The sequence below is a fragment of the Lissotriton helveticus genome, chromosome 8 (genome assembly GCF_964261635.1).
Source record: "Lissotriton helveticus chromosome 8, aLisHel1.1, whole genome shotgun sequence".
In the NCBI taxonomy this organism is placed as follows: Eukaryota; Metazoa; Chordata; class Amphibia; order Caudata; family Salamandridae; genus Lissotriton; species Lissotriton helveticus.
The window spans coordinates 1328760878-1329290516 of NC_136069.1; the positions used below are offsets into that span (position 1 = coordinate 1328760878).

At 44.2% G+C, this 529639-nt stretch overlaps 1 protein-coding gene across 1 annotated transcript; it reads right to left on the reverse strand.

Moving 5' to 3' along the window:
• Positions 1 to 39033: 39033 nt before the first annotated feature.
• EFHC2 (EF-hand domain containing 2) lies at positions 39034 to 420661 on the reverse strand. Its single transcript, XM_078656188.1, has 15 exons — positions 420562 to 420661; positions 392704 to 392892; positions 319027 to 319177; positions 305933 to 306156; positions 295059 to 295310; positions 254187 to 254294; positions 244595 to 244733; positions 201333 to 201498; positions 184482 to 184624; positions 139866 to 140062; positions 137942 to 138075; positions 105978 to 106175; positions 69315 to 69407; positions 48579 to 48684; positions 39034 to 39510 (listed from the first exon to the last, which is right to left on the reverse strand). The coding sequence occupies exons 1-15, from the start codon at positions 420601 to 420603 to the stop codon at positions 39415 to 39417; spliced, it is 2238 nt and encodes a 745-aa protein (XP_078512314.1). The 5' UTR covers positions 420604 to 420661; the 3' UTR covers positions 39034 to 39414.
• Positions 420662 to 529639: the final 108978 nt, after the last annotated feature.

Below are 529639 nucleotides of genomic sequence, written 5' to 3' on the forward strand. Positions count from 1 at the left end.
AAATAATGTATATGTACTAGTTATATATTTTTAACATCAATTTGTCTTTATTTATATTTTTAACTATTTTAAATAATTGTATTTAATTTAGCCTTATTTACTATGTTGGTTTTTTTTTAAGTCCCTAGCTCCATTTCTATGGGGAAAGTGTTGCAGTTCCAGTGGTTGGCCATGTGTAGTGCTGGACTTACTGTTTTTTTCTCCATTTTTAGTCGTAACTTATAATGAGAGGTTGTGAATACTGAAAAGTAGTGCATTTACTCAAAAGTGTAAACCTTTGTGAATCAGACTTTTAATTCACACATGAAGGGGTAGATTTCTCAAGACAGTGCAATGTCATGCAAAGGGACTTAAACCAGCAAACGTCTTGATAACGTTTTGACTTTCCAAATCATACGCTATCATCCCATATACATTTTTAATTGAAACTGGTTTATCATCTTTTTAGATGCTTTTAAAGCTTTTGACAAGTGAGCTAGGATATTCTTTGGGTTGAACCCGATAAAATAAGAATACTGTTCCAGTTCTCAAGTCGGTCTCTCAGCAATACAGGGCTGCAGGCTTGATTCCTTATGAATGGGAAGGGAATTGAAGCAATTAATGTTCAACGTGGCAGAGGGAACTGAAGTCCCCTTTTACCTAGTATTTGTCTTTTACACTTGCAGTTAAAATACTTGAGGATAATTTGTTGCACAGTTACCTGCCTGACAGTAGAAAGAGTAAACCGTATTCTGATGGAGTAGCCCGGCAACTAAATATTGACAAGAATTATATCAATAAAGTGTTTAATAACATTGGTGGTTTCTTCGCTACATCAGGTTATAAGATTAATCAATACAAAGCAGAATTACTTAACTTCAGAATCTTTTTTGAAGAAACACTTGAATAACCGCTTCAATGTTGCCAGTCATTGTATGGTACCTGGGTGGGCATAAACATTCAGATTTTTCAGAATGTTATGAGTTAATTACATACTACTGCAGGGACACATTAAGCATCAATAAAAGGACTTGAACACATGCTGTTCACATTAATTGGGAGGATATTTTTGATTAAATGATGATCTCACCTGAAGGTCTGTTCCTAATTCAAGCTATTCCTTCCCACTTTTAAAGAATTGAATGAAGACATACTTAGGTTTGTATGAGCGGGCAAAGAGAGTCATTGAGCCCATAAGAAATTGGTTGATACATTGTTAAGAGGTGGCTAATCTGAAAGCTCTGTAAATTCTGCTGAGCAGCAACCATGTTCAATAGGGCCACTCATCATGGATTTTTATTTTTCAAAATCAGACTTCCAAAGTGGGAATTTGTTTTTGAAAAAGAGAAAACGACACTGACAGTTTTCCCCCAGCATGTGAGGGTCATTTTTATTTTTCTGCGTTTGAGTCACCAGCATTTCTGTTTTTTTTCTGTTTGATACCACCAGGCCCTAAGTTTGACATCCTAAGTTCCTTTCAAAAGACCTAGGCACAAGAGAATATCAAAATATATCACGTCCAGAGAATAGACCTTCAAATTCCAAAGTACCATGGGCTGCCCTAACCTGGGATAATCCATAAATCCCTGAAGAGAGCTGCAAAGGTGGCTAAATCCAGTAAGCAAAGGATATTTCAACAATCTGGGATTAAATCGGTCCCACATCAGTGAAGAGACTTGCTTAGATACAGGCTCAGTTCAATTTACAATCTAGTAGTATATCTTTTTTTAAATATTTCCATTTTAGAAATTGGCTAGTCCCCAGTTTTGATTTATATAGGGCCTTTTCTGCCTGAAAGGGGTCAAATTGATCGATGCAAAAATCAGTATTAGCAGTATAAGTAATTCTTTTAAATTAGCTACCCATTCAAAAACATCCAACAGTAATGGAAGAGAGCTGGATTACATTTCATGAAATCACCTCAGAGTAGTGAGGTTATACATAAATTGTTACAAGTTGCAAACATGCAATACACAATCTATTACACCTTTTTTGATTGTATTACACCCCATTCAAATTCTTTATTGGTAAACCAATGCAAATCCATGTTGTGCAAGGAGACAAAGTAACATAGGGTTAGGCATAGCTTAATTTGAATTGGTGGTTTCCTATGCTCGGCACTGGCAGGTGATTGTCAGCACCTGCACTTTTGACAGTTTGCCACATTGTAGCGCTGTTTTTTTAAATGTTGATACGAGCACAACAACAGTTGTTGATTTGTTTGATATATGCACCCTTTACCTGCCGCCACTCGTGCAGCAGAACCCGGGTACGAATGCACACCAATACGGAAAGTCAACAAGTGACCAAAACAAGTTTGGGCTTGAATGCCCCAATTAAGAACGAGGGGGCATAGCCGCAGTCTTGGCCAAAAGTCAACTGTCGACCAGGGCAAGCGTGTGAAGCAACTTTGTTGGTGTGGCTCGTTTTTTTTTCTTAACTTGAATGAGAGGTTAAGAGTGGAGGTAATGATACGGCAGTGATGCATGCTGCATGAGTCCCGGTCCAGATGCTTGGCATTTCCAGTATCTATGTGTGGTCTGGATGGTTGTACAAGACGCCCGCTGGCCACCATTGAACTGATCGTAGTGTATAACTAAACACAAGTTAAACTCAAGACGGAGGGCTCGCATCACACCAGAGTAGCAATGGATTGACATACCAGCTTGGCAGACCAGGACCCATGGCGGAATATCCCTAACCGCGCAATGATGTTATTCTGAATAATAATGGCAGAAAATCTGATCAGGGGACTGGAAGCTTCAGCAGCAACTATTTTTCGACCAAGAGGGGAATGGAAGGGGGCAGGACATCTATAGGGCAAAGTACAGCTCTTGACATCAAATGAAAAATTGACTTACTTGAAAAGCTGTTCAACAAAGAAATCAGTCAGTAGTAGAAAGCCACTTCGCTACAGAAATACTTGGAGGTTGACAGCATTCCACGCGGCCTCTGTATTTTCGTTATTCCCACCATCTCACACCCCAACCAACAGATGCTCGATGAGTGGGCAGAAAACTCCAAAACATACTCACGAGGTAAGTTGAAAATACTAATCAAGTATGCCTGGTAAGAGCACAAGGCACATTAGCCAACTATTACTGGAAATCCAAGCCAGTCCGGACCAGGAATTGATTACAAATACCCTGAAAGTAGTCGGTGAATGGGTCGTAATATATGAAAAGGATATTATCCAGCGTAAACAATGTAAATTTGAAAGAGATGAGGAATATTACAAAACGGGACGAGTTTTGATATTCTCATGAAAGTTTGGTGTGGCTAGAAATCAACCGATGAAGGATACAGTCCAACAATACATGGTTAAAAGGAAGGGAGATTCCTCCATTAGTTTGAGTTCAGATGTAGACAGTAACAAGGATTTTACTGGTTCTACTGGCAACAAGATGTCTTTTTCTGAGGAATAGCACCTCCTAGAACAGACTCACGTACAATCTTTCTGCAATCCACAGTGAGGCAGAAGAAAAAGATACAAACCAAAAAGCAATGTCAAAGTCAGAAAGAACAATGAAAATTGCCATTGAAACATGGGGGCGAGGCCAGAAGAAACCATAATGACAGGAGACAACGCGGAACAATAACTAACGGTAATGAATTTATATGACAGAGAACTTACACCTGTTGAAATCAATAGACTTAGATTGGGGTCGTCTTTCTGTCCAAGTACACATGATAACTATGCCCAGTTATGGGTTGATTTGATTAAATTTGTGCTCAAGTTAAAGTTGTATAAATATCATGCACTGAAAGAGGATTCTAGAAAAAATAGTGGAACCATTATATCTGCCCCTAAATCTAATTTATGACAGTGAGACCATGCATTCATTGTATGATCTGAATACAACCCTGGATATTGACAGCATCAATGTGGGTTCCCTTACTGACCCCTTTGATCCTTGAATGGTAGGGAATCTCCAGGAAGAATTTGGGATCATTCCTGACATGCCTGCAGAGACTCATTTTAAGCCATCATCCAAGTTTATTCCTCAGACCAACAAAGATAACATTGATATTTTATGCAAATTAGTGGCAAAAGATCTCTTTAAAGTTGTGTAAGACTAAACCTAAGTCACACAACCTGAGTCAAGAACAGTGAGAGGCCATTAAGAGTTAGCAATGTGATGACAATACTGTTATTAAACCCTCTGTTAAAGGGGGTAACGCAGTACTGATGTCCAGGGTCGATTATGTAAATGAAGCCTTACGACAATTGAGTAATACAGAATGTCACATTTATATTGATAAAATGTACTATTTGGATGTTCAAAACAGGTTCTCTGAACAGTTAAATGAATGGTACAATGGGCAGTTGTTAACATGAGAGGTGATGCAATTTCTGAAGAATGACTTTCGAGTGCTTCTGACACTGTATTTACTTCCCAAAATTCATAGAGGCAGGACAAATCCTCCAGGTTGTCCTATCATTTCCGCAAAAAACAGCTTATTTGAAAACACTTCCATATGTGGACCATTTTCTTTTTCTCTTTGTGTAAAGTTTGACATCGTACATAAGGGACACCAAAGGTTTTCTGACTAAGATTGAAAATCTGAGTTGGAAAGATTCTTACATTCTTACATGTTTCGATGTCAGAAGCTTCTATACTATGACGACCTTGCAGCATGCAGATACTTTTTAAGAGCTAGGGGATCAATCTGCTGGCCCATATTCATGCTCTTGGACATGGTCAATATTTGCCTCGCTGACATAATTTTTCTGTTTAACAAGGTACAATGGAAGCAGACACAAGGACCAGCAATGGGCACCTGCTTCACCCTCAGCTATGTCAATCTCTTTGTTGGCTGGTGGGAAGAGCAGTTGCTCTGGTAAACAGGGATGTATTGATGGGCCAGCTAGCTAGTCATCTGTCTCCGGTGCATCATTGATGTCTTCTGCGTTTGGAATGGCCAGTGGGACATCATATGTGATTTTGCAAAGGCTCTCAATTCCAAAAATAGGAATTTACGTTTCACCATGACCCATAGTAGAAGTACTGTCGAGTTTTTAGATCTTAAACTGACAGTAGCTATAAACTTACTACAATCCAAGTTATTTAGAAACACCACCACAGGCAACTCAATCCTGCATGCTCGCAGTAGCCATGCACCTAATTTTAGAAGGAGTGTCTCGTATGGAGCATTCCTGCGGGCAAAGCGCAACTGTAGCTCAGAGTAATATTATCTGGAAATACAAGAACAGATCAAAAGCAGGCTTAAATCTAGAGGATACTCTAGCAAACACCTTAGTATTGCCGGCAAGAGAGCAAATCAGATCAGTAGGCAAAAAGTTCTGTTTATCCACCAAAGCAAGCATATGACCATCAGTATACTATATGGTTCATTGTTAATATTCTCAAGGTTCACATGACCTATGTAATATTTTGAATAATAGGTGGGATAGCCTGAAAGAAGATTCAGTCCTGAGTAACAGTATTGGCACTAGTTCCATGGTCACCTCACACAAAGATATGCTGGGGCATAGTTTTCTACAACCCAAAAAGGGCATGCGGCTGTAGTGACAGAAAGGTTTTAAGACCCGCAGGTGCTGTAAAGCTTGCAAACATAATAATAATGTGGAACAAGTGACACTAACTAGAACTCACAAAGTATGGAGGGTCACCAAGTTGATAATGTGTAGCACTGACTATGTTGTGTATGCTATTCTTTGTCCGTGCAGAAAGTGGTATGTTGTATCTACCATTTTTCCAGTAAAGAAAAGTATCCTTGAACACTGGCGAGAAACAACCAATACCAACACAACATACAGTACAGCCAAACATTTCAATGAATACCATGCATGTGATTTCAGGCTGGGGAAATTCTGTGGCCGGGACTCTGTACTGAAGCACCCAAGGGGTGGAAATATGTTGGCCACCCTGAGAAGGTTAGAAGAATCTCTCATGGTTTTAGAAGCAGGCAGTATGACTCTCATTGTCATGAATATGGATGAGGAGTTGACCGTACATTGTAGAGCATGGTTTGATGATTGATTTCTTTCAATTGAAGTTTCCTTTCCTGATGATCTGCACAGGGTTTTTTAGTAACTATAGTTGGTTTTAAATGAGATCAGGTTTGGTGAATTATGGAGTCGTTCTTCTTTTGCTTATCATTTAATATTCCTCTTTTTTCAGGGTTGTATATTCAATTTCACCCAGCCAGAGGGTCGGAAACCCTGAGTGAAAATTGGATTATGGACAAGCAGTTGACAATGGGGATTGGTGAATCTATGATGAATTAGACTTCTTTATGATATGAATTGTAAATAGGCTACTAAAGCCTAAATTTTCTGTCTCAATTATGAATATTTTTTTCTGTAACCGGTATATTGAATTAGTAGTACCCCCGTTGCTACAGCACCAAAAAGATAATGCCATATATTGTGAATTATCACTGACAAACAAGAGGCTGGGCTTTAGGGTTATGAATTCGGCTACTGCAGCCTATTTTGGGGGTTTTGTTTCCTCGCACTGGTCGGGGAGATATATATGTCGATATCCCACTGTGGTTGTTTAACATATTGTACTTTTATTACATCATTGTGCCCATCTCCAATCAACACAAATGTATTTATGAGACTGGCAGGGTGTTTTTTCATTCACAAATTGCATTATAATTTGTTTCATAATCATGTCAATAGTGTCTGGCAATAAGGAGGCGTTTGTTTTTTCTAATACTTCTTACATTGTATTGATGAACGTTTCACGCTGTGTGTAAACAAAAGTCTTTCCTCTATGTTTATAATGCTTGTAGTCCCTTTAAAACTATATGTTACGTGATCAAAACCGAGTGCGGTTGAAACGTATTGTGTTTTGCTGCTTCACACATCACAGCTCCCACCTCAGACTCCGAACTCATGACAGGCGCTATTTCCAGGGGGTGAGGGTGGGTCCTTACTTTTGCTACACAGCAACTTAAACAGTTGGAGCACTCGTGGGATCGTTGAAAGCTTCATTATTAACAGCAGACGCGTTTCGGCGTTCATTGCCTTTTCAATGCTGTAAGGCTCAATTAAGGTACCCAGTGTTGGATTGGACAGATATACTAGGTCGATTTCTGCCTTTGGTTGATTCCTGGCCAATGGGATGGCTGCAAACAGTAAAGCTGCTTCGCGTTTCTTAGCAGCTCTTGTGCCATTCCCATACCTCATTACCCATATGATTGTGATGAATTCTAATGTCAGACAACAATGTTCCAATTGCCAATTTCATCCTCAATGGACACACAATGGAAATGCAATACTTCACGGCCACTGCTTGCAAAATGTCTGATAATTTTTTTCCCCACCTTTGAGGCCCTGCATGGGCTGCCATTCCATTTACAACACTGTGTCACCAACATGTCCCTCGCCGCAGCCGCCGGTTAACACATGACATTCTTTCCGCAGGCGTCAGATAAATAACTGAACGTCCCCAAGCTTGAATAACTTGCAACACTTCGGTCGGCAGGAAAAACTCATCAGCGGCGGTTCTGGAGTTTGACTTTAACTCCCACCTCGGACTCCGAACTCAGGACGGGTGCTATATCTATGGGGTGAGTGTGGGACCGCACTTTTGCTACACAGCAACTCAAAACTGTTGGAGCACTCGCGGGATCGTTGAAAGCTTCTTTTCCTGTTAGGGCCCACTTTGATGCCTCTCCACCACCCTTTTCATGTCGGGCTCACCGCCATGGAAAGGGCAGTGGACAGGCAACTCCTAATATGATTGCCGGTGCTGTAGCGACACTCCTAGCATATTAGTACTCCTGACTGCTGCACAACTGCCGCAGGATCCTTGACCCTGCAGCGCTCCTCGGAATATTGGCGCCCCTGGCCTGGGTCCAGCGCACCCATTCTCAAGGCGGGGCTAATCCCAGGGCCCAGAAAGACCACAAAAGTTGATGAAAAGGCAACATAGAACCATATGCTAAAGGTAACGTGTCTGTTGGTGGTGTTGTTACCACATGATATTACTTCATAATCTGTTATTCATATAAATCCAACTCAAATACAGGCAATGAAAGCAGGATGTAAGACAGGATAGATCTTTTTTAGAATACCAATAAGTCTGCATAGGACAAATACATCTGTCTTTGTGCTCACCGAATGGCAGTGTTGTGCCCAGGAACATAACCAGAGAGATCAAAAGATGGAATTTAAGATCACAGAATTTGCAGAGGATCAAAATAATCCAGCATCCAGAATGTTATGCAGACTGAAATGAATAACCCAGCACAGGAAATTAGCATTGCAGTACAAATATCAAACTTGAATTTTAAAATAAAGAAAAACAGATATTTCCAAGTTACAGTGTCGGTCAGAAAGATGATTATGGGGTTGAAGTAATGAAATCATTTGAAATTAATCAATTAAAGTGGGAAGTTGTAGCTGTCCTACCAAGAGGAAACAGGTTTCAGGGGCTTCAAAAAGTCACTTAAAGTTCAGGTTATAAGAAAAACTAATGATACATGGCCGAGGTTTGCTAGGTAATCACATGTATCCCTATAGAAAGTGTGAGAAAAGAAGGGAAGGGCAGGGAAGGGAAGGGGATTGGAGGGGCGGGGAGGGGCAAGGGGATGGGAGGGGAAGGGGAAGGGGAAGGGGAAGGGGAAAGGGAAGGGACACATTAGAAAAAAGAAAAGAAAAAAGGTGGAAAAGAGGAGGTAATTTGATTTAAAAAGTGAGCAGTAGTAACACTTGTAATTTGATTTTTGAAAGGATTTTCAGATGCACACTAAAAGATCATTGGCCCAACAAAACTGGGAGTAGAGGCACACAGTTAGATGCAACAATTTCCTTTTTTTAGAATGGCTCAGTGTGCATTCTTAAAAGGGTGAGCTGAAGGGGGATTAGGATGGTGGCAAAGAGACTGGTAATAATTCATCATCAGGAAGGTGTTGAGGGTGGTAGAGTGGGCTAGAAGTGAAGGAGAAATCTAACAGGAGATGCGGGGCTCAAGAAAGAAAAGAAAAAGAGTAATGAATCATCTGCAATGGCCATTTCCAAGATTTTGGGAATGATTCACAAATGTAACTTACACTCTTGCGTAAATTAACACTTCTGAGTACGTTGTTAATTTTTAATATTCACAAACTCTGAGCGTAAGTTACTGTAAAAAAAAAACATTAGTAGGCCAGCATTACACATGTCCAATCATTGGCACTGCTACACCCTCCCATAGAAAATCTAATTGCTGCATGGTTAAGTATAGGGAATAAAAATGTTTATTTAATTCAAAAATAAATATTGAAAATAGTTTTATGTTAAATACTAATGAAAATAAATTTTATATATGTACTTTAAATGTAGAACAAAATAAAAAATGCTACAGCACTATTAAATTAATTTTGAATTGAAATGTCAAAGTCAGAAGGAACAATGAAAATTGCCCTTGAAACATGGGGGCGAGGCCAGAAGAAACCATAATGACAGGAGACAACGCGCAACAATAACTAACGGTAATGAATTTATATGACAGAGAACTTACACCTGTTGAAATCAATAGACTTAGATTGGGGTCGTCTTTCTGTCCAAGTACACATGATAACTATGCCCAGTTATGGGTTGATTTGATTAAATTTGTGCTCAAGTTAAAGTTGTATAAATATCATGCACTGAAAGAGGATTCTAGAAAAAATAGTGGAACCATTATATCTGCCCCTAAATCTAATTTATGACAGTGAGACCCTGCATTCATTGTATGATCTGAATACAACCCTGGATATTGACAGCATCAATGTGGGTTCCCTTATTGACCCCTTTGATCCTTGAATGGTAGGGAATCTCCAGGAAGAATTTGGGATCATTCCTGACATGCCTGCAGAGACTCATTTTAAGCCATCATCCAAGTTTATTCCTCAGACCAACAAAGATAACATTGATATTTTATGCAAATTAGTGGCAAAAGATCTCTTTAAAGTTGTGTGAGACTAAACCTAAGTCACACAACCTGAGTCAAGAACAGTGAGAGGCCATTAAGAGTTAGCAATGTGATGACAATACTGTTATTAAACCCTGTGTTAAAGGGGGTAACGCAGTACTGATGTCCAGGGTCGATTATGTGAATGAAGCCTTACGACAATTGAGTAATACAGAATGTCACATTTATATTGATAAAATGTACTATTTGGATGTTCAAAACAGGTTCTCTGAACAGTTAAATGAATGGTACAATGGGCAGTTGTTAACATGAGAGGTGATGCAATTTCTGAAGAATGACTTTCGAGTGCTTCTGACACTGTATTTACCTCCCAAAATTCATAGAGGCAGGACAAATCCTCCAGGTTGTCCTATCATTTCCTCAAAAAACAGCTTATTTGAAAACACTTCCATATGTGGACCATTTTCTTTTTCTCTTTGTGTAAAGTTTGACATCGTACATAAGGGACACCAAAGGTTTTCTGACTAAGATTGAAAATCTGAGTTGGAAAGATTCTTACATTCTTACATATTTCGATGTCAGAAGCTTCTATACTATGACGATCTTGCAGCATGCAGATACTTTTTAAGAGCTAGGGGATCAATCTGCTGGCCCATATTCATGCCCCTGGACATGGTCAATATTTGCCTCGCTGACATAATTTTTCTGTTTAACAAGGTACAATGGAAGCAGACACAAGGAACAGCAATGGGCACCTGCTTCGCCCTCAGCTATGTCAATCTCTTTGTTGGCTGGTGGGAAGAGCAGTTGCTCTGGCAAACAGGGATGTATTGATGGGCCAGCTAGCTAGTCATCTGGCCCCGGTGCATCATTGATGTCTTCTGCGTTTGGAATGGCCAGTGGGACATCATGTGTGATTTTGCCAAGGCTCTCAATTCCAAAAATAGGAATTTACGTTTCACCATGACCCATAGTAGAAGTACTGTCGAGTTTTTAGATCTTAAACTGACAGTAGCTATAAACTTACTACAATCCAAGTTATTTAGAAACACCACCACAGGCAACTCAATCCTGCATGCTCGCAGTAGCCATGCACCTAATTTTAGAAGGAGTGTCTCGTATGGAGCATTTCTGCGGGCAAAGCGCAACTGTAGCTCAGAGTAATATTATCTGGAAATACAAGAACAGATCAAAAGCAGGCTTAAATCTAGAGGATACTCTAGCAAACACCTTAGTATTGCCGGCAAGAGAGCAAATCAGATCAGTAGGCAAAAAGTTCTGTTTAACCACCAAAGCAAGCATATGACCATCAGTATACTATATGGTTCATTGCTAAATATTCTCAAGGTTCACATGACCTATGTAAGATTTTGAACAATAGGTGGGATAGCCTGAAAGAAGATTCAGTCCTGAGTAACAGTATTGGCACTAGTTCCATGGTCACCTCACACAAAGATATGCTGGGGCATAGTTTTCTACAACCCAAAAAAGGCATGCGACTGTAGTGACAGAAAGGTTTTAAGACCCGCAGGCGCTGTAAAGCTTGCAAACATAATAATAATGTGGAACAAGTGACACTAACTAGAACTCACAAAGTATGGAGGGTCACCAAGTTGATAATGTGTAGCACTGACTATGTTGTGTATGCTATTGTTTGTCCGTGCGGAAAGTGGTATGTTGTATCTACCATTTTTCCAGTAAAGAAAAGTATCCTTGAACACTGGCGAGAAACAACCAATAACAACACAACATACAGTACAGCCAAACATTTCAATGAATACCATGCATGTGATTTCAGGCTGGGGAAATTCTGTGGCCGGGACTCTGTACTGAAGCACCCAAGGGGTGGAAATATGTTGGCCACCCTGAGAAGGTTAGAAGAATCTCTCATGGTTTTAGAAGCAGGCAGTATGACTCTCATTTTCATGAATATGGATGAGGAGTTGACCGTACATGTGTAGAGCATGGTTTGATGATTGACTCCTTTCAATTGAAGTTTCCTTTCCTGATGATCTGCACAGGGTTTTTTAGTAAATATAGTTGGTTTTAAATGAGATCAGGTTTGGTGAATTATGGAGTCGTTCTTCTTTTGCTTATTATTTAATATTCCTCTTTTTTCAGGGTTGTATATTCAATTTCACCCAGCCAGAGGTTCGGGAACCCTGAGTGAAAATTGGATTATGGACAAGCAGTTGACAATGGGGATTGGTGAATCTATGATGAATTAGACTTCTTTATGATATGAATTGCAAATAGGCTACTAAAGCCTAAATTTTCTGTCTCAATTATGAATATTTTTTTTCTGTAACCGGTATATTGAATTAGTAGTACCCCCATTGCTACAGCACCAAAAAGATAATGCCATATATTGTGAATTATCACTGACAAACAAGAGGCTGGGCTTTAGGGTTATGAATTCGGCTACTGCAGCCTATTTTGGGGGTTCTGTTTCCTCGCATTGGTCGGGGAGATATATATGTCGATATCCCACTGTGGTTGTTTAACATATTGTACTTTTATTACATCATTGTGCCCATCTCCAATCAACACAAATGTATTTATGAGACTGGCAGGGTGTTTTTTTCATTCACAAATTGCATTATAATTTGTTTCATAATCATGTCAATAGTGTCTGGCAATAAGGAGGCGTTTGTTTTTTCTAATACTTCTTACATTGTATTGATGAACGTTTCACGCTGTGTGTAAACAAAAGTCTTTCCTCTATGTTTATAATGCTTGTAGTCCCTTTAAAACTATATGTTACGTGATCAAAACAGAGTGCGGTTGAAACGTATTGTGTTTTGCTGCTTCACACATCACAGTTCCCACCTCAGACTCCGAACTCATGACAGGCGCTATATCCAGGGGGTGAGGGTGGGACCTTACTTTTGCTACACAGCAACTTAAACAGTTGGAGCACTCGTGGGATCGTTGAAAGCTTCATTATTAACAGCAGACGCGTTTCGGCGTTCATTGCCTTTTCAATGCTGTAAGGCTCAATTAAGGTACCCAGTGTTGGATTGGACAGATATACTAGGCCGATTTCTGCCTTTGGTTGATTCCTGGCCAATGGGATGGCTGCAAACAGTAAAGCTGCTTCGCGTTTCTTAGCAGCTGTTGTGCCATTCCCATACCTCATTACCCATATGATTGTGATGAATTCTAATGTCAGACAACAATGTTCCAATTGCCAATTTCATCCTCAATGGACACACAATGGAAATGCAATACTTCACGGCCACTGCTTGCAAAATGTCTGATAATTTTTTTCCCGCCTTTGAGGCCCTGCATGGGCTGCCATTCCATTTACAACACTGTGTCACCAACATGTTCCTCGCCGCAGCCGCCGGTTAACACATGACATTCTTTCCGCAGGCGTCAGATAAATAACTGAACGTCCCCAAGCTTGAATAACTTGCAACACTTCGGTCGGCAGGAAAAACTCATCAGCGGCGGTTCTGGAGTTCGACTTTAACTCCCACCTCGGACTCCGAACTCAGGACGGGTGCTATATCTATGGGGTGAGGGTGGGACCGCACTTTTGCTACACAGCAACTCAAAACTGTTGGAGCACTCGCGGGATCGTTGAAAGCTTCTTTATTAAAAGCGGACGCGTTTCGGCATTTATATAACTTGTTATTTATTTTCTCTCTGTTTGTGTTTTCTTTAACGTGTTGTATGAGTTGTTGCTTTTATATTTTATATTAAGCCAGACAACTCAATAAAAGTCAAACAAAAGAAAGAAAAGTAAAACATAAACATGAAAAAAGTGAGGTAAGAGCGGTTTGGTTATTAAATAAACTCATTTTATTATGAGACACATCGGCATACACACCCCTAGTGTTTATTAGGTTACTGGCTGTGATTGTACATGGAAATAGAAGGTGGAGATTTGATTAAAGTTTGGAGTTTTGGAGGTTGAAAAGTGCCAGAAACTGGTCATAATACAAGTCTACCCACACAATGCAAAATCGTCTTTGGAAACCTCTATAAATGTATTTAAAAATCCTGAGAAATCTCAGGTGAGAGCCTGTTGCAACGTACAGCACAAACGTGAGCTGTTTTCTGAGGAAATGGTATCAGAAATGAATAGAATAAAAATACCTGGTGACATAGGCAATACTTAAGGCCTGCTTTAGATTTTGGTGAACTGGATATTCTGTCACAAATATCTGGTCCGCTGTATTATAAGTGCATTATAGCCAATGGCACTTGTAAAACCGAGGATGGGATATCTGTTCCGCTTGTGATGGAGTATCCTCTCTTCCGAAATCTAAATCAGGCCCTAAGATGGGATGAATGTATTCATGAATTTTGGATCTTTATTCTTGCCAAAAAGGATCCCATGTCCGTTATATCTCAAAAGAATGGATTTGGTACATTTTATATGAGCTACTCAAGGACTTAAAAACTGAATGGAACTTGGAAGAACTAAATTGAACTGTTGATGTGCATGCTTGACTTAGGAGCCGCTGTCACTTTTTGGCGGTCTGACCGCCCACATACCTGGAGATCCAACCGCCTGATTACAATGCGGGCGAGGTAACCTCCTCCGGACTGCCTCCTCGCAGTAGTGACAGTGGGTACAACAGCGGTTAATGTTAGTGGTGCCGGCACAGGTATCGCCGAGGAAATTATGACCTGCCTTTCCTCTGATCTTTTAATGGTAGAGACAGACAGGTAAAGTGCCACAAAAAGGACCCCAGGGCGAACAAGCCCATGTGGACTGTGCCCGGAGCCCATATTGAGCCCTCCAATGCATGCAATCTCGGTATGCATACTGTTTGCCACGCACGACATGGTGCATTGAAGCAGTGTGCTCGACTTGCAGGAGGTGCAGAAGTGAGGCCAGAATTGGCTTCAGGCTCTCTCCTAGAGCCAAAGCATGCTGCCACTGTGGCTGCGCCGCTATCACACCACCAGCCCTGTTGTGATGTAGTAATGCAGCAGTAAGGATGCTAAGCAGCATGTCCCTGACCTCCACCAAGGTAGGCTGGTGGTCCTCCCACTAAACTTGTAATCAGGCCCCTGGTGTTGAGAAAGACATTTAGAATTTGCAGCTACAGAACTAACTTAATTTTAAAACCAGATATTTGTAGTAAATGCTTTCGATACAGAAATGCAATTTTAGTCTCATGGAACCGAGGACCTCATTATGGGGATTTGGTGTAGGGCAGCGCAGCAAGACAGCTTGCTGTGCTGCCCCACGCAAAAGTGAAAAGGCAGGAATGTACCATATTTATGCAATACAGTGCATTCCTGTCCTTTCGCCCTGCACTGGCGCCGTTTTGGCAGCCTAGCGCCAAAGCAGCTACCCTTGCACCATGGTGCAAAGGTGCCTGTGATGTTGGCAGGATTGTTTTCACGTTCCTGCACAGAAACAATCGTAATAGGTGTTTTCCTCTTTCTATGAGTGCTGCAAAATGCAGCACACATAGGAAGAGGAAAAACAAGGAGAAATAAGGTTATTTATCCTCGGTACACCTCACCTCGGGAAGTGTAAGATTTTGGCATTCTGGGGAAGTGTCAAAATCCAGGGGTGTTGCATGGGAAAACCCACTGCAACGCCCATGGAACACCTCCCGACAGCATAGTAAGTCAACACAGCGATTTGTGATGCCTTTCTTTACTCCTTATCTATGAGGTCAAAGCAACGCATAATGGCTTTGTGTGGCCTCATAGATATGATTTTGTGATTTGCGCCGCTGGATCATCACAGTCAAAAGTGATGCTTCATCAGCACAAGGGTCTTGTAAATATGCCCCCTAGTGTTCAGCAATAAAACCAAAATTGATTTTAGTTGTTATGTTTCATGTACCACCAGAGGTGAAGGACAACATTTTTTAGATCCACAATTTGTACAGGATTTTGCAAAGTGTTTGTGGCAATAATTATATTTAAGTGAAGTACAAGCAAATACATATGAGCATTTTCAGTGAGTTCAATCACTGATGTTGCAGTGGCCTGCATGCTTGTTGAATAGTTTAGAAAGTCTTACATGTAAAGTTCCTGAAAGGCAACAGAGCCTGTGCATTCACATGAAAAAGCTACTTATTAATATAATATTTTGATTAACGTGTATTATGTTAGCCAGACAACTCTCTGTTTTGCAAAATGTTCCATATTGCACACTTGGATCCTTTCTACATTGAAACAAATGTGTTGTATCACCTTATACTCTGAGGGGTTAGATTGACTAATATCATTTCAATCTAATGCACAGTACATATCGTATTGGACTCTGGAAGGGTTAGATTTACTATTCTCGCTCCAGTCTCAGCAACAGTCGGGATAGGGTTGGCCTGCGGAGGGGTTAGATTTACTATTCACACTCCAGCCTATGCAACAGGGGGGAAAGTGTTGGATTCCAGATGGGTTACATGTACTGTTCCCACTCCAATGTACACAATGGTAGGGAAAGTGTTGGACTCCAGAGGACTTACATTTACTTATCACATACCAGTCTAAACCATAGTACAGAAGATGTAGGACTTTGGAGAAACTACTGATAACATTCCAACTCCTAATTATTTTGTACAAAACGTGTGAATACCTAAAATAAAAAAAACTGTCAATCATATTGCAAATAAAAAATACATATTTGATACTGGTAAAAATGTAGGAAAAATACATAATACATTTTAAAACAAATTGTAATCAAATATACTTTCAATTTACAAAAGAACAGGAAACACCAAAAAATATTAATTACATAAATAATATAGCAAAATTTATTTTTAAATATTACTTTAACAAAAACAGGAAATGTGAATAAAAAATACATTTTACAAACATTTATTAAAAATACTTAACACTAAGGGGCCTATTAGGATGACGGGCGGACTTTTGTCTGCCCGCCACCCTATAAAGTCCGCCCGCCACCCTAGCGGTGTTGGGACCGGCCGCCAGTGGTGGGGCAGTCCCGCACCGGCAATCAGGTTGCTACGGTGGCATCCCCAATCCACAACATTGTGGCGGGCGGTGCACACAGCACCGCCCACCACAATGCTGTGGCTGCACTGTGTGCATTTGCATGCACAACGTGGCAGGCACCGCGCGGTGCCTGCCACCTTGTGCATGCAAATGCTGGGGGGCTACCATAGGTACCCCCATATGCATTCCCCACCCCCCTAATACCATGGGGGCCTGCAACAGGCCCCCAACTGAGCTATCCGCATGCATTTCCGTGGCAGCAACGCCGCCACGGGAAAGGCTGCTTCCCGCTCCCATTGTAATATTATGGATGGCGGTGTCTAGCAGACCTCTGTTCTGACGAACATTATAATCATTGTTTTTTATGTTTTTATAATTGTCATTTGAATGTATTCATAATCAACACTGATTTTTGCCAGCTAATTAAAAATACGATTTTTTAAATCAAAGCATATATTGATACTACTCAACTATCTTTTCTTTCCTCTTATTATCTTGATTATGCTTGTTTATGTATAGTGCACACACTGTTAGTCGTTTACTTAGGCCTTTATGACATGTGACTATGTTTTTTATCAACTTGATAATGTAGTGGTTTTGTGAAACAAAGTAGGTAACAAAAATTGTGAGATTGGTATTATCTAGAAAAACAGGGGTTTATAGGTTTACCAGAGATCACTCTGTGACTCTCTTAGGGACATTGTCATATTTTTCCTATTACTCCCCCTGCTCATTTTTATGGTGTCTAGCAGACACCACCAGCATATCAGGCTTTCTGTCCGCCTGGGTCCCCCGCCATACTAATATGGCGTGGGAATTGCCATGTGGGCGGAGGAGAATGTAGGGTGGATCGCCACTGCCATGCGGGCGGTGGCAATCTGCCCGACATTTTAATAGACCCCAAACGATTAAATAATGTATAAAAGATTTCTATAATATTAAAACGATGCATACATGATTATCAGTTAATCAATTGAATATTACTAACAATTGATTAAAAAAAGGCTATAATTTCAATACCTTACCAGCATGTTCCCCTACAATATGAACAACCCACTACTAAATTATACTTTACTAACAAAATGTAACTATTTAAATATACTGTAAGAACATTTAAAAGTAAATTTCTCAAAAAATTACAAAAACAATATACCTATTAATCATACATTACAGAATTAATTAACAATTAGAAATTACTTAGCATTAAACAAAAATTATTTGTATTTTAATTATCATCCCACCTACTTCTCCTACAAAACTAATAGAAACATTTAAATATACTGTGATTATTTTAAACAAGAAAATGATCCAACAAAAAAATAAACAATTTACATAATTAATTAATTGATAAAAATATAAAAAAATTAGTCATTTAAAAAATGCCCCACCATATTCGACAACAAAATCAACAACCTACTACTGCAATAAAAATAATTAACATTTAGAAATGTAACTATACATAGAAAAGAACAAATGTAACTTAAATACATAAAATAATGATAAAACCATTTAATTAATTACTAATCAATTAAATATTTAATTTACAATTTAAATTTAATTAACAGTAAAATTCAATTCATTATAATTTGAATTACTTCCCACCATATTCCGTTAAAACCCCACCAACCTGCTACTACATTATAAAGTACTAACCTAATTACAAACCATACTACAGACATTATTAGTAACCATCATACCAACAATACTCAAATCTAAAACTAATTTTGTAACTCATGTATATTAAAGTAAATAAAAATTAGATGTGTTATACTATCTTTATGTAACTGATATTTTGTGAAATAATATTCTTAAAAAATAATATTTAAAAAAAACAATATTCTTGACGACGATATCCTGTGACTCAATATTTTTATACTGATTATATTTTTGACACCATAAATATACATAACACTATTAAAAATTCTATATTTTGTCCAAACAGCCTTTCCTACCTATCCGTATCATTAATCTGATATATCTGCAGTCCCATTGCTTGTTGCATATAATGTATCTGCAAACGGGTGTAGATAATTGGCTACATACTTATTGACTTTGGTACTGTACTAAAATGTGTGCATCTTTGCTTTTTTGTGCACTTGTTCAATATTACTTGAATTTGGTTACTTATATCTCACTGACAAGCCCTAGATGGTATATAGTGTTTGTAAATGTGCGGAGTGCAATGTGCTATTTATTGATATAGTTGTGGGAATGGCCAGGAGTAACAGGAGGCAATTCAGGTGTTTCACCTTAACCAGAACAAAAAGTATTACAATTGTACAGTAAAGAAGATATGCTCACAAAGTAGCTGCACCTTGTGATTATGACATCAATTGTATTCCATTGAAAAAGGATTTTAGATGTTGGCATTAGGCTCTTAAATTAAACATATTGTTTATGATGAAATGTCATATGAATGCAAACTTTAACCTACACTGTAAAATATGTGAATCTGTGCTTATTGATACTTGTTCTAAATAACATGTTGGTCACTTTTATTTTCACCGCAATGTCAAAGACGGTGCACAGATACAATATTGAGTTTTTAATATCGACATACACAAATATCGAGTTGGAAATATTGTGATACAGAAATATCGACAGCAAGAATATCGTGGTCAAGAATTTCGACTTTAAGGTAAGAAATATTGTTTTTGAAAATATCGAAGTTAGTAATGCCGTTTGCAAAAATATAGTTGTTTAAAATATCGACTTTTACGTTAGTGTTATGTATTTTAGTATGTATTTTAAAAGTATGTGATCTAATTTTTTGTATAAGTATTGCTTTTGTTTTTTAATATATGTGTTACATGTTTAGTAGTGATTAATTGTATGTTAATTAAATTTTGCTTTTAGTTCTGTCGCGGGCTGTGGGTTTATAGGGGAATAGGGTGGGAAGTAATTTAATTATAGTAAATTAATTAATATGTTTTATTTATTAGTATTTATTTAAGATTTTATGGTGTGAATTGTGGGAATGAATTTATTATTAATTAATTATTAACTTATTAATTTTTATTAATTAATTGGTAATTATGTTAATTGTGTTAATTTTTTCAGGAGAGGGTTGTGGGTTTATAGGGAAATAGGGTGGGAAGTCATTTAATTATAATAAATTAATTTATATTTTGTACTTATTAGTACTTATTTAATTTAGAGTTTATAGTGTTAATTGTGGAAGTTCATTTAATATTAATTAATTATTAATTGGTTGATAATTATTATTAATTAATTGTTAATTATGTTAAATGTGTCATTTTTGTAGGAGCAGGTTGTGGGTTTATAGGGGAATAGGGTGGGAAGTAATTTAATTATAATACATTTATTAATATTTTTTATTTATTAGTATTTATTTAATTAAGATTTTATGATGGAGTTGTGAAGATTCGTGAGGCCTCATCCTTATGCTGCCAAAGAAGGGGACAAGTAAGACGCCCAGCAAACTGTCAGACCTTTTTGCGTCTACAGACAAGCGCCAAACTTTGCGAGGTGATACGGAAGGGGCAACCATGGTTATCACGAAGGCTGATCTACTGTCCATGTTTAAGGACTTGAAATCTGAACTGCGTACAGAACTGTGAACAGGGTCCAAGGATGCCTGACCCCATCATGGCCTTTAAAGATGACTTCGTGCTCCCACCGCTGAACTTTGACATATTCTACCCGTCTAGGACTGTGCCTACCCTTTTGAGAACATCTGTAATTCTTTCTTTCCTCCCCGCTCCACTCCTCTCCCCTTGCCTGTTACTGACCTCTGCCCTCACCTGGTCCTGGAATTAGTCCCCACCCTGTTTACCTGTTAATTTTCCCTTGTCATCTTGTCATTTGAGATCTAGCTATTTTGTCTGATACCCGATGGAGCTACCTGATTTAGCTATAGGGGAGAAAGGTCAGGGATTCCCTCCTTGGACGTCACCTACCCAGTCGGTCTTTAGCCAGACTTCCTTTCATCTCTCCTGTCATCTCTTCACGTATCCTCCTTCTAGTTATGTCTCTCCTTCTCTCCTCTCTCAATGTTTTGAGACTGAACTATTTTGACTGATGCCCGATGGAGCTACCTAGTTTAGCTATAGGGGAGATGGGCCATGGACTCCCTCCTTGGTCGTCACCTACCCAGTCAGCCTTTAGACAGACTTCTTTTCGTCTCTCCTTGTTGTCTCTTCCCCTTTCCTCCTGTTCTCACCCTCCCCTCTACGCTCCATTATTCTGCCCTCCATGTTCTTTAAATTTTTCCCATCCAGACCTAGCTTTTTGGCAAAACCCCAGGGGAGCTACCGGAAAGCTATAGAGGAGTCCCTCTATTTATATCTCTACTTCTCTCCTCTCTCAATGTATTGAGACTGAACTATTCTGTCTGATGCCCGATGGAGCTACCTGGTTTAGCTATAGAGGAGATGAGCCGTGGATTCCCTCCTTGGTCGTCACCTACCCAGTCGGACTTTAGACAGATTTCATTTTGTCTCTCCTTGTTGTCTCTTCCCCTATCCTCCCTTTCTTACCTTCCCTGTTCCCTCCCCTCTACGCTCCATTTATTTTGCCCGCCATGTTATTCAAATGTTTCCCATTGAGATCTAGCTATTTGGCCATAGCCCGGTGGAGCTACCTGATAGCTACAGAGGAGATGGGTTTTTGGGACTTCCCCCTCGACCGTCACCTACCAAGCCGGTCTTTGGGCAGACTTTCCTTCGTCTTTCTGCAGTTTCTCCCTCCCATCCTGTTTTTCTGCGAACCTCTTCCCTCGACACCTGAGACTGAACTTTTTTTGTCTGATACCCGATGGAGCTACCTGGTTTAGCTATAGGTGAGATGGGCCGTGGATTCCTCCTTGGTCTTCACCTACCCAGTCGGTCTTAAGACAGACTTCTTTTTGTCTCTCCTTATTGTCTCTTCCCTTATCCTCCCTCTCTCATCTCCCCTGCCCCCTCCACTACTTTTCTCTCTCCTTTCTCTCCTCTCCTAATTGTATTGCCTATTTTTGGGGATTTATTGTGTAATTGTTGAACTTTTTCTGTTACATTGTTGATTCTCATGTAAAGCGCTCTGATACCTCCGGGTCTAGTCAGCGCTATATAAAACTCTATTAAACAAAAAAAAAATGTAGTGTTAATTTGTGGGAATGAATTTATTAATTAATTTTTAATTGGTTGTTAATTATTATTAATTTATGGCAATTATGTTATGTGTGTTATTTTTGTAGAAGCTGGTTGTGGGTTTATAGGGTCATAGGGTGGGAAGCAATTTAATTAATGTAATAATAATTTGTATATATTCGTATTTATTTACCTTTCAATTTATAGTGTTAATAGTGGGAATTATTTATTAATCATTATTTATCAATTGTTTGTTAATTAATATTAATTATTAATTAATTAATTGGTAGTTAATTGTGTAATTTTTTTAATGGGTGTTGAGGTCTAAAGCGGAATAGAATGGGAAGGAATTTACGTAAAGTTAATTAATAATTAATTGTTAATTAATGGTAACTAATTAATAAAAAATTAAATATGGCAATTGTGTAATTAATTTGAGATGTGAGTTGTGGGGTTTATAGTGGTAAAGGTTGGGTAGTAAATTATTTTCTTTTAATTAATAAGTTGATAATTTAATAATGTAAAATAAGTTATGGAAATTGTGTAATGATTTCATTTTTAGGCATGTGTTGTGGTGTTTATTGGGGTAGAGGGTGGAAAGTATTTTAGGTTTTTTAATTAATAATTAGTTGCTTATTATTCATTCATTAATTAATAAATATTTATGGTAATTGTTTACTTTTCTTTTGTGTGTGTATTTTGGTTTTATAGGGGTAATGTTTGGTGAACAAATGAACAAGTTACTTACCTTCGGTAATGCTTTTTCTGGTAGATACAGTATCTGCCTGTGGATTCCTCACCTTGTGAATATCCCCCTTGCGTCAGCAACCTTCGGAAAATTCTTTGTAGCACGCCGGCGTGGACAACGTCATAGGAGCACGGCATCGCGCGCGAATCCGTCTGACATCACCGACTCCTTATTAGACCCACGTCGGCGTGATGATGTCAGTTCCGCCCTTTTTTCCGTGCCTTCGAGGCACCCGGACGGACCAACAACAGTAAATATACATATATCCATTGAACATAGTACATATAAATCAAAACTGCACACATAGAGCGTAGCAAAGGTATCAAAAACCAAAAATAAACAAATATAAATACATAAACTCAGGTATAGCAGAGCGGACAATGGGGAGGCGGGTGGGTCAGTGAGGAATCCACAGGCAGATACTGTATCTACCAGAAAAAGCGTTACCGAAGGTAAGTAACTTGTTCTTCTGATAGATACATCTGCCTTGTGGATTCCTCACCTTGTGAATAGAGTCCCACAGCAGTCCCCACTCCCGGAGGAGGGTGTCCACTCTGCTATACCAGGAAATCTTGGAGGACAGAGCGCGCAAAGTGGCCGTCCCTCCTCACCTCGGCATCCAAGCAGTAGTGTGGAGGGAGGCCCAAGTTGCGGCTCTGCAAATGTCCTCAACAGGAACACCTCTAGACAAAGCGGATGTTGCAGACTTTGCTCTAGTTGAATGCGCTCTGATACCCTCAGGAGGGTCCTTACCCGCCAGAGAGTAGCAAATCTTGATGCACAGGATTATCCATCTGGAAAGTGTAAGCTTGTGCACCGCTCTGCCCTTTTTGCAGCCAGCAAAACCCACAAAGAGCTGATCATCAACACGAAAGTCTTTAGTCCTATCAAGATAGAAACTGACTGCTCTCTTAGGGTCCAAGTGATGAAGCCTCTCCTCCTCCTTGGAAGGGTGAGGGGGAGGATAAAAGGTAGGAAGGGTAGGAAGGGTAATGGATTGTCCTAAATGGAAGGGAGTTACCACCTTAGGAAGAAAAGCAGCCCTGGTCCTGAGAACCATTCTTTCAGCATGAATGGTCAAGAATGGGGGCTTGGAACTAAGAGCCTGTAGCTCACTTACCCTCATTGCCAAGATAATTGCAACCAAGAAGACCGTTTTAAAAGAAAGAAGCCTCAAGGGACACTTGTGCAAGGGTTCAAAGGGAGAACCCATCAAAGAGGTTTCACAAGATTCAAATCCCAATGAGGAACAACAAAAGGAGAAGGAGGGAACTTATTAGTGAGACCCTTCAAGAATCTTAAAACCACAGGAGACTTAAAAAGAGAAGGCTGATCCGGCAAACAGAGAAATGCCGACAAGGCCGAAAGATAACCCTTGACTGTGGCAACAGCAAATCCTTGCTGCGCCAGAGAAAGAGAAAGAGCAAACTGTAAAATGTCAGACAAATGAGCCTTCAAAGGGTCAACAGCCCTCTCCCCACACCAAGAGACAAATTTAGACCACCTATAAGAATAGATGGACTTAGTGGAGTCACGCCTGGCAGAAAGAATGACATCCACCACATCGTGAGGGAGAGAAAAGGAATTCAAGTTGCCCCGTTCAAACTCCAGGCATGAAGGTGTAATGACTGGAGGTGGGGGTGTAGAACCTGCCCCTCCATCTGAGAGAGGAGGTCTGCCCTGAGAGGGAGACGGAGCGGCGGGTGAGAGGAGAGGTGGAGAAGGTCCGTGTACCACACCCTTCTTGGCCAATCCGGGGCGACCAATATGACTTGGGCCCGGTCCTGGCGAATCTTCCTCAGAACCCGAGGAATCAAGGGTATGGGAGGAAACGCGTAAAGGAGTTGATTTCCCCAACTCAACTGAAACTCGTCCCCCAAAGCTCCTTGCATCGGATACTGGAGACTGCAGAATGACAGGCAGTGAGCATTCTCGGGAGTGGCGAACAGGTCCACCCGAGGAGTCCCCCACATCTGAAAGATGTCGTGAACAACCTCCGGATGGAGCCTCCACTCGTGGTCGGCAGAGAACTGCCGACTGAGAACGTCCGCACGTACGTTCAGAACTCCGGCCAGATGATTTGCCATCAGACAAATCTGATGGTCCTGAACCCAGGACCAGAGATGCAGAGCCTCTCTGCAGAGACACTGCGACCCTACTCCTCCCTGCTTGTTGATATACCACATCGCAGTCGTGTTGTCCGTCAGGACTTGAACCGACTGACCGCGAAGGGAAGGGAGGAAGGCCTTGAGCGCCAGACGTATCGCCCGCAAGTCTAGAAGGGTGATGTGAAGCAACCTTTCCTCTGGAGACCAAAGACCTTTGACCTCCAGATCCCCCAGATGAGCACCCCACCCGAGAGTGGATGCATCTGTTATCACTGTGGCAACCGATGGAGGCAGTTGGAAAGGCTTTCCTTGAGACAGATTGCCTTCCACGCTCCACCAAAACAGATTCGCTGCAGTTTCTCTGGAGATCCTCACTGACTCCCTGAGATCTCCGTTGTGCTGATACCACTGCCTGCGGAGGCACCACTGGAGTGCCCTCATGTGCCAGCGTGCATGGTTGACCAACAGAATGCAAGAAGCCATCAGACCGAGCAGACGAAGGACCTTCAGGACTGGAACAACCTCTACATTGTAGAATAAAGGAATCATTTCCTGTATGTCGCGAATCCTTTGAGGAGGAGGGAATGCACAACATACAGAAGTGTCCAGTACCGCACCTATGAACAGGTTGCGCTGGGAGGGCACCAGGTGAGACTTGGGTACATTTATCGAAAACCCCAACCTGTGCAACAACTGAGTTGTCTCCTGCAGATGATGGAGCACCTTCTCCGGCGACTCTGCTTTGATCAGCCAGTCGTCCAGATGGGGGAACACAGGAACACCCGACCTTCTGAGATGCGCAGCCACCACTGCCATCACCGTCCTGACTTCTCAGAAGGCGATCGCTCCTCACGCTGCTCCCTGCCCTGGTATCATAGCGCTTATTGCCAGACTGTACCTTACATTTGAGTCCAAGTGCGATCTGCTTGCTGAAATTAATTTAATTGTGCCTGATTGTAACGTAGCGCTTAACTGCTGGACTGCTGCCTGATTGTAACGTAGCGCTTAACTGCTGGACTGCTGCTCATTTATCAATCATCTGTGCGCTGCTCGATTTGCTTATTATAATTTTGTATGCCAGATTGTACCGGTGCGACTGCCCAGTTAATTCGCGATTTCCAGGCTGTGCCCCAATCTCGTCTAGTTTCACTTGTGGCTTGCTGCCATTTTGTTGTTTGTTTGTGGTGCCTCCCAGCCCGGCTCTCCACCCCGCTCCCGCCTCCCAGCTGCTCCTCCCTCCCACTGTATCGTAAGGCTGTACCCGATCCCCGTAGCGCTGTAACCGTCCTGACTTCTTAGAAGGCGGTCGCTCCTCACGCTGCTCCCTGCCCTGGTATCGTAGCGCTTATTGCCAGACTGTACCTTACATTTGAGTCCAAGTGCGATCTGCTTGCTGAAATTAATTTAATTGTGCCTGATTGTAACGTAGCGCTTAACTGCTGGACTGCTGCCTGATTGTAACGTAGCGCTTAACTGCTGGACTGCTGCTCATTTATCAATCATCTGTGCGCTGCTCGATTTGCTTATTATAATTTTGTATGCCAGATTGTGCCGGTGCGACTGCCCAGTTAATTCGCGATTTCCAGGCTGTGCCCCAATCTCGTCCAGTTTCACTTGTGGCTTGCTGCCATTTTGTTGTTTGTTTGTGGTGCCTCCCAGCCCGGCTCTCCACCCCGCTACCGCCTCCCAGCTGCTCCTCCCTCCCACTGTATCGTAAGGCTGTATGCCGATCACCGTAGCACTGTGACCGTCCTGACTTCTCAGAAGGCGGTCGCTCCTCACGCTGCTCCCTGCCCTGGTATCGTAGTGCTTATTGCCAGACTGTACCTTACATTTGAGTCCAAGTGCGATCTGCTTGCTGAAATTAATTTAATTGTGCCTGATTGTAACGTAGCGCTTAACTGCTGGACTGCTGCCTGATTGTAACGTAGCGCTTAACTGCTGGACTGCTGCTCATTTATCAATCATCTGTGCGCTGCTCGATTTGCTTATTATAATTTTGTATGCCAGATTGTGCCGGTGCGACTGCCCAGTTAATTCGCGATTTCCAGGCTGTGCCCCAATCTCGACCAGTTTCACTTGTGGCTTGCTGCCATTTTGTTGTTTGTTTGTGGTGCCTCCCAGCCCGGCTCTCCACCCCGCTCCCGCCTCCCAGCTGCTCCTCCCTCGCCCCCGCCCCCTCCACTATCCACATATGACAGATGCTTTTGCGCTCAGCGTTCACGCGCAGCGGTCGCACCCTATGCGCGCCGAAGGTGCGCCAAAGGTAAGCCCGTCTACGCCCGTCCGCGCCTGGACCGCGCCCAGCGCTAGACCACCTGGCCCCCGCAAACTCCTCTCCACCCGCATTACGTACGACTCCGCTACCCTCTCAGCACTCAACTCCGGCCGTCTCCCAAACTGCTACCAAGCCGCCCCAAGATACACCCATGGACCCTTCACCTGCCACTCCTGCAAGTTCGACAGCATCAGGACCCACACCAAATCCACAAACTCCAAACAGAGCTCCGATATTAACCACCTGAAGTGCATCCTGCTTAACACCCGTTTGGTCCACAGACACGCCATTGACCTATGGAACCTACTCGACACTACATCGCCGGACGTCGCCTTCCTCACAGAAACCTGGATGAACGCCTCATCAGCTCCCGACATCGCCATAGCCATCCTGGACGGCTACAAGATCATCCGTAAGGACCGCACCAACCAAATAGGAGGGGGCATCGCCATCGTCCATAAGAATTCCATCCGCATCACGACCAGTTCAGACGATAACCTCGCTACCGCCGAACACCTTCACTTCCAGATCCACACCGACCCCAAGACCACACTCAGAGGAACACTCATCTACAGGCCACCAGGACCCCGCACACATTTCAGTGAAGATATCACTGACTTCATCAGCCCACACGCCCTCCCCTCCGAGGACTACATCCTACTGGGAGACCTCAACTTCAACCTGGAAAAGACAAACGACAGCAACACCACCACCCTTCTGGACAACCTGGCCAACCTTGGACTCAAACAACTCGTTGACACCCCCACCCACTATGCCGGACACACGCTCGACCCAATCTTCACCTCCAGCAAGCACATCTCCTTCAACCACACCACAGCTCTCCATTGGACGGACCACAGCTGCGTTAACTTCAACTATAAAAAGACCTCGACCCACATCCTCCCTCAACCAATTCCCCGCAGAAACTGGAACAAAATTACCACTGACCAGCTCCTCACATCGCTTCACCAAAACCCTCCTGCCAAATCATTGGACCCAAACCAAGCAGCCACCAACCTCACACAATGGATCACCCGCAGCGCCAATGAACTAGCACCCTTGAAAAACCATCTAATCAAGCAAGGCAGCAAAAAGCCCCCTGGTTCAACGATGACCTTAAGAAATCCAAGAAGCTCTGTCGCACCCTCGAGAAAGCCTGGAGAAAAAACCCAACCACTGTCAACCTGGCCACCTTCAAGAACGCCACCCGCAAACACAACCAACTGATCCGATCCACCAAGAAATCAGCATTCAAGGACCGTCTTGACAACAGCGCACACAACAGCAAGGAACTTTTCAACATCGTCAAAGAATTTACCAACCCCACTGCCGGCACCAACGACATCACTCCTTCCCAAGACCTCTGCGACTCCCTCGCCTCATTCTTCCACAACAAAATCGCAGACATACATAACAGCTTTGAAAACCATTCCGGAGACCAGTCCACTCCACCCACCTCCGAACCTAAACCCCCCTCCAACAACCTTTGCGCCTGGAACCCAATCACCACCGAAGACACCATCTGCCTAATGAACTCCATCCACTCAGGATCGCCAACCGACCCATGTCCCCATCACATCTTCAACAAAGCAAACTCCATTATCGCACCCCATCTCCGAGACGTCATCAACTGCTCCTTCAACTCCGCTACCTTCCCGGAAAGCTGGAAACATGCCGAACTCAGCGCCCTTCTGAAGAAGCCCACAGCAGACCCCACTGAACTTAAGAACTACCGTCCCATCTCGCTCCTCCCTTTCCCTGCCAAAGTCATTGAGAAAGCCGTCAACAGTCAGATCGCCGCCTTCCTCGAATTCAACAAATCCCTCGACCCCTCACAGTCCGGCTTCCGAGCCAAACACAGCACTGAAACCGCCCTCATCGCAGCAACTGACGACATTCGAACACTACTGGACAACGGAGAAACAGTCGCCCTCATCCTACTTGACCTCTCCGCAGCCTTCGACACAGTCTGTCATAACACCCTCATACAAAGCCTCAGCAACGTCGGAATACAAGGAAAAGCATTGGATTGGATCATCTCGTTCCTTGCCGGAAGAACCCAGAGAGTCCGCCTCCCCCCTTTTAGATCAGAGGCCACCGAAGTCATCTGCGGCATACCACAAGGATCATCACTCAGTCCCACCCTCTTCAACGTATACATGAGTCCCCTCGCATCCATCGCGCGCCAACACAACCTCAACATCATTTCCTACGCAGACGACACCCAGCTGATCATCTCCCTCGCCAAAGACCCAAACGCCGCCAAGACCAACTTACACGAAGGAATGAAAGAAGTAGCAGAGTGGATGAAAAACAGCCGTTTAAAACTGAACTCAGACAAAACTGAAGTCCTCATCTTAGGGTCATCCCCCTATGCTTGGGACGATTCATGGTGGCCACCGGCACTAGGAACCGCACCCATACCTACGGACCACGCACGTAACCTGGGCTTCATCCTAGACTCCTCCCTCTCGATGGCCAGACAAGTCAACGCCGTCTCATCATCATGCTTCAACATCCTACGCATGCTCAGAAAAATCTTCCGTTGGATCCCCACCGAAACAAGAAAAACAGTCACCCACGCACTGGTCACTAGCCGACTGGCTTACGGAAACACCCTTTACGCCGGAACCACTGCCAAACTACAGAAAAAACTCCAACGCATCCAAAACGCCTCGGCCAGCCTCGTTCTGGACATCCCCCGCCAAGCTCACATTTCCGGTCACCTGAAGGACCTCCACTGGCTCCCCGTCAACAAGAGAATAACATTCCGTCTCCTCACCCACGCACACAAAGCCCTCTACGACCTAGGACCCGAATGCCTTAACTCGTGCCTGTCCTTTTACACCCCCACCCACCAACTACGATCGTCGAATCAAGCCCTCGCCGTAATTCCACGCATCCATAGATCCACCATGGGGGGAAGATCCTTCTCCTACCTAGCGGCCAAGACCTGGAACTCTCTCCCCACCCACCTCCGCCTTACTCAGAACCACCTCTGCTTCAGAAAGCAACTAAAAACTTGGATATTCGATAAGTAAAATACCCCCCCTCCCTCAAGCGCCTTGAGACCCTCTGGGTGAGTAGTGCGCTATACAAATTTTGAACTTGAACTTGGTGAAAACTCGAGGCGCAGTAGTAAGCCCAAACGGAAGGACCGCAAACTGGTAGTGTTGCGATCCCACCGTAAAACGGAGATACTTTCTGTGCGACTTCAGAATGGGGATGTGAAAATACGCATCCTGCAAGTCGATCGACACCATCCAGTCTTCTTCCATCAGCGCTTGAAGAACCTGTGCAAGTGTGAGCATTTTGAACTTCTCCTGTTTGAGATAGAGGTTCAAAATCCTGAGGTCCAGGATTGGCCGAAGCCTGTCATCCTTCTTGGGGATCAGGAAATACCGGGAGTAGCACCCCTGACCCCTTTCCTGCTCTGGAACCACCTCTATCGCACCTTTTCTGAACAGTGCCAGGACTTTTTCCTGCAGGAGAAGCAGGTGGTCCTCCGAACAATAACCTTGGCAAGGAGGGTAATTGGGAGGGAACTCCTGAAAAGAAAGTACATACCCATTTTCTACGAGATTGAGAACCCAAAGATCTGATGTAACCGATTCCCAATCCCGTAGAAAATGAGTAAGCCGACCCCCAACCGGAACCGCATGATCCGGAATGGCGGATCTAGGGCTGCTTTGCTGCTGCGGGTGGGGGTTGATTGTTAGAGGAGGAAGTAGAGGAGGAGGAGGCTTGGCGTCCACGAGCACGACCCCTTTGTTTACCTCTGTATGATCTATACAAAGGGTTTTGCTGCTGCTGCTGGCCTTGTTTATAGGGACAAAAAGTAGATCTACCAAATCCCCTAAACTTCCTAGTGGCAGAGCCTCTAGCCTGCAGGCCCAAAGACCTTGCCGTTTCCCGGCTATCTTTGAACCTCTCCAAAGCTACATCCGCTTTTTTCCCAAAGAGGCCTGTTCCGTCAAATGGTAAGTCCATTAGAGTAGATTGTACATCTGCTGAAAATTCAGAAGACTTGAGCCATGCGGCCCTCCTCGTGGCAACAGCAGAGCCCATTATCCTGGCCACAGAGTCCGCCGTGTCCATGCCACTCTGAATTACTAGGCGGGCTGCAGCCTGAGTATCAGAGACCACCTCATTGAAGTTCTTTCTATCTTCCTCCGGAAGCTTAGTTGACAATTGTTTCACAGAGTCCATCAATGCATGAACATATCTCCCCAGCAGGCAAGTAGCATTGATAGATTTAAGAGCCATGCTACCCGAGGAGAAAATCTTTTTCGCAGACTGGTCCAATTTTTTAGAGTCTTTATCTGCTGGCACCTGTGGAAAAGAACCTGCAGACCTGTTGGAACAAGCGGCCTGCACAACCAGACTTTCCGGTGAAGGATGTGAAGAAAGAAACTCAGGGTCACCAGGTGCTACCCTATAACGTCTCGCCACCGACCTGGACACCGCAGGAGCAGTCAATGGTCTCTTCCAGACCTCCATTATTGGCTCGGTCAAAGCCTCAGTGAATGGGAGTGTAGGCTCTATAATAGATGAAGGCGAATGCAAAACCTCCGTGAGGATGTTAGGATTGAACTCAACGGTAGGTAAAGTCAGATTGAGCAGATCCGCAGCATTCCTAATGACAACATGGTAGGGTGCCACATCCCTAGATGGTGCATCAGAAACTGATGGCAAACCCCACTCAGGAGAGAGTTCCAGGCCACTAGCACTATGCAGGTCCTCAAAACAGTCCCCTTGATCCAGAAGTTCTCCTTCCTCTACTTCAGGATCTTCATACTCCTTTTCCTCCAAGAGGCGCTGAGCTCTGCTCCTTGACCACTCCAAACGAATCGAAGTCGTCGGATCCGGTAACGACTCTGACGGAGCCGGAACCGGCGTCGAACGAGGAACTGGGACAGCTGGAGGATGAGAATCTCGAACCGGCGTCGTACCTCGATCCAGTTCTCGAGGTCGCTCCGGAGCCGGCGAAGCCGTGCGCGGAGTCGATGACCTCGGCGGCGTCGCACCGAGCCAAGGTGTATAAGGCGTCGGCATAAACGGCATAAAAGGTGCCGGAGCGTAAGCTTGAGGAACACCCAGGTTAAAAGACAATGGACCCATGGGACCAGCCGGTACACCAGTGGGGTACATTGCCCTCGCATAAACGCCAAACATAGCATTAAGGAAATGCGAGGGGTCCTGTCCAGGACCAGGAAAGGGAGGGTACGAACCCATCGGCTGCTCCAAAGGAGGCTGCTCCGGCATCGGTTCATCTTGGCCCTCTTGATTTCCAGGGTTTTCCACCGGAGTCGGTGACCGTGAAATCTCCCGATCTCCTTCATGCTCCGAAGAATGGCGCGACTCCGGATCCGGTTCTTGCTCCGGAACCGGGAGACCCTCACGAGATCGCATAGGTGAAGGTGACACGAAGTCCTTGTGATGTTTTTGAGACGAAGACTTCCTCTTCGAATCCGAAGACTCTTTACCAGAGTGATGTCTTGAGCTATGCTTCCTCCTCTTGTGCTTCTTCTTCGAGGAGCCCGAAGCATGACCCGAAGCCGACTTCGATCCGGACCTCGACCTCACTCTGGACCTCGACCTCACTCTGGACCTCGATCTCGAAGCCGATCTCGACCTCGACTTCGATCGTGACTTCTGCCTTGACCTCGAACGTCTAGATGTTGACCTCGAAGACCTTCCAGCCTCTTTTCCTTTCACCTTGGCCAGCAGAAGTAAGTTTTACTTCACGTTCTCGTAAAGCCTTTGGGTTCATCTTGAAGCAGGATCGACAGTTCTTGACATCATGGTCCGAACCAAGACACCACAAACAATCGTCATGCGGATTGGTAATAGACATCATTCGGGCACACGATCCGCACTGCTTGAACCCTGTCTTCCTCTACGACATCCTCGACGAAGAACAGACACTCGACAGAGAAACAGTAACACACAATAGCAACAAGTTACTATCTGAATCACAGAAGATCCCAGAAACCGTTAGCGTCGACGACGCGGAATAAAGGGAACTGACGTCATCACGCCGACGTGGGTCTAATAAGGAGTCGGTGACGTCGGACGGAGTCGCGCGCGATGCCGTGCTCCTATGGTGTCGTCCACGCTGGCGTGCTACAAGGAATTTTCTGAACGTTGCTGACGCAAGGGGGATATTCAGAAGGTGAGGAATCCACAAGGCAGATGTATCTATCAGAATCATTTTTTATGTTTTAATTTGTTTTTAATTAATAATATGTGTTTATTTGATTTATTTACGTTACTTATGCAGGTATACTTTTTTAGACATTTAAATATGTGTTGTGAATTGTGTGGCGTTATAGGGTAGGAAATAAAAAAATATTAATTTCATGTAACAATTAATGTTATTGTTTGTAATTATTTTCTAATATATATATAGTTATTTGTTGGTAAATTCTTTTTTACATTTTTATAAAATAATGTTTGTAGGTAATCTTTAGATTTTTTAACATTATAATATGTTTCTATCTTTTGTAATTTTTATTATGTTTATATGTTTTATTTTTTTGTTTTTAGCATTTGTAGGATTGTAGTTGATATTTTGTTTGTTTTTAATTTTGAATTGACTTCAGGGGGAATATTAATTTTAACCCTCTGATATCCAATACTTTCCCTACTGTTGACCTCACTGGAGTGGGAATAGTAATGTTTACCCCTCTGCTATCCAACACTTTCCCTACTGTTGCACTCAGTGGAGTGGGAATAGTAATTTTTTTCCCTCCTCTATCCAACACTTTCCCTACTGTTGCACTCAGTGGAGTGGGAATAGTAATTTTTACCCCTTCGCTATCCAACACTTTCCCTACTGTTGCACTCACTGGAGTGGGAATAGTACATTTTCCCCTCCGCTATCCAACACTTTCCCTACTGTTACACTCACTGGAGTGGGAATAGTAATTTTTACCCCTTTGCTATCCAACACTCTCCCTACTGTTGCAGTAATTGGTTTGGGAATAGTAATTTTAACCTCTACGCTATCCAACACTTTCCCTACTGTTGCACTCACTGGAGTGGGAATAGTAATTTTTTACCCCTTCGCTATCCAACACTTTCTCTACTGTTGCACTCACTGGAGTGTGAATAGTAATTTTTACCCCTCTGCTATTCAACACTTTCCCTACTGTTGCACTCACTGAAGTGGGAATAGTAATTTTTTCTCCACTATCCAACACTTTTCCTACTGTTGCACTCACTGGAGTGGGAATTGTATATTTTACCCCGACGCTATCCAACATTTTTCCTACTGTTGCACTCACTGGAGTTGGAATAGTAATTTTTACCCATACGCTATCCAACACTTTCTCTACTTTTGCACTCAATGGAGTGCAAAATGTAAGTTTAAAAATTATTAAATATTGAAATGTTTTAATTTATAATATAATGGTTTTTAATGAGATTTTATGTTATAGGTGTATGTATATTTATATATATTTGTAAATGTTTATATATTTAAAACATTTTTAAATTATTTAAAATTATTTGTTTATCAATTGTTTAAAAGTAAACATACATGTATATATTTCATTTTATATATGCATGTTTATATTTGTTAGAATCATTTATTTAAAGTTCATTTTATAATTTAATTTATTTAACATTATTTTTTACTTATAAAAAATATTTTGTACATCGACATTTTTTACATCTATATTATGTTTTAGATATTTTTGTACTTTACATTACAAAGACAGGATGTTGATATTTTGGACATCAATATTTATGTGTCGATATTTGTGTATGGGGATATTATGGTAATCGATATTATGTCAGTGATCCGTCAAAAACAGTATGGGGGTCATTAGGACGGCGGGCGGACTTTGCCCGCCCGTCATCCTTGTGGTAATAGGGACTGGCCGCCGTAAGGGCGAGGGTCCCATCACCAGCATTAGGATGCGCCCGCCACAGTGGCGGGCGCATCCCGCATTCCTATCATTGTATGGCAGGAAAGCATGCTGTGCACTTCCATGCACAGCTGGGGGGTACCATAAGTACCCCCCATGTGCACCCCCCCCCCCCGGAGTCCCTGGGGGCCCGCAACGGGCCCCCGCAGGGATTCTCCGCATGCCTTTCAAAGGCATTGAAAAATGCCCATCATAATATGGTTGGCGGTGTCTGATAGACACCGCCACCATATTATTCCTTTTCTGCCCCGGCCGCAAGGCGACCGGGGCGGAAAAGCGGTGGACGGTCTTTCCGTCTGCTGAGGTCCCCCGCCATACTAATATGGCGGGGGGGGGGGAACTAGTGTGGATGTCGGGCGGATTGCCTCCGCCAGGCCGGCGGTGGCTACCGCCAGCCTGGGGGAAGCAATCCGCCTGACATTGTAATGGGCCCCTATGTCTGCATTGTTTGCATTTAACATAATCACATTGTGGTATGATATGTAATTTATTCTCAGTGATCTGCGTGCGTATTTGCCTATAATGTTATGTCTTGTCTTTTCAAATACAGTAGTTATGAACAGGCATTTTAACCGAAATCAGGTGAAAAAGGGGTTTTATCAATAAATCCATTCACACAAATCATAATAACTAAACCTTGTGCTGTGTTAGTAGATTTTAGTTGTAAACCCAATTAAATAAATAAACCTGTGAGGTACTAAGGAGTGTTTTCTCGTGGTTTCAGAGTGAAGCAGTGACACCCTTTTCTTTTTCCATGTCTTATTGATGTCATAACTAGACCTTAGGAAGAAAGTTAGAGACAGTTTCTTACAGAGAGAATGAAGGCTCCCACCATCTACTATATATGTACTTGCATAGTTAAGTACTACATAAATGTTTTCACTTAGGATCAGAACATAATTTGCTCAATATTGCAATCCGTTGATGTCTAACACTTAAATTACGTTTTAATTTTCCAATGACCACACGTTATGATATATTCAATATGGTAGGAAGACCTATCAGTTTCACCAACCAGATGCAGTACAGAGACAGTTGTGTGTTCAAGTAAAACGATTAAAAACCTGACTTGGGAGACTGTACAATTTGCAAACTACAGTAACTGTTGAACACATTTAATGCAGTAAGATATGCAGCAGCCTTCAATGTTTTCAATTTTTTCAAAATTAATACGTTCATAATTGTTTTATAAGCTTTCTTACAAAATTATTTCTTAAACTTTGCTTAAAATGTGCACTTTGCCCCTCTTTTTTCACAATTTTCTCAGGGGGCGAAATAAACCCTGCTATGTTAGTTGGGCTCGCTGACTTTGCTCGCTCACTACACAAAACTCATACCCAACTTTTACAACCCACCACTTTGAAACGTCAGCAGCCAGCACTGATAGTGAGACCCCTCACAGGGTACTTCTGTTAAAATCTGTATAGTCTGCCATAACAGCTTCTCCTCAATACCCAACTGAATGTAAGAAATGTATGTGAAATAGTGTTTGAGCTCTTTAAGGGGTGAGGTATTCATTTTTTGGCGTCCATCTGTGTATGTGTAGCCAAAAAGTTGTAAGCTGGTTCATAGACTTAGTGGCAGTCAGAAGTTGCTTTCCCCACCCCCACACACACTTTTCAAGGGAATCACCAGGCAACCACAGACATTACCTTGCACTTTTGCATCCAACCAAGGACCTTGCAGAGAAACACTGGTCGCACATTAGAGTGTCTCCCCAAAGCAAAATTAGAGTAGACAGCTGAATTTGTGATAACTGAAATAGCCTTCCACTTTATGGCTGTAACCACAATTTCTGTGAGCACAAAAGAGATTTCACAAACCAACAACGAATCTGGTAAATAAGTGTCAAAATAAATAGTACATGAAACTTTAAGAGCAGGCTGCGGCTGTAATGCAGTCTGCCCAAAGGACTCGTTCCTCTTAAGAGACAGGCCCTGTCCACCTTCTGTATGACCTAGGTCTAGCAGTCCAAGTACTTTCACTAAGGGGCATATTACCAAGGGCAAGTATCGCCGCTTTTTTGGCGAATTGTGCCGAGAAAGCAGCGATACTGCTAGAGCCCTATTAACAAGGGCATTTTAAAGCCTGGCGCAAGCCCACTTTGCATGTCGGTGATAAACATCGTTAATGACATGCAAAGTGGGCGTTCCCACGTCCAACCACATGTAAAATGTGGTTGGAGATGGGAACACCCTATTACCTAGGCAGGCGTTGGGAGAGGGAGACCTCCCAACGCCTGCTCTGACCAGGTGTTAGGGCATTGATAACATGGGGGAGTGGATCATAACGCTGAATCCACCCCTCCATATTATCAAGGCACACATTAGCGCATGAAAACAACGTTTGTTTTCATGTGCTAATGTGCCATATTGCCGACTATCGCAGGATTTCAATTCGCCTACGTGATGCACATTGATAATTGGACGCTAAAACGGCGATGAAATCCAGCGATAGCCGGCGATATGGGGATGTGCGTTGTGCGTTTACTAACGCACTTCTTAGTAATATGCGCCTAACTTCCTATGTGGTGCTAAGAACGCTACCCCTGATCACTTTAACGCTATCTCCTTCCCATGTGTGGTTCCATATGTTACTTCAATCACACTACACGCGGTCAACCTCCATACCAGCATACCATCTTGTGCAACGCAGACTGCCTATGTGCCTGGACATGCCAATTGCAACTACTGGCTCTGATCACTGGAATACTTTGCTGCAGTTGCAGCTATTTCCTTCAGCACATTGCAGTATGGTCCACAACTGTAGCCTCTCCACAAGGCCACATCTGCGAGTGTGGTGAACTGTGTAGACTGTGCTGATACTGCACTAAGCATTCTGCCTTGCTCATAAAGACCATACCCTGCATTTAAGCCACTTCCACAAGCTAACATACCCACTGCAGATTCTCTTTCTTACTTGAGTGGCTCATTTATTGTGTTTTATCTTGGGATTGCTTTTATCATATGTTCTATCTCCCCCCCTTACTCTCCGAGAGTATGAATGAATGACTTAATTTAATGTCTGCAGCACACACATATCCACATTTGTCTTGGCGCTAAGAATCGAAGAACACACTGAGACGTTAAGTAAGTTTCACTATTCAACCTCACTACCCCTGAAAGTCAATGCCTGAAAAGGAGGTACTTGGAAAAGCAGTAGATTTGCAGTAGTACCTGACTCCTGTGGTTCTAGCAACAACACAAACACTTCTACAAGGGATGCCTAATTGGCCTTGAGTCCCATAGTGCCCCGAAAACTGACCTGACAGTGCTGAACCAGACATCAGTTGTTAAAATCAGAAAACAGACAACGAAATGGGGATGAGGGGCATGCTCTCACTTCTAGTGCCAACAGAGACCTCTTTCAAACAATAGTTGATAATTTGGCAAACTATGATAAAGAGATTACATTAGAGGTGCAATTACCCAAACAGATATAGAGATAACAAATCTGGGTTATGCGCAGTCAAGACTGTGAGCAATTCCTACTGACTAGCCATGGCTCATTGAGGGTGGGACCTCAAATTCTAAGGTTGGTCCAAACCTTAAGAGGAATATAGTTTTACTCTGTCTATAAGGGACTTTACAGATTGCAATCATTTCGAACATAATCATAATTGTGAACAATATCGTAAGAACAGCTACAATGTAAGATAACACATTCCCTTTTGGGCCTCTTGACGTGTGACTTTCACCAGGCTAGGGACTGCAAGACTTAGCTTGAAGGGGGCGGATATTAAATTCTGGAAAGCTTATGGAGACCTTTATCGCCAAGATTGGAAAACACAACACATTCCTATGATTTATAATATGTCTATATTATAGCTCACAACTCAAGCTCTCATTGCCGTTTTCATTTGGTGATGGTAGAAGACCAAATTGTCCTGTGGCTCTTCTTTGTGGCAAGGTAACAGGTGGTGGAGTGGATTTCCTTCACTTGAATTTAATGTTCATCTTTTTGTCTTTGCCTACATGAGAGCCTTTTCCTCAGTCAAATCACTACATTTTCCACCCAATTTGGCAGGTGTTAAAAAGCTTTTTAATATACAACCTGCTAGCAGAAACACTGTTTGGGAATGCATTTTCTCATTGTGGTCTCCAAACAACATTTATTTTGCAGGAGTGTTGCAACCTAATACAATAAAATTTTAAAAAAAGTAGTCTGCAAGGAAAATGCATCTAAGAATAAGAGTACAATTATCTGGAACACATAGGCTGCCTTTAATCCCTCGTGCTCCTCTGCTCCAGTGGTCGCTGGACTAATGGACCGGAAGAAATTCATAGTTCTGTGTTCCAAGGTGTTAGAAACACTTAGCTTTGAATGCCTATTATTTTGTATTCAATTTAATGAACACAATATAAATGTGTTTGTGCTGTTTTATTTCCCAATATAGGCCTGCGTTTAATTTACAATAGCTTTATTTCTGAGCATTTCGAATACAAAAGTGCAGTCATCGTTCATCAAGACTTTCACTCTTGGAGGCCGAAAAGATCTTCCAATAGGGGTATGTAGCAGATGCATTTCACAGCATGGGATGTTGGCTGGCCGCAGTACTCCGCTTCAGGCTGAAAACGAAAAATAAGAGAAACTTAAAACCACATTATGGACAGAAAATTAAGTTGAATTTTTCAGAAGTGTTGGACCTATTTGACTATTTCATTTCCCAGCATGGCTATGCATAGCAATTGATAATTATTCAATTATTCTGATCAAATTGGTTTGTGATATGCTGAGGTACACATTTTATTGAAAATGTATCTGTATTTATCTTACTGTCACTAAGGCTACTTTCCTTCCTAATAATTCCGTCCTTGCCCTGCGGAGTGTCTATTGCCTTAATATCCAAAGCTTTTTCTGTGAGGGGCAGAGTTTCACTCCTGAAGTACGTGTGACTCACACCTGAATTTCTAGGACTGATTCACAAAGCACTTTCTGTGAGTAAATCTATGGTGCCCCAGGCTCCAGTGAGACTTCCTCCTGACCTTCCAGAAGTAAGACATTCTTGCTCACCCACATGATTCACAAAGTTTTTTCTGACGGGTGAGTATGTCTTACATTTGTAAATTTACCAGTAAGTCCCACCTAGGTTTGAAAGGCAGACACCAGGTGCCTTATAACAGATGTTGCCCCTGGACACTTTGGTATTATAGAAGGGAATGCAGACGCTTGTGTGTCCCATTCTATAATGCCAATAGCGCTGGCACACTTAAAGCGCCAGCGCTATCAACAGAAGGCGTTCCCTCATTTGCATAGGGGCGTGTCCTATGCAAATGGCGGAATTCCTTTGACTTTGCGCCCACGCCATATTACAGACATGGGCGCCGAGTCAAAGAATATGGCAGGAGGCGCATTGACAGTACGCCATTTAAAAGGTGGCGCACTGTCAGTGCACCTAATGACAGCAGCCCTCTGAAGGGGGTAAAGGGGGACCCCTGGACCCCACAGACATCCCCTTGCAGGTAGGTGCAGTCACTGACTGCACTCGCCTGCAAGGGGATCTCTAAACCCCTTTCAAAGTGCAGGCAGGTGCAGCATGCACTGTGAAAACACAGGGTGTGTGCTCCGTGTTTTCACATGAATGTGCTGCCCCCAAGCCAGCGCGAGTTTGCAGCTGCCCCGGGGGCAGCGCGTACATCATATGGGGCGCAAACAGTGATAATGTGTAATACAGCCCCAGAAAAAGGCACATGCTTGGTGTGACGCTGAATGATCAGCTTTACATGCTGGGTAGTAGAGGTTCCCTCCAACTATTAAATGTAGATAGGCACAATGTAGAGTCTTGTCGGACTATTGCTTGCCATGCTAAAGAAGAACTATTTTTTGCCATGTTGGATTAAGGGCATGATAACAGAACTACAGTGCATGCAATGACAGAGGTTCGTATTGTAAGATATGTGGAAGGTTTAGTAGAACGAGGAAGGGTAGTTTTAAGATAGCCATAGCTATCATGTAGGAGGTTGCATGAAATTGGGAAACTTTGGTGGTCATTGAAATGTATACCAATCTGACAGCACTCATATTTAAGAGTGGTTCTGGATGGAATTTAGTGATATTAATTTTACCCACGTATGCTCCTGCTTTCACTCTGAGCACTGACATCTCAAAGCATGTGTTTACCAATTACTTTTACCTAATAAAGAACTATGCATCACAAATATTAAGATTTTCGGAAGATAAAACCTGGAAGCGGTAACCCAGTGTGAGGCATGGAAGCCAGTGGCTGTTTCACAATGCTTCTTTGCTTATGCAGCTGAGGACTAAGGAGTCTGTGTTTGCTCAACTGGTATTTAAACATTATGATGGAATAGGTATTATTTAGTTATGTAAATATACCTATTCCTTCGTCTGTCGACTTCCCCCCCTGCCCACGCCCCGCCTCACTGTATTTACCTGTGCCGACCACCACTGTTAAAAGCCAGTTTCATTATACCTAGTTGTGCGTGATTTATTACGTTTGCACAAAAAAAGAAGCACAGAACTCTGGGTAGTTCTCAAGTTTAGGTGAAAAGCAGCTCCTGTTAGAGCACTCTCAACACTAGCGACACTCTAGATGTGCTCTCCTCAAATGTCTGCTTTTACAGCTTTGAATTGGTAAAATACCAACCAAGCCAACCTGAAATGAGTAAAAGCAACCCATGACACAGTGTTTCGCTCTAATTAGAGCTCTTCAGTGAGTTAAAGCTTTGTCCAGACACAAGGGAGCACCTAGTATAAGTCAAAACAATATCCTGTCAGGCATAGAGGGACACATAAATTATGCAAAAAATGAAGCCGAGAACTCTGGGTAGTTCTCAAGTTTAGGTGGAAAGCAGCTCCTGTTAGAGCACTCTCAACACCAGCGACACTCTAGATCTGCTCACCTCAAATGTCAGATTTTCTATCAAAGTCTTTAAGCATAGGATTATTACAGTGCCATCCACGCCGAGATAGAAAGAGGCAAAGTCTTTTGCCATTTCCACAGCAAAGTCCTTAAGCATAGGACTAGCACAGTGCTATCCATGCCGAGCTGTAAAATTACAAAAGCCATTTATCACTCAAGACACATAATTTATGCGTTGCTCTATGCCTCAAAGGGTATTGTTTTGAGATATATATATATACACACACACATATATATATATTACCTACTGGCGGTAGTTATAGTTAGGACCTATTATGCATATGCAACATTCTATTTGGAATAACTTTGGCGCCGATTGACGAATCTGCGTAAAATTTTCCAAACTTTTGGCCAGCTCCGGTCCGCTCCTAACCTGTTAGTTTCACGATGATTCATCAAGCGGGGGCCGAAAAAAAAGGGGGGTCCGAAAATGCGTTTTCCCCATGAAATTTCCCATAGGACCTTTAGCCGCAGCTACAGCCCGAACTGCTGAACGGAATTACACCAAATTTGGCAAAGAGGTAGTTCTTGGTTCAGACTCATGCCTTTTGCTTATATGGTGTAAATCCGTTCAGTAGTTCCTGAGAAAATGACACTTAAAGTCATTTATATATCTATGGGCACGGTGGATTCGCGTTTCTATCCGCATACCCTAAGCGCAGCCTACACGCACCCTGCCGTGCACGAGCTGCATTTTAATTGGCTGTCAACACTCCAAATCAGGAAGTGTCGGTATCCATCTTGTGCCCCGGTAGAACCGAGGCACAAGAAACCCCCCAAAGAATGCCGCAAAACGTGAAAAGGGGGCAGGGTAGACACACCCTGACCCCCTAGGCCTGCTCAGGGGGTGCCACAAGGACGCCCAAGGCCCAAAAAAATGTTTTAATTTTTTTAAGAATCGCGGGATGCGCGTAGGATCCGCGCATTCCACTGCTGAAAAAAAAAGAAGCGTGGGCCCTCCAGCGCTTTAAAGGTTATTAGCCCCCGGGGGGGCCAAATCCCTGGGGCATTTTCAAATAATAGTGTGGGGGGTCCCAATCCCCCCACACTGCCCCGGGGACCGCCACCCCCCGGGGCTCTAAGTTAATATAAGTGGGGGGCTCACGGGCCTCCCCCGCAGCCCCGGGAGCCTCCACCCCCGGGGCTTGTTTAAAATGGGTGGGGGCTCTCAGGCCCCCCCAGCCCCGGGGACTGCCACTCCCCGGGGCTTAAAAACATTTGCTAACTAAACAATTGTTGTACCTCGCACTCAGTTATTTAGCAAAGAAGCAAGTGCTTCTATGGAAAAGAATTCTCAGTCCTGACCTTCTTACAGAATCACGACTTATCGACGATCAGAAGAGAACATATCCAATATTTGATTATTGTATAGAGAACATCCAAAACATTAGTTATTTTGTCTATTTTAATGTCGTATTTTACACAATTGTCATTGATGTAATGTCATGTTGTTAATACATATTCTGAAGCACGTTGTTAGAAGTTCTTCCGTGCATGGATCCCAAAAAGAACACAAAAGGCAGCCGACACGTGTTTCGTTACTACAGAGTAACTTCCTCAAGGCTTGGATGAGGGTTGAGTTGCCTCTCAATCCTATAAGTCAGCTTGATACTTTGTAGAAGTGTAATCCTTTTAAAAAAATATTCAAACTGCTGTGTATTTGCGTGATTTGTCCACAGCCAATTAATGTATGGCCCAAAACAAGATAAGATGGACCTGTATAGAGATACTGAGAATGCGGCAGCATAGATAAGTTAATCCTCAGTGTCAAGGCGATATTACAGCTATGTGCATATCCAGATGCACATTGTTAATGATGACATCTTGTCGAGTTGTATCGATTTCCTGTCCCCTTAAAGCATTCACAGAAAAGTAGCCCACTATGCCGAGTATCCTGGAAAGCTGAGAACCTTGATAAGTTCCTAAATAAAATCAACGAGAAGTCTTTAATCGTTAAGAAAAGAGCTTGGTATGCTCTTTAAAAGCTGCTGCACGTCTCAGAAATCCCTGCCGTCTAAAGGAAGTATCGTTGGAGCTTAAAAACATTTGGTGAGGGGGGCTCTCAGGCCCCCCCAGCCCCGAGGACCGCCCCCCACCCCTCCCGGGCTTCTGAAAAATGTGGGAGGGGGCCGCGCGGCCCCCCTCCTGAAGCCTTGTCTATATGAGGAGGACATAGTCCTGATCACCCAAACGCAAGTAGGCTTACAACACTTTTCAAATGCTACACAGGACTTTTCTAAAGCAAATGGTTTAATGATAAATCTGGACAAAACAAGAACCATGACGGTCAGCAAAAAAAGGAAAAAATCAGCAGTTTGGTTCTGTGGAGGGACCTGAATTGAGGACGCGTTAGAAAACAAATATCTTGGTGTGAAGCTAGACAAAGCTGGCCGATTTTTGACACAGAAGCACAGCATCAGGCATGAAGGTCTTGCCCTGGCAACTTCTCTAAAAACATTAAACACCAAATTAAACGTGCCATCAATTCTGCCCTTGGTACAGGTGGTTTGTGCTAAGCTACTGCCAACAATTACCTAGGGCAGTGAGGCACAGAAACGAAGAGATGCTAAAAATACTTGACACTACAATAACAACTTCATATAGGGTCATTTTTGGGCTGCCCAAATATACCTAGCCTGGGCAAATCAGGCTTGAGTTTGGTATACAGGAACAATCTCTTGCAAGACAGAGGGCATACATCAACACCTGGGACAAAGTGTGAAAATCCCCTCAGGGTCCTTTAAATGACCAGCTATGGAAGGAGCTACAACAACATACCGCTTTACCTGCTGCGAATTATCGTAAAAGCAGCTTACATAATATGGAGCTGAATCAGCTTTGGGAAACACCTACAACCACCACCACGTTAAAAAAAACTGATTTGGAAGACAGTCAAACATCTCTCATGGGTGGAGGACAAGGCATCTCTCTCGTGAAGGGCTCACTGATGGATGACACTGAATACCAATACGGAGCCCGATGCTCAAAATTACTTTAACCTGGGCTATGCTAAAACCATAAAAATCAGTTTCTTGAAGTATAGACTTGGTCTGATACCCCCAATACAGCATCCTCCACCCTGGCAAAAGGAGAAAGAGGGTTCCACGTCCTGCTTATGTGGCTCAGTGCCAGAAGATCTGCTGCATGGGAAACGGCCTTTACAACGAAGCCGTTTCCCCGAAATCTTTAACCACGCATGCAGTACAACGCATGCGTGGTTACCACTAATGCCTTTACCACGCATACCTTTACTACGATGTTTGTAGTAAAGGTATATGTGGTAAAGGTAAAAAGAAAAAAGGGGGGCTTGGGGGGGTCTCCCCCCCAAATAAAACAACTCACCATATGTCACGTCGGCGTCAGCGTCGTTTAAGAGAAATCGGAAAAAAATGCCGTTTTCTCTTAACGACGTATGACGTCACCACGCAATTATTAGAGGAAAAATGTATCCGTGGTAAACGAATTCCGTTGTAACGCATGCGTGGTAAAGGCATGCGTTGCAACGGAATTCGTTGTATCATCATATATTCCTGCTGCATCTACTATGCTCTTGTAAAGAACTTTTACAAGAACAGAAACAACTGTTGAAACATCAATTTAATCAGCGAGGGGTATGCACCAGGAGACTAGCAGTGCTGGCATGTTTTGCATCTAACGACCCACAATTTAACTGCTGCTTAGTAAAGTTCCTGAGGCTATGCGAAAAGAAAATGCCAGCAACGTAGTTATTAAACAACGTAGTCATATGGAACACATGCAAGATTACAAGGAGGCTTGAAGAGGTCCTTTTCATATACCTTCTTTTCCTGGCACTACAGCACTTTTTTGAAGTTTAAAGTACTTCTAACTGAACATGGGCATAACTAGGGAAGGGAAGTAAGGACTAGAATTAAGTATTGTTTGCTCCTAATGAACTACAACCGAGCTGTTGGCTAGTAAAGTTCCTGAGGTTATGCCAAAAGGAACTGCCAGTACAATAGCTGACAATGATTTCAGTTGGTTATAAACCGTTGCAACCCTAAACATGAAGTCTTGAAGAGGATGCTCCCTGTTTGGCACTAATGCACTTTACTCAAGCCTAAAGCATTTCTTTGCACTTTCTAGAACTTTGGTACAGTCAGTGAAGAAAAGTATGGACTGGAATTAAGTACCTTAACCTATAAAAGATATGCCCAAAGTCAAAAATAATGTGGCTAGGAAACGTGTCTCCTCATGTGTTTGATTACAGAACAGATTTTGGAAAGAATTATAAACACAAGATATATGAGGTATGGAGTTTTTTACGTATATTTGATTTTAAATTAAGTTATTTTTGTATTGCAACGGTTTTAATTAGCTATGCAAATAAATAAACGATATCCCAATAGATTCCTTTTCTAAACAGAATTTCATGCGAATGTCAGCCTTGGCTGTCAAGCTTGGTAGCTAGCATAGGGGTCTAAACAGGTTCAATTGAGCAACTTCCAACCACGTTGACGACCTTCACAATAATACCAAAAAAACAGGAGTAGCCATGAATTTTACTTTAAGTCCCAAAAAAAGTTCCTCACAGGGCCCAAAGAGATCTTTTGCTAGAGACAGAATCTTAAAAGTAAGGCTACTGGGATTACATTTCAACTGCCAGATGGACTAAATGATTACCCTATTATTGAACCATATCCCTAGGTACTTCTACGTTTGTGCCCTCGCAATTTTCTGTCTATTCATGGACAATTTCCTTTCTTGAATATCTTTCTGCCAGACTCAATCACATTTGATTTAATAGTATTTACTGCCAGGGAATTTTCCCCACAAAAGCGCATATTAAGGAATTTGGGGCCTAAGGCCATCCAGGAATTAATGGCACTGTGCTACTGGACTGCCCACCAACCATTTTTCTTTCAACGAACGTCTTATATTGCATTTTCATGGAAGTATAGGAGAAAGGAATTTAAAAGCACGAGGCTGGCAGCCCAAGGACCGTCAGACTTGCCCTATTATGACCAGGGAGGTTGGGCCACCCTGGGACCACCCCAACTGCCAGGGATCTGCTCCTTAGCTGTGGCCCAGTGCAGAGGCATCAGGGGGACCTGTAGGGCCCCTTTTGTTTCCTCATGCCACACTTTTCATGGTGTTTGCTCTGCCATGAAAAGTATGGTGGTGAGGCGGGAATCCGCAAATTCTGGACCGTGATATTCACTGAAAAGAGCTCGATTCTAGAAATAGAGCTGACAGCCGACCCCGCCCTAGCACTCCTGGGCCACTCCAGGGGCCTACCTGTCGCGGTAAGACGACTAACTGATATGGGCATGCTGATGGCCAGACGAGTTGTTGCAATGTGCTGGATGAGAGGCCCACTGCCAACCACGAAGAGGTGGCAGCATGACATGTGGTATTGCTGTACACAGACAGAATGCTACAGCGAGCTACTTCCGCCCACGAGTCGCCCAAAGAATTCCTGGAGCCTATATCGAGACCATCTCAGAGTAAAGGACGCTGAGACGGCGTCGCATGTTGAAGAATCTGAGGGACAGGAGCGTTTCGACGAAACACATCTGGAAGGCAGGACGTAATAGACGCAGCCCTGACGCATAGAGAAAGAACAGAGGGGGGAGCGGACGAGAGCGGCGCAGTGGACCCGGTTTGCTGGTGAAGCACCCAGTTGTGGCACAGGAGGAGGAACTCGAGACCTCATATGGGTGGTGACCCAGCCGAATGGTAGTCCAGCTACATGTCCACGGGGTTGGACCCCACTGTACTAAGTTTCTCCTCATGTGGACAGGGGCGGATGGCGGAGCATAGATTAGAGCATTAGTTAAGGTGGGGCAGGGGGAGGGGGTGGCACTGGGATGGAGGAGGGGGGTTGTTTGGGGTTTGTTTTGGTAAGGAACTTCTTAGGGAACATAGGACTGTACACAGCGGCCGAGTGGCCCTAACGACCTGAGCGGTGAGGAGCAGATATCCATCCTACTTCTGGAGGTAAGCGCACTGTGCGCTATAGGGATCCTACATATTTCTGATTGTGCATTCATGGTCTCTATTAAAGGTGCCGCCGGACCCCCGGGTTGTCGGCTACTTGGCTGTGTATAATAGAGTGCAAGAGCAATCCTACTCCTGATTACGCTGCTGGCGTCCGGGTTGTGGCTGCAAGCTGTGTATGACATCACAACATAATATGGTGGTGAGGAAACTTGTAATACGCTTGGTGGGGACACAGCAGCCCTGCCAAGCAATTGTAACCATACATGGCCCCCTGGTGCCTCTGCGCCATGGGGTTCATACAGGGGCACACATGGTGTGTCATCCTGCCTGCATGCAACCCCATGTTCCTGCACTGAACGAAATGAACAACATTGTGCATTTCGGTCTGTGCAGAAACATGCTTTGATGTTCCCATTGCGGTGCCTCATTTAAAGGCACTGCTCTGGAAATGCCAAAGAACTGCCCACTCATGACTTAAAAAGTTGTAATCTGGCGGGCGGTCTGTTTTTTACTTTGGCGGTATGGGAGTGGCCGGTAGCATGGCGGCCCGCTCCACACCACCAAAGTCTTAATAAGGCCCTTAGACAAAACGACCTTCTGTGGAACACCACCCTTTGAAGTTTTTTTAAAAAAAAAAATTGCTTGGTGTTGGAGCACTTAACTCAACAAAGAAACGTTCATGCATCTGCATATAGGTCCAATATAATGTATTCAAATAATCGCACTCTACGTTAAATTAGCAGTACAATATTTTGCTGACCATCAACTGCTGCTTTGAATAAGATAACATACCTGTGGCGGAGGCTCCCGAATCTGACAGACATCAGCTGGCTTCTCTCTCCAGTTCAGGCCTGTGGTCAGTTTTTGGTAACATATTTTTCCGTGCTCATCTTCAAATCTGCAAAACAGAAGTCGAGGAATTGGCATGTCGTTTTTAGCCCCACTTGCTGAGATAACTCACAAATTATGCATTGCTTCCGACGGTGTTTATTTTCAGAGTATGTACTCTAAAGCTGTCAGTAGTGTTGCAGATACAAAGAGACACGGGTTTTCCCGCTGTTTTAAGTGATAATAAAGGATTCAAACATAGAGCCAGCCACCAAGTCAAACAACTGCAGCGCTTTTCCCACCCTAAATACACTTCTCAATTTACACCTTAAAAAGTATGTGAAAGTGGCGTAGATGCCTTTTGGAGATTGTCCCAACCTCATCCATATTTCACGAGCTTACAAAGGAAGTGATAGTGCGACAGTAAAAAAAGCTAAATAAATGAAAGGCCCGAATGCTCTTTTCTCCAAACCCGATGAGATGTTTTTTGGCAACCATAGTTCTTAAAGCTGTAAGGAAAATAACTAAAGTTGCAGATTTCAATGAAAAACGACTGAGGGTTTTCTGGACGCCAAAACAATCATAAATGTCACTTCTGGTATTTCTAGTCTTTTTGAGAACCAGTGCCTCTTGGGCCTTATTTGAACTGACGCTGTCTACTCGCTCAGATTGCCAAGTCAGCAGGGCTAAAAGACAAGCCCCGCAGCACGCAGCCCTCCAACCAATATGCAATCCAGAAAGGCTTGTTTTATTCAAAAGCAACTAGCCAATGTCCCAGATTAATATACGAGAAAGCAATCAGCTGCATATGTATATATATATATATGCATAAATGGTTCCCATTTTTAAAATCTCGGATTGATGTCTCGAAAAATGGCAACAAAGTGTCCTGGCAGGAGAGATTCTCAGGTAAAAGAAAAAAAAAGTGCTGGTTTGCACAATTTTTCTTAGGGCCCTTCACCAGTGGTGAGGAATGGCAAAGTCGACAAATCCCATGGCAGCCTGCCTACAAGGCCAAGACTGGTCATTCTGTCTCTTTGGCATTCTCACACTGGGCTAGATGCTAGGGGCTGCTTTTAAGAGTGGGATGGGCTGCCATGAACTAACAATTCCCCCATGGCTCCATTCTAGTCACAGCCTTGTTCATTGTGGGGCTGGTTTCAACGTTGTCACTGGAGCTGATTATAGCTTTCAGTCCGGCCCTGCTACCAAGCCTAGTTTTGGTTCTATCTCATGTCTCTTTCTTCCACCACCATACTCATCCTACTTCTTTATCTCGCTCCTTCAGATTCTATTTCATTCTTCCTTTCTACTTCTCTTCCTGTTTTTCTTTCTCATATCTTCTCCCTCTTCTGCCTTTATCTCGATTGTTGTCAAAGTCTGACAAGTCTCCGTTCCCAAAAGAGTGCTGGGGTCCACCACCTGCAAGAACTGGCCCAAACTAAGCACTGGTGTTGCTTTTTAATTAAAATTACCTGAACAAACAGTGCAAAATTTGCAGAAGCAAACTCATTGAGATGACTATTTTTGCAGGGATTGACTATTGAAGATGGTGCTCTTCTTGATAGACACAAAGGTGGGAGGTAATTTTCAACGTATAGGATTGTGGTGATCTCTCAGGCAAAGAGGCCAATTAGGCATGCGTTGCCTGTTGGATTGCTTCTTGCAATTTGCTAAGCTTTTTTGACAAGGATAATCCCTCCTCCAATAGGAATCCGTGCTCGCACAGTCAGATCAAAGCCACTGAATTAAGGCAGGAACAAACGCTCTCAATGCATTGGCTTCTGTGAGGCTGATTTGGGTGCAATAGGGATTCCAAAAGGTGAGGAAATCCTACAGAAATTATGTTTTCCCCTATACAAAATTCCGCAGCTATAATCTGTAGTCATTTGTGCAGGGGAAAAGCACAGGGTTCTGAGATTTGAAGCTTCAAACAGGAGAAAATGTATATCATTAGAACATTATCCCCCATTCTGACCTGCAGAACTGTGAAGGTACATCTGCACCAGGTAAAAGCCAACCCTATGCATTGGTTTCTCCCAGAAGATATTACCTCTCTGGATTATTGCAGCCATTACATTGCTGGCCATTATATTCCAAACATCTTGCTTCCAGCTCCTAATTACAATTATTCCTTGGCAGTCTCCCAGTGCCCGAGCTGAAGATACGATTAAGTATAATTCTCCAGTTTCTCACAATAGCTACTCCTGTATTCTTAGATCGTGAGCCCTCTCAGTCATGCAAATCACCTACTAACACGTAACCTCAGTCATGATCATAATATAATGCCTCGACTAACCAGGCACACTAAAGAGGACTAAGGTAAAGGAGGTGATGTGGGAGCTTGGGAGTCACTTGCAAGCTTCTTGATCATTATGATTCTGAGTGCCTTCTCTGGTGCTGTCCATTATAGGACGTTCTACCGGTATGACTTTAAATGTAAGTGCTTTTACAATACTTCCAAATCAAAAAACAAATAACTTCAGCTGAACAAATTTGGGCTAAAGGATTGAGCACTCGCAAAGATCTGAAGCGCACAAGATCGGCAGCTTTGAGAGAGCAAAACCAAGAGTCGTAATATAATAAAGGTACATGGAAAATCCCATGTGGACTTACAACTCGCTTGTCAATAGTGAGACTCCTCGTGAATTGTAAGAAAATAGTAGTGTGAAAGGGGAGAGCACACTTCCTTGAGACTTTAAAGGATATGTATTAATGGTTGTGACAGCAGCTGCAGTCGCAAACTATTGATGGGATATGGCATCTCAACAGGGGTGGCACAGATTCTCAAAGTGAAAGCTGTCCTTGGGCGACAGCTTCCAGTTTGACAATGTGGGCCGTACTCATGGGGGAAGCAGACAGCGGTCCATTTGCACCATGCCACTGTTTCATTTTGATTACAGCCCTGTTCCTTTAATGGGTTCCTCTTAGGCGTCCATTACTGCATTTACAGCCAGTGAGTTAGATTTGCAACTGGAAGACTGTCCCATTGATATGCCTGAGGTAAGATAGCAGCATATCCTACTGAATAGGCATTTTGCATTGCAGCGGATTAGTACAACCATCACAATGCAAAAATATATTTGGGTTGCATCACATACAGTGTGCAAAAATAGGATCTGAGGTGGACTCAAAAACAGATTGTCAAGGTTGGAGGGGTCCCTGTCTGCCCTCCACTGTACCCACCACCCGTTGCAGTTATTTTCAGGACCGCTCCTTCAGAGCATACCTGGAGTCGGGCACTGTGTTTATCGAGGATTTGATTGGAGGATAGTAAAGATTGGAGAAATGGAAAGGAGAGAGGAAAGGGATATAAGAAAAGGAAAGAGTGAAAGAAAGTGTAAGGAAAAGAGGAATAAATGACAAAATCGTTGAAGGAGATATGGATAAAAGAGAAAGGAGGTAAAAACAAGTAAAACGGGTAAGGGGAAAAGGAAGAGATGGGCTGAAATAAGAATGTCAGGAAGGGGAATGCGGAAAATGATACGGACAGGTGAAAGACAAAAGGGGTAAGAGTGAAAGTGAGATAGGGTGTAGAGAGGCAAGAGTATGTGGCAAGTAGAGAAAGGGGTGAATGGAAAACGAGGATAGAGATTAGGAAGCTAGAGGAAAAGGCAGGTAGAATGTGGGTGCAGCTCTTTGTGTAACAGTTGCAATGACCCAGGGCTCCAGATATGCAAGGGACCACGTGCACCTTAGATTTGACTTTACTGACCCAATGGAAAGGGCACGTTTCCTTGCGTGCATTATTAACACTGGCTCTAATTCCAAGAACATGATGTTGTGGAGAGGAAAGATGTCCAGCAAGAGGATTACAAGAAATGGTTTTCAATTCTGCATCTCTACTAATATGGAAATATATTCAAGAGGGGGTGTTGTTTATACAACACACCTTCCAGTAATTTCTGTACCGATCTCTGTTGCTTTGATAGTTTTACGGAAATAGTGTAAGAAATAAAGTTTCTGCTGCTTACATCCCCAAAACCTTTGCAAAAAGTTGAAAACACTCCAGAAAATGGCTGCGGGTAATATTTATTCCGAATCGACCTTCACTAGCTTATGTTTTTGGCATGATTAATACTACTTTTTAAGGATGTTCTGAGGGGTTTGATGGAGGGACCACCCCCTACAAAGGTAACGGGGAATGGGACATAAGCACTCTGCATTGTTGGGGGGCATGAAGTTTTAAGACCATCGTGCAGGGAGGCATGGTGGGGGGCGGTATTGAATACAGGGTTTGTTAAAAGTTTATTTAATAGTTTCTCATTGTATAAGTTGATCATCACTGTTAGACTTGGTATCTTTTGCCGAGCGACCCCTGAGTTTTTGCTTTCTGCCCTCCCGGTTTTCACTCTGTTTTTGCTGGTGTAGTGTTTCTGCACACTTTTCGCACTTCTGATCAGTGGTAAAGTGCAAGTGCTCTTGTGGTAAAGTATGTTATGAATTGGTGTTTCCATGATTGCCTGTTTGATTTTCTTGTCAGCCCCTAGTAAAGTACACTGAGTGTGCCAGGGCCTGGGAACCAAATGCTACGCGTGGGCCTGCAGCACAGATTGTGCCACCCACCTGAGTAGCCCGGAAAAGGTACCTCAGACCTGCCATTGCAGAGTCTGCGTGCAGTTTGTAGCTGTCATGTCGACTTGGCACGTGCACACACTGTCCAGTCCCTAACCTTCCCTTTTCTTACATGTCAGGCGCCCCTAAGGTAGGCCCAAAGTACCCTTGTGGGCAGGGTGCAGTGTATGTGAAAGGTAGTGTGTGAAAGGTAGTGTGTGGCATGACCTGATAGTGAATTACAGCCCATTTAGTTTTTCACTATTGCAAGGCTACCTGTTCCCCATAGGACATAATGGAAAGTTTGTTTATAACATCTTATAAACATAACTGGCCCAGGGAACTAGGTGGGAAAATACAATTTAGTATGCCTGAACTGAGAATCTAACAGTACATCTTTTAGTAAAGGTGATTTTACATTCTGTGTTTGAAAATACTACTTTTAGGACGTGGGAATTTTTTTTGCGCAGTCATCCTGTGTTGCCTCTGCTGGAATGTGGATTGCCTGTCTGGGTTTTGGACGACAGATGACTGGGAAGCAAGGGTGGCTCCCGATAGTCTAGGTAGGTCAGAAAAGGGCTGAATAGACCTGGGCTGTGATGGGGGAAGAGGGAGGAGATTTCATTGCACCTCAAAGGGCCTGGTCTGCCTCTGACAATGCCGTCTCCATCCCCTACCGGAAAATCACACCAGAGAAGGCAGAACTGGTTCTGGCTGGGCACAAACACCCTCTGCCTAGAGGTCAGTGTCGGGTAGAGGATCACACCTTCCACTGACCCATCACTTTCCTTGGCTTACAGGAGGTCGGGGAGAGGTTCACTCTCCTCTTCCGCCCCGTCATCTGTCACCAAGAGCATGCTCACTTTGGACCTCTCGAAGTGGGGTTTGAGGCGGTTCACGTGGGGGACCCACAAAGGGTTTCTGGGAGCCTGCAAATCCACCAAGTTGGTGACCTCACTTTTTGCGCTCCACCACCTCAAATGGCCCAATCCACTTATCCTGTAAGGCACAAGGTTCCACTGGGGCCATGACCCACACTTGTTGTCCAGGTTGAAACTCGACCAGAGTGGCATTCTGGTCATACCACTTTTTCATTTCTTCCTAGCTGGCCTCGAAGTTCGCCTGAGCGAGTTTCCTGAAGCGGGCAGTTTGGTTCCGGAAGGCCAGCATGTAACTAAACACATCCTGGGGAGTTTTCATGGGAGCTGCCTCCCAGCCTTCCTTCACCAAACTCAGTGGTCCTCTCACAGGGTGACCATACAGAAGCTCAAAGGGACTAAACCAGAGAGACTTCTGGGGTACCTCCCTGTAGGCAAATAGAAGGCACGGCAAGAGGACGTCCCACTTATGCCTCATGGGTTCTGTTAGACCCTTAATCATGCCCTTCAAGGTCTGGTTGAACCATTCTACCAGACCGTTACCTTGTGGGTGGTAAGGGGTGGTGAACTTGTAAGTGACACCTCACTCCTTCCACATGGATGTCATATAATTCTATATGAAATTGGTCCCCAAGTCAAAATCCACCTCTCGGGGGAACCCCACGCGGGAAAAGATCCCCATTAATGCTCGGCCCACCACTGGTGCCGTCGTTGTTCTGAGAGGGATTGCCTTGGGTACCGGGTGGCATGATCCACCAAGAACAGGATGTACCTGTTTCCCATGGCTGTCTTGGGGTCCAGTGGCCCCACAATGTCCTTCCCTACACTTTCAAAGGGTGTTCCAACAACGGGGAACGGTTGGAGAGGAGATTTGACCTTGCAAGTTTGACAAGACCGGCAATGTACATCTGACTGCCTTCGCATTTGGGGTCAGAAGGAGTGGGTGACAAGCCGGTCAAAGGTCTTGTCCTGCCCCAAATGTCCTGCCAAAGGCACAATGGGAGCCAGACCCAGTAGGAAGGTCAAGAAGCGCTGGAGGTTCCACTAGCCCACGGGCTGTGTGACCTTAGGCTCGCTATACAGGAGATCATTCTCCCAGTAGATGCAATGTGATCCGGACTGATCCAGTCGCCTGGGATGTGGCTTGCTACCACAGACCCTCCAGAGAAGGGCACTCTTTCTGCTCCCAGCAGAACTCCTCCCTGGTGGGACCCCCTTCTTGCTGCCAATGGGTCAGCTGAGATGTGTCCCCCAGTTCGGCTATCTGTTCCCCTGTGGGCACTGGGGTTTCCCACTTAAGGTTCGCCTCCTCCCGGGCTGTGGGAACTTCAGGGGCTGGTTTCCCGCGCCCCTTGCCCTTTCTCTTGGAAGGGACCTAGGCCACTGTTTCAGGCTCCGGGTCCCTCTGATCACCCTCTCTGGCCATCATGGACACGCATGCCCACTCTGGCAACCCAAGAATCTCCAAGTGGGACCTGAGCTCAACATCCTTCCACAAGGACTGCTCCAGGTCATTACAGAGCAGACAATTTACATGCATGGAAGGGCTCTCAAGCACCCTCAAGGGACCTGCGACCTCCCCCCCCACTCAAAGGGAGCCTGCGCCACCAAACACTGCAGCTCAGAATTATCGACTGCAATTACTTGGTGGAATGCCCCGGGGACTACCTGCTCCTCAGAGACCAGGTGACATCGTACACACTGGCTCCAGTATCCCTGAGAGCCTCTACCCTTCTCCCATTGATGGTCACCTAGGTGCTGTATTTCTTTGTGTTAGGGGGCACCTGGGTGCCTGGGACCATCTCATTGTCCCCTATTAAGACAAGGGTCATTTCTGTAGGGTCCCCACCCTCCTGTGGGTACTCCTCCTCCTCCCCAAGTGCTACACTAGCCAACACCTTGGACTGCCCACCAGTGGGTGGCCGTGCCCCCTTGGAGCACCTGTGGTCCCCCTTCATGTGCCACCTGGTCACATGCAAAACATTTGCGGGCATGAGACTTTTATGTGAGGTTTCCACGGATTTCTTTCAGGGCGATAACTCAAATTCCTGGCTCAAAGGGCACCAACGTCTACACCCACAGCACTTGATGTTGCTCTGGCACACCCCACACATGCACCGTCATTATCACTCATCTCCTGGAATGTAAACAGCTTAAGAGACAAGCTAAAGAGAGGACTGATGCTGCAATATCTCAAACATAGGGCACCAGCAGTAGCAATGCTCCAAGAAACACATCTGGTAGGATCAACCTGTAAGGCCCTAGACCGCAGGGGTTTTAAATTAGCGATCCACTCCAAATTGCCTTCGGGTTCTCGAGGGGTGGGAATCTTGATTAAAAAAGAGTTCCCACTGATTGTCTACCACACCTTCACCGACGATCAGAGCTGATTTGCAGCGCTCTCCTGTCAGTGGGAAGGACGCACAATTAACTTAGTGACGGTCTATATCCCCTTGCACTACACTCACTGGCCTTTCCAGGACTTGGTAAATTTCTGCGTACACTGCCAGAAGGATAACTGATTATTGGTGGAGATCTTAATGCAACACTGGATGACTCTCTAGACCATGTGCCCCCTAGACCACAGCATCGCACGCGTTCTAGCTTCACAGATTTCCTCATCGCATTTGGTCTGATAGACACTTGGCGCTTTAAATTCCCACAGGCACGCCAGCTTACCTATCCCTCTGGGGATCATAATAGTCTCTCACGCATTGATTTCATACTCACAGTCACAGATAGTGTGGGCAGGTACAGGGAAATATCGCATTTACCCAGAGGTATCTCGGATCACTCTCTCCGGTCTGGGCTGAATACACACTACAGATACAGACACGGTGTCGCATGCACCCAATATATCCAGGCTATCTGCAAAACCCTAAGATCCACAAAGGCTTACTCACCACTACAAACTACTATTTTGCAGAAAACGAATCATCGGTGTCTTCACCGCTTACACTTTGGGAAGCATACAAACCGGTTTTATGAGGACAAGCCATATCCCTGATCAGTGGTCACAAGAAAGACCGAAAGAAAGTAGTAGAGACCCTAGAACATGAAGTGCACCACTTAGAGTCACAGCATGCTCAGGACCCATCAGATGATAACACACATAGGCTTTGCACCAAACAGCAGGAATACAAGGAATATTAATGGGAGGACGCCAAAATCCGACTCACAGCAGTTCGACACAGGGTCTACGAAACCGGGGAAAAGGCGGGCAAGCTTCTCACCTGGCTAGACAAATAAGAACAGGCGGACAGATGGGTGACAGAGCTCCGACGCGATGACGGCCACACCACGTCAGACCCACAAGAAATAGTGGAGGTATTAGCGACACACTTCGAACACGTCTATACACATATGACTACAATAGGACAGCAAGACGCATTAGCTTTCTTGAAAGACATGCACTTAACTACGCTTACGAAGGAAGAGGCCCAGTTACTGGACGCAGACTTGACAGCGGATGAATTAAGGCTAGCTATGAACAAGATACAGTCAGGGAAAGCTCTAGGTCTCAACGGCATCCCAACAGAACTTTATAAGCGTTCGGCTTCTCAGCTGGCCCCCCCATCTACTAAAAATGTATGAGGCGAGTCTAGATCAAGAGGAGCTCCCCATAGACCAATGTACAGCCACCATACTAGCCAACCATAAACCAGGAAAACTCCCCTTTGAAAGCACCTCCTACCGCCCCATCTCTTTGCTCAACGCTGAAGCCAAGATACTGGCCAAAACGTTGGTTCTCCGGTTAACTCCTCACCTTTCAAAACTAGTACACCCGGATCAATCAGGGTTTATGCTGGGAAGAAATACAGCCCTAAATCTCAGACACCTACGCAACGTCTTGAGCCGCAAACATACCGTACAGGAGGATACCACCATCTTGTCCCTAGATGCAAGGATGGCCTTCGACTCGGTCAAATGGCCGTTCCTCTTTGCAGTCTCCACCATTTGGGGTTCGGGCCCAAATTCAGCTCAGGGGTCTGATTACAAACACTAACCCAATGGCGCATGTTGTGGCTTATGTCATGGGAATTCTCTCTGAGATGCGGAATGAGGCAGTGTTGTCCTCTATCGCCACTCCTTTGCGCCTTGGTCCTTGAACCATTAGCTGCCTTGGTCCTTGAACCATTAGCTGCCTGGATAAGAAGAGAGCCAATTATCTGCGGCCTCCGCAGGGTGGAGGGGTGGGAGGACCGCATCTCACTCTACGCAGACGACATCTTGGTATACATAGCGTCCTCTAAATGCTCCGTCCAGAGACTCCTAAACATATGCGAAGTGTACGGGAGAGTTTCCAGGTACACCATTAACTGGGGAAGTCTGTGCTATATATCCTGCATGGGATTCCCCCCTAATTTCCGAAGGGGTGCACAGTGAAAGTGGTCATGGACAGCCTCAAGTACTTAGGGATTCATGTTACGCCCGACCCCGACAAATTTATGGGGATGAACCTCCAGAGGCCATTGAAGAGACTGAGACGTGATGCCAAACACTGGAAATCGCTGCTGCTTACCCTCCTGGGTAGGGCTGCAGTTTTTAAGGATGGTGCTCCCTAGATTTCTATACGCCCTACAGAACACTCCCTCTAAGGTTCCTGCATCCTACTTTAAAGCAATAGAGTCAGAGGTCAGCACGCTCTAATGGGAGGGGAAGTTTGCTAGGATCGCAGCGTCAAAACTGGTCAGAAGTTGGTATGACGGCGGTATTGCACTCCCACATGTACAGACATACTATTGGGCCGCTCATTTAGCAGTGGTCAATTGGTGAGTCCATTTACCCCATGCTGACCCTGCGTACCAGATAGACAGACATGCACTGGGTACGGGGGAGTTCAATCAGCTGCTTTACAACAAAAAGCATAAATTAGACCTACTAGGGCCAACTGCGCACACTGTCCACGTATGGCATACAGAAACACGATCCCTGGGCTGGGCAAACAGATTGACGCAACTAACGCCACTATGGAGCACAGGATAACTAGGCACTCTGGGCAAGAGTAAGGGATTCCAGAACTGGGATGCAATAGGGATTTCCCGACTAGGCAACCTATGGAAAGGGGGAAAAAACGTCACCTTTGACTACTTACAAGCGCAATACGAAATGGCTCCCACTGAGTTCTTGCGCTACCTACAGATCAAACACGCATTGGAGGCAGCCATCCCACTAGATACGACCCAGCCCAAGCCTGGGCAACCCTTGGTATGATGATAGCAAAGTGAAATGTGACCAAACATTGGGGGACGGCGGTTGCCCCACGCCTTGAAGACTGGTGCAAAGATATGGATTTGGCCATGGCGGCCGAAAAAGCTACGTCCATTCATAGAGGATGCCCCAAAAAATGGGAAAGAATATAGGGTGCGTGGAATAGCTTTAGGGGAATTATATGCACACCTCCGACAATAAGTTCGGTATCAGACGAGGAGGAGTGATGGAGAAGTGGGTTAATCAGTATGAACTGTATAATGTACGCCAGATTAATAATTAATGCACTTACGCTACTGCGAGAAAATGATGGAAATTGTATCAGCATATACGTGTTAACTATCAAATGTCAATATTGCACGTCTATACTCAATAAAAATGTTTAAAAAGAAATAAATCTAAATGTTTTGGATTTTCACATGCGCTCCCCAGACTGTTGTATATGTTATGTTATGTACTATCTCTTCTATAGCGCACGGCTACCCCAAAGGGTGTCCCGGCGCTTTGGCAAAGAGACCTGAAACCGAAAAACACAACACGGCATCTCACAGCAGTCCAAAGAATCATACAGAAAAAAGCCAAGTCTTCAGCTCCCTTCTAAAAGAAAGGAGACTGTTGGCTTTGCGAAGGGTAACAGGGAGCTCATTCCAGCGGCATGCCGCCAAGTACCGGAAGGAACGCCCTCCCATCCGGGCATGTCTAATAGGCGGCACATCGGCTTTAGCCAAGCCAGCCGACCACAGCATCCTCCGCGGCGCATAGAAGGCCATGCGCTTCCTGATATAGTTCGGGCCAACTGAATGAAGGGCCTTAAACGCCAAAGTAAGAATCTTAAATACGATTCTTTTGGAAATGGGCAGCCAATGCAACCTATTGAGCAGATCCGAAGCCCTTGCTCTCCGTGGAAGGCCAAAAATGGCTCTTGCCGCTGAATTCTGCACTATTTGCAGTCTGGCCAACAAATATTTAGGCGACCCTGAATATAGGGCATTGGCGTAGTCGAGTCGGGATCCAATTAACGCCTGAACAATAATTTTTTTGTACTGCAAAGAAAGGAGCGGAAGAAATTTTCTAAGCATCTTTAAAATGCCAAAGCATTTCCCGGACAACCCAATGATTTGGGGTCTGAAAGAAAGGCCGTCGTCGCACAACACACCAAGGTTCTTAGCTTGTGTCGAGGCCTTCTCAGGGGGAAACATGTCCTGAGGCCCCCCTACTGTTCGCGTAAATCAGCCTTTCTTAAACTAATGGCATTATTGCTTATCCTTACTGTTATAGAATGGATCAACTTCACTGAAGCATGTTTTGTTATAACTCAGTATCCTTAACCTATTCGGTGATCAGGACGGCCCCCGGCATCACGGTGGGTGTGTGCTAAGGCCGTACGGTGGCCATCCGAATCCCGGCCACTCGTTAATTCTGCCGCACAGCGGGAGAATTAACACACCGCGCAAGGGGTTAAATAAGTCATTTAGCCAATCCAATTCAATTGGTAAAATAAAAATATAAAAATACTTAATCCATATTTCCACTAAGTTAATGTTCCCTACATATAACGGGAGTCTGCAATCCTTTTATAAAATTCTCTCTCTACTCTTGTTATTACAGGTGGCTTATGAAGTCTCTGGTCACCTGTAATGAAAAAAAGGTGTACAAGTTACTTACCTTCGGTAGTGCATTATCTGGTAGAGACAATATCTAACTGGAGATTCCTTACCTTAGAATTTCCCAGGTGTGAGGCTGGATCTGGAAACATTTTCACGAGCAGTACCCCTTTTGGACGCTGTTGGGTGGCTCCATTCTGCTCCAAGTGACATTGTCAGTGTTGGTTTTGACGTTGCGGTAACCTATGTAGGCACAACAACAACAATGCTCTTTTTGGGTCAAGACGATGGAGATGCTCCTCTTATTTAGAGGGATACGGAGGAGAGAAAAGGTAGAGAGCGTGATAGATTGACTCAGATGAAATGGGATCACCACCTTTGGAAGAAATGAAGCGCCGGTGCAAAGCACCACTTTATCTGCAAAAGTCATGTAGTGGGGCTTACATAATAGCACCTGCAATTCACTCACCCTCCAGGCAGATGTTATTGCCACCAGTAAGGCTGTCTTGATGGTAAGCACCCGGAGGTGACAGTTGTGCAAAGGCTCGAAGGGAGCACACATAAGAAAAGTGACCACCAAATTAAGGTCCCACTGTGGCATGACAAATAGCGTGGGTGGGAACAAGTGACCCAACCCTTTCAAGAACCTATTTAAAACTGGAGACTGAAAGAGAGAAAGGCGGATAGAGCAGAAAGAGTACCCAAAGCAGAGCCATGCTGGGCAAGGGTAAGAATGAAAAGAACAGTAGAAAGAGAAAGCAGAAAGAGGTCAATACAGCTTTCTGCACAATATGATACAAACTTTTGCCAACAGCAGGAATATACTGTCTTAGTGGAGGGCAGCCTGGCCACCAAAATAACATTGCATTCTTCGGGAGTAAGGTCTAAAGCCAACGACTGCAACAGCTCAATCTCAACACATGGAGGTGGAGTGTTGACAGATCCGGGTGGACGGCCCTCCCCTGCTACAGTCTACCGCCTGCGACAGAAAATCCACCCGAATGGGCAGCCTAATCGGAGGATCGATGCTCATTTTCAGAAGCTGTGGAAACTAGACTTTCCTTGCCCAGTACGGAGCCACAGGAATCACTTGGGCCCGGTCACTCCAGATCTTCTACAGAACCTTGGGCAGAAGTGGTATGGGTGGAAAGGCGTACAACAGGCCTGATCTCCATTTGTGACAAAAAGCATTGCCAAGCAATAGCCTCCTTGGACACTCCAGTGCGCAATACTGCTGACATTGAGCATATCTCTTAGGAGCTGAACAGCTCTAACCAAGGTCCTCTCCACTGCTGAAAGAGACTTTGCACCACCTCTGACTGCAGATGCCATTCGTGATCCGGTAGGGAATCGATGGCTGAGTTCGTACACCCTGGTGTTCAGAGAACCTGCCATGTGTTGAAGAATCAGGGTTATGCCCTGCTGTTCCAGCCATGTCCAGAGAAGCAGTGCGTCTTGACGAAGGGTCCACGACCCCACCCCACCTGTTTGTTGCAGTACCACATGAAAGCAGTGTTGTTCGTGAACAACTGCACTAACTTCCCCTTGACAGAGGGAAGAAATGCTTTCAATGCAAACCGAATCGCGCGAAGCTCCAACAAATTGATGTGGATAACCAACTCCGCCAGAGACCAGTGTCCCCTGCTCCCCACCTCTCACAGAAGTCAGTCCCATCCCAGAAGAGATGCATCTGTCATTACTGTGTGATCTGGTTGCGGATGGGAGCGGGGTCTGCCTTTGACCCAATTGCAGTTCGTCAATCACCACTGCAGATCTCTCGCAGTTCCCTCCGAGATCTGGATCATGTCGGTGAGATTTCCCTGATGCTGTGCCCACTTGAACTTCAGGTCCCAATGTGGAGCTGGGGCCGGCAGCGTGAGGGGGAGGATAATCGCTGATCCAGTGGACGTCAGCATGACACTACACCTCTGGTGTCAGCACCAGCCGGTACACGTTGCTGCGATTACTAGACCCAAATAGGGCTATGTCATAAATCTACAGGTACCACTTTCCAGGGTGCTGTATGGGTGGTCACGACTTCTCTACACATATTTGGGACCACTACCAGAAAGTATAGGTAGATTCCACATTGGTCCTGAGGAATTGCCATCAAATGTATTACAAAGGCAAGAAACATGTTGACAAGCATACAATCCCGCAACCTTAGAGCGGGCGTACGCGCTTCTATATATTTTTAATCAGGATAGTGGCCACACCTCATTAAATTGTCTTGAGTGGACCACCAATCCCCGTTTTAATTTCACATCCCTTCACATTACTACACCTACACTAACGAAGGGCCCTCACTTGCACTACACCCAACAGCAATAAGGAATAAAGATCTCCGCCAAGAAGGCCCCATCACGGGTGCAGATCGGGTATTGCAGCGCCGACCTGATAAGGAGCAGACCCGATGATGAAGCAATACATCTAGCTGGCTGGGTGTGTGAGGGTCTTTTTCCGACAGGAGGAAATCTTACTCCTGCACTTTGAGTGTACTCCTACATATGTGCATTCAAAACATATATGACTACCTGCAACTCACAGTAGGAACTGCATACCTTCTTGGTGTATACCCACTGTGGAGCCACCTTATATCTCACCTGGCATGCATTACCAACAGGATGCAGGAGGCCATAAGGTCCAACAGCCTCAGAGTCAGTCTTAATGAAATCCAAGATAGAGGCTGAAACATCATAATCTTAACCTTAATATCCTGGACTCACTGCTCGGGAGAATAGGCCCGAAACTGCACTGTGTCCAGAACAGCTCAGATGAAAGGGAGCATCTGAGAAGGAGTCAGGTTTGATTTCAGCACATTTATAGAGAAGCCCAGCAAATGCAGGAGCATCACCGTAGTCTGAAGGTGGAAGATGACAGCTTGAGGTGAGGGCGCCTTCAACAGCCAGTCGTCGAGGTAGGGGAAGACTGAAACCCCTAACCTGCGCAGATGATCTGCAACCACTGACATCACTTTGGTGAACACACAAGGGGAACTGGTAAGGCTGAATGGGAGCATGGTAAATTGAGAGTGCGCGTGGCCTACCTTAAACCGCAGGTAACGCCTGTGGCCCAGCAGGATGGGGATGTGAAAATACGCATCCTGCAGGTCCAATGCTACCATCCAGCATTCTTGGTCTAGGGCAGACAAGACTTGAGCTAAGGTAAGCATCTTGAACTTCTCCTTCTTGAGGAAGTCCAAAGATCTAATGGGCCGTAAACCTTTGTTCTTCTTCAGAATTCGAAAGTAGCAGGACTAACAGCCACTGTCTACTTTTGAAACTGGGGCCCTCTCTATAGCCCCTTGCCAGGAAAGCTGTAACTTCCTCTAGGAGCAAATTTAAATGATCATCTGCCAGACGTTCTTGAATTGGCGGAAAAGGAGAAGGAAAATAAAGGAAAGGCAGAGAATAGCCCTCCTTGATGAACTGCAAGACCCACTTGTCCAATGTTATCGACTTCCAGTGGGGGAGATGATGACGGATACTCGCTCCCTCTGGAGTGGTGTGGTCTTGCATAGTGCTTGGCGGTTGCGGCTGCCGAAGGGAGGGTGGCCCACAACTTCTGGCTTCCATTCCTAGGAAAAGAATGAGCAGTGTCCACGTCCCTGCACAACTTGGGAAGTCTGCTCAGGACGGTGGCTGGAATAGGGCTGGCGAAAGGGGCGTAAGCTAGACTGGCCACGAGGTGTTGAAGAAAGCCCCAAGGATCTGGCCATAGCACGAAAATCCTGAACCGTTCCAGGGCTGAGTCTGCCTTCTCACCAAAAAACAAGAACCATCATAGGGCATGTCCATCAAATTAGCCTGGGCATTGCCTGAGAAGTCAGACGTTCTAAGCCAGGCAAGGCGAAGTAAGGCCACTGGCAATGAAATTGCTCTACTCAGCGAATCAGTCATGTCAAGTCCACACCTGATGGTGATTGTTGCTGCATCTCTCCCATCCCTATGGGACTTGTGATTTTTTCTGCTTCACTCCCATCCCTATGGGACTTGTGGCAGCACTTGTGCAACCATCTCCCAGAGGGAATGGAAGAAATGGCCCAATAAGCATGCAGTATTCACCGACCGCAATGGCAGGCTGGAGGTAGAAAACATCTTCTTCCCATGTGATTCCAGGCTCTTGGTTTCCCTGTCCGGAGGGGCGAAAGGGGACCGCGCCCTGGGAAGTAGAAAGCCTCCACTATCAAGCTTTCAGGGGTGGGGTGTTGGCTGAGGAACTTTGGGTCCCCCAGAGCCAGACGATGGCAGCGTGCAATTGTCCTATTCACAGGAGCCCCTGTCCTAGGCTTGGACCACGTGCCTAATAGGACATCAGTAAGTGCCACGTTGAAGGGCAACAAGGGTTCAAAGGAGAAAGCCCCAGGCTGAAACACTTCGGTCAAAGATTAGTCCTGACCTGCACAGTCCAAGGACCTCAGATGCCCTCCTTACCACCATGGCATAAGAAGCCCCCTCCTCCATAGCCACAGTTGGTGAAGAGAGCATGCCAGCATCTGGAGATGTGTCCAGTCCACTGGCTTCCCCAAGATCCTTATACCAGTTAATCTGCTCTGCAGACATATATTGGTGTTCTAAAGGGTTCCTAGACCCCTCCCAGTACTCTCACATGCCTGAAACATCATGAAAATGCTCAGGTGACAACATAGAACTCCTGAGTTCTACTGGTGCCAGAATTGTCATCAAGAAACACCGATCAAACTCAGTGTCGTCAGCGATAAGGATGGGGTTGGAGCCGCCGGTGGGTGTTGGTGGCCCGAAGGTCCGGGATCTCCGCTAACTCTCACAGGACTTTGAGTCATGGTTGCACTTCAGACAACAAAGGCAGAAGAGGCAGGTAGGGATCAGTAACCGACATGGCACGGTGACAGGCGCCCCATGGTTTAAAACCTATCTTCCTCAAAGACAGCCATCATGAAAAAATCATAAAGTCACCAAAAAGTTTAAAAAACTGTCAAAAAGCGACAGAGGGGTAGCTCTTCCCGGATCGGTGCTTAACTGTCACCCATATAGGTGACCATAATAACTGATGGCAACGCCACCACCAATGTCACATGGAGCAGAATGGCGCCACCTGACTGTTCACGCAAGGGGTATTGCTCACGTAATAGTTTCTGGATCCAGCCTGATGCCTGGGAAATTCTAATGTAAGGAATCTATGGTAAGGAATCTGCAGCTAGAAGTCTCTATCAGATAAGGCTACTCAACTGGAATAAGTTCTGAGATCACAATGCCTGTTGCCAGCAGTCACAGTAAAAGGCAGGACATGGGGCATAACTACAGCTGCAGTTTAAATATGGAAAAATTGAACTGTGTTTTCGTTCTATCTTTTTCTAAAAACAAAAACTGATCAGCAGAAAGGAGATATTCATCTCAACATGTTTATTTATGCAGGATATAGGTAATTATAGGAAAGATAGAATCTAATAGATGCAGATTCTACTTTTAATCTTCACATCTGCAAACATCTCAACTCTTTCATATGAAAGAGAAGTACACCAAGGATGTAAGCGGTTGGTAGGAAGGATGATGGCATCCCACTGGATTAAAAGGAACAAAGTTCCCCCATGCTGTTCATTATATATTTCAAGACACTTCGGAGTTCCATGAACTTAGAAGGGAACTTGGCCTTTGGCCTTTCGTTCTTCTATAAGGCCACATAACTTCTCAGTGACTTGCAATATCGTTATAATGGATAGCAGGATGTTCTTTATTTCATATATAATGCAATTTTCTATTTCTTCCCAAAATGCATTGTCATATATGGAGATAAAGGAAATACAAGATGCTGGACGGAGCACTGAAACTTTTCAGACACTCACCCCCAGTCACAGATCTGGGTTGAATCCATCAACGTTCTTTAGGTCACTTCACCACCCCAGTTCAGACCCAACTATATGCAAATCAGTCTTGACCCTGTGCCTCATGGGAACAGTCCAGCCCGAACTGCCAAGCCAGGTCTTCCCTGAACCGGAAACCAGCAACCTGGGACCTGTTTCGGGGTAACACCCCTCATCAGCCAGGCTAGCTTGAATTCAGTGGCAAAGTGAGCAAGGGACCATCATCTGGGCATACCCTGCCAACTTATATTCATATATCAAGATAAACATAATAAGCACTATTACAACATATACATGCCTAAAAAGTTCCACAAATAGTTCACACATATGAGCTCTATGAACAATGGAAAATGCTGGTATAAAAGGGGTGGTGGTAGTGCATCAGAGCAGTACAAAGCAAAACGACTGAGTTGGAAGTAATAATAAACTTAAATATCGACCTCTAAACAGCACTCTTGGTGGGCAGCTACACAGACTGCTGTTGTTAAGACTTGATCATCTGAAACGTAATTCATCTGCAAACAGCAGCCCATGAGCCCTGCTGTGGGTGGCTCTGCTAGGGCCATGGCGCCCCCACTCAACGCTCTAGCCATTCATTACCACAGACACGTAGCCAGTTTGCAGTTTGTGAGGCCTTTCTCTAGTTAGGGGGCATTCAGAGGTTACCAGCAATATACATCCATGGCACTGAACCTTTACCACTATGAGAAAGAACATTTCTAGGGTGAGCTGAGCCAAAGACTGGTTTGGCGTCAAGAGCCAATGTATGAGCCAAGCCACTGAAAGACTAAAAAATGCAAATCACACAACAGATGATACATAAAAATATGATAACACAGTGTTATGTACAAAAGGTCTTTTTTTAACATCTGCGTCTGTTTAATACATTTTATTAGATCATTGAATTGAGTCACATTTTCTGAACATATGGAGTATCAAAACATACATTTAGAAATGCATTTCTCAAAGAGAGATAAGTCTACATTGATTTACATATAGTTCCTTCCACAATATGCATTACGAACATTTGTATGGACAGTTTCACACAAATTGGCCTAGTGTGGAAGCTGGAATTTCAGTCCACCCACAGGACTTACCCCCTCTGGTGTCTAGATTAATAGGAAAGGTCATTACTTTCATTCTGTTTAATACTCTTAACAAGCATGCCTTGTGAAGTATATGAACTACATTCTAAATCTACTAATGTGACTGAAGAGGCACTCCACTACAGTTGTTGCCGGTTTTTGCAGCCTGCTCCAGTGAATGCTCTATTAGGAGAAGTACCTTTAACGCCAGTCATGTCACAAAGTCAATTTTCTATTTAAAATGAGTCCACCTCTTGACCTGAATGAGCATTGCATGAAGTATGCAGCTTAATTTGCAATATCCAAATGGGAAAATAGAGCTGCTACACTAGCGGACACTTCAAGAGCTCTGGCAGCCTGTATCCTGCTGTCACAACATTAGAGTATGTCAGGTCCTAGACCCTAATGGCTTGTGTCTTGAACCCTGCTTTCCCTATCCTCCCAGAAGCCCGGACTTTTCGGTGAAATGTACAGCTCGCACTCTAGTAGTTTTCCCTCCTATCAGCTCTCTATGCAATGCTGAGTCCTACAAATACATGTATCGATTTTCAAGAAGGTGCAGGAAGGACTTTAGTTTAAGGTAAATGAGATGCATTTAAAAAAAAAAAGATTTCTTTTTTTAAACGCTGACCCCAGGAGGACCCCATCCTTATGATGGCAGCGAATTGTAGTGGATCGCAATTCATGTAGTAGGTCGAATTGTGACTCAATATGATTCATTATTTTGGAAACTGACTTATTTGTACATAGATCGGTTCACAAATACCACTCTGGTCACAAAAATACAGGTCGCAAATTTCAACCTGTATTTTGGGAAAAGTACATGTGGCCCAAAACCCAATCGTTTTCAGAATTAGTGTTTTATTTTTAGAAAGCACAGCTCTGAAAACAGAAAGAGGCAGCCCTTGCTCCCTGCTTGTAAACTGTACTGTAAACTGTACTGTCTGAATATTAATACACCAACCCAATGAAATATCGAGTTAAATGAATTCAGGTTAAGCACTACAGGTGCATAAAATAGGCACTGGGCTCTGTGCTAAACTAACAAGACTCCAAGCAGGCAGATTAAAACAGCAGACTTGGATTAGGACCGCCAATGCAATATACTTTGTAGAGGCAACCCTACATTCGCCTCACACAAGTTTGGCTGGCAGTTTGCAAGCAATGGCCCCTTTTTGGAGTGCAAAAGTAAGGAAAACCCAACATCCAAATGTACAGCAATACTATAATGGGCATGGTCTGTGCAACCAAAGTTCCTTGAATGACCCTCCTGCAGTCACATACTGCAAGTAAAAGTGACAAGGGGGCAAGCCATTGACAGATGTGTGCTGTATAAAACCATGTATCACAACAGAGTGAAGATTATCAGAAAATAATAAGAACAATATTATAATAAGCATGTGTATAATACTGCTATAATAAGTAGGCAGCTGAAATGAGCATATCTGGATTCCCTTAAACTGCCAACATCAGACAAACTCTGAATCATGTGAGTTAAGGTAATTTTACTGCACATCACAGTGACTTACCTGGAGAGTATTGTACGCATTAGATCATCTGCCAAAGGTACCCTGAAGGCTTTTAAAATGGTCTTGACTTCCTGAGAGGATACTAGACCAGTCCTGCACACACCACCCAAAAGAAGACAGAATTAAATTAATTAGGAATACAATCTACAGGTAGGCAAGCACTAGATCATGACGTATTCTTTTCATACGACGTTGTTGTCACAATTATCTGAAATAAGCAAACATTCACGTTTTATTGTGCAAACAAGCAAACCCACATGAACTACTAATGCTTTGACAATAGTCTCCTAATAATTAAAGATTACACCTGGCAACGTTTATCAGGAAATGTTTCAAAAGGGGTGTGGTTTCGGTGCCAACCAAGATGGCAGCACCTCACTGAAGCTCCAGAAGACGCGGGAAGCTTCTCACCTACTGAAACTGCTCCATGGCTTGTCCGATGGAGAAGAAAATGCTGAGTCTCCTCCGGAATGCCTGGAGAGTCGTGAGAGCTCTTTCATGTTCCACTACCTCTCGTCTTTACCTGCAGCTGGCTCTGGGGAGTTTGACTCACAAAGCAAGGTCACACCCGCCATTCTGAGGGGCAGTAAGCACATTCCTCACTAAATGCTGAAGTTTGGAGATGATGCGCTTCTTAATGTAATGTGCTGCTGAGCTTTAATAAAAGTAATGTGCTTTTCTTCTATGCACCCATATTTTCCTAACAGATCATTTCCTAATAATTGGAAATAACTGGTGAGCATTTTGCAATCTTCCCTATACTCTCCAAAATGGTATTTGTCCTCAGACTTTCGCTTTTTTCTACTCAACTGGCCTATGGAACCTGTTCATGGCCAGCAATCCTCAGTGTGTGGCAATATAAAATGCTCCTCTGCTTTCATCATGTTTTTCTGAGTCTTTCCTCATGTTTCTCAGCCTTCTGGACCAGTTACCCCCTTTAAATGGAAGGCTACCTTGTTACACAGGGAGATGGTTAACGTTTTTTTCTAATTTTTGCTGTTCATAAGTTATCTCGTTTGTACATGCCTTTTGTGCCTCCAGTGTACTAAACTTAATTTCCTGCCTCACGTATTTGCGGGAACTCAATAATTGGCTGGATCTTCCGCCCTTTTCAGCCTTTCTCTTATAGGGGGAAAACAGGGAAACTTCAACCTTCTGGTGCACCCAATATCCCTATATTCTCTGATTCAACTTTTAACAATATGGATGACGCAACTTCACAGAAACCTAAATCTCATTCAGGTACGATCCTGGTAACTTCTTTGCTAGGTAAAATAAAAAAACAAAAAAAGAACACCCACTTATCCAGTAAAATCCTCACTAGATTCTATGGATGTGTTCCTTTAGGGATGTTGCGCACTGACACACTTTATGGAAGAGACTACCAAGATGTTGCAATATTTTGTCACAAGATTTACTAGTAGAGCAAAAAAGAGATAGCCTTCAACTTACAGCTGCATTTATTTCACATCTGAAGTAGGAGATCTCTCTACTTAAAAAGCACACTGAGCATCTTGAAAACCTAACTCTCAGGAATAACTTCTACATATACGGACTCCATGAAAACACAGAGGGCTCTGTTCCAACCATCTATTTTCAATCTTTTCTCCCAAAACCTCTGGATACGTCTATGACCACTCCCCTCAACATAGACAGGGTTCATAGGATTGGTCGCAGAATTTCTGCTAAGCCACAAAGAGGTATTTTGTTCTTCTTGAAATATACAGACCGTTTACAGGTAATGTCCACTGTCAAAGCTAAAATGCAAATTATCTGGGCGACCACAAACAATTTTTCTCTCATGATGTAATTAATTGCAGCAGATCGCCGGAAACAATTCCTAGATATGCATCCTCAGATGGGAGCCATAAATGCTAGATTTGGCTTAATTCATCCTTGCTTGTTTAATCAGATATACAAGGAAAAGACAACCACTTATGAGGAGCCTGCCACACTTAAGACATTTCTTTAGCAGCATGGAGGTGAAACTCTGGACATTTCAAGAATTACCTGAATATTAATTATTTCTCTTGCCTGTTTTCTTTTTACAATTAACTAAGTTATTAGTGTTGCTTATGTTTTATGCTAAGATGCTTTTTTTCTTATTAGAACACAGCTGAATTTCTCAATGTATCTTTTATTATGATACAGGTATCTGTCTTCATGTCTCGCTCCCTTAAGGTCTCACTGTTATGTGATGTTTTTGCCCAAGTCAATGCTGCCCTGCCATCCTATGGAGTTTGGATGTTGTGGATGTCGTCTTCCGGTGCTGCCACCCTCCCGCTTGTTCTGTGTTTTTGTAGGCATGTTTTTCAGTCGTCGTTTGTATGACTTGTACTGTCATTATGTTTTCTGTTTCGCTAATTTCTTACTAAAGTTTCTTTTTATGGTCCAACTCTGTCCTTTCTTTTTCCCTGTTTCCCATTCTACTACCTTCCCTCCTTTTCTTTTTTCATTAAGCACAACTCTTATTCTCCCCAATATTTGTTTAATTTCTCTATTTATCTTGCTACTGTAGACATATTAATTGTACATGCAATTGTTCTAGTAATGCCTTCTGGGTTACTTTGTGGAATATTAATGGGTTAGGTAACCCTATTAAGAGGCAGAGGGTGTTATCTCACCTAGCCAGACTAAAAACGGATGATGCATTGCTTCAAGAATCACAGTTTCTGAATTAGTGGTTGACAAACTAAAAAAAATGCTGAGTGGATAATGTGTTTGCTTCCCCTTGCCCTGGGGAAGAAAAATGGAGTAATAATTCCTTCTCACAAAAAATCGCATGTGTACGGTCCGGTTTCTGTTGATAATGCATTCTGGACCACATTTCCAATAATTTACTCCAATATAATGATGATCACATTATATTTGGTGGTAACTGCAATCAAATTCATGTTCCTTTACTGGATAGGAATGCAACAGTTAAGTTTGTACACACTAAGATGTACTCCCAATTCAAATTCAAATTCTAATCCACCATCCAACGCAAATCATTATTTGACATATGAAGATTACGCCACCTGGGCATCCGGGGATATACTATCTCCTCAGCCCCTCACCATTCGCAATCCCAAATAGACTATCTTTTTCTTAGTAAATCCTTAGCCCAACATGTCCTTCATTCTGATATAGGATCAAATTTGATATCAGATCATGCACCAGTATACACAAATCTTGATTTTATACCCTTCTTACCGCATGAAGGTAGATGGCACTTTAATAATCCTTTACGTTTAGATACTAAATTTCAATCTCAATTTGAAGTCTTTGCTTCTGAATATTTTGCTTTTAACACTACACTCGATTCCTCTTTTGAAGTGATTTGGGATTCTTTGAAATCGGTGGCAAGAGGCTTCATAATAAATTAAGTCTGGCAAAAGAAAAAGTCTATGAAAGCCCAATCAATTCAGCTACTTGACAAGATTAAAACAACTGAAATATACCAATCACCACTCTAAAAATGAGATTTCATTGCAACATCTGATAGATGCCAAAATTACCTTTAACAAATTAACTATGAATGCTGCTTCCTGGTACCTATTTAAGAGTAGTGCCTGATACTTTAAGGGGTCAAAATAAAATGGAAAAATCACTTGCAAACTATTTAAGAATCAGAATATATAGCACTGGAAGAGAGAATCCTTGTGAAACAATACAAAGACTACCCTCTTTAAGGATAAAGGTAACTTAAACAAATTTGTTTATACCAACTTATATTCACCAGAAACACAACCACTACCGTTTGGCTAAATACGTTGAATCCATTGCTTTCCCTCCATAGCAGTATATTGATTTTGATCCACAAGGGGCAGATATTTCACTTTCAGAAATCACTCATGCTGTGCAGGGGTAAAAGCTCAAGCGCCTGATGGTTTTACTATTTTAATTTTATATCCACTTCACAAGCTTCTCTTTCCCAACCTTTTACTTTTGATTAACTCATTCATCACTAACAGCTACATCCACGATGCCATGATTTGCTTAATTCCAAAAGATGATATAGATCTCTTACAGTGTAAGAACTATCATCCTATTTCTTTAGTTAATTCTGATTACAAAATGTTTGCAAAAATGTTGGCATTATGCATTGACCCTATTTTGGCTGATCTTATAGGCCCTGAGCAATCTGGTTTGGTTAAGTTACAATTGGCATCTGACAATGCTCATGTCTTTTTCAAAATCCTAAGCAAGGCCTCTATACTAGACCATCCTACTGCTGCTAGTGCATAGAACACAGAAAAAGTTCTCAATAGGATTGGTTGGAATTTTATGTTTCAGGCACAAAAGTTTATTGGTTTACCACCCAAATTGATTGCTTTAATTTCCTTGTTGCACACAGGCCCTAAAACGTCAATTCTTGTTAATGTTATGCTTTCAGATTACTTCCCCATGTTTAGAAGGATGTTCCACGGTTGCCCACTATCACCTCTTTTGTTTACTATCGCACTGAAACCCTTTTAAACCAAAAGCAGGCAAGATGCACTCATATCTGGATTTCAAATTGGGTCAAAACAAATTAAAATGTCAATCTATGTTGATGACATCTTCCTTTATTGTTCTGATCCTACAGTTTCCCTTCCTCCTTTTCTTCAGCAAGTTACCTCTTTTTTTCACTTGTCACAATATCGCCTTAATCCTGGCAAATGTGAGGTATTATCTTAAAATGTCTTAGGTAAGTAACTTTTTGCACACACGGGAGATTCACTTGGCAACCCTACAAAATAAAATATCTGGGAATGTGGTTCTTGCAGACTAATAAGGAGACTTTAAAATGAAACTTTAATCATATTACTAAGACACTAAATGATAATGTTACCCATTGACATCAACTGTTTCTCTCTTGTTGGGGCAGGATCGGCTCGATTAAAATGATGCTCACCCCTGTGATATAATTTGTTATGCCATGATCCAGTTCATATTCCTGATCATTAATATAAGAAAATAGACTCCCTTCTTTCAAAATTTATTTCGAAAGCCAAATATCATGCAGCTTTGTCCTCTTTAAAAAGGAATAGATCTAGTGGGGGATTTTAAAAAGTCACATTACGCTTTTTCATTGAAACAAGCTACCCGATGGCTCTCTGCAGCCTGCCCATTACACTCTCCTTTGTGTCTGCATTTAGAGAAATCTCTAATTTCCCCTTTTAATTTTAAAGACATTTTTGCCTTCACAACACATATCTCTCAATCACGCACTCCAGTTATTTATCATTCGTGCAAAATTCTGACAGCTCTTCTATCTTCAACATACCCTTCAGTTACTCCTTTCCAACAACAACATATTTGGCATAACAGATTACTACGAATTAGGAATCGTTCTACATACTGAAAAAACTTGCGAGCCAAAGTATTGAATTATTGCAATTCTTCACTGATGATCAACTTCTATCCTTTTCTGACCTTCATAACTAAATTCTCCCTCCTGTCTACATCCATACTCCAATATGAACTTTTGCGTACATCTTTCAATCAGTACATTTCCGCATTACGTCCTACATTACTACACCTGCCTGTCGCTCCATTGCCATTACAATTTTTCCATTATTAAGCAATATCCTTTCTGCTTCTACTATTTATAAGTCAATGCATGTTACATTTGTTATATACCCCATGACTATAAAATCTTTTTCTCCAACTACAAACTCATCCTGCTGGTCCTGTTCATGCTCAACTGCTGATTTGAAACATATGTCATTCGACTGTCCTTCTATTCTCCAGTTTTGGAAACTGGTTTGGCACCAAATAAACAAGATATTTAACATTGTTATCCCTTTCTCCTTAACTGTTTTTCAGAGTAATATGGTTCCTCAATGGCTTTACCTAACCCCTAGTTATGAGCTGATAGATTTATTGTTGGCTGTTGCTTTTCACTTAATAACATTCATTTGGAAGCAGGCGCATGACGTTACTTTTAGGTCCTGTTGGAATACCATTTGCTTTCATCATAGGCTAGACACCAAGTATGTCTCTCCTATTTCCTTAGCCATAAAGAGAGATTTGTATGTCTTACACTAACTACATACTTATCCTCCTCATCTGTTAATAAAATTATTACCATGTCTGATGAAGTGAGGAAACCACCTTGAATTTACCCAACAGCACTTTTATATTTATATTAATAGATGATTTATACAATGTCATCAATATGTATATATACTGTTTTACTTTTTGCTCCTCTTCACAATGTCTACAGTTTCATTAGCATAATGTGTTCTAATTAGTACAGTATAACTATGTATTTCTTCCTACCCCTTCCTTCCTCCATACTCCGTATACATTTCCATAGTTTCATACATCGTAGAATGCATATTTACTTATATTGATGTTTATTTTTAACAATTTTACTTCCATGTATTGTATTTTATGCGTATACTTTTGTTCTATTTCTTGCTCTCATAACTTATTCTAATTATTGAATTGCTGTTTTTTGGTGTTCTCAATAAACTCAAACTTAAAAAAGAAGGTTTTTCAACAGTGCTTTGGAGTCAAACTATCTAGACTTGAGAAGCTAAATAACAATTATCTAGTTCAAAGTCCAATGATTGTTTTAACCAATTAGCCATGTACCAAACACGTTCATCCTATGTGTTTCCTAAGGAATAGCATAAATCCTTTGTGAAACATACAGGATATTTAGATGCTAATTGGCTAAATAACACAGGACGAGGAGGCAAATTGCTGGCATTTCAGCATCAGTTCTTGCAACTGCATTCTAGTAGTTGCTATTCATGGTAGGTTCAAGTACTCATAAGTAGAAAGTGTTGCGTTATGGCTATTACAGTACATAATAGTTTCATGTACCCTCTAGGGAGGTTTTGATTTCCTTCACAGCGAAAATCCATTCTACACTTTTGTTTAGTGCTGCACTATGTTTTGACAAGTTAAACATTCTGACACATTATCTTCATAACTGATAGGAGCACTACTGTCATTAAAGTAGTCATTGCCTCAAACCCACCTTCCTTTAGAACTGAGTTTTATTGCACCACCTGTTCTTACAGGTCAGATGTTGTGACTCTACCTTTTAAATGTTGTAAGGGTGACAGTGATTCCTTAACAATGTCTTGGGGAATTTTTTATACTAAGTTTAAAAAGAAAAAAATTGCCTTCCATTTTAACATGCTCTAGAAAATTTGATTTAGGTATGTGGCAAGATCAATTACTCTTATCTGTGATACAATTTAAGCTCATCTGAAAGCACATGAGGAAAAGGTTTGTTTGCCAAGGATATTCAAAACTGCTACATTATACAAAATAGTGAGTACACTTGAGAGACTTAAATTTTCAGGTAGACAAAACTACATTGCATCAATCTAACATCAAATGTGAAGCAAGGGTTCCTAAGGATATGGTTATTTTATATATCAGTTCTACGTTTTGATCAAGTGTGACAGCATGCAAATACAAGACAAATTATGTAGAGTCTTGGGTATTGTCTTTGAAACAACTGAGCATATAGTATATTATGGCTCTGTATATTCAGAAATAAGAAATTTACCTATAATAATAATAATAATAATCCACATTTGTAAAGCGCACAATCACCCGTAAGGGTCTCTAGGCGCTGGGGGCCGTCGGGAAGATTAAGCGAGCTATTGCCCAGAGTCACATGGTGCTGGGCTAACCTGCCGCCTATAACAACAGTTCTCCAGCTTTTATATCTTTCATAGATTCACATGCTTGAATCAATTTCCCTGTCATTAAGCTGGGAGCCCACTATAACTTTCAATAGCAGTATTAAAGATTTGCATTGAGAAACAACATAAATAACGTCTCTTCAGTAGCACAATCACATTAATAAAGACACAAATCCAGTTAATGAGGTGAGAGTACACTGAACTCCACTCCACTCCCCCTGAGGCTTCCATACTTCAGATTCCTATAGCACTAGTGGAAGGAATGTTCATTAGTAGGCCCTATGATCAGGGACCATGGAGGGTTGTAAACTAATCTATGAAAGATACAGGTAAGCAACATATTACCTCTCCAGTATTGGATAAATCGTGTTTGAATCAGCACACCAAGCAGTAGCCAGCAAATAATCAATGTACATAAGATATATAATGTACCATGACTAGATGACATGACATCATAAATGAACAAGCAAATAGACCTTAATAAAAGAGATGCCTAGCTGACAGCTGAGTCTCTCAGAATTAGTATCCACGCAGTAATGTCTTGTAACATGGTCACAGCTCTTCCATGTTCCTGTTCTGCAGATATCCAACAGAGGTACTCATTCATAAAGTGCCACTGTAACTACAATGCTTCTCGTGGAATGGGCTGTCACCCTAGATCACAAGTGGCAGTCTGCTTTTAAGTGACAGAAAACAATGGCTGTAGCAATCCATTGTGCTATTACCTTGTTTTCAGAGTGGATACCCTCTCTGTAGATGGCTGAAGGCCATTGAAAGTGCATATGATATATAGGATGGCCAATGTACACTTTTATACAACTATACATCCAAGGAGTGCAGTGCTCTTACTAAGCTCATAGTGGTATTTTGAAAGAACAATTTGGGCCCAATTCACAGAACTAACTTAAGACAAAATCCTAAACTTACTATCATTTTGGTATTCACAGAAGGCACTTACTCATTTTGGTATTCACAGAAGGCACTTACTCATTTCGGTATTCACAGAAGTTAGGAGTCCTAACTTTAGGATTCCTAAATGCCTTCTGTGAATACCGAAAGTCTTAAAATTAGGATTTTTCTCAATGTAGTAGTAGTAAAGTTGGACTCCTAACTTTAGGACTCCTAATTGCCTTCTGTGAATACCGAAAGTCTTAAAATTAGGATTTTTTTCAATTTAGTAGTAGTAAAGTTAGGACTCCTAACTTTAGGACTCATAAATGCCTTCTGTGAATACCGAAAGTCTTAAAATTAGGATTTTTCTCAACTTTACTACTACTAAACTGAGAACAATCCTAATTTTAAGACTTTCGGTATTCACAGAAGGCATTTAGGAGTCCTAAAGTTAGGAGTCCTAACTTTACTGCTAATAAATTGAGAAATATTCCTAATTTTAAGTCTTTCGGTATTTACAGAAGGCATTTAGGAGTCCTAAAGTTAGGAGTTCTAACTTTACTACTACTAAACTGAGAAAAATCCTAACTTTAAGACTTTCGGTATTCACAGAAGGCATTTAGGAGTCCTAAAGTTAGGACTCCTATCTTCTGTGAATACCAAAATGAGTAAGTGTCTTCTGTGAATACCAAAATGAGTAAATGTCTTCTGTGAATACGAAAATGGTAGTAAGTTTAGGATTTTGTTTTAAGTTAGTTCTGTGAATCGGGCCCTTCGAGTATAACTGATTCGTTGAGGTGAACTTTGTTTTGATGCACAATTCACACTATTTTGCAGAAGCCCATGAAATGTGGTTTGATGGTGAATGCTTGAATTTCACTCACTCAATTAGCAAGCATAAGCGATATTAACTGGGCGTTCTTCCTTAATACAAATTTGATGCCTACTTTATGTAGAATTTTGAAACGATCTTTCGTCAGTTGGCCAAGGATGGCATTTAGTTTCCATGGAAAAGCTGGTGCCCTTACAAGTGAAAAAGCCTTGCACAGACCTCTGAAGAACTTTTTTTATTTTGTTTTAAATAAGAGATGAGATTTGAGAGGATCACCTGAAAACTGATGTAGCCATCAGGTAGACTTTAATAGAGGCGTTTTTTGAGACCTGACCATGCCAATTGCAATAGGTAAGACTAAACGTGCATTGTATACCACCCAAGAGAAGAATAACATTGAAAATGAAACATATGTAATCCAGCAAGGACTTGAAGATGTACTAACCAACACATGATGTACTCAAAAGTAAATGAAAAACAAGGTGAAACAGAAGAAAAAAGGTGGCAGGGATGGTGGGAGAAGGATAGTGGATTGTGGTGTTGTGGCAAAGTTCACTATATCTGTGTATCCTAAGGAGACCTAGTAGGCCGTTACATCCCATCTGGGGGTTTTCAAGTAATATTTCTCAAATACTCACCCTAAAGGGGCCCATATAGTTGTTACTGTTATACTAGTGGGAAGAGTACTGTGTGTAGCCCATGTGTGGTAGGTACTACCAATGATCATAGAGGCTTAGATATCTGTAGGTACTTGTCAAACCTGTCTAACAGTTGTCTCGAGCTGTGAAAGGAATGGAATTTAAAACACAGTATATTGTCCACACTTCTAGTAGAGCAGAGCAGTGACCACCATTTTTAAATGGTACCATGGAAGTTGGTTTCAATTCCATCAGTATTACCTTGGCCCCAAGTACCAGTAACAGGTCGAGAAGTATCAGGTTAGGAGTAGATGGAGTAGATGAGGCTGGGTGAGCAAAAACACCCTGAGAAGTTTCCAGGAAGTTAATTGAGAGTGTAACTTGAGGTCATCTCGAACTATGTTTTGTATTTTAGCCCAACGGGGTTTAACATATTTATTGATGTGGTCTGGGGAACCAAAGTATTCAACACATTTCCAGCAAACACCGGAATCTTTTTCCATGTTGTGTGTGTTGGACCCAGGGTCTCCGGTCCACCTAGGGTAGCTTGGCACAAGGGGTAAAGGCTTAACTCCAGGGCAACTTGTCGTACTTGCGTCACACTCAGCACAGAACCCCAGTGCACCTCCACCAAAAATGACACCACACCTTATTAGAAAAATAGAAACGTTTATCTCTTGTGTTTGATAGGATTGAATTTGTCAATACATTTCATCAATTGAGACTTTAGCAATGTAAAAATTCCAGCATACACTTTCAGTGAGAGAAAGAAGGTTCATTACATTTGATTCAGAGCATCATCAGCAGATTTCAGTAACATTGCCAATATGCCGTTGGTAATACACTATAACCAGGCAAGGGGTTAACAGCATTGGCTAGGAATTAGTCTGGTATTTGCATCATCAATTTCATAAATGAATAAACACATCAATAGTCCCAATGAGGTATAATAAATACCATTACCATCAAGTCTTCTAGACATCTATTTACTTGACCCCCATGGAAGTTTAAGAAAACGGCACAATAGATATTACCCTTCTTTTCAAACTGAAATCTCATAGTAACAGGCTTTTGCATTATTTCAGTAAAGCATTTCCTTGTACCATCCTGGGAAAGCAGTTCAGGAAAATTCAGTTGGAGAGAGAACCAGCAGAATTTGCAGTTCCTGACAAGGCTGGAGAGCACAGACTTTATGGGCCAATGCTAGCACTCCAACCAGGCAGAAAGATGAATGGTCGACAAGGAAAATGATCCAGGTAACTGAAGTAATGGGACAGGTTTAACCAAAGGATCGGGCCCGTACAGAGTCACCACTGAGATGGAATTAACTTAACTTTGAATATCCCCCTCTAGTTGGCAGGTTTTCTCATTCCGTTTCCTCTTAGAGTAGGCAATAGTTTTCTAAGCTTCAGATCGTCAGGACTAGTTCACCTCTTAAGGCCTCCCAACCGTGTGGGGAAAAGCACCCTCGTTAGCCTGTTAATTGAGGCCGTTTTCTAAATCTCCTCACCTCAGTCCCAGCGTGTGCGATTCCCTCAGCTCCTCACCTGAGGATCGTCGTCGATGGGAGGAGGCCGTTGCCCGCACTATGGGAAAAGGGGGGCTCACTGCCACAATCCCGCCTCACTCAGTATCCCAGCTAGGCTCTCAGCGCCGGGAACGATCAGCCAGCGTTGCTCTGCGGAAGCCGGAGGCGGAGCACTGACGCGGGAGAGTGACGCGCTGGGCCGGGGCCTCGGTCGCTAGGCGACTTCGCCCAGCGTCTCTCACGATCCTCCCACAGCTTCCCCCCTACGCGTCCCGGCTTCCCCTCAGCCGGGCCGCCGCGCTGAACAGGTCACACTAGCTGCAATTGCTTCAGGAGCGGAGGCTGGCAACTGGCTCTTACGGTCCCACGCGCAAGAGAAACCCTCGGCTGCAGCGGTGAGTTAATACGAGACTGGCAACACAAAAGGGGGGAAATCCCAGCTGGCTGCGGTATTGGGCAATGCGTTCCTTCAGCTGGGAGGGCCCTGTGCTCACGGAGGAAAGGCGAGGGGCAGTCCTGTCAGACTAATGCTCCAGGCAGCAGCAGGGGATATCAGGGGGAGATACTTCACACAGGCTTCACCTTCCGCTGGAGGCGGCAGCACTCACCACCTTTTAAGGATATGCTGTCTTCCTCAGTACACGACCTGGAAGATCCCCTGGGTCAATCTGGAAGTCCCACTCCTGTGGAGGCAGGGGGGGAAAGCGGGTCCAGGAGTTGGTTACTGGTGGGGTCAGATCAGCAGGTGGGGCAACGTCAACTGTGAAGGGCAGCAGCCCCAAAAGGCAGTCAATCCCTGCAGTGCGCCAACCTCCACACTCAGCAGCCTGTACTCCAGCCAGCCCCTCAGTGACCACTCTCTTCACAAAATGGCCGTCCCGCACTCCCTCTATATATAGCCTGGGCCCAAGTGACTAGAGTGGACCAGAAGGTTCCAGAACCTCTCATGTCACCCAATGGCCCAAAGCTCTGAGGCAAATTCTGACAGGCCACCATTTTGTGTTATAGCACCTACCCTCCATTTTAGCAGGAGCTCCTGCACCTCACCATTAATTAGTAATGATGGTGTGCCCAGAGTTTTAAAGCCAACACAATCAAAAATGTAGTGGACAAAAATTCAGAAGGCCAAAAAGAAAAAATATATAATGAGGGGCCACCCAAAGGGCTGACAGGTCTAACAGTGTGCATAAAAGAGTGCGCCCTGTGTAGAGATGATATGTGTTTTCCATCAGTTTTTTTAAATATTTCACTAGATACTTATTTGAGGGTTCAGAAAATTCTTATATGTGTGAGGCAGAGTGGCCAATCTTTCAAAATTTGCTAAATAAATCAGTGAAGTCTGGGGATTGTGGATGGGCTAGCCTCCTACAGGCACTTTTAGGAAGTTGTAGAATTCCATGTCACCAAGAGAAAATCATGTGTGCAGAGAGAAGGATAAGGGATTATACTGTGAACCCAAATCGCCCACATAGTTGATGCTAATTACTGCCCAGTGTTCTCAGTAGACTGAATTTTGTAGAAGTTTAATTTGTTTATTGTTCCAAAGAGAAGCTTGTGAGGAGATACACACATGATTGTCTAGTTTTTATCCAGCTGCTTTAGGGCATGTACAGTATCAAGAATTATAGAATGTTAGCGCTCCCATTCTAGGTGTGTGACATGAGCGTTGGTTAGGGCAGCACTAAGGGAGGGGCTGAAGTAGCTGGGATTTTATCTGTAGACACATCAGAGCTTGTCAACCTTGTTGTGGGAACCACCAGGCACCTTGAGCAGTCAAAAAGGTAGCCAGTTATTTCTGGAAGACAGGGAGGTTGAGGTCCCTTTGAATTCTGTTCAATTTGAGTGTGTGCAAGGATATTCAAGACCTTCTGCCCTTCCAAAAAAATGGAGGTGAGCTTGTCTAGAATGCTGAAGAAGGAGGACAAGAGCGAAATAGGTAACATACTTCATAAAAAGTTAACAAGAGGTGCCACCTTGATTGTGTTCCGTCCTTCCCAACCAAGTGATGTATTTGCGAGTCAACGTGGCTAGTAAGTCTTTACTCTTGAACAACATTTTATTTCCATGAAAGTCCACCGAGGCTGTAAGGTCATAACTGAACTAAATGCCGAAGTACTGAAGGGAGGAGGCTTGCAGTTTCAGGTCTGGGTCTCGATTAGGCATGGTGAATAGTGTACATTGAAAGAAAAAACTTACGTTTTCTTTCTGTTAAGAGAGTAGCCCGAGAGTGTCTCTCTGTCTACTTGAATGCTTTGGATAAGTGTCCATTAAGCCTTACTTTCATCTCAGGATTTGAGTATGGGGCCAAAAGCATACATATTAAATTCCTCACCTATTCTGTACTAAAGTAGAAGCGTCTGCAGGAAAGTCTGTGATACTTTATCAAAGGCTTTCTGTGTATTAAGGGCAGAGTGGCTGTTGGAGAATTAAGGGATTTGGCTTTTTCAATCACATGGCAAAACATTTTAATGTCATCTGCACCCCCCATCCTAATGTTACCATAGCTAGGGGGCGTTGGGTGGTAATGCTGTCAGCATTGGTGACTGGGTAAGTTTTCCCAATCAGGTATTGCTCTGGGGAAACCAGCGTTTCCCTTACCATAGTGATGCTGGCACCTGTATCCCTCAGGGCTTCTACTCTGGTTCCATTGATGGAGGGGTATTGCATATATTTGTTACAGTTGGATTGCCACCCAGCCACACTGGCAACCCCCATATTCCCCAAGCAGACTAGACTAGCTTGAGTGTATTCCCAGATTTGCTCTGGGCACTCCTCTGATCCCATCTATAGATGTACTGTCCCTGGAGTAGCTGGAATGGGTGCCTTAGGGGCTTTGTTGTAGGGGCAGTTCTTGTCTACAGTTAAATGTCCCAATTTCTTACAGTTGTTACAATAGGCCTTGTAAGGATCAAAGTTTCTTCCACTATAGGGCTGAGGCACATAGGGAGTAGATTGGGACCCACCCACCTGAACAGGATTTTGGGGCCCTTTGGAAGACTCAGACTTTGTATCTGGGGGATTCTCACCACCTTTCCCTGGTGGGGGGGGTTGTGACCACCTACTTTTGGTCACCCCCAGTGGCTGTCCTTGTCACCCTAGTCTTGACCCAGTGGTCTGCCTTCTTTTCCAATTCTTAGGGAGAAATTAGACCTAGGTCTGCCAAATGCTGATGTAACATTTTATTTGTGCAATTACTCAAAATGTGTTCCTTCATAAACAAATTATACAATCCAGTAAAGTCATGCACATTGTGTCCAGTTAGCCAACCATCCAGTGTCTTTACTGAGTAGTCTACAAAATCTATCCAGGATTGGGTCTGGGTTTTGTGAGCCCCCCTGAACCTAATTCTGTACTTCTCAGTAGTGAGTCCAAACCCCTCAATCAGAGTCTTCTTCATGAGGTCATAGGACCCTGCATCTGGCCCAGAGAGGGTCAGGAGTCTGGCTCTGCAGTTACCAGAGAACAGTTCCCACAGGAGTGCCCCCCAGAGAGGTTTCTTTAGCTGTCTGATATCACAAGCCCTCTCAAAGTCTGTGAACCATTTGGCGATGTCATCACCTTCCTCAAATTTAGGGACAATCCCTTTGGGGACTTTAGGATCATAAGATTGCTCTCTATCCTTGTTATTGGTATTGCTGCCACCAGAGATGGGGGCTAGGCCCATCTCTTTTCTTTCTTTTTCTAGAACCAGGAGCCTGGTCTCTAGGTCTAATCTCTTGGACAACTTTGATAGAAAGTTGTCCTCTGCACTGGGGTTTCCCCCGATGGGCTCTCTGAACCACCTGTGTGGCTCCTAGGCTCCCAAAGGTTGACTATTGGGAGTAAGGGTTCAGAGACCCCTTCTTCCCTAAGGATGGGGGGACCATTATCCTCCCCCTCTCCTTCCTCTGAGTGGGTGTCACCCTGCTCAGAGGGGTGGTTTTTTGCATACTCAGTCAGGTGCTCCTGGAGCCCTTGTTTGGTTGGATCCACATCCACCTGAACCTCTTCCTCTTCTCGGGCCGAGGACGGCGCCGGAGATGGATTTGAAACCGGAGTCGGCGACTGCACCCGCGACTCCGAAGGTGAGGCCTCACCTTCAGGTTCTGAGACATCCAGCGTAACCACCTTAGAACGTACCTTCTTCGGTGATCTCAACCTCGAGCCCGACTCCTTACCGGAACGACGGCGGGACTCATGTCTCCTCTTCTTATGCTTCCTCTTCGACTTCGAAGCATGGTCTGAAGCGAACCTCGAAGACGATTCCTCTCGAGATCCAGATCTTGACTTCGACCTCGACCTCGCCCTTCGAGAACGAGACCTCGACGATTTTTCTTTTCCAGCCTTCAGCTTCGCTACCAGGAGTTTGGTCTCTCTTTCCCTTAGGGCCTTCGGGTTCATCTTTCGACAAGAGGAACATCCATCCACATCGTGGTTAGAGCTCAAACACCAGATGCAGTCCTCGTGCGGGTCAGTAATAGACATCATTTTCCCGCACTCCCTGCAGGGCTTGAAGCCGGTCTTCTTTGTCGACATCGTCGAAAAGACAAGAAACAAAGAAGCAAAAAGTGGTAACAAAAAGGCAACAAAGTACCAGTTGTCTACTGAGATTCCCGAAACCGTTAGCGTCCACGACACGGAAAAAGGGTAAGTGATGTCATCACGCCGGCGTGGGACTATTATAGGCATCGGTGACGTCAGCGGAGTCGCGCGCGATGCCGTGTCTCTATGACGTCCAAGTCCACGTCGGCGCGAGGCTACGAAAGGAATTTCCGAATGTTGCTGACGCAAGGGGATATTCACAAGGTGAGGAATCCACACGGCAGATGTATCTATCAGAAAGCTGGGTTCCTTTGAGTCATTATAACCTGATAGTTCCAACCCTCTACCCTAGCTTGTAGTGACTTCGATTTTTCTAAAATTCCAATGGGGCTTAAGCAGGGCCCTACAAGACTTTTAGTATTTTGGAAAAACCAATTTCAGAACTCTTAAAGGCAATTTATGAGTTCTGTTGTGTGGTCAGATGGTAACCAAGTAGTCCAACAAATGCAAGTTTGTATCCCACCGCTGATCCACCAATGTGAGAAAGTGGCTCTATATATACTGGACAATAAGGTAGTACAGTGTGTATAGAGTCCACAAACCCCAAAGGTATAACGGAGGTTAAAGTCAGAACTGACCTTACTCTCCAAAGTGGTAGCTTGGTCGAGCAGTAAGGCAGTACCAGAGGACAGTGTAAAGCATTTGTTGTACACACTCAGTCAGCAAAGGGTTTCACACACTCAAGGACTGACTCCAGGCCAATTGTTTTTATATCCACAGATATAGGTGTTTTATTTTTAGAACCAACAGTTATAAAAATATCGTTTCTCGTTACGAGTACTCTCATGTAATTACTTTGCAAAGGAGCAATAAAGGTTGTGCACACAATAATCACAGGTTAGCTAATAGCAATGCAGTTCTGAAACACACTCTAGCATTGAGCTCAATGGGTTTTCATAGGAAAGTACAGTTGATTACTTTATGGATTACTTTGGTAGTTCCAGGACTAGGTCTTGGATTCAGTCCTGGGGTCTAAGCTGAAACCAGATTAGCAAAAACGTTTTAGTTACAGTGATGATTTTTCCTGAATATAAAGCTGTTTTAAAAGTGCACACTTAGAAACTGTTCGAGGTGATTCTCACAACGTTATTCAACGGGAGGAAATTCAGGTTACAGGTACAGTACGATCGCGTTACTTTTGTAACCCAGCACTAGTCTCCTAGGGCCAGCACTGGGGGCTTAACTCAAAACAGGTAGGTAATTGCGTTTCAGTATGTTGTACGATTTTTAACGAATATTTGCAGTTTTCAAAAGTAGACAGAAGAAATTTCATAGAAAATCAGACAATGGGTTCCTATGGAGAAAATACAGGTTACTAGTAAACCCGCTAGGGATTACTTTTGTTGTTCAGTACTGGGCTAATAGGTACAGTACTGGCTTCTCTCCTGATCACAGGTGAGTATTTTCTAATTCGGACTTTGGCTGATTATATAGGAATATTTTCAGTTTTCAAAACTTAGAAACTTTTCGAGTCGAAAATGGGTCAATGTTATCCAATGGCAGGTAAGTGAATTACCGGTTTCCAGGTGAGTACTTGGTTGGTGAAGTTAGGGTTCTGGGCGTAGACTCAGGGGTCCCCCAGGGTCAGGTGAGTACAGTTAGTTCAGTCCCAGCGGCGCAGGGGCGGCCTGGTGCAGAGGTAGGTAGGCCCAATGTTATCCAATGAGGGAAAGGGGGCCTTCGGTTGGTGGCTGCTGGCTAACAGGCCACGCGGCTCTGGGAGCTGGGCTCCTGGTCACTTGCTCTGGGCAAGGGGTGAAGTAGGATAGGGCAAAGAGGTCACAGCCAGCGGCACTCGGGAGGCTCGGTGCAGGGTGCTTTTGAGCCGTCGGGCGCTCAATGTTATCCAATGAGGATTTTGCAAAAGGAACAAAGGCTGCAGACTCGGGCCGGTGACTCTTCAGGGGCGACAAGCACTTCGAGAGGTAAGTTGGGATGTTGGAGCACAGGTAGGTACCCCAAAGGGAGGTACAAGGGGCTGTAGGGCGCCGGGTGCAGGGGTGTCTTTGGGTGTTGGAAAAGCTTACCCTCGGCTGGTCGCGGTTGGGGGGGGGGGGCCTGATTCTGAGTCTGCAGGCGTCGGCTGGTTCGTCGAGGAGGGTCTTTGGGCACTGGACTTCGGGTCCCAGTCTCCAGGGGGACGCCCTCGTGGTCTTGGTTCGGGTTGGCCCGGCCCGGGCTCGGCTGGTGCAGAGTGGGCTGGTCCGGAGCTTCCTAGGGGGCACCAGGTGGGTTGTTGCAACAGAGCCTCTGCTGGTAGGAGTCCCAATCGTCCAGAGGGTCAAGGCAGGCAGGTCCTCTGGGTGTCCCAAGATGGCTGCCCGCGATGGTCGCCGGATTTAGGCAGGAGCAGGATCAACAGGCCGGTAGGGCTGGGGCCAAGTCAGTTGTCGTCGTCCTGTTATTAGCAGCTGCACGGCGGGTCTTCTTCTTCTTGATCTTGTTTCTTCTTTTTTCGTATCGGGATCTAAGGAAGGAAGGGTCCGGGAGCCCCTAAATACTAAGTTTAGGGGCGTTACAGGTAGGGCAAGGACATGGGCCAATGGGTCCCTTTCCTGGGGTGAGTACACCCCCTAGCTTGCTCCTCTTCTGTGGGAGGGGGGCAGGAGCCTAGCTGGGATTGGGCAGGGCTCCCCATCTACAAGATGGTCGGAGCCCGGGGTCGTGCTTCACCTCTCCTCCTCCACCTGAGGGGTGGAGTTGGCACAGGCTGGCACACCCCCCTTCCTGACGTAGTTTTTCCTGCCAGTCTTCCCACCAGATGGGGGGTAGGACTGGTGTGGGGCTGGTTGTTGGGTACAGCAAATGGTCTGGAGAAGCTCTCAGAGGCGGTATGCCTTTGAAGCTTCCCCCTGTCCTTCCTGGGGGAGGAGACATAGCACCTCGCCCAGGATGTGCTTTGTTGCAGACCCAGTTGAGAGGGGGGCTCTCCTACCCAGGGGTCCAGCAACATGTCTGCTGTGTGGAGCCTCTGCAGCCACTCAGCCCAGACGGGGATTGTAGGTTAGGTTTTCAGGGGGCATCTCTAAGATGCCCTCTGGGGAATGTTACATTAAATCCCATACTGGCATCAGTGCGGGTTTAATGTGCTGAGAAGTTTGATACCAAACTTGTCAGTCTTCAGTATAGCCATTATGGTGCTGTGGAGTTCGTAATGACAACCTCCCAGCACCATATACTCTTAAATGGCATCACTGCACTTACAGTGCCCAGGAATGGCCCTGGGTACTGTAGGGGCACAGGGCTCATGCACCTGTGCCCTCACCTCTGGCATAGGGCACCCAGCTAGAGGAGTGGCTGAGGTATGCCAGGGCAGTGGGTTCTGTGGGCATGGCACACAGGGATGTGTGCCATGTCGACTCTCGTTTTAGTTCTGTACCTAGGCACTCAGCCTGCAAAGGCAGTGTGTGGGTACCAGGGTACATGGCCCCTGAGGGTAGCACAATTAGTGCTGCAGCCCTCAGGGGTCTTCTCTGGTCCCCATGCCGTGGGTACCTAGGGTACCATTTACTAGGGGCTGACAGGGGGCCAGAGTTGCCAATTGGGTATTTTTGTTTCAGCATAGTTTTTAGGGAAGGCCCTGGGTACATGATTGGCAGGGACCCAGGGCACACTCATTCAAAGCATATCAGCAGTTCAGAAAAAAGTGGGGGCATACCAAGGCAAGAAAGATGGCACTTTCTCACAGTCACCAATGTAAATATGTGCAAAATACCATGAACTTGAAGGATATCCCATTCAAGAAAAGGCAAAATAGTAAAAGTACAGGAAAGACAATGGCGAATGGGGGCTGCTCCAAAGTCTACTATCTCTCTCTCGCTTCATTATTATTATTTTATTAACTGATGACATGAGCTCTCACAGCACACTACTAAAGCTGTTTGTAGTGATAGCAAATTGCCTTGGCATTTCAAAAATAGTTGCAGAAACCAGTTGAATTTCTCGAATTCTTGTAATAGCGCTACGGGGCCTTGCTTGGAGCTTCACATTTTAAAGAAGACAACGAGTTCGGAAACTGAGAAACATTTAATGATTTCAAACATTTTAATTAACACAATTGCAAGGCTACATATGAATTTGGTTTGATTTATGTCTTCAGTCGAAATTATTCAATTATTTTAGTTATGTGCGCCAGGAGCTACTTTGCCTCGGAAGGACCATGGCATCAACAAACAAAAGGGAATGAGGGATGGTGTCTATTGATCATATTTGCATTGTTATATCAAGTACTCATTTCCATAAGCAAAAAAGGCTACTTCAGATCAAACGTAAATTTCATGACTTTAAGAAGGGGCTTATCCTTTGGTTTCTTTTCTCTCCATGGTCATGAAACTTCTCAGTAACTTGCAGAATTATTAGCAGACTAACCACTTATTGCACAAGCTTTGATCCACAACTGATTTCTTCCACGAGATAGACCCGACACACCAAACAATATTGAATTTCATAATGCGGGGAACCGATTTCTGTGATGTTTTCCAGACTAAACATTATTTCTTGACTTATACCTTTTTAATTTAAGTGCTCATTTTGGTTTAAATGTTAACTTCCTACAATTTCGACAAAATATGATAATGAGGAAGATAAACGTACTTTGTAACATACTTCTGAATTCTGGGGGTGGGGAACTGGGCAAGAGTTAGGAAAGGAACACAATGTCAAAAGTTAACAAAGCCAGTCAAACATAATAATTATATGATTATTTTAACAGAAGTCCCGTCGGAGGTTTCACAATTCTGCAGAAGATGGTAATGTTATGGCAGAAATCAATGCAATTCAGTATCCCTAGCCGACAAGATTATTCGGCCAGCTAAATGTCTGCTGCTGGCACATGCTGTGACTTGCAAGTCAAAAGTTAGAATCTTGGCAAGAGCACTATGTGCCTCATTTATGGGGAACTGGCGCTGGGCAGCACCGCAAGTCTTCTTGCAGCGCAGCCCTATGCCAATGTGAAAGGGCAGAAATGCACCGTATTTATTTATTAAATACGGTGCATTCCTGTCTTTTACCCCTGCGCTAGCGCACAATTTGCTGCCTAGCGCCAATGCAGGCATCCATGCACCATGGTGCTAGGGTGCCTCCATTGCAGGCAGGATTTATGTGCAGGAAGGGGTGCCTTCCTGCACAAAAACAATTCAGAGAGGCATTTTCCTCTTTCTACGTGTGCTGCGGAATGCAACACACGTTGAAAGAGGAAAAAACGAGGAGTGGTAGAAATATTTCTCCTCATTACGTCTGCTCTGGGTAGGACTAAGGATTTGGCGCTGCCTCAGGTTTATGTAATTACTTAAATCTGAGGATGCATCAAAATCCATGGGTGTTGCATGGGGAAACCCTCTGCAATGCCCATGAAATGCCTCTGTGGTGCAGAGTAAGGCAGCGCAGTGACTTGCGCTGCTTTGTCTTACTCCATCTCTATGATTTCATTTTGTAAAATGCGTCGTTTGCCCTAAGGCGTCTTGGTGCTGCCTATAGTATGAAGGGAGAAGCCAACAAATAAGAAGTCTACAGAGTGAGAGTGGACAGCCACGTTTTTGGTGACTTTGTAAAAGTCAGGGAGCTAGAATTATTCCTTAGATGATCTGGCATTGATTCCAGAGGTGAATGGTGGCATAGATAAGCTTCTGGCCCCACAGAGGCTTTGTGAATGAAAGGGACAATGGATTGTACCACAAACTTTTATTTCTGAGGAAATCAGGCCATGATGGTAAAGTGATTTATGCACTATACAGAGTGCTTTAAAGGCAACTCTCTTTTTAATGGGTAGCCAATGGAGTTCTCACCTAGCTTTGGAGAAAGGTTCAATCTTGTTGATCTATTACAGAACTCGAACTGCTGCATATTGCAGTCTCTTGAGTCTTCCCAAAACACACTGCTGGGCTCCAACATAATGGGCATTGCAGTAGTGTAACTTTGATAGTGCCAGAGAGGTAGCCACTGTCTTCTGCAGATCAAAAAGTAAAAAAGGGAGAATTTTCCTAAAAGCTTTTAAAGTGTGGAAACACGAGGATGTAAGATGATTAGTTTGAACACTTAGGGCCAGATGTAGCAGCCCTAATACCGGTCGGAAACGGCCGATTTCGGACGTTTCCGACCGGTATTGGGGTTTTCAGATGTAGGGGGCAAAAAATTACAGAATTGGTATATTTACCGATTCGGTAAAATTACCGATTCGGTAAATTACCGAATCGGTAAATATACCGATTCTGTAATTCCAAATGTAGGTGGCACAGTTTACAGTGCCACAGGCCCTTAAGAGTCGGTATTTTACTACACAATCCTATTGTGTGGTAAAATACCGAATTCAGGTGTGCATGCACATCTGTGCATGCACACCTGTGCAATGTGACACACAGACATGCCCGTAGGGCATGTATGTGTGCCACATGTCACACAAGCCTGTAATTGGGGTGCTAGAGGGTGTCAAAGTGACACCCCCTGCACCCTTGCAGGATTCGGTATTTACCGATTCTGTAAATACAGAATCGGCATTTCCCATTGATTCCTATGGCCTTCAAAGCCCATAGGAATCAATGGGAAATACCGATTCTGTATTTACAGAATCGGTAAATACCGAATGTTACAGATTCGGTAATTCTGAATTTAAAATTACCTACATCTGCCTCCTTCCTATTAACCTACTCTCAAATACCGAATCGGTAAAATTCGGTATTTAAGAGTAGGTAAATCGGAATTACCTACATCTAGCCCTAAAAGAGAAATTGATGTAGAAAATTATTCCAAGGTTTATCGTTTTGACCACTGGGATTCAGGGGCGGCTGATGACATTTAAATGAGGTGAGGCGGTAAAGTTGGGGATGTGTATTATTGCACGAGGACCAAAGTGTGATTCGGATGGGTTTCATGGACCTTCATGTCATATTGATGATCTCATACCAAGCGTGGTCATTGCAAAATTAAAATGTAAATGTGAATTAGTTTCGATCAATAGTGGTAACGCTAGGAACAGTAGGAAGTATTTGTATCCTATTCAAGCAGAACCTCAGCCAGGTAGAGGATCTGCCATACGCTGTACAAAAAGATTAATAATATTTAAACAGCAAAGTCATACATTTTTTTCTTCCTTATTAATGACTCCAGCTGCAATCTTCTTCCTAAAAGCTATTTTTGTATAACCACAGGAATGTTCAAATAACGTTGATGAGATGAAAATAATATTCCAGCTCATAAACAGCAGTGTCGACCTACAAGGATTAACATCCCAAACTCTTCTTCAGAGACCGAAACGTGCCATCCATAGTAAAGGCCTGGAGTTTAGCGTCTGAAATCCCTATCTTGCAAACTTGGCAGCGCTGCATATGAACACTAGATTATTTAGGTGCCTAAGGTTATCTATATACCAACAAAAACACGTATGCAGCGTATACATCATTGTAAAACATTAATAAATTAGACAAATCATGATAAAGCAAATACTTTTGAAATCCTTTGCCCTTATTGCGCAAATTCAACATGCTCCTTCACTATGTTCTAGATCAGCAAATGCCAGTAAAATACAAATCGCAATTCCTTAGCGAGACATGCTTTTGCTACATGAACTATGCAACTTCACGCAGTCACTGGCCTGCTCACTTTCGATTTGTCTTTTTGCAGTCTGCACTGATTTACGGATGGTCCTTTGTTGACTTATAATGCAAATTATAAACGTGCCCGAAAGTGCACTTTAAGTGATTTAATGCAAAGTATAAACGTGCCCGAAAGTGCACGTTGTCCTGCAATCAGCGCAAATAGCCCATTCGGAGTAAGTCAACAAAGGACCATCCGTAAATCAGTGCAGACTGCAAAAAGACAAATCGACAGTGAGCAGGCCAGTGACTGCGTGAAATGTCGGCAGGGCCGGACTGGCTACCGGGCAGTTGTGTGTGCTGCCGAGCAGGGGGATCATTTCGTTGATGGGGACCTGTGTGTGCAAAACGAAATTCGTTTTTTGCTTTTTTTATTTCAAAGCACACGCAGGTCCCCATCAACGAAATGAGCTCACACCACGGAGAAATCCTCCCCCTGCATGGCAGCACACACAACTGCCCGGTAGCCAATCCGGCCCTGAATGTCGGCAATGAGAACCGAGCAGCCCGGCCTAATTACCGGTCTGCAAAGTCAGCAGAGAGCCAGCATTAACTATAAAACCCACTGCAATCTACCTCTATTCCACCTTCCGCTGTCTGTGGAAATTGCCAAGTAATGATTGCGAGGCAAGTAGGTACAATTCTGCAGAGTTCAGCAGTCGCGGCCACCAGGAGTTGCTCCACAAGGAGGTATCTCCACCAAAGAGGAGAACCTATGTCTTTTTTGGAATTTAATTTAAGACAGTGGGAAACCATCAATTAAAAATTGCACTCATGCATTTGCTGAATCGAGACGCCATCTCTTCAATATCATTATTTATAGGAACAATGATTTGGGTGTCATCTGTGTAAGACACTTGGAAAAACCAAACAACGTTATCAGTCTCATAAGGTGAGCCACAAATATATTAAATAATGTGGGGCTTAATGAGGAGCCTTGTGGAGCTTAGAACTAAAATCTCCCAAGTTGACTGTTGTCTCCCTTTCGTCCAGGAAGGAGCAGAGTGGCTGGAAAGCAGAGCTTTGGACAACAATCTCCATCAATCACTGTTTCAAAATCTTATGCCTTACCATGTTACTAAGCCTGACAACTGCCGGCTTCGTGATCCAGCTCCCGCCACACAGAGCCTGACTGACGATGGCTTACCGATTCAATTGGCACCACAAGCTGTCCACCAAGCTTTCTGAACTACAGCCTTGGACTCCCACAACACACGTCGCTGCGCGTGGTTTGGTCCCCTACTTAGACCTCCCTCCTACCTTGACACACTGTGATATAAATCAGTGTAACCTGGTCCTGATGATGGCCTAACATCCCTAAAGGCCGAAACACCGTCGACTTCACAGCGAAACTCTGGGCGCTCCCCTCAAGGATACCATACTTAATTACTTGTGTATCACATTACCATTTATTGTTTGGTTATCCTGACTTTGTACAATTTTAAAGCTCACTTGTTCGCCGTCGTGCCCTTCACCGTCGCTGTATATGTTACCTCACCTGTCACTTGCACTGTCACAATCCTTCACGAGCACTTGTGCACAGTATCCAACAGGTTACATGGCATTTAATGTAACGCAGCACAACTCTTTAATTCTTTAATTGTTTGATCATATGGAATTGAATATGTCAAATATGTGAATTTACCAATACAATTTGTTTTTGCAGAGTATCTGATCTCTCTGGCTTTTTCCCCCTTCTTGATTTATTCTTCTGTAATTAATTGTACTGTTTCTAATTGTCCTTTTACTGACACCCCTTTGAGACATTGTTGTACCTTACAGATGTTTGCCCAAGTCTCATTATGGACTACCTCCTGTAGTCTGGTATTATTTACCATGTCAAAGACAGCGGATAGGTCCAAAAGGACCACTGCAGCCTTATCTCCGTGATCAAGGGTTGCCCTGACCTCACCTCCTCTGATAGTGTGACCAACGCAGATTTTTGTACTGTGGGCTCCTAAAGCCAAAATGGGAGTTATCCAAAATGCCAATCTAGTCCAAAAATGCAGAGAGGGAGATGTTAACATGTCCTTCTAGTACTTTTGCTAGAAATGGAAGTCTTGATATAGGGCGGTAATTATTTTTTTCTGTTGGGTCAAGTGTTGCCTTTTTTAAAGTGGCAGAATGGAAGTCTTTTTCCAATCAATAGGAAAACAGCCAGTTTTTAAAATGTTAAGCTATGTTGAGGCGATACAAAGCCACGCAAAGTGGCTTTGCATGTCCTCACAGATATGATGGAGATGTTTGCACCGCCAGAGTGTCAGAAAAGCAGGGCCGGACTGGCTACCGGGCATTTGTGTGTGCTGCCGAGCAGGGGGAGGATTTCTCCGTGGTGTGAGCTCATTTCGTTGATGGGGACCTGCGTGCGCTTTGAAATAAAAAAAGCAAAACGAATTTCGTTTTGCACACACAGGTCCCCATCAACGAAATGATCCCCCTGCTTGGCAGCACACACAACTGCCCGGTAGCCAGTCCGGCCCTGCAGAAAAGTAACACTCCAGCGGCGCAAGACTCTCATATATAAGCCCATCAGTCTTTTATCTTCGTAGGGTCGATAAACTGAGTACCGTCAGAATGGGCAACAATAACACCTTTTATTGGCAGCTCTTGGGAATGTCAAAACTGTGACATCAAGTGCTTGGTATAAAATATGTAATATGTATTTGCTGTATAAGTTCTAACCAAAAGTCAGAAGGACCATATGTGATTTTTTCCCAAAACCCAGATGTTTTCAACTAGAAGGGCTGGGCCCTCCTAAAATCATAAACGGGAAACATTTCTTTACCGCTAGATAAGATTACTAAGGCTGTTTGAAAATCATTGGAGCTGGCCTAAAATGGACCCCTCACTATATTTAGGAATACAATTTAAATGAAATTACTGCAAAGGGAAAACTTTGGTGAAATGTATGCAAGAAAAAAATGCAATCTGCCAAGTTTTGCAACTCGGACCAGGGAAAACACATGGGGCAGATTTACCAATGTGTCACCTAACGCAGCAGTCAAAAATGCTGTGATGTGTTGAGTGAAAGGGTGGGAACAGGAGAGCACCATATATACAGAGATGTGGCTCTCTCCTCCCCTTTCCCTGTTACTGTGCGGCACACAGACACATTTGTGCCATAGTGTGTGCATGAGTCTAGCATAGGTTTTGTACTGGAAGGGTTCCCTTCCAGTATAAAATACTATGCCTAGAAAACTTTTCCTACTTTGTATATGTGCTGTACATTGTAGAACACATGAAAAGTCGGAAAAGAAAGGAGAAATTACAACATTTCTCCCTTTGACATCTGGTTTGAAAAGGCGTTATTTTTTAAAGCAAAACCCTGTCTCAAATTTTTGGTAGATAGGGTTTTGCATCAAAAAGTGTTGGTTGTTGCATGGAAGTGCCCCCTTAACGCTAAGTGATGCAAAGCAACGCGAATCGCTACTTTGAGTTACTTTTAGTTTAATTTGCAGCGCAAAACTTAGGTAAATAATTAAAAAAAACATTTATGTGCTGGTTTGCATCACTTTTATGAAGCAAAGCTAGTGCAAAATGTTAGTAAATCGCCCCCACAGTTTTATCACATTATCCCCCATTCTGACCCACAGAACTCATAAAGATGCGGTAACCCTGCTTCCTGGAAACACTGAAGGTCACACTATGAGTCATTTTTCATGATGCATTACTGCATGTTCTTACCCAGAACACGCAATGTATGCCCCTAAATCTGGGAGATTTTACTAAATCCTCAGAATAAAACACTGAGCCTCTTAGCCAAGAGTAAGTCATAACGTATACCAATTTGAACAAAGGTACAGCCTACAATTAAATATTTCTCAACAAAATCTGCTTTAAACCCTCTTGTTCCTCCTGAGTGCCACAGTACACACACTGAAGCAGATAGCTGCAAATGATGGCAAAAGGTAGCCATTGCTGCTCCTACGTTTGACTTTCTCATCCTGAAGCTGCCAACTGAGAGGAGTACTAGGCCTGAGAAATGTCATACTTAACCTCAGCTTTCCTTTTGGTTGTCTCAAGGTAAGCAAGCTTCTCACAAAGTTGTGTCATCAAAGAGGATTGCTCCTCTCTACAAGATGATCCCCCCAAAAGATGAAAGGCACAATAGTATGATGACAGAGACTCCACACAAGGACAAGCAAGAGACCGCCATACAAAGAGTTATCGAAAGGGAAGCTGGTCATGACATCTACAGCAACAAAGACTGCACCACCCAAGACAGGGCCCCTCTCAATGAGAAAGTCACATCTGCAAATAATCTAAAAGAATGAGAGTCACCCCTACCTGACAAAAGGGACAGTGTAGTTAAGAACCAGACAAAAGGTAATTTCCCTTTTGTGTATCTTAAATCAATAAAAATGGGCACTTTGTTTGAGAACCAAATGGACAGATACCAGCAGAGAAAAATACAACTCACAAACATATATATCTTTGTTAAGTCCTTAGAAAACACAATATGATGCACAAAAAATCCTAAATTCTCTTTTATTTACGTAAAAACCTTTGCCGTTAAATCTCATACATTTAAAATCACAAGTCAAAAAAAGGAAGGGAACTGATAATCGTCCCTCCCTCTTCTAATACATTGTCAATTCCCAAAAATGATCATTGCATAATATACAAAATGAAAACATAAAAAATCTGTTCTATTTTTAAGAAAAATATAAAAATAGATTTTGAATCTATGATTGTTTTGGGGAAAAGAGTAGTCTGGGAAAAGTTCTAAAGCTGTCTCAATGGCCAGACCTAAAAAATAGAGCAGGTCAAGGACTACACAATAAACCCATATTTATGTTCAATAACTTACCGGTATGCTCTACTTAAAGAAGTTTCTCTTAGCCTTATGAAAGAACAGTAAAACTGTTATGTTCTTTTTCAGTTTTTTTCTTTTTCAGTATTGTTAAGTCCTTAGAAAACACAATATGATGCACAAAAAATCCTAAATTCTCTTTTATTTACGTAAAAACCTTTGGCGTTAAATCTCATACATTTAAAATCACAAGTCAAAAAAAGGAAGGGAACTGATAATCGTCCCTCCCTCTTCTAATACATTGTCAATTCCCAAAAATGATCATTGCATAATATACAAAATGAAAACATAAAAAATCTGTTCTATTTTTAAAAAAAATATAAAAATAGATTTTGAATCCATGATTGTTTTGGGGAAAAGAGTAGTCTGGGAAAAGTTCTAAAGCTGTCTCAATGGCCAGACCTAAAAAATAGAGCAGGTCAAGGACTACACAATAAACCCATATTTATGTTCAATAACTTACCGGTATGCTCTACTTAAAGAAGTTTCTCTTAGCCTTATGAAAGAACAGTAAAACTGTTTTGTTCTTTTTCAGTTTTGTTTTTTTCAGTATCTAATAGAGTTTTATATAGTGCTGGCTAGACCCGAAGGTATCAGAGCAGGGGCGGGTGGTGAGATTTGAAAGTGGTGGGGCGCAAAGTGATTTGCATACAGCACCACAGCGAGCGAGCGAAGCGAGTGAGCGCGAACCCCTTAAGAGGGGTTTGGGGGGATAATCCCCCCCAAGAAAATTTTGAAAAAAGAGAAGAAAAATTGTGCATTTTCCAAGCAAATTTGAGAAAGCAGGAAGGTTAATAAAGCAATTGTGAAAGTGCAGTTATTACATTAATAGATGGCATAACATAGGTAGCTGCTTATACAGTATAACCACAGAGCTTCATACATTCCGTCCTATTACGCTGCTGAATTCAGACTATAATACTTGCATGAAAATCTCAGCTCTAAGAGTAGAAGAAGTTGCACAGCAGTTGGGAGACAGCCTTTACAAAGCCCTCTGTCCCACTTGTTTTTTGTACCTTTCTGCCCCCCGTTCCACTCGTTTTTGTGCCCTTCTGCCTGCCTGTCCCACTCGTTTTTTGTGCCTTTCTGCCCATAAGGGGGGTTCGGAAAATTTTGAAAAAAGAGAAGAAAAATCGTGCATTTTCAAGAAAATTTGAGAAAGCAGGAAGGTTAATAAAGCAATTGTGAAAGTGCAGTTATTACATTACAAACACACGCCCACACACAGAGACACGCTTTCACATACAGACTCACACCCACACCCACACATCAATCCACACACACACTCACACAGACACCCCCCCCACACACACATGCTCACACACATATCTAGATAGATTCCACTCTCCACAATCACTACATGCGGTGCAAGCTCGCTACCACACATGCCTATTCTTTCGAAAAGGCAAATTAAGGATCTAGCATACACACACAGACACACACACTCACACACACACACACACACAAACTCATGCAGATTGTGTTCCTGTAGGGAGCTTGCTGTCAGGCTGTTTGAGGCCGAAGTACTTGCAGCCAGTTTTTACAGTCCGTCTTTGTTTACATCTTAGATGTACCCCAAAAGTGAGCACATCCCACCAGCAAAACCGCAAAACCATAAATATTGTAGCAAGGCCAACTCTGAAGCAGTGTAGTCTTACAGGCTAAGGGAAAGATGGAAGCAGCGGGGCCCACAAAAATATGGTGTCACTGTGGCAGCCATTGTGTGCTCTTTAGTCACATTAAAGTGCTGTAACATTAACATAATAGTGTTTAAGTGTATTTAGGTTCCGACAGGACAGGATGTGAGGCTGATGCCAGGCTTCCAGGAACAGGGTGCGTGTAACACAGTAAGCCAGAAGACTGCAAGGCGTAGAAAATTGCTGACATGAAAATTAAAATTAAGCTACTGCTTCTCCCTAGCCCACGCCATCTCAACCCCTTCATGGAATTCACACTGACTTCACCTCTGTACTGTATAACAGGAAACAGCCCACAAACTTTCCATTTGAATCCCTGTGGTAGCCGTAGTGATTTCTTCATGTTAGCTACTCAAACGCCATTGCCTAAAACTAAATCAGTAACCCCGAATGTCCAGACGGCCTGTTCCTGGCTCATTCATACCAGTTGTGATATACCCCCAAAATTCCTGTATGTGATCGTTGAACGGGACACTTGATTTACACAACACGACAGTCTGTGACATTATGTGTCTGCCAAGTCACACACCCACATCTCCTCTGCCTTATATTGGATACCTATTGGTTACAAGCTGCATGTATATGGATCGCTCTGTCTCTGCAACAGCTTCAGAGCTTCTCTGTGAAATATGGCAGACGTGGAGAAAACTACCAGGACTGTTGTACATGCTGCTAAAAGTCCCAATGAATTTTGCCTTAACTATTACATTCTAATCAGCAATGGTAAAGACAGCAGGGAATTGTTATAAATGAAGCTGGTCTTTATTTATTGTTTCTGTATGGAGTCTTGGATGCCTGTTTTGTGATTACCAAACCGCTGTAGCACAAATAAAGAAATACAACACAGAAAAAAAAACGATGCTCGAAGATAGCCTCAAATTCCTCCTTCATAAACTTTACGAGCTGGATTTCATAACTCACATTATTCCGTTTCTTCGGGGCCCATTTTCATGCAGGGTTCTTAACTATTAATTTCTGGATTCCCACAGCACCAACACCTTTGCCAGCTCGTTATGCTATAGCCTCAATTGAACCTGACCTGATTTTACTGCTTTGGCATCGGTTCTGTTTTTCTAACAACTTTCCACCTATGAACTTTTAATAAGCAGTCTCTTTCACTCAGACCCAAAGCACTGCCTATTCATAGCACATTCACTGCAGAGTGTGTACAGGTGACGTTTATCAATAATCTAAGCAGCCCAATAAAACAGGAGGAGCGTGAGCATTGCTCTCACTTACAAGCTGAGTATAGCATCCTCTGGCCCAACACAGTTGAAAGCTATAAAGAACGCTTGTGTTTGGAAGAAATGTGCTGCCCCCTTGCACCCCAGATGAGTCCTGATCCAGCTAAACTTGGCATATAAATGTCCCAAGAGAAGCACACTTCCTGTTGGAAGAGAGCATGAACCCACTCATCCAAAATGATGGGGGCTCCCTGCAGTGTGTCATGAGGGGCCTCGAGTCTCCCAAATCTGGCTTTCGGCCAGGGCTGGAGTGTACGAGTGCAGTTGTGTACCTACAGTGGGTTCAGGGGCCTGCTCTACCCCCTGCACTCCTGCACTCTTTCTGGAAGTCTGCACAAGTTTATCCGACACAGTAACCAGAGTACAAAACTGTGAAAGCAGCGACAAGCCCCCTAGCAATGAGCAAATAAGGCAAACCACGCCCCAATTTGCATGACCTAAATATTTTCTACATATATTGCTTCGAATGAGGCACACATAACAGAAACCAAAACTCTCATTAGCAGTTGCACAGCCTTCTCCTGAAAGGAAAAACAAAAAATAACTTTGAAAAAGATACAACGAATATAAAGTCTCAGATGCTGACCTAATCATTTGTGAAACCTCACTCAGAGAGGCCAAACATGAGAAGGAGGCTGTAAACATCAGAAACCAGAAAGCTGAGCAGGCGTGTGTACAACATGGACACAATACAAGACAAGATGACAACTAATGATGAGGCATCATGGTGTCGGCTATTGCGGTGGTTTTAAAGTAAAGATACATTTGTTATGCTTTTTCATATTAAGAAGAAACGGAATGTCAGGAAGGTGTACTCGTCAGTCAAGGAGCCATAAGTCCATATCTTAATTTCAATAAGCTTCCTTAAATGTTCAGTTCAGAGTGCGCCAACTGTACATAACAAAATCCAGGATGCCTAAACATCCTACAAGAATAAAGCCCGTTTTAGTTTATGCTATGAATCAGGGTGGACGGGCCCATGCATCTGGGTGTGCCGTGTTCATCACTGTGCACTGCCCTTGAACCCGATGGTGCAGTGCCTTTGATCTACTGTGACCCTGGAATTGAAGTACACGAGTGTGACTGTGCAGTGCCGCTGAAGCTGAGCGCGCAGTGCTAGTATGAAGTGCTCCAGGACATGAACAGTCTGTGCCACTGAGTGTGCAGCGTTCTCCAGTATACAGTATCCCTCGGGTGCAGTGTCCCATTAACTGAGTGGCGTGCCCCTACATGTACTGCTAGCTCCGTACAGTGCTCCCCAGTACTCGCTGGATAACTCCCGCACGGCTACCAGTACAAGATCGTCATACTACATTGCTGGCTGCTTCTCAAACTGCCTTTGGGTGTACATAAAACCAACCCTGTAGGCTGATAGGGGGAACTCAAACCATATTCATTTTTTGGCCTCTCTACTGAGTGGTGATTGTGATCTTCATTGGCTTCATGGTATTACTGTTCTGTCTACTGCTCTTCCTCTATCCTATTACATTATGCGTTTCCCTCCATCGCTCCTGTTTGCCCTTGCTGTCATCGCCCACTCTATAGCATTATCCTCGCTTCCATCTCCTGCACACTCGTTTACAGTCATTCCGTTTCACTCTCTTTCGCACTTTCCTCTCACTTTCATTCTGTTTCCCACTCCTGAGTTTCTCCCCTTTCTTTGCTTCTTTTTATCTGACTTCCTCTGTGTCCTCCTCCTTCAGCCATCTGTTCCTCTCGCAGTAGTGGCTCCTCTTCCAGATACTTCTCGTGCCTGGCTCCTGCACTCACTCGGATCGCAGAGCAGCCTGTGTCTCCGATTAACAGCCAGGCAGCGGCTTGCTTTTTAGGCAATAGGACGTGGCATCCTATGACTTGTAGTATTGCGGTTCAAGTTGTAAGTGTGGGCTGTAAACCAGAGCATGCACAGCCTTGTTGAATAACATGCCAGTCCGAAGGGCTCATGGTGATATGGGGGTACTTCATAACTGGGCAGATCTGATGTGAGTGAGCAACACGGGCCATGGGACAGACACATGTGCCTCTATGTCACCTACCCAGTGCAGAAGGAGCTCTAGAACCGAGAAGGGAAGTGTGCATTGATTACTGAGCTTCAATCACAGCTCTCGAAGGACCCTTGTTGAGGTGCAGCTTCACATAAAAAGGAACACTTCTCAACTTCACGTTCTTCCAATGTAGATTAACACAAACTTTGAGTTTGACCTGTGTGTCACTATCAAGAGACTGGCACACTGAAGCCAGCCTAATGCTGTTTCCAACGACCCTGGTGGTGAGTTGCTTAGGGGCCCAAATGAAGGCAGATACTTAGCATTAAACGAAAGCCAAAACTATTATAATTGTAAATGTATGCTTTTGAAATACCAGTGTATGAGGTTTATTTATCCTTTTTCATTCATATCTAAACATTTGGTCCACAATTCTTCTCTATTTTGCTCTTTCTCATTTTCTTGTTACATTAGGTGGTTTTCACATAGAGCCCATGTGCAAGTTACTTAGCGCCCTGGTGCTTTTCCTTGAAGACATACGTGTCCTTGCTCACAGAGAGTCGTCAGACCATGCGCAATATATGATGAGAGGGGCTGTGAAGGATGATGAGTTTCATCTGCGGTTTACATGGCATTGGCCCTTTCCCTCACTCTCTCCTGCTCTCATCTCTCCTACCACCTCTCACCCACCTTTCCATGACATTATGTTGTTCACTCTGCCTCTCCTGCCTCTTGTCCACTCCTCTCTTTCTATACCATGACCCCTTCCCCCAGCTCACTTCCTGCTCATCACTTTACTCGTGCATTCCATTTGCTCTTTCCCTTTTTTCCACAGTTTTTCTACTTCTCACAACCTTTTCGCTTGTACTCTTTTTCCCTCTCTTGAATTGTCATCTCAGTCTCTTGTCTCTCGTCTGTCCACCTTCTCTTCATCTTCCTCTCCTTCTTCTGATACTTCCTCTGCCAGGCCCCTGCCTCTCATCACTCCTACTGGCACGTGTCTCCATTTACCAGTCAGTGCAGAGGCCAGAATAGCTTACACGTGGCCCCAAATCATTTATGACAACTTCAGCAGTCCCTTGCTTTTCAGTCAACATCACAGTGCATCCTGGGATGTGTAGTTTCGCTTTCAAATTGAAGAATTCTATGAGTTTTGAGCACCTGCTTACAAAATGGGCGCATTAACATGCCAGTGTTGCCTGAAGGTGCCACTGGTGACATGAGGCCACTTGTTGGCTGTTGTCCTGAGCTAAGGTGAATGCCAACACATGACACTGGCACAGCCCCCTGCACATCTGCTTTCTGCATCCGTACAGGAGGCGCACTTCAGGAGGGAACAAAGTAATGTTGACACACTTTTATTCACAGCGCTCAAGTAACACTAATTTGGAATTTTCACACGAACTCTCATAACTTTGGTCTATTTTATGTTTTTTATTCCTCTGAAATAAAAAGAACATAAACAGATTTGATTTGAAGGTGACAACAATTAAATAATGGGACATTCGCAAAGAAGTAACTTTGAAGTATATGCCCAAATCTAGTGGAATACATTGAAATAACTTTACCTCTCCAACGCATGCCCTGGCTCAGACAAAAAGTTTATCATGCTGATGAAGTCGGACATCTGGTCTGTTGCTTGCTGCTGCCTGCGCGCATGTTGCACGTTGAGCCCCGGGCCTACACTAGTAGAAAGAAACTACTACTGAAAAGAAACGTCACGGGGCACGCACTTCCCTAATGGCCAATCACTGCATGACTTCACATGCTGAAGTCACAGTGATTGGTCATATGCACTGCGGCTGAGGCACTGTGCCACCACCCCGAGCGGCATCCAATAATGGATTGCCTGCCCTTCTGCGTGGTGGGACCAGCCAATCCTGGCGCTGCATGCAGCGCCTGGATTGGCTAGGGGGGCACAGTGACTACTCGCCCTGGCGCTGCTTTGAAACCCCGGGGGCTGCTGCGGCCCGGCTAAGCAGCACCCCCTTCGGTCCCTCTACAGTCAGGTTACCAGCGCGCATGCTCAGGCTAGGAGCAAGCCTGCCATCCTCATGCGCAGTACTGCTGCTGGCCTGCTGCAGACCAGCCAGCCCCACCTCCTGCGCACTCTCCGGATTCAATCGGGTGTATCCCGGATTGAAGCGCTGTGGCTCGTATTATATTATATTGTGCTTCTGCAGGCAAAATTCACAAAAATGATTTAGCGGTGCGTCCAGGCTTAGTGGGGCTACGCCCCTATGCCCTAATGGACGCACCGCTGCTGTATCAGAGCACTTTACATGAGAATCAACAATGTAACAGAAAAAGATCAACAATTACACAATACATCAAAAAAATATACAATACATTAGGAGAGGAGAGAAATGAGAGAGAAAAGTAGTGGAGGGGACAGGGGAGGTGAGAGAGGGAGGATAAGGGAAGAGACAACAAGGAGAGACGAAAGGAAGGCCGTCTAAAGATCGACTGGGTAGGTGACGACCAAGGAGGGAATCCACGGCCCATCTCCCCTATAGCTAAACCAGGTAGCTCCATCGGGCATCAGACAAAATAGTTCAGTCTCAATACATTGAGAGGAGAGAAGGAGAGACATAAATAGAGGGAGGATGTGGGAAGAGACGAAAGGAGAGACGAAAGGAAGTCTGTCTGAAGACCGACTGGGTAGGTGACGTCCAAAGAGGGAATCCCAGGCCTGTCTCCCCAATAGCTAAACCAGGTAGCTCCAACGGGCATCAGACAAAATAGCTAGATCTCAATTGAGGAGGGAAAATTCACAGATAAACAGGGTGGGGACTAAAGGCCAGGACAGGTGAGGGCAAAGGTCAGTAGCAGGAAAGTGGAGAAGAGTAGAGCGGAGAGGGGTGGGGGGTAGGGGGAAGAGGGAGATAAGGTCAGGAGAAACGCAGGAGGGTTTGTTGCGGCCATCATTTTAGGCAGGTACAGGCAGTAGTATTTCAGGAGAGATCACGGTGTGGGGTGAATACATCGCAGCTGGGGAGACTGAGAAATTCTTTCGATCACCTGTTGTTTTTTTATTAACATTTAATGCGTTTCAATATCGTTTATAAAATATATTTGGCTTCCTACACTTTGTTTCATTTTGTCATGTTTTGTAAATATGATTTTTTTCTGCCGCTTATGGCATGTTTCGCACTCTCGTTCTTTTAATACGTACATCATACCCTTTAATATCTGTGGCAAGCCAGCTGGCTGCAAAAACAGAATTCCTACCTTTCTCTGTCGTTGTACGCGAAGACGTCAGATAACTTGCCGAACTGTTCAAATGCTTTCCTCTTGAGTTGTTCCTGTGCCACGGCGAGCAGCACACTCAAGTCCACCTCCCCTGGGTCGGGCACGCTGTAGTGACGTCCAACGGTCATGATCTCGTGCTCAGAGAGGGCGCCGTCTGATATCCGCGCGAGCAGGTTCCTGCGGAGGACAGGAAACAGGAAGAAAGTGAGAAGAAAAGGATAGTTCTACTTTGCATACTTTATGTTTAGTCAAAAACGCTGTTTCTGTAAGAAGTTACTGTTACCGATATATTCTTTGTATTTCTTTTTCAACCGTGTTTCTCTATTGAACCACCTCCTTGAAAGCTTTTATCACAGGTAGCCTGGTGTGCATATTATTTTACGGTTGCTTGTGATTTTATTTTTGCATCACTTCTGTGTCAGACAATTGCAAGGAAGGAGAAAGATGGTGGCTGTCAGCCGGGGGTTAACTTTTAGCTGTTGCACTGCAGTAGTGGAAAAAGTGACAGATTTTACACTGGAAAAAATAAGGAGAGGATGTTTTTGGGATTTGTAATAGGGGCTGTTCAATGCTCAAAAAACGTTTGGAGGGGAACTTCCCTTTAATGATTCATGATTTAACAGTGTTTGTGTTTCAAACTTTTCCCTGGAAAATTAGGGTGCATTTTCACCTATTCCTGAATTAAAATGTTTAGAAAACAGGAAGAACTCAAAGAAACACCACATATGAGTTAGTTCAGTCTGTTCCTGAACAGGCCTGAAGCTCCACGGTCAGGGAGGGGACATGAACTAGGGACTAAACCCATTACACTGCTTTACAGCAACATGAATTACTAGGAATTTACAGCAACAAGAATTATTAGGAAATAGTGCTGCCTAAAGTGAACCTACAGTATATGAGAATTTTAGGTTAGTGGTCTCATTCAATTTCACCTCAGCTGAAGGTATCATCATAAATGTATTGAAGGGTATGCAAACAACTAGGAGGTTTTTAAGAGTGTTCCAGAATTACAAGGCGCACAGCCAGAGTATCCGTAAAGTTTAAAGGTTGAAATGAAGGTTATTCAATGGTTAGTACAGGCAATAGGGCGAACGGTAGAACCTCACAACCGCTCAAAGATGGACCAAGCTTGGTACATACAAGAACAAAAGAAAACCACAATGCCCCTGCACTTGTACAGAATATTATTGAGGTGTCTGGATACTACAATGTCACTTTTGCTCAGTTTGAAGAACAGATAGAACAACATCCAATTCATACAAAACGCTCAATAGTGGGTGACCATCGTGAGACAAAATAGAGAAAGAGGTTTAGAATGTAGTCCGTTGCTGGTGTGAAAAAAGTTCGGTTTATTGTTCCTTTAGGTAGGCCAACACGTGTTTCATCGCAGGGAAACAGACTGCGAATCTTCAGGGCTGGATTAAAACATAGAGAGTACATTTGCGATCATATTTACATTGCAATTGTACAAAGAGCTGACTGGGTAGTGTCACCATTAGTGAAAAAGAAGACATGCCAACATGTGACTGTAGGTGACTCAGTGTTAGAGTGTATGGAGACATTTTTTTGTGGGGTGACGAAGTGCCAATCTGTGATTTCTGCTCTTATTATTCATAGTGGTGCGTTGTAGACAGTTGACAAAAAGTGGCCGTGGAAAAATATATGGTGCTATACGTGAAAAGGTTGTGTGCAATAGTGAGGTGTCTGGCAAGATAGTACGAAATCCCGCGTGACTGTAATAGTGAGTATACGTACATATCTGAGAACTCCTAAGATATTTATTTCCTGACAGAAGTAATTGGTATATATTTCTCATCCTCTAATCAGGGTTTATTTCGTTTGTATTGTAAATCACAACTATTCAATACTGCATAGCTGAATATTTCTTGATTTTTATGTTTATGCGTTCTGGAGATCCAGCTGTATATTTGATGCTTAGCTTATACTTTTGCGAAAAGGTTGTGCGATGATTGTACAAACTGTCTACCATACAGACATTCACTCGTCTGAATCTGAATAAGTCAAAGATTGAAAAAACGACAGATCGTAAAATACTTAGTTCAAGAAAGTCTGTATAAGAGATCATTAGTTCCAGTATTCGTCTGGAATTAAGTGCAAAAACGGACCGTGCAGCGCATGCTCAGTGGATATATTCATGAACTAAATAGGGGACAAGGAAACACTCACCCTATTTATTGAGGTGTGGAGGCCACCTCGGCTAGATTAGTTCAAAGGGATCTTGTAAGGCGGAGTTTCACTGTGTGTGTGAACACACTCCGTAAGACCTGATGAGTCTGTAGATGATGAGATCGGGAGTTTTATTTTACAAACACGTGACCCGGTGGATTATTTAGTAACATGGACCATTAAAGCATTGAAAAACCAGGTGGGTTGAAAAACCGCGTGAGATACTGAAAAAGAACGAAAGACCTACCTCATTAGTATAGCACCCAAATTTAAACCGGGAGGAGAGGATTAACAGGTGACTCCCATCGTGTGACGATGTCCATAAACAAAGAAAAGGCGGGTACACCTATATTTGTCCGTCACGAAAAATAAATAAAGCAAAAGCGGTTTGTTTAGCCTTTCAGCTCCTGTCTGTTAAGTGGACAAGGCAATTACGATTCTAAAGGAGGAAGGGAGCGCCAAGCACCGGTCGCTTACCTTTTCCCAGTAGTTCTCCCTCTTGAGTTTCCCGGCGCCGTTTTCCGAGGACGGTCACGTGACAGGAAACCCGGCCTGAAGATATACCGGCTGGAGGTTTCCTGTCCTGACAACAACTAGACCGTCTAACCTAAGTAGTTCCAATATGCATGGGGGGCTATGGAGAAGAAATACTACGAGTCCACATAAGTTGCAGTGGGCCTAAGTGGACTTGTCTAAGGTCTTTCTTTTAATCTAGGAGCAATTTTATTTGAATATTCATAAGTCTTGTGCAGTTAAATCTTTGTTGAACAAGATTTGCGAGTTTTTTAAATTTTTTGGCGGTTCTATGGTACTAGTTTTACGTGGATAATTAGTTATGTAGCGAGCATGCGTGCAATGACGCTCATAGATAGTGAAACGATTATATATACAACAAATTCTTTCGTTGTTTGTTAATGTTTTGTTGTATATGTGAGGCTTATAGATTACTATTTAAAGGAAGGAGGAATCTTTTTGTGAATGTTCCTCACATACAGTATAGTATTGTAATTGCTCAGGAGGTGTACTGATTACGTTACGAACACACATGCAAGGTTTAATTTGTGTATGTCCAACCTAGTTAGATTATCTAATCCGCAAAATAAATATGTTATATAAGAATATGTAGAAAAATCCTATACTGCGATTATATAAAGTACTTGTTATTGCTATTATTTGCTTATTTGACATACATAGTTCTAGTTATCCAAGAAGTGCAAGAGAAACAAAAAAATGTATATATATAACTTTCCAAACATAACGTCCCCACAGAAAATTATACAAAGCATTTTTTTGGGGGGGGGTCGTTATGCCATCACATTCTTAGCAGTACGTCATTATCTACAAGTTCAAAATTAGAAAAAGACGAAATTGTGTCTCTTTGATGAGTACTTTGAAATGATTCGCTTAATGAAAACAAGTTAAGGACCGATGTGCAACATGTTTCAAAAAAATAATACAATAAAGTAAAAAACACACAAAATATATTGCTACTATTTCTTTCTTTCATTTTTAGTTGTATGAATTTTCGGAATACAAAAAACTGGGTTTTGGATCCATTGGGTTTGCTAGTTTCCTAGGAAAAATTGCATCTCTGGGTCATAGTTCAAACCGTGTTCGATACTTTGCAGACGCATTATCCATGTGGCTTCTTTGCGTCTGAGTGTCAGTTCTCTGTTACCACCTCTTATGTGTACAGGTACGGTTTCGATTCCATAGAAAGAAACCGAAAAATCTTCTGTGTTGGCCTGACACGTAGCCACATGAAGAGCCACCGGATATATGGGAACCTGTTTTTGGATGGCTCTCATGTGTTCAGCTATTCTCTCTTTTAGTGCTCTGATGGTGCTTCCTACGTAGAGTTTGCCACATCGGCATTCAATGATATATACAACATATTTAGTGACACAATTGATATTGACTCTTATGTCATAAGTCTCTTTGTCTGGTCCATAAAAGTGTTTAGTTTTGTGTTTGGCCCATTTGCACATGGTGCAAAAGCCGCATTTGAAGAACCCATTGCTACGTTGGGTTAACCAGGTTGCTGTCATGTCACTTCGTGGGACGGTTGGACTCAGTCTGTTTCTCAATGTTCTCCCTTTTCGAAAGGTAATCTGAGGGGTTGTAGGTATTACAGCTTTCAAGGTTGAATCATTTTTAAGCAGACCCCAATGTTTCGTCATGCTATGTCTGAGTGAGTGATGCATTGCGTTGAATTCAGTAATCAATCTCACTGTAGACTCTTTCGCAACTGGTTGAGTTTTGGGTATCAGTGTATCCGGTCTTTTGATTTTTTGGAGTTTCCTCTTGGCCTGAGTCAGGACGCCTTTAGGGTATCCTCTTTTCTCAAATCTGGTTTCCATATCTTGTATGGTAGTTTCAAGATTCTTGTTATCACTGCAGTTCCTCTTGGCGCGGAGGAATTCTCCAAAGGGAATTGATTTGATTTGGTGATAAGGATGAAAACTGTCGGCTCTTAGGATAGCATTGCAAGAGGTCGGTTTTCTATATAGTTTACTTTGGAGTTTGTTTTTCTCTACGTAGAACTCCAGGTCTAGGAACTCTATGTTAGTTCTGCTTGATTTCATAGTAAACTTGATTTCCCAATCGTTGTGATTGAGATGTGTGAAAAAGTCATTCAGAAGTTCCTCTGTTCCTGTCCATAGTAGAATACAGTCGTCTATGTAGCGACCCCAAAACAAGATTGAATCAGTGTATATAGTGCCTTTCGGGCCCCAAATGTGGTCATCTTCGAAGGCACCCATAAATAAATTAGCGAAAGATGGGGAAAATTTCGAGCCCATAGCCACTCCGCGTTTTTGTTGGTACCATTTTTTGTGAAAAATGAAAAAATTATTGTTCAGGATAAGATTCATCATGGAAATCAGCATTTGTGTGTGTGCCCAAAGAGACGCCGGTCGTTTGGACAAAGTTTGGGTGATTGCTTTCATACCTAAAGTTGGATTAATGCTGGTATAAAGTGCGATGACGTCCATGGTGACTAGAATGCTGTTGGGTTGCCATTCAAGGTCTCCCAAAACACTTAGTATGTGCTTAGAATCTTGTATAAAAGAGGGCAAGTTCCTCACCAGTGGGTTTAGAAACATGTCCACATACTCAGCAATTCTCTCGGTAGGACCTCCAATACCCGAGACGATCGGCCTTCCCGGGGGAAAGGGTAGATCTTTATGGATTTTGGGTAGAGTGTACAGCCACGGGTATGTGGGTTTGAGTACCTTGAGATATAAGTATTCGTCGTCATTCAAGAGACCCTTCTCTTTCCATGTTCGTAGGTGGTCATTAATGGTGATTGTCAGAGTGCCCATGGGGTTGTTGGCGATGGGTTCGTAGCAGGACTGGTCTGCTAGCTGATTTAGTATTTCATTGTTATAGTCGTCTGTGTTCATAACTACAATATTGCCTCCCTTGTCTGCTTCACGAATGACGATGGTGGGAGTTTTTGTAAGTGTGGTAAGTGCAAGACGCTCCCCTTTGGTCAGATTGTCTTTATAAATGAAAGTATCATTGTGTTTTTTTGTATTAATTTTGTTCAGATCTTCTAGAACATGTCTATGAAAGGTGTCGATGCTATTGCCACCCGGTAAGGTAGGTGTCCAGGTGGATTTGTTTTTCAAGCCGCTAACCATACCCAGGTTAGTCTCTATGTTCATTTCCTCAAGAAGTTGTCCCATTTCCATAGGACTATCTTCCCGTTCGGTAATTGATAACAGTAGATGAATTGCTTGAACATCTTTTATTGAAAGCTCATCATTTGCCACAATATTTGAGATATTTTGTACATTTTTGTCGCTAGTTGTTTTACCTAAAAAATGTTTTTTAAGTTTCAGGCCGCGAATAAATTTAAAAAGGTCTATTTTGATTTGACAGATATCGCCTGTCGAGTATGGGTTAAAGTTAAGGCCTTTAGAGAGAAGATTGGTCATGTCAGTGGTTAGGGGAAAAGAGGAAAGGTTAATTACTTGTACCTCCTTATCTTCATTTCCTACTTCCTTGTCGTTCCTGATCTTAGTTTTTTTCGGTAGTCTTCGTTGACCACCCCTGCTGCCTCTGTGGGTCTTGGATTTTGTGGTCTCCTTTGAGGCAGAGCCCTGTACACTTTTCGGATCCGCTCCATTTCCACTAAAAAAGGAGTGCTGTTTGTGTCTGTGATGTCACCTGTCTCTGTTCCAGGTTCGCTTGTACCTGCGCTGTTCAGGGACGTGTTGCTGGACGAGACTGAGCTTGGGGCAGATATGTTATCGCTAGGTCTAGTAGGATTGGTTGATCGAATCATCGCATCGTATTTGCGATCATAAGTGAAAATTCTACCATTACGGTAATCCCCATCATCTCTCTTTATTTGTCTGGCTTTCCTTTCTTTAATTTCATCTTGATGTTTGGCTAAGAATTCGTCTAGGATGGTATAGTTTTTCACGGTAGGTTCTGGTAGATTCAGGTCTTTTATCTCTTTTTCCAGGATCGCTATCTCTTCTAGTAGTTTAACTGATTTGCGATCTGCGCTCTCTATTAAGATGTCCATGAGAACAAAAGAATTATTGGTAACAGAATCCTCCCATTTCTTTAGAAGATCAGCATCTAAAATATCGTAGGTTGGAAAGATTTGGGAGCGTAAGCCTCTAGGTATCTGTTTGAGTCGCATATATTGTTTAAGCGTGGTGGCATCCCACCACCGTGAGCTTTCTTGCTTCTTCAATCTTTCTAATTTTTTTAATTTATCTTTTAGACCCTCTATACGAGGGGGACCGGCATTGGCCGTGGCGGTGTAAGTAGGCATGCCTTTTGCTAGATTTTCGAATAAATCTGCCGCTATTTTGTCTCTGTTCATGGTGAGATAGATCTGGTCAGGAGGATGTGTTCAAGGTTAAGATGTAGTGTTAGTTATTGTAGTGATATACGGGGGGGCAGCCCTCTCTGGAAATCATGAAGTATGCAAACAACTAGGAGGTTTTTAAGAGTGTTCCAGAATTACAAGGCGCACAGCCAGAGTATCCGTAAAGTTTAAAGGTTGAAATGAAGGTTATTCAATGGTTAGTACAGGCAATAGGGCGAACGGTAGAACCTCACAACCGCTCAAAGATGGACCAAGCTTGGTACATACAAGAACAAAAGAAAACCACAATGCCCCTGCACTTGTACAGAATATTATTGAGGTGTCTGGATACTACAATGTCACTTTTGCTCAGTTTGAAGAACAGATAGAACAACATCCAATTCATACAAAACGCTCAATAGTGGGTGACCATCGTGAGACAAAATAGAGAAAGAGGTTTAGAATGTAGTCCGTTGCTGGTGTGAAAAAAGTTCGGTTTATTGTTCCTTTAGGTATGCCAACACGTGTTTCATCGCAGGGAAACAGACTGCGAATCTTCAGGGCTGGATTAAAACATAGAGAGTACATTTGCGATCATATTTACATTGCAATTGTACAAAGAGGTGACTGGGTAGTGTCACCATTAGTGAAAAAGAAGACATGCCAACATGTGACTGTAGGTGACTCAGTGTTAGAGTGTATGGAGACATTTTTTTGTGGGGTGACAAAGTGCCAATCTGTGATTTCTGCTCTTATTATTCATAGTGGTGCGTTGTAGACAGTTGACAAAAAGTGGCCGTGGAAAAATATATGGTGCTATACGTGAAAAGGTTGTGTGCAATAGTGAGGTGTCTGGCAAGATAGTACGAAATCCCGCGTGACTGTAATAGTGAGTATACGTACATATCTGAGAACTCCTAAGATATTTATTTCCTGACAGAAGTAATTGGTATATATTTCTCATCCTCTAATCAGGGTTTATTTCGTTTGTATTGTAAATCACAACTATTCAATACTGCATAGCTGAATATTTCTTGATTTTTATGTTTATGCGTTCTGGAGATCCAGCTGTATATTTGATGCTTAGCTTATACTTTTGCGAAAAGGTTGTGCGATGATTGTACAAACTGTCTACCATACAGACATTCACTCGTCTGAATCTGAATAAGTCAAAGATTGAAAAAGCGACAGATCGTAAAATACTTAGTTCAAGAAAGTCTGTATAAGAGATCATTAGTTCCAGTATTCGTCTGGAATTAAGTGCAAAAACGGACCGTGCAGCGCATGCTCAGTGGATATATTCATGAACTAAATAGGGGACAAGGAAACACTCACCCTATTTATTGAGGTGTGGAGGCCACCTCGGCTAGATTAGTTCAAAGGGATCTTGTAAGGCGGAGTTTCACTGTGTGTGTGAACACACTCCGTAAGACCTGATGAGTCTGTAGATGATGAGATCGGGAGTTTTATTTTACAAACACGTGACCCGGTGGATTATTTAGTAACATGGACCATTAAAGCATTGAAAAACCAGGTGGGTTGAAAAACCGCGTGAGATACTGAAAAAGAACGAAAGACCTACCTCATTAGTATAGCACCCAAATTTAAACCGGGAGGAGAGGATTAACAGGTGACTCCCATCGTGTGACGATGTCCATAAACAAAGAAAAGGCGGGTACACCTATATTTGTCCGTCACGAAAAATAAATAAAGCAAAAGCGGTTTGTTTAGCCTTTCAGCTCCTGTCTGTTAAGTGGACAAGGCAATTACGATTCTAAAGGAGGAAGGGAGCGCCAAGCACCGGTCGCTTACCTTTTCCCAGTAGTTCTCCCTCGTGAGTTTTCCGAGGACGGTCACGTGACAGGAAACCCGGCCTGAAGATATACCGGCTGGAGGTTTCCTGTCCTGACAACAACTAGACCGTCTAACCTAAGTAGTTCCAATATGCATGGGGGGCTATGGAGAAGAAATACTACGAGTCCACATAAGTTGCAGTGGGCCTAAGTGGACTTGTCTAAGGTCTTTCTTTTAATCTAGGAGCAATTTTATTTTATTGTATTGAAGGGTATGTCAACATTGTGCCACGTTAATCAGTGGTGTAACAAGGGGGGTGGGGAGGTAGCAAGAGTTTTGGGGCAGTTAATTATGCTGATGGACATTTCGCCACCTGCATTGCAGTGCCTAATCAAACAGCACTGCAGTTGTAGAGGGCATAATGCATGTGGGCAGGGTGGTAAGGTATGCAGGGGCACCACCCTTAAAAATAAAACAGCAATCACCACAGGCCAATCAGTGGCATCCAGAGTTGTGTCGGTGTTTGCTCCATTGTGAAATGTCAGCGAATCATATTAAAGCTGTGATCGCAGGGGCGGCTCCTCCATGTGGGCGGAGGAGAGTCACACCACTGCTTTCTTGCAGTTCGAGAAGTAGAAACATAAAATGGTATTATTAATACCATTTTATGTTTCTGCTTCTTGCACTGCGAGAAAGCAGGACGGTTTGGTTGGGGGTGTATACTTGAGGGCAGGGGAGGAGTGGCTAGCCCAATGCTGTGGGCCCTGACTGTTTGGTCGGCCCTCTGGGGGCGACCAAACCAGTCATGCACATTCTCCCTTTTCTCCATGCAGGCTTCATGCAGCCTCCATGGAGAAAATGGCCTCCCCATAGACGCCTGTGCGGTCGGCGTACCAATCATTCACAGCGCTGCCATTGCAGTGTTGTGATTGGCTATGGGGAGGGGAGGGAGGCTGCCTATTTCCTGTTCCTGCGGAGGCAGGAAAGCAGGAGCCGGAGCTGGAGCTTGGAAAACACGGGTCCTGGGAAAGGTACGTTTTATTGGATTTTTAAAAATTATTTAAACCCCCCTCCCCACACGACCCCCCTTCCCTCGTGACCACTCACCCATCCCCCCCATCCCACGACCTCTGAGTCATGCCGACCGACTGTAAAGTAGGGCCGAACTGCAAACCAAAATCAGACCTGGCAAACATCTTCAAACTAGCCCACAGTTCATGTGGCAAGCCAATACTGGGCCTTCGAGGACAAGACCGTGTCATGTTAGCCCCTGCTGCTCTGAAAGCAGCCCATTAGCCTGTAGCCTCCCAGGGAAATGCCAAAGTGGGTAGAATGGCCAGTTCGGCCCTCCTCTAAGCTCAGCAAGTAAATTGGCGAGTGGTGTTCAGGACTGACCACAGGACTGCAGAGTGCATTGCATGTATGCTAGTGACACTTGAAAGTAAAGAAGTGAATGTGGTGTGTGGGGTGCACATTGAAAGCCATCCCTGTGTAAATGGGGTTCCATTGACTTTGTGGGACAACACAACTATAAAGGTACCATTTTTGGGCAGATTTCATGCTTCCCACATTGTGGGCGTGTGACTGTGATGGCCATCCAGAAATGCATTAGTGCAGAGTGAATAGGGTGTCATTTGAAGACCTGTTTAGTATAAATTTGTGTGTGTGCATTTCACAAAAAAACACAGGTTTCCTTTGTGAATTTGCACCACGGCATGGAAAGGCAATGCTTGGTTTGCTCTTTCTGGTTCTTTCGAGAAGGATTGACAACATCCCAAAGTAAACTCAATAAGGCAACTTTATTTAAGGCACAGCTCTTTATTAGCAGTAGGAAACAATGAGGACAAGGCTGTGATGTTTCATCTATGTACAAGATAAAAACAATTATTTAACTTCTGTGGATATTCTGCACCCCTGAAGCCATCACTAATTTTACAAGGGAATTACATGTATATATGTCTGTGTTGAGGTTTCTAACTGCCTGATTTGATGGCTCTTTAAATGTTGATATTGCCGAATGAATACTCGTAACAAGATGAGGCGGGTAGGTAGCATGTGACTCTATGAACGAAGCAAATGCCAGAAAACCGGAGTTACAGGCAAGTCATTTCTTTCCTTCTCCAGCAGTGGATCTTTCATAGACTCACATGCTTGAATAAAAATGATCCTAGCAGTATCATATATAGCAGTTGACAATAAAGTAAACAGATCTGAGCACAACTTGTCCTAGTGCTTTCCCTCTGTTGGTTTGAACATCAGTGTAGTAATGCCTAGCAAAAGCATGCATTCCCACCAAGCCGACACTATGAATGTCTCTTAGCAGAATCGCTGCAAACAGTACAATTGTCTTCACCATAGTCTTTGTTGAATGTGGTCTGACTGTCCTTGTCATTGTACTGTTCATTGAATTGTTGTGATGCAAACAGTAATCAATCTGGCTAATGTTTGTTTTGTAACTGCTTTGCGCTTATTTACTAGATCAAAAGGCACAAAAAGCTGATATGTCTTACGGAATACTTTAGTTTTATATAAATAAAATCTAAAATATTCTTGTATATCCAACAAATGTAGCAACCTTTCAGCTGCTGTGCTGGGGTTTCCACAAAACGTTGGTAAATGCAAGTTTTTGGTTCATGCGAAAAGACGAAGGAACTTGAAAAATTAATTTTAGGTTGGTTACCAGAGTTACCTTATTCTTTGGAAAATACAAAAATGGCTTTTTACATGAGAGCACTTGCATCTTGCTTACCCTTCTTGTCAATGTAATGGCTATAAGGAAGGCCGCCTTCTAGGGCAAATGCTGCATCAATGCCTTGTGAATGGGTTTAATCAGTGGTTGCATTAAAGCTGCGAATAGAGTATTCAGCTCCGAATCCGGAGTCAACCTTGACAGTACAATGTCGCTTTTTTGGAGTCCTTAAAAATCTAGATACCACTGCTAGGTGAACTTTGATTGGCATGAACTACAATCAAGATTTAGCCATATGTAAGAGTTAGGGTAAAAAGTGATGTGGTGGCGTTTCTACTCAATTAACTTTTACTTTCTTTGTCTATTCCACAAAATGTTTCCATTTCAAATGATAATCTTTTAAAATAGTGGGTGCTGTCCTGTCACCGCCTTGAAAATTTGCTTGCACTCTTAGAGGACTGATTCCCTCTTTGGTGCTGGCTCTGCCTGTTAGACTGGCTGCATTGTTGTCTCTGTTGCCTTGATTGCTACCCATAAGATCCATATTGTTTGCATGGAGGGGAAAAGGATTCCTGTTGATTTGACCTCTGATACTGATGCTTGTACACTCTAAATGGTTGTCTGGTTTGTAGTACCAATTAGGATCTTGAGGTTTCCATACAAGCCTCGATCATTTGTAGAGCATCCTCCACCTATTCCCATTAAAGGGCATGTCCATAACCCACAAATGAACGTTGTACCTGAAAGAGGTACTCTTTAACTGGCCACACCCTCTCATGACTGTAGTATTTCTGATCTATCTAAAAGGACAAGACGTGGCACTTATTGCAGCATCGATCAGTGTAGATGATACATGAACTCCTACTTTTAAATCAGCTTTACCTTTATCTTCATCAGGCAAATACTCCAAGAAAGGTGCAATGTTGCTCTACTGCTGTCTGTAAAATCTACCAATTATAGCGGATGTGTTAGCTATTTTAGTCTCATTTACTAGAAGAAAGTTTACTCTCTTGCCCATTACGACCCACTTTCTACCTTCCTTATAAGTGGAAGCTGTGCATGGTTTCGATGGGCTCCATGACCTGGGCTGCACCTGAAACCACTTGAATCTGTCTTAACCTGTTAAATATACATGGATGCCTGCATCTGTAGCCTTATATTACTTCTTAATTCTTGAGAGTTTTACAGGAGCTGTGCTAGTGTTTTGCATCAGAAGAAGGCCCTCTTCCCAGAAATGGTCTAAGATGAAAATTGATCTTGCTCTTCTGTGCAATTTCTCTTTAAAGTCAAACAGAAAACAAAACTTCTCAACAAAAAAAGTAGGGACACTGAATTGCTTAGGGGTCTTCTCTATTAATGAATGGAACCTTCCTATATCATTTGGACGACAAACTCTTGGTGCTAGCTGTGGACTGGCATCATCAAGAAATATGAATTGACTCCATGTCAGTCTTTACTCAGTGATTCAGGTTGATCCAATAGCGGATATGTCCATGTCAGCGTAATCAGTAAAAGATGGTAATCTTCCTCCACTCATATTATCGTGGTTATCATTGAATCATCTGTCATCCCCATAACCATAATCATTAGCATCAGAATTGAAGCCAGCATCTCCTGCATTGCTCTCACGTTCTTCTGAGAATGTTGAGTTTGCGCGGTGGTCCTGGTTCAGGAGGTAAATTGTTGCATGCTTGTTCGGGCTGTGGTTTCTGTAGTATTGGAAGTAAGACTGGTCTGGCGGTGTGGCCACTGCTTCAGGCTGAGACTGGCGGTATGAGAAGTGGCAGCCTTTGATAAATATCTTTAATCATGTCCTGCATCAGCTTCAATATCTGCATCGCTACCATGCTCTTTAAAGGTGACACCAAGCACTTTTGCCTGAACTTGTGTTGCACCAATCTAGGTGACTGTATCTTGTGCCCCCTGTTTAGCGAGAAAATCACTCCCTTCATACTCTTCCTCAGAATCGACTTATTGGATATTTAATTATTTTGGATGAATTGCTCTTCTTTCTGGAATTCCGGGTTGATCCAGGTTCTGTAGGTAAATCGTTGCAAGCCTGTTCGGGCTGTTGTTCCTATGGTATTTGAAGCAAGAGTGACTTCAGAGGAGCCACTGCTTTAGGCTGAGACTGTGGCTCTATTTTTGAAGTAAGAAAATGGCTTTATTATAGTCTTCCGCCTGAAATGACCTCTGCCTCAATAGAAATTAATGCGGAAAATAAAATCCTCTGATTCTTTTCCAAAATCTCCCACTTTCCTGTTTTAAAATGTTGGCGTGTATGATAAATGTATGTGCATTATAGTTGTTGGCACCACAACAGAGGGGTTGGGTTACTTGCATCATAATTGAGATATATGTAAATGGCATAAAAGCTGTCTACATGCTAACACAATTACATAAGCCGAAGCCAAAGTGGACATATGCAAATGGGTCTTGTGTTATATTTAAGATTGATGCACGGCTGATTCTGTGTTTTGGTCCTGATTATGGTGAGCTCAATTTTTGCTGGATATACCCTAATGGACTCTGAGTGAGCCATCTTTCTTAATCCTGCTTGGCAAACATTATTTGTGATTGGTTTGCTTGTGGAGCAGCGGACCACGGGGAGGTGTTCCCCCCTGGAGGGGTTGGTGGACTGGTGCAGCCCGGGCTACAATTGGGCTATTTTTGTGCTATGCCCCCTATGAAGATAACCCAAACTATAAATACGGCCGTTTATGTATACCAGCACCATTTTAGAAGGTGACACTGTAGCCGGTAGGGTTAGTGTGAGGGAAGAACTTCGCCTGCAGTGGGAAATAGGGAGAGCGGATTTCTTGGCCCCGGGGGTGAGGGGAAAGACCTGTCCGGCTCGCCAGGCATCGGCTGGGGTTGCTGCTACAGTCCTGGCATGCTTGCCATTATGTGTCCTGATCCGTTCTTGGGGCTGCTTCTGAGGCAGGAGAGCAGCCCCCATCCAGGCGTGTGGTTGCGGTGCGTGCAGTGCTGCTAGGTGGCCCGAGCTTCAATTTGTTGAAGGCTGGGGAAGGACAGGGCTATCACGTGCCAGGCCGCAGGCAATGGAGTCTGCCACAGTGCTTGAAGTGGCAGCTCCAATCAGTATTGTATATGGGGTGATACGAAAAGGTGGGCCCACCTGCCTGGTGATGGGTGAGGCCGGGCCCGCAGCACAAGAAATGGCGCTGACTCGCTCTTCAGTCAGGCGCCACCACAGTTCTTTACAGAATTTGTGTCAGGAGTGCGAGGGAGCAGGAGGATGAACAGGACTCATTGGGAAAAAAAGACTTGTTGACAAAGGGTGGGAGGGCTGGAGGAAGGGGTTAGGTGGGATCCTGGGCTTCCTGTGGGGCAAATGGAAATCAACGGAGGGGGAACCTGGTGCTCCAGCAATGCCTGCAGCGCATAAGAGGTCTTCTGGGGATAGGAGGCTTAAGAGGAATGCCCAGGACATGCGGGAGGTGAGGGGACCAAAGAAGAAGCTGTGATTGAGTGGAGATGTCCTGCTGTATCACAAGACCAGGAGGGCTGGCTGGACAACAACTTCCATATGGTCAGTGGAGAGTGGGTGGGAAGGCGCACGAGGGCAGCTAGGGCAATTTGGGGAGTTAGGGATAGCCCAGAGCAGCGCATGGGGGGACAAGGCGGGGGTCACAGGTGACCCGGCGTCATCTCTTCTGGCAGCAGGTCAGGAGTGGAGTGCAGGGGAAGAAGACCCCCGTAATGAAGATTTCTCAGGGACAGAGGATACTGGCCCGGGCACCGAGTCTGGGAGGATGCCCCTCCCCTGAGAGTTGACTCTAGGAAAAGTAGTGGTTGGCACTGCACCATCTGGGTAGGTCGGTCATTTTTCAGCTGGAGCAGGAGACAGAGAGGGAACCCCCCTCACGCAATGGGCCCAGTAAGGCCTTGAGCAGAGAGACGTTATTGAGGCGCCCATGGTAAAGGCACAGAATAGGCATGGTAGATGATGCTGGTTGCCTGGGAAGAAGGAAGGACTTGAGGATTGGGCACAGGACACCAGCTCGCCGGACTTTTCATTTTTCTTGCAGGTCCCACAATTCAACTTCGAGCAGACCCAGGAGAGCTTGGTGTGGATCAATGGCCCCAAAGTGAAGAGAAGGCAGGGCACAGTACGGCCAGACAGCGGTGTGGGATGTTTACTACACTGCCAAACAAAGGTCTAGGTTGACATTGGCAGTGCTTCAACCCAGGAGATATGGTACAGCCTCTGGGACAGACACTCAAGGAGCAAATGAACAGGACATTGTAACGCTGGGGAGAGGGTGTAGCACGGCCCCTTGGCAACCACCAACTAACAAAAGTGTACCACAGCGTGAGGTAGCTCGACATGCGTATGGGCACCCAGGCGACCAAACCAGTCATGCACATTCTCCCTTTTCTCCATGCAGGCTTCATGCAGCCTCCATGGAGAAAATGGCCTCCCCATAGACGCCTGTGCGGTCGGCGTACCAATCATTCACAGCGCTGCCATTGCAGTGTTGTGATTGGCTATGGGGAGGGGAGGGAGGCTGCCTATTTCCTGTTCCTGCGGAGTCAGGAAAGCAGGAGCCGGAGCTGGAGCTTGGAAAACACGGGTCCTGGGAAAGGTACGTTTTATTGGATTTTTAAAAATTATTTAAACCCCCCTCCCCACACGGCCCCCCTTCCCTCGTGACCACTCACCCATCCCCCCCATCCCACGACCTCTGAGTCATGCCGACCGACTGTAAAGTAGGGCCGAACTGCAAACCAAAATCAGACCTGGCAAACATCTTCAAACTAGCCCACAGTTCATGTGGCAAGCCAATACTGGGCCTTCGAGGACAAGACCGTGTCATGTTAGCCCCTGCTGCTCTGAAAGCAGCCCATTAGCCTGTAGCCTCCCAGGGAAATGCCAAAGTGGGTAGAATGGCCAGTTCGGCCCTCCTCTAAGCTCAGCAAGTAAATTGGCGAGTGGTGTTCAGGACTGACCACAGGACTGCAGAGTGCATTGCATGTATGCTAGTGACACTTGAAAGTAAAGAAGTGAATGTGGTGTGTGGGGTGCACATTGAAAGCCATCCCTGTGTAAATGGGGTTCCATTAACTTTGTGGGACAACACAACTATAAAGGTACCATTTTTGGGCAGATTTCATGCTTCCCACATTGTGGGCGTGTGACTGTGATGGCCATCCAGAAATGCATTAGTGCCGAGTGAATAGGGTGTCATTTTGAAGACCTGTTTGGTATAAATTTGTGTGTGTGCATTTCACAAAAAACACAGGATTCCTTTGTGAATTTGCACCACGGCATGGAAAGGCAATGCTTGGTTTGCTCTTTCTGGATCTTTCGAGAAGGATTGATAACATCCCAAAGTAAACTCAATAAGGCAACTTTATTTAAGGCACAGCTCTTTATTAGCAGTAGGAAACAATGAGGACAAGGCTGTGATGTTTCATCTATGTACAAGATAAAAACAATTATTTAACTTCTGTGGATATTCTGCACCCCTGAAGCCATCACTAATTTTACAAGAGAATTACATGTATATATGTCTGTGTTGAGGTTTCTAACTGCCTGATTTGATGGCTCTTTAAATGTTGATATTGCCGAATGAATACTCGTAACAAGATGAGGCGGGTAGGTAGCATGTGACTCTATGAACGAAGCAAATGCCAGAAAACCGGAGTTACAGGCAAGTCATTTCTTTCCTTCTCCAGCAGTGGATCTTTCTTAGACTCACATGCTTGAATAAAAATGATCCTAGCAGTATCATATATAACAGTTGACAATAAAGTAAACACATCTGAGCACAACTTGTCCTAGTGCTTTCCCTCTGTTGGTTTGAACATCAGTGTAGTAATGCCTAGCAAAAGCATGCATTCCCACCAAGCCGACACTATGAATGTCTCTTAGCAGAATCGCTGCAAACAGTACAATTGTCTTCACCATAGTCTTTGTTGAATGTGGTCTGACTGTCCTTGTCATTGTACTGTTCATTGAATTGTTGTGATGCAAACAGTAATCAATCTGGCTAATGTTTGTTTTGTAACTGCTTTGCGCTTATTTACTAGATCAAAAGGCACAAAAAGCTGATATGTCTTACGGAATACTTTAGTTTTATATAAATAAAATCTAAAATATTCTTGTATATCCAACAAATGTAGCAACCTTTCAGCTGCTGTGCTGGGGTTTCCACAAAACGTTGGTAAATGCAAGTTTTTGGTTCATGCGAAAAGACGAAGGAACTTGAAAAATTAATTTTAGGTTGGTTACCAGAGTTACCTTATTCTTTGGAAAATACAAAAATGGCTTTTTACATGAGAGCACTTGCATCTTGCTTACCCTTCTTGTCAATGTAATGGCTATAAGGAAGGCCGTCTTCTAGGGCAAATGCTGCATCAATGCCTTGTGAATGGGTTTAATCAGTGGTTGCATTAAAGCTGCGAATAGAGTATTCAGCTCCGAATCCGGAGTCAACCTTGACAGTACAATGTCGCTTTTTTGGAGTCCTTAAAAATCTAGATACCACTGCTAGGTGAACTTTGATTGGCATGAACTACAATCAAGATTTAGCCATATGTAAGAGTTAGGGTAAAAAGTGATGTGGTGGCGTTTCTACTCAATTAACTTTTACTTTCTTTGTCTATTCCACAAAATGTTTCCATTTCAAATGATAATCTTTTAAAATAGTGGGTGATGTCCTGTCACCGCCTTGAAAATTTGCTTGCACTCTTCAGATATTAACAAATGGTCAAACTCTAACCCCTGATGAGCCTGGCTGTTAAACAAAGGGACTGAGGGATGCTGTGAAACATTTGTGCTCTGCTTTTTGAAAGAGCCCTGAATCTGGCTTGAATTGTATTGACCTTTCCACCCATATTGTCAATAGCTCCATAGACCAGTGTTGATCTGCCCATGCCAGAGCTATTGCGATCACTTTGAAGTGACCCATTCTTATTTTGCATTGCACTCTGGAAATTTGAGGTATTGGTGGTAATGTATATATACATTTTTCCATGTACAATTAATCAAGAAGGGGCCTCCTTTTGATCCCGAAAAATCTGATTTTATTTCAAATGGAAGCGACATGAACAGATAATAACAACCAGCAATCATGAATCAAAGGAACCTTCTGTGTTTCACATGAATTGGAGTGTTGAAATAGAAGTTCCCTAGATCCATAGATGGTAAGAATTCACAATTCTTGAGGGATGGCAGCATTTCCTGTAACATGATCAGTGAAAACTTTGTTTTTTCAGGTATTTGTTCAGATTCCTTAAATTCAACACTGGTTGCCACTCTCTTGATTTCAGTAATATATTAAATGATCTGCAGCAGAAGAAGCCTATGTTCCTCTCTTTCAATAGCACCTCCTCCAATGCTTCCTTTTTTAACAATTTTAGCACATCCTGTTGCAACTCCTTTAAATGTTAGTGCATTTTCCTTTTTGGTGGAAGAGAAAGAGGTTTCTCCAGAAACTGTAGAGTATAACCGCGCTCAACAATATCTAACTCATCTGTCTGCTGTTGTCTTCTGCCAATTCTATTGAAAATATAGCATCTTGTCTCCCACTGGCAGCTGAACTAGGGAACAGGTTCTCCTGGGAATGTATGACTGTACCTCCCTCTGACCCAAATTTAGAGGACTGATTCCCTCTTTGGTGCTGGCTCTGCCTGTTAGACTGGCTGCATTGTTGTCTCTGTTGCCTTGATTGCTACCCATAAGATCCATATTGTTTGCATGGAGGGGAAAAGGATTCCTGTTGATTTGACCTCTGATACTGATGCTTGTACACTCTAAATGGTTGTCTGGTTTGTAGTACCAATTAGGATCTTGAGGTTTCCATACAAGCCTCGATCATTTGTAGAGCATCCTCCACCTATTCCCATTAAAGGGCATGTCCATAACCCACAAATGAACGTTGTACCTGAAAGAGGTACTCTTTAACTGGCCACACCCTCTCCTGACTGTAGTATTTCTGATCTATCTAAAAGGACAAGACGTGGCACTTATTGCAGCATCGATCAGTGTAGATGATACATGAACTCCTACTTTTAAATCAGCTTTACCTTTATCTTCATCAGGCAAATACTCCAAGAAAGGTGCAATGTTGCTCTACTGCTGTCTGTAAAATCTACCAATTATAGCGGATGTGTTAGCTATTTTAGTCTCATTTACTAGAAGAAAGTTTACTCTCTTGCCCATTACGACCCACTTTCTACCTTCCTTATAAGTGGAAGCTGTGCATGGTTTCGATGGGCTCCATGACCTGGGCTGCACCTGAAACCACTTGAATCTGTCTTAACCTGTTAAATATACATGGGTGCCTGCATCTGTAGCCTTATATTACTTCTTAATTCTTGAGAGTTTTACAGGAGCTGTGCTAGTGTTTTGCATCAGAAGAAGGCCCTCTTCCCAGAAATGGTCTAAGATGAAAATTGATCTTGCTCTTCTGTGCAATTTCTCTTTAAAGTCAAACAGAAAACAAAACTTCTCAACAAAAAAAGTAGGGACACTGAATTGCTTAGGGGTCTTCTCTATTAATGAATGGAATCTTCCTATATCATTTGGACGACAAACTCTTGGTGCTAGCTGTGGACTGGCATCATCAAGAAATATGAATTGACTCCATGTCAGTCTTTACTCAGTGATTCAGGTTGATCCAATAGCGGATATGTCCATGTCAGCGTAATCAGTAAAAGATGGTAATCTTCCTCCACTCATATTATCGTGGTTATCATTGAATCATCTGTCATCCCCATAACCATAATCATTAGCATCAGAATTGAAGCCAGCATCTCCTGCATTGCTCTCACGTTCTTCTGAGAATGTTGAGTTTGCGCGGTGGTCCTGGTTCAGGAGGTAAATTGTTGCATGCTTGTTCGGGCTGTGGTTTCTGTAGTATTGGAAGTAAGACTGGTCTGGCGGTGTGGCCACTGCTTCAGGCTGAGACTGGCGGTATGAGAAGTGGCAGCCTTTGATAAATATCTTTAATCATGTCCTGCATCAGCTTCAATATCTGCATCGCTACCATGCTCTTTAAAGGTGACACCAAGCACTTTTGCCTGAACTTGTGTTGCACCAATCTAGGTGACTGTATCTTGTGCCCCCTGTTTAGCGAGAAAATCACTCCCTTCATACTCTTCCTCAGAATCGACTTATTGGATATTTAATTATTTTGGATGAATTGCTCTTCTTTCTGGAATTCCGGGTTGATCCAGGTTCTGTAGGTAAATCGTTGCAAGCCTGTTCGGGCTGTTGTTCCTATGGTATTTGAAGCAAGAGTGACTTCAGAGGAGCCACTGCTTTAGGCTGAGACTGTGGCTCTATTTTTGAAGTAAGAAAATGGCTTTATTATAGTCTTCCGCCTGAAATGACCTCTGCCTCAATAGAAATTAATGCGGAAAATAAAATCCTCTGATTCTTTTCCAAAATCTCCCACTTTCCTGTTTTAAAATGTTGGCGTGTATGATAAATGTATGTGCATTATAGTTGTTGGCACCACAACAGAGGGGTTGGGTTACTTGCATCATAATTGAGATATATGTAAATGGCATAAAAGCTGTCTACATGCTAACACAATTACATAAGCCGAAGCCAAAGTGGACATATGCGAATGGGTCTTGTGTTATATTTAAGATTGATGCACGGCTGATTCTGTGTTTTGGTCCTGATTATGGTGAGCTCAATTTTTGCTGGATATACCCTAATGGACTCTGAGTGAGCCATCTTTCTTAATCCTGCTTGGCAAACATTATTTGTGATTGGTTTGCTTGTGGAGCAGCGGACCACGGGGAGGTGTTCCCCCCTGGAGGGGTTGGTGGACTGGTGCAGCCCGGGCTACAATTGGGCTATTTTTGTGCTATGCCCCCTATGAAGATAACCCAAACTATAAATACGGCCGTTTATGTATACCAGCACCATTTTAGAAGGTGACACTGTAGCCGGTAGGGTTAGTGTGAGGGAAGAACTTCGCCTGCAGTGGGAAATAGGGAGAGCGGATTTCTTGGCCCCGGGGGTGAGGGGAAAGACCTGTCCGGCTCGCCAGGCATCGGCTGGGGTTGCTGCTACAGTCCTGGCATGCTTGCCATTATGTGTCCTGATCCGTTCTTGGGGCTGCTTCTGAGGCAGGAGAGCAGCCCCCATCCAGGCGTGTGGTTGCGGATCGTGCAGTGCTGCTAGGTGGCCCGAGCTTCAATTTGTTGAAGGCTGGGGAAGGACAGGGCTATCACGTGCCAGGCCGCAGGCAATGGAGTCTGCCACAGTGCTTGAAGTGGCAGCTCCAATCAGTATTGTATATGGGGTGATACGAAAAGGTGGGCCCACCTGCCTGGTGATGGGTGAGGCCGGGCCCGCAGCACAAGAAATGGCGCTGACTCGCTCTTCAGTCAGGTGCCACCACAGTTCTTTACAGAATTTGTGTCAGGAGTGCGAGGGAGCAGGAGGATGAACAGGACTCATTTGGAAAAAAAGACTTGTTGACAAAGGGTGGGAGGGCTGGAGGAAGGGGTTAGGTGGGATCCTGGGCTTCCTGTGGGGCAAATGGAAATCAACGGAGGGGGAACCTGGTGCTCCAGCAATGCCTGCAGCGCATAAGAGGTCTTCTGGGGATAGGGGGCTTAAGAGGAATGCCCAGGACATGCGGGAGGTGAGGGGACCAAAGAAGAAGCTGTGATTGAGTGGAGATGTCCTGCTGTATCACAAGACCAGGAGGGCTGGCTGGACAACAACTTCCATATGGTCAGTGGAGAGTGGGTGGGAAGGCGCACGAGGGCAGCTAGGGCAATTTGGGGAGTTAGGGATAGCCCAGAGCAGCGCATGGGGGGACAAGGCGGGGGTCACAGGTGACCCGGCGTCATCTCTTCTGGCAGCAGGTCAGGAGTGGAGTGCAGGGGAAGAAGACCCCCGTAATGAAGATTTCTCAGGGACAGAGGATACTGGCCCGGGCACCGAGTCTGGGAGGATGCCCCTCCCCTGAGAGTTGACTCTAGGAAAAGTAGTGGTTGGCACTGCACCATCTGGGTAGGTCGGTCATTTTTCAGCTGGAGCAGGAGACAGAGAGGGAACCCCCCTCACGCAATGGGCCCAGTAAGGCCTTGAGCAGAGAGACGTTATTGAGGCGCCCATGGTAAAGGCACAGAATAGGCATGGTAGATGATGCTGGTTGCCTGGGAAGAAGGAAGGACTTGAGGATTGGGCACAGGACACCAGCTCGCCGGACTTTTCATTTTTCTTGCAGGTCCCACAATTCAACTTCGAGCAGACCCGGGAGAGCTTGGTGTGGATCAATGGCCCCAAAGTGAAGAGAAGGCAGGGCACAGTACGGCCAGACAGCGGTGTGGGATGTTTACTACACTGCCAAACAAAGGTCTAGGTTGACATTGGCAGTGCTTCAACCCAGGAGATATGGTACAGCCTCTGGGACAGACACTCAAGGAGCAAATGAACAGGACATTGTAACGCTGGGGAGAGGGTGTAGCACGGCCCCTTGGCAACCACCAACTAACAAAAGTGTACCACAGCGTGAGGTAGCTCGACATGCGTATGGGCACCCATGCACATCACATGGCTGGTCCGAGCAGGGGGCCTATAACACACAACTAGACTATGATGAGGAGAGCTTGGAAGAAGGTGAAGTGGGGGATGATGGAGCTGCAGTGAAGGAGGAGCACAGGTAGTTGCATGTTGACACCGATGGAATGGGAGTGGAATGTACAAATATATTCCTATGTGGCTGGGTGAGAGGACTTTGGTTTGTATTGGCAAGGGAAGTGGTGCAAATAAGAGTGGCCTGAATGTTGGAATCAAGGTACATTGCTTTTTGGGACGTTTTTTCCCCTGGTGGTGGCAGTGACGCTCTGGGGTTAGGAATTGGCTCACAAAAAGTGCTTTTCAGAGTCGACAACATGGCAGGTGGCTGACATCGTTAACAAGCAGCCAGCACAGGTGCTTAAGCTGTTACAGGTTTTCGTGATGGTTTGTTTGAGATAGGATATCTTGTTCAAAGCACAACATGAACCTGGGGTGGGCAATAACATTGGGTACGCTTTGGGGGAAGCCCCGGTGGAGTATGGCACTCGCTCATTTCGTATTAGGGTGGCCACAGAGGTAGCAAGACAAGGTTTTAACAGCAGTTTGTTCGAGGTTACAGGGCGTGATAAATGGGGCATGCATTAGGGGGAGTTGTTGCATTGTTTGAACACTTTCTTAAGGAGAAAGAGATGCCCTGAGGTGCTGGTTTTCAATTTAAGCCAAAACGACATGGTTGTTTGAAGGTGAACAGTGAGATGTCTCTTTCCTGCAGAGTGGAAGGCTTGGCAGGGTTGGGCACCTGGAGATGAATTATGATGCCGTGGAGTTTTTTTTTTCGGGGGATGAGGTATTCCTGACTCGCTTCGGGAGGGAGTTGTACTTGTTACAGATGAGAGAAGTCCTGGCGAGAACATAAAACGTGGGTGGGAGAGGAAAGTGGCCCTAGGGGGGGGGCAGGTACATTTTGTGAGTGGTGGTTGGCCTATGAATTGGCATGGTTTAACCTATTAAAGTTGGTTGTTCTTGCCATAGGCCAATCAGAGAAAATGGGAAAGTGTCAACAAAGGACACATGAGGAGGCAGGATATTAAAGAACGCTGTAGTAAGTTTAGATAGTTAGATGTAGATAAAGGATTAGGGGAAGTTTACAAAGGTCAATAGTTCAATAATGCAATAGGTAGGAGTTAGACAGCAGGATAAATATGTTGAATGCGGGCTTTTTTAGGGGTGGGGGAGTAGAGAATATAGATGACAAGCTGTATAGTGAGGTTTAGTTTTGTAAGGCAAAAAGGCCAAGGGATTTGATGTGATGGACACCTGTTTTAACCGCATGCGCGCTAGCGGTTTTCCCGCTGCGCGCTGCGATTTAAAAAAAAACGCAATACATGACGAGCTCAGCTCGTCATCAGCGTAGCGCAGGTTACGCTCATGACGAGCTGAGCTCGTCATGAGCGCCGAAGGGGTTTAAAGCAGCCTTCTTCACACACAAACATGCCTATGTGGTCTTTGCTGCTGCCCTCTCGCCCAATGTTCTTTGCCAGTGGACTGCTGTTGAGACGCTCAGCAAGCACACTTGTTTGTGGCCGTGAAAATTAAGTTAGCCACATTAAAAAGCAAGCAATGCTTTAATTTCTTGGGAACGTTACATTGCTTTGTGATTCCCGCCGCTTGTTGTACACAGACCGCTATTTTAGGAGACGGGAAAAATCTGAAATACATAAGCAAATCTGCAGTTCTTTTATTTTTCTATAATCCTCGTGGTGGTAATGGGAGCGGCGACAGCCCAATAAACCTGCCAGTGGTGGTCCGCAGAAAGGGAAGAAAGCTTTAGGTCGGTACACACTTGTGATGGAAAGCGTGTTGCATAACCAGGAAATAGCCTCTGAAACCGAGCCAACGTCAAAGTAGAATGAATTTCAACTGAAGTGTTGAGTCAAAAACAGCAGAGTTATTCCAAGACCCCCGAAGGGCCCTCACTGCAGGTCTCAAGAGGAAAACGGATTGCGGGTTAATTACTGGAACACAGAGATGTTTTTTTTCTCCCTTACTCCTTGCTTCACGTGAACATGCATCATTAGCAACAGATTATGTAAAATGAAACTCCACTATGAAGGAAGGTTTCCATTAAGTTAATCATAGCTAAGTTAAAAAATATATATAATTCTGCCTAAGGTTTTCCAGGTGGCAGTTTAGAACTGCACATGGCAACAGAATTTGCCACTGATTTAGATTTGTTTTATGATTATGTCACAACATTTCTTGAGTGTTGTATATGTGTTTTGTGTATACCGCTCAATCACTGCTCCCACCACAGATGCAAAGGTGCCCTCATGACAAAATACTGTCATTGTACGGGTCGGGTCCTCGCCCCCCATGCAGCTAGAATCACCACGCTGACACAGTGGTATACTATCTGGAACTGGCCCAGGTCAGTGCGCCGGCCCCTTTTTATTGGCAGGGTCACATGACCTGTGATGGATGGGTGTCGGGTGAGTGTTGAAGCCAGCCCTCAAGGAGTGGCTGGTGGAAACACATATTTAACAAAGACTAGAAAGTGACCAGCCGGTCACTACAGTCATAACTTGGATTTTGTGTCTTTTTCTGGAGTTGCACTCTGCCCTTCTTCAGGCCTGGCCTCGGATACTTGATTATTTTTAAAGTGTAGCCAAGTCAGAACAATCACTGTGTTCAGTCTTGCCCCAGATCATCTTCTTAAGAGAAGAACCTGTCAAGCAGAAAGAAGCAGGGGCAAAGTGAAAACGACTATAGGGCCCTCGCCTTTGATTGCAGACCCAGGCAGCACTGATTGGCTCTCGCTCCACGCCATTTCGACAAGTAACGCTGATGGAGACAGCTATCAGGTGTGTGACTAAGGCAGGAAGGAGAATTAAGGAATGCAGCACTTCTTTGCTTCCTGTAAATTGAGAAATCGGCTTCCAAAAATGCCTCCGTTCGAAAGCCTCATTGCTGCTACTGAGTCCTTACTGAATGTCCATTGAGGAAGTTCATGAGGCTAAGAGGCTGAAACAGCACATATTTTTTGCTGGTTGAGGGGAACTGCCAGCTTAGCTTGTGAAGAAGGCAACATTTGGACAAGCTTGCCACGACGTCTTGTCGGGTACAACTCATTTTCCACCCAAGGATGCTGCAGGGCGTAGAGTGATGCTGCGCTGATGTAGCAATTCAGCACAGAGAAGGCAGCATACATGACACAGGTGAAGAATGCCAATGGCATCACCATTGCGCATTAAGACAATGGGCAATAGGCATATGCAAGGATAGGTCAATGTAACCGTTCTCTCACTGGCAGAACAGACCTCATTCAAAATGTATGCAAAGCTGCAAATTCTGTTTCTGAGAAGACACAAATCAAATGGCTGTGAGTGATATGAGCAAAATATTGAATAGTGAAAGGATGAATGGCCTTGATTGGCTATGCAGCTGCCACTTTGCCATTGTCCTTTGACATTCCTCAGCATTTGACCTTGGTAGATGAGATTGAGAAACCCTCCTAGCAGTGGTGCTGGAACAATTTTCAGAGTGGGGTGGCCATCAACGTCATTGAAGTCCTAGGATTGTCAAAATCCAATTAACACACAAAGAACAAGTGCAGCAAATGAGCCTCACCATTCAGCAGGAGTGGGTTAAGGGTGTGCTGTGTAGCTCATGTTGCTCTCTGGAGCATACTATCCCAAATATTAAAAAAAGCAAGATATTGTATCACATTGTCATTTACAGACAACACATATTATATTGAAATGGCCACTAAATTTGCAGAGGCATGCATTCTTACTGACAACACTATATAGAGAACACAAAATAATGTGTGAAAATTGGGTAGCAGCGAAATGTATAATTTACACATCACAAAGCTGTCTTGTTTTATTTTGATCCTATACGAATTTTTGTTTCCGGCATACTTCAGAATTACAAAATATGTGTTCATTGTGCTTTCCTAAATGCTGATATATTTCGAAATAGTTGTACAGTTCGTTTACAGGCATTGGAATGTTGTGTGTGAGATAAAAAAATCCATTCTACACCCTTTTCTTTCACACTCCTGATACATCTGCCAGGTTGTAGCATAGCTTACTTCACATAATTCTCTCACGTTGCAGTCAGAGAAAGAGAAAGAACACCAATCGCAGTGTTAAAAGAATATGCAGCACTTTGTAAGCAGACATAGCCCCTATCTTTGAATGCTCAGCAAACGCGACAAGATAAAAACATTTTTTTCTTTATTGTTTCTTAATTTTTTGTTCGCTCACCTTCTGAACTCCAGCATGGCTATATCGGGAGCACTGCAGCACCTACTACACCCCTAATGCTAGCACCCATGCCTCCTAACCATAAGAGACTTTGCAAACTGTAAATCTAGTGCTCTTTATTAGCACCCAAGGAGTGCCCATGGTGTGTCCAAGAGGAGTTGTCATCTGGTCTCCCCACCCTGTAATCTTTAGAGGGTATACTTTAGTCCTTTCCTTTTACCTATATCTTGGTGACAGTAATTACTTTGTTTTTGGGTTGCATTATCAGAACCCAGGAGTGATGCCTACCAGCTTCATATGGAAGCTAGCAATGAGCAATAAATAAACTGCTTTGTATGATGAGGATGAGACACTTTAGAAAATGAGGGATTTTCCAGGGGTGGTGTTGACAAGTACCTCCACTAATGGTCTGACGTGCTGGTTTTCACTTTACAATGTTCTGCACCCCAAAACACATATCCTGCTACTCCTTAAAGTCATTGATATAAGTCTATTGGAGCAAACCTACATTGGGCTCCAGACAGACATAATGTTTGAAATATGTATTGAATAGTTTGACAAAATTCAAGCTAATATCATGTGGGGGTCCGACAACAAATTATGTGTGGTTTCTAGAAAACAGCAGGACGAAATCTGTGGATGAGCATTATTATCTTGGGGTCACAATCAATTGATTTAAAAGCTCACTCAATCACTGCTCCTATTATGGAAGGTCTAAGAGATCCCATAGGAAGCGTTGAGCTGGCCAGTTGCGCTCCTGGAGCTATAGTGCGAAGGTTTTGGAAACTCTCATTTATGGAGCACCATTTTGGTCTCCTTAAGCAAAGTGGACCCCGAATATGGTGATGACAATCATTTGTCGACCAGCATTTGGTCTAAGTAGAGTAACGCACCTGGAGGCAATCTGTATTAACTTGACTGTCCAAAGTCTAGCAGTGTGGTAATGAGAAGTAATCTATACACTCAAGGATCAGTTTTGACCTTGTGTAATAAAACTTGATCAGTAATGAATTTCTAGCTTTTTTGGGTTATGAGAACGTTTCTGTTCACTAGTCCATTGAAATGTGCTGGCAGATATTGACAGTATCCAAAATCTGGCGACGGCTCAGTTCAAAATAAAAATAAAAACAGAACAATCAGAGAAAGTCACTTACAAACTAGGGGCTGGATTTAAAGTTTGGCAGATGGAATACTCCATCACAAACATGACATGCACGTGTAATACACAGGACGAGATATCCGTTACATTTGTAATGGAGTACCCCATCCACCTAACTCTAAATCAGGCCATAAGAGATCAAATCAACCTAATTAATAGTTGTAAAAACGTGTTTGACTTTAATCTCCCCATATAAGATAAATTATTGTTTTATATTTCTTTACTGGGATTTTAAAAGTACAGTAACAGGTCGCATTTAAGGCATAAAGAGTTTCAACATTATGGTCCACATTTAAAACATTTATGCAGTCATATTCTACCATCATTGCAGGCAACAATGGAATAAATACAATATATGACGACGTGGTGCATCAATAAACCAACACATTGATACAAATCAGGCCATCGCGACACACACAGTGGAAGAATAGACAATGATATATAAGAACTGAAACAATAACAAATAATGTCAAACATCTGACTGGCGCCACAAAGGCGGCGGTTGAGGCATGGGCAAATCATTGCAATGTAGATAATGGATATGACAGAAACATCAGGTGATTCCATAAGCGTGTGTATGTATCCCTGTGCGACCGCGACCAGGACCTTTAACAGTCGTACCCAGCGTGGCCTAGCTGACTAGGTGGCTGGTGGGTTAAGTTTGTCGAACAGTTTGAGTACATATGTATCCCAGAGTGTGGCAGCCCCTTCACCTCGTCTAGGCTGTTGGTCATGCGTCATAGCATCCGCCTCGGCTAGTGTGCATTGATGAGCTACCTGGAGTCAGCAAATACCTGTGAGTGACTGTGCAGCTTTCCAAGTCATTGCAATCACGTGCTTAAATAGAGTCAATAAAGCCCGTTCTGCATTGTGTTTAGTGTGTATTGTTAGCTTTGTTTACCCAAACAGGCACAGAAGGGGATCAGGGGATGGTTGTATATCAGTCACTGTAGACATGTGTTCCATCACCTGGACCCATACTTGCGCCAATGGCGGGCATTGCCACACCATATGTATAAAGGTGGCATCTGGGTGACCGCACCTTCGACAAGCCGTGGGCACTCCTAGGGACATCTGGTGCAGTCGGAGCAGTGTGAGATAGGTTTGATGCAGGTAATTGAATTGCGTAAATCTCAGACGGGCATTGAGTGATACTCGCTTTACCTGCTCTGATGCCATCCCCTACTGCTTGCACCCAGACTCTTCTCCCATCGGGGCTTATTGCAAAGTGCACAGTCTGCAACCCCAGCCTGTAACACAGTGTAGAGCACCAAGACCATCCTACTGCCCAACCAATGCGTGAGGAAGGACTGTAGTCCAAGATGGAGACCCGGTTTGTCCTGTCCTGCCGCCCATGTGTTGCTGATTGCTAATACTAGTACGTTGTTGGCCAGGAAGAGGCCGGCTCCTAGTCCATAGGTGCCTTGCCGATACTGGAAGGAGCATAGAATGCCCTTGTTATAAAGATCACCCCATTGGGATACCTCTGCCTCCTGCCATGGGACTGGATCTTGTGCCACCAGCAGGGCTCTTGCTGTGGGTACTCTCCACTGCGGGGCGTAGGGAACCTGGCCTTGCCTAGGTTAGATATATCTATTCCAGCAGAGTTTGGCTACTCGCGCTTATCTGCCCAATGCTCTAGCTGGTCCCCCAGGTGAGAGCAGCCAATCCAATACATCAATATTCTGTCTGAATTTACCTACTTTCTCCCATCATGTCTCCAGCCAGCCACCGCATGGGCGACTGCAGCTGCGCCGCTGCAAAGTACAGTTAGAGGTCTCATGCACCGATGCCACCCTACATTAATGAACGCTGAAGCTTGTAGATCGAAACCCGTTTCTAGGCGCCGTCCCATATGAAATCGGATTCCAACCCTTGCAGGTCTTTAAATAGGATCTATTCAGCATTACCAGTGTCGCCGCAAAAAACTATAAGAGCCGTGGGAGAACAATCATCTTGGCAATAGACACACAGCCCATGGATGACAAGGGCAGGAACGTCCACATGTTCAAAGACTGTTGCATCGATGTCAGGGCCCTAACATGGTTGCCATCCAGGAGATCCCTATCCTTGTGATATATATTCACCCCCAGGTATCTGAAAGTTTCAAAACGCCAAAGAAGTCGACTAGAGCTTCCCGGCCTTCGTGCTCTAACTGACGCAGGGCGAAGATACAGGACTTTCCCCAGTTAACGCTATGGCCCATTATGCAGCTGAAGAGGTCTAGTAAGTCATTGAAGGCTAACAGTGTATGCACCTGATGAGATAATAATATTCTGTATTTTCCACTGAATTGTATTTAAATAACAATTATAAAGGTAGGTAGGTTCCATTCGCATCTTATCATCAGTAAACCTTTTCTGTCAGAGTTAAACAAAGTTATTTTTAATTGATTCGATTGTGTTAATATTTATTTCTCTATTATCATTTCAGATATGTAAATACTATTAAATTCTAGAGATATTTGGCATGGATCATTTATGTACCTCAAATGAATTTTTACCTGACTTGTAAAATAATTTCATAAGTCACGGTCTGAAGTAGAAAAATTACAGTTACCTACTAAGTGGAAGTGGGCATGCTAGGTAGTAGCATATGACTTTGACCAACAAATAGAAGGACACTATGTGTCCCAGGCTTTGTATGGGAGGCTGATGGTTTTGAATTGGAATCCGGCTTGCATGCAGCCAGGCAGTGCAGTTTTTTTTAGATGTATTGACACCAGTTAGTGATTTTTGAATCCAAATAAAGTTTACTGACAAGTTGCCTTGGCTTTTTGGTAGCCAATGAATTTAGTATGAAGGTATACCATAGGTGCCATAGTTTGGCCTACTGCCATGGGGTATTATTGATTATTTGGGATAAGTGGGTTTCTTTGAAGAGTTTTCATTAGTTCAAGGTTGATTTGACTATTACTTGAGAGACGAGGTTCAGGTTAGCATCCCAGATTATTTGGGGAAAACAAGTAACTCTAGGGTTACCTCTTTCCAGTAATGAGTCAAACAATCTGCTTGTTTACATAGACACATAATTGAGGTGGTAACAAGACTATTGTGGTTCACCGTATCGAAGGCAGCAAGAGGATGAGGGGATCAGGAAACAGAGCAGAATTTCGATTAAGTGGCTGGCTAGATTGGTTATTATCTAGAAAATTGATGATTATGAGTTAATGAACAATGGAATTTAAAGTCACCGACAGAGATTGGTGTTTCAGAAGGATTAAAGAATTAAGGTCCATCCATTTGTACAGACTTCTTTAATTAATGGTAGACTGTAATATTTATTAATCATTGCACTTTTCAAACCGAGACACAATGTAATGGATTTCTTTCGTATCCATTATTTTGATGGATTAGGTAGCAAAGATCATTTGAAATATCTAGGCCCCACAATTGCACCACCTCACTTAGTACAGCAGCTTCATACATTCGCTAGTCAAGTGCTTCTGCAGTAACCACACTGCCTAAAGAAGCCTGGCTTTCCTGTGTGAGCGCTCCTACCTGAATTGGTCGTATCCAATCATATTTTTGTTTCCGGAGTCGCAGGCTGCAAATAGCTGTTTAATCTCCCTGGACTTTGGTTCTCCTGCTTGTCTGAGTTTAATAAGGACTTTTGAAATATCAGCCACTGGGAACTGAATGAAAAAAAGAACCAAAATATCATTTTTCCCAAGCACACTGTTATAAGACCTGTGATTGAAACAATGTCTTGTTTTGTACCGCAAGCGTAATTTCCATCACTGACACAATGAGATTTTGAGTTTACAGTACTGTAAAACACTTAGCTTCATCACTTATATGAAAATACATTTACTGATTTCACAAAAAAGGCAACTTACAAATGTTAAATGCAACAAATCTTTACAACTGCTTCTGGGTTGGGGTCTATAAGCTTTTTCGAATGTTAGACTGAGGAATGAGGTTGGGTGTTAACCACTCCAGGTAAGTACCATTACCCCAGTGTGAGATATTTGCCGGTTATGGTAAATAGCTTCCATTCTGACGTTTCAAACTGGAAATGAGGCATAACATGCGTAATCAATATTTAACACAACGACTTCCACACGTTCTTCTTTTTCTCACAGCTTTTTTCCCTTAATACATTTTTAAATCTATCACATCAAAACTTCAAGAATGTGATCATTATAATACAAGTAATTCCGATCAAGAAATTCCAATATGTATATTGAAATTAATAAGCGAAAGAGCAACTGATTAAAGGAGGAGGGGAAAAGAGAAGAGGGGAAAAAATGATCACAAATAATATAAAGCTGTTGGTTTGGCAGACTTTTTTAATACGACCCATTGTCTACTGATGTCCTACAACTGTTATGTGGTTAAGAGGACAGTCATAAGTACTGAGTTCTACTGTTTCTTGTGTTTGTTCAAGGAGGCTCTTATATACTTTGCTTGTATTAGAAGAAACAGCGGTTCTACCCGATTTTCCATCTGAGAGCTTTATCCTTTTAAACAATCTAGGGCATCCAACCAACAGACCAGAAATTTAATGTCAGAAAAGCTCTTTGTTCAGAAGTGACAGATAGGTAAAAGTGAAAACATGTGCGGCCTTCTTTTGAATCAACATTAAATAACATTTGATAGACCGATTTAATAAGGTTGCTTCTCGGCCAGGACAGTGAAGGTTTGTATTTTTCTGTGGAATGTATGAATACAAAAACTGAGACCAAGAAATAAGAAAGGGTGAAAGGGAGAGGAGGAATGGAGAAGAAGGAAAGAAGAGAAACGCATGCAGGTAGCAAGGAAGGCAGGAATAAAGGAGGAAAGGAATAGAGTGAGGTTAGAAAGGAGGCAGTGTGCGAGGAGTGAAGTTGGGTAAGAAGGGAAAGATTAGGAAATTAGGGGAGAAGAACGGCAGGAAGGAAGAAAGAATGTGTTAGGGCAGAGAGGGAGGACTGGAAACTAGAGATGCATTCTAAAGGAAGAGAAAGAGGTAGTATGGGAAAGGGAAGTAAGTGGAGCGGGAATCATGGAATAATGGAAAGGAGAAGTGAGGAATAAACTGGGAAGGACAGAGACAGATGAGACAGTTAAGGAAGAAAGTAAGTAAAGAAGGAAATAATGAGGACAAAAAAAAAGCCAAAGAAGAAAAGAAGCAAGAGAGGGATGAGGGAAGGAAGGGAAGGAGGCAAGATAAAAGTAAAGGAGGAGGGAAGCGTATAAGGAAGAATAAAAAAAGAAAATAGGAAGGAGTGAAAATGGATGGTAAAGAGGAAGTGGGAAAGGGAGATGGAAGGAAGAAGGGAAGTGGAAGGAAGGGTAAAATGGCTGATGAAAGGGAAAAGTGACAAGGAAGAGAAGAGAAAGGAGAGGAGGTAAACGGAATGCATCAGTGGTAAAAAGAAACGGCAGTAGTTAAAAAGAGAAGCCACAATTCGGGGTGAGATACAAAGAAAAAATCATTTACCTCATCAGAGTGGTTCTCCATGTAATTGAATGCATATTCATCGGCATCCACCAACACAAAGTTATGACAATTAAAGATAACCTTGGCTCCAACAAACAGATCCTCAGGCTTGAAGTACTCGGACATCTCACTCTTGTAGATTTCTTGCCCAGGTTTCTTAATGCGAGCTCTTTCCATAAACTTCCCTCCAACTATCCCTGGAAAAGTATAAACAAGCACTGTGGTTAAAATATGTTTGAGATACTTGTACACTGTGCATGCTTGTTTTAACTTTACTATGCATGCTACATTCAAGTAAATAATGGTCCCTCACACCAGACTGCTACATTCCGGTAATGTGCTTATGTAGAGCTACACAGATATTGACTGTAATTAAAATATGTGATTTTACACAACTTTTATATTAGCTTACACATGAATCAATGCCCCCTGTTACTTCTCACTTATTGGAGGGGTCCACAAATGGGGCTAATGTAAGGTGAACAGCTGATCGCGCCATTGCTAAAGGAAAAAGCCCTAGAAGACTGAGCTACCTCTTTGCCAATGCTTGTTGCCAGTCGTATGTATGTGCATCCTTTGAGACACCACATGTTCATGCATGGTGGGCAATCTAGCATTCCAAGAAGGCCACTGATGCTCATCGTACCAAATGTACACATTTGCATCATGATGTGTGCATTATGGCACTTGTACAGGTATACCTCATAATGTGTGCATAGTGACCATGTGCACAGATGTTGTGAAGCAGTCTTACATGTGTGTTGTGACACACGCAAGCAATTTTTAAATGTATTGTTCGAACTTGGCAGGCGATCATGTTAGAACAGTAAAGTAACATTTTTTGAGAAAGGCAAAAATAAGTGTATCTGAGGCACGAACAGGGAGATAAGCAGCCCAGTAGTTTGCCGCTGTTGGGCCCTTGTTAAATAAAATGAAAATGATCATGGGGAGTAAGGTGTTGTGTAGTTCCTACCAATCTATATAGGATCTGTGCGTTTAGACAACATCAACTAAGGGATTGGTGCCCAGACTGATTCCAGCCACCCCCAAAGGATATGTTAATCTGTAGACCAGCTAGCTCACAGTGCCACTATGAGCCTCTCTTATCAAGGAGCGCATAGTTTCTGGCACCTATCGAACATGACAACTCTGACTCCTCAGGGATCGTAGAAACAGTACAGTACTTTTCGCTCAGTCACTCATGCTCACTTTGTCTCAGAGAGATACACAAAGAGTAAACGGTGGGCGCGTTTTCAATAAGTATTTATTGAACTAGCGTCATTCTAGTATAAAATACATGTGCTGAAACAACGATTAGTCATAAACAGATGTATGCGGTTATGAGCACCAGTAGGGTAAAGAAAAGGTAGAATTCTACCACAGTGCTAAAACAATGAATATATGCAGGCATATAGATACATAACAATGAAATGCGTACTCCTACAGTGCAAACCCTAACTAGATTTACCTAAATGTACCAAGCATGTAGTAGGTGTGCAGCATGCAAGGAATGGCAGACCACTGCGTGCTGGAGTGTCTACATGCTGGGACCTCAGTGTCTCGCGTCATGTGTCAGCATGGAAGTCTTTCTCCTCTGACTGGCTCAGTGAAGATGTGGTGTTTATTTACCCAAAAGGTACCCTCAGGGGTTCTACCTTGCTGTGTCATGTTGGCCGAGTATGACGATAGTGATGAACCTTATACACAGTTATTATGCAGAAGATGGTAATCCTGCTGTGATTCTGAGAATCCTCATGCATAACAAATGAGGTTTGTTTAAACCACACAAAATGTATGAAGCACCTAACTAGGTAAAAGGTCAGCACTAAAAACCATTATGTGGTACAATGGCAGGGTAAATGTGGGTGAAAGGTTAGGAGACTACCCAGGCCTATATTGGGGTACAGTGGGGTTCATAACTGGGGCAGAGATCGTCATGGAGGAGGATAAAAAAAAGGGAGTGTTGGAGGAGGGGAGGAAAACCAAGTGAGCAGCCCGGCAGCACAGTGCAACTGGCAAGCCATGGTGCAAATAACACAGGGAGCAAGATGTGGAGTGGGGCAGGAAGTAGGGTGGGGAAGATTGGAGAGGGCAGCAAAAAGAGAGCACTTGGGAAGAGGATGAATAGGAAAAAGGGGGAGCATGCAAGGAAACATAGACACTCCCATATAGTGCTCAACGGAAAAATGAAAAATAATCCCCTTAGGTACGCAGTGGAAGAACACATCTCACCCAGTGAGTGCACTGTGAAATCAAAACGCTCCTGGGTGGGGCAGGGACAAGAATAGGGAGGAAAGTCACTGAATAAAGAACAGACTACTGACATAAAGAGCAAAGCCATCCAACTATGAGCAAGGGGCTGAAGCAAAGGACCTTCTAAGTATATGTTATGTATGTAGGTAACAATAGGCCTGCTTACAGACAGCGGATGCCCGCTCTAGCCTAGACCTCAAAAACATTACTCAGTGTGAAGTATGCCTTTATCAGCATTGTAGCACACTGATATGCTGTTTCTGCCTGCTGCTTTCTTTGTACCAGCGCAGAAACACCAACACTGCCAGCTGGGAACTGGTGTTACTCTAGGTACTGATGTCACTCTAGTGATGCCCTTCCCGGGATTTCCTTGGGACCAATCACTCAAAATATCTTTGTGCACAGCCAATGGGGTCCTCGCTGGGGAAGAGGGACACTTAACACAGGAGTTACTTGCATGGCATTTTAGGGATGTTTAGGGTTTAAGAGTGGGTAGAGGGTATAGGGGACATACAGATATTTTTAGGGTTTAGGGGTGGGTAAGGGTACAGGGTGGTAAGGGTATTTTTAGGGTTTAGCAGTGGTTAGGTATAAAGGGTAGTAAGGGTATTTTAGGGTTTATGGGTGGGTAAGACTACAGGGTGGCAAACATATTTTTTTTAAAAGGTGTTGGGAATTCCCCCCACTAAAGAACTACAGTAAATATATAATTATGTTAAAGAAAAGGTGGAGGGTTTTGAGGGTCAACCCCCCAAAAAATTAAAATTACAAACATATATATATATTGAATTTCAGCAGTTATAGTTAGCTGAGCTAACTATAACTTATGCCCCCACAATGCACTGCTTGTTACCTCACAAATTACATCAATCCTGACATGGTCAGTGACACCACCGCTTACATCACTGATGACATCATCCAGTGAGTATGAGTGTTAAACATATATACCAAGGTACTACAAAAGTTGAAATAGCATACTTTGTGTACTACTAATGAGTGATACTATTTTTAACATATATTATGTGAATGGTTGTGTGACTGTGTGTATCCATGTGTGAGTAGGTGTCTGGGTGCCTGTATGGGTGTGTGAGTGAGTGGCTGTATGGTATGTAAGCAGGATTGTGAGGGCTGTGTGGGTGTGTGAGTTGCTATGTGAGTGCCTGTATTGGTAAATGAGTGGGTGTATCAGTGGATCTATGGGTGAGTGGCTATATGGGTGGGTGTGTAAATGCTTTATTTTTATTTATTTATTTCTAAAGTTTTATATAGCGCGAACATGATCCCGAAGGATATCAGAGCGTTTCACAATTAAGGATGGTTGGGCAGACATCAAATACAAAACAAAGGAAACAGGTACAGAGGTTACAAGAAAGCAGTACAATAGTTAAAGAAACAAAAACAATATATATATATATATATATATATATTCAACCAACAGTCGTTCTCCTTTCTCCCCCACAGAACGATATCCAGGCCACCAATTCGATTCAAAAAGTGTATTTATTCACACACGCACTTGACACGTTTCGGGAAACAAGTTCCCTTGTTCACGAGTGTTGGTGCACAGTGAAAAAACTGTTTAAATGCAGATCATGTGACTTGTGAGTTTCATAGATATTGAAAACAGACTACCGTATCTCGTAATATCTGGAGCTGTGAGAACCACAGTACATTGCAGCAGGCAAGTCCAAGCATTAATTTAACATAAATTATATTCATCAAACTTTTCAACACAATATCAGAATTCTCAAAACACGATAAAAATGAATAATTTTGTGACCGACCAGAAGGCAAGATTCAAACCCCCGATCTCAGGACAGTCAGAGTCAAGTGGGCACTTGGGCTTGATAACCAATATACTTTGGGTGAGTGCACAGCATATACGTTTTGCTTAACAGCCCACTGAGGCTAGTTTTCGAATGAGATGACAGTGGCACAGCATGTTAGTTCACTCTAATTCTGACTGTCCTGAGATCGGGGGTTTGAATCTTGCCTTCTGGTCAGACACAACATTATTCATTTTTATCGTGTTTTGAGAATTCTGATATTGTGTTGAAAAGTTTGATGAATATAATTTATGTTAAATGAATGCTTGGACTTGCCTGCTGCAATGCAGTGTGTGTCTGAAAAACGGACCACTTTTGTAGAATGATATATATATATATATATAGCGGAAACTGGGAGGGGAAGAAAAAATTAGGTAAGGGGATATAAAACATCAGTACAAGAGATGAGGGTATAACTCCTGTATCTTCAAGCACATGAAGAGAGCCAAATTAGGGTAAGAACTTGCACATAAGGAATCATGTATGGGTGAGTGAGTGGGTGCTATTTGAGGGAGTGACTGGCTGAGTGAGTGGCTGTATGGGCAAATGAGTGGTTGTTTGAGTGGGTGTTTGGTTAAGTGAGTTGGTGTGTGAGTGGCTATATTGTACTGTGTTTATGTGAATGGATGTATGGATGAGTGAGCGGATATGTGAGTGTTTGTATGGAAGTGTAAATGGGTATTTGAGTGGGCGTGTGAGTGAGTGCTTTGAATTGGTGAGTGAGTGGCTGTGTTGAGAGGCTCTATGAGTGAGTGGCTGTATAGGTGAATAAGTGGGAGTGGGAGTAGCCGTAAGGGAAAGGTTGTATGAGTAGCAGTATGGGTGGATGAATGGTTGCATGAGTGGCTCAATGGATGAGTGAGTAGTTTGTGAGTGCTTGCATGGGTCTGAGTGTTTGTGTGGGTGTATGAGAGGTTGTAAAAGTGTGTGAGTTTGTGTCTGAGTGCTTCTGTGGATGATGTCATCAGTGATGTCATTTGAGATGTCATCAGTGATGTTACTGACCATGTCATGAAGGATCTAATATGTGAGGTCAGATGCTGTGCATTGCAAGGGCGTAAGTTATTAATTAGTTCAACTAACTATAACTACTGAATTTCACTGGTTTTGTAGAAGTGAAATGTGAGTCTAACTATAACGTTCCTGTAACCTTTGGTGTTTACAGAGAATTTCTAAGTTTTTTTTAATTCTTCTTCCTATATATAATGTCCCTTTAACCTTTGTTTTTAAGTGGATTTCTAAGGTTTAAAAAAATCCTACCTGTAACCTTTGAGAGTGAGTGTGTGAGAGAGTGCATGATTGTCTCAGTGGGTGTGTGAGGCAGTGTTTAAGTGTCTCAATGGGTGTGTGAGTGGGTGTATGAGTGTCTGTATGGGTCTGGGAGTGACTGCATAAGTGTCTCACTGGGTGTGTGAGTGGATGCATGAGTGTCTGAGTGGGTCTGTGTGTGGGTGTGTGAGTGTTTGAGTGGGTCTGTGAATAGGTGTGAGAGTGACAAAGTAGGTTAGCGAGTACCTCCATGAGTGTGTGAGTCAGTCTGTGAGTAAGTGCATGAATGTCTGAGTTGAGCTGTGAGTGGGCGAATTAGTCTCTGGGTGGGTCTGTGAGTAGGTAGGTGAGTCTCTGAGTAGGTCTGTGAATGGCTGTGTGAGTGGCTGTATGGGTCTGTGAGTGGGTGTGTGAGTCTCTGAGTTGGCATGTTAATGGCTGTGTGAGTGTATGAGTGGGTCTATGAATTGGTGTATGTGTCTGAGTGTGCCTGAATGGGTGCATGAGTGTATGAATGAGTCTATGTGTGGCTGTGTGAGTGGCTGTAATAGTCTGTAAGTCTGTCAGTGGGTGCATGAGTGTCTGGATGAGTGTCCGAGTGGGTATATGAGTGTCTGTGTGGGTATGTCAGTTGCTGTGTGAGTGACTAGGCCACAAAGGAACCACACCTGCTCTTTTATTCAACAAGAGTCCAGAGTTTTGCACAAAATATCTACACAAGTTGAGTTCTTTCTACTGGTTAATTAATAGGTTCTACCTCCTTGGGTAAAAATCCAGTACGTAATCCACACTACAGCTGCGTAATGGAGCACAAGGAAATGTCACCAGTGACCTTATGTGCGTTTTGGCAATGTGACTGTTCCTGGTGCGTCTTTATCCAGAAATATGTGATAACATGAATCCTATAGAGAAGAAAACAAGACTACAAAGATGTAAAATTCCCCCAAAAAAGGGTCCTTCCTCTTAACTTTATGAAGTAAATGCTTTTTTGTTTGGTGAAGATGTCCTCATATTCCTCAGCATCGAGCACTCCTCAACAAAATTGGTGGGTAACGCGCTGGGGGCCACTTGTTAAGCAGCCCATCATCCTGGCAAAAGGGAGGTAGACCTTTAGAAACTACTGCATTGGGCGGGGCCACAAAGGAACTGCACCTGCTCTTTTAGTCGAAAAGAGTCCAGAGTTTTGCACAAAATATCTACCCAAGTTGAGTTCTTTCTACTGGTTAATTATTAAGTGCTACACACTTGGGTAAAACTCCCGTACGTAATCCACACTACAGCTGCGTAATGGAGCACAAGGAAATGTCACCAGTGACCTTATGTGCGTTTTGGCAATGTGATTGTTCCTGGTGCGTCTTTATCCAGAAATATGTGATAACATGAATCCTCCTACAGAGAAGAAAACAAGGCTACAAAGATGTAAAATTCCACTAAAAAAGGGTCCTTCCTCTTAACTTTATGAAGTAAATGTTTCTTTGTTTGGTGGAGATGCTATCATATTCCTTAGCATCAACAATTCTTCAACAAAATCGGCGGGTGATGCACTGGGGGGCTGCTTGTTAAGCAGCCGATCGTCCTGGCAAAAGGGAGGAAGACCTTTGCAAACTACTACGTTGGGCGGGGCCACAAATGAACTGCACCTACTCTTTTATTCAACAAGAGTCCAGAGTTTTGCACCAAATATCTACCCAAGTTGAGTTCTTTCTACTGGTTAATTAAAAAGGGCTACCTCCTTGGGTAAAAAGCCAGTACGTAATCCACACTACAGCTGCGTAATGGAGCACAAGGAAATTTCACCAGTGACCTTATGTATGTTTTGGCAATGTGATTGTCCCTGGTACGTCTTTATCCAGAAATATGTGATAATATGAATCCTCCTATAGAGAAGAAAACGAGATTACAAAGATGTAAAATTTCACCAATAAAGGGTCCTTCCTCTTAACTTTATGAAGTAAATGCTTCTTTGTTTGGTGGAGATATCCTCATATTCCTCAGCATCAAGAACTTCTCAACAAAATCGGTGGGTAAAACACTGGGGGGCCGCTTGTTAAGCAGCCCATCATCCTGGCAAAAGGGAGGTAGACCTTTGGAAACTACTACATTGGGCGAGGCCAATTAGGGAAGCATCCAATGACTTCCACATTTGCATACTCCTAGCAATTCAAAGGGAGAACCATGGACTCTCCCCAGGACAGGACAAGAAAGAACCCACTCATAACGTCACATACAGATTGCGCTCCAATAGATCAATGATGTCGTCACATCCACAGAGGATTTCAGATCGTTTTTCAATATGGAATTGCCAAGAAAACACACTTACTTTGCCTTCGCCAAGCTCAGAAGTTAGGATCATATTTCCTTCACAGAAATAGAGCTTCAACAGGGGCACCTGCTATGTTTATATGTGAAAGTGCTTACTGTTCAGGTTAAGCTTCGTGAAACTAGCACCAGGACCAGAACAACCCCGGGGACCCCATTCCCTAGGGCTGGCATGACTTAATGGGTGAGGGAGATATGCAGCCTCCCTCCACGGGCCAAATTCGGCCCTGGGGACCCCATCTCTGGGGCCCAGCCACAAATCGATTGAGAATGCACTTACTGGATGATGTCATTAGTGATGTCTTTTGAGATGTCATCAGTGATGTCACAGACGATGTCATGAGTGATGAAATATGTGAGGTCATAAGCAGTTAATTGCAGGGGCATACGTTATAGTTCGCTCAGGTAACCATAACTGCTGAATTTCAATGGTTTTGTACGAGTGAAATCTAAGCTGACCTATAAAGTCCCTATAACCTTTGCTTTTTTCAGTGACTCAGTCCATTTCCTAACTATAATGTCCCTGAGCCTTTGATTTTTTCAATGAATTCTCAAGGTTTTTTAATTTCTATTTCCTAAATATAACCTCACTGTAATCTTTGTTTTTTTAGTAAATTTCAAAGGTTTTTAAAAATGGTTATTTCCTAACTGTAACCTGTAACCTTTCAGAATGGGTATTTGAGTGGCTGTATGGGTCTGTGACAGGGTGTTTGAGTGGTTATGTGGGTGTGTGAGTAGCTGTGGGGTGTGTGGGTAGATTTGTGAGTGGCTGTATGGGTTTGTGAGTGGGCGTGTGAGTGACTGTATGGGTCTTGTGAGTGGGTATGTGAGTAGCTGTGTGGGTATGTGAGTGGGTTTGTGAGTGGCTGTATGGGCCTGTGAGTGGGTGTGTGAGTGGCCGTATGGGTCTGTACAGAGAGTGGAGAAAGGGGCGGGCCTTTGACAAGCCCTTAGCAATACTGCTGTGTGGTACTTACTGGTGGAAATAGGAGGGGTTCTTGTCCTCCAACAACTCTCACCATCCAAGGGATCGTCATCCCCCAGCCAGGACTGTGCCAGGAGGCATGTTTGCAGAGTGGTAGAGAAAGGGGGCAGGGCCTCTGGCAAGCTCTCAGCAATACCATTGTGTGGGCCTTACAAGTGGTAACAGGAGGGATTCTTGGCCCCCAACTACCCTCAGCAGCCAAGGGGACTTCATTCCTCACCCAGTCAAACTTTGCTGTAGAAATGGCAAAATACTTTCTCCCTTTCTATCTCGGGGTGGATGGCACTGTGCTAATCCTATGCTTAAAGATTTTGATAGAAAAGCAGATATTTGAGGTTAGCAGGTCTAGAGTGCCGCTAGTGTTGAGAGTGCTCTATACAGGAGCTGCTTTCCACCTAAACTTGAGAACTGCCCAGAGTGCTCTTCCTCTTTTTTGCATATATATATATATATATATATATATGGAGGGAAAGAATTGCGAGACAACAGCAAACTACATGACCCATCATGCACAAAGAAAGCCTAAAATGCGGCGCCCACTAGGTGGCACACAACGGAGGGTTTAAAAACATTTGGCTGTGTGGGTGAGCTGTTTGTTACCTCGAGCTGCTGATTCTCATCTCATCTCTGACGAAGGTCACAGTGGTGACCGAAATGCATTTGAAAAGGAAAAGAACGAGCTGTTTTGCAAAATAAATAATTTAAAAACCGGATGGAATGGCGACTCATTCCTCTCTCTTGTAGAGAGGGTTGTTGTGATTTATATGTGGCCAGGTCCGGCCCAAGAGACACGCACCGCCCATCAAGAGCACCTAACCACACCCGAAAGCGGACCAAATGGTTGAAGTGGAGACACGGAGGGTGTGAGGTGCCGCCACGGACTGGACGGTGGTTGGGTCCCTGTGATGTTTTAAAAGGACATCACAAAGGGTTTCCGGGAGGGCACTGGAGGCGAGACCATCAGACATGCAGCACCCACTGGAGGGAAAGAATTGCGAGGCAACAGCAAACTACATGACCCATCATGCACAAAGAAAGCCTAAAGTGCTGCGCCCACTAGGGGGCACACAACGGAGGGTTTAAAAACATTTGGCCGTGTGGGTGAGCTGTTTGTTACCTCGAGCTGCTGATTCTCATCTCATCTCTGACGAAGGTCACAGTGGTGACCGAAATGCATTAGAAAAGGAAAAGAACGTGCCGATTTGCAAAATAAATAATTTAAAAACCGGATGGAGTGGCGACTCATTCCTCTCTCTTGTAGAGAGGGTTGTTGTGATTTATATGTGGCCAGGTCCGGCCCAAGAGACACGCACCGCCCATCAAGAGCGCCTAACCACACCCGAAAGCAGACCAAATGGTTGAAGTGGAGACACGGAGGGTGTGAGGTGCCGCCACGGACTAGACTGTGGTTGGGTCCCTGTGATGTTTTAAAAGGACATCACGAAGGGTTTCCGGGAGGGCACTGGAGGCGAGACCATCAGAAATGCAGCACCCACTGGAGGGAAAGAATTGCGAGGCAACAGAAAACTACATGACACATCATGCACAAAGAAAGCCTAAAATGCGGCGCCCACTAAGGGGCACACAACGGAGGGTTTAAAAACATTTGGCCGTGTGGGTGAGCTGTTTGTTACCTCGAGCTGCTGATTCTCATCTCATCTCTGACGAAGGTCACAGTGGTGACCAAAATGCATTAGAAAAGGAAAAGAACGTGCCGATTTGCAAAATAAATAATTTAAAAACTGGATGGAGTGGCGACTCATTCCTCTCTCTTGTAGAGAGGGTTGTTGTGATATATATATATATATATATATATATATATATATATATATAAAGATTTCAATTCCCGCAACTTCCAGCCTCCAGGCGGCAAAGAAGGAGACGCAGACCCCGCAGTTTCTCAGGCAAGTTGTTTTATTTCATTAAAATCTCCAACCCACGCACGACGCTTTTCGGGCTTCAAGAGCCCTTGTTCACATGCGGATTTACAGATCGCATTACATTTTTTAAGTGTTTGCTTGGTATCCACCCTCCTTCACCACTCCGTGTCATATGATTAATACCATAGAAGAAAGACTCACATTATGAACTGCTTCTCTAAAGTGTGTATGTATATATATATATATATATATATATATATATATATATATATATATATATATATTCACTGAAAAAACCATAGGTTTCACACCAGTTATAGTTAGGTGGAAATTTTACTCGCATAAAACCATTGAAATTCCCACGTTATAGTTAGTTGGACTCACTATAACTTGCGCGTGCAATGCACTGCTGATGACGTCACATATTACATCACTCATGACATGGTCAGTGACATCACTCATGACATCACTGATGACATCTCAAATGACATCACTGATGACAACATCCTTGTGACAAAGTGGCAGACCTCCTATCAGCATAAAATCTCCTTTGACACACACATTCAAAAATAGAAACTAAAATTTTCTTAAAAAAGGAGAAACCAATACCAATTACAACAACTTATTAGGTAATTCCAACATCTACATACACATCCACTCATTCACCAACAGTTCTATATAGTCACTCATGCATGTACTTACTCATCATATGTACTCATACACCTATACATCCTGTTACACACTAATACTCATCCATATAGTTACTCACACACAAATTCACACATGCAAATAAACTATCAAAAAAGCATTTACTTGATTATACTGCTATATACACACCACTACACATACTTCTACAGAAACGGAAACATATTTACTCTCTTAAACAATCAATTATAAAAACACATACTCACTAACCCACCCATACACACAATCATCCACCCATACAGTCTTGCACACATGCTGTCTTCAAAATACATACAAATAGTGAGTCACTCATTCATGCATCTGTGCTCTAAGTAATATCCCCCACCGAACCATACAGACACTGATACTGATACTCAAAAAAACAACTAATAACCCATATACACACTCATGTAGCTACTCATCAACCCATGCAGCCACTTATACACAAAGTGAGTCACAGATACAGATATTTAAATATTTAAACATTACTCGCTAATATATGTATTCACTAAGATACATTTAATAAGTCAGTTAACCAATCAATTTTACACAAAAAAACATCCATTTAGACATTTATTTACCCATTTATTCTTCCATCAACCTTTAGATATACATATATAAAAAATATTTATTTTTCAGAAAGATACACATTCACTGGATGATGTCATCAGTGATGTCTTTTGAGATGTCATCAGTGATGTCATGAGTGATGTCACTGACCATGTCATGAGTGATGTAATATGTGACCTCATCAGCAGTGCATTGCACGCGCAAGTTATAGTGAGTCCAACTAACTATAACGTGGGAATTTCAATGGTTTTATGTGAGTAAAATTTCCACCTAACTATAACTGGTGTGAAACCTATGGTTTTTTCAGTGAATTTAATAGGTTTTTTAAATGCTAATTCCTAACTATAACTGGTGTGAAACCTATGGTTTTTTCAGTGAATATATATATATAAAATTTCTATGGCAAAATGAAACCCCTCATTTTGTTCCTTTTCAAATTAAATGTATTAAGTGTTACCACTTTATTCCAATCAAGATGACTTCAGGTGTGCCATACTTTTGTCATAAGTAAGACTGTTAGCGTTCTAGTTGTTCTTTAGAACACTCTGGGACATTCTGTCATTGGGCTATAGTTGGGCTACATCTGGCTGATATTGGTAGAGTCTGAATGCCTTGTGTTGTGGGGGGGGGGGTGTGGGGGGAGAGTCCAGCAAGTGTGGTAGGGAAGGGTAGGGAAGGGGGGGGGGGTGGAGAGGGGGCGTGTATCAAAAATAAAAAATAAACCAGACCAGATAAAAAGATACACAGCTTGTATGGATTACTATAAAATAAATTTAAAGCAAAAGGAGACCTCATTGTACATTGTTTATATGCAAACATGCTCAAGAGTTATATATTGGCAAACATATAGCTTTGATAATGGGTAAGCTAACGATTCAAACAATGAACGTAGGGGGGTTATTGACTACTAATAAACGACAACTCCTGGCCGAATTAGTCCGTTTAAATCCTGTTGATATTTTATGTCTCCAGGAAACACATATACCCTGGGAGAAAAGATCTTTGCTTAAATTAAGGGGCTATAATTTACTAACTAGCTCAACACAAACCTCAAATATAAGGGGTGTAGCGATTTTGGCAAAAACACATCTCGGGACAGCAGTTCGGCAATTGTCAGACCCGCACGGCAGATGGGCGGTGGTTAAACTGGCCCTGGGAATTATAATCTGTACCATTTACGGTTCTAACCAAGATGAACCAGCTATTTTAGAATTTTTAGAAACAGAGCTCCCGACTTGGCAGGGCCCACTTATTATTTGTGGCGACTTTAACATCTCTCTTAAAGTCCAATCTATTGTAATCCCTCTTCAACAGAAATATGTAGGTCGTAAACCCAAGGTTTTCAAAGCACTTCTCAGATTGTCCAATAGTTTAGGATTAGCTGATTTTTGGAATTATTCAAATAAAGATGACCCTGGATATACCTATTTTTCGAACCCTCATCAGAAACATGTTAGGATTGATTATTTTTTTGTATCACACGAATTCCTAGCACATTCTTCTATTAGTAAACAGCCAAAGATTATCTCGGACCATAACCCTCTTATCTTTTTAACAAAAATACCTGACCTTAACAGTCAATCTAGGTCCTGGACATTTGATCGTAAATTGCTGATGAATACCCAATACATCTCTCATATAAAACACTGGACAACACAATTCTTTGAGGCCAATCGCTTCAGTGCTTCACGGAATACAGTTTGGGACTGCTTCAAAGCTTCTCTTAGAGGCGAAACTATTAGTTTTCAAAATAATGCTAGGAAACAGCAATTTAACGACTTTAATTTAAAGATGCAAGCTCTAGTGGCAGCAGATCAAAAACATATCTTACAAATATCTAGAGGTTGTGATGCAAATCACAAGATGCATCAGGTCATAGCTCTAAAAACAGATCTCAATTATAATCTTAGTCAGAATGCGGCCCAAACTTACAGAGTACATAGGAAGGAAGTTTATGAGAGTGGGGAAAAAGTTGGCAGACAATTAGCATTACGCACACGTCAGAAGACCTCCAATAACAATATCACCGCTATTCATGATAGTGGTCAGGTCTATACCCAAACTGAAGATATTGCTAAGCAATTTCAACAATACTACCAGAAATTATATTCTGAGGACACTGTGTATACCGAAAAGGACTCTGCTACTTTCCTACATAACTTACTTAATTTTCCAGAAAATGAAACACGTCTTGACGACGCTTCCTGAAGAGATATAGAAAAAGAAATTACGATAGAAGAAGTGCTTACCGCTTTATCAAGCATGTCCCCCGGAAAGGCTGCAGGCCCTGATAAAATTCCAATTGACTTATATAAAATATTGATCCACCATCTAGGGCCGCTTCTCCGCGATTTATTCTTAGGTATTCAATACAACGGGATACCTCCTGAATCCTGGAATGAAGCATATATCGTTGTCTTCCCAAAGAAAGGTAAACCCCCGGAACTGGTTACCTCCTATCGTCCAATATCATTAATCAATTCGGACTCTAAATTATACGCCAAGGTATTGGCTGTTAGGTTGAGTAGGGTCGTTGAACATTTGGTCTCCCCGTGGCAGCATGGTTTTTATCCCAGGGAAAGGGACTTCCAACCATATTAATTGAGTTATCACTTTGTTTGACTCCATGTCTGCTACGGGTGGCTGGATGTCGATGATCCTGCTCGACGCAGAAAAAGCCTTTGACCGTGTCTCCTGGTCTTTTTTATGGGTGGCTATGTCGCGCCTCAATTTCGGCCCCAAATTTATAAAATCTATTAAGACTATGTATCATTCACCCAAAGCTAAGATTCAGGTACCAGGGTCCGTCTCTGGCTATATCAGTATATCCAGGGGCACTAGACAGGGGTGTCCTTGTTCCCCCCTATTATTCGCACTATACATAAACCCTTTAATTTTAAAACTCCTAGAGACTCATTTAATTAAGCCTGTGGTCTGCGGTCAATACCAAACAAAAGTGTTAGCCTACGCAGACGACATAGCCGTTGTTACTCCTGATCCTTCAGAGGCTATTATTACTATTGAAAATTTGACTACTGAATATGGTAAATTCTCAGGGTATTCTCTTAATAAGGGGAAAACTTTAATTGTGTGTACCAACAACATAGTCTGTTTGGACCCTAGGGTCGTGAATAAAGCTATATATTTGGGAATTGTGATCAGTCCAGATATTAAAAACATCATTAATTTAAACTTTGACCCTCTCCTAGATAGAATTAAAAATGACCTTGATCGAGTGAATTGCCTATATCTTACAATTATAGGCAGAGCCAATTTTAAAAAAATGAACGTCCTACCTAGGTTTCTTTATTTGTTCCGTGCCATTCCATTAGCCATTGATGATAAGATCTTAAAACTGTTAAACTCACTTATGTCTAAATTCATTTGGCAAAACGGTAAAATTAGGAGGTCATACAAACTGCTGTCTTTACCTTTAGATAGAGGAGGTCTAGCTATACCCAACACTACTCTTTATCATTGGGCTGCTTTCATACAGATCTTTGCTCCCCTGATCAATCCTAAATGTTTAATTGATAACAATGTTATTACTTCAATTCCATCTATTTATGAGCTCATTATGGGGAGTAATGCTGAAGGGTTGTTCCTGCGATATACTGACTCCGCTTACTACAGAAATTATCGCTGCTATACAACTATAACCGATGCTTTTAAAGTCTGGAAAAAGATTCACAAACATATGCATATTAGTAATATCACCAGATATACACCTTTGTGGCATTCGTCTCTCACTTCCAATATCGGATTCGATTCCACAGCTAGAAAATGGAAACTCCTGGGTATTTTAACAGTTCATGATTTTCTGTTTAAAGGATTTGAAACTACCTTTCTGGACCTAAAATTAAAATATAATCTGCTTAATGGAGATTTCCTTAAGTACGCTCAACTGTTCGCTAAGCTTAAAGCTAATATTTCAACTGTGGACCTGTCAAATAATGAACTATTGGACCTAGTGAGTAGACTCAATATAAGAATTGGCACCCTGTATGATACCTTTATGTTTAAAATCCCGGACGATCTTGAGAAAATTGAAGCTAATTGGGCAACGAAGTTTGAGAATCCCGATGTCGATCTGTATAAATGTATTGAATTATCTAATTCCCTTCTTATGTCTAGTAACCTTAAAGCCCAGTCATATAAAACCTTGTTTAGTTTGTATAACACCCCGGCTAAACTGTACACTTGGGGGAAAAGAGAAAATGACCTCTGTCCTAGATGTGCAGGTGGATCCGCAGATAGTATCCATATGTTTAGTAGCTGCTGTAAGCTCGATTTAGTAAAAAGTATGATTTCAGATTATTGGTTGATAATATTTGGCCACAGACTGCCTGAATCTGATTGTCTATATTTAATGGGCTTTGATGGGTCCCTTAATTTCTCTAGGTGTGAAAAAAGACTTGTCTTTATTGGTACGGCTATACTAAGAATAATTATTTCCGCCTGCTGGAAAGATACTGTTCCTCCTAGTTTTCAAATGTGGCTAGCTCGCCTCCTAGCGGTATGTAATTACGAGACATCGATCTATGCTACCAGGGGATTGAAAGCTAGGAAATTGGGCGAGGCTATTTGGAGCCCTGTATTACGTTGGAGGGATGGTATCAATTCAACTTTAAGTGGTAGCCAGTAATGTTTCTTTTCTTTTTGGACTTTTTATTTTTTTATGTCATGTCATACCATTATTGGTTTGCCTCTGTCTATTTCTATTTTTTTGTTGTCCGTCGGCTGAATATATATTTACTGTTCTTTATTGTATATTTCATGAAACGCCGTGTATCCAATGTCTTGTTCTGGTTTAAATTTAAAAAAATAAATAAAAAAAAAGGGTATTTTCGCGACTTGGGTAAGCGGCACCCACGGGAACAGCTCCGGGCTGGAACCTCAGAGCGGAAAAGCCGACAAATGTCGCCTAGACTCCGACCAGGAGTGCTGCATTGTCAGCACTTCATCCACCTTTCCCGCAAAGCCTTAGGCTTCAGCCACTTACAGGCATCACACTCCACGGAGTCCTGGTGCTCTCCCAGGCACCACATAGGGATGGAATGGGAATCTGTAGCCAACATATGTCGAGTACATGTCTCACATGACTTAAAACCCAAAGGCATAGGCACACTCTTCCCTGACGCAAAAAGGCGTTGAAGTAGGCCAAAAACCCAAAAGGCCTGAGAAAATGCTTCTCCAGATCAGGGTTACAGCAAAGAAAAGAAGAAACTGATGTCTATGTGCCGGAGGGGACTCATATGGCTCCACTGATGTCATGACCAGAGTCGACATCATCACGGAGCTGTATGACGCCGTACCCCGGTGCGAAGAGGTACTGCCGAAAAATGTCCGGATTCAGACTGGCGCCTGGGGATAATTCAAAAGTTAAGGAATCTGCGACTAGATGTCTCTATCAGATAGTACTGACCAATTGCCAAGCCTTTTAGCAGAGAGGCTAGGTCTTGAAGAGAGCACAGAAGTAATGTATTTTTGACCCCATCCACAAATGGCATAGCCCACCCAACTACACCCCTCCATAACTCTTCCAAGGAAGCTGTTGTAGATCTAAGTCTGCAAAGTATGCAATGCAGGGATCAGACCTGGGACCTCCTGTCCCCACTAATGCAGGCCCTAAACATCACCTCTTTCCATGACTGTTGCTCTCCTTCCCGAATGGCATTTACTTTTTCCAGGCAACAACTGGTCTGATTTGATTTTGATATGACCAAGATTTATAGAGCACAACAAATGCTCGAAGGAGTCAAGGCGCTGTAGTCATGAAGGTCAGATTCAGCCCAGAAGCGGCTTAGACACAATACAAGAATGCTGAAGGGGTTCCCTATAAAACTAAACAGCCAGGTCTTCAGGGTCTTTCTAAAGGGAAAATGCACTTTGATCGAAGTTAAAGAATGGGTAAGCAACTTTCACAGCCGCAACTGGGAAAGCTCTACCACCCCAAATCTTCTTCAAGACTCTGGGCAGAGTGACCAAATTGGGATGGGCTGAGCAGAGATTCCTGTCTGGAATGTACCTATGGAACATCTCCCTGATCCAACTGGGCTAGCTTGATAAAGAGCATCTGGGGATGTTAATGTAAATAATCTAGGGCTACTTCAAAAATGAATTGTCTAAACCATAGTAAAATAAACAATAGTGACACTAATGATTAGAAAAATACAAAAATAATTTATTAAACTCCAAAGTCATTTTGATAAGTATAGAACACACATATAGAAAAGGGTCCTACAGAGACTGACAATTAAACAACATCCTAACCGCATTCATACATTACACAAGCATACTACATTCAAATGGTCATATTGATGTATACGATCTTCTTAATAAGAACAAATTAATTCACAATTGATGTAGAAAAGCAAATTGATGAACACATTATTTTTGGGGTGGTTTCCAGAGTAACTCTACGCGTGTTTCGACAGTCTGCTGCCTTCATCGGAGTTCCACCACAGAATGTTGTGCTCAGATGATTTAAGCAAGGTCCATAGAGCGAGATAAAGATAAAAAAGCTTTCCAAGGTTGCAATCTGCTGAAAGATCATATGCCTATCTGTATGTAGTAAAGGTACAGAGTACCAGACTATAAGACGTGGGGTATGGTGAAATCGAATCTTGACTCCTCATGTGTATGCAAACACAGATGGCTTCAGGGGACCTTTTTATATCAGCTTGAGTAGGAGTGAAGAATACCTCTCTTGTCTATTTCTTTTCGATAAAAATTATGCTGAGCCCTGCTACAAAGGTCATTCTTGCCACATGGATGAGCTGCTAGTCCTATACGGCATACTGATAGATATGTATGTTATTTCAGGATGTAACAGACAGCTCTATCCTCAATCCAGGTTACGAACATCCGGCACAACCGGGCTCGGGAAGACGATGTAATGATCGAAGAGAGCATCAGGGGATGTCAAGGATAGCCCTATCTAATGCATTTTGCGCAACCTGCAATTTTGCCTGGGTGATGTTATTAATGTCTAGATAAAGCATGTTACAATAATCAATTCTGGACGAAACTAGCCTTATGGTGACCTGTTTTCCTGCCGAGAAGGGGATACAAGGGAAGATTTTCTTCTTCAGCCATCTTATAAGCCAGAAACAAGTTGCAACTGTATGCTTGGCCTGTTCGTTCAGAGAGAGACAGCTGTCCAAGATCAACCTGAGATTTTTGGTCTTCTGGAATGGGAAAAGTACCCAGTGTGTCCACACACCAGTTGTTGTTCCAAATGGCAACTTGCGTACCAAACGAATAAGTTACTTACCTTCGGTAACGCTTTTTCTGGTAGATACAATATCTGCCTGTGGATTCCTCACCTTGTGAATATCCCCTTGTGCCAGCAACATTAGGCCCACGCCGGCGTGATGACATCAGTTCCGCCCTTTTTTCCGTGCCTTCGAGCCACACAGACGGACTGATGACAGCAGAAATATACACAGTATACACAGTACACAAATGTCAAGATAACACACGCAGTGTGAAACCAATGCAGGAAATTATAACGTAATAAACATTTCCTTTGACAATAAAAATATATACAATACATCAACTCAAGTATAGAAGAGTGGACAATGGCGAGGCGGGTGGGTCAGTGAGGAATCCACAGACAGATATTGTATCTACCAGAAAAAGCGTTACCGAAGGTAAGTAACTTGTTTTTCTGATAGATACATCTGCCAGTGGATTCCTCACCTTGTGAATAGAGTCCCACAGCAGTCCGCACTCCCGGAGGAGGGTGTCCACTCTCCTATACCAGAAAATCCTGGAGGACAGCGCGCGCAAAGTGGCCCTCCCTCCTCACTTCGGTATCCAAGCAGTAATGCTTCGCGAAAGTGTGGAGGGAGTCCCAAGTCACCGCTCTACAAATGTCCTCAACAGGTACACCCCAAGACAAAGCAGATGTTGAAGACTTTGCTCTAGTAGAGTAAGCCCTTATACCCTCTGGAGGTTCTTACCCGCCAGGGCGTAGCAGATCTTAATGCAGAGGATAATCCATCTCGAGAGCGTGCGCTTTTGCACCGCCTTCCCCTTCTTGCAGCCAGAAAAACCAACAAACAGCTGGTCATCCAACCTGAACTCTCGTGTCCTGTCCAGGTAAAAGCTCACCGCCCTCTTCGGGTCCAAGTGGTGTAGTCTCTCCTCCTCCTTGGAAGGGTGAGGGGGAGGATAAAAGGTAGGGAGGGTAACGGACTGCCCCAGATGGAAAGGAGTTACCACTTTAGGCAGAAAAGCAGCCCTGGTCCTGAGAACCATTCTTTCAGCATGAATGGATAAAAATGGGGGCTTCGAACTAAGAGCTTGAAGCTCACTTACCCTCCTTGCCGAGGTAATTGCCACCAGAAAAATAGTCTTAAAAGACAAAAGTCTTATGGGACTTGTGTGTAAAGGTTCAAAAGAACGTAAGAACAAGGTTCAAGTCCCATTGAGGTACAATAAAAGGTGTAGGAGGAAATTTATTGGTAAGGCCCTTAATGAATCGTAATACAATAGGAGATTTAAACAAAGAGGGCTGGGCTGGCAAACAAAGGAAAGCCGATAAGGCCGACAAATAACCTTTGATAGTCACCACCGCAAAACCCTGCTGGGCCAAGGAAAGTGCAAATTGAAGTATATTGGACAAACGAGCCCCTAAAGGGTCAACTGACTTCTCCCCGCACCAAGCAACAAATTTCAACCATCTATAAGAATAAATGGACATGGTGGGGTCACGCCTGGCCGATAAGATGACATCCACCACATCATGCGGGAGAGAAAAGGAAATCAGGTTGCCCCGCTCAATCTCCAGGCATGAAGGTGTAAGGTCTGGAGGTGGGGGTGTAGAACCTGCCCCTCCAACTGGGAGAGGAGATCTGCCCTGTGAGGGAGACGGAGCGGAGGGCATGAGGAGAGGTGGAGAAGATCTGTATACCACACCCTTCTTGGCCAATCCGGGGCGATCAATATGACTTGGGCCCGGTCTTGGCGAATCTTCCTCAGAACCCGAGGAATCAAAGGTATGGGAAGAAGCGCGTAAAGGAGTTGCGAGTCCCAACTCAACTGAAACGCGTCCCCCAAGTTTCCCTGCATCGGAAACTGGAGGCTGCAGAATGACGGGCAGTGAGCATTCTCGCAAGTGGCGAACAGGTCCACCTGAGGAGTCCCCCACTTCTGAAAGACGTGACGAACTACCTCTGGATGAAGCCTCCACTCGTGGTCAGCGGAGAACTGCCGACTGAGACTGTCTGCACGAACGTTCAGAACTCCGGCCAGATGATTTGCCATCAGACAAATCTGATGGTCCAGAACCCTGAAACCAGGACCAGAGGCGCAGAGCCTCTCTGCAGAGACACTGCGACCCCACTCCTCCCTGCTTGTTGACATACCACATCGCGGTCGTGTTGTCCGTCAGGACCTGAACTGACTGACCGCGAAGGGAAGGGAGGAAGGCCTTGAGTGCCAGATGTACCGCCCGCAATTCCAGAAGGTTGATGTGAAGCAACCTTTCCTCTGGAGACCAAAGACCCTTGATCTCCAGATCCCCCAGATGAGCACCCCACCCTAGAGTGGATGCATCCGTTATCACTGTGGCCACCGATGGAGGAAGTTGAAAAGGCTTTCCTTGTGACAGATTGCCTTCCACGCTCCACCAAGACAGATCCGCTGCAGTTTCTCTCGAGATCCTCACTGACTCCCTGAGATCTCCACCGTGCTGATACCACTGCCTGCAGAGGCACCACTGGAGTGCCCTCATGTGCCAGCGTGCATGGTTGACCAACAGAATGCAAGAAGCCATCAGACCGAGCAGGCGAAAGACCTTCAGAGATGTGCAGCCACCACAGCCATCACCTTGGTGAAGACTCGAGGTGCAGTAGTAAGACTAAATGGAAGGACCGCAAACTGGTAATGTTGCGATCCAACCGTGAAACGGAGATACTTTCTGTGCGACTTCAGGATTGGGATATGAAACTACGCATCCTGCAAGTCGATCGACACCATCCAGTCTTCTTCCAGCAGCACTTGAAGAACCTGCGCAAGGGGGAGCCTCTTGAACTTCTCCTGCTTCAGGCAAAGGTTCAAGATCCAGAGATCCAGGATCGGGCGGAGCCTGCCATCCTTCTTGGGGATCAGAAAATACCGGGAGTAGCATCCCTGATCCCTCTCCTGCTCTGGAACCACCTCTATCGCACCCTTTCTGAACAGAGCCAGGACTTCCTCCTGCAGGAGCAGCAGATGTTCCTCCGAACAATAACCCTGGCAAAGAGGGTAATTTGGGGGAAATTCCCGAAAGGGAAGCGCATACCCATTCTCCACGAGATTGAGAACCCAAAGATCTGATGTAATCAATTCCCAATCCCGCAGGAAATGGGTAAGCCGGCCCTCCACGGGGCCCACGTGATCCGGAATGGCGGATCTAGGGCTGCTTTGCTGCGGTGGTAGGGGGCTGGGAAGGGGAAGAGGAGGAGGAGGAGGCTTGACGACCTCTAGAACGAGCTCGCTGTCTGCCTCTGTACGACTTGTACAGCGTATTTTGCTGTTGTTGTGGCTGCTGCTGAGATGTTTTGTAGGAATGAAAGGAAGACCTGCCAAATCCTCTGAAACTTCTACCAGGAGTACCCCTGGTCTGAAGACCTAAAGGTTTTGCTGTGGCCCTGCTGTCTTTGAAACGTTCTAAAGCAGCGTCAGCCTTCTTGCCAAACAATCCTGAAGTCCATCAAAGCAGACTGAACATCTGCAGAGAATTCCGATGACTTTAACCATGCAGCTCTCCGAGTGGCCACCGAAGAGCCCATGACTCTCGCCACCGAATCAGCCGTGTCCAGCCCACTCTGAATTACTTGTCTCGCAGCAGCCTGAGTGTCCGAAATTACTTCCTGAAAGTCCTTTCTATCCCCCTCAGGAACTTTTGGCACTAACTGCTTCACGGAATCCATCAAGGCATGGATGTATCGTCCCATCAGGCAAGTTGCATTAGTAGATTTTAATGCCATACTAGCTGAGGAGAAGACCTTCTTTGCCGCCTGATCTTGCTTCCTCGACTCTTTTTCCCCAGGAACCTTGTGGAAAAGCACCCGCAGACTTCTTTGAGCAGGCAGCCTGCACAACCAAACTCTCAGGCAGGGGGTGTGTAGACAAAAAGTCCGGGTCATTAGGTGCCACCCTATACCTCCTCGCCACAGCCCTTGAAACAGCAGGCGCTGTCAGAGGTTTATTCCATACTTCATAAATGGGTTCAGCCAAAGCATCATTAAATGGAAGCATTGGTTCAATAACGGAGGAAGCCGAGTGAAGGACCTCAGTAAGAATATTTGACTTGTACTTAGCGGTGGGCAGAGTAATATTCAACAAGCCCTCAGCCTTCTTAATTACAATGTGATAAGGCGTCACATCCTTGGAAGGCACGTCTGACACAGAGGCCAAATCCCACTCTGGAGACAGATCAAGTCCACTGGCCTCTCTCAGGTCATCAAAAGGATCATCAGAATCCTGTAACTCTCCTTCCTCCACGTCAGCATACCGATACCTTTCTTCCTCCAGAAGTCTCTGGGCTTCACGCCTAGCCCTCTCCTTCATGAACGAAGTCGACGGATCCAGAACCGACTCCGTCGGGGTCGGAGCCGGCGTCGAACCCGAAGTCGGGCGAGGCAGTTTTACCCGAGGTCGAACGGGATCCTGCATCGGAGTTGTGGGCACCGGCGTCGATGGAATCGGCGTCGATGGATTCGGCGTCGAAGGCTTCGGCGTCGAAGGCCTCGGCGGCGCCGGAAAATGCCACTGCGGTGCTAGAGCCGGCATGAAATGTATAAAGGGCGCAGGAGCATAAGCCTGGGGAACACCCAAGTTATACACCAAAGGACCCGTGGGACCAACAGGTGCACCAGAGGGGTACATTGCCCTGGAGTAAACCCCAAACATAGCATTCAGGAACTGGGATGGACCCTGACCTGGAGCCGGAAAGGCTGGATAAGGGCCCCCAGGCTGCTCTCGAGGGAGCGGAGTCGTCTCGACGTCGATCTCCTCCTCAGGCTGGGGCACCGGAGTCGACAAACCCGCAAGCACCGGAACCTCGCCTTCACCAACCTCCTCCACCTCACCTTCATCCTCCTGGCCAGAAGGATTGGAGGGATCCGGAGAAGGGTTCGCTAGCTGCTTTGGTGACTCAGGCGAATTTGCATGCGAAGCCTCACCCTCGGAGTCCTGAGCTTCTGATGCCGAAGCCTCCGCTTCTTTACGAAGTAGCTTCACTTGCGACTTCGGCCTCGAACTCGAGTCCTTCCCTGAGTGATGACGTGACTCATGGCTCCTCTTCTTGTGCTTCTTCCGCGAGGACTTCGAAGCATGAGCAGAAGACGACTCCGAGCGTGACCTCGAACGAGACCTCGACCTCGAACACCGAGATCGTGACTTCGAAGTCTTCTTATCTTTCTTACTTTTTAGTTTTGCAACGAGGAGTTTCGTCTCCCTCTCTCGAAGGGCCTTCCGAGTCATCTTCTTGCAAAATGGGCAATCCTCGACGTCATGGTCGGAGCTCAGACACCAGACGCAGCACTCATGCGGGTCAGTGATGGACATCGTCTTGCCACATTCCCCGCAAGCTTTAAATCCCGTCTTCTTTGGAGACATCTCGACAGAAGACAATGAAACAGAGAAAATAACTACAAAGTAACAAAGTTACTACAAAGCTACTGTTGATCCCTAGAAAACCGTTAGCGTCTACGACGCGGAAAAAAGGGAACTGATGTCATCACGCTGGCGTGGGCCTATTATGGTGTCAGTGACGTCAGCAGAGTCGCGCGCGATGCCGGGCCTCTGTGACGTCGTCCATGTCGGCGCGAAGCTACAAAAACAATTTCCGAATGTTGCTGACGCAAGGGGATATTCACAAGGTGAGGAATCCACTGGCAGATGTATCTATCAGAAACCAACACTTCTGTTTTCTCCCCATTGAGCTTCAGTAAGTTCCAATCCATCCATCCTGCTACAGCTGACATAAAATAGGAGAAATTAGATGCTGTAGCTGCAGTGTTCTTAGGAATCTGGATGTCATCAGCATATGACACCACTTGTAGCCCATAGCAGCGGATTATGCTGGCGAGTGGAGAAACATAAAGATTAAAAAACATTGGGCTCAAGGATGAGCACTGTGGTACTCCACATGGCAAAGAAAACAAACCTGACTGATATTGGTTCAGCATCACCTTATGGGATCTATCCTTGAAGTAGGGGAACAGTAATGTCAAGCCCTGTCTGTATTGGGCATTTCCCTACACGTTTAATCAGCAGAGAGTGGGATATGATATTAAAGGCCGCAGGCAGATCCAACTGGATCAAATTCGTGCCTTGTCCATCGTCCACTAGCCACCTAATACAGTCCGTGGCTGACACAAGTGCAGTTTCAGTTCCATCGTCGTTTTGGAAACCGAACCGTGATATGTACAGTGATTCCTACTCTTCCACAAACTCCATCAAATCTTAGCAGGTAATGGAAGTAACGAGATCAGACAATAGTATTTAAGGTCCTTAATATTGATAGAGCAAGATTTCGCATCGCGACTTGCTCGATTCATGAACCTCGAAACCGTTGTAACCTCGTAACGAATTGTACGTTTTACTAATATCTTTTATTTCCGATATATATGTATGATAGAGAAGCTTGCTTATGTGTTTTATTAATACGAATAACTTTTGTAATTCTAAAATGGCCGCTGCTTGACTTTCCTCTTCTGCGCATGCGTCAGTCACACTCACGTGACTTCGTGTAGAGATAGTTTTGGAGGGAAAGGGTGCGCATGCGTAATATGATAACGTGGTGAAGCCTTGTGCTGCTGCTCTTGTGACATTGTTCGTTGCACTTACCATTAATGCATAGTATATTTTTATAATGATGAAACCTGAAATGTGAAATCATGACATGTAATACATTCATTTATTTTTATGTACTAATTTGTTTTCGCTTACTTTTCATGTATCACGGGAAATGGGGGTCCAAATGGGTCATGAGCCATTTTGAAGGTCCTTTCTGCGCATGCTCCAGATGCAAGGCCAGAGACAAACTTGGACCGTGGAACTCAGCCAGCTGGCAGCCACAGTCGAGATGCTCCTGAGAGAATTACCTCTGACCCAGGAGGATGGAGCCAATGTCCCTATGTTGTTACAAATGTATAAGTTTTCATTGTATTCCGTGCGACTTCTCGTGGGAACCCAAAATCTTGCTAGGCGGCACCTTAACATGCAAAATAGGCCTTAGAATAGTCTGTTCTGATTGGTGTGTTAACCAAATCCTACCTTAGGACCAATCGAAATTTGGGGATTCTGACACTTTGCAACATTGGGGGGTGGTACCCTGGCCCAAAACAGTATATCTAGCCTAGGTTTAGCTAGAGAAGTTGTCCGACTTGTCTGAATAGCTGACCTGTCACTGACCCAACGCACTCAATAGGTGACTTGATACAGAGGTGCTGCGGAGCTCTCTGTCCGAAATTTGACCATAGACTCTGAAGGTTTTACTGAACCTTAAGTGCTGGCGGAGCACTTTGCTGGGGAATTCGCTGACCCAATCGGGGTCCTGACTGATAGCTGCAGAGAGGGTGGAGCGCAGGCGTTGCTTCCGAACTGCGGGTGCTGGTCGTATCCTGGTGGTCCTGTCCTGATCCGAATCTGGGTTTCCTGTCCTGCCCGGGGGTGTCCATTCTGCACCTGCTGTCCCACTGAGGGTTATCCTTCCTTGAGGGTTTTCCTGTCCTTAAACTGACCCGTGGCCAGGGTTGGTTTTCACACCAGTCTAGGTAAATATCGCTCTGAGTTCTTAAACTGCACCTTTCTATTTTTCTGTCTTTGCTTTAATAAAGACATACCTTTGCAAGTGAATAATTTTCCATGCTTTCTCCTGCAACCATTGCATTTCATAAAATCGTTTGCATTTTTATTTCATAGCGTGTTCCTATGTTACCCTACCTTTTATATTTGTATTGCAGTTTGCAACTTCCTGTTATGATCTTGGGTTTTTCTCTCGTAAACCTGACTAAAGTAACTCAGATTTATAGCGTGTTCACTTTGCCCTTATCTTAGTTTTCCCTCTCACTTAGCGGGTTCCCTGTCGCACTAGCATTCTTTTGATAAAGCTGTATGACTACCCTTTATTTGAATTTAAGATAAAACTTTCAAAACTTCCAGTTGTCCGTGGTCATTTCATGAAAAGTAAAGTCATATGTTGGATAGTATATTTTGCTGCCTTTCCTTTTACAGCTAGCTCCCTGACCCATCGTGGTCATAGGTACCCATAACGGTGGATGGTAAGTTGGGTACACTGGAAATAAATCGAAAGGGAACTCACAATTATTGGTAGTAGATTGCGTGGTCATCTGATCAATGTATATGATAAAGTAAAGTATATGGGCCCGAAGCCAGAAGTGGCGAAATTGTTGGTCGGGTGACCCGCGATCTCTAGCAGTAATTTTCTGGTAGCAGAGGATGGTTAGGGAATAGTTAAAGGTTAGGTAGGACTAGTTAGTCTAGCTAAGTCGGATGCTGCTATAAGAGTAGGCGCTTCAAGAGAAATTGATCAATCGCTTGAAAATTGTTTACTTTGAAAAATTATGAAATGTTTTAAAATTATTGTTCTAGTTATATACTGTTATATGTATTAATCCATTCGTACGTGAAACGTTTTTTATGTTGTTAGGAATCCCCGGGGAATTGAATAGCGAGTGGTGAATAGAATCCACTTGCTTTGAGGTCACTGGCCCAAGGAAAGTTGGTGCAGGTTAGGCAGAACTGGAAGCACTGACTAGGGTTTTTCTGAATGCATGATTGAATAAATGTTAGTAACGAGGTTCATTGGCAAAATTCCTACTGTGGCATAACCTAGTGAGGGTCGCACCGGAAGAGTAGCAGGTTCATCGGAGCTCGAGTGAAAGCAAAGGGGTTCGCTAGGGAAACTTTAGGCTCGGATATATCCCGGAAAAGTGGAAGAGTCTAGGGGAGTAACAGGTTCTCCAATGCTAGTGTGAAGGGTAGGCAGAAGAGATCTACTCGTAGTGAGTGAAAAGTAAATGGAAGTAGTTTACTTGCAGTGAAACAAATCTTTCCTGTCTAGACACTTGAGCACAGTGGCGAATGTGTATTCGTTGTTAAATAACCAAGCACTGAACACTTTAGAAGGAAAGTAAGTTTCCGTTACCTTGTGAAGGAGGGAGTCAGTCGCGAAGCTGCTCTGACGTCACTCCCTGCCGCGCTGGGATTGGTAGACACAGCGGGCTGGTAGTGGAGCTGAAATTGTAAAGGAGGGGCGAGCGCCAGAGCGTAGGAACTGTCTCACGAAAAGGCAGCGCACCCATTGGTCGAGATTTTCTGAACTCGTGCAGTTTATTGGTTGCACGAAAATAAAAGACGCACTCGGATTGGAAGTGATATTGTAAACAAATCACTCGTAAAATTCGTATGTGGCATTCGTATAGACCGCATACCAGACCTGATCCACGTTATATGGGAATAGAGAACGATCAGTGGAAAGGTGTTAAAAACGACATTATGGGGCTCATTAGGATGGCGGACGGACTTGCGTCCGTCCGCCACCCTAGAGTAGGAGGGACCGTCCGCATGGGCTGCGGCGGTCCCTCCGTGCAAATTAGGATGTGACCGCCACCCTGGCGGTCACATCCTGGATATTTAACATTGCGGCGGGTGCAGCTTCAAGCTGCACCCGCCGCAATGTTAAAAAAGCATACATTGCATATGTATGCAGCAAGCAGCAGGCACCACGCGGTGCCTGCCGCTTGCTGTATACATATGCAGGGGGGTACCATAGGTACCCCCCATGTGCACCCCCCTTCCCCCCTTCACCCAGGGGGCCCGCAACGGGCCCCCGCAGTGAAGCACCGTATGCTTTTACACGGCGGAATATCCGCCGTGTAAAAGCATTTCTTTCTGTGCATCCTAATATGGTGGACGGTGTCTGAGAGACACCGTCACCATATTACAGCTTTTCCGCCGCGGTTGTAAGCCAACCACGGCAGAAAAGCTGCGGACGGAAACCAGGACCCACCAGCCATCCTAATGTGGCGGTGGGTCTTTGGTGGGTCCGCTGTGGTTTTTCCGCATCCTCCGGGCCGGCGGTGGATTCCGCCGGCCCAGAGGATGCGGAAAAACCGCAATCCTAATGAGCCCCTATGTACGGAACTAAGAGAAAAGTGTCTCTTGTAAACAAAGTGAAGAATTATTTCAAAAAGGACAAGCCGATTAAAACTAGAGAAGGTGTTGTCATACCGCAACCCAACACTCCCGCATCTTTTATGATGTTCGATAAAGGGTATAACACATGTGTATGGCTGGAGAATTGGGTGAAATACACGAAAGATGACGGAGTATTGGCTTTTCACTTAGAGGGTACATTTAACAGCAGAATTCTATTCAATCTGAGAACCCGCATGAATGACTTACATCCCAGACCTAGGTTAACGCAGTATGAAGCACTAGAAGAATGGGAAATTGAGGCTTTTGAAAGGGATAAGCCCCGAATGGATAAAGGGTTAACTAAATTTTATCCAAAATTGAAGCAGGAAGCCCGAGCCAAAAAGATGAAACAGTGGAGGCAGAATATGATAGTGGAGGGATTGTTTCCCATGATGCCAGCAGATGATCCTTCTGGGGGGAAGAAACGGTTGGAAAAATCTAAACATTGGGTACCCATTGGAGAGTCGTATGATGAATTATTAGATGACCTATGTACGAGAAGTCCGCCTCCTTATAATGAAGGACATCGACCTTCCAGTGCAGGAGATATTTCCCGAAGACTTCCTCCTCAGGAAGAAGTTAGGTCCGCAAGTGTAGGAGGGGGTTACCACATACCTCCCTATACCGAGAGTCTAGGACCAGTGGATACCAGAAACATATACCCCAGAATGTCAGCTAGTGGGGAGATAGGATATTCCTGTGAAGGAGATTTTTGTTCTCGACCTCCCTACGGAGGCGAGATGAGACCCTCAAGTTCAGGAATGCCGTTATTACAGCCTCAGTATGAGGAAGAACGAAGATCCCTAGGTACAGGAAGTTTATTCCCAAGACCAAATTATGGTGAAGGACCTAGTGAGACTCATCCCACTGCCCCGAGTTATGCTCCCACGCTGACCCCGCAGGTGTTGCATGACAAATCCTTAGAGAGATTACTGGAAGAGAAGGAGCGGGAGGTTCTAGCAAAACAGAGAGCTGAGATCATTCAGAAAATGACCCAGTTAAACACCAGTCCTGAAGCATTGACAATCCCAGTAACAATCGGACCCGTGGTTTCATTGTACGGGGATCGGCATGAAAGTCCAAAACCTCCAGTCATTACTCCCGTCATAGCCCAGCCCAGACCAGAACCCTTAATTGTAGATGAACAGACGAGTGAGTGTGAATCTGAGGTCTCACTGATGGATCTGCCGATTAGAAATACAGGGAAAAGGATGCAGAAAAGACATAATCCTTTCAATGCGAGGGAGATTCAGATGGAATCGACTTCGGGTACTAGAAGTGTCACTTTGGTCACACCTGAGGAAATCGAAAGATGGAGTCAAGAATTAGAGAAACAAACTTCGCAAACGAAACCTTTAGACCTCTACAAACTGAGAGTAGAAATCGAAGAATTAATGGCAGGAAATGTTGGATTAGACAGATTAAATACCTACTCTGAAGAAGAGCTGTTGTTTATGTGCAAAAGTCTTACCCGCAATGTACGAGTACTTCATGAAAAATTGACAGATACTGCTGCTAGTATGGGAATAGACATTTCAAAATCGAAACCCTTGCAGAAGCCATACCGAGCAGAATTTTCAGACAAAGATTTGGAAAACCTGAATATATCGGGAAAAAAGGCACAGGTCAAAGAACTATTGACAGTGTTGCAGAAATGGGGAGACGTAGAAAAATGGAAAGCCAGATGGGCTAGGAAAAAAGATGAGGCCAGGTCTAGGCAGGTAACTCCTGAATTTGTCCTAAAGGAGGTAGATAAACCAGAACAGTTATGCCCTATGCGCGAAGTGCCAGGAGGAAAATATGTACATGTTCCATGGTCCCGACAGGATATTGTGTCCTTTACCAATGACTTCCCGAAATTGCGAGAAAAGCCAGTCGATTGGTACCGGCAGGTAGAAAGATTTGTAAAAGTGCAGAAATGCTTGTGGAAGGACCTGGATGGGTTCTTCGACATAGTGGTCCCTGTAGATCTGTGGACTGATTGTAAGATAGCCATAGCCTGGCCTAGTGAGGAATACCCGAGAGACGACAAAACAGGGGAACCATCGAAGGAAGTGATGAGGAAGTATGAACAAGTAATTCAACACTTGAAAATAAAAGTGCCTGCAAAGGAAACTGATTGGACCAAGATAGATAGAACTACACAGGAAAGGGACGAGACAGTGCATTCTTTTTATGAAAGGCTGTTGCAGGTATTTAAAACATACAGTGGTATAGATAACATCGAGATGAAGGACATGACCCATTTCATTTACAGGTTTGTAAACGGTTTAAGACCCGAAATTTGTCAGTGGATAAAGGATAATAAAATCTGTTGGCATACCAAAAAGATAGATGAGGTCCTACGGTACGCAAAGTACTGTGAGGACGAAATGGCAGAAAAGAGAAAGGCCCTGAAGGAGAAGGTGATGTGGGCTCAAGTAAAGCTCGCAGAACAGCAGGAAAAGCAATTGAGTAAGTTAAACAAAACTACTCAGAACCAAGGCCCTGGGGCTGGGGGAGGAGGAAAACCTAGGCCTAAAATGAGTAGAGAAGAAGCGAAAAAAAAAAATTCCCTGCCACCAGTGCGGAGAAATTGGACATTGGCGAGACGAGTGTCCGTATTTACAAGGTGATAATGCCCAAACACCTGATTTAATTCCACAGACGCAGAATGAAAAGCAAAGAAAGACCCAGCAGCAGGTAAAAACGATTCAAGTGCCTCGAGCGCCAAAGCCTATTTTTAAAGGGAAGTCACCACAGGGTGATGATGTAGAAATCTGGGGAGGCAATGAAGATAGAAATACAGCAACTTCGCAGTATTTGTTGAATGACACTTTTTTCTGTGATGACCAGTACTGACGGGGCCTGAGAGGGGAAGACGAGGAGTGCGTACTTGGCGCCTCTTTGCCGGTAGACCAGTCAGGGCCATACATTGAAGGAAAGGTTGATGGAAATGATGTCACCTTTCTATTGGACACTGGTGCTACCCGTTCTACTGTGAGAACAGTGGACGTTCCAAACCTACCCCTCTCGGGAGAAGCAATCCAAGTAGTAGGAGTATCTAATCAATTGATTAGTACACCTGTTACCGAACCCATGGAGATCTCAATTGGAAACTTTAAACAAATGCACAGATTTGTTGTCTGTGATACCAGTCCGGTAAATTTACTGGGACGTGATTTGCTGTGCAAAATGAATTGTACCATCTTTTGCACACCAAAGGGCGTCGAAATTCAGACCCCAGATGAAGACGGTATCTACAAGCTAATGTTAATTAGACCTGACTCAGAAATAAAACGACTGACTATACAGGACTTACCTGAAGAACTCCAGCAAACAGTGAAGCCCAAAGTATGGGACTTTACAGGAAAGGATGTAGGATTAATGAAAAACATAGACCCCATACAAATAGCCATGAAGGAAAATGCAGTATACCCCAATACCAAGCCTTACCGAATGAGTGCAGAAGTAAGAGCAGGTGTTGCCATTGAAATACAGAAATTGTTAGAAGCAAACATCATACAGGAAGTAATGAGCAGCCCGTGCAACTCACCCATTATGGGCATCAAAAAGCCTAATGGCAAGTATCGAGTAGTGCAGGACCTGAGAAAGGTAAACAAGATAGTGGTTCCTTGCTGCCCTATTGTCCCGAACCCAGCAGTGATTCTGTATCAGATCCCCTGGGATGCTGAATGGTTCACTGTGATAGACCTATGTCATGCTTTCTTTTCGATCCCATTGCATCCAGATAGCAAATTTCTTTTCTCATTTGCTTTCAACAGTAATGTGTATGTCTGGAACAGGGTCCCCCAGGGGTACACAGAAAGCCCCTCTATCTTTAATCAGATCTTGAAAAAATGCCTTGAAACCTTAGTCTTACCTGGAAAATCTGTTTTGGTACAGTACATTGACGACCTATTGGTGGCGTCTAAAAGCCATAGGGATTGCGTGGTTGACACCATTGCCCTACTGAATCACCTGAGTGAAAAGGGACATAAAGTGGCCCCTGAAAAATTACAGATCTGTTCGAAATCAGTGAAATATCTGGGACACCAGATAGAAAAAGGTATCAGAAAAGTCACCTCAGAGAGAGTCAGAATAATTCAAAATATGCAGTTACCCCGTACTCAGAAAGAAATCAGAATGTTCCTCGGAGTTGTAGGTTACTGCAGGCAATGGATTGTGGGATTCGCAGTCCTTGCAAAGCCTTTGATACAAATGACAAAGAAAGGAGCAAAGGACCCAGTTGAATGGAATGACGAGAGCTTAACAGCTTTCACACAGTTGCGAAATTGCCTGTGTACAGCCCCTGCTCTGGGAATGCCTGACTACTCTAAGGAGTTTGGCCTTTTCTGTGACACTCGTGACAATTGTGCATTGTCGGTCCTGACTCAGGAGCATGGTTCAATCAGAAGGCCTGTGGCATATTTTTCTGCCACTTTGGATCCAGTGGCTGCTGGACTACCTGGATGTCTAAAAGCAGTAGCTGCAACTTGCACCAGTTTTGAACAAAGTGAGTCAATTATTATGGGACATCCTGTAACTGTGTATGTTCCACATGCAGTTGTGATCCTATTGACTCGTACGAAAACTCAGTATCTCACCCCTAGTCGGCTGACTAAATATGAGAGGATTCTCATGGGTGCTGCAAATATAGTCATTACCTGATGTAACATTTTAAACCCTGCCACTCTACTCCCTGACTCAATGGTAATGGAAGATAAGGGAGATCATGAGCATGACTGTATTGACCTGACAGAGTTTAGTACAAAACCTCGCCCAGACATAAAAGAAACTCCTTTGCCTGTACATGATGAGGAATGGTTCGTGGATGGTTCATGCCTGAGGCACAAACTAGGAGGCCTAAGTGCTGCTTATGCTGTAGTCACGTTAAACAAAATTGAAGAAGCATCCTATTTATTTGGAGTAAAGTCTGCACAAGTAGCCGAATTGATCGCCCTGATAAGAGCTTGCAAATTGGGAAAAGACAAAAAGGTAACAGTGTATACTGATAGTCAGTACTGTTACGGGGTTGTGCATGACTTTGGCCAATTATGGCTACAAAGAGAATTCCTGACTTCCTCAGGTACCCCCATTCGGAATGGAAAAGTTGTCCAAGACCTTTTAGAGGCAATCCAATTACCAAAAGAATTGGCAGTGGTCAAATGTGTTGCTCATAAGAAGGGCCTTGACCCTGTATCTTTGGGCAATGATTTTGCTGATCGGGTGGCAAAACAATGTGCTATGGAACAAATGAGAATAAATCCCAATCGGGGTGGGGTTGGAAACAGCTGCCAACTTAGAATGTTTGAAGAAGTGCCTACTTGGGATGAAGTGAGAGAATGGCAGCATGTGACGCCCTGGGAAGAGAAAGAGAAATGGAAAGAACAAGGTTGTAAACCGAGACGTAAGGATGGTGTCATTGTGGGCCCAAATGGTATGCCTGTGTTACCCAGACACCTGCTTGCCCCCATGGCTCGATTGATACATGAAGGATCACACATTGGGAGGGACGCCATGGTTCTGGTATTTCAACAGACTTGGTACAACAAGAAATTCAGGAAAGTAGCAGAATCTCTCTGCCAGAGGTGCTTGACCTGTGAGCAGTTCAACGCTGGCAAAAGAACAGTAGTTGAACTGATGAAAATTGGGAGATCAGGGGGTCCCTTTGTGAGAATACAAATTGATTTCATTACCATGCCTCGTTGTGAGGGGAAAAGGTATGTCCTTGTCATTGTCTGCCTATTTTCAAAATGGGTGGAAGCTTACCCTGCCGCACAGAATGACGCCATAACAGTAGCTAAGCTCCTACTAAAAGAGTTGATACCTAGGTTCGGGGTTCCAGTCTTTATTGACTCAGATAGAGGCACACATTTTCAGAATGAAATTTTGGCCCAGCTTTGCAAAGCATTCAGGATCACCCAAAAGCTGCACTGTGCATATCACCCAGAGGCTTCTGGAGTGGTAGAACACATAAATGGCACTATAAAAAATAGATTGGCAAAAATGTGTGACTCTACTGGCTTGAATTGGATAAATGCCTTGCCTCTTGTTCTGATGGGACTCAGAAGCATTCCAGATCGAAGAACAGGCCTAAGTCCACATGAGATATTGATGGGAAGAGTAATGAGACAAGCTTGGGTACCAGGATACAAACTGTTAAACATTTCTGATGATTTGGTACTTGAATACTGCAAGCAACTGGGTGACCAAGTGCGTTCTATCTCTCGCCAGATTGGGGCAGACGCCGTCGCCAACCCGACAACACCAGTGCACAAATTGGTTCCTGGTGACTGGGTTAAGATAAAGAAGCATACTCGTTCGAGTTGCCTTGAACCAAGGTGGGGACAAAAGCGCCAAGTAAAGCTGAAGACCTGGCTGTTCGAGCAGTAGCGGCACCCCCCCCCCCCCCCCCCCAAGCGCCTTGAGACCCTACGGGTATGTAGCGCGCTTTACAAGTGTCACTGATTGATTGATTGATTGATTGATTGGTCACCACGACAGCGGTGAAGTGTGCAGGAGTTCCCAAGTGGATCCATGCCAGCCATACCCAGAAGGTGATACCTGACGAGGAACCTGGAGCAGAAGGTTGTCCAGCTGAGGGGTCTACAGCTGTTGGTCCTGAAGTAGCTGATATCAGACGGCCGAGCACCAGTCCCATTGAGGGTCCTGTAGGCGTTGGTCCAGAGATAATTGACGACGTATGGCCAAGCACTAGTACTGCTGAGGATCCCACCGCTGTTGGTCCAAAAGTAGCTGATGACGAGCTGCAGAGGATTTGGCCAGAAGATTGGATACCCATAATCGACCTTCCTGGAGACCCACTCAGAACAAGAGAGCGAATAAGAGAAGACAGAGAGTGGAATAGAGAGGTCGAGCAAGGCACAGGCGAAGACCCTCAGATCATTGAGATTCGCATCAAATCTGAGGACGAAGAAGAAGGTCAGACAGGGACAGAACAAGTGATCGATACTCCTCCGCTGACTCCTGATGTCGAAAAGGGACAGACTAGACATAGTGTAATAGTTCGAGCAGAAGAAAATCAAGGGATCGAAGTGCTCGAGCAGGATCAGGCAGAACTAGAAGAACGTGTTCAGGACACAGAAACAGAGACATTCGAAAGCCAAAATCAAAACTCACCTGAACAAGGCCAGCTTAGTAACTGGGCAGAAGAAATAGATACAAGACCTGGGACTAGTCAGACAGAAAGGGAGAAGACAGAAATTGAAGTGCCACAAACAAGTGAAAATAAAAGGACATTAGAAGAAAGCCAAATAACAGTGCCAGCTAAAAGACTCAAGAAAAAGAAGCATATTGAGCCAAGGTATATTAAGAGACTAAGATTAAGAATAAAAACAGTCCAAGAGAAACTTGCAGACATAAGAAAAAGTCCCCGAATTGCAGAAATACCTGAAGATAACTCCAAGAGAAGGAGTGAAAGAATAAAAAGACAAAACGAAAAATACAAGAATCCAGAGTGGACCTACTTAATCTTGGAAAACTTTGAGGATCTTGATATTACTGACGAAAGCGACGGAGAACGGATTACTGATTACTCTGCAGAGGAAGAGGAAGAACCTCCGTGAAATTGGACAGCAATAAAAATACCTGGGAAAAGCCACAAAGAGGGGTTAAAATTTCCTTCTGAGCCAAAATGTCTGATACAAACGTGAGTGGTAGACCTAGCCGCAGTTGTTGCAAAACATGCTGCAAAGTGTGTATATGTAGTATAGTTATAGTAATATTAATTTGGATAGGATTAACAGTTTTCATTCCCTTTATGGTTAGCAAAAATACTGATATTGACCCTACTCAGATTACCGACACTGAAGAACTAACAACACGAAGTGTAGAAAAACGTGAGAAAGCACTCAGACAGACAAAACGAGACTTAGAAGCATCAGATGAGGAAGGACTACATTACCACGGAGTTAGAAACAAGACACATTTAAATGTTTTCGCAAACTTGTTAGTGCATTACGTAGAAACTATGGAAATAGAAGATTGTTATGTCTGCATGAAGCTACCTACTTCTGTGGCTGAAGGTGTGACATATCATCATCTACCTCTGACCTATGGAATCTCCTGTAGTATTTTAGCAAGCTTATTTTACAAAAGAGGACCGTTGCAGTACTATTATTCTAATAATGACGTGATCTTTTCTGAACTTCCCATTCGTGGAAACTTGAATCCTGTACATATCAAAAGTGACGTAATACGATATATGGGAGACTATTTTCTGACTATAGGAAATATAGACATAGCTGAAGCACACAGAGATAACTTGACCTGTACATTACATGAACAAGAAAAGATATTTTTGAACATGGCAGAGAAAAGAAGGGAGAGTTTTCAAAGAAAGGCAAATGACAAAAGGCAGAGAACACCTAAATGGGCTGAAACATGGAAAGCACCTCAAATGGCGGGGCAGGGCCTGCTTTGTTGCTGGATTTCGAGAAGAAAGGGAAACTCTGTCTTCATCGCGAGAAGACTAGTTATTATAATAACATTTTCATTGGTTCCAGTCAATGTGAGCACAATTACAAGGTAATTGGAGGTTGGGGATTCAAAAATGGGTCAGAGCCTGTGTTTCCTGGAATTTATTATATATGCGGAGACAAGGCTTATTTCAAATTGCCGGATCACTGGTATGGAAGCTGCTATTTTGGCATTGTTTTCCCGAGAATATACCATGTGAATGAAATTGCTGGAAGCAGTGAAAATACTAATGGCTTAGTGCGTAGCAAAAGAGAAAGCGTAGGTGAAATAATGGGTAGTATTTTTAGTGCACTGATACCTGGAGTGGGAGTGGTTCTGAACACTCACAGAATTTGCAAATTGTCCACAATAGTGGATGTGTTGTCTACTGACACAGCTCATGGATTTCTGCTGGTCAATATGTTATGTTATGTTATGTTATAATTGTTTTATATAGCGCACGGCTACTCCAAAGAGTGTCCCGGCGCTTTTCACTACATAGCAGAAACACAACACAGCTAAAAGACAAGGCAGAAACGGAAAGACAGGGGCTACAGACTCGCCTAGGAAACCAAAGCTAGGCAGCAAAAAGCCAGGTTTTGAGGCCCTTCCTGAACATCAGTAGGTTGGAGGTGCTGCGCAGAGTCAATGGTAAAGTGTTCCAAAGCTGGGGCGCCAACAATCTAAAAGAGCGGCCTCCTATGCGAGCCCTCTTAATCCGAGGAACCGCCGCAAGAAACAAGGATCCAGACCTCAGAGATCTTGTAGGGTGATAGAAAGCTACCCTTTTACGGAGGTATTTGGCTCCTGACGCATAAAGAGCTTTATGAGCCAAGGTCAGGGCCTTAAAAGTTATTCGCTTCCGGATAGGGAGCCAGTGAAGAGCCTGCAGGAGACCAGAAGTTCGAGCCCGGCCTGATAGACCGAAAATGGCCCGAGCTGCCGAATTCTGGACCACCTGCAGTCGTTGTAGCAGATACTCCGGTAGGCCAAGATACAGAATGTTGGAGTAATGTAGTCTAGAACCGATTATCGCCTGTACCGTAACCTTCCTGTGGTCTTCCGATAGGATGGGAAGAAACTTGCGGAGCATCCGGAGCAAACCGAAACAGGTGCCAGTGAGACCGATTACCTGAGAACGCAAAGACAAGTCCTTGTCGATCTTAATACCCAGGTTCTTGGCCACCTGGGATGAACCTGAAGGTGGAAACATGTTCTCCGGCCACCATTCCTGCCACTCTGGATCCGAAATGGTTGCGATCAGATCAATGGTTTTGCAAAACAGACTTGCTCTTGACACCTTATTAGCAAAAGAGGGCGGAGTCTGCCGGATGTTGAAGGCGCAACATTGTTGCACTTACATTCCGGACAAAAGCGTACAGCTCAAAAGATATGTGAAAAACATTACTAATTTGGAAAAGGAACTCAAACCACTCGAGGTTGATAGTGCCTGGAAGAGACTGGTTGATGGTCTCTCCAATGTAGGTCATTGGTTTGCTAGTTTAGGTAAAAGCTTATTACTTAAGGTACTGATGCCAATTGGAGTGATAGGTCTTATCCTATTTCTCATATTCGTCTGTTGCAAATGTCGAAAGCATACTAAGAAATACCAAGTGAATGCAAGGGGAGTGAAACGGAGTGCGGATGAGCTTGAATTGGAAGAAATGAATAATCAGATTTATAAAAAGGTGAAAAATTCTCACCCTACCAAAACTGAGAAAGAGAAGCTGAATCGCTTGTTGGAAGAGATAGAAATGTACAAGGTGTGAAAGAAAGTTGGCATCTGGTTCCATTTTTTGTGATGATAGTAAATATCATCAAAGAGGGGATTGATAGAGCAAGATTTCGCATCGCGACTTGCTCGATTCATGAACCTCGAAACCGTTGTAACCTCGTAACGAATTGTACGTTTTACTAATATCTTTTATTTCCGATATATATGTATGATAGAGAAGCTTGCTTATGTGTTTTATTAATACGAATAACTTTTGTAATTCTAAAATGGCCGCTGCTTGACTTTCCTCTTCTGCGCATGCGTCAGTCACACTCACGTGACTTCGTGTAGAGATAGTTTTGGAGGGAAAGGGTGCGCATGCGTAATATGATAACGTGGTGAAGCCTTGTGCTGCTGCTCTTGTGACATTGTTTGTTGCACTTACCATTAATGCATAGTATATTTTTATAATGATGAAACCTGAAATGTGAAATCATGACATGTAATACATTCATTTATTTTTATGTACTAATTTGTTTTCGCTTACTTTTCATGTATCACGGGAAATGGGGGTCCAAATGGGTCATGAGCCATTTTGAAGGTCCTTTCTGCGCATGCTCCAGATGCAAGGCCAGAGACAAACTTGGACCGTGGAACTCAGCCAGCTGGCAGCCACAGTCGAGATGCTCCTGAGAGAATTACCTCTGACCCAGGAGGATGGAGCCAATGTCCCTATGTTGTTACAAATGTATACGTTTTCATTGTATTCCGTGCGACTTCTCGTGGGAACCCAAAATCTTGCTAGGCGGCACCTTAACATGCAAAATAGGCCTTAGAATAGTCTGTTCTGATTGGTGTGTTAACCAAATCCTACCTTAGGACCAATCGAAATTTGGGGATTCTGACACTTTGCAACATTGGGGGGTGGTACCCTGGCCCAAAACAGTATATCTAGCCTAGGTTTAGCTAGAGAAGTTGTCCGACTTGTCTGAATAGCTGACCTGTCACTGACCCAACGCACTCAATAGGTGACTTGATACAGAGGTGCTGCGGAGCTCTCTGTCCGAAATTTGACCATAGACTCTGAAGGTTTTACTGAACCTTAAGTGCTGGCGGAGCACTTTGCTGGGGAATTCGCTGACCCAATCGGGGTCCTGACTGATAGCTGCAGAGAGGGTGGAGCGCAGGCGTTGCTTCCGAACTGCGGGTGCTGGTCGTATCCTGGTGGTCCTGTCCTGATCCGAATCTGGGTTTCCTGTCCTGTCCGGGGGTGTCCATTCTGCACCTGCTGTCCCACTGAGGGTTATCCTTCCTTGAGGGTTTTCCTGTCCTTAAACTGACCCGTGGCCAGGGTTGGTTTTCACACCAGTCTAGGTAAATATCGCTCTGAGTTCTTAAACTGCACCTTTCTATTTTTCTGTCTTTGCTTTAATAAAGACATACCTTTGCAAGTGAATAATTTTCCATGCTTTCTCCTGCAACCATTGCATTTCATAAAATCGTTTGCATTTTTATTTCATAGCGTGTTCCTATGTTACCCTACCTTTTAGAAATCATATTTGTATTGCAGTTTGCAACTTCCTGTTATGATCTTGGGTTTTTCTCTCGTAAACCTGACTAAAGTAACTCAGATTTATAGCGTGTTCACTTTGCCCTTATCTTAGTTTTCCCTCTCACTTAGCGGGTTCCCTGTCGCACTAGCATTCTTTTGATAAAGCTGTATGACTACCCTTTATTTGAATTTAAGATAAAACTTTCAAAACTTCCAGTTGTCCGTGGTCATTTCATGAAAAGTAAAGTCATATGTTGGATAGTATATTTTGCTGCTTTTCCTTTTACAGCTAGCTCCCTGACCCATCGTGGTCATAGGTACCCATAACGGTGGATGGTAAGTTGGGTACACTGGAAATAAATCGAAAGGGAACTCACAATTATTGGTAGTAGATTGCGTGGTCATCTGATCAATGTATATTATAAAGTAAAGTATATGGGCCCGAAGCCAGAAGTGGCGAAATTGTTGGTCGGGTGACCCGCGATCTCTAGCAATATCAAGGTAGGGCTTTCTAAGAAGTGGCTTCACCACCGCCTCCTTCCATTGCCGCGGATAACAGCCAGAAGAAATAGCCTTATTCATCAAGGATTAAAGAGGGTGTGCAACAGCACCAGCCACCATGTGCAGAAAAGCAGGTCCACGTGGTTCAAGGGGAGAACCCAACTTGGTATTGAAGAGGTACTGTTGCACAGTTTCAGGGGTAAGAGAATGAAAGACCGTGAGCAAGTTAACCTCTTTATCTTTAGATTCTAGAATGTGAGGAGGCTCTAACTGAAGCTCATTATTTAGATATTGCAGCTTATTTTTTGTCAATGTAGATACTTCAAACTCATTATAGATGTTATTGAATTTAAGTTGAAAAAAATCAGCCAACTCATTGCATAATTCTTGCGAGCCTTCAAGTTCTACAGGGGGCTGAAGAGTTGAAAGCTGCTGCACTACCTTAGAGAGCTCTTTAGAAGATTGGACTGATTCCATTTTTTGGGTACAGTATAAGGGTTTTTCTTCTTTAAGGGCTAGTTTATATTCCTTAATCCTGAGCTTGTGAGCACCTTTTTCTTGCTTCTCGTACTTTGTTCTCCAAGCTCGCTCTTGTCAGTGACAAGCCTGCCTGAGAACCCTCAGCCTGAGATCAGAAGGAGTGTTTTGGGTTTACCGTGGCCATTTGAGACTCAGCACTGCTATGTGTCTCAAAGTGCGCACTTGCACCAGACTAGGTAGGCTCAGGAAAAGTAAATGGCTATCTAATAAGGGAGAGGAGCTTCAAATTAACAAAAGAAACACTGGGCTGGATTGGGTGCTGGTCCCAGGTCTTGGACTTCATCAACATGATTTTCTGAATTACTTTACTCGCTGGTCAGTTTCCTGATAGAGTGATTGCCAGTTTCTGTGTAAGCTCAACTAAACTGCAAACAAACCAGTGAGTTGCCAAGGCCACCAAAGTTAGTCTTCCTTCAGGCAACTGTGGAGGGGAGAGAAAATAGGAAATGCCAGTCATAAAGGCAAGCGGATAACCTGCTACCCAGGACCAGTTTTTAAAGTAATAAGTAAAGGGACTAATTAGCATGCTCATTGTTCAATTACATCACATAAGGAAGCGTAACAACCATTTGCTTTGAATTAGGGTGGATCTATTTTCTCATATATGATCATCTAATTTCTAGATCGATAATGTTATACAACTCATTTAGTGGTGGTACTTAAGCCCCCATTTATTAGCTCTATTTAGCACTGAAACATGCATGCATGTTTGTAAGCTCAGTGAATTAACCTCCCACTGCTAATATATGTGCATGGTCTTGTTACAGGCAGGCTCAGATCCTTGCATAGTCAACTCAGCCTGTCTTCCTTCTATTGTCAATTATCTGAGTACTAAAGGAGATTTTAACCTAATTGCATTTAAAACTGTTATTTGTACATCACTGGGATGTAAGCACTATACAAAGAACAAATTATTATAAAATGCTGAGGTATTTTTTTCATTGTGAAATATAATGCTTCTGTTCCTGCATGTGTTTTTAGTTTATTTGAAGCACAAAGGTGCATCTCTCATCCCATTAGAATGTCAGACCTCTTCGGGATCGAAGGAGTCTCCACAGAAGGGTAAAAGGTAAGCAGTTCTCACCTCATAGATTTATGAGGTCCAAGTGTGCTCCCCACCTTTCTCCTTCTCACTGTTAAAGAGGATGCTGCAAGGTATACATGATCACACATTGATAACACCAGTGAGCAGTCAGGATGATGGACACAAGGCGACAACACAGCTTCACTCAGTTATGAAAATAACATCCCTTCCTTCTACTGTCTGGGCCAATCTGGACAACATCCTCACTTTAAAAATAGTAGAGGAATGCTGTTTACTTGCGTCCTTCATCCATGTATGGCAAGAAAGGGAGCTGCTAGGAGAACATGATGCCACATGAGTTGATCCAGTCAAGGCTGCGCATGATAACACCGATACAGTAAACATATAGAGTGGAAATATGGCCCCACATATGCGAAGATTGGGGTTTCAACAGGAACCGGGGCCTTTAATGGAACAGGCACTGAGTGCAAAGACATCTTGTATGAAGAAACTATGTGGTGTGTAAATTCTCTAAAAGCCCGAAGATTTTAGCCCATGAGTTTGCAAAGCTGTGGAAACAGATGACACTCAGAACTGTTGTTTATTGTTCTTGGCAAATAATAGAAATTATGTCCTGGTTGGGTTGAGCGTCAAGTAGGTGCTGGACACCTTGGTGTAGCTGATGTGTAAGCAGTGTCTCAGGCACTGTATGTCTGAAGCAAAGGAGACATTCATGTAGAGTTGCATATCATTGGCAAATTTGTGAAGCTTGATGCTGCTATATGTGGAAAGTGCACCAAATGACTCCATGTAAAGGTTGAAGTTGACAGGCAACTGTATGGATCCCTTCTTGACTCCACGGGCAATAGGGATCTTTTGTGAGTGGATGTGCCCAGTTGAATAAACTTGTGCTGGTTGAAAAGGTAGGAGGAGACCCGGTAAAGGACATTGCCAGTGAATCCCATACTTAACTCTAGGGTGCGAATAAGGGTGGTATGGCCATCTGTGTCTTGCTTTGAGTAGACGCAGAATATAGTCTTAGTTGGAGGCTGGATACTTAAAGATACACAAAGCATAACTGCAACATTTATTACAAAATGAGCTGTATTACGCAATTGCTATTAGGTTACCATGTTTTTATATTGTTACATTATAAGAATTCCTTCTGTATGTATGTGGTATTCATGTGAAGCAAACCTAGCCACAACGCAGCGGAGCACAGTATAATGTCATAGGCAAAGAAAGAGTCTACATGTGATAGGAGGGATAGATGTTTGTGGTCTGAAAAACTGCTTATGGCGTAGTGTTCTCTAAAGAAGTGAGACTCAGATCTTTTCTGAATAAACTGGAGCCAGTTTAGCTCAGTCATGATGGATATGGGGATATCATTCCATATCTTTGGCTTACAAAAGGCGCTCTGTTGCCTTGATTTATTTTTAACTGTGTCTCAGTTTGATTGTGTCCTGGTTGCAGTCACCGAAGATGGAGAGCTTGCCAGCCAGGTAGAATGGTGCTCTGGTTATGATGTCTTTGTAGATGATGCAGCTGGTTTGGGGATGGTGCAGGCCGCGAAGGGGAGCCAGTTGAGTTCCATCTGGTTGTACAAGGTTTGCAGTGCAGAGAGATGAATATTCTATTGGCATTAATTATGGCAGCATTATGTTGCCTTGTTCCAATTAAGCCTAGTAAAACAAGTAATAGCATGCTCTTTTTGTTCACGTCCAGTCAGATCAATCACAAACATAAAGACATTAAACTGAGAGGCCCCCAGTCGAATTCATAACATGAAAAGCATCAGTGTTAATTTAGAGTGATTTACCTGAATTTCTCTGGGGGGGCTCAAACACTAAAATTGTGTCATCTGACAAGAAGAAGGAGATTATGAACATCCGGTCCTTGTCAATGGGGATGTCAGTAATAATTTTTGCTGCAAATCTCAGCACATTACTATCCAGGCCGCACCTACACAAAAGAAGCAAATAAGCATTAAGCATTCAATTATCACAATGCGCAACAAGCAGGTTTCTCTTTCGTGTCAAAGAGGGACCAATCACAAACTTTTTCCCAGGCTAAATAGTGGCTTACAAGTGGAAAAAGATGTAAGATACTCATGGTGTGGTTAGTAGAGAAAGACAGAAACATCCAAGCTAAGTATGTATAAACATCTGTAAAGTATGAGGATTTCACAGGTTTAAGTGGCTGCTATATATGCAGAGGATGAAATGTTCAAAGAATGTCTAAGTGGAGATGTAATTCTATGCAACTGAGGGTAAGCCTTGCTTCATTTGAGCCGGTGGTTTCAGGTGCCCGGCACCAACACTTTATTCTCAACGTCAGGTCTTGGTGCTGTTTATCAAATTTTGAGACGAGCAGTCAGTCAATGTTTGATAATTCAATATACATAAAAAATTAATAATATTTGACAATAATGAAATTCTTTTAGGTTTGGGTGGCCTGGAGGAGTCAAAATGTTCATAATTGTAGAAGTGAGACGATTATTAGAAATAAAATAAAAAAATATACGCCGATTGATATTGGGGATGGAGTTGTCAGGCGAGTGTCCTAGCGGACCTCTCACCTTCTCCATACAGTCGAGCTATAGCATATTTACCGAGATACTTGACTTCACTGGCCGCTGCATCAGTGAATTCCACCATTAATGCTGAGCCAGTACGGAAAGACTCCGGTGAGGGATCAGTGAGTTCAGTAGCATGAGCATCCTTTAGTTTCTGTTCTACTTTACCTTACTCACCCTGAATGGAGCTGAGTACACCAGCGTGTTTGGAGATGCTGACCTCGCGAACAACCGCCTTGAAGGCATCCCAAAGTGTCAGATATGAATCCACCGTGCCCTTGTTTAATTGGAAATATTCTGTAAAGGCATCACCAACTTCATTGAGAAATATCGGATCTAAGTGGGCAGATGAGGGAAACCTCCATAATGGTCGCTGTTTGGGGAGCAAGGAGAAGACTAATACAAGGAGGACCGGCGAGTGATCAGATAGCGTGCGGGGTAAATATTCAATGATGCGTACATCCAGCAGTAATTGTGGCATGAGGTACCAGTGGTCTATACGGAAATAAGAACTGTGCAGGGTAAAATAAAAAGAGTAAGTACGGATCCCTGGATGGTGTATGCATCAGAGGCCGTCTAACAGTGTAGCCTGTAAAAGATTTAAAAGTCCCTGAGTGGCGTGAGGCTTTGTGGTGTGCCCCGGGCCGGCAGTATCAGTTGCAGGATCAAACGTGAGGTTAAAGTCGCAGCCCATCAATATAATATCCAAACCCATTCGATTTCGATCGATACCCACAGCTATTGTGGGGAAAAAGTCAGTGGAGTCAATGTTCGGGGCATATATATATTAATGAGCAGTATAGATTTGCCCCCCAGCAATCCCTTCACCATGACATACCTTCCCTCCGGATTAATCAATCAATCAATCAATCAGGAGTTTGTTAAAGCGCGACTACTCACCCGTAAGGGTCTCAAGGCGCTAGGGGTGAGGGGGGTTGGGGGGGTGCAGGTTCCATTCCATCAAGGAGGGGGTCTGTCGAAGAGCCAGGTTTTGAGGTTTCTTGCAAAGACGGGGAGCGATGTTGTCTGTCTGAGGTGGAGCGGAAGGGCGTTCCATGCTTTGGCCGCGAGGAAGGAGAAGGAGCGGCCTCCCGATCTGGTCTTTCTGGTGCGGGGGACCACAGCGTAGGAAAGCTGGGCTGATCGTAGGGTCCTTTGGGGTGCGTGGAATTTGAGTCGGCTGTTCAGGTATGCTGGTCCGGTGCCGTGGAGGGCCTTGTGTGCGTGGGTGAGCATCTTAAAGGTGATTCTCGCCTCGACGGGGAGCCAGTGGAGTGTGCGCAGGTGCTGGGAGATGTGGCAGTGTTTTGGCAGGTTGAGGACCAGTCTTGCGGCGGCGTTCTGGATGTTCTGTAGCTTGCGGATGAGGTTTTTGTTTATTCCGGCGTAGAGTGCGTTGCCGTAGTCGAGTCTGCTGGTGACCAGGGCGTGAGTGACTGTCTTTCGGTGTTCGAGGGGGATCCATTTGAAGGTCTTACGAAGGAGGCGGAGGGTGTGGAAGCAGGAAGATGAGACAGAGTTGATCTGGCGGTCCATTTTGAGCTCGGAGTCCAGGATGATTCCCAGGTTGCGTGCGTGGTCTGTGGGGGTTGGCGGGTTTCCGAGGGCGGTGGGCCACCAGGTGTCACTCCAGGCGCCGGGGTTTGGGCCCATGATGAGTACTTCTGTTTTGTTGGTGTTTAGTTGTAGGCAGCTGTTTTTCATCCATTTGGCGACGGCTTCCATGCCTTCTCGAAAGTTGCGTCTGGCGGTGTTGGGCTCATTGGATAGGGAGAGGATGAGCTGGGTGTCGTCTGCATATGACACGATGTTGAGTCCGTAGGTTCTGACGATGGGGGCAAGTGGAGCCATGTAGACGTTGAAGAGCGTCGGGCTAAGGGAGGAGCCCTGGGGGACTCCGCAGGTGATAGGTGTGGGGTCCGAGAGGAAAGGGGGGAGTCTGACCCGCTGCGTCCTGCTGGAGAGGAAGGAGCAGATCCAGTCGAGGGCCTTGTCCTGGATTCCTGCATCGTAGAGTCTGCGTATTAGGGTGCTGTGGGAGACTGTGTCGAACGCCGCTGATAGGTCGAGAAGGATGAGGGCTACTGTTTCTCCTTTGTCCAGTAAGGTGCGGATGTCGTCTGTTGCGGCGAGGAGGGCGGTTTCCGTACTGTGGTTTTTTCTGGAGCCGGATTGGGAGGAGTCGAGGATGTTGTGTTCTTCAATGAATGTGGCGAGTTGGCTGTTGATGGCTTTCTCGATGACTTTCGCTGGGAACGGGAGCAGGGAGATGGGTCTGTAGTTTTTGAGGTCGGTGGGGTCCGCTGAGGGTTTCTTTAGGAGGGGGTTGACCTCGGCGTGTTTCCAGTCGTCGGGGAATGAGGCGGTCGCCAGGGAGCGGTTGATGGTTTGGCGGAGCATGGGTGCGATGGTGTTGGCGGCTCTGTTGAAGATGTGGTGGGGGCAGGGGTCCGTGGGGGCCCCTGAGTGGATTGACTTCATTGTCTTCAGTGTGTCTTCGGTGGTGAGGGCTGTCCAGTCATCAATCGCTGGTTTCCGGGTGTCGGGGGTGGTTGGTGAGGGTTCAGTGTGTTGGTTGTCTTCGTCGAAGTTGTCGTAGATGCTCTTGATTTTGTGGTGGAAAAAGATGCTGAGTTTGTCGCAGAGGTCTTGTGAGGGAGGGATGTCGGTAGACTCGCTGGTGGGTTGGGCGAACTCCTTGATGATGCTGAAGAGTTCCTTGCTGTTGTGTGCGTGGGTGGAGATTCTGTCTTCAATCGCTTTTTTCCTCGTTTCTCTGATGAGTTGATGGTGGGCGTTGGTGGCGGCTCTGAAGTTGTTGTGGGCTTCTGTGGATTTGGTGTTTCTCCAGGCCTTTTCGAGGCGGCGGCATGTGCGCCTGGACTCTCGAAGTTCGGTGGTAAACCATCTGGCTTTCTTGGCACGGGTATTGTTGTTTTTCTTGAGGGGGACTATGGTGTTGGTGCTGTCCGAGATCCATCTATGCAGGGTTCAGGCTGCGGTGTTGGGGTCGTCGTTTTCCGCGATGGTTGGGGTGGAGTTGTTGAGTGAGGAGGTGAGCTGGTCATCGGTGATTTTGGTCCAGTTTCTTTGTGGAAGCAGGTGCTGGTGTCTGTGGATGGTGGGTGTTCTGAAGGTGAAGTGGACGCAACGATGGTCGGTCCATGGGAGTTCGGTGGTGTGGCTGAAGGTGATGGAGTTTCCTGTAGTGAAGAGGGGGTCGAGGGTGTGTCCTGCTGAGTGCGTGGGCTCGGTCACGATCTGGCGGAGTCCAATGTTGTGGAGGTTGTCCAGGAGGGATGTGGTGTTGGGGTCCAGTTGATTGTCGAGGTGGAAGTTGAGGTCTCCCAGCAGGGTGTAGTTGGTGGATGCGATGGCCTGCGGGGAGATAATGTCCGTGATGGAGTTGGCGAAGGGTCCGCGGGGTCCAGGGGGTCGGTAGATGAGGGTTCCTCGAAGGGCGGCGGTGGGGCTGGCCAGTATCTTGAAGTGAAGGTGTTCCATCAGTTCTGTGACTCGTCAGGGAGTGTGCTCAGGCGGAGGCTGGATTTGTGGACGATGGCGATTCCTCCTCCTGGGTGGATGGGGCGGTCCTTCCTGGAGATCTTGTATCCTTGGGGGATGGCGATGGCGATGTCCGGTCCCGAGGTGGTGTTGGTCCAGGTTTCGGTGAAGAATGCTACGTCTGGGGTTGTGCTGTCGAGGAGGTCCCAGATTTCTGTGGCGTGTTTGTGGAGGGATCGGACGTTGAGGAGGATGCATTGCAGGGTCTTCAGTTCGGTTGTGTTCCTGTGGGCGGGTTGTGCTGGATCCGTGTTCTTGGCGGTGCTGCAGGTGTGCCGGCAGCGGTGACAGCTGAAGGGTCCATGGGTGTCGGCTGGTGATGCTAGCTTGCAGTTGTTGTTGCAGCCTGGGTTGAGTGCGTGGAGTGCTGCTGGGTCGTAGCGTTGGCGGGGCGGAGGTCCAGGGTTCCTGGTGCTGGTCGCGGACGGGTCACAGACGGGCGCAGACGTGCTTGCCTTTGATGCGCCTTCGGTGCACCAGCGGCGCGCCCGCAGCCCGCGGCCGCGCAGCGGCCGCATAGTGGGCGCCATTAAGTAGGGGTCGGGGAGGGCTGGACAGCTGGGAGGCGGGAGCGGGGAGGGGAGCTGGATTGGGCCGGTCGTGCTGGGGGGGGAGGGGCCGCGGGGGCAGCAGCGGCAGGGAAAGGTAAAGGGAGGAAAGAAGGGATAAAGAAACCCCCCCCCCCTCTACAGACTGGAAGGGGATGGATCGGTGCACCAAGATGCACACTCCCCTTGAGTATCAGCTGTAGCAGGAGAAAAAGCGGTTCTCGCCCCAAGTGGATGCCAATCTATGCGCAGGGAGGGGTGTTTAGTGAGTTTCCTGCAGAAAGGCCATTTGTGTAGAGTGTCTAGCTAAATATGCCTACAACTGTATGCTTTTTTTTGGGATTGGCCAGCCCCCTAACGTTCCAAGAGAGACGCCTCAGGTGGAGCCCGGAACTACTATTACCGTCAACTGTCATCTAGCCATCTGTAGTTTCAAATTATTAACCAGAGGTCTGCGATATAAGCAATTTCCACTGCAAATAGAAAGGGCGCTCCAATCCAACAAAGAACATAACTTATACAGTCATAGGAAGAATCCCCCCAACCCCACACCACTCCCACCCCCGTTGGATACACAAAAACAAGGCACCCGGTGAATCCCGACAAAAGAGCAAAAATCTAGGGCAAGGAGGGGGGAAGTGGAATAGGGAAAAATAGGGAATCATCCTGTGGGGCATGGCAACTCTCCAATGGAGCCCTCGCAATGTAGGATTGTTGATACTGGGGATTGCCACCAGACCAGTGCCAGTCTCACTATTATCAATCAACCCTGCTGGCATAGACATTATAGAGAACTCCCAACATCTAGTCATATATATGATATCTAGTGATTTTCACAATCAGTGAGTATCTAGGTTCTAAGCAGTTAGCAGCGCTCAAGAACCGGTTCAGGCACAGAGCACCAGATGGCGTAGCAACAGGCAGTCAGGGACCAGGGCCAATGCCGTCATCTTGGAGCTTCAGTGCCGCAACAGGCTTGTGCTTCTTCCAAAATTTCTCAGCTTCTTCAGGAGAGTCAAAAATTTGGGCTTTGCTACCAAGTTGGATACGGGGTCTGGCTAGGTAAAGCATGGCGTACTTGACATTGGACTTTTGGAGGGCTCGCTTCACATTTGTGTGCTTATGGCTTGCTACTTGTACTAATGGTGTGAAGTCCGGGAAGAGGGCGATGTTAGAGCCCTGATAATTAGGCGTGCCACGCTCTCTGAATATCCGTAGGGCCACATCACGGTCACTGTAGTTGAGGATTCTGGCAATGATTATCCTCAAAGAGGCTCCCGGCACCGGGGGAGCAGAGTCTGATGGGCCCGTTCAACAGCAAATGAGGTAGAGAAGACTTCTCTCCCGAATAAGTCTACGAGGGCAGATACTACTCATTTAGCCATTGGAACAGGATTCGTGTATTCTACAATTCCAGTGACGGTTTTGGTAGCTAGCTGTTTAAGTAGGTTCTCCGTTCTTTCCAGACGCTTTTGGAGTAAGGGCTACACATCCTCCAAATCGGAAATGAGTTGTTCCACGCCGCTGATCAATGTGTCCTGAGCTTCCAGGCGGCCATGGATGTCATCCAATCGGCTAGTTAACGTGTCCAAGCGAGTGTCAATGGATTAAAAGCCTATGCGGAGTTTGGTCATGATGGCAGCGGTGCCCTCTAGTTGGCTCGATTCCTCTCCAGTGGCATTCTCAGCCTCTTCTCTCTTAAGGGTCTTCCCCCCTCGAAGATGAGTTGGCGCTGCTTTGGGTCACTACGACACATTATCAGCTCCCAAAGCAAGGAGGGGACCTCCAGTGAAGCGTGCTGGTGTAAAGATGAGCTGCTCTCACAACCAAGGCAGCCAAGTAACAATAGGTGTGAGCACCAAGGCCTCCACAGGGTATGGGCACCACCAGGGCAAGAGTGTGAGATCAGGGATTGCCAGCTTCCGCGCCGTCCAGGGAATGCAGGATCTCACAGCAATGCGGCGCAACCTGCCCAGAGTGGTAGCCCACAGTATTGGAATGAATTGGGGTTCAGCAAGGGACTGGGCAGCTGAAAAGCAATGCTATCCTTCAGAGCACATGGGCACTGTGTTCATAGTGCAGCCGGTGGCACAGTGTGCTAGCAGGAGGCAGCCATGCACACTAAAGTGCGGCCCATGCGGCGCCGTGTAGACAACGCTGGATGGTGAGCCACCTTCCTCAGTCACGGCAGGCAGGAGAACTCAGCGCACCTCACCCAGTATATTAGCACAGTACGAGCATTTAGCTTGATAGAGCAAGATTTCGCATATTTCGCGACTTGCTTGAGTCATGAACCTCGAATCTGTTATAACCCGGTAATCCAATTTGTTTGTTGTACTAATTTTCCTTTATTTTTGAATGCGCGTGTATCTTAGTGATGCTTGCCTATGTGTTTTACTAATACGATTAATCTGTGTCCTTAAAATGGCCGCCGGTTGGAATGCGTTAGTCGCACTCACGTGACGTGACGTAGTTGTAATTCTGGAGGGAAAGGGTGCGCATGCGTAATAGCCACAAGATGGCTGCTTATGTATTAATATGGTGAAGCTCGTGCAGATGTTCTCGTGTTATTGTGTATTGCACTAATATATAACTGCATAGTATATTTTTTTATAGTGGTAAACCATAAGTACAAGATCATGATATGTAGTACATACATTCATTTCTATGTTTTAATTTGTTTTCGCTTACTTTTCATGTACCGTGATAATTTGGGGGGTCTGACCAAACCGAGAACCATCTTGAAGGTCCCTTCTGCGCATGTCGCGCAGCCAGAGAGAAATGTCCTTGAACAGTGGAACTCAGCCAGCTGGCAGCCACAGTCAAGATGCTCCTGCGAAAGCCACCTCTGACCTAGGAGGATGGAGCAGAATTTGTTCTTCATTTGTAACAATTGTAATTCTTCATTGTATTCTGTGAAACTTTTCGTGGGAACCCCAATCTTGCTAGGCGGATCCCTAGAATGTAAATTTAGGCTTACAGTAGTCTGTTCTGATTGGTGTGTTAACCTAGCCTACTTTGGGACCAATCGAAATTGTGGATTCTGACACTTTGCAACATTTGGGGGTGGTACACTGACCCAAAACAGTATATCTAGCCTAGGTTCAGCTAGGGAAATGGTCCGACTTGTCTGAATAGCTGACCTGTCACTGACCCAACGCACTCAATAGGTGACTGAATTTACACAGCGCTGTGGAGCACTCTGTCTGAAATTGACCATAGACTTTTAAAGGTTTTACTAAACCTTAAGTGCTGGCGGAGCACTTTGCTGGGGAGTTCGCTAACCCAATCGGGGTTCTGACTGATAGCTGCAGAGAGGGTGGAGCGCAGGCGTTGCTTCCGAACTGCGGGTGCTGGTCGTGCCTTGGTTGTCCTGTCCTGATCCTAATCTGGGTTTCCTGTCCTGTCCTGGGGTGTCCATTTTGCACCTGCTGTCCCATTGATGACTGCTATTCCTTGGGGTATTTCCTGTCCTTGACTGATCCGTGGCCAGGGTTGGTTTTCACACCATTCTAGGTAAATATATAGATAGGGCTGAGAACTCTATACTGCACCTTTCTATTTTCTGTCTTTGCTTCAATAAAGACATACCTTTGCACATGTTATAATTTCCATGTTTTTCGCAATCTACTATGTGAATGACCATTGCATTTTTCATAGCATGTTCCTATGTTACCCTACCTGTTAGAGCACAATTCTCTCCATACTGTCTATGAATTTAGATGTGGTTCATAGTTTCTCCTGAATTCTATTCTTGAAGTAATAATATTAGAATTATAGCGTGTTCCACTTCTCACCTTTCTGATAGATGTATAGGATTCCTAATTTTCCACTCATTTTCATGAAATATGTCCCAATAGTATAATTCTAGTACATGCAATAAGTTTGCTCATTGATGTCTATTCTTGAGTTTCAGTTTTAAGTCTGTCGCACTATTTACAAGAATTTAAATGATTGCCCTTACACTTTTCTTGTATGGTTATGTTCTTTTTGTTATCTTGATTATCAATTGCCTTTTAACTGTAAGCCTAATGCTCTCAGAAACTGATTTCTAGATAAAACCTTTAAAACTTCTCAGTTGTCCGTGGTCATTTTATGAATATCAAAGGTATTTTAAAGTTGGGTTTTGTATTTTGTCTACTTTTTTCACAGCTAGCTCCCTGATCCATTGTGGTCATAGGTACCCGTAACGGTGGATTGGTAAGTCGGGTACACTAGAAATAAAAAAAGAAGGAATCAGGGTTGCTGATGGTAGGTTTGTGAGGTCACCTGATTAATGTATATGGGGAATTGAAATTTATGGGCCCGAAAACTATATGGTGAAATTATTGGTCAGGTGACCCCCGATCTCTATCAGTCTCATGGGCATTTGGCATCACTTTGCGTTTCGGACCCCGCCCTCAGGCTCACCCAAGTCCCGGGGCCTCTGAGGGCCGCGTCAGGCCCAGGCACGTCACGCCTCAGACCTCAGCATTCTCTGCAGCTCAGGGCATTATCTGCAACCCAGCCAGCTCACCGGCATAGCGGGACTCCACTGCAGCAGGGCTGAATTTATGGTGGTGGTGCGAGGTTAGGCGGACATCGTTTCCCGGGGGCTACGGAGCTCCTGAGTCAGGCCACCATCTTGATCCCCGGCTCTGCCACACCCACCCGGGTTGTTTAGATTTAATTACAATGATGACTGCCCTTATAATTCTTTATGCTGTTTCCATGGTCCCTGTTCATATTCCTAAAACATTTTTTCTGAAGAATTGATTCAATCCTTTTAAAGGTCTCATTGAATAAAAAGAAGTTCAATATACGTTTATTCACACTTAAAAGAATTAAAAGCAAAGGTGGTGTCAATTTTCCTGACTTTAAAGAAAATCACAAGGCCTTCTATCTTCAATAACCATCTTTTTGAATAATTAAGGGTTCATCTCCCCTTTCACTATTTTTATTAGATATATAAAGATCTTTCATTCATCCCTTTAGTTTTCAGGAATTTATTTCTCTTTCCTCACACCCACTTAACTTAACATAACCAGTTTTCAGAAGTTGCTAAAATACTAGCACCACATTCTTCTCAGAATCACCTACACCATAGTACTTTCCTCCAGAAGCCCATTTGGTATAATATGGAGAGAAAGTTATATCTTGGATTAGTGGTTTATTTGATGACCTTTCTCCTTTACTCAATTAAAAAAACAAAATTCACTGTAATATATCCTTTCACAATGTATTTCTTTATCTACTATCTTCTTTCGGGTCTTCAAGAGCAAAAACCTAATTTGAGTCCTTTTGAAAGAATGAGTTAGGTCACACATGGTTATTTTTTCTCTATATTAGAACATTGGAATGTTGAGCAGTCCATCTAAGACAACAGAGTGCTCTGGCATTCTACTGGCTGGGAGAAGCCTGGAGAGCAGCATTCCAATGTTTTTTTTTCATTTCACAGCTGTTGCTGTGAACAAAGGCCTCTCGGAGCCCGAGGGGATTTAAATCACCTCGGGTTCTGAGAGGTATTTGTTTTTACAAATTAAAACATTCTGCCCTCCAGGGGTGGAATGATCCAATAGCCTTAATGCCCTCCGTGGCAGCTTCTACTGGCCATTAAAGGCCTGCTCCCTTGTTAAAGACCGTTGCCTTAGGTTTGGGCCTTTAACGCTGGAGCGGGCCTTTAATGGCCAGCAGATCTGCTATGTCAGGCTCTAAGGCGCTAATGAATGATGTCTCAAACTTCATAAAACCTCAAGGGTGGCCAATCAGACTCAAGTATTTTGTTTCCATATAACAAGCTACATTTTACTTCCCTTTCATTGTCAAAGATTTCCCATGCTGCTGAAGCTATCTGCTGGTCTTGAGATTGCAAATAAAGTGATTTGATGCATATGTTATTTTTATGCCCAAATGCTTTACTTTTTTGGTATACAGTCTGGAATCAAATGAAAATATATTTTTTCAATTTTCCATTCCCTTTAGCATAACCTCTAAAGTTTAGCTAGTTGGCAGACAATTATACTCAACTTTACTAATAATAAATTGGTAGACCTTTTGTTAACCATTGCCTTTCAGCAGATTTCTATCAATTGGAAATGTGCCTCAACATTTCCTTTAAGGCTTGGTGGTATGCAGTGTGCTACAACCACAATTTCGCTAGAGCACTTGACAGCTCTCCACTTATTTCCATCCATAGAGATTTAGTATGACAACCTATCACGCTAATTCTTAATAAAAGCCAGTCAACATTCTAATAATAGGAAGCTATTGAAATCTAAAAATGTTAAACCTCCTTAAATGCTTGAATTTTCTGTCATGATTATATAATTACCTATTATATTAGTTACTGTTATATTAAATCTTCCTATAATAACTTAGTTTCTTGATCTTCATTGGTAATAATTATATAATTATCATTATTCTTTTTACTATTTTTATTTATTGTTCGGAAAAACAACAGAATAGTCAGCAGGTATATCTCACATATCATCCATGTAGTACAATAAGTAACAATCATAATTGGTATGGATACAAAGTTCGCGCCATTCAATTTCCCTTCATGGCATCCTTATCTTTTCCCCCCAAACTAAATGTGACTTAGGCCTCTCAAGTGTTCATGGGTTCTGGAGTACTAAACCCGCCACCGCCGTGTTGCCGTATAGTAGATTGTATAGTGTCTATTTCCTCTTCCTCCATCTCTAAATTATAGTAGCTCTGCCACAGCTGCCAGACTTTCCGGAACTTTCTAGGGCAGCCCCTTGCTTTGTGTACTGTTTTTTATGCCTCCATGTAGATGTCCCTACTGGCCCGCCACTCTTTCCTGGTGAGGAGTTCCACTCTTCCTCAATATCCGGCTATGTCTCGCTTTGCCACTACGAGTCCTAAATTACTTAGCGAGAGCTTATATCTGGGAATGTCTACGTCCCTGTGGATGACTAGAAGAACATACTTAGGGTCTAACAGAATTTGCATTTCAAGTATATTGTTCAGTTCCTGTAGAATTAGTTGGCAATTCCATAGTGTATGTATATAGGAGCCATGCTCTGTTTTACAATGCAGGTAATCTGGCGTCCCTGCTCTGTCCACTGCGTGTTTGTGCGACACAACTCCTTCACGCCTCTCCCTCCGCCGTGGCTCGACCAAGTATGCCTCGCTGGCTTGGAGTCCCAGAGTCCTCCCCACTGCTCCATCGGCTCCTCAGTGTCTCTCAGCCACGGGTCTCCGCTGGGTTCCGACCGCTGTCAGCCCCCTCTCTGCGGCACATCCGCAGCCCCCCAGAGAGCTCCAGGCGGCCATCTCAAACTAAAGCTGCGTCACCACCGTACCCGGTCAGCTATCTTGGTGGCAGTGGCCCATCCCTGTTTCAGCCTTGCTTTCCCACCTCTCGGCGCCGCATCCGCTACTGGGACGGCCTCTGCTGTGGGGCTGAGGTGTCAGGAGCACTTGGCACACACGCTGGTTCGTTGATGGTGGCTAAAAGAGCAGGATTACCATCAGGATTCGTTTCGGGCAATCAGAGCTCCCGCAGATGCGGCTAGTCATCCATGCTGCTGGCCACGCCCCCATCGGTTAATAATTATTAAATTACACTTACAATGATAGTGGGCCCGATTCACAGAGTATACTTAGACCTGAAGTCCAAGTTTAGATCTGAAGTCTAACCTTAGGCTTGAAGCCTAAGTTTAGACCTGGAATCAAATCTTAGACTTCAGGTCTTTAGCTGGACTTCAGGTCTAGAGTTAAACTTAAGGTCTACAACTTAGACTTCAGGTCTAAACTTAGACTTCTGGTCTAAACTTAAACTTCAGGTCTAAACTTAAACTTCAGGTCTAAACTTAAAATTCAGATCTAAGTTTAGCTTTGTGTATTGGGCCTAGTTTCTTTATCTCACATATTCCTTCCCTCCTTTCCCCATTCACAAAATTGTTTTAGAAAGCTGGTTCTGTATACATCTGATTATTACAAAGATAATAGTTCTGGTTTTTGTGTGATTACCATAGATTTGCTATTTATTATTATTTATTTCTCATAATTCATTATTATATTTATTGTACTGATTATAAATTGTCTTCAAATATTGAGGGTATGGTTTTCACTGATGTGTCGTAATATAATGTTTAACTTCAAAAATAAAGTTTTATAGGTATCGTAAGGACGTGAGAATGTTCTAGCACAGGGGCCACTGTATATTAAGCTATCCTGAAGTTCAGGTGAATATGTGCTTCAATTGGACCTTGTTGACAATAAGTCTCAGATTAAGTTTGCGGCAGAACCATCAATTTGCAGAACTTCCCCACAACCTCTAAACCCTGAGGGGGATATGTACAAGGAAGTGGAGGAGAGAGGCGTTAGCCTTCCTGTTTTAACGCCTCACTGCTCCACTTCTGAAATGAAAGACTGCACCATATTTACAAGAATGTGGTGCAGCTTTGCGTTTCCTCCTGCGATGGTGCTAAGTTTAGCAACTTAGCACCAACGCAGGCACCCTGGGACAAGTGGACCTTTCGGCGTGACGAGACCACAGGAATCGGAGAAGGAGAGGCTCTTGACTTCTCTATTATTATCTTGCCTCATTTCACGCTGGGTGGCACTGTGGTATATAGGCCCCCAGGCCCCACAGGAGCTTTCTTGAAGGCCCTTGATGAAGTTATTGTCCCTCGGGTGCTACAATTTTCTAATTTTATACTTCTTGGGGATTTTAATATCCATATGGATTGTGCAGAGGCGAGTGACACTAGGGAGATATGTGATTCACTGACCCTTGCCCAACTCAGTCAATGGATTAATTCCACCACGCATCGGGGAGGGCATACTTTAGATCTGGTTTGTTGCAATTTTCCTCTATGCATTAAAGAGCCCCTTCAAGTAACTTGGTCAGACCATTTTCTGATCGAATTCTCATGGACCATTCAGATAGATGCCCTATGTACCAAGTAGGCACGTTCAAGGGAGACCTTCACATAAAATTGACCCTTTGGCCCTAAGCTTAGCTCTGTTAGACTCTCGCCCTCCTTCTTTCACGAATCTGGGTGGATCAGTGTAGAACTTCAAGAGTTGGATCTCGCAGGTGGTGGAACACCTAGCCCAGCCAGCTCCTCTAAGCGGGTTAGAATCACCCCCTCCAAGCCTTGGTTTTCAGGTAAAAAAGATATTGTAAAAAATTTGAATGAAGCTGGAGATTGGCCTACTGCCCCTTGCCAAAATAGCACTTAGGAAGGCCCAGAAAGCATACTACGCCTCCATACGTTGGGCTAAAAGCCGGCATTATGCAGAAAGCATAGCCCAGTCCAGAAATAATGCCAAGGAGATTTTCTCAATCATTCAAAGTTTTGTGAACCCTTGCGCAGAGGATATTTCCCTACCCTCTTCGGCTATATGCTGTGAGAAACTCTCTAGTTTCTTTATCGACAAAATCCAGGTGATACAAGCTAGTTTTGGGCCACCTAATTCTGACCAGGAATGGCTACTCCCACTGAACATCTCTGGTTTTAGCCTGGTTGCCCACAGCTCGTCTCTCTCCCTGATGGAATTCTCTGCTGTCGCTCTTTAATACCCACTGATTATCCTGAAATCACTGAAATCAGGCTCCCCAGCTGATCCCTGTCTAGCTCGGCTGTTGCCCGCTGTTGCAGAAGCCTAAAAAACCTTCGCTAGACTCCGCTAACTCTGCCAACTTTCGCCCTATTTCCCTTCTCCCGGCCGTGGCTAAGGTTTGTGAGAAAGCGGTTTTTAAGCAGCTAGCTAATTTTGTAGAAACTTCTGGATCGCTCCATCCTGCTCAATCTGGGTTCAGAACTACATATAGTACAGAAAATGAGCTTGTGGAAATAACTGAAGCTATCAGAGAGTGTTTGGATAGGGCGGGAGAGTGGCTCTGATTTTATTAGACCTCTCTGATGCCTGCGATATACGGTGCCTCACTCCCTGCTGCTACTAGCCCGCCTCGCAAATCGTGGAGTTGCGGGCCTAGCATGGAATAATTGGATCAAGTCATTTTTGGAGGATAGATCACAGCAAGTGTGACTTCCCCTTTTTTCATCTGCCCCTCAAATGGTGACTACTGGAATGTTGCAGGGTTCCACTCTGAGCCCCCTACTTTTGAACTTTTATGTCACCCCCTTGATTTATCTTGCTGAGGAGCTGGGAGCTAAGATCATCGCTGACGCGAATGATACCCAGCTCCTCTTCCCCAACTCAAGCTAAAGACTGTCTTACAACAGTATTTAAAAGGCTTGCATCAGCTCAGCTAAAGTGTAATGAGGATAAGTCAGAGGTTCTCTTATATGGATCCTTTCCTCAGCATTTTAGGGAAGCTCTTTGGCCACCAGATTACCCTCTACCCAGTTTTACGGGACAGGCAGTTAAGAACTTGGGAGTCTGGTTTGAGGAGAATCTTTGGTTCTCTACGCAAAGAAAGAAACTGGCAGGTCGGTGTTTTTGCACACTGAAATCCCTTAGGAAGTTCCTGCCATTACTACCCAGGTCAGCTAAGGAGATGGTCACTCGTGCTCTGATTCTCAGCCACCTTGACTATGCCAACACACTTTATATAGGCCTACCAGGATACCAGCTCAAAAAACTCCAAATAGTACAAAATGCAGCAGCCAGAGCTTTGATGGGCATCCCGAGCAGGTCTAGCGTAAAATAACATTTGCATGATCTGCACTGGCTTCCAGTGGCTCAAAGAGTCAAATTTAAGGCTCTCACATTGGCCCATTCAGCCCTTCATGGATCTGGTCCACTGTACCCGAGGAAACGGTTTACTTTCTATTCCCCCTGAAGACACCTCCGCTCGGCCTCACATTGCCTGGTATTGATCCCTCACTTTCGGCTCATTAGAGTTGGAGGGAGCTCTCTATCTTTTAAGGCAGCCAAAGCTTGGAAATCCCTTTCATTTGAGTTACGGAATACTCATGACCCCCGTTTGTTTAGGAAGAGATTAAAAACTCTACTGTTTATTTAATCGGCAGTGACGCATAGTTCCCCACAGTTTTTTATTTGGCTCCCTCGCCGGGACACTCATGAGTAGCCGTGCACGATACAAATGCCTGTAACATAACATAACATAACATAATAGATTGCAAGTGTATCTGTGTGCAGGGGAGGATTGTTTATGTGTAGGAAGGTGTACCTTCTTGAACATAAACAATCCTAGAAATGCCATTCTGTCACTTTTAATGCATGCTGCTTCATGCAGCACACATTAAAGTGACAAAATTGAAATTGAAAAGTTTGTTTATGTACAGGAAGGGACCCCGTCGTGTACATAAACAAACAATGGCATTTTGCTTTTTCCATGTGTGCTGCACAAATAATGCCTTTCTCCTCGTTTCACCACCTTAAAACCAGTTTTTACCTGGTCTTAATTTTGGCGCTGCCTCCTATGAACGCCACTCTTATACATAGGGGGCAGTGTCAAAATGAATGCTCACCGTAACACCCACTGCCCACCCCTTTTACGCTGTCCGTAACATGAAAGGGGGCCTTATGTACAAGGAAGCATTAAGCCACGTTAAGTGGCTTAACGCTGCCTTGTACATAAGGCGCAGCCCCTATTGCCACCACAATGTCACTGTGGTGGCGATAGGGGCTTGTACGTATGCCCCCTAAGTCTCTTGTGATTAGGGAACATGCTCCACCACCCCAACAATTAGCTGAGCCACCCCCAAAGTAGCCCAGCATGCTCTCAATTGCATATTTAGCTGTCCACCACTGTAGCTGAGAAAAAACTGTGTACAGTCAAGTGGTGGGCCCTCTGAGTGCTGGCTCATCTGTCTCCAATGAAGGGGCATTCCATGCACTATTCATTTGGCAAAGTCACCCACTTCAAAAGCAATATGTCTGTCATTTGTCCAAATTGATCATAAGAGGAAAATATGAGATGAACCAAGCAATCAGCACCCATGTTGACTCTAGAAATATTTCCTTAGGTTCCCATTCCTGGTGACCAGCAGGCCTGTTCTGGGTTTAGTGTGGTACTTGAAACTGCTCCTGCTGAACATACCTGTCTTTCTCCATGAACTTTCTGAAGTCTTTCTGGGGTGGTTTGGGGACCACACTCAAGCACGAGCAGAGGGAATCCTCTTCAGAGCCAAAGCCGTGGTAGGGTGGAAACTTCCTTACTATTGTTGGTGGTGGGGGAGGTCTGCGCTGAATTGGTGTGAAATCCTCTGTAACAGTAAAAAGAAACAATGCCAAGAGAGGAATATTTTACTTAATAGTAGCATTTTGGAGGCACAAGAGCAGCTGTTACAGGAGTATAGTAAACGTACATTATCCAAACCTTCTAACTACTGGTGATGTGGGGAGAGACAGCAATCACACATTCGGGGGCATATTACCAAGGGGGGCGATAGGCAATTATAGCCGATTTAGCGGCCGTTTTCGGCCGCTAAGCGGCGATAATTCTATCACCCTATTAGCAAGCTGTCGCTAACTGATGTTAGCGACAGCTCTTAGGCGATAGCGAGCGGTTTGGGGCCCGCTTTGCATGTCAGCGATGTGTATCGCTAATGACATGCAAAGTGGGTGTACCCAACCAGTTAGCCACTGAAAGCAGTCGCTAACGTCGCTATCGCCTATTAGCAAGGCAGGCGTAGCGTTGGAAATATTCGCGCTAAGCGCGAATATCTCCAAATACTAACACCTGCCCAGACCAGTTCTTAGCCATGTTATCCAATGGGAGGTGGATAACATGGCTAAGAGCATTTCGTCACTAATGCATGAATGTCGCTGTATTCTCAGCGATATTCACGCATTTCGCCGCTATCGCTGGATATTTTAGCACAATGGAGAAAAACGTTGCTAATAGCATGTTTTCTCCGCTAACATATCCAGCGATAGGCAGCGATAAACAAAATCGTCGCTAAGCTTATTTAGCGATAAATATCGCTACTTGTTGGTAATTTGCCCCTCGGTTCTAAGGTTAAGATGGTAGGGGCCTTCCGTCAGGGGTAAAAGCACCTTCTCAGAATCAAAAGCCTCACGTATATTTTATCTCCAGCTGATCCACTGTATGCAATTGTTCTTGGTAAGTAGGCACTGTACTCAAGAACCCAGTGACGCTGGAAGCAGAGGTGCAGCTGGGACTCCAGCACCCCCAGAGATCCTAGAGAGAGCTCGGCCAGGCAATGAATGTTAGTGATGTCCACTGAAGCGCATTCCTTTTGTTTTTTTCGCAGCCATTGGTGTGTGTTTCAAGACAAACGTCAGAAGGTCACTGCTCCTTTATTTGTCAAGTAGTTTACATTTGTTTGGCAAAACAGCAAGGAGGGCATTTTTAGGTCTGGTGTTAGCCAGCACCTTTTTGATTTTTCTAAACTTACGCATACTTTTAACATAATTAGTTATGAGTGGCTTTCAGCCAGCCTCTTCATCCTTTGGTCTGTTATTGCGCCATTGACATGCATCTTCCACCCACTACAACCTGCATCATGGGGCAGTGGGTCAGCCCACTTCGGCCACTGGCTAACTTCACTGTTAGCGACAGAATTCTGCTCATATACAAGGAACGCATGCACACACAAAGTAGTTCCCTTCAATGCCAATGTGTGCTTTTTGAGATCCAAAAACTTTTTTTGCTTTAGGTAACTGTTGTAAATTGTATTGTCAGCATCCAGGCAGCTCCTTCAACAATAACATTTTACAAAAACCATAACAAAACAAACAAGCATTGGCAACGCACAAAAATGCCCACCAACACCAGAGCTATTGGATTTGCCAATACCTGTTTAACTTACTGGGTCTAGGGCAAGCCAAAGCGTGATGTGATGTTAAATGTCTAAAAGACTCAAAATGTAAAATACTTTTTGGTAGCTGCCTTCCTAAAGCATAGACATATTTCAAAATATTTGCATAACTTTGGAATAAGAAATTATATCCATTGCCTAATAACAGTAAATGGTAACATGCCCCAAAGAATTCTAGTAGGATCAAAACAAACACATACAAAAATAAATGATTTTCCTTTGTGGGCTGGGCACAATGCTAAGCGAAATCTGAATTGTAATGGACAGTGAAGTTTTATTGGGAGACCAGTATGGAATCTTCAAAGCAAGCAGTGTACATTTTCCTATTATACTTTTCCAGGCCAAGCAGGTGGGTATGTCGCAATCACATGTAGCTTTCAATTGTCCAAGATATAGGAGATACTGAAGTTCACGTTCATTTCACATTTTAGGTGGAATTGAATAATTAGCAAGAAAAGATGCAAATTGCTGCACATTGTAAGCACCAAATTCTATCATTTGCTTCAAATAGCACTTAGGTCTCTTATTATTCTTGCATATTTCATCAACAGCTAACACCTACATGATTCTGCAGACAATTCAAGGAGCACTACAGCAGCCCCGATCCCTCCACTTCATACCCCTCCCCCAATAAGGAAACTCCCAGCTCTGTTTGCTTCTGCAGCCAAGCCAGGGAAGCACTCCCCCCACTCTCCTCCACTAACCACCATTCCATTGGCCTTTTCTGGACCCAGCTCTATGTTGTCCCCTAGCTACATCAATTTTTTTATATGTTCCAGTATCTGCAATGGATAAATGCAGGCTTATGGCTTGTTAAAGAGGCATATACATTTGCGCTTCGAAGCGAATCCAACACTCTATGTGCAATGTAAAGAAACAGACGGACAGATGGATGGCCAACAGGTATTCGCTTAAACATTCTTGCATGCTCACTGGTCTTCAACATCCACCTCCATCACCAATCACAAGAGAAGGCATCTCCACAGGAAGCTTGGTGGCGCTTTGTAAGTACTTCTGCAAGAACTGGGTAGGCCATCCAGTTGGATCAACTCTGCAGCTGAGGAGGTTGTGGGTAGACTGTTCCTGCTTGTTAGATTTGGGGGTCTCTAGTTGGCACAGGGAGGTACTTGTGACAAATAGGGACCCTTGCCTCTAGTCAGGATAAGGGATTACACTTCTAAAATAACCCTGTTCACCCCCTTGGTAGCTTGGCACGAACAGACAGGCTTATCTCAGAGGCAGTGTGTAAAGCATTTGTGACCACATACAGTAACCCAGTGACAACACTACAAATGGACACCACACAAAGTTTTTATATAAAAAATAAGTATACTTTATATAGAGTTAACACAAGACCATAAACGACAAAAATACACAATACTGTTACTTTAAGATGGTAGATTTAGCTTAGTTAAGTTCAGTTCTTAAGATGCGACACTTTGCGTCAATGTACCTTAGGTTGCGTTGCGCTTCCACGACAAGCAATTTCGCAGCGAGGGAAATACGGCAAAGTTCAAGTACAAAGAAATAAAGATGTGAAGATCTTCCAGATGCTGCACGCTTCTCCGGGGATGCGAGAAGTTCTCGGTACAATGCGTGGACTGCAGCAGCGACACCCTTATTCAGCGATGCGACGGCAAAAGCTCCAACTGCGACACTCTTCACCCACGATGCATGAAGCTTCCGCGCAATGCTACAACTACAGCGACGACATACACGATGCGACGGCAGGAGCTCTCGACGGCGGCGTGCTTCTCGGGGATGCGAGGAGCTTTTCTTCGATGCGGTGCAGTGCGACAGTTCCAGCGGTGACACCCTCCTTCGGAGTTGCGACGGCAGGCACAGCGACGGCGACACGCTCCGACCTCATTGCGAGACACTTCTCTCGATGCGGTGCAATGCGACAGTTACAGAAGCGACACCCTCCTTAGGAGTTGCGACGGTAGCGGCAGCGACGGCGACACGCTTCCTCTTCGTTGCGGGACACTTCTCTCGATGCGGTGCAATGCGACAGTTCCAGCGGCGACACCCTCCTTCGGAGTTGCGACGGCAGGCACAGCGACGGCGCCACGCTTCTTCCTCGGTGAGTCGCGCTTCCAGCTCCTTGCGACATGCAGTTCCTCAGAAGGCCCAAAACAGCAGCAGGCACTTCCAAAGAACTCTGGGGAGCTGGGGGGTGAAGTCTGTTGTCCCTGAGACTTCAGCAAGAGGCAAGCTCTTTTCCAAGCCCTTGGAGATCCATCACAAGTTGAAAGTAAAGTACACAAAGTTCCTTTCTCCTTCCTTTGGCAGTAAGGCAACCACTGCAGGCCAATGCCCCAAGCAGAACTTCAGCTTGGGAATAGTCTCTCCTCAGTTTCCTCCGGTTCTTCTCCTCAGTAAAGGTTTCTTCTTGTAGTCCAAAGTGATCTAATTTCATGGGATCAGGGTCCCAATATTTATACCCCAAAATCCTTTGTTCTCTGAGGGGAGAGGGGCCTTTGCCCAGTCCAAACCAGTTCTGAAACACTCTGTTTACCAGACTTCTCCTTTCCTTTCACAGAGCAGGGCAGGCACATCAGACACCCCACAGGAGGTGGAGCCAGCATTGTGGAAGGCAAGTACAGTCCTGTAGCACTTTGTTTACAGGACTCCTTCTCTTCTTTCAGTGTGCAGGGCAGAAACGTCAGACGCTTCCCAGGAGGTGGAGCCAGCATTGTGGAAGGCAGGCACTGCCCTATTCAAGGTTCACGAGCAACTCCTCCCTCCCATCTAGATGCAGATCTCTCTATTCACCACTGGGCTGACTCATCCTGTATCTTGAGATCCCCCAGCCCTGTCACTCACAAAACCAGACAAAGGAATACACAACCTAGCAGAGGCAGGCTTGAAAGGTTAGACAAGCAAATACCTACTTTCTAAAGGTGGTTTTTGCAAACACAGAATGTTAAAACCAACTTCACTAAAATATGTATTTTATCATTTTGAGCTCAGGCATACTAAACTCGAATATCTACCATGTTCTCTGAGTCAGTTAGGATTATAAAATGTAATAATTCTAACAGCCCATTCTGGCCTATGGAGAACAGGTAGCCTTGCAATAGTGAAAAACAATAATGACTGTAATTTACTATTAGGACATGCCACATACATCAGGGCTTGTCCTACCTTATACTTACAATGCGCCCTGCCCTTGGGCCTACCATAGGGGTGACTGATATGAAGAAAAGGGAAGGTTTAGGGACGGGCAAGTGGGTGCACTTGCCCAGTCAGCATGACAGTACCAGAATGCATGCAGGCTCTGCAATGGCAGACCTTAGACACATTTTACAAGGCTGCTTCTGTGGGTGGCACAACCAGTGCTGCAGGCCCACCAGCAGCATTTGGATTTGCACGCCCTGGGCACACTCAGTGCACTGCACTAGGGTCTGACAAGTAAACCAAATAGCCAAACATGGAAACACTGATTAATACATGAATTTACAATAGGGAGCACTTGCACTGTGGCACTGGAAAGCAGTGGCACAGTGCCCAAAGCATCTAATAATAATAATAATCCACATTTGTAAAGCACGAACACTCACCTATAAGGGTCTCTAGGCGCTGGGGGCCGTCAGGAAGATTAAGCAAGCTATTGCCCAGAGTCACATGGTGCTGGGCTAAACTGCCGCCAGAGCCAGGGATTGAACTGTGATCCCCAGATTCCAGCGTCAGTCAACCTGGCCGTGGCGCCAAACCTCTCCCGCAATACCAGCAAAAATACATGAGGCAACAGCAAAAATGGAAGGGAGACCCACGCCAATGGTGCCCCGTCTAACACGTGTCCCCTCCAGCTGAAATGTGGGGAGAACTACCCTAACTCCTGGGAGTTTTCATCGCTATGGCGGAAAAATCTGGACATACCATAAGCGTTGGCATGTTCTAAACCAGGCCGGTTTTCCACGGTAAAGTCCATACCCTGTAGGGAAATAGACCACCTCAACAGCTTTGGATTCTCACCCCTCATTTGCATCAAACATCTGAGGGGCCTGTGGTCTGTCTTAACCCCGAAGTGAGTCCCAAACAGGTCTGGTCTCAGCTTCTTCAGTGCCCAGACCACAGCAAATGCCTCACGAACAATATCACTCCATCTCTGTTCCCGTGGAAGTAACCGCCTACTAATGAAGGCTACAGGTTGATCTAGGCCCTCCTCATTCATCTGTGACAGAACAGCCCCCACACCATGCTCTGAAGCGTCTGTTTGAACGATAAACTCTCTTGAGACGTTGGGTGCCAGGAGTCATTGGCAGCTTTCAGGGCCTCAAAAGCTTTCTAACAGGTGTCAGTCCAAATCACTTTCTTGGGCTGCTTCCTGGAAGTCAGCTATGTCAAGAGTGCACCAATGTTGCCATACCCCTTGACAAACCTCCTGTAAAACCCTGTGAGTCCTAAAAAGGCCCTCACCTCTGTCTGGGGTTTTGGTGGCTCCCAAGCCAGGATGGTTTCAATCTTGGGTTGTAGGGGCGCCACCTAGCCGCTCCCAACTTGGTGTCCCAAGTACCCCACGGAACCCTGCCCAATCTGACACTTACTCGCCTTGATCGTGAGGCTTGCCTTCCGCAGCGCCATCAACACTTTCCAGAGGTGGAGCAGATGCTCCTCCTAACTGGCACTGAAAACTGCAATGTCATCCAGGTAGGCGGCAATGAACTCATCCAGTCCAACCAACACCTGGTTGACCAACCTCTGAAAGGTGGCAGGGGCATTCTTCATCCCAAAGGGCATAACACGGAACTAGAAATGCCCTTCTGGTGTGGAGAATGCTGACCTCTCCTTTGCCCCATCAGTCAAGGCGATCTGCCAGTACCCAGACGTTAAGTCAAACGTGCTGAGGTACCGTGCAGCCCCTAGCCGATCTATGAGCTCATCAGCTTTTGGGATGGGGTGCACGTCAGCCTTCGTGACTGAATTGAGCCCTTTGTAGTCCACACAGAACCGGAGTTCGGGTGTGGCACCCGGAGCTTCAGCCTTTGGGACCAAGACCAGAGGGCTGACCCAAGGACTGCTAGATGACTCAATCACCCCTAGTGCAAGCATCTTTGGGACTTCAACTTTGATGCAAGCCCTCACCCTGTCAGTTACCCTCTAAGTTTTATGCTTCACAGGTAAGCTGTCTCTTGTGTCCACATCATGGACGCACCAATCTGTGACACCAGGAACCAGGGAGAACAGATCAGAAAACTGTCCCAGCAACTGGCGGCAGTCATTCTGTTGCTCATGGGTCAGGGTGGAAGAGAGGTTAACACCATCCACTGACCCATCTTGCTCTGAGGCTGACAAGAGGTCAGGAATAGGCTCAGTCTCCTCCTCCATCCCAGCATCTGTTGCCAAGAGCATGCCCACTTCAGACCTTTCTAAGTGGGGCTTAAGGCGGTTGACATGTAGGACCATCAAGGGGTTCCTAGGAGACTGCAAGTCCACCAAGTAGGTAAATGGACTCTTGCGCTCCACAACCTCAAAAGGTCCAGTCCACTTATCTTGGAGCGCACAGGGTTCCACTGGGGCCATGACCCACACTTTCTGTCCAGGTTGAAGCTCTACCAGAGTAGCATTCTGGTTATACCATCGCTTCATCTCCTCCTGGCTGGCTTCCAGATTCACCTCAGCGAGTTGCCTGAAACGCCTAGTCTGGTTCCTGAAGGCCAGCATGTAGCCATATACATCCTGGGGAGGTTTCCTGGGAGATTGCTCCCAGCCTTCTTTGACCAGACTCAGAGGTCCTCTGACTGGGTGTCCATAGAGAAGCTCAAAGGGACTGAAACCTAGAGATGTCTGTGGCACCTCCCGCTATGCAAAGAGTAGGCACGGTAATAGGACGACCCACTTACGTCTAATAAGTTCCTCAAGACCCATTATCATTCCCTTTAGGGTTCGGTTAAACCTTTCAACCAACCCATTGTCTTGGGGGTGGTAAGGAGTGGTGAACTTGTAAGTTACACCGCACTCCTGCCACAGGGACTTCATATACTTGGAAATGAAGTTGGTGCCCCTGTCAGACACTACCTCGCGAGGAAACCCACTCGGGAGAAAATTCACATCAGTGTTCGTTCCACCACGGGGGCCGTCACTGTCCTCAGAGGTATGGCTTCCGGGTACCGGGTGGCATGGTCCACCAAGACCAGGATGAACCTGTTGCCCATGGCTGTCTTGGGGTCCAGTCGCCCCACAATGTCAATCCCCACCCGCTCAAAGGGGGTACTGACCACAGGGAATGGCTGGAGAGGAGCCTCGTGCTTCCTTCCACTCTTTCCACTCACTCACCTGGCAAGTCTGACAAGTCCTGCAATGAGTGTTTGAACTCTTGCGCATTTGGGGCCAATGAAAGTGGGTGACAAGCCTTTCAAAGGTCTTGTTCTGCCCCAAATGTCCTGCTAATGCTACATCATGAGCCAGCCCCAGTAGGAAGGCTCTGAAATTCTGGGGTACCACCAGCACACGGGCTGACCCAGGCTCAGCAACCTTAGACTCACAATACAGGGACCATTCTCCAAGTAAATCAAGTGTGATCCTGATTGATCACCTGTCGCCTGGCTTGCAGCCTGTTGCTGCAAGCCCTCACGAGAAGGGCATTCTCTCTGCTCCCTGTAGAATTCTTCCCTGGAGGGGCCTCCTTCTTGCTGCCAATGGGTCAGCTCAGGCAGGTCCCCCAGTTCAGCAACTTGTTCCCCGGTAGCCTCCAGGGCATTCCCCTCAGGGTCTACCTCCTCCTGGGCCGTGGGAACTTCGGGGGCCGGTTTCCCACGCCCTTGCCACTTCTCTCTAAGGCAGGTTCCTGGGCTTCCCTCTTAGGCTCCAGGTCCTCTTGAGAACCCCTACTGGCTGACATTGACCGGGTGATCACGCACACCCAGTCAGGCAGCCCAACCATCTTCAAATGAGTAGTCTTCTCCACCTTTTCCCAAGGGGAGCTCTCCAAATCGTTCCCCAACAAACAGACAACAGGCATGGCGGGCCTCACAGCTACCTGAAGAGTACCAGAGAGCCCCTCCCACTCAAAGGGAAACTAAGCCATCGGACATAGGCTCTCTGTGTTGTCGGCGGCAACAACTTGGCACAATGCATGAGGGACAATCTGCTCTTGAGACACCAGGTGACATCTGACAGCTGTCACACTGGCTCCTGTATCTCTAAGAGCCTCCGCCCTTTGGCCATTGATGGTCACCCACTGCCCATATTTCTTAGTGTTCTTGGGCAGCTGAGCTTCTGAGACCATCTCACAGTCTCCTAAAGAGACAAGGGTCATCTGTGCAGGACCCCACCCACCTTGGACATCAATCTCCTCCCCCAAGGCTACATTAGCCATCTGCCGGGGCGGAGCACCAGTGGGTGCAGGTTTACCAAACAGGAGGCACCTGGTATCATTCGCCTTATGACCCAGGTCACCACACTTGTAACATTTCAGGGGCCCCTGAGGAACAGGAGCACCTGTCGGGCCCCTTGCTTTCTCTCAGGGGGAGGTTGGGAACCTTTCCTTTGGTTCCCTTGGGGACTACTTTGGGGCCCTTTGCGGAACTCCTTTTGTTTACCCTTGTCCCCCCACTCTTCTGCTGGGGACCCTGCCCACCTTTGGCTGAGCCTCCCATGTGACCCTTGTGGACCCGGGTGCTCACCCAGCGGTCCGCCTCCTCAGCAAGCTCCCTATAGAGTTTAGGGGTCAAACCATATCTAGACATCAATGCATCTTTCATGTGGGTGTATGAATTGTGGACTTCAGAAGGCAAGTCTAACAGTGTGTCCCGCCCCTCACTAAGGAACCTTCCCCACAACCCTGCTCCCCAATCTCTCTCAGGGACCCGGTGTGAAGACATGGCTACCTCATAGGCTCTGAACCACTGGCCAATATCATCATTTTTGTAAAACTCGTTCACCACATCTTTGGGAATATACACTCTACTCTCCACAGACACTGACGGTACGCTGCCAACAGAGGGAGTAACCTCCAAACTTTTGGTTTTAAACTCCAACTCCTCAAAACTTTTTCATGCTCAAACTGTATTTTCTTTTCCTCTATATCCAACCTCCTATTTTCTATTTCCAGTTGCCTATTCACCTTGAACTTGGTCATCTCCATTTCATACCTTCTTGATCTCTCTCTGTTCTCCAGCTCTTCTGGAGACAGACTTTCGCCAGAAGAGACGCTACCTGCAGGGAAAGGTATTTTCCTTCCTCTTGAGCCCAATGGCTCGTACTGTTGCACAACTGCCAGGTCATCCTTCTCAATCTCAGGGGTTTTCCTTGCTTCTACCCAGCGCCTTGTAGAACTCTTCCTTCTTTTTTTAATCCAGCAGTGGAAACATTGAACTTTTTGCAGAAGTACTTAAGGTGTGCGACTTTGTAGATTTCCAATTTCTCTTCTTCCCATTCAAGATCAACAGAGGCTATGGATTCTGCTCTCTCTACAACTGAATCAGGCATCTTTCAAAAATAGGAAATCCAAAAAGTAATCTACCAAAAAAGTATGTGATCGCGTTCTGGTCTGCACTCACTAAGTAGTGTTCACCAATCACTGTACATGAGTCACAAATGCAAGTCCAGAATCCTCACCGCTGACCACCAATGTTAGATTCGGGGACCCTTGCCTCTAGTCAAGATAAGGGGATTACACTCCTAAAATAACCCCTGCACACCCCCTTGGTAGCTTGGCACAAGCAGATAGGCTTATCTCAGAGGCAATGTATAAAACATTTGTGACCACATACAGTAACCAAGTGATAACACTACAAATGGACACCACACAAGGTTTTTATATCAAAAATAAGTATACTTTATATAGAGTTGCCACAAGACCATAAACGACAAAAATACACAATACTGTTACTTTAAGATGGTAGATTTAGCTTAGTTAAGTTCAGTTCTTAAGATGCGACACTTTGCATCAATGTACTTTAGGTTGTGTTGCGCTTCCACAGCAAGCACTGTCGCAGCGAGGGAAATGCGGCAACGTTTAAGTACAAAGAAATAAAGACGTGAAGATCTTCCAGATGCGGCGCGCTTCTTTGGGGATGAGAGAAGTTCTCGGTTCGATGCATGGACTGCAGCGGCGACACCCTTATTCAGCGATGCGACGCAACAGCTCCAACTTCGACACTCTTCTCCCACGATGAGCTTCTGCGCTATGCGACAACTACAGCGGTGACATCCACGATGCGACGGCAGCAGCTCCGATGGTGGAGCGCTTCTCAGGGATGCGAGGCGCTTTTCTTCTATTCGGTGCAGTGCAACAGTTCCAGCAACGACACCCTCCTTCAGAGTTGCGACGACAGGCACAGCGACGGCGACACGCTCCGACCTCGTTGCGAGACTCTTCTCTCGATGCGGTGCAATGCGACAGCTACAGCGGCGACACCCTTCTTCGGAGCTGCGACGGCAGCAGCAGCGACGGTGACACGCTTCCTCTTCGTTGCGGGACGCTTCTCTCGATGCGGTGCTATGCGACAGTTCCAGTGGCGGCACCCTCCTTCGGAGTTGCGACGGCAGGCACAGCGACGGCAACACGCTTCTTCCTCGATGAGTCGCGCTTCCAGCTCCTTGCGACATGCAGTTCCTCAGAAGGCCCAAAACAGCTGCAGGCCCTTCCAACGAACTTTGGGGAGCTGGGGGGTGAAGTCTGTTGACCCTGAGACTTCAGCAGGAGGCAAGCTCTTTTCCAAGCCCTTGGAGATCCTTCACAAGTCGAAAGTAAAGTACACAAAGTTCCTTTCTCCTTCCTTTGACAGTAAGGCAACCACTGCAGGCCAATCCCCCAAGCAGCACTTCAGCATGGGAATAGTCTGTTCTCAGTTTCTTCAGGTTCCTCTCCTCAGTAAAGGTTTCTTCTTGTAGTGCAAAGTGATCTAATTTCATGGGATCAGGGTCCCAATATTTATACCCCAAAATCCTTTGTTCTCTGAGGGGAGAGGGGCCTTTGCCCAGTCCAAACCAGTTCTGAAGCACTCTGTTTACCAGACTTTCCCTTTCCTTTCACAGTGCAGGGCAGGCACATCAGACGCCCCACAGGAGGTGGAGGCAGCATTGTGGAAGGCAAGTACAGTCCTGGAGCACGTTGTTTACAGGACTCCTTCTTTTCTTTCAGTGTGCAGGGCTGAAACATCAGACGCTCCCCAGGAGGTGGAGCCAGCAATGTGGAAGGCAGGCACAGCCCTATTCCAGGTTCAGGTGCAACTCCTCCCTCCCATCTAGATGCAGAGCTCTCTATTCACCACTGGGCTGACTCATCCTGTCTCTTGGGATTCCTCAGCCCTGTCACTCACAAAACCAGACAAAGGAATACACAACCTAGCAGAGGCAGGCTTGAACGGTTAGACAAGCAAATACCTACTTTCTAAAAGTGGTATTTGCAAACAGAGAATATTAAAACCAATTTCACTAAAAGATGTGTTTTATCATTCTGAGTTCAGGCATAATAAACTCGAATTTCTACCATGTTCTCTGAGTCAGTTAGGATTATAACATTTAATAATTCTAACAGTCCATTCTGGCCTATGGAGAACAGGTAGTCTTGCAATAGTGAAAAACAAAAATGGCTGTAATGCACTATTGGGACATGCCACATACATCAGGGCTTGCCCTACCTTATACTTATGATGCACCCTACCCTTGGGCCTACCATAGGGGTGACTGATATGAAGAAAAGGGAAGTTTTAGGGACTGGCAAGTGGGTGCACTTGCCCAGTCAGCATGACAGTACCAGACTGCACGCAGGCTCTGCAATGGCAGACCTTAGACACATTTTACAAGTCTACTTCTGTGGGTGGCACAACAGTACTGCAGGCACACCAGCAGCATTTGGATTTACATGCCCTGGCATACTCAGTGCACTGTACTAGGGTCTGACATGTAAACCAAATAGCCAAACATGGAAACACTGATTAATACATCAATTTACAATAGGGAGCACTTGAACTGTGGCACTGGACAGCAGTGGCCCAGTGCCCACAGCATCTAACACAAGCAAACATACATGAGGCAACGGCAGAAACAGAAGGGAGACCCACGCCAATGGTGCCAGGTCTAACACTGCTTCACCAGGGTAAGGCAAGCTTGGCTTATCACTTATGTTTTTGAGCCTCTGGGTCTACACACAGGGATAAAGGTCAGCCATCTGACACACCCCAGATGTGAGGCAGACTGGAGAGTTATAGTATTATCACACAGATAATCAGCATTCCCTGCCCAGCCTTGGTACAGCTGCGGAGGCAAGGAAAGGTCCAATGAAGTCCTGTTTTGGCCTAAGGAGGAGGACTGAGTCAGGACAGACTCAGTTTGGTGCCAGTAACTATTGACTGTATGCCATTGTCAAGTGGAGTTGTTATGTTACACAAACTCTCTAGGAAGGATGCATCTAAGCTTGACACCAACGGGCAAAGTCATCATGGGGAAAGGAGAGGATAAGACAGCCCTCTGACCAATGAAGCGGCGAAAAACTGAAAATACCCCCCACTTCAGAAAGCATGCAAAGTGAGCAAACCTCTCACTCTTCCATCGATTCACCTGCCCATCCCTCCAGCCCTTCACCTTTCAATCCACTCACCCGTTCCCATCCACCCTTAATTATTTCCATCCATCCACCCACTCATCCTTTCTCTCATCCATACATCAATATATTTACACATTCATACATATATATATTCATTCACTCTCTTTTATCTTTCCATTCTTCAATCCTTCCATCCACCCTTTAACTTGTTGATCCTTACAATATTTCACTCTTCAATCCTTCCATATTTTCTCCCTTTGTGCCACCATTTCTTTAATTCATGTTCTTTCTTTCCCCTTTATACCCATCATTTGTCTCTCTTGCTTACTTCTGCTTTCCTACCTTTCTCTCTCTTCCTCATTGTTTTTCTCTTTGTCCCTATGCCTGTGTTTTACCTGTTACCATAATTTCTCTTTGTTTCTGTAAATGTGCAGTTCAGCCTATAGCTCACATGCCTCTGACCTGTTTTTCTCTAATAATGTTTTTATGAGTATTCTGTCAGCAGACGTGCAAACAGAAGAGGTCTTACGCCACTATTTAATTTTTTAGGTGGGATGAGGTTCACCAGCCCCTTGGGCCCAGTGGCACCCTAAGCTTACGCTGCTAGAGTGGGGGTTCCCTAGGCCAAAGTCTCTGACATGAGACCAGAAGAGAGGGAGGAACTACTGCTTTGTCATGTCGTCTTAGCTTACCCAATGTTTTTTATAGATGTGTGAGAAGGCACAGGACCGTGTATACTTGTAGTCAAGTCAAGTCAAATTCTTTTTTTCCAAGAAATAAATTCTTACAGAAATGCAGCATGATTTTCACTTCATTAATATAATGCATTTAGAAATATCATAAAATCTCCAATGGATGACACTAAGTCACATCAATACAACCAGCACATAACACCTAAAAACTAATATATATCAATGTATAAAATACCTTCTCAAAGAAAGGACATCTTGGAGGGGTCTGCTTAAGCCTATTTATACCATGCATATCAAATTTAAGAAGTGCATCAATGTTGGCCTATTGGAATAGAAAACTAACTTCAGTTACCTAAATATGTACTAAAGTGCATTGTGTAAACCAAACCCGGCATAAACCGGCAAGGTGACGATCCATAATTATGACACCCTTTAAAGTGCATCTTCGGTGGATCTACAGCAGAACACTTCCATAGGCATATATATCATATTCAGATAAGAACCACTGGCCCTGTTAAAAATAATCAGCATAAAGTTACAATTACATCTGTGATAAAGTGTGTTGTGCAGGGTAAGAATAAATAACGACTTAAAACTATCCGGCCATAATAAAGGGCTCTGTTTATCTTGCTTCTGTTTATCTTGCTTGGGGGTCAATTTCCATCCCAGACCATCCTCCGATTTTGATATACACAGTCTCAATTTGTTCAACGACCATCCCTAAATCCTAAAGCTGGACATATTTATTTTATTTATTTATTTATTTTATTTAAAGAGTTTTATATAGCACTGGCTAGACCCGAAGGTATCAGAGCGCTTTACATGAGAATCAACAATGTAACAGAACAAGTTCAACAAATTACACAATACATCAAAAATAGGCAATACAATTAGGAGGGGAGAGAAAGGAGAGAGAGATAGTGGAGGGGGAAGGGGAGGTGAGAAAGGGAGGATAAGGGAAGAAGCAATAAGGAGAGACGAAAAGAAGTCTGTCTAAAGACCGACTGGGTAGGTGACTACCAAGGAGGGAATCCACGGCCCATCTCCCTATAGCTAAACCAGGTAGCTCCATCGGGCATCAGACAAAATAGTTCAGTCTCAATACATTGAGAGAGGAGAGAAGGAGAGATAAAATAGAGGGAGGATGCGGGAGGAGAGGACAGAGAGATGAAAGGAAGTGGAACAATGTGGTTCAACAATATAACAGAAAAAGATCAACAATTACACATTACATCAGACAATCAGCAATACATTAGGAGAGGAGAGAAAGGAGAGATAAAAGTAGAGGGGAGTAAGGGAGGTGAGAAAGTGAGGATAATGGAAGAGACAATAAGGAGAGACGAAAAGAAGTCTGTCTAAAGACAGACTGGGTAGGTGACGACCAAGGAGGGAATCCACGGTCCATCTCTCCTATAACTAAACCAGGTAGCTCCATCGGGCAGCAGACAAAATAGTTCAGTCTCAATACATAGAGAAGGAGAGACATCACTAGAGGGAGGATGTGGGAGGAGACGACGGGAGAGACGAAAGGGAAGTGCAACAATGTGGTTCAACAATATAACTGAAAAAAAGATCGACAATTACACATTACATCAGACAATCAGCAGTACATTAGGAGAGGAGAGAAAGGAGAGAGAAAAGTAGTGGGGGGTAGGGGAGGTGAGAAAGTGAGGATAAGAAGGGAAGAGACAACCGTAGAGACTAAAGGAAGTCTGTCTAAAGACCGACTGGGTAGGTGACGACCAAGGAGGGAATCCATGGCCCATCTCCCCTATAGCTAAACCAGGTAGCTCAGGAGGGGAAATCCCGGCATTAGATTTTGCACAAATATTGGCCGGCATGAATGGCTACATCTTGATGTTTCAAATCGCACACCAGATTTATACCCATTTCCCTCTTCCATAGTCTTTGAACTTGTAGTTATTGCAGGCCTGTCAGAAGGGAGGTGCCCAAGGGGTATGATTCCCCAAGCCCTTCCCCTTTGCAATGTGTGCTGATTTCAAAGAAAGCCTGCCACCTACAGGGGCGGCCTTAGGCATGTGCAAGCTGTGCACCTGCACAGGGCCACCAAACCCCAGGGGCCACCACACCAATATATATCCTTTATATAATAATCCTCTGAGGATGGATACATATTTACGTGGCGGCCCCTGGCAGGGATTTGGCGGCCTCCGGCTCTGTTCCACTTCCAAACATCCTGACCCCCCCCCCCTCTTCACTGGCCTCCACGCTCCGCCCCACCCGGACCCCCTACCTAGGCTCCCTGCCCAGGCCGCCATGAGCCTAGAGCCGCCCCTGCCACCTATTACCGACAAGGCCTCTAATGACACTAGATGTGGACAGGCGCAGTATCTACTATGCCTTCTTTTTGCATGGCATAATTCTTTAAATTTTGAAATAGGTGTTCCTGCTTTTGGAAATCCTGACGTTAGGATCCAGGCCCTGACATGCTTGAGGCAGATGCCTCCCACTGTAAACCCTTGGAGCCTGGAAGTAAATGATCATCTACCTCCCCATGTAATAATACATGTTCAATTTCTGCAGAACAAGGGACCTACAGCAGGTTTTCAGCTGCTATTTGAATGAGAACGTGCTCTAAACAATTTTTTTCTTTCTGATATTCTGAGCCGGTTGGTCCAGTCCGAAAAAGTGATTGCGTTAGACAGAGGTCGTGACAGTTACTGGTGCATTCATTCACAAACGGAATTGTGTGCTTCTGGGCCTCAGAGTTGTCTACATAACTATCGATTTACCGCACTTGCCACATAATCCACCATCCGCGGCATAATTTTCAGATTTCGAGTAAAAATAACTGTTTCCAGCTCAAATGCATCAAAAATTAATAATAAAAAAATGAAAACAGAACACATAGTGCCCTCGTGGTGACGGATAATTGGTAAACTGTTCACCTTTCAGGACATTACTGATAATGTGTGTGAGGGGGGGTGAGGGGGGGGCGCCTACTCACTATTAGAGTGTGTTAAAATGACAAAACAATTATGCTGCACAATTAATCTTTTTTTGCTGTATAATTCGGTCAACTGATCCGCATAATGTAGTCCTTCAGTGCCGCATAACTCCATCGTCCCTGCCTGCTGGTCCGTCTTTACAAGACAATGTGGTTTCTCCGGTCTGCATGAGAACACTCAGATGACAACACTTTTACACCACCACTCTTTTACACGGGTGTGAAACGCCATAGAATATATGTTTCAAACTGGCGAGCCTCATTACCATATGTCTTCATACTGCCGTTTCATCCAGAAGGAGTAATGTAAAATTGTGCTGAATTTGAAATAAATAAGACGGTTACTGTAAATTTCGATGTCGAAATTCCAACAGACACTGTCTTTCTGTATTTGATCATTGATTGGAAACATGTTGATAACATATTTTAGAATGCTGTTCTTTGTGTAGTAGATTTTGGAAAATAGAAACACATAAACACGTGTCAGCATTTAGAAATAAACAAATGCATTGGTAAAATCGTTTACGAAAGATTTTCAAATATTAATTAATTGCAATAACTATCTTGGTGTTAACCCAAAACAAATGTGGAACTTTTATCTATGCACATGCTTGTATCAAACCCCCTCGTGTGTTTATTGCTGCACCGCGAGAAGTTGAATTTCAAACGCAGGCAGTGCAACAGCGCCATCTGCTGAACCCGCCAATGTAATGCGTATCAAACAAATGACGCCAGAGTTCATTCGCAATCCCCACCCACGGCGACTGACATTGCGCAGCCTTATTAAGGAAAGAAAGAAGCTTATTTTATTATAGTCAATGAGACCTGCATCCGAGTGACTGGAACTGCACACATGCCATTGGGTTTTCCTGTATTCAGTTCACATCTACACGATCTCTATTCCTGTATTGCCACTTAATGAGAGCATCTTTCAGGTTGTGATCGTATGAAAAAACAGGTTTACTTAAACCTGCCAAAATTAAGGTTCGGGGTGATCTGGAGAGGCGGAGTCTAATTATAATCTTACCATTTGTACGACTGTTGTGCTAGCTCATGGTACTGTGCGCCAGTTTACACAGCCAGTCAGGTTATTTATTCACTGAGGCCCTCATTGCTAGTCAGTAGGGGCTGCTCCCAAGTAAGCAGCAGGGGGTGTGTGGGGAGGAGGGGAATAAAAAAAAATGACCTGTAGGCCGGGCTGCTGGCCGGCCACCCCCGCCTTTCCTGCGTCCTCTTCCTGGCTTCTTCTCTGTCAAAGAAGCAGGAAGGACCCGGCTCCCAGCCTCCTGATAGCCAATCACAATGCTGCATGCTCTGAGCGCCGTGGATCGGCACTCTGCCAGAGAATGGAGGCTTGGCATGTTCTCCATGCAGGCTGTAATGACGCCTGCATGGAGAACATGCAAAGTGTGCATGAATGTTTGGCCGGCCCTAGAGGGCCTGTCAAACATTCATGTGCACTTACATTGGAAGCTTTGATCACATCAGCAGAGCACTGGAAAGGAATATCTCAGTTCGTCGAGCCTTTCAATGGGGCACTCACTGTAGAAAAGTCATGAATTTATCTTGAGCAATAACTCGTCATGCCCAAGAAGGATCTCAGCACGGTGACATCTTGTGGGGCGCAGGTAGCTGACAGTGCTCGCACTTTGTCTAAGTCAGTGCTCGCAGTTTGTCTGGGTCAGGAGTCACGGCCTTATCAGAAAACATGTGTCCAAAAAATTAGAGTTTGGTCCTGTGAAACTCACACTTTTCTGCAATTGAGTGAGACCAGCCTCAGCAAGTAACTGGCACACTTGCGTAATAATAATAATAATAATAATAATAATAGGCGTAAGAGCCTTGTCATGTTCCTTTGTTGTCCCAAATACCAGTATGTCATCACTGTAATTAAAAGCAGGCATGCAAGGTTGAATTATTTGACGTATAACATTCTGAAATATTTTTGCAGCTGACTACACTCCAAAATGTAACCTCTTGTATCAGAACAAACCAACATGGGTTGGAAAAGTAGTTATGTACCTGCAGTTTTCACCCAACTCGAGATGATGGTATCCCTTGTTCGTGTCAAGATGGGAGAAGCCATTGGCAATGGTCAGTTGCATGACTATGTTCGCTATGTGTGGACCAGGATGTCTTTCTCTCTCACTTGCTTTGTTGGCCTGGCGCATATCAACATAGATGTGCACTGCACCTCCACTGTTCTTTTTGGGCACCACCACTATGGGCAAAAGCCATGGCGTAGGACTGGGGAAGTGCTCAATGATGCTTCAACAGCATTTCTAGTTCTTTCTGAACACCTTTTTGCAAGTGGAAAGTCACTCTGTGGTGTTGCTGGTCAACAGGCAAATTTCCTCATTGATGTGAGGTAACACTTTCATTGTCTTGAGCCTGCCTAGGCCCTGGAATAATGACAGAAACGGACTCAAAAAACCCAGATTGAGTGTGGCGGTTGTAATTAAGAGATATCAGTCCCATGTCAGCAGCGGTGACAAAACTGAGTAGACATGCACTGGAGGAGGCTCCTTGAAGAACGTGAATTGGTGCTTTTATGTTTCATTGTCGCCATTAATGATTATTGACTCTGCAACAGTTTAGAAGCAGCCCACGTATATACTCTTGTGATTGACAGGTTAGGGCATGGCACAGTAGATAGGTTGTTGAATGTTTAGACCAGCATGATGTTAATTGATGCACCACTGTCTATCATAAAGGTTATGGGGCAACCGTTGACCTTTAATGTAATCTTGGGGCAATGTCTGAATTCTGTTGTTTCATGTGGTGGTTCACCTTTGTCTTTTAATCTTTTTTGCAAGCCGCCAAACCTACATGTGCCCGTCTTTCCTCAATCAATTACATTATTGTATATCCATCTTCTCCACTGGCTCTCGATAATGACATTGACGAGCCTTTGCAGGATGAAAAGGGCAACAATCGACTTTGTCTGGTTTCTACTTATTGTAACTGATGTTGCTTTTTGGCTTTGTGAGCATGGCTAGAGCAGTTCTGGAACCTACTGGCATTCATTTTCTCTTCTCCCTGTTATGTAGTTAGTTACTCGTTTGCTTTGTAAACTGTTATGAAGTAATTTTCTTTACCACAACATTTGCACGTTTGTCCTATGACTGGACATTTGCCTTCATGGAGAAATGAAAACTCACATTGGAAACACAAAGTTTTCTTCTTTGTAGACATCGACTTGCATACATCTAACTTGTACTTGTGCTTTCTTTTCATGACCAATGCTGATTTATTTTTCGCTGTTCCAGCTTCCACATCAGATGCTTGTTGATCTGCTCTTTCCTCAGCTCTTGCAGCCATTAGTAATTTTTTTAAGCTGACCATCTCTCTCAACCTGCATCTTCTGAAAGAGTCTGAAAGACAGCCATCAATGACTTAGAGACGTGTGGCCTCTTCATCATTGAAATTCAGTAACCTTGCAGTGTTTGATAAGCACATCAGGTCTTTCAACAAACTCGTCCATCGTTTCTCCAGCTTGCTGTCTTGCTTGATTAAAAATATACCTTTCATAGTCTGCATCTGGCACCAAATTGAACTTGGCTCCCAGTTTGTAGGATAGTGCCCCTTTTTGCATGGTTGCCTGATGTAGATGCTCTTTGACTAAGTGTGCCCTGGGTTCCTGCCAACCACGTACCCAGGGCCTATGTTCTTTCGCTAAAATGGTACTGTTGCAAACCGAATTGGCAACTCTCTGGCCACATGTAAGTCCCTTGTAAAAAGGACCATTGGTACCAAGGGCACTGTGACCGGGGTAGGCCTCTAAGGGCTGCAGCACCTATTGTGCCACTCTTAGAGGCCCTGAACCTTAACACACACACACTGCCATTGCATGCAGTATGTTTTGGTGCAGAGCAAAGTGAAGGTCGACATGGCACACATTCCTGTGCGCATTGCCTACAATCCACTTCCATGGCATAGGTAAGCCACCCCTCTAGCTGGGCGCACTATACCACTGGTGAGCGTACATGTGCCTGAGCCTTGTACCCCTACAGTGTCTAAGTCCATTCTTATACAGTGTAAGTGCCGTAAAGCCATAAAGAGTATATGGTTTGTGAGTTTGTGAAATGAACTCCACAGCACCATAATGGCTTTACTGAAATCTCGGAAGTTTGATATCAAACTACTCAGCACATTAAAACCACACTGATGCCAGTGTGGGATTTAATGCCAAATGCACTCAGAGGGCATCTTAGAAATGCTCCCTGAATCACAACCTAACTCTAGTGTCCTGGCTGAATGGCTACTCGTAAGCTGCCACCACCTGATATGTTTCTGGACCCCTGAGTCGAGAGCCTGCCGCTCTCAGGGTCCTGAAACAAAGCACATCCTGGGTTGAGGTGCCAGGCCTCCTCCCCCAGGATGGGCATGGTCCACGAAGCTTGCCACCTTTGTGAGTTGATCCAGCCATATGCTGCTCCCAGAAACTGGCCCCCACCGGTTCTGACTCCCACTTTGGGTGGGAGAATTGGCAGGAAAATCAAGATAGGAGGAGACGTGTGCCCACCTTTGCCAACCCCACCCCTCAGTTGGGGGAGTCGAGGCGAGACGAAGCACAATTCTCACTCCCTGCCATTATGAAGATGGGGGGACCCAGCCAACCAGAGTGAGGCTTATGCCTCCCTCCCAATGGAGGGTGGCATATTAGGGGTTGTACCCACCCCAAAGAATGGAACCATTGGTCGTGACCTGTAGTTACCTGAAACACCTCTAAATTTAGTATTATGGGGCAACCCAAACCTTGGCTGAGACAAGAAGAAAGAAGAAGAAGGACTGAAGAGGCATGCTAAAGGAAGAAGAAAACGACACCAACTACCGACTACCGGCCTGTCCCAACCACAACCTGTTCCAGCGGAATCCTGCTGTGTCCCCCCGGAGGACCTACCCTGCCTTCACTGAAAAGACTTTGTCTCCCGTGAAAACCGGATTTGCTCACCAACAGTCTCTAGCTCCTGCCAAATCCGCAAGTCTGCGTCACTTTGCACCAGAATCCCAATGCCCGAGTTCAAGCGGCCCAACACCATGAGGAGATCTCCCCGGTGATTCTCACCTAGGATCTGGTGATCCCTGACATATTTCAAGTCTCCTGATGACCCATGATGCCCCTTTCTGGAGGATCCCCCAAACCACGACCGAAACTGGTAAGGAAAACCAGACACCAAAAGACACCCCAGCACCAACGCCCCACGGCCTTGGGTGGCCCAACCGACGGTGTTCTGGCATCCCTCGATATCCCAAATTACCTCTCCAACCAGTGGTCACCTCCAAACGATCTTCGTGCCCGAGCCCGCAGTGTTTGTTCTGACCGGAACCTCCCCATTGAAACCAACAGGGCTCCCGACGTTAATCCAGTACCCTGCACTGGCCGCTCCTGCGCCGCTGTGGATGCACCTTGTGTGCTACATTGGATCCTCCTTTGCCCTGAGCTAAACCCTAGGAGCTTTGCTCCCACATTCAAGTGGCGTGCCAGTGAGCAGCCACCAACCGGAGGCCCCTATCCCCCATTGGATGACACTGGGCCTCAGCACTCTGCAACTGGCCGCCCTAGTGCCATTGAGGGTGTTCTTTGAGTGCATCCTTGACCCTGGGGAACCCTGGTTCTAACCCAGCAACCCAACTCCCCAGACCGATTACTCACCTTTAAACCGATAACTTGATTTTCTCCCATAGGATTGCATTGACTGCTTTTCTTAGAAAAAGTTTTAAATGTGGAGTTGGGAATTGTATGAGAACCTAAGAAACTGTGTTTTGAGAAAAAGTAACTTACTTAACTTTTATCCAGAAAATGTCCCAGTGTGTTATCCAGGCATATCACACTGAGTAGAAAAAGCAATCCTGAAAAGTAATCCAGAGTAATCCAAAAGTAACTAAAACTGTATTTGCACATTTTTACAAACCTGTAAGGCAAGTCAATATTCATTCAGCTTGCTTTTAAACAATCTGTCTTGAAAAGTACAATCATATTCACCTGTACCAAGTCCTGCTTGGTTCTATAAATAAAATAAAACAAATAAATATTTTTATACAAAACAATAGGTCAGAGTTCAGTCTTTGAGTGCGCAAAATCATTCTTTGCCTGAGTGTGTACAATAAATGCGTAACACTACTTTCTGATAAAGCCTTACTGCTCACCCGTGTTACCACAAATAGAGAGTAAGGTATTATCTACTTTTACCTCTGAAAACCTTTGGGGATCCTCTGAACTCTGTGAACACTATACCTTACTTTGGTATAGTTTATACAGAGCCAGCTTCCTACATTGGTGGATCGGCTGTGGGGTCTAAAACTTTACATTTGTTGGACTGACTTGGTCAACACATGATCACAGGACAGAACTAATAAATTGTCTTTAGAATTCAGAATATTTGAATTGACAAGTTTTCAAAATTTCTAAGTCTTGAATGGGCCTTGTTAAGTCCCATTAGATTTGTTTTTGAAAAATAAAAACTCACCATACTTATGGGTAAGAGGGTTTAGATTTTTAGACTGTCTCTTAACAAGAACTCCACTGTTAGTGAAACCATGCCAAATAGCATAGAGAACATGGTTGAAGAGCCCAGCCTCACCCCTTACCTCCAGCTGGAATTTAGGGAGTTAAGGTCTCTATGAAAACTTCAGAACATTGTCATGGGGTCCCAACCCTCCAAACAAAAGCTGCAGGAGATGTTGGCAGGGTATGCTAAGGACCACCCCTCTGAGCAAGGTTACAACCTCCTAGATGGGGAAGAAGATGTAGGGGATGAGGATAACTTCTAACCCCCACATGCGTCATAGGGAGAACAGGGCCCCTGTGCCCCTGACTCCAAGAATATTTCTCCTAGCACCTAGATCCAACACAGGTGGGTCAAGTACTTCTGAGACCATTGCGGACAGCCTCAATTAAGAGGGCAACCTCTTAGTGAGGTTGTCCAAAAGATTGGACCTAGAGACCATGACATTACTAAATGGTTCAGAGCTTTTGAGAGGGCTTGTGAAAGGAGAAAAATGAGGAAGTCACACTGGGGGGGGCTCTCCTTTGGGAACTGTTCACTGGTAACTGCAGTTACAGACTCCTGACCTTTACTGGAGCAGATGCTGGGTCTTATGATATAACCTTAATGAAGAACACTCTGATTGAGAGCTCTGGGCTCACAACTGAGGAATATTGAATGAAAGAACATATTCTAAGTAATTGCACTAATGAAAAGTTGTGTCAACATCTGGTAGACCTACGTCTAATTTGTCCTCAAGAATTGGGAAAGAAGGCAGGCCACTGGGTCAAGACAAGGATAACAAAAACAACCACTGGGGGTGATCAAAAGAAAGGGGTTACCAAACCTCCCCAGTGGAAAGGGGGTGAGAACCCCAAAGACAAAAACCAAGAGTCTGCAAAAGGGCCCTGAAAACCTTCTTGGGGGGTTGGGTCCCAAAACTCTTCCCAGTCCAATGGTAGGTTTAAAGGGAAAAAAGCCTGGTGTTTCAACCGTAAGAAGTAGGGACACTTAGCTGGAGATTCTACTTGTCCTAACAGGAATCCCCCTAGGCCTACTCCAGTTAGTACTGGTGTAGCCAATCTTCAGATGAGATCAACAGTGTGCCCAGAGCAAATCAGGATTCACACTGAAGCAGTTTTAGTCACAGAAGCAGAAGTTGAGTTTTCAATGTTAGCTGTATGGATACCCAACTTGAAAAAGTATTTACAGTACCCCTGGATCAATGGGATTAGAACAGAAGCACTGAGGAATAAGGTGCCAGTGTTACCATGGTGAGAGACATACTGCTTTCCCCAGAGCAATACCTGATTGGACAGACATATCCAGTCATCAACGCTGATATACTCCTCCGGGAGTCGATTCTACTGCGGTACAATACATCAAATAAATAAATAAAATAAATAAACGCTGACAGTGTTACTGAATTAACTCCAAAAGTAACTCATAAATTGTTTTTAGAGCGGTGCTCCTCAAACCTGAGCTGCAGCCAGGTGGGGTGAAGCCTCTCAACCATCATTTATGGGTGAGTGCACATTGGAACTTTTGTCCTAGTATGTGTGAATGTGACTCCATCACACTGTGGGTTTTATTGTAAAAAACTACGGGAATATGATTCATTCATGTTCTTTTGTTTCTTGTTTGTTTGTTTGTCTTTCTGTCTGGATCCAATACCGTGCGATACAATGCGATAACAGTATACGGTTGAGTACACACCTGGGACTTTCAGGTGATATTTTTTCATTATTATTTATTCTAAGCAGTAGTGTTGTTTATCAAGGTCCTGAAGAATGCATTAGAAACTTTGTTCTATTTAATGCAGAAACATGTTGACCACCATCAAGTACGGTTATTATTTCAAACCCGCACTTGCACTTGCTTTTTAACCTTAGGGATTGGGAGATACTAATAAATTTTGTTTTTCTACCCGATTCACCTAATTTTATGATAACCTTTCACTTTTCACTCCTACCACCTAACACTGCTTTTTTTCAGGAGCCACTTTAATTCTTGTACAAAACATACTACCCACTTGTCACTTTTATCGGTCACGGTAACATCAGACCGGCCGTTTTTGTCTCCTGGGTAAGGAGAACCCAAATGATGAGAAAGAGGGCGGTACAGTGTGGCTTCTGATGGGAACTATCTTCTCCATATGCTCTTGAGCCTTGACTTGGCCTGCATTTACTAGCATGCATGATGTTCTCACGGGTGTTATTTGCGTAGTATTGGTGTTGTGATCCCTTCTGTCTGACTTACTTTATTTGACCCCCAGGTACTTTTTTTCGTTATACTACTTACCATGCCATGGCTATTATAACATTAGACTGGCGGGGGTGTTACTGGCCTGAAACATGTAGTGGTCTCTCCAAAGCTTCCAGCTGCCTGTCTGCTTAGAAACGACCTGGAGACCTCAGCTTGGGCTGAAGTAGAATTGAAAACCCATGCAGCAATGCTGGACATCCCTGAGGTTGTGTGTGTCAAGACAAGAGCAAAGTGTTGGAGCCTGCAAGAATGGCCCAACCTTCCAAGAGAAAAGGCAAGAAGGCTGGGAGATCAGCTTCTGGCCAGCAAAAGATTCAGGACCCCTCTCCTCATGGAGTGGAATTGTCAGCCCCAGAGGAACTGAGCCAATGGAACTTGACCCTTACCAGGTTGAGCTCTTAGGCCCTGGGGGATCCATTAGGGAACAGTTGTGCCTTGGACAGCAGACCTGTCCAACACTTGGAGGCCTGAGGCAGCAAGCTGCTACGCAGGAAAAGGGAGACATTAGTGGTACCAACAGAGCCTACTGGGAGGAGGCACTCCTGTATACTGAGGCCAGAGAACCCAACCCTGTTGCCACTAGGAAAATGGTAGTGCCTCAGATGTACAGAGAAGTTCTACTCACATTGGCCCATGACATCTCCTAGCTGGCCATCTTGGCCAGACTAAAACTTGGGACCGGTTACTTAACCATTTTTTACTGGCCCCAGATGTCTCAGAAAGTAAAGGATTTTGTCAGCTCCTGTGTCACCTGCCAAGCCAGTGGCAAGACAGGTGGACAACCCAAGGCTCCCTTAATCCCACTACCAGTGGTTGGGATTCCCTTTGAAAGGGTAGGTGTGGACATAGTGGGTACCATGGAACCTCCCACAGCCTTAGGAAACACATTTATACTGGTGGTAGTGGATCCTTTGCTCACTTAGCCACTGGATTCAAGCTAGCCTGGCTGATGAGGGGTGTTACCCCGAAACCGGTCACAGGATGCTTGTTTCTGGTTCAGGGAAGACCTGGCTTGGCAGTTCGGGCTGGACTGTTACCATGGGGTACAGGGTCAAGACTGATTTGTATGTAGCTGGGTCTGAACTGAGCTGGCGGAATTAGCTAAAGAACAATGATGGATTTAAGCCAGATCTGTGATTGGGGTGAGTGTCTGAAAAGTTTCAGCACTCCGTCCATCATCTCCTTGAATTTGTATTGTCAATTTAGCACCTTTATATGTGTCCACTTGTGACTTTTCCAAAAGGAACAATAGGTATAAGGCTTGGTAATAATGCAAGAGTTACAGAATCCCAATACCACCCTCTTTAGATATGCGTGTTCCTTGTCTCCACCCAAACTAAGCTCTCTACCCAGATTTAGTTTGTGCCAGGAGCGGCCCGGGCAGGTAAGAGTGGTAAGGTGGTGAGGCGGGAGGGGGAGGGAGTCAGACAACGACGAGTTAAAATTTAATTTAAAAAAAGAAAAACACTATTCTCGCACGGTTCTCTTTTTTTTATTACATTTTAAGTCATCTTTCGCCTCTTTCCCCACCCCACCTCTCTTACCTGCACGGGCCGTTCCTGGTTTATGCACATTTTCCATTGTTTGTATGTCTATCTTGGGGATAATTGGCATGAGGGTGCAGAACTGGTACAGGCTACTAGGCAGCACCATCATCTTTGCTGCCACTGTTCCCCCACCCAGAATATTAAATGATTAATTATCAGCTAGAAAGATCCAATTTCACGATCCAAATGCTTCTGGCTATATTGTAATGCAGTGTTTCAGGGAGAGGCCATGCTGGATAGCCTATTTCACTGTTTGCCTATCAGAGGGAAGTGGAAGCCATTAAAATGTGCATTGCCTGTCCATCCGCACTGATATTCAGTCCCTTGGGTGTGGTTAAATTAATCTTAAAGTCTGTGACTTCTGGAATTATTGGAGCTTTTTCATGCAGGCCAGCTCTGAGAGCACTGGGTTGGTGAGGGTGGTCAAAGGAATTAGGGAAGCATTTATACACTGGAAAGGACACTGTAGTTGACAGACCATGGACTCTTGAGCAGTCAGGGTTAAAGAGATTTGCATAAGTTCCCACTCTGGCATAGCTGGAGGGAAAGGGACAAGACTCAAGGATGTATGAGCATTGTGTGAGTCACATTATATATTTTTATTTTCTGACAGATATGCCTTTGTCATTAACTGTTCCCAGTGCCACAGCTCTTTGGGACCTCAGTGAAAACAATGATGGTAAATAATCGTTCACAAGTTTTTGATAGTCTGGAATTTATTAATGGTTAACACATTCCTAGAGAAAAACGCCAACTATTTCATCTCAACATCATTTAGTAGAGTAAAGCTGAAAATGTGTACTGTAATATCTTTTAAAACCCTATGATTGCATATTGAATTCCCAGGAAAGGGGCGCTGCCTCTTTCATGGGAGTTCAACTATTGGGCAAACTACATTCCAAAAGGCGTGAGCCACATAAAACAGCAATGAACATATTTATATCGTTTACCTAGCAGCTACCCTTTAATTGCAATGTGTTAAATTATTTCCAACTTGTTGACTGTAACCATCATTTTCTGGTCCTTAGACAAAAGTACTGAGAAGTTCTGGGTGTTCCTCTATATAGGGCTTTGGTCATGTTTCCAGTGACAAAAGTAATCCTTGATCTAAACTCTTCCCTATTACCGGTATTTGTCATCCTGTCTAAGGCCATGAATGCAATAAAGCTATGAAAGTTCCCCCCTAGAATAAGCGGCTTTTGGGGTGGTGCCAGGGAGGAGACCTGGCAAGATGCGTCTCCGTGAGCTCCACTTATGAGGCCCCAATCCCTCCTTAATGGCAAATCTTCACAGGAGAGACAATTACCCGGGGTCCCCTCATCCGTGGCAGTAATGGGGAGTGCTGAGGGCCCCCTGACCCCTACTACGATGGCCTACCAACAGGAACTCACTTACTTGGGGTGACCAAAAACAACACAGTAGCCATCTTTGGGCGGCGCCACAAGACTTGCATGGCCTGAAGCTCTTCCTCGAGTCCCTGGGACTCTCATGGTGGCGTGGAGGCTTCCTGCAGGCACACAACTTTACCCATCATTAGACGTCCGCAGGGCTGGCAGTCATTTCTGAGTTGCGGTGAGTCCCGCAGGGCACCCCCACCCACGAGAGGCCTATATTATTAGCAACGTCAGTGGGCCCAGCAGGGAAAGCGGACCTGCCTGAAACTCCTCCTGCACCCCAGTAAGGATCTCCGGGGGGCTGGTTCGGGAGGACCCCCTTTTGCTAGATAACATCTGCACCCTGTGAGGGCTTCAGGGGCACAATGGAGTAATGGCATGCTAAATGAGCTTACACGAACTTGGTGGCTTCGCCTGAACATCGGGGTTCCCCTTGCACCTCTTCCAAAGTAGGCGCATAACACCTAGAAATTCTATGTGCTGCGTTTCTAGCCTTGTGCAATGCTTGGCTACTCTTTATCTTGCTTATTTAATGGCACCATCAATATACATTGTCCTGTAGCACTATTCTTCACTAGTGGAGTGGGGACGGCTGCTGAGAGGGTCGTCGTGCCCCTAGAGGAGTGCAGTTCCAGAGGCCCCACAAGACAGTTCCAAGAGATGCAATCCCATGTTTTGAACTCTGGCTTGAGTCCTGTTATTGGCAATTGAAGCCTAGTGCCCTTGGCCGGGTGAACTGTGTGAGTTGATCCCTGATAACTCATCCCTATCACAAAGGCGGTGAACAGAACCATGCACCCCGCTCCGCAGCACTGCCAATTTACTCCAGTTTAGGAAGGGCCTGAAGACCTGGCTTTTTAATTCTTAGTCTGTTTTATTGTCTACTGTTTTTATTATTTTTCTCTGTTGTCTTCCGTTTTTAGCTGTGTTGTGTTATTCTGAGCTGCTGGTGGAAAGCGTCGGGACACTCTTACCGAGTAGCCGTACGCTATATAAAAACTACATAACATAACATAACATAACATAACACCCCACCTCATCCTCGATTCAGGATATGCTACAAAAGCCTGACCTCCCTCAACCATCGGCAGGGAATTCCTCAATGTAGCCTCCTGGCCCAGGGGGGAGAGGGGTGCCCGGACTCCCATGGTCCTGCGGCTAAAGAAGACAGACAATTCTTATTAGTTGAATTTCGCAAAGATCTCACATCACGTCTGCAGAATATCACTAGGACCCTTACCGATTTAAATCAGTCCTTGCGTCAAACTGATTCTCACCTAACAATGGTGGAATAAACAGTGGCAGAGCACGCACTTGAAAATATTGACCAAATGTCTCGCATCGAGAAGCTGGAATGGGGGCAATCAGAGCACCATGGCAAGATTGTTGATCTTGAAAACCGCTCAAGGTGCAACAACAGGAGACTAGCATCCCCTATCCCACAAGCAGACCTAGAGGCCCATGTACAGATTCTTTTAGCTTACCTCTTGCAACTCCCTGGTGATCAGCTGGTGCTCCTGGACCGCACTCACAGGACATACTCTGCCTTCCAACAACAGAAGAATCCAGCGACTGATACTCTCACAAGAGTGCACTATTTTCACCTAATACAGCAAGCCGCCAGGCAACAAGAACCAATCACATATCGAGGAGAAACTATCTCTTTGTATCAGGGCATATCTGCCCACACCTTGGCCCACCAGAAAAAATATAAGGACATCAAGTAGCATTTGCAGCACAACAAGACAAGACCCCGTGCCACTGGGGATTTCTGCTTCGCCAAGAGGATTGCTACCGGTACACCACAGGAGGCTCACGAATCCCTTGGATTGCCTCCTCTCTCCAACACAGAATCTCTCGATGAATCCGGAGACCTGGCACTGGTAGATGGGGGGCATCTGGTATCTCCAACTCACCCAATAGGTGAAGGAAAAGGCACGTAAAGAAATACATCAAGCAGAAAGAGACCCACGCTCACCTTCTTAAGGTCATAAAAGCTCTCTTGAAGAATCAGGGACAGTGACTATTCTGTCTTATTGGCAACCAGCAGTAATGTTTTCTATTTCTGCCGAACATTGATTCTCTTTCATTGCATCTGGCTGTGAGTACGATGGGGGATGGGAGATAGATTTTTCCAGGAGCCTGCTCCTGCCTTGCTGATTTGTATTGTTGTTTTTCTTTCTTGACTTTTACTAGTGAGAAGGCCTACAGACCTTCAAGACAGCTGGTGGTCGAGTTGACTGCTTGTTGCTTGGCTTCCTGCCGATGCTACTGAAGTTATTGTTTTTTGTTTCTTGTTTGTTTTTCCTGACACACAGGCAACTTGAATTAGGAACACTCATATCTGTATCCATGACCACTTCACGCATCATTTCCTTTAATGTACAAGGCTTGAATACCCCGCTCAAATGCAGGAACTTGACAAATTGGTTACGAGGAGGTGTGTCTGCAGTCGACACACCTCCTCTGAATCGATACGAAACACCTCCACCCCTATTGGTACCCTACACAGTTTCACTCCTCTCAAACCCCGGGGGTGACTATTCTCCTTCAACGAGACCTCTCATTTAAACTTGACAGTACATACAGAGATCAGGGGGGTGACAGATAGGAATACATGGCATGTTCAGTACTACTCAAATGACTATAACATCCATATGAGGCCCTAGCAGAGACAGAGAGGAGTTTGACTCTGACTTTTTCTGGCTTTCCCACTTTGCAAAGAGGGAGGTTGTGGTCAGAGGGGACTTTAACGTTCCACTGGTTCCGCGACTTGACCGTTCTCACCCCGACAGGGCGAACCTCTCACACCTACAAGTTCAAACCCAGGGGATACTGGTTTTGACACTTGTAAATGCCTGGCAGCACAACCACTCTCAGGAGGGCGATTACATGTATTATTCCAACATTAATTAGACATACTCATGACTTGACTATTTATCGGTTTCCCAAACCCTGCTTCCTAGGCTTGCAGACACTAGAATAGATGTTAGAGTCCTGTCCGAGAATGCCCTGGTGTGCCTGTCCTTGGGCCCCATTTGACCTGCAGCACCCATTTCCGTGGACATAGGTTTTTAATGAAGTCACACAACATGACAAATTCCTCTGTGACCGCATCAAAGATGGCATTGTACGCTACTTCCCTGAAAACAATACCGGAGATGTAGCAAAAGCGGTCTTCCAAAGGATGCTTATCTCCCATACAGCCACATTTAAAAAGGCGGCCAAACTCTGAAAAAACGAACTAGAAATGCAGTTCCAACAAACTGAGGGAAGACACAGGTAGGGAGAATCACATAGGACCCTATTGGATTGGCAAAGCCTTGTTGGTGAACTTTAGCATATCATCAACTTGGGGCTATCTTTCAGCCCCAAAACCAGTGGCACAGCTTTTGTCGCGTTTGCAAATATTCTCAGTATCATCAATGTTTTATACTTCAATGAATTCCATATTCCTTCTTCTTTTTTAATTTTCACTATAAACCTTTAAAGATTTTTAATGTACGATTTTTAATGTACGTTTTATTATTATTTTCAGTTACACCCTGACGAAGGGCCCCCAGAGACCCGAAATGCATTGGTGCTAATAAACTGCTTTTGATGAATTTTGCTTTGGCACGTGTTTTTTGGAGAAGAGGCTCGGATGGCCCACTTAAAACACAAGAAATTTTGAAAATTGCATTTCCCTGCTTGTGGATGTGAATAGATTTGAAAGGTTTATAGTGAAAATTAAAAAAGAAGAAGGAATATGGAATTCATTGAAGTATAAAACATTGATGATACTGAGAATATTTGCAAACGCGACAAAAGCTGTGCCACTGGTTTTGGGGCTGAAAGATAGCCCCAAGTTGATGGTGTTTAGTTTATACGTGCGTTTGGGCTAGGCACGTCACCGGTGTTAAGCACGCATAAAACGGATCTGGACAATGGTAATATGAGGAACATTGGTTTAAACAACGGTGTGCTTCCCATCCATATACGATGTTGTCGGAACTTTAGCATATCCCAATGAAGGAAGCTGCTTTATATTAACCAAAATTACTATGAACAGAGGGATAAGGCAGAAGGGGTTTTGGCCTATAAACTATGCATCCGGTATACACCCGTTACAACGGATCTTTTACTCCGCAGACCCATTACAACGCGACCATTACTCCGCATACCATTACAACGCATTGCGCTGGGGGGCGCTCTAGGATAGGGGATAAGTATAATTTACTATCCAACACCTTCCCTAGGGTCCACGGGGACTGGAGTTAGAATAGTAAATTATACTTACCACTATCCAGCGCCCCAAGGCGCTATGCGTTGTAACGGTATGCGGAGTAAAAGTCGCGTTGTAATGGTCTGCGGAGTAAAAGTATGCGTTATAACGTCATACATCCATGCATCCGCACCACACGCAGTCACAGCAGGGAGATTAAGGCCGGCAAAGGCCGCCTTCAGTGTGAGAGAGACAACATCATTAATGTCTTTCACCGCTACTATTCCACTCTCTACCAGGCCCAACATCACAATGCCCAACATCAAGACAACTATCGTCATACTTACGACCCCCCCAGATCTCCCCTCGTGGAAAGCGCCGGGTCCGGATGGGTACTTGGCTACATTCTATAAAGCCTATGCTTCCCTTTTGATAGACCCTCTGGGAAGGTGTCTAATTTCTTTCTGTGATCTGGGCTGGTTACTGGCACTATGCTGAGTTCTCATATAACGCTCCTCTTAAAGTCGGGTAAACCGGCTCCGCATTGCTCCTCATACAGGCCCATCACGCTCTTGAATTGCGATGTGAAATTGTTAGCATCTATCCTTGTGGCCTGTCTTCATCACGCCTTCTTTTATTGCTCCACACTAATCCAGATTCATCTGCAATAGACTGACAAACAACAACACACACCTAGTGGTGGCACTTATGGAGGTAGCTGAACAGCGGAAGCAATCAATGGCCCTCCTCTTCCTTGATGCTGAGAAGGTGGTGTTTGCAATGGTAGACTGGGCATACCTGTCCAAGATCTTAGACAAGATCCACTTGGGGCCTAATATGAAAGCTTTCAATCAAGCCAACTTCCAGAAACCTGCTGCTAAACTCAAAATCAAGGCCTCTTACTTCCCACAGATGATGCTCACTAGGGGTGCACGGCAGGGATGTCCTCGCCCCACCCACACAATGGAACCCTCAGTGGGCAGGATTCAAAACATTCCAGAAAATAACAGCATGACAATAGAGAGCAGAGAACATAAATTGGCTCTCTTTGTCAATGACATCCTCTGTTTCATTACGGACCTAGACACCACCATTCCGGGAAATAAGAGGGAGCTAGATCTCTTCTCCCAAGTGTGAGGCTTCAAAATTAACGTCACCAAATCACGAGGCATACAGGTGACAGACCCACTAAATAGTCTCTAGGATTCCATTGAAAGAGGTAGTTTCCAAAGGGAGATGTCAGCAATCATGTACTTGAGGATTCGACTTCCCCGCGCACGAGCAACATCTATATTAACGATATCCCTCCAATTCTCACTTCCCTTTTCAAGGACCTATACTGATTGGGCAATCTAGAGATCTCCTGGGTGGGCAGTCTTAACAGCCTGAAAATAAACTTCATGTCCCACCTTTTGTATGTCCTCCTAACCCTCCCTCTTGCTATCCCCAAGGCAACTCGTATAAGATCCACATCAGGATGCGTGCCTTTGTGTGGGCTTATAAGTCCCCGAGAGAAGTGCAGGCTTCACTCTCTCACCCTACAGCGGAAAGCAGTCTAGGCTTTCCAGACGTCACTACATACAAACTCACTGCGCAATTCCACCCCTCCTTGACTGGAACTATGACCCTGAAGACAAACCTTGGGTTCAGGTGGAATAGGCTTTCTCCCAAGTCCCCCTATCGGGGCTTCTGTGGCTTCCCTTGTCAGCCTGGCAAGGAGCATCGCAACTTAGTCAGGCACTACACTAGGTAGGCAGATCACCAGCACAATTAGCTATGCAACAGGAAGAAGTCCCTATCAAGACTCTTTACCTTAACAATGTCCAACGCCGAGGCCTATCATGGCTCTACCAATATATTTTAAACCTTGCTCCCCCAAAAAACATTCATATGTGCGGCAATGGGAGAGAGAGCTTCACACTGAAATCCCAGACGACATATGGTGTGTCATATGGCAGAGGGCTGCTAAGTCTCAATATGTCTCAGATACAAAGAGACTGTTTATAAAATACTAGCATGCTGGTACCTTACACCTGGTAGACATGCAAAAATGTTTGGTTGTTCCTACTTATGTTGGAAAGGGTGTGGCAAGCGCAGCACGTTCCTACACACCTGATGGTCATGTTCAGTAATCCAACCATTCTGGGATGAAGTTCTCTGCACAATATATGACATCACAAATGTCACACTACACACACTCTGCGACTCTGGGCAATAGCTTGCTTAATCTCCACAACGGCCCCTCGCGGCGGGATGCCTGGCTTTCACCTTGCGGATACCCTGCCGGGGTTATCTCACAGGGGAATACCAGGACGGGTTCCCTAAGCAAGCGCTTAGAGACCGCTTGGTGATTTGCGCTATATAAATTCCTGTACATTTACATTTACATTTACTACCCCGCAACCCACTCAGAATCCTGCTCGGAGACCCGGGTGCAGATAGACTCTTCACCACCACGACTCTTCAGGGGCGAATGTTCTCACTATTACTAGCAGTGTGATTGAGCATGGCCCAGTTATGGAAGCAACCGCAGGCACCCTCGATCAACATGTGGTGGGGAAAGACCTGGTCGCTGTTTGCTTTGGAAAAACTAACACATATTGTACGTGATAGAGTGACCAAATTGGATGCAACATGGCGCCCATTCACTACTTAAATAAAATGTCTACAAAGGGTGGAGGGTCTCCTTATGACGATGTCCAGGACACTGAGGGCCTCTGAAATGTATGAAATGTCTTCTTCTGATGCAGATGAGAGATCATCTGGAGCCAAGTGCCCACCTTGATTGCTGTGACTCATTGGGATCGGTTGGGGGAACACTCTTGTACTAAATGTGTAATCATTGTTTCCCCGAGAGTGTTGGGGTTGTGTTACTCCAGCCGGCCCAGTCAGCTGCAAACTCTGCCGCTGGACTATTATCCAACACCCAGACTACACACCCGCCGCCCCATCACCCCCCAAGGCTCCCCAGCCCCTATTCAAAGGAGGACTAATCAATGCACGCTCCATGTGCAAGCACAATCAAGATATACACGATCTCATCTACAATTCCGATCTTGACTGCCTAATGATAACCGAAACATGGCTAACAGAAGACAGCAACCCCGATATTGCAGTCTCCCTACCCCAGGGCTACTCATTTTTCAGACATGACAGAGTTAAGGGAAGAGGCGGAGGTGTCGCCTTTATACTTAAGAACACCTTCCCTTGCCATACTTTCAATCTAGAGCCCTTAAAAAATATAGAAGGCTTAGGTTTTTCAATTAATTTGAATGAACATACCTCCTTCTCAGGTGGTCTTATCTATCGCCCACCCGGTAATGCCACCAAGTTTCTTGACTCACTGTGTGATTCCCTGGGACACTTTTTACTAAGATACCCACACTTTACCCTACTCGGGGATTTCAACCTACATCTTGAATCCAAATCCGATGCACAAACCATCAACTTCTCCCAAACCCTCGAGATGTTCAACATCCAGCAACTGGTCACTTCACCCACGCACTCTCTTGGTCATACCCTTGATGGTGTGTGCACCAACCTCTCCTCCCTAACCACCCTGCCCCCTTTGCCACAGATCTGGTCTGATCACTCTCTGATCCCATTCCACATTAAGAATGTGCTTCCGCCTCCCTGCAATAAAACTAACTCTCACCTCACCAACACCATCAACTGGAAAAAGGTCCAAGAAAACATTAGTCTCAAACCCCTAATGCAATCCCAACCCCCCACCTTATCGGGGAACGTCGAAATCGACGCCGACCTCTTCCACAACTGGATCTCACATGAAATGAAATCTAGAAACCCTCCCAAACGTCCTTGTACCTCCCTGAAAAAAACCAAAACCAATGCCCCTTGGTTCACACCTGACCTAGCTACCGCTCATTTACTATGTAAGAAGGCAGAACGTAAGTGGCGCAAGTCTTACGATAAGGTCAATAGTCTTTCCTATATCCTCATAAGGAAATCTTATCTCTCTAAAATCAAAACGGCCAAAAAAGCTTTTTACGTTAACGCCATCAAAGATTCCAGCCAAAAACAAAAGACGCTGTTCGCAATAGTAAAATCGTTTACTCAGCCCAAAGAACTTCTACCAGAAATACCCCCATCTCAGGATCTGTGCGACCAAATCTCTGATTATTTTGAAGACAAAATTACCTCCATCCAAAACAACTTCCCCACTTCGGATACCTCTCTCGTTCCCCCCCTCCCGGACTCTCGTGTCGGTAAACTTAGAAGCTTCTCTCCGGTCACTTTAGCGCAAACCAGAGAAGTTATCCTGGCCTGCAAATCGGGCTCCCCGTCTGACCCCTGTCCCCCTAAAATACTTCACCAACTAATTGAGGTGTTGAATCCTACTATCAACAACATAGTTAATTCTTCACTCCTCACAGGAACTGTCCCCCGCCGCTGGAAGAAGGGAATTGTCAAACCCCTCATGAAAAAGGCCAACAAATCACCGACAGACCTGACCAACCTTCGCCCGATTTCATTACTCCCGGCCCTGGGAAAAATAACGGAGCAACTAGTCTATAGAGAGCTAAAACGCCACCTTGAAGATAACAACATTCTTCACCCTCAACAATCGGGTTTCCGTCCAAAACACTCGACCGAAACTGCACTGATAGAATTGTCTGATACCATCAAACTGTTACAAGATCAGAGGAAAAACTCAATTCTTATCCTCCTCGACTTAACGGCGGCGTTTGATACCATTTCCCACTCCATTCTTATCAGCAGACTTATGGACATTGGCATTTCTGATTCCGCTCTGTCCTGGATAAAGTCATTTCTCACCGATCGATCACAAACCGTCGCTCTTGGTCCCTTCCACTCCAAGGAGAAAATGGTTTCCTCAGGTGTACCGCAGGGGTCCATTCTGAGTCCCCTCCTTTTCAACATCTACCTCATTCCACTCCTGTCCCTAATCGAATCATTTGGCATACCAGTCACCTCGTATGCCGATGACACACAACTCATTGTGCCACTAGAGGACAACTCCACCGCAGCCGAGCTCAACCTCAAACATTGCCTAACTGAAGTCTTCCGCTGGATGGACAGCAACAACTTAAAGTGCAACTCTAGCAAAACCGAGATCCTTCCGATTGGAAAAAACACCTCCTTCTGTCCAGCCCTCTGGTGGCCAGACGATTCAGCCGCTCCCCCCCTGACAGTTACATCGGCCAGGAATCTAGGCGTCATTTTTGACTCTGACCTCTCCTTTGATCAACATGCCAGAACTGTAGCTGGCAAATGTTTCGGAATAATCAAATCCCTCAGAATGTTTTTTGACTTCCTTCCAATCGAAGCCAGAAAAACCGTGACAGTAGCGCTTATACTTTCACGCTTAGACTACTGCAACGGCCTTCTTGCAGGGGCAAAAAAGAACACGCTATCGAAACTTCAAAGTGTGCTTCATACAGCCGCGCGACTGGTCCTCAGGCTACCCCGCAGAGCCTCCATCTCCGCAGCCCTTTGGACCTTACACTGGCTGCCCCTTCACAAAAGAATTATTTTTAAAATATTGATCATTGCCTTCCGTGCCTTCAACAAAACCGGCCCTAAATACCTCTCCAGACGCTTTCCCCACTACACCCCCAGTCGCTCCCTCCGCTCGTCCCTTGACAATCTCATCCTCCCCACCAAATACAACCTGAAGACTAAGGGCGGTAAAACCTTAAGCTTTCTGGCCACGAAAGCATGGAATAGCCTGCCCAAAACCCTCTGACAACAGACCCTTGAAAAACCCTTCAGAAAGCTCTTAAAGACCTGGATTTTCAACCTCTCTGACGACTATTCCAAAGCAGCCATCTAACCTCCCATCTATTCTAGGACTTCTACTCTAGGACTGGTCACCCAGGATCTTCAGCGCCAAGATGCTCCCTCCGGAGCGAACGTCGCGCTCTACAAATAACCTCACAAATATCACAAAAATATTTTGTAAATGTCTTTATCCGGAAATGTATTATGTGTCCTATTGTTTTTTTTTTTTAATTAAAAATAAATTTGTTTAAAAAGAATGAGTTGCTATTTAAGGGGTGGGGGGTAAGAACAATAGTTACTTACCTGTAATCTGTGGTTCTCCAGTATTGGTGTCTTTCATAGATTCACATGCCTGAATCATTCCCCGTCGTTGGAGTGGGAGTCCCACAGTACATAAAAAAGCAATAAAGCTGCCCATAATAATCAAAAAACCTTGGTAACATAAAACCAGGAAGTAAAGTAGCCCAAAGCTACCAGGAAAAAAGTTCCACATCTATGACTATCATAGTCATTATACATAGTCCAAACTGCAGCCAATCAGGCGACAGCACCCACCAGAATTTTCTCCTCAGAGGCTCAGGCTCTCAGATTTTCTCTCACAAGAGTGTAACCAAAGATAAGAGCATAAGCCAGCCTCTGAGGGGAGGTGGGCGGGTTGCATGTGAATCTATGAAAGACACCAATACTGGAGAACCACAGATTACAGGTAAGTAACTATTGTTCTTCTCCAGTATTGGGGTGTCTTTCATAGATTCACATGCCTGAATCAGAGTAGATAGCAGTACCCAAATAATGCTTGATAGACGCTATTTGTAATATAAACATGCATATAGAAAGCATATGCAATCACCTACTAAGAATGCTATAAATATGCTTAAATACATGTAAGCTTGCGACCACATGAGAATGCTATTATATATTAGGCATGATAATAAGCGTCTGAGAATCAGTACAGAGGAGGAGGGAAAACAGAGGCTCACCTTATTTGAAAAGATTGCGGAGAACCGCTTGTCCCACTGACGTATCAGCATTGCTGGCAGCCTCCAAACAGTAGTGCTTGGTAAAAGTGTGTCTGCTGGACCAAGTCACTGCTCTGCAGATTTGCTAAAGAGGAACACCAGCAAAGAGAGCAGTCGAGGAAGAAACCGCCCTCGTAGAGTGAGCTCTTGGAGTTGTCTGCAAAGGTCCTCCAGCTTGTTGATGGCAAAAGTCAATAGCGGCAGAAATTCAGCGAGCTATGGTCTGTTTAGACACTGCATGTCCTTGCAGAATTCTTCTGTAGGCAACAAACAATTGATCTGTTTTACGAATGGTAGAGGTCCTTGCAAATAGAACTTAAGACATCTTCTGATGTCAAGGGTATGCAACGCCCTTTCCGCAGGGGATTGCGGATTAGGAAAAAATGTCTTTAAGATGACTGGTTCATTAAGGTGAAAGTCCGAAGGCACCCTCGGTATAAAACTGGGATTTGTGCTTAGCACCACAGAAGTGGAAGTGAACTGCAGAAAAGGTGAATTTATGGTGAAAGCTTGAATGTCGCTGACTCTTCTAGTTGAAGTCAAGGCCAGCAACAGAGATACCTTCCAGGATAGAAATTTCAAATCCACTCTATGAATAGGTTCAAAGGGGTGCCGCATGAGCTGCGCTTGTACCACATTGAGATACCAGGATGGAGGCGGGCGACGGACAGGAGGAAACATTCGGAATAGCCCTTTAAAAAATTGTTGTATTATCCTTGACGAGTAGAGAGAATTGGAACCATCTTGTCGGAACCTTGAAATGGCCTCTAAAAAGACCTTTAAAGTTGAATGAGAAAGGCCTGATCTTGCTAAATGTAAGGAAAAGGGTAATATCTGCTCAGGTGTTGCGTGAATCGGGTGAACATTGGCAGATTGACACCATATGCAGAAACTTTTTCATTTAAGTCTGTATGTCTTTATCGTGGCAGGCGCTTGAGCATTAGCCAAAACTTCTTTGAAATCCGCAGGGGTATTTAGATGAGCGAATTCAAGGTGCCCAAGCGCCAGGCAGCTAATTTCGGAGATGCAGGGTCCGAATGGCAAATTTGACCGTCCTGAATGGACAGGAGGTTCGGTATTGGTCGAAACTGATTGGGATCGCATTCTGATAGTAGGAGAAGTTCAGTGAACCAGAACTGGCGAGGCCACCTGGGAGCAATGAGAATTAGGCGACAAGGTTCTCTCTTCATTTTCCGGAGAACTCTGGAAACCAATGGTATCCGAGGAAAAGCGTTAGCATATATTTGAGACCAATTCATCGAAAACGTGTTCCCCTGAGATTCCTTGTGGGGAAGCCAGCTTGCAAAGAATAGGCATTTGCTGTTCTGATTGGTCGCAAAAAGGTCTAAATCGGGATGACCCCACTCTTGGAAAACTCGATCCACCGTCGGCTGATGTAGTTCCCATTCGTGAGTGGATACCGTGGACCTGCGAGAATCCGCCAGAACATTGGAAACTCCAGGCATGTGAACTGCCAAAAGTTTTATCCTGTGTCGTATTGCCCAATCCCAGATTTTTTGAGCTTCCTGAGAAAGTAGAGCCAATCTCGTTCCTCCCTGTTTGTTCAAGTAATTAATACTTGTAGTATTGTCTGTCCGAATCAGTACTGTGGCTCCTAGAATGACTGTTCGAAATAATTTCAGGGACAAGAAGATGGCTCGTAGTCCAGCAGGTTGATATGCCACTTCCGTTGTTGAGGGCCCCATTTTCCACTGATTGTTAGCCCTTGAAGATGTGCTCCCTCAACCGTCGACGAAGTTGTCTTCGACGACGATGAGGGCTTCGTCGACGGGGTAGTCTTCGTCGACAATACGGTCGATGACGACGATCTAGTTCTCGACGACGAGCTCGCCGTCGACGAGGCAACGTTAGAGGATGACGTGGTCATCGACGAGGCCGTCGTCGACGAGTTCCTTCTAGCCTTAGTCGTCGACGGGACGCTGACGATAGGTACTGTCTCTCTCATCGACGAGATGGGTCTCACAGAGACAGAGACCAGCGTGGACGGGGATGGAGCCGACGACATAATCATTTGAGGCTTCGGTGATGAGGAAGTCACTGTCGAAGTAGATGTTGCGTCAACGGTAATCTTCACAGATGAAGGAGTCGTCCACAACGTCGTCGACGATGGGGTCTTCTTCTGAGGGAGAATCTTCTCAGAAGTCAGCTTAGAAGGTAGAGTTTTAACTGCCTTTCTCGGGGGCATGGAAGGCAAAAGCTTTCCTTTAGCAGGTGGAGTAGTCTTTTTTGAAGTGGAAGGCCCTTCAGAACCCTTAGAGGGTGTTTGTTTCCTCAACACCTAGGCCCCAGGAGAAGACAAAACCTCCTCAGCAGCCCTCTTTCTAGAGGGCACAGATGAACCAGAGCCAATACTTCCCACCTCAGAAACGGGATTGTCCTGATCTTTAAGCTTCTGTAGCCACAGAAGTAGACGGCGCTCTCTGTCTCTGAGGGTTTTCTGAGGGAAGGTCCTGCATATCTTGCAGTCTCTCACCTGGTGATCCGGGTAAAGGCAGTAGATACATTTCTTGTGGGGATCTTCAGAGAAAAGCAAGAGCATACCACAAGACTCACAAGGCCTGAATAAAGATTTCTTTGAAGAATGCTAAGTGCAGAAATTCCTGGAGAATTGAGAAAATACTGAGCAGAGCTCAGGGAGACTTCCCTTCACACGACATGCGGTAGAAAATCTGAGAGCCTGAGCCTTTGAGGAGAACATTCTGGTGGGTGCTGTCGCCTGATTGGCTGCAGTTTGGACTATGTATAATGACTATGATAGTCATAGATGTGGAACTTTTTCCTGGTAGCTTTAGGCTACTTTACTTCCTGGTTTTATGTTACCAAGGTTTTTTGGTTATTATGGGCATATTTATTGCTTTTTTATGTACCGTGGGACTCCCACTTCGACGACGGTGAATGATTCAGGCATGTGAGTCTATGAAAGACACCCCAATACTGGAGAATATAAATTCACCAACTTATTAGTCATCCCTTACATAACATTACATGGGTATTTATAAAGCACAAGTATCACCCAAGGGTATCAAGGTGCTGAATGACAGATGTTCACTGTTACCCAACTCAATGGTACTCATTTTATCAAACTCAGAAGGATGCAAGGCTGAGCGGACCCACTGGGATTTGAACCTGTGACCAGGAAGTCACTCTGAGACCCCTACAATGCCTGCATTAGTCCACTAAGCCACCAGACCCGCACTTACAGGTGGCTCTTCGGAAATACAGGAAAAGGTGAGGCTAAACAGTGTACCAAGTCACTCCAACTTGGCCGCGACAGTAATGGGTTTCAAACCCCCTTCTTGCAGTTGGTGAGAGTATGATTCTTCTGTTGTTTCAGGTCCCTTATCCTGGGAGAACAAAATCATGTCCTCCTCTTTTACTATCACTAAATGGGAGTGTTTTTCATATAGCGGTCTAGTCAGGAACGGTTCCTGATGCATTTTTTTAGGGGGACACTAAGAAGAGGACATGTTAGATAATCTGTGAACAATAAACCAATGTTACCACAACAAAAAGGTAAACATAAACATACAAATACAAGCAGCAAACCCATACCAATATTGTTATTTAGTTGCTTACCACAGCAATCCTTGAGGACTATGCAACACAACAATAGGGATACAGTAAAATTCCTAACAGAATAGAATAGAAATGTGTTTTACTGACCGAGTCCATATTTTGTCTTGTAAAAATCTCTGGTGAAAGGATCGCAGTCACAGAGTAAGATCTTCCTCCCCCACAAGTTGACCGCGGAGCCAATTGTTAGGTCACAGTCTTTGTAAATTTCATGATGTACTGCTCCGGTCTGTAAAAGTGGTCATTGTTATAAGGCAGGGTAACAAGCACGTCAATGGAATTTAACTTTCTGGCTGCAGAGCGAGACGTGTTCAAAAGGAGGATTTTTGGAAAAGGGCTATGTGGACTACATATTTGAAAGGGAGGCAGCCGGGCACAATTTATTGTGGTAAACCATTAATTTACAGTGACTCTTACTTTCGTAGGTAGCAATAAGAGGTACAATTATTATCAATAACACAAGACTACTGAAGTGTCAAATAGGATTAAAGAAGACAGGCAAGCAGGTACCTAAGAACAAAGAACAATGTAAGTGGACATCCTATCTAGGTATCTAATACTCAGTTTACATTTTTACCTGCACTAGAACAGTTTATGAACATTTCATGAATAAAAGAAGAAAAGATCAAAAAATACAATATAAATGCAAGTGGTAAAAGAAGGGAATACAAATATGAACAGAGTCAAACAAAATTGGAGGAAAAGAAAAAAAATAGTTGCCTAGTAAACAAAACACTTGACATCACAAGTTATTCTGGGATTAAAAGCAGTTCCAGCCTGTCCTACTTTCCAACTTAAAAGTAGTATCATTGCCGAACAGCTAAAGTTGTTACACAAGGAATAAGAAATTTGTAAAACAAAATATAAGAAATTTGGCAAAGCGTAAATGTATGACTTTATACATTTACCTATTTTAAGCTTTCTTATTAACCACTCAATAATAAATTTCACCACTGATTTTAGTCAGTACTTCTTTTACCCCAACATTTTTGATGAAAACACATAACATCATTTCAATTGCTGAATAGTGTTGAGTAATTTATTACTAGTAAAGGAAAAATGGCTGAAAGTAGCAATATTTTTAAGTCCAGAGAAATATAGACAGGAATGTGAAATGCAGTAACAACACCATGTGATAGGATCAGGAGTTGGGCAATGATTAATTTTATTTTGAGGTCACCATGTTTTTACTTAATTTTTTTTTGTAAAGCTCAGCTTTTTAAAGTAATATTTTTTTTAGATCTGCATGGTGGCTGCACACCATCCGAATAAAGCTATGGAGGACAGGAAGATCCTCATTTCCAAGAGAGTGGCAATAAAAATCCAGGCTTTTTGTGCTCAAAGCAGCATTACAAAATGTGTCCAAATTTCACAGTAACCTGCAAGATTCCCCTTAAAAAAATGTCAACAGGTAAGTAGCGAAATTGATCTGATATATCCCAAAGACATGAGAACTACTATTGACAAAGCAGTGGTGGAGGTCAGGTTTTATAGTTAATTAACATTCACATTTCATTAATTTAGTTTACGAGGTGACAGCTTTAACTTCCGTTTTACTGAACCTTTTTCGATGACTGGATATTGGTGTTTTCATTGCATTGTTGCATTTCAGCAGCACAACCAAATGGATCCTTTTACACTGTCACCCATGCACTGCTTAGGTGATCAAAACCCAGATTTCCTTAGGTGCAGGGGTTGGGGGTGTAGTTTTAACTTAGAATTTTGACACTTCCTGTTGGCTTGTGTGTGCTTGGAATAATATTTATAACGATGAATTACATGGCAACTATTTAAAACATTTGCACTGTTGTTTGTCAATTATGTATTTGTTATGTTACCTTTCTGGACCTAAGTGATGCACTTATCCAAGTTCTACTACCATTGTGATAGTATAACTTTTACTATAAGGGCCTTGGGTTTCGTGGGCCTTTTCCATCTCTAAATTTTGCAGGTTTGACCTGCCAAAATCTGTCTAGGGAAAACAGCCAGCAATCTTTGAATACAGATCCTTCTGCAAACTTCAGTTTACAAAGAACCTGGAATTTGAGACCCAGCTTGCAATCAGGACCCAAGTGTTTTGTTTTAATTATGGCTCTTGAATGCCTTATCATCTTGCGATGAGGTTCCTCTATGGGAGGTGGCTTCACGGACTCTGTAGGGGATTCAGACGCCTGTCTTGTGTGACCATTGTTGTGTCGGCCAATTGAAAAATCATGTACCTTCTGAAATGTTCGTGAGCACTGCATGACTCATGGACGCCTGCGGAGGGGTGTTGTTTATAATGACTATCTTTTGCATGGTATTCTCCCAGATTTTTGCCTTCTGTAGCTAAATCCATTTTTGCTGGCATTAGAACTCTATGCTCTTTACTCCTGCTAAACCGCAGTACAGAGATTGTGCTCTCCCTTTTACATATGATAACATTGGCATACGCCCATTTGGCACATTTAATGTACTTATATGTCCCTAGTATATGACACTATATGTACCTAGGGCCTGTAAATTAAATGCTACAAATGGCCTCATGCACTAATTGCCCCACCCAATAAAGTAGCCGTGTAAAACAGGCCTCAGAGCTGTCATTGTAGGGAATGTACATTTCATGGTTTACATTTCCTGGCAGTGAAAACCCCCCAAAAAGTTTGTTTTCACTGTGGCAAGGCTGGGCTTCCATAGATTAGCCCTGTTTTACCTTATTACACTTAATAAAAGCTAAATTCAGGTTAGAAGCGGCTAGAAATATACTTTTTCCACTAAGCTTAATTGTTATTTAAAATCCCTTTTAGTGGTAAGGTCAGATTTTAAAATACTATTTTGAAAATGTACTTTTAGAAAGTTGGCATTTTCCTCCCTAAGCCAAATGTGTCCAGGGTCACCTAACTGTTAATTGTCATCCTGTGGTATGATGTGTATTCCTCTCAGGCAGTGGGAAAGGGGCCTGGGTGTGGGGAGGTGAGAGTCTTATTGACAAGATGACCGTAGAGAAGCTATGCCCCTACCCTGATTATACTTCAATTAATAGCCTGGGGGATACACCCAGCCCTTCCTGACTTCATAAGAAGCCTACCCTGTCACTGGCAGATGCAATTTATACCTGGGCCTTCCTGCTCTTTGTTTCACTAGAGAAGCTTGAGCCAAAGCCAGGGGGAAAAGAACGGACTAGAAACTGTTTTAGGGTTAGACATAGGGATGTCCCACACCCACAGGCTGGCCCTGGGCATAAAAGTGGCATCCCCAGAACCTCTCCTGACAACACTGCTGAATCTGAGAAGATTCAAAAGAATTGCCCTGATGTCTAAAGAAGGAAGACTGGGCCCACTTGCCTTAAACCAATGACGCAAAAAGTAACTCCATGGGTTGGTTGGCTGACATCCTGTTTAAGTTACAGGGACACAACAAACTTCCAGAGCCCTTTCCTGCCTTCCAGCTGACCAAACCCAACTGGGCCTGATTTGGTAACCTCTGCTGGCTTCTTTGGGAGTGTGGCGTGCCCCCCAAGTGCTGCCCTCAATGTCCTGGCCCCTTGGTTGGAGTCACAGTGTATTCTCCCTGCCTAACTGAAGGTTTCACTGGATCTGAGGCAAAGTGACACAAAGCCTCTCCTCCCTTAAGTCTTCACCGGCTCTGACAGGAAGTGAAGCAGAGCCACACAGAGACATGCTGCTCTTCAGCAAAGGCTTCACCGGATCTGACGCAAAGCAACACAAAGGCCCGCAGAGCTGCCCCACTCCTCATCGAGGGCTTCATGAAATCCGCGCTGAGCGATGCAGGGCTCCACTGAGCCTTGTCGCACAGCTGAAAGTGTGATCTGACTCCAGTGACACAGAGCCCTGCAGAGTCTCGGCGTCAAGCTGAAAGATTCACCAGATCTGACACAGAGAAACGCGGAGATGAACAAGTTACTTACCTTCGCTAACGCATTATCTGGTAGAGATTTATCTAGCTGCAGATTCCTTACCTCTGAATTACCCAGGCGTCAGGCTGGATCCAGAAACCTTTCTGAGCAATACCCTTTGCGCACGATGTTGGGTGGCTCCATTCAGCTCCGCGTGATGTTGATGGCATCGTTAGCATTGGTTAAGACGTCACGGTGCCTACATAGGCACCACCTAGGCGCGCAGACATCAGTACTTTTCATTTTTCCACGCCAGAAGCGCGGAGCCACGAAGTGACTGATGTAAACGTGTGCAAAACTAGGGCACTGAAAGGGGAGAAACTTTAGTCCTACAACATCAGTCCGCAAAGCGGGGAGGCATGGGTGGGGCTGTAAGAATTGAAGATAGAGTCTCCAACAGATAATGCGTTACTGAAGGTAAGTAACTTTTTCATCTTATAGAGACTTCTAGCGGCAGATTCCTTACCTTTGAATCAGATACCCAAGCCATAGCATACCAGCGGGCGGTTGCAGACTCATGGACTAGACTAAAAAGTCTTGCAGGACTGAGCGGGCAAAGTGCCCATCCCTGCGCACTTGACCATCAAGGCAATAATGTTTTGCAAACGTGTGCAATGATGCCCACGTCGTTGCCTGACAGATGTCTTGGACTGAGACACCCCAAGCCAGGGCTGTAGTCGCAGCTTTTCCCCTGGTGGAAAGGGCTCATAATCCCTCAGGGGGCTGCTTCTTCACCAAGGCGTAAAAGATTTTAATGCAGAGAACAAGCCAGTGCAAGATGGTTCTTTTCTGCACTGCCTTTCCCTTCTTTGCTCTCACATACCCCACAAAGAGTTGGTCATCCACCCAGAACTCTCTTGTGCGGTCAAGGTAGAACGGCAACGCTCTTTTTGGGTCCAGTCGGTGGAGACGTTCCTCTTCCTTAGAGGTATATGGGGGAGCAAAGAAGGTGGGCAAAGTGATGGATTGACCCATATGGAATGGGGTCACAACCTTTGGCAAAAAAGAAGCCCAGGTGCGAAGCATCACCTTGTCCGGAAAAGACATAAGATAAGGATGCAAGCTAGATAACGCCTGTAACTCACTCACGCTCTTGGCCGATGTAATCGCCACTAAGAAGGCTGTTTTGATGGTCAACAGCCAGAGGGGACAATTGTGCAAAGGCTCAAAAGGAGCGCACATCAAATAAGTGAGGATCAAATTAAGGTCCCATTGTGGCATAATAAAGGGCGTGGGTGGAAACAAGTGAACCAGCCCTTTTAGAAATCTATTTACAATAGGAGATTTAAAAAGAGAAGGTTGGTCTGGCAGCAGCAAAAAAGCAGACAGAGCAGAAAGGTAACCCTTGAGAGTTCCCAAAGCAGAGCCCTGCTGGGCAAGGGTCTTTCTGTACAGTACAATTCAAATTTCTGCCACTGGCAGGCGTATACCGACTTAGTGGAGGGACGCCTGGCTGCCAGAATAATATTACAGACCACGGGAGGAAGGTTAAATGCCATCAACTGCTGCTGCTCAATCTCCACCCATAGAGGCGCAGAGTTGAAAGGTTCAGGTGGAGAACCCTCTCCTGCTGCTGCGACAGAAGATCCTCCCAAAGGGGCTGATCAGAGGATCGACACTCATGCTCAGAAGCACTGGGTACCAGACTCTCCTTGCCAAGTCCGGCGCCACAAGGATGACTTGGGCCCGGTCGCTCCTGATATTCTTCCAAACCCTGGGCAGGAGTGGTATGGGTGGAAATGTGCACAACAGGCCTGCGCTCCACTTGCGACGAAACACGTTGCCGAGCAATAGGTACCTTGAAAACTCCAGCGTGCAATACTGCTGACATTGCACATTCTCTAACCAAGGTTCCCCCCACTGCTGAAAAATACCTCGCGCCACCTCAGGCCGGAGTCGCCATTCATGATCCACTAGGCATCGACACCTGAAATCGTCTGACTTGGCATTCAGAGAACCTGCCAGCTGTTGAACCACCAGGGTTATGACCTGATGATCCAGCCATGTCCAGAGATGCAGGACCTATCGACAAAGGTTCCATGACCCTACCCCGCCTTGCTTGTTGCAGTACCATATGGTGGTGGTGTTGTCCGTGAACACCTGCACCAACTTTCCCTTGACAGAGGGAAGAAATGCTGTCAATGGCAAGCGAATCGCTTGGAGCTTCAACACGTTTATGTGGAGCCCCAACTCCGCCGTAGACCAGTGACCCCTGATCTCCATCTCTCCCAAGTGGCCACCCCATCCCAGAAGTGACGCATCCATCACGATTGTGAGATCTGGTTGGGGATGGGAGAAAGGTCTGCCTTTGACCCAATCTCGGTTTGCTAACCACCACCGCAGATCCTTCGCATTTCCTTGCGAGATATGAACCACGTCGGTGAGATTTCCCTGATGCTGTGCCTATTGGAACTTCAAGTTCCACTGTAGAGCCCGTATACGCCTTCTGGCTTGTCTTACCAACAGGATGCAGGAGGCCATGAGACCTAACAGCCTCAGAGTCAACTTAACCAAAATCCAGGATAGAGGCTGAAATATCAGAATCATAACCTGAAAATCCTGGACTCGCTGCTCGGGAGGATAAGCCCGAAACTGCACTGTGTCCAGAACAGCTCCGAGGAAAGGGAGCATCTCAGAAGGAGTCAGGTGTGACTTCAGCACGTTTATAGAGAACCCCAGCGAATTCAGGAGGTCCGTCATAGTCTGAAGGTGGGAGAGGACCGCCAGGAGCGAGGACGCCTTGCCAGTGGTTGAGGTAGGCAAAGACTGAAACCCCTAACCTGTGCAGATGAGCTGCAACCACCACCATCACCTTGGTGAACACCCGAGGGGCACTGGTAAGGCCGAAGGGGAGCACAGTAAACTGAAAGTGCTTGTGGCTTACCTGGAATCGCAGGTAACGCCTGTGGTCCGGCAGGATGGCGATGTGAAAATACGCATCCTGCAGGTTCAACGCCACCATCCAGTCTCCTTGGTCTAAGGCAGACAAGACCTGAGCCAATGTGAACATTTTGAATTTCTCCTTTTTGAGGAAGAGATTGACGGTCCAAAGATCCAAAATGGGCCAAAGCCCCTTTTTCTTCTTCAGAATCAGAAAGTAGCGGGAATAACAGCTACTGCCTACTTCTGAAACTGGAACCCTTTCTATAGCCCCTTTGGCCAAAAGCCTCTTTAAGGGATCCTCCACCAGCCGTTCCAGACTCGGCAGAACAGTAGGAGGAAAGGAAGAGAATAGCCCTCCTGGGCGATCCGCAATACCCACTTGTCTGTTCTAATAGATCTACAGCAGAGGAGATGATGATGAATTCTCCCACCCGCTGGAGTAGTGTGGTCCTGCAGAATCAGCCTAGGAGTGCTTGGAGGCTGTGGCTGCCGGGGGCAGTGTGGTAGACGACTTCTGGCCTCCATTCTGAGGACGGAATGTACTGCGTCCACGTCCACGCATGGGTTGAGCAGTCTGTGCGGGACAGTGGCTAGGATAGGGTTGACGCGGCTGGAAACCCCTTCAGTTGCCACAAAAGGAAGTCTGGCCACGAGGAGTGGAGAAAAGGCCCAAGGATCTGGCCATAGCTCGAGAGTACTTGAACCTGACCAGGGCCAAGTCAGCCTTTTCTTCAAAAAGGCGGGTTCCATCAAAAGGCATGTCCATCAAATTGGCCTGGACATCCCCCGAGAAACCAGTTGTGCGAAGCCAGGCGTGGCAACTCAATGCCACTCTCGTTGAAATAGACTTACCCAGCGAATCGGTCGTATCCAAAGCACACTGTATGGTAAATTTTGCCACATCTCCCCCGTCCTTGAAAAGCCTGGGAGCACAGCTCGGGCCTCCTCCAGGACTTGTGGCAGCACCTGGGAGAAACGGCCCAATAAGCATGCAGTATTCAATGGATGGAGGTGTGAAGTCAACTCTGGCTCTGGCTCCGCAGAACCGTGCCTAGAGAGTCTGTGCTCTTTACTTCTTTCGATGATGGACGCCAGTTGAGGTGAAGTCGAAGTCCGCTTGGACTTGTTCTTCTTGTGCCTCTTCCCCAAATGTCCAGATGACCTCGAATGGGAGCAAGAGGACTTAGGGCTCCATGAGCGATCCCCGCCACCTCCTCTTGTTCGAACAGGATCGTGACCTCCTCGGAGTGTCGCTCAACGATGTTGACTGCCCGGCCGCACTCCCTCAAGGTCTTCGGAGCCATCGCCGGGCAGTCTGAACACGACTTCGAATCGTGGTCGCTTTCAAGACACCACAGACATACGCGATGGGGATCAGTAACTGACATTGTGCAGCAAAAAACCCTGCACTGTTTAAATCCTGTCTTCCTACCCGGCATCCCTCGCACACAAAATTGACAAAAATATCGACAAAAGTCGAGAAAAAAAGCCTGCCAAAAAGCAGTAGAGCAGTAGCTTTTCCCGGATAGGTGCTTAACTGACGCAGAAAGAAAAGAACTGATGTCCGCGCGCCTGGGTGGCACCTATGTAGGCACCATGACGACATAACCAACGCTACCGACACCATCGACCTCACGCGGAGCCGAATGGAGCCACCCAATGCCCTCACAAGTGGAATTGCTCAGCAAACGTTTCCGGATCCAGTCAGACGCCTGGGAAATTCAAAGGTAAGGGATCCACAGCTAGAAGTTTCTATCAGATCATCAAAACAATGCTGCACAGACCCACACCAGTCAGAAGGTAAAGCCTCCAGTGGGACAAACTTGGTCCTATATCCTGCCTGCATCCTATCACAGTAGGCCTGTAGTTGTGAATTTGCCCTAGTCCGGCACAACAGATACCCACAGTTGGTTCTTTGCACCTTTTGGCTCTATTTTTACCTACAACTTTAAGGACACATAACTCTGGTTCTAATGATTGAAATTTTGTCATTTCGGTGTTATTTTATTTATTAAAATAGCCTATATTTTTCTAAATTGGTTTGGGATTTTTCTTGTATCATGTTTTCACTTTATTACTGTTTGAGTCCTGATTTAATACATACATTGCTGCTAAATTAAGCCCGTATGCTTTTGTGCCAAGCTACCAGAAGGATAACTATATGTTTATTTAGTGAATGTTGTGGTTCACCCTGACAAGGAATGTGATTATTACTTGAAGTTGGTTTTCACCAATTACCAATTTCTTACATGTGTTATTCAAAGATTTGGCACTATTTGCTAAATCTTCATGTCAGGAGGACAGTGACAAGAAAGCAGGAGAAAATATCGCTGGTACTGCTTGCTAATCCTCAGTAAAATAAAGCCAGCATTCTCTTGTAATTATCCTCGGTTGCCTCCTTCCTGTGTGACATTGACCTATGTGGTTTTGGTTTTGAATTACAATTGAGACTTCTGAGTTAAATGTCAGGTATTATGTCATCAGGGCAAAGGGAAGACCTAATGCTTGAATTAAACTTAAAGGGCTAGAGGGGTTGCATGTTTTGGAAAAGCCTATCCCTCATAATGCATTTTCTGCAGAAAGGAAGTGTAAAGGTCTATGCAATCAGGGCTACTTGTATGCAGTTAGAGCCTTTCCTTAAGAATATATTTTGAGTCCTATGTTCATCTGATGGACATTACCAGAGTCAGAGAATTAGGGGTATAGTAGGATGTCACTAAGAGTGACATTTCAGATAGTCTGATTCAAATTATATGCAAAGTAATATTTTCGCACTAGTTTCAGACTTATCCAAATGTCAGATTCTTACTCGAACCACATACATATGTTTATACAAATATACAGCTAATAAAGAAATAATACACGTTACAGGATAGTCATCAACAGTGTAAGATGTTACCTTACCTTAAGGTTGTCTATAATATAATGACTTCCGTGCCCCATCGGTCCAAAGGTGTTCAGGACTGTGCGAGCTGTTATCTCACCAGGCATAGGCAGTGGCAGTGGGCCATACTGTAAAGGAGAACATGTGCAAAATGTGAGACTTCAACATAAATTCTGTACTGGAAAAGTACTTTTATGAAGACTATACAGATGTATTGCAAATCCAGTGGGGCTCATTACAAGCTCAATCTTTTTTTTTTTGGTTTATCTACTTCCTAGAAGGATACAGTAAGATTGTAACATGACTAGGGATATTTAAAGTTTGTGAGGTGCCCTGTTATTCCGCCAGGGTGGTGGAGGTTATATTCTCTGCCACTCTAGTGGATGAACGCCTGCCACATTTATAGGTCTCCACATGCCTCGTAGAGATCTTTGTGGCTTCAAATGAGTCAATGCCAAAGTGGCTCATCTGAAGAAACTGGGAATTTGTTGAGTGGGCCCCATGTTACATGTAGTTGATCAGTAAACTTTTTTTTAAGGTAAAAAACATTCCTAAAGTCAGGATTTGTTTTTGAAAACAGTGCTCATGGAGTTTTCTCTCAGAGTGTGGAGTACATTTTTTTGTCTGGTCATGTCCTCCAGGCCTTTCCTGGCAGTCCTAAACAAAAAACGTATGTCAGAACATCTGCCCTAAATAGGTTGGAAACTCTGAGCCACTTAAACTCACAGCACAATGTCAATTGGACTGTTGGTTCAAGGTTTCTGCCGGTGAAGCCAGCAGGAGTTCCATCAGCGGAAACATGGTAGTGTGTCCGACTGTAAATAGAACAGATAGGCTGTCACTTTGGCTGAGAGGGTGCCCCCCACTTTTGTTGCAGAGTATCAGATTCATTAAACCCTAAATAATAACCTTGTCTTCAGAAAGACAATACACTACTATATATCCTTAAAATTCATAACTCACACCTCTCTTTTTTTAATGACCTTTTTAGTGAATATAATGAAGTGCTACCACCCTTAGGTATCATTACAAATATTTAATGATTGGCTCAACAGTATAACTTCTGTTTAATCCGAGTGCTGTTGCAAGGTGTAAGCTTGGGAGGGAGTCAGGAGGATAATGAGAGAACCACACCAAACACAATATTACATGTTACATATTACATGACCTGCAATTATTTTCATGTTATTTCATGTTTTCCTCTATGGCAAAAGCACGTTGACAGCAACTTGGCCTCCAGTTGTCATGCATGCATGGTGGCATGTCTTGTTAAGAGTGGAGAATGTGTTTGTGATTGAATATTTAGTTATATCATTCAGTCCCTCTGTAATAACCCTAGCATCTTGCTCTTGCATACATATGGATGTTATTCTGCATAGAGCACATTCAGTCTTGCTTGGTGTACTACAGAGGCTTCCACATGCAGTAAACTCTGCTCCGCCTATGGAGTCCACAGAGTTTTGCCTACTTCGCACTCCGCCTGGAGCATGGAGTTCCGGAAAACTTCTGCCAATCACTGCGTAGTGGAGATTTTCTCGCACACTGCTCACCTACGTTAAGTTGGCGAGCGCGAACCAGAAAATTGGGCGCTGGGATGAGTCCCTGTGCAATTTTTCAACGCGGGCAGTTGCGGTCGGCCGGTACCACTCGCTTTGAGAAAGCTGTTGCTCACATTGAGAAACCTGCTGCTCCAGTAGATAATCGACTCAAGCGGCAGACAGAAGCAGCCCCCTCTGGCATAGTGCCGATCGTGCTAATTTTACAGCGCAGGACAAGCAACTGGTGCTAAAAATCAGCACAGCGTACCAAAATCTTTCCGTCTGTGGAATCCCACAGAGTGAAACTCTGCAAGTGCAGCGCACCCCTAGTATATACTCTATTCTATTAGGGCTCGCCTATATGCAATTGCTTGTAGTTTAAGAACAGGGAAAATGTGCAGGCATTGTGGCCTACACATCAGCCCATTCAGCCTCAAAGATTGCCTCAAATTTAGTTTTCTGTCTACAGCCCTCTTCAGAAAAATTAACCCTGTTTCTCCAGCCCCTTCACGCGACCTCTTGAATGCCTTCGTTGGAGAAGAAAAACATAAGCATAAGCACACTGGAACACTTGTGGTGTTGTTGCTAGAGTTTATAAAGCTTCACCCCTTTCTGCAATTCTAGAATTGATTGCAAAGGAGATAAAATATTTAAACTAGAAATAATCCACCCTATTGCCTAACCAATGATTGACAATTCCTGCAACAGTTTTGAGTAACATTAGTCATTAATTGCAGACAGAGGCTTCTGTATGTCCTTCTTATTTGCTATCAAGGTGTTCAGAAAAAGTCCAAGCGCTGGGGTCTTAAATAGCTGGAAAGATGGGCCTACTTACTGAAGTCAGTCATTGAGACTATCTATAGATCATATAGTGTACTGAATCCTACAAACAAGCATTGATTAAACCCACTTTTTAAGAAAGCTTGGTGGAGGATCACAACTGTTGTCGTGAAGAAGATGTATACGAAAGGGAGTGATCCTCAAGTGAGGAACTCGGATAAAGACATAGCATTCTTCTTCATAGCAAGACAAGATTGTTCCCAATACATAGCACTAGTAGTTATTGCCTGGTTCTTCAAAGTGTTAGTGAAAGGTGGTCATACATCCAGGGCCGCTTTAGGGTGGCGCGACAGGTGCGGCTGCACTGGGCATTGACCTGGGGAGGAGGGCGCTGTCCTCAGGGGAGGGCACTGTGTTTAGCAATAACTTAAGATTTAAAAGCACCTGCTGCAGAATTCCTTGAATGTCCAGCTTTCAGGCAGCAATAAAAATGTCAAGATCATTCTTGAAATGAATGTTCCTGCTAGAGAGAAAGATCAAAGTTTTATCTGGTGGCAGTTTTGACTCGCTATTAATGTTCACTGAGGGTTAATATGCCTACAGCAAAGAACATACACCATGCAGATCACAGATCTAGATTTTAAGTGGATTACAGCTTTTAACCCAGAGATCCTTTTACTACCACAGTTCATAAAGTACAACCCTAATATAGAATAGTGACCGTTATGAATGATCATGAAAGAGCTGCATGCAAACTGCATAAAACAGGTTAGGATGTTATGTTCTTTTCCCAGTTTTTCATTGTCTATTCCTAATGTTGATAAAAAGGGTTTGCTTGGGTAGATATACATTCTTATTAGTAAAGCAAGACTTTACCAGTGTCTTAAAACTACTTAAATAATGAATGTACTGCATCTGAATCTGCATAAAAGCAATATTGTGAGGTTTTGTAATTGTGGATGTTTCCAGGACGACTTCTAGATGTAAGGCAATTACAAAATCTAGGTAGCTATCCCTATCTGGATTTGATGACTCCTAAAGAATGAAGGTGGGGCATGTACTTAGAGAGATTTCAGATGTCGACTACTGGGACAACTGATATAGACTTTTTTAAGTCACAGTGAGATACACACCAATGAATGTTTCACACTGGTCTCTGTCCTGATACTAAATCCCCTCCTTCACCATCTCACCACAATTTTCTTTTTACTTTTAATGTGGATGCTTTTATTGTGCTTCTCCGTTTTGAAAGGAGATAGTGATAGCACATTGCTTTCATTTCAAGGGGGCATGCTGCATGCATATCATAAGTGATTGTTTATGCTTCCTTTGCACCCTGCATCCTTCAGGTGTTCTCTTTGTTCTTCCTCTTTCCCCTGCCTATTTTTTTTTATTTTTTTTATGGACGGTGTCCCCACATACCCCAACTTGTTTTTTTTACCGCACCGCCAGCCGTGGGGTGGTATCCTGAGATACAGAGCAGGACTTGAAGTGAGCAGCAGTGCAAAATGCATCGGGCAAGGGCTACATAGCACTATTTTCAGTACAGGGGTCTACATAGCACTATTTTCATTCTGGGATCAAATACTTAAAAGAAATATAGGGAAAATGGCATCCACACGCAGGTAAACAGCTCCCTACTCATCAGGGCATTTACTTTTTCCTCAAAGAAAATAAAATCCAGCTTTTAGAGTTTTTTGTTTCTCAAGTGGGTGCTCTAAATTTGGTGGCTGGTTTGTAAATCTGTGCTACTGTGAAGGGAGCCACAGTCTCTGCAGTTTCCTTCAAAACAGAGAGACTTACACCAGGCAGGCAGGGATCTCTAGATATGGTATTCTGCCATACGCCAGGGAGCAGCGGATATCCCTACATTTAACTTGACTACCAGTTCCTCTTGAATGGACAACCATAGAACCATTAACCATTGGCTTACGGCCTTGCCTAAGTGAGACAATATGAGTGATCTCAAGCAACTTTGATAAATCGCTGAGAAAATTAATGGGTTGCGGTGTGTTTCCTTCAATAATGCTTTTTGAAGAAATTATCAAAGTATGACTGAGCCTTCAATGCTTTAGAATCGATGAAGGACGGAATCAAAGTAATTTTTTTCTCACAATTTTTTGTGCTAAAATTGATGCCCAGATTATATGATTGGCCTATTGAAATTCACGAAGGAAGGAGTAAACATGGATTTGTGTATGAAATAAAAATGATTAACAGTGGTGAAAAGGTTGGAACTGATTTAAACCCATTCGCTGCGGTGTTAATTTTTCCGCGGTGCGAGGGTGGGGGAAGGTGCTGTTGTGCTCATGACGGCACCCGGCCATCATGAGACATGGTAGTCATGTGCTCATGACGGTCGGGAGCCGTCCGAACTCCGCACACTGATTAATTCACCCGCATAGGTGGGAATTAATCGCGCGTGGACGGAGCAACAACGTTCGGACAGCTCCCGGCCATCATGAGCACATGACTACCGTGACTCATGACGGCCGGGAGCCATCCTGAGCATGGAACGAGTTAAGCATAAATGTTTACAAATATTTTAACCGCATGCGCGCTAGCTGTTTTCCCGCTGCGATTTTGAAAACCCCGCGTTACATGACGAGCCCAGCTCGTCATCCGCGTAGGGCACGTTACGCTCATGACGAGCTGGGCTCGTCATGAGCGCCGAAGGGGTTAAAGATCATTGAAAAAGTTGGAAATGCTTGTTTAAAAATTCATGAACATTTCGACAGGTGGCTTATGAATTACCCTGATCTGACATTTTTAGTTTTGAATGCTTATATCAACTCAAATCCTATTAAGCAGATTTAAGTTTATGATATCTTATTAAAATAGATCAAAGCAGATGAATTGCCATAATGCCTAAATTAAGACTATTTAGATAACAAACTCACAAAAGCTGGAAGAACCAGATCTATGAGAAGCTCCAACACACTTCTTCTCATTCCTCCCAGACTGAAAAAGAAATGAACCCAGGCTCACTCTTTTTCAGGTAATGCTTCCAGCATATAGAACTCTCTCCTGAGGAACCTACGATGCAACCCCTCCTTCACTGGATTCAAAAGGGACCTGAAACGCCAGACCTGAAACGCTATCTCTATACCGGAACACATGAGCAATTCTTGAACTCGGTTCTATTAGTCTCTCTATCTCAGTTCGTACCCATTGAACAGTTGGCTGTTTTCTTGTTTGCCTCTTTTGCCTGGAATGTCTTTCTCTCTCTGGACTCAGAATATGCGAATTGCCCACAATCAGTAACAGCCCTCAGGGCCGAACTTCTTTCAGTGAACATTTTGTTCTTGTATTCCACCAACGTTGGCAAATATTTTTTTTCATGTGTATATATTGTTGTTTGTACTTGAACCTAAGATTGTTGAGCGTCATATGCTCAGTGACTGGATCATTGCCTTGCTCTCGATTCTGGAAAGTGCTTTGATACCTTCGGGTCTAGCTAGCGCTATATAAAACATATAAATAAATAAATAGTATGGGTGATTTTAACTGTAACCTCTCTTTTGCAACAAATGAAGATGAGTTCATCAAATGGAAAAAATGCACTTTGGGCAATTCCAGAGAGTTCAATTTGAACCAAGAAAATAAACAACTGGTAGAAGAGACCCTTTCTATTCTACATAGCTTGAATCTTGGTGTATTAAATGAAAGGGTCTCCCATTGGTTTTACTCATTTTTCCCATTATTGTAAAGCCATTTTCGGTTACACCTTTATTTTCTTGCCACTGTTCCAACAATGAAAGAACTTTACTATTATTCCCCTTTGGAGTGGTGTCGCTGGCTTCCTACATGTACAGTCAGGGGGGTCACTTGGGCGTTGAACGCCATAAGTATCACAATGATAGGAGATATGTTTGAAGGGGGTGTTGCCAAAACATGGGATGAAGTGGCGACACAGGAAATACATGCTACACAGCTTAATATATTTCAATTCCACAGAATGAGGCAATCACTTAAGGAGATTCTGGGTAGTGACCGGGCGAAGCCACCTGAAGTGGCTGCCCTTACATATATGATAAAAACAGAATCAACCACACAAACTGTATCTAAACTGTATAAATTGACTCAGAGCTACCGAGCCAACCATTACACTAAAGCTAGACTCGCCTGGCAGACAGATACAGGGAAAGACATAGATGACTTAATCTGGAAATATTGCTGCGAGAGCACGAAACGGATATCACTAAACGGTCGCCATAGGCTAATTCACTTTAAATTTCTTAATAGAGTGTACTACACGCCTGAGAGATTGTATAGATATGGATTGAGAGATTCCTCTGATTCCAAGCGCTGCGGTGCTGACCAGGCGGATTTCTTCCACTTGGCCTGGGTGTGCCCGAGGATCGACGGCTTTTGGGTTTTGATTTTTAAGGCCCTAGGAGATATCACTGCTGTAACACTAAATCCGAACCCTATGCTGGCTCTGCTGGGATACTCCCTGCACATCCCTAAATTTATCAGGAGGTTGGTCAACATGGGGCTACTTATAGCTAGATGCAGGGTTGCGAACTGTTGGTCCCGAGGCCCGCTCCCCACTATGGCCTGTCGGTCGAGGGACATGATCTACTGCTGCACGCAAACTGAAAAATATAGTAAGCTCCTTCCCCCACGTAATCGCCCTAAAAAAAATTGGGAATTATACAGAACTTACCTGGCTACCAAAGAGGAAGACGCCGTGCCTGCGGCTACCCCTCCTCATGAGCAGGAATTATGGGGCCAACAGCTGAATAGATATATAGATATAGATAGAATAGATATAGCTGCGTTGGGCTGTGAGATACTTACCGGGGCTCGTTTCTATACAGGTTAAGGTCTTGGTGGGATGGTGGGATGCTAAGCCACATGCCACTGGGGATGTCTGTCTGTGATACACATCTCTAATAAGTTCCATAGGGGCCCAGGCCCCTTGATGTTTAATGTTATCATGTAAGATTGCACTGTGTTGCATTCAGAATACTTAATGGACTGTCATAAGGATTGTTATGCTTAAGGTCTTATCACGAAGTATCTCTGATTAGTTTTATTTTGTATAATGTGTTCTGTAATAAAATTTAAATAACATTTTAAAAAGTTACTATTATTTCAAGAGTCAGAGAGATCCCTTCCCCGGGCTATTAACATCAAATGTTCATTGCACTGCAGAAGGCAGTAAACTTGTGAGTTCAGGGCGAAATACAGCATACAGACTGGCTGAAGGTAATTACATGGGGGAAAGAGATAGCTAGCAATTTCAAACAATGAAAGTCTTCCATAAACATGAGGGGTTCTCTAGATTACCTGAGGAACGGTGGGTGTGGCTAGAAATCCTCAGAGTAAGGAATAAAACCATGAAAGGCCTAGGGAATAACCTGTACCTACATAAATACCCTCAAGTAGGTGTTTGGAAGCAGGCATGTGAATCACACATCAGGCATTCAAAATCTTCTATGCTTAAGAATTGTATACTTAACAGTGTGGTTAGGGTAACCCGCTGGCAATAAAGAATATCTCTGATCTAAACAGGGTGCACAAGAAGGTTGCATGGGCTACCAAAATGCATAAAATAGAAATTCAACCATTAGCAATTTAAAAAAAGATGCAAAAAAATCTGGAACTTTACACCTAGATAAATAGCAATTACTAGTCAGTGCAATAATCTTTACTGTCAAACATGAGCAGCGCTTACAAAATCTCTCTCTGTCAAGGAGGTATTGAAGTTGGCTACCTTAGGAGAATAATGCCAGTTAGATATCAGACTGACAACTAACAGAATAGAATGCTGAAATAAAAAGAACAGAGCATTTGGTCCCTTTGGTCCCAACAGTCTTCCAAAGATCATGTTTAAGGTGGGTTCTGTTAATTGGGTGTGTTCGCTTTGTCCACTATTTTACTCTTGCCTCCTAAGCAGAGACATTCCTCTCTATCCTCCATCCACTCCAAAACAAGGCAATTCAGTTGTGCCAAATAACTACTACCTTATTGCTTTACAGGGTGTGGAGCTTCCATTTGTTTGGAATAACTAATGGTTGATAGAAACAATCTACTTTCTTGTGAACGAACAGGGTTTTGCCAAGATGAAGTCATACTGCATATTACGGTCCCCTACTTCAATTTGGCATTCCAATTTGCCTACCTAACGAAAGAACTGATCTTGAGTATGTAGCCATAAATAATCAACCACTTTACATTTGCTTTGTAGGCTCCCATGCTGCATTTTATGGTGTTGATAGCGCAATTCTGGGACGAAATTAGCAGGGTGGAGAGTTTCAGCCCATGACATTAAAACATTACCGACACATCTAGATAGATCCCACCATATCTGAGGACAAACACTTTCATCCTATTGCAATGTGTTGATTATATAGTTATATTTGACTGTATTGTAAGTAGTTTTCCTAGGGTCCTTAGTGGAACTCAACAAAGGCTACAAACTAGTTGTCAATCTAACAAAATCTAAAATAATTAATTTTGAGAAAAACGTAAAAAGATTATGAGTCATTTCTTGACAGTGCAAAAATAAAGAGAATTGCCTCATTCAGTTGCTTTGAATCAGGATGAATGAGATGGCAATCCATAAATGCCATCTGACCAAACTCATGTATAAAGCGGGATCTCTAATCTTTGGCTTAACAAGGACTTGATTAAAACTGCACATATTCAGCGGCGATCAAGATGGGCGCACTTCACTAGAGCTCTGACCTCAAGCTTGATTTCAGTCTCCTGATAGCCGGCAAAATCATTCCCACACTCCGAAGTGCCCTCTTCCCCTGATTGCTGAAAGGAAGATGGGATGTGGGTGAGAGCAGCTTTGATGCCTGGCGGTTATGACTCGGGCCTGGGGGAACATCAGGGAGGCCACAGCCTGTCGGCATGCGGAGACACAGACCACTCAACCTGGCTGCACGAAGCCCTGCCCTTGAGTGATGATGTTGCTCTCCGAAGGTTGAGGCAGAGGTCCAAAAGGCTTCAGTTAGTGTTGTTGCGGGCGAGCTGTGTCCAGTGACCCCCCTTCCCTCTGGAGCCAGGGTAAATGAGTGAGGTGGGCCTCTGTCACTGGCGAATGATCGTGGTGGGCCCTCACCCCTCCCCCATTACGGCGTGCAAATCAGCCTGATGGCGGCGGCCGCTTGGATGGAGCCCGTACGTTCTGGCAAAAATTGTGCAGGATTTCTGGCTTCAAGGTCGTGGTAGGGGCAGCGACAGGCCACCGTGGATGACACCGTTGGGCAGGTTGGCCCGACTGCGATGGCTGTGCAGCTGGGGCCCAGATGAAGGGGCGCATCGGCACCTGGAAATTCTGAGCTGCTAACCGGGGCTCACCAGGGTCTACTGAATACACGGTGTGGTGACTACATGGGGGAACCACAAAGGACAGCTGCCTCTCCCTTGATTGGCAAGCAATACTATCTGATGGAACAGAATGCTCAGCAGGAGAGCAAAATCTCTGCCTACAGACTCACTGGTACGGCCTGCTTGGATTCCTCTATGCCCAGGGGGGCCTCGGAGGCAAGAACACCTTTCTGTTGAGTGGGTGAGCTTGTATCCTTGGCCCCTATTGGTGTACAGGTCAATCCGCAGGGCTCAGCACAGGGAGAATAGAGTGTCCTTTGAGAGGGTGGCGACAACTGCTTTGAGGCTGAAGGCGCCCCCCAGTGGAGGTCATAGCCGAGATGAAACCCGGGGTCCTACTGGGTTTTCCATCTAGAGTGCAAGCACATTAGATCTGGTGAGACAACTACAATGACTTTAGCAGGGTTGCTGCACAGGGCTCTGCTGGGAGAAGGAAAGACGACAGGCCGCAGGCCCTCGGGAAGGGCCTTGACAGAGGAGAACACCGCTCCACTCTGATGCTTTGTGGGCAGCAGTGAGTACGTCTCCCCATGCCGACGATGTGACCATGACCAGGGGGCCTGTGGGGTTCGGTTGCAGCAGCAGATGAAGATGGATAAGTGCACCAGTGCCCCTCCCACTAGCGGTGAGCAGGGTGACTGGGTTCTAGCGGGTGAGCCAGCTAGTGGTGGCAGTCCAAAGAATGGAGGCGATGTGGCGGATCCCTCGCTCAGAGATATCATGGCAGCCATACATTGCTTTAGGGCATCATTGCTGCTGCTGAAATCAAAAATTGACACGGTGGCCAAGAAACTTGAAAATTATGGAAACACTTTATATTATAATAGTACTGCTGTTCGTGCTGTTGGTCATTTGAGAAAGTTTTTTATATTAAATAGGTGTGACCAGACTTGGTCCTCACTTGGTTCCTGATTTCTACAGTACGTCATTTGGTCCTGATTTTTGTGATACACGCTAGTCTTATGCCTTGAAAAAGTCTTTTGTAAGACGAAACACGTGTCGGCAAGTCGTGTGCTAGGCATTTTTATTATGGAGAAACTGATTTTGGAATAAAGGCTAATTAACAGCAAGATTACTACTTGTTCTGGATTTTTTACTTTGGAATAGTGTTGTTGAGAATGTCCCTATAGCTGAATCAATGAGATTGTACAAACACATGGACGTAATTCAAATATATATGACTTAATAATTGATACTAGATGTGCTGGCAAAGCCCCATAATTTTCCTTGACTGGGTTCTAGAGGGCGAGCCAGCTAGTGGTAGCAGTCCAAAGAATGGAGGCGATGTTGCGGATCCCTCGCTCAGTGATATCATGGCAGCCATACATGGCTTCAGGGCATCATGGCTGCTGCTGAAATCAAAAATGGACACTGTGGCCAGGAAGGTCAATTTATTGCAAGCAGACCTAAAGAAGGTCAATGAGAGAGCCACACAAACAGAAAGACCTTGAGCCAGCTTAAAGCCAAGTCAATAGAGCTTAAAGCCAAGGTGGCCTAGCTGCAAAAATAAAGTGTGGTGACACCAGCGAAGCTAGAGGACATTGAAGGCCTCTCAAAACCTAATAATATTTAGATCATCAGGATCCCAGAGAGGGTGAAGGGACCCAGTGTTGAACTGTTTGTGGAGGAATTCATCCTAAAAGTACTGCAGCACAAGAAACTGTCCAGTTTATTCTCTGTAGAGCAGGCACACACAGAACGTTTCTTGCCACCAAGACCAGGGGTGCCGCTGAAGATGGTTATTGCCCACATCTTTATCCATAGAGACAGGGATGAAATACTGCAGACGCCATGAAATAGGGAGATACTCCACTTTGAAAATGCAACAGTACAGATCTACCTGGACTTCACTCTCAGGGTCCAGAAGCAAAGAAGTGGTTTCTGGTGAAACGTAAACTGTGGGACATAGAAGTAAAATACATGATGATGTTTTTGGCACAACTTCGGGTGCTCCAGAATGGTAAAGTTTGGATTTTTAATACCCTGGAGTAAGCCTGGGATTGGCTGGATGGTAGCAGGCCGGTGGAGAAGCGGCAAGTTGGGGCCTGACGTAAAGACCCTCCTCAGGCTGGCAAGAGGACAGGATTGGCTTTGTTGGACAGCAGAGAAAGGGAACACATTTGGGTACATGAGCTGTGGATGGAGGAAGGTATAGTCATTCAAGGCAATAAGGACATCGCAGAAACATTTGCTTGCTAGTACAACTCTCTTTATAGTTTATTGTGTTTTTATCCAGGAGCCTAAATCGATATTACTATTTTATGCCCTTGTTCGGTTATAATCAATAATATCCCTATAACGGCATAGTAATCATATCCATATGGTCCCCCCCCTAACAAAAGTATTAAACGCAGCAAAGGATACCGAACTTCCCGATTCCTGGTCAACATCGATTCTAGTGCCCATTTTTAAAAAGGGTAACAGAGACAACCCCTCCTGTTATCGCCCCATCTCCCTCCTGGACTCGGTCGGAAAGATGGCAGGGAGAATACTGCTTGACCGACTCCAGGAGTGGTCGAAAGAACATGGAGCACTCTCAGACTTACAATACGGGTTCAGGGCTGGCCTGAGCACCGTGGACCAAGTTCTAAACCTAACATTATTGGCTGGTAAATACGTAACAGTAAAAAAATCTTGCCTACACATGGTTTACGTCGATCTCACAGCAGCATTCGACTGCGTGGAACACTCGAAACTTTGGTCAATAATGCTGCAAATGGGGATCGAATCACCGATAATCGACTTTCTGCGTGAATTATACTCGGGAGCTAAGGGAAAGGTACGATTTGGGACAGCTGGTCAATTAACAAACAGCTTTCCAATACAGAAGGGGGTCAGACAAGGGTGCGTGCTGGCCCCCTTCTTATTCACGCTTTACACCAACGGACTCGAAGTTGCAATGTTACAGGGTGTAAAAGATCTCCCAGAAGCTGGCCGTCGGCAAATTCCCGCATTATTATATGCCGACGACGCGGTAATCCTCGCACAAACTCCGGTCCAGCTCCAAAGGGCACTAAACAATTACTGTTCCTTTATGACCAATCTAAACTTAAAAGTGAACATAAAGAAAACCTTCGTGATGCACGCTGGTATTAAGGGAAAAAAGTGAAGAAAATCTATGTGGACAGCCTCCCTCTTGAAAGAACTAAAACGTACCCTTACCTAGGCATCACCATTGATGAGGCGTTTAACTGGAAAGAAGCACTCACTTCGCGAAGGTTATCCCTGACAAAAACAGTTGGTGCCCTAAAAGCTTTCTCTCTTCGATTGGGTAAAAGACCCCCCATGGAGATGATAAAGATTTATAATGCAAAATGCATAAGCACAGCCACCTTCGGAGCAGGAGTCTGGGGAACAACAAACGTCGATCAACTACAGATAGTTGCAAACTCCTTTTTAAAATTTTTATTGGCTGTTCCAAAGAGCACAACTACATTTGGATGCCATCTGGAACTTGGGATGGACCACATTTCTGATATCATTAAGATCCAGCCCATCATGTTATGGCGCAGAATCTGGGTTACGGAAGAGTGTCAGCTTACAAGAGCAATAATCCAGGACTGCATGAAACTAGAGAACATGACAAAGATAAGATGGCTGGGTTACGTAAAATCTTTCCTTTCAGATATTGGTCTCCAAAGATTCTTTGATGAACCACTCTCAGTAACAGACATAACAAAAAAGGAATTAAAAACTCTCTGCCTATCGCATCTATCCCAACTTCGAACACTGAACGAAATAGGAAAGCCAACAGTCCAACATTGCCTATTAATACAGTTGGTCCCAACCATTCAACCATATTTGCAATACGATCTGTCACAATTCGAAAAATTACTTCTCACTCGTTTTAGGTTTAATCTCTATCACTATTTGGTTTTATTCCCTATCCAGAACGTTTGGACACAAATTGCATCAGTATGTCCCTGTGATTTAACATCTCCACAGTCCACAATACATGTCCTTTTCTTCTGCAAATTTTACGAGCCACTGCGCAGAAGGTGGATATTACCTATATTGAAAGTAATGAAAATTCGTAGATGCCGCCCTGCCTATCTGGCACTACAATTTTTAGAAAACAACTTAATGACAAAATCGGTGGCACAGTATCTAAAATTATGTCTTAGGCATCGTTTGAACTTACAAAATAATAATGACCTTCTCGTCTAAAAAGTATTTTACTCAGCCAAACGTTTCTTTTTAAGAATGATTTTAGTTTTGAATGAATTCAATGTCTTTTTTAAATATTCACTGTATTTTGTACTTTTATGGTTTTTTCATAAATGGAAACCGAATAAAGACGATTTGATTTGATTTTGATATCCATATTCAGTCGTAGCACATGCTGTCACTTAAGCAAGGCTACTTCCCCAGACTCCTAGAAAGCACAACGAGTTCTCTAAACAAACCAAACCTCCAGCAACCTGGGAAACCCCCCTTGCTTTTGTTTTGATTTCGTCCTAGAACTCCTGTAAAGCACTGTAAGAACGGCCAGTTCTTAGTGACATCTTTATTGACGTCTTATGTCCAACCTTACATCAAACCCGGCACCTTTCAGGTATAAATATACCAACGTTGCCTTAAGCAAACACACAGTGGTGGTTTTGGAGCAGAGCAGCCATCTACTTGCCCGAGAGCCCAGCTGATGCGAGAGCCCACGGACGCTGCCCCTCCCTTTTGACGCACTGAGAGAGAGACGCTGTCTTTTCTCCTGCCGAGAAATCCACCTCCGGTGTTTCCAGATACCTTCGTGGGTTACTGGGATATCAAGTCCTGAGAGAAAGATACAAGACCTCCTGCTTTCTATTACCCTGGTACGGAGCTGACTAAAACCTTAGAGAGAATTCTTGATTCAGATTCTTGGCAAAAACAAACTTAACTTAAACTGCTACTTACTTACTCCTTCCCACGTATTAGGCTTAGGTCAGGTACACCGGGGTAGGCGTATTTAGAAGCACCAGTTGAGTACGTTTGTCAATGTATATAAGTATGTATATATATTATCTATTTTAAAGTATCATATGGCTAAGAAACCATATCAATGCTTTTACAGTATTATTTTATAATCCTCCTTTTACTGTACGCACTTTACTTTACTATGAGTATTGCAATTGTGGCAATTCATTTCTCTTGTATGAGGAAGAAGACTGCCCAATAAACTACACCTTTATTGAAAACGCCCGTCTTTCTTTTCTCTGCATTCTGGTGAAACTAAGTATGCACATTTGACTGAGTGAAATAGCTGTCTATTGTTTTCACACGACTCTAGAGATACACTCTTATTCTGAGGGAGCAAAGTTGTCATGTTATATGGTTGTCAGAAGCTAATCCCTTCTTGTCTATCCAGGGAGGTTAAACTCATCCTCGTTTATTCGAGAAAGTTTCTAGTGACCTCTGAGCTAGCTGGCAAAACTTAAGTCTAATATAGTCAGTAGAGACCTAGTCGACCTCAGTCCTACGTCTACACTGCTGAATATATTATTCCAATGCGCAGAGCCTATTGGGAATATAGGAACTACACTACATGGCGCCCAACGTTTGGTAAGGCGATAAATCTAACGCAAGACGTTAGAGTAACTCAGTCGTGCTTTTTCACACAGACCCCTTTTCCCGTAAATACTCCAAAAGACGTCTGGAGTGGGTAAAGGGTTAAAATCCGCCGGAACTTAGTAGGAAGAGATTCCTATGTATAGTTTTTGGTATAGTCAACGTTGAAGGATACAGTGTTCCAAAATATTGTGCACCTAATCTTTGTTTCCTTGAAACTTGATCTGCAACAAAAACCTTTCTGTCAGTAAAAATGTCAGAAAGTGAAGAAGAGAGGGAGGCAGCTAGAATAGCAGCTCGACTCCTAGCGGATGACACAAGTCTCCAAGAAAATGACCCGAGTGTTATACTCATTCCGGTCAACATAAGGAAAACTATAACTCTTAAACTTATAGAAAACGGACTAACACCGAGAGGTGGAATAGTCGTATTCATAATTGAGGCACATGAATATCGGCAGACAGAGGTATTCTATTCATGGATAAACTTTCCATCAGCAAACGCTGTCACACACGACTTCCACTATTACAAAATAGAGGAACCTCCGGATGAATACACCCCTTTCGAGGAGGTTGAAATCCCACTAAAATACCAAGAGCACCTGCTCTGGTTTAAAGGCGCCCTAAAACATAATAATCACATCACCAGGCTCGGTCCACTAGGTAGACCAGGAGCAACGTGGCCGGTTCTAGCCAGCTACACACCACATCCAGACATCGATAAAATGTCAGTACCAGAACTTTTAGCCCAGCTAAAACAACTGATTAAAATACATAGACAATTAGTCCAATATGTAATGTGGACTACAACAGTCCAACCAGCTATTAACATTCCACAGCTGACCCCTCATCAGGGGAACACAAACAAAATTACACCACAGAACATACAATCGTGTCTTGGTAAAGTACCCGCAAAACGGGAACAAATTCCATTCTGGTTAGCAAAAAAATTACTCAAATAGAGGCAGTATTTCCGGATACTGCCCCAACTGAGAAACACAGAATTCTGACTATCTGCCTTCCAATGGGGATCGCACCACACGTGGAGGACTGTGACACTTGGGGCACAGTCTTTGCTTCCATTTACACGAAAACACATGGTGTTCCGTCTATGGCGATAATACCAGATGTGCTAAGACAGATTCAAAATGAATACGGTCCAGAACCTGCTTTAACTCTGGGTATGAAATTACTGAAAGACTTCAAGCAGGTCTCGGCTATATTATTAGCCAACATAAAAGGAGAAGCAGCATCTGTGGCGATCCGCCAGAAATTGAAAGAAACAGATATAGCAGACCAACCAATTGAACTTGCCAGAATCATAAAAAATCCTATGAAGAACTAGGAAGAGATAGTTTGGGTGGGAAACCAGTAAAACCCCAACTAACTGAAAATCCTGAAAAAATATTTATTAAAAATAATCTAAACACTCCAAAAAAGAGCTGGGATGGAAATAAACAATCCACTCCCAAAGAAAAAAGATTCCAGTCCAGAGGAAGGTCTCCTCGGCGGAGAGAAAGATCTCCGGACCAAGGACACAAGTCTCCCCAGAGGGAGCCCTCTGAGAAAAGATACAACCTTAGAAATAGGGATAATCTAAAAAAACCTGATAGATATCAAGATATTGATACACGTCCCTCTCGATCTTTTCAGACTTCCTCGAAGAAATCGGAAAAAAGAGGACATTCAGAAAACAGGGAAGAGCACGTCAAGTTCAAAGACATGGAACCTGCTCATCTAAATAAAAAATTACAATTTCCAAAAAAGAAGGTAGCCAGTATTAAAATAATCAAACATGCCGAGGATACTGAGGACACAACTAAAAAACGGAGAGTGGGCCCAGACAATGCTAGACAGCGCAGCAGAAGTGACCATAGCTCACAAGATCCTGATGAATCATCTGGAGACAGTGGACACGAATGAATACATTCAGGTGGAAACTGCGGATACCAGAGTTAGCAAACCTCATAAAATATACGAGATAACTTTACGTATAGAGGGAGATAAGACTAGGAAAGTAAGGGGTCTATTTTGGGATAACCTTTCCAAAGGCTATGACATCCTTTTAGCTGAGAAAGACTGGCCCCCAGAGTTTGTCAGGGAGTGCCCTCATGGCGAAGAAATGATTATGCCTGCCTTCTCAAATCATATTCCGATTCATAAAAAATATACATACGAAGAAAATGGGCAGTAGCCCAAGCTCCTGCATTATATAAAAATCATGTAGGATGGGATGAGGACTCTCCTCCTCACAACATCCAGTTAAAATGTCAACCAACTGCAAAAAGGCAGTCCCCAATTAAGCAAGAAGCTAAAAAACAAGTCAGGGAGATCTTAGATCAACTTGAATACCAAGGGGTGATTGAAACATGCACCTCTCAAATGAACAATCCTTTGTTTCCTGTCTCCAAGCCAGACGATTCATATCGTCTAGTTTTGGACTACAGACACCTTAACTCATGTTGCAAAACATTTGCAGTACAAAACTAACACAGTGCAGCACTAATGAATAATATTGTGCGCAAAAAATACAAAACAACATTAGACATCTCTAATGGATTCTTTTGTCAAAACATAGCACCTGAAAGCAGGTATTTGACCGCTTTCTCAATAATGGGGTCGCAGAAAAATTTCTGTCGACTCCCACAGGGATTCAAGAATAGCCCAGGATTCTCAGCAAGAGTAACAGAGTTATTACAAATATATGATTATGAGGCATTATCTTATGTCGATGACATCTATCTAACAGATGATGACTTGGATACTCACTTGAAAAGAGTGAACACCATAATACTTGGGTTCGCAGCAGAGGGTTACAAATTCAACTTTAAAAAGTCACGAATTGCCCATCTAACTGTCCTATTTTTAGGTTATGAATTATCAAGTGAAGGCAAAAGCCTAGCGGACAATTTCTTAGAGAAATGCGCAGTACTCCAAGCACCAAAAAAGCTGAAGAACTTACAATCAATACTAGGTTTCCTGCAATTCGGAAGAATTTACATTCTAAATTATGCAGAGAGGGTTAAACCTCTCTATGAATTAATAAAACCTGATTTCAAACCAATCAATTGGACTCAAAAACACACAGAAATTTTGAGATAATTGCAAACAGACATGTTAGCTAAAACAAAATTGCAAACTCGCAATAACACACGCAACCTTGTAATCCGAGTCATCCCAGGAAGATGCGGATTCACGTACCTGACCTCTAATGAGGGAGAAACGGTACCAATAGCATACAAATCACACTTGTACACACAAGCTGAAATGAAATTCAGTTCTACTGAAAAAATTCTAACTGCGGTTCAGACTGCTGTAGCAAAAGAAAGAGCCCTAGCACAAGGTAAACGAATAATAATCGTTACACCAATACCAGCCCTAGAAGCGGTAACAAAAGCAAGCATTCCAAATGCTAAAGCACTACATCCGAGATGGATACAATGGGTTAATTCTCTTGCTGCAACAGACGTAGTATACGAATTTGATCCTAATTTGAAAACACAAGAATTTCTACAATACGAATATGAATGTCCTCTGCCGACCGAAATCCTGCCTCTAGAACGCTACGATTCAGAAAAGGGGGTGGTGATGAACAGAGTGTCTGAATTAAGCAGACCACTCTTACCCAGTCCAAAGATCAGGGCTTGATCCATCACCGTTATTTAGCTCACTGCCCCATCCCAGCTCAGAACCTGGCTATATGCAAATTAGTTTGTCCCTGGCCCAGTGCATCATGGGAACAGGGCAGACCAAACTACCAAGCCAATTCTTCACCAGAAAGGAGACAAGCTACCGGGACCGGTTTCTGGCATTTCAGCCTCGTCGGCCCGGCTTGCTTGAATCCTGATGGAGCAGTGAGCAAGGGACTCATGTCTGAGTATACCCTGCCACACCTATAGTGGCCAAAAACGATTCAGAAAAGGGGGTGGTGATGAACAGAGTGTCTGAATTAAGCAGACCACTCTTACCCAGTCCAAAGATCAGGGCTTGATCCATCACCGTTATTTAGCTCACTGCCCCATCCCAGCTCAGAACCTGGCTATATGCAAATTAGTCTGTCCCTGGCCCAGTGCATCATGGGAACAGGGCAGACCAAACTACCAAGCCAATTCTTCACCAGAAAGGAGACAAGCTACCGGGGACCGGTTTCTGGCATTTCAGCCTCGTCGGCCCGGCTTGCTTGAATCCTGATGGAGCAGTGAGCAAGGGACTCATGTCTGAGTATACCCTGCCACACCTATAGTGGCCAAAAACGATTCAGAAAAGGGGGTGGTGATGAACACTACGGCTATATAATATATACAGACGGATCAGCACAACCCGCAGTTGGGGGTAAACAAGCTTACAGTGCTGCATGCGCGATTGTTAAAGGTCGTTGGCACGAAGGAAAATTTAGACCATTGGTCACTAAAACCCAATCTCTAGGAGATTGTACAGCTCAGCGAGCTGAACTACTAGCATTTAAGATGGCGCTTGAAAATACCGATCGCGAATTCCCCACACTAATAGTGTGCGATTCATATTACTGCGTTCAGTCTTATAATGAATACTTGCAGAACTGGGTTCAAAACGGTTTCAAAGATGCAAAAGGTGGCACAATCAAGCATAAAACGCTTTGGGAACAAGTAGTTATTTTACAGAAAGAACTACAAAAGACTCACGTGATACATACACTGAGTCATCAACATGATGGCGTTCACGTTGCGGGGAATTCATTGGCTGATGAGGCCGCGAAGGCAGCTGTGCAAACGTCTTCCGTAGCTGCTATCACCCGGTCAAAAACAAAAATAGACAGCGATATAATGCAAGCTGTCAGTGCTATGGTAAAAGATGATATAAAATCACTCCCGAAAGGCTTTCCAGTAAAGTACTCATACATAACTGATGCGAATAATGTTCCATTTGCTCGAATCCCTGGAGTGGGGGATAGGGCAATTCCAAACATGGAACACAGGTTAGGACTAATTACAGCGGCACACGAAGGGCTGGCTTCTGCATACGCTGGTGTTTCCGCCACAATATTGTTACTAAAACAGAGATATTGGTGGCCGCGCATGAGAAAACAAACTAGGAACTATGTTCTAGAATGTGAAATATGCCAAAGAATGAAAGTATCAACAGTAAAACGACCGGCACAGACGCCCCTTCTAATCTCAGATAAACCATTAGCATGTGTTTACCTGGACCACTGTGGTCCCTTACAAAGGGATGGCAACTATAAATATATCATGGTCGCAGTGGACTCCTGCACGAGATTCATTTGGATGTGGCCCCAGCGCTCGGCTCACGCCAGAACTGTTATAAAAGATTTTGCGAGTCTATATCGGCACATACGCAATTGGCATGCTACATTCTGACCAGGGACCTGCTTTTAGCTCTCGAGCTTATAAGGAGGCCTTGACCAGCATGGGCATTGCATTGAGGTACTCTTGTCCCTTCCATCCTGAGGGAAATGGGATTGTGGAAAGAAAAAACCGAGACATAAAGCAATCTATAACGGCGAGGGTATTAGGTTCGGGTGATGGGTGGGTCCAACATTTAACAAGTGTCCAACGTAGTCTTAACAATCTGCCAAGAAATTCTCTAAAAGGTTTCAGTCCGTACGAACTATTGTTCGGGACTAGAATGCATATTCAGGACTTAGATAGTCAGACTTCAGTGGTAGAAGAAAAATGCTTTGATATCAAAGATCGTTTGGCTATTTTACAGGACTTAAATGAAACAAGAAAAGGCCTGAGCAACGTAAAGTTAAAACAGCAGCCAACAGCCACTGAAGATAAACCACCTGTCCCAGCAAGGCCTGTCTGGATTCCAAAAATTGGGGATCTGGTCAGAGAGAAGATTGCGGTGAAAAAGGAATTTGGGCCTTCTTACAGAAAAGCAGTACCTGTCTTAGCTGTCAGCGGAACAAGATCAGTTGTACTACCGCCCCTTGCTGGTAAAAAGGAGAACCGAGTTGTATCCATCGACCTGTTAAAACCACAATCATGTGGCCAATAATAAGTAGTAGGCCCAGTGGACTCCCAAGATGTAGCAGAACACCAAAACTTGCTACAATACAAGAGGTTCAAACTGAGAGACTAATCACATTTGATAAACCTGCAGTGAATAAAAAGGGACTATGCAACAATGCCATAGAACTTGTGCCTCTTGGAACCCAAATTGCAACAGTTCGTCAAGATATACCAGTCTACAACAATGTAGCCTCAGACTATGCTAATGAAACAAAGAAAATTCCAAAAGCAAATAAAAATCCGGAAGCGATTCCAACAATTGACAGAACTGCATCAGGCTACTTCATCAATTTTGATGACTTTTCTGAGGATCCAAGCGAACCTGAAGAAACGCCAACAACAAAAACTTCTAAAGACAAAGTAACTGAACTCTTTCATCAACTCAAAGAAACCTATCTGATTTCTCCATGGATTTAATTTTGGATTGTGTTAGGTGTACTTTTCCTCCTGCTTTGGCTCATCGTGGTTCTTTGTTTGGGAAAATTCATTGAGGGAAAATACAGTACAATGGACACAGCAAGTCAGAACATCAACTTGGTCCTAAAGCCACACAAGGCATCTCACATCGAGAAAAGAGAACTATCATCAGTGAATGTCACAGCCTATCCAATACCCGGTGGGGTAGCTGGGACAAAACAGATTATGAAATCTACGGCCCGGTCGAGCTCTTGAAATATCCACACCAGTTCAAGGTTTCATTAAGTGACTTTGTAAAACCGAGTACATTCTCTGATGATTGGGACTTTGAAAGTATTAATGATATGATGTCAGATTTAGTTATGTCAGCAAAACTTACAGAACATGATTACTTACAGGGTTCATCTAATTATGAAGAAATGTACTGCTACAATCACTTTGCACACCATTATTTGCATAAATCTGCTCAACCTAGAAATGTTTTAATTATAATCAATGTGAACATTGTGCAACTCCACCAAAAGGTAGTTCGAAGACATTTTGCGAGAAATTCCCCTACTTCTCAGGGTTTAACACAAGTGAAGCAGAAACTTTTTTTTTCAAACTGTTAAATAAGACAGGGATGAAAACAATGCTGACAAACACTAAATTGATCTATTCGGAAACATTTTTTGAAAAATTGACTACATTTGGTTTTGATTTCTGGAAAAACAACATTGAAACAAAAAACATCTGGGGTACCAAAGATTGGCAGGTCCAAGGTTTAGAAGCATTATTTAGAGCCTGCATGATCCCAGAACAAATTATATTCTTGAATGACACAATTCAACAGACAACCTGTCTTGGCCTAGCCAAAATTAAAGACTTAAACAAACCGTCTATTCCAAAGCCCACATCTGACAGTAATAGCACTACAGATGTTGAGATAGACGTATCCCATATTTTTAACCAAAACAGAACACATCCTGATTGGAAAAAATGGTTGATCTGGCCCACAGACACAAATAACTGTCAAAATAGATTCCTGAACAAACTACAGGGGTTCAAGTTGACCAGGCCAGACCCTAGATACTCCCAGAGACAACATCCAGGGATAGTTACAACATACAGTGTAGGAAAACTCTGCCTCGAATGACTACAGAAATCCACACTGGCAGAAATTAAGCAACACTTGACTTTACTTAAAGACGGTGCTGACTTGCGTGATTTCATAATGGGGCCACGCAAACAGCGTCAAAAACGTTTCATAGCGGCCGGTATATACGCTACTTACAACGAAGCTTGAAAAGTGATGCAAATTAAAACAGCAGAAAAAATACGAGAAATTGATCGTATTCATTTGGAAAAATCATTTTCTGTTGTGGACAATGGGTTAATGACTCTGTCTTCCAGAATATATTCACTGGACAGTATTGTATCCTCTGCTATTGATATAAAGAGCAAGACTTACTAATGTTACAACACGGTCAGTCCCAATTACGTTCTATTGTACAGCTTGGCTGGACGTTGCAAAATCTGCGTTCAGGCTATGTGCCCTGGCGTTTAATCAACACAACGTCATTATTCTCTATCTTTAACCTTACTGATACACAAATCAGTTTGGCACAAAAAGGAGCAGACTATACGATTCTGAGCATTGAAAAACTTGAGAGATTACCATTGACAATGTCAGAAAGACCTGTCATTGAATGGATAATACATGGAATAATCACAATTCCGATAACAACTTTCCAATTTAAATACTGTCAAGAGTATATACCAGCGGGCCAGTATGAAAGGTTGGGTAAAGGGTACATTAAGTCATCATGGAAATTGCCTTACACACACACATGTTATAGTGAAAAGAAACAGAATGTATTTCTTAGTGGAAAAAATTGCAAACAATCACTAAGCGGTATACTTCTGTGTCAAGGTATTAACTTGCATGGGGCCTGTGAGGGGACTTCAAATAACCTTTCATGTCACCAGCATGGCAGACCTGCAACATGAATAGAGCCATTCTTTAGACGGCTTTCTAACGGGAGTTATATTCTAATAGTGGACCACAGCTGTTGTGGCATGGTGCCAGGGAAAGCTTATCTTGTAAGCGTGAACTCCATGGTCACTTGCTGTATGCAAGTATTGTATCCAAACAGCACTCCAGACATGGAGGCAAAAATTTGGCCTTCTTTGATCTCTTCTATTCGAATTGATACTTTAAGCAAAATAAAGTCTGTCCTTTTACAGACAACGGTGCCCTTGACGTCATCATAAGAAACGTATGATCTGCAAGTTGCAAGGACAACGGCAGAGATACATACCCTTTTATCAACAAATTGCCCCGTGCATTTCGTAGAAATGCTAAGCCAAATTCTAAATATGTCAGATACCAGTGGTATCCCACATATATTTAAGACAATTTTTTCGGGACTGTTAACACCCTTCGAAACAGTTCTGGGCATTTTTCCTAATTTTGTCCATTCTGTCTTTGGCGGCCTACCACTTCTGTTGGGACTCGTAGCAGGCATTTTATTTTTGATACTTCTGCTTCGATATGGCAAGCCAAATCGCAGACAAGACTCCAGCAACGATGGAAGAAACGATCCTGGCTATACGCTATCGGGACCGCATAACTAAAGTCCTTGGATTTGCCCGGCTAAGAGATCTGAATATGACCTGGTTTCTTTCATTCAGACCCATCTGGCAGAATTGCATCTTACCTGTGCTTCGATGTATGCTATGCGGAGAAGAATGCGTGTTGGACGTCTGTCTTACACTACCATCAGCAGTACCATTGGATACAGATACTTTGCTAAGTCCAGTAACGGCTCATGCATTGTGTTGTCCCCAGCGGTTACCCATCCTGATGACGGCATTCGTTGAGACTTCGCCACTACGATTAGGTGGTAGTGAAGTACGAGAGGAGAGCAACATCACCCAGGTACGACCTTCTGTGAGCATTGCTAATCCTGACATCGACGATAGCAATCATGCTCGAGACTGCTCAGTTGCGGCATTTTCGAACTTGATCGAACTTTCACCTGAAGCCGTAGACAACTTTTTTGCGAGTCTGTCTGAAATGATGTTCTCCCCTGAACAAAAAGAATAACTTTTAAGCAAACAAGCACACAGTGTTCCCTGAACTCTGAATTCGGCCTCCAGCTTTGATAAACAAAAGCTACTGAAAATATTTGGAACTATTTTCTCCCACTGAAAGCAAAATTATTTTTTCTTCGATTCCAAAATATTTACCTTTTTTCCTGGCACTTGTACTCTGCTTAAAGTAGAACTATTCTTAGAGAACAGAGCTTCTATTTTTAGGAACTCTAGAGACAATATATTACCTCAGCCTGTAGCACATTTACAGCGACTGTATTTATATGTGATGGAATGGTCTCGATCTTCTTTTCTGTATTAAGAGCCATTTCATGTGTAAATTTCGCAAATCGTTCAGCTAATCATATATATGCATCGTTTTAACTGAATGATTACACTGCTTGAAAATCGTACAGTACCAATATCATTTTCGGGTATTTCGCATACACCATTTCAAATGCAAAAAAATTTATTTTGGGGTGGGTTGGAATACACATGCACCTTTAAATGTTTACTATTGCTTAGTTTTAGTAATGATGGACATTAGATCGCGGAGTGGGTATTGTGTTTTTATCCAGGAGCCTAAATCGATATTACTATTTTATGCCCTTGTTCGGTTAGAATCAATAATATCCCTATAACGGCATAGTAATCATATCCATATTCAGTCGTAGCACATGCTGTCACATTAAGCAAGGCTACTTCCCCAGACTCCTAGAAAGCACAGCGAGTTCTCTAAACAAACCAAACCTCCAGCAACCTGGGAAATCCCCCTTGCTTTTGTTTTGATTTCGTCCTAGAACTCCTGTAAAGCACTGTAAGAACGGCCAGTTCTTAGTGACATCTTTATTGACGTCTTATGTCCAACCTTACGTCAAACCCGGCACCTTTCAGGTATAAATATACCAACGTTGCCTTAAGCAAACACATGGTGGTGGTTTTGGAGCAAAGCAGCTATCTACTTGCCCGAGAGCCCAGCTGATGCGAGAGCCCACGGACGCTGCCCCTCCCTTTTGACGCACTGAGAGAGACGCTGTCTTTTCTGCTGCCGAGAAATCCAGCTTCGGTGTTTCCAGATACCTTCGCGGGTTACTGGGATATCGAGTCCTGAGAGAGAGATACAAGACCTCCTGCTTTCTATTACCCAGGTACGGAGCTGACTAAAACCTTAGAGAGAATTCTTGAGTCAGATTCTTGGCAAAAACAAACTTAACTTAAACTGCTACTTACTTACTCCTTCCCACGTATTAGGCTTAGGTCAGGTACACCGGGGTAGGCGTATTTAGAAGCACCAGTTGAGTACGTTAGTCAATGTATATAAGTATGTATATATTTTATCTATTTTAAAGTATCATATGGCTAAGAAACCATATCAATGCTTTTACAGTATTATTTTATAATCCTCCTTTTACTGTACGCACTTTACTTTAAAGTCAGATATGCTAGACTGGGCGGTCAGTCCATCTCTGTTCAAACAGCTCGCTCATGGAATTCCCTGCCGCTTTCTCTGAGAACAGCATCCACACTGGTGGGATTCAAAAAAGGCCTAAACACCCATCTATTTAATCTCAGTACTTAATTTTTCCCTTAGATTGGTTCTGGTTAATCTTACATATCGCGCCAGGATACTTTGCAGTAGCAGAGCGCGTTACAAAATATTTTATAACATAACATAACATAACTTTACTATGAGTATTGCAATTGTGGCAATTCATTTCTCTTGTATGAGGAAGAAGACTGCTCAATAAACTACACCTTTATTGAAAACGCCCATCTTTCTTTTCTCTGCATTCTGGTGAAACTAAGTATGCACATTTGACTGAGTGAAATAGCTGTCTATTGTTTTCACACAACTCTAGAGATACACTCTTATTCTGAGGGAGCAAAGTTGTCATGTTATATGGTTGTCAGAAGCTAATCCCTTCTTGTCTATCCAGGGAGGTTAAACTCCTCCTCGTTTATTCGAGAAAGTTTCTAGTGACCTCTGAGCTAGGTGGCAAAACTTAAGTCTAATATAGTCAGTAGAGACCTAGTCGACCTCAGTCCTACGTCTACACTGCTGAATATATTATTCCAATGCGCAGAGCCTATTGGGAATATAGGAACTACACTACAAGTTCACATACCAATTGGTCCTGGGCCAAAAATACAGACAATTTGGGGGAGATCGGTGGTAGATATTAGTTAGGAAGAGATGGGTATGGAAGTAAAAGACATTCAGACAGGTAAAGCGCAGGGCCCAAACGGCCTGCTGTCAGAACTGTATAGAAAGCTGTCGAACAAAGTTGCCCTGCACCTATGTAACATGTTCCAGGCAGTGATGCCCAGGGGAGTTCTCCTGGGAGACCAGAGACTGGCCACTGTTGTTGTAAATTGCACGAAAGGGAAGCTGCACACAGATTGTGTCTCCTACCACCCGATATCACTCCTGAATGTAGAGGGGAAAGTCTTGGCAAAATTCCAAGCCACCTGACAGAATTATGAAAAAACTAATCTATCCTGAAGAGTTGGGTTTCATGCCACATACAGGGGCGAGGCTGAACCTCAGATGGCTGCATGCATGTATTAAGGGCACTGAGGGGGGATCGGAGCCGGCAGTGGTCATGTCACTCGATGCAGCTCAGGATTTTGATACAATTGAGTGGGAATACCTGTGGACTGTAATGGAGTGGATGGGATTCAGCCTTAACTATATAAGGTGGGTCAAGCAGCTATATAGCAAACCGCTAGCTCAGGTGAGGGTTAATTGGGTGCGATCACTCCCCTTCCAATTGCACAGGGGCTTCCAGCAAGGATACCCATTATCACCAATGCTCTTCGCCTTGGCATTGGAATCGCTGACGTACTGGGTGTGCACTGGCCCAATTGTGAGCAGTTTCAAGTGGGGAAGAGACTGGTAAGAGAAGATCTCCCTTTATGTGGATGATATCCTGTTAGACTACTCCATATCTTCCACTTATACAGTACTTATTTGAGATACCCAATTAATTGGGGGAAGTCTCTCCTCTATCCCCTGTGTGCATGGACTGCGCAGCACAATCTCTCAGCAGGCCTCAGAGTGGACATGGTGGGCTTTAGATATCTAGGCATCTACATTACTTGACAGCCTGACCTATTCCTTACGGAAAATCTCTACTCAGTATTGGACCAATTTAGAGCGGAGGTCCAGCACCTGTTAGTCCTTGGCAGGGCAGCAATGTACAAAATGATCACCTCACCAAAATTAATTTACATGTTGCAGAACATGCCGCATTGGGTGCCGCTAGTATTATTCCAAAGAGTAAACCAGGTAGTCCGCCAGCTCCTGTGAGATGGGATCCGGCCAGGATAGCAATGAATAAGTTCATGAGGGGGTGGTATGCTGGGGGCATTGCCCTTCCTGACTTCGAAAAGTACTATTGGGCTTTGCTAGTGATACTGGTCAATGAGTGGGTCTTTGCTCTTCTGATGGAGCCTTCGAGCAGGGCAGACCGCAGAACCATTGGCCCCAGGGGCTTTCCAAGGGCACTCTACTCCAAGCGGGGTTCCATATCTCTCGTGCCTCTCACGAGGGTCAAGACTTTGATATGGTGGAGGGCAGTTAGATTCCTGGGGGGACACTGAAATTACACCTCTTTGGGATAGCGACACACTGAGGGACATAGGGTCCTTTGAAGGGTTTACAGAATTGAACCTGATAGGCATCTCGTCGTTGAGAGATGTATCAAGGGGTGAATGAAGTGATCACCTGGGAAGTGTTGCAAGCAGAATATGACATGGCCCCCAAAGGAAATCTTTAGATATCACCAGTTGAGGCATGCATTGTGGACTCATGTGAAGAAGGGACAACCGCTTGATGAATCACCACCATTAGAAGACAGACTGCTGACGGATGCGATCCTGTGCTACTGCTGCACCACGTGCCGCTGGTCCCCAAAGCTGTCTTGCCCACCCCTGCGCAGCCAGGCATCACTTCTCACCTGCCAACACTGGTGTGTGTCACGGAGGGCCCACCACTTGCAGCTGCAATCTCCAAGCCTGAGGCCCCCAACCTTGGCAGCCTCCTCAGACCATCACAGCCTCCGCGACACAGGCCAGCAGTACTCCTTTCTCATTGACGTACTCCACCGGCTGACACAGCGGACCAGTAGGTCACACATTTAATTTTTGCTGAGTTTATATCACTATACTCCCTTCGATGTGGTGCCACCAATGCACTGCATGGCATCCCAAGCACACGTGTCTGTGGGCCCTTGCTGATTTCTGCCTTCGGCCTACACTACGGTCCTGCAGACCTCAGACCAATCCAATGCAGTCCGTATCAGGCAGGACACAGCATTGTCGCAGTCTGCACACCCGCTCAGCTCTGGTGCCACTACCACCGTCAGCCACATATCTCCTCCAAATGCCATTCCAACGTCGTGTGTTAGAGATCCAGGAGGAGACGGCTGTACAGCGGTTGACCCGCGCTGATCACTGCCTCTGGCCTACAATGCGGTCAACTAGGTCACACTTTTGGAACTGAGTCTTGATATCTTCATGGCAGTGTGCATGTCACAGTACGCAAGGAGAGGAGTAAGAGGAAGACGCACTTCAGTCCGGAGGAGAAAAGAGTATCCGTTACGGGGGTGATGGGACACTACCAACAGCTGCACTGGAGTCACTAACTCTGTGCATTACAGGCCTACGACACGTGGCTGTGGGCCACTGCTGACCACTGCCTCAAGCACACACTGCGGTGCAGTAGGTCACACAATTGGAACTGAGTCCTGCTCCCTTCATGGCAGAGTTCATGTCATTGTACAGGCCTCATCACAGACTGCATACCCTTTCAGCTCTGGTGCCACTAAGGATGTGCCCCGAAATTCATGGGCACTGTCTGGTTGAACTTTGGTGGCATCTGAGTCCATGGGCTGGGGGTTGTCTTTATCATCATGTAGCTGATACTGACATGGTGGTAAAGAGCGAGTCTGTAGCATTCAACTCCGCCATTTGCCTGATTCTTGATGCTTCTGCCTTCTGCATCATGCCCTGGAAGGACACTTTCCACTGTCCCCCGCAACCCTCCATGACATTCACCTTGGATATCGACGAGTACCTGCTCAGCTCGTGTGGCCCTACTTCAGTGCAGCGCAAGTCACCGTCCCGTGGCGGTGTGCCTGTGGCCGCCGCAGTGCAATCTGGCCTCTAATTATGTGCAGCTCAAGTCATGGACCCTTGCTGTTTGAACCTTGAACTGCTGATTGTCTGATCACTGTTGTGGTTGTTGCCAGCACCAACCAACCCCTGAGGGGTGGCTTACACTACCCAATACCCATCCAGCACAGGCGTCACTGGAAATGTGACCCTGGCAATAAAAGGGGCCGGGTGCACATGGCTGTAGCCAGTTCCACAAACTCACTAAGTGTGTCGATGTGATCATTGTGTATGCATGCGGGCCCCGGGCCATACCACATTACATTGTGCTGTGTACAGCGGGCACAACTATGTCACCGCAGGCAGTGGGGTAGACCTGGGACATGTAGCTGTGTCATATCTCCCTGTGCGCGTAAGTGGACAGGCGTACGACAGTACACCATAGGGATGTGGCTCTTCCACACGCAGATCTGGGTGTGGTTAAGTTTAGGCCTTGCCAAGGAAGTGACTAATGCATGTGTCTCTTGTAGTGTCTGTGCCACCCGTCCCGCAATGGACAATGTTGCTATGTGGCATGCCCCTGGAGTGCGGGTTCAGCCGAAGGGGTACATGAGTGAGTGCATGCCCACTCGGGGTCAGGGATTACACATTCCAGCTGCTGTGTTTGTCGCTATTAGCGCAGCATGAGTGGAATGTCTACCCTCAACTGCATGGCGAGTTTAGCCACGCAGGTGCTCTACATCTGTGTCAGCCCTGTCCTTACAATGGGCCGACACAGACCAGGCCGCCCATCTTCAGCACACATCATCACTGTGTCATAGTCAGGCTTGTGGGCATGTGCAGACAGGCATGACAATAATGTGCTGTAGGGGTGCAAGTGATGCAACTGCGCTGCACACACTATTGACTATGCTCGGGGGGAGGGAGGAGCAGCAGTGAGGCTATGTAAAACACATTGATGCCGCTCATTAGCAACATTATATTGTAACAATGGTCCTTAGAGAAACACATACATCACGGAAAATTAAGTATAGACCAAAATGGGCGCTATATTCAACAGTGTCCAGCCAGACACAGAATTTAATCAGATAAATCAATTTTCATTATTGGCAAGAGCGACAAACAATAGAGCGGGATGCAGTCCTGCATCCAATACAGAAAAGAAAGGACAAGTACATACGAACAGTAAGGATTTCAGGCAAGAAGCAACGGAAGCTTTGATTTGTTTATAAGATTAAACAAGCTATCCATAATAGAATCCACACTAATATCACACAATGGTTAAATGCGTGGAACTATTCCATAGGTCGACGACGTTTTGATCCCTTTCAGAAGGAAAATGGGATCATCATCAGGACAATTAGATTAAATGCCTGAGTATGAAGACACTGCCTTAGAGTGGTTTGAGCTCAAGTATTCTCGTTCAGTATAGGAGAAGCGAAACACGAGTGCCTGCTTGGCTCAGCGAAGAGCCGATAAATGAAGTAATTAAGCAGTGTCAGATTGCTGCTGGTGGGCAAAGCGTGCCGTTTGTGAAAATAGCCAAAGTAATGCTCGCAGCAGGTTTAATGACCACAATTCCGCCAATAAAGTTGCCGGTACCAGATGTACGGGCGGCAGTGACCCAGTCAGAGGTTCCAATTGCGTGATGGCTCATTAGCAACAGGCAGTTCATGTCATACAGGAATCATTAAGTCACACATCTCACACACCAATGAACCAGTGAGCCTGCCAACACATCATGCAGTGCGTAGTCTTGACTCGTGTCTCTATGTACTGTCACAGGTGACCAAGGATATGCACTCGGAGTTTGGATGATGACATCCCTCCAAGTCCCGAACACACAGGTCCGGAGGCAGTACGATTTGGCACACAAACGCACCGGGGGCATCGTGGAGCACACATTTGGTGTGTTGAAGTCATGTTTCAGGTGCCTGAATGTCACAGGTGGAAGGCTCCTGTGCAGCCCAGACATCGTGTGCAAGATGATTGTTGCATGTTGTGTGTTGCATAACATATGTGTATGCAACAATGCCCCATGGATACGAGTGCCAGTTGCACTAGACGATGATGATGAAGGTGAAGCAGGTGGACCACACCCACTGCAGCTGCAGCAGGAAGTGCCCACAGGAACAGCATCATTGACAATTTCTTCACATGTTGATGTCACACTGTGACAGTCCTTAGCAATCATGAGACAGTACGATGAATGACCACAGGCACAGCGTGTGCAAATAAATGCATTCCAAGACACATTCCCTGTGTACATGTCACTCATTTGTACAGGCACATCACTCAGACAAGTGTGGGTGCGACATGTAGTGCTAGCAATTTTGGAATTTGTTGATTGATGGTGGGTGAGTCACCTCTGTGCAGTGAGGCTGTTTAGGGTGTCACGTATTCGAACTGCCAGTTTTGTGTGTCACAGTAGGTACGGTATCCCACTCTTCGGCATTCACATGTGTACCAATTCATTCCATTTTGGCTGTCATTTGTGGCCTACAAGTGACAACAGGGCTTCTTTTGGGCTCTGATTTGTACCGACATGATGCAGGGATGCACCCTGTGACTCAAGTCCCACAACATGGGCAACATGTACATTAGGGGGAGTCACTGCCTCTACATTAGTCCATGCTTTTATTATTGTTTGGTCATGGACATGGCACATCTGTGTGCAGGGGGTGTTGATTGTCCCTCCGCAATGTGAAGAGGAGATGAGGCTTCACAGTGTGTTCCATGTATGTTTCCACATTGGCGCAGGTTACATACAGATTGCATGTCAATGTACATTGTGACTGTTTGTGAGGGGATGCCTATCTGTTGCGGGACAATGGTCATTTGTTGTACATCACAGCTGTGGGGTTGTGCTTGTAAGTTGTCATCTCACCGTATTTTTTACTCTGCTTTTATGGAACATTTTCCCACATGATGCCTGGGAATCGCAGGCTGGTCGCTGGTTATCGCTGATGTTTGTATCACGATTGTTCTCATCGCTACTATTTTTGTGTTGATGTTTCACACTTTTCCGGCGTTGCGTTGGTTTTAACGCTGACATTTGACGCGTTATCGGGAGCCTATCGCATGGTACCGCCGTGTTGTGAATACGCCGTTAACACAGCGGTGTTTTCCCATGATAGACTGCGATGTGCAATGTTGCGTTATGCTTATTTTACGCTGATTATCACATGTTCTTGAGAATATCCCCCTATATGTACTAATGTTTCTTGTGGCCATTTGCATAGTTTACAATTAGAAACTGGCCACTGCTGAATCCATAGTTGCATGCCCTCTTTTGTTGGATTTATTCCCATTCGTAATTTAAACAATTTTTTTTAATCTTTGCTGAGAAATGGGCAGTCAAATATGGCTGAATGTGTAGGGATTGGTATGAGTTAATCACATACAATGCATGATAATGTTTCCCTGCTAATGCACTTTTTTCTAACTTGAGGGATTCAGCTTCGATCAGTTTATTTTAAATTAACTTATAGTTGGGCATTTTCAAGTCTTGCAGCGCAGCTTGAAGACCAGTATCCCTTAGAAAGGTTAAGATATGGGATCCCAATTTGGCAGCATAAGCAGACTTGTCTATTTCCAACTAGCAAATGTTCCCTAGGGATGCAGGAGTTGATGACAACATAGAGACCATACATTTCAAAAATTCTATTTTTGATACCAGGCACTGTCTCTGGAGACCAAACTCTAGTCTTTATCCCACTTGGCCTACTGCTGTGGCAATTCCAAAAGTTGCTTTGAAGGCCTTAACCACCAATAGATCTAGGAGCTTCACATCTTTCCCTCTGGAAATGGGTGAGCCATATAAAAGGGTTGGCTGTAACTTGGCTTTCATGACTTTAAGAATATAGTAATATTATTGAAAATTCAGCGATTTCTTTAAGCATTTAAAAGCGTGAATTAAAGTCACAGTTTTTGCCCTTAGGTCCTTAAAATGATATTTGAAAGAAACTCTGTTATTAAACACCACCCCTAAGTATCTATAAGTTTTAACAACTTCATTTGGGCCTGCTCTGGCCCTCCATGTATTGAACCTCTGTTTAATAGATCCAATTTCCATGATTTTAGTTTTTTTAACATTCAGGTCAAGTCCATTTATTTGTATGTAATCATCAAAGTCATGTATAAGTCTTTGTAGGCCAATAGGAGTGTGGCTCACGAGGATAGTGTCATCAGCATATTGAAGGTAGCTGGTTTGCACTCCTCCCAACCTAGGGGCATGGGTATTAATGGAGTCCAGATGCTGAGAAAGATCTGATCAAAATAAATTAAAAAGGTAAAGAGCATGAACACAGCCTTGCTTTAGACCATTATATGTTCTGATTTTTATTGATAAGGAACTATCATCACCCAACCTGAATTGAACCCAGGTATCCGTATACAAAAGGATAATAGCCTTCAAAAATTTCCTTGGGATGCCCCAGCCAAGCAATTTTATCCATAACAAATTTTGAGGCACTGAGTCAAAGGCTGCCTTTAAATCAATAAAAGCAATATATAATTTGTGTTTTTTTTAAGACAGCCCGCTCAGCAAGTAACGTTAGTGCCAACAGGTTGGTAGTGGTGGATTGGCCCTTCTGCAAAGCAGTTTGGATCAAGGATACTTTTCTGTGTTGCCCAGCTTTCCAAATCTTTCAACAGAATGGAGGCAAAAACCTTTGCATCAACGTCAGTCAACGAAATTAATCGGTAATTAGCGGGATTGGCAACTGGACCCCTTTTATAAATAGGATACAATATGCTACCTTGCCATGATGCTGGCACAATCTCCAGTGTCAATACTTCGTTGAATAATTTATATAAAATTCCAGCCCACATGTCTACATTGGCACGGAACAGGGCATTAGGCAGCCCATTAGGTCCAGGAGCACCATTTGCGCGAAACCCACGTAGCAAAGTCAATATTTGATTACAACTTATACAATTCTAAACTAAAACTTAAATCAAAACTAGAATAACTAAGTTGGACAGTGGGATTCATCCCCTGGCACTCACCACTCCCCATATCAATAGTTGATATACTATTTTCCCCATACCAAATCGCATAACTGGTTGATTTACCATCTGGTCCGCTGTGCCATACAAATTAGTAATAAAAGTTACCCAACTGGTTTCCGATCTATATTTACACAAAATGCCCTGCAGCCTCCCCTTTCAACCTTGTTAATTACTGCCCAAAATCTTTTTGCATTATTTTGTTTGAAGGCAGATAGTAAACTGTTTCAAAGCCCTGATTGATATTTAAGTTTAGCTTTCCAGACTTCTTGTTTATAAACTTTTCTAAGTTCCTTCAAATGTTCTTTATACACAGAATAGGACTGATGGAAACTATGAGCATATGCCTCCCTAACAGCCATATTAAGCAATCTCTTTACCTTAAATAACTTAGAAGTAAACCAGAAGTTCTGAGGTTTCAAAGGGTTATTAACTTTTCTAACATGTTGGGCTGCAAATTTCCCCACCAGGGACGTTGAAATAAAGTTCCATTTGCCAATCATATTCATATCCCCCAGCTCACACTGGTCACCTTCCTTTATTAATGTTTTAGCAGCTTGTGAAATATCCTCTTCTTTAGCTGTATGGCAGACTAACCTCTTCAGATTAGATGAGGAATGGGCCATGTTGGGCAGTTCATTAGGTCTAGGATAACATTTCACCAAAAAGTTAAATGTCACAATCTGAAGGTTATGATCACTTTCAAGCCAAGGGATTACCGTATATTCAGACATTTTGATCTTAAGTTGTCTGACATAAACGTATAGTCAATAATTGATCCTAGTTCAGAATTTTTTAAACGTGGGGATGGACCTAGATTTTACTTTTAACTGCCTAGACCTAGCCTCGGGCCTAATGTCACAACACTCTTTTGCAATTCTGTCAGTCTTACCATATACTGGGGAAAACCAAATCAGTTGCGAATTAAAATCACCAGAGTCTATAATCAGGGTGCTGGATTATTAATGTACTTAAAATATCTCGCAAGATGCAAGATATACAGCTGTGCAAACTTATTTTTTCTAACAAATTTATAAACAAAATACCTCTAACACCATTGATCACACTATTTCTTTTTGGCCTCAGAAGTCCTTTTTATTGACTTAGGGCATCAATTCATTTTAATTATTTGCTTCATACACTTTTTTAAAACTTTTTTGAGAATTTCCCTCATCGGATATATTTACACATCTCCTACACATGAAAACATTTTTATACAAAAACACTTATATATAAAACATATACACAAATGTACTATTTTAAACACACTCAAAAATAGTTAGGCACAAATATATATACAAGATATTTGACAAGACACACTGGACAGTTGTATTACAGGAAAATTTTTGGTTCACAAAATGAATCATAATTTTTTTTTATTGTCCTATACTCTTAGAAACATAGTGTACTGGGACCAAATATATCTAGGTCCTCAGAATATCCTGACTTGGGGGTCCTGTATAGGGTCAGAGACTATTTCCACAAACTAGTATGGGGGAACACGTTGATTACCACTGGATTGCCCAGAAAGGATCAATCTCACTTTTTCCTAGTTTGCTCAGAACCACTATTTGGTCAGTGCTGACACGTTTTGACCTTATATGGATGGGACCGAACACTCCGTGTAATAAAAGTCTTCTTCAGGGCTGGACTCTAGTTTTGATAGGACATCTTATGCACCCGGTTAGTACTGCAGTATGCCGATATGACGGCTTCCTGCCAGGCTTCTGTAGGTTCAGGCCTTCCAATATTCGCGCTTTTTTCTACTACGGAATTCCTTTTTTCTTCTGACGTTTAATTTAAAGGCGAATTCCATTACTTGTACAGGTAACTCAAATCTTCGGCGTCTTCGCAAACCGTTGGTTACTCGGGCGGCAGAGATTGCGTACCTTAGGGACCCATTGAATATAATTAGACTAGATTCAGTATTATTTAACACAAGACATTGTAACCAGCCCAGATCGAAATCCACTACCTCCACTACTAAATTTATGTCAACCACAATGTAGCATGACAGGCCATACTTTGCACGGGCTGACTTATTCGTTCCCATTGCCAGAAGACTATATTCATTAAACCCAAGCAAAGGATTCATATGTTCGCTATATGTTTCTTGAAGTAATAAAATTGTAAATGAATTTAGAAATAATATTGTATCGGGGTCAAACAATAGATGGTTTAGCCCATGAACATTCCAAGAGCATAGTTGTATTTGCTTAGCATTAACATCTGTAGCTAGGGACATTCAGTTACTATCTCCTCTGGGCAATTTCAGCAGAGTAGCTGGAAGCCAGGACCAATCCTCCATTCGCACATTATTTTTAGGTAGCCACTCACAAATTCGACCCCCTGTTTGTGAGTTGGTAACCAGCAGGCCAGAGCTGCAAGATTGATTAACCGATGGGCCTGATGCACCTCTAAGAACTGGATTTGGCTTCTTACTTTCGGCTGTTATTCTGTCCTTATCCACCTTAAGGGCCAATACCTTCAGAATGGGGAATAATGTACACAGGTCCAAATCTCAACCTTAATGCCACATTCCATAAAATACAAACTTGATTCTAAAATTATGGTCACAATATCATTTGAGGACCAAGTGGTATTAGTGGACTCTCGTAGAGTGTTTGGCTGTATTTGTCTAAACTGCACTGACACCAAATCAGTGATTTTAATAAATGATAATTCAGGAATGGTTGAGATTATTTTCAGAATTAGGCTCCAGTTGAGACTACTGTGGGAACCCTGAGATTCATACGAACTATTATCCTGTCTGCAACATAAGGAGCTTGATGGGCCTGGTTTACTATCTTTTGCTAAAGCGTTATTTGCAAATATTTTTTTTTTTTTTCAGAACAAGATTTGCAAATATTTTTAATGATTTTAGACACTGAGTGACAATAGACTCTAACAAGTCTGCTGAACTTGACCCATTCGGGGTATGTGATACTTGATCTTGGGACACGAGCCTGGTCCCCTGAGGATTACTGTCAAACCTAATCTCCTCTCCCAACTAATGCCTACCATATCCAGCTTCATTATACCATTGGTGGTGAGAACTTCATTTTTTCTACCATTTGCAAATGCTGAGCCCTACACCTTGAAAGCATCAATAGATCTGTAAAAGATTCCACATCTTCTTGGGCGCCATCCTGAATTGGACATTTGTTAATAGCTTTATTAAAAAAGGGAAAATAATCCTTAGGTTTAGCTGCAGTGACCAGCAAACCAACCTTTTTCTTGCCCTTTTAGATAGTGGAGGACAATCACTAAGACTATCCCGAAGCTTGAACATGGGGATTTGACAATGAGTGCTTACTTGATTTTCTTGATTCCATGGTGAACAGGACCTTCAACGATTTGTGCATCTAAACACAGACTGACCTCAGCCTCCCCACCAGCCTCCTCTGGAACCCTAGAATTATCACAACACATATTTACCTGGAGTTGTTGCTGCTTCATGTTCACACTAGGTACACTAACTCCCAATTTCTTATTGCATACTGGAGTTCCATACAGGAATGAATTCCCAGATGTTTTTTTTATCTTTGTCAACAAGTGAACCTACTATTTTAGGGAGACCTGACAGTTTAACCAAAATGTGAGAACATGTGCATCTTATTAATTGGTCATTAACCTCAGTCTGGGCCTTAACCACCAAACCTGTTAAGTTTTGTAATGATGGTTGAAGATAGTTATATTACATATACTAAGGTAGCTACGGTGGGGTGGGCGGTGGCCTGGGGCTTGCGGGGGGTAAGCAGAGGGAGAGTCTTCCTAAGATGCTGCCAGGGTGGGACCGCAGAAAATGGGGGAATTCTTTTCCACAGACACGGGGGGTGGGTTGGTTGGGTGGCGGTGAGTTTTGGTGCTGGTTGTTTTGAACCTATCTTCCTGAATGACAGGCATTGATGGGAGAGGGAGGGAGGTGTTTAATTATTTGGTCATTAACCTCAGTCTGGGCCTTAACCACCAAGCCTGTTAAGTTTTGCAATTTTGTGTCAATACCGGCCACATAGACTGCTAAAGTGTTTAGAATTTCCACCTGTATTTCGAGCTTATTTGAATGGAAATCAAGTGCAGTAGTTATAACATTAATTGTATTTAACAAACTTTTCCGCACACCAATATTATCAACACTTTTATACATTGTAGGGTGCTCATCAGGAATAGGTGAAACATCATATTTATCTAAGAACGAGAGATCTGCAGAGTTCAGCGAGTTATAAACCTGACCAATGATCTGAACACCATGTTGACTATTTATTGTTTTACTTTTTAAAGGGATTAGGATTGAATGATCATTTTATATCTGATCGTCACCACATATACCTGGCCAAATGGACTTAAAAAAATCGTATTATTTGTTATTTCCAAAACAGGAAATCCTAGACTCTCACATATCTTCTCAGCCCCCCACTTACGCGACGGAGATAATAAAGGACTTTGAGCCACTTGATTCACCAGCATATCCCCCAAACAGATAACAGATGCATCACTTTCATTTGAATGCTTATTACACTTTGATATGTCCCAAAGAGTATCTTCTGCCTGGTGTGCTCAGTTCATTCCAGACTGCATCTTCATTTGGCTAGATGTCACATTTAGCTGCTCGGTAGAAGGAACATTGTGGACTTGAGCTTTAACTACTATTTCATAAGGGCAATTTGCTGCCACAGGTGCATTCAAGTTTAAATGCGTAGAACCTGACAACTGTTTCCCACTAACCCTCAGTTCATCCCTGTGAGATACAGAGTTGTCGCAAACTGCCTGGGCTTTAGATAACACATCTTATTCGCGGCTGGTGATGTTGGAGGCAATTTGGCATCACAGTTACCATCACATTGGGCACCACCTTTCTGTTTGAAGAAGTCATTTATACTTGGCTGGGAAATTAAATGTCTAAAACATTTTAGGCATAAATTGGTGAAATTATTTAGAAAACAATTTCAAATAATTGTTTGAAAGTTAGAATTAGTTTACAAAATTGTGTAAGAAATGTGTTCGGATTAGTAAATCACAATTTCTAAACTGAAGGACTTTTAAAAAGGTTTCTAAAAGTTTTAAACTACCTAACTATTTCCTAATGTTTATTTTGAAAAGGGTTGTATTGATATTTTTGTTGATAAGATGTGACAAAGAAGTTTTAAATACAATAGTTTTCTAGCAAAAATGTTCTACATGTTATTATGCATTTTGAATCATTCTACATATGTTTGCTGCTAAGTTATAAAGTGTGTGCAGGGTCTTTAAACAAGTCAGAATTGTTTGTAATGCACAGAGTTATGCTTTTCAATTATGAGCCCTGGGATCTAGATACAGATTTTCCTATTTAATTTCCACAAATATCTTATTTGAATATTTATATTATCTTCTTCCTCATATTTAAAAGGAGAATTGTGGGCGAAAATATTTAATAATTCTAACAAATTCGTAATCCAGTGTGAATTTTAGTTTTCATAGCCTCCAGCAAAGCATAATTATTTAAAAAAATTCTTGTGAGGAGGTATACTGCCAGTTTGATGGTGACTATGTCTTTCTCATACCTCTTTTTTAATATTTTTCTCATGATATTTCACATCTGAACTTCTCACAAATCCGCTGAACAATATCCTCCACTGGTTGAGCTTTTGATTTTTTTTTCCGGTGTATAGTCTCAAAATCTCAAAAACAGCACATACAATCTGAGAGAACCGATGACAAGGCGCATGTGGGAAAATTTGAGTCTTCATTACAATATACGGAGTCTGCTTACAACCTTTTTTTTCTTAACAACAAGCATAATGAAAAACAGTTTATCAATGTACATAAGCGGCAAAGAAACCAACTCAATGTAATTCAGAGGGAATCCCTTTCTTTTTAGCTTGCATTCTTTGATTTTTACATGTTATCCTTCTAAAATGTTACTGTACCCCAAGACATTACGCAATCATCATTTTGACCAAATCGGTCAGTATTTCAGATAATGCATGGTTTACTGAGTGATCACTGAGACTGATTATAATGACAACATGTTAGATTGAATAATTAAGTTGCACTACATTCCTCATACTCACCTTGGGTAGCTTCCCTCTATGAAGAAACACAGGAATTGCATCTCGGCCTGCATTTTTTGGTATTACTTCAAGGATTTCCACACTATCATCGGCCAAGTAGTAGTGCAAAATAAGCTCTCTTAGGTCACCATACATAGAGGATGTATCATCCCATATGCAATAGAACCGCAAAACATGCCTGTCATGTTCCAGGAACTGCTTTAATGTGTCCATGCGTTCATAAGGACGCAAAGGTTGCATGGCATCTTGTTCCTAAAAACAAACAAAACATAAGACATTAGTGACTTTAAATTTAGACAAGACGAGTGCTAACACTGGCGAAACTCTTAGGTTTACGCATGAGTTGAGTTGAGTTGAGCAAGAGACATGAGAAATGAGTTGAGACATGAGACATGAGAGACGGGCATACGTTCGCGCTTTATAAATCTCAAAAATAAATAAATAAATAAATTCTGAAAAAAAATTGCTAAAACTTGGAGTGAACTAATGACTTTCATTTTAGAGACAAGGGCTGCTAACACTGGGCAATTTCGAATAAAGTGCTATTAATACTGGGTGAAATATTACTGATATTTATATTCATAGAAGAGGATTGCTAAGTTTGATAAACATTTTGCCAGGAGATCTCATGTTGGGATCATGATAAACAGCTACCGCTAGTTAGGCAGGCAATCCTACCTAGATAGTTGCCACTCAAAATTGACCAAGATCCAGATAATGAAACAGCAGAAGTACGGACTGCCCACTTTGGACCATTGTCCAATATGACTGATAAAGAACACATGTAACATGAAGATGGTGCCATCAAGAACAAGAATCCCTACTGCATGTTATCTACACTTGCCTGAGTGCACTTCTTTCAAAGCGCAGGCTCTCCTTCATCCCTACTTCAACCATTTGGGAGTGCACAGTTGTAGACAATCCGTTATTGAGTGCTCTAATGGGCTTAACTTCAGACTCAACACTCAGACCATCACATTTTAGCCATCACTGTAAAAAATTCTCATCTACAACAAAGTGGTTACGTATGAAAAAACATTAAGCTAAGACGCTTATGAGCAATCCTGCACATTATCCATCAATAAATCCTCCCTGTTAGATATTATGTGTAGTTTAACTTCAAGGGATTCCACACTGACATATGCAAATCCTGTTATGAATTATATAAATCAATGTATACAACGATTGGGAATTGTTCAGTGTCTTTTATCTATGTTCTTTTTATATATAATCACCGTTGGAGCACTGCTTCATCTGCATTATTCTGTTGATTGTTATAATAATACACATTTGTAAAGTGCGAACAATCACCCGTAAGGGTCTCTAGGCGCTGGGGAGCGTCAGGAAGATTAAGCAAGCTATTGCCCAGAGTCACATGGTGCTGGGCTAATCTGCCGCCGGAGCCGGGGATCGAACCGTGATCCCCAGATTCCAGCGTCAGTCGCCCTGGCGCCACACCTCTCCCTAATACACTTGAATGGAGTGAAAGCATTACAGAATGCAATCTATATCAGTACTGTGTTTTATCTTCTTTGTAATTCATTTTGGTCCAATGAATAAGTCTGAGTAACTCTAGGTTTCTTCTAAGACACATGAAATGGTACCACTTTTGAATGAGTGCCACAGCACAAATGTTATATAAATAGATACCTACCCTGGTCCATGTGAGTAGATAGGGCTGTCCATGTTATTTAAACACTCCACTTTATCTTAAGCACTGGCATATTGGCACTTTAAGAAAAATGGAAGTTTTTAAGTAAAACAAGCACAATCATGCAATTGTTGCTTTTGCTTGTTCATGCAGCATGCACTCAACATGGATTCTGGCTGTGTATGGGTTGCCATGCAAAGATCAAGTGCATCAGTATTTTAAGACAAAAATAAATGTTTAAATAAAACAAGCTTAATAAAGAATGTTTGGCTTTTGCCTGTTGTTAGACCTGGCATCTTTTGGGGTGTTTCCCCTGTCTTTTTTGCTTTCTGACCTTCAGGTTTTGATTGTGCTGTACATCGTTGCTGGATTAGTGTCCCTGCGCACTTTCTCACTGCTGTTCAGTGTTAAAGCGCAAGTGCTCCTGCTGCAAATTGTGGTTATGGATTAGAGTTTCTATGATTGTCTTATTTGATTTACTACCAAGGGTCTCAATATGTTGTTGGTCAGAGTTGCCTCTGACCGACATCTCTGTGATTGCGGAACCGACTGACCTCTGGTCGGCCGTCCCGACACCACAAATATGATGCGACCACACATGGTGTGGTAGCAAACTCCCATTTCTCCATGGGAGCTTGTGCAGTGGACGTAAACCGGCTGGAGCACAAGCCCTCATAGAGAAGTGGGAGTTTATGTAAATCCATGCACCGCGTGGAAGGCATCTCACAGTGCCCGCCACACGGTGCAGGGATTTCCAAGGGGGCACCATAGGTGTTCCTCATGCCCACAACTGAAGGGCCACGGGCGAAGGGGGCCCTGCTAGGGGGCCCCAACGTCATGCTCCAACAGCCTTACCATGTCGAAAGGCTGACATGGAAAGGCTGTCGGAAACCATTGGGTAGCTAGACCATGTACCACCCATGGGGGTCACTGTACTTGCCGCCTGCAGCATGCAAGAGCGGGGGGCAGGGGATACTACAGATTTCCATGATGTCTGCCGCTGTGGGTAAGAGCGAGGGGATGGGGGTGCTGTTGATTCCTATGACGGCCAAAGATAAGAGAGGGGGAGGCCGCCACCCCCAAAACTCATGGAACCCACTCACTGTAAGGGCCATGTGCTGGACCAGGTTTGGTCTAATTCCCCACTGGTCACAACACCCGGCATTGCCCCATGTGTTTGGTCGGACCACTTTGAACCTCTCTAGACGAATATATGATTTTACAACGCTTACCTGTACCACGCATGGCTTTACCACGCGAATTTTACTTCGCATGTGTCTTTACCACGCAGCAATTGATAACGCAGGATTCTACTCCGCAAATTTTACGTTAACTAACCTCTTACGTCCCTTCTAAATTTACATAATGATACTGATAGGCTACTAAAAATTATTTCAAAACTGCCTAACAAAGCAAAATATCGATGTTTATTACATACCAATACTACAGATTACCTTTTTCTAAAAACATTTTTAATTTACAATGCGCTTTAATTATATTTTTTTTATGTATAAACATTGGATCCTTATCTCACCTCTCCACTGCCCTTCACGGAAACGAGCGTCAAAACACGTTTTGAAAAATAGAGATAGGACTACTATAATGACGTACACGTCACGTCGCTGGGGAGGCTCTTTTCTTGATCGTCAGAGGCACTTAATATCTTTTTTTTCTCAGTTTTCTTCTTATTTTTTCAACCCGCTTGTTATTTTTTTGGGGGGACCCCCCCCAGCCCCCCCCAAGCCCCCTCAGCCCCCCCTTTTTTTATAGTTGTTTTTTCTTAATTATGAACGAGCAGGAAGAAAAAACAAAAACTAAAAAGAAAAAACGTTGCGTGGGGAAGACCGTCGTGGAATGCACCCGTGTTGAAAAGACGTTTGCGTGGTAAGTGAATCGTAGTAAACGTCATGCGTGGTAAAGACTTCGTAGTAAATGATGTTTCCCCTCTAGACAGACTGTAATTTCTACATACACTGGCTATGTCCATTCCATCTCACCATCCCGATATTAATACATCGGAAATCAATATCTCTGACTGGTTGCAAGCAGCTAGCGACATCCATGCCCCATTTAAAAGGGTCAAACTTGCCCGACGTGCGGATGCACAAAAATGGTTCTCATCGGACCTCAAAGCTAAGAAACTGGCCTTGCGCCAACTCGAATACTGTTGGCGACGCAGCTATGCCCCTGACCTAAAAGTCTGCTACACTAAGGCCAGGAAAGAGTATATGAAAAATGTCTTAGCCACTAAAGCTGCTTATTTTTCCTCCTGCATCATCAATTCTACAAACAGATCAAAAGATATCTTTGCTATTCTCAATGAGTTAACGACTCTTGACAACGTCCGTCCAAAAGCAGCCCCGTCTCAGACGCTCTGTGACTCCTTGAATCTTTTCTTCATTGAGAAAATTGCAATTATAAAAGCCACTATCCCACAAAATCTACACCCCTTTCCAGATGCCTCTATGAGGACTAATCATACTTGTGCACCAAATAGTTTTCCCCTCATCACCCCGACTCAATTTCAGGAGTTGCTGGTGAGAGTGAAATCCGGTGCCCCTTCGGATAAGTGCCCGCCCTACATTTTAAAAGACTGCCTCTCAGTCATCCCGGCCCCGGCATGTACTCTTTTAAATGACTCACTGACTTCCGGCGTGGTCCCCCTTGCATTTAAGGCAGCAACAGTCATACCGCTTTTGAAAAAACCTGGGGTGGATCCTACCTGTAATGCAAACTATCGACTAATTTCCCTCCTGCCATTCTTGGCAAAGGTATTGGAGGCTCATGCGGCAAAATGCCTTTCCAACTTTATGGAAGAAGCTGAGTGCCTTGATCCACATCAGGCGGGATTCCGTCCCGCCCACTCGACAGAGGCAGTAGTAGTTTCGGTTCTCGACTCGCTCCGTGACTGTGCAGACAAACGTTCCCCTCAGGCTTTGGTGCTCCTGGATCTGTCGGCCGCATTTGCCACGGTCGATCACACCATCTTGATCGACCGTGTCACCAGGGCCGGCATCCGGGGCACGGCAGCCAGCTGGTTGAAGTCCTTCCTTGAGGGCCGTACTCAGGCAGTCCGCATGGGTGACCTGGTGGGCACCACTCAGACCATCACATGCGGTGTACCCCAGGGCTCTTCCCTGTCACCTCACTTGTTCAATCTCTACATCTTTCCACTCATTCAGGCTCTTAGAGATAGACAGGTGACAGTGCTTAACTATGCGGACGACCTGCAACTACTTTTCACAATGGATAACTCTGATGCCTCCATATCTACCTTCCTATCCACCTTGAGCTTCATTCAAGCATGGATGGACCAAAACCATTTGAAGTTGAATCCAGGTAAAACGGAGCTGGTCCTCACAGGAGACAGTGCTAAATATTGGGGCCCGCACTACTGGTCGTCAGAAATGGGCCGAGCACCAATCCCCTCTACCTCTGCAAAAACATTGGGAGTCATTGTGAACAGTGACCTTTCTCTCAAAGCACAAGTAGGTCAGGTAGTCTCTAAGGGCTTCTTCCAACTCAGGAAAATTCGGAAGGTCCGCCGTCTTTTCACCCGGGAGGCCTTGATACAGGTGGTGATCGCCACTGTGATCTCCCATTTAGACTATGCGAACTCGATCTATCTGGGCCTGCCTCTGTACCTTCTGAAACGCCTTCAGATGGTGCAGAACCATGCGGCCAGACTGATTTTAAATCAGCCGAGATGGCAACCTGCCACCCCACTCCTGACAAAACTCCACTGGCTCCCTGTGGCTCAGCGCAGTACCTTCAAAGCTGGCTGCATGATTTTTAAAGCCCTACACTGTAAAGGTCCCAAATTCATCGAGAGACTTATCATAAAGTATGCCCCTGTTAGACATCTGCGCTCGGTCAATCAAGGCTTACTTCAGATACCATCTTTTAAGCGCAAACGCACGGGCGGATGCAGATTCGGATCACTGGCCCCACGGCTGTGGAACACCTTCCCCTTGGACATCCGGCACTGCCCTGACCTTCTGTCATTTAGGAAAGCCTTAAAGACCTGGCTTTTCCAGCAAGCATTCCAATAAATCTCGGTCGCCTGTTTCCCTGGTCATATCCTCTATCACTGACAGCGCCAAGAAACCAATCGGTGTTAGTGGGCTTAAGAAATTTCTTTTAACATAACATAACATAACCCAGGGCAGACCGGCCCCTCACAACCCCCCTTGCTACGCCACTGTTGGAAACCGCCCTTATAATCTCAGTGGCAGAAACGCCCTCTATAAGAGATTATATGAAGGTTTCCGACTGACCGACGGGCTCCTTGAGCACATTGGGAGACAGGCGGATTGACTGGCCGGTTTACACTCGTACCGCCGACATTGTAGTTCAGCAGTCGGAGTGTAAACCAACCGGTCGGAGGTTTATCGACCGACATGGTAATAGGCCCCCAAATCCCACTATGTGTGCCCAGGGCCTGTAAATCAAATGCTGCTAGTGGGGCAACAGTACTGATTGTGCCACCCACGCAAGTAGCCTTTAAAAGGGTTCTCAGACCTGCCACTGCAGTGTCTGCACGCAGTGTTGACTGCCATGTCGACCTGGCAAGTGCACCCACTTGCCAGGCCCTGACCTTCCCTTTCCTTACATGTGAGACACTGCTAAGGTAGGCCCAAAATATCTCTAAGGGAAAGGTGCAGTGTGTGTGAAAGGTATAACATGTACTGGTGTGTATTACATGTCCTGATTGTGAAATACTGTGCATTTAATTTTTCACTATTGCAAGACTATCTGTCTTATAGGTTAACATGGGATTTGCCTTGAAAAACCTTACAAGCATAACTTTCCATTAGGACAAGATAGAGAGCGGGAGTTTAGGCTCCCTGAACTCAAAATTTAAAAATACATCTTTTGAACTCATAATTTAACGATACATCTGTTAGTGAAAAGGTTTTTTATATTGTATGTTTGAAAATACCACTTTAGAAAGTCTGCATTTACTTGCTTAACCATCCTGTTCACCTCTTCCATTTGTGTATTCACTGTCTGGGTTCAGAGTGACAGGAGCTGGGTATGTGCATTCACAGTGAACAGACTCAAAGGGGCGGGTTAAGGTGTGTCATGCCTTTCCTGGATGACTCGTAGCCACGCCAAATAGACCTGGCTACATTTAGAGTAGTGCGAGGAGTTGTCAATTGCACCTGAATCGTCTGTGGCTGCCTTCCTCAAAACTGTCTCCACCTCCTGTAGTGAACCTGGCCTGAGCCAGGCAGAACTGATTATGTGTGTCAGAGGAACTCTGTTTGTACCCACTCAAAGGAACATGCGATATAAATATTGGGGCCCTGACCCCAGGACATTAGAACTCTTTGGGATCAAGAAACCTTCCAAGAGGAAGAGCTGGCGAAGCTGAGAGGAGAGGCTACCACTTTGTTGTGTGCTTTGCTATGTTGACCTGCAGTGGCTGCTTCTGTTTTGGACAGTGAAAGTACTGGACTGGACTTTCTCGAAACTTCTTTTTTGGAGTATCTCCAAGGGTTTTAGGTAGAGCTAGAAGTCTCAGGAGCAGCAAAAACTTCCCTTTCCTGTGGGTACCTGCATCTGGAACTGTATGTTCCAGCTACCACAGAGGGAAAAAACAACCCGATGCCGTGACTGACACTGCTGCCGACTCCATGACCTGAAGGCACCGCAGAGAATACTTTGGACTGCAACCCTGGTCTCACCGACGATGACCTTCACTACACTTCACAGACACCACAACCCCAATGCCTGTCGGCGCTCCTGACTTCAACCACACGGAGTTCGATCTGCAACACATGTGACTTCAAGGGCTCAACGACTCCTGCACCCACCTCCAGGAACGAAGCCTGCTGACCCCACATCTTCGGAGTTCATCGCATAGTCCACGACGCGCTACATTTCCAAGGTACTGTTTGCGGGTCTTCCTGACACTGTAGCTGGCCCGAGACGCCACAGTCGGCAAGAACTGTTGCATTTGTTTGTTAATGACTCTGTGATAGCCCCGGGTGGAGCTATTGACTTCAAGAAACTGTTTTAAAGTCTATTTCTGCTTGTTGATATTTTTGAATAACTGTCTGTTGGATTCCTATCATTTTGATCTTGTTTTGCACAGATAAATATTGGCTATTTTTCTAAAACGGGTGTGGTGTCCTTTTATAGTGTTTTCACTGTATTACTGTGTGTTATGTGCAAATGCTTTTCACATTGCCTTTGAGATAAGTCTGACTGCTTGCATCAGACTACATAGGAGTTGAGCTGGAGTTATTTTAGAAGGGTATCCCCATTTCCCTGACGACAAGGAAGGGTCCCTACTTGGTCAAGGTGAAACCTCTGCCAACTAGAGACCCTCATGTCTAACACCTGTATTGTGATGCAAGTTTTGAACTTATATTACATATGTGTGTGTGTAGTTTTGCAAAGATTTTAATTAGCCATGCAATAAAGTATATTTGATATTTTATATATTTGATATTTGGCAACTGTATTGCTCACATAGCCTTCAAAAAAGATGGGTGCTAACATTTTTCTTCTTTTCTTTAGTACCAATATACTTACGGTAACACCAAACTATCAAACTTCAAACTATCAAAACTTTGCTGACCATTCTTTCATCAGTCAATTACCTCTATTATCAAAGTTAAAACCCACAAGGTCACGTTTGAGCAAAAAATTACTCTTAACTTCCAAAAGTGAGGTGCCATCACCACATTTATCAGCATTCTACTCCCTCTGACATAGCCTTATTTTTTATCCTTCCCCTGAGGACTGTCCAGAACTAGTGGGAACTCTTACAAATACCCGAAAAGACCAACCCAACTCTTACCTTAGACTGGTGAAAATCAAAGCATCCTTCTTAAAGTGGTCCAAAGAGTCCCACTCCCTAAACTTTACATCCATATACAGGCTCATTCTTTTATTTGTATTTGTTTTCAGTATAGCACCTGCACTGTGAGTTGGTAACTTCAGAGGACTCTGGTAGTTTGGAACAGGGGAAAGGTAATGGTAGAACATACATAGAGGACTTATTTAAAGTTGAGTTCATATCCTTGGAGGAAGAGTTGAGTCCTGATTTACTCTTGCTCGTGACAACAATAAATCTACAGCTGCAAACTATCAGCAACAAATTAGAGAATGCCCACAAACTTATAGATTTGTGGGCATTAACCACCTTCAAAAGGTGTCCCCAAACTGGACCATCCAACATTCTCATTAGAAAGCAGATTGTTTCACATGTAAAATTGCACAACACTGGTAGAATTGTGTGTATGGGTAAAACAATTTACGAGTGGAAATTAATTTATGAATTACAAAGTTGTACTAGAACTGATAAATACAGCAGTTCGAGGAATAAGATCCATATGGGTGTTCAAGTGGCTTCATGAATCAGGGCCACTGAGACCACTATCAGTTGGTCACGCAAGCAATGTCTGCATGAAGATACAACTGGTCAATTAAGACCGGTCCTCATCACATACCTACTTGCCTGACTGGTGTGTGCTTCCCTGCTACTTTTATTTCATGGAAGGTTTACTATAGAACCCTTATTACACCGGTGTTATCACAGAAGAAATAATAGGACAAACCATCCACTACCACTATTAATTAATTGAGAGGATTAATACCAATCCCTGATTAGCCAGTAAAATGAAAAACTCCCACACAAGACAACTTGCACCTAATGACGTTCTCCTTCAAGTTATCCACAATGCCCCTAGACAACTGGTAAGTGATCTACAATAAGTATTAGTGTATGAGCACATCACAAAACAATCAAAATAAATAATACAAATAACTGAATAGCAAACAAATTGTATTTGTGGATGATACTGTGCAGACAATTCCAACTTTGAATTACCTGCACCTACATTTATGGGACTAAACTGCAGGAGAGAGCCCCAGAAGAGGGACTGTAATAAAAGCTGTTTTTGCTAAACCTATGGGACCAGTCTTTCATTCTCCTTTTGCTATTTCTCTAACAAAAAAAGGACAGCCTACAGATCAGCATGAGTAAGAACACTGACTGACTATCTGTCTGTCACCCATCTATGCAGTGAACCACAAGCACAATCGCATGCCACTTCTCCCTGTTACTGCACCCACAAACCCCTATGAAACATGCATGGACACTTAAAAGCTGGTGATGTCATGGACAAGCAATCCTTACTTCCTTTGTCCACTGGCTCCACACCTAAGTATCTGTAATGGAGCAAGGAGCAGAGAGCCACTAGGATGCTCTAGTGACCAGGAAAAATAATTTAAAAAAACATAGAAAGAGGAGAACAAGTGGACCTACGTTATAGCAGTGGGTAAAACTACTGGTACACTGTTTTGAGAGGAATCTCAGCAAATTCAGACTGCGTCATAAGATGTATTATAGATATAGGGCCAGATGTATCAAGCATTTTTGCGTTTGCAAACAGGCAGATTCACAGAATCTGTCTGTTTGCAAACGCAAAACTTGCTTTTCCGATGCAGCAAACCTAATTTTGCGATTCAGTAGCCTGTTACCAAATCGCAAAATGGATTTGCGATTCGGTATTAGGAAGAGGAGTGTTTAGGGCGTACCTGTCTAATACCGAATCGCATCTGTATGTGTGAATGTTTTATGACCGCAATTGGGGTCGCAAAACATTTGCATTTTACCACCTACTTCAAGTAGGTGGTAACCCATTCGCAAATGGGAAGGGTCCCCAAGGGACCCCTTCCCCTTTGTTAATGTTTGTAAAACTAGTTTTAAGAGTAGGCAGTGGTCCCACGGACTACTGCCTCCTCTTAAAAAATTAAAAGAAAACTTCATTTTTCGTTTTGTAAACCATCTCGTTTTCCTTTAAGGAAAACAGGCTGGTTTACAACAAAAGGATTGCTTTATTGGAAAGCAATCACGGACATGGTGGTCTGCTGATCTCAACAGGCCACCATCCCTGTGATTTTTGCCATTCCTCGGGGGTCGCAAATTGCGACCTACCTCATTAATATTCATGAGGTAGATCATTTACGACCCCCTAGGAATCGCAAAAGGTGTACTATACACCTTCATACATTGCATTTTGCGATTTCCCAATTGCGAATCCTTGTGATTCGCTATTAGGGAATCACAAAATGCTATCTACATACATCTGGCCCATACTTACTGCCTGCAAATAAATCACTCTGGTTGGCTGACAGGATTTCAATGTTCCATTTGAGGAACTAATTGTGTGTATAATTTAGTTTTTTTTTGTTTATTGCCTCTCACCCTCTTGCGATGTAAGGTATACGCGTCTTCTGGAACTGGAGCCGGAGGATTTAATCTTACTCCCAGCTTCTGCAGGAAGTTTCTGGTGAACTGGTCACAATTTACAATCATGTAGGGAGTAGCATACAAGACAATCTCCTTGTTGATGTTGAAATGGTCCACTTTGTAGAACTCCTCATCATAAGGAGGGGGGAGCGGAATCCGATGCCGTCGAACAATTGTTCCTAAACAATGAAAATAAAAGCTGATGAACCATTGTGTGTAACGTCAACTCCACTCAACTAGACTTTTCAAATATAAATGTATAGTAATGAGACTGCTAACATAAAAAAGAAAGAATAGAATTTCAAACAATGAGATCACGGAATCAACATAGTCACATTGAATATTCCTTTCACCAAAAAAGCAATTGCATCATACTAGGGGGCATATTATCAAGGGGGTTTATCTCCACTTTTTTGGCTTTAAAAGCCAAGAAAGCGGAGATAAAATTATCTCCCTATTACCTAGCTGTCGCTAACACCAGTTAGCGACAGCTAGTAGGAGATAGCGACCATCTTGGTCCCCGCTTTGCATGTCAGTGATATTTATCACTAATGCTATCTCCTATTACCAACTTTTGGAGATATTCGCGCTAAGCGCGAATATCTCCAAAAGCTAACACCTGCCCCTGAGCAGTTCTTAGCCATGTTATCCAACGGTAGCTGGATAACATGGCTAAGAGCATTAGTTCAGTGATGCATGAATATCGCTGACTTTTCAGCGATATTCATGCATTTCGGCCGATTTTTATCGCTTATGAGATATACCTTGATAATAGCAAGGTTCCTAAGTGATAAAAATCGCCGCAGCTCAGCGATAAAAATATCGCCGCTAAACCAACATAGCGATAATTATCGTTAGTTGTTGGTAATATGCCCCTAAATGTTTTCAGCTGTACAAACTCAGAAGATTATGAAAAATTACACCGATCTTAAAAATATTTATGAAATAAATTATATTTAAAATATAGTCAAGGAAGACTAAAGATGAAAGAGGAGAAAAATGAATTAAGATAGGTGAGGTTGAGTCAATCAATATGCGAATAGTCTAGTGACGGGGCAACAGGGTGAGGCATGAATGGATCTGATGGCTTCTATAATGACACTTACTTGTGCATAATGAACCCGAGTTCTACCAGCACAGTACGCCCAGAGGCAGTTGTTGATGCCATTCACATGTAGTAGTATGTCTGTGTAGCTAAAACATGTTAGGGGGGTATGGAGGGAGGTGGTAGAGGAGGGATATTGATCAAACCCTGGACATGGGGATATAGTGATTAAACCTTCAGACATGGAGAGCTATTGATTTAACCCTCAGAGACTGGCATTTGAGAAGAGCCCTGGTAGAACATATGGGGTTCAAAATGCCATTGACAGCCTGTGTTTAGTCAACGCTCAGGCCTAACAAACATTTATGTATCGTTGTTACCTTCCCTACAACTGTAAAGCGCTCTGATATCCTTCGGGATCTAGTCCGCGCTATATAAAACTTTATAAATAAATAAATATAACCATGAAAGGAGAAAAATGAGTACCCGCAGCACAGAGCAGTAAACCCAAAACGTTGTCTCAAAGGACTTTCCTTCAAAATAGTTTCTTGACATTCAGAACGTGCCCCTTATAGTAAATAAAATAGCTGAATAATTGAAAACATTTAAATGCTTCTATATGCCACTGAGGTGGGATAAGAGTGCCAAGCCAAGGCATAAGGATGGAAAACTGCTAGTGTCAGCAATACTCAACAAATTGATATTACATCAAAATGAATCAATACATTACCTTTAGAACCACTTTAAATTTGCTTGACATTTTTTTGCGATGCAGATAAAAAGAAGGACCTTTTTTGGAATGTTAGATGAAAGGTGTGTAACACTATGACTGTTCCTAGGGAACATCAAGCCACCTAACAGGGACATTATGTGAGACATCAGATCATGAAATTAGCCAACAAGTCGCAATTATCGTTAATGCTGCCAAGGTCAACAGAGGTAGATCAGAGGGGCCCATCTGCACGTATTGTTGGGCACCATCACTTGTTTTTCCTCATCAGAAACAGATCTAGAGCAAGAGAGAGTAAAACAGAAAAAGGGGTAGGGGAACAGTGACAAATGGAGAAAGCAGGGATGACAATAAATCTGCTATTTTAAAGAAAGGGGCGGGGAGTGCCAGGTGGTGATTTGGAATCAATACTACACAGCCTTGGAATTTGACACCTTTGATATTCAACGGTGCCAGCCTCAGGCTTGAGATCAGAAATGTGGGCCCTGCCACTTATTATTGTATTAAGCCCTGTTACGATGATTCCTCTCAAAGCATGAAATGTTTGACGGACGATTCCATCAACATGACGGAGGCAGAAGGCAAACATACACATTTTTAAAACAATTTCTTAAACTAAAACCCAAAGTGAAATTTTGATTTGGAAACAATGGCTCACAATGAGAGGGTAACATTTTAAATTTTTAACTGGCTGTCACTGCCAGATTTGACCTAATGGTGACAGACAGTGAAAACTGGCCATGTGTTCTCCCACTCTAAATTGGATGGGTGGACACATAGATAAAGATTGGATGGCCCTTACTCTGCCAGGCCTTCGGAGGTTTATGTCAGCGGCAGAGATGGAGTTGTCTCCGCTATGAACAAAATGAGGGTTTGCCCATCTCTAAATGAGGCAGGCGGACCTTCAGTTTGGCAGAGAGGGACGCTCTAAATTGACCCCTTAAACTTAAAACAATCGGTCATATGCTGACACAAAGAAACATTTGAAGATATTGAGGCCTCTAGTGTTGAATGTGCTTTAAATGCCCCTCTAAAACGCAAAGATCTTAGCCACTTTTTGAGCAGAGAAAGTGCAGTTTGGCCCTAATTATAAGTGGTCTCTTAATTCCAATGGTATCAATAACAGGAGCTTCCAGCACCATCAGAATACAAGTTTTTTTTTACTTTTGCCCAGCGTTTATGACTGCTAAAACCACCCCAAAAACTCTGATCGTAAGACTTGCCCAAAATGAGGCTACAATTGTCATATACCTAATTAGTACATTTAATTTACATGTATGTCCCTATTAAATGGTAGTACATGTACCCAGGGTCTGAAAATTAAATGCTACTAGTGGGCTTCATTACTCATTGTGCCACCCACCAAAGTAGCATTTTAAAACGTCTCAGACCTACCATTGCAGTCTTTGAGCAGTTTTAAACTGCCATTTCGATCCAGAAAAATAAACCATTTGCCAGGCCTAAACCTTACTTTTTAATACTTATTAGTCACCCCTAAGGGTAGGCTCTAAATGCGTTTAGGGCAGGGTGAATTGTATGTAAAAAAATTATATGTGTGTTTAAGTTTTACACATCCTGACAGTGAAAAACTACTAAAGATGTTTTTCACTGTGGTGAGGTCTAACTCTCTAGTTGACTAACTCAGGGTTACTATATTACATTTAATATGTGATGCCTTTGAATTTGGAACATATAGAGACAAGCTGTTTGCACTCAAATGAATTGTAATTTTAAACCCTCCTTAATGGTGAAGTCAGAGTTTAAGTCACAATTCTGAAAATGACACTTTTACAAAGGTGGCTTTTTCTTGTCCTACCCATTTGTGCTTTCTGCCAGTGTCCTGGGTCATCTGACAGAGAATGACTCTGCTGTTTGGGTTTGTGTATTCCTCCCACACAGTGACACAAAGGGGACTAGATTTGGGCAGGGTGGACCATCCTGTCAGATGGCTGGGGGTGGAGTTGTGCCCTGCCCCACTTACACATCAAAGGGTTGTGCCTCCTGCCCACAAAGAATTCTGACACTAGGCCTGTCCTGTGTTTTGTCACCCCAGACAGTTTGGAGCCTTGAAAGGGGAAAGAACTTTCCAGAGCCAGATGGGAGGGAGTTGGTAGGAGAGGGACCCCCCCCCCGCACACACAACGGTTGGCACCAGGTAGGCATAAAATTTGGACCTCCAGAGACACTCTATAAAATACTGTTGGACCAGTGAACATTGCAGAAGAACGACTGCCCTGCAGCAGAGGATTACCTTGCAGTCTGAGAAGGAAGACTGGACCTGCTTACCTTCATCCCAGGCTTACTTCAATGACTCCAATGGTCAATTGGTTGAACTCCTCTGTGAGCTACATGGATATAAGAAGTTCCAGAGGCCTTCCTGCAACTAACCAGCTGACCTGCTGCATAGGACCTGCCTGGACCTGCAACTGGACCGGCCTGAATCCTGTCTGTCTCTGATGGAGTGAGTTCCTGATCCCACTGACTCTGCCACCCCGATGATTGCCAATGCAAAGCTCCAGTGAGACCTGCTCTTCACGCTACAGCAGCCACCAGTGATGACCAACAACGCGAGATCTGCAATCCATTCTACAGCAACAACAGCCTGCATTGACCACATAAGGTGACCAATTAAGCTACTGCAATGACCGTCCATGACTCCCAACTGGCTTTCCGCACAACGAGTTGAGATGCTCTCCCTGCATCTCGCAGCCTCCTCCACAGCGAACGGGATTCTTTGTGCCTGAATCAGCAGGACTAACTTTTTCCGTGCATCAGGCATGCCATTGCAGTCGGCCTGAACTTGGACTTTCTCCCAGGTCAAGCTCAACCAGATGATCATGGGTGACAATTTGTGTTTTTAGTCTCTATTTTTACCTAAAACTTTAAAACAGAGTATCTCCACTTCTACTGATTGGATATCTGTTGTTCTGGTATCATTTTATTTCTTCAAATGTACTCTATCTTTCTAAATTGATGTGGGTTTTTTCTTGTGTTGTTTTTTCACTTTTTTACTGTTTGTATGCAACATAAGTTTACACACTGCCTCTAAGCGTGACTGCTCTTTGCCAAGCTACCGGAGGGTTAAGCACAGGTTAATTTAGTGACTTTATGGTTCACCCTGGAAAGGATTGTGGCTATTGCCTGAATGGAGCTCATATAAGTAACCCACTCCATAATCCCAACCAACATTGGTGTATAGGAACATCCATTTACAAAGTGCTCCCTCATCTTAACAGGTAGCAGCACGCCCCTGTCTGTAGAAGGGCAGGGATGAACGCGTTGATGAAGCATGCCACCATGGTTATTTAAAAGAAAATGTCTTTGCTAAACGCAACACACCATCCAGTCCGGCATTAAAATGACGCTTGACTTCCCATGTCACATCTTACAACCTCATGAGATAGTAGAAAAACGGTGACACCACCTTTTTTGTTAGGGGGGTGGCAAGGCACTTGGGAGGGAAGTTTTATAGTTGTATAAGTACAATATATCTACATGGACTGGAGGAAATGTTTCCGATACTATATTTACGAGCGCGCTACCCACACTTGAGGAATCTGTGTCTTCATTAGAGACTGAAGGAAATGTGAGTACAAATGTATAATATATTGCCTCTATTCCATGTTGTACCTAACTTCAATCAAAATAATTTAAACAAAAAAAAGAAAGTTTCTTTTTCCCAGTCCTATAAAGAGGTTACTCCTTCCTTTCTTCTACAGCAGGAGGGACTCTTTTTTGGTTATTTGATTGTTTTTGGAGGACGAGTTACCTCCTTTTACCTCTGCCATCCCCTGGTGATTTGATATGAGTATAAACATGGCCATCATCTTGGAGCAGTATTCTACATTCTTTATTAGTGCTGTACTGACCAAACAGTCACGGAAATGCTGTGGTACACTTGAACATTTTAGAAAGAGCTACCAAATGCCTGTGACCTTTTAAATCTTTAGTGCCCAGTACCATGTTGATAAGGTGTCTCATAATGTTTGTTGCATTTCATTATGCATCTTCATCTGAAACATTCCATAGTACTAACAGGGGATGTGAATTCACTTCAGACAGGCAACAGCTCATCAGAGGTTGTTGTTGGGGCAGCAGCTCATCTTCCTGAGCTTGCTAAAGGATACCAATCCAATCCAAAAATTCTTTATTTCGGCCACATGGGCCATAAAAGAAGCAATAAAAATACATACAGATAAAAGACAATATATACAATAAAAAACCAACTGGACCTGCAGTGTTTAGAAAAACATGGTAAAATGGATTAGCCAGACATTTTCTTCCTTATTATCCATGCTGCCATTAAGAATTTGGAGACCGCGAACACAATGTGGCCCAGGGTATTAGTTTTCAGCACCCTGTAGGCTTGTAAATAGTTACTGAAGCCCAGATTCCGGCATAGAGGGGCTAGCCAGCGCCTCCTCGGGCTCCGATAAACATGACAACAGAACATTATGTGCAAATCATCTTCATCCTTAACTTTACAGCATGGGCAAAGCTTGTCGCCCCCTAGCGACCATTTATAGGTAAAAACTTTAGTAGGGAGCGTACCAAACCTCCATTGCAGGAACAATTTCCTCGCCAGAAGAGGGTAAATAAAATCCATAAAAGGTTCAAAAGTATAAGAATTTTTGGATACTATAAAACGTCCCGTCAGGGTGCCACTGTCATATGCACTGTCCATATCAGCAAGGATTTTGTTCTTATAGAGCTGTGCCAGGGTTTTGCGCGAAATCCTTCTACAACCCTGAGCTGGGTCATCCCATAGGTCTGGCAAATTCAGGCTGGAACATTCCGACTTGATGAGTGCCAGCCAAGGGATCTTACCATTGACATCCAGCCTCAAGACGTGTATGAGGTCCTGCCTATAGTGATGCAGCTCCTCAGTGGTCCATAACCGATGCCAGTACTTCACCGGTTTCGACCGCAGGTCCTCTACGATTGACGGGAGGCCCAGGTCAAGTCTTAGGGGGAGGAGTGGTGTGCCTTGCGGGAGAGCAAGAAGACGTCTGAGGAAACAGTTTTCCACCCCTGCCATGACCTTCCCAGCTTTATGGCCCCACAGCTCACTGCCATACAAGGCAGCTGCCTTCGCCTGAGTCCTGTACATTTCCAGGGCCGGACTGACAGGCTTGAAGGTGGACTTGTTGGATACCCTCAGGAGTGCGCCCGATAGCTGGGAGAGTTTCAGCCTAGATCTTGCCACCTGGGAATCCCATGTCAGGTTTTCTTGGAGTGAGACCCCCAAATATGTAAAGGTAGAAACCCTTTCCAGACTGGTTTCCCCCAGTTTTGGATTGGGTCTGGTCTTGGTCGGAGGGTTGAAGATCATGAACTTAGTTTTTTCCGTGTTCACCTCCAACCCATGTTGTCGACAAAAGTGACCAAAACCATCCACGATCCTCTGGATCCCCATGGGGGATTTGGAAAGAAGGAGGGTATCATCGGCAAACATAATTGCCGGAACCCTCCTTCCTGCCAAAACCGGGGCGTCATTATCCCCAACAGCGTCAAGGTGTTGAATGACGCTGTTGATGTACAGACAGAACAGTGTCGGAGCCAGGACACAGCCCTGTCTGACACCTCGGCGGACCGGGAATTTACCCGAGGGCTTGCCATCCCTCCCACACCTCACTACCGCAAAGTTGTTCTCATGCAGCCTAATGATGATTCTAAGGAGGTGGGGGGGAACTCCTAGCTTCTGCAGAACCTCCCATAACTTCCCCCTCGGGACGAGGTCGAAGGCTGACCTCAGGTCCACGAAGACCATGTACAGTCGACCTCCCTCTAGCGTAACCGTCTTCCAGTACAGGAGAAGGAGGCGAAAAATTTGGTCCATGGTCGACGTGTTCTTCCTGAAGCCAGCCTGTAGAGGGCTCAGGATGTCATTGACCTCGACCCAATCTAGGAGATGGTCCAAGATGAGGCGCGCGAAGATCTTTTGGGGCACATCTATGAGGCTTATAGGCCTGTAATTGGAAGGGAGCAGAGTAGAGCCCTTCTTGTGGATGGGCACAATCTCTGCCCCCAACCACGACCCAGGGATCGCCATACCTCCGAGAATGGCATTAAATAGAACGAGAAGGTATGGGCCCCAGATATCCGGGTGGTGCCTAAATAGATCCCCGGGTAACCTATCCAGGCCTGGCGCCTTCCCCACTGCTAGACGTTCTAGGGCAAGCTCCACTTCCCCCAGGGATAGTTCCATTCCGAACTCCTCAGTACCCAAGGGCAGTTGCAGCTCTGCGGCCGGGCAGGGACTGGTATCTTGGTAAAGAGCCCCAAAATGGGCCTCCCAGACCGCAGGGGCTATATTGGACTCAGTCGCTTTACTGAGTTCCCCTGACCCATTATTTACAAGGGCCCAAAATTGCCGGGAGTCCCTGAATTTGAGGGCATCGTAGAGGTCCTGCCAATACTTCCAGTCCCACTCGGTCCTTGCAGCCGCCAGCACTGATTTATGGTGGTTCCTTAGGTCACGCACTTTGGCCTTGTCTGACCCCTCTTTTATGGCTGCAATGAGCTCAGATTTTGCTGCCCTGCAGTCTGGGGTGTACCAGGTGGGGAGAGGGGTCCTTTTCTTTCGAATCGGGACCTCCGGATGGAATACCTCGGCCAAGTCCCTCACTAAAACCTGGTGAATGTTTCCCAGTTTCTCACAGTAATCAGGGGTTCTTGGTTCGTTCAGGAGGGCATCCACCTCCATAAAGCTTGGGAGCGCCAGCTCATATAATTTCTTGATGGACTCTTCCGACCTTACAAGCTTTCCCCACTTAACTCGGCGCCTGTTTGTGGTCAGGAGCAAATCCCCCATATCAACCCCTTGGCCAGCTGGGGATGAGTCCGTCAAGGGCAAAGGGCACACAATATTTAGGCAAAGGGCGTTGTGGTCGCTGTCTGACCTCTTAATAACCCTAAAGTCCAGCACTTTGGGCCAAAGTGAAATGTCCACCATGATATAATCTAGCCTCGACTCATGGCCCCTCCTATTGAAAGTACACACCGAGGGGGTATCGGAAGGGGTACGACCATTACACGCCCTCAGCGCGCTATTCAGGGTAAGGGACATGAGTTGTAAGGCTAGAGGGGACCAGGTTTTAGGGTGAGGAGAAGAAGAGGGTGGAACCCCCCAATGGTCGTCCTCGGCCGTAAGGGCACCATCGAGTAAACCTTCCAAAGGTTCAAAGTGGCAATTGAAGTCTCCTCCAAGTACCACCTTGTAGTCACCCGGAAGTTGGCCCAAGAAGGAAGCCAGATCATTTAAGGTAGGTGATTCACTTGGCGAGGCAACCGGGCGCGAGTAGACGTTGACAATGGCCCACGGAGTTTTGCCAGGCCAAGTGAGCCGCACACACTGGATGTCCTGCGAACACGTGCGAACCTGCTCCGCCTGGCACCCAGTGTGACTCGCAATCCAGATTGCCAAGCCACCAGATGGCCTCCCCCTCCCAGCCCATTTGGCAGGGATTTCAAATACTTCAAACCCTGTCTTGGTCTGAGCGGCCCTCGCCCAAGTCTCCTGAAGGAGAAGAATATCACATCCACCTACCAGGGAGTCCCATTCAGAAGAGCCTTCCTTGTTCGCAATTCCTGCCACATTCCAGGAGAGAATTCTCAGTCCTGGGTCAAGTGGCAGGCTGCCCTGAGCTCCAGCAGGAGGTTGCGGGGTAGCCATGGGTAAACCAACGTCTGGGGCACCGGTTCCGCCGACAGCGGTGGCAGCAGGACCAGCCCGCTCCACTGCCCCTGTTTGCGGAATATGGGCTAACCCGGTGTTAAGTGAGGGACTCAGTTGGCACAGATTGTCAATCGTGTCAGCCCCTCGCTCATTAGCGGCCTGGAGCCGGGTTGGTTCCATCATAGGGATCACACCCAAACCCACACAGCTTGGCACGTCATCCACCCTATTCTCAGGACCAGGCAGGATTGGCCTGGTTTGTGGTCAATCGACCTGGTCCAGACAGGAAAACCTGTTGTGATGTATGAAGTTTGCCTGAATAGTTGGTAAGGGGTGCCTTGATCTGTAACGGGAGCCATCTACAGCAAAGCCCACCCTGGTCCATCCCTTCTCACTCCCTCCCACCGTGTTGCTACCACTAGGATAGAAATAAGAAAGGGGTACAAGTTCTATTGTGGACTTGTCAGGCCTAACAAGCCAGTTGCAGATGTAATTTGCAACGTGTGGGCTCCTAAAACTTAAGACGATGCAATCCCCTGACCTGTTCTTTTTGGTAGAGCCAATCCATGGGATCCTCCTTACCATCAGAACCTCACCCTTCAAGTTTGGAGGCAGCGGTCTATTGATACTGAGCCAGCTTATGGCCTTATTGCGTAGGGAGTCTTGAGACTCCCTAACACCACCAGCTAGCTCAGGAACTCCCACCATGATTGCCGTGTATGGAACAGCTTCTGGGGGCAGATTGACCTCCCTGCGTCTATCTGGGGGAGGGACACAACCATCACTTAGGGCATTTGTAGGACCCACTGGCGCCCTTGACTGCGGCGCAAGCCGCGGCGCAGGGGGTAACTTAGATCTCCTGGGGGCCGGAACAGGGGGCCTAGGCACTAGAGGTAACAAAGTGCGCGTCTGAGAAATAGACGCACCATTTGCACTAGACAATGCCCTACTGGAAACCTGGGGCAATGTGGAAGGAGGTAAGCTATTCCCAGGTGGTTCCCCGGTGGCTACGGGGGCGTTTGCAGCTACACCAGGGCTTCTCCTAGTAAGGATATTTTCCCGGGACTGGAGTAGATTCTCTATAGCCTCTAATCTAACTGAGATGGGGGTTAACAAATTCTTGATAATAGCTGTGAGGGAATTAATTACTACATCTGAACTATTAAAAGATAGCCCACCAAAGATAAATGGGCCCGCCGCCGCTGGTGATAGCACAGGAGCTGACGAGGCCACAAGATCCGACCCAGACCCAGATAGAATGAGCTCAGGGGAGACCGAAATATCTGTACTATCTTCAAGGGTTGATTCAGATGCAACAATTTTTGCCCTTTTTACCCTCTTTATTTCAGCAGGCCTTTTTCTTTTTAGGGGCTGTGCCACCCCACTATCTACAGGGACTGTTGACAAGGCCGCTTGACCCGCTTCCAACGTGTTTAGACCCATGTTATCCAGGACAGCAGAGTGGTCGGAAATCCCCGTTGGCCGTGGGGAATCCCGATCCCTCTGCGTAACCGGAGTTCTTAACTGTCGAAGTACCGACTCAATAGTCTGGTCGATGCTGTCCAGCAGAGACATATGGGTAGCGTCCGTGGTGATGGGTGTACTAGCATCATTTGAGACAGATTCCCCAAGGTCCAAGAACACACTTTCAGGACCCATCTCAAGGTGAGAGTCCGTAGATGATTGACACTTGCTGATTTGGGAGGTCGCTTTGGGGAAAAAAATTTCCAAAGTGCTTGTGCCATGTTGTACCGACTTACTCCTTAAAGCTCTGGATGCCATAATGAGGTAAATGATGGAACAAATTGGCAGGGGCGTTAGAGGGGGGGCCCGGTCCGGTCTCTCCCGGCCTCTAACGGCCTAGAACGGCCCGCTCTTTGCCCGGTCTTCGCCCCGGTGACCGCCCCGCGCGCGTCCCGCTGCGCGCGTGAGGGGATTCTCTTAAGTGTAACAAGGGGGCGTGTCACTGGGAGGGGGCGCGAGGCGCGGCGGGAAGAGGAACCAGCTGGCGCTGCCAGATGGACTGCTGGTCCTCGCAGTCCCGCTCGCCTCCGCCTCTCACCTCCACTGCGGCCGGACTTGCAGCAAATGAATCCCCAGCAGGGCGTTGGCTCCCAACCACTCCTGTGGCGAGCAGAAACTGCAAACAACACAAACTCCTGACTCGAGCGGCACCCGCGAAGCGGGGGCCGCGAGGAGTTAAGTACACTCAGGCGGGGGGGCGTGGCACTGGGAGGGGGCGCGAGGCGCGGCGGGAAGAGGAACCAGCTGGCGCTGCCAGATGGACTGCTGGTCCTCGCAGTCCCGCTCGCCTCCGCCTCTCACCTCCACTGCGGCCGGACTTGCAGCAAATGAATCCCCAGCAGGGCGTTGGCTCCCAACCACTCCTGTGGCGAGCAGAAACTGCAAACAACACAAACTCCTGACTCGAGCGGCACCCTAAAGGATACCAGGGGTGGGCACAGAACATGTCTTGTTCCAGGTGTGAACAAGTTTTCGCGCCCTTGGTCCTTCTTTTCACAAGTGTCAGTATCCTGCAAGCCATTGCTAGATCATCCTCCTACCAGTGAGATAAACAAAAGGTCTCCTGTCTGATACTCAGTAGAGTTTTAGTATTGACCCTAAACACACAACAATCTGAGCTACACTGGCCTGTACAGGAAGAAGAGATAAAAGGGCAGAAACACTGAAATCCAGTGGAACAGATGACTGCTACCAGAAAGGTTCACAACTGTCTTTTAGGCACCCACCATGATGGGGCTACACACAAATATGTGTGTGTGTATCCCCATACTAATCATAGACATCTCATACTCGTTGGGCTGTGAAGGGTCCTAGTCATTACAGACTGTAGGCAGTCTCCCTACCAGAGGCTCCAGAAAAAAACGTGTATCCCAAAATTATAATCAGTAGCCACTAAACATGAGTTGTGTTGTGGAATGGCAAGAGGGGCAGTCTTTATGAACAGCAACACTTGTGGTATTAAGCTCTATGTAAAAGCAGTGTTTTATGGTCACCTAGTTTGACCCTGTAAAACAGTATTGTACAGCATTGTTTCCACTACATTATAACGCATTTTACATGTACTCATCGCTGTACAATAAAAAAATTGAAAACCTGTTTTGAGATGCTCCTCTACACCAAGACGTTAATGTCTCCAAGGTGTGATGTCAGCGATATGAAGGTACAGAAGACTATTTTAAAGAAGATTGTGTTTTCAGACTTACTGTAATTTACAAATTAAGTAGAAGAATGCCAGTAAATTGGGAAAGGTGTGTATCGGTCACGTTAAATTGCTAGAAGCAGCGAGGGACTGTTAGGTTGTGCACAGCCTCCTATAAGAAATAACCAGATTGTAGTGACCAGAAGCTAGGCAGAGGTGGAGTTAGAGCAAGTTTCCAAGATGGTAAAAAGCCACTTGGCAGAATGAACAGTGGGGGTGCAGCAGTAAAGGAGAATGAAGGGAACTGACTTAGGAATTAGAGGCAGGCTGTCCAGCAATGAGACTTCAGGGTGAGAATACATTTTGAAAAGTTAGATGTTATGAATAATTCAGACAAGAGTAGGCTGAGCAGACTTACACATGCTGTACATACCTTGTGGAATTCCACTGTTTTTGACATGTGGTTCGACCACCTGAATTGTATCATCTTCAAGGTAAAAGTATATTTTGCATTGCCTGATTCTGAATTTTTCTTCTCTGCTGTCAGTGATGGCCTCTTGAAAGTAGGCATGGAAAGAGAGCACCTGTAGGAGGCAGACATAGGCAGGTAAAGAAGCAACTCAATGCTCACAAAATGTAAAATGTTAAAAATTAAAAACTTCTCATAAAATAAATCACACTATCTATTGACAAAGTTCAATTCATTGAGAATACACAAGCACATCCTAGCACACCGAGCTTTGTAAAATATGTCCATGGCATGCCTATCATTCAGAGAGTTTCTTTTGGTTAACGTTTTAGAAAGCTGTGTGAGGAAAACAGCAGTTTTGTTGTTTGATTTGCAAATTGCCTATGATTACATCTTAAGATCTGTGCAAATAAATATACTTAAGCGTTCATGTCTGCTCAATCATAGTGTGCCACTCGTTAATCATCCCACGGTGATGTGTTTGAACTTAAAGGCTGCTAGAGAGAATTGCTCAGCATTGAAGATAACAAGGACTGCATAAAGATAATTTCAGAAAGTACGTCATATTAAAAGTCACTTAAAGGGCTTTGGGAAAAAAGATTATAGGCACTGGCTCTAGAATCCATAGTGCACAAAATAAGAGACATTTGGAACAACTACTGCCAAGGTGGTGACGAGGAGTGAGGTGATCACTGCTGAAAAGGATTTAATCTCATTGTAACGGTGGCGCTTTATTTCACTCAGGATATGAGGTAGAGGGGAAGGCAAATAATTTGAGAAAGTCATCTTGAAGTTCCTACTCTAATTGCACAAACTGCAGAAGACAACCCGTCAGGATTTAAGGAAGAGTTCCAAATTTTGAAAACACGAAGAAGGAACAATAGCGTGCATCAGAAACACATTCTAGTCGCTACAAGAGGTGCCGGGGCATCCCATAATGAGAGGAGTGATAGTGATTTTAAAAGTGGCCAGTGAGTGGATAGGCATTCTGAAAGAAAATCTGTGCATAAAAATATTCTGCATTATAATATTAAGTGCGTATGATGGAGCAGCTGTACATTGAAGTTCCAGTCAACTTAAAGAAAAACTTCCCTTGATTATGAAAACAACTATGGTAGAATATAATGTAGATAAAGGATACATCGATGAGGAATAGGTAAATGTTATACTTGTCATCCTTAGGGTGGCCTCTAGGCACTTTACCACTTCTAACCAGTGCTAAAGTGCATGTGCTTCTCTCCTAAACATGGTGACATTGGTGTATCCCAGGGGCCGTATTACACAAGTGCCCTGGGGTTGAAGTGTTGATAATTGAAAAAACGGACAGGGCGTGGCTTGGACGCCGACGGGAATGGCGGCGTGAGCTCGGACCTCCGCGCCTGCTCCCAGTTAAAATCCTGATTTTGCCCTCCTCTCCACGCATAATTGCCTGGCGCTAAATCCCCAAGCAGCCTGCAGCATATAGGTAGCGGACAGTGGCGCTGGGGGACTCTCCTGGGTGCTCAGGAGCGGGGTGTCCGGTGCGGCCGTACGTGGCCGAACAAAGGCAAGATGGCGGACGACAGCCGAAGCTGAAGACGATCCCCGTGCCAGACGGTGAAGTGGGCTGCCAGCGGACCCTGAACTACGTCGACCGCCGTCTGGGGTTTGACCTAGCTCCCTGACGCTGCGGCTTGACGACTTGCCCGCACAGAGGCTCCGAACCCCGATTTTGGCAGAAGTGGAGGTGGGGCTCGACTCCGACCAGGGCGGGCGCTGTGGCTGCATGCTGGTTGAGCCCTGAATTCCGGCGGGGGACTGCAGCAAGGAGGACATCCTTGGCCGGCACCGGCGACTGCCTGCGGCATTGGAGGGGGCTGGTTCATGCCCCAGGAGGCCTGTGGAGGTCGGCGGTGGCGGACACTGATGCGGCTATAGTGGCGGGGAACGTCGGAAGCATGGCGGAGAGGAAAGACGCCCAGAGCCTCGCACTGGACCAGCAGCACGGCGGAGGTGCGGTCCTGGAAGTGATCCCGAGGTAGGTGCGGTGCTGGGTGCCTGGGCTCCGCGCTACGGAGGTGGGGTGGGCTTCAGGCGCGCGGCGCTGTGCTTGCTGAGGGAGCAGGGGCCGCTGGAGTAGCGCGAGACCTGGATGAAAGTGCAGTGACCGATCTGAGCAGCGCGGAGACTGCAGCGGGCCTGCAGGGACACCTCGTGATCGGCTGTGGCACTCGGCGGACTCCTGGAGCATTGTGCTGAAGGGGGATGACCATTGCTTGAGCCTACTCTAACAGTGACGCGATATCTGGTGACCCGCGATTTGCCCTCGGTACGGTGATCTGGTAGTACCTCATGGGACGCTCTCCTGGAAGTAGCGAGGGGCTATCCTAGGAGTGCTGAGAAGGGAGTGCTTGTAGCTTAGTAGGGACGGGCCTTCCTGGAGAAACTCTCCTGGCAGCTGCTCTGCATTTGAAAGGGCAAGACTGCGCGCTTGCTGTTGATGCTGGAGGACTGGCTGGGGTCTCTGCTGTTGCTGGCCGACTGGGGGTGAATTAGTAGTGGTTCAGAACTGTGCCCTACATCAGGTCGAACATTAGCACTAGGTCCGGCAAAGCTCACGTGGCATAGAAAGCACTGGCAGTGTGGAGGAGGCGAGAGAACAGCGGAGTGGCCTTTGAGGTGACGCATTCTGTGGGCTATCCGGTAGGGGACTTACTAGCCAAGATGAAGCCTAAAGGCAAAAAGGATGAAACAGTGGATCCGAGTGGTGTTGCCACAGTGGAATGTAAGACAGGGGAGAGTTGGCCCGACCCGGGGCTCCAGTGCAGTTCGATAGGATTATAGAAGCGATAGCTGCCTCTAAAGACGCCCTACAACAAGACATTGTGCAAGTAGCTACTGGTCTGGGACTTCTGAGAGCGGACCATGCGAAACTGGTAGACAGGGTCAAGACTAATGAAGATACCCTCTGAGACTTGGCGCCGGCGCAGTCGGCTCTGGCAGCGAAGTTGGAAGACGTGCTGGATCGAATAGGGGTCCTGGAGCAGCGGGCAGAAGATGCCGAGAGCCGCAATAGGCGCAACAATGTACGCGTGGTGGGCCTTCCTGACCAAATTGAAGGGACAGACATGGTGGCATATTTGGAGAACTGGTTCAGGACGACGGTGGTGCCGGAGGGATTGTCCACCTTCTTCACGCTTAAGAGGGCGCATAGGGTGCCAGCACGGCCTCCGTCACCGGGCCGACCCCCAGGCCGATGGTTGCGAGGTTGCTTCACTACAAAGACAGGGACCTGCTGATCCAAAGGGCCCGCTCGTCTGGCCCATTTGCGGTGGAGAATAGCAAGGTGACGATCTTTCCGGACTACACGCAGGACGTCCAGAGGCGCCGCGCGTCGTTTCTGGCAGTTAAAAAAGAGCTCAGGGAAGAAGGGATCCAATATTCCTTGTTATTCCCTGCGAAGCTGAGAATCATTGTGGATGGCCTTGCGCAGTTTTTTCACACGACGGAAGAGGCGTGGTCATGGCTCGAAACATACAGGGCGGGAACGGATAGTAAAAAACATCGACGATCGGAGCTGACTGCAGTGCCGCAGGTCCGCAAATCCCAGAGGCTGCGGAAACGGAACAGGAATTTGCGAGCGCAGCTACTGTCGCAGGCAGCAGCGGAAAGACAGGGGGCGTTAGAGGCGGCGGCGGCGATCACTGGCTCCCAGACACCTGTCTCAGTTGTAGGAACTGACACTGAGGAAGAACGGCAGCGGTCGGAAGTCGAACATTCGGACACAGACAGCACCAGGGGCACGGACGTCACGCCCGGGACGGCAGACGGAATGCTGGATGAGTAACGGAAGGAAGGGCGGCCATGTGGCATGGGTCAATGGGGTCACTTCGTTCTGACTATGGGGAGAGGGGGGCACTTGCTCCTGTGTGCACGAGGGGGGAGCACCGGGCGATGGAGTGTGTGGCTGGTGCTGCTGCCCGTCGGGGCTGAGCTGCCCCCGATTGCCCATAAGGCTACCTGTAGTGGCTGCTGCAGGGTTTAGGTGTGTGTGTGAGGGACTAGTTTGGATGGGGGCTGATATTTTTGTATTAGGTCCTGTTCTGGGGGGGTGAGGGGGGGTTGTTGAAGGGGTAGTTGTTGTTTGGGGCGGCAATTTTGGTGTGGGTGACCGACTGCGGGACACCTGGAGGTGGTGGAACAGGCGGAATGGGAGTGTTACCTGAACTGCGTTGTATCACGTGGAATGTTCGTGGCTTGAATTCAATGGCTAAAAGGTATAAGGTCCATGCATATCTGGTGCGGAGAGGAGTACACATAGCTATGCTTCAGGAAACCCATCTTACTGAGGTGGAGGGTCGGGCGTTGCAGAGTAGATGGAGAGGTCAGGTCTTTAGCACGTCGTACTCGGCGTTCGCTAGGGGGGCGCTGATTTGGGTGCGGGCGGGTATTCCGTTTCAGGCCACGTGCCATGCCTTGGACCCAGAGGGACGGTACGTAGCGGTAGAAGGGAGGTTGTTTGGTAAGGATGTTGCACTTTGTAGTATTTATGCTCCCAATGTGGATCAGGCACGCTTCTTCGAAGGTCTTTCAGGGACACTAGTGCGATATTTGGCTGGGCCAGTAATTGTAGGAGGGGACTTTAATTCCATAAGTGACGTGGCCCTGGATCGATCACATCCGCCACTGCTTGATTCCCCAGTCAGGAGAGTGGCAGGAAAACGCTTGGACTGGCAGAATAACTGGGGCCTGGTAGATGTGTGGCGTGCACACCACCCTCATGACAGGGATTACTCCTTTTTTTCGGCGCACCACGAGTTGCATGTCCGGTTAGATGCTATACTATGTTCCCGGACGGTGGCCCGCCTGGTAGCACATTCCGAGTACCTAGCACGGACCATTTCTGATCACAACCCGCTGTTATTGTCCTTTAATTGGCAACAGGAGAGGTCGGCCATACCCACGTGGCGGCTCCAACCTGACACCCTGGAGGACTCTGTCTTCCAAGCGGCGGTTAGAGAGGGCATTGAGCACTATTTTGAGGAGAATCAGGGTACGGCCTCCAACCGTGCAGAAGAGTGGGACGCCTTCAACGTAGTGATACGGGGGCTCTGTATTAGTAAATTCTCGGGAGTGCGTAAAGTGATTATGGGAGATGTGGCCAAAGCGGAAGAACGATTAAGGGAGCTGGAGAGGCTGAGACCAGAACAGCCTACTTTACAGGATAGGCTTGTGGAAGCAAGGGAAGCGGCGGCGGCTGAAGTTGAGCACCTCCGCTGCTTTGATCACAAGAACTACGTGATAAAAACCCATGCGGTGCGTGATAAAGTGGGCACGTTGTTAGCGTGGTTGGCTGATCCTGTGCAGAGGGGAGCTCCGATCATGAGCATAGACACTGGAACAGGTACCGTGGCTTACACGCAAAGGGAGGTGTCATCGCAGTTCCTAACATACTACGAAACACTATATCAGAGCCAGCTAGATGGAGAGGAAGCAGGGATAGACGACTACTTAGCTGAGATTCCCCTCCCGGCCTTAGACGATGAACAGGCGAAACTGTTGGGGTCAGATGTGACTCTTTCCGAAATCCGCAGCGCGATCAAAAGTATGGCCCAAAATAAAACGCCTGGCGCTGACGGGCTCCCCATTGAATTTTATTCATACTATATAGACATCTTGGCACCCCGTCTACTGGAGGTCTATCGGGAAGCGAAGGTGGTGGGACCCGATTAATACCATATATGACCACGTTAGTACACTCGGACCAGGCGGGATTTATCCCGACCAGGAATACATCGTCGAACATTCGGAGGCTGATCAGGATTATGGGAGGGGACCACCGTGAGGCGCGGTTGCCCGTGGCTTTATCGGTGGATATAGAGAAGGCGTTCGATAGCTTGGAATGGCCCTTCCTTCACAGGGTGCTGGCGAGATTTGGTGTGGGGGAACACTTTGGGACTTAGACGAAAGTGCTATACTCTTCGGCGAGGGCTAGAGTACGACTGGGGCGGTGATCTCAGCCCAGTACCCAGTCCTGAGGGGGACGAGGCAGGGATGCTCGCTTTCTTCTTTACTGTTTGCCCTAGCAATAGAGCCCCTTGCAGTACGACCTAGATCGGGATTAGCCTATCCGGGGCTCTGGTTACGAGATACACCTCACTTTATATCCTTATATGCAGACGATCTGCTCTTGTTCTTGGACAATGCGGGAGAGGCGTTGCAAGCCGCGGTCTCCCTGTTGTCGCAGTTTGGAGCCCTGTCGGGCCTGAAAGTAAACTGGCGTAAGACGAGCCTTTTCCCGTTACAACCGTGTGCGCAGCCACCACAACTGGTGGGTGCGATAAAGTGGGAACCGACATGCCTCACGTATTTGGGGGTTCGATTCTATCACGAAACCATGGACATGCTGGACGGTAATGTAGGGCGCTGTATAGGTGCATTAAAAGGAAGCATGGCGTTCTGGTCGACGCTTCTTCTGTCAGTTGTGGGGAGGGTGGCCCTCATCAAGATGGTGGCCCTACCTAGATTACTTTATTATTTCAGGACTCTACCAATCTGGGTCCCTCCGCGCATATTCAGGGAGCTGCGCTCATTGCTCGTAGGCTTTTTGTGGGGAAAGGGAAGACGGAGAGTAGCATTGACGACACTGATTCGCCCCAAGGCGGAGGGCGGGATGGCGGTTCCTGACTACGAGCTCTATTATTTGGCTGCCCGACTGCAGATACTAACGCAACATGTAGCGTTAGAGTTCAGAGGCCAGGAGCTGCTGCGTGGGGCGGGGATTCAGAGACACGTCTTTTCCTACATAGTCCTGCAACAAAAAATTGACTTACGAGACTTGACGATAGAGGAAAAAACTCTTAAACTTTGCTGGACTAGGAGTCAGCGCAGAGCTGGGGTACGGCACCACTATGCCCCGGAAATCCCATTGGGGATGCTGACCGCCCTGCCGCATGGTGGAGATTGGTCTCCCCTTATGGAGTGGAAACAGCTGGGGATCCAAGTGGTAGGCGACCTGTACGAAGATGGGGAACTGATCCCATTTCCGACCTTGCACGACAGATATGGGCTACCAGATGGCAGTTTTCTGCTCCATGCGGCTGTTCTGGCAGCCCTCCGACAACACTGGAAGGGAGGGCAGACTGAACCGGTGACAACTAAGGTCTGTCAATATGTGGTGATGGCAGCAGGAACATTTAAAGCGGTGACCTGTCTTTATTCCAGGTTGATACACTAGGGACTCAGCCCTCTTGTTGGCCTCAAGCAGAAGTGGGAGGCGAGCATAGCTAAGCAGATACCTGACACTGTGTGGGGGCACATTATGCGGAGAGCATGGAAGGGTAGCAGGAATGCACGCTTTCAACAAGTACAATTCTTTATACTGCACCGTGCATATCTGACTCCAGGAAAGATTACCAAATATTTCCGGGTTCACGACGCGGCATGCCCTCGGTGCCGTGAGCTGGGTGCTGATTTAGATCACATGCTCTGGAACTGCCCTGCCTTGGGCAATTATTGGACGGAGGTGGGGGAACTCCTTACAAACATCACAGATAGGCACCTTAACTTTGATATGGCAGTATGCCTGCTACATTGGTTTCCACACACAGCCAGGACTAAAATTACTAGTCAATTCATAGACCTGGGCCTACTTCTTGCGAAAAGGGAGATTACATGGCATTGGAAATCGAAGGAAGGGACATTGTATAGGAGGTGGAGGTCGGAGCTCTGTAAGTGGGCAGATAGTGAAGGCTCTATTAAAATGAGACAGGCTAAGCGCATGAATAAAGATAAAGCGCTAGAGCTCGCCAGGGCGTGGGTAGCGCTGGTGCAGGCTTTACGGGACCACCAGGAGGGAGCTGAGGACTGAACTATATGGAACATCCATGTGCTATGCAAGCAAAGTGCGTTGAATCACATCTGATTGTCCCAATAGCCGCTGTTATGCTATGTGACTACGCGCGTCTGGTGTTGCTCACACCAATTGCCGAATGGGGGGGAGGGATCCGAGTTACGTTGGGAGTAAAATGGAACATATATTTGATATTGCTACGAGGGGTTGATGATGTTGTGATGTATCTGTGGCTTAAAATCGATAAAATATGTGTTTAAAAAAAATTGAAAAAACGGACATCCTTCCACTTCACTCTTTTGTCCTAAACTATGTTTCTGTCATTTGTTTATTTTTTTATTGTTAGACCATGTGTCCATAGTGTGTCACCTTGTCACTAAGTCACGGTTCAATGTATTTTTGTGTACAGTCATATATGAGACTTTCTCAAATATGTGTACAACTTGGATGTATAATATGAGAATATACCAAGAAATTGCAATGTTTGGTTTGTATCTAATGATTATTAGATCTTGTTTATGCTCAATTTTGTTTAACCCGAGCCCAGACCTGTTAATCTTTTCGGATACTTTGATGGTCCATTAAATTAGATGCAATAATCAAGCACAAGTTTCACACAAAGAAATTGGCTCTCCCCAACAGAACTCCCTGTAGCTTTAGAAAATTGTACACCTAGGTGCTGAGGGACACAGGGCAGCCCCATTATTATTAATGGAATGTCGGACACAGGTTACAGGCACACAGAACTAAATTAAGAGCAGAGAAATGTCCACCTTCTAAAAGTGGCATTTCTAAAATAGTAATGTTATATCCAACTTTACCACTAAAGAGGATTTATCAGTACCATTCCAAAGATATGAAACATGATTCAGCTACTCCTTTCTAATCAGAATGATTAATAGATCTTGTTTACGCTCGAAGTTGTTTGATACAAGCCCAGACCTGTAAATCTTTTTGGATACTTTGATGGTCCATATATCTAGGTGTAATATTTAAGCACCAGTATCACACAAATACATTGTGTCTCCCAACAGAACTCACTGTGTCTCCAATACACGTCTGGGCTGGGTGGTAGCTACACTTTGTGCATTCCTTCTAGACAGCCACAGACACAGGAAGGGTGGGTGTGACACAGGACTCATTTGCATTCTGATAGCCTTACTGGGCAGGAAGGTGGCGTGGGAGCTAAATCTTAAATCTGAACAGGCAGTGTCCTGTGTCTCACACAAAAGGCTGATTCCCCCCGCACCCACAGATAGCCTGGATAGTCAGGGCTTGGATAAAAGGAGACATGTGCACTTCAAGGAGCTGCTTTGAAGTCACTGCCCCCCACTTCAAAGGCACATTTGGGTATAAGAATTGGGGCTTTGACCCTACCAAGACAGTACACTACAGGACCGCAGAAGAACTCTGCTGGAGTAAAGACCACTGTGCTGTAAGGATTGCCACTTTGCCTGGAGTGACTGTTCTGAGAAACTGCTTCTCTGCTTTGCTAAACTGTCTTGCTACCTGCTGATCTCTGTCCTGCTGAGGACAAGGTCTGGACCCATCTCACTTGAACCCAGAGTGACTCCAATGGCTTGCTGGCTTTCCTCCTGTTTTCTAAAGTGTCAGGGACACAAAAGACTTCCTGCATTTGCTGCTGCTGCTGCTAGGCTCTGCCATCTGTGAGTCCTCCCCTTACCAGAGGTGCCCTTCTAGTTCTGGGCCTCAGAAGTGGTTTCTGTACCTGTTTTGCTACAAAACCGACACATCATCACCATTGCGCCGGTCGGAACCGACTCATCGCCCTTCGATGAGGACACAGAGGATGTTCGATGATAGTGGTTCTACAGCCTGCACGGCCTGATGACGATGCTCGATGACGACACATTGCCTGGATCTCAACAGGGCTTGATGACAAAGCAGTGGCCCAACTACATGGAAAATATTGTCGCACCATGCCCTCAGCGTCGATGCTTGCTTCATCTCAAGTAATTTTTCAGCAGGACCTGAGTGAGTCTCGTAGCCAGCCTGCCCTCCATCGTAGTTGGCCTGAACTTAATATTTATAGGGTCCCTTGCGACCTCAAGTAACCTTTGAGCGTTATTGACTTCTAAGAACTGTTTTTGCATTTATTCTTTAAAAATTAATATTCACATTGACTCTTCATTTAAGCCTGCCTGCTCTGTGCCAATTTACCAGAGGGTGAGTACAGCTTAATGTAAAGTGTGTATCTAGCTTACCCTGACTAGGATTGTGATCCCAGCTTGGACAGGGCGTAAACCTCTGCCAACTAGAGACCCAATTTATAACATTGATGGCAGCAGTGAGATAGGACAGGTGTTTGTGGAATAACATACAGTAATTCAGTGTTCACTACAACTCTATAATTAAGACCAATTTGAACCGTTTTCAGTTCTCCTTGATTGGCGTCTTTGATTTTCCCAAAAGTCTTTTTGCCCCATACTCATTTTCTCTATAGCATCTGTAGTCCAACCTGACAATATGGAATTCGAGCTGCCTAACCTGGAGGCATACACAGTAGCCCAGTTCAAGGAGTTCTGCCAGGAGAGAATGGTGTTTTATTTGGGAAGTGCCAAGAAGGCAGAGCTTCAGAATGCCTCAGGAGCATGGGCAGCACCTGACCCAGAAAGAGAACTGGATTAGGTGGCAGGATCAGAGTCTGATGAGGAAGGATTGGAGCATGACCAGGATGGAGTTTTTATTTTGCAGCCTACTGATATGGAAGGTTTACATCCGCCCAGGAATTAAAGTCCACAGCAGACCAGGCAGAAGTGTGTCATCAAGGAACCTGTCCTCAGAGGAGCTGGCAGACAGAAGAGAGGAGAGGAAACTAAAATGTGATCTTGCAAAATTAGGCAATGAGCAGGCCCTTGCTGAGTTGGAGAAGGCGGGGGCTCATGAACAGAAAAGGCTGGCCATGGAAGAAAGAAAAATGGCCTATGAGCTCAGCATGAGAGAGCTGGATGTCAGAGCCCTGACAGAGGGGTCCAGCAACAGCAATGGTGGCAGCATACTTACAGTGTCCACTGGTGAGTTCAGAGTCAGGATTCCAATGGATTTGGTGCCCAGTTATGTGGTGGGGGATGACGTAGACAAATGGGTTGCTGCACATGAAGTGGCTCGGAGAATGCACAAGGTCCCAGGAGATTTCTGTGGTGGTAGTTTGTGGAGGTATATGCCCACAGTGAGGGGGTGGCTCTGTATATACTATACCAAAGTGAGGTATAGTGGGCACAGAGTCCAGTGGAACTCCAAAGGTAGACAGAGGCAAAGTTAGATAGCACCTTACTCTCTATTTGTGGTAGTGTGGTCGAGCAGTAAGGCTGTATCATAGAACAGTGTTAAGCATATGTTGTACACACTCAGACAGCAAATGAATTCACACACTCATGTGTCAGATTAGCTTTATTCGATTTTAGTTTAAAAATCATAAAAGCAGCAACAATACATAAATAAATACCTTAACAATTCATTACAAGGTTAATATCAATTATTAAAACAGGATTAAATGGGTGTGACGGGTCAACTAAACAATGTAAAACATTTCATTTCTTTATCAAGAAGGACATTTCTTGAAACAAAAAGGGTCATGCATACGGTGCCACAAAATAGCTTAAGGTTCAGGGGGTGTTGCCTCTTTATAAATGGTTCTCCCAAAATTCAATTTTTAAAACAGAGGTTCGAATCTATTAGAGGCTAGGGGGTAAGTAGCACTGGGTGCACAGGATCCCTTTCTCCAGGAGTTGTATTTCTTAGTCATTACTCTTGGTAACGGAGTGTGTAGGAAGCTGGGGTAGAAATCATGCAAGTCCTAAACGCCGATGGAGCCATCTCCTTTTTTGGGCTGGCAAAAACATAAGTAGGGGACGATGTTCCTATTCTTAAATTTGATTAACACCAAGTCCCCCAATATGTCTTTCGGCAGCGTACCTAGCCACCCCACCCTCCTGACGCTCAGGATACCACCATCTAAGTCAAGTGGCAAAGGTCTATTGATCTGTAACCAACAAATAACCTTATTTAACAGGTCCTGATGAGTTTCGTGTTTCCCCTGGCTGAGTGCAGGGACCCCAGAGAGGACAGTCACATACGGGGCGGCTTCGGGAGGTAAATTAATACGTGGCGCTCTTTCTAGAGCGGCACTGGCTGCTTTATGAGTTATTAGCGCAGGTTTTAATGTTACTTTAGGGCCAGTTGGGGTAGGTGTATTAAGAGGCGGTAATTGAGTTATGGTATTCTTACATGTAATGGGCTTAGACTTTTCGGGGTTGATGGGAGGATTAGGGCAAATAGGTGTTGCTATTTTATTGGTTGGTGGAGAATCCCTTTTCAGTATTTTTTCAATGCTGGTCAGCCTGTCCCCCAGGTCATGAATTTTTATAACCAGAGGTGATATGGCAGATATTAACAGTTGTTCGAACTGAGCCAGTAAAGTCGGTTGAAGGGGCGATACAGGATCATCTATTCTATCCACAGCCCTATCCACCAATGATGTAATTGGGTTAGAGGGGGAAGATGTAAGACTGGTGCACAATTTTTGAATTTTAGATTGGTTCTCGTTGACATTTTCCCCATCATGCTTCCTTTTAGTAATGGAACCCCAGGGCAGTGCATTTGCTTGAGTTTGATCTTTATTTGAAGATAGAGGTACATCCCGCGGAGTACCAATTAAAATGTCAAAATCACTGCCCATAGTAGGGGGGGCTGTTGAATCCGGGACATATTTAGTGCCACACAGGGCATTGAGCTCCTCCCAGATGGACATAACTGGTAAACAAAATCCAATAAAGCAACATAAGCAGTACAGTAGAGGTCAATTAGTAAGAGGCGTCTCTATACCTTGTCCTTGGATAAAGTCAGGTGGGGTGGCCCGTCCCGTACTCTTATGTCCTCTGAGGGCCACAGAGGGCCCGCCCTTTGCCCGGGCTTCACCCGGCTAGTCCCGCGCGCGTCCCGTGACGCGGAGGGAGTGTCTGTACTTTTGTAGCGCCTCCGGGCGCGATCCTTACGAAAACCGGAAGTCCCCCGCAAAGCTCTCTGGGAGCTGTAGTCTCTGGCCGCAAGATGGTGGTGAAAAACGGCGTGGAGACTACAGCGTCTGGCACCCAGGAGCTTCCCCCGCAGGACAGCGTCTATCAGGGCAGCAGCAGGTAAGATTGGGCCACTTCCACTCCAGCAATGCACCCCCGCTCCACCGAGGGAGCGTCTGTACTTTTGTAGCGCCTCCGGGCGCGATCCTTACGAAAACCGGAAGTCCCCGCAAAGCTCTCTGGGAGCTGTAGTCTCTGGCCGCAAGATGGTGGTGAAAAACGGCGTGGAGACTACAGCGTCTGGCACCCAGGAGCTTCCCCCGCAGGACAGCGTCTATCAGGGCAGCAGCAGGTAAGATTGGGCCACTTCCACTCCAGCAATGCCCCCCACACACTCAAAAACTGAACTTCAGACCAATTGTTTTTGTATAAAAATATTCTTTTAGTTATTTTATTTCCTAGAACCAAACAAGCCTGGCACTGGTAAATGATAAATACTTTGCAGTAAATATACAGTTGTAACACAGTTTGGATGTAACTGTATAAGCACTTTGTTTTGATTTACAGTACTGCTACTAAAAAATGCAACGCTTTGGAAAAACAGTACATATACCTTGTATAGGTTTTGGAGTACAATTACAGGTAAGTTACTCTTTAGATCACTTTTCTTACACAGTGCAGTATACCTGGATACTGCACTGGGACATTTCCTGAAAACAGGTAAGTAAAAGCGTTTTTGTTATTCGGTACAATTTTAAAAGGTTTCTTAGGTTTTCCAACTCCACACTTAGAAACTTTTCATAGAAAAACAGTCAATATTAGCCTAAGGAAGAAAATAGTGTTAAAGATCCAAAAGTAAGTACTTTGTTGTGAGATTTGGTATTCGGGGGGTTCTCAGGGGTCCCCAGGGTCAAGGATGCACTCTTGTTACACCCTCAGCAGCACTAGGGCTGCCGGGTGCAGAGTGCTAATGCCCAATGTTATCCAATGGGGGATAGGGGGTCTTGAGTTGGGGCTGCTGACGAGCAGACAAGTGGGTTGTAGGACAAAAGCTCCTGGACTTAAGCTCAGGGCAAATGGTGGTTTAGACCAGCACAAAATATGCACTCTCAGCGGCACTGGGGCGGCCGGTGCAAAGTGCTGTTTTGGCATCAGAAGCCCTGTAGCTTTCAATGGGGAGTCTCCGGTTTGCAAAAGCACTGCAGGCTCGGGACGAAGGTCTTCTGGGTGCGACCACCACTTTGAGAGGTAAGTTGGGATGTTGGGGGTTGGCTAGGCACCATCGGTTGGGGCACCCAAGGCCATGGATGTCAGGTGCAGGGGTGCCTTTTAGGGTTGGATCGTCTTACCAGCTCCTGGTCGCAGTTGGGGGACCTTCCGAACTTAGGCTGCAGGCGTCGGCTGGAGGCTTGAGGGAGGTCAGGGATTGCTGGATCTCGGGTCAGGATCACCAGGGGGGACCTCCTCATGGTGTTTGCTCACAAGAGCTCGGGCCATGGACGGCAGGTGCAGAGTGGGGCAGATTCACCGTTTCCGGTCGGGGACAGAGGTTGGAGATGAACAAATCTGGTGTTCATGGGAGACAAAGTCTTTGGGTTTGAAGGCAGGCAGGTCCTCCGGGTTTCTCAAGGTTGCTGGCTGCAGGACACACTGGGATTTCACAGGAGCAGGTTCGAGGTTGAGACAGGCCGGTAGGGCTGGAACCTAGTCAGTAGGCATCTTCCTCCTGTTAGCTTCGGCACAGCTGTTCCATCCTTCTTCTTTTCTTCTTGTGGTTACTTGTCTGCCTTCTTGGTTCAGGACTGGCCCTTAAATATTCCCACGTGGGGTGTGAGCACAATCCCTAATCCTGATTGGGGAGTTCCTGCCATTTGCTAGATGGTGGGCACTGAAGAGTGGGCTTCACCTCGCCTCCCCTACCTGAGGGGTGGAGTTGGCAGAGGTGGGCACACCCTCTGGGCTGGCTAGTTTTTCCTACCAAAAAGGAGGGGAGACAGGAAGGGTGCCTGCTCCTGATAGCAGGAGAGGCTGGGGTTTGCATTACAAAGGCTGCAAGGCCTTTGAAGCTCCCCTGCCACAGATAGCTCTTCCTGGCCTGGGGGGATGGGACCACTTCTCCCAGGAAAGGCTTTGTTTCTGGGCTCAGGGAGCGAAGGCTCCCACCCTAGGGGTCCAGAAACATCGTGTGGTGGCAGGCTGGTGTGTGCCAATCAGGGAACCCACCAGAGGGAGGTCGTTTTTCAGGGGGCATCTCTAAGATGCCCTCTTAGTGCATTTTTCATGAAATCCAAAACTGCCATCAGTGTGGGTTTAATGTGCTTAGAAGTTTGATACCAAACTTCTCAGTTTTCAGTGCAGCCATTATGGTAATGTTGACTTCGTAATGACAAACTCCCAGCACAATATACTCTTAATGGCAGCACTGCACTTACAATGTCTAAGAATTGACTTTGACACTGTAGGGGTACAGGGCTGATTCACCTGTATCCTCACCACTGGTATAGTGCACCCAGCTAGAGGGGTGACTGATCCATGCCAGAGCAGTGGGTTGTAGGCATGGCACACAGGGATGTGTGCCATGTCGACTCTTCACTTTGAGCTGCAACAAAACATGCAGCCTGCAAAGGCAGTGTCCGAGTATAAAGGTACAGGACCGACAAGGGTGGCTCAATAAGTGCTGCAGCCCTTAGAGGCCTTCCCTGGTCACAGAACCCTGGGTACCTGTGGTACCATTTACCATTTACCAGGGGCTTACCTGTGGCCCGAGAGCGCCAATTGAGTGTATAAGGTACAGTTTTGGGAAAAGAACACAGGCCCTGGGACTTGATTGGCTGGGACCCAGGGCACATCAAGTCAAAGTGCATCAGTACTCTGGTAAAACGTGGGGGAGGAGGGGCGTTACAGCAACAGAAACCCAGCTTCTCAAAGACACTGAAGGGCAGGGTGAAGGACAGCAAGGTTGATGATTATTCAGGGCAGTACAACTTGATTTTGAAGGAGCACATGCTTTTTAAAAAATCTTTTTATTTTATAGAGTATATTGATACATAGCAAAACCTCAGGTCAATGTTGTCCCTCCATACATTCTCATCCAAGGAAATGGTTTCTAATTTCTGATTTTCCTTGGGGCATTACATAGCCCTGTTCTTGTTCGAATAATAATCCCATCATCCCTTGAGATCAATCAAACATTGTCTACTCCCAGTTTTTTGTATCTTTGTCTTTTATCCTGTGATCATAACCCTCTGTACTTCACCCAATTCCCCCAGACTTTGTCCCATTTGCCAGGACATCCCCATCATTGGTAAATTACTTTCGCTGCAGCACAGCACCAGTCCAGGTCTTGCTCCCAGTCCCTCACAGTAGGTGGCAACGACTTCCCCCAAGCACTGGCAATGTTTATTTTGGCTACATCTGCAAGCATTAATCGCAGTTTAATATAATTTGACCATTTCATATCTCCCATAACACTTAGTAGATGTCATCGGGCTTCCAACAGGACTGCCAGACCTACCACCTTCAACATCACGTTTGTGATTATCCTCCAAAATCTCTCTAGCCCAGAACAACTTCATAGTGTATGGAAAAAGGTACCCTCCTCCCCACATCCCCTAACACACGTATTTGAGTCACATTTGCCCATTTGGTAGAGTCTTGATCTGGTTGTATAGGATCTGTGTGTAATTCTAATCTGTATCAACCTGTATCGTGCCCTTATAGCTACCTCATTTGGACTGTTTATGGCTTCCAACCAGTCATCCTCTTCCAGGATCCCAACATCCACCTCCCATTTCTCTCTCAAGGCCACCAGTGGGTCTGGAGTGTTATTCATTTTTATATATACGGGAGGTTGCCTTATCGGGTCCGCCAAGACTCTATCATCGAGCAGTGTAGATTCTGGTATTTGTTCTCTTGGCTTTACATGTGTTTTAGGGCATGTTTGAGTTGTATGTAGCGGAATTTCTCAGTGTTTGGCATGTGGTAGTATATCTGCATGTTCTGAAGGTACACCATTTTTTGACCTTTCCAATTGTCTCCCAGATACTTAATGCCCAGGAGTGCCCATGCGCGAAATCTCCTTAATTCACGCACCTCCCTCAGGTGGTCACTGTCCCACAGGGAAGTATGCTCTGTTAGCTTGACTTCCCAGCCCAGGAATTTATTCGCCTCCCTCCATATTCTCACTGTCATTTGTGTAAATGTTGGTAGTCTTCCCATTGTTTTCTTACTGTACAGAGCTACCAGGTACCTCTTCGTCCCATCAAACAATGGTCTACTTGATATGCCAGTACCTCTCTTCCCGCAAAGACCCAGTCATTAAGCGTGACCAGCTGAGTTGCCCAATAGTACTTGCTTATATCTGGGACTGCTATCGTAACCATCGTACGGACCTCTCTGTAGCTTACTGAGCACTATCCGGGGACTTCCCCTGTCCCATAGCAATTGTAGTATCTCTGAGTCTATCTTTTAAAAGAACACAATTGGTATCCTTTATGGGGTGTTTTGCTGGAAATATATTAGGCATGGTACCACCATCATTTTAAAGATGGCTGCACGTCCCATCAGCAAAAGTGGCAGCTTTCACCAGTGTCGCTCTGCAGTCTATGTAGCTGGGGGGTCAAATTGTCATTCATAAATTCATTTTCTGTTTGTGAGATCATCATTCCCAGATATCTAAATTTATTTCTGAACAGTAGTGCACTGCCTATGGTCGTCGGAGTAGGCACCTCTCCTGCCAGCACAAATATTAAAGATGTGCCCCAATTTATTTGATAGCCTGAATAGTTGCCAAATAGCTGGAATATATGGAGTACACAATGGACCATGGGGCGAAGCCTAGTGGCGTACAAGAGTATGTCATCCGCATACAGCGAGATTCTTTCTTCCCATTCATCTCCATTCAACATACCTCTTATTAATGGGTCTTTCCTGACCCATGCCGCCAATGACTCTAGTGCAATTGCGTACAGCATAAGCAAGAGTGGACATCCCTACCTCATACCCTTGTGCAACTTCACTTGTCTAGACAATGTGCCATTGGCCGTTACTCTCGCTAAGGGGATTGTATATCGTAGCTGTATCCAAGAACAAAATTTAGTGCAAAGCCAAAGAGATCCATTACTGCAAATACGTTTTGCGATTCTATGCTGTCGAAGGCCATGTGGGCATCTAGTGACAGCAGTACGGTGCTCTTTTCTGGTTGGAGCTTGGTTACGTGCAACACCCCGTATAGGCGCCTAGTATATTCTAGTGATTTGCTTAGGCATAAAGCCATAAAGGTGGATCAGGCCAGGTGCTAATTTGGTGAGTCTAGATGCTATGACCTTAGGCAAGATCTTTGCTTCTGTGTTTAACAGGGAGATTGGCCTGTAAGAGAAACAGTCCTCCAAAGGTTTACCCTGTTTTGAAAGGACCACAATTGTGGCCGTTCTTTGGTCTTCCGGCAGGCTGTCTTGTTGCAGCGATTCCTCAAATATACTTAGCATATGCAGAGCCACCAGAGTCTCTACTCACTTGTAGAGCTCAGTAGGTATACAGTTTGGCCCGACCGCCTTACCCGATTGTAGTGATCAGATTTTTCGGTGACCTCCTCCCCAGAGATGTCCCTGTCTAGTTCTTCCTGGCCTTCCTGTGAGAGTGTGGGGGGTTGCATGTCTTTAGGAGTTATACACAGTCCACCTTGGTGCGGGTCATACAGGATTTATATATCTGCTCATAGTAGATCGCAAATGCTTCCGCTATATTCTCTCCCATCATACAGGAGTCTCCCCTCAGATTTTTAACCTTCAGTACCCAGTTTCATTCCCTGTCCCTCTTTTCCAACCACACCATTAATTTTGTGGCTTTGTCTCCTATTTCATATATTAGCTTCTGGGTTGCCCTGGTGTATTCCCTAGCCTTCCCATTCTTCCATGTCTCACAACTCCTGCTGTTTGATCCGAGTTAGGTGACCAACCTGTGTGCCTGGTTCTGTTGGTTCAGCAAGTACCGTCTCTAGTTGTAGCATTTCCTTCTCAAGTGTTTCGTATTGGAGTTTCCTCTCTTTCTTCTCCCCCTGCCAATGCCTGCTCATGCCCCCTTATTACCGTGGTATATGCCTCCCAAATCACAATGGATGAGTCTACTGTCCCCAGGTTGTCATGGAAATATTGTTCTGTTCATTCGCGGATCTTGTCTTGTATCTTTTTATTTTTAAGGAACCAGTGGTCTATGTAGTGTGGTAATATATTTGTTCTGGTTGGTCCCACAAGTCTCACCTCCACCAGCGAGTAGTCAGATAAGCCTCACGCCTTATGTAGTGCCCCTCAGAAGCTACCTGTACCAGATCATATAGCCAAGCCGAGAATATCAGCAGTGTGATGCAAAGAAGTTTGTGTATTGTCTGGACAAGGGACTGTGTGTGCGCCATAGTCCTAGCAGTCCCATTGCCTCTACAAATGTATTTTAGGGTGTCTACTCCTCCTTCCCTATTTGCGCACAACATTTTGTCTATACTGGGATCCATCACTGCGTTCAGGTCTCCGCCCATTATCAACACCACGCTTGGAAATTTTAGAAGCAGTGAGCTCAGCTCGGGTAGTGTTTCAGAGTGTATTTTGGGCTGTACATACACCAAACACAGATTAATGACCCGGCACTCCCACACCCCAGAGAGTGCTACATGTCTGCCCAGCAAATCATGCCATGTCCTTTGGGGCACTAAGTGCAGCATTTTTCTAACTAGTATTCCCATTCCCCTGGACCCAGAAGTAACTCCCGCATGGGCCAATAATTTGTAACCAAATCTATTGAATGCCCTTTAGGTGTTTTCTTATATCAGGACATCTGGTGGATGCCATCGGAGATATTGCATCACCATTGTTCGCTTAATTTTGTTACCTAGTCCTTTTACCTTCCAGGTCATGATGGTTAGGTCACGTGTGGGTGTTTACCGCAGGTGGCACTCAACGCTGCCTGTCAGGGGTCTTCGAGGTCATCATTACCCTTCAGCTGGCTCTTAGTCTGAACATATGTTGCTGCCTAGATTGTGTTTACTCCTTCCATTGCCCTCCCACCGCTCCCAGTAAGTACTGTGTCTGCGCATCTGATACACTGAACAATTAACATTCAAACTTGAAACCCCAATCTGTAGAACTCCACATGTCCTGCTACCCTGCATGGTGGGCTATAAACTACCCACCCCCCAATTTGCAGAGCCCCTGTCGCCCCATAACTGAACCTTCAAACATTGGGCGGGCATGAGCCAAAAACTCATCCGCCGGGTCTAGACCCTCCTCCCCCCTCTTAGAACTGCTGCCCTCTTGAATTTCTTAGGGATATGCTATCACCAAATAATACATACGATTTGTTTTCCTCTGAAAGGTGCTAGTTAGAGTATAGTCTCTTATCTGTGTTTACAGCAATTGCACAGAGCCCCTCCACTTGGTGTCAAGGTCACGGTCCCTGGCCTGAGTCTGAAACAAGGTCCCACTTGGCCCCACTTGCTGAGCTTTATTCCACCATCATTCTCAGTGCTCTGGATGGAGCTGAGTACCCACTTATTGCGAGGATCCTCATGTGGTATCTCCAGAGATCTCAGTCTCCTGATCTGCAGCTGTGCCTGTCCCTCCGTTCGTGCGCTGTGACCTTCCCGCTATCCGCCATCCGTCAAGCCATTCCCATGCTTCTTCCAGGGTGGAAAATCTCCATACCTACACTCTGCTGTCACTTGGAGTGTTGATGGGAAAAGCATTGAATACTTTATGTCTTTTGCCCGTAGTACTTTCTTTACTTTGAGGAACGTCCTCGGTGCCTGTTGCACTTTTGTGGTGAAGTCAGGATAGAAGGTTATAGTTGCATTGTCTATTTTGAGCGGGGGAGTACTTTGTGTAGTTTGGAGAATCACGTCCTGGTCCCAATAGTTAAAAATTAGGGCAATAATAGGGCGTAGTGGGGCATCTGGTTGTGGCCATTCCCGGATGTTTGTATTTGGACAGGCCCCTAGGCTGGAGCAATTTCACAACAAGGTTTCCCACATGTAGGTCTACGGCAAGTCCCTCTGCTCATTCCGGTACTCCAATGATGCGGACGATGTTGCTGCAAGAGCGACCTTCCTGATCTTCAAGTTTTTGCCTCCAGTGCTTTTGTCATGGTAATGAGTTCATGTACCCACTTTTGCAGTTGTTTGTGTCCACCACACCACAAGAGTGTTTGTTACATTTTCAATTTATTTTACATTAGAACCAATGTTTTGCAGGTCTCCTCTTAGCAGTGAAACCTCCATGGTCACCATGTCCATTTTGCCTGCTAGGTCTGCCCGCACCCCCTGCAGCTTGTAGGGTTGGTCCTGCCGCTTCAGTGTTGGTTTGTGTTCTAGTGCCTGCTTCTGTCTCAGCTACATTCCCATTTGGTCTCTAGGCAATGCGTACCTATCTAGTTTCGTTTGCTGGATGTCACAAGGTCCTTTCCCTCCCGTCATGACTCCGGGGCCTTCTTATGTGCCTGCTTTGATACTCCCCCTTTACTGTTGTGGGGGAGAGACAAAGGAGGCCCGATAGGGGAGGGATCCCAGCGGTACTCACCACCACCTGCCCAGGTATGGTCACCGTTCCTGACGGCCTGTCGGTCTTCCTATCTGGGGTACCCGATCAATGCCCCCTGTACTACTTCAGTCTCCTGTCCCCCATTCACCTCCCTCCTCTTGAGCTGAGGCTCAGTCCAGCCTGGACCTGTTCCGTTGCAGTCTGTCTCCTACAGGATCTTTTGTGTATGGGGCAGGCCCTCTGACCCCTTTCTGCCATTGCAGGTGTTTGCAGATGGGACTGGTCTCCTTCCTCTGTGCAATCTCGCCCAGCTTTTCCTACTCGTGCAAAGGAGTGCCATGCCTCTTACACCTATTCCCCTTCTCCCTAGTGTCGCTGATCTTAGAACCACTGGGAGCCGCTCCGGTTTTGCGGTTTGGCTCTCGCTGCTGGAACTCTCCACCCCGGCAGCTCCGTCAGCTGCAGTTGCAGGTTTTACAGCCCGCACGCCTCAGTTCCTCGATTTATGGCACCTCAGGACCCGCGCAAGTCTGCTGGTAGGTGTTCCAATCTCAGTAATGCCAGTGATCACAGGCCAATTCTCTGTTACAGGTCGTGGGCTTCCACACGTCCATCAGCCCTGTCGCGGCCATCCCCACCTCTCCTCGTTGACTGTGTACCACATGTTGCCTCAATTTAGTTCTCCGCTCTCTGGTCCATTGTCATTTGGCCCGATCAACTGCCGCACTGGGCTATTCACCTAGCAACAGTGTATCTTTCGTCTCTTTCCCCTGCGTTGCTGGCGCCTGCGTCTCCACGGATCACTCCGGGACCTTCAGCTATCGTGAGTTACCTCTAGCTTTGGGCTCACTTTGCTGCAGGTTGCTCCTTCCGTGGCAGGCCATCCTGCCCACACTCCTCGGTCCCTCCGCATTCAGCCCCTTGGGTCTCTAGCGTATTCATCGGTAGATATTCCATCTCCCGGGCCAGTTCTTAATGTCTGGTCAGGGGGGTTTTCCGCGCATCCCGCGGCCCAGTCAGAAGGAGCACATGCTTGATATTTTTGTTTTCCAGAGCTGCACCAATACCTAATTGATGGCAAATTAGCTGACACCAAGAAATTTGCTGAGGAGGCAGAAATCTGGGTCTGCGCCTGTGTGTCCAAGAAGGCATCAGGGGTGGAGTCCCAAAAGAGTGGTCTGGATTCCCACCATATGAAGGAGCGGGTAGATAAAAAGGCAGAGTTCTCTAAAGGCCCTCAAAACAACAGGGAAATGGGCCTGATTCTCATTCTCATTCTGGACACCATAAGAAAAACTACCCAGACAAAGGTCAGCAGCCCAAGCTCATCAAGTGCTATGAGTGCTATGAGTATGGCCACTACAAGGGGGATTCCAAGTGTCAAAAATGAGCACCACCTCCGACTGGAGGAAAGAATCCAGGGGTGGATGGTGTAGTGCTCATGGAGGAGTTTGTCCAGGTTAATGGGGGGGGGTTAGTGGCGCTACCCTGGTGTCCCTGGGTGACAGTGAGATGGTTCCTAAGAATCGTATGCCCTAAAATACTACTAAGACTAATCAGTATAGGCAATGGATCACCATCAATGGGCAAGGTGTAGAGGCTCTGAGGGATACAGGTGCCAGCATGACTATGGTAAGGAGTCAATTGGTGTCCCAACGCAGGTAAATCCGAATGCATTCCACGGCGTTGTTATGGCTGACATGCCTGTGGACTGTTTGTTGGGGAATGACCTTGAGCACACTACCTAGAAGAAAATGGAGCTCAATGCTCATGTGGAGATGTTGGATCTGTGCAACAACAGCAAGCTCCATGGCTGCCCAGAATGGGAGTCAAAAAGGCTGAAACCTGGAATAATGCCCCAGCCAGCTGCTAAAAAGGGGGAAGGCAAGGGGCATGTAAACAAGCCCGAGTGTCTTCCCAGTGAGGTGGATGGGGCACATGTGGTGGCCGCCCCAGAGCCCACTTAGGTAGTAGGCATTCCTTCCCTTGGTGACCTGCCTGCACTTTCTGGATAGCATGTTGAAGTGATAGAGCAAGATTTCGCATCGCGACTTGCTCGACTCAAGAACCTCGAAATCTGTTATAATCCTATAATTCCAACTGTTCGTTTTACTAATTTTATGTATTTTGAATGTGCGTATGTATCATAGTGATGCTTGCCTATGTGGTTTACTAATACGAGTAATCCTTGTGAATAAAATGGCCGCTGCTTGACATTTGCTTCTGCGCATGCGTTAGGCACACCCAAGTGACCTGACGTAGTTCATTGTGGAGGGAAAGGGTGCGCATGCCTAATAGCCACAAAATGGCTGCGCTTTGTAATAAACGAGGTGAAGCTTGCACCGCTGCTCCTGTGATATTGTCTGTTGCACTTACCATTAACAGCATAGCATATTTTTATAATGATAAACCTGAAGTACGAAATCATAGAATGTAATACATGCATTTATTTCTATGTTTTAATTTGTTTTCGCTTACTTTTCATGTACCGTGATAAACGGGGGGTCTGAAATGGGTCGAGAGCCATCTTGAAGGTCCCTTCTGCGCATGACCGCGCAGCCCAGGGAGCAGTAGCCTTGAGCGGTGGAACTCAGCCAGCTGGCAGCCACAGTCAAGATGCTCATGAGAAAGCCACCTCTGCCCCAGCGGGATGGAGTTAACTTGTTCTGAAAATGTTACAACGAAATTTTGCTATTGTATTCTGTGCTACTTTTCCGTGAGAACCCCAATCTTGCTAGGCGGTACCCTAGAATGCAAATTGTGCCTTAGAAAAGTCTCATCTGATTGGTGTGTTAACCCATCCTACCTTAGGACCAATCGAAATTTGGGATTCTGACACTTTGCAACATTTGGGGGTGGTACACTGACCCAAAAACAGTATATCTAGCCTGGGTTCAGCTAGAGAAATTGTCCGACTTGTCCGAATAGCTGACCTGTCACTGACCCAACGCACTCAAAAGGTGACCTTATACAGTGGTGCTGCGGAGCACTCTGTCCGAATTTGACCATAGACTCTGAAGGTTTTACTAAACCTTAAGTGCTGGCGGAGCACTTTGCTGGGGAATTCACTGACCCAATCGGGGTCCTGACTGATAGCTGCAGAGAGGGTGGAGCGCAGGCGTTGCTTCCAAACTGCGGGTGTTGGTCGTATCCTGGTGGTCCTGTCCTGATCCTAATCTGGTTTTCCTGTCCTGTCCTGGGGTGTCCATTCTGCACCTGCTGTCCCATTGAGGGTTATCCGTCCTTGAGGGTTTTCCTGTCCTTAACTGACCCGTGGCCAGGGTTGGTTTTCACACCAGTCTAGGTAAATATCGTACCGAAACCCTTAAAAAAAACTGCACCTTTCTATTTTTCTGTCTTTGCTTCAATAAAGACATACCTTTGCATATGATAATTTTCCATGCTTTTCCCGCAACTATTTCATATTGCAAAAGTCATTTGCATTTATTTTTCTTAGCGTGTTCCTATGTTACCCTACCTTTTAGAAATCATTTTCTCCATTGCAGTCTCTCATAAAGCTGAACTTTGATTTATAGCGTGTTACACTTTTGCTCATTCTATAGCTGTTTAAGATTTCCAGAGTTCTTATTTAGGTTTATGAAGTATACCCAACAGCTTAATTCTAATTATGCATAAGTTTGTCCATTTATAAAAGTTATTCTTGCATTACCATTTTTTTACTCCACTTAGCGTGTTCCCTGTTTCACTATTTCTTAGAGAAAACTTAAATGATTGCCCTTACACTGTTCTTTTATAGTTATATGCTTTTCGTTATCCTGATTATTGATTGTCTCCTAACTGTAAGTCTAATGCTTTATGAAAATGAAATTTAGATAAATCTTTTAAAACTTCCAGTTGCCCGTGGTCATTTTATAGAAAAACAAAATTTATATGTTGGGTTTGTATTTTTCTTGCCTTTCCTTTTACAGCTAGCTCCCTGACCCATCGTGGTCATAGGTACCCGTAACAGTGGTTGGTAAGTCGGGTACACTGGAAATAGTAGAAAGGAACTCATGATTATTGGTAGTAGATTGTAGGGTCATCGGATCAATGTATATGGTGAATTGGAGTATATGGGCCCGAGACCGAAGTGGTGAAAATATTGGTCGGGTGACCTGCGATCTCTATCAGTAATTTTCTGGTTGCATCGAGGATGGTTAGGGAATAGTTAAAGGTTAGGTAGGATTAGTTAGGCTAACTAAGTTGGATACTGCTAGATAGGAAATCTTATTTGCTGCTACGAGAATAGGTAGTTCAGGTGATCTGATCACTCACTTGAAATGCTTGTTTTGTAAAAATATGAAATGTTTTAAAATCGTTATTCTTGTTATTATACTGTTATATGTACTAATCCATTCGTATGTAAAACGTTATGTGTGTTGTCGGAAATCCCCGGGGAATTGAATAGCGAGTGGTGAATAGAATCCATTCGTTTTGAGGTCACTGGCTTTCAAGGAAAGTTGGTGCAGGTTAGGCAGAACTGGAAGCACTAACTAGGGTTTTTTCTGAATGCATGTTTGAATAAATGTTAGCAACGAGGTTCATTGGCAAAATTCCTATCGTGACATAACCTAGTGAGGGTCATACCGGAAGAGTAGCAGGTTCATCGGAGCTTGGGTGAAAGCAAAGGGGTTCGCGGGTGAAACTTTAGACTTAGCAAATATCCCAGAAAGTGGATGAGTCTGAGGAAGTACCAGGTTCCCTAATGCTAGAGTGAAGGATAGGCGGAAGAGATCTATCCGCAGTGTGTGAAAAGTAAATGGAAGTAGTTTACTTGCAGTGAAATTCTTTCTGTCTAGACACTTGAGCACAGTGGCGAATGTGTATTCGTTGTGAAATAACCAAGCACTAAGCACTTAAGAAAGAAAGTTTCCGTTACCTTGTAAAGGAGGGAGTCAGTCGCGAAGCTGCTCTGACGTCACTCTGTGCCGCGCTGGGATTGGTAGACACAGCGGGCTGGTAGCGGAGCTGAAATTGTGAAGGAGGGGTGAGTGCCGAAGCGTGAGAACTGTCTCGCGAAAAAGGCCGCGCACCCATTGGTCGAGATTATTTGAATTCATGCATTTCATTGGATTGCACGAAAATAAGAAACGCATTTAGATTGGAAGTGATTTTGTAAACAGAGAGTCGCTTGAAGGAAATTATATGTGGCATACGTACAGACCGCATACTAGAACAGATCCTAGGCATTTAGGGTTTGAGAACGATCAGTGGAAAGGACATAACACCGACATTATGTACGGAAATAAGAGGAAGTTGTCACTTGTGAACAAAGTCAAGAATTATTTCAAAAAGGACAAACCAATTAGGACTCGAGAAGGTGTTGTCATTCCACCACCAAATACTCCCGCATCTTTCATGTTGTTTGACAAAGGGTACCATACCTGCGTATGGTTGGAAAATTGGGTGGAGTACACCAAGGATGACGGAGTATTGGCTTTTCCGTTAGACGGTACATTTAATGGCAGAATTTTATTTAATTTGAGAACCAGAATGAATGACTTACATCCCAGACCTAGATTAACGCAGTATGAAGCACTAGAATTATGGGAGATTGAAGCTTTTGAAAGGGATAAGCCACGAATGGATAAAGGATTAACAAAATGTTATCCCAAACTGAAACAAGAAACCCGAGATAAAAAGATGAAACAGTGGAGACAGAATATGATTGTTGAGGGACTGTTTCCAATGATGCCCGCGGGTGGTCCTCCCGGGGGGAGAAGAGGACAGAAAAATGCAAGCATTGGGTGCCCATTGGAGAGTCGGATGATGAGTTGTTAGATGACATGTGTATGAGAAGTCCGCCTCCTTATAATGAAGGACACCGACCTTCCAGTGCAGGAGATATTTCCCAAAGACTTCCTCCCCAGGAGGAGGCCAGGTCCGCAAGTGTAGGAGGGGGTTACCAAATACCTCCCTATACTGAAAGTTTAGGACCCATAGAACCCAGAGAGATTTACCCGAAAAGACCCACTAGTGGGGAGACAAGATACTCACGAGAAAGGGGGTCTTGCGCTAGACTTCCCTATGAAGGTGAGGAGAGACCACTAAATTCCGGAATGCCGATTTTAAATCCTCTTTATGAGGAAGAACCAAGATCCCTAGGCACGGGAAGTTTATTTCCAAAACCTAATTATGGTGAAGGACCAAGAGAGACACATCCCACTGCCCCGAATTATGCTCCAATTTTAACTCCTCAGATATTACATGACAATTCAGTCGAAAGGACATTGGAGGACAGGGAACGAGATGCTCTAGCTAAACAGAGAGCTGAAATAATTCAGAAAATCTCCCAGTTAAATACGAGTCCTGAAGCCTTGACAATCCCAGTAACTATAGGACCAGTGGTTCCGTTGTATGGGGACCGTCAAGGGAGTCCGAAAACTCCAGTCATTACTCCAGTTATAGCACCACCGAGACCAGAACCCTTAATTGTAGATGACCAGACAAGTGAATGCGAGTCCGAGGTCTCGCTACTGGATCTACCTATTAGAAACACAGGAAAGAGGATGCAGAAAAGGCATAACCCTTTCAACGCGAGGGAGATTCAGATGGAATCGACTTCGGGTACCAGGAGTGTCACGTTGGTGACTCCTGAAGAAATCGAAAGATGGAGTCAAGAATTTGATAAACAGACTCCACCAACGAAACCTTTAGATCTCTACAAATTGAGAGTAGAAATAGAAGAATTAATGGCAGGAAACGTAGGATTAGACAGATTAAATACCTACTCTGAAGAAGAGATGCTGTTTATTTGCAAAAGTCTCACCAGAAATACCCGAGTACTTCATAAAAAATTGACCAACACCGCTGCTAGCATGGGAATAGATATCTCAAAATCGAAACCTTTACAGAAGCCGTACAGAGCAGATTTCTCAGACAAAGATTTGGAAAACCTGAATGTGTCCGGGAAAAAGGCACAGGTCAAAGAATTATTATCCGTGTTGCAGAAATGGGGAGATGTGGAAAAGTGGAAAGCTAGATGGGCCAGAAAGAAAGATGAGGCCAGATCAAAACAAGTAACTTCTGAATTTGTAGTAAGGGAAGCTGACAAACCAGAACCGTTACTCCCCATGCGCGAAGTGCCAGGTGGAAAATACGTGCATGTTCCTTGGTCCAGACAGGATATTGTGTCTTTTACTAATGATTTCCCAAAATTACGAGAGAAGCCTGTGGATTGGTACAGGCAAGTGGAAAGATTTGTAAAGGTTCAAAAATGCCTGTGGAAAGATTTGGATGGGTTCTTTGACATTGTAGTCCCGGTAGATTTGTGGACCGAGTGTAAAATAGCCATAGCTTGGCCTAGTGAGGAATACCCGAGGGACTCAACAACAGGAGAACCCTCTAAAGAAGTGATGAAAAAATATGAACAAGTAATTCAACACCTGAAACAAAAGGTGCCTGCAAAGGAAACTGATTGGACCAAGATAGATAGAACAACGCAGGAAAGGGATGAGACTGTGCACTCCTTTTATGAAAGGTTGTTGCAGGTGTTCAAGACATACAGTGGTATAGATAACATCGAGATGAAGGACATGACCCACTTCATTTACAGGTTTGTAAACGGTTTAAGGCCCGAAATTTGTCAGTGGATAAAAGATAATAAAATTTGTTGGCAGTCCAAGAAAATGGATGAGGTCCTATGGTACGCAAAGTACTGTGAGGACAAGATGGCAGAAAAGAAAAAGGCTTTGAAGGAGAAAGTGATGTGGGCACAAGTTAAGCTCGCAGAACAGCAAGAAAAGCAACTGAGTAAATTAAACAAAAATACTCAGAACCTAAGCCCTGGGGGTGGGTGTGGAGGAAAGCCCCGAGCTAAAATGAGCAGAGAGGAAGCGAAAAAGAAATTTCCCTGCCACCAGTGCGGAGAAATTGGACATTGGCGAGACGAATATCCCTATTTGCAGAATGATAATGCCCAAACCCCTGATTTAACTCCACAGACGCAGAATGAAAAGCCAAGAAAGAACCAGCAACAGGTAAAAACAATTCAAGTACCCCGAGCGCCAAAGCCTAGTTTTAAGGGAAAATCACCGCAGGGTGACGACGTAGAGATCTGGGGAGGCAATGAAAATAGAAATGCAGCAACTTCGCAGTATTTACTGAGTGACACTTTTTTCTGTGACGACCAGTACTGACGGGTCCTGAGAGGGGAGGACAAGGAGTGTGTACTTGGCGCCTCCTTGCCGGTAGACCAGTCAGGGCCATACATTGAAGGAAAGGTTGACGGAAACAATGTCACTTTTCTGTTGGACACGGGTGCTACCCATTCTACTGTGAGAACAGCGGACGTCCCAAACCTACCCCTCTCGGGAGAAGCAATCCAAGTAGTGGGAGTATCTAATCAATTGATTAGTACCCCCGTTACAGAACCAATGGAGATCTCAATAGGGAACTTTAAAGAAATGCACAGATTTGTCGTTTGCGATACCAGTCCAGTGAACTTACTGGGACGTGATTTGCTGTGCAAAATGAACTGCACTATCTTTTGCACTCCAAAAGGCGTCGAAATTCAGACCCCAGATGAAGACGGTATCTACAAATTAATGTTAATTAGACCTGACTCGGAAATAAAGCGAATGACTATACAGGACTTACCTGCAGAACTTCAACAGACAGTGAAACCTGAAGTATGGGACTTTACTGGAAAGGATGTAGGATTGATGAAAAATGTAGATCCCATACAAATAACCATGAAAGAAAATGCAGTTTACCCCAACACTAAGCCTTACAAAATGAGTGCCGAAGTGAGAGCAGGTGTTGCCATTAAAATACAGAAATTGCTAGAAGCAAATATCATACAGGAAGTAATGAGTAGCCCGTGTAATTCACCCATTATGGGCATAAAAAAACCTAGTGGCAAATACAGAGTAGTGCAGGACCTGAGAAAGGTAAATAAAATTGTGGTTCCTTGTTGTCCTATTGTCCCGAACCCAGCAGTGATCCTGTATCAGATTCCCTGGGATGCTGAATGGTTCACCGTGATAGATCTATGTCACGCATTCTTTTCGATCCCATTGCATCCAGACAGCAAATTTATTTTCTCATTTGCTTTCAACAGTCCCACCTCTTCCCACAGTGAATCACTCCTGGCCCTTATCTTGTTCCTTGTTCCTTGTTCCGCCCTCCCCGTCCTCTTCCTTGTCCCTCCTTCCCTCTCCCCCTCCCCTGGTCCACTGTACTCAGGAGATAAGATTTTTTAGCGCTGGGATACCTCCGGGTGACTACGCGCTCTACAAAATAAATAAATAAAATAAATAAAAAACAGTCACGTGTATGTCTGGAATAGGGTTCCCCAAGGGTATACAGAAAGCCCCTCTATCTTTAATCAGATCTTGAAAAAATGTCTTAAATCTTTAGTCTTACCTGGAAAGTCTGTTTTAGTGCAATACATTGACGACCTATTGGTGGCGTCCAAAAGTCATAGGGATTGCGTGATTGACACCATTGCCCTACTGAATCACCTAAATGAAAAGGGACATAAAGTGGCCCCTGAAAAAATTACAGTTCTGTACAAAGTCAGTGAAATATCTGGGACACCAGATAGAAAAAGGCATCAGGAAAGTCACTTCCGAGAGAGTCAGAATCATTCAAAAGATGCAGTTACCCCGTACTCAGAAAGAAGTCAGAATGTTCCTTGGAGTTGTAGGTTACTGCAGGCAATGGATTGTGGGATTTGCAGTCCTGGCAAAGCCTTTGATAAATATGACCAAGAAAGGAGCAAAGGACCCAGTGGAATGGGATGATGAGAGCTTAACAGCCTTCACACAGCTGCGAGATTGTCTGTGTACAGCCCCTGCTCTAGGGATGCCTGACTATTCCAAGGAGTTTGGCCTATTCTGTGACACTCGTGATAATTGTGCATTATCAGTCCTGACTCAGGAACATGGCTTGACCAGAAGGCCTGTGGCATATTTTTCTGCCACTTTGGATCCAGTGGCTGCTGGATTACCTGGGTGTCTGAAAGCAGTAGCTGCAACTTGCACAAGTTTAGAACAGAGTGAGTCCATTGTCATGGGACATCCTGTAACTGTGTATGTTCCACATGCCGTTGTGATTCTTTTGACTCGCACAAAAACTCAGTATCTCACCCCTAGTCGGCTGACTAAATATGAGAGAATTCTCATGGGTGCTGCAAATATAGTCATTACCAGGTGTAATATTTTGAACCCAGCCACTCTGCTCCCTGACTCAATGATAATGGAAGATAAGGGAGAGAATGAGCATGACTGCATTGACCTGACAGAGTTCAGTACTAAACCTCGCCCAGACATTAAAGAAACACCTTTGCCTAAACATGATGAGGAATGGTTTGTGGATGGTTCATGCATGAGGCACGAACTTGTAGGCCTAAGTGCTGCTTACGCTGTGGTTACGTTACACAAAATTGAAGAAGCATCCTGTTTATTTGGAGTAAAGTCTGCACAAGTAGCCGAATTGATTGCCCTGATAAGAGCTTGCAAATTGGGAAAAAACAAAAAAATAACAGTGTATACTGATAGCCAGTACTGTTATGGGGTTGTGCATGACTTTGGCCAATTATGGCTACAAAGAGAATTCCTGACTTCATCAGGTACCCCCATTCGAAATGGGAAGGTTGTACAAGACCTTCTAGAGGCAATCCAATTACCGAAAGAATTGGCAGTGGTCAAATGTGTTGCTCATAAAAAGGGCCTTGACCCTGTATCTTTGGGAAATGATTTTGCTGATCGAGTGGCAAAACAATGTGCTATGGATCGCATGTCAATAAATACCAGACTGGGAGGGACTGGAAACAGCTGCCAACTTATGGTGTTTGAAGAAGTGCCTACTTGGGATGAAGTGAGAGAATGGCAGCATGCTGTGCCCTGAGAAGAGAAAGAGAAATGGAAGGAACTTGGTTGTCGACCAAGGCGTGAGGATGGTGTCATTGTGGGCCCAGATGGTATGCCTGTGTTACCTAGACACCTGCTCGCCCCTATGGCCAGATTAATACATGAAGGATCACACATTGGTAGGGATGCCATGGTTCCGGTATTTCAACAGACCTGGTACAACAAGAAGTTCAGGAAGGTAGCAGAATCCCTTTGTCAGAGGTGCTTGACATGTCAGCAGTTCAACGCTGGTAAAAGAACAGTAGTTGAACTGGGAAAAATTGGGAAATCAGGGGGTCCCTTCGTGAGAATACAGATTGACTTCATCACCATGCCTCGTTGTGAGGGAAAAAGATATGTCCTTGTCATTGTCTGCCTATTTTCAAAGTGGGTGGAAGCTTACCCTGCCACACAGAATGATGCCATAACAGTTGCCAAATTGTTATTGAAAGAATTGATACCTAGGTTCGGGGTTCCAGTCATTATTGAATCAGATAGAGGCGGACATTTTCAGAATGAAATATTGGCTCAACTCTGCAAAGCATTTGGGATCACACAAAAGCTGCACTGTGCACATCGTCCAGAGGCTTCTGGAGTAGTAGAGCAAATCAATGGCACCATAAAAAACAGACTAGCAAAGATGTGTGACTCTACTGGCATGAACTGGGTAAATGCCTTACCTCTTGTTTTGATGGGACTCAGAAGCATTCCAGACCGAAAAACAGGCCTGAGTCCCCATGAGATCTTGATGGGAAGAGTGATGAGACAAGCATGGGTACCAGGATACAAACTGTTAAGCATTTCTGATGATTTGGTACTTGAGTACTGCAAGCAACCCGGTGACCAAGTGCGTTCTATCTCTCGCCAGATTGGGGCAGACGCCGTCGCCAACCCGACAACTCCAGTTCACAAGTTGGTTCCTGATGACTGGGTTAAAATAAAGAAACACACTCGTTCGAGTTGCCTTCAACCGAGGTGGGGGCAAAAACGCCAAGTAATCCTGGTAACCACGACAGCGGTGAAGTGTGCAGGCGTTCCCAAGTGGATCCATGCCAGCCATACCCAGAAGGTGACACCAGACGAGGAGCCTGGAGCTGAAGGTTGTCCAGCTGAGGGGTCTGCAGATGTTGGTCCTGAAGTAGCTGATGACGTACAGCCGAGCACCAGTCCAGTTGAAGGTCCTGTAGACGTTGGTCCGGAAGTAGCTGATGACGAGCAACCGAGCACCAGCCAAGACGATTGGATACCCTTAATAGATCTCATTGGAGACCCAATCAGAACAAGAGAGCGAATATATGAAGACAGAGAGTGGAATAGAGAGGTCGAGTCAGGCACAGGCGAAGACCCTCAGATCATTGAGATTCACATCAAATCTGAGGACGAAGAGGAAGGTCAGATAGGGACAGAACAAGTGATTGACACACCTCCATTAACTCCTGAAATCGAAAAGGGACAGATTAGTACTAGTATAAAGGTTCGAGCAGAAGAAAATCAAGGGATCGAAGTGCTCGAACAGGATCAGATAGAATTAGAAGAACGTGTTCAGGACACAGAAACAGAGACATTTGAAAGCCAAAATCAAAATTCACCTGAACCAGGCCAGCTTAGTAACCAGGCAGAAGAAGTAGATACAAGACCTGGGACTAGTCAGACAGGAAGGGAAGAGACAGAAGAAGTGCCACAAACAAATGAAAACAAAAGAATATTAGAAGAAAGCCAAATCACAGTACCAGCCAAGAGACTCAAGAAAAAGAAAAATATCGAACCAAGATATATTAAGAGACTGAGGCTGAGAATAAAAACAGTAGAAGAGAAACTTGCAGACAAAAGGAGAAGTCCACGGATTGCAGAGCAAATTGGAGAAAGCTCCAAAAGAAGGAGTGATCGAATAAAAAGACTGAACGAAAAATACCAGGATCCTGAGTGGACCTACTTAATCTTGGAAAACTTTGAGGATCTTGATATCTCTGACGAGAGTGACGAAGAACAAGTTGTTGATTTGTCTGCTGAAGAAGACGAGCTCACCTGAAATTGCACAGAGTAAGCTACCTGTGTAAAGTTACAAAGAGGGGTTGGAAAACTTCTTCTGAGCCAAAATGTCTGATTCAAGAGTGAATGGAAGGCCTAGTCGCAGTTGTTGCAAAACATGCTGCAAGGTGTGTATATGTAGTATAGCTATAGTAATAATAGTTTGGATAGGATTAACAGTTTTCATTCCTTTTATGGTAAGCAAAAATACTAATATTGACCCTACTCAGACTACTGACACTGAAGAATTGACAACACGAAGTGTAGAAAGACGTGAAAAAGCACTCAGACAGACAAAACGAGACTTAGAAGCATCAGATGAGGAAGGACTACATTACCACGGAGTTAAGAACCAGACTAACTTAAACGTTTTCGCGAATTTGTTAGTGCATTACGTAGAAACTATGAAAATAGAAGACTGCTATGTCTGCATGAAGCTACCTACTTCTGTAGCTGAAGGCGTGACTTATCATCACTTACCTTTGACCTATGGCATTTCCTGTAGCATTTTAGCAAGCTTATTTTACAAAAGAGGACCGTTACAGTACTATTACTCTAACGCAGACGTAATATTTTCTGAACTTCCTATACGTGGAAATCTAAATCCTGTACATACTAAAAGTGACGTTACACGTTATATGGGAGAATACTTCCTGACTATAGGTACCATAGACTTAAATGAAGCACACAGAGACAACTTGACCTGTTTGATAGAGCAAGCTTCGCATTGCGACTTGCTCGAGTCATGAACCTCGCCCGTGTGTAATCAATTAATAAAATTTGTACGTCTTACTAATCTTTATTTTTATATTCGAACGAAGTAGATGAAGCTTGCTTATGTGTTTTCTAATACAACTAATAAATGTCCCTAAAACATGGCCGCCGCTTGGAAAATTGCTTCCGCGCATGCGTCAGTCACACTCACGTGACCTGACGTAGTTATAAGTTTGGTGGGAAAGGGTGCGCATGCGTAATACGCAGCTTTGGTAATAACGTGGTGCTGTTCGTGCAGTTGCTCTTGTGACAGTGTATATTTTGCTAATTTCTAATTGCATAGTATATTTTTATAGTGATAAGAATAAAGTACAAAATTATGACATGTAATGCATTTATTTATTTCTATGTTTTAATTTGTTCTCGCTTACTTTTCATGTACTGCGGGAAATGGGGGTCCGAACCGGTTGGGAGCCATATTGAAGGTCCCTTCTGCGCATACTCGTGGTGCACTGAAAGGTGGCAACATTGGACAGTGGAACTCAGCCAGCTGGCAGCCACAGTCAAGATGCTCCTGGGAAAGCCACCTCTGCCCTACGAGAATGGAGAAAGTTGCTCCTTATATGATACATTGTGTTGCGCTATTGTTTGCTGTACAGCTTCTCATGGGAACCCCAATCTCGCTAGGCGGTACCCAGAGATGCAAAGTAGGCCTCCAAATAGTCTGTTCTGATTGGTGTGTTACCCAAATCCTACCTTAGGACCAATCCAAATTGAGGGATTCTGACACTTTGCAACATTGGGGGGTGGTACACCGTCCCAAAACAGTATATCTACCCTGGGTTCACCTAGGGAAATTGTCCGACTTGTCTGGTTTAGCTGACCTGTCACTGACCCAACGCACTCAATAGGTGACTTGATACAGAGGAGCTGCGGAGCTCTCTGTCCGAAATTTGACCATAGACTCTGAAGGTTTTACTGAACCTTAAAGTGCTGGCGGAGCACTTTGCTGAGAGTTCGCTGACCCAATCGGGGTCTTGATCGATAGCTGCAGAGAGGGTGGAGCGCAGGCGTTGCTTCCGAAACTGCGGGTGCTGGTCCTGTCCTGAGGGTCCTGTCCTGAGGGTCCTGTCCTGATCCTAATCTGAGGGTTTCCTGTCCTGTCTTGGGTGTCCATTCTGCACCTGCTGTCCATTGAGGGGTATCCTTCCTTGAGGGTTTCCTGTCCTTAATTGACCCGTGGCCAGGGTTTGGTTTCCACACCAGTTTAGGTAAATATCACTCTGAAACTCTGAATCTTGCACCTTTCTGAATTTCTGTCTTTTGCTTTAATAAAGACATACCTTTGCATATGTTAAATTTCCATGCTTTCTCCCGCAACCATTGAATCATAAAGTTATTTGCATTTATTTCATAACGTGTTCCTATGTTACCCTACCTGTTAGAAATTATATTTTGCATTGCAGTTTGTCATTTCCTGATATGGTCTAGAACCTCCTTACTTAAACTGTCTAAAGGACTTTTGCCTTAAAGCATAGCGTGTCTCTCTTCATAGACTCTCCTATAGTTATATAAATGTCCCGAACTCCTGTCTCATTCCCTTGAAATAATTCTAGAATACTAGTCCTAATCAAGACTATCCCATCTTTAGTGATTCATCTTAAACGTTCTAATTCCTGATCCTTCATTTTGAGTGTGTCCTGGTTCCATTAGTTTATAAATGGTTGCATTGACTTATTTGCTATTCAGCTATGTACTTTCTGTTATTCTAATTATCGATTGCTTAATTACTGTGAATTTGATGATTTCTGAATTTTACTAAATTAGATAAAGACTTTAAAACTTCCAGTTGTCCGTGATCATTTACAAAGAGAATTTGAATGTTATTTGTTGGGTTTGTATTTTGCTGCCTTTCCTTTTACAGCTAGCTCCCTGATCCATTGTGGTCATAGGTACTCGCATCGGTGGATGGTAAGTCGGGTACTCTGAGGAATAACGAAAGGAACTCACAAATATCTGATAGCAGACCGTGAGGTCATCCGATCAATGTATATGGTGATTTGAAATATATGGGCCCGAAGCCGGAAGTAGCGAAATTATTGGTCGGGAGACCCGCGCGCTCTATCAGTATTTTCTGGTAGCAGAGTTATGCTTAGGGAATAGTTAAAGGTTAGGTAGGACTAGTTAAGCTAAGTCAAGTCGGTAGCTGCTAGTATATTGATGCTGCTACAAGAGCGGCCGTTTCGAGGAATTGATCACTCTCTTGAAATGTGTTGCTTTTAAATTTATGAATTGTTTGAAAATTGTTATTCTTGTTCTTATATTGTTATATGTATTAATCCATGCGTATGTAAAACGTTTTGTTAAATGTTGTCGGAAATCCCCGGGGAATTGAATGGCAAGTGGTGAATAGAATCTACTTGCCTCGAGGTCGCAGGCTCAAGGAAAGTTAGGTGCAGGTTAGGTAGGACCGGAAGCACTAACTAGGGCTTTTTCTGAATACATGTGTGAATAAATGTTAGTAACGAGGTTCATTGGCAAAATTCCCATAGTGGCGTAACCTAATAAGGGTCACATCGGAAGAGTAGCAGGTTCATCGGAGCTTGGGTGAAAGCAAAGGGGTCCGCTGGGAACCCTTAGACTCGGATATATCCCGGAATGAGTGGATGGGTCTAGGGAAGTAACAGGTTCACTGATGCTAGAGTGAAGGGTAGGCGGAAGAGATCTACCCGTAGTGTGTGAAAAGTAAATGGAAGTAGTTTACTTGCAGTAAAACAACTCTTTTTCTGTCTAGACACTTGAGCACTGTGGCGAATGTGTATTCGTCGTAAAATAACCAAGTACTAAGCACTTTAGAAAGAAAGAAAGTTTCCGTTACCTTGCGAAGGGAGAGAGTCAGTCGCGAAGCGTCTCTGACGTCACTCCGTGCCGCGCTGGGATTGATAGAAACAGCGGGCGGGTAGCGGGGCTGGAATTGTGAAGGAGGGGTGAGCGCCGAAGCGTGAGAACTGTCTCGCGAAAAGGCCGCGCACCCATTGGCCGAAAATTATTTGAACTCGTGCACCCCATTGGTCGCACGGAATTACAAGACGCATTCTGATTGGAGGTAATTTTGTAAACAAAGTTAAACGTAGAAATCGTATGTGGCACTCGTATACTCCAGAGACTAGACCCGATCCAAGAAACTTAGGGTTTGAAAGGGATCAGTGGAAGGCTAATAGATACGATATTATGTACGGAACTAAGAGAAAATTGTCCCTTGTAAATAAGGTAAAGAATTACTTCAAAAAGGACAAGCCGATTAAAACTAGAGAGGGCATTGTTATTCCACCACCAAATACTCCCGCCTCTTTCATGATGTTCGACAGAGGGTACAATACATGTGTGTGGTTAGAAAATTGGGCGAAATACACACAAGATGACGGAATAATGGCCTTTCCGTTAGAAGGTACCTTTAATGGTAGGATCCTATTCAATTTAAGAACCCAAATGAATGAATTACATCCCAGACCGAGACTAACGCAGTATGAGGCATTAGAGGAATGGGAGATCGAGGCTTTCCAAAGAGAAAAGCCCCGAATGGACAAAGGGGTGACAAAGTATTACCCAAAACTGAAACAAGAAACCCGAGACAAAAAGATGAAAGAATGGAGACAGAGCATGATTGTTGAGGGACTGTTTCCCATGATGCCAGCAGAAGATCCTCCTGGGGGGGGGAAAAGGACAGAGAAATCCAAGCACTGGGGGCCCCTAGGAGAATCAGATGACGAATTGTTAGATGACATATGCATGAGAAGTCCGCCTCCTTATAATGAGGGACACCGACCTGCGAGTGCAGGAGATATTCCCCGGAGACCCCTACAAAGGGAAGAGGTCAGGTCCGCAAGTGTAGGAGGGGATTATCTAATTCCTCCTTATACTGAAAATCTAGGACCCGTAGAAACCAGAAGTATATACCCAAGGAAACCAATTGGTGGGGAAATGGGATATTCACGTGAAGGAGATTTTTGCTCTCGTCCCCCTTACGGAGGTGAGGTGAGGTCCTTAAGTTCGGGAATGCCATTATTACAGCCACGGGATGAAGAAGATCCGAGAATTCTAGGCACAGGAAGTTTGTTTCAGAAACCTAATTATGGCGGAGGACCAAGTGAGACACATCCCACTGCCCCGAGTTATGCTCCCATTCTAACATCGCAGGTGTTACATGACAAGTCATTGGACAGGTTATTAGAAGAGAAAGAGCGAGAAGCGCTAGCAAACCAGAGAGCTGAGATAATACAGAAAATGTCACAGCTAAATGCAAGTCCTGAAGCCTTGACGATCCCAGTAACTATCGGACCAGTGGTTCCGTTGTACGGGGACCGTCAAGGAAGTCCGAAAACTCCAGTAATTACTCCTGTCATTGCACCGACCAGACCAGAACCCTTAATCATAGATGACCAGACAAGTGAGTGTGAGTCGGAGGTCTCGCTGCTAGATCTGCCCGTTAGAAATACAGGAAAAAAGATACAGAAAAGACATAATCCTTTTAACGCGAGGGAAATTCAGATGGAATCGACCTCAGGTACGAAGAGTGTCACCTTGGTGACTCCTGAAGAAATCGAAAGATGGAGTCAAGAATTTGAAAAACAAGCGTCCCCAACGAAACCTTTAGATCTCTACAAGCTGAAAATAGAAATAGAGGAATTGATGGCAGGAAACGTAGGATTAGATAGATTAAATACCTACTCTGAAGACGAAATGCTGTTTATCTGCAAGAGTCTCACCCGAAATACCCGAGTACTTCATGAAAAACTGACAGACACTGCTGCTAGCATGGGAATAGATATTTCGAGATCGAAACCGCTGCAAAAACCATATAGGGCAGATTTCTCAGACAAGGATTTGGAAAACTTGAATGTTTCAGGGAAGAAAGCACAGGTCAAGGAACTATTGACCGCATTGCAAAAATGGGGAGATGTGGAAAGGTGGAAAGCCCGATGGGTCAAGAAAAAGGATGAGGCCAGGTCTAGGCAGGCAACTCCCGAATTCGCTCTAAGAGAAGCTGACAAGCCAGAACAGTTATGCCCTATGCGCGAAGTACCAGGTGGAAAGTATGTGCACGTTCCATGGTCCAGACAGGATATTGTGTCCTTTACTAACGATTTCCCGAAATTGCGCGAAAAGCCAGTCGACTGGTACAGGCAGGTGGAAAGGTTCGTAAAGGTGCAAAAATGCCTGTGGAAAGACCTGGATGGGTTCTTTGACATTGTGGTCCCTGTAGATCTATGGACCGAGTGTAAAATAGCCATAGCTTGGCCTAGTGAGGAATACCCGAGAGATGACAAAACAGGGGAACCATCGAAAGAAGTGATGAGAAAATATGAACAAGTAATTCAGCATCTGAAACTAAAAGTGCCAGCAAAGGAAACTGATTGGACCAAGATAGATAGAACCACGCAGGAAAGAGACGAGACAGTGCACTCCTTTTATGAAAGACTGTTGCAGGTGTTCAAAACATACAGTGGTATAGATAACATCGAGATGAAGGATATGACACATTTTATTTACAGGTTTGTAAATGGTTTAAGACCCGAAATTTGTCAATGGATAAAAGATAACAAAATCTGTTGGCACACAAAAAAGATGGATGAGGTCCTACGGTACGCCAAGTACTGTGAGGACGAGATGGCAGAAAAGAAAAAGGCTCTCAAGGAGAAGGTTATGTGGGCTCAAGTGAAGCTCGCAGAACAGCAGGAAAAACAATTGAATAAAATGGCCAAAACTACTCAGAATCCAGGTCCTGGGGGTGGGGGTGGAGGAAAGCCCCGGCCCAAAATGAGCAGGGAGGAGGCTAAGAAAAATTTCCCTGCCACCAGTGCGGAGAAATTGGACACTGGCGAGACGAGTGTCCCTATTTGCAGGATGATAACTCCCAAACACCTGATTTAACTCCACAGACGCAGAATGAAAGACCAAGAAAGACCCAACAACAGGTAAAAACGATTCAGTTGCCCCGAGCACCAAAGCAAGTATTTAAGGGAAAATCCACGCAGGGTGAGGACGTAGAAGTCTGGGGGAGCAATGAGAACAGAAATACAGCAACTTCGCAGTATTTACTAAATGATACCTTCCTTTGTGATGACCAGTACTGACGGGGCCTGAGAGGGGAGGACGAGGAGTGCGTACTTGGCGCCTCCTTGCCGGTAGACCAGTCAGGACCATACATTGAAGGAAAGGTTGACGGAAATGATGTCACTTTTCTGTTGGACACTGGCGCTACCCGTTCTACTGTGAGAACAGTGGACGTTCCAAACCTACCCCTCTCGGGAGAAGCAATCCAAGTAGTGGGGGTATCTAATCAACTGATTAGTACTCCTGTTACCGAGCCCATGGAGATCTCAATTGGAAACTTTAAAGAAATGCATAGATTTGTCGTTTGTGACACCAGTCCAGTGAACTTACTGGGACGTGATTTGCTGTGCAAAATGAACTGTACCATCTTTTGCACACCAAAAGGTGTTGAAATTCAGACCCCAGATGAAGATGGTATTTATAAATTAATGTTAATAAGACCTGACTCAGAAATTAAACGAATGACTATGCAGGATTTGCCCAAAGAACTCCAAGAAACAGTGAAGCCCGAGGTATGGGACTTTACCGGAAAAGATGTAGGATTAATGAAAAACGTAGACCCCATACAGATAGCAATAAAGGACAATGCAGTATACCCTAATACTAAACCCTACAGAATGAATGCAGAAGTAAGAGCAGGTGTTGCCCTAGAAATACAGAAACTGCTAGAAGGAAACATCATACAGGAAGTAATGAGTAGCCCATGCAACTCACCGATTATGGGCATCAAAAAGCCTAGTGGCAAGTACAGGGTAGTTCAGGACCTAAGAAAGGTAAACAAGATAGTGGTTCCTTGTTGTCCTATTGTACCGAACCCAGCAGTGATTCTGTACCAAATTCCCTGGGATGCTGAGTGGTTCACTGTGATAGACCTATGTCATGCATTCTTTTCCATTCCCTTGCATCCAGACAGCAAATTTCTTTTCTCATTTGCTTTCAACAGTCACGTGTATGTCTGGAACAGGGTCCCTCAGGGGTACACAGAGAGCCCCTCTATCTTTAATCAGATCTTGAAAAAATGTTTGGAAACTTTGGTCTTACCTGGAAATTCTGTTTTGGTGCAATACATTGACGACCTCTTGGTGGCGTCCAAAAGTCATAAAGATTGTGTGATTGACACCATTGCCCTACTGAATCACCTGAGTGAGAAGGGACATAAAGTGGCCCCTGAAAAATTACAGTTCTGTGCAAAATCAGTGAAATATCTGGGGCACCAGATAGAAAAAGGCATCAGGAAAGTAACGTCAGAAAGAGTCAGAATAATTCAAAAGATGCAGTTACCCCGTACTCAGAAAGAAATCAGAATGTTCCTTGGAGTGATAGGATACTGCAGGCAATGGATTGTGGGATTTGCAGTCCTAGCTAGGCCTTTGATAAAAATGACCAAGAGAGGAACACCGGATATTGTAGAATGGGATGATGAAAGCTTAACAGCCTTCACAAAATTGCGAGATTGTCTGTGTACAGCCCCTGCATTGGGAATGCCAGACTATTCCAAGGAATTTGCCCTGTTCTGTGACACTCGCGATAATTGTGCATTGTCAGTCCTAACCCAAGAACATGGCACAACGAGAAGGCCTGTGGCATATTTCTCTGCCACCGTGGATCCAGTGGCTGCTGGATTACCAGGATGTCTGAAAGCAGTAGCTGCTACTTGCACAAGTTTAGAGCAGAGTGAATCCATTGTCATGGGACATCCTGTAACTGTGTATGTTCCACATGGAGTGGTAATTTTGCTAACAAGAACGAAAACTCAGTATCTCACCCCTAGTCGGCTGACTAAATACGAGAGGATTCTCGTGGGTGCTGCAAATATAACGATTGTCCGGTGCAACATTCTGAATCCCGCCACTCTGCTTCCCAACTCAACGGATATGGAAGATGGGCAGGAAAATGAGCATAACTGCATTGATTTAACAGAATTTTGCACAAAACCACGCCCAGACATTAAAGAAACACCTTTGCCTAAACATGACATGGAATTGTTTGTGGATGGTTCATGCCTAAGACATAAACAAGGAGGCCTGAGTGCTGCCTATGCGGTAGTCTCCTTAACCAAAATTGTAGCCTACTGAGATTGTAAATACTGACAATGAAGAGCTGACAACACAGAGTGTAGCAAGACATGAGAGAGCACTCAAACAAACAAAACGAGACCTAGAAGCATCAGATGAGGGAGGACTGCATTATCATGGAGTTAAGAATAAGACACATTTAAATGTTTTCGCAAACCTGTTAATACACTATGTAGAGACTATGGAAATTGAAGATTGCTATGTCTGCATGAAGCTACCTACCTCTGTGGCTGAAGGCGTGACATACCATCACTTGCCCCTGACATATGGAATTTCCTGTAGTATTTTAGCAAGCTTATTTTACAAAAGAGGACCGTTGCAGTACTATTACTCTAACAATGACGTGATCTTTTCTGAACTTCCTATACGTGGGAACCTGAATCCTGTACATACCAAAAGTGACGTTACTCGCTATATGGGCGAATACTTTCTGACTATAGGTAATATAGACATAGGTGACGCACACAGAGATAACTTGACCTGCTCTTTGCGTGAGCAGGAAAAGATGTTCCTGAACATGGCAGAGAAGAGGAGAATAAAAATACAAAGAAAGGCAGATGACGAAAAACAGAAAAAACCAAAATGGGCTGAGGACATGGAAGGCACCTCAAATGGCGGGGCGGGACCTGCTCTGTTGCTGGATTTTGAAAGGAAAGGAAAGCTATGTCTTCACCGCGAGAAGACTAGCTATTATAATAACATTTTCATTGGTTCCAGTGAATGTGAACATAATTACAAGGTAATTGGAGGATGGGGTTTCAAAAATGGGTGAGAGCCTGTGTTTCCTGGAATTTATTATATATGTGGAGACAAGGCTTATTTCAAATTGCCGGATCACTGGTATGGAAGCTGCTATTTTGGCATTGTCTTCCCGATAATATACCAAGTGAATGAAGTTGCTGGAAGCAGTGAAAATACTAATGGCTTAGTGCCTAGTAAAAGAGAAAGCGTAGGTGAAATAATGGGTAGTATTTTCAGTGCACTGATACCTGGAGTGGGAGTGGTTCTGAACACTCACAGAATTTGCAAATTGTCCACTATAGTGGATGTGTTGTCTACGGACACAGTTCATGGATTTCTGCTGGTCAATACCGAAATGGTTGCGATCAGATCAATGGTTTTGCAGAACAGACTTGCTCTTGACACCTTATTAGCAAAAGAGGGCGGGGTCTGCCGGATGTTGAAGGTGCAACATTGTTGCACTTATATTCCGGACAAAAGTGTGCAGCTCAAAAGATATGTGAAAAACATTACTAATTTGGAAAGAGAACTCAAACCACTCGAGGTTGACAGTGCCTGGAAGAGACTGGTAGATGGTCTCTCAAATGTAGGTCATTGGCTTGCTAGCTTAGGTAAAAGCTTATTGTTCAAGGTACTGATGCCAATTGGAATTATAGGTCTTATCCTATTTTTCATATTTGTCTGTTGCAAATGCCGTAAGCACACCAGAAAGCATCAAGTGAATGCCAGAGGAGTGAAACGAAGTGTGGATGAGCTTGAATTAGAAGAAATGAATAATCAGATATACAAAAAGGTGAAAAATTCTCACCCTACCAAAGATGAGAAAGAGAAGCTGAATCGCTTGTTGGAAGAGATAGAGTTGTATAAGGTGTGAGAAGTTGGCATCTGGTTCCATTATTTGTGATGATAGTAAATATCATCAAAGAGGGGATTGATAGAGCAAGCTTCGCATCGCGACTTGCTCGAGTCATGAACCTCGCCCGTGTGTAATCAATTAATAAAATGTGTACGTCTTACTAATCTTTATTTTTATATTCGAACGAAGTAGATGAAGCTTGCTTATGTGTTTTCTAATACAACTAATAAATGTCCCTAAAACATGGCCGCCGCTTGGAAAATTGCTTCCGCGCATGCGTCAGTCACACTCACGTGACCTGACGTAGTTATAAGTTTGGTGGGAAAGGGTGCGCATGCGTAATACGCAGCTTTGGTAATAACGTGGTGCTGTTCGTGCAGTTGCTCTTGTGACAGTGTATATTTTGCTAATTTCTAATTGCATAGCATATTTTTATAGTGAAAAGAATAAAGTACAAAATTATGACATGTAATGCATTCATTTATTTCTATGTTTTAATTTGTTCTCGCTTACTTTTCATGTACTGCGGGAAATGGGGGTCCGAACCGGTTGGGAGCCATATTGAAGGTCCCTTCTGCGCATACTCGTGGTGCACTGAAAGGTGGCAACATTGGACAGTGGAACTCAGCCAGCTGGCAGCCACAGTCAAGATGCTCCTGGGAAAGCCACCTCTGCCCTACGAGAATGGAGAAAGTTGCTCCTTATATGATACATTGTGTGTTGCGCTATTGTTTGCTGTACAGCTTCTCATGGGAACCCCAATCTCGCTAGGCGGTACCCAGAGATGCAAAGTAGGCCTCCAAATAGTCTGTTCTGATTGATGTGTTACCCAAATCCTACCTTAGGACCAATCCAAATTGAGGGATTCTGACACTTTGCAACATTGGGGGGTGGTACACCGTCCCAAAACAGTATATCTACCCTGGGTTCACCTAGGGAAATTGTCCGACTTGTCTGGTTTAGCTGACCTGTCACTGACCCAACGCACTCAATAGGTGACTTGATACAGAGGAGCTGCGGAGCTCTCTGTCCGAAATTTGACCATAGACTCTGAAGGTTTTACTGAACCTTAAAGTGCTGGCGGAGCACTTTGCTGAGAGTTCGCTGACCCAATCGGGGTCTTGATCGATAGCTGCAGAGAGGGTGGAGCGCAGGCGTTGCTTCCGAAACTGCGGGTGCTGGTCCTGTCCTGAGGGTCCTGTCCTGAGGGTCCTGTCCTGATCCTAATCTGAGGGTTTCCTGTCCTGTCTTGGGTGTCCATTCTGCACCTGCTGTCCATTGAGGGGTATCCTTCCTTGAGGGTTTCCTGTCCTTAACTGACCCGTGGCCAGGGTTTGGTTTCCACACCAGTCTAAGTAAATATCACTCTGAAACTCTGAATCTTGCACCTTTCTGAATTTCTGTCTTTTGCTTTAATAAAGACATACCTTTGCATATGTTAAATTTCCATGCTTTCTCCCGCAACCATTGAATCATAAAGTTATTTGCATTTATTTCATAACGTGTTCCTATGTTACCCTACCTGTTAGAAATTATATTTTGCATTGCAGTTTGTCATTTCCTGATATGGTCTAGAACCTCCTTACTTAAACTGTCTAAAGGACTTTTGCCTTAAAGCATAGCGTGTCTCTCTTCATAGACTCTCCTATAGTTATATAAATGTCCCGAACTCCTTTCTCATTCCCTTGAAATAATTCTAGAATACTAGTCCTAATCAAGACTATCCCATCTTTAGTGATTCATCTTAAACGTTCTAATTCCTGATCCTTCATTTTGAGTGTGTCCTGGTTCCATTAGTTTATAAATGGTTGCATTGACTTATTTGCTATTCAGCTATGTACTTTCTGTTATTCTAATTATCGATTGCTTAATTACTGTGAATTTGATGATTTCTGAATTTTACTAAATTAGATAAAGACTTTAAAACTTCCAGTTGTCCGTGGTCATTTACAAAGAGAATTTGAATGTTATTTGTTGGGTTTGTATTTTGCTGCCTTTCCTTTTACAGCTAGCTCCCTGATCTATTGTGGTCATAGGTACTCGCATCGGTGGATGGTAAGTCGGGTACTCTGAGGAATAACGAAAGGAACTCACAAATATCTGATAGCAGACCGTGAGGTCATCCGATCAATGTATATGGTGATTTGAAATATATGGGCCCGAAGCCGGAAGTGGCGAAATTATTGGTCGGGAGACCCGCGTGCTCTATCATGTTCATTACATGAACAAGAGAAAGTATTTCTAAACATGGCAGAAAAGAGAAGGGAAAGTTTCCAAAGAAAGGCTAATGACAAGAAACAGAAAACTCCTAAATGGGCTGAGAACATGGAGAGCACCCCAGGTGGTGGGGCGGGTCCTGCCTTGTTGCTGGATTTCGAAAGGAAAGGGAAACTCTGTCTTCACCGCGAAAGAACTAGTTATTATAATAACATTTTCATTGGTTCCAGTCAATGTGAGCACAATTACAAGGTAATTGGAGGTTGGGGATTCAAAAATGGGTCAGAGCCTGTGTTTCCTGGAATTTATTATATATGTGGAGACAAGGCTTATTTCAAATTGCCGGATCACTGGTATGGAAGCTGCTACTTTGGCATTGTCTTCCCGAAAATATACCATGTGAATGAAATTGCTGGAAGCAATGAAAATACTAATGGCTTAGTGCGTAGTAAAAGAGAAAGCGTAGGTGAAATAATGGGTAGTATTTTTAGTGCACTGATACCTGGAGTGGGAGTGGTTCTGAACACTCACAGAATTTGCAAATTATCCACAATAGTGGATGTGCTGTCTACTGACACAGCTCATGGATTTCTGTTGGTCAATACCGAAATGGTTGCGATCAGATCAATGGTTTTGAAGAACAGACTTGCTCTTGACACCTTATTGGCAAAAGAGGGCGGAGTCTGCCGGATGTTGAAGGTGCAACATTGTTGCACTTACATTCCGGACAAAAGTGTGCAGCTCAAGAGATATGTGAAAAACATTACTAATTTGGAAAAGGAACTCAAACCACTCGAGGTTGATAGTGCCTGGAAGAGACTAGTTGATGGTCTCTCAAATGTAGGTCATTGGTTTGCTAATTTAGGTAAAAGTTTATTGTTTAAGGTACTGATGCCAATTGGAGTGATAGGTTTCATCATATTTCTCATATTCATCAGTTGCAAATGTCGAAAACACACGAAAAAGTACCAAGTGAATGCGAGGGGTGTGAAACGAGGTGCGGATGAGCTTGAATTGGAAGAAATGAATAATAAGATTTACAAAAAGGTGAAAGATTCTCACCCTACTAAAAACGAGAAAGGGAAACTGAATCGCCTGTTAGAGGAGATAGAGTTGTATAAAGTGTGAAAGAAAAGTTGGCATCTGGTTCCGATATTTTGTGATGATAGTAAATATCATCAAAGAGGGGATTGATAGAGCAAGATTTCGCATCGCAACTTGCTCGACTCAAGAACCTCGAAATCTGTTATAATCCTATAATTCCAACTGTTCGTTTTACTAATTTTATGTATTTTGAATGTGCGTATGTATCATAGTGATGCTTGCCTATGTGGTTTACTAATACGAGTAATCCTTGTGAATAAAATGGCTGCTGCTTGACATTTGCTTCTGCGCATGCGTTAGGCACACCCACGTGACCTGACGTAGTTGCATTGTGGAGGGAAAGGGTGCGCATGCGTAATAGCCACAAAATGGCTGCGCTTTGTAATAAACGAGGTGAAGCTTGCACCGCTGCTCCTGTGATATTGTCTGTTGCACTTACCATTAACAGCATAGCATATTTTTATAATGATAAACCTGAAGTACGAAATCATAGAATGTAATACATGCATTTATTTCTATGTTTTAATTTGTTTTCGCTTACTTTTCATGTACCGTGATAAACGGGGGGTCTGAAATGGGTCGAGAGCCATCTTGAAGGTCCCTTCTGCGCATGACCGCGCAGCCCAGGGAGCAGTAGCCTTGAGCGGTGGAACTCAGCCAGCTGGCAGCCACAGTCAAGATGCTCATGAGAAAGCCACCTCTGCCCCAGCGGGATGGAGTTAACTTGTTCTGAAAATGTTACAATGAAATTTTGCTATTGTATTCTGTGCTACTTTTCCGTGAGAACCCCAATCTTGCTAGGCGGTACCCTAGAATGCAAATTGTGCCTTAGAAAAGTCTGTTCTGATTGGTGTGTTAACCCATCCTACCTTAGGACCAATCGAAATTTGGGATTCTGACACTTTGCAACATTTGGGGGTGGTACACTGACCCAAAAACAGTATATCTAGCCTGGGTTCAGCTAGAGAAATTGTCCGACTTGTCCGAATAGCTGACCTGTCACTGACCCAACGCACTCAATAGGTGACCTTATACAGTGGTGCTGCCGAGCACTCTGTCCGAATTTGACCATAGACTCTGAAGGTTTTACTAAACCTTAAGTGCTGGCGGAGCACTTTGCTGGGGAATTCGCTGACCCAATCGGGGTCCTGACTGATAGCTGCAGAGAGGGTGGAGCGCAGGCGTTGCTTCCAAACTGCGGGTGTTGGTCGTATCCTGGTGGTCCTGTCCTGATCCTAATCTGGTTTTCCTGTCCTGTCCTGGGGTGTCCATTCTGCACCTGCTGTCCCATTGAGGGTTATCCGTCCTTGAGGGTTTTCCTGTCCTTAACTGACCCGTGGCCAGGGTTGGTTTTCACACCAGTCTAGGTAAATATCGTACCGAAACCCTTAAAAAAACTGCACCTTTCTATTTTTCTGTCTTTGCTTCAATAAAGACATACCTTTGCATATGATAATTTTCCATGCTTTTCCCGCAACTATTTCATATTGCAAAAGTCATTTGCATTTATTTTTCTTAGCGTGTTCCTATGTTACCCTACCTTTTAGAAATCATTTTCTCCATTGCAGTCTCTCATAAAGCTGAACTTTGATTTATAGCGTGTTACACTTTTGCTCATTCTATAGCTGTTTAAGATTTCCAGAGTTCTTATTTAGGTTTATGAAGTATACCCAACAGCTTAATTCTAATTATGCATAAGTTTGTCCATTTATAAAAGTTATTCTTGCATTACCATTTTTTTACTCCACTTAGCGTGTTCCCTGTTTCACTATTTCTTAGAGAAAACTTAAATGATTGCCCTTACACTGTTCTTTTATAGTTATATGCTTTTCGTTATCCTGATTATTGATTGTCTCCTAACTGTAAGTCTAATGCTTTATGAAAATGAAATTTAGATAAATCTTTTAAAACTTCCAGTTGTCCGTGGTCATTTTATAGAAAAACAAAATTTATATGTTGGGTTTGTATTTTTCCTGCCTTTCCTTTTACAGCTAGCTCCCTGACCCATCGTGGTCATAGGTACCCGTAACAGTGGTTGGTAAGTCGGGTACACTGGAAATAGTAGAAAGGAACTCATGATTATTGGTAGTAGATTGTAGGGTCATCGGATCAATGTATATGGTGAATTGGAGTATATGGGCCCGAGACCGAAGTGGTGAAAATATTGGTCGGGTGACCTGCGATCTCTATCAGAAGCGCCACCCACCATAGAGGAGTTCTGTAGGGCACAGGGGCAGTGTCCAACACTTGAGGGCATGAAGAAACAGGCTGAAGCCCAAGCAGCAGGTGATGCTTTAGGCAGCAAACCAACAGTTTCTGATATATACTTTTAACTGCAGTTTTCTCATATTTAAAATATGTCACAAACATATTTGGAGCTTTGTAGGAGGAAGGAATTTCAATGCTAGTCCACCACTCACCACCAAGTAGGAACAGTAAGCAAAGTTATAAGAATCTTCAACCTACTAATTCGTAATAGGGGAAAATGGGGATTGCGAGAGAGAGGGCCATTGGAGTGGATGTCATGTCCCTAGACGTTTTAGATATTTCATGACCTGAGCTTGAAGTCTACTGCTAGGAGGCATTAGACGAACCACATGCACCACTGGTACAGCAAATCTGGTTACAACATTGAAGTAATATAATAGCAGTGATGACAGTATACTAATACGTAACAATCCCCATTCCTTTTGTTCTTACCTCATGCTCCTTAAGGGAATGCCAGTATAAAGCCAGGCAGGTCTTAGTTACCTTCCCAAGCTTGTGAGCGCTGAAAAGTAGGGGCTGCTTTGAAATTCACACAGTGGGTGTAATCAATTGAATGCAGGTCTTTAGTGATATATGGAGGAAACAACAAAAGGAAACATGAGGGGAAAAGGGTAGAACAAAACAAAGCCGCAGAGAAGTACCACAAGGGCGATCGAACTAAGCAACGAAAAAACATACAAATAAGCAGGCAAATTGCTACAGCCACCCAGCCATTTATATTACTTGGGAGGTGATCTTACTGCAGTCTGATTAGCTAACCTTCTTTGTCTGACCTGGAAGACCTGGCTCCTGTTTCTCTGTCCCAATCTTCCATGAGCCGGTCTTCACAATCTCCATGCTCTTAGCATTCTCATTCTGAATTGAATTAAGTTATTCTCCTTTGGGTGAGTGAACCTCATCTGCTCTTTCCCCAAGTCATGACAATATCCCCAGGTGCCAGACTGTATCTGGAATTTATTCTTAGTAGTGCTCCTGCACCAGTAGGGGTGTTGTGCAACTCTGAATTGACTTCATAATGCCCAGGGAGTGATGAGCAGACACTCATGTAGGCGCCAACCCTCTGCGCTGATGTATATTCCTTTCTGTCCATGCCTTTTGATACAAATTTGTATATCCACTTCAAACTTCATTTGTCTTCTGGTGACTTTGAAATTCCCCAAGACACTGTGTTAGAGAACAATGTCCCAAAAACAAAAACAATAGGATTTAAGCTGTGCCAAAAGTGCAAAAAGCAAATGTCATTATAGACCCACAAAACCTATATTTATGGTGGTTGGGCTCTGGTCATAACTCCAAGTCAAATGTGTCCTTATACATCCGAAAGCAATTCGAGAGCGGGAGGCAAAGCTCTACGACACTGATCATAAGAAGAGGTTACGGTCGCAGCACAGATCCCACTCTGCCTCGAGATTGCAGGACCAACTGCCATTCACAAGTTTGCTCCCCTGAAAGGTCAAATTCACAGTTGAAGTGTTCTGGGAAGTACAAGTCAATAGCTCCAAACAAGCGTAAGAAAGTCAAGTGGCAAACTTGCACCTTCGCACTACTCAAAGTCGATCTAGAAGACTCAAGGATATTAAGATTAAGGTTTCATGTTCTGATATTGTCCACATCCAACCTAGATGCGCAAATGATCCCGTTTTGCCCCAAATTTGTAGACGCAACAGCAGGTAGCGGCTTGTAGAGTGGCATAAAGCACCTAGGGGCATATCATCAAGAGAGGGCGATAATTATCGCTAAGTGCACTTAGCGCTAGGATAATTATCGCAACCCAACTCTGAATTTTATCACGGAGATAGCGTGCTATCAGCAACGTTTATCTCCACAGCGATAACATTTAGAGTGCAAGCTGCCAAGCTGCCAAACTGTGTGATTATCACTGGAAATCCAGCGATAATCACACAACTTTTGGCGATAGCTTGCTGATAGGACCTCACATACTTAGCCATGATATCCACCTTCCAAAGGATATCATGGCTAAGCCAGTTTCAAAGCAGGGGTAAGGAAAGTAGCAATAACAGAGGTTATCGCTACTTTTCTTGTCGCTATTCTGCTTTGCGTGAGGCTTGAAAATAGGAGAAATTTCGCTTAGCGACATTTCTCCCGTTATCCTGGGGAGGAACGCCCACTTTGCATTTCATTAGAGATGCAAAGCTGGGCGTTGAGGGAAAGGGCGAAGAAGCATGGATTCACGCGTTAGCGTGTCCTTGCTATTAGGGCGTTAGAATTATCGCCGCTTTTTGGCCAAAAACGGCCACAAAAGCAGCGATCATTTTTTAACACCCCCTTGTTGATATGCCCCCTAATGTCCAACTCATCTGACCTTGTTCGTGATAGACCCAATCACAATTTTACATCATAAAGGCTGCCATATTTCTCCACTTATGCAGAATAATTGTCATGTCTGCCATTTGACGCAGATGTCGTCTGACCTTAAACGTTCTAAGAACTATGAAATTGTCATGTCATCCAACTGATGACATAGATATAACACCTGATGCAGTATAAGTCTGGGTCAAGTGACTACATGTCACCGTGTCTAGGTCAAATAAGAACAAAGTCTAGAAATATAGTCAAAATGATGTAATCCAAATTAATGCCCTACTATGTCAAAAATTGCAATCTCTGACAAAATGTATTATATAAGGAACTATTTGATCATTTATTTGAGCAGTCCTTCGCCCAGATTATCACCCAAGATTCTGCCAGAAAATGGTCTCACCTACTGCCAGTGTTGCTCGAATATGAATTTACCTTTGAAAAAATGAAAGACAAGAGGCATTTGGCAAAACAGGAACAGTTGTTTAATTAAACGCAGCGGCCAGGAGATCAGACTACAGAGTCGGGGTCTGAACATTGTCTCAAAGCAAGTTTCGGCCATCATTTTATGCTTCACATGACGCATCATAAAACAATTTATGCATTGCTTTGGTGTCCGAAATTTGAGCCCAGTCACAGGGCAATAAATCGGGGGTTTGATAAGAAACACAGGTAGGCTTTGTCCTTGTGTGAACATACTGCAGGGCCAGTAAGTAAGTGTCCAGATGTCCTACATGGAGAGTGTGTGATCGGTGCATTTAATTTTCATGTCGTGTTCTGACTGGCTATGTGTTCCTAACTTAGTGTGGCATCTGACGTTATGGTGTTTTTGAGAATGTGCGCCCCTTTGGCCAAACATGTTTTATTGGGGCCAATTTCCTAAGACCATTGTGGTATCCTGCCTATCTGTGGGATCTGGGTCATCCTGTGCGACAGTAATTATTTCAGCTGCCTAAATTTAAATGAGCTCCTTATTCTTTAAATATGAATGTCCTGAAGATCCAATCACAGTATAGATTGTTGGCAAAGGATCAATGTATTTTGTATGCCATACACACTTCAGAAGCAAAAAATTCAAAAAGCAAAATAATATTGTCAGAGTGATCCTGCCTAACCTAATAAAAACCATCTAATCACTTCAAAGCACTGTGCTAAGAGAATGTTACTTAAAAATTACCTCCTGGCAACAGCTCTAGACACAGCAGGGGCTGACATAGGTTTCTTCCAAACTTCTAAAATTGGATCTTTAAGGGCATCATTAAAGGGCAGCAATGGTTCAGACACTGATGATGGAGAGTGAAGGACCACTGTCAGAAGATTTGACTTGAGCTCAGCAGTAGGTAAAGCAATGTTCAACAAACTTGCAGCCTTCTGAATCACAATATGGTAAAGAGCCGCATCTTTAGAGGGTTCGTCCGGCACTGAAACCAAATCCCACTCAGGGGACAGTTCAAGGCCAATGGCCACTAAAAGATCCTCAAAAGGGTCCTCAGGATCCTGCAGCTCACCCTCCTCCAAATACTCCTCACGATATCTCTCTTCCTCCATCAGTCTCTGGGCTTCACTCCTCGACCTGCGCTTCACATTCGAAGCCGCTGGATCCACTGACAGCTCCGTCGAAGCCGGTGCCGGCGCCGAGCCCGACGAGGAAGAATCCCACAACGTCGCTCAGGGTTCGGCATCAGGGATGATGGAATCGGCGTCGAAGGATTCGGCGCCGACAACTTCGGCGTCGATGGCTTCGGAGTCGAAGGCCTCGCCGGCGTCGGAAAATGCCAATGCGGCGCCGGAGCCGGCATAAAGGGCGCAGGAGCATTGGTTTGGGGAACACCAACACCAAACGCCATCAGACCCGTGGGACCAACAGGAGCCCCAGAGGGGTACATAGTCCTGGAATAAATCCCATACATCGCATTTAGAAAATGCGTTGGATCCTGACCTGGACCCGGAAAGGTTGGGTACGAACCCCCAGGCTGTTCTTGAGGGCGTGGAGTCGATATGACGTCGACTTCTTCTTCAGGCTGGTGCACCGGAGTCGACAGACCTTCAGGCAACGGAGCCTCTCCCTCTCCAACCATCTCCCCCTCACCTTTATCCTCCAGATCCGGAGAATGGGATGGAACCGGAGATGGAATCGCTGTCTGCTTCGGCGAACCTGGCGAATTCGCATGCGACGCCTCACCCCCGGCGTCCTGATCTTCCGAAGCCGAAGACACAACTTCTTTCTCAACCAGCTTCACCTGCGACTTCGGCTTAGAACCCGAATCTTTCCTCGAAGGATTCGGCGCCGACAACTTCGGCGTCGATGGCTTCGGAGTCGAAGGCCTCGCCGGCGTCGGAAAATGCCAATGCGGCGCCGGAGCCGGCATAAAGGGCGCAGGAGCATTGGTTTGGGGAACACCAAGACCAAACGCCATCAGACCCGTGGGACCAACAGGAGCCCCAGAGGGGTACACAGTCCTGGAATAAATCCCATACATCGCATTTAGAAAATGCGTTGGATCCTGACCTGGAGCCGGAAAGGTTGGGTACGAACCCCCAGGCTGTTCTTGAGGGCGTGGAGTCGATATGACGTCGACTTCTTCTTCAGGCTGGTGCACCGGAGTCGACAGACCTTCGGGCAACGGAGCCTCTCCCTCTCCAACCATCTCCCCCTCACCTTTATCCTCCAGATCCGGAGAATGGGATGGAACCGGAGATGGAATCGCTGTCTGCTTCGGCGAACCTGGCGAATTCGCATGCGACGCCTCACCCCCGGCGTCCTGATCTTCCGAAGCCGAAGACACAACTTCTTTCTCAACCAGCTTCACCTGCGACTTCGGCTTAGAACCCGAATCTTTCCTCGAACGATGTCGGGATTCATGAGACCTCTTCTTATGCTTCTTTTTTGAAGATCTCGAAGCATGGGCCAAGGACGAGTCCGAACGCGACCTCGAGTGAGATCTTGACCTCGAGCGTCGAGTCCGCGACCTCGATTTCTTCTTCTCCTTACTTCCTTTAAGCTTTGCAACAATAAGCTTAGCTTCTCTCTCCCGCAGGGCCTTAGAAGTCATCTTCTTACAAGATCGGCAGTCTTCGACATCGTGGTCGGAGCTAAGACACCATAAACAGCATTCATGCGGATCCGTAATGGACATGGTCTTGCCGCATTCTCCACAGGCTTTAAAACCGGTCTTCTTCGAAGACATGTCGAAAGAGAAGACAATGAAACACCAACAACACAAAGTAACAAAGTTACTGTAAAAGCTACGGACGATCCCTAGAAAACCGTTAGCGTCGACGACGCGGAAAAAAGGGAACTGATGTCATCACGCCGGCGTGGGCCTGTTATGGGGTCGGTGACGTCAGCGGAGTCGCGCGCGATGCCGTGCCTCTGTGACGTCGGTCCACGTCGGCGCGAAGCTACAAAAAGAATTTCCGGAAGCTGCTGACGCAGATGGATATTCACAAGGTGAGGAATCCACAAGGCAGATGTATCTATCAGAAGTACCATGCTGTACTACAACACATTATAACATTATAAGGTCAACACATTGTAATACATGCTTGACAGAGGCATGCATTTTAAAAACATTTGTTGAAACTACTAATAATATTCATTAAGCACATCAAATGTACATTCATTAGACTCAATGTGCATTCGTTTATCCGAATATCCAATGTTTATTTCTCACTGTAATTAATATTTATTTAACCTCAATTGCATATGTTCCTGCTAGTTATATATAACAACGGCTATGTGAGTACTGCATATGTCATGCATCCCAGACTCTGACTGATTAGGACTTAGCCCATTCTGTGCATGGCCAAAGGGGCAAAAGTTAAAAAACAGACTTTGTTTAAACTCTGTTTTCTCTAGTGAAATTTGATGCAGATAGATTTTAACTTTGTATGTGGTCACATGAGAAGCCCAATGCCTTTTGTGTCATTGATGGGTTTAGGCAATCAATACATAATCATGCATCCACTCTGTCACTCATCTTTGCACTTGCACATCCATTCATCTGATGGAGCAGATTTCATCTGCAGTCAGGCATTGTTATATTTTTTGTGCACCAGACTGTATTTAAATTGCCACACACATTTTGGTGCTAGTTAAAAACATGGCACATGAAAAACAATGAAAGTGAGGCCTATTCAGTCTGAAATGCTTTTGCTGAATTAACATGTGTTTTTTCCAATGTAGAGAAAAGTGGCCTTTTTACCTTTGAAGATTAATAGAATGTGTTTCTCTCTTCCCAGCTCATCCCATATTTCTGTCTTAAAGGACTTTGACTTGTTGCATATTTTGATAAATATTTTCAGTTAAATAACACCTCTTTTTATAATGTGTGGAATTAACAAATGCACCAAACACTACACAGGGGACTAAATGCTTTTTGCATGAAAAGCTATCTAAAACACTAATGCATGTTGCTGTGTGCACTATATTAATTGTGTGTGCTTTTAAATTTTACACTAAATGCATGAAAATGCTATGTTTCACATTTATTTTGCATGTTGTCATAAATAATAGAAAAGCTGCTTTTCACTAATAGCTTGGCTAGGTAAACATTTATAAGGGGTACTAATGAGGGAGGGAAACATAATTGGCTGATTTACATGAAATTAATATTATCTTTGTGTTTGTTTTATTTTTGGGGCCTACACAAAACATGGCTGCCTGTGAATACATCAAGGCTATGGCTTGCATTAAAGAGAAGAGAGCATGCGCAGACTGTACCAGCTTTCCTAAAGGAGTCAAGGACACTTTGAACTTTGTACATTCTTGTGATTCTGCCAATGTACCAGTGTTAGTTAAAGTGTCCATCTGACTACGCTGTGGAAGGAAGGAAGGAAGGAAGAGAATTAGAATGAAACATTTTTCTTAGTAAATGTTGCAAATGTTTATAAATGTAGTTATTCATGTATGCTTCTTTTGTTAAAACTGGTAAAGTCAGGATTTTAGAATGAGTCAGGGGAGTGACAACTCATGCCATCATGACTGACCAATCACGTACAGGTTTTCCTGAAAGATGCTACATCTTTGTGTAGTCTGCCAATAATTAGGGTTTAAAATAATGTCCTCTCTGGATGGGGGCTGGCTTTCTCATCTCAGCTGGCTTCTAGGCTCATTAGGGGGGTGTGTGAGCTCTTGAGAGAAGGAACAAATTAGGCCAGACATCCTATGGGTTAGGTACGAGATCGTCACGGGTGCAGCCTTGGGCGTCCGAGGAGATTCAGGGGGAGGTTTCTTGCTTCCACGTCATATCTTGGCACATCAGGCCACATTCCTTTGAGGTCTGGTGAAGGGCGGGCTGTCTCCCTCCTTTTTGCTCTTTAGACACAGAGATGCACATGAGCAGCAACAGATAGAAAGGCTCTTTAGATTTTAGATGCTAAACTTTAAGTTTATGCTTTGACTAATTAATTAGGTCTGAAAAGATGTATTTGACTTATGCATTTATTTCTCTTAATGGGAGATGTTTGCCAACTATTTAATCATTGATTAGCTTTGCAAGACTATTTTTCTTACAAACTCTTAAGAATTGTGCGCCACATTTTCATAACTACATGTAATGCTTATATGCAGACTGTAATGTGTTCTGTATTATTGATATTTTTCCTGTTTTCCAAATTCTGTAACCTGATTGATTTTTTACTAATGAATAAAGGGTCAGAGAAAAATTTACTTTTGAATAGAAAATAAAACTCTTTAAATACTCAACAACTCTCTTTATTGGCTTGAATAATAAATTGCATTTTTGACTGTTCAGGTTTATTTAAAGAAGTCTCCTGAAGGTAATACATGGTGTGTAGGGCCCAACACCTTTTGAGCAGTAAATTAGAGGTAGCATGAGGGTTTTGCATTGAGAAACTACCAGAAGAAATTACCGCTCCATCAGTTTTTGGTAAGCAGAGGATGGTTATTATTGATTAGTTTGGTGATTAATGATTATTGATTTCACCATCAACTATTCAACTAATGGATCATTGACCTTTAGAAGGGAAATAAAATAATTGCCCAAGTTAGATAAATGTCCAAGTCCTGATTCCTGACTCCAATGCTCAGAACCTGAAGACTGGCAAAGCAGTACTGGCAGGTGATGCAAGAAGTGGTGTGAGTATCAATAGGGTTGTGAAATGTTGTTAATATGCTAGCATGTATTTTTGAAGTGTTGAAAATATTAAGTTTTTTTATTGTTGGTGAAATTTTGCTCATTTTGAATTGATGGTGTTATTGATTGTATTGGTAATTTCATAGGACATAATTTTTGGTTATTGATTACATGTTTTAACTCTTCATGTTAAGTTAGTGTCTTGTTCTGTGTTGTCTGGAACACACAGGTATGCACACCTGTGGAATCCCGGGAAGGAATAGCGGGTGGTAAATGGAAGCCACACTGCACTGAGGTTACTCGTCTGTTGGAATAACACTGAGAAGCTAGGTAGGGCTGGCAGTGTTAAATTAGGGACTATTTTCTGTGTGAGTGATTGATAGCAAAGAGTTCGCTGGTGAAACTTTGGTCTGATATCACCTAGAAAGGGTCACACTAAAGGAGTAGCAGGTTCTTCTGAGCTTGATTGACAGCAAAAGGGTTCGCTGGTGAAACTTTGGTCTAAGATATATCCTGAAGGATAAGTCCAAAGGAGTAGTAGGTTCTTCTGAGCTTGAGTGAAAGGTAAGCGGAAGGGATTTACCTGTAGTGTTTGAAGAGTAAACGGAAGGTCTTACTTTGAGAAGGGTAAGCGTGTGTTACTCGCAGTGAATATAAATCTATCCTTTATTTAGCACAACAGACAGAGTAGCGAATGTATTTATATTGTTACTAACAGAGTTATTGATTAAGAGAAATATTGCAGTAAGATTTTGTGGAGAATCAGTGATAGGAGTAAAACTGACTAAAATTGAGACTAGCAGCTTTGGAAAAAACGAAATTGCATTGAACTATTGCAAAACTGAAAATGTTTGAAGGTTTAAAGAAGCTGTTAGGAGGTAAAGTGAAAAATTCGTTTTTTATTGGTGATGCTCCTGAAGGAACACCTGTGCATTGTATGTCTACCAATTTGGGACAAAATACATGTATGTGGGTTCACCAATGGTGCAAGATTACTGAAACAGAAGGTGCTTTGAGGTTTCCAAAAGATGGTACTTTTGAATTGCAAATCATTGACAAATTAAGGGAAGTGTTATGTGAAATAAAGACACCATCTAAAGCTGCTCAATTTGAGGCCTTAAGCATGTGGGAAAAAGCAGCAAGAGAGAAAGCAAGTGAGGATGAAAAGGTAAAGCACCAGATGCAGGAGAAGGGAATTAGTGATGATAAAGAGCTTCAAATAAATATTAATTCAGGGGATGAAATAATGGATGAATTGTTAACTGAGTGTCCACCACTTTATGTGGTTCCCATGAAAAATACTGAAAATAGTGCACCAGTAAATACTACAGGGGCTACTGCTTCTGTTGAACAGAGAGAAATACAGACTGAGAGAACTGTGCAGATATTTTATATCAACCCATTACCTGTTTATTCAGCACTGACAGTGATATCTCCAGGTGTTACTCCTTCAAATGTGCCTGATTCAGTTCAAGAATTACAAACTGCAGATGCACAGATAATGCCTAGAAAAATTATGACTGTCCCAATTAATATGGTCCCTACTGAAAAGGTTCAAAGAGCTGCAGAATCAGAGATTATGGCAGGGTTTATTTCAGAAACTCAGAATACACAGATTATTGAACAGAAATTACCTCAAGCACTAAAAGGTGAGGGAAAAATGGTATTTACAACATCTGCAGCCCAGGATAAAATGAATGTAATTGAAAATGGGATTTTCAAACCTGCTTTGAGGAAGCAGCAGTGATTAAAAAGATAGAGAGCATGGGAGAACATATTAACACAGGCCCTGAAAAAGAGAAACAGCTTAGTGTTTTAAATGCAGCGTTTGAACATGGGGAAATTAACAGTCCTTGCTGTTTAAATAATGAAAATGTGAACCAGTGTCAGGAAAAAGTATTAATTTCCCTGAGTAAGGAAACAGCTGCATGTGCATTAACTACACATAATGGACTGACAGACTTGGCTCAAAAATATGAAACTGATGTTTCAGGAAGTTTTCCATTTCAGAAAAGTTTTAGGGTACACATGGATGAGGAAGCAAATGACAAAATGTGTTCTTCAGGAATGCAATTGCACATTGCAGAAATAACATATTTTTTTTAATGCAATGGGTTTGAGAAATTAGGAAACAAGTGGGCAAGAAAACATGAGAAGAAAAAGAAACCACCAGACCTAGCAAGGAAAATGGATAAGGAAAAGAAGCCACCAGATTTAGTTGAGAAAAATAATAAACAGAATGAGGGAGAGGCTTTTGCTTACTCATTGAGAGAAAAGGTGGGAGAAATGTATGTGCATATGCCACAGAATAAAAGTGAACTTGCAGCATTTCTGAACACAATCCCACAATTGAGAGACACATTTATGCTGTGGTACCCACAAGTTGATGGATTTGATGAAATATTGAAAGAGTTGTGCATTAATTTGGAAATGTTCTTTTATATTGCCATGCTGACTAAATTGTGGTTTGAATCTAAAGTTGTGCAAATGCCAAGTGGAGAGACAATGAAAAGGGTTTGCATGAATGCACCATCATTTTCTGTTGTTATGGAGGAAAATATAGCAGTGATTTATTTCCTAAAGGGCAGAGTGCTAGCAAAGGATGTTGATTGGGTACAGATTAAAAGAACACAGGATGGAAGTAAAGGTGTTTTGGTTAGTGCAAATTCAGGTATGGATGTTGTACTGCTGGAAAATGTGTCCTTTTGCCATCTTTATAACAGAATTGAGCATTGGAAGAAGAAAAATAAATTTAAACATGATGCACAAAAACATGGAGAAATGCAGGTGCAAAATATGCCAGCTTAGCAAATGCATATGTCAGTTCAGAAACAGGTACCAATGGCAGGGATTTTCCAAGCACAGATGGTCCCACAAAATATGGAAAATGATAAAGTTAATTTAAATAAGGTGTCCAGAGCAAATGTGAATTATTTCCAGAGACAAAAACAGAACCCAGTTCAACAGGATGCTCTGTTTGCAAATGAGAGTTTTAACCCTCACAATTCTGATTTTACCAATTCCATTGTGAAGGCAGTGGAAAGTCCAAATTTAGTTGCAGGAGTTTTAAACAAAGAAATTACAAACCCAGTTTTAGAAGAATGTGCACCAAAATTAGGCCCATTTGAGGAAAATTGCAAAACTGTTGTCTGTGACTCAGGCCTACCAGGAAAACAATTATTTTGCAAATTAAGCAGTACAGATTACTGTACACCAGATAATGTTAGTTTGCAGATTCCTGATGAGGATGTACATTTTAAAATGGCCCAACAAGAGACAGCTGTAGCATTGTTTTCAGAAAAGACAGTTAAAAAATTACCTTCTGCTTTGGAAAAAATAATAAACACAGAAATAAGAGAGTTCACAGAGAAGGATGCCAGATTAATAAAATGTGCAGAACATGTCTTATTAAAATTAGAACCAGATGACATGTATTCAGGAATACCATCAGTTGCAGGAATTTTACCAATAAAAGGATTTTTGATGGAATTGATTGGAAGTTTGTGTACCTTTCTGATCACAGGTTCACAGAAAATAAATGAAAAGAATAGAATAGTGCAGGAGATTAAAAGCATATTTTTTCCATGTTGTCCTGTGGTACCGAATCCAGCCAATATATTTTTTCACATTCCATGTGCTGAAGAATGGCTTACACTTATTAATTTTTGCAAAAGTCATGTCACAGTGCCATTGCATGAGAATAGTCAAGAGTACTGTCAAAAAGAAGATGAATGTCTGGGACACAAAATTGGAAAGGGAGGTAGAAAGGTGTCACCAGAGAAGAGGGAAATAATTTCCAGGATGAATACACCTCAAATTCAGAAAGAAGTCAGGACATTTTTGGGAATGGTTAGCTGCTGTAGAGAGTGGTTACTAAACCTTTCCCTAGTGGCTAAGCCTTTACTGAGGCTGACACACTCAGGTGTGTCTGATCCGCTTCCATTGGACAACAACTGCACAAAAGCATTCCTAGAGTTGAAAGAGAAAAAATGTCGCGCCCCAGCACTAGGAATGAAAGTTTATTTGAAAGAAAATACACTAATTTGCAGTGAGAGGGAGGGCTGCGCTCTCTCATTGCCTATTGAAAAAGATGACTGTGTTCAAAGGTTTGTGATGTATTACCCAATGACCTTTGACCCAAACTTCACAGAAATGTCAGCAAATGAATTGGAGTATGATGAAACTGAATATGAGTGTCTAAATATCATGAAAATATGCATAAAGCTAAATTCAGACTTTAAGGATGAATGTCTGAGTCAGCCCAACAATGTCCACTTTGTAGATGGCCCATGTTTGAAAGGTGACACATTAAAAGCAGCACATGCTGTGCTCCTTATACATGATGTTGTCAAAGCTTTATGGCTTTCAGTAGTTACCTCAGCCCAAAATTCGAAATTGATTGCCCTTACCATAACATGCAGTATATCTGCTCAATTGAGAGTCACTGTTGTCATGGGAGAGAGAAATGCTAATTCAGTTGCACAAATTTGTGTTCTGTTAGCATATACATTCAATGGAATCTTCACAGTTGAATTACAAGAGGCTCAAGAAAATGTTTTTGAAGCAGCACAACAGGGTTGTATCAGAACTGTTTTTGAGAAAAATGACAACTGCAAAGTGGCAAATGTGTTATTGCCAAGACTGATGCCCAGGTATAGATTGCCAGTTTCTCTGAAATCAGATCATAATGTGGTCCCAAAGATAATGAGTGCAGAACAACAGATTGGACAAGGAATGGATTGTAGCAATCTGCCTGAAGTGTCAAGCATAATAAAGCAACACAATGGCAGCACTGAGTTACCTTTTGCAAAAGACTGTGTTTCAGCAACACTAAAGTGGCTTAAAAATGCATATGCAAATGCACTTGTGGAAAACACTGAGGAGAACACTAGCCATTGCTGTGTAGGTCTGGTTGATGTACAGTGTGCAGTTTCTCACCAGATTGCAGCTGCTACACAAGATCTGCATAATGGATGGTGCAACGGCTTTGATCTGAGAGATGCTGTGGTGAAACATCTGAATCTGATCAAAGTGAAAATAAGAGTGAAAGGCCTTGGTTGAAAAGGTGCAAAAGGATTGATGGTGCTCTGTCAGAATTTCTCAGCACCTAAGTAGTCTAATTTGCATGGAAAAAGTACAGAAAGCCACACTGTATGAGCCTTTCTGATGGCAAGCTGATGACAAAGAGCAAAGAAATGCTGAAACTGTCCTGTTGAATTCTCATTTTATTATTTTAGTTACTTGTTTTAAAGAAGACTAACTGTTCCAAGAAGCTACTTACAGATCTCTGCACTAAACAATTTGAGCTTGGCTATATATGATCTGATTACAGACCAGACTTGTGTTTGCCTTAGAAATAGAAGTAACATTGTTGTATGCTCAGCTTTTGCAATAAGAAATGTCACTAGTGAAATTAAATATGTGTGATGAGTTATAAATCATGTTATTATGATTTGAATCATCAGAAGGGTGGATTGATGGAGCAGATTTCATCTGCAGTCAGGCATTGTTTTATTTTTTGTGCATCAGACTGTATTTAAATTGCCACACACATTTTGGTGCTAGTTAAAAACATGGCACATGAAAAACAATGAAAGTGAGGCCTATTCAGTCTGAAATGCTTTTGCTGAATTAACATGTGTTTTTTCCAATGTAGAGAAAAGTGGCCTAGTTACCTTTGAAGATTAATAGAATGTGTTTCTCTCTTCCCAGCTCATCCCATATTTCTGTCTTAAAGGACTTTGATTTGTTGCATATTTTGATAAATATTTTCAGTTAAATAACACCTCTTTTTATAATGTGTGGGAATTAACAAATGCACCAAACACTACACAGGGGACTAAATGCTTTTTGCATGAAAAGCTATCTAAAACACTAATGCATGTTGCTGTGTGCACTATATTAATTGTGTGTGCTTTTAAATTTTACACTAAATGCATGAAAATGCTATGTTTCACATTTATTTTACATGTTGTCATAAATAATAGAAAAGTTGCTTTTTTTACTAATAGCTTGGCTAGGTAAACATTTATAAGGGGTACTAGTATGAGGGAGGGAAACATAATGGGCTGATTTACATGAAATTAATATTATCTTTGTGTTTGTTTTATTTTTGGGGCCTACACAAAACATGGCTGCCTGTGAATACATCAAGGCTATGGCTTGCATTAAAGAGAAGAGAGCATGCGCAGACTGTACCAGCTTTCCTAAAGGAGTCAAGGACACTTTGAACTTTGTACATTCTTGTGATTCTGCCAATGTACCAGTGTTAGTTAAAGTGTCCATCTGACTACGCTGTGGAAGGAAAGAAGGAAGGAAGAGAATTAGAATGAAACATTTTTCTTAGTAAATGTTGCAAATGTTTATAAATGTAGTTATTCATGTATGCTTCTTTTGTTAAAACTGGTAAAGTCAGGATTTTAGAATGAGTCAGGGGAGTGACAACTCATGCCATCATGACTGACCAATCACGTACAGGTTTTCCTGAAAGATGCTACATCTTTGTGTAGTCTGCCAATAATTAGGGTATAAAATAATGTCCTCTCTGGATGGGGGCTGGCTTTCTCATCTCAGCTGGCTTCTAGGCTCATTAGGGGGGTGTGTGAGCTCTTGAGAGAAGGAACAAATTAGGCCAGACATCCTATGGGTTAGGTACGAGATCGTCACGGGTGCAGCCTTGGGCGTCCGAGGAGATTCAGGGGGAGGTTTCTTGCTTCCACGTCATATCTTGGCACATCAGGCCACATTCCTTTGAGGTCTGGTGAAGGGCGGGCTGTCTCCCTCCTTTTTGCTCTTCAGACACAGAGATGCACATGAGCAGCAACAGATAGAAAGGCTCTTTACATTTTAGATGCTAAACTTTAAGTTTATGCTTTGACTAATTAATTAGGTCTGAAAAGATTTATTTGACTTATGCATTTATTTCTCTTAATGGGAGATTTTTGCCAACTATTTAATCATTGATTAGCTTTGCAAGACTATTTTTCTTACAAACTCTTTAAGAATTGTGCGCCACATTTTCATAACTACATGTAATGCTTATATGCAGACTGTAATGTGTTCTGTATTATTGATATTTTTCCTGTTTTCCAAATTCTGTAACCTGATTGATTTTTTACTAATGAATAAAGGGTCAGAGAAAAATTTACTTTTGAATAGAAAATAAAACCCTTTAAATACTCAACAACTCTCTTTATTGGCTTGAATAATAAATTGCATTTTTGACTGTTCAGGTTTATTTAAAGTCTCCTGAAGGTAATACATGGTGTGAAGGGCCCAACACCTTTTGAGCGGTAAATTAGAGGTAGCATGAGGGTTTTGCATTGAGAAACTACCAGAAGAAATTACCGCTCCATCACATCCATTCATTGACTCAATCTTGAATTCACACTCTGACACAACCACAATAAAATACACACAAACTCAACAACATATGCAAGATAAACAATAGAATACAAGAAGAAAGAAGAAACCATACTGCTCTATAAATATGTTGGGGATATATATATGCAATAATAAACTAAACATAGCAGCAGGTGTCCACCTTGCAGAGGCATTGTTGATTTAAAGTTCCAGTTTGGCTGCCACATTAGAACCAAAGTGTTTCCCAATATGGAATGATTAAACAAAGATACACAACGTGGAACTAAAGAAACATTAGAGTGAAAGGAGGATAAACAATGAAATGAAAGGTAAACTATAAAGGAGACAATTTAAAACTATAATACTAACCAACCAACCCTGACACAGAAACACTCATTTTCAGGTGGATGTACACATGTGATAAGAAAATGGCGTCATTCTCGTGGTAAAAGAGTCAATGAGTGATGTAGGCTATATGATGACCCCATGCAGTATGTTACCGTGGACTGCCCCAGGATTGTCTGAGGTAGTAACCAAAATCCAAAATCCTTGAAAGGTAATCTGTGACATTTCATGGAACAAAGTACCTCTGGAGGTTTTACTACAGAGAAATAACATTCAACCCTTAAATGCTTACTTACTTTACCATATGTTTTTCACATTCAGTATTTCAGACCTATTATGTTTATCATATCTTTTCATATAAACGGAGCAAACCTATGGCACCAGAAATATGTTTTCCTAGTGAATCAATCAGGCCTCTAGCTATTATCACTGTCTTGTCACCATAACCAACTGAGTCCTCCTCTATGCTATGCTTTGCTATGTTATGTTATGTTATGTTATGCTACGTCACATTACGTCACATTTGTTATTTTATGTTATGTGTATTTATTTAATAGCACACAACTCACCCTGTAGAGTATCCTGATGCTGAAATAGGAACTGTATGGGCATAGCCAGGGTCAGTGCTAGGTGAAGTGCCACCAAGGGGTACCACTGGTGAGTGAGAGTTCAAAGCAAAAGGATCAGTAGCGGCCCGTGGAGGGAGTTCCGTGGGGTGGTGAGGCGAGGAGGGGGAGGGTCAGGGTGGGGGGGTAGTAAACACCAGAATATGGATACTCGGAGGTAAGTAAACAATTAAATAAAAAAAACACTGGAATATGGATGATCGGAGGTAAGTAAACAATTAAATAAATAAAACGAATGTTGTTGCGCGCGCTGCATCGCATTTTGCGATGCAGCACACGCAACTAAATTTGTTTTATTTATTTAATTGTTTACTTACCTCCGATCATCCATATTCCAGTGTTTACTACCCCCCACCCTGCCCCTCCTGTGCCCTGCCTCACCGCTCCACAGAACTCCCTCCACGGGCCGCTACTGAAAAGGATTCTTTTCTCTTTAGTTCAACAGCAGGGTTCTTATATTGATCCAATTGAGTTGGGCTCTATATTTTGTGTAAAGCAAAATACTTTCACTCCTAAGAGGACCTAACACAAATTCTAACAGTGCAAAACTTTTGTACCCACAGTTTTTCAGAGGGGGTAACCAGCACAAAACCCTTACCTACTATGGTATTGTGTGAGATTCCAGGTAACAAAACACATCACTGTAGGCTTTAATACAGTGTAATAACAATCAATACTTAAATTCCTATTGAATTTAACAGATGTTTTCCCAATAAATACATCAGGCCTCGTGCCTTTATCATATCATACCATAATATAAAGATTAGGCCTATAGGCATGATCATTGGCTTGCCACCATAATCAGCCCAGTCCTGCTGTATTGAGTATAAACTTTGCCAGAAATGTGGTCCAATCAAATCCTGGCTAATGTGAACCAAAGTGTGAGTGCAGCTTAAAACCCTCTCTCAGCCGTACTCTGAAAGCTCTTTTTTGTTGATCACATAAGGTCAGGCAACAGTTGCACTCTCAAAGCAGACATAAAAATCCATGTAGATTAGTTTAGCCCTGGGCATCCACACTGCTCTCAAACACAAAACTGCACTGAAGTCTAAATGTACGTATTGCTGCCAGAGGAAAACCAACACTTTAAATTATGTAGTTAACTAAGACACTTTACCAGCATTAAACTTTCATATGTGTGCCCCTGAAAGCTCAAGCTCAGACAAACATACTGACCAACATTAAACTTTCATATGGGTGCCCCTGAAAGCTCAAGCTCAGACAAACATACTATTACTGGTTCAGACCACTGGATAAATAAACAAATATTCACATCTGTGTGTAGGTTCTTTTTTATCTGGAAGCACACACCTTCTGCCCAATTAAAACATGTACTCCTGACTACCAACATGTGTGCGGAGCCAAATCCCCCTCTCCGTAGTGCCCCTGAAAGCTTTTTTTAGGTAAATCACATTGTGTCTGGCAACAGCTGCACTGTCAAGCCAGACTTTTAAAAAACGAAATGCTTACACAATAACTAGTAAGATGTGAATATACCGGGGAACATCCTTTACGACGCAACTTTTACAACGCACTACCATTATGACGCAACTTTTACAATGCAAGTTATTACAATGCATTGCGCTGGGGGGGCGCTCTAGGATAGGGAATAGTTTAATTACTATCCAACACCTTCCCTACTATCCATGGGGACTGGAGTTGGAATAGTAAATTAAACTATTCACTATCCAGCACCCCCCAACGCAAGTCGTTGAAACGACTTGCGTTGTAAAACCTGCGTCGTAATGGCATGCGTTGTAAAAGCATGCGTTAAAACGTCAACATCCGAATATACCGTCAATGCGCAACCCTACTCAAAAATGTTTTACCCTGTGCATGGCTGATCTTCCCAGGCCAGGAGTGGTGCAGTCCCTATATGGACTTTGGTGCTCCCCGATGAACCTGTCTCTCTTGTACTAGAAATTCAGTAATGCTTTTTCCCTTTCTCACATTGGAGTCTTTTAGAACAAGAGACACAAAATTCTTAAGTTGAAAGATTTTCTTTGAAAATATTCAAAGTACAAAGGCAAAATTGCAGTTAATCAATTAATAATTCATTCTATGTGCTAAGCCCAAAATACAGAGAATCATGAACTCAGGAGAGCTCAGAAAGTAAACTGGCACAGATTTGAGAGGACTTCTGACAACATCATAAAATCACACACTTTTATAGGATTTTAAACAAAAGGTTCATACATTCACAACAGGAGTACATGACACAGATTACAGAGGACTCCTCCCAAAATTGTAAAATCGCACACTTTTATGGGATTTGAAACAAAAGGTTCATACATTCACAACAGGAGTACATGACACAGATTTGAGAGGACTCCTCCCAACATTGTAAATTCACACACTTAACTTTTATGGGACTTTAAACAAAAGGTTCATACATTCACGACAGGAGTACATGACACAGATTTGAGAGGACTCGTCCCAACATTGTAAAATAACACACTTTTATGGGATTTGAAACAAAAGGTTCATACATTCACAACAGGAGTACATGACACAGATTTGAGAGGACTCCTCCCAACATTTTAAATTCACACACTTTTATGGGATTTGAAACAAAAGGTTCATACATTCACGACAGGAGTACATGACTCAGATTTGAAAGGACTACTCCCAACATTGTAAAATCACACACTTAACTTTTATGGGACTTTAAACAAAAGGTTCATACATTCACGACAGGAGTACATGACACAGATTTGAGAGGACTCGTCCCAACATTGTAAAATAACACACTTTTATGGGATTTGAAACAAAAGGTTCATACATTCACAACAGGAGTACATGACACAGATTTGAGAGGACTCCTCCCAACATTGTAAATTCACACACTTTTATGGGATTTGAAACAAAAGGTTCATACATTCACGACAGGAGTACATGACTCAGATTTGAGAGGACTCCTCCCAACATTGTAAAATCACACACTTAACTGTTATGGAATTTGAAACAAAAGGTTCATACATTCATGACAGGAGTACATGACACAGATTTGAGAGGACTCCTCCCAACATTGTAAAATCAAACACTTAACTTTTATGGGATTTGAAACAAAAGGTTCATACATTCACGGCAGGAGTACATGGCACAGATTTGAGAGGACTCCTCCCAACATTGTAAAATCACACACTTTTATGGGATTTGAAACGAAAGGTTCATACATTCACAACAGGAGTACATGGCACAAATTTGAGAGGACTCCTCCCAACATTGTAAAATCACACACTTAACTTTTATGGGATTTGAAACAAAAGGTTCATACATTCACGACAGGAGTACATGGCACAGATTTGAGAGGACTCCTCCCAACATTGTAAAATCACACACTTAACTTTTATGGGATTTGAAACAAAAGGTTCATACATTCACGACAGGAGTACATGGCAGAGATTCGAGAGGACTCCTCCCAACATTGTAAAATCACACACTTTTATGGGATTGGAAACAAAAGTTTCATACATTCACGACAGGAGTACATGACATAGATTTGAGAGGACTCCTCCCAACATTGTAAAATCACACACTTTTATAGGATTTTAAACAGAAGGTTTATACATTCATAACACAAGTTCATGGTTCTCAGGCTCACAACCAACAGGAATCATGCAAAAGAAAAACAGTTGCAACAGAATACATTTGGGGACTCACTACTAGACTGTGGGATTGTGTGCTCACAGCGTCAGATACATGAGGACCCAAGGGTTACATAGTATGTTATGAAGTCTGGGATAGATAACGGAGCCTTGAGAAAAATACATTTAGTTCAGAACTTTTAGTAAACTCTTCATCCTACTCCATGGAGCCTAGATATTCTTTATTGTATTAAGAAATTAAACTGCAAAGTTAATCACTAGGTGCAGTTAAAGATGAATGGAAGGGGATACGTGAGCCTGGTCTGGTTAAAGCATCATTCTTAGGTTGCTGAGATTAAACTTCTGCAAATAGCCTTGTCAACACTGAGTGGCCTGAATTGAAGATTTCAGCTAGTATCTCTGCGCCTATCTACACTCATTACAAGTTAAATCTCACAGGGTGAGGAACAGTTGTGAACACCCAGTTTTGCTTGACAATATTATGCACACATTTCTCAGTGTCTTGGGAATGAATACTTACATTTACTACTTGCTGTTCGCAGGTGGTAAATGTGAACTGGGTGCGGTATAGAGCAGGAGTAAATAAGGGAGGGTGTCGCCTGTCAGGTGAAAGCATTACCTGATCTATTTGTGCCTTAGCAGAGGTCTATGCAGGTCAGAAAATGGGTCTGGGCTGCACTTGCATACCAAGCCTAATGCACTTTTCAGGGCAGTAAAATTGCATGCATTGTGCCCATACCCTGAAAATTTGGGTGCGAGAACACTGAGCGTCTTCTAACTGAGCAGAGCGGTAGCCCATAGGGCAGGGAATTTGAGGGAATAACTGATGGGAGCATTTGCAGCTCCCCCTGTTGTGCAGGAGTAGAGCAGGCATGGGTTGGATGCCGCAAGTACTGTAGGTCTGCATCCAGGTCAGGGTGCGGTATTTCGGTGCACAGAATTGCCTGGACTGGTCATTTCAGACTCAGTAATTCCAAGCTCAGACATAGCAGGCTACTCATAATTAACCCTGGGCGTAGTTCGTGTAGTAGCGCTACGCATAGCAATGCAAATTGCACTTCGCACTACACACGCTACGTATAGCTACACGAACTGCATAGTGCGGTAGGGAAAATGCTGTTCGCACTGATTGTACACACTGTGCAATCATTGCAAACGGCATCTTGCGCAGTGCAAGTGGTCATTTTCTGCCACTTGAGTAGATTTGTACTGGTAGTTCTTCATCGCGAGCGGTCGTGAGCATACGCGACCACTCGCAATGAGAAACCTGACCTCCCACATTGAGAATCTCGCCGGGAGGTTTATTTTCCATGCTTGCGATCGGCAACTTGATGTTGCTGATCGCGAACGAGGAAAAAGTCTCGCCAGGATGGTAATTTCGCTTGATCGCTGTCGCCAACTTGACGTTGAGGACCGCGAGCGAGCAAAAAATGCCCACTACGCTACGCGTTTTTGCACTGTGCTATGTGCAATTCGCGTAGCGCGTAGTTGCGCAAACTACGCACACTCCACGAGCGTAGCGTAGTGTTCCACCCATGGGTACTCATAATGGCCCAGGACTGTATCCCCTGACAGATACCACTCCATTCCAACCCTAATGAGGGCCTTAGTTCAGCCACACTCCCCAGTTCACCGCGCAGCCCAGGCCGGCCTTGCGTGTGCCCGGAATTCTTAGATTATGGCAAAGGCACACATGAGTCGCGAAATGAGCTGAGAAATGTGGCCGCACTATGGGCCTGATTCACAAAAGGAAACGTACACTTTTGTGTAAGTTTACTATTTTTTGTTATTCAGAAAGTAGGAGTTAATAGTAAGTTTACGACTGTGGAGACTCCGCAGTCGGGGCGGAGAACTCCTCACATAAAAAGATTGGACAGGCTTATCTTTGTTCTCTCTGCCTCCTTAAAATGGCACAGAGCGGTACACACACCAGGCCATTCTGTGTAGCCACTATTTCCATACCTGTGTTTAGCAGGTCTACAAGTTCAACACCTGTAAGCATCTGATGATGCACACAGGTGAGGGGGTGAGACTGCGCCTTCCTAAATAAACGGCTCATGCAAGTATGGCAATGCAGACAAAGCAATGAATACGGCTGGATTAAAATGGCTAATGCAGTTAATGGGCGCAATAGCAAATGACATAAAAATGGATTCTGACCCGTGAAAGAAATGTATATAGGTACATGCTGGGGATATGAATTAGATTTTATTTATTAGACGATGGTCTCCTATTGGTTTGTTGCATCTCAAATCACTATTATTTTGCTGCTCTGTTGGTGTCAAGGTGAAAGCAGTGTCACTTTAGCCAAAGGCCATCCTTAAGGTAGCCTGTAGGTGTCAGTATAGCAGTACTATATAATGATACTCCTGCGTGAGGCCATAGAATTCGGCCATTCTCCTTTAAAATCCCGGCACGCAACAGTCTCCAAGGGTGGCATATGTCACTGCAGTAAAAGTTTATTTTTTTGTTAAAAGTTTGAAATGTAAATATGTAAAATGATATGCCTCCTAATAAAAGAACATTTAAAAAGGGGGAAATTGTGAAGTAAATATGAGGAATGACGCCGACTTTCCCAAAGATAAGAATTGTTGTTATTTTATAAAAGCTGGAAAAAAGTAACAAAGTGCAATTTTAAGTGCCAAAAACATGCATGCCAATAATGTCGATTTAGGGAAGCCTCCAGATTACATGCACAAAAATGCCTTTTTAGCACTTCACATTTTCCTACTTCAGTGTAAGTTAATGAGGAAATTATTTTTCTTCTTTTATTTTCTGAATCCCTCTCTCACCTGTTCGCAAGTTTTGGCTTGTATACAAAGAGGGACTGCTCTCGTTCATGAGGACAGTTTATGCGCGCGAGAGCTCAACACCACACCCGTATCCTGTCAGAAAACGATGCAAGGGAAGAATGAGTGACGTACCTGTTTATCAAATGCTACCCAGGAGGGAGCGTCGCTGCCGATTCCTCTGGGGTACACGCTGTACTTGGGCTTCAAATTCTGACCCAGCAACGGTTCGCCACCTATTCCGGGCTTTTCAGCACCCAGCAACATAGAAACCTGATTGGAGTAGCCAAAATGCTGGGATTTGTGGAATTTTTCTTTCCCTAGCTGGAAACAGAGGTAAACATTTTCAGTGGTGACACAAGACGTTTTAAAGACACGCAATATTACTGAATGCAGGAAGACATTTAACACACAACATCTTCACAGTCAATTTTTCATGCATACATTGTTTAGAATCCACTTCTTTGGAGCGTGCCTCTGCGGAAAATGACGGTAGGCTACTACACTGGCCCACTGTTTTCTCAGTATCCATCTGGAGTGACTACTTTTATTTAATGTGATTTTATTTAGCGGGAACTTTACCCGAAGGTGTCAGAGCGCTTTACATAAGAACCAGTTTCAATACATAAGGATTTAGGATTACGTGCGTTACATAAAAGATACAAGCAGAAAAAAATTGCAAATGTACAAGTTGTAAAGTCACACAAGGAAGAGCGTCACTCAAGGAAGCGATACAAATGGATAAACTCTAAGCGTCACATAGGAATGGGAGAGTCCAATGGTCTACAGCATATACTAGTGAATAGAGTTATCTCTATATACATATAAATACACATAGTACACATAGTAGATTTGGGTGGCAGTAGGGAGAGTGGGAGGGATAAAGGGTTATGCAGAAAAGGCAAATCAGCATAGCTCAGGCATATGGAAAAAATCAGGCAAGGGTAGAGAAAGTCTGCGGAGAGAGGAAAGGGATAGGGGAGATAGAAAGAGAGGGGGAAGAGGTAGCGGGGTGATGAGTGATGAGATCAGGGGCATCTGCATTATTTGCAAACAATGAGTAGATCCGTGGAGAAGATAGACGATCGATCGAAAGTTTGCCCAGCTAGAAACTGGCGGGACCAGCGGTAGGGACCAAGGTCTCTAAGATGGCAGAGAGAACAAGAGTGTCTTTAGGAGATGGTCCGAAAATGGCGGGATGCATATGAGTCTTGTCCTCCTATGGAGAACAAGAGGCCGCAATATTGGTCCAGTCACCCGCAAGTATAGGTTGGGGTGATCTAAGCGAACCTCCAGTCTTGAACGGAGGAATGTGAATTTAAATTTTGCGCCATTCGACATTTTGTACGTATGCGGGGACACACTGCTTGATTCGATCTACTCGCCACTACAGAGGAGTCTTATGAATTTGACTCTATGACTACAGGACGGTTTGAGCCCTTTGAGACTTTTGAGCCCTGACGAAGTTAGAATGAACGAAACGCATTGGCTGTGATTGAATTTTAAAAATTAATTTAAAGAGTAAAGGATATTTTGGATATACTTGAAGCTCCCTTTGACTTCGTTTCTGGTGCACCGTCCTTACCCTCACTTTTTCATGCATACATTTATTTGCGCCAGGGACCTAACGAAGGCCTCCGCTGCCCCCGCGGTGCAGGGGGGTTCAGGTTTTCTTGTTTTGGAGGATGCGTGCAATGGCATGGAATAAGAAATTGTTAAATGCTAGGGCAAGCCACTCTGCTTTCTCGACTAGGCCCCCTGCAGCCTAGGGGGGTCCAGCCGTTCAGGGGGCTCCCCTTGAGCCCAAGACCAACGAATGTCTGTGCGATCTGGGAGACGCCGGGGTCCCTCATCACATTCTGAAGAGAAGCCCCATCATTTTGCGTTAGGCCACTGTTTTTGCGCATGTACATTCGACCACAATAGAGTGGAAGGCATGACCTATAAGAGAAGCCCCAGGTTTCATGGTACACTGGATGGCAAGCAGGGTCAAGGTTTCAGTTTGCTAATGTGCCACATTTCCAAGCTTACAGTTTGCTTATGTCTGGCATATCTCTTTTGTATGTATGACACCAAAGTGACTACTGTTTATTGATAACACAAAATTTACTGAAATGCCCCGTTTCAATAGAACATGTCCATAGAAAAACATAAATCAGCCATCTCCGTCCCTCCCCCACTTTCTCTATCCCGCCCCACTGTCTTGAAGCCCTTGCATTTAGTGTGGTCACCTACTCAGTCCTAAGGAGGCAGTAGGACTGTGGGCAGCAGAGCTTGCATCCTGTCACCTCACTTGTATTATGGTCTTTTTGCATTGAATAATCTTCAAGATATTGGCAGGTTTGTGGTTGGGACAAAATACACATTATTATAGACAACACAATAATATTTTCCATAAAACACATGATACAGTGTGTTTATTGCTCATTTCACTGTGTTCCTGATCAATATCACCCTTTTTTGTCTCGCTGCTTTATTAATGATATCATTGCTTAAGTTGCAAATAAGCAAGTGCCAGGGTCCACGGTATTTATCAAGGGACCATAGCAGGTTACATTACAGACTGGAACTGCCACCCCAGGCACAAGCCAGTATAAACCCTCCTCACTAAACACCACGCTCCTATAAATGTGACACTTTGGACAATTCCAGGCCACCCAAAGCAGTAAAAGTGTCCAGAAAGTTCTAGACTTAATTTTTAAGTGCACATTAAATTGTTAGACAAATATGCTCCGAACAAACATCAACAGTGCCACCATGTGGTGGACTGTCATAAATTAAGAATTGTTAACAATTAAGTGCACGTGCTGAGCGCCAGCAAACTCCAGCACAAAATAAGCACTGAATGATTTCTTGCAGGGCTCTCTGAGATGCACACTTAAGGCACGGAAGAAGTACAGCAGCATCTGTCCCAATCAGAGGTATTTGTAATTAAAATAAACTGTTTTTACCCCTTCTGCTTTAGTCCTACATTTGAACAATGCGTTTGACTCAGGCAGCACCTCTGTAAAGCAAACATATATCCTTTGCATTCTATGTGACATACTTTGCCAGTTACTAACTGCTCAGCCCCTTCCCAATTCAAATTTCATTTGGGATTACATTGTGAAATTTTGACATGGAAATCCTGCCCCTATCCCACTGCTTCTAACTATTTTCTATTGGCGTCCAGAGTGTTAGCAGGATTTACTGATGGTGTCAGATTTTAGAGTTCTATAAGCACAGTACACAACATCTGGTGGTGACCTCAAGCCTCTGTGTGCATCATGTCACGATGATCAAGGATACTGCCGGTGAAAGTGGCTAATCATCAGTTAGTTCCTTTCCACATTTCCTGGGTCAGCAGTGCCAGTGGTTTAAAAAAAGAAAAAAGGTTACAAAAGAAATCACCAGATTTCCCCAGGTATGAGACGCCCTGGCACCTCACAGACAAGTACGGCTATCCGCAACTCTGCAATTAATAACAAAGCACATATGCCTCATGCCAGCTTAACACCAAATGAGACTGGCTACATGCCGCTTTTACGTATGCACCATGAAATAGGCACCAAACTCATAGAAGCTCACGGGACCTATTTGATACACACGAAGTTTTGAATCCATCTCCCTGCTTCTCTCCACAGTAACTAAAGACTGCGGACACACAGCCTCAACACACCGGCTGGTGAGAAACCCCGCCTCCTGTTACTCAACTGTACTCAAGGAATGCAGTACTGATTTTCCCTCACTTGGGTACGTGATCTTCAACCTAAACAACCAACACTTACTTGTAAATACTATTTATAAGCACTGTAACTGGTCCCATGTCCCATACTCAACCATTAAAACATGCCCATTAAAAATCTCCCGTAGGTGTGACATGATGATCCCCAACACCTACTGCGAGCCCTGATGAAGACCTGCTTAAACTTCCCATCCTGTCAAGATTTCCATCCAGGTCGAAACGCGTAGGCTCAACTTCAGTGCCAGGAGAGACATTTGCCATATGATCTTATCAAATATTTGGGACATATAGTGAGAGACGTATCTCACAATTAGGCATCTAACACCTTTGAATACATGACTGTCCCTGGCGAGATACAGGATAACTAACTTTTCCCTTTGAGGGACAAATTGATAATATTCCCCTGGGACACTAACATAATCTCCCTTAGATTTATAGTAGGACCTTGAAAAACCAGTTGTAAATAATATTCTGTTGTCACATGAACTCACTTTTCTCTTTCTTTTTTGTGGATCGTTTGAATTTATTAATTTTTTCATTGTAATTTTGTCACTGTGTTTTCCTCACGTTGATTTACTTAAACAAGTTATTTGTTGTAAATAGTAAATGTACTTCATGTCATAAGGAGATATTCCAAGCTGAGCTGTTCACACCCAATGTGTACCCTTTTGAACTCTAAAATAATGGGCTAATATAATAGCGTTCATTGTCAATAAATAGGACTTGAACAAAAAATAACCTGTGCGATCCATGGTGTCAGAGGCTTTGTATACTTAACAATATCTATTCTGATTCCTGCCTCTGATTACCTAAACAGAATCAATCCCCTGTGATTTTTGTTAAATTTAGTGTAGACACCAAGTCTACGAGGGATTATTTGGAAATCCAACTTTCCCCACTGGAGAGACAAGCTCCACCTAGCAGAATGATAAATTCACTTTCTGCTTAAATCCACCCATGGTACACCGGTGTGACACCCAACCAAATACAACACCTATCCCTTACAAACAGTGCTACTCAAGAATTTCACGTACCCGAGAACTCCAATTAAAATTCCACCTTGTCGATATCTAAATGTCAGAACCGAAGACTCTGAGCATTCGAGAAGAAGACATTGAAACACTATTGAAGAGACCATCAACATTGAATCCTGGAAATACCGCACTACAAGCTGGCCAATCCACTGAATTTGAAAAAATTGCCCGCCTTAAGAAGAAACAAATTAGAACATCCCTCCATGGGGAAGTACTATTAGAACACCTACGAGCGGGAACCACTCCAGTTGGTCTACAAGTAAAAAATGTGCCGGTGATCTTTACAGACGATCCCGAATATTTGGAAGGATTCAGCCACATCGGCACTAAATGTTCAAGAGATTGGATGTTCCATTCAATCAAAACTGCTGAACGATTAGGACAAAAAGAACAGGAGTTAATTAAAGAACTGGAAGAAGCCTTCAAGAACAACAAAGCAATCGAGAACGCTCAGGCACTATTAAGTAAATTAGAAAAAGATAATCAAATCTTCCAGAAAACAACAGAAGACTTCAAAAAGCAAAAACTATTGAAAGACATTACAAACTATTCCGAGAAAAAAACCTACCCATATCTGGATAAGGACTACTACAAACAACAGCAGAACACCAGCGCCTTACGCACATACGGAGGCAGAAGTAGGAGACAATTCCTAACATTCTCAGAAGATTCCTCTGCATCAACCAACTCAAGTGACACTGACGCCTCCACTAGCAACAGAGACGACCAAGCCCGCCAATTTTACCAACAGGCACCTTTTTCCGACAGAGGCAGAGGCAGATCCCGTGGCCGCCCGAGAGGCAACAGGTGGTTCAACCGCCCCAACAACCAATATCAAGGGGAGATCACAACGAGGAGACGAGTTTACCGATGGTAATACCGTACCTAAACGTAGTCTTCAACTTGTCCAACCACACCTTGTCAGATAGCGAAAGAAGTGTGCTACAGAAAGGCCTAACATTCATTCCGACTGTCCGTCCAGATATCTGTCAAACCAAATTGGAACTCATCCAACTATTTCGAAAAATGAGACTTAAGATATTTTTTGAAAACCGACCAGACCTAATGACTAGAAACTATTCTGGACTGAAAAATCCTTCAACCTTTTTTCCCAACTCTAGTCAGATGCCCGTGGAATTACTAACATTCGAAAAGAACGTGTTACGTGATCTAGACACGTTAGAAAAGAGAACGAAGAAAAAATATATAAAATGGAATTTAACATTGGATGAAAAAATTGCCCTACAGGGACTCCAAGACAACAAAAGTCTCATTATCAAGCCGGCAGACAAAGGTGGGGGGATTGTTATCCTCCCACGGGAAATGTATGAAGCTGAAGTGCTGCGGCAACTCACAGACGAAAAATACTATAAAAGAACAAATGACAACTGGAACGAAAAACTGAAAGATCGCCTAGAAACGCTGGCCAATCAGGGCAGAAAAGAAGGATGGCTATCCAAAAAAGAGGGAGAATATTTAATAAACAAGAATCCACGCACGCCCTTGATGTATATTCTACCTAAAGTTCACAAGGACCCCATGAACCCTCCTGGCCGCCCGATTATATCGGGGGTGAACTCAATCCTGGAACGACCGGCCAAATACGTTGACACGTTTTTAAAACCCCTCGTCGGCCAGACTGCAAGCTTCATTAAGGATACGATGGAAGCGATAAATTTTCTAGATGGCCAACCCTTTGATGAATCAATGGAATTTCTGGTCACCATGGACATCGTGAGTTTATATTCGAATATCCCGCAAGAAGATGGTTTGGAAGCACTTGAATTTTTCCTCGAAAAGAGAGAAAGGCCACACAATGTCCCCACTGATTTCCTAATCAAACTAGCGGAAATTTGTCTGAAATTCAATTTCTTTAAATTCAATAATGTACAATACCTCCAAACGATGGGGACGGCCATGGGATGTCCCTTCGCGCCGGAAATGGCCATAATGTATATGGCTCTATATGAAGCCACTTGGATTTATAACAACAATCCATTCGAAGGACATATAAAAAATTGGCGACGTTATATAGACGACGTCTTCATGCTGTGGCGAGGCGATGAAACAACATTGAAAGAATTTGCTGTCTGGCTCAATGACCGTAATCCCAATATCCAGTTCACTCTGACATATAACAAAACACAAATAAACTTCTTGGATTTAATGGTCAAACATGAAGAGGGCAACATGTATACCACACTATACACCAAAGAGACTGACCGTAACACCTTTTTACACTTTTCCAGTTTTCACCAACGCAACCTCCGTGAAAACTTACCATTCAGCCAATTCATGAGACTACGCAGGAATTGCACCAAGAAAACTGACTATTTCCACCATGCCCAAGAGTTGTTACATAAACTAATCGAAAGAGGATATCCCAGGAAACTACTAAAGAGAAGCATGAAGAGAGCATGGTACATCCCGAGAGATACCCTTTTGACTCCCAAAGACAAAAACAAGGAAGATACCCCAATTGTATGTGTGACAACCTTCTCTGGAGCAACCGCAGAAATCAAGAAAATAGTCACAAAAAATTGGAATACAGTCCGGAGCCTGAAACCATTTGAAGGTCCACCAATTTTCGCACTTAAAAAGAATGATAGTGTGAGAAACAAATTGGTTCGAGCTGACACAACACTACCAAGGCAAGACAGTTCAATTCAATCACTCCTGAACCTTCCGCCAGTCAAAGGACACCATAAATGCGGCAATTGCATTTCCTGTAGTAGCACTATAGAAGGAACAGTTTTTTTCTATGGCCTGAAACAAATCAAACATGAGGTATTTACAAACTGCAATACCTGCAACGTTATCTACTGTGCCATATGTCCTTGCGGACTTGCGTACGTTGGTAAAACTAGCCAGCCCGTAAAAACAAGAATATCACAACATCGCTCCAGAATTCGATGCAAAAAGGAAAATGCTCCCATGGTCTCCCACTGCATTGAAAAACAGCACGGTCCAGATGACCTGAAATGGACTGTGGTGAAACAAGTGAAAGGTAAAAATGTGGCTGATAACTTGTCCAAACAAGAAGCCAAGACAATCATGTATCTTGATACAGTCAACCACGGACTCAATGAACTATCGGAAATATCCAGTTTCATGTGTTAAATACAACACAAACTCCAGCGCGTTGTCTGAAGCTTTTGCCGAAGAAAAAAGCGTCCTGTTCCCCCAGCAACAAGCGCATGTGCCTATGACGCGATACGCCGTCCTATCAGCAGCGCTGAAACACAAAAATCGGCGAACAAGCCTATGAGAGCTCCGCTCTCATTTCCGACCAAGACATAAGACTCTAAGCCTTCGGAACGCTGCGTAAATTCACTTTAGTGGTAGCGGAGAGAGAAGCAACACGCTCTAGAGAGGAGACGCCGGGAATGTGAGGCACCCTTGCTCCTCCACCTTGCGGAGAAACCGTCCCGCAACGACGACGCCGTGGCGCTACAAAAGAAATCACCAGATTTCCCCAGGTATGAGACGCCCTGGCACCTCACAGACAAGTACGGCTATCCGCAACTCTGCAATTAATAACAAAGCACATATGCCTCATGCCAGCTTAACACCAAATGAGACTGGCTACATGCCGCTTTTACGTATGCACCATGAAATAGGCACCAAACTCATAGAAGCTCACGGGACCTATTTGATACACACGAAGTTTTGAATCCATCTCCCTGCTTCTCTCCACAGTAACTAAAGACTGCGGACACACAGCCTCAACACACCGGCTGGTGAGAAACCCCGCCTCCTGTTACTCAACTGTACTCAAGGAATGCAGTACTGATTTTCCCTCACTTGGGTACGTGATCTTCAACCTAAACAACCAACACTTACTTGTAAATACTATTTATAAGCACTGTAACTGGTCCCATGTCCCATACTCAACCATTAAAACATGCCCATTAAAAATCTCCCGTAGGTGTGACATGATGATCCCCAACACCTACTGCGAGCCCTGATGAAGACCTGCTTAAACTTCCCATCCTGTCAAGATTTCCATCCAGGTCGAAACGCGTAGGCTCAACTTCAGTGCCAGGAGAGACATTTGCCATATGATCTTATCAAATATTTGGGACATATAGTGAGAGACGTATCTCACAATTAGGCATCTAACACCTTTGAATACATGACTGTCCCTGGCGAGATACAGGATAACTAACTTTTCCCTTTGAGGGACAAATTGATAATATTCCCCTGGGACACTAACATAATCTCCCTTAGATTTATAGTATGACCTTGAAAAACCAGTTGTAAATAATATTCTGTTGTCACATGAACTCACTTTTCTCTTTCTTTTTTGTGGATCGTTTGAATTTATTAATTTTTTCATTGTAATTTTGTCACTGTGTTTTCCTCACGTTGATTTACTTAAACAAGTTATTTGTTGTAAATAGTAAATGTACTTCATGTCATAAGGAGATATTCCAAGCTGAGCTGTTCACACCCAATGTGTACCCTTTTGAACTCTAAAATAATGTGCCAATATAATAGCGTTCATTGTCAATAAATAGGACTTGAACAAAAAATAACCTGTGCGATCCATGGTGTCAGAGGCTTTGTATACTTAACAATATCTATTCTGATTCCTGCCTCTGATTACCTAAACAGAATCAATCCCCTGTGATTTTTGTTAAATTTAGTGGTTTGGAGGAGCCTCCTGCTTCCCTGAGCTTGCACCGAATAATGTCAATGGAAAAGATGGAAAATAAGTTAACTTCAACCTCGGCGGAAGTATATGGGATCACTAAGGCGCTACCAAGACCAGAAATTGGTGAAACAAAATCATGATTCAGAAAAGGGGGTGGTGATGAACAGAGTGTCTGAATTAAGCAGACCACTCTTACCTAGTCCAAAGATCAGGGCTTGATCCATCACCGTTATTTATCTCACTGCCCCATCCCAGCTCAGAACCTGGCTATATGCAAATTAGTCTGTCCCTGGCCCAGTGCATCATGGGAACAGGGCAGACCAAACTGCCAAGCCAATTCTTCACCAGAAAGGAGACAAGCTACCGGGGACCGGTTTCTGGCATTTCAGCCTCTTCGGCCCGGCTTGCTTGAATCCTGATGGAGCAGTGAGAAAGGGACTCATGTCTGAGTATACCCTGCCACACCTATAGTGGCCAAAAACGATTCAGAAAAGGGGGTGGTGATGAACAGAGTGTCTGAATTAAGCAGACCACTCTTACCTAGTCCAAAGATCAGGGCTTGATCCATCACCGTTATTTATCTCACTGCCCCATCCCAGCTCAGAACCTGGCTATATGCAAATTAGTCTGTCCCTGGCCCAGTGCATCATGGGAACAGGGCAGACCAAACTGCCAAGCCAATTCTTCACCAGAAAGGAGACAAGCTACCGGGGACCGGTTTCTGGCATTTCAGCCTCTTCGGCCCGGCTTGCTTGAATCCTGATGGAGCAGTGAGAAAGGGACTCATGTCTGAGTATACCCTGCCACACCTATAGTGGCCAAAAACGATTCAGAAAAGGGGGTGGTGATGAACAGAGTGTCTGAATTAAGCAGACCACTCTTACCTAGTCCAAAGATCAGGGCTTGATCCATCACCGTTATTTATCTCACTGCCCCATCCCAGCTCAGAACCTGGCTATATGCAAATTAGTCTGTCCCTGGCCCAGTGCATCATGGGAACAGGGCAGACCAAACTGCCAAGCCAATTCTTCACCAGAAAGGAGACAAGCTACCGGGGACCGGTTTCTGGCATTTCAGCCTCTTCGGCCCGGCTTGCTTGAATCCTGATGGAGCAGTGAGAAAGGGACTCATGTCTGAGTATACCCTGCCACACCTATAGTGGCCAAAAACGATTCAGAAAAGGGGGTGGTGATGAACAGAGTGTCTGGGTAGGACTGGGTAGGAGTGTTCTGATTAACTCAGATACTCTGTCCATCACCACCCCCTTTTTGAAATTATTTTGGCCACCATGAGTGTGGAAGGGTATGCTCAGATGTGAGTCCCTTGCTCATTGCACCATCAGGATTCAAGCAAGCCGGGCCGAAGACGGCTGTAATGCCAGAAACCGGTCCCCGGAAGCTTGTTTCCTTTCCAGTGAAGAATTGGCTTGGTAGTTTGGTCTGCCCTGTTCCCATGATGCACTGGGCCAGGGACAGACTAATTTGCATATAGCCAGGTTCTGAACTGGGATGGTGCAGTGAGCTAAAAAACGGTGATGGATCAAGCCCTGATCTGTTGACTGGGTAGGAGTGTTCTGATTAACTCAGATACTCTGTCCATCACCACCCCCTTTTTGAAATTATTTTGGCCACCATGAGTGTGGAAGGGTATGCTCAGATGTGAGTCCCTTGCTCATTGCACCATCAGGATTCAAGCAAGCCGGGCCGAAGACGGCTGTAATGCCAGAAACCGGTCCCCGGAAGCTTGTTTCCTTTCCAGTGAAGAATTGGCTTGGTAGTTTGGTCTGCCCTGTTCCCATGATGCACTGGGCCAGGGACAGACTAATTTGCATATAGCCAGGTTCTGAACTGGGATGGTGCAGTGAGCTAAAAAACGGTGATGGATCAAGCCCTGATCTGTTGACTGGGTAGGAGTGTTCTGATTAACTCAGATACTCTGTCCATCACCACCCCCTTTTTGAAATTATTTTGGCCACCATGAGTGTGGAAGGGTATGCTCAGATGTGAGTCCCTTGCTCATTGCACCATCAGGATTCAAGCAAGCCGGGCCGAAGACGGCTGTAATGCCAGAAACCGGTCCCCGGAAGCTTGTTTCCTTTCCAGTGAAGAATTGGCTTGGTAGTTTGGTCTGCCCTGTTCCCATGATGCACTGGGCCAGGGACAGACTAATTTGCATATAGCCAGGTTCTGAACTGGGATGGTGCAGTGAGCTAAAAAACGGTGATGGATCAAGCCCTGATCTGTTGACTGGGTAGGAGTGTTCTGATTAACTCAGATACTCTGTCCATCACCACCCCCTTTTTGAAATTATTTTGGCCACCATGAGTGTGGAAGGGTATGCTCAGATGTGAGTCCCTTGCTCATTGCACCATCAGGATTCAAGCAAGCCGGGCCGAAGACGGCTGTAATGCCAGAAACCGGTCCCCGGAAGCTTGTTTCCTTTCCAGTGAAGAATTGGCTTGGTAGTTTGGTCTGCCCTGTTCCCATGATGCACTGGGCCAGGGACAGACTAATTTGCATATAGCCAGGTTCTGAACTGGGATGGTGCAGTGAGCTAAAAAACGGTGATGGATCAAGCCCTGATCTGTTGACTGGGTAGGAGTGTTCTGATTAACTCAGATACTCTGTCCATCACCACCCCCTTTTTGAAATTATTTTGGCCACCATGAGTGTGGAAGGGTATGCTCAGATGTGAGTCCCTTGCTCATTGCACCATCAGGATTCAAGCAAGCCGGGCCGAAGACGGCTGTAATGCCAGAAACCGGTCCCCGGAAGCTTGTTTCCTTTCCAGTGAAGAATTGGCTTGGTAGTTTGGTCTGCCCTGTTCCCATGATGCACTGGGCCAGGGACAGACTAATTTGCATATAGCCAGGTTCTGAACTGGGATGGTGCAGTGAGCTAAAAAACGGTGATGGATCAAGCCCTGATCTGTTGACTGGGTAGGAGTGTTCTGATTAACTCAGATACTCTGTCCATCACCACCCCCTTTTTGAAATTATTTTGGCCACCATGAGTGTGGAAGGGTATGCTCAGATGTGAGTCCCTTGCTCATTGCACCATCAGGATTCAAGCAAGCCGGGCCGAAGACGGCTGTAATGCCAGAAACCGGTCCCCGGAAGCTTGTTTCCTTTCCAGTGAAGAATTGGCTTGGTAGTTTGGTCTGCCCTGTTCCCATGATGCACTGGGCCAGGGACAGACTAATTTGCATATAGCCAGGTTCTGAACTGGGATGGTGCAGTGAGCTAAAAAACGGTGATGGATCAAGCCCTGATCTGTTGACTGGGTAGGAGTGTTCTGATTAACTCAGATACTCTGTCCATCACCACCCCCTTTTTGAAATTATTTTGGCCACCATGAGTGTGGAAGGGTATGCTCAGATGTTAGTCCCTTGCTCATTGCACCATCAGGATTCAAGCAAGCCGGGCCGAAGACGGCTGTAATGCCAGAAACCGGTCCCCGGAAGCTTGTTTCCTTTCCAGTGAAGAATTGGCTTGGTAGTTTGGTCTGCCCTGTTCCCATGATGCACTGGGCCAGGGACAGACTAATTTGCATATAGCCAGGTTCTGAACTGGGATGGTGCAGTGAGCTAAAAAACGGTGATGGATCAAGCCCTGATCTGTTGACTGGGTAGGAGTGTTCTGATTAACTCAGATACTCTGTCCATCACCACCCCCTTTTTGAAATTATTTTGGCCACCATGAGTGTGGAAGGGTATGCTCAGATGTGAGTCCCTTGCTCATTGCACCATCAGGATTCAAGCAAGCCGGGCCGAAGACGGCTGTAATGCCAGAAACCGGTCCCCGGAAGCTTGTTTCCTTTCCAGTGAAGAATTGGCTTGGTAGTTTGGTCTGCCCTGTTCCCATGATGCACTGGGCCAGGGACAGACTAATTTGCATATAGCCAGGTTCTGAACTGGGATGGTGCAGTGAGCTAAAAAACGGTGATGGATCAAGCCCTGATCTGTTGACTGGGTAGGAGTGTTCTGATTAACTCAGATACTCTGTCCATCACCACCCCCTTTTTGAAATTATTTTGGCCACCATGAGTGTGGAAGGGTATGCTCAGATGTGAGTCCCTTGCTCATTGCACCATCAGGATTCAAGCAAGCCGGGCCGAAGACGGCTGTAATGCCAGAAACCGGTCCCCGGAAGCTTGTTTCCTTTCCAGTGAAGAATTGGCTTGGTAGTTTGGTCTGCCCTGTTCCCATGATGCACTGGGCCAGGGACAGACTAATTTGCATATAGCCAGGTTCTGAACTGGGATGGTGCAGTGAGCTAAAAAACGGTGATGGATCAAGCCCTGATCTGTTGACTGGGTAGGAGTGTTCTGATTAACTCAGATACTCTGTCCATCACCACCCCCTTTTTGAAATTATTTTGGCCACCATGAGTGTGGAAGGGTATGCTCAGATGTGAGTCCCTTGCTCATTGCACCATCAGGATTCAAGCAAGCCGGGCCGAAGACGGCTGTAATGCCAGAAACCGGTCCCCGGAAGCTTGTTTCCTTTCCAGTGAAGAATTGGCTTGGTAGTTTGGTCTGCCCTGTTCCCATGATGCACTGGGCCAGGGACAGACTAATTTGCATATAGCCAGGTTCTGAACTGGGATGGTGCAGTGAGCTAAAAAACGGTGATGGATCAAGCCCTGATCTGTTGACTGGGTAGGAGTGTTCTGATTAACTCATATACTCTGTCCATCACCACCCCCTTTTTGAAATTATTTTGGCCACCATGAGTGTGGAAGGGTATGCTCAGATGTGAGTCCCTTGCTCATTGCACCATCAGGATTCAAGCAAGCCGGGCCGAAGACGGCTGTAATGCCAGAAACCGGTCCCCGGAAGCTTGTTTCCTTTCCAGTGAAGAATTGGCTTGGTAGTTTGGTCTGCCCTGTTCCCATGATGCACTGGGCCAGGGACAGACTAATTTGCATATAGCCAGGTTCTGAACTGGGATGGTGCAGTGAGCTAAAAAACGGTGATGGATCAAGCCCTGATCTGTTGACTGGGTAGGAGTGTTCTGATTAACTCAGATACTCTGTCCATCACCACCCCCTTTTTGAAATTATTTTGGCCACCATGAGTGTGGAAGGGTATGCTCAGATGTGAGTCCCTTGCTCATTGCACCATCAGGATTCAAGCAAGCCGGGCCGAAGACGGCTGTAATGCCAGAAACCGGTCCCCGGAAGCTTGTTTCCTTTCCAGTGAAGAATTGGCTTGGTAGTTTGGTCTGCCCTGTTCCCATGATGCACTGGGCCAGGGACAGACTAATTTGCATATAGCCAGGTTCTGAACTGGGATGGTGCAGTGAGCTAAAAAACGGTGATGGATCAAGCCCTGATCTGTTGACTGGGTAGGAGTGTTCTGATTAACTCAGATACTCTGTCCATCACCACCCCCTTTTTGAAATTATTTTGGCCACCATGAGTGTGGAAGGGTATGCTCAGATGTGAGTCCCTTGCTCATTGCACCATCAGGATTCAAGCAAGCCGGGCCGAAGACGGCTGTAATGCCAGAAACCGGTCCCCGGAAGCTTGTTTCCTTTCCAGTGAAGAATTGGCTTGGTAGTTTGGTCTGCCCTGTTCCCATGATGCACTGGGCCAGGGACAGACTAATTTGCATATAGCCAGGTTCTGAACTGGGATGGTGCAGTGAGCTAAAAAACGGTGATGGATCAAGCCCTGATCTGTTGACTGGGTAGGAGTGTTCTGATTAACTCAGATACTCTGTCCATCACCACCCCCTTTTTGAAATTATTTTGGCCACCATGAGTGTGGAAGGGTATGCTCAGATGTGAGTCCCTTGCTCATTGCACCATCAGGATTCAAGCAAGCCGGGCCGAAGACGGCTGTAATGCCAGAAACCGGTCCCCGGAAGCTTGTTTCCTTTCCAGTGAAGAATTGGCTTGGTAGTTTGGTCTGCCCTGTTCCCATGATGCACTGGGCCAGGGACAGACTAATTTGCATATAGCCAGGTTCTGAACTGGGATGGTGCAGTGAGCTAAAAAACGGTGATGGATCAAGCCCTGATCTGTTGACTGGGTAGGAGTGTTCTGATTAACTCAGATACTCTGTCCATCACCACCCCCTTTTTGAAATTATTTTGGCCACCATGAGTGTGGAAGGGTATGCTCAGATGTGAGTCCCTTGCTCATTGCACCATCAGGATTCAAGCAAGCCGGGCCGAAGACGGCTGTAATGCCAGAAACCGGTCCCCGGAAGCTTGTTTCCTTTCCAGTGAAGAATTGGCTTGGTAGTTTGGTCTGCCCTGTTCCCATGATGCACTGGGCCAGGGACAGACTAATTTGCATATAGCCAGGTTCTGAACTGGGATGGTGCAGTGAGCTAAAAAACGGTGATGGATCAAGCCCTGATCTGTTGACTGGGTAGGAGTGTTCTGATTAACTCAGATACTCTGTCCATCACCACCCCCTTTTTGAAATTATTTTGGCCACCATGAGTGTGGAAGGGTATGCTCAGATGTGAGTCCCTTGCTCATTGCACCATCAGGATTCAAGCAAGCCGGGCCGAAGACGGCTGTAATGCCAGAAACCGGTCCCCGGAAGCTTGTTTCCTTTCCAGTGAAGAATTGGCTTGGTAGTTTGGTCTGCCCTGTTCCCATGATGCACTGGGCCAGGGACAGACTAATTTGCATATAGCCAGGTTCTGAACTGGGATGGTGCAGTGAGCTAAAAAACGGTGATGGATCAAGCCCTGATCTGTTGACTGGGTAGGAGTGTTCTGATTAACTCAGATACTCTGTCCATCACCACCCCCTTTTTGAAATTATTTTGGCCACCATGAGTGTGGAAGGGTATGCTCAGATGTGAGTCCCTTGCTCATTGCACCATCAGGATTCAAGCAAGCCGGGCCGAAGACGGCTGTAATGCCAGAAACCGGTCCCCGGAAGCTTGTTTCCTTTCCAGTGAAGAATTGGCTTGGTAGTTTGGTCTGCCCTGTTCCCATGATGCACTGGGCCAGGGACAGACTAATTTGCATATAGCCAGGTTCTGAACTGGGATGGTGCAGTGAGCTAAAAAACGGTGATGGATCAAGCCCTGATCTGTTGACTGGGTAGGAGTGTTCTGATTAACTCAGATACTCTGTCCATCACCACCCCCTTTTTGAAATTATTTTGGCCACCATGAGTGTGGAAGGGTATGCTCAGATGTGAGTCCCTTGCTCATTGCACCATCAGGATTCAAGCAAGCCGGGCCGAAGACGGCTGTAATGCCAGAAACCGGTCCCCGGAAGCTTGTTTCCTTTCCAGTGAAGAATTGGCTTGGTAGTTTGGTCTGCCCTGTTCCCATGATGCACTGGGCCAGGGACAGACTAATTTGCATATAGCCAGGTTCTGAACTGGGATGGTGCAGTGAGCTAAAAAACGGTGATGGATCAAGCCCTGATCTGTTGACTGGGTAGGAGTGTTCTGATTAACTCAGATACTCTGTCCATCACCACCCCCTTTTTGAAACAAAATCATGAAGCATGTTGTTCATGAAGCAAATTCCCACCCACAACCTGTATCACATTCTCTGTCATGGGTGTGACAGGATCTGCTTTGTCGGCACTGTTTCAGGTATTACTTAGTGACTCCAGTTGGGAAGGTGCTGTCTTATTTTCCTGGACAATACCCAATTGTGTCCGGTGGTACCTCTTCCTTACTATACTTTAACTTGCATACTTTACAAAAATGTACTTTTCCATTCTAGTGAACTGCATTGAAAGTGATCATTACTCACTAGGAACTGTGCTGAGTCAGGACTCTAGCTGGACATTCAAACTAAATAGGCATTGGTAGTAGCAATAACTAGGGGCAACAATAGCTGATTGGAAAGAAATCTAGATAAATTAGTGATTGCTCTAACTCACAATAGGATTAGGTTACTTGGCTAATGTAGGACTTGAGGGACCAGCTGTCATGCTGCATGGCAGGAAGGGGTCCCACCTCTGTCTAGGGTCGGACTGGGACAGACAGTAGGCCAAGTCACAAAATTAAAAGTGGCCCATGTTAGCAAATCAGAAAACCCCAAAAATGTTACCCACATTTGCAAATGAGTGTATTTTCGAACTTACAAAGATACTCTGTAGTATTGTTTTATAAGGTATGGGAGACTGCATGAATCTGTGCTTGCTGCAGGAAATGTGTGCGGTCATTTCAGAGAACTCAAAAGTATAAACAGCCCACAAGACAATAGAACATGCCCATAGACTCATCTGTCAGAGCAGCCCTTCGGGGACTGCCAGGTAGCCCTACAGGCCAGTCCGACTTTGCCTCTGCCTTACCAGTCGTCAGCCCACCATATTTAATGGTTACCACTGTGTCAGCATGGTTTTCTTTTGCAAAATCTGCCTCTGTCAAAATGGGGAGCACACTTCCGAAAATAAGCACGTACATGGGGTCATTGCTGCTTTTGTCCCCCATATGTAACAACCATATGTTTCGTGGTGGTCGTAAAAAGTAAAGAAGGGCTTACCAGGTGGTAGCCTTTAGCAGACTGCCATCTAGCAAAGCATTGTTCTGCAGAGTCTTGCCTTTGATGACCTTGAATAATTCCTAAACAGATAGTTGCAAATAACGTTTTCCTTTCATGTATTTTTTAATGTGGGTGGTGCGTGGGAGTCTTTTACTGTTGTTTTGCGGACAAACGTTGTGTTTATGTCTCTTGCAACATCCATAAAAAAAGTTTATTTTAGATACAAACAGGACCTCCCATCTGAGAAAGGGGAGGATGTCACAGAGATTATTTTCAGTAATGTTAGTGAGCTGCTGTTGTGTTACAATATTGAAAACATAAGTCACTATCCTCGAGTTTCGATCTAAACATACTCAGAATTTGGGCCAGTGACCTGGCCAAAGAGGGCATGAAAGAGCTGAAACTGGATCCTAAATTCAATGCTGATCTGAAAAGGGGCCTCCAAAATACGTTTGTCCCAGGGCCCCCAAAATCCTTAAGATGTCCCCAGGCTTTCTGACAAAAGAGACGGCTAAGTATCTGTCGTCGGGAACCAAGTGGTCTCCCCAGCCTCTCATAGGATAATAGAACTGCAAACAGGGTGGGTTTCGGTAGATTCCCAACTTCTGAAGAAACTCTAAGTTGAACTTGCATAAATATAATAGAAGCCCCTACAATGAGCCACTATTAATTGTAGGATTTACAATATATTAATTGATGGACTGTTGAATCAAATTTCACCCCTGGAGCATAGCTCAAAGCCCGGTTGTTCTAGAAATGCTAATTCTGAATAATCCTGAATAATTTGACAAAGTTTAAAATAACTATATGTCACAAGAATCAAAAGAAGTTGAGGACGGATGTATGACGTTATAACGCATACTTTTACTCCGCAGACCATTACAACGCGACTTTTACACCGCATACCGTTACAACGCATAGCGCCTTGGGGCGCTGGATAGTGGTAAGTATAATTTACTATTCTAACTCCAGTCCCCGTGGACCCTAGGGAAGGTGTTGGATAGTAAATTATACTTATTCCCTATCCTAGAGCGCCCCTCAGCGCAATGCGTTGTAATGGTATGCGGAGTAAAAGTCGCGTTGTAATGGTAGTGCGGAGTAAAAAATGCGTTGTAACAGGTGTATACCGTTGAGGACTCTTTGGATGGCCTCTTGGGGTACACTGGGTTATCGAGACAGACAGAATGTTAAATCAATTTCTTGAGAGCAATGTTAGAATTAACGCAGTTGAAGGGCTGTCAACCCTCCTTGATGATAGTACGGAAGAAGGGAGTTGGTTTATTGACCAAAAATCAAAAACTGTTATTTACAAGAAAATTTTAAACATTTTCAGAAAATTGAACACTTTTGCTCGGTGTAAACTTGTTTATGTAACAAAAATGATAAGCTTGGTCTTTGGCTCTGCATAGCAGGGTCTTAGAAAAGGCCCGCACCAGTCCCTGGGTCCGAAATCTTCACTGAGGGAGGTCTTTAACCATGTATATCATCATCATCAAAATAACTTTATTTCGATTCATAATTTGGAATCATAAAAGTATTTTTTTTTTTTTTTTTTTTTTTTTTTTTTTTTTTTTTTGTCCTCATTTTGCGATATATATGCTTAAGGTTTTACTCGGGAGCCCGTTCCATCCAAAACATTTTTTACCTTCACGACCCCATATTTGTCTATCTGAGGAGGGGTGTTTCTCACATCCGTTGTTTTTTTTTGGATTTGTGGGCTCCTGTAACCTTTGCCATAGTCAATAATTCTGGTATCTTGGGGGTGAGCTAGCCTTCCTGGCTACTCGACGGGAATAAATCCAGTCTGAATTATTGTCTCCGCTTTAATCATAGGACTTTGTATTTCGAGACCACATTTACTCATTAAGAGTCCTGTTCCAAATTATAAAAGTTTTCCCAGATTTCCCAAAAATCAAACTTTTTACTTGGTTTCCCTTGTCTATCATTTCTGTTAGTTTTTATTACTGAGTTTAGCCAATCCCCATACCGAGGCGGTGCTGGTTTAATCCAATTTATACAAATTTGACGTCTAGCCAGAAGTATCAATACAAACAGTAGGCTTTCTTGGTTTTTAGTTAACTTAACTAATTCATTATTTAAGTCAATCCCAAAGATAATAAGATTTATACTCACATTTACTTGTTTTCCCAGAACCAATGATATCATCTTACCCACTTCTTTCCAGAAGGTGTCTATCATGGGGCATTCTATAAACATGTGTATATCGTTTGCTCTTTCCAAACCGCATTTTAGGCAAGCTTTGACGGAGGCACCTCTGAATTTAGATAGTTTCTTAGGGGTCCAATATGCCCTATGTATTGTAAAAAGATGGTTTCTCTTCAGTGCGGCTGGTTTTATGTGAGACCAACATTTTTCCAGTGATTTTGTCCAAATGTTATATACATCTACATCTAGAATGTCATTTCTCCATAATGTTTCCGGAATCTGTACATCTTCTTCTCCTGTTGTGATTAGAGCCCAATACCACCTGGATATTTCCTTTTTTATTGGGGGGGATTTCAGCATTTCTTTCTCCATATTTTCATTTCCTTCTTTTTTATCTGTGATCGATTTTGCCCAGCTTGACAGTTGATAATACTTAAATTTGGACACTGTTTCGTTTGTATTCATTGCTAACTGGTTCCATGGGATTATGATGCTTCCTGTCATCAGTTGACCCCATTTCACAATTCCATTTTCCTTTAAAGGGAGGGCCAAGGAGTCTTTTAAACATTCTGGGGTGCCTGGTGAGTCCCAGATAGGGGCATGTGTACTATAGTATGGTATGTTTAAGGTGCTTCTAACCTGATACCATGTTTTTACTGCATTAGTCAATATCTTCAATTTTATTTTCTTGAAGTATTTTGGGTGTCCAAATTTATATAGGAAATGATCGCACCTGTCCGTCATAATTTGCATAAATTCAGGGAAAAACTGGGAGGTCTTAAGAAGTGGTCTCATATTTTTAAATTGGAAAGCCTTACAATATTCGATTAGATCAGGACTTGCTATTCCCCCTTCATGTTTTCGTCTCCTTAGTTTTTTCCAAGATATCCTTGCTCCTTTCGATGACCAAATAAAACTTGTGATTTTCCTGTGTATCTTCTTCAAGGCATCTCTCTTGAAACTTAGTGGGATTGTATTAAATAGATAAGTGAATTTGGGCACAATAGACATTTTAACTATATTTGATCTCCCCAGGAAACTGAGAGGTAGCCCATCCCATACTTTGAGTAGTTTCGTGGTTTCAATGGCGATTCTATTCAGATTTATCTCTGGTATTTTTTCAATGTCTTTCACCAGTGTGATTCCTAGGTATTTTATTTTCTCTTTTGTGTATGGGTTGTTGACGTTAGTGTTCCAGCTCATTGCCTCGGTTTTTTCTTGGTTTGTAAGATAACCTGATACTTTTCCGAATTTGATTATTGTAGACTCTATTGCGTCCGAAGAACTATTATAGTCATTTGTGAAAATCATTAGGTCATCGGCATATAATGCCACTTTTTTCGACCAATCCTGATGCTGGAATGGGGTTATTGTGGCATGGTTTCTTAATGAGATTGCGAGGGCTTCAATATACAGGTTAAAAAGCAGGGGCGACAGTGGGCATCCTTGCCTTGTCCCTCTTTGTATATCAATGTTGTTTGTGAGATTCCCGTTGACTAATATTTTAGCCCTTGGTTTGGTGTATATCTCTGCCACCATGTTGCCGAAGTGCTCACCTAGGTTGTATTTATCGATGACTTTGTTAAGGAATAACCAGTTTACTCTGTCAAACGCTTTGGCAGCGTCGAAAGTGATTATGGTTAATGGTATTTTTTCTGCGATGGCTATATCTATTGCGGCAAAGAGTTCATGAGTGATTTCTTGTATTTGCCTACCCTTTATGAAGCCTTTTTGGTCAGGATTTATCAGTTTTGTCATTATCACTGCCAATCTTTTCGCCATGACCTGCATATAAATTTTGTAATCACAATTAAGCAGTGAGATGGGTCTGTATGACTCACATATTGCTGGATTTTTTCCTGGCTTTAAAATTATGCTAATTGTTGCGTCATTCCAGGAATCTGGGATTTTATCTCCTTTTTTATACGTTAGATTTAGTAATTCTGTTAATGGTGACGTCAGAGAGTCTCTTAGAATCTGGTAAAACTCATTTGGTAAGGTATCCGGGCCAGCTGCTTTACCTTTTTTTAGATCTTTTATAATGGTTCTAACCTCTTCTATTGTGATATCTTTATTTAGCTCTTCTTTTTCTATTTCGGTTAGTTGTGGGAAGGATATATGTTCTAGGTATTTGTGAATCTGTTCCTCTGAAGGATTTACATCTTCTTTATATAATTTAGAGAAGAAGCTCGCAAATTCCTGCATTATTATGGAGTCCTCATTTTCGTTTATATTATTTCGTTGAATGCAGATTATTTTGTTTCTAGTTTGCTCTTTTTTCGTCTTCCAGGCCAACAGTTTTCCGCATCCTTCTCCATATTCATGATTAGATAGCTTACTGGCTTCCCATCGAGACTTTACTTTATTTTCCAGGAGATTTACTAGACTTTCCTTTAGTTCTTGCCTTTGTTTCTCTAACGATTCTTTTATTTCTGGAGAAGCGTTCACCATTATCTTAAGATCAAGATCTTTAATATCCTTTTCCATACCTCCAATTTCCATTTTTGCAGTCCTGGCTCGATGTGAGCCCAGACTTAATAATTTGCCTCTAATAACCGCTTTATATGTGTCCCAGATATTTTGTTTAGATGTGTCAGATTGGTTTTCAATAAAGAAGTCAGCTGTTGTTTTCTTTAATTCTTCTACTGCCTGTGGATCTAATAATATTGTGCGGTCTACCGTCCATCTTGGTTGTACATTATTTTTCGTTATTTGCATGGTTAGTTTCACTGCCGAATGATCGGATATATGTTCTGGTAAATGTTCTATGTTCTTGACATTGTCTCGTATTGTACCATTTATTAAGAAGTAGTCGATTCGTGATCTATGACCAAGTTTTTTGTTATGAAAAGTGTAGGGATATTTTTTATCCCCTTTCTCTCTCCACATATCAAGCAAGCCCAGGTCATTTTTATAATTACCTAGCCATTCTCTCATTTTTGGGAGATTTGAGTGTTTCCCTGGGGGATGTCTATCTCGACTTGGATCTATTAGGATATTGTAATCCCCACCTAATATTATCGGGGCTGTTGTTGATAGTAATTCTGTGTACAGTTTTTGTAGGGGGATTGGGTCATCTATATTTGGGCCATAATATCCTGCCACGGTATATGTATTTTCATATATTCTTACTTTAATAAAAGCCCATCTACCCTTGTTATCAACTGACTTGTGTTCAATTTTGGCTTTAAGTATTTTTTTAAGGATTATTATTATTCCTTTGGTATTGCATTCTTGGTTTGTGCAAACATAGTTGTCAACCCATCTAAGATTCTTCATTATTTGTTCCCATTCCTCACTTAGGAGGTGCGTCTCTTGTAGGATGATTATCTCGCAGTCTACTTCCTTTAGATATTCAAGAATCCTTCTCCTTCTGCTAGGTGTCCTTAGGCCATTGACATTCCAAGAGAGTACCTTAAAATGTTTATATTTTGTCGCCATTCCTGTTATGGGTATCTTATTTTTTTCCGTGTTCTATGGGTCCCGATAATTACTTTTACTGTTATCGCAGAGGACTTTTTTTCAATTTTTTTCCCTATTTTGCTCCCCACCCGTGCATTTTTTAAAGAAAATATTTGTGTTTTTTTGTGGGGTTCCCTGTTACCCACCCTGAGGAAGCCTCCCTTCTTCTTTTTGGGCGGTATTCTTCGCCCTATTCGAGCTCGTTGCTTCGCCTAAATTTGTGTGATGTTCATCTTGCTTGGGTTTCTGTTTCAGATCGTAGTTGATCTTTTATTTGCTCAATAAAGGTTTCTACCTCTCTGGGGTCTCTAATGTTGTGCATCTTATTTCTCCACATTATCCTTAATGCGGCAGGGAATTTCAACTGGACATTTGCTCCAAGAGATTTTAGTTCCTGCATATGTTGTCCTAGCTCCCACTGTCTGTCTTGGGTAGTCTTGGATATGTCGGAGCGAATCCTAAAAGACCAATTGTCTTCTTTCAATATACCCTGTTTTAGACCTTCACTCAGTAGTCTTTCTTTCAGCGTGTATGTTTTAAAGTTTATCAGGATTTTTCTCGGTGTCTTCCTGTCTTTGTTTTTCCTGAAAGGATCTCGGTGTACCCTCTGTATGTCGTCAGTAAGATTGGCTTCCTTGGACCATAAGAAATGTTTTTCAAGCAGAGAGACAATAAAAATTTTAATGTCCGTACCTTCCATATTCTCCGGCACGTTAAGAACCCTTAGGTTATTTCTTCTCGCTTGGTTTTCAAGCGATTCCATTTTCTCGCTCATGCTTCTTTCATTTTCTTTGAGTTTTCTTATTTCTTTCTGGTTTATATCAACTCTCTTACTGAGATCTTCCACAGCTGATTCGACTACGGCCACTCTTTCTCCGAGGGCGTTCATTTTTTGGTCTAAAACCTCACATACCTCTTGTATCTTACTCTGGTTAGCCTCTGAGACTGAGAATTTCTCTCTCATTTCCCCTAGGACTTTGTCCATGAATTTTTCCAAGAGTTTCTCCGTTTGTTCTATCATGTGAGAAGGTTCTGTTGCCATTGGCTTTTCATGCTGTGGTATGCTGGTAATTGAGGTTGCAGGCATGTTTATATCTCCCACCTCTTCCATTTGTAAGTCGTTGGGGATTACTGGTTCTTGTTCTTGTTTTTTTCCCTGAGATTTTTCACTCCCGTTTGTACCGTTAATTTTATTAGGGATAACAGGGGTACGAGTGCGTATAGTGGATATATCGGTGCAGGCTGGGCTTGTGTTAGTGCTTGCGACCGGGGAGATATTTTTATCTCGGATATTAGGGTGTCTAAGAGTATTTGAGAGATTACGCCCTACTTGAACCTGCTGCTGTACTTTGAAAAAGGATCTGAGAGAGGGAGTAACTTTAATTATCTGCTCTGCCTGATTTTTCGCTTTAATACTTTTGTCTTTTTTTTGCTGTGATTTGGCAGTTTGCTTTCTTTTTGTGGTCTTAGGTATAACCGGTATGACAGTTTGTTTGTTTGGAAGTACCTGTTTGGAAAACTGTCTATTTCTTAAACAATAGCTGGACCTTCGCCTGCTCTCCACTCCGCCCTCTACTTCAGTCGAGTTTTCCTTGCTCCTAGCTCCAGATTCTAAGTTTGGATTATGTAGCTTCTCCACTACTTCAGTAGTAACTGATGTATTTAGGTTCGTTTCTGTTTCAAGCTCACAGATTTTCCCTTTCTCTCTCTCTCTCTCCCTCTCCCTCTCCTCTCCTCTATTTATACAGCTACTTTCTGTAACTCTGTCCCCTCTACAACCCACAAGCAAATCCAGCACAGTTAGCCCCTCGCCTCCGGCCCCCCCCTGTACCTTGCTCATGGATCCCTGTCGTACCAAAGTCCCGGTGGGCAGTCTTCTCTTCTCCACGATCTTAAACCCGGATTCCTCCTTGTAAGTTTCCTTGCAGTGTGTAGGTTTTGTATTAGATTTTGCCGCGACTACACGATTCAGTGAGGGCTCAGTAGTGCCTCTCCCCCGGAATTGCGCTTGTGACACTTGTTTCAGTTTCAGTTTCAGGAGGTCTTCTTTCACACCGCCGCCTCCGCCTCCGCTGTTGTGCCTGCGCCTGTTGCTGCCGCTTATGCCCCGGAAGAGAAAAGACAGTTTTGCGATTGCGCACCGGCAGCCCCTGCTGGCTTCCGACGCTGCTGCCCAGATACCGTATGCTGCTCCGTGTGCTGCTCGGGGGGCCTCGGGATCTCGTGCGCTCATCCCCATAAAGAGAGGTAGGTTACAAAATTGTGTTTTGCTCAGCTACTTGCTTTTTTCGCCGCTTCTTGTCATCTCCGTGCAAGGCGAGTGCGGAGCTCACAGCCGGAGACTCCTATCCGGCCGTATACATATATTTAAAAAGTCCATTTAACAAATTAAAAAAACATAAAATTCATCTTGAACTCCACAGTGCATAATACATATTGGGATCAGAATACTTTTAAGGATTAAACAAATTAACTATTTCAGCATTTCATAAAGTGCATATACATTTTCGTTATCGAATCCACATAATGATCTTTTTATCGATGTTACCACAAGGAGTACCATTCAATAACGATTTCTAATAGCAAGGGCCACTCTAATAAAGCCAAGTACTGCGCTACATATCACTGGGGTTGAAAGGGACAATAAGTGATCATAACCTTCTTTATAAAAACGGGAACCAAGTGATAACAAAACAGGCTTAATAAACTGTTTTCTTGGGTCCCTATATAAAGCACAGAAAAGGATAAGATGCAGAGTATTTTTTAAAAACCCTACCATTGCAGGGGCAAGGGGGTAGCCTCTCACACCACCGTCCCTGCTTTGGTAAAGCAAACAGGAAGTGTAGTGTGCCAAGGCGAAACCTCGTCAAATAAAAACGCCATTGGATTTGAATAATATTTGACAGGTAAAACTGGTGTTGCAGCTTACCCCTCTTATACACTGCATGCTCACTATTTCTCAAAATACCTAACCTAGATTGATAGGCATTTTTAATAATCATTTTGGAATCTTTGCCAATCATGTCCGGCTTTTGGAATATGTGTCCCAGACCAATCTTGTAGAATGTATCCCTTGTTTCCGGTCCAGGGAAGACATGGCTCGGCAGTTCGGGCTGGACTGTTCCCATGAGGCACAGGGTCAGACTGATTTGCATATGGTCATGTCTGAACTGGGGTGGCTGAGTGAGCTAAAGAATGGTGATGGATTAAACCCAGATCAGTTGACTGGGGGTGAGTGTTTGATTTGCTCAAACGCTCCGTCCATCATCCCCTTTTATATCGCTTAGGTTTAGGCCAAAAGCACACAGTGTTTAGCTTAATGGCAATTTATTCTTAGTTACTCCAAAACATAAAATACAACTCCCAATTGGATTAAGGGAGGGGGGGGTTACTACCAAGCAGTGAGTGGAAGAGTGCAGAGAAATAGTGCACATGTGAAGAGTCAAGAAGGGTAGAGAGAAATAATTCAGAATTGATTTTGCCAAGTTTTTTCGTGCTAAGGTTAACCATCCTTAGCAATGAGGAAAGACTGCCCCTAAAGTCATTTAGGACGTATTCATTGTTATTATTTCTTCTTATCACAGTGGTGCTTCATCTGTGAAGGTCTCCAAAGGGCGGGGGGAAACAAAAGGGTGCAGGCCCCAAACAGGGGGGGGTTGGTAGTCATCGACGTTTCGACCCAGACGCAACAGGAGTAAGTAAACTCCTCAGCTACGGGTCTTCCTCAGGACAGAGGAGGGGAGGGAACCTAAGTATAAACAAGTGGAGCCCCCAGCGATGCAGTGGGCAGCCCGTTAATAGTGTGCCATAGCATTCAAACTTCCAATTAGAAAAGCCGTAATTAAAACGTCCATATGTGGAAATGAATCCTTGGTTAACCGCTGTGTGTCTAGGGGTGAGAGAACGTTCAAAATTCACCATGCATCAGCACTGTTTCACTGCTTCCTGATTGTAAGACTATCACAGGACGTCTGGTGGGCTCCGTCGTAATGACGGAGTCAAGTCATTCAAGTCAAGTCAAAGTTTCTTGACTGTTTCTTGTGTAATAAAAAAATTATTGAGAGTTACGCCAATTCGGCTCAACTGTAAGGGTCTCAAGAAGAACATCAGAGAAGTATTTCCAAGAATATTCACTCATTTTGGCAGTGCTGGTGGTTGGCGATCGGACCCCTCGTGGAGATGGACATCGGCTATAGGCTCTCGAAAGCCAAGACAAGGAAGCAGGCTTTAATGCGCCCTCCAGTGTTGTCTTTAGGGAGGGCACGGGAGGCTTCTGATTCAAGTTTGAACACTTTAATAAAAGAGAAAATACCATCTGAAGTTCCGAAAAAACTTTAAAAACAATTATTTTCCGTTCTTTGGCGGTTTATGCGTGTACTCAAATTCTAGCAGCCGATACTATTGTTTCCCCTGCGTCCACTGTAGTAAAGCCCTCTCCCCTCACACTCAACTGGCTGGGCATCCCCGGTTTTGTAACTCACATTCCTGTTGAAGGTGTTCCCGGGCAGGAGCGGTAGCGCCATGCTGAAGCCGGTCCTGGCACTGCCTGCCGCACTGGTGGCTCCTGGTGCTCGCTGTGGTTCCTGGAGACAGCGTTGTTTGGCTTCCAGGCGCCTTGGCAACGCGCTTAGCAACGAAAGATGGGCTACTACGTCACAGAGAGCGAGTCCGTCTGGACATAGAACGTGACTTCACCAAGAGGGCGGTGCCGTCTCATCCCAGAGAGGGTTGGTACTGGTGTTAGCCTTTACACGTTTTTTTTATTTTTTTTATTTATTTTATGCGTTTTTATATAGCGCGGACTTTACCCGAAGGTGTCAGAGCGCTTCACAGTAGGAACAGAACTGATACATGAAGAGAAACATTACAAAATAACGAATTACAAAAGAAAACGTTAAGTTACATGAGGCAAAAATGACAATTGTGAGAAAACAAAATACAAGAGGTAGAAAACGGTGCATTACAGGAGGAAAAAGTAACGTGTGCAGGTTACAAAAGCGTACAAAGTACAAATAGAGGTATAATACTGCAATATATGGCAGACACTCAAGCACAAGAGCAAACGTTACATAGGCAATGGTGTCCCTTCCAGTGGGTTTTTCCATCCCTCTCGGTTTCCTTTCAGGTTGTTGTTCAAGGTCACCTCAAACTGTGTGTTTTGTCTCCCAAATGTCACTCCCTCCAGCCCAGCCTCCAGCTTCAAAAGCAAATTGTCTAAAGTGGTAAAATGCTAATTTATTCACCCCTCAAATACCGGCAAGCAAAGTAACACACCTGACTTTCTCCAGCGTTTTGGCGTCTTTCATTGCAATGCTTGTGGAATTTGGGTTAAATGGTACAACTTACAGTGCGATTTTAATTTCATTTCCCAATAAACCATTGGAAGAGGCGCTCATGAAATACTTAAGCTACAGCTGCGCAGCAAGTAGTGCCAGCTGCACCGTTTAGGCCTTTTTACAGCTGCACAGCAAGTAGTGCCAGCTGCACCGTTTAGGCCCTTTACAGCTGCGCTGCAAGTAGGGCCAGCTGCACCGTTTAGGCCTTTTTACAGCTGTGCTGCAAGTAGTGCCAGCTGCACCGTTTAGGCCTTTTACAGCTGCGCAGCAAGAAGTGCCAGCTGCACCGTTTAGGCCTTTTTACAGATGCGCGGCTAGTAGTGCCAGCTGCACCATATAGGCAACTTTATCCGTGGGGACAGTTCTGATTGAGTTAGGACTCCCGCTGCATTGGCAGCAACATTGACACTATGGATTCAGGGCCAGTTGGCCAGTGAGACTACGAGGTTTGTAGGGCACCAGGCCCTTGTACGTATATGTGGTACTTGGAATTGTTTTTCATGTAATATGATTTCCGCACACTATTCTGAATACCTCTACAGGTGGTCTTAAGATGACAAGGTTGTTGTGCATATTTAGATTTTGCTAGTCAGATTTTGCTCCACCCTAACGTTAGTGATTCTCAGGAGCTTAGGGTCCAATAGTACTCTGTTGAGATCATGGGCGTACAATGCGGTTGGTGCCGAATGTGGTTCTGTTAACAGGCTGGTGTTAAGTACAGTGTTCACCAGTGGTCACTGGGTGTTCGTTTATATTCTGTTCTACTTCAACTATATTTGCTTTGTGATGGTTTTGACAGTGGTCCAGTTGGTCTTATCATATGTAAACTATTCCCTTGTAAATTTTATCTAGTGCCAGGTGGCATCATGTATTCCTATATGAAGGGCCCAACAAATACCAACCTCACTTCCCGGACGGCACATTAGTTCTGATATCTTCACCCAGCGTCTGGAATATGTGCCCCCTCTTTGCCCTTTTATTTCTCCTCACCACCGCTCTCCTAGTGACACCCTTCTCATATCCCCCCTACCCTCCTCCGCCTCACTTTCCCATCATGATCACCACTCGAGTAAAGGCTGGAAGTAATTCCTACAAAATCAATTATCCTCCCAACCAAACGAAAGCTGCAATAAAACGTTTGAAGCACAACACTATTGAACGTTTCCCGGATTCCCTCTTTGTTGATCAATTTTACAATGGTCGCTTTGGGAGGCTCAAAAACGACTTAATTTTCTTCACTCACAACACCCCCTCTTGGTCCACCAGCTTATACAATTCCCTTAACGTCACTTCCTCCTCCTCTATCCCTGATGGGAAACAACTAAAAATGTCCCCCTCTGCGTGTTTCAAGGGCCACCTCACTATCTCACTCTATAACAACAGTACTGTCATGATCCAAGGCAAAGACACCTGTCTCTCACTCTTTGACCACCTCTTCCCCTCCCTACTCCCCTCCTCTGCGACCGGGTTTCCCCCTGACTCGCCTTCTAGCTCCACCCTTTACTCCCTCTCTCCTCCCCTGACCACCCTACACTCCAATTGGCTGCACTCTCAAGAAGCACAGGTCGGCCCTCTTCCCTCCCCCTCCCCCTCCCCTATGACCTCCTCTCCTATTCCTCCACCCTCAGAGTATACCCCTCCCCGCATCACTTCAGCCTTACCTCCAGCGAATACGCTCCTCGTCCATTCTGCACCATCCCGGTACTCCAATCTCTTCTCCGCCCACATATTCCTTCCTATCACTCCCCTTTTTAGTCCACCTCTCCTCCAACCTTCTCCCCCAGTTAACTTTCCCTACGCTCCCCTTATTCCTCCCTCCCCCCTCTTTTCTACCCCCTCCTCCCCTCGTTATTTACCCCGATTTCTCTACAATCCCACTGTATCTCTCTCCTCCCTCCCACTCCTCCAGCAATTCTGTGCTACTCCCTTTCCCCCCTTGGTAACCCTTTCCATTTCCCTCCCTCGGGCCCAGCAGAACCACTTCCTTTCCTCAACTTCCCTTTCTCTCAACCCCCCTCACTCTACCAGATGCCTGTTCCCTCACAGCCACCTCTCCTAGCTGACAGGACCTCTACAACCACCTCGCCTCTTGTCCTCCCAAACCTCCTACATTCCCATGACTCCACACAGTCCTCCTCTCTCCTTCCACTTTACCGCCTTGTTCCGCACCCATCTGCCCCTAAATATGTCCTGAATTCCTCTCCCTATTGCAACGCCAACAAAGACAACTCTCCCTTCATCTCCGATTCACCAACTCCCGCTCTCAACCTCCACCTCTCCTCACTCTTGAACCCCATACCCCACCCCACCTCCTGTCCCCCCACCTCTCCCTGCTTTTCACCACCAATTCCACCCCCTCCTGTTTCCATCGAGCCACCCAACCTTCCGTGCTCTGCCTTACTCTCTCTGGAAAATAAGCTAGGCTCTCTTATCTCCTCCATCTCCCAGCTTGTAGCTGCCATTTCACTTTTAGGCTCCAAGATTTCCACCTCTCCATGCACCTCTACCCCTTCCCAACTTCCAACGAGATGCACCCCGCCCACTCACCCCAATACAGCCAAGCTCAACCTGTCATCCGCAAACTTCGTTAACTCACACAAGCCCTTGAACGCCACCCTTCTTCAACCTGCATCCCCTAGTAACCCTACTATCTACACTATTCCGACAATCTCCTCTGTCAGAACCAGGCATCCACCTAAACCCTCCCGAGCACCCCCGCATAAGTACAATATCCCGATCACCCTTCAGAGCCCAAGTGCCCCCGTCACCAAAACAGTCTTGACAGAGCTGTGCTGTCTGCTCCACAACTGCAGATCTGCAGTAAAACACAAACTTGAAATCTCCGATATCATCACCTTTCACAATATTGACATGCTCTTCCTCACTGAGACCTGGTTCAAAGATACCTCTCACTCTATATTTGATCTCCTATTACCCACAGGCTATTCTATATTTAGGAACGACAGAACTGACAACATTGGGGGAGGTGTTGCAGTCATCTTTAGAAACTCCCTTCAACTTAAGGCTTCTCCTATCAGCTCCTTCCACACCTTTGAATGCCTTTCTCTTGAGCATCAATTGCACCACCGCTCACCCCTCAGATTCCATGTCATTTATCGCCCGCCTGGTAGTGGCCCTTCATTTATGGAGGAACTCACTGACTTCATCAGCGACCAATATTCGCGAAGTGACAATCAGACCTTCGTGGGTGACTTCAATCTCCACTGGGGCGTACCGCATGACTCTTCGGCGAACTCGCTGGCCACCTTCCTCTCTGCAAACAATCTTATCCAACACTGCACAGTATCAACACACTCTAAGGGCTCAATCCTGGACCTTGTTATTTCTAAAGCAGGCATGCTCTCTATCACTAACCCCATTCAAGTAGACTGGTCCGATCACCTCCTCATCCCATTCTCTCTTCACCTATCACACTCTATAACCCTTGGTCAACCTAAGAGGGCTACCTCCTGGTTCCGTGATGCGAAAAATATTGATGTCGGACCCCTCTGTGAATCAGCTTTGTTAGCACTTCCAAGGCTAGACCCGAATCTAGATGTTGACGAACTCACCTCCCAATGCCTCACAGTCCTTGCAACCGAAATCAATAACGTCGCTCCACTCAAAAGCAAAAAGATAAGGCCCACTCCCTCAGCTCCTTGGTTCAACAAATCCTTCCATGAAGAAAGGAAGGAGCTAAGACTCCTGGAGAAACAATGGAGGCAAGTGCCCTCCACAGATAATTTGGCCACGCTTCGTTCAGCAAGATCCAAGTACCACAAGCACATCTTCCTTGGGAAAGCATCCCACTTCAAAACCCTTCTTGACTCAGCCAAAAATAGACCCAAAAACTATTCAATCTCATCAAGATTCCTAACTGCTCCCCCCAACCTCCAAGTTGGAGGACTCTACAAAGCAAGCAGCGGATTTCGCTATATTCTTCGATGAAAAAGTGAAATCACTTGTGGATCAGGTCGCTCATCCTACCCCTCCAGAGGAGCGCAAATCCTCAGCCATTTGGCAGAACTTCGACCCCCATCTCTGAAGATGACCTCCTCAAGTGCATCCGCGAAACAAAGCCCTCCAACCATTCTCTTGACCCCATCCCCAGTGCCATTGACTTCTACACCCATTCCCTTTCCTATTGGACCACTCTGGTCAACCTCTCCCTTTGTCAAGGGAAGGCTCCCTTCCTGTCTCCTTCAAAACTGGGCAGGTCACCCCTCTGCTTAAAAAACCCACTGCTGATGCGAAAGACCTCAACAACTACCGCCCCATCACTAATCTACCCTTTCTTGCGAAGATCACAGAAAGATGTGTAGCAAAACAACTCTCTCGTCATATCAAGGACAATGGTCTTCTTGACAATTGTCAGTCCGGCTTCATCCAAAACTGCAGCACTGAAACAGCCCTACTGCAAGTGGTTGATGACTCGCTGAGGATTCTCGATTCGGGTGGGTCCTGTCTTCTAATTCTCCTTGACCTTTCTGCAGCCTTTGACACTGTCAATCACAATACCCTCCTCAACACTCTTCAACAGAGAATGGGCTTGGAGGGCACTGTGCTTAGATGTTTTGCCTCCTTCCTCTCGGATAGATCTCAAATGATCAAAATAGAGAACAGTCTTTCATCTCTTGTGGCGGTAGGTCAAGGTGTTCCTCAAGGCTCTATACTTTCACCCACTTTGTTCAATCTCTATTTAGAACCACTGGGAAATCTCCTAAGTAAATCTGGGATCCCCTATCATCTCTATGCAGACGACACTCAAATCTACCTCAAGGTTGCCTCCACTCACGATCTCTCCATCCTAAGCTCTACTCTCGACTCCTTTCAAAACTGGATGTCAACTCATCAACTGATTCTGAATCCCTCCAAAACTGAATTCCTCCTCCTCTCCTCCTCACTCTTTCCTCCCCCGGTTCAATCATGGATGGATCAGATGAATCTACTTAACAATAAACCCATCATTGTCGACAGCGCAAAATCTCTTGGTGTCATACTCGACAAAAAACTCAATCTAATCTCCCACATCAATTCCATTGCAAAGTCTGCTCGATACCAATTGCGCCTTCTTTGGGGAATTCGTCACTTTTTCCCGGAGCAGGACCTTAAAACCCTGGTGCAATCGCTGGTCCTCTCCAGACTGGACTACTGCAATTCTCTTCTTACTGGCCTCCCCAAATCCCACTTGTCCCCCCTTAGATCTGTTCTCCATTCAGCAGCTCGTTTCCTTTATGGGGCCAAAAGAAGCGACCACATCACACCGATGTTATCCACCCTCCGCTGGTTTCCCATCGAGGCTAGAGCTATCTACAAGACTGCCTGTATTACCCACAAAGCCTTGCACTCCTCCTCTCCTCGCTACCTGGCGAACAAGCTGAAACTCTCTGGAGGCTCTAGACCTTCACGTAATGCGGAAAATCTACTGCTTGAACCTCTTCTTTCAAGAAGGAAAGAACGATGGCCCAATCCTTTTCAGGCAATGCGGTGAGAATATGGTACTCACTTCCGCCTCAGCTCCGGACCACCACCTCCTCCCAGGTCTTCAAAACGGAACTCAAAGTTCTCCTCCTCCACAGACACCTCCTAAAGTAATTTACTCCCTCTCTATTATCTGAAGGAAGACCTCCCATCACTGAAAACTCTATTCTCCATGACTATGGAAGTGCCTTCCCAGTGTGTTCTGGTAGTTTGAATGTTTACCATTCATTGCTGTATTATCCTTGCACCTGTGTATGGTACCCTTTTGTAACTTGCACACGTCACTTTTCTCTTGTAACACACTGTTTGCTACCTCTCACATTTTGTTTGCTGTTGATACTTGCACAAGTGCCACCATTGCCTACGTAACGTTTGTTCATGTGCCTCTGTGTCTAGCATATATTGCAGTATTATACCTCTAATTGTACTTTGTTTTCTCTTGTAACCTGTACACTTGTCACTCTTTCCTCCTGTATTGCACTGTTTGCTACCTCATGTACTTTGTTTGCTCACAATTGTCACTTTTACCTCATGTAACTTATCGTCTGCTATTGTAATTTTGTTCATTTGTAATTTTCTGTTCCTATTGTGAAGCGCTCTGACGCCTTCGGGTAAAGTCCGCGCTATATAAAAACGCATAAATAAAATAAATAAAATAAAATAATATCTAAAGCAAACAAAATGTAAGAGGTAGCAAACAGTGTGTTACAAGACAAAAGTGATGTGTGCATGTTACAAACGAGTACCAAACACAGGTAGAAGGATAATACTGCAATAACTGGTAGAACACACTGGGAAGGCACTTCCATAGTCATGGAGAAAAGGATTCTCTATAATGGAGGATCTTCCTTCAGATAATACTCTATCCGAGTTTCTGGCAAGCAGCAGTGCCCATGTTCTGAATGAAGCATCCTGGAGATGTCCCCAGTCCTTGACGGCCAGAGAGGGGCCCTTTGCTGGCAAATGTTGTATCCAACGTTACGTATGGAAAACTGATACGTAATGGGTAGAGCAGTAGAAACACGACAAACCGTATTTTTTTCAAATGTGCCAGCATGAACAGTGCTGGACATGGGAAAAATGTGCTCCTTGATCCTGTAATCAGGGTCTAAGAGGTGGCAGTTGAAAGGGGATGGACACATCAGCTTATGTCAACATGTATATTATGTATATATATTCCCACAAAAAAAACAAAGCTCACAAGGACATTAGAGTTAGGCTAGGTTTCACTTGTACAACATCATAGAAATTCAGCAGTTATACTTACCTGAGCTAACTATAACTTACACCCTCGCAATGTACTGCTAATGACCTCACATATTACATCACTCATGACATGGTCCGTGACATCACTGATGACATCTTTGATTACATCATCCACAGAATCATTCACACACCCACTTACACCCCATACAACTTCTCATTCACACACACCCATGCATGCACCCACTCACAGACTCATTGACATACCCAAATAACCACTCACACACTCACTCACTCACTCTTACAGTCACTCACACATCCAGTCAATCACCCATACAGAAACTCACGCAGCCACGCACTCACACATACAAGTGCTCACACACCCAGACACTCACCCATACAGCCACTCATTCTGCCACTCACTCCCCGATACAGCTACTCACACACACACACTTCTTTACCCATACAGCTACTCAGCCACTCAATCACTTTTCCATACAGCCACTCACTCATCCATACAACCATTCACACACCCACAGACACTCACACATACCCATTCACACATGCATACAGGGCATGAGTAGGGGGTCCATAAGGGTGGACGGCGTCAAATCACTATTTACACCGGGTGGACGCTGTCCACCCTGCCAAGAAATTGGGCCCCACTGAAAAATACGCTGAATTCGTACCGGTGTAATTTGCAATTTGGTGAGGCTTAAGCAGGTCCCTGCTACCACATTACATGTGGATGAAAGGATAGGGCAGTATCAAAATGCACGCCTACATTTGTGGCTACTTTCACTGTATCAGGTGGAGGTGTCGTACCCTCTGGCCACCACTCATGTGGACGGAATAGGATCTCCTTTCCTACTGGCAAAATCTCTGTTTTGTCAGTGTTGCATTTGAGATGGTTCTCCTTCATCCACTGGATGACCTTGGACCGACACTGTTTGAAATTACTTTCAGCGTTAGTGGAATTATTGTCCAACGAAAGAATCATTTGGGTATCATCAGCGTTAGAAGTGACTTAGATCCCAAACGATGATACCAAGGATATAGGTGGGGTCATGTAAATGTTGAACAACAACGGGCTCAGCAATTAGCCCTGTGGCACTCCTGTTGTAATGTGCCGTTCAACAGAGAGAAAACTTCCCAGGTCACTGCTTGTCTCCGATTAGTGAGGAAAGACTTTATCCAAGTCAGCGCAGTGTCTGAAATGCCACAGGATTGCAATCTTTGCAGGAGGATAGTGTGTGAAATGGTATCAAAAGCGGCCAACAGATCGATTTCTTATTGCAGACTCTTGCTAGGCTCAAAACAAAGGCCGAATCTGAGGGGTCATCAGGCCTCCTTCTATTTGAGTCTCCTGGCTGGCAGCAGTCAGGAGCCTCACACCTACATGCAAATGCTGCAGAGGGGAAACAAAGGCTCACACCTTGTTAGCACTTCCCACCTACTTAAGAGAGATAGCTTTTTACTTATTTCAGTCCCTGTTTAGGAGATATGCTTGCACTGTAAGAATGTCAGATGTGTTAGTCTTTCCCAGTATTTCCACAAAATAAATAGCATTTATATAGAGCCTGCTTCCCCTGAGGAGGTGTTGTAATAATCTAAATATCACTATTTTTTCTTGTGAAGCACTATGGGTAGAGGAAGTTTACGCTGACAAAAGGCAACATTGTTTTATGTGTAGCTTACAAAAGTGTGAATCTTCTTCCTAAATCAGGAGGGTTTGCATGCTTACTCGAAATGTGCTCCAATGTACTCCTGATAGACCTGGTAAACATGTATGTGATGGCTTAAGATCTGATGTCACTTCTTATGATGCGACTTTGTGTGATGTCACATGCTATGATGTCATGTGCTGTGATTTCACTTGCATACTGATTAACTAGGTTAGTCCCCCCACTTATTTTTATAGGACTTGTGCCCTGCATGCATACAACCTCTCACCCACCCTTACAGCCACTCACATACACTATCACTCTCTAATACAGCCACTCACACCCACTCACCTATACACACACTTAAACAACTACTCACTCACTCATACATCCCCTTTCACACCCACTCCCTCACCTATACAGCCCCTCACATAGCCACTCAGTTACTCATACAGGCACTCACATACCCATTTATACACCTATGCAGCCAGTTACACACCCACTAAATTACTCATACAGCCACTCACACACCCACTCACTCTATAATACAACCAATCACTCACTCACCCATACAGCTACGTACACACCCACTAACACATCCACACAGCCACTAACACACCCACTCACTGACCCATACTGAGGAAGAGGTGTGGCGCCGCGGCCAGGGCGACTGACTCCGGAATCTGGGGATCACGGTTCGATCACCGGCGGCAGATTAGCCCAGCACCATGTGACTCTGGGCAATAGCTTGCTTAATCTTCCCGACGGCCCCCAGCGCCTAGAGACCCTAACGGGTGATTGTGCGCTTTACAAATGTGGATATTTATTTATTTATATTTACAGCCACTCAGTCACCCACTCACACACTGATACAAACAGTAATACATTCATGGATACCTACAGAACTACTTGCATACCCATTCACATATGCATGCAAACACTCACACACTTACTCACTCACCCTTACAGCCATTCACACATACTCTCACTCTCCAATACAGCCACTCACACCTACTCACTTATTTATACACATACAATCAATCAATATTTTATTGTTATGATTTAGTAAAAACCATCACAATAACATTACATATGGAAATTTCGTGAAGCATACAGAACAATGAATGACATTGACATTATATGTACTATTTAACATTCATTCTAAAATGCAGAGTGTTCTAAAATCAATCGTAGTTAGAATAGGTAAGGTGCCATTGTGGATACTGTTTCTATGTTGCATTGTATGTGCCACTAAGGCAGCTTGGGTGCCCTGCTGTCTCTAGAAATGTTCGCTGGGGTTGTATTCATAATGGTATTTGTGTTAGGGCTTTAAACTAAAATAGGATTGAACTACCATCCAGGCATGTGACCGTGAGGTTAGTTTATGCTTGCCTTCAATGAGGCAATGCAATTGAGCTACTTTGTTGATGGATGAGCAGAATGTGGCATATGGTAAATTGTGGTCCCATAGATTGTTAATATTTGTTTCTAGTAGTGAGGACCTCAAGTTAGTATTTACTGTATATTGAGTTATTGTCACTATTGGATGACTGCCATAACATACTAAGTAGTGGGATATTATTATGAGTCTGTATTTTGTGCCAAGTTTTGATGGTAGTGTATCTTCTTGCAATGATTTGTTTTATTAGACCGAATTTCAGTCGAACCTGGGAAGGGGAGCCACTCTGGAGGAGCCCAAGTACTCGCTTTTAAGTATTTAGTCTGTATTTTCTTTAGAGTGGAATAATCTTTCCTATGCATGACCACACTTGTAAAAGCCAATGATGGCAGTAATTTTGCGGTAATAATGGCTAATAGTGGTTTAAAAGAAGGGCCATCCAGCTATTTGGTAAGTGCACAAAAAGCATGCGTCAGCGGCATACTTTTTTCACCAAATATTGTTTATGCATCATGAAATGTAGCATTTTATCTATGATGAGACCCAGGTAGCTACTTACTTCCTCTAGGGTTACACCGTTTGATTTCATCCTTAGTGAGGTGCCAGTGCAATTTCCCATAGTCATCATTTTTTTGTTTTAGTTATGTTGATTTCTAGTTTGTTTGTCTTGGCGAATGCAAAGACTTCATCCATTGACCTTTGTAGTCCTACTCTTGTATGGCGCAGCAGCACAATCTCATCCACATATGGCAAGTGGGTTTGTGAGAGTTTACTCGATCTAGGCCCATTGATAGGTCGGCTATAAATAAATTGAAAAGATGGGGTGCCAGGACACAGTCTTGCTTTTGGCCAATGGTTGTGTGTATGTGCAAGGAGAGTAGCATCCCATTCGCCCACTTGATTTGGATCCAGGTGTCAGTGTACAGTTGTTCCATTGCTTGTAGAGTTTTTTCATGGAGTCCCAACTACCTTAGTTTTGCCCACAGTAGGTCTCTAGACACTTGATCAAAGGCGGCTTTCAGGTCTATAAAACATAAAAACTGATTTTTCTTCAGTCGCTTACATTTGTTGGCAACGGAGGCTACTACTAAGGTGTTGATGGTGGTTCAATAACCTTTTCGAAGTCCAGTCTGATTGAGAGGATTCTTGTTGGAGTCAGACCACTCCACCAGGTCTTCCAAGATTATTATGAAGTAATATTTGGCATCTGAATCTATAAGGGTGAGTAGTTAGATGCACCCCCTGAAAATTTGATTTATTATTGAGCCTCACCAACTACTGGGGGTTAGTCCTGTTAATCTCACCTCATTATACAAAGTCAACAGCATACGGGCACAGTACTCCGGATTGAGCTTGTAAATTACTTGTGGGATGCCGTTTGGATGTGGTGCCTCATCTTGTCGCCCTGCCATGATTATCATTGCCACTTCTGCAGTGGTGCAGTACCGAACCACTGGTTGGGGTTAAGTCTCAGAAGACCTCGTTATGTCTTTCCTGCTTGTCTCTTCGTAGATATTTGTATCTGGGACGAATAGGCACTTTTAATTGCCGAAGATCTCAGTCAAGTAAGTCACCCAGGTTTTTTTCCTGGATGCTTGAGCTGTTTATAGTTCTTACATCTCTACTAATGCAATTGATAGGTGCCCAAAAGTCTCCGGAGTTCGTGCATTTTGAATTAAACATAAGCCTTGCCCAGAACATTTAAGCTTTTATTTTCCGATCTTCCCAGAATTGGTTTTTATATTGCTTTTCATGGTTTTTAGGTCTCGCCTGTCGATGCGCATGGGCATCGAGCTTGCGAGACTATGGGGGCTTAAACAGTCTTTAACCAACTTGCAAGGAATCGTGGCGATTCCTTGCAGTGCCCGTGAAATTCAAGCTCAATGCGCTTGCGCATTGAGCTTAAAAGCGCGTGCACATGCCCCCAGCCGCCTGCCTTGCATGTATTTTCCCTCAGGCGCACTCCTCCCACACCCCCGCTCCGCCCCCTCCCCTGCCTGCCGTGTCGCATTTCTTCAGTTCCCTCAGCCGCACTCCAGGCCCCTGCTGCTTTCACACCCTCTCCCTGCTCCGGCCCCTCCCCTGCCCGCCGTGTCGCATTTCTCCTCCCCCCTCCCCTTCTCTGCCTTCCCTCCGTCTTGTCTCTTTTGGTCTTATTCTTGTTTTAACTTTTTTTTCATCTTGGTTTGCCTTTCTTCACTTTCTACTGCAGTAACACACTCAGTTTGTCCCTTCAAGCGACAGCATCTCTCAAATTGCAGTAAGTCTACAGCGGGTTCTTTTTGATGCTCTACTTCGTTGCAGTTTGTATTTTAAATTTGCACACTTTTGATGCGGCCGCTGCTTTCACTTTCGCGTGCACAGGGACGAGTCCTCTTCACATCCACCCCCTACAAGTGGTGCCTCCCGCTCACGTGCTGCTGGGTGGCTCTTGTTTACCCCACACTACCCAACCCCCCATCTTCGGGCCACTGCACTGTCTCGCCCGCCATATTTGCATTTTGCCTAGCACCCTCGCCTTCAGTTCTCGTTGACAGTAAATAATAAAGCGTTTCCGCTATGCCGGCTCTGCAGTGCAGGGCCATGAACCATGTATGATAACATCACCCAAAGTCGCCATTCACATACCGTCTATACTACCGACTTTCAAAGGCCCTCATGCTTGTCTGGCTCCTCCCTAAGTAAAGCAATCCAGAAGTACAACTCTGAATCAAAGACTCTCTGCCTCATCACCATTTCCCAGCATGCGGAGACTTCAAAGACTTCAAGCTGTGGCCATAATCAGGCCCCCTGCTTGCCATAACCCCTCCCTTTTCCCCCTCCCTCCTGGACAGCCTCGCTCTCCCAAGCACCTCGCTTAGGCACATACATACACCACTCACGTGCTCCCCACCCCCCTCCTCCCCCGATCACTTTCACGTCCGTCCGTCTCCCTAGATATAACACAATTACACGCAAAACTGAAAATGTACAGCTCAGCTGTTGATCTCCCAACTCAATGCCGTATGTGCGACATCAAAGAGTTTAAATACCTATATTCCAAGTGCTACTGTTAATGCAGGTTAAGTGAAACTACTAGTTGTTTTGAAACTGGCATAATAAACTCATGTTTTAAAAATATTATTTTAATCTGTGCCAATTGATTGTAGTTTGCACTCGCCACAGGCAGCACAGTCACACACCCAATGCCACTCACACACGCAACGCCACCAACACACGCAACGCCACTCACACACGCAACTCATCCACGCAACCCCGCTCCCACACGCAACGCCACTCACACACGCAACACCACTCACACACGCAACACCACTCACACACGCAACGCCACTCACACACGCAACGCCACTCACACACGCAACGCCACTCACACACGCAACGCCACTCACACACGCAACGCCACTCATCGACGCAACGCCACTCACACACGCAACGCCACTCACGCACGCAACGCCACTCACACATGCAACGGCACTCACACACGCAACGCCACTCACACACGCAACGCCACTCACACACGCCACTCATCCACACAACGCCACTCATCCACGCAACGCCACTCATCCACGCAACGCCACTCATCCACGCAACGCCACTCATCCATTTGCAAAACGAAAAAGGTCAAACTCTTCTATTGCGAGACCTATTGCATTTTCAATGCTTGTTATTTTTACTCTTGTTTGAGCAGTTGAACTGGGTTTCCACATTTTCTTGATTTTGTGGCCTAGTTCTTTAGTTAGGGCTAGGGTTTTTGGTGGTATGCCAACTGAACTCCATGTGGTTTTTCATTCTTTTGAATGTTGAAACTGGGTATTGTTTGAACAGCTTTGTTGGAAACATGTACCATACTTTGATTTGGTTGACATATGGCATTAGGCATTATAATGGCTTCCAGTATTGCGTTCGCCTTTGTGGCCAGCTTCAGAAGGGAATTATGAGTACAGAGTAGATGCTTCAGACTAATTGATTGTAAACTTCCAATTTCCCCTGGTTCCTGCTGTTGTTTAACTAGGTTTAGTATTAGTTCCAGATGTTGATGTGAGTGGTCACGCTCTGTTGAAGTTTTGATTTTAAACTTCTTTAATTGTTTCAGTAATGGTAGGGAGAGGACTGTATAATCAATTATTGATGCAGAGTATTTATACACATACTTAAACAGCTACTCACTCGTCCATACATCTACTTTCACACCCACTCCCTCGGCCATGCAGCCACTCACACAGCCATTCAGTTCCCCATACAGCCACTCACACACCTATGCAGCCAGTCACACAGCTACTAAATCACCCATACAGCCAGTCACTCACACACTCACTCGCTCACTCACACATATAACCACTCACACAGCTACTCCCTCACCCATACAGCTACTCACACTCCTACTAACACATCCATACAGCCATTCACAGACTCATATAACCAATCAGACAACCACTCACACACTGATATAGACAGTCACACAGCCAATCAGATGACATATATTAGAAATACTATCAATCATTAGCAGTATAAAAGGAATCTTAATTTAACTTAGTAAGTAGCTTGGTATCTATCTTTAAGTCTCACACTTACACAACACTAACAACCACTGGATGATGTCACCAGTGATGTCATTTAAGATGTCTTTAGTGACGTCATCAGTGATTTCACTCACCATGTCATGAGTGATGTAATATGGGAGGTCAGAAGCAGTGCATTGCGGGGGCATAAGTTACAGTTAGCTCAGGTAACTGTAACTACTGAATCACTATGGTTTTGCACAAGTGAAATCTGAGCCTAACTACAACATCCTTCTGACCTTTGATTTTTCAGTGAATGTCTAAGGTTTTTTGAAATTCTATTTCATAACTATAAGGTCCTTGTAACCCTTTTATTTTGCTTTGAATTTCCATGGTTTAAAAAAATTGTTTTTCATTACTATAACCTGTAATCCGTGACAGTGAGTGTGTGAGCGCAAATGTGGGTCTGTTAGTCGAAGTATGAGTGTCTGTATGGGTCTGTGAGTGGGAGTGTCTCAGTGGTTGACTTAGGTGGTCTATGAGTACTTAAGTGGGTCTGTGAGTGCCTGTGTGGGTCTGTGACTGGTTGTGTCAGTCTGGAGAAGGTTCTCTCCCCAAGCAGCATCAAAACCTTCTAGAAATGACGATTTGGAGTAAAATAAACTCCTCAAATTAACATTTGGCTAAACCTTTTTTGTGCAAAGAGTCCTTTTTAATTTTTCACTTTATTTTTCAAGAGGAAGGAAGTGCCCCAGAGTCTCCAACTTCCTGTTCCTGTTCAGCAGGCTCCCCCCAGTGCTTTGTCAATCTCCTGGTCAATCCTGGTTACTTTTCATTTGGATTTGGAGCTGGAAGGATCACTCTTTGTGTCTGCTGCATAATATATCATTGGATTAGAGGACTTTGAGTTAGAGATTTCGCAGGTAAGTTGGAAAACTGACGCTGTTTGTTTAATTGGGGCCATGCACCTAGATTTGTTTGTACTTTTCATCGAATCTTCAAAATGCATTGTGGTGGATGGCCTGTAGTTCTATTAGGGGCCAAGTTGTTTCTATGTAAGTAAATTTTCTTCTTTTATAAAGGAAACATTTTGCACAGTTCACTGCATTTTCTCCATGTTTTCCTTTCGAAATCAATTTGCAATATTTATTTATTTAATTCACTATGTAACCCAGTAGTCTGTCAATAAGCCTTTCTCCACCAGTAGGCTCCGAGCTACTCATGGGTGCATGAAACAAGTGTTTTTGTGGTGTCTGTTGAATTAAAACAATATTTAGGGCATGGATGGCATTGGATTGAAATACAAAATGTGTTTTTTGTGGTATTTCACTTTTTTCATGAGATGTGTTGTTTAGCATGCCTCCTTTTCCTGCCAGTGTGTGTGGACGTTTGTAATGGTAGGCCCCAGCATTTGCCTTGGCTCACCATGTGGCCACTAGGGGCCATTTTGTAGTCTGTGTTCACAGGTCTGCTTGTATTCATTGTTTTCGAGGCCTCCTGTTTGTTTTTGTGAGTGACCATGTGGCTGGTGGCCATTTTGTGGAGGCAGTCAGTGTGCTTTTGTCATAGGCCTGCAGTGTCTTCCCTTTGTTCCTCTTATCTTATTGCTTCTTGTTGTGGCCTGGCCATGTGGCTGACGGTCATTTTGTTAAAGTAGCCAGTGTGCTTCTGCCATAGGCCTGCATGCCTTCTTTGTCGTGGCCATATCTTCTTGCTGGTTGTAGTTTCACATGCAATTTTTTGTAATTTTTAGTCAGCAAAAATGTAGCACAATGCACTACATTTTTTCCATGTTTTTATTTTTTTATTAATTTGCAATATTGTTTTGAAGTGATTGCCAATGTGGCCTAGTCTGCCAATGGGTTTTCCAGCCAATAGGCCCAGAGCTACTCATGGTTGCTTGAAACAACTGTGTCTGTAGTGCCTGTTGAATTTAAACATCAATTAGGGCCTGGATGGCATTGAATTGAACATTTGTGGTTTTTTTGTGGCATTTCACTTTTTCTTTCTATGTATGTTAAACCTTTTTAGCCCTGTGGATTTTTGATTTTGGCATTGTTGCATTTTATTTATTTATAAAGTTTTATATAGCACGAACTTGATCCCGAAGGATATCAGAGCGCTTTACAATTTGAGGCAAAGGTAACAAATCAGAACATGAAGTCTTACCCTCATTTACCTACTAAATCAACTATTTACACATCTTTGGCTAGTCTCACACCTCCCACCCAACCACACACACATTCATTCATTATTACATACAAATACTCTTTTTAAAAAAAAAAATTTTTTATTAACAACACGACAAATGGATATACAGAAAGAAAAGGGAATACAACAAAACAACTCAGGGCAGATAAATTTAACAATAATAAGGCAGAATGAATACATAAGTAGCGACCGCAAAGCTAAGATGAAACAATAATAAAGACGAAATAAATTCAGACAATACAAAGAAATATATCCCTTAGCGATTGGGGGCCCAAAAAAGATACAAAGTCAATACGAATTCAGTACTTTGCATTTTAAATAAAATTAGCCCAGATTCTTTCAAATTTCCTTAAGGACCGGACACCTCTTAGCTTTGCAAGAGCCGCCTGCATGGAGTGGATTTCGTTGACAAGTGACCACCACTCCATAACATGAGGAGGCTGCGGGGAGATCCAGGCACGGGCAATGGTTAGTTTGGCACATGACAAAAATATGGTAGCTAGGGCCTGCTGAGGAAGAGTGACAGAGTGTATATCTAGCAGTACTGTTAAAGCCGAGAGAGGTGGTGATCTGACCAGTTTCATTTTCAAGACCTTATCCAAAGCAAACCAAAACTCCCTTAAAATAGGCCAAGAATACAACATATGTTCTAAATCGGCACCTGCTAGATCACATTTGGGGCATTTGGTACGATCACTAAATAAAACATTTGTCGACCACTTAGAAATGACTTCAGGAGTGTAATATAACATACAGGTAGTTTTAAACTGTTGTAGTCTTAAACTAGACGAATGAGATTATTGAGATTGGAAAGAGAATGGGCAATCTGATTAGAAGTTACATTATGTCCCAACATCGATCTCCACTTCTCGGCTAGTTTAGAGCAGTCACCTGTCTTATAAGTGTTAAGACATCTGTATCCTTCGCTGATTAAGGATTTCGTCTTCAGTGAATAAAAGCAATTCCATATGTCAGAGTCTAAACTCTCGAGAATTCTCAACTTGCGTACCAAAAAATCGTGAATTTGGATATACTTAAACCTCATTGAATCGGTCAGTTTATATAAGTTTTTAAGTGAAACAAAATGTAAGAAACCCTGAGCACCATAAAGGTCCCCCAGTGATGTAATTCCATGAGCAGCCCAGATATTTGGCCAACCATCGTTAAAAATCCCAGGAAGGCCCGGGTTTCCCCAAAGCCGCAATTTAGAATGAAAAAAAGAAGTTTTACAAAAAGTCAAAATATTGAACCAAATCTTAGCAGAGTCTCTTGCAGTGTTAAATTGAACCCTTTTGTAGTAATTTGGGTCATTTAGTCTTAACAAAAACATTCTGGAGTCGGAGTTTAACATGAAAATATGAAAAGAAAGTTGAGTATCTAAGTTAAGCAGGGAGCGTAAACAACCAATAAAAGTAGCCCAGTAATATAATAAAGTCCGGGAAATTAAGTCCCCCAGTGTCTAAAGAGCCCTTGAGTAACGTCAAAGATCTGCGTACCTTCCTGTATCCCCAAATAAAACTACTAAATATCCCGTCAAGTTTTTTGAAAAAAGAATTATTAAGTGCCAGTGGTATAGAACGAAATAAATAAAGAAATTTTGGGAGCACTTTCATTTTGTTCAGGTTAATTCTGCTGATAATGTTTAAAGGGAGTTTATGCCATTTTTTTAAAGACTGAGCGGTTAATTTTAATAAAGCATCGTAGTTTATAGTAATGACATCATTAGTTTTAGATGAGATTTTAACCCCTAGATAAGTAGCGACCCTGCAGATTCCAGAGACAGCAGCCGATGGTTTGTGGTTAACTACTATTTGCGTTTTGTTTATGTTTAACTTATAACCAGAGACATCTCCAAATATTCTGGCCTCTGCCGTTATACCCTCCATTGCCTCTACAACATCGGTGGAATAAATGGCGATATCATCCGCGTATGCGGTAATTTTCAGCGAATGCGGGACGGATCTAAACGGAGCAATTAGAGACTGAAGCTGGAGAGCATAAAGAAAGGGCTCCATCGATAGAGCAAACAGCAGGGGTGATAACGGACACCCCTGCCGAGTGCCCCGAGAGATGGCAAAGATAGAAGAAGTCAAACCAGCATAGCTAATACCCGCCGTAGGTCTATCATATAAAGCTCGTATCCAGCTGACAAATTGTCCCTTAAATCCGATAAAAGACAGGACAGACCAGAGATATTCCCACCCCACTCAGTCGAAAGCCTTCTCGGCATCCAATAAAATCATACCGAGTGGGGTAGATTCTGTCTCAGCTATATCAAATGCAGTTATGGCCGTATTCATGTGGTCCGTGGTGTCCCTACCCATTACGAACCCATGTTGTTGTGAGTTTACAATTTTGGGAATTAACGGAGCCAATCGGCTAGCTAAGATTTTTGCAAAAACCTTAGCATCGGTGTTAATAAGTGAAATAGGTCTATAATACCCGCACTCGTCTGCCGGCTTGCCTTTTTTCAGAAAAAAAAACGTTTTCGCAATGTTCCAGGAGCTGGGAGCCTTCCCATTTTCCCCTATAGATCGGATTACCTGAGAGAAAAGAGGGATTAGTTCCTCAATACAGATTTATTAAAGCTCGACTGGAAGTGTATCTTCCCCAGCTGCTTTCCCCGATGGTAATGAGGAAATGGCTTGTCTGATCTCTAACAGAGTGATCTCCTCTGATAATTGATCCAACCCAGGTATATTACATTTTTCTTTGATGTTCCCCAAATAATCAAGTATCTTCGCTAGATTAGGTTGATTCTCAGGAGTATATAAAATGTTGTAAAATTTCACAAATTGGGCCGGTATCTGTGCAGGCTGATCATATATAATATTATTGGAGCCTCTAATGCTTTTGATCAGGTTATGGGCTCTGTCAGCCGCAACTTTATAAGCCAACATTTTTCCAATTTTATCTCCGCCTTCGTAGTGAGAAATTTTCAATTTATGTAGTTTGGCACTACTTTTTAAAAAAAAATTGGTTTTAGATTTGATTTCAAACGCCCAAGTAATAGTCCCAGTTCAACCACATTGGGAGAACCGATTCGTAAAGCATCCGCCAAGAGTAATTCTTGTGCCAAGATATTAGATAACAGCTTCCTGTTGGAGTTACGGCGTTCGGCATTCTGCCTAAAAACGTATTGTTGGGTAAAGCCCCTGATGCTGGCCTTACAAGCATCCCAGACAATAATACAGGAAGCAGAGTTAAGATTAAATGTAATAAATTCACAGAGAAGTGATTTAAGCTGTAATATATAATCTACGTCAGATAATAAATAACGGGGAAAAGAAAACATTCTTGGGACTGCTTGAGCTTGTGGGTTGTTAAACATAAGCAAAATTGGATTATGGTCCGAAGTGACCCGAGGGCAGATCTCAAGAGAACTAATGTGTAATATATTATCTGTAGCCCATGCCATGTTGATACGAGAACATAACTTATTCACTTTGGTAATTTTCAATGCAATTGAAATTTGCAATTTGCAATGAAAACGCGCCAAATAGTACAATGAAGACAGCATTAAAGTCAAGATAGTGCAGTTATAGAACAGGGTAATAGAGTAAACAGCAATATGTTATGTGAACGCATATTTATAGAGCGCGCGGCTACTCCCTGGAGTGTCCCGGCGCTAAAAACATCCAAATGTCAAGTAACACAAACACAACCAGAACACTGACAACCACTCACAACTGAAAAATCCACGTTTTAAGCCTTTTCCTAAAGGTAAGAAGGTCAGGACTGTCTGGATCACTTGTAGTCAGCCCAAAAGATATTCAGGCAGGCCAAGATACAAGGAATTAACATAGTACAATCTTGACATTATCATCGCCTGAACCACTGTCTTCCTGTATGGGATAGAAAGCAATGGGAGGAAATTTTACAGTATTTTCAACAACCCAACGCATACCCCGGCTACCGAGTGTACTTGGGCCTCATGGAAAGGGTAGAATCCAGCTTGACTCCCAGGTTTTTCACTGTAGAAACGGCCGACACAGGAGGAGACATATCCTGGGGCCACCATTCATACCAGATATCCGGTTGCCTTTTAAATGATTGTGACTTAACCAAGAGAAGACTTTGGAGAGACAGGTGTTAATTAAGTTGCCATCAAACTCAGCTCTCTTCTCACAGGTAAACAACAGCTGAGTGTCATCAGCGTATGACACGATTTTGGCACCAAAACTCTCAGCGAGAGGGGCCAGGGGTACCATGTACAAATTAAAAAGTGTAGGGCTCAAAATAGAGCCCTGAGGCACCCCCACATTCAGAGGAGGAACTACCCCCAAGAAGGGAGGAGCACAGATGGTTTGAGAGCGGTTAGCCAAAAAGGATGCAAATGTTTCGCATGCCTCCTTTGTCTGGCCAGTGTGTGAGTGTGTTTGTAACAGTAATAGCCCAGCATTTGCCTTGGTCCCCATGTGGCCATGTGCCATTTTGTAAAGTCTGTGTCTATAGGTCTGCTTGTATTCATTGTTTTCCAGGCCTCCTGCTTGTTATTGTGAGTGACCATGTGACTGGTGGCCATTTTGTGGAGGCAGTCAGTTTGCTTTTGCCATAGGCCTACATGTCTTACTCTTCTCTTTGTTCACAAATGCCTTCTTCTTGCTTGTTGTTGACGATGATGATCATGTGGCATACTAGCAGCCAAATATATTATTAATTAGACGTTAATTTTCATCTTTTACTTATAATAATAATTATTTTTATTTTTTATTTAATTTTTATGTAATGATTTCATTTTTTTCTTAGTTTCAAAGAACATGGTTTGGCATCAATCATAACCACATTAACCCCATGTCTGCTATATGACATGCACAATGCACAACAAATATTCATTGTCTAGTGATTGTTCCATTGTCATTTGTCAGTTGCAGCTACCTGAGTCCCAGACCCCACGTGAATTTGGATTTTCTAACTAGGTGTGAGCTCTAAAGATATTGTGCACTACTTTGTATATAGATTGTGTCTTTGAAAAGGATTGTTACATATTTTTCACTGTAAAATTGTACCAACTAAGGATCTTATTTGAGCATTTGTGTACAATGAAATTGCTTATTGATTCATAAATGATAATAATAAGAAAAAAGCAATACAATAGATGAATGTTTTCTATAAAAAAAGTTTTTTTTTAAATGAAATAAAATGAGAAAAATAGAAACATCAGCTCTATGTGTAGCAGAGCATTTTTTGTGTGCCCCAGGTATGAGGTTATAACAAGCCGTATGTAAGGCAATATAGGTCAAGAGGGGTATTACCTACGTGTAGGTTTTCTATGGTTATTTTCTTTCCCCTTTTCCCTGACCTTATAGTTACTTCTTTAGGGGGTGCCCTAACTAATCTGGTGACTGCAATCTATGCAGGTGTGGAGGAAAAGAAAGAAGCATATGAGTTGGTGGAGAGTTCATTCCTTCACTTATCTGAAAATACAAGGGTGCAAAGAGGCATTGTGTCACCCAACCATTACATTTGTGCCACAAATTTTAATCCACGGTACAAACCATTACTGGACACTTTCATTCTTTTTTCAGATGGGGATGTTGCCAACTACAAAACTTGGATAGCTGTGCAAGCCAGTCAGCTAGAAAAAGAACGGCCAGGAATTAAAGGCCCGATCCTCCAGGGCATAACAAGTACTGCAGGGCAGCCTTCAAGTTCAACTTCAGAGCCTGAGGGCAGTGCAGTTGGTTCACAGCAGCCAAAAACACCAACTACAGCAAGAACAACAATATCATCATCAACAACAACAGGCGCATCAGCCCTCAAATCTGCAAAGGAATGGTTTCTACTGGCAGGCCTTAAGTCCAGTGCTTAGGCAAAGGCCATGGAGGCCGAGCAAAGTGGAGCACCCATGACCATTGAGCGGTTGGTCCAGCCCTGGCTGGATGACCCAACAGAGGTCTACTTTGATCAAAACCCATTGCTGTATTGGTATGAGAAAAGGTGCCAATGGCCAGTATCAGCAAGCTGGCGACAAGCTATCTGGCTTGCCCCGTAGCAGGTGTCTCTGCTGAGCATGTTTTCAGTGCTGCTGGTGCTGTTCTGACAGTGAGAAGGACCAATCTCTTGGCAAAATACATGGAGAGGTTAACCATGATCAAAATTAATCAGCACTTTATACCACTGGATGACACCATACCTGAAGTACCACAGCAGGAAGATGAGCACGGTGACTCAGGTCATGAAAGTAGTGTGTTAGGTGACCTACTTCTGGGTGAACCACCAGGGTTTGAGGATGAGCTCTACTTCCCTGACAACTAGGCTTTACTTTCTTTCTTTCTTTGAAATCCAATCCCCCCAAAAAAACGATAAAGCTAAGAAACATTATTTACTTTATTATTTGTGTGTGTGTCTAGTTCACTTATCCATCCCCACCGTCTTCCTTTTAGACACATTTTATTGGTGGATTGGAGTTGCAACTAGGTGCAGTGAAGCAGTCCGGACTCGCCCTAAGCCATTTCCCTCAAGCCAGACAGTTGATGGAGAAATTAATACAAGCAAATGAGAACATAACTTATGGGGTGCTGAGTAATACGTATAGCCGGGGATATTGGGGTGGAGAGAACGCCAAATATCCCAGATATTGTGTATACGACCGATTTCTAAAATTGCTGCACGCACTTTACGCATACGTTGAAAAGCGCCATGTCTGGTGGAGTCTTGCTGATAGCCCATGATACAATTAAAGTCTCCCATAATAATAAGTTCCCCTTCTAACCCCAAGAGCTCCATATTTAATTGATCGAAAACAGAATCATCATCAGTATATGGCCCATAGATCACGCAAAGTACATATTTATATCCTGTAGATATTTGCGCAATCGCCCAGCGGCCATTTTTATCTGAAGCGGTTTTAAGGGTTTCTACTCTGATTCGTCTATCTTTGAGAATGGTAACTCCCCTGATTGAGACCTGTTGTGTAGAGCAAATTATGACGTCATAGCCAAGTTGGCTAAGTAGCTTCCTGTCTTTTTAAGCTATATGTGTCTCCGATAAAAACACCAGATGCGGGTCATATAGTCTAAGCTCTTCAGAAACGAGTCGTCTTTTATTCTTGTTATTAAGACCCGAGACATTCCAAGCTAAACATTTTAACTTATACATTTTCAAAGCATAGATTACACGAGTACTGACATTCTACACACTAGAGAACAAAAATAACTCCTTCCCATCATATTCAATCATTCTCCATGTCGTGTTGCTTTTTTTTAGTGATTTTCCCCCACGAGCAAGACCACCCCGGAGAACCTAAACCCACCCCCCACCCCCCTCTCCCTCTCCCTACCTAAGGAGGGAGAACCCTCTGGAAACTGCTGCCACTGGAGAGGCAGCTACAGAGAGAAGCCGCCTGAGGACTGCCTCACCACCCCACTACTTTTCAAAAAAGAAAAGGGGAAAATAGAGTGGAAAAAAAAACAGGCCAAAGAAATAAGATAAAAATTCTTGGCCACACTCCCCTAAGACTAATCTATAAGTCTATAAGAAACCTTCAATCAATACAAGAGTAATATGAGAAGAGTTAACCAAATTTGGAGAGCACACTCTCTGCTTCCTTCTCATCGGTAAATAAATATGTATGGCCACCCTTAATGACCTTAAGACGGGCAGGCTCTTGTAAGAATACTTGCCCCCAATGGATTTAAAAGGGTCGATAAGTTTCCTTAGCTTCCATCTCCTATCCATGGTAGCTTTGCTCAAATCAGAGCGTACAAAAAAGGACAAATTCTCAATTGAGACAGGAGAGTTGGGTCGTGCTTTCTGAGAGAATGCCTGCCTTAAAAGAAAATTACCAAAGTGAATAAAAAAGGGCCTAAGGAATTTACTCTCCCTGTTCCTCCGAACAAGAGGGAGGCGATGGGCTCTCTGGACCTGGGAATCCCAATCCCAGTCACCTAGGTCCGGGAAAGCCTTGTGCAAAAGCTTGACAAGATAGGCCCTTGGGTCTGACCCTTCTGCTCCTTCAGGGATGCCAAAAAGTCTTAGATTCGATCGCCGTTGGCGATTTTCTAGATCTTCCTCCTTCAGCTGTAATGATGTAATCTGGGTGTCATGTTGGTTCAAGGTGGCTTCAGAACGGGCAGGACATCGAGGAGCTTCAACAGAGGGTGGTAAATATGGAGGAAGGCTCTGCCCGTTCTTACAAATGCTCACTTAACTAATTAATAACTAATTTACACTTTCACCTAGCTGGAGTGGGAACAGTAAATCTATCTGCAAAATCAACATTTTCTCTATTTTTCCTTAATTTGGAGTTAGAACATTAAATCTGACTCCTTTGAAGTCCAAAACATTTGCTAGTGTTGTTTATTTCAGATTGTTATATTTTTTAAATATTTCTACAGGCACTCATCTGCAGTACTGAAAGTAAAAACATTGTTCCCTGAATGCAAGCAGTCCGAGACGAGCCCGGGGTGAAGAGCGGAGCGAGCAGGAAGGCTCTCAAACCTGTGACTGTATCGGCGCGCCAGGCGTGCATCAAGGTTTACGCTTTGTAGCAGACTGCGATAATGTGGCAGGCCCGAATGAAAGAAAAACAGGCAAGGCGACCGCGCATCGGTTCAAGAAGGCCGCAGAATGAACGGTTGACTCAAAGCACTAAAGTACAAAGGAACTCAATGAAAACGCGCCAAATAGTACAATGAAGACAGCATTGAAGTCAAGATAGTGCAGTTATAGCACAGGGTAATAGAGTAAACAGCAATATGTTATGTGAACGCATATTTATAGAGCGCGCGGCTACTCCCTGGAGTGTCCCGGCGCTAAAAGCATCCAAATGTCAAGTAACACAAACACAACCAGAACACTGCCAACCACTCACAACTGAAAAATCCACGTTTTAAGCCTTTTCCTAATGGTAAGAAGGTCAGGACTGTCTGGATCACTTGTAGTCGGCCCAAAAGATATTCAGGCAGGCCAAGATACAAGGAATTAACATAGTACAATCTGGACATTATCATCGCCTGAACCACTGTCTTCCTCTATGGGATAGAAAGCAATGGGAGGAAATTTTACAGTATTTTCAACAACCCAATGCATACCCCGGCTACCGAGTGTACTTGGGCCTCCCGGAAAGGGTGGAATCCAGCTTGACTCCCAGGTTTTTCACTGTAGAAACGGCCGACACAGGAGGAGACATATCCTGGGTCCACCATTCATACCAGATATCCGGTTGCCTGTTAAATGATTGTGACTTAACCAAGAGACGACTTTGGAGAGACAGGTGTTATTAAAGTTGCCATCAAACTCAGCTCCCTTCTCACAGGTAAACAACAGCTGAGTGTCATCAGCGTATGACACGATTTTGGCACCAAAACTCTCGGCGAGAGGGGCCAGGGGTGCCATGTACAAATTAAAAAGTGTAGGGCTCAAAATAGAGCCCTGAGGCACCCCCACATTCAGAGGAGGAACTACCGCCGAGAAGGGAGGAGCACATATGGTTTGAGAGCGGTTTGCCAAAAAGGATGCAAATGTTTCGCATGCCTCCTTTGTCTGGCCAGTGTGTGAGTGTGTTTGTAACAGTAATAGCCCAGCATTTGCCTTGGTCCCCATGTGGCCATGTGCCATTTTGTAAAGTCTGTGTCTATAGGTCTGCTTGTGTTCATTGTTTTCCAGGCCTCCTGCTTGTTATTGTGAGTGACCATGTGACTGGTGGCCATTTTGTGGAGGCAGTCAGTGTGCTTTTGCCATAGGCCTGCATGTTTTCCCTTTGTTCCTCTTGGCACCTTGCTTCTTGTTGTAGTGGCCTGACCATGTGGCTGGTGGCCATTTTGTGGAGGCAGTCAGTTTGCTTTTGTCATAGGCCTACATGTCTTAGTCTTCTCTTTGTTCACAAATGCCTTCTTCTTGCTTGTTGTTGACGATGATGATCATGTGGCATACTAGCAGCCAAATATATTATAATTAGACGTTAATTTTCATCTTTTACTTATAATAATAATTATTTTTATTTTTTATTTAATTTTTATGTAATGTTTTTATATTTTTCTTAGTTTCAAAGTAACATGGTTTGGCATCAATCATAACCACATTAACCCCATGTCTGCTATATGACATGCACAATGCACAACAAATATTCATTGTCTAGTGATTGTTCATTGTCATTTGTCAGCTGCAGCTACCTGAGTCCCAGACCCCACGTGAATTTGGATTTGCTAACTAGATGTGAACTCTAAAGATATTGTGCGCTACTTTGTATATAGATTGTGTCTTTGAAAAGGATTGTTACATATTTTTCACTGTAAAATTGTACCAACTAAAGATCTTATTTGAGCATTTGTGTACAATGAAATTGGTTATTGATTCATAAATGATAATAATAAGAAAAAAAGCAATACAATAGATGAATGTTTTCTATAAAATAAGTTTTTTTTAAATGAAATAAAATGAGAAAAATAGAAACATCAGCTCTATGTATAGCAGAGCATTTTTTGTGTGCCCCAGGTATGAGGTTATAACAAGCCGTATGTAAAGCAATATAGGTCAAGAGGGGTATTACCTACGTGTAGGTTTTCTATGGTTATTTTCGTCCCCCTTTTCCCTGACCTTGTAGTTACTTCTTTAGGGGGGTGCCTTAACTAATCTGGTGACTGCAATCTATGCAGGTGTGGAGGAAAAGAAAGAAGCATATGAGTTGGTGGAGAGCTCATTCCTTCACTTATCTGAAAATACAAGGGTGCAAGGAGGCATTGTGTCACCCAACTATTACATTTGTGCCACAAATTTTAATCCACGGTACAAACCATTACTGGACACTTTCATTCTTTTTTCAGATGGGGATGTTGCCAACTACAAAACTTTGATAGCTGTGCAAGCCAGTCAGCTAGAAAAAGAACGGCCAGGAATTAGAGGCCCGATCCTCCAGGGCATAACAAGTACTGCAGGGCAGCCTTCTAGTTCAACTTCAGAGCCTGAGGGCAGTGCAGTTGGTTCACAGCAGCCAAAAACACCAACTACAGCAAGAACAACAATATCATCATCAACAACAACAACAACAGGCGCATCAGCCCTAAAATCTGCAAAGGAATGGTTTCTGCTGGCAGGCCTTAAGTCCAGTGCTTAGGCAAAGGCCATGGAGGCCGAGCAAAGTGGAGCACCCATGACCATTGAGCGGTTGGTCCAGCCCTAGCTGGATGACCCAACAGAGGTCTACTTTGATCAAAACCCATTGCTGTATTGGTATGGGAAAAGGTGCCAATGGCCAGTATCAGCAGGCTGGCGACAAGCTATCTGGCTTGCCCCGTAGCAGGTGTCTCTGCTGAGCATGTTTTCAGTGCTGCTGGTGCTGTTCTGACAGTGAGAAGGACCAATCTCTTGGCAAAATACATGGAGAGGTTAACCATGATCAAAATTAATCAGCACTTTATACCACTGGATTACATGTTACCTGAAGTACCACAGCAGGAAGATGAGCACGGTGACTCAGGTCATGAAAGTAGTGTGTTAGGTGACCTACTTCTGGGTGAACCACCAGGGTTTGAGGACGAGCTCTACTTCCCTGACAACTAGGCTTTACTTTCTTTCTTTCTTTAAAATCCAACCACCCCCAAAAAAACGATAAAGCTAAGAAACATTATTTACTTTATTATTTGTGTGTGTGTCTAGTTCACTTATCCATCCCCACCGTCTTCCTTTTAGACACATTTTACTGATGGATTGGAGTTGCATCTGGGTGCAGTGAAGCAGTCCGTACTCGCCCTAAGCCATTTCCCTCAAGCCAGACAGCTGATGGAGAAATTAATACAAGCAAATGTGTGCCTGCCTCTGCCTTGAATCATTGGGCTTTGACTCTCTATCTATCCTTTCCTCTAAGCCTAGAGGTACTGCCCCGCCCACATATGACATTATTAATAATTTGATTTACAGCGAAGCAATGGATGATCTGCATTCTGCAATGTGCCACCACCAATTGATCATGGTGAGCACACTAGAAGAACAGGTAAATTATGCCATGCATTGCACGCTGAGTGATTGTTGTTTGTTGTGATGTCAACTTGTGAAAGATGATATGTAATCATCATCAATCATATGTCTGTCAACTTGAGTTGAGACTTGAGAAGAAGAAAGATGATTCATGTGGTGGCAGACGGCACTGTGAGACTGGGTGATTGTTTGTTGCACTTAATGTTTTAGTGCGGATGATGATTGAGACTCACAATGTTGTGGTGGACTGTCGACAGCGGATCAGAAATTGTCCCCTGAAGGTTATTTTTTTCTTTCCCCTTTGAAAGATCGGATAGCGAGTTTTTTCTTTGGGTCTACTCCATACTGTCCACTCTGCTTTTTGTTTATTGTTTTATGCTTAGTTATACTCCTCAAAGACTCAGACCTGACCGGTCACTTGGTTAATGCAAAGCTTGCAAACACAAATCTAGCCTACTGTAGTCTACTCTACAGTGAGTCTGTCAAGTCACTCTTTCCCTTCTTGTTGGTCAATAACAAATTTGTACTACTGCAGGCAATCCAATACATTCAGTCGGCACTCACTTGGCACTCTGTTGGTGGGGGGGTTGGACACCAAACTCAGAGTCGTAGTCAGACTCAGGAGAATCAGAGATGATAGAATGAATCAGGGCATGGGCGGGAGTATGACCATTTGAGAACTCCCACCAGAAGAAGTTTTCAAGTTCACTAAAAACAACCAATTTGAATGATGATGACTTTGGAGTGGCCTAAAGGTAAACAACAACAACACAAGACCTACACGTATCTGTGTCGTGGTGGTGGTGAGTGTGGTGTGACTGGCTGACTGATATTATGGCGGTGCATTGATTTTTTTACTTAATTGGGAAAATGGCATGCTATGTTACTGTGTGTGTCTGTGCTCAGTGATGTCTGCATCAGATTTGAGGCTAACTTAAGGTTGGGTGGTTGGCATGCCATTGGAGGTAACTGCCGGAAACAGACATTTAGTCATGCTGCCTCTGAAACAAAGTCTTCTTGTTGCACTACTTTATGCAGTTTAACTTTTCCCTTGATTCTTGAATATCACTTTTTTCCATCTACAGGCCCTTACCCTTTGCCATACTGGAAAAACAACTCACACTTACCTTACCAAACTGCATTCGCCAGGCACCCAAGATTAACGGACAGTCCAAGAGGAATGTAGTGCAGCGATGCAACTCCCAATTTGGCAATATACACAGCATCATTTATTTTCTTCAATCATTACAACTGTGTGTTTTGTTTATGTTTAGTTTACTTGACTCCTATAAATATTTGAATTTTATTTGCTACCTTTCAAAGCCCACTACAAAAACATAAATGTAACCTGGGTCTCTCTGGGGCCAGATGGAAAATTAGTTTACCTGTACTAGTCTAGTACTCATCATCATGCATGCAGATGCTTTTCCTCCCATAACAGATTGATGATGGTCGGCCGCCAAGATGAATGTGTTGTTGACCTTGTGTTGTAGTGTTTGTCTTTGTCAAACCTTCCACTCGAATCCCCCTTCATATCCATTAATCAAACCCCTAACCCTCCCCTCCCAAGCTCTGTGATTTATTGGTGTGACTAAATTAAATTTACAGCAAACAAAGCGATACCAAAGGGGATGATGGACGGAGCGCTTGAGCAAATCAAACACTCACCCCCAGTCAACTGATCTGGGTTTAATCCATCACCATTCTTTAGCTCACTCCACCACCCAAGTTCAGACATGGCCATTTGCAAATCAGTCTGACCCTGTGCCTCATGGGAACAGTCCAGCCCGAACTGCCAAGCCACGTCTTCCCTGGACCGGAAACAAGCATACTGGGACCGGTTTCGGATTCATAATCCTCATCAGCCAGGCTCTCTTGAATCCAGTGGTAGAGTGAGCAAGGGACCCATGTCTGGGCATACCCTGCCAACTTAGGGCGAACAAAGCGATACCAAAGGGGATGATGGGCGGAGCGCTTGAGCAAATCAAACACTCACCCCAGTCAACTGATCTTTGTTGAATCCATCACCATTCTTCAGCTCACTCCACCACCCCAGTTCATACATGGCCATATGCAAATCAGTATGACCCTGTGCCTAAACTGCCAAGCCACTTATTCCCTGGACCGGAAACAAGCATCCTGGAACCGGTTTCGGATTTATAATCCTCATCAGCAAGGCTATCTTGAATCCAGTGGTAGAGTGACAAGGGACCCACGTCTGGGCATACCCTGCCAACTTAGGGCGAACAAAGCGATACCAAAGGGGATGATGGACGGAGCACTTGAGCAAATCAAACACTCACCCCCAGTCAACTGACATGGGTTTAATCCATCACCATTCTTTAGCTGACTCCACCACCCCAGTTCAGACATGGCCATATGCAAATCAGTCTGACCCTGTGCCTCATGGCAACAGTCCAGCCCGAACTGCCAAGCCACGCCTTCCCTGGACCGGAAACAAGCATCCTGGGACCGGTTTGGGATTCATAATCCTTATCAGCCAGGCTATCTTGAATCCAGTGGTAGTACCACCACCATGGCACCTTGGGAAACCAAATCATCACCATGCAGCCATCGTTTCACCTAATCATCAATCACAGGTTATAGAAGAAATATAAGGATGCACTAATGTGTACACTATGGAAAATAATTAATTCACATACACACCCTTCCATGTCCATAGGTATTTTATTTGAAGACTGCATAGACTAGGAGGAGAGACTGACAGTAGTAGGACAAGTGAGGGTACCACATTTATCTGTTGGTATGTTACACTATCAGCAGATTTAAAAAAAGGCTGCGCCCCTGCAACAAGGGAAACAGTGTGAAGTAAAAGAGTAACCCCCAAAAAGATTTACATATTTTGTAAAACTATAAATGTATTCCCCTAACAAATAAACTAGAATTAAAGAAACCCACAATACCTAACCCACCCCTCTCCCTATCCCACAACAATATCCAGAAGTCCAATTGTCCATAAATCAAAATGTCCATAAAAAACCCCACAAAAAACACCCAAGCTTTCCCTAACCCCCACATTCCCACCCTCCCCCCAACAAGTACCAAACTACCATAAAAAAATGGGGCAAGAGACTGAGGTCCATGATCATCTAGCGGCTGGCTAGAAGCCGGATCTTGAGCTCAAGAAGGTGGAAGTGCTCCTCCAGCCTGGCTTCTAAGCGCACCACCTGGAGGAGCATGCAACGCTGAAAGTTTTTACATGAACAGGGGGTGGGCAGCAATGGTTGACTTGCGGCGGGAGGCTGCTGGACTATGGCGCTGTGCCACCGGAGGCACTGGGGGACCTGGCTGGGGCCTGGAATATTGGCGGCTACAGCTGCTGCCTCCTCCTCCTCCAGAGCCACTAGCCACCGATGTTCATCCCTAATGGCCTCCAGCTCCTGTTGCCGGGTCTTGGGTGCTGCTATATCCTGCATAGTGGGTTGGGAAGGAGTAGCTATATCAAGAAAGAAAAAAGACAAATGTAACCAATACTCTCAGAAAAACAGTAACACATTAAATTTTACACATAAAATTAAAGTGGCACAGTAGCACTAGCAGTACATAACCTTTGTGGTATCCTCGATTCCTCGGCCCCTTAGATTTGGATGTGATTAGAGTTTCAGGCCTGAGTCACTATGGAGTAGACAAGCATTCTTCTTCTCTCTCTTTTTTAGCTAAATTAATCGTGTAGGCATGTCAACTCAGCTTGCGGCCTAGACACACATACTCATGTTGTAGACTCGCATTACTTTACTACTCTCTGCAGGTGGGGCAACTGTACTACACAATTATCTCTTTTTCTATACTCTGTTAAATCAATGGCAAATGCTCAATACTCACTTTCACCCTGACTACTACAACAAGGCAGATGATATGATTTATTACTAATATGAATAATGATAAATGGCACGACATCACTTGACTTATGTGACGTCACATGAGGTACTACTATTATTTGCAACCATGCAGCTGATAGGCCACCCATGGCTGACACTGTTGAAATGACATGGGTACGGAGGGAGGGGGCCTCGGATTTGTAGGGAGGCAATTGATGATGGGTGAGTACATACATACATACATAATATATGTTGTGTTTGCTAACTACTGTGAGTCAAAGGAGTAGCCTGAAATACAACCTCAAACTAAACCTTTGGATCAAAAACATTGGGGGAAAAAAACCATTCCTTTTATTCTTCTTCCCTGGGATTTTTCCATGTATCATTGCATTGTTCTTCTAGCATTATTTTTATTCTTCACTCTTGGCTTTGCTACCATGGCATGGTTCAATTTTTTTTTTATATTCTCTTCGTCCAGTCTTCACCTATGATTGAATACCATCCAGGCATCCATCCATCCAAATATGGCTATTATAGAATATTGTTGCCAACAAACCTTTCACCAACATATTTGATTATTGTCATGTAACCATCCATACGTCCTCCTTGCTTGCCTTTGAGTTTGACCCATCAAACCCCTCAGAGGATTCCTTTCTCCCATACAGTTTCACCCACCCAGGCAGGTATCTTTTATTTCACCTTTCACCTATCCTGCTTCAACCACCAATGCATATCAGCCACCTATATACATCCACCGGGCCCCCTTCACCCACTCATCCTTCTCTGCCAGTCATATATTACATGTCATTGTCACAAGTCCTTCCTCCTTCCATCCTTCTTTCCCTTTTGCATCAATCCATCTAGGTATGACTCTTAGTTTTCTTCATAGAACTTTCTCTGCTGTGTTGAAGACGAGAAGAGTCCATTTGTTACTCAACTCCCGCTAATGCTAATGCTAAGTAAAGGGTGTCTTATTCAACTGTTCACAACTTAGTCTCAACAGTACAGTGTACACCATTGCAGTGAGTGCACATACTATAAATTCGATTGGCAATAAGAAAGGAATACGACTTATCATCGCCCGCCACTGCTGCTGGCTCACCCCTGGGAGCTGACGCATCTGCTCCCTCCTAGCTGGCATTGCCGTCCGCGCAGACCCCTGCAATGGTGGTCGGTCCACCTAGAAAAAAACATTTTTTAGGTGCCGTATGTCACCTAGATCACTCTTACAAAATCCTCTCACTTTCAAAACAGAGACATGAAAGTGTACCCCAGTTTCCCAATAAGCAACAATTTGTCAGAGGACATGGCCTGACACTTCACCTTTGTCTTTGAAGGGGCAGCAAATGTGACAAGATAAACACGCTGCATCGCAAGCCCTTTGGCTGTACCACACTGTGGCACTTTCAAATCACAGGGTGCAACATATTTACAATAATATGTTGCATCCCTGTGCTTTCCCCTGCCCTGGCACACAATTAGCTGCCATGCGCCATGGTACAAGGATGCCTGCGTCACAGGAATGATTGTTTATGTGCAGGAAGGTGTCCTTTCTGCACATAAACAATCTGAAAAGGTGGTGGTCAGCTTCTATGTGTGTCGCATTAGTACACATAGAAGTTACAAAACTGCTTTTTTTTCAATGATTGTTTATGTGCAAGAAGGTACACCTACCAGCACACAAACAATCAGAAGAGGTGATTTCCTCATTCTATGTGTGCTGCAGAATGCAGCACGCATAGAAAGAGGACAAAAACGAGGCAAAATGTATTCATTTCTCCTAACTTTTTTCCTCTTTCCCCCTGGGGAGGCGTAGCATTCAGACATATTTCCAGGTTTACGATTTCTCGCAATTCTGGAAACGGGTCAGTTTCCATGTGTGTTGCGTGGGAACACCCACAACAACACCCATGGAACGCCCCTTTCACGCAAAGTGTTGCGTGTAAAGGGGCCGTATTTACAGGGACAGGAAAAACCACGCAGGGTAGCTTCTCCTTTCCTTGTAAATATGGGGCAGGAAAATGCGCCACTGGTGCATCACAAAGAGTGACGCACTGGCGGCGCAAGGGGCTAGTAAATAAGCCCCAAAATCTACAGGAATTTCTGTTGCTCATGCACCTTCTGAACTTCAGCATGATTATTCAAGGGGATTCTCGTCATCTTCCTCTATTCATGATAAACTTGTGGTTTGTTTTTCTTTTTATGACTTTCACTTCTTAATTTAGGAGTCCTGTCTCTCTGACTAAGATAAGTCATATTGAGGTTAATCATAGGGTCCTTCAGAGTCAAGTCGCCTTTGTGGAGACAGACCCAGCAATTGTTATGGAATGACCTAGCCTATAATAGCATTTTAAAAACCCTGAATTGTGATTATTGTGTTAGGGACTTACTGCCAGATTCATCAAGCCCAAAACGGCTCGCAAAGGGCCAGATTCTGAGAATTTGGCCCTTTGCGAGCGCTTTTTTTGCATTTGGGATTCATCATCCCAAATGCAAAAATCGCAAATTTAGAAATCACTGAATTGCGAATAATTGCATTTAAGGAATCTCAATTTGAGATTCCTTAAATGCAATTCATGAACCATTTTAGAATTGCGAAATCGCAATCTGGGGCAGCTATTTACCACGAAGTCTGACTACGCGGTCAATAGCGAAAACGTAGTTGTATGTTACACATACACATGTCCTTTGGGCATGTGTGTGCGCAACACCACTGTGAATTACCATTTCAGGGGTGCTACAGGGTGTCCTTTGGACACCCTGGCACCCTTGAAATCGCTACCTTATTTGCGATTCGCTAAATGCTAATCGCATATAAGGAATGACTCCCCATTCATTCCTATGGGCCTTTAAGCCCATAGGAATGAATGGGAAAGCCATTCCTTATTTGCGATTAGCAATTAGCGAATCGCAAATAAGGAAGCAGTAGAAATCGCAAAAAAAAATTTGATTTCTACATGAATCCCGTTTTGCGAGTCTTTAATAGCGATTCCTTAAAAATCGCTATTAAGGACTCGCAAAACATGACAATGATAAATCTGGGGGATAGACATTTAAGTTCCTCCTGCAGTCAGAGTTATTCAGTGACAGTAAATGCTTTGCCATGTGGGAGTTTTTTGTTTTTTTTTTAAGCAAAAAAAAAAAAAAGAAGACTTGTAGGCCAAGCTCATATTTATAAATAGGTAATCATATATTTACTTCCCTGTGTTGTTTTTTAAATAACTACAATTTCTGGTGATTGAAGGGCTGAAAAGGCCCATGGGATAAATCTACGTTGTTATGGTGTGTCTTTCTTCCTAAGTAAACATCATGGGTGTGCCTGAAGAGCAAACCAGGCTAAATCCCTGAAGTGCAGTAAGATCTTGTTACTTAATTAGTAACTTCCTGTCCTTAAGAGCTCTGCTGCTCAGATCTAGGCCACCATAGGATTAGTCGGTCTTAAAAAAAATGCCAGACAATAAAACGTGCCTGGCTTGGCGATGAATTTCCAACCTGAAGTACTAAAAGGCATCTTGCACGCCCAAACACACCGGAATTATGCGATTGATATGTGTGGCCCTTTGAGCATAATTATGGATTTTTAGTACTGGTCAGATAATTTATGAACCGCTGCATAATTTACAGATTTCAATACAAAATATTGTTATTAGCTCAAAAGGATGAAGAGTTACTAAAGGAAAAGGCCCGCATTCAGTGCCGTGGAAGACCCTTTGCAAAAGTTAACTGGACACCTTTCAGTTTCTGATTGCAATGCGAAGGTGTTAAGCTAATTAGTTGAAACGTTTACCTAGATAGTATTAAAGCATGTTAAAACGATGCTGCTGCAAGTTTTGCCGCATAATTGTTCTTTTTCAATCTGCACAATTTAGACAATGCCCGCGTTGCATATCTGAGCCCACTTGTTCCGGCACAGTACTGTAAGGTTAGTCACTTGCTGTTCGCAAGGATGTGCGTCATGAGATGTGCAGGAAGTTCATATCTCAGAAGGCATACATGATGTATTGTGTGTCTAGGATTACCTGAGCTATTTGTAGAATGTATAACGCGCAGCAGAACACAGTCACTGCCAGCCTAACTACACTGTTTCACCTGTTACTGTTGACAACGCCACTGACTGTGTGGTCTTTTCTGTCTAAGGCCATGTAATTGCCAAAATTGAGGTGCTGTTCGGAAATGTATAAAGCTGCACACGAGTCTAATTTATAAAAAGGTTTCCTGAAGCTGGTTCAATGGCAAAACCCTTTAATCAATATAAGCATGGAGCATTTGTGAATTTGGGAAAAAACATCCGGAAGTCGTTTTAGCTCTGACGTTAGCCACGTCCTTTTGATTTTAATACAATTATATGCAATATACTTAGTTGAGGAGTTTTCTGCCACCTCTCTTGATCGGCTGGTCTGTTGTTGTGTCATTCACATGTAATTCTGTCAACTACAGTACAGAGCACGGGGAAACTAGTCAGCGCTCTTCAGCCATTGACTAACTTGACAGTCAATGATAGCTTTTTGCCCTCTCACAAGGCACACATCTCCACACGATGCACTTCCCTTCAGTGCCAAGAACTATCTTGGCAATGCGCCTTATGGGATCAGAAATGTGGTTTGCTTACAGTTAATGTTTTTTTTCTTTAATTGTAAAGGGCACAGCGGCCCCTCCAACAATAAGGAACCATGAAAAAAATAAACATTGGCGACGCCAGCAACACACCTATTAGCTTTACCAGTGCTTGTTATTATTATGTTCATATGCCATGAGCCACATTGCAAGTCATTGTTTTACGTTAAAAAATAACCACTTTCAGTAAAATGAATGTGGGCCAAGACAGAACTCTTCAAAATCTTGCAAACATGGTGGTATTATCCATGTCGCCTTAAAATAAGAAATGCCCACTCCAGCTTATGCAACACTCTTTAATTCATTTCCACCACCACTTGTACGCAGGCCCTTCTGGGACCCGCCATTTTCTCAGCACGAGCGGCACCAACGAGTTTCGCATTATTTTATCCATTGATTATTCATTGTTTTACATTTGCTGCTGTAGCATGCTACACAATTACCAAGAAGGGAAAATGCTTCCCAGAATGCTAGATGTCCTTGTTTATGATCCTATGGAAATGTGCATCTCTTTTCCGGCTTGGGAATTGCAGACACAACAGAGACGAATTATAGTAATGCCCCCACTTGAGACTGAACTGCCTCTCCGTGGTAATTACAAATCTCAGACCAGCTTATTTACAGTTTACCGGCTTCCCTGATGAATCAGCGTAAAATAAAAAAAAGGCTTGTGACGCGGTAGACTCCCATAGAAGCAAGCTAGAAAACTGGTAGGCATTTTTTTTTCTCAAAACATTACAATTTGAGACCTTACTACATTTAACCAATGAAAGGCCTCTGTATATAATGGTGAATGCAACCTACCATGGCCCAATCAAGCAAACGTAAACATTAAACAAATCTAACATCTGACCTTGTCAAATGTAGTCAGGCGCATATCCAGCACTGCTCCCCCTTCCGCTCCTGCAGTTTTAACTCTAAGTGCTATAAAGCTCGTGGAGCCATACAGAAGATTTTCCCATTTTCTGGGCCTGAGTCACAACGGGTCTCGGCACTCGTGGGAGGCAGGAACATCTTAAGGGTTTTGGGGGCCCTGGGCTGAACGCATTTTGGGGGCCCCTGCTTGGAACAGCTTTGAATTTATGATCCAATTTCAGATCTTTCATGCCCTCTTTGCCAGGTCACTGACAGTGCACAGGCACACTCGTCCAAATTCTGAATGTGTTTAAATCTAATATACAGGGATAGTGACAGTGTGATTTCAATAGTGTAACACAGCAGCAGCTCACTAATATCACTGCAAATAATCTCGGTGACACCCTCCCATTTCTGAGGTCCTGTTTTGATCTAAAAGAAACTTTTTATTGACTTTGCAGGAAACATAAACGCAGCATCATTTCTCTACAAAATGTCTGTAATAGACTGTCATACATAACCCACATTATAATAAATTAAAGGAAAACGGTATTTAAAACAATCTGTTTAAGATTATTCTGTGTCACCTGGGCAAGACTCTCTGCAGAACAGAGCTGGCTCCATCAGGAGGCCCCTGAAAGGCTGGGGCCCTGGGCCAGAGCCCACTTTGCCCATGCCTTAAAACGCCTCTGGTGGGAGGGCCCGCCAGGGCTGGACTGGCCATAGGGGGCGCCGGGCGTTTCCCCGGTGGGCCGCTAGGGTGGGGGCTGGTTTTGGACCCTTGGTAGGCCGTTTTTGTTACCGAGGTCGGCAGTTTGCCAGGGCCGGTTTCTGTTCCCAGTCCGGACCTGGGGCCCGCAGTCGTGGGGGAGTGTCCGCACTCGGGGCGGAATCCTTGCAATTAGAATACCCTATGCAGACATTCTGCCCCGAGTGCAGAGACTCCCCCACAGTTATGGGCCTCCGCCAGGAGTGCAGAAGCCCTTTGTGAATCAGGCCCAATTGTCTAGGTTTTTAAGCACTTTGCAGCGAAGTGGAAGAAGGATATGTGCCAGACAGGGCACGCTCCGTATATATTAGCTGGCTGTTATGATTTAGTCTGCAGGTCCCATACCCACGTTTTTCAATGAGTACTAACACATATTCAGTCCACAGTTTTTTTAATGAACAACAACAATGCCATCTTTGTTCTAAGTGTTGTCAGTCTGGAATTGGAGAGATAGTCAGTATGGGGAGGAGAGGGATAGGTTAGAGAGAGGGCAGAGATCGGCCTGGATGGTCTGTGTAGCAGATATCCCAATGTAATACTGATTACTGTGATCAATTTTAATGTGGTGAGAACTGTGGGTGGGGTCTGCAGGAGTGGAGTATGTGAAAGTCCTCCAAGATGCCAGTCAGAGTTGGAAGATCTATTCAAGCATTGGGTGCATGTCCTTGGTCTAGGTTGAGTGATGGTGGTCCTTTGCATGTCTTTTGGCAGTTCAAACTATTCTGTTAATCACCAGCTGTCAACCCTGAGAGCCACAGGAAAGCCATGAATATAGCCTGCCATCATTCTAATCAGCTGTGGTGGAGAATCACTGTGGCAATTCCTGTCCACCCATCCTGCAGTGAATGCATTCAACAAAGTAAGAGTCTAATTGTGGTGAACTTAGCTGGCATTTGGGTGCTGATTACAGCCCTGCCCAGTTCTTCCTGTGGCTATTTGCCACTCTTGGACATCATTGTCATACAGCTTGTGTTATTTATATCTGGGCATAGTAGGGTCCAGTTTTGATGTTTCTGGGAGTGTTAGGGACTCCTAGGCAGTGTGTTTTCTTCTGTGCACCATTTGTTCAGTTTGGTGCCAGAGATCAAGAGCGTTCTACTTCTTTAACCTGGGAACAGCCAGGAATGTATTTCCTCTCTGAACTTAAGGCAATCTTATAAACTTGTTATGTTGGCTCACAATGAGTTCCAAAGTGTTGCTGCCTGTCAAGAAATTAAATGAAACGAAAATAGTATTTATAAAGCTCGGCTACTACCCGGGGTTGTCTAGGCGCTGACTGCTCAGATGCCAATAGAAGTGAACGGTCCTAACAATTACTGGTTGAACAGCCAGGTTTTAATTTCTTTCTGAATTCCTTCAGATTCCACTTGTCCTTAATCATAGGGGGTAAGGAGTTCCACAAACTGTTCTCGCACCATCTGAAAGTGTTGGCCTTGGGGACGACAAGATTGCCACTCAATGAAGATCTGGATAGGACATAGGGTAGAAAAGACTGTGTTAGTTGAGCTGGGCCAAGGCTGTGTTTAGATTTGAAGGCAATACACAAGGCATAACATTTAATCCGCGTTATGCTTCCTTCACAAGGGGTGGACGACCACCAGAACTTGTTGTGCGTCCTGTTTCAACTTGATAGCGTGCTTCTTGCCCTGCCATTCTAAAAGGAGTCGGAAGGGGTAGCCCCACCTGTAATGTATTTTGTTGGTTCTTGGGAAGGTAGCAACGTTTCAGAAAGCCCTTCTCTTCAGCATGGTCAATGTCGATAAGTCCTGTAAGATTTGTAATTCGTCTCCAACATAGCCTATGGGGGCCCCATCCTGTCCCTCCACCACCCCCATGCGCCGCCTAGAGTAGGTTTAACAAGATATATATAAAAAAAGAAAATAAAGTGCAGCCTGGGGAAGTGTACTTTTGCTAACAAAGTTCAGCATTTACATTGTTCATTTTCACATAGTGAGGAGTGTTTATTAATAGATACTTACATTAAAGATGGGACAATAAGGGTGAACTTGTCAGATGTGCTGATTAATGTTTTGGGAAAAACACTGTCATTGTGACAGCATAACAATTTACCAGCACTGAGAGAAAGATGAATTGCTGCATTAATAATCTATTTAGCTTTGGTATATCAATAGGAAAGCCAAACAGCCTGCAACTGAAATCATCACTGTAAATTATGAGAAATAATTCACAGTTAGGACCTTTATTACAAGCTTTGAACCCACCTGCGAGCCTTAAATAGGCAAGCTTATCCATGTAATATATATATATATATATATTTCGAAGCAAACGTCCCTGGGTTAGGAGGAGCGACCTTTCAGCTGGTGCAGGCGACGAGTCAAGGACAAGACTCGTAATTAATCTTCAAGCACATGAAAAGGCCAAAATGGGCTTTCGTACATAATTATAATACATACACAAATATGTGGCTTATAATAAATGTGGGGAATTCGATAATGGCCTACAAACTACCACTCCCACAATGCCTCCTAACAGACACAGTGGGTAGGAGGGTATAAATAACAGAAAGCGAAAACGGACTTGTAACTACCGTGATCAGGAACATTTATTGTTCGAAACGCGTAGGTGAAGGAAGTTATTGCTGAGCTGGAATAAATCGCTTTAACCATCCGAGAAGAGTGCGGTGTCCTTTTCATGTGCTTGAAGATATATATATATATATATATTTCCAACAGTAGCAGCTCCCAATGCAGGAAAGAACCAGTGGAGACCCTATGATAGGCAGCAGATGATTTATTGAGCAGCAGCCTGCTCGCCGAGGCTCAGGGACAAGGAAAATATTCACCATCTGTTCCAGCCAGACGCGTTTCGAGTAATGAAACTCTTCCTCAGTGGCTTGTGGCAAGTTCAAGGATAAGCGTCTTGTGTGCACCAAACTATATTACTAATCTTCCCGCCCCAAAGTGGGTGTGGCCCTCGGGCATCTTGGGAGATGTAGTTCGTTGCGTGCGCTCCACCCTGATCGATGTGTCCAAATCTATCGGTGTCCTGTCACCAAGTCTCTGCTGTGCTTTATGGATACTGCTCCCACTGTGCGCAAACACCTATGCTGCTTAAGGTGAGTGCTAAGTCTCCCACCGCTCTCGCGCAGTGTCAGTGACATTACAGCGGCCCCGCTCTTCCGCAGTCGGTTCTTCCTACGACCTAGGCAGGCCGTTATTAATTCCAACAGTAGCAGCTCCCAATGCAGGAAAGAACCAGTGGAGACCCTATGATAGGCAGCAGATGATTTATTGAGCAGCAGCCTGCTCGCCGAGGCTCAGGGACAAGGAAAATATTCACCATCTGTTCCAGCCAGACGCGTTTCGAGTAATGAAACTCTTCCTCAGTGGCTTGTGGCAAGTTCAAGGATAAGCGTCTTGTGTGCACCAAACTATATTACTAATCTTCCCGCCCCAAAGTGGGTGTGGCCCTCGGGTATCTTGGGAGATGTAGTTCGTTGCGTGCGCTCCACCCTGATCGATGTGTCCAAATCTATCGGTGTCCTGTCACCAAGTCTCTGCTGTGCTTTATGGATACTGCTCCCACTGTGCGCAAACACCTATGCTGCTTAAGGTGAGTGCTAAGTCTCCCACCGCTCTCGCGCAGTGTCAGTGACATTACAGCGGCCCCGCTCTTCCGCAGTCGGTTCTTCCTACGACCTAGGCAGGCCGTTATTAATTCCAACAGTAGCAGCTCCCAATGCAGGAAAGAACCAGTGGAGACCCTATGATAGGCAGCAGATGATTTATTGAGCAGCAGCCTGCTCGCCGAGGCTCAGGGACAAGGAAAATATTCACCATCTGTTCCAGCCAGACGCGTTTCGAGTAATGAAACTCTTCCTCAGTGGCTTGTGGCAAGTTCAAGGATAAGCGTCTTGTGTGCACCAAACTATATTACTAATCTTCCCGCCCCAAAGTGGGTGTGGCCCTCGGGCATCTTGGGAGATGTAGTTCGTTGCGTGCGCTCCACCCTGATCGATGTGTCCAAATCTATCGGTGTCCTGTCACCAAGTCTCTGCTGTGCTTTATGGATACTGCTCCCACTGTGCGCAAACACCTATGCTGCTTAAGGTGAGTGCTAAGTCTCCCACCGCTCTCGCGCAGTGTCAGTGACATTACAGCGGCCCCGCTCTTCCGCAGTCGGTTCTTCCTACGACCTAGGCAGGCCGTTATTAATTCCAACAGTAGCAGCTCCCAATGCAGGAAAGAACCAGTGGAGACCCTATGATAGGCAGCAGATGATTTATTGAGCAGCAGCCTGCTCGCCGAGGCTCAGGGACAAGGAAAATATTCACCATCTGTTCCAGCCAGACGCGTTTCGAGTAATGAAACTCTTCCTCAGTGGCTTGTGGCAAGTTCAAGGATAAGCGTCTTGTGTGCACCAAACTATATTACTAATCTTCCCGCCCCAAAGTGGGTGTGGCCCTCGGGCATCTTGGGAGATGTAGTTCGTTGCGTGCGCTCCACCCTGATCGATGTGTCCAAATCTATCGGTGTCCTGTCACCAAGTCTCTGCTGTGCTTTATGGATACTGCTCCCACTGTGCGCAAACACCTATGCTGCTTAAGGTGAGTGCTAAGTCTCCCACCGCTCTCGCGCAGTGTCAGTGACATTACAGCGGCCCCGCTCTTCCGCAGTCGGTTCTTCCTACGACCTAGGCAGGCCGTTATTAATTCCAACAGTAGCAGCTCCCAATGCAGGAAAGAACCAGTGGAGACCCTATGATAGGCAGCAGATGATTTATTGAGCAGCAGCCTGCTCGCCGAGGCTCAGGGACAAGGAAAATATTCACCATCTGTTCCAGCCAGACGCGTTTCGAGTAATGAAACTCTTCCTCAGTGGCTTGTGGCAAGTTCAAGGATAAGCGTCTTGTGTGCACCAAACTATATTACTAATCTTCCCGCCCCAAAGTGGGTGTGGCCCTCGGGCATCTTGGGAGATGTAGTTCGTTGCGTGCGCTCCACCCTGATCGATGTGTCCAAATCTATCGGTGTCCTGTCACCAAGTCTCTGCTGTGCTTTATGGATACTGCTCCCACTGTGCGCAAACACCTATGCTGCTTAAGGTGAGTGCTAAGTCTCCCACCGCTCTCGCGCAGTGTCAGTGACATTACAGCGGCCCCGCTCTTCCGCAGTCGGTTCTTCCTACGACCTAGGCAGGCCGTTATTAATTCCAACAGTAGCAGCTCCCAATGCAGGAAAGAACCAGTGGAGACCCTATGATAGGCAGCAGATGATTTATTGAGCAGCAGCCTGCTCGCCGAGGCTCAGGGACAAGGAAAATATTCACCATCTGTTCCAGCCAGACGCGTTTCGAGTAATGAAACTCTTCCTCAGTGGCTTGTGGCAAGTTCAAGGATAAGCGTCTTGTGTGCACCAAACTATATTACTAATCTTCCCGCCCCAAAGTGGGTGTGGCCCTCGGGCATCTTGGGAGATGTAGTTTGTTGCGTGCGCTCCACCCTGATCGATGTGTCCAAATCTATCGGTGTCCTGTCACCAAGTCTCTGCTGTGCTTTATGGATACTGCTCCCACTGTGCGCAAACACCTATGCTGCTTAAGGTGAGTGCTAAGTCTCCCACCGCTCTCGCGCAGTGTCAGTGACATTACAGCGGCCCCGCTCTTCCGCAGTCGGTTCTTCCTACGACCTAGGCAGGCCGTTATTAATTCCAACAGTAGCAGCTCCCAATGCAGGAAAGAACCAGTGGAGACCCTATGATAGGCAGCAGATGATTTATTGAGCAGCAGCCTGCTCGCCGAGGCTCAGGGACAAGGAAAATATTCACCATCTGTTCCAGCCAGACGCGTTTCGAGTAATGAAACTCTTCCTCAGTGGCTTGTGGCAAGTTCAAGGATAAGCGTCTTGTGTGCACCAAACTATATTACTAATCTTCCCGCCTCAAAGTGGGTGTGGCCCTCGGGCATCTTGGGAGATGTAGTTCGTTGCGTGCGCTCCACCCTGATCGATGTGCCCAAATCTATCGGTGTCCTGTCACCAAGTCTCTGCTGTGCTTTATGGATACTGCTCCCACTGTGCGCAAACACCTATGCTGCTTAAGGTGAGTGCTAAGTCTCCCACCGCTCTCGCGCAGTGTCAGTGACATTACAGCGGCCCCGCTCTTCCGCAGTCGGTTCTTCCTACGACCTAGGCAGGCCGTTATTAATTCCAACAGTAGCAGCTCCCAATGCAGGAAAGAACCAGTGGAGACCCTATGATAGGCAGCAGATGATTTATTGAGCAGCAGCCTGCTCGCCGAGGCTCAGGGACAAGGAAAATATTCACCATCTGTTCCAGCCAGACGCGTTTCGAGTAATGAAACTCTTCCTCAGTGGCTTGTGGCAAGTTCAAGGATAAGCGTCTTGTGTGCACCAAACTATATTACTAATCTTCCCGCCCCAAAGTGGGTGTGGCCCTCGGGCATCTTGGGAGATGTAGTTCGTTGCGTGCGCTCCACCCTGATCGATGTGTCCAAATCTATCGGTGTCCTGTCACCAAGTCTCTGCTGTGCTTTATGGATACTGCTCCCACTGTGCGCAAACACCTATGCTGCTTAAGGTGAGTGCTAAGTCTCCCACCGCTCTCGCGCAGTGTCAGTGACATTACAGCGGCCCCGCTCTTCCGCAGTCGGTTCTTCCTACGACCTAGGCAGGCCGTTATTAATTCCAACAGTAGCAGCTCCCAATGCAGGAAAGAACCAGTGGAGACCCTATGATAGGCAGCAGATGATTTATTGAGCAGCAGCCTGCTCGCCGAGGCTCAGGGACAAGGAAAATATTCACCATCTGTTCCAGCCAGACGCGTTTCGAGTAATGAAACTCTTCCTCAGTGGCTTGTGGCAAGTTCAAGGATAAGCGTCTTGTGTGCACCAAACTATATTACTAATCTTCCCGCCCCAAAGTGGGTGTGGCCCTCGGGCATCTTGGGAGATGTAGTTCGTTGCGTGCGCTCCACCCTGATCGATGTGTCCAAATCTATCGGTGTCCTGTCACCAAGTCTCTGCTGTGCTTTATGGATACTGCTCCCACTGTGCGCAAACACCTATGCTGCTTAAGGTGAGTGCTAAGTCTCCCACCGCTCTCGCGCAGTGTCAGTGACATTACAGCGGCCCCGCTCTTCAGCAGTCGGTTCTTCCTACTACCTAGGCAGGCCGTTATTAATTCCAACAGTAGCAGCTCCCAATGCAGGAAAGAACCAGTGGAGACCCTATGATAGGCAGCAGATGATATATTGAGCAGCAGCCTGCTCGCCGAGGCTCAGGGACAAGGAAAATATTCACCATCTGTTCCAGCCAGACGCGTTTCGAGTAATGAAACTCTTCCTCAGTGGCTTGTGGCAAGTTCAAGGATAAGCGTCTTGTGTGCACCAAACTATATTACTAATCTTCCCGCCCCAAAGTGGGTGTGGCCCTCGGGCATCTTGGGAGATGTAGTTCGTTGCGTGCGCTCCACCCTGATCGATGTGTCCAAATCTATCGGTGTCCTGTCACCAAGTCTCTGCTGTGCTTTATGGATACTGCTCCCACTGTGCGCAAACACCTATGCTGCTTAAGGTGAGTGCTAAGTCTCCCACCGCTCTCGCGCAGTGTCTCGCCACTTTGGGGCGGGAAGATTAGTAATATAGTTTGGTGCATACAAGACGCTTATCCTTGAACTTGCCACAAGCCACTGAGGAAGAGTTTCATTACTCGAAACGCGTCTGGCTGGAACAGATGGTGAATATTTTCCTTGTCCCTGAGCCTCGGCGAGCAGGCTGCTGCTCAATAAATCATCTGCTGCCTATCATAGGGTCTCCACTGGTTCTTTCCTGCATTGGGAGCTGCTACTGTTGGAATTAATAACGGCCTGCCTAGGTCGTAGGAAGAACCGACTGCGGAAGAGCGGGGCCGCTGTAATGTCACTGACACTGCGCGAGAGCGGTGGGAGACTTAGCACTCACCTTAAGCAGCATAGGTGTTTGCGCACAGTGGGAGCAGTATCCATAAAGCACAGCAGAGACTTGGTGACAGGACACCGATAGATTTGGACACATCGATCAGGGTGGAGCGCACGCAACGAACTACATCTCCCAAGATGCCCGAGGGCCACACCCACTTTGGGGCGGGAAGATTAGTAATATAGTTTGGTGCATACAAGACGCTTATCCTTGAACTTGCCACAAGCCACTGAGGAAGAGTTTCATTACTCGAAACGCGTCTGGCTGGAACAGATGGTGAATATTTTCCTTGTCCCTGAGCCTCGGCGAGCAGGCTGCTGCTCAATAAATCATCTGCTGCCTATCATAGGGTCTCCACTGGTTCTTTCCTGCATTGGGAGCTGCTACTGTTGGAATATATATATATATATATATATATATATATATATATATATATATATATATGTACAAAGGGAGAGAGAGAAAGATACATAATAGGCAACTGTGACGTATGGACCAATTTTGCCATTGAGAGATTTCGGTGTAATTTATAAACCAGGAGGCCAAAGGCTAGGTAGTTTATAAATGTCACTTAAACACAGAGATGATAATATAGGACCATATTTTTGGGACTTGGCCCTTTTTGCAGAGTCATTCCAGACCTTTTTGCCTTCCTCCTGTATTTTTCTGACCTGTTGTTGGTGGTTTTATGACTCTAGGCACTTTATCTCTGCTGATCAGTGCTAAAGTGCATGTGCTCTCTCTTGTAAACTTGGTAAGATTGGTCTACACCTATTTGGCATATTTAATTTAACTATTAGTCCCTTGTACAGTGGTACCCCATATACACAGGTCCAGTAAATTAAATGCTACTGGTGGGCTTGCAGCGCTGCTTGCGCCATTCACCTAAGTTACCTTTCAAACCTGTCTCAGGCCTCTGCCCCTGCAGGGCCTGCGCACGCAGTATACTGCCGCTGTGACGTGTCATATAAAGTGGTTGCCACGTCTGCAACTCCCCTTTTACTACATATCAGTCACCCCTAAGGTAGGCCCTAGCTAGCCCTATGCCATTAAACGTAATGGGGTAACCCAGTAACCCTCAGAACCTGGGTAGTTAAACTAAAGAAAAACAATGGTTCTGTCAGAAAACACAATTACATTGAAGATATACTGTATATCCAACTAAGAGACATGATTCTAAGGAGAAATCGTAAAAAACAAACAGCTGACCACATGGTCATTCAGACGAGCATCGGAGCACGAGTAAGACGTCCCGCGCTTTGAACGCCAAATGATCGCCACAGCGACACAGAAATACAAGGATCTCCGCACCCGCTGGTGTTAATGACCAAATAAACCCAAAGAAGTATCCACCAAAAAGTCGGAGTTTGTCGGCTGACATCCTCCTCACTTCAGTTGAAGCCACAGCTTAAATAACTCCTTTCTAAGGCTGTCCAACCTTTCGCAGTCCTGAGGAAGACCCGCCTTTAGATGCAGACAAATCAGCGCATCACATTTAGGGTCGAAACGTTGACGTTCTGTCTGTGTATCGATCCACGCAAAGTTTCAACGAACGAAAGAAACAAGTGCAATGAATTGTGGACACAGGTGATTTAAACATTGTATATATATATGTATGTTCATGATTGTATTTTCTGTCTAATCTTCCGTTGAGCACCCAGTCACCAGTCACGACTCACTTCTTAACTGTATAGTTTGTTTACTTATTCTATGTTATGGACAGCTGCAATTGATTCAAACCATGCGGAAGGTTAAAATACAATAATTTGCCTACATCTTCTTGTGTGGTCAGGTGTTTGTTTTTTACGATTTCTCCCAAGGTAGCCCTATGGGCAGGGTGTGGTGTAGGTAAAAGGTAGGGCATGTGCCTTAACTGTGTGGCATGTACTGGTAGTGACAAATAGCCTATTTGGTTTCTCACTGCTGGGAGGCTGCCTTCTCATAGGTTTACATATAGGATTCCCTGATATGTGCTTCAGTGGTAATTCCTGACATGAGAGGAATAGCGTGATCATGTTTGGAATAGTAGTGATAAACCCTGCTTATTGGTGAAAGCAGATTTATTACTACTATTTTAGAAATGCCACTTTTAGGATTGGGCATTTCTGTGTGCTGATGTGTCTTTGTGCCCTGGCTGGATGTGTATTGACCGCCTGGTTCTGACTGACAGGGGAGAGGGGGTGTTCATCCACTCCAGCCAGTCCATGGGGGGTTTGAGGTGTGTCCTGCCCTACCTGGGTGACTCAGCTCTAGGCCGAATAGGCCTTGGCTGAATTTAGAGTAGCAGGAAGAGTTTTCCCTTCCACCTGAATAGGCCTGGTCTGCATTTGAAGTGGTGGGAGGAGTTGCACCTGCACCTGAATAGGGATGTGCCTGCCTTCTACAATGCTGGCTCTACCCCCTTCTGGTGTGTCTGGGGCCAAGGCTTATACTGTGAATGGGGGGTGTTGTGCACTTGTAAATGTATTTTAAAGTGCCCCCAGAACAAAGACATTTGATCTATAAGTAAAGGGGCTTACCCCATGTAGGAGCAGATAAGCTGTGGACTGCCAGAGGACTGCTGAACGCCAGGGGGAACCACCGTTTGGGACTAAGCTACTGCCCTCTGCTAAGGGGCTCTGCCTGCTAGCCTGCCTGTGCCCTGTTCTCTGCCCCAGTGACGTCCCAGGGCTTTGTGGCTTGCACTGTGTGATTTTGACACCACGCATGGTGAGCTTCAGAAGACAAGAAAGACATGGTCTACCCCGGCGGCCCCTTCAGGGCGAAATAAGATTGGCCTTGGGCGTTTCATTCACCCTCAAAAAAGAGTTGACAGCCAGAATTAATTTTATATGCAACACCGTAATTTTTCGTACGGACTACTCACGATATGGGGGCAGTGACCGGACAATACCCTGCGGAAGAACCATGAGCTGAGGTGGTGAATTACCCTCTATACACCAGGGTCGAAACGTCGACACTCATCCCCCCATTGGGCCTGTACCCGTTATCATCCCCACCCTATCCATTTCACCGATGATGTTTCTCTGTGCACCTTTTGAAAGAAATATGAACAATGCCTGGCACGGCCCATAAGGGGCAGGCCCTGACAAGGAACTGGTCTGACTATAAACCATAGCCAGTTATCTATGTTGTACAATTTACTGCAATTGACTCTCAATTGGATGAAATTCTGAACCCCTTCTATTCTACTTTATCTGTCCTACACATGAGCACACCTTCCTTTCCCTCCCCTCTTGGAGCAACCTTTTCATGTATTGAATATGACGATTTGTTCATCTAAGGAGAACTTGTGAATAAAACAGTTCTCTTGACTTCAATTTAATTAGTGCCAGTGCATCTATTGAGAGTGTGCATATTTCTCTTGGAGAGAAGTGTTTGTACTGTATGACTTTCTGCAAATCACATACATTTATAATGTGTTTTTAGAAATAAGAAGACAGAACAATTTAATTGTATGTCAAATTGGTCCAGGACCAAGTGCAACGTGGTAATGACAGGAGCCCACTGAGAGCTTCAGGCCCAGAACCATTCCGGCAGCCAGAGGATCTAAGCCGCGAAGATCACAGCTGCCGGGCTGATCAACCCGCCGGGGGTCCAGGAAAAGTCCAACTCATCTGAAGTGTGGGTGATTCCGTTTACGGCAGCGTGCCCGGTAAGAGTCCAGGTGAGGAGCTGAGCCAGCATCACTCTACTTGCCAGGTAGAGCAACTGCCACGTGTGGTAGTGGGCTGCCATGACAAACAGGGCAACACAGGAAGTACTCAAATGACCCTGTGAAGTCACTCCACTGAGGGAGGTGGTCTGCCACTCCCCTGTCATGTATTCCTATAGGTTCTGAATCGATCCCCCTATTCCTGACCCTATTCTGGTTAAACTAACTATCAAGTTAACTAACAGTCAGCCCATGAGGCAAGAAAAGCCCCCATGATGCAGATACCGTTATCTGACGCAGTCACACTACGGCACAGGAACGTGTTATCTGATTAGGTCATAACGCTTGAGATCTAATTAGACAAGCGACATTCCTCCAGCCCCTGATAAGGCATACGACGTTCTCATAACAAATCAAACCTATGACAACCTGGATAATCCGTGCGGCCATTGTTTTGATTTCACAGAGAACTTTAGTAAAGAATGTGCTAACGAGCAAGTCGTATGACATCTTTATTGACGTATCTATGTCCATCCTTACGTCAATCTCGGCACCTTTAAGGTATAAATATTGCCGACCTTGCCCTATGCAAAGACACGCGTGGTGACAAGACGGAGCAGCCATACTTGCCGAAGCCGAGAGCAGAAGCAGACCCCGCTGGCAGCAGCCCCGCCTTCCTGACGCGCTGAGAGACGCGCTGCTATCTCAAGCCGAGAGACCCAGCACCGGCGCTTTCGGGCAGCCCTCGCAGGCAGCCTGGAATATCGAGAGCAGAGAAAGAGATACTATTCCTCATCCATCCTAAATTCCAGGTACAGAACTGAATAACCCCTCACAGAGAATTCTTTAGTTATTCACTTGGCAAAAACAAACTTAACTTAAACTGTAACTTTCTATTCCCGCCCACGCATTAGACTTAGGTCAGGTACACGGGGTAGGCGTATTTAGAAACACCAGTTGAGCACGTTTAGTCAAAATGTATATGTGTATGTAAATATATTTTAATCATTTTAAACATCATATGGCTCAGAAACCATATCAATGTTTTTACAGTATTATTTTATACTATTGCTTTTAATGTATGCACTTTACTTAACTATAAGTATTGCAATAATATCGATCCATTTCTCTTGTACGAGAAAAGAGACTGATCAATAAATAACACCTTTTTATTGAACACGCCCGTCTCTTCCTTTTCTCTACATTCTGATGAGACTAAGAATGCACGTACTGACTGAGTAAAATAATTGCCTTGTGCTCACACGACTCTCGAGATTGACTCTTGATTAGGAGAGAGCAAAGTTGTCATGTTCTATGGTTGTCAGAAACTAAATCCCTTCTTGTCTAATCAGGGGAGTTAATTCCTTCCTTGAACATTCGAGAAAGTTTCTAGCGAACTCTGAGCTTAGCTGGCAAACCCAAAAATTAAGTCTAGTATCGACAGTAGTAGACCTAGTTAACGTCTGGCCTAGGCCTTTACTGCTGTAGGTACTATTCCAATGCGCAGAGCCTATTGGGAAAATAGGAGCTACACTACATGGCGCCCAACGCGTTTGGAAAGGGCGATAAAACTAACGTAAGACATTTAGAGTAACTCAGTCGTGCTTTCTCACCCAGACCCCATTTCCCAAATACTCCAAAGACGTCTGGAGTGGGTGAAAGGTTATATCCTCCAAAACCTCGCAGGAGGGAACTCCTATGTATGGTTCTTGGTCAAGTCAACGTTGAAGGATGAACAGTTCCAAAATATTGTGCATCTAATCTTTGTTCCATAAAGAAACCTGATCTGCAAACAAACATAATACCATCCTGTCTGTAAAATGGCAGAGAGTGATGATGAAAGAGAGGCAGTTAGATTAGCAACTGAACTCGCAGATGCTGATGCTACCATGCAAGCAGCAGACCCGAATATAACACTCATTCCGGTCATTAAAAGGAGATCTATAACCTTAAAACTTATAGAAAATGGACTGACACCTAGAGGTGGCACAGTCATATTCGTCATTGAGGCACACGAATATCGGCAGACAGAGGTATACTATTCATGGATACATTTTCCGGCAGCAAATGCTGTAACAAAGTACTTCCACTATTACAAAGTAGAGGAACCTCCTGAAACATACACTCCTTTCGAGGAGGTGGAAGTACCACTCAAATTCCAAGAGCATTTGCTCTTATTTGATGGCGCCCTAATACATAACAATCACATTACAAGGCTCGGTCCTTTAGGAAGACCAGGAGCAACGTGGCCGGTCTTAGCCGGATACACACCACATCCAGACATCGAAAGAATGCCTGCAGCAGAGCTGTTAATACAGCTAAAACAACTACTAAAAATTCATAGACAATTAGTTCAGTATGTAATGCGGACTTCAACAATTCAGCCAGCGATTAAACTTCCACAGCTGACCCCTCACCAGGGGAACACAAATAAAATTACACCACAGAACATCCAATCCTGCCTAGGTAAAGTTCCAGCTAAACGGGAACAGATACCATTCTGGTTGGCACAGAAAATTACCCAAATAGAGGCGGTGTTTCCTGACACCACCCCATTAGAAAAACACAGGATTCTGACTATATGTCTCCCAATGGGAATCGCACCACACATTGAGGACTGTGACACTTGGGGTACAGTCTTTGCTTCCATCTACACAAAAACGCACGGTGTTCCATCCATTTCGGTAATACCAGATGTGCTAAAACAAATTCAAGATGAATACGGTCCAGAACCTGCTTTAACTCTTGGTATGAAATTACTGAAAGACTTCAAGCAGGTCTCGGCTATATTACTAGCCAACATAAAAGGTGAAGCAGCAAACGTGGCGATCCGCCAGAGGTTAAAAGAGACAGATATAGCAGACCAACCAGCTGAAATTGCCAGAATCATAGAAAAATCCTATGAAGAACTAGGCAGAGATAGTCTAGGTGGAATACCAGTAAAACCGCAACTGACTACAAGTCCAGAAAAAATATTTTTTAATAATAATAATTCACCAAAAAAGAACTGGGATGGAAACAAACAATCCAATCCTAAAGAAAAGAAATTCCAGTCCCGAGGAAGGTCTCCTAGGCGAAGAGAGAAATCTCCAAACCAAAGACAGAGGTCACCGCAGAGTGACCCCTCGGGGAATAGATATAACCTTAGAAATAGGGATAATATTAAAAAACCTGATAGATATCAAGACATTGATACACGTCCCTCTCAATCTTTTCAGAATTCCTCGTAGAAATCGGAAAGAAGAGGACGATCAGAAGAGCACGCCAAGTCCAAAGACAAGGAACCTGCTCAACAAAAAAAGAAATTACAATTTCCAAAAAAGAAGGTAGCCAGTATCAAGGTAGTGAACAATGCCGAGAATACTGAGGACACAACTGAAAAACGGAGAGTGGGCTCAGACAATGCTAGACAGCGCAGCAGAGGTGAGCATAGCTCGCAAAGTCCTTATGAATCATCTGGAGACAGTGGACACGAATGAATACCTTCAAGTGGAAACTGCAGACACCAGAGTTAGCAAGCCCCACAAGATATACGAGATAACATTACGTATAGAGGGAGATAAGACTAGGAAAATAAGGGGACTATTTTGGGATAACCTCTCCAAAGGCTATGACATCCTTCTAGCTGAAAAAGACTGGCCACCAGAGTTTGTCAGGGAGTGCCCTCATGGCGAAGAAGTAATTATGCCTGCCTTCTCGAATCAAATACCGATTCATAAAAAATACACACTTGCTAGAAAGTGGGCAGTGGCCTTAGCACCTGCTTTATATAAAAATCATGTAGGATGGGATGAGGATTCTCCTCCTCACAAAATCCAGTAAAAATCACAACCTACTGCACAAAGGCAGTACCCAATTAAGCAAGAAGCTAAAAAACAAGTAAATGAAATACTAGATCAGCTAGAATACCAGGGGGTGATTGAAACTTGCACCTCACAAATGAACAATCCATTGTTTCCGGTCTCCAAACCAGACAATTCATATCGTCTAGTTTTGGATTACCGACACCTTAACACATGTTGCAAAACCTTTGCAGTGCAAAACTCACACAGTGCTGCACTAATGAATAACATAGTGCGCAAAAAATACAAAACAACCCTGGACATCTCCAATGGATTCTTTTGTCAAAACATAGCACCAGAGAGCAGATATTTAACTGCATTCTCAGTAAATGGCACTCAAAAACAATTCTGTCGGTTAGCCCAGGGGTACAAGAACAGCCCGGGGGTATTCTCAGCGAGAGTAACAGAATTACTACAACTATATGATGATGAAGCATTATCTTATGTCGATGACATTTACTTAACAGATGATGACTTGGAGACTCACTTGAAAAGAGTGAACACCATAATACTTGGGTTCGCGGCAGAGGGTTACAAATTCAACTTTAAAAAATCCAGAATTGCCCATCTGACGGTCCTATTCTTAGGATATGAGTTATCAAGTGAAGGTAAAAGCCTGGCAGACAATTTCCTAGAGAAATGTGCCGTAATCCAAGCTCCTAAAACACTAAAAAACCTACAGTCAATTCTAGGCTTCCTAAATTTCGGAAGAACATACATTGCAAATTACGCAGAAAGGGTCAAACCCCTCTATGATCTAATTAAACCAGACTTTAAAAGATCCAATTGGACTCAAACACACACAGAAATTTTGAGATCCTTACAAACAGACATGCTAATTAAAACAAAATTAGAAACACGTGATAACACACGCAACCTTGTGATCCGAGTCATCCCAGGGAGATGCGGATTCACATACCTGACCTCTAATGAGGGAGAAAAGGTACCAATTGCATTTAAATCACACTTGTACACAGAAGCTGAACAGAAATTCAGTAATACAGAAAAAATCATTCGTGCAGTTCAAACCGCAATAGCTAGAGAAAAAGACATAGCTGACGGTAGACATATCACAGTCAGAACAGCAGAATCAGCCTTTGAGGCACTAACAACACCTTGTAATTTACCAACAACAACATTGAATCCGGAATGGATACAATGGGTGAATTCAATCACAACGGACAAAGTATACTACTACTTTGATCCAGAACTAGAAGAATTAAAAAATCTAAAATATGAAAAGACGTATCCTCTGCCAATCGACATTCTGCCTCTACGACATTACGCCTGTGTAATCTATACAGACGGACATGCTCAACCCTCCGTTTGGGGAGAACATGCATACAATCCCACATGTGAGATTACAAAAGAAGTGTGGCGCGGAGGTAAACTAAGACCTCTATTAACAAAATCACACTCAGTAGAAACTAATTCAGAACTACAAACTGAAATAATAGCATTAAAAATGGCGCTGGATAATGCGGATCGCGAATTCCCGACACTTATAGTGTCAGATTCATATTACTGCGTCAAAGCATATAACAAGGATTTGCAGACATGGATTCAGAACGGTTACAAAGATGACACAGATGCACCAATAAAGCAGAAACTGCTCTGGGAACAAGTAGCTCTTTTGAAAAAAGAACTACCAAAGACTCACGTGACTCACTCACTGAGTCATCAACGTGATGGCGTTCACGTTGTGGGGAATTCATTGGCTGAAGCAGCCGCAGCGGCAGCCACTAAACCGGCTCCCGTAGATCGAAAAAAGCGTACATTAAAATACATTGACGGTGAAACATTGCTGGCGGTGAAAACGTCATCAAACGGCGACTGCTCAGCACTACCGATCAACTATCCACTCAATTATACATACATAATCGATGCAAACTCCGTCCCTTTTGCTCGAATCCCTGGAGTGGGGGATAGAGTGATTCCAAACATGGACAGGAGAAACTTGTTAATCGCAGACGCACACATGGGCGAGGGTCTCAGACACCTTAAATTAAAAGATTCTCTGGAAGAATTACAATCACGGTACTGGTGGCCAGGCATGAGCCTGCACTACACCATGTTTGTAAAAAACTGCCCAAACTGCAACAGAGATCGCAGTGGGGAGAGAAGCAGTTTAATACCTCGTCGTATCAAGGCAGATAATATTACCAGCAAAAAGAATGGCTTGCGATTAACATATACAGGCTAGTTTCCACTTATAATGTAGATCACCAGCACTCGGCTGACGTCCGGACTATTATACAAGATTGCGAGTCTAAATGGCATATACGCTAAGAGCATGCTACGTTCGACCATTGTTTTCACTCAGGCAATCCAGCCTGGGGGGGAAACATGGCCAAATGAGCACAGCCCAGCGGGAATCTTCTCACTTCCTTCCTGAGGGTACGGGATGGTGTAAAGAAAAAACCAAGGCAGAAAGCAATCTATAATAGAAAGGATATTAGGTTCGGGAGCTGGGTGGGTCAAACATCTAATAAGTGTCCAACGTAGTCTAAATAACTTGCCAAGAAATTCTCTGAAGGGATTCAGTCCGTACGAATTATTATTCGGAACTAGGATGTTGATCTCTGACCTTGATAGTCAGACTTCAGTGGTAATAGAAAAAACCTTTGATGTCAAAGACCGTTTGGCTATTTTGCAGGACTTAAACAAAACAAGAAAAGACCTGAGCAACATACAGTTGAAACAACAGCCAACAACCACTGAAGAATCACCACCTGTCCCGGCAAGACCTGTCTGGATTCCAAAAGTCGGGGATCTAGTCAGGAAGAATATCGCGGTAAAGAAGGAATTTGGGCCTTCTTACAGAAAAGCAGTTCCTGTCTTGTCTGTCAACGGGACAAGATCAGTTGTACTACCGCCACTTGCTGGAAAAAAGGAGAACCGAGTTGTATCCATCGACCTGGTAAAACCACAACATGTGGCCGATAACAAACAGTAGGCCAAGTGGACTCCCAATAAGTAGCAGAACACCAAGGTTTGCTACCAGTACAGAGGTCCTAACAAAAAGGCTCATCACATTCGAAACGCCTGCAGAAGAACAAGAAGGACTATGCAACAATGCAATAGAACTCAGACCTCTGAAAACCCAAATAAAGACATTTAGCAGAGACACACCAATCTATACTGAAGTACCAAGTGAAAATGCAAAAAACAGAAATCCTGAACCAATTGGAACAATTGACAGAACTGCATCCGGTTACTTCATCAACTTCGATGATTCCTCTGAAAGCCTGAGTGAATCAAAGACACAGCCATCATCAAAATCCTTTAAAGACAAAGCGAAGGAACTTTTGAAACATCTGAAAGAAACATATCTGGTTTCTCCATGGATTGAATTTTGGGTGGGTTTTGGCGCATTTATCCTCATACTTTGGCTCATCATGGTATTTACTTTGGGACGCTTCATTGAGGGAAAATATGCTAAAATGGACACAGCAAGTCAGAACATCAACTTGATCCTCAAACCACACACATCTTCACACGTCGAGAAAAGAGAACTTTCTTCAGAACTTTCTTCAGCCAACTTCACAGCCAATCCTATACCTGGTGGGGTAGCCTGGGACAACACTGACTATGAAATTTATGGTCCGGTCGAGATCCTGAAATATCCACACCAAATCAAGATCTCCTTGAGTGACTTTGCAAAACCAAACTCATTTGCTGATGATTGGGACTTCGAAAGTATTAACAACATGATGTCTGACTTAGTAATGTCTGCTAAATTTACAAAACATGATTATTTGCAAGGTTCTACAAATTATGATAGTATGTATTGCTATAACCATTATGGTAACCATTTTTTACATAAATCTGCACAACCTAGAAATGTTTTAAGTTATAATCAATGGGAACATTGTGCTACACCTCCAAAAGGAAGCTCTAGAACCGTATATGACAAATATTCATATTTTTCAGGTTTTAACATAAGTAATGCTGAAACATTTTATTTTAAATTGTCAAACAAGACAGGGATGAAAACCATGATAACCAACACAAAATTGATATATTCAGATTCATTCTTTGAAAAAATGAATACATTTGGATTTGATTATTGGGACAAAAATGTTGATTTGAAAAGTGTTTGGGGTACAAAAGAATGGCAAGTACAGGGTTTAGAAGCTTTGTTTAGAGCCTGCATGATCCCAGAACAAATGATATTTTTAAATGACACTGTTCAACAAACCACCTGTCTTGGCTTAGCCAAAATCAAAGATTTAATTAAACCGTCTATTCCGAAGCCAACAATGTTTAGCAATAGCTCTGATACAGATGAAGAGATAGACGTAAACCATATATTAAACCAAAACAGAACACATCCTGATTGGAAACAATGGTTGATCTGGCCCACAGATACAAATTACTGTCAAGATAGATTCCTGAATAAAACACAGGGTTTCAAAATGACCAGGCCAGACCCTAGATATCCCCAAAGACATCACCCAGGGATAATAACAACCTACAGTGTGGGCAAATTATGCCTTCAATGGCTACAGACTTCCACACTGCCTGAAATTAAGCAACACCTAACTTTACTTACTGATGGTGCTGACTTGCGTGATTTCATACTGGGACCACGCAAACAGCGTCAAAAGCGTTTCATAGCAGCCTCTGTATATGCAGCATACAATGAGGCCTGGAAGGTTACTCAAATTGAGACAGCAGAAAGAATACGGGAAATTGACCGTATCAATTTGGAAAAATCACTTTCTGTAGTGGACAATGGGTTAATGACTCTGTCCTCCAGAATTTTTTCATTGGACAGCATTGTGTCTTCAGCAATCGATATATTATCGCAAGACTTACTGTTATTACAACATGGTCAGTCACAATTGCGTTCCATTGTACAGCTTGGCTGGACGTTACAAAATCTGCGTTCAGGCTATGTGCCTTGGCGTTTAATCAACACAACGTCACTATTCCAAATCTTTAACCTTACTGATAGACAAATCGGTATGGCGCAAAAGGGTGCTGATTATACAATCTTGAGCATTGAAAAACTAGAAAGATTACCAATGACAATGTCAGAACGACCTGTCAGTGAATGGATAATCCACGGAATCATAAATATTCCAATCTCAACCTTCAGGTTTCAATACTGCCAAAAATATATACAGGCTGGCATGTACGAGAAATTGGGAAAGGGGTACCTTAAAACAACTTGGAACCTGCCCTATTCACATGCATGTGTCAGTAATAAAGGACAGAAAGTGTTTCTTAGTGGCAACAATTGTGCTATGTCACTAAGCGGCACGCTTCTGTGTAACGGAATTAGTTTGCATGGAGCCTGTGAAGGGAATTCATACAACCTTTCATGTCACCAGCAAGGCGCACCTGCAACTGAAATAGAACCATTCTTTCAAAGACTCTATAACGGGAGTTACATTCTTATTGTAGACCGCAGATGTTGTAGTCTTATGCCCGGGACTCCTTATCTAGTCACTACGACGGCGAAGGTCAAGTGCTGTGGACGCTCTTTATTCCCCAGCTCCTTTCCAGACAGGGAGGCAAGGGCATGGCCCAATTTGAAAATTACTTCTATTCGAATAGATACTTTAAGCAGAATGAAAACAGTGCTTCTTCAGACGCCTACAAGGCTCACGTCATCAAAAGAAACGTATGATCTACAAGTCGCAAGGACGACTGCAGAGATACATACATTATTATCAACTAATTCCCCCGTACATTTCGCGGAAATCCTGAGCGAAATCTTAAATATTTCTGATACCAATGGGATCTCAGGGGTATTTAAGACAGTATTTTCGATGGCATTAACACCATTCAAAGCCATACTGGGTATTTTTCCAGATTTCGTCCATTCGATTTTTGGCGGACTTCCCCTGATACTGGGACTAATTGCAGGAATCCTATTCCTAGTCCTTATTTTTCGTTATGGCAACCCATGTCACAGATCAAACTCTCACGACAATGGAAGATACGATCCTAGCCATTGGATACCGGGACCGGATATCAAAAATCCTGGGACTCTCCCGGCTTAGAGACCTGAACATGACTTGGTTTCTATCATTTCGACCAATGTGGCAAAGGTGTGTTTTACCTGTACTAAGGTGTCTGCTATGCGGAGAAGAATGCGTGTTAGACACCTGTCTGACGCTACAATCGGATGCGCCAGTGGATGCAGATACACTGTTGGTTCCTACCAAGGTTCACGCTTTGTGCTGCCCTCAAAGGCTGCCAATCCTGATGACGGCATTCCTGGAATCTTCACCACTGCGATTGAAGAGTAGTGAAGTTCAAGATGAAAGCAGCATCGAACAGGTACGACCTTCTGTCAGCAATGCGAATCAGAATGTCAATGGAGACAATCATGCGCACGAATGCATGGTTACCCCTATTTCCGACTTAGTGGAACTTTCCCATGAAGCTGTTGACAGTTTTTTCGAAAGCCTGAATGATATGATGTTCTCTCCAGAACAGAAATAGAGACTTTTGAGTAAACTCGCACACGGCGTTCCCTGAATTCGGCCTTCAACTTTAAAAATAAAGTCACATGAACAATTTCACTCCAGCTCACGGACAGCAATATTTTTCAGCAAGCCCCTTAAAATATTTTTCTACATATTTTTTCCCCGGGACACTGATCTGCTTAAAGTAAGGAACTATTCCTAGAGAACTAAAATTTCTATTTTTAGATACTTTATAGACTTTAGCTGCTCGCTGGGATGTTCACAAATATTTTATTATGTGATGAAATGGTCTCGAACTTCCTTTCTGTATAGCCATATTAAGAGCCATTTCATGTGTATTTCTCATATACCAATAAGCAATAATGCATAAAAATGCGTGTTTACTCTTGCATTTAATTCATAGCTTAAGTGCATACAATATATATGACTGCAATTTTTCAGTATATTTGAAAATTTCGAAATGCATTTATGTATTTTGGGGTGGTAAGGTATACACTATACTCTATAGTATGTTGTACTATGTTATACTATGCATAGATTAGTAGATATGACCATAGTTAGCGTGGAGTGGGTGTCATGTATTCCTATAGGTTCTGAATCGATCCCCCTATTCCTGACCCTATTCTGGTTAAACTAACTATCAAGTTAACTAACAGTCAGCCCATGAGGCAAGAAAAGCCCCCATGATGCAGATACCGTTATCTGACGCAGTCACACTACGGCACAGGAACGTGTTATCTGATTAGGTCATAACGCTTGAGATCTAATTAGACAAGCGACATTCCTCCAGCCCCTGATAAGGCATACGACGTTCTCATAACAAATCAAACCTATGACAACCTGGATAATCTGTGCGGCCATTGTTTTGATTTCACAGAGAACTTTAGTAAAGAATGTGCTAACGAGCAAGTCGTATGACATCTTTATTGACGTATCTATGTCCATCCTTACGTCAATCTCGGCACCTTTAAGGTATAAATATTGCCGACCTTGCCCTATGCAAAGACACGCGTGGTGACAAGACGGAGCAGCCATACTTGCCGAAGCCGAGAGCAGAAGCAGACCCCGCTGGCAGCAGCCCCGCCTTCCTGACGCGCTGAGAGACGCGCTGCTATCTCAAGCCGAGAGACCCAGCACCGGCGCTTTCGGGCAGCCCTCGCAGGCAGCCTGGAATATCGAGAGCAGAGAAAGAGATACTATTCCTCATCCATCCTAAATTCTAGGTACAGAACTGAATAACCCCTCACAGAGAATTCTTTAGTTATTCACTTGGCAAAAACAAACTTAACTTAAACTGTAACTTTCTATTCCCGCCCACGCATTAGACTTAGGTCAGGTACACGGGGTAGGCGTATTTAGAAACACCAGTTGAGCACGTTTAGTCAAAATGTATATGTGTATGTAAATATATTTTAATCATTTTAAACATCATATGGCTCAGAAACCATATCAATGTTTTTACAGTATTATTTTATACTATTGCTTTTAATGTATGCACTTTACTTAACTATAAGTATTGCAATAATATCGATCCATTTCTCTTGTACGAGAAAAGAGACTGATCAATAAATAACACCTTTTTATTGAACACGCCCGTCTCTTCCTTTTCTCTACATTCTGATGAGACTAAGAATGCACGTACTGACTGAGTAAAATAATTGCCTTGTGCTCACACGACTCTCGAGATTGACTCTTGATTAGGGGAGAGCAAAGTTGTCATGTTCTATGGTTGTCAGAAACTAAATCCCTTCTTGTCTAATCAGGGGAGTTAATTCCTTCCTTGAACATTCGAGAAAGTTTCTAGCGAACTCTGAGCTTAGCTGGCAAACCCAAAAATTAAGTCTAGTATCGACAGTAGTAGACCTAGTTAACGTCTGGCCTAGGCCTTTACTGCTGTAGGTACTATTCCAATGCGCAGAGCCTATTGGGAAAATAGGAGCTACACTACACCCCCCTTTCTGACACACCTACCTGTGGACATTGGTGTGTTTTCAGTAGCCCGGGGTAAACCTCAACAGAGGCCCCGCTCCTCAAATGGAATCAAGAGGAGTATTGGAAGCCCCGGTCGGGAGCACATTACCGCATTTTTCATGGTGTAGGCAGGCATGTAGCCCAGGAGCTGCTCTTACTAAAATATGGTTTGTGGTCATCTGGCAATCCATAGTTGCTATGCCCTGATATGATTATCTTTTAGCTGTTACATTGCCAGGTTTTTGCACCACCTGTAGAGTGAGGGGATGTTCTTTTTCTATTATGTGCACGCTACAAGTGTTTACTATGGTGCACTGTTTATGAAGTTATGCATAATGATTTACGCTAAGTGTAATCCTACCAGTAGTTACTGGTTGCCCTAACTGTGATCCTTGTGACAGTGGCCCACTTGGCCAAGTGGGTTATGTTAACCCTGTGATGTCTATGACAGTGGTCCGATTGGCCGAGTGATTTATGTGATTCCTGTGAAGTCATGACAAGTGCCTAGTAGCACAGTAATAGATGTGATTGTGTTCTAATGTGTTTTTAAGGATAATACAAAGGATATTTTTATATAACCTTCTGTGGAGTCTCTTTTGTGGTATGCCTAGTGTGTCACTGCTGTGTTTGTGTGTTGCGCAAACGCTTTACAGATTGCCTCTAGGATAAGCCTGACTGCTCTGCCAAGCTACCACGGGGAGAGCAGGGGTTATCTTTGGTGTGTAACTTCCTTGCCCTGACTAGAGTGGTGGGTTCTGCCTGGCTTAGGTGCATAGCCTATCGAACCAGAAACCCCATTTCAAACAATATTATATGTGACTTGTTATGTGTTGTTTATATTACTTGATTTACTAATTGATGTTACTACTCTTGAGAAACATTTGAGCGCCATCGGTTTAATATTCATTGTTTGTCGGAGACTACAGATGTGTCTGCTAATGTCTTGAGAAATATGTGTCTTTGTTGGAGATAATATGCTAATATTTAAAATGTGTTTTACGCAATCATATACATTATGACATGTGAAATTTTAAATGGCATGTGCATTGTATGGACATTTAAAACATGGATTCTAATATGTGGTTTTCTTTTGTAGTATATCCAAATTAAAGAGTAGGTTTAGCAGAACATATATAAATTAAGAAAATAAAGTGTAATGTGTGACAGCGCAAAATTTTGCGGAGAGTCTTATGCATTTCCAATGCTTACTTTGACACACACATGGGCAGATGGGCCTGCAAGGGTAAACTACTCAGGTGGGCTGGTTAATGCCCTGAGAGCAGCACTGTCGTTTTGAAAGTTTTTTGTTTACTACCTCTGAATGACAGACCAAATGCTGTGTTAACCATCCATTTAACTTTTCTAATTGTTTAGGGAAGCTAAATATCATGTAAATTAATTCAGCACTACAAATTACAGCTAATAATTCAGAGTTAGGCCTCTTTTCTTTGAAATATGACCTTTGAAACCACTGTCAAACACTTAGTAGGAAGGTTTAACTATGTAATATTTATATTTATATACATTAACAGGGTCAATCTTTACAACAGAGGTATCTAGGCACTACTATGTGACTCAGTATTTATTATTGTTCTCTCACCATAATTTCATTGAATTAATCAAAATACCAATAGATTCACTTTTACATCATAAACAATGTTGATTTACTTATATCCTTATTTTAAAAAAGAAACTTTATTAATTAAATCATTCATCAACTAATATCTCAGCACAATAAATGTAATCTCAAATAATGTTTCACATTCTATAGAAGTGTGGAGAGGTGTGGTGCAGCGGCCAGGGCAGCTGACTTCGGAGCACAGGGTTCACGGTTTGATCCCCGACTCCGGCGGCAGCTTAGCTCAGCACCATGTGACCATAGCTCACTTAATTTCCACGACGGCCCCCAGCGCCTTCAGACCCGTAAGGGTGAGTAGTTTGCGCTTTACAAATACGGATTGAGAAAGACATCATCAAAGAGAAATATACTACATTAAAGATCATAATAAGGGTGTTTAGCCTGGAAAACCAACATGATGGCTGCTTCCTAAAGCACTCTGACACCTTTCCCCGTCTATCTTCTTCCATCCTGGTGCTGGCATACCAGTGCAGCCTTCCCGTACCCAATTGTCCGCAAAACAAGAAGAGAGGGCCTCCTGAGACCCTTTCGTCATATCCCGACCCGACCCTCATCTGTAAATGGCAGAGGCCGTTGGCCCACCACTCGTGAACGGAAATGGCGGCAGCAGTCAGTGGTGGGTCTCAAAAGTGAGCTGTGAATTCACTGCATGACAGCAGCCTGAAATAAATGACCCTCATCCGCTGACCCTAAGCAGCCGGACTTACCCTCAAAAGAGTTCAGCCTCACCAGAACCACGATGCAGTAGATTGTGGGCACCGAAGTGCTGCCCCTTCCCCAAAGGAGCAGGGCCACTGAAGAAGTGATTGGTGGTGGAGCCTGGAAAGGAGGTTGTTAGACTTGGCATAGTATTCCCCCAAATGTTTTGCCTTCACCCCTCCTTTTGCTGAATTTGTTTTTGTTGTTGTTAGGACTCTGTACACTTTACCACTGCTAACCAGTATGAAAGTGCTTCAGCGCTCTTCTCCAAACATGGCAAAATTGGCCTACACCTAATTGGCACATTTAATTTACTTGAAAGTCCCTAGTAAATGGCATTACATGTATCCAGAGCCTGTAAATTAAATTCTACTAGTGGTCCTGCAGTACTAACTGTGCCACCTACTAAAGTAGCACTTTAAAAACACGTATCAGGCCTGCAACTGCAGCCTGTGTGTGCAGTTTGAAACTGCAATTTCGACCAGGCAATTTAAACCTTTTGCTTGGCATAAACCTTCCTTTTTAATACTTATTAGCCACCCCTAAAGGCTCATAGCGCAGCGTGCATTGCATAACAATGAAATACTAGTAAAGTCGTTTTTTACTGTTGTAAGGCCTAACACTCCGATTGATTAACACTGGGTACCTTGTTACATCAATTAAGTGCTAACGTCTAGGGGAAGAACTTTCCAGAACCAGATGTGGGAGTAGGACAGGGAGTCCCCCCTCACACATAAAAGCTGGCACCAGATATCAGTCAATATTGGACCTCCAGAGCTTCTCACCAGAACACTTAATACGTTCTACATTTAGACCAGAAGCAGTAAGAGATATGCTGTATACATTCAAATGCCTTGTAATTTAATATCCTGATAATGGTGAAGTCGGATTTTAAGTTACAATTCTGAAAATACCACTTTTTGAAAGTTTACATTTTCTTCTCACAACCATCTGTGCTTTCTGCCAGTGTCCTTGGTCAAATGACAGTGAATGGCTCTGGTGTTGGCTGCAGATGCAGAAAGCAGCTGCAGATGAGAGAAAGGCTAATTTTGAGAGGTCATGAAGTGTGTCCGAAGGAGCTGGATGTGAAAGCCAAACACATCTCAGGGACCAGCGGCAATGGTGGCAGTGAACATCAGTGTCCAGTGGAGACAGGAGGGTCCACATCCCCAAGGATCGGGTGCCTAACTTTGTTGAAGGAGATGACATAAACAAGTGGGTTGAGGCAAGTGATGTTGTTGTGAAGATGCATAGGGTCCCTGAGGAGGATTATGGGGGCAGTCTCTGGAGGCATATACCGAATAAGGTGAGGGGTTCACTGCTGCCCGTAGGAAAGTGTAACAAGATGAAGTACACACTCATGAAGGAAGTCCTTGTTAGGAAATATGAGCTCACCCTTGAGAAGTATAGGTTGAAGTTCAGGTACAGCTAGAAGTTGCCCCATCAGTCTTGGGTGGATTATGTGGATTACTTTTGTAACGCACTGGATAGTTGGGTAAAGGGCAGCGATGTGAGTGTTTACAATGGGCAGTAAGATTTGATTACAAGAAAGCACATATTCAGTAGTTGTTTTACAGAGCTGCACCAACACCTGATAGATCCAAGCTCACTACCCCAGGATCTTGAAAAAGAGGCAGACTGCTGGCTCGGCGCCATGGTCCGCAAGAAGGTATCAGGGGGCAAGGGAGGAATCATCAACAAGCATTGGCATAGCCAATAGGTCTCGCCTTTGAGGTCTTATAAGTGTTTAGCCATGCAGCACATTTTCCTTGGTGCTGTGCCATCAGGGAATGAAGAGCTATACAATTACTATACACTGGATCATGCAGTCTGATTCAGAAATACATGCTTGCCTCAGGAAACCTTTATGGACAATTTCCAAAACGTTTTAAAGCACAGACCGAAAGATAAGTGAGTCCATGCAAGTTAAGAGTACCATAACATTCTATATTTGACTGCATCACTACAGTATTGAACAGTATATGAAAAATAGCCGTAGAGTACTTTACAATGCCAGAGACATCAAAGCCCTCTTCTCCAAGGTCTGTTCACCAGGCGCTCTATGCCAGCATTTCCATTCAAAACACTGCTTGCACCATTTGTGTACAGCAAGCCCCTGGCCTGCCCTCTGACCCAGCCCCCTGGGTATAGGAGCACTGGACATAGCAACAACAACAAAATGCTCCAATTTGTCAGGTAGAGGGGAAATAATGAATAAACAGGCAAGGCGTCGGAATCACTTAATCTCTGCGCACCTAAAAACAAATAAATTAACCCGACCTTGTGTAATGTAACTGGCACTTTTGTTAATTGTTCCAATACGTCCAGGTCAATTGAGTTCCGTTCTATAAAAATGCCCCCAAAATGTAATCTAACCTTGTGTAATGTAACTAAATATCCTGCCTCCTGCTTATTAGTTTTGTTGAAGTAACAATGTCTACCACATGTTCAATTGACTTGCATTTGGAAAAAAGTGTATGAAAATATATGTAATGTGAATAGGAGTTAGAATTATATTCTCCAACTGGATTTTGAGAAGATGTGCTGGTCCCTTGAATTGACAATAGTCAGTTGCATAGCTGGTCACTATTTTTCAATTAAACAATGTTAGACTTTAGACCCCTGACATGTTGAGTTTTATTTGACATACTGTAGTCTGGCTGGGCTCCTCAACCATCTATCATGCATGTGTTTAGGAATACTTGCAAAATTCAGGAGACTCTTATTCATATTCTTGAGTCTCAACACTAAAATTACAGAAAAAAGACAAAATCCTGATCACTTCACAAAGATTCCAATACCAATCGGATGACAGTGGTTTGGTGTTGAGACACAGGAAGTCGGGTATAAACCACAGAAAGATGTATAGAGGTCATCTGACAATGAAGAGGTAGTACTCTGCATTAGACTATTTAAAATGTTTTAGAGGTTCACATGGTAAAAATGTTGTCATAGTTATATTACAACAGAATCTGTTTCTCAAAAAGAGGATTATTTGAGAAGGGTAAGCTGCCAGTGACCCTCTCATGTGTAACATCTTGACTAGTCCCTACTTTGCAGCCAATAGGACTTTAAGTCAGAGACCTGAATGATTCTACTGTTCTAGGAATGAGTTTAAATATGAGAATGTAACGTTTCATTGGATAAAAAAGCAAAGACAGCTTAAGGTATCATGCAGAGCATGGGGCTACATGTCAGCTTTTCCCACCTATCACTAAGGACACCTTGAAACAATTATATTGTACCAAAAGTTGGGTATCTCTACCTCTGGCTTATGGCCGCACACTCCTTAACAAGATACACAAAATTAGTTGTCATTTATTTCAGTAAGCCATGTATTTATTGAATTGTTAATTAAAAACATACAAATGATCAAGTAAAGAGAAATGAAATACAAATAATAAAACTCAAGCAAAACCTTTTCAAATGGAAGAAGAATAGCTGAAAACGGCCACAGTCCTGACAATGTCATGAGGCTTTTAACTTGCGCCAACAAATCGGCTGTTGAGTAGGCCTGGTTTTGGTACAAAAGATGAAAACATGTTAGTCACGAGATCTGCACCTACATGGGTAAGAGATTGGGCTTAGTTGCAGGCACTCTGAAATGAAATTTCATGGCAGTATTCAACTAAACAAATGTATACCAAAATAATAACTAATTGAAAAAAGTGTTTTCATCTGAACGAACTTTATCCATTTCCTTGAGAGTTTTCATGTACAAAGCCACAAATATATGCAGCCGTTTTGGAGCCTGTGCATCAATATTGCCACTAAGAACATCATATTTATGGGGGCCAGTATGTCATCATGTCACGACTGAATTACACAGGGACAACATCATGCCTTAAGGTACTGAACTAAATGTATGGACATTTACATATGTGTGTGCGAGGGCCCATTTTTCATCTCATTCTAAATGCCATGAAGAGAAACAAATGAACAGGACATAGTGCATGCATTCCAACATGTGCAAACACGAAAGAGGTACATTCAGAAAAAATAAATGGAGGAATTTATTCCCGCATTAACTTGCATTGAAGGGATGGTTATTTTGGTTGAGAGAAAGCAAAAATAAAGCAACTTTTGGCTTTAAAAATCGGGATTTCCTGCCAGAATCAGGTCTCTTGGCATGTATAAGTGTTACGTGCAAGATGGGTAGAGGATGTCGAATTGGCAGAATCAGTAGAGAAGACAGGTAACAGCGGCGCTGAGACAAAGTGGCATGCGAACATGAACTTCTTTTCAACCTATCACCAATTCAAAGCATGGGCATCTACAAAATCCTCTAAGCTGGCCCCGTAATATGACGGGCAACCAGACAAACCAATGCCTTAACGGAGTTCACCCAAACAAGACAAGTATTAAAGATGACTGATATGAAGCCTCCCTTTCTGTATGTTCTGTACGGGGTGTGTTGTGTCTTTTGTGCTAGCGCGAGGTCACCCATTATTTAACTGTTTCGAGTCAGACTAAAATTACAGTGCCAACTCCTGTATCCGATACAAAAGCAACAACGAGTCCAGTTCAGAAAAGCAATGTTCTTGACCAGCTCAACAATAAAAAATAAACAAGCAGCTCCGTTTTCTGCCAGTCATCCCTGGAGAAAACCAAAAATAATATTATATTGTATTGTAATTGTATTTATATAGCACTTACTTGTCTATTTAAGGAATGGACGAGTACTCGAAATACAATAATGGGTATGTTTATTGTGAGAATCTACTTTAGATGAAATAATGACGCTTGAGTCAGGAAGTAGACGAGAGGAAGCAGGTTTAATCCAAAATAGTAACAGGACCCATCCAAGCCACAGCCATCTCAAGTAACTGCCACAGCCTGTCTGAGTTAGAACACAAGCCTTCAAATAATGACATTCTAATACCTAGGAAACACAGCATAGAACATTCCCATGGTCATAGCAAAGAGTCACCATGGTCCAGGTGTCATGGTCGCAGCGCCACCATGACACCTAGGATACCACATTTATATTTCTATAAACAAGAGATATGAATTAGTTTAAATTACAAAAATAGCACTTGCGTTCATTTCTCAACAACCTGACCATTTTTTTAATTCAGGGACGCCGTTTCTACAAACGCATGCGTACCATATTTAAACGGTTTACCAAACATTGAAACATTTAGTCGTGTATTAAACTCGTAGGACATATTGTGCATAAAATTCTTCTGCATGTGGCTTTCGTGCTTTCACTGTTGAGTAAAAGCTGTATCAACCCTCTGCAAAGATGTCTTGTTCTATGTCAGAATATCGCCCTTGTGTTAGGCAAGGATAGAGCGCGTGCAGCAACGGAGAACGACCTACCTAGACCTTCCGCCAAGAACACGAGTTCAAAATAGAAAAGGTGCTTGTGAGTCGGAAGCGGTCACTTCAGTGGTCCGCAGCGCGTGGCGCAGTTCATTTCTCTCGGCCGGCGGCACCAACTGGAGAAGCGCAGAGGAAGCAGCAGCGGTTCGCATCAGCTGAGGAAACTGTGACGGTCAGTACATGAAAACAAAACTTGGCACCTGTGCTACAGCCAGTGCCTTTTTTGTTTATATTCTGCGTAGTGTTCAAGTAGCTGGTCGCCTCTTCATCCAGAACACACTGTTTCAAATGACGCCAGGGACCATTGAGAGAGTGCTGGCTGTAGGCTTCTCCAACCGGGATTCTTTGGGGATGTGACCATAGGCAGGCAGCTCGAGCAAAACGTATACTAACAGAAGGATATGTTTCAGTCAGGGCACAAGTCCTAAACAACCAGCGGCAAGCACAACAAGCGCATGCCTCGCGCTGAAAGTTTTAAAACAAGCATTGCCCGCGCAACGCGGGAAGCTTGTGGTAATGTAAAAAAACAACAACAAAAAACACGCTAGTGATGCGCGTGCAGCAGCACGAAAAAGTGAAAGTGATCGCGCTGGTAGGGAGGCAGATGGTGGCTGCGCGCGTGCACGCTTGCGTGAAAGCAAGCGCTAAGCCAGCCAATGCAGCTTGTGGCAGCACTTTTTAAAGCCCCTACTAAATGTCTCGCAGAGTAGCGCATGTGCTGGCTCTAGCGAGTCCTAAAAAGGGAACAGGGCCCTCACCAGAAGAAAGAGGAGGTAGTCAAAAACAAAACAAAGATTTCCCAAAAGTCACCCAAAACAGTACTTAGGGGAAGGATTCCCAGCCCCAAACTAATCCAAAGAAAAGTGGCTATCCTGAGAAAAAGTTTTCAGGACGTTTTTCCCCTAAATGCTATGGGTGCTATAGGTACAGGCACGTCAAGGAAGTCTCCCTAAAAGGTAGCAGTCCCCCACTGGTGCACATGCTCCAGGGATGGCCAGTGTGGTGCTTGTGGAGGAGGTTGACCCAGTTAGTGAGGTGGGAAGTGCAAAGGTTACACTAGTGTCCCTAGGTGACAGAGAGAACATACTCAAGGTTCATATGCCTAGCGATACTAAAATGTATAGGCAGTGAGTCACCATCAAAGGGCAGCTAGTGGAGACTCTGAAGGACACACGAGCCAGAATGACTACTGTCAGGTGTCATCTGGAGTCCTCAAAGCAGGTAATTCCCAAGATATTCCACTTTGGTTAGCTGACAACCACAAGGGTCACTATTCCATGGCTCTCGTTCGCTTTGAATGGTGAGGGTCTCAGGTTCCTTAAGAGTTGCTGTGAGTCCAGTCATGCCTGTGGATTGTCTCATTGGTAATGACGTGAAGCGCACCATCTGGAAATGGTGGCACTCTTGATAGAGCGCGCAGGTCACCCGGCCAACAATTTCACCATAAACGTATCGGGCCCATAACCAACAATTTCATAATATACGTTAATCAGGTGACCTTACACTCTACTACCAGTAACCCTGGTTCCTTCCTATTATCTCTACTGTACCCGACTTACCATTCTACCGTTACGGGTACCTAATGACCACAATGGATCAGGGAGCTAGCTGTGGAGAAAGATAAAAATACCAACATATACTCTTTATACTTTCATTGAATGACCACAGACTACTGGGAAGTTTTAAAGATTTTATCTAAAGTTCGGATTCGGAAATCATCAAGTTTACAACCAAAAGGCAATCAATAATCAAGATAACGAAAAGCACATATCCACACAAGAAGTAAATTAAGCTGATCATTTATAAGGTTTACGGGAAAATATGGACAAGAAACATGCTAGTCAGTAAGTTTCAGAGTTTTAGACTTAAGGAAAGTGACTAAATTACGGGAAATATTTAAGGACACTCTAAAAGTCGCTATGGAAAATTTACCCTAATATACGGATAGGGAGAAGAGCTTTAGTCTCTATTGTGAGACTCTGGAACACTATACAACTATAGAGAAGGTAAGAATGGAACACTCTATAATGCTATAAACATCAATTCAGTTAGAAAAAGGAGAAAATTATAAACCACATCAGGAAAAATGTGCTTATAGGAAAGGTAACATAGGAACATGCTAGGAAATAACAATAATGTATGAGCTTTTCAATTCAGTAGCCTTGCGAAAAGCATGGAAAATCAACATATGCAAAGGTATGTCTTTATTAAAGCAAAAGACAGAAAAATAGAAGGTGCAGTATAGAGTTTCAGCACTGTATATTTACCTAGAATGGTGTGAAGACCAACCCTGGCCACGGATCAGTCAAGGACAGGAAAAACCCGAAGGAAGGACAGTCATCAATGGGACAGCAGGTGCAGAATGGACACCCCAGGACAGGAAACCCAGATTAGGATCAGGACAGGACCACCAAGGCACGACCAGCACCCGCAGTTTGGAAGCAACGCCTGCGCTCCACCCTCTCTGCAGCTATCGGCCAGAACCCCGATTGGGTTTGCGAACTCCCCAGCAAAGTGCTCCGCCAGCACTTAAGGTTTGGTAAAACCTCTTGAGTCTATGGATATTTCGGACAGAGTGCTCCGCAGCCCTCTGTATCAGTCACCTATTGAGTGCGTTGGGTCAGTGACAGGTCAGCTATTCGGACAAGTCGGACAATTTCTCTAGCTAAACCTAGGCTAGTTATACTGTTTTCGGGTCAGTGTACCACCCCCCAAATGTTGCAAGTGTCAGAATCCCCAATTTCGATTGGTCCCCAAGTAGGATAGGTCAACACACCAATCACATTTGACTTTTACTAGCCGGGTTTTACATATTCTGGGACCGCCTATTGAATTTGGGGTTCCCATGATCTATTCTACAGAATACAATAGAAAGAAATACATTTGTTGCTAATATAGTACATTTCAGCTTCTCCGGCTGGGTGAAGGTGCATCTTCCCAGGCACATCTTGGCAGGGACCTTCAGTTGCACACTGTCAATGCCACCGGCAGAAGACTGTCATGCGCAGAACAGCATGTCAATATGGATTCTCGAGCATCCCATCAGACCCTCAATATCGCGGTACATGAAAAGTAAACGACAACAAATGAAAACACAGAAATCAGTGAATGCACTGTATACCATGAATAGCTACTCTATACCCCTTTTATTTAAAATATACTATTGCGTGAGAGTTTTAATGCAAACAGACAATAACATAAAACATTAGCGCAAGCTTCACCATGTGAGAACACAGACAGCCATCTTAAAAGCCAGTGCGCAAGCGCAAAGGTTCCCACCAGAACTGCAAGTACGTCACGTCACTTGAGTGTGACTAACGCATGCGCAGAAAGAAAACCCGCCAAGCAGCGGCCATTTTAGATACAAACTTTATTGAGTTAGTAAACACATACGCAAGCGTCTCTAGGACACCCCAAATGTCAGAATAAAGGAAAATTAGTAAAACAAACAGGTTGGATTACGTTGTTACATATTATTCGAGGTTCATGAATCCAAGCAAGTCGCGTAATATGCGAATCCTTGCTCCATCACTCTGGTCCCTCCTTGAGATGTTAGGGTTGCCCGAGTAGGTGTGCCTGACCACACGGGCCATGGCAGCCCAAGAGGGAGGTCAAAAGGACCTGGGCCCCAGAAAAATGATCCAGGTACCTGTCAAAATGAGGAAGGGCAGGGCACATGAGAAACCTACCCCTAAGACTCCCATGGTCCAGGAGGAGGCTGAGCTTGAGGGTGACACCCCGGCACCTATATGAAAGGACATTGCTGCCATAGGAGACCTACCCAGGATGGCCACCTGAAGAGGGCCATCTGGGCTTAATTCTGCAAAGCCCAAAGAGAGGGCCCTACTCTTGAGGGCCTATGGTGACAGGCCAAGGCCTAGGCAGTTAGCAACATTGCTGTTGATCACCTGATCTATAGGGAGAATTATATCCTGTATAGTGAGCCTAAGGTTCTGAAGCAAGAAGCAAACCATGTGTTGAAATTCTCACCATGCTACAGGGCCTTTTTACTAGGTCTGGCTAATGAAATACCCCTGGAAGGACATCTGGGGCAGGCCAAAATCTTTGCAAGGGTGCTCAACCAGCTTAATTAGCCCCAGTTGAGAACAACCTCAGATGCCTTCTATAGGTCCTGCCCCACATGCCAGGCCAGTGGGAAGTCAGGAGCAAAGAAAAAGTCCACCTTCTTTCTCTCCCTGTAGTTGGAACACATTTTGAGATGGTGGGAACTGATATTGTTATGTCCCTGGACTCCAAGACTGCCCTAGGTAATGGGGTTATCCTGGAACCCGGGAGCCATTGCTCTAAGGACGGTGGTTGCTCCCTCTGAGGCCAGGGCACTAATCGGGATAATTACTCGACTGGGCTCCACTTAGAAGGTTATGTCACACCTGGGTACGAATTTCATGTCTGTTTACATGAAGTCCATGTGGGATGAGTGTGGTGTAACCTATGAGTTCTCCATGTCATTTCACCTCTAGACAATTGGGCTTGTTGAAAGATTCAACAAGGCCCTGAACCCAAGAGGCATTGGTAACATGTCCTCTTGAGTCTTTTTACTCGCAGGGAAGTGCCTCAGAAGGTAGTGGGGTTCAGTCCCTTTGAACTTCTGTTTGGCCACCCTGTAGGTGAACCTCTCAGTCTTGCCAAAGAGGGTTGTGAGCAAGCCCTCCAGAAACCCCCTCAAAATGTTATGAGCTACATGTTGGCATTCAGGTTCCAGATGAAGCACTCCTGTATGGAAGCCACTGACAACCTGGAAGCCAGTGAGGAAGTGATGAAGCACTGGTACGACCAGAAGGTCACTCTGGGGAGCTACCAAACTGGCCAAAGATATGGGTTGTGAAGCCTGTGGAGCCCTTGGCCCTTAGGGATCAGTGGACTGGGCCCTATGAGGTCAAGGAGCAGATGGGTGAGGTCACCAACACCTTAAGGGTCCTGCATGTCAACTGCCTTAAACCCCACTTTGCGAGGTCCGAAGGTGCCATATTCCTGGTGATGGATGATGGGTTGGAAGAGGAGAATGAGCCTCTCCCCAAACTTTTATCCTCTAAAGAGCGAGATGGTTCAGTGGAAGGAATTGTACACTCCCCTACCCTGACCCCTGAACAACAGAGGGACTGTTATCTTTTGTTGGAAAATTTTGAATCATTATTCTCACTTACCACAGGGCTCACCACTTAGTGCACCCACAGTACTGACACTGGGGATATTATGGCTGTCAAAAACTAAATGTACAGGCTGTCTGACAAAGTAAGAGCCAATATTAAGGATGAGTTATCCAAAATACTGGAATTAGAAGTTATTGAGCACTCAAATAGCCCTTGGTTCAGCCCAGTGTTTCTGGTAGACCTAGGCATAGTTCAGGGAGTTCTGCTCCATGAAACTCCTTGAAGTGCCAAAAAAACTCTGCCACCCTTCACGGAGTTCTGCAAGCAGCAGAGTGAGGTAAGTCGCGCTGCTTGCACTGATTTTTAGCACCAGTAGTTTGTCTTGCACTGGAAAATCAGCACAAACGTCACTTCACTGACATACAGATCCTGGTAACTGGCAGTGAAAAGATGTCCCATCATAGGTGCCCTTCCCCTATTTGGGGGGTCTTAGGGCCCGCTAGGCATTTCATTGCTACGTCTGCCTAGCATGGAGCCAAACCCAATGATGAAGCATGTGACCTAGGTGGGTGAGTGTTCTAAAATCTTGATTTTGGGATGCCTTGGGTAAACGTACACAAACTCTAGGAGATTAGGACACTTCATAGCCCGATTACCTAACTGTTAAGTTTGGGCTACTACAGTGTGAAGAACCGGGCCATATGGGCCGAGCGGCGCAGGGCACGCCTGTAATCTCCGGTTCCACCTGCCTTGTCAGACAGAGACACTAGACACTTTGGTAGGCGTAGAAAATCAGGTTTATTAGCTGCAGCTAAGCACAGTTATCCAAGAAGTACAGAAGGTATATTCTTAGGAGACTGCCACTTAATTCTGTGGCGCACACTCTTTTATAACGCACATATTTAAAAAATCTACTCCCAAAACATACAGAACTGGCGAATAGGAAAAGTTTGAAAACAAGCTATCGAGTATCTTGAATACGCCCTTCCTTCAGACCCCGTGTTCTCTCCTCCCCTCAAGTTAATCAATGCTAGTGCATGTAATTCAATTTGCAGGTGGCAGGACATATTTGCGTGTTTCAAAGGATAGTTATGTAATAGGAGAATACAAGGGAAGAATGGCGAAGGCCAGTCAAATAAGATAGAGTGAAGGAAGAATGGTGAGACCCAAACAGTCAACTAAAACAAGGGATCAATCAGTCTAGACATGGATTAACTAACTCGGCCAGACCCTGACATCGGTTTCATAAACAAGGACAAGGGGTTACTTTTTAACAGAAGGGACGCATAGCAGCTGGGAAAGCAAAAACACTCCGTTCGCCGTGCTGCCTGAGTAAAGGCAACACAAAATGGCGGCTGTCACAAAATGGCGGCTGAGTATGAAGCGAAGTCGAAAATCACAGAACCTCAAGTGGAATTGTTGTTGTTTTATGAATAATTGAAAAGCCAGGTCTTCAGCTTGTTGTGGAGACCAAGAAGAGATGAGGAGGCTCTAATGTGGAGTTGTAGCCATTCCATGCTTTAGGAATAATGTAACAGAATGCCCGTCCTCCTTATCTGCTTCAATCAAACCAATCAATCAACCAGAGTAGTTGTAGAGCACGCTACTTACCCGTGAGGGTCTCATGGTGCTGAGGGTAGGGGGGGTGCTGCTACTGCTCGAAGAGCCAGGTCTTGAGGAGTCTTCTGAAGGCGAGTAGGTCTTGGGTCTGCTGCATGCGGGTAGGGAGGGTTTTCCAGGTCTTGGCGGCGAGGTGGGAGACAGATCTGCCGCTGGAGGTCATTGGTAGGATGCGGGGGACAGCGGCGAGTGCGAGGCTGGCAGGTGGGGGTGTAGAAGCTGAGTCTGCTGTTCAGGTAGGCTGGTCTGGCGTTGTGGAGTGCTTTGTGTGCGTGGGTGAGGAGCTTGAAGGTGATCCTCTTGTCAACAGGGAGCCAGTGTAGGTCTCTCAGGTGGGGGGTGATATGGCTGTGGAGGGGGACGTTGACGATCAGTCTGGCGGAGGCGTTTTGGATGCGTTGTAGTCGTCGTAGGTGTTTGGCTGGGATTCCTGTGTAGAGTGTGTTGTCGTAGTCCAGTCTGCTGCTGACGAGGGCTGGGTCACTGTTTTTCTTGTTTTGGTCGGCATCCACTTGTAGATCCTTCTGTTTATGCGTGGGATGTATGCTGTGACTGTTCAGGTAGGTGGGGCCTAAGCTGTGTATTGCCTTTAATGTGTGTGTGTGTGTGGAAGGAGTTTAAAATGAGTATGTTCGTGTATTGGCAGCCAGTTAAACTCCATGAGGTGTGGTGTGATGCAAATTCTGTGAAGGAGAGTGAGGATGAGTTTAGGTGCAGAGTTCTGAATAACTTGCAGTCTTCTAGTGAGTTGCTTGATGATCCCGGCGTAGAGGGTGTTTCCGAAGCCCAACTTGCTAGAGACTAGTGCATCTTCAGGGACTGGAACCAGGATGCAGTGTTCACGAGGACTTGTGTGGTCATGTCCAGTTTGCTATCAATGATTAGTCGCAGGTTCCTGGAGTGCGTGCTGGATGTGGGTGGGTGGTTTTAAATAATATAGATGTTTTTAATATCGTTTTCAGTAATATAGTAGTTGCAAATATCTTTTTAAATGATTTTAATGTATTTAAGTTCATATATTAATGTCATGCATTACTATTGTTTATGTAAATGCTATTGTTTTTAAATATAATGTAATTTTAAGTGATTTCAACATTTTTATTTAGTTTTTAATAATAGGTTATAGTGGCGTAGCATGTTGTTGGGCTATAGGGGGATAGGGTGGCAAGTTAATTAGGCGATAATTAATTAGGAATTATTTAATACATGTTATTTACTTATATTTATATCACCCAGAAGCTGGTTTCAAATTGTTTTCCTTTCACAGAAGGCTGATAGGTTACCATACCGTAAGTACACGGCATGGTTCACAAGTGACCCAGAGACGGGTGCACCTTAGCGTGTGCATATATTGAGCACATTATTAGCACATTGCACTTTAACATAGGTGGCTAGGTAAAAGGGCACGGAGCACAGTTATTAATTGTTTTATTTCCATGATTATGAATGGATCCATTGAGGTACAATCAAAACTAATTAATTTGGTACAATATATAGTGTTACCAACATTAATTTATAGTCTCTCTAGACAGTGGCATAAATGAATTTGGATACACCATATTAGATTAAAAAAAAAACATTCATCCCAGAAGTCCTGAGGAATTCAATTGTATATAAGCATTAGCTTGGAAATTGCCAAATGTTCATATTGACCACTGTGTTAGTTAGTGGACAATGAAATGAGACAGGGATACAAGGTGAATAAATCGACAATGGAAGTTGAAATATATGAATAATATGAATACGCCGGATTTATTAATACAGATGAAATTAAATATATGGTTTTAGATGGGATCCTTTTACATGACTATCGATCAATGCAATATGTATAATTGAGTCTTTTATCTATGCCAATTGGGAAAAGTATGCATGTGGTGGTGTGGGGTTGTTAAAATTGCTGAGCTATGACGCAGTGCGTGATCAAGACCATGTATCGGAGTTCGAAACGCCTCATGGACGATGGCATTCAGCCTGTGATATCAATGGAATACTAATAAAGCAATTATTATTCGCATTAGAAGTAAGTCCGTACCTGCTTTGCTTGTCGAAGTTCAATGGATTAAGGACTTGGTTTTTCATATATATATATATATATATATATCTATTACGTACTGGCAGTCGCCAGTAGGTAGTTATAGTTAGAACCTAGTTTCCATAGGAAAAGCATTTTTTAATTTGCAAATTACTTTTTGCGTTGTTTGACGAATCTTTGTGAAATTCTCCCAAAACAATTTTGCGACGAGCTACAGCCCGAACTGCTGAACGGAATGACCCCAAATTTGGCAAAAAGGTAGAGCTTGGTTCAGAAAGCGACCTTTTTTTCAAATGGTGTAAATCCGTTCAGTAGTTTTTGAGAAAATCAAAAAATAAGAGTCAAAAAAAAATTTCCCATAAGAAACTTTGTGCAAGGCTACAGCCAAAACTACTGAACAGAATTACACCAAATGTGGCAGAAAGGTAGTGCTTGGGTCAGAAAGAGATCTTTTTTTCAAATGGTGTAAATCCTTTCAGTAGTTGCTGAGAAATTAAAAAAATAAAGGTTTTGATATCTGGACGGAGCCTAAGTTCTGAGCACGAGCTTCACTCTGATTGGCTGCCAACACTCCAAACCAGGAAATGTTGGCAGCCATCTTGTAAGTAGCGAGCCACCAGAAAACAGAGAAACAAAGGTATAAAACAACCAAAGGGGGCAGGGTAGAAACACCCTGACCACCTAGGCCTGCTCAGGGGGTTCCAGAAGGCCCCCAGGGCCCAAAAAAGCGTTAAAAAATAATTATTATTCAGCGCAATTCACGCTGGGGTCGGAGGTTCTCGCGTTTTATTTTAATGAGGCCTCTGGGTGGGCTATATTAAGGGGGCATTTCTTAAAAAATAATAGCAGGGGCTTGCTGGTGTTGGGGGGGCCGCTGGGGCCCCCGCAGCCCCGGGGCTTCACTCATGTTGGAAGGGGGGTTGCGCGGCCCCTGTCCTGGAGCTCTCCATGTGCTTATAATTTTGGCGTCATTTGACGTATCTTTACGAAATTGAGAAAACAGTTTCTCTTTTTTTATCAGCTCTTATCTTGAACGTTTGGGGGTGATTGGTCAAAGGGGAGGCTGAGAAAAAAGGGGGGTCCCAATACGTGTTTTCTCAATGCATTTTCCATAGGAAACTTTAGACATGGCACAGGTCAAACTGCTGAACGGAATTATGCCAAATTTGGCAGGGGGAAAGGTCTTGGTCCACAAAGTACTCTTTTGTTTAAATGGTGTAAATGCGTTCAGTAGTTTTTGAGAAAAATTCAATTTGACAGATACCGACAGATAGAATTTGGGAATTCTGACATCTGATTGGCTGAGGGGTTGCGAGCACGAGCTTGCGGTTTATTGGCTGTGAACGGTTAAAACTAGAAAGTGTTGCTAGCCATTTTGTGATTCAGTCGTCAGCTCGCATCTCTCCCTCTACAAGCCATCGGGTCCATAGTTCTACCTCTGCAAGGCAACACTGAGAATAGACCGCAGCTCTGTCTGTCCGAGATACCCCTTTCACAGTCCCTCTCCCCACATCACCGGCTCGCGGCTCGCTCCCCACATCACAGGAAACCAGGAGCTCGGTATGTTGTGGTGTACCAAAAACATGCCTCAGTTCACAGAAACTCTTATTCGGCTAGCTATAGTGGTACACGTGCTAAGGTGAGGAAATAAATGCATGTAAACAATACAATCAGCATAGTTACAATTGCATACAGTACAAATGGGGAAAGCATATTATAATGTCAGTGGATTAAGCCAAATAGCGCTTAACATCCTCCCCATGCTACGAGCTATGTTTATTATATCAGTGGAAGACCTCTGGCTGATGCGTCCTCCGTACTACAGCGGAGCTAGCAATGATTAGATATCCTAGAACAATGTAACTCAGGTCCTCTCAGAATTCGTGGGAACAAGACACACTTTCGCTTAACACTGATACTTGTTCACAATTTGAGTAACCAGAGACTTTGTATAGTTTAAAATGTTTAATTCAACTAACAAGCTCTATAATGTAGTATACGTGCTAAGGTGAGGAAAGAAATGCATGTAAACAATACAATTAGCATAGATACATTTGCAGAAAGTACGAATGGGGAAAGTACATTATAATGTAAGTGGATTAAGCCATGTAGCGGTTATACCCTCCCCATGCTACGAGGTATGTTTATTGTATCAGTGGAAGACCTCTGGGCTTGGACAGCGGAACCCCCTACCTCAAGTCTTATATGATAGGATTTACATCTCCGGACAAGCACAGCTCTTCATCTGGAAAGATTGTTCTGCAAGTGTGTGTAATTTGTATCCTGTGCAATATTAAAAGCACTCGAAATTTCAGAAGCGAAGGTCTATTTCATGTTATGTCTATATGTGCGTGGAATGGGCCAAAGCTGAATAACCAGCAATGTTGTTTTCTGCTCTTGAACACGGCATACAGACAAGTACTCAGTGCACATCAGAAATAGTGAAAGGCAGACAGTTCCTATGCGAAGCAGTGAAAACAGAAGTGTTTACGAGAACTAGTACATTTAGAGTCGTGTGGAAAAAGCGGCTAAGATGGCTGTGATGCAAGGTAGGAACTCATGCTAACTTAGCAACGTTCGTTGGCATCCCGTAACCCCCACGGCACCCTCCCCTTTGGACAGTCCAACGCACAGTGAGGAAAGAAGAACACAGAGTCCAAAAAGTCTGAGCCGAGAAGATATCCAATATAGGAAAATGAAGTAGGCGAAGAATGTCAACAGTGTTGAAAACAGAAACATTTACTAATACCATGGTGAGAGTAAAAAACCTCATGTGGCACAGCCAAATTAATCCATCAGTGTGTAAGAGCAGTAAGTTGCAACAGCTTCCAATAGGAAATCATTATTTTCGTCTGAAAAAGTAGACGCCGTCCAATTGAGCAATTCGAAGGAGCAAACATGCTCATTGATTATCGGTGCTTCCAGCACCACAGCAGGGCAACTTGTGTGGTGCTCGAGGTAAATTTGTTGCAGGAAATCCTGTGCAGCCATACATACATCCCACTGAGCGAGTACACCAAGTGCAGCAGCATATGCCATGAAACCAATACCACAACATTCACGCTCATGATTCACCAAAGGGTTCATTAGTAAAGGAAAATCCAGTTCAGGCAACGCTGTATTTGTGAGGCATAGATCCAACGCCCATTGAAGGGACAGTACATGCATGAGAACACTGGCTGGATGCAAGTATACCAGGGATAGCGGAAAGACAATTTGTAAGCCACGCTGAGAGTGGCCAGCGGCAAGGTACCATAATAGTCAAGCATGCAGTTGCAAAGTAGCTGTAGTAGGGCTGGGTTGTGAACAAGCACAAGTGGAGCAGCCATTCCTGAGCATGCAGATCAAGAGGAAAAATCCGGCAGCCAAAGCTAGTCGAAGCTAGTCGAAGGGCAACCTGCCGAAAACACTTGAGAAAAAAGAATGAATGAAAGCAGAGATCACAGCAAAAATAGTTTGAAAACACGTTACAAGGCGGATCTCACAAACTAAAAAAATGTGCTAGCCTTCCTGCATGCGAAGCACTGAAAATAGAATGTATTAGTTCAGCAAAATGTTGTGGGAGATCAGTGTTTAAAAGATTATGAACTTCTGTTGTCGTGTTGGCCAGCTGCAGAACATAAGTCTCAAGGTCAGAAGTGAAAGAAACTTATTTGTGGGACAATAAGGCTCTTATTCGGCTCAACTTGTCGAACTCGGTCTTCAAGGTCGGAATGGAAGGCCAAATCAAGGTATCGAAACTCCCCTGTGAGGGAGGAAACAGCAGGTTTTTACAGCAAACTATACGTTGTGAGACAGTCACAATGTATGGAATACCTTTTAAGATGCTGCAGGATTTTTTTTATTATTTAAGAGTAAATAAGTGCCATTACACAACATTGTTTTGTGTGTTGTTGATATTGTAGAGGATGATTTATCTGTGTTATATCATGGTCAGAACCAATTGCGGCTCGCGGCTATACCTTTAGAAACCAGTGCATCAGCTCGCAGCTGTGCGCCAGTGAGCCGTCGGGCTCGCAGCTGTGCGCCAGTGAGCTGTCGGGCCCGCAGCTCTCCCTCTGTGAGTCATCTGATTAGTTCGTAGGTGTGTCTCTACTAGCAGGCCCGACGTCCCATAGATCTCCCTCTGCGAGCAGATATATTTATTCACTGAAAAAAATATAGGTTTCAGGGTCGTTATAGTTAGAAATTAGCATTTAAAAAAACCTTAGAAATTCACTGAAAAAAACCATAGGATTCAGGTAGACTAGACTTACAATTTTTTTTTTTGTAAACCTTTGAAATTCACTGAAAAAACCATAGGTTTCAGGCACGTTATAGATAGAAATTAGCATTTAAAAAAACTTAGAAATTCATTGAAAAAAACATAGGTTTCAGGGACGTTATAGTTAGTTGGACATTTCACTCGTACAAAACCATAGAAATTCCCACGTTATAGTTAGTTCAGCTAACTATAACTCGCTCCCCCGCAATGCACTGCTGATAACGTCACATATTACATCATTCATGACATGGTCAGTGACATCACTGATGACATCATCCATGTGATAATACAATGCATCTCCTCACACCATAATACTACATACCCACTCACTGATTCTTAGGTCTACACACACATCCACTCATTCACCCATACATACATTCACTCATCAATACAACACTATCAAATGCACTCATACACCTATACAGACTGTCACACACAGCCATTCATCCATGGAGTTACTCACACACCTAGTTGGTCATGCAAAGAATGAATCACAGTCCCATTTCCTCATCTATACAGTTATACACACACCACCTCACTTATTGAAACATATACTAACACATACTTACTCTCTTATACATTCACTGATGCAAGTACACACTCATGCATACAGCCACTCTCAGTCACTGACTCTCACGTATAGTCATTTTTTTACTCCAAGTCTCACATACACTGCCTTTTACAAATGTAGTTACTTGGACATGTACCACTGAGACATCCAATCTCTCACCAATACACCCATATACACACTCACCCGCCCATACAGCTATTTCCACACACACTCTTGAACCCATAACCCAGTGAATCAACCACTCATACATCTATGCACAGTCATACACCTCCCACCCACCCACACAGACACCCAGTCTCCCATACAAATACTCAGGCAACCAATCAATAACCCATAAAGACACTCATGTAGCTACTGACCAACACATACAGCAGCTTACACAACAATAGACATACTGATACACACATTCAGACAGTTTACTCACTAACCGATGCATTTAGTAAGACACATGTAATCTCTCACTTCTAGTCGGTCACGTACATACTAAATATTCCCTTTTTTTGTTTTTTTCAAAGGAAAGATCTTTATTTCTTTTACAGCAGAGGATAAGGTTGAATCAAGACTAGTCAAAATGGATGGAATATGTAGTATGTCAAAATGGCCTTTTTGACATACTAAATATTCCATCCAGACACTTATACACCCACTCATTCTTCAATACACCTTGGTGTATATATGCATAAAACATATTTAAAGTTTAGAGAAACACACAGTCACTGGATGATGTCATCAGTGATGTCATTTGAGATGTCATCAGTGATGTTATCAGTAATGTCACTGACCATGTCATGAATGATGTAATATGTGACATCAGCAGTGCATTGTGGGGGAATGAGTTATAGTTAGCTGAACTAACTATAACGTGGGCATTTCTATGGTTTTGTACTAGTGAAATGTCCAACTAACTATAACCTCCCAGAAACCTATGTTTTTTTCAGTAAATTTCTAAGGTTTTTTTAAATGCTAATTTCTAACTATCTTCAGCGCTGGGGGTATGTAACAGGATGTCCATCTGGGGATAAATGCCCTGCCCCATCCTGCTAAATAATGCACAGGTCTGCCCCCAAGGTAAGTAGTCCAAGCATACACTTCCTGTTAGTAACCTGTTGTCTGGTTACTACAAGTCCCATGAAGCAGTACGAGTAGCCCGTCTGAAGAGGTGTGTGTTGTAGAACCTACAGCAAGCACTGGCATTTGCTGTCAGTTTCACAACTTAGTATTCCTCGTTTAGCTTTGAACATGTCCACTGATGCGCTACGTGAGCGTGAGGCAGCTGCAGATGCGCTGTTTGAAAACCTGCCGGATGTTAACAACCAAACAAGGGCTACTGGTTCGAACCAGAGCACTTGCAACAATAACTTTAAAGCATTACCTAAATCACTGGAAAAACATATGAAAACGGAACTTACCAAATGGTGGGAGGGGAAATCCTTGCAAAAAGCCGTTATGTGGGGTGAGTTTCACGAGGACTGAGAATCATGCTGGCCCCCAGTTTTAAAAACCCAAATCCCCTCATTCTCAAAGAATGGGCAGAGAGAAATCAGGACGCCTCCATGAGACTAATCATTATCTTAATCAAATATGCTGAAATCGATCACACAGCTACCATGAAGGAAATTGAACGCATAAACCATGAACTTGACAAACTGGAACAAAAGGAGTTAATTGCCAAATGGCATGATGAGATCATGAAATGAAATGAAATGAAATGAAAAGAAACTTGCTAAAGCGCACTGCGGCCAAGCGGCTTCCTGGCGCTGGAGTCGGATTCTACAATGCAACCAAAGGAGCTAACCGGGGAAGGCCTGGGAGAAGAGGAAGGTTTAAGGTTGACTACGAATCAGGTAAAATCTTTACCTTTACCGGAAAGTATGACACAGCAAAGAGACACAGAATGAACAAACCCAGTATGGCCGCTCAGGGGGACGGAGCAGCTATTCGGGAGGAAGCTTCAGCGTCTACATCAGATTTAAGTTCAGCATTAGAGAGTGGACTGAGTCGGAAGACGGAAGAGGCTGCCCTGGACGTGGTGAGTCAACTTCATGCAATTTTCCTCTCGCCGAGGAATTGGATTTTTTACGGTTGGATTGACGACAAACTCTACGTCCACAGCTGCCCAGGAAACAAGGCACCGACGAAACCAGAGAAGACGGGAAAGGAGAAAATGCAGGAAATCCAAAAACAAACAACAGAAAGAGCAACTGGAAGCGGAAGCAAACGTTAATTCCAACACCACAGTAAATTTCACTGATCTGACTCTCAGTAAGGTAGAAGCTCAACTCCTCTCTCTGGTGTCAACTTCTGCCCGTAAAGCAGTTTCAACTATAGTAGGACTCGTATAGATATCTTTAAATTCATTAGGAAACTAAAATGTAATACATTTTTCAAACTTAAGCACACCAGCACTACTACCTCTCTGCCCTCCTCTTCACCATCACCAGCTGGAAGTAATCTGTTGGTCTCTGACATTCCTACTATTCAGACACTACACAAATTAGAATCAATGTTCCGGTCTTCTTCCTCTCAGCAAATCCTACGAGAAGAAGGAATTGAGACTTCCAAAGCAATTAGGAGTCCCTTCAAACCTCAGTCTACTTTTACTCCAATGATGCCCAGAGATGCTATTTCAATGATGTGATCATCGAGGATCTTTAGGAAATGCATCTTAAAAGCACTCGGAAGCAACATAGGTATCACCATTGCAACAAGCTATATTCCAATTTGATCAAGAAGCTACGTAAAAGTAGTCAGGTCGTGATCAACAAATCTGATAAAGGTGGTAATATTGTTCTGTTGCTCATATCTATTTATCTTGAAGAGGCACACAGACATCTCAACGACGATACCTGTTACAGGAGATCCAACACAAAGGAAGTAACTAAAATGAGTAAAGAATTGAAAAAGAAACTGAATCACTACAAATCAGAAGGACTCTTGACAAAAGATGAATTCCATTTTCTTAACAATGAAACACCAGTGCTCCCGGTACTATACATTCTTCCCAAAGTAGACAAGGGTCCCTGGGCGTCCTATAATCCCAGCATGCAACAGCCTGTGTGAGAACATATCTAAATATGTGGACTATTTTTTACAAGAGTTTGTGACACAGCTACCATCATACCTTAGAGATACCAGTGACTTTCTACTCCACATCAAGGACATCCCATGGTCCAGTAACTACATACAGATGTCTATGGACCTCACCTCTTTGCACACCTGTATTAATCATAGTGATGGGTTGAGAGCCTGTGAGCAGTTCCTTAAAAACAGACCTATACACCACTTGAAACACAATGAGCTGATTTTGTTCATGATAGAGTGGTGTCTTAATAACAATTTTTTCATGTTTGACAGGAAAATCTACCAGCAGATGATGGGTGTCGCAATGGGAGCTTGCTTCTCCCCTAGCTACTCATGACTATGTGGGCTGGTGGGAGGAGCAGGTTCTCAAGGTGGTGCACCATGAAGCCTGGAATACAAATGCGTGAACATGGCTCCGGTACATCGATGATGTCTTTATTATTTGGAATGGCACCAGGGAGAGTGCACTGACGTTTATTTCTGCTCTGGATGTTAATGACCTCAATCATGAATTCAATGTTAACATCAGCACCACTTCCATTGAATTTTTAGATATCACTATACATTGAGAATGGTGCACTCCATTCGAAGTTGCACTGCAAATCCACTGCGGGGAATTCCACTCTGCATGCATCTACATTCCATCCCAGGCACCTCTTAGCCAGCATTCCCTAAGGTGAAATGCTCCAGCTTTGTAGGATCTGCCGTTCGCATAGTGACCTTGAACAGTGCCAAACTGACGCTCATCTTAGATTTGCGGCACACAGCTATTCTGAGCACATCATCACTACAGCTAGAACCCGAGCCAACACCATACCCAGGGAACAACTCTTGTCAGTCAATTTAGGCATTGTGCATACCGCCACTGGGGACATTCCTGATGACAATAAGGATGGGACGGTTGACACCCATTTAATCATTACCTATAGTAAGGAAGAGAGTGCCATCAGAGAATCATAATTAACCAGAAATAGCACATTATTCTGACTGACCCCGTCTTAGGCCCCATAGTTGTCAAGCAGCCAAAGATAACGTACCACCATGCTTTTTCCATGAGGGATGCGCTGGTCAGGAGTAGCCCTGAGGTCAGTGTTAAATCTAACTGGCTCACTGACATTAAGGGCTTCTTTAAATGCAGCAATGTAGAGCCTGTAGGTTTGGTATTAATACAACTCAAGTCAATGCCACCTTTCACACTGAACATATCACTATCAGGAGCAGATGTACTTGTAGAACTGAGTTTGCAGTTTATGTACTTCAATGTAGCTGTAGTCTTAGGGATGTAGGCAGCACCAACCTCCAAGTACACATGAGAATCTTAGATTAGATTAGATTAGATGCGGATTTATAGAGCGCATGGTTAACCTGGAGCGTCCCCGCGCTATAGAACCCAGACTACTGAGAACCGAAAGTGAGATTAGGGGCCCTGAGGAAACAGAAAGGTTTTTGGGAGTTTCCGAAATCGAAGAAGGCTTGGTTCAGCTCTAAGCTTCAGCGGTAGAGAATTCCACAGGGTTGCTGCATTGATGGAGAACCGTCGTCCACCTGAACGCGCCCTTTTTGCTCTATGAATTTTGGCTAAGCAGTCGTGATCTGAGCGAAGGGGCCTGTTAGCTTTGTACGGGAGCACGAGGTTCTTCAAAATAGGGGGCCCTTTGCCTTGTAACGATTTATGGGCAATGCAAAGGGATTTAAACTTTATCCTTTCGCGAATAGGCAGTCAGTGCAGCATTCTGAGCGCTGGTTTCGTGGATGCCCTTGTTCGGGTGCCTATCAGCAGCCTGGCTGCTGAGTTCTGAATGTATTGTAACTTGTTGATAGTCGCTTCTGGAGCGCCCAGATACAGGGCATTGCTGAAATCCAGCCTTGACAGAATCAGCCCTGAATCATAAGTTTCTTTGAAGGGGAGGGAAGAAGGGGAAGGACCTTACAGGCTGAACGAAGCAAGCCAAAGCAGATGCCAGCAGTTTTCTTGGCTTGAATTTTAAATGAAAGGTCCTGATCAATCCAGACTCCTAAACTTTTGATTTCATTTTTAGGAAGCGGGGGGTCTCCCATACAGGCCGGCCACATGGCATCAGGCAATTATGTCGTCTTATGCCCTAGAAGCATTAGCTCGGTTTTTGAGCCATTTAATTTAAGTGCGGACTTACTCATCCACATATGTATTTCAGCAAGGCATGAATGAAGATTTCCAGAACTTTGGCCCGATTGGGCAAGTGAGACGACAAGTTGTGTGTCGTCAGCATAACTCACTATTTTTATCCCTAATGGAGCAACCACCTCCTCCAGTGGGGACATGTACACGTTGAATAGAGTAGGGCTCAATGAAGAGCCCTGCGGCACACCACACTGGAGGGGGATCAGACTGGAACGTGCATTTCCTTCCCAAACTTGATAAGTCCGTTTGTCAAGGAAGGCAGTTAACCATGCCAATGTCGTGCCTGAGACTCCGATGTTGGATAGACGCTGAATTAGGATACGGTGGTTAACCGTGTCAAAGGCTGCACTTAGATCCAGGAGGATCACTGCCACTGATCCTCCTGAATCCAAGATGCACCTCGCTTTTTCCATAACTGCTATAAGGGCAGTTTCCGTTCCCTGTCCAGGTCGAAAGCCTGTCTGCAATCTCCGGAGTAACTCATTGGATTCCAGAAAAGAGGATAATTGCTCGTTCACCATTTTCTCTGCAATTTTACTGAGTCCTGCCTGGTAACAGTGAAATAGGCCTGAAGTTGGACAGTTCTGTAGGATCCATCTGGGGCTTTTTAAAAGGGCTTTTACAATCGCACCCTTCCAGCTAGGGGGAACAATGCCTTGACAAAGAGAGGAATTAATTAAGTCAGTAGCAAGAGGTGAAATGGTAGCAGAAACCTGTTTAAGAATATACATAGGTGCGGGATCACTCAGGGACCCGCTTTTCATAGCTTCTAAGCTTTTTTGCACCTCTTCTACTGCAACAGGAGCAAAGATATTCATCTGTGGACAAAGCCCCTGACACTTGTCGCCAAGATCTAGAGTGTCCTCAGATTGCGGCAGAGTTTTTAAAATATTTTGAATTTTTGAATCGAAGAAGACTGCAAGCTGGTTACATTTTGCTCCTGAGATGTCCAGGGCCAACGGGGGATCAGGGATCTTTAATAGTTCCTTAATAATCTGGAATGTTTCTCTCGATGAATTGGAGGAGATCCTGATTCTCTCTTCAAGAAATGCGCTCTTGGCATTCTTGAGGGAGACTTTGTAGGCTCTGATCGCCCCACGATATGCTACCTTACTGTAGTCCGCCCAGTCTTTCCTCCAAATACGTTCGAGTTTCTTACACTCTTGCCTTTGTGCTCTAAGTTACGGGGTATACCAAGAGGATTTGGACACTCTACCCTTTTTCTCAATTCTTTTCTTCGGCAGAACCACATCCAGTGAGCTATCAAGCCAGCTCCTGAAGTTTTCGTCCGCCCTCACAGGGTCAGGGTCATAAAGGAGGGCAGTCTGTTCAAGCTTATACATCCAGTTATCAAGGGGTAGCTTGGACCAGGCTCTATCATAAGTATACAAAGCCGGTGTTCGGGGAAAATCATTCCCGGCCTGCCAAGAAAAGGGGACCAGAAAATGGTTGGTCCATGGGAGGGGAACAGGAGAGTCGGATTTGAGCATCAGAATGTTGGCAAAGATGGGATCCAGAAGGAAACCCTTGTTATGTGTAGCCTCCGTGTTAGTCAGTTTCAAATGATAGGATTTAAGGTCGAGTAACAGATCCATCGCTATTTTGTCCTGAGGATCATTAAAGTGTAAGTTCAAATCCCCCAAGACCGTAAAGTTGGAAGCAGTAGAGGCGGATACAGTCACTGTTTCCAGTAAGGAGCTGACAAATTGCTTTGGGCAGCCCGGTGGACGGTAAACCAGCAGGCCTGCTATAGAAATGGTGGGGGATATTTGTATTGCAAAATGTGAACTCTCGGTGTTAGATATGCCAATGTCCGTCATCCTGCAAGTAAGATGATCTCTATAGAGTATAGCTAACCCACCCCCTCTGCCGATGGCCTATCCTGTGATTGAATAAGAAACCATGGGGGGAGCGCCTTAACAATATCTACTTCCGAATTTGATGTGAGCCATGTCTCCGTCAGGAACAGTATGTCTAGATTGTTGTCCTGGATCAACCAGTTAATCTGCAAGGAATGTTTGGGTAATGACCTGCAATTCAGTAGGGCCATACGAAGTTGAATCATAGTTGATGCCCCCTGCTTTTTCATTTGTTGGGACAGGCTTGAAAGATTGCAAGGAGTATATATGTCATCTGGACTGTGCAGGGCGTGGCATTTAGGATTTTTTTTGGGTCTTAGCTGTAAAAGGGCCTTACACGCATAGCTGATGGAGAGGGCCATTAAATCGGACAGGGTTTCTGGCCCTGGGCCCGTAGGGGCACGGATGGGCGCAGACTGGCTTGCCTCTGGCGCGCCTCCGGCACACCTTCGGCGCGCCCGCTGCGCGGACGAGAAGTGTTGTTCATTTAATGGTGCCTGGCCCTAATCGGCCGAAGCACTAGTCCGCTCACCTCACCCTCCCCTAAGATGGCGCCCGTGATTCTGCGCCGGGGAGATGAGGTCCACCACCACAAGGAGCCCTAAATCGGTCCCTGGGAGCAGCGCGAGTCCCGAGGGGGACAGAGAAGGCAAGAGGAAATGCGGCGCAAATGCATTTTAAAATAACACAAAAGACACAAGGTCGGTGAATTAAAAAGCGAAAAATAGCGCTAGGGCAATAAATCGCAATTTGTTAGCAGAGATGCTCTACTCCCGGCTTTTCGCCTCAGGAGTCTAAAGTTCTAAGGAGGAAGCGCTGATCACATGCACCCAATTTGTAGTGCCTGGCCCCAATCGGCCGAAGCACTAGTCCGCTCACCTCACCCTCCCCTAAGATGGCGCCCGTGAGTCTGCGCCGGGGAGATGAGGTCCACCACCACAAGGAGCCCTAAATCGGTCCCTGGGAGCAGCGCGAGTCCCGAGGGGGACAGAGAAGGCAAGAGGAAATGCGGCGCAAATGTATTTTAAAATAAAACAAAAGACACAAGGTCGGTGAATTAAAAAGCAAAAAATAGCGCTAGGGCAATAAATCGCAATTTGTTAGCAGAGATGCCCTACTCCCGGCTTTTCGCCTCAGGAGTCTAAAGTTCTAAGGACTTTAAGAGCTATTGTCAACAATGACCCTACATACCCAGTAGCCAGGCATTTCAAGGAGGTTCACGAAAACAACCTCGAGAATCTCACATATTTTGTCAATGACAGTGTACCTCCACTGAGACGTGGAGGCAACTGTGAGAACAAGCTTAGGCAATTGGAGACACATTATATACTGGAGCTCAACACTAAATCACCATCTGGCCTGAAGATTAGTGAGGATCTGTACAATAATTTGTAAATGCTACTTCTCAATATTAACCCATGTTTCTGTGTATTTTTGGATTTGAGTAACCACATATGCACATTCCTGCCTTGATGGGATTACATGTATGCACCTTTGTGTGCATCTCCTTCCCATGCTCTGTTTTACTATCTTTGCATTTTTCATTTTCTATCAGATGTTTTTCTTTTAGCACCATTAGTGGGTGTTGCAAATTTATGCTTTGATACTGTATCCCATAATACTTGTTCTGCTTGATATCCCCTGGCATCCGCCTTGTAACTTACCTCTTCTCCTATACTTTAATTTGGAGTTCTAGCATTTTACACCAGATTCTACACTGAGCCAGTTTTTCTATTTTTAGACATTATATACAGTAGAGCACTCCTCTTGTGGACTACTCCACATATATAATAGTGGTGTCATCTAGTACACCCACACACTCATTTTTTACCAAGCCCGCCCTTTTAGGATGATACGTCTACCAGTGCACACTCCACTGACAAGTCAGCTATTCTGATCCCCTATGGTCAGAGGCGTTTTTATTTACTCACTTGAGGACGCCCTGCTTGCTACACTGTGGTATGCACATTTTTGGCATGTTATCGGCTGACACAGTTAGATGGTTTACTTTGACTGTCTTTTCTTTATGCCCATTTATTACGGATACATTGGAGTTATCCCATTTAATTTATTATGGATTTATTCATCAATGTATTATGCAGGAAGATATGCTGGATCATGTCAATTAAATTGTTAAACTATTATTTTAGTTTTTGTCTCTAATGTTTTGCTATTCTTTAAGCGAGTCTGTTTACAATGTCCATCGAATTTGACGTGTCATTAACATGTGATCACCTGGGGCTTGGTCGAAATGCTCTCAGTTGAGTAAAAATGGAAAAAAATGAAAAATAAACTCACCTGTAACTAAACTCACCAGTCTATTTAAGACACTACTTGCACGTAGCGCGTTATGTGATCAAGGCTGCAGGTCCACGGCCGAAATGCGTAATTTGGACTTTGTTGTAATTGAATAAATTTTCACATCAAGTGGAGTCTGTGCCCGTGTTTTTCATGTGTGGTGGAAACCTGGTATCTCTCTGCGACTTTGGGAGTCATTACGATGCCGGTCAGACCGACCCTCAGACGGCCATGGCCATGGTCGAATTCCACCCGCTAATTTTGTGAAGTTACTCCCGCCATATTACAATGCCTTCAGGCCGAACCTCCGACCGCGGCGGTCATAGTGTTCTCCCTCGGCGGTCGGGTTAGCTTTCGCATGGGGCTGCGACGTTCGGAAATGTTGCAGATAGAAACTTTGACATTGTGATGGCTGTGGTACGTACCACCGCTAAGCAGATTACAGATAAACCCTTGTACTGGTGGTCTCTTGTCGTCAGTGTTATATCGCTGCACTACTGCTACCGGAAGCACCAGAACAGTGCACATTGGATGCAGAAAAAAAACAACACAGCTGATGGCTGTTACCAAAGTGGACACACTTACAATTCACACTATAAAACACACCACCTCCCAGACCATGATCCTTTGCCTCTATTCTGTAGCACAGCAATTCCGAGCAGCATAAGTGGTCACACAAGGCAGCACTTTACACACTATTCCATCACACAAGCTCCACACACATTTTTTTCACTTTTCTCTACACATTTCTTCGTTTACAAGGCTTTTTTCAATAACTTCACCCTTACTAATTTTAGTCACAAATTCACGTTTTTCTGACGCCGAGTTGTCAGTGATGGTGGATGAAATCATCAGAGTAGAACCACAGATTTTTGGAAGCCCAAGTCCAGCAAATATCTATTGCTAGGAATAATGAAATGTGGGACAGGATAGTCAACAAGATGATTGCTGTAGGTACCACCCTGCGCCCAAAGAAGGACATCAGGAAGAGGTGGCACATCTTCAGACAGAGGGTGAAGAACCTGGTCTCCATGCACCACATGGAGGCCAAAAAGATAGGCAATGTTCCTCTCGGCCCACATTTAGAACTTACACCCTAGGAGGAGAAGGTGCACGTCATCCCGCAATCTGAGAGCTTGACCAGGAATACCTGGGGCAGTGAAAAGTGGTAGGTTACAACACACAAACTGTCACAATATATCAATGTTCTGTTTCCACACATCTTAGCTCTTGCTATGGGGCTTCTCATCTATTTTTCCTATATGCATGAGCAAAAGTATCAGAGATGTATCACGGGCATTTACAATCAGTAGCCCTGCACTTAACCCCTTTGCGCGGCGCGAATTCTGCCACGGCGCGGGGGGGGCGGAGCACGGCGCTACGGTACTAATGATGGCTCTATGCTGTCATGAGTCACTGGCGGTGTGTGCTCATGATGGTGTGCAGCTGTCATGACCCCGCCTGCCCATTAATTTGCCCGCACAGGCGGGAAATTAGTGCCGTTTGGACGGAGCAGCAGTTGCATGATGGCGCCACGCTGTCATGAACACACGCCGCCCGTGGCTCATGACTGCGTGGAGCCGTCATGAGCACGCAGGAGATTAAGTTAGCATGTATTAACCTCAATTACATCCCACATGTGGGAATGCCACCTGCAAGTGCATTCATATCAAACCATCATCCCCAGGACCCATATCATGTAGCAATGTCCAATGAGGGGGTGTTATGATTTGCAATGTACCCCAATATAGTCCTGGGTAGTCACCTAACCTTTATCTACCCTGCCATTATTCTGCATACCGGTTTTGGTGCTGACCTTTTACCTAGTTAAGGTGCTGCATAAATGCTGTGTGGTTTTTCTCAAAAACTAGCCTCATTTATTATGCTTGGGGATTCTCAGAATCACAGCAGAATTACCATCTTCTTCCTAATAACTATGTATGAGGTTCATCACTATCGTCATCCTCGGCCGACATGACACAGCAAGATAGAACCCATGAGGGTACCTTTTGGGTATATAAGCGCTATATCTTTGCTGGGACGGGCAGGGGAGAAAGACTTCTATGCAGACATGCTGACACGAGACGTTGGTGTTCCTTCATGCAGACACTCCAGCACGCAGTGGTCTGACATCTCTTGCGGGGTGTCCATCTCGAGACCAAGACGGGGTCCTTCGTTCTCTCACATCAGGTAATGGGGTTGGCTTTATCCTAGTGGTATTCTTGAGTGCACACCTACATACATGCTAAGTACATTTAGGTACATCTAGTAAGGGTTTGCATTGTAAGAGTATGCATTATTACGGTCATGTATTTATGTGCTTGCATATATTCATTGTTTTAGCACCATGGTAGAATTCTACCATCTATTTACTCTGTTGGTGCTTGTGCCAATATACATGTGTTTCTGTCTTATGGTTGCTGCAGCACACATATTTTATGCTAGAATGATGCTGGTTCAATAAATATTCATTGAAAACGTCCGCCATCATTTATTCTGTGTAACTCTCGGAGACTAAATGAGCCCGAGTGACTGAGCGTAAAAGTACGGTACCATTTCCATGATCCCCGAGGGGTCAGGGTTGTCATGTTCGATAGTTGGCAGAAAATATTCTCACCTTGGTAAGGGGAGTTCATAGTGGCACTGTGAGCTAGCTGGTATACAGGCGAACATATCCGATGGGGGGTGTCTGGAATCAGTCTGGACACAAGTCCCATAGTTTATGTTGTCTAAACGAGCAGATCCTATACAGAGTTACAGGGACTACACGGCAATGGGGGGGAGAGAATCAAATGACTACAACTACCATGAGGCCCTGTAGCTAGAACAATTAACAAGCACCACCACTGTTGTTTCGCCTTACTCACTTGTCAGCCAAGTCACTACAGAGCTCCACCTCATAGGCAGTTAGCAATTGGTCAAGTGTTGGGAGGATAGAATCAAATGACTACAACTACCATGAGGCCCTGTTGCTAGAACACTTAACAAGAGCCACTACTATTGTTTTGTCTTCCTCATTTGTCAGCCATGTGACTACTGAGCCCCGTGTCATTTCGTCTGAGCACCTTACACACAATGCTCTGCTCAGGCATGCCTGCCTGCTCAGCCTGAACATCCTTTGGTCTCCTTTAAAGAATAAAATGCTGCCATGAGTGACTCCATTTCAAGTTTTTACCTTAAATATCAGTATCGCATGATGGTAATCCAGCACACTTGAAATGGCCGGTGACCCACTGACACTGTACAGCACACAGGATTATCAATGCTAAATCTACTTCCAAGTTGTGTGTATGACTAATGTACACATCTACTTGAAATGTACTAATACACTTGTATTTTAACACTGTGTTGGCTTAAAAGTATTTTCAAGATGACATGTCCATCCCTAATGTCTACATGAAGCCTATCTGTACAGCCAATGTTCAGGCCAATACCATTTCTTGTAATGGATGTCTCCCTATGTCTTGCAAAAGAGTCAAACACAATGGGTATAGTCCACCCCTCTTGTCCCCCCTTAGGCCTGAATTCCCTGTGTACTGGTGTGGCTCAGGAAGGAGCACTAAAGGGAATCCGCAGCTGAACTCTGTAGGTTCTGTGAGGAACAGGGGTAGTCTGATTGGCTGTGTTTGGCTGGTAAGGAAGGAGTGGATCCAGTCCAGAGCCTTGTTGTGGATGCTGGACTCGTGGAGTCTCTTGAATAGGGTGCGGTGGGAGACGGTGTTGAATGCGGCCGAGAGGTCGAGTAGGATGAGGGCTGTGGTTTTGGCCCAGTCGAGGAGGGAGGGGTTGTTGTCGCTGGCGGCAAGGAGTGCTGTCTCAGTTTTGTGGTTGCTTCGGAAAACGGATTGGAAGGTGTCCAGGACGTGATTCTCTTTGATGAACACCGAGAGTTGGGAGTAGATGTCCTTCTCGACCTTGGCTTGGAGGGGTAAGAGGGAGACGGGTCTGAAATTCTTGAGGTCTGTCAGGTTGGCAGACTGCTTCTTAGGTAGGGGGTTGATCTCCGCTTGTTTCCTGTCATCGGAGAAGGTGGCGGTTTCGATGGAGCAGTTGATGGTGTACTTAAGCGGGGGGGCGATGGACATGGCTGCTCTAGGGAAGATGTGGTATGGGCAAGGATCCGATGGAGCTCCTGAGTGGATGCTCTTCATGGTCTTGAGTGTGTCGTCTGTGGTGAGTGGATTCCAGTTGAGCAGGATTTGTTGGGGTATGGTGTGGTTGCGTGCAGTGGTGGCAGAAGAAGTGGCAGGGTCTTGGGTGTCAAAGCTATCGTAGATCTGCCTGATCTTGTGGTGGAAGGTGCCGAGTTTGTAGCAGATGTCTTGAGAGGGTGGGACATCTGAGGTCCCACTTTTGGGCTTGGCAATGGCAAAGAGTTCTTTGCTGTTGTGTACGTTGGCATTGATTCTATCTTGGAAGGATGTTTTCTTTGTTGTTTTGAGAAGGTGGTGTACATTGAAGGCGGATTCTAAGGTTACTCAATTACATGGGTCCACATTCCATGCAAATGAGGGCAAACCCCATGACATTGCACCGACTGAAAATATCCACCAAAACACATGAATTATAAAAGGGGCTGCTGAGTTGGCATTCACAGACCCTTCTGTTATAACACATTGAACCAATTGCAAATATGAAACATAAGGTTCCATGATCCTATGAATTTCATCTGCACATTTTCAATACCTGTTGGTAGAATAGTAAATTAAATCCTCATAGAATTAGTATGTAAAAAAGAGCAGCGCTGACAGAAAAAGCAGCTGGTTCTAAGTTGAATGGAAATGACTAGCACTTTTCCGAATGTTCTTAGACAGCTACTTTGCGATTCTACCACTTAATTTCATCTAAGTAATATTAGCTCATTTTCACAATCATGAATGTGTTCAATTTGATAACATTCTAAAGATCTTCATAGACCATACATCACATTTAATCTGTCAAATGCACATCTTCCAATGATGTTTGTTCACAATGATCATGCACAAGTGTAGCGTCCATTAAGGTACAGCAAAATCAGACACTGAATGGCTCATTTATAATTTAGAAGGCAGGAATGCCGCCATGAATTGCACATGCTACTGTCCCACATAATTGGTGGTTCTTGTGTAACATTTTGATGAGGAACCACTAGGTTTCCTCTGGTGGAGCCTCAGCTGTGAGCCGATGGAAACCCATTTGACAAAACAATCTATTTGACAGTGGGCCACCACTTCATAGAAATGATCACCTATTTAAGGCGTTTTCACTACTACTAGTTTCCCGTGTCATGGTCCACTATGCAAAGCATGGGGGAACTGGGTGATGAAATAATCAATGTCCCTGATGCACTAGGAGAAAGCTCTGTACACATCAGGGCCATTGAGATCTTATTTTTCATAAAGAACCCCTATTTTGGCGATGTCTTTCTAAAACACACTGACCAAAAACATGGACAATCACTTGGGATTACCAACGACAAAATTACATCTGCAATACTGTCAGAAGGACTTTCACAAGGGAGGTGGGTATGTATGTATGAATGAATATGACAGCCGTCCTCTACCAAGGGTGTGGAGGTTAGGACCACCCCTGACCTGGCCAGATGGTGGGCCATCTGCCAAAGTATAAATGATCCCCCTAGTCCCTGAGTGTGTTGTCACTCGCCTAGATTTTTCTCAGTCCTAGTAATACAAATTCTGAATTTAAAAAAACATCCAGCATGTGATCTTAGGTTACCCCATGTTTAAGCCAACATGCACAGAAAGGGACTACATAAAGCAAAGTACCTTACACAAACAAGTAACATTCACAACAAACGTACTGCATGTGTTTATCATGTTTGTCACTGAGGGCCTGAGAAAGCTGTACACTTGCATCAGGTTTCAAGACAGCAATTTACCCACAGAGTGGCAGCCTTATTATTTGGAGGAAAAGGCTAGGCAAAAGAGACTCCACTCTTCAAACTCTCTCAATAGCTACCAGATGGCACAATGAAGGGTATGATGTGGGCATGTCTTGTACAAACAGTACTTTTTTCGTTACTTCTATTTGAGGACCCTGGAGATGGCTTTTGAAAAATAATAGCAACGTAGTTTGAGTTCAAGATTTTCTCATCTTGATAACATTTCTTTTCCAGTTTGCCAATAAAATGTATCGTTGAGTAGTTTTCTGACAATGCATTCTTTTTTTCTTTCTTTCTTATAATGGATGCACAATGTCATGGGAACACTTCATAGTGTTTCTATTCATTCAAATTTGCAAGGACGTTAAAGTCGTGGCTATAGGGACATAGCGTATGTGACTCATCTTGTAATCGATGGGTCAAGACAGAGCATGAAGATATAGTTCCATACGGACTAATGGTTGAAAGCAAGAAACCCATGAGTTACAGATATGTTCACAATTTGCAGTGATTTGTGCATATCTTGTGACTCATATGTATGAAAAGCATAGAGAACCCTATGTACTCCCCTTCTGCACATAGAGAAGAGAAAGCAAAGCAGAAAAGGATGAAAAAATGAGGAAGAGGATAGGAAAACCATGACAAAAGAGGAAAGTAGGAATCTATAAACCTGCATTCACAACACTATTCAAATACTCCACACCATACAATACAGAAAGTGTGTGTATGTGTCAGTGTGCGCAAGTAAAATATCCCAGATTAAAATCTACACACTTCCACTCACCTGACTGAAACCACTCCTAGCCAACTATGTCCCACTCCAAGCAAGGGGGACTCCTGGAAGGCTACAGGCCAAGGCCACAGTCTATTTTGCACCTGCCTCACAGTCTTCATGTGCACAGGACCTGTGGCATGAAGTATATCGGGTACAAACAATATTGTCACAAAGTAGCATGTACATGTGGCTAATGTGTAAGTGCAAGTCCTTGAATTAAACACTGCAGCAACAGTTGTGAGGCAACTCATAGATGTATGTGGAAAGAACACATATGAAAATGGCGACCAGTGCATCCGAAGTACCAATTAATATATTTCTTTGTGTTCTCCACAAAAGGACTTTGGGATGAGTGTACTAGGGGTGTGGGGGTGGGGGGGATTGGCAGAGTGTCACACACATGTTACTACTGTCCTGCTGTTTGTTTTTTTTTCCTCGTTTGGGCTGCTCTCCCCCACCGGGGCTCCCAGGGACCTTTCCCTCGAGGCCGGGCTTGGCTCCGCCCCCCCCCCGAGGCCAGGCTTGGCTCTGCCCCTCCTGCACACTGGACGACCGGCCGGGCTTGGCTCCGCCGGTCTAGCTGAAAAACTACATCCCCCAGCATCCTTAGGGGCGCGCCAGGAGGCGCATAAAGACTGGACAGGGGCCTCGTCCCGCGAGGACGCGCCGGGCGAAGGGCGGGCCCTCTGTGGCCCTCAGAGGCCCGAGAAGGACAGGACGGGCCACCCCCCTTAGCTCCTACTGACCAAGGTACAGTGAAACTCTGACCCACATCTCTGCTTACACTGCAGAGACATCTGGAATTCCATTGACTTTCTGCGGGACTCTGTTTGCTGCACCGTTGCCATGTCTCTTAAGGGGGCTTCCAAACCCAGTACTCTCCCTAGTGATTCTAGTAGAGGGAGGTTAGACAGCTATTTAGACAGAGCTTTATTACCAGTGATTCATGATTTGGAAGATTTAGAAACCCGTTTGCCCTCACATAGCGTAGCCTGCAAACATCCCGAGGCGCAGCTAGTCGATACAGCATCAAGTTTGTCCTGGTTGGAGGATTTGAACGCCCTATGCCACATTCGATATGCACCAGTTGAAACCATACCAGACCCACCCCAAGTTCTATCCAGCCCAATACTTCCCGTACCTTTGCTGCCGGACTCTTTATTGAACGTAAATGATAACATTCTGGTTGCCCCACTCTTATCCCCGTTAGTAAAAGTAAACACTATACAACTAGGGAACCCTAAAACTCCTATGATCACAAGAAAGCGCCCCCGGGATAACAGCATGGGGAGGGAAGCTAAACTGCCTAAGCCTTGTATAAGTTCCTTACTGTCCGTCAGCGCCCCACCTACAGCTTCCCAGGCCCGCGATAATACTGAATCCTTTGCACCCCCCTACCAGGCCGCTCTTCTGGACCAGATTGAACGCCTGGTTACCTCTCTAATATCCCCATTGCAAGAATCAACTCCCTAGGGGATAGGTTAAGGGATATAGAGACCTCATTTAGGGCACCGACTCAACCTAACAAGAACCTGGCAGGATTGAGCCAACCACAGCCCTTAACCACTTCTGTGGTTTCTAAGTTAGCTCCTCAAAGAAGTAGCATCCCTCTTAACAGACCCACGGTCCCACAGAACTGCCCATGCATCCCCTCGTCATCCGATACCGAGCCCTTCTCCACCAAGAGTATCTTCACTGATGTAGGGGTGCCAAATGTTCCTCCACCTTATGAGGATAAAACTGCCAACCTAGACTATACTAAACATATACATCTGCCCCCAATGGCCGCCCCCTTTGTTTGTGTTCTTACTGGTGTTTCACCAATTACAAAGGGAAAAACCGAGAGACCAGAGGATCTAAAACACAAGGTCATCTATTGGCTGTCTAGGAATCGACCCTTGCCAGCTAACATTGATGGTGCCATTCGAAGTGTTAGAAGGGTGGGATGGCTCGGCCCCCTTCCAAAAGATCTCCCAGGTGACCTGGTGTTAGTTAGATTCTGGAGCGATCGGGTGGTGCCTTATCTACAAACTTGGTTTTCACAATTAGGGAATGGCCGGATCTCTGTCTGGTGACTCCATGATTTCTATCCTAGGTCCCGCTACCCTCGGCCCTTAAAAACAAGACTAGAGAGAAAACACTATTTTCCTGAAAGAACAAACTTAGAGATTAATTAATCGGCAGGACCGGAGTGTGTATGTACAGAATGGCTTCATCAATCCTAGCCCAAATTATTTTTCATGAAGTGTTTTTTAGTAGTGGAATCCAGTGATTAGCAATTCGTTGAATTGATTTAATAATGTCTTAACTTATCATCAATTATTCTAATGAAATGGTTCCTAATGATGTGTATATAATGAGTGTTGTTTTTATGATTTTTATGTATATTACTGAATAGTCAGTGATGTACCGTGTATTATGCAATCCATGTATTATGTTGGTTTTAATGTTATATTGTGTCTATTCTGTTTGGTCTTTTATGGTTAATTTACCGAAAATAAAGACTTATGAAACTGTTACTACTGTCATTGCCCAACATCCAGGTATGTAATGGGAGAAGTTACATTGCACCTAAAATGCCAGAACTATTGGATTTGCCAATGGTAGTTAGTTGTATTAGATATATTGATAACAACTGTGGCTTAATTGCACAGGGCTCTGATAATGCTTCTTTTTTGACATGAGACTGTGAATGGTGCATTACGAGTATCTTTGCAGTTACATCAGCAGCAGTGGAAGGTGGTACTACTGTAGATTCAATGTATGCGTCACCCTGAGGGTGAGGAGGAATTATGGAGAGTCTGATGGTGCCAGTCTAAACACCTGCTTCTTCGACATACGGGTGCCAAGCACTGGCAGGCCCAGAACCACTGCATGCCCTGCTGCACAACTAGCACTACTTGCTCTTATCACTGCCCCCTCATGCCCTACTTCTCATGGCATGTGTATGGATTGGTAAGATGTCCCTGCATGATCATTTGTGCACTGGTTGCTAACACCCCCCGCACCCCCCCCCCCCATGCTGACAATGATACACCCCTGCTTTTCCATGGTGGTACATCGATTTGACGAGTCTATGTACAGGTGTATATGTAATACTCACTGGCAGTTACGTCCACGCCAGCGTTCATTTTGGATGTCATCGAGCAGGTAGAGCAGTGGCAGTACATATACAATAGGCTCCATGTCGGCACCGGACGTGAGGAGCTGTGTAAAAGAGAGTTCTGGCCTTATATGCCTCTCTTTCCGCCAGCTCTGAGGTGGTTGGACCGTCACAGTCAGCTCGTCTGAAAGATGCACCGTAATTGAGCGGCGGTTTGTAAGGCTGTCTGTTCTCAGACTGGCTCCATTAGTCCTTTCCGACACCACAGCGGTCAGAAATTCCCGGCAGAGTCAGAGGAACTGCGGTGGTCGGAAGGATTATGTTATTTATCCTATATGCATCTGTTCTTGGCATGTACATGTAGATTCCCCTGCTTTGCATACTTCTGCCATCTGGTGCTGGGTATGGTTTTTAGCAAGTTGTTTTTCTTCGAAGAAGTCTTTTAGTATAGAGATGTCCACGAGTGTATAATAATAATACAACTGAAACAACCATAGGTGTCCGGAGAGGAGGGAGGGTGCATGGAGATCTACAGCTCTACATGCCAAGAACAGGCTAACAATCAGTTAGAGGCATATGTGCTATAGATACACATGCTTTGCATAGACTGTATAGCAGTACTCTTCCAAAGTGGTGGTTAACCAGTGGGCGTTGCAGTTGAAAAAGTCTTCTTAGGACTGAATGTCCTACATTAGCTTGTTGACGTGCTAATACATTCACACAGTAGTGCTTAGTAATGGTGTAGACCATATAGCTGCTTTACAAATATCAGCTATAGGAATGTTACCTAAAAAGGCCACAGATGCTCCTATTTTATGAGCAGAATGTGCTCTAGGAGGTAGAGACAAAGTTCTTTAGGCTTTGATATAACACGTTTGAATACACTTAACAATCCATCTAGAAATACCAAATTGAGATATCTTTTCCTTTATTAGGGGGAGCAAAGGCAACAAAAAGTTGTTGTTTCACGAAAATCTTTTGTTCTATCAAAATAATACAATAAAGCTCTTTTCACATCCAATGTACGTAGAGCTCTTTTTGCTACAGAATCAGGTTGAGGAAAGAACACAGGTAACTCAACCGACTTCTTAATATGAAAAGCAGAAACAAATGTTGGAAGGAACTTTGGGTTAGTGCGAACAACTACTCGATCTTGATGGAGTTGAAAAAATGGTTCTTCTAGGGTTAATTCCTGAATCTCACGAACACGTCTTGGTGAAGTGATAGCAATCAAGAAAGCAACCTTCCAAGAAAGGAATTGCAGCGGGCAACTGTATAGCGGTTCAAAAGGTGGACCCAAAATTCTTGTTAGAACAATATTAAGGTTCCATCCAAGTGCAGGAGGAATTTTTGGTGGTATCACTATCAGGGCCTTCCATAAAGCCTTTGATTACTAGCACTTTGAAGAGAGATAAGTGTTGTCGGTTTTAAAATATGCAGCTACTGCTGCCAGGTGTAGTCTTATGGATGTGTATACAAGGCTTGCACCTTGTAGAGGCAACAGATAACAAATAATTTGTTGTATAGAAGCATCTAGTGGTTCAATTGTTAGGTTTTTACAATATATAACAAACATTTTCCTCTTTGCAGCATAGCATTCTCTAGTGGTAGGTTTTCTTGCTTCTTTAATAATTAACATGCAATCTGATGGCAGATTTAGGTATCCACACTATGACTTCAGGAGCCAAATTGCTAGGTTGAGTTGCTTGGGCTTTGTAGGTTGGATTTCTCCATGTTTCTGAGTGAGAAGGTATGATGTGAGGTAAAGTTTTTGGTGTGGAGCTACTAAAAGTTCCAGTTGTGTGCTGAACCATGTGGAAGCTATCAAAATGAGGGTGAGAGATGTTTGCCTGAGCTTCTGAGCCAGAAATGGAAGAAGAGGGAGAGGTGGAAAAGGATAAACAAATATCTCCGACCAGTTCATCCATAGTGCATTGCTTTAGGATAGTGGGTGTGGGAACCTGGAGGCAAAGTGTGGGCATTTTGAGTTCCGAGCTGTTGCAGAGAGATCCATTTGTGGATACCCTAATTTGTGGAAGTATGGGAGGAGGACTTGGGGGTGGAGTTCCCACTCATGGACTTTTTGCCGCATCCTGCTGAGGAAGTCGGCAAATTTATTGTCCGTATCTGGAAGGTGTTCTGCCCAACACCAAATGGTCTGAGAGACGTGTGATAACTGTAGAGTGTGTGTCCCCCCCTCGTTTTTGTACATAGTAAATAGCTGTCATATTGTCTGTCTGGACTAGGACAACTTTCCTTATCAGGTGAGGTAGAAATGCTTTTAGCACCAGGTGAACATCTAGAAGCTCTACGTAGTTGACGTGGAGACTCTTGTGTTTAGTGTCACATAGACCTAGAACTATTTGATGTTGTAGATGGGCATCCCACCCTGTAAGGGATGCATCCGCTGGGAGCACGATCTGTGGAACAGGGTCGATAAAGGGCCGCCCTTTTGATACGTTTTGTGTGTTCCACCACTGCAGAGAGCGCTGGGTGCCGCTGTCTACCAACACTAGATCTTTTAATTGACTCTGTGATTCATTCCATTGACGTGCTAAGCATTCCTGAAGAGAACACATGTTTAATCTTGCATGAGGTACTATGGCAATGCATGAATTCATCATCCCTAAAATCTGCACAAAGGTTCTCACTTTTAGATACTGGTTGCTGTGGATTTGTAGTAGCAGCGTTTGAAAATTTTGAATCTTGGGTGCATTGGGATAGGCTAAACCTGTTTAGAGTATTTAGCACGGCTCCTCGATAATGTTGTAGTTGCACGGGTCAGAGATGGGAGATTTGTGCATGGACTGTAAATCGCAATTGATGAAGAAAACTTATTGTAATTTGAGTGTGTTGTAAACACTTGAGATGTGTGTTGGCTTTGATGAGCCAATCGTGTGGATATGGGAAGACATGAATTTATTGTCTTCTTAGACAAGCTGCTACTACTACTACTGGTCATTTGGTAACTATTGTGGGTGAGGTTTTTCCAAATGAGTACTTTGAATTGATAGTGTTTTCCTGCAACTACAAATCTGAGGTATTGCGATGTGCTGGATGAATAGGGATGTGAAAGTATGCGTCCTTTGAGTCTACTGTTGACATAAAATTGCATTGCTGTAAGAGAAGAAGCACTAGTTGAAGTGCGACCATAAGAAAGTGGTCTGACAGTATATATAAGTTTAGAGGTCTTAGATTCAATATTGGTTGAAGAGAACCGTCCTTTTCCAGGGATTAGCAAGAGAGTACACCCCTGTCCCTTGATGCGGTGTTAGAACTGGGCGTGTATTTCCTGTTTGAGTAGTTGTTGGTGCTCTAGAGAGAGTTTGCGAGTGTGAGGTGGAATACTAGGAGGATTGCTGGTGAGCTCCAGGCAATAATCATGCTGGGTAATGTCCAACACCCACATTTTTTATGTTATTGATGGCCAAATGTTGATGCAGGCTTACCCCGACAGGTGTATGATGAACGGGGGGGGGGAGGGGTATTGTTATCAATTTGTTGTGAGATGGAGCAGTGCGTGTTGGTATAGCTTTGCCTTTAAAATTGTTTCCTCTGTAGCCACCTTTGTAAAATCCTCTAGAGGGAGAGGATTGTTTTGAGGTTTCTAGGAAGATGTGTTGGCATCTGTTGAAGTAATTTTCTGAAAGTCCCCTACGAAATGAGCAGCGAAATGAGCCTGTTAGAGGGTAAAGGTAGTGCTCCCATGACTTTTGCCACGTCTGTGCCCGTTTTTCATTTTTTTCAAGAGATGTTCCCTGTCAAATGGGGCATTAAACCCAAAGATGTGTAACCATGTGTGTCTTCTGAAGAGAATACCGGTGTTAACTCTGGCTGCGGTACCAGCAGAGTCTAATGCACACCTAATAGAGGAATTTTAAATTAGTTCCCAGTCCTGCACTAGTTCCTGTTCACTTTTTCTATGCTACCCTGGAGATATTGGAGTAAGTCTTCCATTTCGTCCCAGTGTGGCCTGTCGTAGCTAGCCAAATGGCCTTTTGTTTTGGCTATGCACTAGTGGTTGGCTGAATGGGCAGCCACTCTTTTGGCGGGGTCATCTGTCAACTTGGACTCCTTATCTGGAGGTGGTGCATCGCCTGCAGTTTGTGAATTTGCTCTTTAACGAGGATTGGACACAAATAAGGAATCTAAAGGACCCATAATAAAAATTGGGTCAGATGGTGGGGGGTTATATTTTTATCACCCCTGGGTGTTATTATACGTGCCCTCACTGGATCTTTATAAATGTCTTCAGCATGCCTCATCATACCCTTTAACATAGGTAACGACTGTTGTCTTATATGTGGCCCCTAATGTTTCAAATAAGAAATCCTCCTCCAAAGATTCCTTGCATAAAGTGACTCCATTATATGTGGCTACCCTGGCAATTAACGCCTGATATGATGTGCTGTCATCAGGACAGAAAGGTTTAGCAGGGAATAGAGCTTGGTCTGTGTCTGTCAGAGGATCTATATAATAATCATCCCATGGATTCAGTGGTGGTTGTCCACAAGTGTCATCCCAGCCTCCACATCAGGATCTATACAAGGAGAGCCCTGTGGTGTAATGTCTAGAAGTTCTGAAGGTGGTATAATAGGTACTGGTGAAGATGGTGGAGGGATATGAGGAATGGGGTGAAGAGGGCTAGTAGCCATGTCCTTTTTGAGAGGGATTTTATATCCTGTGTCCATTTTCCTTTTGGAGGATGGTATCACTGGCTTTGCTGTAATCGGTCTAGTGTATGGATTAATATAGATTTTCTTTTGTCTTGTATCCAGCTTTTGTTGCAGGTTTTCCAGAATTAGCTCCAGAGGTTTTTGAGGATCATCTTTCTGTTTCGGTACCAACATTTTAAGTGGCGAGCTGGATTTGTCCTTTATGTCTTTCAGAACCAATGTTATAGGTGCCGATGGTGTGGTATTTCAACTCGAGCCCGAGTGAGAAGGCTTGATGAGCACTTTCATTGTTGAGACGGAGTGCAGGGAGTTGGAAGCGGAGTCTCTGTGCCTACCATGACAAGGATGTCAGTGGCAGCTCAGAAGCCTTATGTTAAGTGGAAGCGGGTTTTGTGGGCAAAGGGGCTTTGGGACTCACGGCACCTTGACCGGCTGGAACATCATGGGACTCCTGTTCTATCTCCAGCTCGGAGTGGGAGTCTTGGACGGAGAAGGCTGTTCTTCTGCTGTGGACGCTTCCATCACTTCCTGTTCAGTATTTACTCCAAAGATATTGGGGGTGTCTTTGATACTTTGTGGCTGTATTTCTTTACGTCAAGCCAGACGGTCTTGGAGGCTCTTTTTCAAGCATAATAAACTACAGGTGTCGCAGTCTTCTTCCTTGTGCCCTGGAGACAGGAACAGGTTACGGACTTTGTGAAGGTCAGTGCGCAGATATCTGGAATGACACCGAGGGCAGAATTGAAACAGAGCCCATTTCAGTGGCAGATTACTCTATGATGTTTGTTCGAGTAAAAGTGAACAGGCTACGCCCGAAGGCCATGGTTGGAGTTTT

Excerpts from the sequence above, each read along its gene's own strand:
- EFHC2 (XM_078656188.1), bottom strand. The coding sequence starts at position 420,603 with ATGGCGCTACCGCTCCTGCCCGGGAACACCTTCAACAGGAAT. Across the intron at positions 295,311-305,932 it reads ATACCTTACATCGCAAGAGG|GAACAAGATGCCATGCAACC; the intron begins GTGAGAGGCAAT and ends GTTTGTTTTTAG. Across the intron at positions 106,176-137,941 it reads ATTGGATACGACCAATTCAG|GAACCTGCTCGCGCGGATAT; the intron begins GTAGGAGCGCTC and ends TGTCCTCCGCAG.